Source organism: Ranitomeya variabilis, chromosome 1, assembly GCF_051348905.1.
Source record: "Ranitomeya variabilis isolate aRanVar5 chromosome 1, aRanVar5.hap1, whole genome shotgun sequence".
In the NCBI taxonomy this organism is placed as follows: Eukaryota; Metazoa; Chordata; class Amphibia; order Anura; family Dendrobatidae; genus Ranitomeya; species Ranitomeya variabilis.
The window spans coordinates 644,735,201-645,222,787 of record NC_135232.1 but is presented as its reverse complement, the minus strand read 5'-3'; the positions used below and the strand labels follow the sequence as shown (position 1 = coordinate 645,222,787).

The following is a 487,587-nucleotide window of genomic DNA, read 5'->3' as shown; positions in this document are numbered from 1 at the left end:
GGTAGGACTGATGTACAGTAGTTTGCTTTTTTTCTTCCTAGTGCACATTTGCGACTTTACATGCAAACCTAAGATTTCTGTGGGAAAAAAAATAAATCGCAGCATGAGCTAGTCTCATCCATTATGTGGGCAAAACAATACCTGTATTAAATACAGAAAGCTCTCGCAACCCATTCATGATGCGCACTTTATGGATATGACCGGTCCAAGAATGTTGATGTGAACTCGGCCTTAAGATCTGGATTTGAGTCCCAGATGTTGGACTTCCACAGATAAACCCATGGAGGCTTATTGTGAAATCTTATTATTCAGAATTCTGAAAGAGCCATCGATCAGAGAAAATGGAATTTCGGGCTTTTGGAAGGATAGAAAGTTGCAACTTTTGCAATCACATGTTTAAATGTGCTAATACTTTATGGGCAAAGCAGAAAGTCTGTAAAGGCCCCGTCTCACTAAGCGATTTACCAACGATCACGACCAGCGATATGACCTGGCCGTGATCGTTGGTAAGTCGCTGTGTGGTCGCTGGAACAGCCTCAGCCAACCGCCAGAGTGAAATCATTTTAGCAACTCTTGTACAGCCAGTAGCAGGCAGCCATGTGTTATCAATTATGATTTAAGGGGAACCTATCAAGTTGACAAAATTCTCTTTTACCTGTAAATTACCTATATTTGCAGGTAATGGTGATTAACTCATGTGTAGCTGGTTTACTGGAGCAGCAGTTACAGTCATTGGAGAGGTGCAGAGAGCAGTTATAGTTGCTGTACACTGCACAGGCCGATATGCACACATACATTGTCCGGAGAGAGGGTTCAGCAGACTGATACCTCATATGTAAGGCTAGCATTACAGTTTTATGTCATGTTGCCAGTTTATTGCAGTAAAATGTTTATATGAAATGTGTTATACAAAAGGACTAATTTATAAACTTGGAGCTCCATATTCCACAGCAAATTACATTTTTTATAATTTTGTATAATATGATGATGTGTGAACATCTATGAATTATCAAAAAGATATACCATTAAATGTGTACCATTTAAAAAAAAAAAGTATACTCATCTCCTCGACTGGTGCTGTTCCAGCTTTGTCGTGGCTGTGATTTCCAGCATTCACATGACATTATGTCACATGAGCGCTGAAGCCTTCACAGTTCCGCAAGATGCAACTCTGACCTTTGGAAAGCTGCAGTCTATCGGCGACCACTGATCAGCTGCAGTGCTCACATGATGTAACAATGTAACGTGAACACCAGGAACAGTACCAGCCTGGAAGCTGATTATTAGTTTTTACTTTTATGTGGACACATGAGCGCTTAAAGGGGTTGTCCACTACTAGGACAACCTCATTTTCGGTCTGAAGGTTTGGCCCTGATAAAATAAAACCACATTCACCTCCCATACTGGCGACGTTCCAGCAGTGTCAGCACTTGCGCTCCCGGGGCTCATGTGCGATTGTTATTACACATGAGCCCTGCGCCCAATCAGCGCTGATGTCACTGTCCCCGTTTTTGGACATCTTAGTAATCAAGAGGAAGTCAGTAAGCTGTGGCTGGCCACCTACTTCCTCTTGATTACTTATACATCTGAAGGCGGGAACAGTGACGCCAGTGCTGATTGGGCACAGGGCTCACGTGTCATAAACTGTACTTGAGCCTCAGGAACGTGACTGCTGACACTGCTGGAATGGCGCCAGCACAGGAGGCGAGTGTATGTTTTTATTTTCACAGGAGCAAACACTGAGATCAAGAAGGGCTTGTCCTTGTAGTGGACAACTTCTTTAAGAAGCCTGTTCAGTTGTAGACAACCCCTTAAGAGGATTTCTATCCCAATTATTTAAAATTGTGCAAAAGTTGCCACAGGAGACAAATTGTGCTACTTATGTTTGTTTTACTTTTACAGATGTTTACATTTGTTTTGATACTGATGTTTGCCGCTGTATTATTTGTCACTTTTGAAATAATGTTCCATGGTAAAACGGTCAACTTTTATTATAGCCTGAACAGAATGACAAATTGTAGTTTTACCATAAGTTACTGAGGAACTGATTCAAAAGTGACATACAATAACATGTCTGTGTTCGTACAAACAAGGGCCCCTACAAGTGTAGAAAAATATCAATACCTAGTAAATACAAGTAAAACAAACATGATTGCTGAACTTTAATATGAAGACGTCAAGTCCTATTAAGCGTGCAGAAGGAAGGCATGAGCAAACCAAGGTTATTAGTATTTATGCATTAGCAATATAACGGTACTATCGCCCTGAATATTGTTGAAGGTCTTGCACTTGTTAGACAAAACCATGTCTTTTTAATCTTTACATTTTCGCATTATTCTACCAAATTAGATGTTAGTAACTTATATAATTCGTCACTTGAATTTGTTGATGGAGAGGCAGAACTGCAAATCGTTCTGCTCACTTATTGAAGATCACTGGCGGCTTAAGTAGTTTTTTTTCTATGAGTTGCAGTCCATATCCAGTATCCATATCTCAGTGGCTATCAGTATTAGATCAGTGAAGCACAAAGCACAGTGATTCTCATAATGAGGATGATGAAAAATATCCAGTTGGCATGTCACTGTAGGCGTTTTAATTTCCATCATCTAGGCATTACATGTACTCCTAGTCTTGTGGAAAAGAGTCTTCTCTTACTTCATTCTCACACAGATGACAGCTCCAACTTCCTATAGTGTAAAGAAAGGAATTATTAAACAAAAATCACACTGAAAATGTAAACCTTATTATTCTCTAATTATTTACAGTAATGTTTTCTGCCAAGATTGAGCCTTTTTCAAGAGGAGTTCAATCCAGGAAGAAATGTTGATTTAAACAATAGTTAAAAATGAAAACTTTACCGTCTTCTCTCATTTTATTTTAAAAAAGCGTTCCAGTGAAAATTTTTATTGGCTAAATCTGTGTAAATGTACATGTAGTGTTGTTGTATTCCTACATGCAATGATTGCCGTTGTCCCTAGTTTCCAGTGCTGCTCTGGTTTTCTTCCTGGTCACGTGATGATTATTCTAACTTGTCCTCTAACATTGGGCTCCATGTTTGAGCCGGAAGTCACTTTTACAATATAAGTTTATAGAGCCTCACTCTAAAGCTCCATAGACTTACATTATAAGGCCACGTTCACACCTTCAGTATTTGGTCAGTATTTTACATCAGTATTTGCAAGCCAAAATCAGACGTGGAACAATCAGAAGAAAAGTATAATAGAAACATATGCATCTCTTCTGGATTTATCACCCACTCCTGGTTTTGGCTTACAAATACTGATGTAAAATACTGACCAAAAGGTCTAAAAGCGACTCTTGGATCAAACAAAGCTCAATGTAAGAGGACAAGTTGGAATAGAAGTCACGTGAGTGGAAAGAGAACTGGAGCAGAGCGGGAAACCGGTGATGCGTGAGTGTATTAACATTCCTACACTACACCACATACTCATTTACACAGGTTGAGCCAATATAACGGTTAATGGGAGCGCTTCTTTAAATGCAAGAACCTTAAGGGTATGTGTCCACGTTCAGGATTGCATCAGGATTTGGTCAGGATTTTTCATCAGTATTTGTAAGCCAAAACCAGGAGTGGGTGATAAATACAGAAGTGGTGCATATGTTTCTATTATACTTTTCCTCTGATTGTTCCACTCCTGGTTTTGGCTTACAAATACTGATGGAAAATCCTGACCAAATCCTGATGCAATCCTGAACGTGGAGACATACCCTAATACACTGTAGATTCTATTATGTAAATAAATGATATGAAAGCAAAGAAACTAAAGTTTCCATATTCAGCTACTGTCTATAAAACAGTGGCAAAATCCTAATAAGCATCACTGGTTTTGGTGCATATTTTATACTATGCCATTGCAAAGGGTGAAATCTGCAATGACAACATCGTAATGCAGAATGTGGATAAGATTTAGGCCGGGGACACACTTAACGTATAAAAAAACGGTCCGTTTTTCACGGCCGAGAATCGCACAAATGTTTCAAACACAGTGATCCGTGTGCAGTGCGAGGATGCGATTTCCTCGCATCAAATGATCCGTATGCCGAGATTTTCTCGCAAGCTTGCAAAACCGACATCTAATGGATTTATGTGCTCAAATGTTCGGGAAAACATATATACAGTATATATATATATATATATATATATATATATATATATATATATATATATATATATATATATATATATGTGTGTCATTGAGACACATATATATATATATATATTCTGATATTCTGTATTTATATTTCATTCAGCGCGATATCTGTGAAAAGCCAGTAATTCAATTGCTGGCTTTTCATTTCTCCTGCCTAAACCCGACAGGATATGAGACATGGTTTTCATACAGTAAACCATCTCATATCCCCTTTTTTTTTGCATATTCCACACTACTAATGTTACATGAACTCATGAACTGCAGCCTTGGAAAAGTTCCCACGCTCGAGTTCATATGAGTTCATCCACCAGAGGGCGCATCACCGCAACTCAATGTAAGTACAGATCACTCAGATTTCCTTTCATTACCCGGGGATTACAACCACGAGCGAGTGCATTAGCGCAGCTCATGGCTGTAAAATAATTAACCCCTTCAGATGGATTACCTCGTGGGACGTGACGGGTCATCTGAGGGTATGTATCTTGTGCGTTTATTATTTTGCCAAGCGAGGGTCTGCAGCTGGATTGAGAGAGCAATAAAATACTAAAACAACCTGTGTGTTTATTTCATTAAAATAATTTTTAATAATGTGTGTGTGTTTTTTAACCCTTTCAGACAATTGGATTAATAATGGATAGGTGTCATAATTGACGCCTCTCCATTATTAATCTGGCTTAATGTCACCTTACAATAGCAAGGTGGCATTAACCCTTCGTTACCCCATATCCCACCGCTACAGGGAATGGGAAGAGAGTGGCCAAGTGCCAGAATAGGCGCATCTTCCAGATGTGCCTTTTCTGGGGTGGCTGGGGGCAGATGTTTTTAGCCACGGGGGGGCCAATAACCATGGACCCTCTCCTGGCTATTAATATCTGCCCTCAGTCACTGGCTTTACCATTCTGGCGGAGAAAATTGCGCGGGAGCCCACGCCAATTTTTTCCGCCATTTAACCCTTTATTTGAGCAGCTACAGCAGCCAAATTTTGCACATACACACTACTAACATTAGTAGTGTGGAATATGCAAAAAAAAGGGGGATATGACATGGTTTACTGTATGTAAACCATGACTCATATCCTGTCGGGTTTGTGAAGGAGAAATGCAAAGCCGGCAATTGAATTACCGGATATTCTATAGAACACCGCTGCGTATTTCTCGCAATGCACACTGCTAGTCCGTGTGTAATCCCATTTATTCTTGCCCCCATAGACTTTCATTGGCGAGTCTCGGCCGAGATACGCTGACAATTGCAGCCTGCTGCGAGTTCCCTCGGATCCGAAATACGGTGGAGAAAATATCGGATGATGGGAGCTGGACCATAGATTAACATTGGGCCGAGTGCTATGCGATTTTTTATCGCATAGCACTCGTCCGTATTACGGTCTAGTGTGACCCCGGCCTTAGGCTGAGGCTACACAGCAACTTGTGTCACGGAATTGCAATCCTCAGACAAGTTGTGCGACCAAAGACGCCGTTGCATGACTAGTTTAAAGCTGCAATATGCCTGTAAAAACTGCAAAATTGCAGACAAGTCACATTGACGTCTATGGCATGTGAGCCGCGTGCGATTAGTGATAGAATTTCCTACTTATTTGGAAACATTTTACTAGTCTGTAATGAAGTTGGAGTAGGTCACATGTTGTAAGGGGACCATTAGATCTTTGATTGTAAGGCCCACTGGCCTTTTCTATGCCTTGTTGCCCACACTGCTGCTGCTTTGCCTCAGCCCGGATAATAGCCCTACATTTAAGGCAGGGCTAAAATCAAACTCACGGTTCAGAATTAAGCATAATTGAAATGGCGAATTATTCCATAATTCTATTAATCTCCCAGCCCTAATGTGATGGTAAATACCTCACCACACAAAATACGATACATCCACAAGTATGCGTGTTTTTGAGGGTCATAGGTTTTTATAGCAGAGAATTTCTGATGCGTTTTTAATAGTTTTTGTTGACTTTCATTAGCGTTTGCCAAGTTTCTGCCAGTAAGGTACACAGCAGTTTTTATGTGTATTTGTGCTGTACGTTTTATTGATTACAACCTTTTTACATGTCCATTTTGTCTAGAAAAAAAAAAGACTTGTACGTGTTTGGTCTGATTTAGGAACCAAACTCGGTCAGCAAAAAAAAACAGTATACAGATGCCATCCTTGCTGCATCTGTGTACTGTGTGTGACTGGTTGCTAGTAAAAGCTTGAAAGATCTCCACTGTTTCTCCGTTTTTACATGAAACAAAAAAAAAGCACGGAGCAAAAAGAGAAGAAAATCGGATTCAGCACACTGATGACCTCTCCATTTTTTGCATATAAGTAAAACGCTTTCACTTGGGTTTTTGTAGATTTAAATTGATTCCGCTCCAAAATCCACATGAAATCAGCTTCAAATATTAGTGAAAAAAGCAGCAATATAGGCCTGTTTCCCACTGAAGTTAATAGGACATTTCTTAAATTTGACAATTCTTTATACATTTCTGCTTAAAAAATGCTTCATATGTGACTGCTGAATCAATTAATGAAGAAAAAGAGCTGCAAAACACAAAACACGTGTAAAAAATTAAGTGCGAAAAAACAAAAAAAATTAGTCAGGTTTTTTTAGACTTTTTTTTCCCTTTGTGTGTGAATTGTTTAGTCCGGAAAATGCACTTTAAAAAAAAAAAAAAACCCTCAATGTGAACATACCCTAAGGATCAACAGAAACCTAATGGAGCACAATTATCACTAGAGAGAATACATAAAGTAGACATTTATAAACATTAATATATCAACAGTACATCACCTTCTGGTGGTTCATCCATTGGAGGACTGAGGCAATACATGTGATATCCACGGTCACAGTCATCACAAAACAGAAGCTGTTCCTTCATTCATTAAAATGAACAAGGTACAAATATTAAATATCTTTCATACTACAATGTTTTGGACATTAGTTTTATGTTGAATTGATCTATTCAGTCTCTACTTAGAACTATGAAAGATTCCCTTTGTCTTTAAAACAATTGATAGTTTCTGGGATTGTCCTGAAAGACCCGATCTACTAAAGTGGTCTAAAATTCAGCCCATTTATCAAACTGTCTAATGATGTGGATAAATCTAGTCTACTCTAAGTTCATGCCCTTTGTTAGTTGGTTTGCTTTTGTCCCACAACGTTTTGACAATTTTTGCCACAATTCTGGAGCTCAGGGCGGAGATTGAGGCCATGCCCTTTCTCTGTCACTTTCTCTCATAAAACATGGTAAAACATGATTATAATGTGTCTAGAATGCATAATAAATGCGGCACAAAGCAGGAAAGACAGTTTTGGCCAAATTAGGCCAGATTTCTGGCACATATAGCTTAGTAAATCTGCTTCATTGTCTGTCATGCAGAAGCTTGACAAGCCAGTGTAAGATAGTGGTCAGACACTTTTTAACTTATTCTTAGCATTTTGCAAAAAATAAAAATGGGAAAACTACATATTTTTTACACTCACATCATTCTCTGATGTTCCACAAATGATGCAGGACTTGCATTCTATGCATTGCCACTGGTAGGTTTTCACAGCCTCCGTCATATTGACAGTGAACTGCAGACAGGTTGGGTGACCTGCAACACAAGGAAACAACAACAATGTCAATTTTCAAATGCATTACTTTTTCGAGTGATCCTGTACAAACCTTAGTGCAACGGGGTGTAGCTTAATAGGGCAACAGCAAGCAGTAACCCTTTTGCTGCCAGTAATGTACAGCTCCACTCACACTCACAGGCAAAGCCAGTGTTTCTAAGCTGTTAAAAAAACAACAAAACAAATAGAATGGCACTGCAACATTGCTGAAATCAGATTTATTTTTTTTATCCTTGATTGATTTTACAGTAGTTTATGGTTAAGTACTTGTGCCATGTTTGTTAACTTGCAGTGTCCATTTTATTTACAAGAGTTCGGAGCATAAACATATCACAACCATGGTATGCAACTTTCATACTAAAACTGAAAATCAAGTTTAATTTTCTAAAGCACAAAGGAAGAAGCTGGGTACAAGGGAAACTTGGTTTGAAACTTTGGGCTGCTGGCATGCATTTCCAATCCACATTTTCTAATGATGAAGCACCCAGAGGACACACAACGTTAGAGGAAGGTAAAAGCCAAGTGTCCGTCTGCAAGAGAAATCAAAATACATAAGAAAAACTGATTCTCCAGACATATAATCTATAAGGACTGGAACCAAATAGCCAGTAAACCTGAAAATCTGTTGCTGGTTCCCTGAGTTTTGTGTTTTCTTTTGTTGGTCTTTTTGTAGTGTTGTATGCCTGTAATTTATCCTTTTTCTTGCTCTATGCAAATAATACATAATATTAATATTCTACGCTCTATTCCCGCTGTGAACACTGATAGAATCTTCTTCAGAAGCCTCGGTGTTGGCTTGTAAATGTGCAAATGTGAACAGAGTTTTAACAATATAATCAATAAAATTATATGCTTTGCTATGTATTTCTCATGTGAACAGTATGCTGTGTATCTCACTAAGGGCTTATTCACACATCAGTATTTCATCAGTATTTGTGTGACAAAACCAAGAGTGGAACTTACAGAGAAAAGCTATAATTGAATGTAACTTCAAGAATAAAAGTTTACCGCACTTCCTCCAATGAATGGGCCACAAAAGCACACACAATATCAACCAGCTGGTTGCTTTTCTATGCCCAAAATGAAAACAGGGTGCTCATTCATTAAAATAAAAGTACATGTCCAGACAAATTAAAAGAATGAAGAGCACTCACCGTCCTTAAAAATTCCAATCCTTTATTGTGACATAAGGAGTCATGAGCAGGGAAACAAGGGAGAAGGTGAACTGCAAACGGACGACAGCCGTTTCGCGCTACCACGCTTCCACGGGTCCTATAATTGAATGATTCACCCCCTGTTCTGTATTTGGGAGACACCCCTGGTTTAATTTTGGCATACATATACTGATGATAAATACAGATTAGGGACAAGAAAATGTGCTCAGAGAGCATCTTATCCGAGCATCTGGGAGTGCTCGTATATTATGTTCGAGTCCCTGCAGCTGCATGATGTGCGGCCGTTAGACAGATTCAACACATGCAGGGATTGCCTAAGGCCGGGATCACACATACGCGAGATATGGCCGAGTCTCGCAGGTGAAAACCCAGCTCTGGCGCCGGCACTCCGGAGCAGAGCGTGCAGCCGCACAGCAATACATGGAGCTGCACGCTCACTCGCGTATGTGTGATTGCGGCCTAACAAACAGGAAATCCCCACCAGAGTGTGCTCGGATAAGATGATATCTGAGCACGTTCGCTCATCACTAATACAGATGTGTGAATAAAGCCTAAGGGTATGTTTCCACGTTCAGGAAACGCTGCGTTTTTGACGCTGCGTTTTTCCGCAGCGTCAAAAACGCAGCGTCCAGATGTTACAGCATAGTGGATGGGATTTCATGAAATCCAGACTCCACTATGCGTTAAAAAACGCATGCGTTTTTGCCGCGAAAACGCATGCGCGGTGCGTTTTTTCTAAACGCAGCATGTTGCTACTATGAGCAAAACACGCAGGTACACCGCAGGTGACCTGCCAGTGACCTCAGGTGCAGTTTTGGTCAGGATTTTACCTGCATAAAATCCTGACCAAAGCCTGATGCAATCCTGAACGTGGAAACATACCCTAACAGTACCTTTTTCTTTGTTCCCCGTCTTATAGTGTGTAGCAGGTGCCGAGACTTGGGGTAACTGGCATCACATGCTTTTACGCACCAGGATTATGCGCTAAACCATATATATATATCTTTAGACTATGACTAGGTACCAGGAGAGTCATCTGTTCATATTACACTTCTCACAGTATGAGATTTTGTTATATCATGTTAAACCATGTGCACACGGTGAATAACTGCTGATTTTCTGTGTGAAACGCTACAAAAGTGTGTGGCGCTGAACAGTCGCCGTTAAATTGCTAATTCTGTATTATTGCGGTTTTTGTCTGATTTTTTTCTCGGCACTCAGACATCTGTTAATCACATATACGTGTCTATCTGTGTTATGCATGGATAGAACATGTACCCATTATAGACTATGGGGCTGTTCACATGTCCATGTTTTTTTTTTTGACTGAGTAGTCTGTAAAAAAAACATGGCAACATTTATTTATTTATTTTTTTAAAATCTGAATGCTCTCTGTGATTAACGTTAGTAATTAATAGGAAAAGCTTTGCAACCTATTTTTCCATATGTGAAAAGAACTGATTAAACACTGATGGTAAAAACTGACCAAACACTGATTAAAATAGGATGAAAAACACTGATGACACTTGGGACAGTTTTTTTGGCGTGTGTCAAATATCAATGACGTCTGAATGAGGCCTACGGCTGTGTTCACCACATGTTAAGTTGTTTTTTAATTTATTTTTTTTTTAAGTTACTGCGAAAAAAAAATCCAGAGCAGCTGCAATGTGTGAACTCAGTTTAAGGCCTCATTCAGATGGCCTTGGATATTTTTTTATTGTGTGTGAAAAAAATGAACAGATTTTCATCAGTTTTTGGTCAAGGTGTCAGTTTTTACCTTCAGTGATTGTCTCGTAACTTACGAGTCGTAAGCAAAAATAATTAAAAATTACAAACCTCCTCCTTCCCATGACCATGTGAAAAGCCGTCTGCAGATGACTAGCATCCATGCGCTATCTGTGGTGTTCAAGAACCCATATTCTTGTATGAGTGATTTTGCTCCATGACACAATCAAAAACAGGGTACTGTGATTTTCATTTCTTTTGCAAAAGCCCGGTCCACAAAAAGCCACAGACATGTGAATAGCACCATAGACTATAGGCATGTGTCCTATCCATGAAATAAGAGACGTCTGAATGAGGCCTTAAACGGATTAATCAAGAAAGTGATTGTTCTTTACTAAAGTTGTAACTTTTTTTCCCTTCCACAAACGTATCATTCTTTATTATACCATTTTGATCAAATTATTTACAATGTATGCAATGTAAAGGAAACACGGGACTGTAATTTATACCACAGCAAAAGAACATTCTTTTAGACACAATTTTGTTATTTCCAAACTAAAGAGATTTAATTTGTTTTGCTTGTGAGCATATTAAATACAACTTTAATTACATAAATTACTTTGGCTAGAGATTATTCCAAATTATTTGAACCATCTCGAAATGACGCATCTCTCTTGACACCACACAGTAAATCAGTGTAAAATGACGCACAAGAAGCAATGGGATGAACACACAGCACGTAGAATTCAGACCTACACAAAGGAATCAGCTAAAGACACAGTTACAACTTCTCGGCGATGTCATTGGACTGTCTGGTCTGGTGAGGCATATAGTGGACAGACTTTACTATTGAAGTACATACAGTAATATCATTAATAGTGCTGACAATGTACAGAGGAAGAAATCATATGTGTGTCAGTATTGTAAACCCAGAAACATAATTATCAATAGAAAAAATAATTTATGATGTATCAATGTAGAAGGAGGAAAACAAATTAGCTTACAGTATTGTCACACCCAATCTAAAGATTAACAATTATTACATCTTGCTACAATGTGACGATTTATGAAATGGTCTGAAATAAAAACGTCTTTATTGGCCCATAGCACCCAGTCACAGCACAGATTTAATTCCTTATAGTGCTTCTGGAAAATAAAAGCTACACAGTGGTCAAAGCTATAGGGCAAGAAAGACTTTTTTCCTTTGGGACGATTTCATAAACTTAAATGCCCCAACACACAACTTTCTCCTGCGCTAATAAGTTTGCTACAATTCATTAATGTAAAATTATGATCACATTACTTTTCTCCGTTATGTTTGTTATATGCATACGTAGAAAAGCTCCCGCCACATATGCTAAATGGATCTTTAAAACCATATTCAAAGGTGGATGCCAAGAGTGACCTTTTCGCATTCATTTGGCCGATGTACAGCAGCATACAATGCAGTCTTCTGTTGGGAGGGTTTTATAAAAACACACAGGTCAGTCAAACGTGGGATGCAAGGAACCTACTACACAGCATGTGCACAAGTGTTTTTAATGCTTTTTTCCCACGTTTTTGTCGCAGAAATAATACATCATTTTACAGAACCAGCAAAGTAAATAGGTTTTCAGAACTCATTTGCATGCTGCTTATCTTTACCTACAGAAGGTCAATTCTTTCAGCATTTTTCACATATACAACTGAATACAAACGGTGCATATTTTACGCAGTTACGTATTTCCTGCCAACAGTCCAGTACTTGCAACCAATTGTTCTACAGCACATACTGAACATGTGCACATAGCCTTAGTCTGGAATCCAAAGTATTTAATATGTTGTAGTAAATTCTGTACTAGAAGAAGAATTGAGTCTATAAAATCATACACTTGACTCCAAAGTACATTTCAACAGTAGAGAGATATCGTCATTGGACTTTTTCCTTTGGGTAGACTGACCATTTTGACAAAACTAGATTTACACAGAAGATAAATATAAAGTTGTATAGTCTTCAACACAAAGAATAGGTAGATACGACACTCAGCAGCTGGATTCACTTTATTCATTGCATGGGCAAAAATAGGTGAAAGGAAATGCTTCACGTTTATTTTCATCTGTTTTTGTATTTGCGGCTACTAACAGGATTTTTACTTCTTAAAGATCCAGTTGGTCAGTGCCGTATCTACCTATTCTTTGGGTTGAAGATTGTGCTCGGTCACTATACTGCTCACGATACGGAGCACCGTCGACTGATTACTACAAGCCTGCTATTAGTTTGTCGTATCTCAGCTGATGTAGAAATGAAGATAGTGCCGACTACGCTATTATATTGAAATAAAGTTGTATAAAGTTCTGTTATAAAGGGAAGGTGACCATAAATATAAAATATGCTATATCGCCTAGATAGTATACTGTATATATCCCTAGAGCTAAGTCACCACAAGACTAGTAAAAATGTAAGAACATTTAACTTTGACTTGAAGCAGTGTTGCAGTCACTAGAACAGTATAGGAAAGGCGCCCACTACCCGTTCAATATAAGGATATCTGTGGCCTCATTTGTTAGATCCTTTCCCTTCAGTTATGTCGTAATATGGAAATAAAGCTTACATGTATGTATGTGCAGAGTGTTAGGCAGCGCTTTGAACACAGCACATATTCGCTCAATCCAAAGCGCTGCTGGCTTTTGAACGCAGGTGATTCTGCATGTGTTCATTAAACCGTGCGCAATCACCGAGTCCAATACATTGTACAGGTGACGCAAGTTCCTGCAAGATAGACATGCTGCGGTCTGGAAAAATGCGCCGCATGTCCATCTCCATGGGTCATCCGCAGGCGTCTCAGCATGCACAGTGGACATGGGATTTCTTAAAATCCCATCCACTATGCGGTAACATCTGGATGCTGCGGGTTGGACGCTGAGGATGTACGCAGCGTCCAACCCGCAGAGTTTCCTGACCATGGGAACATACTCTAATAGCGTTGCTTCTGCATCACGTACTTGGATTAATGCAAACCACACTCTGTTGAATGGGATAATGGCAGAAATTTCTGCCTCAAACTTACCATGTGTGAATGCACCTTAATAGTTTTTTAATCTTGTATTTTTATTTGCTCATGTAAGAAAAAAGCACCATGTAAATATCAAATGTCATATACAATTCACACTATTTGGAATATTTATGTCTCTTCCTACATCTGGTGATCAGCTGTTAAAATCAAGGGGAGTCCCATCTCCTGCAAGTGGAAACCAACCAATCAATAGAACTGGGTCCATCCAATAGTGCCAGACCCTGTGGTCACAGTATGGCCAAAGCTCAATCCACCTGCACTAGGCCTTTAGCTATAAAATTCTAAAACAAAATAATGTGGTAATTGGCCTCCGCGGTCGGCGACGTTTCAGAACCGACTGGCTCATACCCTTAGCCGCTTTTTCATACTCACTCAGTATCAAAAAACATTTAAGTAAAGCAGATGCTATAATCATGTTAACAACAGACACGTGGACCAAAAATTTATGACAAATGGATCCAGCATGCAGACGAAAAGAAACCCAAGCCATAGAATACTTTTTTCCCCCAGGGAGCATTGTCTGGCCTAAACGTCCTTAGGCCAGCTGGCAGTCTCGTAAACAAAAAACCGTGTCCCCTAGCTCCCTTACCCCGCTTGTACTAAGCACTATCCATCAGCTACTGATAATCTTGGGGACTACTAGGGGAATGAGGACCAGAGCTTATCCTTACAAATAGAACTGGTGTTCTTATACAGGGTCCCCATGATCGTTGGGCATTTGATTTTGAAGTGATATTGTGTGCACAGGGCTGTAGAGTGTGGCTTCCCTTACACATCCACAACTCATTTTAAAAAGTTCTTTAGCACATAGACTGTATCATTTTGTTAAAATTGCAGTGAACTTACATTGCATCATTTATAGTATCAGGTGTCCAACTAGCTGCTTTTGAGACTTTCGCACCAAAGCTGGTTTTCACCTTCTTGACAAGGCCAATTTTTTCAAATCACTATTTGGTAATAACTCTGGAACGCTTCAACATATCCCAGTGATTCCGATACTGTTTTTTCATGACATATTGTAATTCATGTTAGTTTTAAATTTAGTTAAAACACAAAATTGCCCACCTTTAACAACAGAATGTATTTGAACCGAGGTGTGTTTGCACCTCTGACAGATACCTCATTAAGGAAAATTCAGTTTATTTTTGCACTATTAATATGCAATTTTTAGAAGGAAATTATACAGCAATATGCGTTTTTGCACAATGACTGGGTACTGAATTTTGCACTATGCACTTTATTTATCTATCCAGCCAGTGCATTCCTTTTAGTGTAGGTGGGCAACCTCTGTATCACATTGTATATTAAATATTTTGTGTGATTTATTAAACTAAAAATAAATATTTTGGATTATACTCTAGTTCTCATTTTGCTGTCTCGAGTTTTAAATTTAGGTTGATATTTTATGTGATTATTCGTAAAAATATCGGAATTCGGGTGAAAAATTTGAAATTTCAGACAGGTGTTCAGACACTGTAAAACTGTCAGTTCTCATGCATTGCAACATGTGTGTATTGCAATGCATGAGAAGTGATCAGAGAAATAAAAGGTGAGTTTTTGCATATTACGGTAATTTTTTCCTTTTTTTTATCAAAGAGCCATAGCTTTTTTCTTTTTCCGTCAAAATAGCTGTATGAAGGCTTATATTTTGTGAGACGAGTTGGTTTTGAAAGACACCATTCATGTTACAAGTTAATGTAATGAAAACCAATATTGTATGTGAGGTGAAATAGTAAAAAAATAAAATGCATTTCCAACATTAACGGTTTAGTTAAAATGACCTGGCAACATGATTCTACAGATCAGTACGATTATGTTGATACGAAGCATGTACAATAGTATGTAAACGTTTGGGCATCACTGTCAAAGTTACTGTCATTGTGAACAGTTAAGAAAGTTGAAGATGAAATGATCTCTAAAAGGCCTAAGGTTAAAGATGACACATTTCCTTTGTATCTTAGGGAAAAAATATATACCATACTGTATTTTTTGGATTATAAGATACCTTTTTTCCAAAAACAATTTTGGGAAAATGGGTATGGGTCTTATGAGCCGAATGAAGCTAACTGGCTGCGGTGGAGCAGGATCCCAGGGTTGCTGCTGCAGGAAGCTTCTGGAGGCAGCAGGAGTGCGGCGATGCTGCGATCCCCAGGCTGGTAGGAGGTGGTGTTCGGTGGTGTAGGGGGCTCTGCTTACATTTTGTGAAAATGCGGGAAAATGGCTGCCAGAGGCAGAGAATGCGCAGATTGAGATCTCAACACAGAAATCTTGTATCCCAAGATCTCAATTGTGCATGTGCTGCCTCCAGAGTCCATTTTTCTGAAGGCCACCGCATTGAACAGCATGGAAAGTGTGGGGGCTCTTGGCTTTCACAAAATGTCAATGGAGCCCCCGCACCGCCGAACACCACCTCTTACCAACCCTGGGCCCGCAGCATCGCCCCACTCCTACGTCCAACGAACACCACCTCCTACCAGCCTGGGGCGTGCAGTATCTATTGCCCCCTCTGCCGCCAACTTCCTGTCGCAGTGACCTTGCCACTTGGGACCTTGTTCCACTGCCACTGCCCTCCAGGTAAGCTACCATAAAAGTGGATTATAAGACGTACCACCATTTTATTGATAAAATGTTTTTTTTTTTATTTTGCTCCCCAAAATTTGGAGTGCATCTTATAATCTGCAAAATACGACATATATTTTCATCTTTTACATTTTAAAAATTACAAAAAGGAAAATGGGCCAATGCAAAAGTTAGGGCACCCTTGGAGATTTGTGTGCTCAGATAACTTTGACCAATGTTTCAGACCTTTGTAAGTCTGTTAGGGTTATAGCTTGTTCACTATGATCGTTAGGAAAGGCCCTGTGATGCAAATTTCCCAGCTTTAAAAACCCCCAACCCCCCTCTAACCTTGTGCCAAAAAACAGCAGCCATGAGTTCTTCTAAGCAGTTGTTTAGCACTCTGAAAATAAAAATGGTGGAAGACCACAACACAGGAGAAGGCTATAAAAAATAGCAAAGCGTTTTTAAGTTGCCCTTTCCTCATTTTGAAATTTAATTAAGAAATGGCACTTAACAGGAACAGTAGAGCTCAAGATAAAGTGTGGAAGACCAAGCAAAATTTCAATGAGAGCTGCTCATAGGATTGTTAGAGAGGTAAATCAGAACACCCTCTTGACTACAAAGGACCTTCTGAAAGATTTAGCAGACTCTGGAGTTGTAGTACATTGTTCTCCTGTTCAGACACACTTGCACAAATACGGCGTTCATGGAAGAGTCATCAGAAGCAAACCTCTCCTGAATCCTCTCCATAAAATGCAGCTTCATAAGTAAGCGAAAGAACATCTAAACAAGCCGGATGCATTTTGGAAACAAGTCTTGTGGACTGATGAGGTTAAAATATCACTCTTTGGCCACAATGATCAAAAGGTATGTATGGAGAAAAAAAGGGCACAGGGAACATTTCACGGGTAGAGGGAAGAATGGATTCAATTAAATTTCAATATATTTTTGAAACATACCACCAAGAGGATGGCGTCTACAAATGGATAATGATGTCAAAATACACAATAGACTACCTCAAAGGTGCACGCTGAAGATTTTAGAATGGCCCTGACAGTCCTCTGATCTGAACATCAATGAAAATCTGTGGCTAGACCTCAAAACAGCAGTGTATGCAAGATGACCCAGGAATCTCACAGAATTTTAAAAATTTCCCAAGGAAGAAAGGATGAAAATCCCTCAAACAAGAATTGAAAGACTCTTGGCTGGCTACAAAAAGTGTGTACAAGCTGTGATACAAAAAGGGATGCTACAAAAAGGGGTGCTACTAGGCACTAACCATGCAGGGTGCCCAAACTGTAGCATCGTCCCATTTTCCATTTTGTAACTTTTAAAATGTAAAAGAGTAATATATATATATATATATATATATATATATATATATGTATATATATATGTATATATATATACACATATATGTATATATATGTATATATATATGTATATATATATATATATATATACACTGTGTTCCAAATTATGCACAGAGTGTAGGAGTGATAAGGTTAGAATTTTTTTGTTTGTCATTTAAACTCATTGATGGTGATGTGTGTCAGGGCTCTTTACATCACTGAAAGCAATTGTAGATACCTGTGCAAATTAGTTTGGCAGGTGTGTCCAAATAAAGGCAAGACTACTTAAGAAGGCTGTTCCACATTATTAAGCAGCCTACATTTTTTGCCAAAATGGGAAAGAAAAAGGATGTGTCGGCTGCTGAGAAGCAACAAATTGTGGAGTATTTAGGTCAAGGCATGACTACAATCAACATTGCCAAGACACTTCATCGTGATCATCGCACAATCAAGAAGTATGTAGCTGATTCCCAGCACACACGTGTGCGTGCTGATAAGGAAAAATTGAGGACTCTTTCCAACAGGCAATTGCGTAAGGTTAAAAGAGCAGCTGCAAAAATGCCTTGTCATAGCAGCAGACAAGTTTTTGAAGCTGTTGGTGCCTCCAACGTCCCCAGAACAACAAGATGTAGGGTCCTTCAGAGGTTTGCAGCTGTGTGTAAGCCATCCTGTCGACCACCTCTATCCACTGCACACACGCAGAAACGGCTCCAGTGGGCCAAACGATACATGAAGACTGACTTCCAAACTGTTTTGTTCACCGATGAGTGACGTGCAAAGCTCGATGGTCCAGATGGATGGAGTGGAGGATGGCTGGTTGATGGACACCCCATGAAAACATGGCTAAGGCGCCAACAAGGAGGAGGTGGAGTAATGTTTTGGCCTGGAATCATGGGGAGAGAGATTGTCTGCCCCTTTATGATCCCTGAAGGGGTAAAGATGAACTCCATAATCTATGTGGAGTTTCTAAAACAACACTTTCTGCCATGGTTCAAGAGGAAGAACCGTGCTTTCCGCAGCAAGATCATTTTCATGCATGATAATGCACCGTCTCATGCTGCAAAAAACACATCTGCATCTCTGGCTGCTATGGGCATAAAAGAGGACAAACTCATGGTGTGGCCACCATCTTCCCCTGACCTCAACCCCATTGAGAACCTCTGGAGCATCATCAAAAGGAGTGTCTATGATGGCGGGAGGCAGTTCACATCTAAGCAACAGCTCTGGGAGGGTATTCTGTCCACGTGCAAAACAATGGAAGCAGAAACCATCCAAAAACTGATAAATTCAATGGACGAGAGAGTTCAGAAGCTTCTTTCGAACAAGGGGTCCTATGTGCAAATGTAACATCACCTAGAATAAAGTTTTCACTTGAAAACTGTTTGATTTCATTTTGTAATAAGCTGATAATGCTTATAACTTCACAATTGACCATTTTTTTGTTCAAAATAAAAAGAAAAGGTTGAAAACTCTGCTGTGCATAATAATTTGGAACATGCATTTTGAGTGTTTATTTTTTTTTTAAAAGATACTGTTTTCATAGGCAGTTTGTTCCAAAACATTGCAATTATACTAGAATAGTAGATGACTGGAAAATAACAATGACTGCAATTCAGATAGGTAATTTAGAGAAAATATGAGGAAATGTTATTTGCATAACAATTTGGAACACAGTGTGTGTATATATATACATTATATATATATATATATATATATATATATATATATATATATATATATATATATATATATATATATATATATATTACAAAGTCAATGTGTCGTCTATAACTTTATACAATATGAATAGTCACAAAATGGGCATCTTTAACTTTAGGCATTTTAGAGATCATTTCATCATCTTCAACTTGGTTAACTGTTCACGTTAACAATCATTTTGACCAGGGGTGCCCAACCTTTTAGATTCCACTGTATAAGTTTTGTTTAGATCTTTTTTAGAACACTTAAATAGTTTTTTTTTTTTTTTAATTTGGTTTGTCTTTCCATTTTCTAAGACCGATAACTTTTTAGTTTTTCAGTCAGGGCTGTGTGAGGGTTTCTTTTCACTGCTCACAGATTTGTAGTGTTTAACAGTACCCTCTTTGTGGGGATACATACCGTACTATATTTTTAAATTTTTTTCTAATTTATTCTTTGATGTTTATCGTACAGATTAAAGAAGTTTATATTTTGATAGATTAAACATTTATGAAGGCGGCAATACCGTATATGTATATTGTTTTAAATATCTTTATTTTTAACTGGCGAGTGACTTACAATTTTTTTTTCTTCATTTAATATTTTTAAAAGTTTTATTTGCTTTTCACTTTTTCGGACCCTGTAGCTGACTTCAACCTATGTGTATTGCAGTATATAGTCATAATAACTGTATTCTGTGTATAGGAAGACCAACATTGCAGTAATGGCTGTAATGGTAACATACAGTATCATATCCCCATGATCTGTGATTCCAGAAAAGACACTTGGGCTGGATTTCACTACTCAAATGCCATTGTATTTGATATTAGAATTTAATTGGTTAACAGCAGATCTGTGTAGAGCAGGCTCAGCTCCTGAGCCCATTCAACACACTGATCATAAGGGTTAGGGGTGTGATTTGTGGTTAGTTATGGTTAGGGTTGGGATTAGGGTTAGGGGTGTGTTGGGGTTAGGGTTGTAGTTAGGGTTATGGCTAGGGTGGGGATTATGGTTAGGGGTGTGTTGGGTTAGGGCTGCGGTTAGAATTGGGGGTTCAACTGTTTAGGCACATCAGGGACTCTCCAAACGCGATATGGCGCCACCATTTATTGCATCCAATTTTGCGTTCAAAAAGTCAAATGGTGCTCCTTCCCTTCTGAGTTCTGCCATGAACCCAAATAGTGGCATTTCCTCACATATGGGGTATCGGCGTACTCAGGAGAAATTGCCCAACCAATTTTGGGGTCCACTTTCTCCTAATACCCTTGTGAAAATAAAAAAAAATTGTTCCAAAGTAAATTTTTTGTGAAAAAAGTAAAATGTTAATTTTTTCCTTCCACATTGCTTTAGTTCTCGTGAAGCACCTGAAGGGTTAATAACTTCTTGAATGCGGTTTTGCACACCTTGAGGGGTGCAGTTTTTAGAATGTTGTCACTTTTGGTGTATTCTGTTATATTGACCCCCCAAACTCACTTCAAATGTGAGGTAGTCCCTTAAAAAAAAAAGGTTTTGTAAATTTTGTTGGAAAAATGAGAAATCGCTGGTCAACTATTAACCCTTATAACGTCCTACCAAAAAAAATTATGTTTCCAAAATTGTGCTGATGGAAAGTAGACATGTGGGAAATGTTATTTATTAACTACTTTGTGTGATATGACTCTGATTTAAGTGTACAAAAATGAACAGTTTGAAAATTGCTAAATTTTCAAACTTTTTGCTAAATTTCCATTTTTTTCATAAATAAAGGCAAGTTATATCGAAGAAATTTTACCACTAACATGAAGTACAATATGTCTCAAAAAAACAGTCTCAGAATCAGAGGGATACGTTGAAGCGTTCCAGAGCTGTAACCTCATAAAATGACAGTGGTCAGAATTGTAAAAGTACCAAATTGGCTCGGTCACTAAGGGGTTAAAATAAGTTTCTGGTATCAGCAGGTGTAATTAATAAATATGAATATTGTGACTTTTTTTTTAGTTAATAAAGGTGAAGATTAGTGATGAGTGAACGTGCTCAGATCAGGTGTTATCCGAGGATGCATGAGAGCTAACAGAGTGACTTCGGCGTGCTCGAATAATATGTTTGAGTCCCCGCGCCTGCATGTCCCGCAGCTGTTCAACAGCAGCAACAAGTGCAGGGATTGCCTAACAAACAGGCAATCCCTGCATGTATGGGACATGCAGACACATATTTTTTGAGCACACAGAAGACACTCTGTTAGCATTCGAACATGCTTAGATAATACCTTATCCCAGCACATTCACTCATCACTAGTGAAGATACTAAAAAAAAAAAAATCTGTTCATGACCCCTTTGGGGTCCAGGTAGCTTAGGTTTTACACAGGCATGAGATAAATGCTGGGGGAAAGGTGTTAATAAATGGAATGAGTGATTAACGTCTGTTCACATTTTAATCTTTTAAGTTATATCCATAATGGTGACATTCGCCATCTCCCTTTTGCGGACTTTGTCTGGGTCTTCCATCAGAATTCATGGAAAAACAGGATTCGGAGGCACTATTGATTTCAATTAAAAATGGAGCACAAAATATTAAACTTTGGACTTCAGTGGATCTGTATTCAGACAGTGTTTTTCTTTTAGCCGCATAATAGCATAATCTATTGTGCCATTTCTGGCTAAAATTTTGGACTCTAGTTGTCCAATTGAACTTAATTGCTCCCTTGGGTAGATCTGAATACATTTTTCGGAGAATTCTGACTAAAGCCCCAGAGAGAATTAGGAACCGAGTGTAGTGTGGAGGACACAGTTGTAATCTGCGCCTCTCTGCCTTAGACAATACATATTACACACATAAAATCTTGATTCCATGGTCATTATTAGAACATTGACATTAAATAATACATGTCTGGGCTATAAGCTTCTGATGAAAGCTACCACAAGGTATAAAAGTATATTCATATTTAGAAGAAAACTGGGGAGAGAAAGATATATGAATTTGGTGCAGGTATGGCTTGGATGATGTGTGTGTATTAAGGCTGGATTCACACATGCTTTTTCTTGAATAAAAAAAAAAGGATGAGACATGCATGCAGTTTTTCCTCTATACATTTCCCTTATTTCAAATCTACTGTTGGTTTAACAAACGTCACGTTTGCACGGGACATAAAGCACTGTTCACACATTGCTGAAACTATCCGCTTCAGATTTTGTCACATACCTGCATGTGTTAGGCTGGTTTCACACTTGCGTTTTTGTCCGCTGCGTTTTAGCGCTAAAAAACGCATGCGTTTTTTTTCCTATACTTAAGGGTATGTGCACACGTTGCGGATTTCTTGCAGAAATTTCCTGAAGAAAACCGGAAATTTTCTGCAAGAAATCCGCATTTTTTTTTTTGCGTTTTTTTTGCGTTTTTTTCGTGTTTTTTTAGCATTCTGCAAGCGTAATTAGCTTGCAGAATGCTAAAGTTTTCCAAGCGATCTGTAGCATCGCTTGGAAAACTGACTGACAAGTTGGTCACACTTGTCAAACATACTGTTTGACAAGTGTGACCAACTTTTTACTATAGATGCAGCTTATGCAGCATCTATAGTAAAAGATAGAATGTTTAAAAATAATAAAAAAAATAAAAAAATGCTTATACTCACCCAGACATCTCCTCAGCGGCGTCCGTTCGTCTTCCTATAGCTGGTCTGTGCGCACAGGACCTTCCGTGACGTCACGGTCACGTGAGCGGTCACATGACCGCTCACGACCAATCACAGGACAGTGACGTCATCGGCAAGGTCCTTCGCCGCACATCAGCTACAGGAACCGAAGCGACAGCGTGCAGTGGAGGCGGGAAGACATCGAGGGTGAGTATATCGCTATTTTTTATTTTAATTCTTATTTTTTGACCACTTATATGGTGCCCAGTGCGTGGAGGAGAGTCTCCTCTCCTCCACCCTGGGTACCAACCGCACATAATCTGCTTACTTCCCGCATGGTGTGCACAGCCCCGTGCGGGAAGTAAGCAGATCAATGGACCCCTAGGTGTGCGGAATCCCCTGCAATTCCGCATTTTAATGAACATGTTGCTTTTTTTTCCGCGATGCGATTTTTTTGCGGAAAAAAAGGCTACATTTGCACAAAAAATGCAGAATACACTTAAAATAATGGGAGGCATATGTAAGCGTTTTTTTCGCGTTTTTATCACGTTTTTATAGCGAAAAAACGCGAAAAAAACGTGAAAAATACTTAATGTGTGCACATGGCCTAACATTAAAAAACGCATGCGTTTTTTAGTGTGCGTTTTGACGCGTTTTCGGCAACGCATGCGTTTTTTGACGCGTGCGTTCATTTACAGAAATGCAACATGTAGTAATTTCTAGCGGCGTTTTTTTGCTGCAAAAAACGCATGCGTTTATTCGCGGCAAAAAAATGCATTGATGTCTATGTAAACGCATGCGTTTTTAAGCACATGCGTTTGCTTGCGTTAAAAACACATGCGTTTTTATAGAAAAACACAAGAAAACACAAGAAAACCCTAACCCTAACCCAAAACACAAAAAAAAACAAGAAAACCCTAACCCTGACAAGCCACCCCCCACCATTAAGGTGATAAAGGGATCCAAACCCTAACCCTATATGACAGTCAATACTCTACGAGTTTATATTTTTAGTACTCTATAGCAATACCGTATATCTTGGGGTGTCCACATTGAACAAAGCTTTTTATTAGAAGAATGTCCTGGTCACCAGGTCAACATAATAGCCAATTCCTATGGATCCCTAGGGTTAGGGTTAGGGTTAGGGTTTGGATGCCTTTATCACCTTGATGGTGGGGGGTGGCTTGTCAGGGTTAGGGGTAGGGTTTTCTTGTTTTTTCTTGTGTTTTGGGTTAGGGTTTGGATGCCTTTATCACCTTGATGGTGGGGGGTGGCTTGTCAGGGTTAGGATTAGGGTTTGGATGCCTTTATCACCTTGATGGTGGGGGGTGGCTTGTCAGGGTTAGGGGTAGGGGTAGGGTTAGGGTTTTCTTGTTTTTTCTTGTGTTTTGGGTTAGGGGTAGGGTTAGGGTTTGGATGCCTTTATCACCTTGATGGTGGGGGGTGGCTTGTCAGGGTTAGGGTTAGGGTCCCTAGGGTTACTTGGGATCCTAACCCTAGCTATTTCTGTTTATAGTGGGTTTTCTAGTTGATTTTGATGATTGGCAGCTGTCACGCACTTCTCCGCATGCGTTTAAAAAATGCAAACGCTGGAAAAAACGCATGTAATCGCGGCAAAACGCCGCGGTTTTTTTTCTGCATGCAAAAATGCATGCGTCTAAAAAACGTGGCGTTTTGCCGTGTTTACATGCGCTTTTTCACCACATGCGGTTTCTTTTTTAAACGCTGCAGATCAAAACGCAAGTGTGAAACCTTACTTGCAGATTGCATTGCAGATTTGGTTGTGGATTTCACACTACTCTATTACAAAGCATCGCATAGGTTGATATCCGCAATGAAAATCTGCCAATGAATCCACAACGCAAACACTGAGCATGTGAATTTAACCTTAGGATTTCTTGATACAAAGTGTTTTTCAGCAAAATCCCTGTGGCCAGGTGTTAGCTGCTATGTGTGTTTTACCTTTTTATTCCCCCAAAACACAGTATATGATATAAGGGTGAAAACACACATTAGAAACAGGTGTAAAAAGTCTGCATGAAGAAATCCTAACCTTGTATTTATATATTCTGGTTTGTTGCTGTTTGGCAAAAAAAAAAAAAAAAAATTGCCATGTTCTTGTACAGTGTTAGAAAAGTAAATATTTTTGATGAATACAGACCATTTTGATATCCTAGATGAGCTCAGCAAAACAAACCTGTCACTGCCATAATATTGAAACTTCACTTTTCTGTTTGTTTTAGTAGAATGGTAACTGTTAATACAACTATGATCACAATGTTTTTTGGTTTTTTTTACAAGACACAAAGCATAACACATAAAATTGTTTGGGAAGTTTTGCTCCACCAGCATTGCCTGCATTGATACAGCACCAGAATAACAAGTCACAGTAACATATGATACATTAGTACAGCTTAAAGGGAACCTGTCAGCATATTTTTGCAGGGGTGTGACTGTGTAGTCACTAGTCCGTCAATAAAAATGATAACTTTTTTATTATTTTTTTTTAAATAGAGATTCAGTCATTATACATCTAGCATTGAATCCCCATGTAAATCTGGAAGAGCATTGTTTGTGCATCAGTGCACTTGGAAGAAGCCATCCAAGTGCAAGAACACGTCCCAGTGCACTTCCACCATGCTTTGCATATGACTTCTACGTTACACTTCCCATGACTGGCATATCAGATCTCTACAAAAAGGTATCATTTTTATTGGGGGAATCACTTTGATCACTACCATCCAGTAATTGACAACCTGCTTACATCTCAGCAGTGGTGATTTACACACAAACCAGTATGATGCAGAATTGAAGTTTATCATCTGCTTATATAAAATTGTGTAACATATGTACAAGACAGAAAATAAATGTAAAACAAAAAAAAAGTAAACCAACATCTCTTTGCATAATTGTTTTCATTCATTTTAGTGTGATCTTCCTTGTCCACAGTAAATGTATGAAAGCAAAAAATACTGTGCATCCTTCCCCCTTTCCTTTCTTTTATTTAAATAGTGGAATAAATAAGGAGCAATTGTTTTGTCAACTAGCTGGGTGTCAAACACAGCATCTAAGCTAAAATATATATATTTATAAAATGAAAACCCTAAAATCTTCAGCCAAAGCCAATATTTTTTTTCATATTGCACAAGCAAGGGTTTGGGCTCCAGGTGCAGAGTATAGTTAGTTGAAGTCAATGTTATCGTCACCAAAACTGACTTGGATTGCTTTCTTGTAGGAAGTTGATGATCATCGTAGGGCATGGTGACCTATGTGGAAATATATAAATAAATAAAAACTAAATTATCATTATTAAAATCTCTCCCATTTAACTTCTACTTATTCAATATACATAGCAGATAAATATAACTGACTAGTGTGTGTATCATATAGTATTGTGCAAAAACATCTGCAGAGACGGCTTTAAAAAATAAAATGATTAATAGGTTATTTTATCAATTAACAAAATGCAAAGTAAATGAATAAAAGAGAAATCAAATTTTGTGTGACTGCCCTTTACAAAACAACAAATTCTTCTAGATACACCAGCATATAGTTGTTGAAGAAACTCGTCAAGGAGGTTGTTCCAAACATATTGGAGAATTAACTATAGATCTTCTTCTGTGGATGTTAGCTTGCGTAAATCCTTTTCTCTCTTCATGTAATGCCAGACACAATTGATGATGTTGAGATAAGGGCTCTGTGGGGTTCCATATCATCACTTCCAGGACTCCTTGTTCTTTACACTAAAGATCGTGCTTAAAGGGACTCCATCACCCCAAAAATCGGATCTGAGCTAAGCTCACCGGCATCAGGGGCTTATCTACAGCATTATACAGCATTCTGTAATGCTGTAGATAAGCCCCCGATGTAACCTGAAAGATGAGAAATAAAGGTTAGATTATACTCACCCAGGGGCGGTCCCTCTGCGGTCCGGTCCGATGAGCGTCGCGGTGCGGGTCCAGCGCCTCCTATCTTCATTCGATGACGTCCTCTTCTTGTCTTCTTGCTGCGGCTCCGGTGCAGGCGTACTTTGTCTGACCTGTTGAGGGCAGAGTAAAGTACTGCAGTGCGCAGGTGCCAGGAAAGGTCAGAGAGACCCAACGCCTGCGCACTGCAGTACTTTGCTCTGCCCTCAACAGGGCAGATAAAGTACGCCTGCGCCGGAGCCGCAGCGTGAAGACAAGAGGACGTCATCGAATGAAGATAGGAAGCGCTGGACCCGGACCGTGACGCCCATCAGACCGGAGCACACCGTGACCGCCCCTGCGTGAGTATAATCTAACCATTATTTCTCATCTTTCAGGTTACATCGGGGGCCTATCTACAGCATTACAGAATGCTGTAGATAAGCCCCTGATGCCGGTGGGCTTAGCTCAGATACGATTTTTGGGGTGACAGGTTCCCTTTAATGAGATTGACTGTATGTTTGGGGTCGTTGTGCTGCTGCAGAGTAAACATGGAGCCAATCAGACACCTCCCTGATAGTACTGCATGATGGATAAGTATCTGCCTACATTTCTCAGCATTATGGGCACCATTAAAGCAACCAAATCCCCAACTCCATTTGCTGAAATATAGACCCATACTTGTAAGAAACCTTCACCAAGCTTCACTGTTAAATGCAGACACTCATTTTTGTACTGTTTCCCTGCCCTTCTGCAAAGAAACTGCCCTCAAAAGCCAAATATTTCACTTTTATGACTCCTCCGTCCAGAGCGCTTGCTGCCATTTCCTATGTATTCGTGCATAGTTGAGTAATTTGGTCTTGTTTCCATGTTGAAGGTATGGCTTTTTGACCTTAATTATTCCATGAAGACCACTTCTGTCCAGACTTTTCTAAACCATACATGATACCCACTTGTTTCTGCCAGTTTTTTTAACTGATGGCACTGCTGTACATCTTCATTTCGAAGGGAAGTAAGCATGATGGGTATTTTATCTGCGGCATGGTTTCTTGGAAGACTACTGTGTCTACTGTCCTCAAAGTTGCCCATTTCTTGGTGCTTCTTTAATGGAGCTTGAACAGAACATCTTGAAATTCCAGTCTGCTGTTAAATTATTGCCTACGAGAGACCTTGCTGAAGCAGTATAATTACCTTGCGTCTTGTTACTGTGCTCAGTCTTATCATGGTATATAACCTGTGACAAGAAAAGGTCTTGCAGAAGCTCACTTTCTGTACCAAATTTGGCTGTTCTTCACCCAGATTTAAGCCTCCTACAGAGCTATTTGTGTTTCAGTTAATGACTGTGTCAACCTACATATGAAAATGATGATCATTATCACTTGTTTGGTATACTGTATTTTTCGGACTGTAAGATGCACTTTTTTCCTCCAAAAACGTGGAGGAAAATGGGGGGTGCGTCTTATAGTCTGGATGTGCCTGTTCTGGCTGTGGATTTGGAGGTGGGGCAGTGGCAGAGGCGGAGCAGCGGGTCACAGGAGGCAGAAGCCAACTGCTGTGGCTGACTCCTGTGCCCGCTGCCCAAGAGAAATGAATGTGGGTTATCATTATGATTTAAAAACACAGTAGTTTGACAATAAATGGCTTTACCCAACCACTAACCATGAGTGGAGAAAAAGTTTTGGTGTTATCATTCATATTTTCTAAAAAAGAAAGCAAAAATTCTGTCGGGTATGTAAACTTTTGAGAACAACTGTATACCAGGATAGATGACATTAGTACAGAATTGATCACATGTTTTGCTTCATTTTTTTTCTAATTTCCTCCTCTAAAACCTAGGTGCGTCTTATAGTCCGAAAAATACGGTAATTGGTGACTCATACACCTATCTATAAAATCCCTAATGTTGGGTTAGTGAACCTAGAAACATTGATGCTGTTTTGAAGAAAATGGGTGATCACACCAAATTTTGATAAAGATTTCTCTTTTGCTCATCCACTTTGTTATATTATACAGTTTTACTAGATAAAGTCTGAATGGTAATAAGCTAACTAATGATTCACTATAAATTGTCAAGTGCTTTTCTCTGCTGTGTCAAGGTACTTCTAGTAGAGTGTCATAGAGCATACTCTGCTGACACTACAGATAAACCTCTCCTCACTGAATGACTGCACAAATCAGACAATGGGTTGCTCTTCATTCATACAATTCACCTATTCTATGGACCAGTCATATGTAATTTGTACGAAGTCTTTTTAAATGCCAAAAGTATACAAAATCGGTAATGACTTCAAAATCTTACCCTGGCTTGAAGCGAACCTGACTGCAGATTGATGCTGCCCGAACCACGTTCAGCATGAACAGGACACTGGCTGCATTATAGAAGCTGTGTATGTTTCACTATAAAACACTATAGCGTTTCAGAGACAAACTAATTTGAACAGGTGGCCAGTGACTTTGCGTCTCAAATGACTAGCCTAAGAGGCTCGGACAGCATGAATCAGCTGTCAGGTTCACTATAAATATAAGGGCTACAGTATTCTTTTTAAGTCCAAAATCTATGTCAAATGACAACAGAGTGCACTTGGGAGAAGGAAGCTGGAGGTGACAGTAGCAAGAAAAGCTACAGCTCAGGTGAATGTCACATGGCACAAATCATTGTGATAAGACTATGTATTTTACATAGAACTGCAGGTAAACACACGCATGTGACTTATGGCAATGTATAGAATATACTGTAATCCTTGATGTATAGAGAAGTCACAAGGGCTACATTTTTGTACATTAATACAAGAAATATCCCCCGAGCACTATATCAATTTGCCACATTTTTGCTCATGTCTCTAGACTAAGAATACTGCCAGGATGGAAGATAGACAGTGTCCACTGTGATTCCAGCATAATTGAAGTGAACGGCTCTGTCGGAGTTCCAGTCAGCATAGCTTTTTGGCGATTCTGACAGAAACCCAGACATATTGCTCAGCGGAGAGCAGTGAATTAATGTGAACCTAATCTTGAGCCCTTCATAACCTTGCGATTTTCCATATTTGTGCTTTTGTTTTTACCTCCCCTTATTCCAAGAGCCATAACTTTTTTATTTTTCCATCCCCATAGCCAGATGAGGACTTGGTTTTTTGTGGGACAAGTTGTACTCTTTAATCACATAATTACATCATTCATTTTATCATGTAATGCTCCAGAAAGCGGGGAAAAAGTGCGTTGAAATTGTAAAAAAAAGTGCATTTCCACATTTAAAAAAATAGATATATATTTACTATGTTCACTATATTGTAAAACTGACCTGGCAATAGGATTCTCCAGTTCAGCATGAGTACACAGATACCAAACATATATAGGTTTAAGTAGTGAAAAAAAAAATTGGAGATTTGTAAGTCAAAATTTTTTGCTTTTGTCGCCATTTTCCGAGACCTATAGTGTTTTCATTTTTCAGGCTATAATATTGAGCTGTGTGAGGGCTTATTTTTTGTGCCCCTAGCTGATGTTTTTACGGATACCATTTTGGGGTAGAGTCGTTGTTTTGATTGCCTCTCATTGCCTTTTTTTGCGATGATTCGAGAGCCAAAAAAAAAAATGTAACTCTAGCATTTTTTTTCCTTTTCTACTGATCAGATTTTATATTTTGATAGATTGTACTTTTACGAACGCAGTGATACCAAACGTGTATATCGTGTAGATCAAAAGTAATATCCATCAGTTAGTATTGTCTATGTTATGTTTTTTATATAGTGACACTATTCTGGAAAAGTCACTGTCGGTCTGAGCTTGGATCCATGGATCCCATATACTTCAAAAGGTTTCGAAAGAATCAGATTTAGTGGCTTCAATTTTTTTATCGACAGTGTATTAGTTTTCCATTGTTCGGCTATGTGGTTTCTAGTTGCCATAGTAATAAAATCAATAAGACGACAAGTTTTATTATTGGCGTTGACTGGCCTGTCACCTAAAAGGAGCACTGTCGGTGTTAGGAGTAATTACTTTTTTAGGACAATGCTAATTCATTTTATTACATCTTTCCAGAGAGATTTCACTATTGGGCATGTCCACCAAGTGTGGAGTGTATCTCCTACATTAACACCTCCCCTGAAACATTTGTCAGGAATTATGGGATAGATATTGTGCAGACAACTAGGAACTTAATGGATTCTATGGAATAATCTAAGGGACGTTTCAGTGAGTGAAATTTGATTACTTCCTTTTAGAATGTTTTCATAACATTTGTACCATTTCTGAGGTGAAAGGGTGATCTGCAAATCCTCTTCCTATTGTTCCATGGTTTTTAATTTCAAACCGTGTCTGGGTTGAGTACATAATATAATTGTGATATAAGGCCATTTCCCAACGGGTCATAAAAGCACTTTAATTCATAATTAGTTGGTTATGTATGTTGAGTCTTAAGGAATAAAGTTTGTATAAAGTGAAATATTTGTTCTAATCTAAAGATTTTAGATGTTGGTACTTTTTGTTTCGTAATGAACGCTTGTTTCGACATTAATTCAAAGTGAGTAGTTAAGCATTGCAATCTAGTTATTTTTTTTTTCCCACCAGGAGTGATTTCTGGAATGGGCCACTTAACTTTGATGTCATTTTTAGATTCCTTTTTTGGGGGTGAAATCAGGGGGAAAATATAAATTTTTTAAAAAAAGCATGTCTATTTTCTACATTTTATATTTTTTTACAACCTCAAAAGACCCTTAAAACATTTTAAGTTGCATTCCCCTTTCTGTAGAAATTAATTTTCTATTGATCTTTTTACTCTTAGACCTGAGACAGGGACAAGGGGACATCGTCTACGTCTGGAGGAAAGAAGGTTTAAGCATAATAACAGACGCGGATTCTTTACTGTAAGAGCAGTGAGACTATGGAACTCTCTGCCGTATGATGTTGTAATGAGTGATTCACTACTAAATTTAAGAGGGGACTGGATGCCTTTCTTGAAAAGTATAATGTTACAGGGTATATACACTAGATTCCTTGATAGGGCGTTGATCCAGGGAACTAGTCTGATTGCTGTATGTGGAGTCAGGAAGGATTTTTTTTCCCCAATGTGGAGCTTAGTGATTGACGTATGTTTTTTTTTGCCTTCCTCTGGATCAACATGTTAGGCTATGGGTTGAACTAGATGGACTTAAAGTCTTCCTTCAACCTTAAATACTATGATACTATGTTTGTATATAGTGGACATACTTTTTAAATTGGGGAGGGGCTAGAAACAGAAATTAAGAGTGTTTTTTTCCTTTTATATATTTTGTTTTTGCTATTTATACTTATTTTTTTAATTATCTTATACATTATCCCTTATAAGGTCTGAGTGTAGGTGCACATGTTCAGGAATCAGCAGCGCTTTGGATGCAGCATATGTCCGCTATGACCAAAGCACTGCTGGCTATTGAATGAAGGTGAATCTGCATATGTTCATTGAACCGTGCGGATTCACCGCATCCAATACATTGTGTGGGTGAAATTTATCTTGCGGAGGCTGGTCTGTCATGCACATGACTTCATGGAAAACACTGGATGTTTGTGCCCCCCCATTTAAATGAATGGGGTCTCGGTTCGGGTCCGGGTATTGTTCTTGTATCAGAACTCGAACTTTTTTTTAACTGTTCGTCCAAACCCAAACATACAGGGATACGCCCATCTCTACACATGGATAGATTGGGTTTTATACCTGGCAATCATGTAACCAATCAGATACGTTCACTGTTTTGAAAGCTCGAGGTCTAAAATAGCTGTATCATTGTCGGACTTGAGGACACAGTACTTTGCTTAAAGAGGTTGTCAAGCACTGGCGGAATTTGTGGCTTTGCAGCTGTCGAATCTGAAGGGGGCAGTCAAAAGGCTGTATAAATCAGACCGAGATTGGAATGCAGTGCCCGTACTGGTGGCAGCTCACCTGACCCAAGCTGCTTGTATGTCTATACAAGGAAAACTGGTAATGGAAGATCCTGCTCCAGTTAGACAATAGGATGAAGTTATTTAATCTTCAATAAAATCATGTGGTAAATAAAAAAAAATATTAAAAGGACAGGAAAATATGTGCTCTACACACATTAAACCACAATAGGTTTTTTCATGTACGTCTATGAAGCTGTTACGCTCAGGTCAGGAGAGCAGTCGGCCAGTTCATGCACTGCGTTCCGATTTATACAGCTGACTGACTGCACCCTAACAATGTGGAATATGTATATATATATATATATATATATATATATATATATATATATGCCCCAGAGCCCTTCCTCCCAACTTCCCTACCCTCCACCTCCAAAACCAACTTCTCCACCATTACAGAAGATCAACTCGCCACTCTACTCTCAAGATCGCATCTCACCACCTGTGCACTTGACCCGCTCCCATCCCACCTCATCCCAAACCTCACCACAATCTTCATCCCAACCCTAACCCATCTATTCAACCTATCACTAACAACTGGTGTTTTCCCCTCAAGCTTTAAACATGCCTCTATCACACCTATCCTCAAAAAGCCCTCTCTTGACCCATCCTCTGTATCTAGCTATCGCCCTATATCACTTCTCCCCTATGCCTCAAAACTACTGGAACAACACGTCTACCTTGAACTGTCCTCCCATCTCTCTTCTTGCTCCCTCTTTGACCACTTACAATCTGGCTTCCGGTCACACCATTCCACTGAAACTGCCCTAACTAAGGTCACCAATGACCTCTTAACCGCCAAGAGCAAGCGACACTACTCCGTTCTCCTCCTCCTCGACCTGTCGGCTGCCTTTGACACAGTGGACCATTCCCTATTATTACAGACGCTCTCATCCCTTGGCATCACAGACTTGGCCCTATCCTGGATCTCCTCATACCTAACAGACCGGACATTCAGCGTCTCCCACTCACACACCACCTCCTCACCTCGCCCCCTATCTGTCGGAGTCCCACAAGGTTCAGTCCTTGGGCCCCTGCTCTTCTCCATTTACATCTTGGGCCTGGGACACCTCATAGAATCTCATGGCTTTCAGTATCACCTCTATGCTGATGACACACAGATCTACATCTCTGGACCAGATATCACCTCCCTACTAACCAGAATCCCTCAATGTCTGTCCACTATTTCATCCTTCTTCTCCGCTAGATTTCTCAAACTTAACATGGACAAAACAGAATTCATCATCTTTCCCCCATCTCACGCGACCCCCCCCCAACGAACCTATCCATTACAGTAAATGACTGCCCACTCTCCCCAGTCCGACAAGCTCGCTGCCTCGGGGTAATCCTTGACGCTGATCTCTCCTTCAAACCACATATCCAAGCCCTTTCCACTTCCTGCCGACTTCAACTCAAAAATATTTCACAAATCCGTTCATTCCTCAACCAAGAATCTGCAAAAACCCTAGTCCATGCCCTCATCATCTCTCGCCTCGACTACTGCAACCTCCTGCTCTGTGGCCTCCCCTCGAACACTCTCGCACCCCTCCAATCTATTCTAAACTCTGCTGCCCGACTAATCCACCTGTCCCCCCGCTATTCTCCGGCCTCTCCCCTCTGTCAATCCCTTCACTGGCTCCCCATTGCCCAGAGACTCCAGTACAAAACCCTAACGATGACATACAAAGCCATCCACAACCTGTCCCCTCCATACATCTGTGACCTCGTCTCCCGGTACTTACCTACACGCAACCTCCAATCCTCACAAGATCTCCTTCTCTACTCCCCTCTTATCTCCTCTTCCCACAATCGTATACAAGATTTCTCTCGCGTATCACCCCTACTCTGGAACCTTCTACCACAACACATCAGACTCTCGCCTACCATCAGAATCTTCAAAAAGAATCTGAAGACCCACCTCTTCCGACAAGCCTACAACCTGCAGTAACCACCAATCAACCAACCGCTGCACGATCAGCTCTATCCTCACCTACTGTATTCTCACCCATCCCTTGAAGATTGTGAGCCTTCGCAGGCAGGGTCCTCACTCCTCCTGTACCAGTTATGACTTGTATTGTTTAAGATTATTGTACTTGTTTTTATTATGTATACCCCTCCTCACTTGTAAAGCGCCATGGAATAAATGGCGCTATAACAATAAATAATAATAATAATAATATATATATATATATATATATATATATTACACTTTTCGGATTTCATTCCTCTTGCTGGTTCCAATAGTTGTCCCGTGACCGCAAGTATGCAATTTGCATACTTGCATTCACATGCCGTCTATCTTCTCATATGCTTCTTTCATCGTTCCATTGCAAGCAAGAAGCAGATGTGAATGTAGTTGACGTGATCTCAATTAAGCAAATTGCATTCTTGTGATCGCTTGTAGAATTTGGATCTGTGTACTGATTATAGAAGTCAACATGTGTGTATAGTACACAATGCTAACATTCAATTACAATGATTGCTGTAAATTCCACCAAAGATGGACAACCCCTTTCGTTTCTTACTCAGTACTTTCTGTGCGTTAAAACATTTTAGTTGTTATTAGATTCTCTGTCTGAGGAGTTGTATTTTTTAGGTCTCTCCTAATGAGTGATGAGTGAACGTGCTCAGATAAGATGTTATTGCCATGCTTGGGTGCTAACTGAGTGTCTTCGCCGTGCTCGAATAATATATTGGAGACCCGGCGGCTGCATGTCTCGTAGCTGTTCGACAGCCAGAACACATGCAGGGATTGCCTAACAAACAGAACATGTACGTGAAAACAGATGTCTGAAGTAGACCTAAAACGCCATAAAATGAGGCAATTGTTAAAGGGGTTATTCCTTTTCAGTAAAATAATGTCCCCGGGTATAGGTTATTATAAAGAAACAAACAGGTTCCCTGCTGCTCCCGGTGTCCGGCAGCTAATTGGTGAACTCCGTGGCTCTGCCAGTGTAGACACAAAGCCTACTTCAGAGCCGCAGAGCTCACTGATTGGCTGATTCGCTGCTGTGCTGACTTGAGGGCTGTAGCCAATGCCAGATATATAGAGAGCAACGGCAGAGACTTGCCGGTAGTCCCAAGGAGCGAGTATAGTGCGGTTTGTTTCTTTATAATAATTTGCAGCCAGGGGAAATTCACTTACTGAAAGGGAACAACCCCTTTAAGTCCTGATTCACACACTGCAAACCCAAATTCCTTTGTTCCAGGTTATTTTAAGCCTCTAGTTGCCATGACAACCTTTCATCTACCAATGTATTGTGGTGTAGCCAGTAGTGTAAGAAAAGGGTGCTATTTCTCTTTAACCACTTAGATGCAGTAATAGATAACTAGTGATGAGCGAAAGTGCTCAGCTAAGGTGTTATCCGAGCAAGCTCTGGTGCTAACAGAGTGTCTTCGGTGTGTTAAAAAAATATGTTGAAGACCCCGCACCTGCATGTCTCATGACTGTTCAACAGTTGCAACACTGTAGACAACCCCTTTAATACCCCTTTTAACCCCTCCAAGCTCCTGGCCCTTACCTCATCCTTTGGACTTACTCAGTGGTCCTCCCCAGCCACCCACACAGACGGACATACACTAGACCTCATCTTCACCCGCCTCTGTTCCTTATCTAATCTCACAACCTCTCCCTTCCCCCTATCTGACCACTATCTACTCACCTTCTCATCCTTGTCCTCCTCACCTGCCCTCCATGCCTAGCCACTACTACATCCTCGCAGAAACCTCGCACACCTAGACATTCAGACTCTCAGACTCTCTTCTACCCCTGTCCTCCATATCTTCATTCCATGACATGGACAGGGCCACCACTTTCTATAACTCCACCCTCACATCAGCCATAGACCCAGTCGCCCCTCTCATGCATGGCAAAGTGCGACAAATCAATAGGCAACCCTGGCATAACAATCTCACCAAAAAGCTTCGACAAGCATCCAGGGTCGTGGAGCGGCGCTGGAAGAAAACACGCCTGCCAGACGACTTCACTGCTTTCAAACAAGCTACACTTGCCTTCAAATTAGCCCTCACCTCTGCTAAATAGACCTACTTCACAAACTTGTATCTTCATTATCCAACAACCCAAAACAACTGTTCAGCACATTTACCTCTCTCCTCCGCCCACCACTGCCACCTCCAACTCCCCTCATCTCTTCCGAGGACTTTGCCACCTACTTCAAAAACAAGATTGACCAAACAAGGCAAACCTTTACTGTTCCACCACCCCAACCACTCCATATACCAGACCTCTGCCCTTCCCTAATAACTTCCCTCTCGAACACCACTAAAGGAGAGCTTAACTCACCTCCTTTCCAAATCACACCTCACCACCTGTGCACTTGACCCCATCCCTTCCCACCTGCTCCCCAACCTCACTAACATGCTCATTCCAGCCCTAACCCACCTCTTCAACCTATCACTGTCTTCTGGTACCTTCCCCTCTGCCTTCAAACATGCCACTATCGCACCCATCCTCAAAAAAACTAACCTTGACCCAACTGCTATGCCCAGCTATCACCCCATATCACTGCTCCCGTTTGCTTCAAAACTTCTTGAGCAGCATCTCCATGCTCAACTTTCCTTCCACCTCTCATCTAACTCTCTCCTTGAAAACCTCCAATCTGGCTTTCGCCCCCACCACTCCACCGAAACTGCCCTGACCATAATTATTAATGACTTACTCACAGCCAAAGCTAACAGACAGTTCTCCATACTCCTCCTTCTCGACCTATACTCTGCTTTCGACACAGTCGACCACTGCCTGCTGCTACAGATTATTTCTTCCCTTGGCATCAAAGGCCTTGCCCTGTCCTGGATTGCCTCATATCTTTCCGACCGCAAATTTAGCATTTCCCACTCCCACACTACCTCCTCATTCCACCCTCTGTTGGAGTCCCTCAAGGCTCTGTCCTAGGGCCCCTACTTTTTTCTATCTATACCCATGGCCTAGGACAACTCAAACTCCCATGGCTTCCAGTACCACCTGTATGCGGACGACATTCAGATCTACCTCTCTGGCCCAGATGTCACCTCTTTGCTGTCCAGAATACTGGAGTGTCTATCAGCAATTTCCTCCTTCTTCACCTCTCGCTTCCTAAAACTCAATGTAGACAAAACCGAACTCATCATCTTTCCCCCATCTTGTGTATCTCCCCTACCTGATCTATCTATTATGGTAAACGGCATCACGCTCTCTCCTGCTGCCTCTGGGTAGAATCTGTCCCTTTCCCTTTAATATAACAATATACCTTCATAAAATAAGGAAACTTCTATTTTGGTATTTAGGAGTTTTCAGTTTCCATATTTGCTATGGTACTAAAGTGGCAGAGACAAAATATACAATGGGTACAGAAAGTATTCAGACCTGTCATGATCCAGGCCGGGTTTTGGTTTGGTTTCCCGGTCTGATCATGTCAGGAGTTAACTTTCCCTGCCTCGTTCCAGTGTCCGGTCTGCTATATCTTGGTGCTGCTACCTGTATGCAGTGCCAATTATATTGCTTGCCTTCAGAGTGCTAGCTGATTCTGGTGAGTTACTGATCTGTCCTGCTGAGCTTTTCTGACCCGACCGGTGTCTGTTTACCTTCCACCAACCTGTTCCTGCCCCTTTTTCCTTGTGTATTGACTTTAGCTTGGCTCTGACCTGATTCTGTCTCTCCCCTCTGGTATATCTGTTACTGACCGGTACTGATCTTTTGCTCTCATCTGACTTTGCTCTGTGGTTTTCCCTTTATTCTGCGTTATCTCCTGGTATTGACTCGGCACTCCGCTGTCACCTAGTGGTAGCTTCGCTGTATTACTGTGGGTCGGCTTCATAGCAGGAATTTCAGCTCACTATACACTCTGCTGCCATCTAGTGGTGTCTGTGTTACTCTGCATTAACCCTCAATACTACAGCGTGACAAGACCCCTTTAAATTTTTCACTCTCTGTTTCATTGCAGCCATTTGGTAAATTCAAAAAAGTTCATTTTTTTCACATTAATGTACACTCTGCACCCCATCTTGACTGAAAAAAACCCCAGAAATGTAGAAATGTTTGCAAATTTATTAAAAAAGAAAAACTAAAATACCACATGGTCATAAGTATTCAGACCCTTTGCTCAGACACACATTTAAATCACATGCTGTTTATTTCCTTGTGATCCTCCTTGAGATTTTTCTACTTCTTCATTGGAGTCAAGCTGTAATTAATTAAACTGATAGTACTGATAGTACTTGATTTGGAAAGGCACACACATTTCTATATAAAACCTCACAGCTTACAGCATGTCAGACCAAATGAGAATTATGAGGCCAAAAGAACTGGCCAAGGAGCTCAGGGACAGAATTGTGACAAGGCACAGATCTGGCCAAGGTTACAACAGAATTTCTGCAGTACTCAAGGTTCCAAAGAGCACCGTGGCCTCCATAATCCTTAAATAGAAGAAGTTTGGGACAACCAGAGGTCGTCCTAGACCTGACCTTCCAGCCAAACTGAGTAATCATGGGAGAAGAGCCTTGGTGAGAGAGGTAAAGAAGAACCCCAAGATCACTGTGGCCGAGCTCTAAAGATGCAGTAGGGAGGTGGGAGAAAGTTCCACAAAGTCAACTATCACTGCAGCCCTCCACCAGTCGGGCCTTTATGGTAGAGTGGCCCAACAGAAGCCTCTTCTCAGTGCAAGACATATGAAAGTCCATATAGAGTTTGCTAAAAAACACATGAAGGACTCCCAGACTATGAGAAATAAGATTGTCAGGTCTGATGAGATGAAGTTAGACCTTTTTGGTGATAATTCTAAGCGGTATGTGTCTAGAAAGCCAGGCACTGCTCATCACCTGCCCAATACAATCCCAACAGTGAAACATGGTGGTGGCAGCATCATGCTATAGGGGTTTTTCAGCTGCAGGGACAGGACGAATGGTTGTCATTGAAGGATACATGAAAGCGGCCAAGTACAGAGATATCCTGGATGAAAACCTCTTCCAGAGTGCTCTGGATCTCAGACTTGGCTGAAGGTTCACCTTCCAATAAGCACACAGCTAAAATAACAAAGCAGTGGCTTCAGAACAACTCTGTGACCATTCTTGACTGGATCAGCCAGAGCCCTGACCTAAACCCAGTTGAGCATCTCTGGAGAGACCTGAAAATTGCTGTCTGCCAATGTTCACCATCCAACCTGACGGAACTGGAGAGGATCTGCAAGAAAGAATGGCAGAGGATCCCCAAATCCAGGTGTGAAAAACTTGTAGCCTCATTCCCAAGAAGACTCATGGCTGTACTAGCACAAAAGGGTGCTTCTACTCAATACTGAGCAAAGGGTCTGAATACTTATGACCATGTGATATTTCAGTTTTTCTTTTTTAATAAATTTGCTAAATTACTATATTTTTGTTTTTTTCAGTCAAGATGGGGTGCAGAGTGTACATTAATGAGGAAAAAAATGAACTTTTTTGAATTTACCAAATGGCTGCAATGAAACAGGGTGAAAAATTTAAAGGGGTCTGAGTACTTTCCGTACCCACTGTAAGTAGAATAGCTAATAAGACTGAATGTACTGGCATTTATTTGGAATTACTGGATACCTTATAATCCCATATTCCAGTCTTATATATATATCTATATAGCATCCAATAATAAGCGACTTGCTTTCTTATGGCATTACAAATAATACAAAAACAGCATCAACCCTTCATTTATATTTGGGACCAATTCAAATTTGTATTACAAGGGTTCATCACTTTCAGAAAAGTGGACCCACAAATGCTCTAAACTAACAAACAGAGCAGCTACTTGTTCTATCCAGGTCCAGCACCAGCTGCTCAGAAGTCTGTGTTTTGGCTGCAGCAGTGAAGTTACGTCGACACCAGCGCCCCGACACTGCTCAGCGACTTGTAATTCACTACATGGGTGACGTGTGATGCCATGGCTGCAGCCAAAACATTGAGCGTTGAATTAAAGGTAACACTGAACTCTGAAACAGGCCACATTCACATACTGAGTTAACATGTAGATCTACCACCATCTAGTGCAGTGTTCCTCAACTCCAGTCCTCAAGACCCACCAACAGGTCATGTTTTCAGGATTTCCTTAGCATTGCATAGGTGATGGAAGTAATGCTAGGTGATGAAATTATCACCTGTGCAATCCTAAGGATATCCTGAAAACTTGACCTGTCGGTGGCTCTTGGGGAGTGGAGTTGAGAATCACTGATCTAGTGTGTATAGGGTCCACACAAGTTATATATCTGTCTCACAATTCATGTCCTGCTTTACTTACTATCACTTCCATATAAATATATGATAATGGATAGGCATGTACAATGAGCCCTAGTGCTACTTTGTAGATGCTTGAACAATTTCCAGTTAGCTCTGTAGCCTCCATTTGTGTGCCATGAGTCAAGTTTTGATTATTACTCAATTCAGTTTCTTACATATACATTCAAAGTCTTGTTTTCCATTCTGCTAAATAACATTTGTGAACTATCAGAAATAACTGGATTTCAGCGTATTTTAGAGCAACATGGAGTAAAATGTGCAGGTAGCATACCTTCGCAATCCTGCTGCAATGCAGTCTGAATTCAGCTCAGCAGGTGCGATGATAGTTTGGTCTCATTTCCATTGCCCTGTGGACCATTAATGGGTGTTGCTTTGGTATCTTCTAGTAGGTGGTATTGAATAAGGAGACAAAAAGGTGCCTTTTAGACATCAGGGAGTCTTTTGAGCCACAGAAAAAGAAATAGCACATATAAATCATTGCAAGGGGGAAAGCAAGCCTGAGGTATGTATCCCATTTGCTTGTATGCTTGTTCTATAACTACAGACCTTCTGACCTTATGCAGAGGTTCTAGTGGAGGAAAATCAGGATGGACCTCCTTGATCAGCAGTGTTTGCATTAACTTAGGTTGATTCCTCACTGTGTGTGCAAAATTTGATAAAATCATCATTTTACAAAAGTCTTCTGTCACTGAGGTAATCAGGGTCGCAGACAGAAAGTGAGTAGAATTCCAGTGTTTTCCTGACATCTGTTTTTATTGTGAATTGTGGCTACCGATATTAAAGGCATTCATTTATCAATCCAAAGTGCCCTTAAAAACCAGCTCTGGGATGCTGGCTAATACTGGAGAGATGAGCTCCGCTCATACCAAAAGAAAAAAAATATATATATATTTATCCACAGTTTTCATTTTTAAATAACTTGCAAAATATTCTTAGTATTTTTCAAAAGTCCAGTTTGGATACAGTTGTGCTTTGTAAATGGAGAGGAAATAAAAAATATTAAAACGAGGGGAAAATGGAAAACAAAACCACAAAAATGAAGGTAGGGTTCAGAAGTGTCAGGTAGAAGATGGCATGATCCAGATAGTTTGCTTCAGCAGTCTCCCCAGTCCTCTGCAGTAGGGGAGTGAGTGGCTCGGACTGAGGAAGGCCCCTCCCAGTCATCCTCATCAAAGCCATGAAACGTGGAAGTGTCGCTTTCTGACGTGGATCCGAACAAGTCCTCAGCGTTGTGCAGCTCCTCTTTTCTGCTTTCTCTTCCCAAATGAGCTGACATGTATGATGAATATATCAGCACAAGGGTTAAGTAACATACAGTTATCTATGCATACTAAATAGCACAGCCACACCACCGAGACATAAAAGAAAGCAAAATCAAATATACAAGCATTCATATCCTTTAAAGCAAATTAACTGTCCCAGTACACAAAAATTGGCAGCAAAAGGGTTATTAATTTCATTTTTTTTTACTCCAGTACATTTATTTAAAAAAAAATCAAGCAAATTGATTCCAGCAACAAGTTTGTCTGCATACTGCTTACAGACCCAGCAATTAAATACTGTGTTTGTTCCCTAATCCATGCATAAACATAGCTAATCCTATGGGTCAGCCAAGAAGGAACCTAACTAAAAAGAAACAGCAGAATATCCACTCTATTTGTGAGCATTAAACAAACGAAGACTGCTATTAAAATCCTCCTGTAATACAGCATGGCTTCTTACATGACAGTAGTTCACAAGAAAACAGCCAACCCATGGCATACAAATAAGCAGTAATAACCTGGTTTAGGTTAAATAATTACACCTTTAAAGTTGCATTCACATTTTTGCTATGAAAAGTAAATGGATTTCTTTAACAGGCACCTGTGAGTTTTCTATTTATGTAGTGTTGCAGTTTTTTATTATAAATTATTGGTAGCAAATTATTCTAAAATTAATGCAGCTGCTGATATTAATTTACATTTCTTTGAAAATTAATTTGTTGTACATCTAATAAAAAGACATTTAAAGACAATAATGATCAAGCTGATCGCTATCTGGGTAAGTATAAAAATGGGTATACTTTCAAGTAACTTTTCAGAATAAGTTGACATCTATATGTACATGAGGAATAACACTATTTTAGCCCACTATATCAGTTGTATACTGCATTTTCACTAGGTTTCCACTCGGTATGCTTTATTTTAAATCAAAAATTGACTATGAGAGGAGAGGCGCTGCTATTATGTCTCCCATACAGAGAACAGCACACCAAGAGGGATTCTTTACTTTTTTTTCCTTATACTGACAGAGACAACAGCAGCATGAAGGAAATTATACAGCAGTTACTGTGCTGTGTAGATGTGAATCCAGCTGTGGGTTCAGTAAAAGACTAAATTAAAAGCTCAGCACATCATTCTATGTCTCACTTTGCTTCTTTTCACATTCAAAATTTTCCCTTCCAGTCTCAATGGAATATAATAGGAGATGTAATTTAATATCTCACTGGGATGGCAGTCCATCATGAGTAAAATGGAGATGAGATATTTTTTCAGAATAGATGATGGGCGGAAGAAATGGCTCACAGGTGGAAAAAGCTGCAGAATTGTTTTTTACAATATCTTACAACATTTCTTATTTTGATAGAGGTGGGGATTATGAGCTCACCACGCAATATCATCTGATGTTGAGGGTTGAAATCTGTGTGTCGGGTTCCAGGTCCTGCTGGTGAAGTTCAGCCAAAGATTCAGGAATAAGAGGAAATGAGTGGCACATCCATCCAACGATAAGTAAAAATTATTTCATACTTAGTGACTAAAGGCGCTTAGACGCCAGAAACGCATCAGGTTTTATATATTTTTGGACTCTGTGTTTTTAACAAACCTTTAATAAAAGTATGAAATAATTGTTACTTATCGTTAGATGGATGTGCCGCTCATTTCCTCTTTCCTTGTACAGTTCCCATTTAAAAATTGCTACTGTCCAGTATTCAGTGAGTTAGAAAAGCTCATCACCTGGTAAACAAGCAAAACTTTTGTCAGTTGATCGGATTGTTTTTACTGACATAAAAATAATCACTGGCAGCACATTGCACAATGCAATCTAGATGTGCAGCTGACAACATGATGCTGTATGTGAACAGAACACATTAATGATCAGTCTTCCACATAGTTTTTGTCACACCATGTAAATGGGTCAGTAAATGAGTGCCAACGACTTGTACATAGCTGATTGGTTATAGTTAATGGGACAAGATCAGCCAGTGAGTCTGTCAGGCAAATCATGCTGCCCAAACTGGGGGCAGAATGCATCACAGTCTGGCTGCATGATTGCAGCCAGGTACAGGTGCTTCTAACAAAATGAGAATATCATCAAAAAGTTAATTTATTTCAGTTCTTCAATAGAAAAAGTGAAACTCATATTAGATAGTCAGTACAGACAGAGTGATCTATTTCTAGTGTTTATTTCTGTTAATGTTGATGACTATGGCTTACAGCCAATGAAAACCCCAAAGTAATTATCTCAGTAAATTAGAATACTTTATAACAACAGCTTGAAAAATGATTTTAAAATCCAAAATGTTGGCCTACTGAAATGTATGTTCAGTAAACACTCAATACTTGGCTGGGGCTCCTTTTGCATCAATGTGGTGTGGCATGGATGTGATCAGCCTGTGGCACTGCTGAGGTGTTATGGAAGCCCAGGTTGCTTTGATAGCAGCCCTCAGCTCATCTACATTGTTGGGTCTGGTGTCTTACATCTTCCTCTTGACAATACGCCATAGAATCTCTATGGGGTTAAAATCAGGCGAGTTTGCTGGCCAATCAAGCACAGTGATACTGGTTTTTAAACCAGGTATTGGTACTTTTGGCAGTGTGGACAGGTGCCAGGTCCTGCTGGAGAATTACATTTTCATCTCCAAAAAGCTTGCTGGCAGAGGGAAGCATGAAGTGCTCTAAAATTTCCTGGTAGACAGCTGCGCTGACTTTGGTCTTGATAAAACACAGTGGACCTACACCAGCAGATGACATGGTTCCCCAAACCATCACCGATTGTGGAAACTTCACACTAGACCTCACGCAGCTTGGATTGTGGCCTCTCCACTCTTCCTCCAGACTCTGGGACCTTGATTTCCAAAAGAAATGCAAAATTTACTTTCATCTGAAAACAACACCTTGGACCACTGAGCAACAGTCCAGTTGTTTTTCTCCTTGGCCCAGGTAAGACACTTCTGGCGATGTCTATTGGTCATAAGTAGTGTTGAGCATTCCGATACTGCAAGTATCGGGTATCGGCCGATACTTGCTGTATCGGAATTCCGATACCGAGATCCGATATTTTTGTGATATCGGGTATCGGTATCGAAACAACATTAATGTAAAAATGTGTAAAAGAGAGAATTAAAATAAAAAATATTGCTATACTCACCTCTCCGACGCAGCCTGCACCTTACCGAGGGAAGCGGCAGCGTTCTTTGTTTAAAATTCGCGCTTTTCTTTCCTTTACGTGAGTCCCGGCTTGTGATTGGTTGCGTGCCGCCCATGTGACCGGGACGCAACCAATCACAGCAAGCCGTGACGTAATTTCAGGTCCTTCAGGATTTTAAAATTACGTTCCGGCGTTGTGATTGGTTGCGTCGCAGTCACATGGGCGACGCAACCAATCACAGCAAGCCGTGACGTAATTTCAGGTCCTTAAGGATTTTAAAATTACGTCCCGGCTTTGTGATTGGTTGCGTCGCAGTCACATGGGAGACGCAACCAATCACAAGCCGTGACGTCACGGGAGGCTGGACACGCGCGCATTTTAAAATGGGCGCGTGTCCAGCCTCCCGTGACGTCCCGGCTTGTGATTGGTTGCGCCGCGATCAACCAATCACAAGCCGGGAGGCTGGACACGCGCGCATTTTAAAATTTTAAAATGCGCGCGTGTCCAGCCTCCCGGCTTGTGATTGGTTGACCGCGGAGCAACCAATCACAAGCCGGGACGTCACGGGAGGCTGGACACGCGCCCATTTTAAAAAGCGCGCGTGTCCAGCCTCCCGTGACGTCACGGCTTGTGATTGGTTAATGGCGGCCATGTTGCCGGGACGCGGACCAATCACAGCAAGCCGTGACGTAATTTCGTCACGGCTTGCTGTGATTGGTCCGTGTCCCGGCAACATGGCGCCGTGACCAATCATAAGCCGGGACGTCACTGGAGGCTGGACACGCGCGTTTTAAAAAGCGCGCGTGTCCAGCCTCCCGTGACGTCACGGCTTGTGATTGGTTAATGGCGGCCATGTTGCCGGGACGCGGACCAATCACAGCAAGCCGTGACGTAATTTCGTCATGGCTTGCTGTGATTGGTCCGCGTCCCGGCAACATGGCCGCCCTGACCAATCACAAGCCGGGACTTCACGTAACCAAGTAAAAGCGCGAATTTTAAACAAACAACGCTGCCGGTTCCCTCGCTGAGGTCCAGGCTGCGTCAGACAGGTGAGTATAGCGATATTTTTTATTTTAATTCTTTCTTTTACACATTTATATGGATCCCAGGGCCTGAAGGAGAGTTTCCTCTCCTTCAGACCCTGGGAACCATCAGGAATACCGTCCGATACTTGAGTCCCATTGACTTGTATTGGTATCGGGATCGGATTGGATCCGATACTTTGCCGGTATCGGCCGATACTTTCCGATACCGATACTTTCAAGTATCGGACGGTATCGCTCAACACTAGTCATAAGTGGCTTGACACAAGGAATGCAACACTTGTAGTCCATGTCCTGGTTAGGTCTGTGTGTGATAGTTCTTAAAGTAATGACCACGCCTTGTGAATCTCCCCCAAATTTTTGAATGGCCTTTTCTTAACAATCATTTCAAGGCTGCAGTTATCCCTTTTTCTACCACACTTTGTGTGTCAATGACTGCCTTCTGGACACCTGGCAAGTCAGCAGTCTTCCCCAAGATTGTGGAGCCTACTGAAACAGACTAAGGAACCTTTTTAAACACGTAGGAAGCCTTTGCAGGTGTTTTTGTGTTAATTATTCTAATTTATTGAGATAATGACTTTGGGGTTTTCATTGGTTGTAAGCCATAATCATCAACATTAACAGAAATAAACACTTGAAGTAGATCACTCTGTTTGTAATGATTCTATATATGAGTTTCACTTTTTGTATTGAAGAACTTTAATAAATTAACTTCTTGATGATATTCTAATTTTGTGAGAAGCACCTGTATGTCACCCACTGAAATGCTCTATCATTTCAGAGAACATACACGTTGAAGACTTGCTGGAGACCAGACAAGTCTGGCATAGCTCCTGAATGGAACTTCCCAGGGCCATTGCAGATGATTAAAAGGTCTCTCCCTTGCTTGTACATAGGAAAAGACCTGTCAGTCAGCTGCAGGAGTGCTGGGAAAAGCCAAACTAGTCTGGTTTCCAGCTGTGGTCCCAGACCAGATCTTCAAAGTATGTTTCAGAGAATAATAGACCTTGCTAAAATTGTGCAACCGGGTTGCGATTCATGCTGCTCAGTTTGGGCAGCATGAATTGCCTGACAGGTTTCTTTTAATGGCCATTTTAGAATTGCTAGATTTTCTGCCTGAAATAAAAGCAGATCAGCGTTTATTAATGGAGCAGTTTTTTCATTATATGTGACTGAACAATCGTTAGTTCATACAGATCGTACATCCGCATACAGTTTATTATTGGCGGCACAGCCCTGTTGACACTGGGTGATGTGCTGACGTGCTGACAACAAAGATTTTAATATACGCATAAAATATGCAATTAAATGTCAAACTAGAATTTGCTTGTTTGCGGTTTTGAGTGAACATGACAATCTACGGTGCGATTTTCATATATCATACTTCATCTTTACGGTATTGGCAACTGTAAGGGCAATATTCTATTATAAGCTTTTTTTTCAGGGGTCTTGGGAGCTGGACCTAGTAGTCTATGTATAACCGGTGGTGTCTGTGATAGAACAAGCACTTTAACTTGTAATTAAAGGTTTGTTTTCCTTGTTCTATCAGTGAAATCCGGGAAACACTTGTTGGATGGAATACAACTTTAAAAGATGGAAGTTATCACTTTGTGTAAAATTATCAGTTTTTTTTTTGTAATTTTACACAATTATTCATCAGCATGTAAGATGGCACATAAAAACCAGGATTATACTATACACTTACCTTACTGTAGTTGGTAATGTAAGAAGAAAATAATTTTTAGGTCACTATGACCTTTTGTGGACTAACACACAAGTTTTCTGTGCACTTATTCTGAGGACAAATACAGTCTAGCAAGACTTCTCGTATTTGTCACTAGTTATATTGTTCTATTATTTATTATTACACCAATAGTAAGCTATTTTCTGTGTTTGTATTTCGGTAATCACCAAGAAATACTTATAGCTAGTAACAATAAAAATTGATCAAACCAAACATGGCCACTTCGGATAGTTTACTAGACGTTCTGTGCAGTATCTCTGGTGGCAATTTTTGCTTTTAGAGTTAAACCACAAAGTGAGGCTGGCCACACACAGCCAAAACTCACTTATCTGCAATGGCAGCACGATTTGTGCTACTATTTGTCACTACGTTGCATGCCGTTTCAGCCAATTGTGGCCAGCCAAATTGTGTGGTCTAGTCTTAATAGCAGAGCCATTTGTGCTGCAGAGATAATTATTCCAACTTGCTACATTACTTATATTTTTAGACTTCTGTTTAAGTTTCACCCTCTGCTAGTGAATAAAGCTAATAAATAGCACAGAGCAGTCATTTATTAATTGTAAATCAGAAATGGGAGATTTTGAAATGGATCAATTAAGGTATGGATTAAGGTAAGGCCTATATGGCTTCACATGGCACTTGATATGAATGTTGCAACATTACATGCAATTACTATCAAAGTCAAACTCTGTTAGATCTTTGATTCCAAGCGGCACGTGACTTTGCCTCCATAGAGTTCAATGTAACTTATGTGCAACTTGTGACTATGTTTTTTTACATTCAAATTGAGGATAGCCGTACAACAGCAGGTTGCACATATGTTTTTGGTTCTATGCCTAGCATGAGAAATGTTTCTGTGCAACCAGAGTCAACGTGTAGCGCCAGCCTAATAGTCTGTAATTTTGGCTTACTTTCATTTATTTCAATTCTTAGCTTTGGAGTTACAAACTTGCCATGTTAATTTCAAATGCAAACAAACCTCAACATTGAGACTAGCAAAAAATGGTATTTATCACATCCCCCTGCCTCCTCTTTTTGATTATGCCATGCACTTATTGATGACCCTTGGTTCATGCTGTTACTTCCAAGTTTATACACAATTTCTCAATTAAGGATCATCGTGAATAAATTCAGAGCAGAAAGAGGAATGACCTACCAGAGCGTCCGCAGTCAGCACAGGACACAAGTTCTTCTGGTTGTCCAGTTTTCTTGTTAATAGTTGAGTCTCCAAGGCAAAAATCACAGTAGTTATTGGAAAGTATAGCACCATCTGTTCCTTTGCGAGCTAGAAGAACAGTAACATTGTTGTGGTAAATTACAGGAAACTTTTCATTCATTTGTAACCTCCAAAGTATGTAGCCTCCACGCTACGGACCATGCTGATGACAAATTATTAATGATGTAATACCGCAGCTGTGCATAATTTCTCAGACACCTCTTCAGCATGACTTGGTTGTCTCCTGCTGCCCAGCTGTTAAAGGGGTTGACCAGGACTATTTTATTTTTTCACTATGGGTCTAAAAACTAACAAACAGGTAGTCGCTAACAGAGGCAACTACCTCTCTGTTCTATCCGGCACTGGGTCAGAGTGGTCACTGTTTGACCAATCCTGCCGGAGATTCATCTGGTTCACATCAACAGAGCGGCTCTTTTTCTTCCAGTCTGCTCTTTTGAAGGGGAGTGACTGTCGACCTTATGCGGATTGACAGCCACCTCCCCCCGGTTAAGCAGCAGGAAGCTGGCTGTCAATCAGCATGATGTCTGCAGTCATATCCCTTCAACAGAGCGGAAGAGAAGCCACTGCTCTGTTGAAGCAATGTCAGCGGGAAATGCAGAATTTCCAGTAGGAGCGATCTGTGACTGCTCTGTGCCGGAAGAGATTGGTGCTGAGCAGAACACATAGGCAGGTATACTGTGGCATGTAACAGTTTGGGCACCCCTGGTCAAAATTGCGGTTATTGTGAATAGTTAAGCAAGCTGAAGATTAAATGATCTCTAAAAGGCTTAAAGTTAAAGATGACACATTTCCTTTGTATTTTAATAAAAAAAAGAATATACACTGCTCAAAAAATAAAGTGAACACTTAAACAACAGAATATAACTCCAAGTAAATCAAACTTCTGGGAAATCAAACTGTCCACTTCGGAAGCAACACTGATTGACAATCGGTTTCACATGCTGTTGTGCCAATGGAATGGACAACAGATGGAAATTATTGGCAATTATCAAGACACACTCAATAAAGGAGTGGTTCTGCAGGTGGGGATCACAGACCACATCTCAGTACCAATGCTTTCTGACTGATGTTTTGGTCACTTTTGAATGTTGGTTGTGCTTTCACACTCATGGTAGCATGAGACAGACTCTACAACCCACACAAGTGGCTCAGGTAGTGCAGCTCATCCAGGATGGCACATCAATGCGAGCTGTGGCAAGAAGGTTTGATGTGTCTGTCAGCATAGTGTCCAGAGGCTGGAGGCGCTACCAGGAGACAGGCCAGTACACCAGGAGATGTGGAGCGGGACGTAGGAGAGCAAAAACCCAGCAGCAGAACCAATACCTCAGCCTTTGTGCAAGGAAGAACAGGAGAACTGCCAGAGCCTTGCAAAATGACCTCCACCAGGCCACAAATGTGCATGTGTCTGCACAAACACTTAGAACCCAACTCCATGAGGATGGTCCGAGTGTCCGACATCCACATATGGGGATTGTGCTCACAGCCCAACACCGTGCAGGATGCTTGGTATTTGCCACAGAACACCAGGATTGGAAAATTTTGCCACTGGCACCCTGTGCTCTTCACAGATGAATGCAGGTTCACACTGAGCACATGTGACAGATGTGACAGAGTCTGGAGATGCCGTGGAGAGCGATCTGCTGTCTGCAGCATCCTTCAGCATGACCAGTTTGGCAGTGGGTCAGTAATGATGTGGGGTGGCATTTCTTTGGAGGGCCGCACAGCCCTCCATGTGCTCGCCAGAGGTAGCCTGACTGCCATTAGATACCGAAATGAGATCCTCAGACCCCTTACCCCTTGTGCGACCATATGCTGGTGTGGTTGGCCCTGGGTTTCTCCTAATGCAGGACAATGCCAGACCTCATGTGGCTGGAGTGTGTCAGCAGTTCCTGCAAGATGAAGGCATTGAAGCTATGGACTGGCCAGCCCATTCCCCAGACCTGAATCCGATTGAGCACATCTGGGACATAATGTCTCGCTCCATCCAACGTTATGTTGCAACACAGACTGTCCAAGAGTTGGCGGATGCTTTAGTCCAGGTCTGGGAGGAGATGGAGACCATCCTCCACCTCATCAGGAGCATGCCCAGGCGTTGTGCAGTAGGGAGGTCATACAGGCACGTGGAGGCCACACACAATACTGAGCATCTTTTCCTTGTCATGAGGCATGTCCACTGAAGTTGGATCAGCCGGTAATTTGATTTTCCACTTTGATTTTGAGTATCATTCCAAATCCAGACCTCCATGGGACATTCATTTTGATTTACATTGATAATTATATTTTATTGTTCTGAACACATTCCACTATGTAATGAATAAAAATTTGCAACTGGAATATTTCATTCAGAGATATCTAGGATGTGGTATTTTAGTGTTCCCTTTATTTTTTTGAGCAGTGTATTTCATCTTTCATTTTAAAAATTGGCAGCTGAAAAAGCCTGGGCACCCTGAATGTTAGTACCTAGTAGCACCCAGCTTGTAATTGCTTTTTGTCTCTAGCCAAGAGTTTTTCAATTCTCGTTTGAGGGATTTTCATCCATTCTTCCTTGGAAAATTCATTCTTCCAGTTCTGTGAGATTCCTGGGTTATCTTGCATTCACTGCGATTTTCAGGTCTAGCCACAGATTTGCAATGATGTTCAGGACAGGGGACTGTGAGGGCCATTGTAAAACTTTCAACTTGCGCCTTTTGAGGTAGTCAATTGTGGATTTTGATGTGTGTTTAGTATCATTATGCATTTGTAGAAGCCATCCTCTTTTCAACTTCTGCTTTTTTTACAGATTGCTGTTCAGTTTGCATCAAGAATTTGTTGAAATTTCATTTAATCCATTCTTCCCTCTCTCTGTGAATTGTTCCCCGTGCCATTGGCTGCAGCACCACCCCAAAACATGATTGATCCACCCCCTTGCCTAATGGTTGGTGAACTGTTCTTTTCCTGAAATTCTGTGCCCTCTTTTTCTACACATACCTTTGTTCATTGTGGCCAAAGAGTTCTATTTTAACCCCATCTGTCCACAGGACTTGTATCCAAAATGCATCAAGCTTGTTTACATGTTCATCTGAATATTTCTGATGCTGAATTTTATGGTGAGGATACAGGAGAGGTATTCTTCTGATGACTTTTCCATGAAGGCCATATTTGTGCTGGTGTCTCTGAAAAGTAGAGCAATGTACCACAACTCCACAGTCTGCTAAATCTTTCTGAAGGTCTTTTGTAGTCAAGCTGGGGTTCTGATTTACCTGTCTAGCAAACCTACGAGCAGCTCTCACTGAAATGTTGCTTGTTCTTCCAGACCTTACCTTGACCTCCACTGTTTCTGTTAAATGCCATTTCATAATTACATTTCAAACAGAGGAAAGGGCAACTTGAAAACACTTTGGTTTGTTCTTACAGCCTTCTCCTGCTTTGTGGGCCTCCATCATTTTCATAGTGCTAGGCAGCTGCTTAGAAGAACCCATAGCTGCTGTTTTTTGGCACAAGGTTAGAGGAGGCTGGGTTTTTATAAAACTGGGAAATTTGCATCACCTGGCCTTTTCCTAACGATGATAATGACCCCGTAATAACTCTTAACAGGCTAATTAAGGTCTAAAACTTTGATCAAACTTTTCTGACCACATAAATCTCTAAAGGCTGAGTCACACATAACGATATTGTTAACGATATCGTTGCAACGTCACACTTTTGGTGACGTAGCAACAATCCCGCTAACGATCTCGTTATGTGTGACAGCGACCAACGATCAGGCCCCTGCTGGGAAATCGTTGGTTGTTGGGGAATGATCAGGACCATTTTTTGGTCGCTGATCACCCGCTGTCATCGCTGGATCGGCGTGTGTGACGCCGATCCAGCGATGTGTTCACTTGTAACCAGGGTAAATATCAGGTTACTAAGTGCAGGGCCGCGCTTAGTAACCCGATATTTACCCTGGTTACCATTGTAAAAGTAAAAAAAAAAAAACAGTACATACTCACATTCTGATGTCTGTCACGTCCCCCGGCGTCCACAGGGTTAAAACTGCTTTCGGCAGGAGCGCTACTAATGCACGCGCTGCTGCTGAGAGCTTCCCTGCACTGACTGTGTCAGCGCCGGCCGTAAAGCAGAGCACAGCGGTGACGTCACCGCTGTTACTGCCGGTGCTGACACATTCAGTGCAGGGAAGCTCTCGGCAGCAGCGCGTGCATTAGCAGCGCTCTTGCCGAAAGCAGTTTTAACCCTGTGGACACCGGCTGGGGACGTGACAAACATCAGAATGTGAGTATGTAGTGTTTTTTTTTTTTACTTTTACAATGGTAACCAGGGTAAATATCGGGTTACTAAGCGCGGCCCTGCACTTAGTAACCCGATGTTTGCCCTGGTTACCCGGGTGCTGCAGGGGGACTTCGGCATCGTTGAAGACAGTTTAAACGATGCCGAAGTCGTTCCCCTGATCGTTGGTCGCTGGAGAGAGCTGTCTGTGTGACAGCTCCCCAGCGACCACACAACGACTTACCAACTATCACGGCCAGGTTGTATCGCTGATCGTGATCGATGGTAAGTCGTTTAGTGTGACTCCAGCTTTAGGGTGTCCCAACTTTTGCATCAGCCCCTTTTACTTTTTGTAATTTTTAAAATGAAAAAGATGAAAATATATTCTGTATTTTTTCAAATTATAAGACACTTTTTTCCCAAAAATTTGGAGGGAAAATAGGGGTGCGTCTTATAATTCGAATATACCTTACATGGAGCGGGGTGGAGTGGGGACCCAGGGTTGCTGCTGGCAGAGGCAGGAGTGGGGCGATGATGCGGGCCACGGGCTGAGAGGAGTGGGTGTTCGGAGGTGCGATGCTGTGGGTGTTCGGTGGTGTGGGGGCTCCGCCGACATTTTGTGAAAGCCCCGGAGCCCCTGTACCTCCATGGTTTACATTGCGTTTGACTCCGGGAAAATGGCCACCGGGGGCGGTGTATGCACAGATGGAGATGAGCAAGATTTCAGGAGATGAGATTTCCATCTGCACATGCACGGCCATTTTCCAAGACTCCACTGCAATGGAATAAAGTTTTTTTCTTGCTCCCAAATTTAGTGTGCATCTTATGATCCAGTGCGGCTTATAAACCTCAAAATACAGGGGTTTTTTTTTACCTCAAAATACATATGAAATGTGTCATCTTTAATTTTAGACCTTTTGGAAATCATTTCATTTTCAACTTGCTGAACTGTTCACAATAACAGTAATTTTGACCAGGGGTGCCCAAACTTTTACATGCCACTGTAGGTAGCAACAAACTGCCTGTTAGTTCTTAGGCCTGTAGTAATAAAAAAAAATATGTAATCCTGGATAACCCCCTTTAATAACATCCTGTATGACTGACTACAATCATTAAACTTGTAATAGACAGAGTAAAAACTACTGAGTAATTCACAACAGCAATGCTCCATTCTCATGATCAGCTCAGGGCATAGGTCATCTACGTACTCAAAAGCACAAAACTTGCACTATGAGTCTGCAAACATTAATATTTTCCTGGAGTTTAGACCCTTCCCTCTATAGCCAATGTTCATTTTTGAATTATTGAATTTTTTTCCTCCCTGTCTTCCAAGAGCCATAACTATTTTATTTTCCAGTTGACATAGCCATATGAGAACTTCATTTTTTTGCAGAACGAGTTGTAGTTTTGAATGACAAAATTCAGGCCTCATGCATACGTTCAGTATTCGGTCAGTATTTTACCTGAGTATTTGTAAACCAAAGCCAGGAGATAAATGTAGAAGTGGTGGCAGGTTTTCTATTATACTTTTACTCTGATTGTTCTTCTCCTGGTTTTGGCTTACAAATACGGAGATAAAAAAAGCTCAAAATACTGGACATGTGCACGTGGCCTAAATGTTCTGAAAATGGGAGAAAAAATACTAGTGGTGTGAAATTGTAAATAAATTAAATTCTGCACTGGTTTGTTGGGTTTTGTTCTCACACCATACATAATGTGGTAAAATTACTCAGGACTCTCCAGGTCAGTACAATTACAGCAAACTTGTAGATTTTTCTTTTCACTTAAACCTTAACGACCATTGATATGCTTTTTAATGGCGGCAGTTAAGGGTACTTATTCCTCAGTGCCGTTTTTTAACAGCGCTAAGAAATAAGGGTGTAGCGCCTCCCAGCGCTGGAAAATCTCCGGGGTCTCGGCTGCCTGGGGTAGCCGATATCATGGAGAACATGATTGGGGTCAGTTTTTACCATCCCCAGTGTTGCGAGTGTCGTTATTCACTGAATAACGGCGACCGCAAAAAAAAGAAGTCCGATTTCCCATTTATTTCTCTCTCCTCTGATATGATCTAGCACATTAAAAGAGAGAGAAATGGGGTCCCCTGAACCCCTCGGTACCTCCAGCACCCCCCGGTCCCGTACTTCGACGTTTTCTTCCAGAAAAAAGATCTGACAGCCGATACCTGGCAAAAATAGAGGATTTTTTCTATTGGTTCATTTTGATCACTGTGATAGACCCTAGGTCGAGCTAGGTTAAGGTTGGGCTGGGGTTAGGGTTGGGGCTAGGACTGTGTTGGAGTTAGGGTTGTGGTTAGGTTTATGGTTAGGGTTGGGATTAGGGGTGTGATGGGGTTTGGGTTAGGATTAGGGCTGTGTTAGGGTTGATGGCACCACTATTGATTCCAGGCAATTTTGCATTCAAAAAGTCAAACGGAGCTCCCTCCCTTCTGAGCCCTGACATGTGCCCAAACAGTGACTTTCCCCCACATACGGGGTATCTGCGTACTCTGGAGAAATTGCACAATTAATTTTGTGGTCCACTTTCTTCTGATACCCTTGTGAAAAAAAAAGTTTGGCTCCAAAGTACATTTTTTGTGAAAAAAGTAAAATGTTCATTTTTTGCTTCCACATTGCTTTAGTTCTCATGAATCACCTGAAGGGTTAATAAACTTCTCGAATGTGGTTTTGTGCACCTTGAAGGGTGCAGTTTTTAGAATGCTGTCACTTTTGGGTATTTCCTGTTATATTGACCTCGAAACTCACTTTAAATGTGATGTGGTCCCTAAAAAAATGGCTTTGTAAATTTTGTTGGAAAAATGAGAAATCGCTGGTCAACTTTTCCAAAACTGCTCAACATTTCCAAAATTGTGCTGATGTAAAGTAGAAATGTGGGAAATGTTATTTATTAACTATTTTGTGCAATATGACTCTCTGATTTAAGGGCACAAAAATGAAAAGTTAGAAAATTGCTACATTTTCAACATTTTTGCCAAATTTTAATTTTTTCATAAATAAACGCAAGTCATAGCAAAGGAATTTTACCAATAACATGAAGTACAATATGTCACGAAAAAAACAATCTCCACATCAGTGGGATCCGTTGATGTGTTCTAGAGCTATAACCTCATAAAGTGACAGTGGTCTGAATTGTAAAAATTGGCTTGGTCATAAAGTACAAAATTGGCTCTGTCAAAGAAGAGATTTTTTCTTAAATTTGTAAAAATAAATAAATGTAGGTTTGTGTCTCCTTTTTCTGAGACCTGTAACATTTTTATTTTTCCACCAATTAAGCTAGGTGAGGGCTTGAATTTTGTGTGATAACCTGGTGTTAGAGTTGAGCGAATTTTTCAAAATTCTGTTCCAATTGGCAGCAAATATTGGTTTCTGCAATATTCGCTAAACGTCATTGGAGTCAACTGGAGTAGAAATTACCGAACATGTTCGGAACCGATCATCAATTAAAAATTCAGCACAAATAGGGTACCAATATGGCACGAATATGGCAAATTCAGATTCGGCGACCGATTCCGAACATATTGGCTCAACTCTAGTTTTGATCTGCTTTTATTGCGTTTTTTTTTCTGGGTGACGCAATTTTAGCATCCTAATTTTTTTTTCTCATTGGAGCAAATGAACGGATCGAGTTAATTAATTTTATGTTTTGATAGAGCAGACTTATGAACGCAGCAATATCAGATGTGTTTTTTTTTCTTTATTTTTAAAGTAGAAAAGGGAAGGTGATTTGAACTTCCATATTTTTATTAACATTTTTTAAAACTGTGTTTTTTAAGTTTATTTCTTAGTCCCCTCAAGAAAACTGAGCCTGCGATTATGTGATTGCTTACATTTTATATTGCAATACCATAGTGTTACAGTACACAGTGTAAATCCTGGCCTGCTTTGAAGGTCAGCATATTGCTTAGGTTTAAAGGAGAACCAAGATAGCAGTGACTAGGGCCTTTAGCAGGACCTCTCGGCTGTAATGGTAATTTATGGGTGCCCCGTGATCACGTCACATGGTTCTGATGGGAGCTAGCAATCGTGAGTAGCAGCGACCTTTCCATTCTATCAGAGATGGACAGCAGCATTTAAATGATGAACAACCATTAGAGACAGATGCCTGCTATGTAACATAGCCGATATCTGCTGCCTGTGTAGAAGGTTCAGCTCCTAAGCCAACTCCACCTGTGATTAAACCCACAATCACATACATTGGGTATGGACAGTATTCAGACCTCGTTAAATTTTTCACTCTTTGTTTCATTGCAGCCATTTGGTAAATTCAAAAAAGTTAATTTTTTTTCTCATTAAAGACTGAAAAAAAACAGAAATGTAGAAATTTTTGCAAATGTATTAAAAAAGAAAAATTTAAATATCACATGGTCATAAGTACTTTTCATCAGTAGTGAGTAGAAGCACCCTTTTGAGCTACTACAGCCATGAGTCTTCTTGGGAATGATGCAACAAGTTTTTCACACCTGGATTTGGGGATCCTCTGCCATCCTTCCTTGCAGATCCTCTCCAGTTCCATCAGGTTGGATGATGAATATTGGTGGACAGCCATTTTCAGGTCTCTCCAGAGATGCTCAATTGGGTTTAGGCCAGGGCTCTGACTGGGCCAGTCAAGAATGGTCACAGACACAAACGCAAAATGCACGTCGGGGCTTTCCCTTGGCGTGCACAATTGTGCCCTGTTCCCCGTTCCCACATGGGTAAGCATTAAATCTTGGCAATATTAGCAGCACTTTATCCCCTGATGTTTGGGAGCATTGCTCGTGATACTATGTGGTTACTTGTTCACTGAGATTAATGAAGGTATTTCACACACATGCCCCACCAGGGGTCTGGCATTAACTATCTAGGTGCCAAGTGCAGTTTGTTACCATCTCAACTTGCATATATTGGGGATCAGTGGCACTGGTGCAGCCTGGTTTCTTTCCTCTTAATGTGACTTTGTTGTGGTTTTTTAACTCTGTCTTGTATTACACCAGGGTTTTTTAACCCACACTATTTATGTGAGGTTTGTTGTATAATAAAATATTCTCTTTTTTTCACCATATTTTTGCATGCAGCCTCAATTTTTACTATTCATTGGAGTGATTACTCTGTTGTCGATGTAGGTTCAGTATAATTATATGTGAGTGACTCCATGGGGTCCCAGAACGGGGACCATATATTCTTTTTGATTACGAGATGTCAGTAATTGTTAATAATGGTCACAGAGTTGTTCTGAAGCCACTCCTTCTCCTCCTTTTATTTAGCTGTGAGCTAGGGTCATTGTCTTGTTGGAAGGTGAACATTCGGCCTAGTTTGAGGTAAAAACACTCTGGAAGAGGTTTTCATCCAGGATATCTCTGTACTTGGCCGCATTCATGTTTCCTTCAATGGCAACCAGTCATCCTGTCCTTGCAGCTGAAAAACACCCCCATAGCATGATGCTGCCACCACTATGTTTCACTGTTGGGATTGTATTGGGCAGGTGATGAGCAGTGGCTGGTTTTTGTCCACACATACCACGTAGAATTATCTCCAAAAAGGTCTATCTTTGTTTCATCAGACCACACAATATCTTATTTCTCATAGTCTGGGAGTCCTTCATGTGTTTTTTAGCAAACTTATGCAGACCTTTATATGTTTTGCACTGAGGAGAGGCTTCCATCGGGCCACTCTGCCATAAAGGCCTGACTGGTGGTGGGCTGCAGTGATAGTTGACTTTGTGGAACTTTCTCCCATCTCCCTACTGCATCTCTGGAGCTCAGCCACAGTGATCTTGGGGTTCTTCTTCATCTCTCTCACCAAGGCTCTTCTCCCACAATTGCTCAGTTTGGCTGGATGGCTAGGTCTAGGAGGACTTCTGGTGGTTCCACACTTCTTCCATGTAAGGATTATGGAGGCCACTGTGCTCTTAGGAACCTTCAGTACTGCATGTGACTTAAATAGGAGTGTCTGAGCAAAGGGTCTGAATACTTATGACCATGTGATATTTTCTTTTTTAATAAATATGCAAAAATTTCTACTTCAGTTTTTTTTTTCAGTCATGATGAGGTGCAGAGTGTACATTAATGAGAAAAAATGAACTTTTTTGAATTTACCAAATGGCTGTAATGAAACAAAGAGTGAAAATTTAAAGGGGTCTGAATACTTTCCATACCCACTGTATATGTACGTTATATTGCTTCAAGTGTTTAAAGAAACAATCCAGCAAAAAATATATATATATTTTCCCCCCATCACCCTCCTAGTGATTGTTTATCACGTTGCTCATCCTTCTGTCTGCTTCTGATCACATACCTTCCTTTACTTCAGATTTTACCAGACTTTCTACTTCTATATGTTCTTTAACAATCCAGTGATACATCAGCACAGCATTATATAGATAGTTAGAGCAGGTACCATGATTGTCTGCTGGTAGAACACTGCAACTCCACTCCCCTTTATTTTGTCTTAAAAAAGCAAATAGATTAAAAATATACAAGTAGAGGCTGAAAAGTCATCATCTGCATTTACAGAGGTGTCTAATTATAATCTGTAATTGTGATAACTTCTGTTTTATCTGTGGAAATATTGTATGGTACAGTCAATGCTTCTGGTGACTCCCCTTAAAAGAACAAAATAAATGTGTAATTCCCAGGGTATCACTATGAGATCACACAATCCATCTGATGAGAGGGAATCCATGATTTTCCATTTAGAAATGGACAATGAAATGAGGCAATACTAGCTGACTTACATTAAGTACTCTGAGTGGACACTTTCTTAGATGCACATTCATGTTGAAGTTTTCCATATAGAAATTAGACACGTGACCCAGAAGTGCAGCAGGATATCAAATGAATACATTTTACATGGATGAGTTTGTGTGAACCCACATCGGAATGAGAAAATCTCTCCCAACATTTCCCAAGAGGCAGTGTACCCAGGCATCTCCTCCATAGCTGGTCCAACTCCGCCCCGAGCACTGAATGGCAGCTGTGGCGGAGAAGCCTGGGTGCACTGCCTCTTGGGAAATGTAGTGTAGAGGCACAGTATGAGAGATGTCAGGAGTTCAGAATGTAAACAAGACAGATTACAAAGATATCTAGGACTGAACAAAAAGGACAATAAAAGTAACAGGGGGCAGGAGGCTTGTTGAGGGATGACCTTTTTTGTTGTGCCCATAAAACCCCTTTAGTAAAATATTTACATTACAGGCTAATCATTCAAATTCCAGTAGCTCATTATACATACATATGTAAGTTCACATTTTAACAATTCTGCTGATCCTTGATTGACAGCATGCACAGATAGTGAATGTGCTGGGGGATCAATAGACGCTATTACAGCCCAGGTACTGACTGATTACAGCCATAACTTTATTGTGTTGAATCCCTTATGGTTTACACAAGCACAAGTTAAAAATTGTATTTGTACAACTTTGGCACCATTAGTATGTCAGGGCAAACGAAGTAATCTGCGCTGCTGGAAATATGACAGTCCATAATCGGATATAAAGTGTAGGTTCATTGTCATAATGTCACTCAGAGTCCTTCTTCAGGACTACCATACATAGGAGCAGTATACACATGGTTAAATACATGAAGAAATGTAAAAAAGGGTGCAAGGTAAGGCGGAGGGGTGTGTACAGTCACATGTCATAAAAAAAAACCATCCAGCAGGACAGATATGTATTAAGAATGACATGCATATACTAAGGACAACAAAGGGACAATATAGATTTATATATACTTTAAAATAATACACAGGAAAATAAAAAAGGTTTAAATTGTGTCAGTATGGAATAATTCCAAAAACTGAATCTAGAGGGATTTGACTCCAGTAATTCTGCGCCAAGTGTAAGGCTAATACCCATTGTGATTGTATTATGTGGATGAAAACCTTCATATTAGCGATAAAAAGAAAGGGTGATGATCTATAAGTGGATCATACTTTTTTTCTGTATTCTTATATACAGTTTTAATCAGGTTGGAATACGAATTATCAAATTTTATAATGAAAATATAGATAAATAAGTGAAAAGTTGTAAAAGTTCATTTTGTTTATTTTTATTTAATGTTCATTTTCTTTAATATTCAGAATGTGGGGAAATTAAAATGACAAATTGTAACAGAATTATTTATAAATAAATACAAATCAAGGCAGTATCAGATCTTTAACTTGTATATCATTTTTATGCCTGGAGATCAAGTGCTGAAAGCGGTGGCTCCTCATAGTGAGGCATCGGATGTATCCGAGTCAAAGTCTGGGAAAGGAAAGGGGATTTTCTTTCCCAGGCTTTGACCCAGGTTCAGCCAATGACTCACTATGAGGAGCCACCGCTTTCAGCACTTGCTCTACAGGCATAAAAGTGTGTACGGTAAGTAAAAAGCGTTGACAATAAGCCTACACTTTATATCCGATTGTGGATTGTCATATTTTCAGCAGCACCAGTTACTTCCATTGTCCTGATATATTAACCTTGATACGACCATTTGGAAGCTGCATCATCTGGAATATAAGCTTTTTAGTGGTTGTGTTTCACAGATAAGGTGAGCACTTACACCTTTCTTTTGGCATGTTAAACTTGGATAAGACCCTATTGCACTTTTGCTTTTTTTTCCCCAACTTAAGCACCATAACATTAGTAGAATACAGACTAATAAAAACCATATCAAAAGACCCAAGGCACTATTCACATATGGTGGAAACTATCTGCCTCAGATTTGGCTGCAAAGTATTTGCAGATTTGGCCACAGATTTCATATGATTACCTTACAAAGTATTGAGCAAAGTGAAATCCATAGGGAAAATCCCATTGACTTGTATTGTACTACCTTTTATTGCATACACACCGCTAATCCTGAATGTGCGAACATGCCCTTCAAATAACAAGGTTTCACATACACTTTGTAGTTGATTTTCTATTGTACTCAGTCAACATCAATCAAACATTGTTGGTCAGGTTGCTCTGCAATCAGAGACATTGTGACAAGGTTGATTTTTACATAGCATAATTTTTATTTACTGATATTTAGTTTTATTTTATATATGCATAATGTGTTGTGTTTTAGCAAATTAAAGCACTTAAGAGTTTGAATGCAATCAGCATATAAAAGTGTGCATCGTAATAACACAATCTTACACTGCCATCTTAAGGGAGGTTGCTGCAAGAGCACAAAAATCTAAATCAAGAGTACACTATATACAACATAAAAAAGTGGCGTTCACAAAGCTATAATAATTTACTGAGTCAGTGAGGTTTTACATTTACATGGATTAGGATTTAGGATTGCAAAATATCCAGCTCACACAATGCAGACCAAACCTATTTTAAAGTCAATGCAGACAAGTCGCCGTGTAAAACCCTGAACTAAAAATTATATAAAAACTATTTTATCAACCAATACAATGTTTACAGGGGTATTCCCATCTCCAAGATGATATCCTAATATCTAGTAGGCGTAATAATAATGTTAGCAAATACCTCCAATTAAAAAAGTAGTATAGTTTTTAACTTGCTGTCTCCTTCTTCATGTGAAGGCATTGCAGGGTGTTAGGTATCCATGGTTACGACCACTGATATAGATGCAGTTAGTTAGCTAGTGGTCGTAACTATGGATAACTAAGGTCCTGCATTGCTTGCTCATGAAGAAAGACATAGCGAATCAGGAAACTATACTACATTTCTAACTGGAGGTATTTGCTAATATTATTATTATTACCCCTACTAGATATTGGAAGATGGGAATACCCCTTTAATTTCCATAAAAACAGTTCTATTACATTTTTGTAAGGATGTTGTGTTCTAAAGGACATAAATATTAATCCTATATTCTATTTTTACAATTTTAACATACATTAAAATAAACATGATATATTAATATCAGTTAAGTTCCCATTATAATTTTATAAAAATAAGGATTTAACTATTAAGCAGATTGCCCGAAGGAAGACCATAAATTATTGGCCAGAGGTTTCTGATGGTAAGCCATTTCATTAGTCTGTAAGATCAATAGCAGGGCTTAGTGGTAAGTATTGAGCTTTCAAATACAGGACTGCAAATGATTTTGGTGTCCACAGAATGTCTCTATAATCTGAGGGCGATGAAACATAAAATTAACTTAAAAGTTTTCTTACATTTGTATTATTCATTTAGCATCAACGGTTAAATTGAGACTTCAGAAGTGATGAGCGTTTTTTTTTTTTTTTAATTCTTCCACAACGGTGTATCACTTTCTATAGTTTGAGCTTTGAGTGGTTTGTATGGAAATGCAGATTGTCTTGCATGAAAAGAATCGGCCCTGAGAGATGTCTCAATGTATTATGCATTTCAAGCCAGGCTTCCTATGGCTTGCATGGTGTCCAATTTGTGCCTAGGAGGAATCATGCTGATTTCCTTCTTCGCCTGATAGGCCCCCAGCCTGTACTAGTCTGGCATGCTGTCATGGCAACCGGCACCCGTGGATGCTGCCACCTGTCATTATTTTGTCTGTCGTGCAAACCCGTCCAGGCAGCCATTCTGAATCTGCTGATAAACCTCAACCTTAAACATAAAAATCAGTACATGAAACAAGGATGATTTCAGATTTCACAAAATGAGATTAGAAGATATGTTAGCTTTTTTTCTTTTTTTTTAAAGTGTATATTTCGATTTAGGTTCTTTGTATGGTTTTAACGACCACAGAAAGCTGATAATGTAAATAAAGCTGTCAGCGGGTACACAGATTATCAGGCATGGACTCTTTAGGTTGAGATCTTTATGGAGTTTAATTCTCCATACTCTTTGTGGTCATGTTTAGAGATGAGCGAACCCAAACTGTAAAGTTCAGGGTTCGTAAGTGCTGAACTCCGAACACAGACTTATCCCGGAAGTCCGTTTTAGTGATCGGAGTTGAGAAAGAGAGAACAATAGAGTTATACAGAGATAGATAGAGAGATAGAGACAGAGCGAGCGTTGGGTTCAGGTTATAGTTGAGGTAGAGTTCGGGACGAAAGTTTGGTCGAAAACGAACATCCATGGGTCCGCTCATCCCTAGTCATGCTTTATTCCACAATAAAAATGTAACGGAACAGTTACTACAAAGTTGGAATATACAGCTTAGTAACATTAATGCCATGTACCAATAATTACCTAAGCTAAAGGCAACAGATTTTCCACTACTCAAGGTAAGGGAAACGTATCGTGTGAAAAAATGCTATTAACCTGCAGATATGGGGTTAATGTGAAGGTTAATAGCGTTCTGAAGCTGCCCAGCATCTACACTTAAAGCTTGGCTACAGGGAAGGATTAAACTTTATTTTCCCGGAGAGTTTCAGTCATAGAGGCGAGGCTTCAGTCATCGTACATAGTGAGCGGCGGCTGTAACCACACCCAGCCCGGACTGACAGCTGACAGCTGGGGGCGTGGCTACTGAGCTGTGCTGTAGCGACGCCTCTATGACTGAAAACCTCAGGCCGGCAGGAGGAATAAAGTTCATTTCCTCAGGGCAACCGGGCTTTCAATGCAGCAACCGCACGACTTCAGAATGCTATTAACCTACAGATTAACCCAGTCCCTGCAGGTTTATAGTGTTTTTTTACATGACAGGTTCCCTTTAAAAAGTGTTTTATTTAGTTTTTTATTAAAACCATGCACTTTTCTTTTAAGAGTTACCTCACTCCCTTCCAAATGTGATTAGGAAGGTGATGCTGTTATCATAGCCTATCACCCACCATTACAGTAATCATGCGGGGCCCATTCTGAGGTTGCATTCATATAAGGAGGTTTTAGTCCTCATAAACCAACCATTTAATCAAATAGAACACGGAAAGTGTGCCTGCAGCTAGATGGACATGCTTCAGACACAGGGTCAATGCAATTACTTGCTTTCCTTAAATTTGTAATGTACCGTAATTGATACACTGGTAGAAGTCGTATTGATTTTCAAAATGGAAAAAAAATTGTTGTTAAAGCATATATACTCTCAAAATAGTACCAATTAAATCTAAAAAATTCATGTCATACTGCAAAAAAAATAAAAATAAATACAAGCCCTCTGAAAAATGGACAGTAAAATCAGTGGTGGCACTAAATAAATTTTCGTTGAAGTTTTACATTTTTTAAAGCCGAAATGTATAAAGTATTATATAATATATATATATATATATATATATATATATATATATATATATATATATATATATATATATATATATACACACCGTATTTTCTGGTGTATAAGACGACTGGGCGTATAAGACGACCCCCAACTTTTCCATATAAAATATGGAATTTGGGATATGCCCGCTGTATAAGACGGGGGTCATCTTATACGCCCAGTCATCTTATACGGCGTGTGGCTCCCAGGGTATGAAGGAGAGGAGACTCTCCTTCAGGCCCTGGGATCCATATTCATGTTAAAAATAAAGAATAAAAATAAAAAATATGGATATACTCACCCCTCCGAGAAGCCTGGCTGTCACTGCTGCAAGCGTCTGCCTCCGTTCCTAAGAATTGCAGAGCATGAAGGACCCTCAATGACGTCGCAGTCCTGTGATTGGTCCGTGACCGCTCATGTGACCGGTCACCTGACCGTGACGTCATCGAAGGTCCTTCACGCTCTGCAATTCTTAGGAACGGAGGCAGACGCTTGCAGCGGTGACAGCCAGGCTTCTCGGAGGGGTGAGTATATACATATTTTTTATTTTTATTCTTTATTTTTTACATGAATATGGATCCCAGGGCCTGAAGGAGAGTTTCCTCTCCTTCAGACCCTGGGACCATCCAGGATCGCTCCCTGCACATGCCGTACCTGGCGTATAAGACGACCCCCGACTTTTGGGACAATTTTTAGGGGTTAAAAAGTCGTCTTATACGCCGGAAAATACGGTATATATAAATATACATATATATATATATATATATATATATATATATATATATATATATATATATATATACACGATATATATATATATATATATATATATATATATATATATATATACATATATACACCTATATATATATATACATACATATATACACACACACACACACACACACACACACACACACACACACACACACACACACCCATATATATATATATTTGGTATCACCATAATCATATAATCATACTGACCTGGTGAATAAAGTTAAAACATCATTTTGAATACATTACAGTTAAGAATTTCTATTCTGCATTTTGTTTCACCATGTCACCCCACAGATGTTTTTTCTCTGTTTTTCAGTATATTATATGGTAAAATGAATGGTATCATTAAAAACTAAAACTCATCCCAAGAAGAAAAAAAACTAAACACTCATATGGCTAAGTTGAATGGGAAAAAAGGTTATGCCTCTTGTAAGATGGGAAAAATAAATAGGTCATGGGTTCAATAAAATGTAATTGAAAATCTCAAGTGCATGCTAAAATTCTTTTTAATTTTCATCCCAGATAACCCAACCCCTCGTCTCATTGCTAGACTATTTAATGAGTTACATCAGAGACCAAAATCTACTGAAGTGCTGTACATTTGCACCTATAATTTTATTTGGAGGCATACAATTTTTTTTTCTTTTGGATTTTATTTGATTCTGTATATAAATATATTGTGGCTGCATCTTCACATCATTGTTCTACAGATACAGATTAAAAATAATACCTCTATTGTTCACACATGGCATATACCTTAGCAAACGTCTAAACGGCATTGCCAAAAAGATATAGCTTCGACAGCCAGGCATTCAAAGAAAGTAGTAAAAGAGAACAAGTGTTTGTGCTTCATAAGCAACTGAGCTCTGAACTTGTAGCTGCACAAGCAAACATGTCGGAGAAAACAAGTCGTGACAATGAAATAGAAACACAAAAAGGCAATCAAAATAGTACAGCTTAAAGGTTCTTATAGATACATATTGAATAATAATACTTCTTTTGCATAAGGAACTTGCTTATCACCACATTTTAACATATTTGGAAATAATGCACATATTCTGTATGGGATATATACACAACATTGATTTTTGGTTTTTTAACCAGCCTTGTGCCATGGACAGAAAAACCTCCACTATGACTAGCCATGACTACCCTTTTTGGTTGAGCCTCTGCATTTTGATAGGAAATATCCTGTGACCATTATTCCTTGAACTTTACCATCATTCTGCACAATGAGACTCTCACAATGAGAAAATAATATCTCAGTTCCCTGAACCTCTGTGAGTATCCCATATAGAAATATTTGGCTTTTTTGGCCTGCTTACGGCCACACCTGAATGTTTAGGTTCTCATCAGCTTTAGATGTTATATACCACAAAGTATCTGCATGGATTTTGGTAAACAGAAATAAACAACTTACGTTTCTGGTTTTCACTTCTATGAATGGAAGGAGAGCATGGAGATCGAGATTCTTGGTCTCTGCTGTCTGTCCCTTCTTCATCAGCGAGATGAGTGTGGGTATAGTGGTAGCTGAGGCCAGGTCTGTTCTTGTAACGTTTTCCACAAACTATAACGATAACATTTATAAATGGATTTCTGCTGCCAGATTAGAATCTCAGGAGAGAAAATGTATATTCGTTTTATATTGTTTTTTGTTGTCTTTCATTTGCTATTAATTAACCAAATAATCAGACATTGGTTCAAATGTAATATATATTGTTAAAATATAATTTCACAATATTTACAAAGCACCTTGCTAGTTTTACATCACAAAACATAAGTATATAATAATACTATTACCTTATAGTTATCACATAAAAAACACATTTTGGAGTAAGTACATGACAAGTACCAAATATTTTTCCATTTTTTTTCTTCTTTTATTGCAGTGGATTTTATTTTCTTTGTTTGATACATTTAGGTACTTTGTCCCCATAGATGGGAGAAACAAACATAGTTAAGAGATCATCTTTACAGCAATTTGAATGTGCATTTGTTGCAAAAGTTTAAAAGACATGCAAACGTAATATTGTATAAATCTAGGAAAGAGGATGAAATCGTACCAATTAGAATATGCTTCAGAAATGCCAATTTGGAGGTAAAAATGCCTTGCCACATATACATCTGCCTGGGTGCCCCATCAGTCAATTGGCAGAACCAAGAGGCATCACATTTCACTATGCCTCCACCCTAGTGGAAAAAAATCAAGGAGGCAGTAACTACCTATGGTATTTCCAAGTTACATTTATTTGGCAAAAGTTTATCTGTGATAAGGCATCTTTCACATGCCCTAATCTAAACTGACCCATCCTGAGGGGTTTACCCTAATGTAGTCCCTGTGTACTAGAAGCAACCAAGATAGCATTTGGAAAAGGGCAGCACATTGTCACACAGCCACAATCTTTTGGTAATATTTCGTACAAGCATGGGGAGAGGGGTAATAAGTACCTTTTTCGGCAGTTTTTGGGTTATGCTTTTGTTTGTAACTATCTGCAACACAGAAAAAGAGAGAAAAAGAAACAGCACAAAATAAACCTTGCTGTATGACAAGGCATATTGGGTATGGTATTTAGAAGAGTCTTTATGGGAGCTGAAAGTAAGCTGACATTATGCTCATTTCAAAAATAAAAATAGAGATGTATTCTGACCATTGACACAGATTGTAAGGTACATTGCAATATGGGACACGTTTCCAACAATTTGCGATAATTACAAGAATTCTGCCCATTTTGGAATTCTTCAGATTGATATTTCTTCTGCTTTTCTTGTTTGTCTCAGATGTTTTGCTCGATACAACGTGGGGTCACAGTACCCCCATTCTTCTCATAAGAGGGGTTTATCTGGGACCCACACCTATGAAACACTATGAGGTATCCTGAACATATTTGTCAATGGTCAAAATAGCAATTTATAAAATTTGGAAGGCAAGTTCAGTATGTTAGGTTATATTTTGTATTCAATTTAAAAATCATTATCACATGTAAATGTTTATTACTGACATTGTATGTGTTTGTATTTATAAGTTATACACACACACACTAGAAAGAGAGATATACACAGTGTTTCGTTGGTTCAGTTAGTAGATCACCCCTTGGCTGTTTATCACCTGTTGCATGATGCACATCCCGCCGCCAGCTTCTGGCAATGTTGGCTCATTCCCAGTTTGTGTTTGACTATTCAACCTTCTAGTTTTTACCAACTGAGCAGTGATTTGTGATTTCAAGGCTAACCTGACCGTGGTCTGTCTCTATAGCTTACAACCTGTAATGACCACCTCAACACCATCGGAGCTACCGCAACCCCCGACCTACTGTCTCCTTCCCCATAATCCTGTAGAATGTAAGCCCGCAAGGGCAGGGTCCTCGCCCCTCTGTATCAGTCTGTCATTGTTAGTTTTGTTTACTGTAAGTGACATTTGTAATTTGTATGTAACCCCGTCTCATGTACAGCACCATGGAGTTAATGGTGCTATATAAATAAATAATAATACTAATACTATCAATCCCTTCCATTCACATGCAAAAAAGGAATTAGGATTTGGGTTTTATTATACCTTTCACCTTTCATTATTGCAAGGAGAAATTCACATTTCCACTTATACCTTATATTTGTTAACGGAACAGAGAAACAAAATGATTGTGTGAAGCGTTTCTGATGCATTCCTGGGAACCCCGCTGATTATTTATGGGGTCTAACTAATTTCCATTTGGTGTCAGTTTTAAGAACAGAAGAAAATGACTTCCATTCTAAAAACTGACACAAGATTCTACGCTCACCACATTATAATCAATGGGGCTTCTCTGAATGAAAGAGTTGCTAACATTCACGTACCTACAGACTGGGACTGATACAGGGAACACTGGCTTTGATACAGGGAACAGAAGAGGGGTTATAGGGTTAGAATAAAAGCTCTAAGTGAAGAAAAAGACTCATAGGAAGTGTGGTTTGCCAGAATGACATAAATATTACAGGAATTTTGGAGATTTTTAGATTTTAACATGCATCTCAGAAAATCCCGTCAAAGAAACACTGGCTAAACTACCTGAACGTGGAAGAAAGCGGACTATATCACTGGCTGCCACCAGCTATTTCAGGAGGCATACGATCAAAAGTCCTCACATGGCAACATTGAAACTTCAGTCTGCATAGTAAGGAGCATAGTAAATGCTGAAGGTCACCACAAATGAACTTGAAGATGTACTAACTCAAAAGCACAAGAAAAGTTGTCTTCAATATGCTCAAAACCACATACATAAGCCACAAAAGATTTGATATTTTGTTCTGTGGAGTGATTAAATAAAACTGGAAAGGTGTGGAGAAGGAAGAATGAGGCATACACAGAAAAGAACATCCTCCCCACAGTGAAGCATGGTGGTGGCTCTGTTATGCTCAGTAGCTGTTTTGCTTCCTACTGCAATAAAAACCTGAAGCATGTAGAGCGCAAATTGAATTCAATGAAGAATCAGGTAATCCTAGTTTAAAACATCATACCTTCTGTGACAGCTGAAGCTTGGGCATCATTGGACATCTAACATAGGGATGTCAAACTCAAACAAACATTAGGCCAAAATTAAAAACTTGGATAAAGTCTTTGGCCGACCTAGATCTTTACTAAAAAAAAATTTACGATTGAGGAAGGTTTTCCTCATCAAATATAACGATTAACCTTTTCATATGGTAACAAACGTAAATGGGTTGTCCAAAGAACAAAGTACATGTTGATTAATAGATCTTACAATAAAATAAACATAATCACGAATGGGGTATACTAGAATAATATATATGTTATGTAAGAGCAGTAAAAGCATATGGCCCAATGGTCACCTAGTCCTCCATACATAATAGGCCCCACATAGTCCTCCATACAGTATAATGTGTCCCACGTAGTCCTCCATACAGCCACATAGGATGCCGAAGGAGGCATCACAAGCCAAATATAATCAGCCTGTGGGCCAGATTTGGCCCACGGACCAGAGTTTGACATACAAGTGCTTCTCACCAAATTAGAATATCATCAAAAAGTTTATTTCAGTTCTTCAATACAAACAGCGAAACTCATAAATTATATTGAGTGATTACAAACTGAGCTATCTATTTCAAGTGTTTATTTCTGTTAATGTTCATGATTATGGCTTATAAGCCAATGAAAACCCAAAATTCATTATCTCAGGAAATTAGAATACTTTATAACACCAGCTTGAAAAATTATTTTAAAATCCAAAATATTGTCCTACTGTAATGTATCCATTCTGTGATTCCCTGGCCACTCACACCTGCCTCCTGTTTGTGATTCCTCAGCCCCTCTGCCTGCCTCCTCCACCTACTTCTGGTCTGTCATAACCTCGACCCCTCCCCCTGCATCTGGTCTGTGATTCCCTGGCCCCTCCCACCTGCCTTCAGTCTGTGATTCCCCAGCCCCTCTGCCTGCCACTGGTCTGTGATTCCCCGGCCCCTCCACCTGCATCTGGTCTGTGATTCCCTGGCCCCTCTGCCTGCCACTGGTCTATGATTCCCCGGCCCCTCCACTTGCCTCTGGTCTGTGATTCCCAGCTCCTCCACTTGCCTCTGGTCTGTGATTCCCTAGCCCCTCCACCTACCTCCAGTCTGTGATTCCCTGGCCCCTCTGCCTGCTTCTGGTCTGTCACTCCTCGACCCCTCCGCTTGCATCTGGTCGGTCAGTCCCTGGCCCCTCCACCTGCCTCCAGTCTGTGATTCCCTGGCCCCTCTGCCTGCTTCTGGTCTGTCATTCCCTGGCCCCTCTGCCTGCTTCTGGTCTGTCACTCCTCGACCCCTCCGCTTGCATCTGGTCGGTCAGTCCCTGGCCCCTCCACCTGCCTCCAGTCTGTGATTCCTTGGCCCCTCCGCCTTCCTTCAGTCTGTGATTTCTCGGCCCCTCCGCTTGCCACTGGTCTGTCATTCCCTGGCCCCTCCCACCTGCCTCCAGTCTGTGATTCCCCGGCCCCTCCACCTGCCTCCACTCTGATTCCCTAGCCCCTCCATCTGCCTCCAGTCTGTGATTCCCTGGCCCCTCTGCCTGCTTCTGGTCTGTCATTCCCTGGCCCCTCTGCCTGCTTCTGGTCTGTCACTCCCCGACCCCTCCGCCTGCCTCTGGTCTGTCAGTCCCTGGCCCCTCCGCCTGTCTCTGGTCTGTCAGTCCCTGGCCCCTCCACCTGCCTCCAGTCTGTGATTCCCTGGCCCCTCTGCCTGCTTCTGGTCTGTCATTCCCTGGCCCCTCTGCCTGCTTCTGGTCTGTCACTCCCCGACCCCTCCGCCTGCCTCTGGTCTGTCAGTCCCTGGCCCCTCCGCCTGTCTCTGGTCTGTCAGTCCCTGGCCCCTCCGCCTGTCTCTGGTCTGTCAGTCCCTGGCCCCTCCACCTGCCTCCAGTCTGTGATTCCCTGGCCCCTCCGTCTGCCTCTGGTCTGTGTTCCCGGCCCATGAGCTTGCCTGTGCACCAAAATCTAAACTAGCATAAAGCTTCAAATGGTGATTAAAGAAGAACCACAAAGCGTTTCTTAACCAAAGGTATTAATGTAATCTGAATTACATTACAGCTATAGCTTTACATTACAAAACCGTGCTGACAGGTTCTCTTCAAACACCTGTGAAATCATGAACAGCATATTCTATCAATAGTAAAGGAGAAATAATGTTATTTGGAAGAATGTATTAAACATTGTTGCAATACTCTGCAGCAAAAAAATATTCAAATATTAGGAGGTTAATACGGAGAAACAGAAAAGAGACATGCAGGTAAGAGGCTGTCACTTTGGTCTATGTCCTTTATGTCCATGTTAAATACAGTATATAATGGAAATATGCCTGAAGGAATTGCCACTTTAAAAAAATTAGTCATTTTACAAACAATTTACATGTTTACTCTACATTGCCAAATGTGGACACCCCTTTTGTGGATTCAAGAAATATAGGCTTTGTTCACAAGTGGAGTAAGTTGGTAAAATTTAAGCCACGGGATTTATTTTTTTTATACACAGGATAGATTAGAATAACAGCAAAGATCTGATAATAGAAACCTGACTGAAAAACAAATGTAATATAGGCATAGCCTTAGCCACAAGAATTGGTAAAAGTTACATACAAGAAAGCTTATGGCCATGCAGTCTCAGACACGGACCCTAAAAGTCAGACATGTCAATCTGCAGCAAAAAAAAACATAACAAACTAGACAGCATGGAGCATAATGTGCATGTTTTTAGAAGGAGATATATAGCCAGCAAAGAGATAATTAAATCTCCACAGTTAAAACATGAGTGAACAATTAATGCAAGCTCATTACTGCTACTGAGCAGTTCGGATGAACGGTATGGAGAACAAAGCCATGGCACGTCAGGACATCGCTACTTACTGTCACATACGTAAGGTTTGTCATGCTCATCATAAGAAGTATCGTTCCTTCTCCTGCCGCCACGAGCCTAAAACGGAAATAAAACTTGTTATGTTGTATTTAAGCTACCGCATAGTCATGATTTATATTCGCAGAGGTTTACTGTACCATAGAGCCATGTTTCTAGAAACTACAAACTGATGCCTTGCTACAGTATCTAAATGCTATATACCGTATGTCGCATTACATTTATTTTTTAGTTGGAAAATGAAGGGTCTTGTGGGTATACAGCCTCTTCTATTTTTCTTAAACTGTTGTACAATAATTTCATTCCTACACTGTCTAGCCTCCATTTAGTTTTCCTGTTTTGTTTTTTTTTTCAAAATGAGATTAAAAACGAGTTTATGGGGAATACCTTTCATCCTATTGACCTGTGCTAGGTCCTGTGTTGCCTCAACAATGTGGCCCCAGTCTTAATTTTTAAGGTGCAGCAGAGCTGCTCAGGTCATTGATTGTCTGCAGAGGTGATGTAGTCCCGACGTCACCATTGTAGCATGTAAACAAAGACTGTGGCAGCAGTGGAGAGGCGGCACTGGACCCTGGAGAACAAGTAACAGCTCTTTTGAGTTTTTTAGCCTATTGCGGGATCGACTGATGAAACGTATTAACGATAAAACCATTTAAGGCTACTAAAGACTATCCCAAGACAGGCGCAAAGATATGGAAATGATATTGAAGCTAAAAATGAGCTTCCTATAACAGCAGCTTTCTCACCCGTCCCCTGCTCCGGTTTTTTCTTTTTGGAAGCTCCTCTTCAAAGTCGTCATCACCATTTGCATCATCTGCATTTTCATCATTTTCTAAAACCCTCTGCATAAAAGCCATAAAATGGTAAGTGATGAGTAAATGTGTATAGAGCAGTATAACAAAAAAATGATACTAAAAAAAAAAAAAATCACACAGGGCAAGGACCTAATGTGTCAAGAATGGAGGTCTCGTACGATCAATTCCTTCTAACTCACTGTATAACAGCAGAAAGGAGGCATGTAAATGCAGCTGTGGTCGAGCATGTGCACTGCCACTAGATTTAATACTTATGGGACTGACTGATCACCATCAGTCCCATAGACACTGAATGGAGAGGCAGCAAGTGCGCACAAACATTGGTACTTTCAAAGTGAGGAGAATCTCCGTTCTCATCATTGGTCGGGACCCAGCAATCCTACACTTACCACGTAACCTGTGTATCAGTGATAATTGACGATTCTAAGAAACCCCTTTTATGTCACGCCTAGTAATATAGGCTGTTCTAAAAATGACAATAAGCTGAATATTTTTGTATGCGTAGAATGTATTAAACTCTAGTGGAGCTAAAAGGGGTTTGCCACTTTGAGAGCAATTTAAAAATAAAACACATATACAGTGGCTTGCAAAAGTATTACTCCCCCCTTGGCATTTTCCGTGTTTTGTCATCCCACGACCCCGAATTTCACTGTTTGTTTTTTTGAAGGTTTGCATTAGTTCATGTAAAGAACATGCCTACAACTGTGAACTTTGGTTTTCTTTTTATTGTGAAGCAAACAAATAGGACAAAATGACTGGTAACTTCAGTGTGCATAAATATTCATCCCCCCTAAAGTCAGGACTTTTTAAAGCCTCCTTTTGCAGCAATTACAGCTGCAAGCCGCTTTGGATAAGTTTCTATGAGCTTTCCACATCTGACCACTGTGATTTTTTACTTTCACCCAGGAATACAGACTCCAGCCTAAGGCCACTAGCATGTGAAATGCGCAAGTCTCTCGCCTCAATACCCGGCAATGCCGCCCGCACTCGGGACTGGAGTGTGCGGCTGTTTTTCTATGCATCCTCACGCTCCTGTCCAAACCGCCTGTGGCAGTGCCGCGTATTGATGCGAGTTTCTCGCACTACACACGCAAGTGTGACCCCAGCCTAAGAGAGGTATTCATGTTAGATATGTAGGGAGGGACACGAGTCTTGAGACCACCTTGACGTTGGTTGATGGGCAGGCATGAATTGGCCAAATTATGTGCGAAGCGTCTCATTTTTTTCCTAGTATTCAGAAGAAGTACTGCTATTCATATTTCATATTGACATGCTTTAGCACGATCGAGTGCAACTTTTTTGTATATTGTATATGGAGGTGGCTGCTCCTAGTATGCACCTATTCACACTAGGTTGAATGTGCCAGTCTTTTGTTATTACTACTGATGAGCAAATGTGCTCAGATAAGGTGCCTAACAAACAGGCAATCCCTGCATGTGTTGCAGCTGTCGAACAGCCACGAGACTTGCAGCGGCGAGGACTCAAGCATTTTTTGAACACGCCGAAGACACTCGGTTAGTGCACGAGCATGTCCGGATAACACCTTAACACTACTTTTTACCCATTCCCCAATGCAAAACTGCTGCACTGCACTAGCTCCTTCAAGTTAGAGGATTTCCTCTGGTGAACAAAAATCCAAGTTGGACCACAGATTCTCAATTGGATTAAGGTCTAGGCTTTATCTAGGCCACTTCAAAACATTTACACGTTTCTATGTTTCCATGCCTCTCGGAATAATTCCCTCATGGCTCGGGTTCAGAGTTTTGGTGGGCGGACCTCTTTCGACAGGTTCGTTGTGGTGCCATGTCTTTCCATGTGATGATAATGGATTTGATGGTGCTTTGGGAGATCATCGGAGATTTAATTATTATTTTTTTTTTTTCTATAACCCAACCCTGACTTGTACATCTCAATAACTTTGTCCCTGACTTGTTTGGAGATCTCGTTGGTCTTCATGATGTTTGATTAGTGGTGCCTCTGGCTTAATGGTGCTGCAGTTTCTGTGTCCTTTCAGAAAAGTAAAGTGTATATGCAGCGCCCCAGAGTCCTGGTCGTTGCAGTAACGTCGCTCTGCCGCTAAGGGGAGTGATGTTATGTCTGATTGCACTAAAGGAGTTCACCTGATCAGGTAACACTCACATTACACTTCACACTCCGGCCACCAGGGGGAGTGGTTCTATCTAGTAGGCCACTCCTCACACTCTGGTAAAACTGGGGCTTGGACAGGAAGACAGGAAGAAGTAACTGGGAAGAGCTAGTGAGAGGACCTGTCAGGGATGGGATCCTGGCAGACTCCTAAGAATAGCACAAACCAGTGAGCAACGGGGACACAGCAAAGAAGTGATAGAACCAGAAGGAGTCGTGCTGTAAGATCGAGGCAACATCCTTCTGAGGGGCAACAGTCGGTGGCCGGAACGCCAAGCAAGTAAGAGACTACAAGTATTACTTCAAACTACGGCCGGACAGCCAATTATAGGTTGGCTGTCTCACTAAAACACCTAAGCAGACAACGGAGGCAGCTGTGGGAGAGGGGCGACTCTAGAGTCCCGGAAGAACTCCAGGCCTACCCCGTCATACGGGTGCGTCCTAGCCATATCATCTGGGGGACGGAGAGAACGAGCATCAGAGACAGACAGAAGCAGTTGTGAGGACTATCCCAGGGTGCTCAGCAGGAAAGGACTACAACACACAGGCGCTAGAAGGTAGACGCTGATTCCCACCTGTGAAGGAGACTCCTGATGTGCCTTCGGACCGGCCGGTCTCAGACAGCCCGGTTAACAGTGCCCTGGATTGGACACCTGAAGCCTTCAGTAAAGAGGTAAAGAGACTGCAACCTGGTGTCCTCGTTATTTACTGCACCGCACCACCACCACTATCCACATCTATTACTGTACGCCCCTCAGCAGGGTCATGGACCGGGTCTAGTCACCGTGACAACCCCAGAGCAGAGACTCAGAGGCCCGGTACCGGGTACCCCTCGGCCCTGCGGCAGTGGGGGCGCTACAACTTGGCGTCACGAACAGGATCTACTTAAGCCTGAAGAATCAGGTCATGTGTGCCTTGGAACTGTGATTTACTGTGCTTGGACTGTACTTTATTGCAAAGACTGTGTGCTGTCATTTACTGCCAAAATTCGTCATTGCCGCGCACGGAAGGAGGAGCCTTAGCTTCGTGGGCGGAACCGGCCAAAAGAAGCGCGGAACGGAAAAGCGCGGTAAGGCGCCAATCCCGGAAGAAGAACTCCGACCTCCAGCAGGTTAGTGGGAGGAAGGGACAGCCATGTCCGAGTCGGGAGGAGAGGAGGTGGCGGCCACAGCAGTGGATGCAGGGGCACCTCCGGTCCCCGCGGCGGACGAAGCCGCGGCCCTAATACCACCACTGGCAGCCCCGGAGCCCGCTGCCCCCTTCAGCCAGTCGGACACCGCCGCTACCGCAAAGGCTATAATGCCCTTCTCTATGCCATACCTGCCCGGAGCGGCCTGGCTCCCACGATACTCCGGGGATTCACATACATTCACCGACTTTAAAGAAGGGATCTGCAGCCTGCTTGAGTTCTATCCCCTGACAGAGCCCCAGAAGGTCCATCTGATAACAAACCAACTCTTTGGGGCGGCTCTGAGAGAAATTAAATCCTGGCCCGCCGCGGATAAGGGAACGGCACAGCAGGTTTTTGCAAAGCTTAAAGCCACCTTCGATACCCGTACTGCTACAGAAATTAAACTGACTTTCTATGGGTGCAAGCAGAGGCCGCAGGATAGCTTACGGGATTATGCCCTTAATCTTCAGGAGGCGATGCGGGCCATTAAGCAGAGTGACCCTGACAGCATGCAGGATGAGGATAAACTCCTGAAGGAGCAGTTCATTGAGGGGCTCCTGTGCAGCCACCAAAGGGGTCAACTGCACTTCCTGGCCATGCAAAATCCAGACTTGACTTTTGTGCAATTCAAGGATAAAGCTATCCAGGCATGGCAGGAGCGACAGCCTAGCCGTGCAGCACCTCCCAGGCGTCCCGCTCTCACATACCACCAGGAGGTGGCGTCGGATGTTCCAGTCGCCGCCGAGGCCGATGCCCAGAGCCTAGAAGACGACTCCCCTGCAGGACTCCGCCTTCAGATGCAGGAGCTGACCAAGAGCATTGCTGCCCTGGCCCGGACGGTGCAGTCCCTACAGGAGGCCCCCAAGGAGAAGATCCAGCTGGCCACCAGACCGGAGGATGTTCCCTGGATGCGACAGAGGAGGACCCCGCCGACCAGAGGCCGGTCCGACGATCGCTTCCATGAGGATGGACGACCCATCTGCCGCCGCTGTCATCAGGTGGGCCACCTTGCAAGGTACTGTCCTTTAAACGAGCAACCCCTGGGGCAAAGGGCCAACCCCCAGGAATAGGACGGTCAGGCCCACAGCATTGGAGAGCCAAATACATTGGAGGGCGACCAGTTCTTCCTGTAGTGGTTGACGGCATCCCCCTGAATGCTTTGCTGGACACCGGTTCTCAGGTGACGACTATGCCTTATGTACTCTATAAACGGTATTGGGAGGATACCGATATTACTCGTGGCCCCGATGACGATTTCACCATAATAGCCAGTAATGGTCAGCCATTGCCACAAGTGGGGTATAAAGAGGCCACTATTAAAGTGGGGCGGGTGGAATTGAAAGCCCAGGGGATTGTGATTGTTGATATTGACCGCCGAGAATGTAATCCCATGATGACTATCGGTACCAAGTTATAGAAAATTGTCTTGCAGAAGTTATTGTTTTGTTGCAACAGGTAGCCGAAACCGCTGGCCACAGCGAACAACGTGCCCTGCAAAAAGAAATCAGAGCTCTGATGCAGAGACAGCAGGTAGAGCTGACTGGTGGTGAGATTGGCCGTGTCACTGTGAGTGATTCAAACCCCATTGCGATACCCCCCAGGAGTGAAATGTTAATATGGTGTCGGGCAGCCATAGGCCTCAGGGGAAAGGACTACCAGGCCTTGGTAGAACCCGTGTATTCAGACAATAGGCCTACTATTCTGACAGCCCGGGGGGGTGGTCGACGTGCGCCAGGGGAGGGTGCCCGTACGTGTCCTTAATTGTGGGGAGGAAGAGGTTCATCTCACCAAGTATGCCACGCTCGCCAAACTGTTCACTGTCAACAATAGTGTGATACGGACACCTGAACCCTTGGTCCCGTCAAATGTGGCGGAGGACAACGGTTCTGCAGGACACTCGAAAGATTGGTGTCGGGAATTGCATGTGGGCACTGACTCTACCCCATCCCATCAAAAACAAGGGGCTTACAGGGTGGTTCTTGAGTACGAGCAGGTATTCAGCAAACACCCCTTAGATTTTGGGCGGGTGAAAGGGATCCAACACCACATCCCCACGGGAGATCACCGACCCATAAAAGAGAGATACCGCCCTGTACCCCCAGCCCATTACCAGTGTGCCAAGGACATGTTGCGAGAAATGAAGGAGGCTGGGGTGGTGAGAGACAGTTGTAGCCCCTGGGCAGCTCCATTAGTCCTGGTTAAAAAAAAAAGTATGGTACAATGAGGATGTGTGTTGATTATAGACAGTTGAATCGCATTACACATAAAGACGCATACCCACTGCCCAGGATAGAGGAGTCTCTGGCTGCCTTAAAATCTGCTAACTACTTTTCTACCTTAGATCTCACCAGTGGGTACTGGCAGGTTCCCGTGGCAGAGGCGGACAAAGAAAAGACGGCCTTCACGACGCCGATGGGGCTCTGCGAGTTCAACTACATGCCTTTCGGATTGTGTAATGCCCCAGGGACGTTCCAGAGGATGATGAAATGCTGTCTGGGGCACAAGAACTTTGAGACCATACTGCTGTATTTGGATGATGTCATTGTCTTCTCTAAGACCTACGAAGACCATCTGAAGCACCTGGCCGAGGTGTTTGAAGCCCTGTCCAACTTTGGCTTAAAGGTGAAACCGTCCAAATGTCATCTGCTGAAACCCAAAGTGCAGTACCTGGGCCATGTGGTGAGCGCCGAAGGAGTGGCCCCAGACCCCGACAAGGTCACGGTGATCCAAGACTGGCCGAAGCCCAGCAACCTCCACGAAGTCCGGCAGTTCCTCGGACTGGTAGGCTACTACCGAAGGTTCATCAAGGACTTCACCAAGAAGGCCGCACCCTTGCAAGACCTGTTGGTGGGCCAATCAAAGAAGGCCAAGGGGAAGAACACCCCATTTGACTGGAACAAGGGGCTGGAAGGATCCTTCACGTGTTTGAAGTCGGCACTGACGGGAGAAGAGGTACTGGCCTATCCTGAATACGACCAACCGTTTGTGCTGTACACGGATGCCAGCAATGTGGGATTGGGAGCCGTGCTGTCCCAGGTCCAGAAAGGCAAGGAGAGGGTGATCGCTTACGCCAGAAGGAAGCTTCGTCCCACGGAAAGGAACCCTGACAACTATAGTTCCTTTAAACTGGAGTTCCTTGCCATCGTCTGGGCAGTGACAGAGAGGTTCAAACACTACCTGGCCTCAGCGAAATTCACCGTCTTCACGGACAACAATCCGCTAACACATCTGGATACAGCCAAGCTCGGGGCCTTGGAGCAGCGGTGGATGGCCCGGCTGTCCAACTACAACTTCACCATCAAGTACCGGGCAGGACACAAGAATGCGAATGCCGATGCCTTGTCTCGGATGCCCAATTTGCCAGAAGCAGAGGAAGACCCGGAGGCACTTGAAGAGGTGGAGCTGCCCGCATTCCATCGCCCTAAAGCCACTCAGAATTCCCATCATGTGAGGAACAGGCATAAGAACCAACCGGATGCTACGCTGAACCCCCTGCCCCATCATGGGTGGGCGGAAACCCATGATGGTGACCCCGCGGTCCGTCGGGTGAAAGAGCTCTTGACGCAGGCAGGGTTACGTCCCGGCCCAGATGACCCACAGGAAACCCAACAGCTGTGGAAGGGGAGAAGCAAACTGTTTATCCACGATGGCAAGCTGTGCAGGAGAAGCATCGATCCACGTACTCATGAATTGGTGTGGCAGATAGTGGTGCCAAGGCGAGATGCGCCCATGGTTCTGGGAGCCTACCACGATGGAGCCGGACACTTCGGATGGAGGAAGCTAGAGAGGCTGCTCCGAGGGAGGTTCTATTGGATTGGCATTAAGAGAGCCATTGAGAAGTGGTGTCGGGAGTGCGGTCCATGTAGCCTACGCCGGAAGGACCGTGACAGCCAACGGGCTCCCCTGCGGCCTATCATCACCAAACGGCCGCTCGAACTGGTCGCGCTGGATCATGTGAAGCTGACGCCTAGCCAGTCAGGCTATATCTACGCTCTTACCATCGTAGATCACTACTCCAGATTTTTGGTGGTTGTACCTGTCAAGGATCTAACGGCCAGGACTGCCGCCAAGGCCTTCCAGCAGTACTTTTGTAGGCCCCATGGCTACCTGGAGAAGGTACTGACCGATCAGGGACCAGCCTTCGAAGCAGAAGTGTTCCAAGAGTTCTGCCAACTGTACGGGTGTAAGAAGATCAGAACCACACCGTACCATCCTCAAACCAATGGGATGTGCGAAAAGATGAACCAAGTGGTGATTGACTTATTGAAGACCTTGCCCGTAGAGGAACGGAACCTGTGGCCGACAAAGTTGCCTGACTTGGTGGATATATACAATCACATCCCAGTAAATTCTACCAACTGCACTCCAGCGTACCTGATGCGAGGAAGGTCTAGCCAGTTACCCGTTGATCTGGACATGGGGGTCCTAGTCCCCGAAGATACCTCACCGGATGCAGATTGGGATGTAGAAAGGCAGCAAAGGTACCGCAAGGTACAGGAGTGCGTAGAGAGGAGTCTCGCCCAGGCTAGGCAAAAACAAGAAAGGGACTACAACCAGCACGCTCCTGCAATTCCCCTGTCACCTGGTGAGCAAGTGCTTAAACGAAAGAGGAGACTACACAAGCTCGATGACCAATGGGAAGCAGAACCGTATACCATCCTGCCATCCGATTTCGACAACACGAAGGTCTGTCTCATCAGCAAGGACAGAGGGGAGACCTCGACAGCGGTATCCAGGGATCACCTTAAGGTCTGCCCCGATAAGTTGAAAGAGAGGGACACGGCCCCAGGAATCTCCCCGCCGGTGGAAAAGGAGAAGATGATCCATACCGTCCTTGGTGACTTTCCCCAGTCCTGGACTCAGATAAATCAGGCCATCGTGGTACCTGTTCTAACGTTTCAACAGCCGGACCCACCAGAAACAATGGTGGTACCAGATCATCCGGCCCCGCAACCTCAACAAGCCCTACCTGAAGATGCCATGCCAACCGTTGAACCGGCAAATCCTCCCTCTGCTATCGGTGAGCCTGCCGTACCTACTGTTGCCAGCAGCAGCAGCAGCCCTGAGAGCTTCAGCCTGCCAGTGCTACCCAGACTCACTGAAAGTGTAGCTAGAAGGCAGTACACTACACCAGGGGTAGCAAGTATAGTGGGCCCTGTTAGGCCAGTAGCAACCCCTGTGCTGCGAAGATCCACACGCAGCACTCAGAATCAAATTCCCCTCCGCTACAAAACATAGAGATACTAATAAGGGCTGTTATTTAGTTGAAAATGTTTGTGTATATATCTTTTGTTACAGGTTTGAAAATGGACAATAGAGTAATGGACGATGAATTGCTCCAAAAACTTCTAAAAGGGGACCCCTTTGTTTATCCGGGGTCCCCGCTGTTTCAATCACTGAACTGAGAGTCATAAACTGTGCATGACCTAACTTTCGCAACGTTCAAGAAGTCCTCACCTCCCATAACGGGAAGCACTGTTATGTTTAATTGTTTATGATATTTCAAATTGTTGTGTGTTTCCTGTTAACATGTATTGTTGTTCTTGTTTTCCCAGTCCGGGAGTACTGGATTTAACCGGGGGGGAGTGCAGCGCCCCAGAGTCCTGGTCGTTGCAGTAACGTTGCTCTGCCGCTAAGGGGAGTGATGTTATGTCTGATTGCACTAAAGGAGTTCACCTGATCAGGTAACACTCACATTACACTTCACACTCCGGCCACCAGGGGGAGTGGTTCTATCTAGTAGGCCACTCCTCACACTCTGGTAAAACTGGGGGTTGGACAGGAAGACAGGAAGAAGTAACTGGGAAGAGCTAGTGAGAGGACCTGTCAGGGATGGGATCCTGGCAGACTCCTAAGAATAGCACAAACCAGTGAGCAACGGGGACACAGCAAAGAAGTGATAGAACCAGAAGGAGTCGTGCTGTAAGATCGAGGCAACATCCTTCTGAGGGGCAACAGTCGGTGGCCGGAACGCCAAGCAAGTAAGAGACTACAAGTATTACTTCAAACCACGGCCGGACAGCCAATTATAGGTTGGCTGTCTCACTAAAACACCTAAGCAGACAACGGAGGCAGCTGTGGGAGAGGGGCGACTCTAGAGTCCCGGAAGAACTCCAGGCCTACCCCGTCATACGGATGCGTCCTAGCCATATCATCTGGGGGACGGAGAGAACGAGCATCAGAGACAGACAGAAGCAGTTGTGAGGACTATCCCAGGGTGCTCAGCAGGGAAGGACTACAACACACAGGCGCTAGAAGGTAGACGCTGATTCCCACCTGTGAAGGAGACTCCTGATGTGCCTTCGGACCGGCCGGTCTCAGACAGCCCGGTTAACAGTGCCCTGGATTGGACACCTGAAGCCTTCAGTAAAGAGGTAAAGAGACTGCAACCTGGTGTCCTCGTTATTTACTGGCACCACCACCACTATCCACATCTATTACTGTACGCCCCTCAGCAGGGTCACGGACCGGGTCTAGTCACCGTGACAACCCCAGAGCAGAGACTCAGAGGCCCGGTACCGGGTACCCCTCGGCCCTGCGGCAGTGGGGGCGCTACATATATATATTGACAGATCATGTGACACTTAAGGTACCGTTACACTAAACGACTTACCAACGATCACAACCAGCGATGCGATCGTTGGTAAGTCGTTGTGTGGTCGCTGGGGAGCTGTCACACAGACAGCTCTCTCCAGCGACCAACGATCAGGGGAACGACTTCGGCATCGTTGAAACTGTCTTCAATGATGCCGAAGTCCCCCTGCAGCCAGCACCCGGGTAACCAGGGTAAACATCGGGTTACTAAGTGCAGGGTCGCGCTTAGTAACCCGATATTTACCCTGGTTACCATTGTAAAAGTAAAAAAAAAAACACTACATACTCACCTTCTGATGTCTGTCACGTCCCCCGCCGGCGGCTTCCCTGCACTGAATGTGTCAGTGCTGGCCGGCCGTAAAGGAGAGCACAGCGGTACTTTTACAATGGTAACCAGGGTAAATATCGGGTTACTAAGCGCGGCCATGCGCTTAGTAACCCGATATTTACCCTGGTTACAAGTGAACACATCGCTGGATCGGTGTCACACACACCGATCCAGCGATGACAGCGGGTGATCAGCGACGAAATAAAGTTCTGGACTTCTAGCTCCGACCAGCGATATCACAGCGGGATCCAGATCGCTGCTGCGTGTCAAACACAACGAGATCGCTATCCAGGATGCTGCAACGTAACGATCGTCGTCGTTCTCGCTGCAAAGTCGCTTAGCGTGAAGGTACCTTTAGACTGCACACAGGTGGACAAACTTTCACTAAACATATGGCTTATGAAGGTAATTGCTTTCACCAGAAATTTGTAGGTGCTTCATAGCAAAAGGGATGAATACATATGTACATTCCAGTTTTTATTTATTTTATCCCATAAATTTAATTTATGCCTATATTTTTCTCACTTCCCTTCCCCAACTTAGACCATTTAGTGCTGATGCATCACACATAAATCGGATTTAAAAAATATTTAAATACAAGTTATAATGTATTAAAATATAGGTAAAAAGCCAATGTGGGTGAATACTTTCACAAGCCACTGTATTTTGGACTAAAAAAAATAACTCATTACAAAATGCACTAATTGTTTTTGTTTGTTGTTTTTACAAGCTCTTTTTTTCCTGCACATTTGACTTTAAAAGGGGTCGTCCCATAAAGTAAATTTTAACCCCTTCCTGACGTCGGACGGGATAGTACGTCCGACGTCAGGTCCCCTGGTTTGATGCAGGGCTCCGCGGTGAGCCCGCATCAAAGCCGGGACATGTCAGCTGTTTTGAACAGCTGACATGTGCCCGCAATAGCGGCGGGTGAAATCCCGATTCACCCGCCGCTATTAGCTAGTTAAATGCCGCTGTCAAACGCAGACAGAGGCATTTAACTACCGCATCCGGCAGGGCGGCCGGAAATGACGTCATCGCCGACCCCCGTCACATGATCGGAGGTCGGCGATGCTTCAGTATTGTAACCATAGAGGTCCTTGAGACCTCTATGGTTACTGATCGACGTTAGCTGTGAGCGCCACCCTGTGGTCGGCGCTCACAACACACCTGATTTTCTGCTGCATAGCAGCGATCTGATGATCGCTGTTATGTAGCAGAGGCGATCGAGTTGTGCCTGCTTCTAGCCTCCCATGGAGGCTATTGAAGCATGGCAAAAGTAAAAAAAAAAAGTTAAAAAAAATGTGAAAAAAAAAAAAAAACATAAAAGTTTAAATCACCCCCCTTTTGCCCCAATCAAAATAAATCAATAAAAAAAAAAATCAAACCTACACATTTGGTATCGCCAAGTTCAGAATCGCCCGATCTATCAATAAAAAAATAGATTAACCTGATCGCTAATCGGCGTAATGAGAAAAAATCCGAAACGCCAGAATTACGTTTTTTTGGTCGCCGTGACATTGCATTAAAATGCAATAACGGGCGATCAAAAGAACGTATCTGCACCAAAATGGTATCATTAAAAACGCCAGCTCGGCATGCAAAAAATAAGCCCTCAACCGACCCCAGATCATGAAAAATAGAGACGCTACGAGTATCGGAAAATGGCGCAATTTTTTTTTTCTTTTTTAGCAAAGTTTGGAATTTTTTTTCACCACTTAGGTAAAAAATAACCTAGTCATGTTAGGTGTCTATGAACTCATAATGACCTGGAGAATCATAATGGCAGGTCAGTTTTAGCATTTAGTGAACCTAGCAAAAAAGCCAAGCAAAAAACAAGTGTGGGATTGCACTTTTTTTGCAATTTCACCGCACTTGGAATTTTTTTCCCGTTTTCTAGTACACGACATGGTGAAACCAATGATGTCGTTCAAAAGTACAACTCGTCCCGCAAAAAATAAGCCCTCACATGGCCAAATTGACGGAAAAATAAAAAACTTATGGCTCTGGGAAGGAGGGGAGTGAAAAACGAATACGGAAAAACGGAAAATCCCACGGTCATGAAGGGGTTAAACAGAATATAGAATAACAATAAGTTCCACAACTGGATGTGTTAAAAAATGTTACTGTGTTGAGATAATCTTGTAAATGTGGCCTTTCCACAGTGTAATGGTGTTACGACCATGCAGAGCTGTTCCAGTTCATGTTCGACACATACTACAGCTCCTCCTGACCAAGCAGGGAAGGAAGCACAAGTCATGATAAGTGAGTATGCAGATGAAATAGCAGGGTCTCATAGCTGCTTGAGGTAATACAGGAATGAGGCCCCTGATGTGTTGTCTGTATATTCACTTTTCATGAGCTACTTATGGTATGCTCTCCCCCTGGCCAGGACTTGTGGTATGTGCCAACAATGAACTGGAGCAGCTTTGCATGATCAGACACAGCCATTAGTCAGTACATAGCAGGGGCACATTTATAAGATTATCTCAGCACAGAAATAATTTTTTCAACAAATCCAAATGTGGAACTTATTATTATTATTATTAGATCTATTGTACTTTGTGGAACAGCCCCTCTAATGTGATTTATGGCGATAAATCAACTGAGAGGAGCTAAGAAAAAGACCGTTAGGGTACGTGTCCACGGTCAGGATGGCCGGCGGTATCGCCGGAGCGGCGAAGCCGCTCGGTGCTAAGCCCCGCCCCCTTTCTGGGACGCGATGATGCCGGATGTGTTAACTGTACACACTGTATCATCGCACCCTCGCATAGCGCCCTGTGATATTACTTGCGGCGACGCAGCGTCGCTGCAGGTTGCACGGACATGCTGCGATCTGAAAAGACGCGCAGCATGTCCGGAGTCGCAGGGAAGTCGGATGCGTGTTTCCACGCATAGTGGACACGGGATTTCATAAAATCCCCTCCACTATGCTGGAACATCTGGACGCTGCGTGTTTGACGCTGCAGCTCTGCGCAGCGTCAAACAAGCAGCGTTTACTGACCGTGGACACATACCCTAACAGATAAGTTTGTAATTGTTTTATCTTTCAGAACAAGCTCATTGACGGATTCTCAGGTAAAAAGGTCAGTCAATCTCTCTGGTTAGTGCAGCTTTCTACACAGAATGGCTGATGATGGAGGAGCATGTGACCTGACCTGTCCATCAGCCTACTCCAATAGAGGACACAGCTTCCTCATGTGAGATGTTTTACAATTGGAGGAAGTGAACCAACAAGAGAAAGTAGCAGACTGCTTTACCTAAGAAACCATCAGTAATCTCATTGTAACAGTATTACGGGAAAGTTTGTAACTCTTATTTGCCTTTTTCTGAGCTCCTTTCAGCTGATCTATGGACACAGACTGCAACAATGTGGAATGTGCTTAGAAACAAAGAGTCTGTAAGAACAAAATTATACAAAAGTTGTAATGAAAACCAATAGACTGGAGCATAGGTGTCAAAGGTCCACACTTCAGACATGTTCTTCTGTATTAGCCAGAGAGAAGAGTCACTCCAGAGTATTTGGTGGGAGCTTCTAAATCAGGGGTGGGGAACCTCAGGCCCCAGGGCCATTTACGGCCCTTGATGACCTTTCTCAGGGACTCAGGGACTGAATTCTTGGGCAGAGAGCTGTATTTTGATTGCCACCAGCTCATTAATTCCTTCTTGCTCTGTTAGCACTCACATGCAGTGTTCACTACTGAACATTGAAGGGCATGCAATGAAAGATTACGTCCTGACACCAGTGCCAGAGTCAGGATGTACTTTGTGGGCAGAGTTTGTACGGACCTCGAAGGATGGTATAAATATCCAAATGGCCCTTGGCAGAAAAAAGATTCCCCACCCCTGATCTAAATGTTTTTGATAGGATACTTTGTTATACTGATCACTGACTCTTCTGGATTTATTTAGAAAGAGGATTTTCTGGGTTGTTCAACTTCAATAATAGGGATATGAAACCGTGTAGAACTATTTTTTTTTTGCTTTTATTCCAATAACACTTTACCTGAATTTCTTGTAGACTGTCCTCTTCTCTAATATCCTTTTTCTCTAGTCCTTCACCTCGTAGAAGAGCTTCTAGTGTGGTACCCTCTGACATAACATTGTCTTTCCGTAAAGGAAAGTCTACATCTGCAACAAAGGAGAACATGTACATAAGCAGTCGTATTTTCCTTATATAATCCCTCATGAGAAGAATTCTGAAGAGTGATTTGCCTTTGTGCAACCAAGCAGTAAGACCTGAATGTTTGTAGGAGGACTAAGGATAATGTCATATATATCTCTGGTTAGAAAATAATAAGGAGCAGAAATATCATTGCCTTAGTACTTATTCTACCACCTAACAAGTGCTTTTGTGTTATTTTTCAAGAAAAGCAATTAATAATATTGTGGAAATTAAAATGTGCTATGTTTGGTAGATTTGTGTTGATGTCTAAAATTGGGGGATAGGGGGATGGTCTCATCTGAATCTGCAAGCTTTATTTAGCGTGACTGCACTGCTAAACTAAAATAATTTAATGGTCTTCTTATCACAGATGACATTTCTACTGAAGATGCAAACTGTCTCTTCAGAGAGAGGACGAGGACTAGAACTCTAGTGCAACCTATTGGAAGTAGCAATCCTAACAGTCAATGTCGAACCTTTAACGAGCCTTGTCACATGATAAAAGCCAAACCAGAATCTCAACTTACAGACACTGTGTTTCGGGGTACTGCCCCTCATCAGTGCAAAGTGGAAATCTAGTTTGGTTGATTGAGAGGCGTCTGACCGGGATCCTTCCAATAGGTGGCATTAGAGTTCTAGTCCTCTTCCTCTCTGAAGAGACAATTTGCATATTTCTCAGAGGAGCATTGCGGCTTTAAGTCTCCTCATCTCGACATGCTTAGCATGTCACTCTCCGCAAGGAGAAACAATACTTCTTGGATCCCGATTTCTACTGAAGCAAATTGCATCCGAGGTGCAGTACCAGGCAATGGCCACTAGTTAACAGATCTGTGGTATAAGGCTCCGTTCACTTTTTACAATCGGCCACCGATGCTGAAAACAGTTGATCAGTAGTGGTGCCAACTGTTAGAGACTCTCCCACCCCTAGATCTTATGTTGATGACCAATCCTAAAAACAAAAAAGCCATCAATACATAGCCATCATACATTGCAAAATTCTTGCAATACAATGTTATAGTGTTAAAATACACAACTGTGCTAGAACAATAAAAATGTGTAGTATATGGAAGTATATATGTATATATAGTATATGGAAATACTTTGTTACTGCACTCTCACTCTGATATTTCCTTGCATTTGACACTATGGTCTAGTTACTTATTCTCTATCATAACTCTGATAGCAATCGCAGAAAAAGGTGACTGCTAACATCTGTCCACATTGATGATCTGTCACTGTTTTATTACAGCTGCTAGTTGCAAACCGTTGTTTTCATTTTTATGTCATAAATCAATAGTGCACATGAACATAAGCAACTTTGTAATATGTCTTATCAGAGAAATCACTCTCCATTCATGGGTAAACTACATTCAGTGAGGACAGATTTTCCCAGTGCCAGGATAGGAGATGAGAGTTGCTACTGACAAGATTTAGTGATGAGCGAAAGTGCTTGTTACGTTTGCCAAGGGTGCCCAGGTATGCACGGAGTATCGTGGGTGCGCGAGTGAGAGGTTTGCGTTCTCGCGGCTGTATGTTTTAGACAGCCAGAAAACATGTGGGAATTGTCTGATAAACACAGGCAATCCCAGTATGTTTTGTGGCTGTCTAACAGGCGCGAAACATGTGGTCACGGGTACATCTCACTCGAGCATCCGCGATACTCTGTGTATCACGAGAGGGGAGGGAAGGAGAAATACAAATTATTGCTGGTACTTTTTTGATTCATCTTCTAACCTGCCAATGGGGCTGCCATTTCTATTTCCTTGTCTGTAAGAGTATGTTCTGTACAGTACTTACAGACCGCAAATATCGCACAAAATGGCACCGGAGTCTAGAGTTGGTCTCCAACCCTATCTCCTATGCTGTGGCCATATAAGATGTGCACTATACATGCTCCTTGGTATGCGCAGTTCACAGCTGGTGATGGAGCTGGGAGACATGTTTCTTAAGTTCAGCACTATGCACCCAGGACCTCTAAGCCAAAGAATGAGCATGTCCTGTGCTCTGAAGGAACAGCCAGTGGGCCTGATGGTGAGCACACCAAACCTCACCACTGTGATGCATGAGTGTGCTTTCAGAGCACCGGACATGCCCATTCTTTGGCTCATTCTTGTGGGCTTCGGCAGTGAGCTTTGCTGTATCTACTAAACTTGACTGTCAGTAGTCTGTCTGTTCCCCCATTTACATTAGAAGGCCATGTTCACACGTTCAGTATTTGGTCAGTATTTTACCTCAGTATTTGTAAGCCAAAACCAGGAGTGGAACAATTAGAGGAAAAGTATATTAGAAAAATATGCATCACTTCTGCATTTATCACCCACTCCTGGTTTACAAATACTGATGTAAAATACTGACCACATACTGAACGTACGAACATGGCCTAAAGGATGCAAAAACAATGGCATCAAAATTGAGCTAACATCAGAGAGCAGCAGCTGCAATGGAAGCAATTTCCTTAGAAATGTCATTAGATTACTCATGTTTGGCCCTGCAGTATGGATAATGATGTAAAAAACAGAAGTGCACCCTCCTGCCATACTGAAAAAAATCTCTTTAACGACAGGACAGGTAGGGTCACTTTAAGGTAATGTTATATTCATGTTAAGGGTGTCAGTGAGGCAGGGATATTTGAATGACATCGAAAACTAACCAAAATGGCGACTAGATTGGTTCCTGATATTTTGGATGGTATCAGTAAGCATCCACTGCCCAGAAAGTTCAGCCAGTGGCCACAGATTGTGGTGAGCTTTGATGTGCTCACTGCTGGGCCTTATAACTATGTTCACAGAGCTGCTCTTTGTGAGAGGCGTAACAAGGGATGTCACATACTGTCCACTCACCAATAAAACGGCACTACATTGGGTTTCAAAACAATATCCTCACTTCTTTTGCCAAAAAAAAAACCAAAAACAAGAGGAGCAAAGTAGCAAAGTCACACTGGTGATTCAGTGCAAGCCCAACTTTGCAACAGTTATAGCGCTAAATGACATTACTATTATTGCCAATTGTCTCTTCAGAGAGGACGAGGACTAGAACTCTAGCGCCACCTATTGGAAGTAGCAATCCTAACAGTCAATATCGACCCTCTAAAGAGGCTTGTCACATGACTCAGGATAAAAGCCAAAACCAAAATCTCAATTTGCAGACACTGTATTTCGGGGTACTGCCCCTGGTCAGTGCAAAGTGTGAGATCTGGTTTGGCTGGGTGAGAGGCGTCTGACTGGGATCAAAGGGGTAACGTTTCTCCTTACGGACAATGACATGTGAAGCCTGACATTCCAAGGTAAACAGCAAAAAAAGAGAAAAAATAAAAACTTACATTTTTCATATTTTCAACTATAAAAAGAGAACCATTAATAACACTAATTAAATAATTTCAATTTACATTAATCTATTTTATTTTATTTTTTTTTGCTTTGGAGACAGATTCCCTTGAAAAGGCCAAGTGGTCTGATGAATGTTATGAAATGTATCTACTGTTAGTACACAGATAAGCTACAATAAACAAATGGTGCTTAATCGGCAGCCCAAAAGCCAGGGAAAGGGCAAGATGCCTCCACCAAATTAATGATCAGGCAGGAATTCTCAACGCGTTTATAAAGGACATCTTTTTCTTTTCTCATTTCGTGCGCGGCAGTCAGGAAACACAAGAGGTGTGAAGGGCCACTGGTTTTCTGCTGGCATTAATTTCCTGCCGGTGGTGCAGGCATATTGTGAGTAAGGTTTTACTGAGGATGTCGCTTATTTGGAGGCACAGGATACACACAATGTATATGTAAGCAGGCAACAGTGCATCACGTAGAGCTGATAATATGAATATATACAGGATGGGAAATGTAGGACCTACAGCTCTGGCAAAAATTAAGAGACCACTGCAAAATGTTCAGTTTGTCTGATTTTTCTCTTTATAGGTATATTTTTGAGTAAAATGTAAATTGTTCTTTTATTCTATAAACTACTGACTACATGTCTCCGAATTTCCAAGCAATGAATTTTGTATTTATTTTCTGAAAATGAGAAATGGTCAAAATAACAAAAAAATGCATTGCTTGCAGACCTCAAATAATGCAAAAAAAGTTCATAATCATTTAGAAACAACAATATTAATGCTTCAACTCAGGGAATAACCATGATTTTTAATCACAGCTTTCATGTGTCTTGGCATGCTTTCCACCAGTCTTTCACACTGCTTTTGGGTGACCTTATGCCACTCCTGGTACAAAAATGTAAGCAGTTCGTCTTTGTTGATGGCTTGCGACTATCCATCTTCCTCTTGATTACATTCCAGAGGTTTTCAATGGGGTTCAGGTCTGGAGATTGGGCTGGCTATGACAGGGAATTGATGTGGTGGTCCTTCATCCACACCTTGATTTACCTAGCTGTGCGGCATGGCGCATTGTCCTCCTAGAAAATCCAGTTCTCAGAGTTGGGAAACATTGCTTGAGCAGAAGGAATCAGCTGTTTTTCCAGGATAACTTTGTATGCAGCTTGATTCATACGTCCTTCGCAAAGATTAACCTGCCCAATTCCAGCCTTGCTGAAGCATCTCCAGATCATCACCGATCCTCCAAAAAATTTCACAGTGGGTGCAAGACACTGTGGCTTGTACACCTCTCCAGGTCTCTGTCTAACCATGAGATGACCAGGTGTTTGGGAAAGCTGAAAATTAGACTCATCAGAGAAGATTACCTTACTCCAGTCCTCTATGGTCCAATCCTTATGGTCTTTGGCAAACTTCAGCCTGGCTCTTCTTTGCTTCTCATTGATGAAAGGCTTTTTCCTAGCTTTACATGACTTGAGTCCTGCCTCTAGGAGCCTGTTGCCATTTGCCATTCCTTTTGTAGGTCGCTTGATGTTATCCTGTGGTTGTTGAGTGACATTCGAATAAGATGACGGTCATTCCGGTCAGTTGAGAGTCGTTTTTACCCTCTGCCAGTCTGTAGCTTTGTTGTCCCCAATGTCTGCTGTTTGACCTTGTTGTAATGGACTGCTGTCTTAGAAATGTTAAGGATGGAGGCAACATGACGCTCACTGTGTCCCTGTGCTAGTAAAGCCAGAATCAAGCCCTTCTTTTCCTCACTCAAGACTTTTCTTTTCAAGTCCTTTGGCATGGTTAAAAGTTATTTTTTCATTCATATTACTTTTGGGATATTACTAGCACTTGTTTTGCCATCCAGCTTGTCCTATTGCAAGAGGATTGTTATGATTCCTGGAGTGGACCGACTGGATTGCGGTGACAACCGCTCCCAGACGAGCTGACCAGGTGGAACCGACCCCTATACAGGGACCATTAGGGGCAAGCCTAGGAGGGAGATATACCGCGATAGCTTGTGCCTGAGGGACGGCTCGAGGACAACGAGGAGAATCAGGGAACTCACCGAGAACCAGATGGGCGGAGCAGCCACAGAGAAAACCCATAACACAAGACACGGCAGGGTTCACGCAGAGGGTACTGGATCCTGGACGGAGCACAGCATGCACTGGAGTATAGGGACGGAGCAGAGCACGCACACACTGGAAGCGTATAGGGATAGAGCAAAGCACGCACAGGAAGCGTACAGGGACTGAGCAGAGCAGGCACACACTGGAAGCGTATAGGGAGAGAGCAAAGCACGCACAGGAAGCATACAGGGACTGAGCAGAGCAGGCACACACTGGAAGCGTACAGGGACTGAACAGAGCACGCACACACTGGAGGCGTAGAGGGACCTGACGTACAAAAAACTAAGTGGACATGGAGGGAGCATGGAAAGCGCAATAACAATCAGGGGCTTCCTCTAGCAGGAAGTGACCTGATATACCTGGAGGCCGCTGCCCAGGCGCTTCCAGGTCAGTACAACCCGGCATCACAAAGAAGCCGGGAGTGCGTGCAACCTAAGCGGCCTGGCGTGCATGCACAGGGAATGGGACCCCCAGCGCGGTAGAGGACCCAGGAGATGAGACATGATGCGGCGAGGGACCCGGGAAGCAGGATGAGTATCTGAGTGCACCGTAATAATTATTGTGAACACCACAGCATCGTTTTTTATACTTTCCTTCATTAAATAAGATTTGGTTCAGGTGATCACCTAATCTACTTAATGTGCTTCTGAATGAGGTGTTCTCTGGTCGGAATTCAACTGACACTGGAATGGAATGGCTGTCAGATATGTAGAGAAGCTGATTTTTAAAAAACTGTGCAGTGGTCTCTTAATTTTTGTCAGAGCTGTATAGGCTAGAATCATCCAAGCAAGAGGCTATTTACCCCTAGGATGATAGAATCAGGTACGATGTCTCAGTTCTACTATCCTCATTTTTTTTTTTTTAGTAAGACATAAGGTTGAAGAGGGGAACCCATTAGTTTCGCTATCAGCAGTAAAACATTCTTCCACATAGGTAATTTCAAGAACAAAATGATGATAGAGGAAACTAAAGCAGATGAAACGGCAAATTCAGCATGTGCAAATTAAGTTCATATGTGTCAATGCAATGTCAATGCAATGTCCTCCAAAGGTGACACAGGGAGTGTCCATACAAGCATCTGCCATCAGGTTTAGGTGCAGTCTGGTGCGACCTGCAAGTCATCATTTCTATAAGCACTCTCGCAGGAAACCTGTTGCCATGATGTATCCCTAGAAACTTCCCAGCACTGCAGCTAGTGAAAACACATTTTTAATCTTGTACAGCTACGGTACATACTTAGAAAACTAAATGAAAAAAAGCCTGTTTACGCTTCATGGTAAAGCACATTGTGAATTCTCCGGTGTAGGCAGGGAGTCCATTTTTATTCTGTGCATGGGTTAAACTACATTTGGAACAGCCTGTGGATAATTTTAGAAGTGTCATCCACCTAAACCAAGAAAAGACAGGCCAGGTTACCGCTGATTTATAGGGAATTTGTCAGCAGGTTTTTGTTATGTAATCAGAGCAGCATAATGTAGGGGCAGAGACCCCAATTCCAGCGACTTACTGGACTGCTTGTTGTAGTTTAAATAAAATCAGTATTTTATCAGCAAGAGATCACTACAGGACTAGGTGTCCCATGCCTCCTAGTCAACTAATCTGTGCAATGACACCACTGATAAGCAGCTTCCCGCCAATACGCACAATACAGTGTACATATAATGCAGCCAAGCAGTGTTGTGGGAGGGGTTATACAGGCTTCAGGATTCCGAGCTCTGCTAGATCTGCAGCAGAGAAAACTGTGATTGTATAATAATGACAGCATGAAGGCCAGAAAGTGACACATCGCTGGAATCAGGGTCTCAGCCAAAACAGGTATTTTTCTGTCCATATGGTTGGAAGGTGCACAGAATTGTGGGCTGCATTTGGCCTCCAGGCGCAGGTTGTGCATACCTGCTTTAACCCCTTCCCGACCTTTGACGCCACGTAGGCGTCATGAAAACCCGTGCCAATCCGACCCATGACGCCTATGTGGCGTCATGGAATGATCGCATCACTGCAGAGCGGGTGAAAGGGTTAACTCCGATTTCACCCGTTCTGCAGGGACAGAGGGAGTGGTACTTCAGCCCAGGGGGGGGTGGCTTCACCCCCCCGTGGCTACGATCGCTCTGATTGGCTGTTGAAAGTGAAACTGCCAATCAGAGCGATTTGTAATATTTCACCTAAAAAACTGGTGAAATATTACAATCCAGCCATGGCCGATGCTGCAATATCATCGGCCATGGCTGGAAATACTGAAGTGACCCCCCCCCCACCGATCGCCCCCCCAAGCCACCGATCTGTCCCGTAGTCCCCTCCGTCCTGTGCTCCGCTCCCCCGTCCTCCTGTCCGCTCCCCCCGTGCTCCTATGTCACCGCCCCGTGCTCCGACGCCCCCCCCGTGCCCCGATCTCCCCCCCCCTTATACTTACCGAGGCTCCCAGTGCCCGTCCGCCTCCTCCATGGGCGCCGCCATCTTCCAAAATGGCGGGCGCATGCTCAGTGCGCCCGCCGAATCTGCCGGCCGGCAGATTCATTACAAAGTACATTTTGATCGCTGTGGTAGGTTCTATCACAGCGATCAAAATTAAAAAAATAATAAATAAACCCCCCACTTTATCACCCCCATAGGTAGGGACAATAATAAAATAAAGAAAATATTTTTTTTTCTTTTTCCACTAGGGTTAGGGTTAGAACTAGGGTTAGAACTAGGGGTAGGGTTAGGGTTAGGGGTAGGGTTAGGGTTACGGGTAGGGTTAGGGGTAGGGTTATGGCATGTGCACACAGTGCGGATTTGGCTGCGGATCCGCAGCAGATTGGCCGCGGATCCGCAGCGGATTGGCCGCGGATCTGCAGCGGATTGGCTGCGGATCCGCAGCGGATTGGCCGCGGATCCGCAGCGGATTGGCCGCTGCGAATTCGTACCAGTTTTCCATCAGGTTTACAGTACCATGTACACCTATGGAAAACCAAATCCGCTGTGCCCATGGTGCGGAAAATTCTGTGCAGAAACGCTGCGTTGTATTTTCCGCAGCATGTTAATTCTTTGTGCGGATTCCGCAGCGTTTTACACCTGTTCCTCAATAGGAATCCGCAGGTGAAATCCGCACAAAAAAACACTGGAAATCTGTAAATCCGCAGGTAAAACACAGTGCCTTTTACCTGCAGATTTTTCAAAAATCGTGCGGAAAAATCTCACACGAATCCGCAACGTGGGCACATAGCCTTAGGGTTAGGGTTGGAATTAGAGTTAGGGTTGGAATTAGGGCTAGGGTTGGAAATAGGGTTAAGATTAGGCTTGTGGTTAGGGTTACGGATAGGGTTAGGGGTGCGTTGGGGTTACAGTTGTGGTTAGGGTTGGGATTAGGGTTAGGATTAGGGTTGGAATTAGGGTTACGGGTGTGTTGCGGTTAGGGTTGTGGTTAGGGGTGTGTTGGGGTTAGGGTTGTGATTAGGGTTATGGCTACAGTTGGGATTAGGATTAGGGGTGTGTTGGGGTTAGTGTTGAAGTTAGAATTGAGGGGTTTCCACTGTTTAGGCACATCAGGGGTCTCCAAACGCAACATGGCGCCACCATTGATTCCAGCCAATCTTGCGTTCAAAAAGTCAAATGGTGCTCCCTCCCTTCCAAGCCCCGACGTGCGCCCAAACAGTGGTTTACCCCCACATTTGGGGTACCAGCGTACTCAGGACAAACTGGGCAACAACTGTTGGGGTCCAATTTCTCCTGTTACCCTTGCAAAAATAAAAAATTACTTGCTAAAACATAATTTTTGAGGAAAGAACAATTATTTTTTATTTTCCCGGCTCTGCGTTATAAACTTCTGTGAAGCACTTGCGGGTTGAAAGTGCTCACCACACATCTAGATAAGTTCCTTGGGGGGTCTAGTTTCCAAAATGGGGTCACTTGTGGGGTGTTTCTACTGTTTAGGCACATCAGGGGCTCTGCAAATGCAACGTGATGCCCGCAGACCATTCCATCAAAGTCTGCATTTCAAATGTCACTACTTCCCTTCCGAGCCCTGACGTGTGCCCAAACAGTGGTTTACCCCCACATATGGGGTACCAGCACACTCACAACAAACTGGGCAACAAATATTGGGGCCCAATTTCTCCTGTTACCCTTGTGAAAATAAAAAATTGCTTGCTAAAACATCTTTTTTGAGGAAAGAAAAATGATTTTTTATTTTCACGGCTCTGCGTTGTAAACTTCTGTGAAGCACTTGGGGGTTGAACGTGCTCACCACACATCTAGATAAGTTCCTTGGGGGGTCTAGTTTCCAAAATGGGGTCACTTGTGGGGGGTTTCTACTGTTTAGGCATATCAGGGGCTCTGCAAACGTAACATGATGCCCGCAGACCATTCCATCAAAGTCTGCATTCCAAAACGTCACTACTTCCCTTCCGAGCCCCGGCATGTGCCCAAACAGTGGTTTACCCCCATATATGGGGTATCAACGTACTCAGGAGAAACTGGACAACAAGTTTTGGGTCCAATTTCTCCTGTTACTCTTGCAAAAATAAAAAATTCTGGGCTAAAAAAATATTTTTGAGGAAAAGAAACACATTTATTATTTTCACCGCTCTGCGTTATAAACTTCTGTGAAGCACTTGGGGGTTCAAAGTGCTCACCACACATCTAGATAAGTTCCCTTGGGGGTCTAGTTTCCAAAATGGAGTCACTTGTGGGGAGTTCCTACTGTTTAGGCACATCAGGGGCTCTGCAAAAGCAACCTGACGCCCGCAGAGCATTCCATCAAAATCTGCATTTCAAAACGTCACTACTTCCCTTCCGAACCCCGACGTGTGCCAAAACAGTGCTTTACCCCCACATATGGGGTATCAGCGTACTCAGGAGAAACTGGACAACAACTTTTGGGGTCCAATTTCTCCTCTTACCCTTGGGAAAATAAAAAATTGTGGGCTAAAAAATCATTTTTGAGAAAAGAAAAATTATTTTTTATTTTCATGGCTCTGCGTTATAAACTTCTGTGAAGCACTTGGGGATTCAAAGTGCTCACCACACATCTAAGTTAGTTCCTTGGGAGGTCTAGTTTCCAAAATGGGGTCACTTGTGCGGGAGCTCCAATGTTTAGGCACACAGGGGCTCTCCAAACGCGACATGGTGTCCGCTAATGATTGGAGCTAATTTTCCATTCAAAAAGCCAAATGGCGTGCCTTCCCTTCCGAGCCCTGCCGTGCACCCAAACAGTGGTTTACCCCCACATATGAGGTATCGGCGTACTCAGGAGAAATTGCCCAACAAATTTTAGGATCCATTTTATCCTGTTGCCCATGTGAAAATGAAAGAATTGAGGCTAAAAGAAATTTTGTGTGAAAAAAAAGTACTTTTTCATTTTTGCGGATCAATTTGTGAAGCACCTGGGGGTTTAAAGTGCTCACTATGCCTCTAGATAAGTTCCTTGGGGGGTCTAGTTTCCAAAATGGGGTCACTTGTGGAGGAGCTCCAATGTTTAGGCACACAGGGGCATTCCAAAAGCGACATGGTGTCCGCTAACGATGGAGATAATTTTTCATTCAAAAAGTCAAATGGCGCTCCTTCCCTTCCGAGCCTTACCATGTGCCCAAACAGTGGTTTACCCCCACATGTGAGGTATCGGTGTACTCAGGAGAAATTGCCCAACAAAATTTAGGATCCATTTTATCCTGTTGCCCATGTGAAAATGAAAAAATTGAGGCTAAAATAATTTTTTGGGGAAAAAAAAGTACTTTTTCATTTTTACGGATCAATTTGTGAAGCACCTGGGGGTTTAAAGTGCTCACTATGCTTCTAGATAAGTTCCTTGGGGGGTCTAGTTTCCAAAATGGGGTCACTTGTGGGGGAGCTCCAATGTTTAGGCACACGGGGGCTCTCCAAACGCGACATGGTGTCCGCTAAAGATTGGAGCCAATTTTTCATTCAAAAAGTCAAATGGCGCTCCTTCCCTTCCGAGCCCTGCCGTGCGCCCAAACAGTGGTTTACCCCCACATATGAGGTATCAGCGTACTCAGGACAAATTGGACAACAACGTCCGTGGACCAGTTTCTCCTTTTACCCTTGGGAAAATAAAAAAATTGTTGCTAAAAGATCATTTTTGTGACTAAAAAGTTAAATGTTCATTTTTTACTTCCATGTTGCTTCTGCTGCTGTGAAACACCTGAAGGGTTAATAAACTTCTTGAATGTGGTTTTGAGCACCTTGAGGGGTGCAGTTTTTAGAATGGTGTCACTTTTGGGTATTTTCAGCCATATAGAACCCTCAAAATGACTTAAAATGTGAGGTGGTCCCTAAAAAAAATGGTTTTGTAAATTTTGTTGTAAAAATGAGATCACTGGTCAAATTTTAACCCTTATAACTTCCTAGCAAAAAAAAAAATTTGTTTCCAAAATTGTGCTGATGTAAAGTAGACATGTGGGAAACGTTATTTATTAACTATTTTGTGTCACATAACTCTCTGGTTTAACAGAATAAAAATTCAAAATGTGAAAATTGCGAAATTTTCAAAATTTTCGCCAAATTTCCGTTTTTTTCACAAATAAACTCAGAAATTATCGACCTAAATTTACCACTAACATGAAGCCCAATATGTCACGAAAAAACAATCTCAGAATCGCTAGGATCCGTTGAAGCGTTCCTGAGTTATTACCTCATAAAGGGACACTGGTCAGAATTGCAAAAAACGGCAAGGTCATTAAGGCCAAAATAGGCTGGGTCATGAAGGGGTTAAAAGAAGGGAGATACGAGTTACAGACTCAGCTGTCGGACAAGCTTTCTGCAGCCAACTGAGAACAGTACATAGAAGCTGTAGAAGTCAAAGGGGTCTAGAAGTTTTCATGAAACCACATTGCAAAAAAAATTATTTTCAGGCCAAAATAACTGCATTTTGCTGCAAGTAAAAGCAAAATCCATCAAAAAGTATCGACATGCTTTAAGAACATTACCAAAAAGTGAAGAACCTATTCAAAAGCACAATTATTGATTTCCATTATTAGAGCTCGTGCACGACACAGAGCCTACGAGCAATACATGAGGTTTCAGAGGTACTCTCTCCAAAGAGGGAAGCGGTTTCTATTTGTATGTTATCGATTTCTATGTGGCTTTTTACATGTCGTCTTATGGCCATGTTTATTACTCCACATCAGATGTAATAAAGAAATGTCTGCACAGAATTTTTAGGAAGGATGCATGAGAGCAGGGGTGGACATATCATTGATGCAGCTGCATAGGGCCCCAAGGGTTAAGAGGGCCCACTACCACCTCCAAAACATCTGTCAGAACCCATGGACTGCCTAGGGCCCATATATTGTTTTTGCACAGGGGCCCTTTCTGTCTGTGCCTGAAACTCCGTGAGAGCCAATATGTCCAGTGGTATTAGTTGGTGTGGGGCAATAATGGACACCTAGGTATCTTGTGGACGGTGACCATTTAGAACATAATCTCACTTGCACATCTTAAACTATATGAAAATTCTTTGTAGCCTTCACCATTTCCGTCTCCTTTATACATAAGGAATACTACTGGATATATGTGCACAATGCAGATAGTGAGCTTGAAGCTCTTATATTTTTTATTTATCTTTTTAAGCAACCTTATTATCTCGCACCTCACAGATCTTGGCGTGTATTTGGGACCAAGCTTTAAACTAAAAAACAAGGATCCATGGAGGTAAAATCACTGAAGAATAAATTAGGAACTAGATTGGACGCCTTTTGTTCTATCAATAAAATGGACGAGGGAGGGAAGCGGCTGCGGAGACTAGAAGATTGATCACTACTGATGCACACTGAGCACAGTGATCAATAGTGGCTGCCTCTCCTCATCTGCCCTGGGAAGCGTCCAATCTCCAGGCTGTGCCGGCTGACATGCCATTTATAAAACACAGCAGCTGCAAGAGCACGGGCTCCAGCACTCTATTTTTTGGGGGGAAGAACACGTTTTTTGTGTGCACCTGGCAGCTGGAACTATTCTGTAGAAATGGAGTATGAAGTGAATGTTACATACATTGAGAAGATGCACAAATACTGTCTCAACAGTGTAAGACGTTTATAACCCTTGTACAACTGTTCCTCCGTTCTGGATCTGCATCTATACTACCATATTGATTCTAACAAGATATATAGATATGGCATAGGCTGGAAGAAGGTTTAATTTGCTTTACCACTGCATTTGGGAGAAACTGCACCCACAAATTTGGCAGAATTAGTCTTAGAAATAAAAATGTGTGATTATGACCAGCTTGCTTAAAATCTTAATTACGGTACTTTGTATTTAGTGTATTCCATCGGTTTAGATGAATCATTTTATCTGCATTCAGGAAATGAGCTGTGTTGTCAAGGTCACAATGGCCGTATGCCACAGGATTAGGCAAGCCATGGCTGGCTCTTTAGCCCTCAGCTCTGTGGCACAGGATTGGATACATAAATCCTTCAGTACTGATGCAGCTACTGCATATTGAACAAGGTCCAGCAGGAGGAACCACATTAATGGCAACATGAATGAGAAAGAAGAGATACAGAGAACAATTTGTTTAACCCTTTTGCAGCACAGGAACATAATATAATTTATGCCTGTGTCACCCGCACTGGGTGTCTGCAGTAACATACAGATGACACCCTGCAGCACTGTCTAGGATCCGCATTAACTGCTATATAACCTCTCAGATGGTGCGTCAGACTGATCAGAGCTTGATTACCCCTTAATGTTAAAGAAAGTTATTAACTACATTGTGTTCCCAAACACCATGCTTTATTTTTTTCTTTGGCATTGAGTGCAACCTCTTTATTTTACAAAATATTGTGATCAGGGCCGGACTGGGACTAAAATTCAGCCCTGGCATTTGAAGTTACACAGGCCCACTTGTCACATGGTGACTGTATAATATCTTTGTACACTTGTAGGCAGGGCCGGTTTTAGGCAAAGTGGGGCCCTAGGCAAAGTTTAAAATGGGTCCCCAAATGCTAACATATTGCACATCACACAGAAGCCTTTCTGTTGTATTTACGTGCGCTGAGTTCAGGCCGCTAAACGAGTTTGATCGACAATACTGAAGTTGTTCAACGCTTGTTTCCCGGCCTCTTTCCACCAGCTGAGGAATAATGATGAGACAGAACGATCACTAATAGATCACCATACAGTATCATGTTTTCAGCAGCACATCTACAGTTTACACTGGCAATGTGCTGCTGACAACAAGGCTTTTTGTTCCAGCAAAAACAATCCGAATATGCAGCATTTTACTTGTTTAGTAAAATACACCCCATAGTCCTCCATATATTATAATGTGCTCCATAGTCCTCCATATAGTATAATACACTCCCTATAGTCCTCCATATATTAAAATACACTGCTCAGTCCTCCACATAGTATAATACACTCCTCATAGTCCTCCATATAGCATAATACAATCCTCATAGTCCTCCATATAGCATAATACAATCCTCATAGTGCTCCATATAGTATAATGCACCGCCACAGTCATCCATGTAGTACAATTCACTTCCCATAGTATAATGCACCCCATAGTTCTTCATATAGTATAACGTATTCCCCATAGTCCTCGATACAGTATAATGCAGCCCACATATAGTATAATGCAGCCACCCCAGAGTATGATGCAGCCACCCCAGAGTATAATGCAGCCACCCCAGAGTATAATGCAGCAACCCCAGAGTATAATGCAGCCACCCCACAGAGTATAATGCAGCCACCCCAGAGTATGTAACCCCCATAGAATATAATACAGCCCACCTCCCCATAATATATAATGTAGCCCCCCATAGAATATAATGCAGCCCCCCATAGTATATAACGCAGCCTCCCCCATAGAATATAATATACTCCCCATAGTATATAGCAAAGCCCGCATATTATATAGCACAAACCGCATAGTATACAGCACAGCCTGCATACTATAGAACAGCTCGCGTAGTAGATAACACAGCCCACACAGCAGTATTCAGCACAGACCACACAGTAGTATACAGCACAGACCACACAGTAGTATACAGCACAGCCCACGTAGAAGTATACAGCACAGTCCACACAGTAGTATACAGCACAGCCCACAGAGTAATATATACAGCACAGCCCACAAAGTAATATATACAGCACAGCCCACAAAGTAATATATACAGCACAGCCCACAGAGAACTATATACAGCACAGCCCACAGAGAACTATATACAGCACAGCCCACAGAAAACTATATAAAGCACAGCCCAGAGTACTATATACAGCACAGCCCAGAGTACTATATAAAGCACAGCCCAGAGAGTACTATATACAGCACAGCCCAGAGAGTACTATATACAGCACAGCCCACAGAGTACTATATACAGCACAGCCCACAGAGTACTATATACAGCACAGCCCACAGAGTACTATACACAGCACAGCCCACAGAGTACTATATACAGCACAGCCCACAGAGTACTATATACAGCACAGCCCACAGAGTACTATATACAGCACAGCCCACAGAGTACTATATACAGCACAGCCCACAGAGTACTATATACAGCACAGCCCACAGAGTACTATATACAGCACAGCCCACAGAGAACTATATACAGCACACAGTAGTATACAGCACAGAGCACAGCCCACAGATAACTATATACAGCCCACAGTAGTATACAGCACAGAGCACAGCCCACAGAGAACTATATACAGCACAGAGCACAGCCCACAGAGAACTATATACAGCCCACAGTAGTATACAGCACAGAGCACACAGTAGTATACAGCACAGAGCACAGCCCACAGAGAACTATATACAGCCCACAGTAGCATACAGCACAGAGCACAGCCCACAGAGAACTATATACAGCCCACAGTAGTATACAGCACAGAGCACAGCCCACAGAGAACTATATACAGCCCACAGCAGTATACAGCACAGAGCACAGCCCACAGAGAACTATATACAGCCCACAGCAGTATACAGCACAGAGCACAGCCCACAGAGAACTATATATAGTACAGAGCACACAGTAGTATACAGCACAGAGCACAGCCCACAGAGAACTATATATAGCACAGAGCACACAGTAGTATACAGCACAGAGCACAGCCCACAGAGAGCTATATACAGCCCACAGCAGTATACAGCACAGAGCACAGCCCACAGAGAACTATATACAGCCCACAGCAGTATACAGCACAGAGCACAGCCCACAGAGAACTATATATAGCACAGAGCACACAGTAGTATACAGCACAGAGCACAGCCCACAGAGAGCTATATACAGCCCACAGCAGTATACAGCACAGAGCACAGCCCACAGAGAACTATATACAGCCCACAGTAGTATACAGCACAGAGCACAGCCCACAGAGAGCTATATACAGCCCACAGTAGTATACAGCACAGAGCACAGCCCACAGAGAACTATATATAGCACAGAGCACACAGTAGTATACAGCACAGAGCACAGCCCACAGAGAGCTATATACAGCCCACAGCAGTATACAGCACAGAGCACAGCCCACAGAGAACTATATACAGCCCACAGCAGTATACAGCACAGAGCACAGCCCACAGAGAACTATATACAGCCCACAGCAGTATACAGCACAGAGCACAGCCCACAGAGAACTATATACAGCCCACAGCAGTATACACCACAGAGCACAGCCCACAGAGAACTATATACAGCCCACAGTAGTATACAGCACAGAGCACAGCCCACAGAGAACTATATACAGCCCACAGTAGTATACAGCACAGAGCACAGCCCACAGAGAGCTATATACAGCCCACAGTAGTATACAGCACAGAGCACAGCCCACAGAGAGCTATATACAGCCCACAGTAGTATACAGCACAGAGCACAGCCCACAGAGAGCTATATACAGCCCACAGCAGTATACAGCACAGAGCACAGCCCACAGAGAGCTATATACAGCCCACAGCAGTATACAGCACAGAGCACAGCCCACAGAGAGCTATATACAGCCCACAGCAGTATACAGCACAGAGCACAGCCCACAGAGAACTATATACAGCCCACAGCAGTATACAGCACAGAGCACAGCCCACAGAGAACTATATACAGCCCACAGCAGTATACAGCACAGAGCACAGCCCACAGAGAACTATATACAGCCCACAGCAGTATACAGCACAGAGCACAGCCCACAGAGAACTATATACAGCCCACAGCAGTATACAGCACAGAGCACAGCCCACAGAGAGCTATATACAGCCCACAGCAGTATACAGCACAGAGCACAGCCCACAGAGAACTATATACAGCCCACAGCAGTATACAGCACAGAGCACAGCCCACAGAGAACTATATACAGCCCACATCTCTTCTCTTCCTCCCCTCCCCTCCTCCGAGAATGGCCCCACAGTCCAGAAAAAAAAAAAACTCTCCTCACCTCTCCTCGTGCCCAGCGTTGCTTCCTGGTTCCTGCTCCTGTCTCAGCAGCTGCAGTCTGCCCGGGACACAGCAGGTGCGCGATGATATGACATCATCGCGCACCCGCAGTGTCAGAGGCAGAGCGGGGAATGATGGGAGAGGAGCGTCTGTAGACGCTCTCTCCTCCATCATTGCATTCAACTGTACCGGCGTCTATACGCCGGTATAGTTGAATGCGACGGCGGGGGCGGCGGATTGAGCGGCCCACCACTGGCACCGGCCCTTCTGGCATTTGCCAGAAGTGCCCTATAGCCAGTCCGGCCCTGATTGTGATGAAGTACTGGTAAAGTGCTGGAGGGGAGATATGGTTCACTGTGCTTAATGGCGCCGCGTCAGTGATGTGAAACCAGAATATTTTCCTCCAGCACACTACATGCTGCGAGGATAAAGCCAAGTTGCATAATGGGCTGGTTTTATGTGGACATCCAGAGTGGGTGGAGGGTGTCCACCTTATCTCCACCTGCAGAGGCGGCACCGCCATGTGCTGATAGGAGCCGTGTGATGTCACAGTCATGTGATTGGTCACATGAAGGAAGAGTGATGTGGTCTGAAGCCTCAATAGCTGGCTTCCAGAGGCAGTCAGCATTCGGTAGGCCTGGAGAATGGAGCTCCAGAGTGTTGTGTCCTGTAAAGGAAAGCTGAACCTTTGGATGCTGATTTCTGCTGAGCTGAGGATTTTCCAGAACATGAATGGACTGTGATATCCTATTTTGTTTTGTTCACCGCACTTGGAATTTTTTTCCAGTTTTCTAGTACACAACATGGTAAAACCAATGGTGTCATTCAAAAGTACAACTCGTCTCGCAAAAAATAAGCCCTCACATGGCCATATTGACTGAAAAATAAAAAAGTTATGGCTCTAGGAAGGAGGGGAGCGAAAAATGAAAAAGCAAAACCAAAAAAAGCTCAGGTCATGAAGGGGTTAAAGAGACAGTGTTTCTGTGCTTACCTCTGAGTCAGCTGAGTGATATATACCACACAAAACTGGTTCCTAAAAACAAAGAAACATGGCTACATGCAAAAAAACAAAGTTATGGCTTTCAGACAGTTAACAAAAGACATTTTAACTAAATCTCTACGTACTGTGAGGGGTTATTATTATTATTATTTATTAGTGATGAGCAAATATACTCGTTACTCGAGATTTCTCGAGCATGCTCGGGGTCCTCCGAGTATTTTTTAGTGCTCGGTGTTTTAGTTTTTAGCGCTGCAGCTGAATGATTCACAGCTGTTAGCCAGCATAAGTACATGTGGGGATTCCCTAGCAACCAGGTAACCCCCACATGTACTTATGCTGGCTAACAGATGTAAATCATTCAGCTGTGGCAAGAAAAACTAAATCTCCAAGCACTAAAAAATACTCGGAGGACCCGCGGGCATGCTAGAGAAATCTCGAGTAACGAGTATATTCGCTCAACACTATTATTTATTTATATAGCACCATTAATTTCATGGTGCTGTACATGAGAAGGGGTTACATACAAATTACGGATATCACTTACAGTAAGCAAACTAACAATTACAGACTGATACGGAGGGGCGAGGACCCTGCCTTTGCAAGCTTACATTCTACACTCTACAGGATGGTGGGGAAGGAGACAATAGGTTCAGGGTTGCAGGAGCTCCGGTGTTGGTGAGGCGGTAGCTTCGGTAGTGGTGAGGAGGCAGCGGGGTCAGTGCAGGCTGTAGGCTTTCCTGAAGAGGTGGGTTTTCAGGTTCCGTCTGAAGGATCCGAATGTGGTTGATAGTCGGACGTGTTGGGGCAAAGAATTCCAGAGGATGGGGGATATTCGGGAAAAGTCTTGGACGCAGTTGGGTGAGGAGCGAATAAGTGTGGAGGAGAGAAGGAGGTCTTGGGAGGACCGGAGATTACGTGAGGGAAGGTATTGGGAGATTAGTTCAGAGATTTATTGAAGAGACAGGTTATGGATGGCTTTGTACAGTTGTGGCCAAAAGTATTGACACCCCTGCAATTCTGTCAGAGAATACTCAGTTTCTTCCTGAAAATGATTGCAATCACAAATTCTTTGGTATTATTATCTTCATTTAATTTGTCTTAAATGAAAAAACACAAAAAATAATGAAGCAAAACATTGATCATTTCACACAACTCCAAAAATGGGCCAGACAAAAGTATTGGCACCCTCAGTCTAATACTTGGTTGCACAACCTTTAGCCAAAATGACTGCGACCAACCGCTTCCGGTAACCATCAATGAGTTTCCTACAATGCTCTGCTGGAATTTTAGACCATTCTTCTTTGGCAAACTGCTCCAGGTCCCTGATATTTGAAGGGTGCCTTCTCCAAACTGCCATTTTTAGATCTCTCCACAGGTGTTCTATGGGATTCAGGACTGGACTCATTGCTGGCCACCTTAGAAGTCTCCAGTGCTTTCTCTCAAACCATTTTCTAGTGCTTTTTGAAGTGTGTTTTGGGTCATTGTCCTGCTGGAAGACCCATGACCTCTGAGGGAGACCCAGCTTTCTCACACTGGGCCCTACATTATGCTGCAAAATTTGTTGGTAGTCTTCAGACTTCATAATGCCATGCACACGGTCAAACAGTCCAGTGCCAGAGGCAGCAAAGCAACCCCAAAACATCAGGGAACCTCCACCATGTTTGCCTGTAGGGACCGTGTTCTTTTCTTTGAATGCCTCTTTTTTTCTGCTGTAAACTCTATGTTGATGCCTTTGCCCAAAAAGCTCTACTTTTGTCTCATCTTACCAGAGAATATTCTTCCAAAACATTTTAGGCTTTTTCAGGTAAGTTTTGGCAAACTCCAGCCTGGCTTTTTTATGTCTCGGGGTAAGAAGTGGGTTCTTCCTGGGTCTCCTACCATACAGTCCCTTTTCATTCAGACGCTGACGGATAGTACAGGTTGACCCTGTTGTACCCTCGGACTGCAGGGCAGCTTGAACTTGTTTGGATGTTAGTCGAGGTTCTTTATCCAACATCCGCACAATCTTGCGCTGAAATCTCTTGTAAATTTTTCTTTTCCGTCCACATCTAGGTAGGTTAGCCACAGTGCCATGGGCTTTAAACTTCTTGATGACACTGCGCACAGTAGACACAGGAACATTCAGGTCTTTGGAGATGGACTTGTAGCCTTGAGATTGCTCAGGCTTCCTCACAATTTGGTTTCTCAAGTCCTCAGACAGTTCTTTGGTCTTCTTTCTTTTCTCCATGCTCAATGTGGTACACACAAGGACACAGGACAGAGGTTGAGTCAACTTTAATCCATATCAACTGGCTGCAAGTGTGATTTAGTTATTGTTGACACCTGTTAGGTGCCACAGGTAAGTTACAGGCACTGTTAATTACACAAATTAGAGAAGCATCACATGATTTTTCGAACAGTGCCAATACTTTTGTCCACCCTTTTTATGTTTGGTGTGGAATTATATCCAATTTGGCTTTAGGACAATTCTTTTTGTGCTTTTTCATTTAAGACAAATTAAATGAAGATAATAATACCAAAGAATTTGTGATTGCAATCATTTTCAGGAAGAAACTGAGTATTATCTGACAGAATTGCAGGGGTGTCAATACTTTTGGCCACAACTGTAGGTTAGTATAAGTAATTTCAACTGGATACGCGGAGGGAATGGGAGCCAGTGAAGAGATTTGCAGAGGGGGAAGCGGAGGAGTAGAAAAGAGAGAGATGAATTAGTCAGGCAGCAGAGTTAAGGATGGACTGGAGAGGTGCAAGGGTGTTAGCAGGGAGGCCACAGAAAAGGATGTTGCAGTAGTCAAGGCGGGAGATGATGAGGGCATGCACAAGCATTTTAGTAGATTGACGGTTGAGGAAAGGACGGATTCTGGACATATTTGAGCTGGAGGCGACAGGAGGTGGAAAGAGCTTGGATGTGCGGTTTGAAGGACAGGGCAGAGTCAAGGGTTACTCCGAGGCAGCGGACTTCCAGTACAGGGGAAAGCGTGATGTTAATTGCGATAGATAGGTCAGGTAAGGAAGATCTATAGGATGGAGGAAAGATGATGAGTTCAGATTTGTCCACATTGAGTTTGAGGAAGCGAGAGGAGAAGGAGGATATGGCTGATAGACACTCCGGGATTCTGGACAGAAGAGAGATGATGTCTGGGCCAGAAAGGTACATCTGAGTGTCATCAGCATAAAGGTGGTACTGGAACCCATGGGACTTTATGAGTTGTAACAGGCCAAGTGAATAGATTGAGAAGAGTAGGGGTCCTAGAACAGAGCCTTGGGGGACTCCAACAGAGAGAGGGTGGGATGAGGAGGTAGTGTGGGAGTGGGAGACGCTGCATGAGTGGTTGGAAAGGTATGAGGAGATCCAGGATAGGGCGAGGTATTTGAAGCCAAAGGAGGAGAGGATCTGTAGTAGGAGGCAGTGGTCAACTGTGTCGAAAGCACAGGACAGATCTAGAAGGAGGAGTACAGAGTATTGTCCGTTAGCTTTGGCTGTAAGTAGGTCGTTAGTAATTTTGGTCAGGGCTGTCTCAGTTGAGTGATGGGAGCGGAAACCAGATTGTAGATTGTCAACGAGCAAGTTAGATGAGAGGTGGGAGGAAAGTTCAGTGTGGACATGCTGCTCTAGGAGTTTGGAAGCAAATAGGAACAGCGATATTGGCCGATAGCTGGACATAGCAGTTGGATCGACGGTTGGCTTTATAAGGATAGGCGTGATTGTGGCATGTTTGAAAGCAGAAGGGAAGGTGCCAGAAGTTAGTGAAAGGTTGACACGCTTAGCTGCTCCTCGAGGTTAATGTAGGCACACGTGTGGTTAAAGTCTCTGGGTGGTTTATTGCATCATAAACCAAAAAATAAAAACAATAAAATAAAAATGGTAACAGAAAAACAGCCCGTCCGGCTCAAATGAAAATAAACAGTTCATATACAGGTCCTCTAGGCAACATATATGGCAGCTCTCGAAGGAGCTAGCAATGAGGAGGCTTGATTTCCTCCACACACACAAGACAGAGGAAAAAAACTGGGGGGGACATTTAACTACCTCCAGTCACACCCTGGAGGTGGAGATATGGTGGGTTGGTGGCCTGCCCATTTCTGACCTACCCACCATAAAAGCCATGCCTATATAGCAACTGGATTGCTCTCAGCACATATCATGCTGGAGAAAACACTTAAGGTATGTTTCCAAGGTCAGTAAACACTGCGGATTGCAATCTGCGTACAGCCGCAGCGTCCAATTCGCAGTGGCCAGATGTTACGGCATAGTGGATGGGATTTTATGAAATCCCATCTCCACTATGCGTGCACGGAAGCCTCTGGTGTTATGATCCTTAGTGGTTGAGGATCCCAAATTACTCCAGCTAAGTAACATACATAGGACAAGCTCTAGGGAGGTGGCAAACTGGACTGACCGCAAATCTGAACCTATCCAAACACACTAGAAGTAGCCGGTGAACGTGTCTAAAAATCCTAGACGTCTCGAGCCAGCCTGAGGAACTAACTACCCCTAGAGAGAAAGAAAGACCTCTCTTGCCTCCAGAGAAATAATCCCCAAAGAAATAGAAGCCCCCAACATATAATAACGGTGAGGTAAGAGGAAGGCACATACACAGGGGTGAAAACAGATTTAGCAAATGAGGCCCACTAATACTAGATAGCAGAAAATAGTAAAGGGGTCTGTGCGGTCAGTAAAAAACCCTTACAAAAAATCCACACTGAGATTTCAAGAACCCCCGCACCAACTAACGGTGTGGGGGGGAGAAACTCAGTCCCCTAGAGCAACCAGCAAGCGAGTAAATCACATTTTAGCAAGCTGGACTAAAAACATAATAAATGCTGATAATCAAAAAATGATCAAACAAAAACTTAGCTTGTCTTGGAGAGACTGGGAGCAAGGTAGTCACAAGGAATCTGAAGAGCACTGAATACATTGAGAGCAGGCAAGGAACTGAGTATCCAGGTGAACTAAATAGGAAACCAACCAAGGATAACGAACCAGCTGATGCTGCCAACCTGCAGAAAGACAACACTACACAGTACCGCTTGTGACCACTAGAGGGAGCCCAAAAACAGAGTTCACAACACTCTGGCTTCCCTGTGTATACGCACATGTGGTGCGTCTTTCTTTCTAGACCACAGCATGTCAATTTATCTTGCGGAGACGCTCAGTCTCCGCAATATAAATATCACAGTCCAATGTATAGGATGGGGTGATTCGGCATGGTTCAATGAACACATGCGGAATCATCGCGCGTACAAAAGCTGGTAGAGCTTTGGATGGAGCGGACATGTGCTGCGTCCAAAGCGCTGCCAATACTAACCATGGAAACATACCCTTAAGGCTTTTACCTCACACAGGAATGCAATGTTTGTGACCCTGTCCCTGTACTTATAAAGTGTTAGATGAGTTAGTTAAACAGACATGATTTGGGGTTTTCTAGCTTTTATGCAATAGGATGCATGCACACAATTTATGGGTCTTACATTTTACCAGTATAGAGATTTCTTTAACAAGCCTTACAAATATCATATATCCAGACTCGTACAGTTAATATACAAAAAAATTAAAAAAATAAGAATCTGTTTTAACATTCTTGATGACGTTCCTAATGTTACTTTAGTTTCAAGTTTAATTGATGGACCAAAAAATTTACTTTAGTTAAACGGGCAAAAACTACAGTGGTATTTAAAATAAAGACGTCTAATGACTGTAATCATGACAGAGAGGTTATTGTGCATTTCAATAAGCGTGTTTTGACAGTCACTACAACTAAATAGATCCATGAATGGTTATTACTGGAGAGACGCAGACTGTAGCCGAGTATCCTCTACCTAGTTCATAAGAAACTAGGAAGAGAAAATAAAATTGGAATAGATTGTAAGTGGAATTTACAGTGCATGAAAGGGAAGGGATGAAAGGAAGTCCAACAAGTAAAAGATTCTTGAAGAGGTCATCTCAGAATAAGGTGACTGTCATATCTTGCCGTCAACTCCATCCTCCTAGATCAGATAAAGATGAAATGCCAGACAATACAAGAAGATACCCAGCTGAGAAGCAGTGACATCTAAAGCTGTGTTCAAAGGCAAAAGGTTCCATTTTCCTCCAGCTAACCCATTTTTCCTGAGTTACCTTACAGAAGAAATCTTCTTATGAATGATAAAGCTTTTCATCCAGCGGGTTTGATCAATCAGCAGTGGAAACCCTTCAGAAATTGAACACTTTTCCTTTAGTGTTTGATGCTGCAAATCCTTAATTTTCTTTCCAACTTCACTTTTGAGAAGAAAGTTGTTCTTCTGTGATTCTATTTGAAAGTGATTCGCTTAAAAGTTTTTCTATTTTACACTTTCATTTTAAAACACTTTTTCAAATCATGGTTATTAAAGAAAGCTCAAAAGGACAGAAGAGGCATAAACGTTCCTAATGTTCCACAGGTGCTCCGAGCGCAGTTCTGGGATAAAACACGGATGAACACTTGTAATGTGTCTACATTTTAAAAGGATAATGGTATGAATTAATAGCCACCATATGGAAACACAGAGCTGCTGCAAGTAATGTATTTCCTGCTTTACCAGGATCAAGTTATACCTTGACATGATGCTATAGCATGCAAATGACACATTTCTGATGTGCAATTCTGCGATTAATGCGGTGTGTCATATGTATGGCCTGCTTGATAAAAGGTAAATAATAAAATCAGTGGAAAGTTGGACAAACATGACAATTGTAGTGACACTTACCAACAATCTAATGTATATAGCAACACTCTATGGTATTATGATGACGGAAAGAAAAATCAGGCATGCTGGATTTCAACATGGCCAATGTTTTGACCATTGCATTTTTTCCATGGTACCATAGTGGTCTGGAGGAGGTCCAGCCCCGCTGAGCATGCACATGAGGTGAAACAGCTATTGATTAGACAGCTTTTCGATGTGTTCTGACCAGCTAAAGCCCACATAAAACTGAATGAATACAGAACATTTCATTCTCAATCCATACTGATATATGCTAACTAGATGTTAGCCTCCAGAATACAATGTCATGCAGTATTTATATTACAGACTTTTCTTCAGTAGTGTCATCATGATCATTAATGAATGCGTATAGGTATTGAAGAAGTGTAAAGTTATTTTTGCTCTGCTCACTCTTGTAAAACATATTTACTGCCTAGAAATATGCATTGTATAACCGCTCAGTCATGTGCTGCGAAGCTGCAAACTCTGGATAACGATGAAGTCATTATTCATCCCTTTTCATTATGTAAAGCTTCTTTAACACATCGATTTCCAATATGGAACAACCTTTGTTTCAGCTACATGTCAAATAAAGATGTTTGGTGGAAGCAAAGTGTTTAAATTGACTTACTTCTGTTCAATAGAGTACAAATGTGGCTAGCTTACCATGAGATCTCATCACAAGGGTCTTTCTGTGAATTGAAAGTCTTACGGAAAAGCAGCAATTTGTTAAGAGAGTGTGAAAGAGGTGTGCTTTCCATCACCACCCTGCGATGCAATCTTGGGGTGCTGATGAAGGCCCCAGTGTCTGCGCACCTGTTTAATTCCAGTCTATGGTTGAACTTTAGAGGTGATTGGGGATTTTACACTATGTGTTTAGGACAAGCTATAAGAGGTTCCCCTGAAGCGCTAATAAAAATATAAAAAAAAAAGAAAAAATTAAAAAAATATAAGCAAAAAAAAAATTAAAATAAATATTTTTTAATAAAAAATATAAAAGTTCAAATAGCCCCCTTTTATTACGGTACTTATTTGTCATCACTTTGGTAGAAAATGTCCAGTTTAGTAACATTTAATAAAATGTATCCCATAAGGTGATGCCGAAATGAAACAACAACAAGAAAAAAAAACTAATTCTGCCGTTTTTTCTTCCAAAAATCCAATAAAAACATCAGAATGTTGTATGGACCCCAAAAAGGCACCAATAAAAACCACTGCTTGCCCCACGACAACAAGCCCTTACATAACTCTATTGCCTGAAATATGATAAATATGGTAATTTCAAGGGTGTCATTGAAAACTAAAACTTGTCCAGAAAAAAACAAACAAACCTTGACTGTTCCATGAGTAGCAAACTTCTTGAAGACATTTGGAAGTGTTGAATTCGGGATGCCAAAGTCCTTGTAGATAATCTTGGAACTTTTAGACTGCTCGGTAATAATGGATTTTCTAGTTTGCTCAGACAGCACTCATCTTTGCCATAGTGAACAAGGACAGGGAATAAAACTTAAAACTTTATAAACTCCTCGATTTATAGGATAATTACAGATGAGGTCAGGTGAATGTTTGGGACACTGCGGCGTATGCCGCTGTCCCCTGACTGCTGCGCCCATTCCCCCTGGTTTAAAAATGCGATCTCCCATTTATGTGAGGCCAATAGTATCATGGGGTTACTACCCGCGGGGGGCGGGACTTGCCTCCTGTCTTGGCGCCGGGAAAAGCCGACACCACATCCGGTTCCCTGTACCCGGACCTGTTTGGGCAGCCGGCAGCATGGACCCGCTGGAAGATGCGGTGAGGGACAGGATCAGCAGGGAAGGCAGCGCTTGGTTAGCAGCTTTGCTGACCGGGAGCGACTCCTTCCCTGCCATGGAGCAGGCGGTGCCGCCGGATGGCCGGCGATCTCGCAGAGCCACCTGGTCTCCGGCACGGCTGAGCCCGCCATTATATTCAAAAAAGAGCACGCGCAGCTCGCATGCGCGCGCTTCTTCCGATCTGGGTGCCAAGCGTGATAGTGCGGCGGGAAGAGGTGGCCTAGCTCAGGTGGGGGAGACACAGGGGTCGGCGTCAGGGGAATCCTCTATTATAGGCCCCTCTGCCCTGGGTAACCACGGAGGGGGTATAGTTCAGCAAGTGCCAGCGATATTAGTCAGAGCTGAACGGTTAATTGGGAACAGCGTGGGGGGAGTCCAGGGGACGTCTGCTTCCTCGCAGGACTCAGGTGCAGCAGAAAAGGAAATGGAGGCTCCACAGGGAGGCATCCCATCACTTTCCAGGAATGTGGGGGAAGCTATTGCTCGTGCTGATAGGAGTGGGGATACGGCAGCGCCAGCACAGCAGAATGTGGGTTCATCTCATATAATATTAGCACCCGGACAGCAAAGTGCATACTCCCAGTCAAGTATCGGGGGGGAGGCACATTTTCCCTCTTACCCACTCATCTTTAGTACTCCGTATTCGCAAATACCGGGCTGACAAATAGCTCCCTCTCAGGCAGCGGCAGTCGAACATCAGAACGCTCTAGCGTTACTATCGTTGCTGGCAACTGGTGTTCGTGCCCCAATTCAGGGTGCTGGCACCCCGGCTCTTGACAACAGACAGAGTGCGGGTATCCGCTCCGCGCGCAGCTCGTCATCATCTTCATCCTCCGAAGAGCACCGTAGAAGCAGGAATAGGAAGCGCGACCGTTATAATAGCAAACAACGCTCGCATAGATCCAGATCCAGTCGGCGCAGTAGGCGATCTAGAGCTTCACGGTGGCGCTCGCCATCCTCATCCGGTAGTTCATCAGGCAGGTCGCACAGGCAGGAATCTTCTCGTCATAGGTCCATGCCTCGCACGGAGCGTCAAGGTTCGAAGACTCCGGTGGCACAGGAACCAAGCCGTCCTGAATCTGGTGCGCCAATTGGTGAGTACCCCTTTATTGGGGCATGGGGCGGGGATAGAACCAATGCCAACCTATCAGACATAGTAGCCAATGCAAACACAGGGAATAGAATTTATGTGAACCCAAAATTGCTACAACCAGCAGGCTTGAGTAGGCAACCTCCCCCTCCCCGCCCGGACGTTTATAAGGATGGCCTTTTTTGCGGTGTCCCCCCGCTAGGGGCTCACTTAGACAGTAATATCAGAGAACAAATTTGGGCTAATGAGTACATCGACATATGGTCACTGGTTTCCACGGATCAGCACTCAATCGACAGAGAGAGGCGGTTGGGCGATAAAACGTACGAACGAAAATCTAAAGTAGCAAAAACCATTAACAACTGGTTGCAAGCTTTCGCGGTCCTAGGCTGTGTTATGGGGGAGAAACATCCTGAAAGATGCTCCAAGCTATTTATATACCTAGATAGCATTTACAATTCCTATAAGGCCCACGGGGGATCAGCATGGTGGAAATATGACGAAGATTTTCGTCGTCGCTTGGCCGTCAACCCCCAATTAGGTTGGGGAGTTAAAGCCACGGACTCGTGGCTCCGCCTGATGATGGCGCAAAAACAAACCCAATCCTTTCCCGGGCCCGCTGCTGGGTCCAACAGCAGCGCGGCAGCAGCATCCATTCGTAGACCAGGTTCGTGCTGGTTATTTAATGAAAGACACTGTAAATTCTACGGGCTTTGCAAATATAAACATGAATGTTCAGCGTGCGGAGGATCTCACCCTGCGGCAAAATGTACACCGCCTCCCCAAAAAGCTTCCAATATTGGAAAAAACCCCTCCACAGGAGAGACTCACGACGCCAGTGAGCGTAAAAAGAATGGGGCCGTGGCTGGACAAATACCCCAATAAATCGGCTGCGGCGCAACTGCGTTTTGGCTTTTCCTTCGGGTTTTTCATCCCATTTAATTGGTCCCAAGAGCCACAGTCAGCCCCAAATCTAAAATCAGCAAAGGAATTACCCAACATATTATTAGAGAAATTAGACAAGGAAATCAGATTGGGGCGTTTTCGGGGCCCCTTCAAAGTCCTTCCTTTCCCTAATTTACGAGTTTCACCCCTGGGCATAGTCCCCAAAAAAAGAGGAAGGAAAATATCGGTTAATTCACCATCTGTCCTACCCCAGGGGAACGTCGGTGAATGATGGGATACCTAGTGAGGACACAGCCGTCACTTATATTTCTTTCGACAAAGCGGTTGAGTTAGTCAGAAATGCCGGTCCGGGGGCCCTTATGGCCAAATCGGATATAGAATCCGCTTTCCGTCTACTCCCGGTCCACCTGGACTGTTACCACCTACGGGGAGCCAAGTTTGAAGATTTATATTATTACGACACATGCCTCCCGATGGGGTGCTCAATTTCCTGTTTTTACTTTGAGTTGTTCAGCACATTTTTAGAATGGGTTGCACGCAAGATCACCCGGCTAACCGCCATTACACACTACCTCGATGACTTTTTGATAGTTGGTCCGGCCGATTCAGATGTATGTTCCATAGCCTTGGCCCAGTTTAAAGACTCCATGGAACATTTTGGTGTTCCTCTATCCCCTGAGAAGACGGTAGGACCAGTATCAGTGATAACTTTTCTCGGGATTGAAATTGACTCGGTTGCCATGGAATTTAGGTTGCCGAAGGAAAAGATTGACAAGCTGTTGGAGTTCATTAGCGGCTGCGTTTCGGTTGGCAAGGTTACGTTGACTCAAATGCAGTCGCTTCTTGGCTCCTTAAATTTCGCCTGCAGGGTCATGCCAGCGGGCAGGATTTTTTCTCGCAGATTGACGCCTGCCACGAGAGGCATAAAACAACGTCATCATAGGATCAGGATTACGGCACAGTTGCGTTCTGATCTGCACACGTGGAAGCTTTTCCTCAGCAATTACAACGGGAGGACCTGCTTTCAAGAAGCCGAGTGTACAAACGGTGACATAAAATTGTTTTTTGAAGCGTCAGTTCATACGGGTTTCAGCGTTCGTTTTTGTAATCAAATATGTGCAGCTAAATGGCCTGCCTTGTGGGTTAGTAAGAACTGGAATGGGAACCCAACCCTGATTGAGCTTTTCCCGGTAGCAGTAGCTATAGAAATGGGGGTCACAATTGGCTAACAAGCGTATTCGACTACAACTAGAAACCGTTGGCGCGGCGCATGCCATAAACTTTCTAGCATCCCCTTCACCGCTGGTTTTAGACCTAATTAGGTTCATAGTTTTAAAAAGTTTAATTTTTAACGTATGGTTCAAAGCTAACGCAGTAACCGATAACAAAGAGATGGTAACAGATTTGTCTAACGGGACTTGTTTACAGGAGTTACCGGGACTGCGACTTCAGGAGCGTTTGGAGGAGGTGGAATGTCCACATTCGATCTGGGATGTCCTGGGGACCTGATCCCGTTGATACGTTCGTCGGTAGCCCCGTCGACCTGGAGAGCCTACGGTAAGGCGTGGGAGGAGTGGTGTCTTCTGGCAGCAGACAAACCGGTGGGGTCTTCGGATGATGCTCGGATGCAGGTGACAATGGCATTTTTATCCAAAATGCATGCCACGGGGGTATCGGGTGCGGTGGCACGCAACCGGGTATCTGCTTTAGCTTTCCACTTCAAACTGCGAGGTTGGTCAGATTCCACTAAACATTTTCTAGTCAGTCAGCTACTGAAGGGCTGGCTCAGAGTTGATAAACACTGCGACAACAGGCGTCCCATCTCCTTCGAGTTATTAGCCAGCTTAGTTAAGACCACAGAATCGTCATGTGACTCTAAATATGAAGCTGCACTTACATCAGCGGCTTTCAGCCTGGCCTTTTTTGGGGCCATGCGTGTCAGCAACATTTTACCTACCGCCCTTAATAAGTCAGGTGGCCTGAGGCGAGAAGATATAGTAATTTGTGACAATGGTTTGAGGATCAGAATCTGCAAATCTAAAACTGATCAGGAGGGTAGGGGAACCTGGTTTCCAATATTTGCCATCAACAAGGATATTTGCCCATTAGCGTTAAGAAGTACATGTTGGTCAGAAAGGACGGTGCTCAATTTTTCATCCACGAGAATGGTCTCCCTTTATTGTCGGGTCAATTCTTAGCCATATTAAGACGCACATTGTTGTTGTTGGGAATGCCCGCAATAGAATTTGGTACTCACTCCTTTCGGATAGGAGCGGCTACTGAAGCTTCCAGGGCGGGTTTATTTGACTCAGAAATTCAAAGGGTGGGCAGATGGAAATCCCGCTGTTTTACGAGGTACATCAGGCCTGATTTAGTTTTATAAGGTTTATATAAAAAAAAAAAAAACACAGTAGCCTCGGGGCGTCAGTAGAGGACATACCTTGGGACGTACGGTAACTAACTGGCTGGCTAACTGTATACTTTATTTCCCAGATGGTTTACGAACCAGCGTCTGGATTGTGGGCAGAGCAGAATTGTGCCCTGGAGGGCGATCATTGGGCTTCACCGATATGGACGTGATCTGGCATGGTATGAGAGGTCTGATGTGGTCTCAAGTTCTTCCAGAGATAGTTTGCATCGCATGAGTGGCGTCATCTCCTGCTATTGTTGTTATTCATGCTGGAGGGAACGACTTGGCTTCGTCTCCGCTCGCTGAACTGCTTACGCTTATCAGATCGGACATGGACAAGTTTCCGAGCTTCTTTCCGGTGATGCGCTTAGTCTGGTCAGAAGTAATCCCGCGGCTGGTATGGCGGGGTGCCAGATAATTGAATGCTATGGAGAGATCCAGACGCACTCTGAATCAGCGGATATCACGCTTTGTCAGGTTTAAAAATGGCATAGTGGTGAGACACCATCGTCTGGAGGGAGACAATTCCTGTTTTCTTCTTCCAGACGGAGTTCATCTTAACGAGGCGGGTTTAGATATCTTCCTCAATGGCCTTCGTGAAGGTGTGGTTCAGGCGATTCATTCGTTGGGGGGGTCGTAGCTCATTGTCTTCGCTCCTCCTTGGCGGAAGGGTGGAGTTTGTTGGTGGTGAAGATACCTGCCCGGGAGACCGGAAGGCAGTTAATCTCCCTACACCCCATTTGTTGGCAGATATTGCCTGTTTTAAGCTGCGACCAAATAATTTAACCCAAAGTAAAAGATGGAAATTTTATGAGTATATTTCCCAATAAATGTTTACAGGTTTTAATAGTTGTCGTGGTGTCACTTAATGGGAGAAACGGTTTGTGGGTCGTAGCAGTCTTTGGGACACTGCGGCGTATGCCGCTGTCCCCTGACTGCTGCGCCCCCTCCCCCTGGTTTAAAAATGCGATCTCCCATTTATGTGAGGCCAATAGTATCATGGGGTTACTCCCCGCAGGGGGCGGGACTTGCCTCCTGTCTTGGCGCCGGGAAAAGCCGACGCCACATCCGGTTCCCTGTACCCGGACCTGTTTCCCGCCCTCCCTCCCCTTTTGTTATGTTTTTGTACAGTTGCAGCTGCGGAAGGGTGGAGTTTGTTGGTGGTGAAGATACCTGCCCGGGAGACCGGAAGGCAGTTAATCTCCCTACACCCCATTTGTTGGCAGATATTGCCTGTTTTAAGCTGCGACCAAATAATTTAACCCAAAGTAAAAGATGGAAATTTTATGAGTATATTTCCCAATAAACGTTTACAGGTTTTAATAGTTGTCGTGCTGTCACTTAATGGGAGAAACGGTTTGTGGGTCGTAGCAGTCTAACTAAACACGCCTCAGCCCGATTTTGTGCTTTGTATCAATCTGAACAAAGGGTGCCATTAATTGTGTTCTGGTATTGGTTTTAGTTTGATTTGTTTTTTTCCCGTCAGGCTTTTAATGTTTTTGTCTTTGCCTTGTGGTTTCTGCACCATACATCTTAGTTTATAACATATGCAGGCAGTTTCACTTAACGCTTTTTTTCATGAGATATTGTACAAGGTCTATTTAATAATCTTGGGTGCCAGTAATGTTCACCACAACTTTAAAGTAAAGGGGTTGTTCACTCCAGATAACATTTTCGGCAAGCCCTGCAGCTTGACAAATCCTAACAGTGTGTAATGTACACATACAGTAGTTAGGGAGCAGTCAAATGACCATTAAAATTGGACTGAGATCGAACCGCAGTGCTTGGTCTGGCCGGTGGCTTTACCGACCCGAGTGTGAAAACTGCATAGAAATACATGAAGCTGTCACGCTTGGGTCGGGAAAGCGACTGGCCAATCCATGCATTGAAGTCTGATTTATATGGCCGACTGACTGCGCGCCTATCGCAACTCTACAAATTGCATACTGGCTGTCACGTGATGGCCATGTGAGGAGTAGAGTCTCTGCAGCTTCTCTTAAAAGAACAAAAGGAGAATCTGCTGAGACGGTAGTTGGCACATAACTGCAGCCTGTGCGATTAGGATTCAGCTCGGTTTGCCAGTATGTCATTACGTGACCTCGATTATGCAATTTGCATAGTTGCTGTTATGTGCCAACTAGATTCTCAAACACTACTGTGTAGTTCTCTATTGAGCGAAGTGGCTGAGACTATAGTTGACAAGACCATAACTACGCAAATCACATACTAGCGGTCACGTAACAACCACTGGAACCAGCAAGCGAAGCCGAATCCTAATAGTGTGCACATTACACACTGATAGAATAGGGCAAGCTGCATGGCTAGCCAAAAATATCCTCAGGGTGGAAAAAGCCTTTAAGATTTGCATACTACCAATGCATAGACTGATCATACATAATTTCATTTTCTTTTAAAAAAAAAAAAAAGTAGCAGAGCTAAATCAACCTCTGTCCATGTTACTCAAACTAATTTTCAACCAATATTGGTGCAAGGCATAGCAATCTCTTGTAATAAGCTATGTGCCTGCGTCACCTGGACATTATCAGGACAAATTTCCAGTTACAAAGAGCTTCTGAGACATTAGAGCTGAATTATTTTGGTCACTATGGGGCCACTCCTTCACTTTTTACTTACACTAGTTTTTAGAAATGTCCTCAGGAGTAAGGCTATTACATCACTTTTTTTCATTGTACAATGATTAAAGGGGTTGTCTCTTCACAGGCATCTCCTTTAATCTTAGAGCCACTTTTAAAGATTGCACTCTGCCAGGTGATGATTCAGCCATCTATTCCACTTATTTTTCCTTCCGTAGCGGTTAGAAGCAAAAACATAGTAAGACACGGCGCCAAATCGGATCAATGGCTGCTAGAGTAAAAAGTCCACTCCTGGCTAGTCTTAAAGGACACAGAGAAAGCTTTAATGATAGAACCCCAGTATTTTAATTATGGGGTATATTCAGATATTACAATTGTTTGTATAGATTCTATACTACAATGCAAAATAAATAGTTTTTACAAAACCCCATTCACACAGCAGGAAACAATCTGCAGGGCATCTAGGATATGCCTTATTTGTCCCGAATTTGCCACTGATCTCACGGTTTGCAGGAAAAAATATATAAATATGCCCTCAGGGTTTGTATTATTACAGTTTGTTTCATTTAGATGTATCAGATAGCCTCACCTCCTGTATCGTCACTAAGCCTACCTGTTCGCACTAGAGCTTCTGGGGCCGTCGTGAGTTATGGCAGCTTTCTGGTGCGTTCCCTAGATCTTTCTTTTTTTTTTCTTTAATAGCAGTAATAACATAAATGGGACACAAATTATCTGTCATTTTGTGTGATATTTGTACCACTGCAAGCTGTGATGATTTGGATGACTCTACAAAGCTTTGATTTTATTTTTTTTTCTAAATTCTCTTCGTCTAGACAATGGTGAGATAGCATCCTTTTGTGATAAATGACAGAAATGTCAATTAGTATGGATGGAGAACATGTTATCTGTATGCATGCAGCACCACAGAAGGTACTGGAGAAAGGAGGAGAGCGCAGACACTTTTTTTTTTTTTTTCGGGAATTACACTTTCTGCTCCTGAGGCCACTAAGCTGAAAATTGCTATGGAAACAGACCCTGGCACACAACTGCCCCCAAGGAATCGCTGGCTCTAGCGATCACAGCTGCCAGTGTCAACACAAAAGGTTGGATGGCGTTTGCATCTTCATAGATATCCACACTGTCACTGAGCTATGTAAACAGCCATATAATATTTATATTTCCATATATAAACACTAAAAAAAGAATAAATGCCCGGACACAGTACAGATCTGCTGAGTGTAAACTTCTTGGAAAGCAACTACCTGCACAATATGTCATCTTATTTTGGACCACCTACGTTACCATTTATTATGAGGCGATTTGTACAGTTACAGCTTCAAGAATAAATATTTTATAAAAAAAAAAATGATGGCACACAACAATTCTTCTGTGTGGCACAATCTTTGGTGCAATGGTTATTCTGAAAACATGCACAGATCCCAAAAGCAAACACAATAACGGACTCCTGCGGCTGAAAAGTAAAAGATCCCAAAGGTTTATCAAAAAAGGAATGGGACCGAAAAAAAGGCGATACCATTTCTCATATGCAAGCAGATTCTCTACTAGAAAGTGTCCCGTTGATCGCACTTGTCTTGGGTATACATGTACGTACACATGTCATAGCCATCCAACTCGTTCAATGTCACCTAATGTCTCCCCAGTGTAAGGAAACAGACTTTAAAGACCCAGATTTAAATGTAGACTGTGGAGAAAGTGGGCAGCAGTGCAACCAGCAAATTAAAATGGATTTAGCATTGGCACTTTTTAATTTAAGCTGATCGCACAGATGGAACCAAACACTACTCATTAAGCCCATTAAGTACAGCCAGTAACACTGACGAGGACATAAATCATGCAGATAGCAGGCTGCTCTGATCATCTGGGCACAAACTACTTTTTTCTACCAGCTTAATGTACCTCTTAATATTATGACCGACTTTTGCATATGGCGTAGAAAAAAAACATAAAATTAGCGCATAGAGACCACGTAAAAATGTATACAAATCACTAAATATTAATGCATTCTGAATATACAACGCATGGCTCGATACTGCTGCTTACTGGGCTGGAACGGTTGTAGACACCATTATCCACATGGATAAAGAGATTCCCCACTCTGCCTTGCGCTAACACGGCGGGTGCGCGATGACGTCATATCATCGCGCACCTGCTGTGTGCCGGGCAGTGAAGCGGCAGCCCGCAAGACTGGAGCAAGGAGCAACGCGGGCAAGAGGGGAGGTGAGGAGTGTGTTTTGTTTTTTTTTTTAACTGGACTGTGGGGCCATTCTCGGGGGGGGGGGGGGGGCTGTGCTGTATACTACTACGTGGGCTGTATACTACTGTGTGCTGTATACTACTACGTGGGCTGTATACTACTGTGATGGCTGTATACTACTGCGTGGGTTGTATACTACTGTGTGGGCTGTATACTACTACGTGGGCTGTGTGCTGTATACTACTGTGATGGCTGTATACTACTGCGTGGGCTGTATACTACTGTATACTACTACGTGGGCTGTGTGTGCTGTATACTACTACGTGGGCTGTATACTACTATGTGGGCTGTGTGCTGTATACTACTGTGTGTGCTGTATACTACTACATGGGCTGTGTGCTGTATACTACTGTGATGGCTGTCTACTACTACGTGGGCTGTATACTACTGTTTGGGCTGTATACTACTACGTGGGCTGTATACTGTGTGGGCTGTATACTGTGTGGGCTGTATACTGTGTGGGCTGTATACTACTACGTGGGCTGTGTGGGCTGTATACTACTGTGTGGGCTGTATACTACTCTGTGGGCTGTATACTAACTACTACGTGTGCTGTGTGGGCTGTATACTACTACGTGGGCTGTATACTACTACGTGGGCTGTATACTACTATGTGGGCTGTGTGGGCTGTATACTACTATGTGGGCTGTGTGGGCTGTATACTACTACGTGGGCTGTGTGGGCTGTATACTACTACGTGGGCTGTATACTACTACGTGGGCTGTATACTACTATGTGGGCTGTATACTACTATGTGGGCTGTATACTACTGCGTGGGCTGTGTGTGCTGTATACTACTGTATGTGCTGTATACTACTGTGTGGGCTGTATACTACTTTGTGGGTTGTGTGTGCTGTATACTACTGTGTGGGCTGTGTGTGCTGTATACTACTGTATGGGCTGTGTGTGCTGTATACTACTGTGTGTGCTGTATACTACTGTGTGTGCTGTGTGTGCTGTATACTACTCTGTGGGCTGTGCTGTATACTACTACGTGGGCTGTGCTGTATACTACTCTGTGGGCTGTGCTATATACTATGCGGGTTGTGCTATATACTATGCGGGCTTTGCTATATACTATGTGGGTTGTGCTATATACTATGCGGGCTTTGCTATATACTATGGAGGGTATATTATAGTCTATGGGGAGGCCGTGTTATATACTATGGGGGGCTGCATTATATTCTATGGGGGGCTACATTATATATTATGGGGAGGTGGGCTGTATTATATTCTATGGGGGGCTGTATTAGATTTTATGAGGGATGATTGCATCATACTCTTTGATGGGGCTGCATTATATTCTATCGGGAGGTGGGCTGTATTATATTCTATTCAGGGCTATATTATATTCTGTGGGGGGCTGTATTATATTTATATTCTATGAGGGGTGATTGCATCATACTCTGAGGGGGCTGCATTAAACTATGAGGGGGGCTGCATTATTTTCTATGGGGGGTTACATTATACTCTGTGGGGTGGCTGCATTATACTTTGTGGGGTGGTGGCTGCATTATACTATATGTGGGCTGCATTATACTGCATCGAGGACTATGGGGAATACGTTATACTATATGAAGAACTATGGGGTGCATTATACTAGGGGAAGTGAACTGTACTACATGGATGACTATGGCGGGGCATTATACTATATGGAGCACTATGAGGAGTGTATTATACTATGTGGAGGACTGAGCAGTGTATTTTAATAAATGGAGGACTATAGGGAGTGTATTATACTATATGGAGCACAATGAAGAGTATATTATGCTATATGGAGGACTGAGCAGTGTATTTTAATATATCGAGGACTATAGGGAGTGTATTATACTATATGGAGGACTGTGGTGCACATTATAATATATGGAGGACTAAATGCTGCATATTCAGATTGTTTTTGCTGGAACAAAAATCATTGTTCTCAGCAGCACATCGCCCAGTGTAAACTGTAGATGTGCTGCTGATAACATGATACTGTATGGTGATCTGTTAGTGATCTATTAGTGATCGTTCTGTCCCATCATTGTTCCTCAGCTGGTGGAAAGAGGCCGGGAAATAAGCATTGAACAACTTCAGTCTGATCTCAGCGCATGTAAATATAACCGAAATACTTTTGTGTGATGTAAAGTATGTTAGCATTTGGGGCCCCATAATAAACTTTGCCTAGGGCCCCACTTTGCCTAAAACTGGCCCTGCCTACAAGTGTACAAAGATATTATGCAATCACCATGTGACAAGTGGGCCTGTGTAACTTCAAATGCCAGGGCTGAATTTTAGTCCCAGTCCGGCCCTGTCAATATCCATAGATTTCTCGGTTCTAACATTTCTATTTTTAATAATTTCACACTTCATTAAAACTTTCATCTTTTTCTTTTTCATTTATTCCAGCATGGACAGTAATCAAACTTTACAAATCACTATATTAAAGGGGTTTGTCCTATGAACAAAGTATATTTTAATCAACAGACATTGGAATAATAAGTTCCACTATTGGGTGTATTAAAAAAAAAATTCCTGTGCTGAGATAATCTTATAAATGTGTCCCTGCTATGTACTGTGTAATGGCTGTGTCTGACCGTGCAGGAACATGGTCTGATCATACCACAGCACCTGGGGAAGGTAGGATGCAATACGTTACAGCGACCTCTCCATTCAAATCCATATACATTAGTTGTAGAGTGACATTTTCCCCATCTTTCCTTATCTCCATGCAAAAAACATTATAACTATATGGACAAAAGTAATGGGGCACACTTCTTAAAGGGCCACTGTCACCCCCCTCCAGCCGTTATAAACTAAAAGAGCCACCTTGTGCAGCAGTAATGCTGCAGTCTAACAAGGTGGCTCTTTTAGTTTTTGATTCATTTATTACCTCAAAAAAGCGTTTTAAAAATTGGCCACACATACCAGATATTGTACCAGGAGGCGGTCCGAAGCGTCCTGTATGAAGCTGTACCCGCCCCCTGAGCGCTGTTATCTTCTGAAATCCGGCGCCTGCGCTGTGCGTGCCTGCCTGGGGCCTGCGCAGTGTTCATTGTCAGTGCGGCCACACTGTTGCTGAATCCCCCGCCCCGCACTGTTATTCATTATGCACAGTGCAGGGCTGGGGTTCCTGGGCATGCGCACTGCGCTGTTTAGACGCTCCCCAGCTCCGACGCTCCCCAGCTCCCCCGCCTTCCCAGGAACCCCAACCCCGCACTGTGCATAATGAATAACACAGTGCGGGGCGGGGATTCAGTAACAGTGTGGCCGCACTGACAATGAACACTGCGCAGGCCCCAGGCAGGCACGCACAGCGCAGTCGCCGGATTTCAGCAGATAACAGCGCTCAGGGGGCGGGTACCATCGCCCCTGAAGAGAAGAGTGACGGCAGTTGGGAGCTTCATACAGGACGCTTCGGACCGCCTCCTGGTACAATATCTGGTATTTGTGGCCAATTTTTAAAACGCTTTTTTGAGGTAATAAATGAATCAAAAACTAAAAGAGCCACCTTGTTAGACTGCAGCATTACTGCTGCACAAGGTGGCTCTTTTAGTTTATAACGGCTGGGGGGGGGGGTGACAGTGGCCCTTTAAACATTCAATTCAGGTGTTTAATTAGGCACCATAGAAACAGAATAAAATGAAAAGCCCCGCACCATGCAGCCTGCCTGTATAAGCATTTGTGAAGAATGGTTCATTCTAAAGAGCTCACTGAATTAAAGCTTGGTTTAATATTATTATACTATTGTTGCAACAAGTCAGTTTGTGAAACTTCTTCCCTACTAAACAATCCACAATGCATATCGTTGTGGATTACAGATAATTTAGAGATAAAAAAAAAATCTATAAATTGGTGGAGAAAGGTTGAACTTGATGGACCTAGGTCTTTTTTCAACCTATGTAACTACCATATATACTCGAGTATAAGCCGAGATTTTCAGCTCATTATTTAGGCTGAAAGTGTCCCTCTCGGCTTATACTCGAGTCATTGTCCCAGGGGTCGATGGGGGAGCAGCAGCAGTGGCGGCTGTCACATCATACTCACCCCCTTCTGTCGCGATCTCTGCACTTCCCTGCTTCTCAGATGGTCTCCAGCGCTGGCAGCTCTTCCTGTGTTCAGTGGTCACGTGGTACTGCTCATTAAAGTAATGACTATGCACACGACTCCGCTCCCATAGGCGTGGAGCGCATATTCATTACTTTAATGAGTGGTACCATGTGACCGCTCAGCACTGGAAGAAGCTGCCGCCCGGGACAACAGAGAAGCAGGGAAGTGCAGAGACCGCGCCAGGAGGGTGAGTATGACGGGGGAGGGTGAGCCATGTGATATTCGCCTGTCCCCGTTCCACCGCTGGGCTGTGTCTTCCGCATCCCCTGGCTGTGACGTTCAGGTCAGAGGGTGCGAGGATGTGGTTAGTGCGCGCCCTCTACCTGAACAGTCACTGCAGAGAGACGGAAGACACAGCGGCGCCCAGCGGTGGAACGGGGACATGTGAATGTCACAAGTGCCAGGGGCCTAAGCCAGTGGCGACACCAGCACCTGGCCCCCATAGCGTGCCTGTGTCCCCGCCTGCGCAGGACACCGGCAACTGGCCCCCAGCGACGAGAGGTGAGTATGTCATTTTTATTTTTTTTTTCAATCGCAGCAACATATGGGGCATATTATTCCATGGAGCATCTTATGGGGCCATCAACCTTTATGGAGCATTATATGGGGCATATTATTTTATGGAGCATATTACGGGGCCATCAACCTTTATGGAGCATTATATGGGGCATATTATTCTATGGAGCATATTATGGGGCCATCATTAATCTTTTGTGCAGCATTATATGGGGCATATTTTAATATGGAGCATCTTATGGGGCCATTACTAACTTTTGTGCAGCATTATATGGGGCATATTTATTGTATGGAGCATCTTATGGGGCCCATCATGAACTTTATGGAGCATTATATGGGCGTATTTTGTATGGAGCATCTTATGGAGCTCATCATGAACTTTATGGAGCACTATATAGGGCGTATTTTGTATGGAGCATCTTATGGGGCCTCTAATGAACTGTATGGAGCATTATATGGGGCTCCGGATTCAAAATGGATATTCAAAAACATTTAACCTACTGATGTCTCAATTAATTTTACTTTTATTGGTATCTATTTTTATTTTTGAAATTTACCAGTAGCTGCTGCATTTTCCACCCTAGGTTTATACTTGAGTCAATAAGTTTTCCCAGTTTTTTGTGGCCAAATTAGGGGCCTCGGATTATACTCGGGTCGGCTTATACTCGAGTATATATGGTATATATATATAAATCTGAGGGTATTAAACACCGTTAGCACCCCTGGCCATCTTCCTTTTTTTGTTTTTGCTTTCTCCTCCACTTCTTCGAAGAGCCATAAATTTTCTATTTTTCCGTCAATATGGCCTTATGAGGGCTTTTGAGTGACACCATTGGTTTTACCATATAGTGTACTGGAAAATGGGAACAAAATTCCAAGTGTGTTGAAATTGCAAAAAAGTGCAATTAGACCTTTTTTTCTATTTGCGATTTAGCTGACCCGGCAATATGATTCTCCAGGTCGATATGCGTTCACAGATACAAAACATGTATTGTTTCTTTTTTATTTAAATGGTAAAAACATTTCAGACATTTGTAAGAACTTTTTTTTTTTTTTTAATATTTTTTTTTTTTAAATATCGTCACCATTTTCTGAGACCTGTAACATTTTCATTTTTCAGTATATGGTGCTGTGTGAAGGCTTAGTATTTGCACCCTTATCTGAAGTTACTGATACTATTTTGGGGTAGATCTGATGCTTTGATTGTCTCTTATTGCAATGCTGTGGCGGCCAAAAAAAACATAATTCTGGTCTTTTGACTTTATTTTTTCAATACGATGTTTACCAATCGATTAATTAATTTTATATTTTGATAGATTGGAATTTTACAAATTAAACGATACAAAATATGTGTTTTATTTTTTTGTTTTAAATAGTTTTATTTTTAATGGGGTTGATTTGAACTTTTATTTTTTTTTTATATTTTTTGCCACACTTTTTACTGTATTAAATAGTCATCTTAGGGGACTTGAAGCTGCGATCATCCAATTACTTGTGCTGTACATAGCAGTGCATCAGCACTGTATAGCTAAATTCACGATCTCCTTTGAACGCCGGCCACGGGCTGGCTTTCACAGGAGGATCGTAATGACCGGCATGGAAGTCTTTAGCAGACCCACATCTGTCATGACAAGCCATTGACGCCCCACGAGCAAGTCATGGGCGCAGAAATTGGAGCATGGAACGAGGTGAGCCCCTGTGGGCGAGTGTTATATGACGCTGTCAGAGATTGACAGTGGGATTTTAACAGGTTATCAGCCGCAGGTGGAGCTCCACTGCACTCAACTGTTAGAAGCACATGACGGCTGCTTAAATCAAAGATGCGGAAAGATGCGGGCTCAGCTTGCAAGCAAACATCAAAAGCAGGAACACGACATATGATGCAAGTTTAGGTCATATGTCGTGAAGAGGTTAATGAAAGGTAAATGTTTAGGAACCACAGACCGGGGTCACCAAGAGCTGAGATGCATACAAGTCAACAAAGCTCTTCCAACTTAATAACTGCAGAGGTCCAAACCTTCCCTGGCATTAACATCAGCACAAATAGTGTGTGCATTAAGCTTTATGACATGGGTTTCCATGACTGAGCAGATGCATGCAAGCAACATATCACCAAACAAAATACCATTCATCGGATGCAGTGGTGTAAAGTCGTTGTCCTCTGGAGCAGTGGAAACATGTTCTGTGCAGTGATGGATCACGCTTCTCTCTCCAGCATCTGTTGGACAAGTCTGGGTTTTTTGCAAATCAGGTTAATGTTACCCACCTGATGGAATTGTGCCAGCTGTAAACTTTGGTGGAAGAGTGATTATGCGATGGGGTTTGTTGTCAGTGTTTAGGCTAGACTGCATAGCTCCAGTAAAAGGAAATCTTACTGCTTCAACATACAAGACATTTTGGACAATAGTTTGCTTCCAGGTTTGTAGGAAAAGATTGTGGAAGGCTCATTTCTGCTGCAGCAGGACTGTACCTCAGAGCACAAAGAACAGTAGTCTATAAATGCATGGTTCTGAGGGTTTGGTGTGGAAGAACTTGACTGCAGCCCACCTTCGTCCAACACCTTTGGGATGAACAAGTATAGTGATGGCAAACTCGGCCTTCTTGTCCATCATCAGTGTCTGGATGAATTAGAAAAAATCCCATAGATATAATAGAAAATGCTGTAGAAAGCCTTCCTAGAAAAGTAGAAAAGTGGAAGCTGACTTATCTGCAAAGGGTGCACATTTCCATATCGATGCCTAAGGATTTAGAATTGGGATGTCATGAAATCTCCTGTTGGTGTCTGAATAGACTATGACTTGGGGTAAATGGCCTTAACTATGGCCAAAAGATCCAAGATCACGAGTGGAGACCATATGGAAAGTCCTGCTGAGGTGGTATCTAGTTTATACTTGACTAGATGTTCCTGAAAGCCTTTCAGAAGTCTGGTCATAGAGGAAGACTATGTAATACTTCTGGCTGAAATGCTCATTCATAGATTAAATATCCTCCTAGATTTTAGATCCTCGTAATACTTTCAGTCACTTCAGTCAATCTTACTAAATACCTTGAATAAACCTTGAATAAACTTTTATTAACGACCCATTCTCCGATAAAACTAAAAACACCGAGAAATGTATCTGCTCCATATTTCCTGCAGCCAAGAGCTGGAAAACATGTTCAATGCTCCTAGAATTAGTTAAAAATAAGTTAGCAAGGATAATGGTGAATGGAAAGCTGAGAAGTATCCTGACTGACTCCTGAACTAAAATTATGTAGTATGGAATCCATGGATGTTTCAGAAGTTTGTCTCATAATAACCAAGTTGTCCTTTTGCATAATATTTTTGTATAATATTATTTCCATTTCGTTTGTCTAACTTTCATTGTTATACGGGAACCTACATTATATAAAGGCAAGTACTATTTAAAACAAAAGATAAAAAACAGACATGGATTAGTGCTATATTTTAGCGTAGCAACTGGGAAAAAGGTCATTAAATCTATTTAAATAATTAGAACAGAGAGTCACATGACTGGTGCATTAAAAATGATGCCTCGTGTGAATGCTCCGTAAATGGTGATCTTCATTAAATGAAGAAATAATTGCTATAATCAGTTCGTGTGAACTGATTTATTAGACAGATGAAGACGGTTGTTAGGACACTAGACTGGGTAACAGACTGAGCGATATCATCACTCACCTGCTTTTATTTCCAGAAGCCTTAGCCGTGGGTCTTCAGTGTGATGCAAACGTCTCTTCTTCCTCCAACATCGAGCAGGATATGTGTACAACTGTCCTGGAGCCACCCCTGTGTACATGGACAAGTGCAATGACTTTACTTATTGCTTTATCTGAAATGGCATATTATTGTATTGTACCCCAAACAGGGGTTGATTGTTGGATGAGGTGGAGGCACAATGGGGCCACAACCCAAGGTGCCATTTGGATTACAATCAGACAATGCACACACGTTAATCTGTATACATTTTTATGTCAGGGTGCTTTGCAGCTGCTATGTGCAGTCTTACTCAAAGGGCGTGCAAATCGGACAGAGACCGGTCTCCCGACTAGAGTAGGACAGCTTCATAGAAATATATGAAGCAGATATGCTTGGGTCGGAAGACCCGCCGGCCAGTCAGTGCATTGCGGTCCGATTTGCACGGATGTCTGAACGCGCCCTTACAGTTGCTTTTTCAGTTACAGTTGGTAACACTAACAAAAACACTTACCAAAACATGCAACTTTCCTTATTTTGTCAACCTTGTAATTTAATTGAACTGGCATAGCCAATAAAATAATCCTCTAATTCTTCTGAGTATAGTAAAGTCAGATACTGACTTTTTATGTATCTCCTAGTAAAGCCATTACTGCCATAACAAGCTTGCGTCCTTACTCAGAATATACAGCTCTGGCAAAAATTAAGAGACCACCACCGTTGTGAACTCTATTTTTGGGCTCCCTCTAGTGGTCACAAGCGGTACTGTGTAGTGTTGTCTTTCTGCAGGTTGCAGCATCAGCTGGTTCGTTATCCTTGGTTGGTTTCCTATTTAGCCCACCTGGATACTCAGTTCCTTGCCTGCTATCAATGTATTCAGTGCTCTTCAGATTCCTTGTGTCTACCTTGCTCCCAGTCTCTCCAAGACAAGCTAAGTTTTTGTTTGATCATTTTTTGATTATCAGCGTTCATTATGTTTTTAGTCCAGCTCGCTAAAATGTGATTTCCTCGCTTGCTGGTTGCTCTAGGGGACTGAGTTTCTCCCTGGGGTTCTTGAAATCTCAGAGTGGATATTTTGTAAGGGTTTTTTACTGACCGCATAGATTCCCTTTTCTATTTTCTGCTATCTAGTATTAGTGGGCCTCATTTGCTGAATCTGCTTTCACCCCTGTGTATGTGCCTTCCTCTTACCTCACCGTTATTATTTGTTGGGGGCTTCTATATCTTTGGGGATTATTTCTCTGGAGGCAAGAGAGGTCTTTCTTTCTCTCTAGGGGTAGTTAGTTCCTCAGGCTGGCTCGAGACGTCTAGGATTTTTAGGCACGTTCACCGGCTACTTCTAGTGTGTTTGGATAGGTTCAGATTTGCGGTCAGTCCAGTTTGCCACCTCCCTAGAGCTTGTCCTATGTTTGTTACTTAGCTGGAGTAATTTGTGATCCTCAACCACTAAGGATCATAACGGTATAGCAGGCCAAAAAGTGTTTAATGCATCGCAGAAGTGGGATAAAAAGAAGACCTGAGTACATTTATTTTTTTTTTCCCTCCCGCTTTTCCTTTGCTGCAGTCTGTTTAGCTTCTTTCATCCCCTTGAACTCTGGGTGGTTTTGAGCTCAGCTGCAGACATGAATGTTCAGACTCTGACTTCTAGTGTGGATCATCTTACTGCACGGGTGCAAAGTATTCAGGATTTTGTTATTCATAGCCCTATGTCAGAACCTAAGATACCCATTCCTGAGTTGTTTTCTGGAGATAGATCTAGGTTTCTAAATTTTAAGAATAATTGTAAGTTATTTCTATCTCTGAGACCTCGTTCCTCTGGTGATTCCGCTCAGCAAGTTAAAATTGTTATCTCCTTGTTGCGTGGCGACCCTCAAGATTGGGCTTTCTCTCTGGCGCCAGGAGATCCTGCATTGCTTAATGTAGATGCATTTTTTCTGGCTCTTGGACTGCTTTATGAGGAGCCTAATCTTGAGAATCAGGCAGAAAAAGCGTTGCTGGCTATCTCTCAAGGTCAGGATGAAGCAGAGGTGTATTGTCAAAAGTTTCGGAAATGGTCGGTGCTTACTCAATGGAATGAGTGTGCCCTGGCTGCAAATTTCAGAGAAGGTCTTTCTGAGGCCGTTAAGAATGTTATGGTGGGGTTTCCCACCCCTACAAGTCTGAGTGATTCTATGGCTTTAGCCATTCAGGTTGATCGGCGTTTGCGGGAGCGCAAATCTGCTCATCCTTTGGCGGTATTTTCTGGACAGAGACCTGAGTCTATGCAATGTGACCGAACTCTGACCAGAATTGAGCGACAAAGTCATAGACGTCAAAATGGGTTGTGCTTTTACTGTGGTGATTCTACTCATGTTATCTCAGCATGCTCTAAACGCTTAAAAAAAAAATCGCTAAACCTGTCACCATTGGTACTATACAGCCTAAATTTATTTTGTCTGTTACTTTGATTTGTTCTTTGTCGTCCTACCCGGTTATGGCTTTTGTGGATTCGGGTGCTGCCCTGAATCTGATGGATTTGTCGTTTGCCAGGCGCTGTGGTTTTGTCCTGGAGCCTTTGGAATTTCCTATTCCTCTGAGGGGAATTGATGCTACGCCATTGGCTGAGAATAAGCCTCAGTATTGGACGCAAATGACCATGTGCATGACTCCCGTACATCAGGAGGTGATTCGCTTTCTTGTTCTGCATAATTTGCATGATGTTGTCGTTTTGGGTCTGCCATGGCTGCAAGCTCATAATCCAGTTTTAGATTGGAAAGCTATGTCTGTGTCGAGTTGGGGTTGTCAGGGAATTCATGGCGATACTCCGTTGGTGTCTATTGCTTCTTCCACTCCTTCTGAGGTCCCTGAGTTTTTGTCTGACTTCCAGGATGTATTTGATGAGCCCAGGTCCAGTGCCCTGCCCCCTCATAGGGATTGTGACTGTGCTATAAATTTAATTCCTGGTAGTAAATTCCCTAAGGGACGACTTTTTATTTTGTCTATACCAGAGCATGCCGCGATGCGGAGTTATATAAAGGAGTCTTTGGAGAAGGGACATATTCGCCCATCCTCTTCCCCTCTTGGTGCAGGATTTTTTTTTGTGGCCAAGAAGGACGGTTCTTTGAGACCTTGTATAGATTATCGTCTTCTGAATAAAATTAGTCAAATTTCAGTATCCTTTGCCACTATTGTCTGATTTGTTTGCTCGGATTAAGGGTGCCAGTTGGTTCACCAAGATAGATCTCCGTGGTGCGTATAACCTTGTGCGCATTAAGCAGGGAGATGAATGGAAAACAGCATTTAATACGCCCGAAGGCCATTTTGAGTACTTAGTGATGCCTTTTGGACTCTCTAATGCTCATTCTGTGTTTCAGTCCTTCATGCATGACATCTTCCGAGAATATCTGGATAAATTTATGATTGTTTATCTGGATAACATTTTGGTCTTTTCTGATGATTGGGAGTCCCATGTGAAGCAGGTCAGGATGGTGTTTCAGGTCCTGCGTGCTAATGCTTTATTTGTGAAGGGCTCAAAATGCCTCTTCGGAGTACAGAAGGTCTCCTTTTTGGGTTTTATTTTTTCTCCTTCTACTGTGGAGATGGACCCAGTCAAGGTCCAGGCTATTCATGACTGGACTCAGCCCACGTCTGTTAAGAGTCTTCAGAAGTTCTTGGGTTTTGCTAATTTTTACCGTCGTTTCATCGCTAATTTTTCTAGCGTGGTTAAACCTTTGACGGATTTGACCAAGAAGGGTTCTGATGTGACTAATTGGTCTCCTGCGGCCGTGGAGGCCTTTCGGGAGCTGAAGCACCGGTTTTCTTCAGCTCCAGTCTTATGTCAGCCAGATGTCTCTCTCCCCTTCCAGGTCGAGGTTGATGCTTCTGAGATTGGAGCAGGGGCTGTTTTGTCGCAGAGAAGCTCTGATGGCTCTGTGATGAAGCCATGTGCTTTCTTTTCAAGAAAGTTTTCGCCTGCCGAGCGGAATTATGATGTTGGTAATCGGGAGTTGTTGGCTATGAAGTGGGCATTTGAGGAGTGGCGACATTGGCTCGAAGGAGCTAAACATCGTGTGGTGGTCTTGACGGATCACAAAAATCTGATTTACCTTGAATCTGCCAAGCGCCTGAATCCTAGACAGGCTCGTTGGTCGTTGTTTTTCTCCCGTTTCAACTTCATGGTCTCATACCTGCCCGGTTCGAAGAACGTGAAAGCTGATGCACTTTCTAGGAGTTTTGTGCCTGACTCTCCGGGAGTTTCTGAGCCGGCTGGTATTCTCGGAGAGGGAGTTATTTTGTCTGCCATTTCCCCAGATTTGCGACGAGTGCTGCAGAAATTTCAGGCGGATAGACCTGACCGTTGTCCACCAGAGAGACTGTTTGTCCCGGATAGATGGACCAGCAGAGTTATTTCCGAGGTTCATTCTTCGGTGTTGGCGGGTCATCCTGGGATTTTTGGTACCAGAGATTTGGTGGCTAGGTCCTTCTGGTGGCCTTCCTTGTCGCGGGATGTGCGTTCCTTTGTGCAGTCTTGTGGGATTTGTGCTCGGGCTAAGCCTTGCTGTTCTCGTGCCAGCGGTTTGCTTTTGCCTTTGCCTGTTCCAAAAAGGCCTTGGACGCACATTTCCATGGATTTTATTTCGGATCTTCCAGTATATCAGAAAATGTCTGTCATCTGGGTGGTGTGTGATCGTTTTTCCAAGATGGTCCATTTGGTGCCCTTGCCTAAGTTGCCTTCTTCCTCCGATTTGGTTCCTCTGTTTTTTCAGAATGTGGTTCGCTTGCACGGCATTCCTGAAAATATTGTGTCTGATAGAGGATCCCAGTTTGTGTCCAGGTTTTGGCGGACTTTTTGTGCTAGGATGGGCATTGATTTGTCTTTTTCGTCGGCCTTCCATCCTCAGACTAATGGCCAAACCGAGCGAACTAATCAGACGTTGGAAACTTATTTGAGATGTTTTGTTTCTGCTGATCAGGATGATTGGGTGACTTTTTTGCCTTTGGCCGAGTTTGCCCTTAATAATCGGGCTAGTTCTGCTACTTTGGTTTCGCCTTTTTTTCTGCAATTCTGGTTTCCATCCTCGTTTTTCCTCGGGTCAGGTTGAGCCTTCTGACTGTCCTGGGGTGGATTCTGTGGTGGATAGGTTGCAGCAGATTTGGAACCATGTGGTGGACAATTTGAGGTTGTCACAGGAGAAGGCTCAGCGCTTTGCCAACCGCCGCCGCGGTGTGGGTCCCCGACTTCGTGTTGGGGATTTGGTGTGGCTGTCTTCTCGGTATGTTCCTATGAAGTTCTCCTCTCCTAAATTCAAGCCTCGCTTCATCGGTCCTTATAAGATCTTGGAAATCCTTAACCCGGTGTCTTTTCGTTTGGATCTCCCAGCATCGTTTGCCATTCATAATGTGTTCCATAGGTCTTTGTTGCGGAGGTATGTGGTACCTGTGGTTCCTTCTGTTGAGCCTCCTGCTCCGGTGCTGGTCGAGGGCGAATTGGAGTACGTGGTGGAGAAGATTTTGGATTCTCGTATCTCTAGACGGAGGCTGCAGTATTTGGTTAAGTGGAAGGGCTATGGTCAGGAGGATAATTCCTGGGTTGTCGCCTCTGATGTTCATGTGGCCGATTTGGTTCGTGCCTTCCACGCGGCTCATCCTGATCGCCCTGGGGGTCTTGATGAGGGTTCGGTGACCCCTCCTCAAGGGGGGGGTACTGTTGTGAACTCTATTTTTGGGCTCCCTCTAGTGGTCACAAGCGGTACTGTGTAGTGTTGTCTTTCTGCAGGTTGCTGCATCAGCTGGTTCGTTATCCTTGGTTGGTTTCCTATTTAGCCCACCTGGATACTCAGTTCCTTGCCTGCTATCAATGTATTCAGTGCTCTTCAGATTCCTTGTGTCTACCTTGCTCCCAGTCTCTCCAAGACAAGCTAAGTTTTTGTTTGATCATTTTTTGATTATCAGCGTTCATTATGTTTTTAGTCCAGCTCGCTAAAATGTGATTTCCTCGCTTGCTGGTTGCTCTAGGGGACTGAGTTTCTCCCCCCACACCGTTAGTTGGTGTGGGGGTTCTTGAAATCTCAGAGTAGATATTTTGTAAGGGTTTTTTACTGACCGCATAGATTCCCTTTTCTATTTTCTGCTATCTAGTATTAGTGGGCCTCATTTGCTGAATCTGCTTTCACCCCTGTGTATGTGCCTTCCTCTTACCTCACCGTTATTATTTGTTGGGGGCTTCTATATCTTTGGGGATTATTTCTCTGGAGGCAAGAGAGGTCTTTCTTTCTCTCTAGGGGTAGTTAGTTCCTCAGGCTGGCTCGAGACGTCTAGGATTTTTAGGCACGTTCACCGGCTACTTCTAGTGTGTTTGGATAGGTTCAGATTTGCGGTCAGTCCAGTTTGCCACCTCCCTAGAGCTTGTCCTATGTTTGTTACTTAGCTGGAGTAATTTGTGATCCTCAACCACTAAGGATCATAACACACATCAAAACCCTGTCATGGGTCTCCAGACCTGAACCCCACTGAAAACCTCTGGACTATAATCAAGAGGATGATGGATAGTCACAAGCCATCAAACAAAGAAGAACTGCTTAAATTTTTGCACCAGGAGCAGTGTGAAAGACTGGTGGGAAGCATGCCACGAAAGCTGTGATTAAAATCATGGTTATTAAACAAATAAACTTCCTGAGTTAAAACATTAGTATTGTTGTTTGTAAATGGTTATGAACTTGTATGCTTTGCATTATTAGAGATCTGAAAAGCTCTTTTTTTTATTTTTGACCATTTTTCTTTGTCAGAAAAAAAAAAACTACAAAATGTATTGCTTGGAACTTCGGAGACTTGTCAGAAGTTTATAGACTAAAAGAACAATTTACATTTTACTCAAAAATATACCTATAAAGAGAAATATCAGACAAACTGAACATTTTGCAGTGGTCCCTTAATTTTTGCCAGAGGTGTATATGGCATGCAAATGGGGCAAAACAGACGGGTAAAGATGTTATCCGAAAAAGGTGCAGCTACAGACAGAAAAGCAAGTTAAAAAATAAAAACTACAGTGTTTGGATTATTTTGGTGATTTTCATTATGTGGGTATATTATAGTATTGTTATTCTGGATTCTAGATCATCCTTTTTTTGAAGAAAGTTTCCCGTTCATAATTAATTGCCAAAAATTAGCTTTAAAAAGTTGAAAAACCAAAACATCTTTTCTGAATCCTGGAATATGTTCTGCAGCAGCTGCGACACAACTGTAGCAAAAAAAGAGAAAAAAAAAACACTCTGCAGGTGCTGAAGATTTTTTTTTAAATGGGTTGTCAATGACTGAATATTAACTTGACTCTCTTGATTATGCAAATCATATGATTTCCTTTGCATCCAGAATGTAGTAAGTTTAGGAGCTGAGCCAGATGAATTTACATCTGTATATTACAGCGGAAACTCTGCAGCAGTGGCCTAGATCAGCGCTACCACTAATGCAGTGGCCTAGATAGGCGCTACCACTAATGCAATGGCCTAGAACAGCGCTACCACTAATGCAATGGCCTAGATCAGCACTACCACTAATGCAATGGCCTAGATTAGCGCTACCACTAATACAATGGCCTAGAACAGCACTACCACTAATGCAGTGGCCTAGGTCAGCACTACAACTAATGCAGTGGCCTAGATCAGCACTACCACTAATGCAGTGGCCTAGATCAGCACTACCACTAATGCAGTGGCCTAGATCAGTGCTACCACTAATGCAGTGGCCTAGATCAGCGCTACCACTAATGCAATGGCCTAGATCAGTACTACCACTAATGCAGTGGCCTATATTAGCACTACCACTAATGCAGTAGCCTAGATCAAGGCTACCACTAATGCAGTGGCCTAGAACAGCGCTACCACTAATGCAATGGCCTATGTCGGCGCTACCACTAATGCAGTGATCTAGAACAGCACTACCACTAATGCAATGGCCTAGATCAGCGCTACCACTAATGCAATGGCCTAGATTAGCGCTACCACTAATGCAATGGCCTAGAACAGCACTACCACTAATGCAGTGGCCTAGGTCAGCACTACAACTAATGCAGTGGCCTAGATCAGCACTACCACTAATGCAGTGGCCTAGATCAGCACTACCACTAATGCAGTGGCCTAGATCAGCACTACCAATAATGCAATGGCCTAGATCAGCACTACCACTAATGCAGTTGGCCTAGATCAGCACTACCACTAATGCAGTGGCCTAGATCAGCGCTACCACTAATGCAGTAGCCTAGATCAGCGCTACCACTAATGCAGTGGCCTAGATCAGCGCTACCAATAATGCAGTGGCCTACAACAGCGCTACCACTAATGCAATGGCCTAGAACAGCGCTCCCACTAATGCAGTTGCCTAGAACAGCGCTACCACTAATGCAATGGCCTACAACAGCACTACCACTAATGCAGTGGCCTAGAACAGCGCTACCACTAATGCAGTTGCCTAGAACAGCGCTACCACTAATGCAATGGCCTAGAACAGCGCTACCAATAATGGCCTAGATCAGCACTACCACTAATGCAGTTGGCCTAGATCAGCACTACCACTAATGCAGTGGCCTAGATCAGCGCTACCACTAATGCAGTAGCCTAGATCAGCGCTACCACTAATGCAGTGGCCTAGATCAGCGCTACCAATAATGCAGTGGCCTACAACAGCGCTACCACTAATGCAATGGCCTAGAACAGCGCTACCACTAATGCAGTTGCCTAGAACAGCGCTACCACTAATGCAATGGCCTACAACAGCACTACCACTAATGCAGTGGCCTAGAACAGCGCTACCACTAATGCAGTTGCCTAGAACAGCGCTACCACTAATGCAATGGCCTAGAACAGCGCTACCACTAATGGAATGGCCTAGATCAGCGCTACCACTAATGCAATGGCCTAGATCAGCACTACCACTAATGCAGTGGCCTAGATCAGCGCTACCAATAATGCAGTGGCCTAGAACAGCACTATCAGTAATGCAATGACCTACAACAGCGCTACCACTAATGCAGTGGCCTAGAACAGCGCTACCACTAATGCAGTTGCCTAGAACAGCGCTACCACTAATGCAATGGCCTAGAACAGCGCTACCACTAATGCAGTGGCCTAGAACAGTGCGTTTTATGTATAAGACGTGGGATACCTGGTCCTCTGTGCCTTTTCTCCATCCAGATGTAACAGTTGTTCTGGGCTACACCAGTCTGTGAGTCAAGAAAGGGGAGGCGAACACTGCGTTCAGCACATAGCCTTGAGTTGTAGTTCCGGCAGTGCTCAATTGCTTCTTTGTAGAACTGATCCCCCAGTCTGCAAAGAGAACAGCAAAAATATTGGGTAAGTATTGTACAATCACTTACTGTGATGATGACACGCAGCAATAATATTTATAGACAAGTTTGTGTACAACAAGTACTATCATTGTTATCATGAAAAAGGGCTTACATTTCATTTACTCAAAGATGTTTTTCCTGCAGTGGATATTTAGCAAATGACTGCTCATTAAGGGATCCACCACTGGAACCCCCACCGTTACCTAGCACGGTGCGCAGCTGTCAGACTGCAGTTCTCATGCTCGACCGATGCTCCTTTCAAATTCCTGTTCAATGGTCAAACAATCAGATATTTATCACTTGTCCTGTAGATAGGCATGCTCATATAGCTGAGGGTTTGTTACAGTGTATTATGGTAGACAATGGTCTATGAGCTAAATGCAACAACAGTACCAGTCTCCCTGTTTCTAGCTCTCCTATTTCAATATTTAGTAATTTCCCCCCCCAAAAAAAATGACTCCTGATGGTGGTCTTCACTGCATGTGAACATTAATAAATTGGATTTTTTTTTCTGTGTAATCTGCTGGAATATTTCTGAATGCCTATAAATTCTGTTTGTGAAACACATTATGCAAAAACATTTGCTAGACAAAAACGACATTCACGTTGCAGGGAGCTCCCAATACGATGACAGACCACCATGTCTGCTATTGATGATGAGGCTTAGTGGGCCTCTAAGCAGGCAGTCGAATGCTTGTAAAGGACCACTTTCGCCTAGAATTGATCACTCAATCCACTTTCTGTCATTATAGTTGGCAGCATATTTCTGCTTACATGAAGAAATGTGCTGCCAATGGTTTTAAGACCTCATAAGAAACGGAAGTAGTAGACAGATGAGCATTTACGCTTCTATCAATTGATCACTGAGCGTATTCGCAAGGAGCAGTGATTAAGGAACAAATATTTGTTTGGTTGATCTTGTGTCATAAGGGGATTAACAATTACTGTGGCAGTAAAGGTACCGTCACATTAAGCGATGCTGCAGCGATATCGACAACGATGCCGATCGCTGCAGCGTCGCTGTGTGGTCGCTGGAGAGCTGTCACACAGACAGCTCTCCAGCGACCAACAATGCCGAAGTCCCCGGGTAACCAGGGTAAACATCGGGTCGCACAGGGCCGCGCTTAGTAACCCGATGTTTACCCTGGTTACCAGTGTAAATGTAAAAAAACCCAAACACTACATACTTACATTGCCGTGTCTGTCGCGTCCCTCGCCTTCAGCTTCCCTGCACTGTGTAAGCGCCGGCCCTAAAGCAGAGCGGTGACGTCACCGCTGTGCTTTGCTTTACGGCCGGCACTGACACATTCAGTGCAGGAAGCTCTGAGCAGCAGCCGGGGGACATGACAGACAGAGGGTGAGTATGTAGTGTTTTTTTTTTTACTTTTACAATGGTAACCAGGGTAAATATACCCTGGTTACCATTGTAAAACATTGCTGGCATCGTTGCTTTTGCTGTCAAACACGACGATAAACGCCGATCTGACGACCAAATAAAGTTCTGGACTTTCAGCAACGACCAGCGATATCACAGCAGGATCCTGATCGCTGCTGCGTGTCAAACACAATGATATCGCTATCCAGGACGCTGCAACGTCACGGATCGCTATCGTTATCGTTGCAAAGTCGTTTAGTGTGAAGGTACCTTAAGGATGTCAATCACCTGCCTCAGGGAGTGACCTCATGGGCATTGATGCTGCGCCCCTGAAGGACATAAATATTGCACTTAAGGAAATACTTGCAGATGACAATGTACATGTATATAGTTTTACAAGAAAGAAGTTAAGATAATTGTTGAGTAGGACTCTGCTTTCACCCAAGCTGAAGTTTCCCTAAGTACTGTACATGTGTTGGAATGTGTGATGTACTGCCACTAGTGATGAGCGAATGGCCTGGTTGCTAGGGAATCCTCACATGTAATAAAGCTGGCTAACAGATGTAAATCATTCAGCTGTGGCAAGAAAAACTAAATCTCCGCGCACTAAAAAATACTCGGTGGACCCTCGAGCATGCTCGAGAAATCTCGAGTAACGAGTATATTCGCTCAACACTAACTGCCATGCATTACACTACTACAGACATAAGATACAGATATTTCTCCTACAATTTAAAGGAAGATATCAATGTACCAAATGCACACTAATTTGTGCTAATTTTTGTCCGTAGAGATAATGGACACCACATGGATAGCACTAGGACCAATTATGTTATTCAATAGGACTGTTCAGATGACTTTTTTTTTCCTTTTACACAGACCGAATGTCCATGTGAAAAAAAACAAAATGCAGAAATTTATCAGTTTGAGAACGATACAAGAAAATGGCCAAAACATTAGATATATCATGGAGCGCTATGAAGATGGTCATCAAAAAGTGGTTTAAATGTCGAACTACAGTGACATTACCTAGAACTAAGCATCTCGTGTTTTTTCATAGATTTCACAAGCCAGTATGCTATTCACATTTCATGTATTGCACATTTCCTTGCTTTAGCACAGTAAAATTGAGTGCAGCCATTATCTATTTGTTATGTAAGTCTTTTTTTGGTTATGCACCAGATCAGACTAGATTGCTGTTCAGTCAGTTTTCCTATATTTACTTTGTACTATTTTTTCTGACTTGAACGCCCCGCCATTCACCATGCTGTGATTTTAATTACATCCAAACACAGTTGGTTCCGACCTTCCTATAAATGCAGGCTTTACCATGTTATTAGCCATAGGTAAGTGTTCACACTAGGCAGACAGGTCAGGTACCCATCCGATCTGAGATTACCTTGACGTTTGGTGGATGGGCTCACAATTTTTGGCCAAATCTTGTGCTAAGCATCTCATGTGTTTTTTCATAGATTTCACAAGCCATTATGCTATTCACATTTCATGTATCGCACATTTCCTTGCTTTAGCACAGTAAAATTAAGTGAAGCCATTATCTATTTGCTATGTAAGTCTTTTTTTGGTTATGCACCAGTTCAGACTAGATTGCTGTTCAGTCAGTTTTCCTATATTGACTATTACCTAGAACTGGCCATCCCTCAAAAATTGATGAAAACACAATACAAAAATTAGTGCGGCAGGGTGCCAAGAGGCCTACAGCAACATTAAAGAAGCTGCAGGAATTTCTTCCAAATACTGGTTGTGTAGTGCATGTGATAATCTTCCATATTCTTCATATGTCTGGCCTGTGGGTAGAGTGGAAGGATTGAAGACTTTTATGTAAAAAAAAATCATTTGGCTATGTTATGCCAAAATCTATAGTAAGTCTATAAAATCTATAAAAATTATGTGGGTAAACATGTTATGGTCTGATGAGACAAAAAAATTAACTTTTTGGCCAAAGGTATGCTTGGTGTAAAGCCAACACTGCACACCACCAAAAGAACACCATACCCACAGAGAAACATGGTGGAGGCATTATGCTTTAGGGCTGTTTTTTGAAAGCTGGAACTGGAGCTTTAGTCAAGGTGAAGGAAATTTTGAACAGTTCTAAATATCAGTCATTTTTGCAACAAAACCTTCAACTCTCTGCTAAAAAGCTAAAGCTGAAGGGGAGTTTCTCTTTTCAACATGTCAGTGACCCTAATCGCCAAATCAAGAAAAAATAGCTTAGAGAGATCAGAGCTTTAGAATGGCCCAGCCAGAGGCCAGGCCTGAATCCAACTGAGAAAAATCTGTGGCTTACCTGAACAAAGCCCTGTACACAGAAGATGCCAGTGCAATCTGACAGACTTGAAGTGCTACTGGAAGAAATAGTGGGCAAAGATTGCAAATTCTATATATCCCATGGGGATAGACTCCTACCCAAAAATGCTGAATGCTGTCAAATTCACTGGTTACTTCAACGATGTAATAGTTTAAAGGGTATGTATATACAGTGCCTACAAGTAGTATTCAACCCCCTGCAGATTTAGCAGGTTTACACATTTGGAATTAACTTGGCATTGTGACATTTGGACTGTAGATCAGCCTGGAAGTGTGAAATGCACTGCAGCAAAAAAGAATGTTATTTCTTTGTTTATTTTTTTAAAAAATTGTGAAAAGTCTTTTCAGAGGGTCATTTATTATTCAACCCCTCAACCCACCAGAATTCTGTTTGGCTCCCCTAAAGTATTAAGAAGTAGTTCAGGCACAAAGAACAATGAGCTTCACATGTTTGGATTAATTATCTCTTTTTCCAGCCTTTTCTGACTATTTAAGACCCTCCCCAAACTTGTGAACAGCACTCATACATGGTCAACATGGGAAAGACAAAGGAGCATTTCAAGGCCATCAGAGACAAGATTGTGGAGGGTCACAAGGCTGGCAAGGGGTACAAAACCCTTTCCAAGGAGTTGGGCCTACCTGTCTCCACTGTTGGGAGCATCATCCGGAAGTGGAAGGCTTATGGAACTACTGTTAGCCTTCCACGGCCTGGACAGCCTTTGAAAGTTTCCTCCCGTGCCGAGGCCAGGCTTGTCCGAAGAGTCAAGGCTAACCCAAGGACAACAAGGAAGGAGCTCCGGGAAGATCTCATGGCAGTGGGGACATTGGTTTCAGTCAATACCATAAGTAACGTACTCCACCGCAATGGTCTCCGTTCCAGACGAGCCCGTAAGGTACCTTTACTTTCAAAGCGTCATGTCAAGGCTCGTCTACAGTTTGCTCATGATCACTTGGAGGACTCTGAGACTGACTGGTTCAAGGTTCTCTGGTCTGATGAGGCCAAGATCGAGATCTTTGGTGCCAACCACACACGTGACGTTTGGAGACTGGATGGCACTGCATACGACCCCAAGAATACCATCCCTACAGTCAACAGTCAAGCATGGTGGTGGCAGCATCATGCTGTGGGGCTGTTTCTCAGCCAAGGGGCCTGGCCATCTGGTCCGCATCCATGGGAAGATGGATAGCACGGCCTACCTGGAGATTTTGGCCAAGAACCTCCGCTCCTCCATCAAGGATCTTAAGATGGGTCGTCATTTCATCTTCCAACAAGACAACGACCCAAAGCACACAGCCAAGAAAACCAAGGCCTGGTTCAAGAGGCAAAAAATCAAGGTGTTGCAGTGGCCTAGTCAGTCCCCTGACCTTAACCCAATTGAAAACTTGTGGAAGGAGCTCAAGATTAAAGTCCACATGAGACACCCAAAGAACCTAGATAACTTGGAGAAGATCTGCATGGAGGAGTGGGCCAAGATAACTCCAGAGACCTGTGCCGGCCTGATCAGGTCTTATAAAAGACGATTATTAGCTGTAATTGCAAACAAAGGTTATTCCACAAAATATTAAACCTAGGGGTTGAATAATAATTGACCCACACTTTTATGTTTAAAATTTATGAAAATTTAACTGAGCAACAAAACTTTTTGGTTTGTAAGATTTATGCATTTGGTAATAAATCCTGCTCTTGTTTGAAATTTGAAGGCTCTAACTTATTTGCATCTTATTAAACCTGCTAAATCTGCAGGGGGTTGAATACTACTTGTAGGCACTGTATATATACAAATTAATTTAATTTTAATTCTTTATTTTTCTTTTTCCATCTGAATAGATTTTGTTTTTTTCAATTGAATTGTACAGATTATGGGTGACATTAAAAGGTAGAAAAAAATCCAGAAAATAATTTTTTGGACATGACAGAAACCTGGCAAATTGACAGGGGTGTGTAGATTTCTTTTTTATAAAATATATAAGCAATTTTCCAAAAGAAAAAGGGGTAAGGAGTGTGTCAAATTCCAATAAAATTGATTAAAATGTAGCTTTGTTCAATCAAAAGTTAAAAATATCCAAATGATTTAAAAACAGGTCATCCTCCCAAATGATAACGGACGATGAGTCTCAAACCAATGTTTCTGAATGGTTCTTAGTCATGGCCTAAAGTTCTCTTGGAAACTTTGCTCATGTTTGTTCTTTTTGGACCCAGATTTGTTTTTCTGATCATCTTCTGTGAATTGGCAATCAGATATGAAGCCACATACAAGGTGAGCTGAACAATTTTATCAAATTTGTGAAGACCATCTTTATATATCCACTGTATATTCATCCGTAGCACATGTTTGGATGCAGTGTCACATGGGTACAGACATCATCATGGAGAGAAGGGTTATGCAAAGTATGGTGGAGGACCAGGTACAGAAGCAGCACAAGGATCACAACCATTGATGCATTTTTTTATTTTATTTTACCAAAGTGTTTTGTTTTGTTTGTTTTTTTCAATAGTTGCAAAACTGTAGTTTAATCACAGCAAGACCTGCAACCAGGACTCTGTTCTCGGTAAGTCAAACCATCAGCACAGACTCCCCATTTTCCTGACTCCCCAGCACTGGTCACTACTGAGCATGTACATAAAGTGCAGCACAGATTCATCTCTACTAAAAGCCGAGATCCTTAGATCAGGAACAGAACAGACATTTATAGGACATTTCATAATTTTCCCAAATTCTTATGAAAACATTTACAGCAAATCCTGCATTTTACTACTCTACCCAAGTTATTATATATTTTAGGAGTCGGTCCATTTTATACCGACTCCAACTACACCAAAATGGACACCGACTCCGACGCCACAGCTCTGCCACTAATGTAGTTTGTTGTATATTGTTACTTTTCCACTAAACTCCATGTTCAAAACCAACAATATACCATACAGATGCCCACACATTTTAATGGCAGAGTCTGATCTACAAAACAGATGAGAACTGTTACAGAAGAAGAAGTAAGCAGGCTCCTTGCATCTTCTCGCCCGACCACTTGCACCAGCGACCCCATTCCGTCGCATCTCCTCCAGTCCCTTTCCCCGGCTGTCACCTCTCACCTAACAAAAATATTCAACCTTTCCCTCACTTCCGGTATTTTTCCCTCCTCATTTAAGCATGCCATCATACATCCACTACTTAAAAAGCCCTCCCTCGATCAAAATTGTGCCGCTAATTATAGACCTGTCTCTAATCTTCCCTTCATCTCTAAACTCCTGGAACGCCTGGTCCACTCCCGTCTTACCCGCTATCTCTCAGATAATTCTCTTCTCGACCCTCTTCAATCTGGTTTCCGCTCTTTACACTCTACTGAAACTGCCCTCACTAAAGTCTCTAATGACCTACTAACAGCTAAATCTAATGGTCACTATTCCATGCTAATTCTCTTGGATCTCTCCGCAGCATTCGACACTGTGGATCATCAGCTCCTCCTCACTATGCTCCGCTCCATCGGCCTCAAGGACACCGTTCTCTCTTGGTTCTCCTCCTATCTCTCTGGCCGATCCTTCACTGTTTGTTTTGCTGGTTCCTCCTCCTCTCACCTTCCCCTTACTGTTGGGGTTCCTCAAGGATCAGTCCTAGGCCCCCTCCTCTTCTCTTTGTATACTGCCCCTATTGGACAAACAATCAGTAGATTTGGTTTCCAGTACCATCTCTATGCTGACGACACCCAATTATATACCTCTTCTCCTGTTATCACGCCGACCTTTTTAGAAAACACCAGTGATTGTCTTACCGCTGTCTCTAACATCATGTCCTCCCTCTATCTGAAACTGAACCTGTCAAAAACTGAACTCCTCGTGTTCTCTCCCTCTACAAACCTACCTTTGCCCGACATTGCCATCTCTGTGTGCGGTTCCACCATTACTCCAAAGCAACATGCCCGCTGCCTTGGAGTCATCCTTGATTCCGAGCTTTCATTCACCCCCCACATCCGATCACTGGCTCGCTCTTCTTATCTGCATCTCAAAAACATTTCCAGAATTCGCCCTTTTCTTACTTTTGACTCTGCAAAAACTCTTACTGTCTCACTTATTCATTCTCGTCTGGACTATTGTAACTCTCTACTAATTGGCCTACCTTTTACCAGACTCTCCCCGCTCCAATCTGTCCTGAATGCTGCTGCCAGGATCATATTCCTCGCCAACCGTTACACCGATGCCTCTACCTTGTGCCAGTCATTACACTGGCTACCCATCCAATCCAGAATCCAGTACAAAACTACTACCCTCATCCACAAAGCACTCCATGGCTCAGCACCACCCTACATCTCCTCTCTGGTCTCAGTCTACCAACCTACCCGTGCCCTCCGCTCTGCTAATGACCTCAGGTTAGCATCCTCAATAATCAGAACCTCCCACTCCCGTCTCCAAGACTTTACACGTGCGGCGCCGATTCTTTGGAATGCACTACCTAGGTTAATACAATTAATCCCCAATCCCCACAGTTTTAAGCGTGCACTAAAAACTCATTTGTTCAGATTGGCCTACCGCCTCAACGCATTAACCTAATTATCCCTGTGTGGCCTATTAATAAAAAACAACAACATAATCACGTTCCTCCATCATGTTCTCATACACTTTATGCAGTTAATAGCCTCTGTGTCTGTACTGTTACATACTTAGGCAGTTAACTGGTTCATGCAGCTTTACATGAACACCCGAGCCTTACACTATGGCTGGTCCAAATAACTAAAGCAATTGTTACCATCCACCTCTCGTGTCTCCCCTTTTCCTCATAGATTGTAAGCTTGCGAGCAGCAGGGCCCTCATTCCTCCTGGTATCTGTTTTGAACTGTGATTTCTGTTATGCTGTAATGTCTATTGTCTGTACAAGTCCCCTCTATAAGTTGTAAAGCGCTGCGGAATATGTTGGCGCTATATAAATAAAATTATTATTATTATTATTATTAACTGGACATGCTCAGAGTTTCACGGACCAGAGACAAAGATTAGTTTTTAAAACAGATGTGTATGTGGATCAATTAAAAATTACTTGACAGTTTTCTGTCCTAGAGAAAAGTGGACAGAGCTAGGAGGTGTCACAGAGATGTGTGAATGCAGTCTTACACTAAGTGCACACTGTTTTCTGATTGTTAAGTATTATACGCCCATGAGGCACTGTATATGTCTGACAGTGCCCACAATCTGGATGGATGCCATATCATCTGTCCACCATAAGGACCCACTGCATAAACAGATTTACCATTTTCCTACAGTCATATAAACAGTATTCAGATGCATACCGCCCAGAAGGACACTCTTTTGAATGCAGTCTGGTGAATGGAGTCTATGGAAACAACAGAAGACAGATGCTTTTCGCAATGTACACATATGGCTAAGTAGTGTGGATGTAATTTTATAAATATCTACAACACACTCCTGGTGTCTTCTACTTGCTAGGAACTTGCTAGGTTCTCTGTATTTGACCTCCACAGTACCATTCGTTGGATTCCTTTTGGACACTTAGAAAGCAAGCACTAGTCTACACACAATACTTTTGCAGAATCGAAAAACTAAGCATCCAAGAGCTAAATGAGATGATCCTAGTAACTCAGCCCAGTGAAAGGAGGCAGTAGCGCACCTTTACATTCTAGTTGTCACTGATTCCCTAGTGATGTCTGCAAGGCTTTATTGAAAAGATAATTTGGCTCATAAATTTCTTCCATCACTCCTACCGACAGCAAATGATCCTCAGAAGGACCCTGCTGTCCGAGAGATAATTACTTCCTCTGCAAGATTCCAGGCAAGCGGCAGAGCAGGAATTAGAAAACAGGATTCGGTATCCACAGACCACCTTCAGACACTACAGGAGTTATTAAAAAAAAAAAGCCTAGAAGAAGGCAAGGTTTAGGAGCAATGCATAAATATCACTGTGCTCTGCTGTCACCTAATGATATGGAGTTTAAACAGAAGCCTAGAAACAAGATCAGGGAGACTGGTATTAAACTGTAACAAAGCAGGTGAGTCCGTAGACACTACAGTAAAAACACCAGTCTGATGAATGAAATAAGCATTGGCACCAGGTCTATGACTTGTGCATGATCTATCTTAGAAAATCCAGACTCGTTTATAAACACTGACAGAGAAAAAAAAAAGGGTTAAAAACTTCCAAAAATGGGACCTAGTGGATTGTAAAGCAGGAGAGGGACAATTATTTTCCAGAAATCATCTGTGAAGACACTTTATGATTTCTCATATGCCTACCTCTGTCACAACAGTGTGCTACTTTGCAATAGGTACAGTTTTTTGAGGTGCAGATTCTGCTCCAAAATCCATTTTAGGGTCAGTGCACACATTGCGGTTTTGTTGCATCCTATTTGTTTTTGTACACATTTTTAACAAGACCTGAAGAATTTCCTAGTACCAGCAAAGTGAATTAGATTCCCGAAGTCTTATGCACACATTGCTCATTTTAATACTTGCAGATTTGTAGAAGATTAAATTTGCAGATTGGCAATTCAAAAAGTGTTAAAATACTCTATCTCTAGAAAAGACACCGAAGAGATCATGCAGATCCCCCCGCTGCCACCAATTGTCAAAGATCACAGCCAAGGGAGTCACGCTGAACCACTCCATTTTTACACTTTTGTCACAAACAGCCCTCTGCTGCTCCCTATCATCAGGACAATTACACAACTGAACAACGATGAGGCTGCGGCTGTTACCACTAATAGGCCAGTTATTGGAGCACTAACAGTGAGCGTATGGTACTGTATATACACCTACGATTCCAAAGCATGGAATATATATAAACCGAGATACGGTCACTGCTAATTCCACGATGATCAAAGAACTACTCGCTGCCACTACCAGTCATTTACACAGGCCGACTGGACGGTAGCATATTACATTTTAAATTTAATCCAGAACAATAGGCTGTGATTTTGAAAAATATTCTAAAGGGGACAAAACAATACATAATATACAGTTACATAAAATAAAATGGATTAACAGAAAAACTTACTACGCTGGTCACAAAAATGTCTCAGCTTAGCGAAGGAGAGCAATTTGACTCGAAAAGTCCAGTGAATGGGAATAATGCATACACTGATATGTATCTCTCTGCATGGAACATAGATTATAATTCGCCTTGTCCTTTTATCAGTATCTATGTTACACCCAAAAACCTCCCCTTGATGACTCACTATAGGGCTGGTCATGGGATGTGGCTTCAGTTTTAAAAAATTAGGATATCCTCTACATTCACGATATCTTCACTCCTGACGATCACAGGAGTTCAATATTGCCATCATATTTTTTATCAGAATTTCACCTTTTCATATATTGGAAACATGGCATGGCTGCTGTCAGCGATCTGGACACTATTGATTTTTGGGCTTAGAGGCATGTGTCACAGTTACGAAAAAAAATGCATATTCTTCCTCATTTAGTCATGAAATTGAAGATGTCTGTCCCAGTAATATCGGATCTATACAAACCCCAATATTCATAACTTTCCACCTATGCCAATGTGTCTAGCTGCAGATGTCCCATTTCCTCTGCAGGGGAAAAAATTATCTCTAATGGTATTAGATTTCCTGCTTCTCCTATACTTAATGTCCATTCCCTCAATAGGTACCCTGCCTATCTCCACACCAGGTAGTCTGGGCTTCAAAAGGAGTTTAAATTAGATTTGTCACTTCTCAGCTGTGCATAATTTCTTCACTTCCTACAGTTGTGGCCAAAAGTATTGACACCCCTGCAATTCTGTCAGATAATACTCAGTTTCTTCCTGAAAATTATTGCAATCACAAATTCTTTGGTATTACCGTGTTTCCCCGAATATAAGCCAGTGTCTTATATTCTTTTTACCCCCAAAAGTCCCACTATGGCTTATTTTCGGGGTATGGCTTATATTAGCCAAAAAAAAGGCGACTTTTTTTTTTAACCAAAAAGTTAACATTTATTAACATGCTGAACAGCATAGTGCCATATAGTGCTCTGCACCGTTCATTATTGCCCCATAGCTGTGCCATATAGTGCTCTGCACCATTATTGTCCCATAGCTGTGCCATATAGTGCTCTGCACCATTATTGCCCCATAGCTGTGCCATATAGTGCTCTGCACCATTCATTATTGCCCCATAGCTGTGCCATATAGTGATCTGCACCATTATTGTCCCATAGCTGTGCCATATAGTGCTCTGCACCATTCATTATTGCCCCTGTTGTGAATCCGCTTTTTGGGCTCCCCTGGTGGTTGCTGGTGGTACTGGTGACTTGTGTGTGCTTTGCTGTCTCAGTTCACCTGCTCCCATCAGTGTTTGGGAGTTTCCTATTTAGCCTTGCTCTCCAGTCATTTCCTTGCCGGTCATCATTGTAACCAGAGCCTTCGGTTGCATGTTCCTGCTACTAGTCTGCTGATCAGCTAAGTGGACTTTGTCCTTTTGTTTTGTATCTTTTGTCCAGTTTGCAGTTTTTGTTATTCTCTGTAGCTGGAAGCTCTTGCGGGCTGAAATTGCCACTCCTGTGTCATGAGTTGACACAGGAGTCTTAAAGTAATTTCAGGATGGTTTTTTGAAAGGGTTTTCAGTTGACCGTGAAGTCCTCTTTTGTATCCTTCTGCTATCTAGTAAGTGGACCTCTCTTTGCTAAATCTACTTTCATACTGTGTATGTCTTTTCCTCTTAACTCACCGTTATTACATGTGGGGGGCTGCTATCATCTTTTGGGGTATTTCCCTAGAGGTAAGCCAGGTCTGTTCCTTCCTCTACCAGGCGTAGTTAGTCCTCCGGCTGGCGCGTGGCATTTAGGAAGTCGTAGGTATGCTCCCTGGTTACTATTAGTTGTGTGGTAGATTTAGCTCACGGTCAGCTCGAGATTCCATCTCCCAGAGCTCGTCCGTTATTTTTGTGTTCTGATGTTTCCCTGCCATTGGGAATCATGACAGTATGACCGGCCAATGTTAAAGTTATTGGCAGAAGAAAGGAGAGAAAAAAAGAAGTCTGTAGATTTTTATTTTTTTTTCCCCTATGCTTGCTCCATAGTTGGATCAGTTGTATTTCAGCTCTAATTACAGCCTTTGCCTTTCTCTCCTTCTAATCCTTGAATGGCTCTGATCTCACCTGTTTAAAGATGGACCCTCAGAGTTTGGCTGTAGGTTTAAATAATCTTGCTACCAAGGTTCAAAATTTACAAGATTTTGTTATACATACTCCGATGTCTGAACCTAAAATTCCTACACCAGAGGTGTTTTCCGGAGATAGATCTCGGTTCCTGAATTTCAAATATAATTGTAAATTGTTCCTTTCTCTCAGACCTCACTCCTCTGGAGATCCTGTCCAGCAGGTTAAGATTGTAATCTCTTTGCTGCGAGGTGACCCTCAAAATTGGGCATTTTCATTGACACCAGGGGATCCTGCGTTGCTCAATGTGGATGCGTTTTTTCTGGCTTTAGGGTTGCTTTATGAGGAACCTAATTTGGAGATTCAAGCTGAAAAAGCTTTGATAGCCCTATCTCAAGGGCAAGATGAAGCTGAGATATACTGCCAAAAATTTCGTAGATGGACTGTGCTTACTCAGTGGAATGAGTGTGCCCTAGCGGCAAATTTCAGAGAGGGCCTTTCTGATGCCGTTAAAGATGTTATGGTCGGGTTCCCTGCGCCCACAGGTCTGAATGAGTCCATGACAATGGCTATTCAGATTGATCGGCGTTTGCGGGAGCGCAAACCCGTGCACCATTTGGCGGTATCTTCTGAAGAGACGCCAGAGAAAATGCAATGTGACAGAATTCTGTCCAGAAGCGAGCGGCAGAATTATAGGCGCAAAAATGGGTTATGCTTCTATTGTGGTGATTCTGCTCATGTTATATCAGCATGCTCTAAACGTACAAGGAAGGTTGACAAGTCTATTTCAATTGGCACTTTACAGTCTAAATTTATTCTGTCTGTAACCTTGATTTGTTCATTATCAGTTATTACCGTGGATGCCTATGTGGACTCTGGCGCCGCTCTGAGTCTTATGGATTGGTCCTTTGCCAGGCGCTGTGGGTTTGATTTAGAGCCTCTGGAAGTCCCTATACCTCTGAAGGGTATTGATTCTACGCCTTTGGCTTGTAATAAACCACAATTCTGGACGCAAGTGACTATGCGTATGACTCCAGACCATCAGGAGGTGATTCGCTTCCTTGTGTTGTACAATTTGCATGATGTTTTGGTGCTTGGATTACCATGGTTACAATCTCATAACCCAGTCCTTGACTGGAAAACAATGTCTGTGTTAAGCTGGGGATGTCGGGGGGCTCATGGGGACATACATTTGGTTTCCATTTCGTCATCTATTCCCTCTGAGATTCCGGCATTTTTGTCTGATTATCGTGATATTTTTGAGGAGCCAAAAATTGGTTCACTCCCTCCCCCACAGAGATTGTGATTGCGCCATAGATCTGATTCCTGGCAGTAAATTTCCAAAGGGTCGTTTGTTTAACTTATCTGTACCTGAACATGCTGCTATGCGAGAGTATATTAAGGAGTCCCTGGAAAAGGGACACATTCGTCCTTCTTCATCTCCTTTAGGAGCTGGTTTTTTCTTTGTATCTAAAAAGGATGGCTCTCTGAGGCCTTGTATTGATTATGGACTCCTGAATAAAATTACAGTCAAATATCAGTATCCGTTGCCTTTGCTGACTGATTTGTTTGCTCGCATAAGGGGGGCTAAGTGGTTCTCTAAGATTGATCTTCGTGGTGCGTATAATTTGGTGCGAATTAAGCAGGGGGATGAGTGGAAAACCGCATTTAATACGCCTGAGGGCCATTTTGAGTATTTAGTAATGCCTTTCGGCCTTTCTAATGCACCTTCAGTCTTTCAGTCCTTAATGCATGATATTTTCCGTGAATATTTGGATAAATTTATGATTGTGTATTTGGATGATATTTTGATTTTTTCTGATGACTGGGAGTCTCATGTTCAACAGGTCAGGAGGGTTTTTCAGGTTTTGCGGGAGAATTCTTTGTAAAGGGTTCAGTGTTTTTGGGGTTCAAAAGATTTCCTTTTTGGGGTACATTTTTTCCCCTTCTTCTATTGATATGGACCCTGTCAGGGTTCGGGCTATTTGTGACTGGACGCAGCCTACTTCTCTTAAGAGTCTTCAGAAATTCTTGGGCTTTGCTAATTTTTATCGTTGATTTATAACTGGTTTTTCTGGCGTTGCTAAACCTCTGACGGATTTAACCAAAAAGGGTGCTGATGTTGCCAATTGGTCCCCTGCTGCTGTGGAGGCCTTTCGGGAGCTTAAGCGCCGCTTTTTGTCTGCCCCTGTGTTGCGCCAGCCTGATGTTTCTCTTCCCTTTCAGGTTGAGGTCGATGCTTCCGAGATCGGAGCGGGGGCGGTTTTGTCGCAGAAAAGTTCCGACTGCTCAGTGATGAGACCTTGTGCGTTCTTTTCTCGAAAATTTTCGGCCGCCGAGCGAAACTATGATGTTGGTAATCGGGAGCTTTTGGCCATGAAGTGGGCATTTGAGGAGTGGCGTCATTGGCTTGAGGGTGCCAGACATCAGGTGGTAGTTTTGACGGATCACAAGAATCTGATTTATCTAGAGTCTGCCAGGCGCCTGAATCCTAGACAGGCACGATGGTCGTTGTTTTTTTCTCGGTTTAATTTTGTGGTTTCATACTTACCGGGTTCTAAAAATGTTAAGGCAGATGCTCTTTCTAGGAGTTTTGAGCCTGACTCTCCTGGGGATTCTGAACCTGCTGGTGTCCTTAAGGATGGGGTGGTTTTGTCTGCTGTCTCCCCAGATCTGCGACGTGCTTTGCAAGAATTTCAGGCGGATAGACCTGATCGTTGTCCGCCTGGTAGACTGTTCCTGATGATTGGACCAGTAGAGTCATCTCGGAAGTTCATTCTTCTTCGCTGGCAGGTCATCCTGGAATTTTTGGTACCAGAGATTTGGTGGCTAGATCCTTCTGGTGGCCTTCCCTGTCTCGGGATGTGCGTGTTTTTGTGCAGTCTTGTGATGTGTGTGCTCGGGCTAAGCCTTGTTGTTCTAGGGCTAGTGGGTTATTGTTGCCCTTGCCTGTTCCGAAGAGGCCTTGGACGCACATCTCTATGGACTTTATTTCTGATCTCCCTGTTTCTCAGAAGATGTCTGTCATCTGGGTGGTGTGTGACCGTTTTTCTAAAATGGTTCATTTGGTACCATTGCCTAAGTTGCCTTCCTCATCTGAGTTGGTCCCTCTATTTTTTAAAAATGTGGTTCGCTTGCATGGTATTCCGGAAAACATCGTTTCTGACAGGGGAACCCAGTTCGTGTCTAGATTTTGGCGGGTATTCTGTGCCAGGTTGGGCATTGATTTGTCTTTTTCGTCTGCATTCCATCCTCAGACTAATGGCCAGACGGAGCGAACTAATCAAACCTTGGAGACTTGAGGTGTTTTGTGTCTGCTGATCAGGATGACTGGGTTGCCTTTTTGCCGTTGGCAGAATTTGCTCTTAATAATCGGGCTAGTTCTGCCACTTTGGTTTCTCCTTTCTTTTGCAATTCAGGGTTTCATCCTCGTTTTTCATCTGGTCAGGTGGAATCTTCGGATTGTCCTGGAGTGGATGCGGTGGTGGATCGGTTGCATCGGATTTGGGGACAAGTGGTGGACAATTTGAAGTTGTCTCAGGAGAGGACTCAGCAGTTTGCTAACCGCCGTCGTCGTGTTGGTCCTCGCCTTCGTGTTGGGGACTTGGTGTGGTTGTCTTCCCGTTTTGTCCCTATGAGGGTTTCTTCTCCTAAGTTTAAGCCTCGGTTCATCGGTCCTTATAGGATTTTGGAGATACTTAACCCTGTGTCCTTTCGTTTGGACCTCCCGGCATCTTTCGCTATCCATAATGTATTCCATCGGTCGTTGTTGCGGAGATATGAGGTGCCGGTGGTTCCTTCTACTGAACCTCCTGCTCCTGTGCTGGTGGAGGGTGAATTGGAGTACGTTGTAGAGAAGATCTTGGATTCCCGTATTTCCAGACGGAGACTTCAATATCTGGTTAAATGGAAGGGCTATGGTCAGGAAGATAATTCTTGGGTAACTGCCTCTGATGTTCATGCCTCGGATTTGGTTCGTGCCTTTCATAGGGCTCATCCAGATCGCCCTGGCGGTTCTCGTGAGGGTTCGGTGCCCCCTCCTTAAGGGGGGGTACTGTTGTGAATCCGCTTTTTGCGCTCCCCTGGTGGTTGCTGGTGGTACTGGTGACTTGTGTGTGCTTTGCTGTCTCAGTTCACCTGCTCCCATCAGTGTTTGGGAGTTTCCTATTTAGCCTTGCTCTCCAGTCATTTCCTTGCCGGTCATCATTGTAACCAGAGCCTTCGGTTGCATGTTCCTGCTACTAGTCTGCTGATCAGCTAAGTGGACTTTGTCCTTTTGTTTTGTATCTTTTGTCCAGTTTGCAGTTTTTGTTATTCTCTGTAGCTGGAAGCTCTTGCGGGCTGAAATTGCCACTCCTGTGTCATGAGTTGACACAGGAGTCTTAAAGTAATTTCAGGATGGTTTTTTGAAAGGGTTTTCAGTTGACCGTGAAGTCCTCTTTTGTATCCTTCTGCTATCTAGTAAGTGGACCTCTCTTTGCTAAATCTACTTTCATACTGTGTATGTCTTTTCCTCTTAACTCACCGTTATTACATGTGGGGGGCTGCTATCATCTTTTGGGGTATTTCCCTAGAGGTAAGCCAGGTCTGTTCCTTCCTCTACCAGGCGTAGTTAGTCCTCCGGCTGGCGCGTGGCATTTAGGAAGTCGTAGGTATGCTCCCTGGCTACTATTAGTTGTGTGGTAGATTTAGCTCACGGTCAGCTCGAGATTCCATCTCCCAGAGCTCGTCCGTTATTTTTGTGTTCTGATGTTTCCCTGCCATTGGGAATCATGACATGCCCCATAGCTGTGCCATATAGTGCTCTGCACCATTATTGCCCCATAGCTGTGCCATACAGTGCTCTGCACCATTATTGCCCCATAGCTGTGCCATACAGTGCTCTGCACCATTATTGCCCCATAGCTGTGCTGCTGCTGCTGCAATCAAAATAATAAAACACATACTCACCTCTCTTGCTTGCAGCTCCTCGGCGCCATCTTCCCGGCGTCTCTCCGCACTGACTGATCAGGCAGAGGGCGGCGGCACACTATGTGCGTCATCGCGCCCTCTGACCTGAACAGTCAGTGTGGAGACAGAGAGACGCCGGGAAGATGGAGACAGCGCCCGGCGTGTGGAACGAGGACAGGTGAATATGCGATACTTACCTGCTCCCGGCGTCCCTGGCTCCTTCTCCCGGACAGCTGGTCTCCGGGTGCCGCAGCCTCTTCCTCTGTCAGCGGTCACCGGCACCGCTGATTAGAGAAATGAATTATGCGGCTCCGCCCCTATGGGAGGTGGAGCAGCCTATTAATTTCTCTAATGAGCGGTCCCACGTGACCGCTGAACAGGGGAAGAGCTGCGGCACCCGGAGACCGTGGCCAATCAGCGCTCGAGATGCTGGGGAGCCGCTGGACCAATCAGAGCTCCGGCCGGGGCACACAGAAAGTTAACCCTGCACTCGGGGCCACTAGAGAGAGGACAGAGGGGACCGAGGCAGTCAAAAGGTACCATAGCTTATATTTTCCACGTGTTTCCCACTACGGCTTATTTTCGGGGTATGGCTTATATAAGCCGCCCCTTCTCTACCCCCCACTACGGCTTATTATCGGGGGTGGCTTATTTTCGGGGAAACACGGTATTATCTTCATTTAATTTGTCTTAAATGAAAAAAACACAAAAGAGAATGAAGCAAAAAGCAAAACATTGATCATTTCACACAAAACTCCAAAAATGGGCCAGACAAAAGTATTGGCACCCTCAGCCTAATACTTGGTTGCACAACCTTTAGCCAAAATAACTGCGACCAACCGCTTCCGGTAACCATCAATGAGTTTCTTACAATGCTCTGCTGAAATTTTAGACCATTCTTCTTTCGCAAACTGCTCCAGGTCCCTGATATTTGAAGGGTGCCTTCTCCAAACTGCCATTTTTAGATCTCTCCACAGGTGTTCTATGGGATTCAGGTCTGGACTCATTGCTGGCCACCTTAGAAGTCTCCAGTGCTTTCTCTCAAACCATTTTCTAGTGCTTTTTGAAGTGTGTTTTGGGTCATTGCCCTGCTGGAAGACCCATGACCTCTGAGGGAGACTCAGCTTTCTCACACTGGGCCCTACATTATGTTGCAAAATTTGTTGGTAGTCTTCAGACTTCATAATGCCATGCACACGGTCAAGCAGTCCAGTGCCAGAGGCAGTAAAGCAACCCCAAAACATCAGGGAACTTCCACCATGTTTGACTGTAGGGACCCTGTTCTTTTCTTTGAATACCTTTTTTTTTCTCCAGTAAACTCTATGTTGATGCCTTTGCCCAAAAAGCTCTACTTTTGTCTCATCTGACCAGAGAACATTCTTCCAAAACGTTTTAGGCTTTTTTAGGTAAGTTTTGGCAAACTCCAGCCTGGCTTTTTTATGTCTCGGGGTAAAAAGTGGGGTCTTCCTGGGTCTCCTACCATACAATCCCTTTTCATTCAGACGCCGACGGATAGTACGGGTTGACACTGTTGTACCCTCGGACTCGAACTTGTTTGGATGTTAGTCGAGGTTCTTTATCCAACATCCGCACAATCTTGCGTTGAAATCTTTTGTCAATTTTTCTTTTCCGTCCACATCTAGGGAGGTTAGCCACAGTGCCATGGGCTTTAAACTTCTTGATGACACTGCACACGGTAGACACAGGAACATTCAGGTCTTTGGAGATGGACTTGTAGCCTTGAGATTGCTCATGATTCCTCACAATTTGGTTTCTCAAGTCCTCAGACAGTTCTTTGGTCTTCTTTCTTTTCTCCATGCTCAATGTGGTACACACAAGGACACAGGACAGAGGTTGAGTCAACTTTAATCCATGTCAACTGGCTGCAAGTGTGATTTAGTTATTGCCAACACCTGTTAGGTGCCACAGGTAAGTTACATGTGCTGTTAATTACACAAATTAGAGAAGCATCACATGATTTCTCGAACAGTGCCAATACTTTTGTCCACCCCCTTTTTATGTTTGGTGTGGAATTATATCCAATTTGGCTTTAGGGCAATTCTTTTTGTGTGTTTCCATTTAAGACAAATTAAATGAAGATAATAAGAACAAAGAATTTGTGTTTGCAATCATTTTCAGGAAGAAACTGAGTATTATCTGACAGAATTGCAGGGGTGTCAATACTTTTGGCCACAACTGTATATGTCAAACATGTGGTTCTACCAAAAGAGGTTTAGAATGTCAGCTCTTTTTCCTACTAAAAATTCTATGTGAGAGAGGAGGGGGGTGAATGCCCCCTCACTGGAGTTTTGTTATGTATTGTAATGTTATCTATGACACTCTACAAGTAGTATTCTTATTGAAACTCTTTTATAGAGCACTTGGGGCTGCTCCCCAACACACCATTTTTCTGAGAGAGGGGGGGTAGAGCAACATGTCAAAGCCAAGTATTTCAGCCTGAAAAACACTCTACAGTTCTAACTAAAACAATCAGCAGGAGAAAAAAATGCCTTATACATACAAAATGTAAAAAAAACAATATAATTGCCTATGGCTTTCATGATGGGAAAAAAAATCTAAAAAAAAAAAAAGCTGTGAACATACATTTATACATTCAGGGGAAAATTTACCTTTTACAGTAATGCCTTTCATAACAGAGTTGTGTTTTTACATACAAAATACTGGAACATATTGTATCACTGCTTTGTTATATTGAGCAAACATGACCAAATGAACTATTACATAAAAGGGAAAGAATGCACAGTGCCCCCATGTCTGATCATCAACCAGTGTAAGATAAATGCATCAAATTAATTTGACTTTCACTTGAGGACAAACAAAGATGGTGTTTGGCCCCTGAGCTGTCAGCTGGGCACCACTGTCCAAGAGTTTTTGCATATACAATACTAGTGTGAACATGTAATGCACATCCAAAATAATTTGTATCGTATTACTGTCGGTCACATTCATGCATTCTGGTAAATATGGAAAGTGGGGGATGTACAAAACTCTAGAACATACTATATACATCCTGCCTATAAAAGAGAGACAACTTCATAGACCCTACACGTCCAGGGCTGCCATCAGGGCATTACTGCCCTAACTGGTGTATGGGGCCCGGTGGGCAGAGGGGGCCCGCATCGGGCCCCGTCTCTTCTGCTCACCGGGCCCGGGCCCCAGCAGCAGGCAGCTTCTATCGTGAACCCGCGTCTGAGATGCAGGTTCAGTTTGCCTTCTGGGCCTGTGCGGGCCCGCAAGGCAATGGTTAAAGCCGCCAGCCAATCGGAGGCTGGTGCGCGAGTGCGCGCTGAAACGCTGGGATGGATCTTCTCTTTGCCGCAGGAGCGCGGCCAGGTAAGAAGAAAGTTTTTTTTTATTATTATTTTTTTTATTGAAAGTGGCAATGTTTCAGAATGGAGACACAAGGACGGGAGCAGGATTGGAGACACGGGGGCAGAATGCAGATACGGGGGCAGAATGGAGACAAGTGGGAAGAATTGCAGAAACGGGGGCAGAATGGAGACAAGGGGGCAGAATTGCAGACATGGGGCAGAATGGAGACTGTGGGGCTGAATGGAGACACGAGGGGCAGAATGCAGACACTGGGGCAGAATGCAGACACTGGGGCAGAATGGAGACAGTGGGGCAGAATGGAGACAGTGGGGCAGAATGGAGACTGTGGGGCAGAATGGAGACTGTGGGGCAGAATGGAGACACTGGGGCAGAATGGAGACACTGGGGCAGAATGGAGACACTGGGGCAGAATGGAGACACTGGGGCAGAATGGAAACACTGGGTCAGAATGGAGACACGGGGCAGAATGGAGACATGGGGGCAGAATGCAGACACGGGGCAGAATGGAGGCAGTGGGCAGAATAGAGACAGTGGGCAGAATGGAGACATAGTGGGCAGAATGGAGACACGGGGCAGAATGGAGACACAGTGGGCAGAATGGAGACACAGGGGGCAGAATGGAGACAGATCGGGCAGGAATATGGGGCAGGATGGAGACAGATGGGGCAGGATCATGGGACAGATGGGGCAGGATGGAGACAGATGGGGCAGGATCATGGGACAGATGGGGCAGGATCATGGGGCGGGATGATGAGATCATATGGGGCAGGATTGGACATCACATGGGGGCAGGATAGGAGAACATATGGCTGGAGCCAGGAATGAGACACACGGGGGCCAGGATGGGGAATATTGTTACCATAGGGGCTAATTAAGGGATATTATTACTGCAGTAATGTATTTATTTTATTTTTTGAGGATACTGTTTTAAATGGGGGGGGGGGGCAGTCCTGTTACTGTGCAGACCAACATTGTCGCTTTTTTTATTCATCAGTTGTAGTTTAGAATTTGGGAAAAAAAATAAGTAATGTGTTCTGCAAGCGGTGCTCTAGATTACTGTTATTTCCTGCAGAGACGAGCCCTGGCTGGATGAAGTGGTGGCGGTCTGTGCTGGATGAAGATTTAAAGCAAAGATGAAGGATTTCACCTAGAGACGTCACTGGTGAGTCAGTGTGTTAACTGTACACTGATGCTATACACTGAATACTATATACCGTGGTCCTGTGTACAATGTCACCAGTGATCACTGAATTACCTTTACATTATACACTATATACAGAACACCAGTGTATAATGTCACTGGTGATCACTGTATTACCTGTACACAGACACTGCATACTAAGTACAGATCTCCTGTGAATACTGGCACTTATGGTGATATTAGTATTGTGGGGGTTTTTTTATTACTGATCAGTATTGTAGTATTCAGTCACTATGTGGTGGTAATATGTTGTCCGGCCACGGTGTGGCGGTATTTGTTCCTTACATGTGCTATTATTTGGTCACTATGTGGTGGTAATATGTGGTCTGGTCATGGTGCGGTGGTATTTGTCCCCTGTAATGGTCATTTTAAAAATTGAAAAATAAATAAAAATATACCTAAATTGTATTGGATACTTTAACAAATGTTTAATTTCCTTGTAGATTGTAAGCTTGCGAGCAGGGACCTCACTCCTAATGTCACTGTTTAAATTGTCTTAACTTGTATTGAATTTGTCTGTACACGTCCCCGCTTAATTGTAAAGTGCTGCGGAATATGTTGGCGCTATATAAATAAAAATTATTATTATTATTAGAGTAGGGTAGGGCCCGACTCTGTCGTGGTGGCGGCTTTAAAAATCTTTTGACTGTGGACAGTTGAAGGCGGAGGTGGGGCTGGGGTGAAGCCTGGGTGGAGTATCAAGGGGGCACCGAAAATTTTGCCAGTATGGGGCCCTGAAATTCCTAATGGCATCCCTGTACACGTCTATAACAATATACAATAATTGGAGTTGGAATGATGCTCAAAATCAATGTGGAAAATTAAGTTACAGGCTGATCCAACTTCAGTGGAAATGCCTCAAGACAAGGAAATGATGCTCAGTAGTGTGTGTGGCCTCCACCTGCCTGTACGACCTCCCTACAACGTCATGCTCCTGATGAGGTGGTGGATGGTCTCCTGAGAGATCTCCTCCCAGACCTGGACTAAAGCATCCACCAACTCCTGGACAGTCTGTGGTGCAACATGACGTTGGTGGATGGTGCGAGACATGATGTCTCAGATGTGATTAATCGCATTCAGGTCTGGTGAATGGGCAGGTCACTCCATAGCTTCAATGCCTTCATCTTGCAGGAGCTGCTGACACACTCCAGCCACATGAGGTCTAGCATTGTCCTGCATTAGGAGGAACCCAGGGCCAACCGCACCAGCATATGGTCTCACAAGGGGTCTGAGGATCTCATCTCGGTACCTATTGGCAGTCAGGCTCACTCTGGCGAGCACATGGAGGGATGTGTGGCCCTCCAAAGAAATGCCACCCCACACCATTACTGACCCACTGCCAAACCGGTCATGCTGAAGGATGTTGCAGGCAGCAGATCGCTCTCCACGGCGTCTCCAGACTCTGTCACGTCAGTCACATGTGCTCAGTGTGAACGTGCTTTCATCTGTGAAGAGCACAGGGCGCCAGTTGTGAATTTGCCAATCCTGGTGCTCTGTGGCAAATGTTAAGCGTCCTTATGGTGTTGGGCTGTGAGCACAACCCCCATCTGTCGACTTTGGGCACTCAGACCATCCTCAGGGAGTCGGTTTTTAACCATTTGTGCAGAGACATGCACATTTGTGGCCTGCTGGAGGTCCTGCTGCTGGGTTGTTGCACTCCTATGGCACCCTCCACGTCTTCTGGTGTACTGGCCTGTCTCCTATTAGCGCCTCCAGCCTCTGGACACTATGCTGACAGACACAGCAAACCTTTTTGCCACAGCTCGCATTGATGTGCCATCCTGGATGAGCTGCACTACCTGAGCCACTTGTGTGGGTCCCAGAGTCTGTCTCATGCTACCGCGATTGTGAAAGCACAACCAACATTCAAAAGTGACCAAAACATCAGCCAGAAAGCACTGGTACTGAGATGTGGTCTGTGGTCCCCACCTGCAGAACCACTCCTTTATTGAGTGTGTCTTGATAATTGCCAATAATTTCCATCTGTTGTCTATTCCATTTGCACAACGGCATGTGAAATTGATTGTCAAACAGTGTTGCTTCCTAAGTGGACAGTTTGATTAAACAGAAGTTTGATTTACTTGAGTTACATTCTGTTGTTTAAGTGTTCCCTTTATTTTTTTGCGCAGTGTTTGTATATAATATATACTGTATATTTAAGTATGTATATATATATATATATATATATATATATATATATATATATATATATATATATATATATATATATATATATATATATATATATATATATATATACACACACACACACATATACACAATGGCTGGCGAAAGTATTCACCCCCATAGCATTTTTTAGGCTTTGCTACCTCACAACCTGGAATTTCACTTTCTTTATAAGGGTTTACATAAGTTTATGTAAAAAGCAAGGCTGATGTGAGCATTTGTTCTTTTTATTCTGAAGTAAACAATAAATAGGACGAAATAACTGAAAACTTCACTGTACATAACTATTCACCCCCACCTAAAGTCAGTAGTTTGTAGAGCTTCCTTTTGCTGCAATTACAGCTGCAAGTCACTTTGGATAAGTCTCGATGAGCTTTCCACATGTTGCCACTTGGATTTTTGCCCATTTCTCAAGGCACAACTGCTCCAGCTACTTCAAGTTAGATGGCTTCTTTTGGTGAACAGCAATCTTCCAGTGTGACCACAGAAGGTCTGGGCTTTGACTAGGCCACTCCAAAACATTTAGGCTAAGTGCACCCGTTGCAGAATTGCTGCCAAAAATGTCCGTGGCAATTCTGCAACTCATGCCGCGGGTATATAGCATGTGGAATTGGCATGCGTTTTCTCACTAAACACTAGCGTTTTGCAAGCGTAATTAGCTTGCAGAATGCTAGCGTTTTCCAAGCGATCTGTAGCATCGCTTGGAAAACTGATTGACAGGTTGGTCACACTTGTCAAGCATAGTGTTTGACAAATGTGACCAACTTTTTACTATTGATGCGGTCCCCGATCTCCTCAGCGGTGCACGCGGCGGCTTCCGTTCCCAGGGATACTTTGTGCGAAGGACCTGGGTTTACGTCACGGTCACGTGACCGCGATGTCATCCCAGGTCCTTCGCACAAAGCATCCCTGGGAACGGAAGCCACCGTGTGCACTGCTGAGAGGCAGGAGGACTCCAAGGGCCATCGGAAGGTAAGTACGGTATATCAATATTTTTAATTTTAATTTTTTAATTTTTTTTTTAACAGTGATATTATGCCCAGTCCGTGGAGGAGAGTCTCCTCTCCTCCATACCTGGGTACCAACCGTACATGATCCACTTACTTCCCGCATGGTGGGCATAGACCCATGTGAGAAGTAAGCGGATCAATGCATGCCTATGTGTGCGGAATCCCCGCGATTCCGCAAAGTAATGAACATGCTGCATTTTTTCCCGGAATGCGTTTCCACTCCGGAAAAAAACGCAGCATGTGCATACAAAATGCGGATTAATAGGATGCTTAATTTAATGTGAGCATTTTTTTCGCAGTTTTATCGTGTTTTTTTCGCTATAAAAACGCAATAAAACTGCGAAAAAAAGATGAAAAATCCGGAACGTGTGCACACAACCTTACACGTTTTCCCTTAAAACACTGGTGTTGCTTTAGCAGTATGATTTGGGTCATTGTCTTGTTGAAAGGTGAATCCCCGTCCCAGCCTTAACCCCTTTACCCCCAAGGGTGGTTTGCACGTTAATGAACGGGCCAATTTTTACAATTCTGACCACTGTCCCTTTATGAGGTTATAACTCTGGAACGCTTCAATGATCTTGGCGATTCTGACACTGTTTTCTCGTGACATATTGTACTTCATGATAGTGGTAAAATTTCTTCGATATAACTTGCGTTTATTTGTGAAAAAAACGGAAATTTGGCGAAAATTTTGAAAATTTCGCAATTTTCCAACTTTGAATTTTTATGCCCTTAAATCACAGAGATATGTCACACAAAATACTTAATAGGTAACATTTCCCACATGTCTACTTTACATCAGCACAATTTAGGAACCAAAATTTTTTTTTGTTAGGGAGTTATAAGGGTTAAAAGTTGACCAGCAATTTCTCATTTTTACAACACCATTTTTTTTTAGGGACCACATCTCATTTGAAGTCATTTTGAGGGGTCTATATGATAGAAAATACCGAAGTGTGACACCATTCCAAAAACTGCACCCCTCAAGGTGCTCAAAACCACATTCAAGAAATTTATTAACCCTTCAGGTGTTTCACAGGAATTTTTTGAATGTTTAAATAAAAATTAACATTTAATTTTTTATTACACAAAATTTATTTCAGTTCCAATTTGATTTATTTTACCAAGGGTAACAGGAGAAAATGGACCCCAAAAGTTGTTGTACAATTTGTGCTGAGTATGCTGATACCCTATATGTGGGGGTAAACCACTGTTTGGGCGCACCGCAGAGCTCGGAAGAGAGGGAGCGCCATTTTACTTTTCAATGCAAAATTGACTGGAATTGAGATGGGACGCCATGTTGCGTTTGGAGAGCCCCTGATATGCCTAAACATTGAAAACCCCCACAAGTGACACCATTTTGGAAAGTAGAACCCTTAAGGAACTTATCTAGATGTGTGGTGAGCATTTTGACCCAACAAGTGCTTCACAGAAGTTTATAATGCAGAGCCGTAAAAATTAAAAAATCATTTTTTCACAAAAATTATCTTTTTGCCCCCAATTTTTTATTTTCCCAAGGGTAAGAGAAGAAATTAGACCACAAAAGTTGTTGTGCAATTTGTCCTGAGTACGCCGATACCCCATATGTGGGGGTAAACGACTGTTTGGGCGCATGGCAGAGCTCGGAAGGGAAGGAGCGCCATTTGACTTTTCAATGCAAAATTGACTGGAATTAAGATGGGACGCCATGTCGCGTTTGGAAAGCCCCTGATGTGCCTAAACATTAAACCCCCCACAAGTGACACCATTTTGGAAAGTAGACCCCCTAAGGAACTTATCTAGATGTGTTTTGAGAGCTTTAATCCCCCAAGTGTTTCACTACAGTTTATAACGCAGAGACGTGAAAATAAAAATTTTTTTTTTTTTTTCACAAAAATGATTTTTTTAGCCCCCAGTTTTGTATTTTCACAAGGGTAACAGGATAAATTGGACCCCAAAAGTTGTTGTCCAATTTGTCCTGTGTACGCTGGTACCCCATATGTGGGGGGAACCACTGTTTGGGCGCATGGCAGAGCTCGGAAGGGAAGGAGCGCCATTTGGAATGAAGACTTAGATGGATTGGTCTGCAGGCATCACGTTGCATTTGCAGAGCCCCTGATGTACCCAAACAGTAGAAACCCCCCACAATTGACCCCATATTGGAAACTAGACCTCCCAAGGAACTTATCTAGATGTGTTCTGAGAACTTTGAACCCCCAAGTGTTTCACTACAATTTACAACGCAGAGCCATGAAAATAAAAAATCTTTTTTTTCCCCACAAAAATGATTTTTAGCCCCCCAAAATTTATATTTTCCCAAGGGTAACAAGAGAACTTGGACCCCAAAAGTTGTTGTCCAATTTGTCCCGAGTACGCTGATGCCCCATATGTTGGGGTAAACCCCTGTTTGGGCGCACGGGAAAGCTCGGAAGGGAAGGAGCACTGTTTTACTTTTTCAATGCAGAATTGGCTGGAATTGACATCGGAAGCCATGTCGCATTTGGAGAGCCCCTGATGTGCCTAAACAGTGGAAACTCCCCAATTCTAACTGAAACCCTAATCCAAACACACCCCTAACCCTAATCCCAACGGTAACCCTAACCACACCCCTAACCCTGACACACCCCTAACTCTAATCCCAACCCTAATCCCAACCGTAAATGTAATCCAAACCCTAACTTTAGCCCCAACCCTAACCCTAACTTTAGCCCCAACCCTAACCCTAGCCCTAACCCTAGCCCTAACCCTAATGGGAATATGGAAATAAATACATTTTTTTAATTTTATTATTTTTCCCTAACTAAGGGGGTGATGAAGGGGGGTTTGATTTACTTTTATAGCATTTTTTATAGCGGATTTTTATGATTGGCAGCCGTCACACACTAAAAGACGCTTTTTATAGCAAAAAATTTTTGCGTCTCCACATTTTGAGACCTATAATTTTTCCATATTTTGGTCCACAGAGTCATGTGACGTCTTGTTTTTTGTGGGACGAGTTGACGTTTTTATTGGTAACATTTTTGGACACGTGACTGTTTTTGATCGCTTTTTATTCCGATTTTTGTGAGGCAGAATGACAAAAAAACAGCTATTCATGAATTTCTTTTGGGGGAGGCGTTTATACCGTTCCACGTTTGGTAAAATTGATAAAGCAGTTTTATTCTTCGGGTCAGTACGATTACAGCGATACCTCATTTATATCATTTTTTTATGCTTTGGCGCTTTTATACGATAAAAACTATTTTATAGAATAAATAATTATTTTGGCATCGCTTTATTCTGAGGACTATAACTTTTTTCTTTTTTCTTTGATGACGCTGTATGGCAGCTCGTTTTTTGCGGGACAAGATGTCGTTTTCAGCGGTACCATGGTTATTTATATCCGTCTTTTTGATCGCGTGTTATTCCACTTTTTGTTCGGCGGTATGATAATAAAGCGTTGTTTTTTTGCCTTGTTTTTTTTTTTTTCTTCCTACGGTGTTCACTGAAGGGGTTAACTAGTGATATAGTTTTATAGGTGGGGTTGTTACGGACGCGGCGATACTAAATATGTGTACTTTTATTGTTTTTTTTTATTATTTAGATAAAGAAATGTATTTATGGGAATAATATATATATTTTTTCTTTAATTTAGGAATTTTTATTTTTTATTTTTTTTTACACTGTGGAATTTTTTTTTTTTACTCTTTTACTTTGTCCCGGGGGGGACATCACAGATCGCTGATCTGACAGTTTGCACAGCACTCTGTCAGATCACCGATCTGACTTACAGCACTGCAGGCTTACCAAGCGCTTGCTCTGAGCAGGCTCTTGGTAAGCCACCTCTCTCCCTGCAGGACCTGGATGCCGCGGCCATCTTGGATCCGGGCACCTGCAGCGAGGAGAAGGTAAGAGACCCTCGCAGCAACGCGATCACATCGTGTTGCTCCGGGGGTCTCAGGGAAGCACGCAGGGAGCTCCCTCCCTACGCGATGCTTCCCTGTACCGCCGGCACACCGCGATCATGTTTGATAGCGGTGTGCCGGGGGTTAATGTGCCGGGGGCGGTCCGTGACCGCTCCTGGCACATAGCTCCGGATGTCAGCTGCAATAGTCAGCTGACACCCGGCCGCGATCGGCCGCGCTCCCCCCGTGACGTACCATCCCGTCGGTGGTCATACGGGCCCACCCCACCTCGACGGGATAGTACGTCCAATGTCAGAAAGGGGTTAAATCAGTGACAGGTGGAAACAAGTTTTACTCAAGAATATCCTTGTAATTCACATCAACCGTCTTACCCCCGACTTGGACCATTTTCCCTGTCCCTGCTGCTGAAAAACATCCCCACAGCTTATGCTGACACCATCATGTTTCACTGTGGTGATGATGTTCTTGGGGTGTTGAGCTGTGTTTGTTTGGCGCCAGACATAACATTTATCTTGCTGGCCAAAAGTTTAATTTTGGTCTCATCTGACCACAGCACCTTCCTTCATTCATTTGGGGAGTCTTGGGAGTCCGCCACATGTCTTTTAGCAAACTAAAAATGAGCTTTACAATTTGAGTAAGTAAAAGCTTTTTTTTTCTGCCCACTCTTCCATAAAGGCCACCTCTATGGACTGTATGGCATATTGCGGTCGTATGGACACATACTCTAGTCTCTGCTTGGGAGCGCTGCAGCTCCTTTACGGTACCTTTTGGTCTCTGTGCTGCCCCTCTGATTAATACCTTGCCTGAGCTGAGAGCTTTGTTGGGCGTCCCTCTTTTGGCAGGTTTGTTGTGGCACCATGTTCTTTCAATTTGATGAGAATGGATTGGAGGACTGGATTTTTTTGCTTGTTTTATGACCCAACTGTGACTTATATTTCTCAACAACTTTGTCCCTGACTTTTTGGGAGATCTCATTGGTCTTCATGGTGTTGTTTGGTTAGTGGTGCCTCTTGCTTAATGGTGCTGCAGCCTCTGTGGCCTTTCAGAAAAGGTAAAGTGTATATACTGACATACCATGTAACACTTAGATTGCACACAGGTGGACTTCCTTTCACTAACCATGTGACTTATGAAGGGAATTGCTCGCACCAGAATTTTTTAGGCGCTTCATAGCAAAAGGGGTGAATAGATATGCACATTTTTAGTTATGTGATAGCATAAATTAAATTTATGCCTATATTTTTCTCACTTCACCAACTGTTTAGTGCTGATGCATCACATACAAATTGGTTTACAAAAATATTTAAACACAAGCAAAGGGAGGTGAATATTTTCACAAGCAACCATATAGTTAAAGTAAAACTGTCATGTGACAAGTAAATAGCATTCCAAAGCTGCCTGGCCGCTGTTACTGGGCCCAGCAAGTCAGGGCCCACTGATGCCAGCAAAAGCTGCAACTGGATGTGCATCCTCAGAAGCGCATAAAGTTTAAGTGTATTGCAGGGTGTGGGTCCGCGAGACACAATACGCGCTGCTGGCCAGCAGCTGACGTCGGCGTGCAAGTGACGGAGCATGGCAGTGATGTCACACACTCCTGTCGCATGTCAAAGTTAGCTGGTGGCTTCATACTACTATGGAAGACTATAGTGGTGCATTATACATTATAAGATGACTATGGAGGTACATTATATTTTCTAGGATGACTATAGGGGTGCATTATAAATTTATTCAGGAATTGTGGGCTCTTGATCCACAGCTTGTACTGGGGCCCATCAGACTGTAGTTAAGCCACTGAATGAGCTTTATTCCTCCTAGCAGCCTCCAGCTTTCAGTCATAGTGGCGTGGCTGCCGGGGGGGGAGGGAATAAAGCTTATTTTAGTGATGAGTGAATATACTTGTTACTCGAGATTTCCCGGGCATGCTCGGGTGACCTCCGAGTATTTTTTAGTGCTCGGAGATTTAGTTTTCATCACCGCAGCTGAATGATTTACATCTGTTAGCCAGCATAAGTACATGTGGGGGTTACCTGGTTGCTAGGGAATCCCCACATGTAATCAAGCTGGCTAAGAGATGTAAATCATTCAGCTGAGGTGAGGAAAACTAAATCTCCGAGCGCTAAAAAATACTCGGAGGACCCCTGAGCGTGCTCGAGAAATCTCGAGTAACGAGTATATTCGCTCATCACTACTTATTTTCTTAGAGTAGCCAGGCTTTCAGTGCAGCAGCCAGGCAGCTTTGTACCGCTATTAACTTGCATATTAACACAATATATCTGGAGGATATGATATGATACTGGTGACCTTAGGGTGAATTTGCAGGGATGTCTACTCTTTGGAGGATTGGTAACTGTCTTGAAGGTTTTCCACTTGTGAATAATTGACTCTGAATTGTTTGGAGTCTTATGACTAGTGTTGAGCGATACCGTCCGATACTTGAAAGTATCGGTATCGGAAAGTATCGGCCGATACCGGCAAAGTATCGGATCCAATCCGATACCGATACCCGATACCAATACAAGTCAATGGGACTCAGGTATCGGACGGTATTCCTGATGGTTCCCAGGGTCTGAAGGAGAGGAAACTCTCCTTCAGGCCCTGGGAACCATATTAATGTGTAAAAGAAAGAATTAAAATAAAAAATATTGCTATACTCACCTGTCCGACGCAGCCGGGACCTCAGCGAGGGAACCGGCAGCGTTGTTTGTTTAAAATTCGCGCTTTTACTTGGTTACGTGAGGTCCCGGCTTGTGATTGGTCAGGGCGGCCATGTTGCCGGGACGCGGACCAATCACAGCAAGCCGTGACGAAATTACGTCACGGCTTGCTGTGATTGGTCCGCGTCCCGGCAACATGGCCGCCATTAACCAATCACAAGCCATGACGTCACGGGAGGCTGGACATGCGCGTATTTTGAAAAGCGCGCGTGTCCAGCCTCCAGTGACGTCCCGGCTTATGATTGGTCACGGCGCCATGTTGCCGGGACGCGGACCAATCACAGCAAGCCGTGACGAAATTACGTCACGGCTTGCTGTGATTGGTTAATGGCGGCCATGTTGCCGGGACGCGGACCAATCACAGCAAGCCGTGACGAAATTACGTCACGGCTTGCTGTGATTGGTCCGCGTCCCGGCAACATGGCCGCCATTAACCAATCACAAGCCGTGACGTCACGGGAGGCTGGACATGCGCGTATTTTGAAAAGCGCGCGTGTCCAGCCTCCAGTGACGTCCCGGCAACATGGCCGCCATTAACCAATCACAAGCCGGGACATCACGGGAGGCTGGACATGCGCGTATTTTGAAAAGCGCGCGTGTCCAGCCTCCAGTGACGTCCCGGCAACATGGCCGCCATTAACCAATCACAAGCCGGGACGTCACGGGAGGCTGGACATGCGCGTATTTTGAAAAGCGCGCGTGTCCAGCCTCCCGTGACGTCACGGCTTGTGATTGGTTAATGGCGGCCATGTTGCCGGGACGCGGACCAATCACAAGCCGTGACGTCACGGGAGGCTGGACACGCGCGCTTTTCAAAATACGCGCATGTCCAGCCTCCCGTGACGTCCCGGCTTGTGATTGGTTAATGGCGGCCATGTTGCCGGGACGTCACTGGAGGCTGGACACGCGCGCTTTTCAAAATACGCGCATGTCCAGCCTCCCGTGACGTCCCGGCTTGTGATTGGTTAATGGCGGCCATGTTGCCGGGACGTCACTGGAGGCTGGACACGCGCGCTTTTCAAAATACGCGCATGTCCAGCCTCCCGTGACGTCACGGCTTGTGATTGGTTAATGGCGGCCATGTTGCCGGGACGCGGACCAATCACAGCAAGCCGTGACGTAATTTCGTCACGGCTTGCTGTGATTGGTCCGCGTCCCGGCAACATGGCCGCCCTGACCAATTACAAGCCGGGACTTCACGTAACCAAGTAAAAGCGCGAAATTTAAACAAACAACGCTGCCGGTTCCCTCGCTGAGGTCCCGGCTGCGTCGGACAGGTGAGTATAGCGATATTTTTTATTTTAATTCTCTTTTTTACACATTATTACATTAATGTTGTTGCGATACCCGATACCCGATACCACAAAAGTATCGGATCTCGGTATCGGCCGATACCCGATACTTGCAGTATCGGAATGCTCAACACTACTTATGACCCTTTACAGACTGATGGTCAGCAACAGCTGCTTCTGAAAAATCATTGCTGACATCTTTCCTCCTTGTTATCACATGCCTGAATTCTCCAGACCAGCAAACTGCCAAAACTTTTGCTTTTATAGAGGTGGCCACACGTGCTGATGAACAATTAATCTGGGCATTTGAATAGCTGCTACATTTACCTATTTGTTCCCTATGGAAGCAGTATGGATGTACTTAATTTTTCACACACTACTGCTGTATTATTGTGGCTTAGTTTTTAAATAATATATAATATATATACCATCTCTGGCTTGTCAAGGTAAGGAGGCTTATTTGCCGTACAATGCTCCTCTGGGAATTTAAATATGCAAATTGCCTCTTCTGAGAAAAAGAGGACTTAAACTCTACAGCGCCACCTATTGGAAGTAGCGATCCTACAAGTCACAATCAACCCTTTAACGAGTCGTGCAATATGACTTAGGATAAGCCAAATCAGTTCTCATGCTTCGCACTGACGAGGGCCAACAGCCCGAAACACCGTGTCTGCGAATTGAGATACTGATTTGGCTTTTATCCTAAGTCATATTGCACGACTCGTTAAAGGGTTGATTGTGACTTGTAGGATCGCTACTTCCAATAGGTGGCGCTGTAGAGTTTAAGTCCTCTTTTTCTCAGAAGAGGCAATTTGCATATTTAAATTCCCAGAGGAGCATTGTACGGCAAATAAGCCTCCTTACCTTGACAAGCCAGAGATGGTATGTCACTCTCCATAAGGAGAAACGATACCCCTTAGACCCCATGTCCAGAGCCTCTCACCTAGCCAAATCAGTTCTCATGCTTCGCACTGACGAGGGCCAACAGCCCGAAACACCGTGTCTGCGAATTGAGATACTGATTTGGCTTTTATCCTAAGTCATATTGCACGACTCGTTAAAGGGTTGATTGTGACTTGTAGGATCGCTACTTCCAATAGGTGGCGCTGTAGAGTTTAAGTCCTCTTTTTCTCAGAAGAGGCAATTTGCATATTTAAATTCCCAGAGGAGCATTGTACAGCAAATAAGCCTCCTTACCTTGACAAGCCAGAGATGGTATGTCACTCTCCATAAGGAGAAACGATACCCCTTAGACCCCATGTCCAGAGCCTCTCACCTAGCCAAATCAGTTCTCATGCTTCGCACTGACGAGGGCCAACAGCCCGAAACACCGTGTCTGCGAATTGAGATACTGATTTGGCTTTTATCCTAAGTCATACTGCACGACTCGTTAAAGGGTTGATTGTGACTTGTAAGATCGCTACTTCCAATAGGTGGCGCTGTAGAGTTTAAGTCCTCTTTTTCTCAGAAGAGGCAATTTGCATATTTAAATTCCCAGAGGAGCATTGTACGGCAAATAAGCCTCCTTACCTTGACAAGCCAGAGATGGTATGTCACTCTCCATAAGGAGAAACGATACCCCTTAGACCCCATGTCCAGAGCCTCTCACCTAGCCAAATCAGTTCTCATGCTTCGCACTGACGAGGGCCAACAGCCCGAAACACCGTGTCTGCGAATTGAGATACTGATTTGGCTTTTATCCTAAGTCATATTGCACGACTCGTTAAAGGGTTGATTGTGACTTGTAGGATCGCTACTTCCAATAGGTGGCGCTGTAGAGTTTAAGTCCTCTTTTTCTCAGAAGAGGCAATTTGCATATTTAAATTCCCAGAGGAGCATTGTACGGCAAATAAGCCTCCTTACCTTGACAAGCCAGAGATGGTATGTCACTCTCCATAAGGAGAAACGATACCCCTTAGACCCCATGTCCAGAGCCTCTCACCTAGCCAAATCAGTTCTCATGCTTTGCACTGACGAGGGCCAACAGCCCGAAACACCGTGTCTGCGAATTGAGATACTGATTTGGCTTTTATCCTAAGTCATATTGCACGACTCGTTAAAGGGTTGATTGTGACTTGTAGGATCGCTACTTCCAATAGGTGGCGCTGTAGAGTTTAAGTCCTCTTTTTCTCAGAAGAGGCAATTTGCATATATAATATATAATAATTTTGATTTATATAGCGCCAAAATATTCCGCAGCACTTTACAATTAAGCGGGGACATGTACAGACAAATTCAATACAAGTTAAGACAATTTAAACAGTGACATTAGGAGTGAGGTCCCTGCTCGCAAGCTTACAATCTACAAGGAAATGGGGGACACAATAGGTTAAATAAATAATAGCTAGGTGAAATTTGTCATGTGTTGTTCATCTGTAGTTGTGTTTACCTAATGTTACGGCCTTTGAATTTATGATATTATGTATCAGGACTTAACAAAAACATCTAGTTCTTCAAACATTTATTTTTTTCTCATGACTGTATATTTATTTACATACAAATATTTGCAGACATATATGTTTCCCTATTCCAGTTCAGACTGATTACCCATGAGCAGCTACTTCTTAGAATAAGTAAAAGGGTTTTCTTAGCTAACAGTTTTTTTTTTTTACTACAGTTTCTGACAATTAGTTAAAACATTGTTTTTTTAATTACCGTTCCACTATCTGGGCTTTTAGCTTACATGTAAGTTTCCTGTCCACTGTCAAAGTTATGTTTGATTACTGTGATCATATGTTTTCCGGCTGGATGGCTGTGGTTGTTGGCATAGCTTGAAGTTCCTGCCTATTCATTTTCCATGACAACTAATTTTATGTTTTGCAAGTCTGTTCATATGAAGTTAAGAAGGAAAATGAAATAATGTACAACAGGTCCTTCCTTTAGCGTACATGAAAATGTGGAAAAGAGACATGCTGAAGGAGATTATCCTTTTTTCAGCAATTTTTAACAATTTGTGAGTAGTATTGAACTTTTCTGCACTTGCACACTGACACTGGAGGAGCCCACGTCTTGTTCACAGTGTAATTGTGATTGCGCAGACAATATGACTGCAGGTGCGCTCTAATGCCTGGATAATACTGCACGCTACAAGTCTTTGGTGCACTCTTCTTCTCTATCTCTTCTTCACTACATTTCCGGGTATAACAAGCAACAGCTACAGAAAAGCAGGAGCCAAGCTGGGCTCCTACACTGTCAGTATGCATGCGCAGAAACGGGGACTGATTTTAGGCAATGCTCACTCGGTAAAAGGAATTCAATGCCAGCTCTTTGGAAGACTTGCCATAATATGCAAATCAAAGATAGTAATGGTGCACCATGCCATAAGCCATGTCAAGGGTGCACCAGCATTTGCACTTTAGGAGCTACTGCTTCCTTTAACGCTTAACCCCTTTACCCCCCAAGGTGGTTTGCACGTTAATGACCAGGCCAATTTTTACAATTCTGACCACTGTCACTTTATGAGGTTATAACTCTGCAAAGCTTTAATACAAAGAGAAAACAGAGGGCACAACTGTATAAGCATTCAAGATCAGCTACAGCATGCAATGGGAGTATAGCAAGAACAAGGGAAAACAAGATCAAAAATAATGTTTGTTGCCCAAATTCAAGAAAAGAATATAAGTATAAAGTGCATATTACACAAATAAAGTGCTAGTGGTGCGATAGAGCCCCTATTATAGATCAAGAGGCATTTATACCTATATACAAAAAGCAGAGACACCAATGGTGTTTGATCCTAAAGCAAGCATGGTAGTCTGAGTAAGATAAGGTTCGGCACAAGGATAGGGCTCAATTAATTAAAATCTAAATTACATAATTTTGTTTAACATTATGCAATAGGTCAATATACTAAACATGTACTATGTGACTGGGCCCATCACTCTCATTTGGTTGGTATGTGTACAGTCACATGTATGACTTTTTATTGCTTTTAATTGTTGTTGGTAGCCTGCAGTAATAAAACTTTTTCAATACTTTATTCTGCTGATCCCTTCTTGTATAGCATGATCTTTTCCCTTATTCTTGGTAAACTCTGGAACGCTTCAACAGATCCCAATGATTCTGGGAATGTTTATTTTGTGATATATTGTAGTTCATGATAGTGGTAACATTTCTTCAATGTAACTTGCGTTTATTTGTGAGAAAGACAGAAATTTGGGAGAAAATTTGTAAAATTTAGCAATTTTCAAATTTTGAATTCTTATGCCCTTAAATGAGATAGTTAAGAAATAACATTTCCCACATGTCTACTTTACAGCAACACAATTTTTGAAACTTTTTTTTTTTATAGGAAGTTATAAGTGTTAAAGTTGACCTTTTTTTTTAGGGACACCTTCACATTTGAAGTTACTTTGGGGGGGGGGGGGGGGGGGTGTATATGATAGAAAATAACCAAAAAAGTTACACCATTTTAAAAACTGCACCCCTAAGGGTACTCTAAACCACATGAAACTCTTTGAGACAAAGCCTTTTTTCACCTTAATGACGGGCAATTTTTACAATTCTGACCATTGTCACTTTATGAGGTAATAACTCTGAAACGCTTCAACGGATCTCTGAAATTCTGAGAATGTTTGCTCATGACATATTGTACTTTATGATAGCGGTAAAATATCAACGATATGACTTGCGCTTATTTGCACAAAAAATGGAAATGTGGGGAAAATTTCGCAATTTTCAAACTTTTAGTTTTAATTCCCTTAAATCAGAGAGTCATATTGCACAAAATAGTTAATAAAATAAGTTATAAGGGCTAAAAGTTGACCAGCGAATTCTCATTTTTACAGCAAAATTTGCAAAACTATTTTTTAAGGGACCACCTCACACTTGAAGTGAATTTGAGGGGCCTATATGACACAAAATACCCAAAATGACACCATTCTAAAAACTGCACCCCTCAAGGTACTCAAAATCATATGCAAGAAGTTTATTAATCCTTCAGGTGTTTCACAGGAATTTTTGGAATGTGGGAGGAAAAAATAAACATTTACTTTTTCTTTCACAAAAATTTTCCTTTAGACCTAATTTTTTTTTCTACTTTTGCAAGGGTTACAGGAGAAAATGGATCAAACATTTTGTGGTGCAATTTCTCCTGAGCATGCCGATACCCAATATGTGGGGGAAATCTACTGTTTGGGCATACGGCAGGGTTTGTAAGGGAAGGAGCGCCATTTGATTTGACTTCTTGAATGTAAAATATGCTGGAATAATATATATTGAGCACCTTGAACCCATAGAGGCTCCACAAAAGTTTATAATGTAGAGCCATGGAAATAAAAAAAAAATCAAATTTTTCCCAAATAAATCTTTTTTAGCTCCATATTTTGCATTTTCATAAGGGTAACAGGAGAAATTGCCATACAATTTGTTGTGCCATTTCTCCTGAGCATGACGATACCCCATATGTGGGGGAAATCAACTGTTTGGGGGCACAGCAGGGCTTGGAAGGGAAGGAGCACCATTTGACTTTTTTAATGCAAAATTTGATGGAATAAATAGCGCACGCCATGTCCTGTTTGAAGAGCCCCTGATGTGCCTAAACAGTGTAAATCACCCAAAAGTGACCCCATTTTGGAAACTAGACCCCTTTGGGACCTTATCTAGATGTGTATTGTGCACCTCGAACCCCCAGGTGCTTCACAGAAGTTTATAACATTACACCGTGAAAATAAAAAAAAAAATCACCTTTTTCCCACAAACATTTTAGCTACAAATTTTGCATTTTCACAAGGGCAAAATGAGAAAATGGACCCCAAAGTTTGTTGTGCAATTTATCCTGAGTTCACCAATACCCCATATGTGGTCAAAAACTACTTTTGAGGCACAGTGCAAAGCTCAGAAGGGAAGTAGCACCATATTACAGTGGAGATTGTGCTGCACTTGTTTGAGGGTGCCATGTTACATTGGCAGAGCACCTGAGGTGCCAGAACAGCAGAGTTCCCCCCCCCATAAGTGACCCCATTTTACCAATTAAACCTCTCGATGAATTCATGAATTCATCTAGGGGTGCAGTGATTATATTGACACCACAGGTATGTCACAAACTTTTATACCATTGGAAAGTGAAGAAAAAATAATTTACATTTTTACCACCAAGATTGTGTGTTAGCCCCAAGTTTTACATTTTCACACTGGCAAATGGGTAAAAATGGCACCAGAATTTGTCCCACAATTTCTGCTGAATGTAGAAATACCCCATATGTGCCTGAACAGTACTAATTAGCCATACGGAGAGACTCAGGAGGAACAGAGCGCTATTTGCCGCCTGGAACGCAGATTTTTCTAAACTAGTTTGTGGATTCTATATAAAGAGCCCCTAAGTGGTAGAAAAGCAGACACACCTTTTCTATAATGGAATGGGTACAAAAACGCTGCAGATTCACAAAAAAGAAGTGACATGCTACTTCTTTTAAACCGCAGCGTTTCCACAGCGGATTTTCTGCAAAGTGTGCACAGCATTTTTTTTTTTCTCATTGATTTACATTGTACTGTAAATCAATTGCAGATCTGCAGCGTTTCTGCACTGCAAAAAACGCTGCGTATACGCAGAGAATCCGCAACGTGTGCACATACCCTAAATCTCTGAGTGACATGATTCAGATGAAACCCCCGATAGATCCATTCACTATAATGAGGCAGCAGAGTTACTCTGGACTCCGTCTGGCCTCTGTTCCACGGTATCCTTTTTTATCAGGAGTGCACAAAACTGTGTCTGACGGCACTTTTATGCAATGCTAAAAAGATGGACACCGCCGGATCACAGGTCCTATGGCGTCCACAGTGCCTCCATCTGCCTCATTATAGGGAATCTTCCGCCAGAGGTTCTGTCTGAATCACGTATTTCAGAGATTTACACAGAAACCCCGGTGATATCGCTCAGTGCAAAGCGCAGGATAAATGTGTGCCGAGCCTTAGGCCCCTTTCACACATCAGTTTTTTGCTGTCAGTCACATTCCGTTGGCTCGACAGATCGACGGATCCATCGCAGATTGTGAAAAACTGATGCGACGGATCCATTTTTTGGACGGATCCGACTAGCGGATCTGGCTAATTGGATCGGAGCGTGCTCAGTTAAAAAAAACGGAATCAGTCGCCGGATTCTCTCATTTGACGGATCCGGGGCCATAGGCTTCCATTCTAGCAAACAATGGACAGTGACGTCCATTTTTTCGACATACACAAAAAACGTTACTATGTCCGTTGTCTCCGGCCGCCGGACAAACAATTTTCGACGGATCCTGCGAGCGACAGATGAAACGTGAGGCCATCCGTTGCAATCCGCTGGTAATACAAGTCTATGAGAAAAAAAAGGATCCGGCGGCATCAGTTGCCGGATTTTTTTTTTTCAAAATACGACGGATTGCGATCCAAAAAAACTGATGTGTGAAAGGGGCCTTTCTGTGATCTTTAGGAGGCAGAATGAAAAAAAATTAACTGCAGGTGAAGAATTGGTGTTATTTACTTTTTATGCAGTTCCTCGTGTGGTATAAGGCTAAGTTCACATTAGCGTTTGAGTCCGCAGCTTGGTGCTGTGGACTTCTTTCATTTAGCTCCGCCTACTTCCGCAAGCGTCCTGTGTACCTATCTTTAACATTTGGTATGCAGGGACATGCGTTGTATGCGAATGCGTCCGCGTGCATCATTTTCATATGCCCGCCAAACACAAGAAAATGCAACATCTTGCGTTCGGATGGCAAGTCAAAACGACGCACGCGGACGCATCCGCATACATTGTATATCCCTGCATACCCAATGTTAAAGATAGGTATGCAGGACGCATGCAGAAGTAGGCGGAGCTAAGGAAAAAAGTGCAGCACCACGCTACGGACTCAAACACTAATGTAAACCCGGCGTAAGTGATTATTCTTCCAGTCGGTGCGATTACAGCGATACCAGATTTAGATCAGGTTTTTATGTTTAGCTGCTCTCACACTAGAAAATGTTTTTTGTTGTGAAAACTAATTTTTGCATCACCGTATTTTGAGAGCTATAATTTGTTCATATTTCGGCCGATAGAGTCATGTGAGGGCTTGTTTATTGAGGTATTAGCTGACGTTTCTATTGGTACCATTTTCAGGTACATGACTTTTTGATCTCTTTCTATTCCAATTTTGGGAGACAGAATGAAAAAAACCAGCAACTCAGGAATTGCTTTTTTTTTTTTTTTAATACCGTTCCGCATGTGGTAAAATTGGTAAGACAGCTTTATTCTTCGGGTCAGTACAATTACAGCGATGCCCACTTTATATCTTTTTTTTTTGTTTTGGCACTTTTACACAAAAACTATTTTCTAGAAAAAATAATTATTTTTGCATAGCTTTATTCTGAGAGCTATAACATTTTTATTTTTCTGCTGATGAGATTTTTGCGGGATAAGATGACGTTTTCAGCAGTACCATTTTTATTTACATCCGTCTTTTTGATCACGTTTTATTGCACTTTTTGTTCAGCGGTATGATGATAAAGCATTGTTTTTAGTTTTTTGGGTTTTTTTACAATGTTCACTGAAGGGGTTACCGTAACTAGTGGGACAGTTTTATAGAGCGGGTCGTTACGGACGCGGTGATACCAAATATGTGTACTATTGTTTTTTTACATAAATAAATGTATTTATTGGTAAAATATTTTTTTTTCTTTATTTGGGGATTTAAAAAAAATATATATTTTTACACATTATAATATTTTTTTTAACTTTATTACATTGTCCCAGTATGGGACATTACTATATTACATCAGATAGCTGATCTGACACTGCAGAGCTTCAGATCAGCGATCTGACATGCAAGGAAGGAGGCATGCCAGCATCTACTGAGAGCATGCACTCACAAGCCATGTCCCTGCAGGACCCCACGGCCATCTTGGTGTTGGGGGTCTTCATGGAGACCATCAGAACAAAAAGATCGCATCGCATTGTTCTGAGGAAAGCGTGCAGGGAGCCCCTCCCTGGGCGATGCTTCTCTATGCCACTATCACTACTGACAGTGGCATCAGAGGGGTTAAATGCCCATGATAAGTGCTAGCACCTATTGTGGGCATTGCTGCGGGGTGTCAGCTGTCACATACAGCTGACACCCGCATATGATCGCCGCGGCACTCAGCGTGAGGCCACACGATCGCGGCGCCATACTAGTACTGATCTGGGCATGAACACACCTCCCGCAGAGCAATACTAGTACGGCGAATGTCACGAAGGAGTTAAAGAAGTTAATTAACCCTTCAGGTGCTTGACAGAAATTTTTGGAATGTGGGGAAAAAAAATGAACATTTAACTTTTTTCACAAAAAAATTACTTTAGATCTCAACATTTTTATTTTCACAAGGGTAACAGGAAAAAATTCACCCAAAATCATGCAGTTACCCCATATGTGGGGAACACCATGGTTAAGGTGGCACAGCAGAGCTCAGAAAGGAAGGAGCACCGACTTTTTGAATGCAAAATTTGCTGAAACAATTAGCGAACGCCATGTCGCATTTGGAGAGCCCCTGATGTTCCTAAACAGTGAAAATCCCCCACAAGTGACATCATTTTGGAAACTAGACCGCCTCAGGGAACTTATCTAGATGTTTGGTGAGCACATTGAACCCCCAAAGTGCTTCACAGAAGTTTAGAACGTTGAGCCGTGAAAATAATAATAAAAAAATAATAATTTTCGTACAAAAGTGTTTAGCCCCAAATTTTGCGTTTTCATAAGGGTAATAGAAGAAATTGCACCGTACAATTTGTGGTGTAAGTTCTCCGGAGTATGCCGATAACTCATATCTGGGAGAAAACTGCTGTTTGGGAGCACAGAAGGACTTGGAAGGGAAGGAGCGTAATTTGACTTTTTGAATGAAAAATTAACTGCAATCATTAGCAGGCGCCATGTTCTTTTTGTAGATCCCATGATTTGTCTAAACAGTATAACCCCCCACAAGTGACCCCATTTTGTAAACTAGAACACTCAAGGAATATATTTAGAGGTGTGGTGAGCACCTTGAACCCCCAGGTGCTTCATAGAAGTTTATAATGTTGAGTCGTGAAGGGTAACATGAGAAATTGCACCATACAATTTGTTATGCAATTTCTCCTGAGGACCCTGATACCTCATATGTTGGGGGAATGCTACTAGAGATGGGTGAACCCGAACAGTAAAGTTCGGAGTTCGTATCGAACACCTGCTGTTCAGGCTCAGACACCAAACAGGGACTTCACCGGGAAATCCGTTCTACTGTTTGAGTTTAGCTCCCCAAACACCGGGTGTTTGTCGCGCTGTCATGTGCAATCATTACCGCTGGTCAGATGACCGCGGTTCCCATGCTGTCAAATGAGAGCGTGAGCCTGCAGCTGTGATCGGAGGTATAAAGTTTACCTCTGGTCACTGGTGTCGGGCTGAGGGGGCTACTACTCCCATCCGCCGATGCCTGCTGCCGCTAATAAAAGTGAGAGCAGGCGGCGGTTGATGGGAGTATTCATTAGCCAATGCCTCCGCACTAAATACGGTAAATGAAATGTAAAAAATGGCATGGGTTCCCCTGTATTTTTGATTACCAACAAGGCAAAACTCACAGCTAGGGGCTGCAACCCTCAGCTGTCAGCATTAGCAAGGCTGGTTACAAAGAATAGAGGGGTCCCACTCCCCACGCTGGTTTTTAAAAAAATTATTTAAATAATTTAAAAACATGGATTAGGCTCCTCCCCATTTTTCACAACCAGCCTTGCTAAAGCAGACAGCTAGGGGCTGATATTCTCAGGCTGGTAAGGGACCATGTAAGTGCAGCGCCCCAGAGTCCTGGTCGTTGCAGTACTGTGGCTCCGCCACTAAGGGGAGCCATGGTGCGTTCGATGGCACTGAAGGAGTTCCTCCAATCAGGTATCACAGACACCAATATGTTTCACAGCTGGGCCTCCGGGGGGAGCTAAGGGTGCTATTCATTAGGCCACTCCCCACCATAGTGGGTAAACTGGGGGTCAGGCAGGAAGTTAGGGAGAACGCTGACTGGATTGAACGAAGCAACACCTGGTGAGAGAGGGTGTTGTGGAGGAAGAGACAGTAGGGTCTCTGCCAGGGGTGGGACCCTGGCAGAGGCTTGGCATTGGAAAGAACGTAACGGGACCGTGCCTGCTCAGCATAGCGGCGGTGCCCAAGAAAGGACTAGAAGCGAGATAGATTGTGCTGAGTGAGAAACGAGATCAAGCAGACGGAGAATACCAGCAGGGGTTTTGTTGAAAGAGGCAGCACCTTGCTGAGGCGCATTACCGGTGGCCGGAACGCCGAGGGAGTGGAATAATATACAGCTTTAAGCCATACTCCAAACAGCGGCAGGACAGTCAGTCTCAGGCGGGCTGTCTACCACATATCACCTATGAAGTCTTGGGGGGCAATTGCGGGAGAGGGGCGTCTCTAGGGTCCCGGAAGAACTCCAGGCCTACCTGACAAACGGGTGCCGTTCCAACCTGAATACCAGGGAGGGACGGAATAAGAGAGGAACATCTAATCGAGTTGTGAGGGAACTTAAGAAACAGACACAACAGTTGTGGGGTACTTTCCGTGAGCACAGCAGGGAAGGACTACAACACACAGCGCTAAGAAGGAAGGCACTGATTTCCACCTGTGAGCAGAACTCTGGAGGTGCCATTGGACCGGCCGGACTTGCGCAGCCTGGTGGGCCAGATTCCGGACTGAGGACCAAGAGATCTCCAGTAAAGAGGTAAAGAGACTGCAACCTGGTGTCCTCGTTATTTACCGTGACCTGCACCCCACAACTGCACCGCTACACCACCGTTAACAGCACCTACTTCACCGGACGTCCCCCCACTGACGGACAGGGCCACGGACCGGGTCTAGCCACCGTGACAACCCCAGGACTGAGACCTAGAGGCCCGGCTCCGGGTACCCCTCGGCCCTGCGGCGGTGTGGGGGCGCTCCATATTTTGCCCCCCAGACTAAAAATAACAGCCCGCAGCAGCCCAGAAAAGGCACATCTATTGGATGCACCAATTCTGTTGCTTTGCCCGACTCTTCCCATTTGCCCTGTAGCGGTGGCGAGTGGAGTTCATATTTGTAGGGTAGATGTCACCTCTTGTCTGTTGACATCAAGCCAATGGCTTAGGAATGGAGAGGCGTCTATAAGACACCTATCCATTACTAATCCTATAGTTATATTCTAATAAAGTCTTTTATTTGCAATAAAAACAAAACACACTTTTCCTTTTTTATTTAAAAATAACAAACACAGTTATACTCACCTAATGCCCATTCCATTGAATCCCTTGTCTCCTGTAATAAAACAAAAAATAAAAAACAATAACGCACACCTGTCTGACGTTCTGTCCAACGACGTAATCCATGCCTGGGGATAAATGGTTTCCAACCTAGACGGTGCCAAGATGCGACCGTCCAGGCCGGGAACCACTGAGAAATGAGCTGCCAGGAGCACAGCATTATTGACCACCGGTGACCTCATCGAGGTTACCGCAGGTCACCTAGGTTGCGTTCCCAGCCGGCCAATGAACTGTGGTGACCTCTGGTGAGTTCACCACTAGCACTGTGAGAAAAAGTCTCATGGTGCAGAGGCGAGTTCACTGGGAAAATTTAACTGCGGTGAACTTGCCTCTGCACCATGCAGGAGCATCCCTATGCTATGCAAACTGTCAGCGCTGCACTGACAGGCAAACTTGCGGTTTATGCTCGGAGCATGATCAAGAAACTTTGCCAGCTCTGGTGACCCAGATATCATTATGACAACATTGGGTCACCATGGCAACGATCGGGACCCAGCAAAGACATTGCGGGGTCTCCGATCCAAGTGCAGAGGGGCTGTTTTCCCTCTGCCTGATCCCAAAATGATACAATAACAGCTTTTAGGGGTTTAAAGTGCCAGGAGCTGTGCAGGACCGCTCCTGGCACTGAGTGCCGGGTGTCAGCTGTCAAAATCAAAACCCGGCGGCAATAGCGCAAGCACAGCCTCTGTGCGTGCAAAATCACCAGGACTTATCCATACTTCCCAGGTGAATAGATACCAGGTCACAGGGAAATATGGATACATCTCGGGTGGTAATGGTAAAGGGTGTAGTGTAGCAGTAGCACACTTATGCAGTGATGAGGCAGTGACCCAGCAAAGTTCAAAGCAATACGTCTCTTTAATGTTTAACTCAAAAAAACACAGTACACGATATCCTCCGGATAGCATCCGGGAACCATATACTCTGGATTACAGTCACTAAACACGCCAGTCCACCACTGACCGGTTGCCGTGTGTGACTTCACCGCCGTGTTAATGTTCTTTGCAATGCACTCTCATGGCCTCAATACGCCTCCGTGCGCATCCTGTGGGGGAACATATTGTGACCCTCACATGTAACTCCTGTCACTGCCTCACAAGGGGTTAAAGGTAATCTGTCAGGATTTCACACCTCAAATGATTTGTATGCTCATTAAGCGCTTTTAAAGACAAGTCCTTCAATTCCTTTACATTCCCAGTCCATTACTCCATTGCTAAGAAATCAGAGTTTGTATTGATCTACAAATGGGCTGAAGATCTGAAGCCTCTCTCACTCCAACGCTATTCCTCACCTAGCACCACTGCCTCCTCTGCTGCTGCTTGATGACTCATTTGCCTGAAATCACAATGCATTTAGGCTGCCAGTCAAGTAGGAAGAGGCAGTGCTGGGCGGGGAATAGAGCTGGAGTGGCAGATGATTCAGATATTCAGCTCATTTGCAGATCAATTCAAACACTGATTTCTCAGGAACGGAACAACGGACTGGCTATGTAAAGGTAGTGATGGACATATACAGGTGCTTCTAACAAAATTAGAATATCAAAAAGTTAATTTATTTCAGTTCTTCAATACAAAAAGTGAAACTCATATAGAGTCATTACATACAGAGTGATCTATTTCAAGTGTTTATTATTGTTAATGTTGATGATTATGGCTAACAGCCAGTGAAAATCCAAACGTCTTTATCTCAGTAAATTAGAATACTTTATAACACCAGCTTGAAAAATTATTTTAAAATCCGAAATGTTGGCCTACTGAAATGTATGTTTAGTAAATGCACTCAATACTTGGTCAGGGCTCCTTTTGCATCAATTACTGCATCAATGGGGCATGGCATGGAGGCGATCAGCCTGTGGCACTGCTGAGGTGTTATGGAAGCCCATGTTACTTTGATAGCAGCCTTCAGCTCATCTGTATTGTTGGGTCTGGTGTCTCATCTTCCTCTTGACAAAACCCCATAGATTCTCTATGGCGTTAAGGTCAGGCAAGTTTGCTGGCCAATCAAGAATTGTGATACTGTTGTTTTTAAACCTGGTATTGGTACTTTTGGCAATGTGGACAGGTGCCAAGTCCTGATGTAGAATGAAATTTTCATCTCCAAAAAGATTTTCGGCAGAGGGAAGCATGAAGTGCTCTAAAATTTCCAGGTAGACGGCTGTGCTGACTTTGGTCTTGACAAAACATAGTGGACCTGTACCAGCAGATGACATGGCTCCCCAAACCATCGCTTATGGTGGAAACTTCACACTAGACCTCAAGCAGCTTGGATTGTATGCCTCTCCATTGTTCCTCCAGACTCTGGGACCTTGATTTCCATATGAAATGCAAAACTTACTTTCATCTAAAAACAACGCCTTGGACCACTGAGCAACAGTCCAGTTCGTTTTCTCCTTGGCCCAGGTAAGACATTTCTGGCATTGTCTATTGGTCATGAGTGGCTTGACACAAGGAATATGACACTTGTAGCCCATGTTCTGGATACGTCTGTGGGTGATGGCTCTTGAAGCAATGACTCCAGCAGCAGTGCACTCCTTGCGAATCTCCACCAAATTCTTGAATGGCCTTTTCTTAACAATCCTTTCAAGTCTGCGATTATCCCGGTTGCTTTGCACCTTTTTATACCACACTTTTTCCTTCCACTCAACGTTCCATTAATATGCTTGGATACAGCACTCTGAACAGCCAGCTTCTTTAGCACTGACCTTTTGTGGCTTTCCCTCCTTGTGGAGTGTGTCTATGTCTGTCTTCTGGACATCTGTCAAGTAAGCAGTCTTCCCCATGATTGTGGAGCCGACTGAAACAGACTAAGGGACCTTTTTACATGCTTAGGAAGCCTTTGCAGGTGTTTTTTGTTAATTATTCTAATTTACTGAGATAATGACTTTTGGGTTTTCATTGGCTGTAAGACATAATCATCAACATTAACAGAAACAAACAATTGAATCACTCTGTATGTAATGACTATATAATATAGGAGTTTCACTTTTTGTATTGAAGAACTAAAATAAATTAACTTTTTGATGATATTCTAATTTTGTGAGAAACACCTGTAGTTTGGGGAAAGAGTGAAATCCTGCTGACAGATTCATTTTAATATTGCTGCTGTAGGGCCAAACAGAGGACAGTGTGGCGAGGGGGCATGACTTAGCTCCTACTACACACCAAGAAGACGGATTTCATGATTATTTTACTTGTAATAGAAGATGAGATTATTTAAGGAGTGTCTGGAATACCTTATTATTCACTTCAAAGAAACTAGTACAAGAAGTAATGTTGTGGGATCACTCGCGCACATCAGCTAATAGAACTACTGGATGATTATGGTTCAGAAGTGGTGAAATTGTTGTGGAATTCCATAATGGACTCTGCACTGAAAATCTGCAACAACTGACATTATACACTCACCGGCCACTTTATTAGGTACACCATGCTAGTAACGGGTTGGACCCCCTTTTGCCTTCAGAACTGCCTCAATTCTTCGTGGCATAGATTCAACAAGGTGCTGGAAGCATTCCTCAGAGATTTTGGTCCATATTGACATGATGGCATCACACAGTTGCCGCAGATTTGTCGGCTGCACATCCCTGATGCGAATCTCCCATTCCACCACATCCCAAAGATTTCATGTTGTTTACGCCAAATTCTGACCCTACCATCCGAATGTCGCAGCAGAAATCGAGACTCATCAGACCAAGCAACGTTTTTCCAATCTTCTACTGTCCAATTTCGATGAGCTTGTACAAATTGTAGCCTCAGTTTCCTGTTCTTAGCTGAAAGGAGTGGTACCCGGTGTGGTCTTCTGCTGCTGTAGCCCATCTGCCTCAAAGTTCGACGCACTGTGCGTTCAGAGATGCTCTTAGGCCTACCTTGGTTGTAACGGGTGGCGATTTGAGTCACTGTTGCCTTTCTATCAGCTCGAACCAGTCTGCCCATTCTCCTCTGACCTCTGGCATCAACAAGGCATTTCCGCCCACAGAACTGCCGCTCACTGGATTTTTTTTCTTTTTCGGACCATTCTCTGTAAACCCTAGAGATGGTTGTGCGTGAAAATCCCAGTAGATCAGCAGTTTCTGAAATACTCAGACCAGCCCTTCTGGCACCAACAACCATGCCACGTTCAAAGGCACTCAAATCACCTTTCTTCCCCATACTGATGCTCGGTTTGAACTGCAGGAGATTGTCTTGACCATGTCTACATGCCTAAATGCACTGAGTTGCCGCCATGTGATTGGCTGATTAGAAATTAAGTGTTAACAAGAAGTTGGACAGGTGTACCTAATAAAGTGGCCAGTGAGTGTATATTAACATATTCACAAGTACACAAACGTATAACAGAATTATCAAATCCAAATCATGCCCATTATTTTGTGGAAATGTAGCAGATTTTCACCACGGATTTCATCCTTGCATTGATTATAACACTGCTACATTGTGCTTGTTTCTAAAGGAAAAAATCAAATTCCTTTACATGAGTAGTGCTCTCTGCATCAAAAAAGTCAGGAGAGTGTATGATATTTATCACATATTATTTAACAATCACATGCATAAAAGTCTAGATAATATTTGCATAAGGGAATGTCACAGACTCTCAACTCCAGGGACCGCTGAACAGGGGAAGGAGCTGCCGCGCCCAAAGACCGTGGGACATGCAGGGACCGCGTCAGGAGCGCCGGGAGCAGGTGAGTATTTGACAGGCATCGCTCCCCCTCACCCGCCGACCATGACTCGAGTATAAGCAGGGAGGGGCACTTTCAGCCCATTTTTTTGGCTGAAAATCTCGGCTTATACTCGAGTATATACGGTAATTTGTTGTTTGTTTTCCATCACCTCCTATGGTTATGATGAGTTAAAGACTGGAAAGTTGAAATGGTTAAACTTAATTGTTATGACAAATGATGGGAGGTTTTTGACATTTATCTATAATGATGTGGATCGATGTACTGGTTGCATTAGTGCATTCTTGAGAAACTTGTGAACATAATCTTTATTTGATGAGACAAATTCAACAAATCAAGTTGTTATAAAAAAAAAAAAGTCCCTGTCAGGGGGACGTTGAAGAGGGGAATGATAACTGCAGGGACAGATTCTACAGAGAGCAGAGATGGGGACAATTAGCTGGGTAGAGAGGCAACATGAGCAATTGTAAGGTAAGTACACAGTGCTTTATAATATGATGACTGATGACTGCAATATTTAAAGAGGATAATAATTTTGATGGGAGGAGGAGGAGGAGTGCTTCTTTAAATTAAAACAGAGAGAAAGTTTTTTTACTGGCAGACCCAGCACAACACAATTTCTATCCCCACCGATTGTGAAAGTGCTTTGTTTGGGAGATAAGGTGCAGTACTCATGAGTAGCCACTACATAATGTACAGAGCTGAGCTGTTTACACCCTGCCACGACCAGAGTGAATGATACCTGATCGGTTGGAGTGCTAGGTGTCATATCACTTCTGATCACAAATGGATGATCTCCCATATTTTATAGGCCCAAATGTAAAAAGGTGGAACACAAGAAGAGTCCGGGGGCGGTTACCTTCTCTGCTCCGTGCCTGGAACCATTGAGCTGTGCTACAGGTTCCCCGGGGGGGCACACTGAAAGACGGGGACAGGAAGGAAGCCGGGCAGAGAGCGGTAAAGGCGCGCGCGCAAGTGGCAGAGCAGCGTGTGCAGCGGTCAGGGCAGGACGCAGCTGCGCTTTGGGGAGGAGAGAGGGCTCCCGGTCAGAGGACAAATGCAGGGAGATTGCACAGAAAGACTGCATCTTGTGAGTACATGAAAGCGGACTCTGCTGTGACTGGAGAGGGGTGCCTTGACACCTGTGCAGAGACAGTGGCCCGTGCAGAGACTGTGACCCCTGGTATCCATGGTATCAGTGCAGAGCCCCCGATTCCTGTTAAGAGACTTAATAATAGACTGAGCATCGTTTTCCCGGAATAGGTTGTGCTGCAAAAGCTAAAGATTCAGAGCATGTGCATATCACATTAACTCCCGAAACCCCCGGGCAGCGGATTCCTAGAGACTAGTCTGCCCACGGACAACAGAGGGATGACAAGTGCCGCTTTTTCTCGGCACCTATGTTGGAGAAGACGACCCTTCAAGCAAGTCCTCATCAGACTGATAAGTGTTCTTTTTCTCAAGAAATCCCGCTTAATTCTGTTACACTGTTTGACTCCCATATTTTGCACTGTTATCTTTTCAGTTCATATTCTACGGTTTTCTCCCTGCGAGGAGAATATTGTCCCTGTTAACTAAATTCCCGCCAACAGTTGGTCTGTCTGTTCCGTGGTGACATACTCAACCCTGCACCCTATTACACATATTCTATCCATATGTTATTCTCATAAAGCCCTTGTAAACCATTCTATGCAAAAAATAAAAAAATATTATGTAAGACCTTTTACTTACATAGAATACTGAAACTAAGCCAAAGCCAACTCTTGCTGCACAATATCACAACACAGGCTTTTTCTGATGCTGAGACACTTACTCACTGGGACGCTTTTACCCTTGCACATGTCCTGCATTTCCAGACAGATCTGCAAATTATGGATTGCACTACGACATCTGGCAGGTGGCCAAGGAGAATCATTAGAGTAGTCTCAGGAGACATATGTACCTAGGGATGTTTTCAAGGGTAACACCAGGTAGGCCAATTAGGTTTTTTTAACTTAGAAATTCTATCATATTACCAATTGTAAGCCTGACAACAATATCGATGACAAAGTGTAAAGACATCTAAACTGCTCCAATTTAAGTAATTCAGGAGTTTGTGGTTTCAGGCTTTGTATGTACTGGCACTGAATAATATGCCATGCCTAATACAAGTGAATTCTACTGATGCAAAAACCTTTGCCAATCCTTTCTGCTTCTACGTTTGGCTATAGAAGTAATTACCCCCGACTACTGCATGTATTTTACACTTCATCAGATACTTTTTACTGCAAGTTCACATCAAAAAGCAGTGATGCAGAATTTACCAGTGGATTTTAGCTTTTTTTTTTTTTTTTTTACACAAATTGTTCCTCAAAACTGAAATGCCCAGATGAAGCATGGACAATGGAAAAAATAATTTAATATTATACAATGTAATTGTACATACAGCATTAGGCTATGTTCACAAACAGCATTTTTGCAGCGTTATTTTTTTCGGCATATAAGAAGCTGTGTTTTACAGCACCAGCAAAAACTAAGATTTCAGAAATCTCATTCACACATTTGTGTTTTTTTCCGATTGAATTTGAGATCTGCAGTATGTCAATTCTTTCAGTGTTTTTGCAGCGTACCCATAGAAAGTACCATATATACTTGTGTATTAGCCGAGTTTTTCAGCACATTTTTTTGTGCTGAAAACGCCCCCCCCTGGGCTTATACACGAGTCATGGTCCAGAAAGCCGGCGAGGGAGGGGGAGCAGGCGGCTGTAGCACAGTGAGCGCTACAGCCGCCGGCTTCCAGAAAACATCAATACTCACCCTCCGTCGCTGCATTTCCGTCTCTGCATCTCTGTTCCAGCGCCGGCAGCTTTTTCCTGTTCCTGTGCTCAGTGGTCAGGTGGTATCGCTCATTAAGGTAATGAATATAGACGCAACTTCACTCCCATAGGCGTGAAGCACATATTCATGACCTTAATGAGTGGTACCACATGACAGCTCAGCACAGGAAGAAGCTGCCGCTCCGGGACAATGGAGATGCAGGGATGGAGCGAGGAGGGGGAGTATGACGGGGGAGGATGAGGGAGCCATGCATACAAGGATGGGAACGGGGGAGCCGAACTATGCATGCAAGGATGGGATCGGGGGAGCCAAACATACAAGGATGGGACTGGGGAGCCGAGCCATGTATAGAAGGATGGGACCGGGTGAGCCGAGCATACAAGGATTGGACCGGGGGAGCCAAGTATACAAAGATGGGACCGGGGGAGCTGAACCATGCATGCAAGGATGGGAACGGGGGAGCCGAGCCATGCATACAAGGATGGGACCGGGGGAGCCGAGCATACAAGGATGGGATCAGGGGAGCCGAGCCATGCATACAAGGATGGGATGGGGAGCCATGCATACAACAGGGGGAGCCACACTGAGCAGGACAAGGTGGGGAACCACGCATACCGGTATAGGGATGAGGGGCAATACATACCTGGCTTATACTCAAATGAATAAGCTTACCCAGTTTTCCGTGGCAAAATTAGGTGCCTCGGCTTATACTCGGGTCGGCTTATACTCGAGTATATACAGTAATAAGAAAGTGAAAAATGCAGCAAACAGGTTTTTCTGATTTTTTTTGCAGTGTTCTTGGTAAATAAAACTAACGTTATTAAATAAAACAAATCACACATGTAATCCACACCTAAAAATACAGTTGAAAAAAAAAAAAGATGCAAAACCTGCATCTTAAATGCAGCAGGTTTCGGCAGTAGAAAAAACACTGCAAAAATACTTTGTGTGAACACAGGCTTTGAAAGTTAAACAAATATTATCCATATCCAGTTAGAACCTGGTTAGGCTGGGTTCACATTGCGTTAATGTGTGCACGCTAACGGACAGCGTTGCACGGCGAAAATGTCGCAATTAACGCCGTGCAACGGGTCCGTTAGCGTGCCCATTGACAGCAATGTAAATTTCTCCTGCAGCGCATCACTAGCGCGTGCCTTTTTCGGCTCGCGCTAGTGATGTGCCGTTCTTCTGTGACGCGCCTCGGACGCTGCTTGCAGCGTCCGCGGCGCGCCCGAGGTCCGTTCCTCGCTAGTGCAGATCGGGGATCTGCGCTAGCGGGGACACCGAACGCGGACCCTAGGGAAGCATTGCGTTAGCGCAACCCGCTAGCGCTATGCGCTAAACGGATTGCCCTAACGCAATGTGAACCTAGCCTTATATCATCCACTTCCAGAACATTGCCGTACATTTTTTCTCTGCCTTTCAATAAACATTGCAAGCTGGGCAACACTGTCACACTTTGTCAAGCCATTCCCATGACTGTCTTTCATTTTGTATGGAACTCAAAAATGGAAGGGAATAGCATCTTTATGTCCAAGAAGCTTCATAAGAGTACACTTAGACAATCATATAACACGGCTGAGTTTTATCAGATAGCACTTGTCACAATGTTATACTATGGAGCAACGCAGATCTGCGGTTATTTTCTCCTGCCAATTCGGCATTAAGAAAATAAACGCAGCATGCTGCGAGAGCATCTAATAATCGGATCACACAGCCCCATACAAGTCTATGGATGTGTGTGGAACATCGGACTGCACTTGCACGACATCAGAGTGCAGTCTGATAACTGCGGACCCAAAGAATGGAGAAGATGGAGAAATTAAGTTGTCCGTCTTCTCCACATCTGTGCTCTCATGCGAGAGAATTGGATCACATTAAGGTGACACTCGGATCAATCTCTGACAGAATTAGAGCCGAGTGACTCAACGACATAGCATTTCTTAATTATGCCTGACGTAAATTCAGTAGGCCCAGAATCAAACTGTTGTCTGAAGCATGGACTCTTCTTATAGGATGAATATTTGCCTCTAATATCAGCTCCTACAGTTTACTGTACGCTATCTTGCAAAACAGTAATTCAGGGTCACTAAACAACGAGGTTTGCTGATCTGATGATTATTCATTGTACCAGGCCATCAAGTTTGCTGACTTGCAAACATTGAAGGATAAACTATAAATAAACAAACGATGCAAGTTATCCTCATTCACATTTTTCTCTTGACCTCTGGATGCTGGCTTGAAAGCCAACTGTGAACTATATAAGGAGACTTTTTCCTCTGGTCCTAGAGACTCAACAGGATGTCAGCTTAGGGGACCACAGCCCCAGTTGGAAGAATACAGGACTGCTTCATTGACCGTCACTGAAATCCCAGAGACGTCTTAAAGAATCCTGGTTGGGACAATCGAGTCACCTGGCCACATACCTCCCTGCTCTCAGCTTCCGAAGCTTGTCGTTATCTCCTCTTTATGGGGGCCCACCAAAAGCGGGGAGCTACTGGTGGGAGTAGTCGGCCTTGGAAGTAGCTCTAATTAAAAATCCTTAATGCAGATTTGTTATTTATTTTTGCGTCATTTACAATGTCTGTATAGATCCAGACATACAGTCTAATTCTAAATGTGTGATGATAAACCTGTCTGTCATTAATGTCATTTTGACTGAATCTATATCAACAAAGGCAAAAAAAAAATAAAAAAAAAAATTGAAACTATTTCAGCATTAACCCCCAGAGTCTATCTCCTCAGTACTTTAGCCATTTACATATTATCAATTATGTACTCTCAAAATCAAAAAATGTTACAGGACAATGTGAGGGATTGTGATACAAAAGCAATAAAAGGATCGCTATAATGAGTTATAGGTGGCTTATGAAAATTATCATACACTAATAAATTATTACAGAAGTACCATCTCACCAAAAATCACAATTATTATTAAAAAAACTAAAAACATTCTATGCATCTATACCATTTTTTAAGGCTCTTGAAGACGACCATATTGTCAGAGTATGATCCGACAAAACATCGGATTGCACTGGGACCAATGTGAGTCTACGGGGCTGTGCACATGTATGATTTAGTCCTCAAAAATTGTATATCAAGAACTTCAGGACTCCAAGTTGCGCTAAATGAAAATTTATATGAAGACTTGAATTACAGACATTAAGCCATGTATGGCCTTTATCAAGGTACGTCTAAGAGACATAAAACATACAATGAAAAAAATTGAAATAAACAAAAAAAAGATAAAAACATATATAATGTAGATATATGAGGCAGTCTACAACATAATTGAGAAATCTGCTAGAAGGGGTTTATCCTTCTGCCCTACCCCCATCTTTAATACTTTCTCCTTGGATCAAGAACTACAGCATTTTCATCACTCATTGAGACTTAAAGTCCATTTAGCTGAAAAGGAATTATCTACTACCATGATGAACACTGCTTCTGCTACAAAGACATTTTGTCTAAAGGACCTGGTATTACGGATCCCCAGTATTATTATTATTATTTATTGATATAGCACCATTAGTTCCATGGTGCTGTACATGAGAAAGGGGTTACTATATCTGTACAGAGTTACAGATATAGTTTACAGTAAACAGGTTTACAGTGACAGACTGGTACAGAGGGGAGAGGACCCTGTCCTTGCGGACTTACATTCTATGGGATAGTGGGGAAGAGACAGAAGGTAGGGGGCGAGGCGATGGCGATGCGGTGGCTCTGGCCATGGAGAGGCGGCAGTTCTGGCGATGGCGAGGCGGCAGAATGGTTATTGCAGGCTGTAAGCTTTCTTGAAGAGATGGTACTTTCCATCCACCATGTAATAACCATCCCGTTGAGACTTTTGGTGTCAGTTAACAATGGTTCTCTGAATTTACGCAACAACTTGTCTAGGGAGGAGTTTAGAACAATAACATCCCTTAGAGATAATAAGAACATAATAATAAAACCCTTCAAGAAAGGAGGTCCGATTGTGGTAATGGACAGATCATATTATATCTCTGAGGCGTATTCCCAACTAAATGATTCCACCACTTATCTAGGTATCCCCAATAATCCAACTCCTAAAATTGTTGAACCAGTTAGAAGTCTGATCACGTATTTCCTAAAGGGGTCAGATTCAAAACTGGCCAAATTCCTTATTAAAACCTCTCCAGTTATTCCCGTGTTTTACACGCTTCTGAAATTTCATAAAAACCTGAGAGAGCGACATGGACAGCCCATCCTGGCCTCTACCGATTCCGTTCTTTCTCCACTGGCTATTACACTCAAAAATATTCTCACTCCACTGATCCCTCACATTATATCTTATTTGAAATACACCAACAGGTTTTTGCAATCCCTTCATCGTTTTGGGATTATGTCTTCTGATTGTTAGTTACTCTTGATGTAGCCTTTACACCAGCATAGAACATTCCATAGGCATTCAGGCCGTGTCCAATTTCATTAGTCGTCATACTACCTTCACATCACATCAGTCCCAATTTTGCAATTACTTAAAATAGTTTTGACTAACAATTTCTTGATGTTTGAAGATCAGTTCTTGTTGCAACAACGGGGAACTGCAATGGGCTCCAATGTGGCCCCTCTATGCTAACATATTCATGTCACACTTTGAGGAATCATTCGTATATACTCATACCCTTTTTTCCACTCATGTACTTTTCTGGAAACGCTATATTGACAATATTTTTGTTATTGGCAGGGCAAAGAGGATACCCTAAGAACTTTCTTTAACGATCTCAATACTTACATCTCCGGTTTGACATCCACTCTTCATTTCCACAGCGACACCATTCACTTCCGTGATACTCAGGTTATCACTTCAAAAAGATGGCAAGGAAAGATTTGTATACCAAACCAACTGACAGAAATAGTCTTTTACATTTTACAAGTTGTCTTCCTCACCATATCAAACAATCACTTCCAAAATCACAGCATTGCCGAATCGACAGTATAATTTCAGATGAATTAATTAATGTAAAAAGACATCAGGACATGGATGCCAAGTTCAAACTCCATGGTTATCCACCATTTCATCCACAGCAAAGTAATCTTACACAAATCCAATCACATTACACCAAGAGGATAGTGTTCATCAGCACTTACTATTCCTTTATGAACAAAATCAATCACTATTATGAAGCATTGGAGCATCCCAGGCAAAGCACATTCCAATGTTACAGAATTTCACTCTAAACCACTTCTCTGTAACAAGAGATCTAGAAATCTGAAAGATCACCTGGTCAGAGCCGACACTGGCTCCTCTAGGAAATCACAGATACAACGGACACTTACTACACAAAGACATTTTACCTTCCCATGTCGTGGTTGTCTTCAATGTTCACATGTCAGAAAGGGTGACTCATTTACACACCCCAGATACAGTAAACAATTTCCGATTAAAGGGTTCTTTACATGTGAATCCTCTTTCATGGTATATCTCATTAAATGTCCCTGCGGTCTCGGATATGTTTGGGGAAACCGTATCTCCCAGCACAAATCCACCATTCGCTGTGGTCGCACACTTTTACCCATCCCAGCACACTTCATTTCTATGGGTCACTCTATCTCTCAGTTAAGGTTTCAGGTCATTGAGCAGGTCTATCCTGCCAGAGGAGGAGGAGATCGTGTCAGATTAAAGGAAAGAGAAGCCTTCTGGATTCACACCTTAAAAACCTTAACCTCATTTGGCCTTAATAGAGAATACAAGGTTTTCTTTTGAAAGGTGTTTTCTCTCTGATACGTTTCATTTTTACTTTCAGGTTTTCTAATCGGGATCAGGTAATTATGGCTGGCTTCCCCTTTATTTTCCATTTGTTCTTCCTTTATTTTTTCTTTTCTTGTTTTCCTTCTTTTTTTTCCCCTCCCATTTTGTTCCCCCTTTCTTTACGCTGCTTCCCCTCTCTTATCTTTGCAGTTTTCACCGTTTACTTTACTTTTGTCCAGTTCACTGGTTTTTGTCATTATCTTATTATCGACCATGTCATCCTGCACTGTAACAGCACCTCTCCTCCCCCACACTGAAAACAGTATCCTCAAAAATATCCTCTATTTAGCCCCTACAGTAATAATAGCCCACATTCTGGACCCCAGATGTCCTCCCATTCTGTCTCATGTCTCTCCATACTTCACCATGTCTCTTCATATTGCCCCATAGTCATCCATAATAGTATAATCTATCCCATAGACATATATAGCAGTATAATGCACCCCCATATTCGTATAATGTACCCCATAGTCATATATAGTATAAATGCACCCACATAGTAGTATAATGCACCCCCATAGAAGTATAATGCACCCCCCCATAGCAGTATAATGCAGCCGCATAGGTGTATAATGCAGCCCCATAATGGTATAATGCACCTCCACAGTGGTATAATGCACCCCCATAGAAGTATAATGCACCCCCCCATAGCAGTATAATGCAGCCGCATAGGTGTATAATGCAGCCCCATAATGGTATAATGCACCTCCACAGTGGTATAATGCACCTCCATAGTAGTATAATCCATCCCCATAGTAGTATAATGCACCTCCATAGCAGTATAATGCACCCTATAGTACTATAATGCATCCCCTTTTCCTTCCCCCTCCCCATAGCAGTATAATGCAGCCCCACAGTATATAATATGCCCCATACCACGGCTTTACACACACACAAAAATTTTTCCTTATCTGGCCAAGTTCCAGTGGTGTCCTACTCTCCGATTCAGCTGAGGTGAGCAGCGTCATTCCGGTGTAGGACAGTGACGTCATAAGTCGGCGATCTGCGCGCTGATGTCAGCTGCCAGACTGTGATTGGCTGACGGCTGTTAACTGATCGTGCTTCGGAGGACATGTGATCAGTTACTGAAGCGGCATGATCCAGCCGCTGGGACCTGGTGAGCAGAACAGAGGGGGCCCCCTCTGCTCATCGGGCCCCATATGCCAGTAAGGGCATTGCCCTGATGGCGGCCCTGATGGACACAGTAGCTCATGGGAAATAAGACTAATTTATTCATTTATTTAAAAGTAAATTATTTACCAGGTTGCTTAAGCGTTAAAGAGCAATGCAGACATAAAGGGATGGGAATAAACTTTTGCATCCCATCTATACATCTCATATAATGACGGTTGTATTATGCTTTCTTTGTGGTTAACTAAAAGGATGTGGCAAAACAGTAACCTTTCTCAATGTGAGTAAAAGGCAACTGTCTACATGTAAGTACACGATAATATGGCTCCTCAGGCATTTCATATGCAAAGTGTTACAGGAAGCCTATTTGTATTTTTCCTTTAAATTAGGATTAAAGAGGATGTGTCACCACTCCTTACGTGTCTATTTTAGTAAATACTTGTATTCTGATAATATAACGCAATACTTATGAACTATTGTTTCTTGGGCCTTGGAATGGTGCATCTATTCCATCTGATTGAGAATTATTTATTTTTTTACCACTGTGTAGGTCTTATGTCTGGGACCCCCAGTCAGGCTGCCCTACCTGTATAAGAACAGACATATATACATTAGACACAATGTAATAAAATATGCACATAGTAATATATCACAAACACGCATTTACACATTGCACTTGCATAAACATAAAACAAATACTCACATAACCATATATAACATACAGTACAGACCAAAAGTTTGGACACACCTTCTCATTTAAAGATTTTTCTGTATTTTCATGACTATGAAAATTGTACATTCACACTGAAGGCATCAAAACTATGAATTAACACACGTGGAATTATATACTTAACAAAAAAGTGTGAAACAACTGAAATTATGTCTTATATTCTAGGTTCTTCAAAGTAGCCACCTTTTGCTTTGATGACTGCTTTGCACACTCTTGGCATTCTCTTGATGAGCTTCAAGAGGTAGTCACCGGGAATGGTTTCACTTCACAGGTGTGCCCTGTCAGGTTTAATAAGTGGGATTTCTTGCCTTATAAATGGGGTTGGGACCATCAGTTGTGTTGTGCAGATAGTTCTAATGAATAAACTGTTAGAATTTGTATTATGGCAAGAAAAAAAGCAGCTAAGTAAAGAAAAACGAGTGTCTATCATTACTTTAAGAAATGAAGGTCAGTCAGTCCGAAACATTGGAAAACGTCCCCAAGTGCAGTGGCAAAAACCATCAAGCGCTACAAAGAAACTGGCTCACATGAGGACCGCCCCAGGAAAGGAAGACCAAGAGTCACCTCTGCTTCTGAGGATAAGTTTATCCGAGTCACCAGCCTCAGAAATCGCAGGTGAACAGCAGCTCAGATTAGAGACCAGGTCAATGCCACACAGAGTTCTAGCAGCAGACACATCTCTACAACAACTGTTAAGAGAAGACTTTGTGCAGCAGGTCTTCATGGTAAAATAGCTGCTAGGAAACCACTGCTAAGGACAGGCAACAAGCAGAAGAGACTTGTTTGGGCTAAATAACACAAGGTATGGACATTAGACCAGTGGAATCTGTGCTTTGGTCTGATGAGTCCAAATTTGACATCTTTGGTTCCAACCACTGTGTCTTTGTGCAACGCAGAAAAGGTAAACGGATGGACTCTACATGCCTGGTTCCCACCGTGAAGCATGGAGGAGGAGGTGTGATGGTGTGGGGGTGCTTTGCTGGTGACACTGTTGGGGATTTATTCAAAATTGAAGCCATACTGAACCAGTATGACTACCACAGCTTCTTGCAGCGGCATGCTTTTCCATCCGGTTTGCGTTTAGTTGGACCATCATTTATTTTTCAACAGGACAATGACCCCAAACACACCTCCAGGCTGTGTAAGGGCTATCTGACCAAGAAGGATGGGGTGCTACGCCAGATGACCTGGCCTCCACAGTCACCAGACATGAACCCAATCGAGATGGTTTGGGGTGAGCTGGACCCCAGAGTGAAGGCAAAAGGGCCAACAAGTGCTAAGCATCTCTGGGAAATCCTTCAAGATTGTTGGAAGACCATTCCCGGTGACTACCTCTTGAGGCTCATCAAGAGAATGCCAAGAGTGTGCAAAGCAGTCATTAAAGCAAAAGGTGGCTACTTTGAAGCACCTAGAATATAAGACATATTTTCAGTTGTTTCACACTTTTTTGTTAAGTATATAATTCCACATGTGTTAATTCATAGTTTTGATGCCTTCAGTGTGAATGTACAATTTTCATAGTCATGAAAATCCAGAAAAATCTTTAAATGAGAAGGTGTGTCCAAACTTTTGGTCTGTACTATATGCACATATACACTATTACATCTTTGTGCTGCACTTGTTCACATCAATACATTTATTTTTGTTCAGTCATTCGAAGTTGGAACAACTATGCCATTTCTTTTTTCTATTAAACATAAGCTTCACAATTTTAGATCCTGTCTTGTTTTTGTTTGTTTTTTGGGGGGGAGGGTTCAAGACAATTTGAAATTATATGAAGTGCGATTATAATTATTATTATTTTTTTTTACACTATCTACTATATTGTACAGGTGTACAAAAGTGTGTTAAAAATGTGATTATTGTAATTTTTTTCTTCATTACTTGGAAATAATTTTGTAGGAAATATTACAGGTATAGGGAGATGTACTGGAGAACATATAAAAGTCTCATGTACAGCACCATGGAATCAATGGTGCTATATATATATATATATATATATATATATATATATATATATATATATATATATATATATATATATATATATATATATGAATAAATAAATAAATAATAATAATAATAATAATAAAACGTACCACAGCAGATCTAGACTGCCTTTAGAAAAAGAAAAACGTTACTCCCTCTGAATAGGGTAAGGGAAAGTTGGCTGCTCACTGGGAGTCTGAGTGTTGGGACCTTCAATAATCCTGAGAATCAGGGCTCTGCAACTCCATCTCAAATGGAATGGTGGTGCACATGAAGGACCTCAGCTTCACAGCTGGTCCATGGTGGTACTTGAGAAAGTCGGCACATTGTACTTTAGTTTCTCTAAGGGCTCATTTCCACATGTGAAAAACACGTCCGTGTCTCACATGTGGAAACCAAGCTGTGGCGCCGGCACTCCAGAGCGGAGCGTGCGGCCGCATAGGAACACATGGAGCTGCACAGCTCCGCTCCAAAGTGCCGGCGCCAGAGCTTGGTTTGAGCCCTAAGAGTTCCATTGATATTGAATAGAGATTAAGCCAAACATTCACAACTCTGCTCCTTTCATAATGGGGCTGCACAGAGTCCCAGTGGTCTTAGGCCATGTGCACACGTTGCGGATTTTGCTGCGGATCCGCAGCGTTTCCCCAGCTGTGGGTCCGTAGCGGTTTCCCATGCGTTTACAGTACAACGTAAACCTATGGGAAACGCAATCCGTAGTGCACATGCTGCGGAAAAAAAAGCGCGGAAACGCAGCGGTTTACATTCCGCAGCATGTCAATTCTTTGTGCGGAATACGCAGCGGTTTTACCCCTGCTCCATAATAGAAAACCGCAGTGGAATCCGCACAAAAACCGCGGTAAATCCGCAGGAAAAATCCGCAGTGGACCATTCTATGTGTGCACATACCCTTACTCCTACGGATTGGCAAATTACTCCCTATCCACAGAGGATGAACTTGTCTTTTTCGAGTGTGTGTGTGTGGAGGGGGGGGGGGGGGGAGGTAAAAGGAATAATGTACAAGCAAAGAGGTGCTTTCTGTTTGTGTTTTTTTTTTGCACTGTCTATAAAATGTGGACCAATGTAAAATATATCAGATTCTGAATTACACTGCTGCGTTTTTGGTGAAAAGCCTTAAGGAAGTTGATTCATGTTTTTTTAGGGGGGCACTAAACTTTAATTAGCATGCACACGAGACAATAAAAACACAGCAAATACAATGCAAAAAAAAAGCAGCAAAACATGCTTTCATTACTGCCAAGAGAGCAGGTTTTGCCTGCACAAAAACACAACGTGTGAAAATAGTCTAAAGGTTCTAAATAGCTGCTGGAAGTGGTTAGTAACTTTGGATGTAGAGGAGAGCTTCTTCAAGGTCCGGTACAGAACACACAAAGTACAAAAAAAAATAAGAAATGAAGTCCCCCTCTCCTGATGTCCACAGGAGCGGCTCACCCTGGTACATATAGAGTACTGGATGACATGCAGCACTGTATTGTACTGTATAGGTGCGCTGGTTTCCTGCCAATAAATAAGTGCATGAACTTCAATAACAGGGATATTTTACCAGTGAAATGCTTATGCTGATGTGATTAACTGGAAAATCCTATGTGGCTGAAAGTAAAGTATTGTAATGTGAGTGATCACTTTACTTGTATATTAAACTGGTATACATAATAATATTGCTACACCGTGTAGATAACACTGGCTGCAAAATCCATATTTTTATTGAAAAATTAAAACTTGACACAGGGGCAATTATTCCTGTACACCTAGTTGCTAGATTACAACTTTTGATATGATTGTTGAACCCATATCCAAAACTCAAATATGCTCTGTAATGGGCCAGTACACCTACCATCATTTCCAATTAAGCCACCTATGATAATTACCAGATGGAAAAGGATCGATTTCAGGCAAACTGTAGGTAAAGCTATCCATAGGCACATAATAAGTTTGCTAAATATAGTGTGACAAAGTCACTGGTAAGGTAATAGAGGGGAGAAATGTGTCACTGCGCTTAATTTCGTCAGTGATATCAAAACAGAGTATTTTCCTCCAGCACTCTATGTGTTGTGAGGGTTAAGTTAAAGTTGCATAATGGGCTGGTTTTATGTGGACCTTCACAGAGCAGGAGGAAGAGTGTCCACTTTATTTCCCCCTGCAGAGCTGCCAGGGTCTTGTGGAGGAAAGTCTGAACCCCTGTTGCTCCAGAGCAGGGTGCCACCCACATAAGTATGGACTGTGCTGCAGCGTTTTGTTTTCTTTGTTGTTTTCCTGTTTTAGCCTCAAGGGCTGTGTTTATTTTTCCCCTCCTGTTTGTTTATGCTGCCTTATAATAAACCAACCAAGATTTAAAGAGATAGTGTTCCTATTTTCTCCATCCGTATACTGCCAGGTGAGTTGAACTACCATAATAGTCATGGCCGAACGTGTTGGCACCCTTGAAATTGTTCCAGTAATTGAAGTGCTTAGTGTGACACAAAATGCAAAGATCGAGTCAATGTCTCTCCTTATTATCTGGTTTCAGGTGTGATTTTCATATTGCCTACACCTGTTACTTTAGAAAGTAGTAGAAAGCTAGCACTCAATCAATGAAGTTCACGGTGCCAGTGAACGGGATATTGAATCCCACATATCATCATCATCGTCTTGCTAGGTCAGTATCGCTATGACGTACTACTCTATTTGGAGTGGAGACAATAATAACCAGGCCACAGAGATGCAATGTTTGTCAATACTATACTGTATATTTATGTGGATGGGGTGCAGGCCCCCCTCTTATGTGGGCCTAATGTCACTACTGCCTCCTTATGTTATATTGTTCTTTTCAGGTTATGCTTCTTCATCGTTCTATTTGACTCACCAAACGTAAAGGGTCCTTTCTTTGTGCACAATACAGTTCTAATAGGGTATGTTCTTCCTCCATAATTGTGTGCTCCAGATTCAACATGAACTCCTTTCCTCAATTCTCTCAAGTGTCTAGTAATTCATGTTACATTTTGCTCCTGGAAATATATGATCCCTAGTCGTTAATCTTTACAGACTATGTCATACTATCGGCTATTGAATTACCGTGAGATGGATTTCTTTCTTTTATGTACAATTGTAAATATGTATATACCTATTTGTGAGTGACATTGTTTTATTTTCTACTTGTTACAGCGATTTTGTGAACAAGGCTACGGGTTAGCCGAAACGTCAATTCGCCAAGTACCTTTTTTCCTCTGATATAAATTTAATAAACTTTTGGAATTATGCATTTGAAAACAATACGAGTGCAGTGATTTTTTGGAACTTGATTACACCTGTTACTTGCCACAGGTGAGTCTGAACGAGCATCATATGCTTGAAACAAAGTTGTTTACCCACAATTTTGGAAAGGTTCCAACCATTTTGTCAGCCCCCTTTTTGGGGCTGTGTTTGAAATTCTGTCTAATTTGCCTTTTTTCCTTTTTTTTGTGTGTTGTTCCAATACACACAAAGGAAATAAACATGTATAATTGCAATAATAATTTTCTGGGAGAAATACTTAATTTTCTGGAACAATTTCAAGGATGCCAACACTTTCGGCCATGACTGTGTTTATACAGTGGCATGTAAAAGTTTGAGCATCCCTGGTCAAAGCAGAGACCAAATCTTAAATAGATATTCAGAGATTGGAGGCAGCACACCATTCAGAGTGAAAAAAGGACTTCTGTTTAATGGTCCAACATGGCGACTTTCCGGTTCATTAGTGAGCCTAGGCTTGAGAAAGGTTCTCACTAATGAACCGAAACGTCGCCATGTTGGGCCATTAAACAAATGTCCTTTTTTCACTCTGAATGGTGTGCTGCCTCCAATCTCTGAATATCTACCTATCTATATATATTTGTTTTAAATCTTTTACATTTTAAAAAATACAAAAAGGAAAATGGACCGATGCAAAAGTTAGTACCTACATAAACCTATTTTCAGGGCTGTAAAATACCGTATATACTCGAGTATAAGCCGAGATTTTCAGCCCAAATTTTTGGGCTGAAAGTGCCCCTCTCGGCTTATACTCGAGTCATGATCGGTGGTGGGGTCGGCGGGTGAGGACTGTCATATACTCACCTAGTTCCGGCGTTCCTGTCGCTCCCCCTGCCCGTCCCACGGTCTCCGGGTGCCGCAGCTCTTCCCCTGAGCGGTCACGTGGGACCGCTCATTAGAGAAATGAATAGGCTGCTCCACCTCCCATAGGGGCGGAGCCGCCTATTCATTTCTCTAATGAAGCGGTGCCGGTGACCGCTGATAGAGAAAGAGGCTGCGACACCGAAGACCAGCTGTCCGGGGGAAGGAGCGGGACGCCGGGAGCAGGTAAGTATAACATATTTACCTTCCCTCGTTCCACACGCCGGGCGCCGCTCTGTCTTCCCGGCGTCTCTCCGCACTGACTGTGCAGGTCAGAGGGCGCGATGACGCATATAGTGTGCGCGCCGCCCTCTGCCTGATCAGTCAGTGCGGAGAGACGCCGGGACGGGATGTGAGGAGCTGCGGCAAGAGAGGTGAGTATGTGTTTTTTTTTTTTATTGCAGCAGCAGCAATGGCACAGCTTTATGTGGAGTATCTATGGGGCAACGGTGCAGAGCACTATATGGCACAGCTATGGGGCAACGGTGCAGAGCACTATATGGCACAGCTATGGGGCAACGGTGCAGAGCACTATATGGCACAGCTATGGGGCAACGGTGCAGAGCACTATATGGCACAGCTATGGGGCAACGGTGCAGAGCACTATATGGCACAGCTATGGGGCAACGGTGCAGAGCACTATATATATGGCACAGCTATGGGGCAACGGTGTAGAGCACTATATGGCACAGCTATGGGGCAATGGTGCAGAGCACTATATATATGGCACAGCTATGGGGCAACGGTGCAGAGCATTATATATATGGCACAGCTATGGGGCAACGGTGCAGAGCATTATATATATGGCACAGCTATGGGGCAATGGTGCAGAGCATTATATGGCACAGCTATGGGGCAATGGTGCAGAGCACTATATATATGGCACAGCTATGGGGCAACGGTGCAGAGCATTATATATATGGCACAGCTATGGGGCAACGGTGCAGAGCACTATATGGCACAGCTATGGGGCAATGGTGCAGAGCACTATATATATGGCACAGCTATGGGGCAACGGTGAAGAGCACTATATGGCACAGCTATGGGGCAATGGTGCAGAGCATTATATATATGGCACAGCTATGGGGCAATGGTGCAGAGCATTGTATATATGGCACAGCTTTATGTGGAGCATCTATGGAGCCATAATGAACGGTGCAGAGCATTATATGTGGCACAGTTTTATGTGGAGCATCTATGGGGCCATAATGAACGGTATGAAGCATCTATTTTTAATTTTGAAATTCACCGGTAGCTGCTGCATTTTCCACCCTAGGCTTATAATCGAGTCAATAAGTTTTCCCAGTTTTTTGTGGCAAAATTAGGGGGGTCGGTTTATACTCGGGTCGGCTTATACTCGAGTATATACGGTACCTTCCCTGTTACTTGATAAGGAAAAGAAAGGGAGAAAAAAAGGAAAAAAAATCTGACCTTTCAAATTATAATGTGATAATAAAAAACCTGAAATAAAGAATCTGTAAGCTAAGAAAATGCACTTGAATGTACATTTACATATATATGTTAAAAATCAATAAAAATAATTTTAAGAGAAAAAAGGAAAGAAATGTTGTATAAGAATGCCATTGGTATTATGGTGGAAAAAGGAAAAAGTATATTTATATTTACCGCATATAGCGTCGTCAGTTGTCCTTCCCCCTTTTCCCTCTGCCCTGTCACCCTCCCTCCTTTCCTCAGGACATTCGCCCCCTTCCCTTCATTAACACTTCATGCACTTTATTTACAATTTTTGCACTTATTGAAGATAATTATAATATCCTTGTCTCAATTATCATTGTTAACTGCCTTCGTGTTTTTATGAAGTAATAGGATTATAACCTCTTACTGTTTAATACTGTAAGTGAGTGTTAAGGGATACCTTAACATAACACTAGTAGTACTACTATTATTTATATTTTAGACACCAACTATATCAATAGCACCTTTTATAATTCATATTTTGTACATCCCCTCACTCATTATCGGTTCAGCACTGTTTCTATTATATCTTTACAGTTATTCTAATAAAGATTAATACGATTTGAGGATTTCACTATAGGATTGTTATTTATTAAAGCACATAATATAAAGTTCCCTTTTCATTTTATCCTAATTTTGGTTTCATATTTATTTATTTTTATTGCATATTGCTTCCAACATTGGGTCTTTTGTAGGAATTCCTCCCTGTGTATCCTTTAGCATGTGCTGCTTTTCGACATCACAAATTTCCTGGGGCGCGCTAATCTGACCACATGCATTCCATGTGTTCAGGTTACAATGTACAACTGGGAAATTCATTTGAAAATGAGGTTCAGATTACGCATCATGCGCCATTCCGTCACCCGAGACGTGGATTGAAGAACTGCTCTCATTGGCTACAGATAGTTATAACTAGGCAACGTCTCCTCAACTTGACACGCTCCCATAAGAAGTGAGGCCAAACGCGCGTTGGGGTGAGTGGACACTGCAAACAACACTATCTCCAGTGAGACACCATTAAGGTAAAAGGATGGTGAATTGTATTGTTTCATTTGAAACTTTGAGGGTATGTGCACACGTCAGGATTTCTTGCAGAAATTTCCTGAAGAAAACCGGAAATTTTCTGCAAGAAATCCGCATTTTTTTTTTTGCGTTTCTTTCCCGTTTTTTTTAGCATTTTTCAAGCGTAATTAGCTTGCAGAATGCTAAAGTTTTCCAAGCGATCTGTAGCATCGCTTGGAAAACTGACAGGTTGGTCACACTTGTCAAACATAGTGTTTGACAAGTGTGACCAACTTTTTACTATAGATGCTGCTTATGCAGCATCTATAGTAAAAGATAGAATGTTTAAAAATAATAAAAAAAATTAAAAAATGGTTATACTCACCCTCTGCAGACAGCCGATATCCTCAGCGGCGTCCGTTCCTATAGATGGTGTGGTTCAGGACCTTCGATGACGTCGCTGTCACGTGAGCGGTCACATGACCGGTCTCGCGACCAATCACAAGACAGCGACGTCATCGCAGGTCCTTCACCACACACCAGCTATAGGAACCGAAGCGGCAGCATGCACCGCTGAGAGGCGGGAAGACTCCGGGGCCATCGAAGGTGAGTATATGACTATTTTTTATTTTAATTATTTTTTTTTACCAATTATATGGTGCCCAGTCCATGGAGGAGAGTCACCTCTCCTCCACCCTGGGTACCAACCGCACATAATCTGCTTACTTCCCACATGGTGGGCACAGCCCCGTGCGGGAAGTAAGCAGATCAATGCACTCCTAGGTGTGCGGAATCCCCGCAATTCCGCAAATTTAATGAACATGTTGCTTTTTTTTCCGCGATGCGATTTTTTCGCGGAAAAAAATGCAGCATGTGCACAAAATATGCGGAATACACTGAAAATAATGGGAGGCATATGTAAGCGTTTTTTCGTGGTTTTTTTGCGTTTTTATCACGTTTTTATGGCGAAAAAACGCGAAAAATACTGAACGTGTGCACATGGCCCGAGATCATATTCTGGCACCATTGTCCATAGCTTGTTTGAAAGTTCCTGCAGCTAATGTGATCTACTAATCACATATGTTCTGAAAGGGCAATGTGCAATCAGAGATCTATAAACTGGATATTTCTATCTTGAGGGCTGTATGCAATATGCTATTTTGAAATCAGGTATTAATATTGATTATATTCTACACCTAGGTTAAAATACCTGTTATACATATGGAGTATGATCCAATACAAGAGACACCTATATAAAATGCATACCTAAGTATTGGCAGCCATCATATTGGTAGCATAACCTTGTCTGGTACATTAGAGGCACAAATATTTATTGGATATTCTCCTTTCCATCTATGATAATAATAATATACACATTTTGCAATATATAATAGTTATTGTTATACCATGAGACTAGTTTTTAGCCATTGGGCATTATTGGTTGTTTCTCCCTTTACAGTATATATTAAAATATGAAGAGAAGAGTTATAGAAAGAAGGAGAAATATTTTATCAGTCTAAGGGCCCTCCAGATGCATTATGTTTTTTTAACCCCTTCATGACCACATTTTTTTCCGGTTTTGCGGTTTCGTTTTTTCGCTCCCCTCCTTCACAGATCCATAACTTTTTTATTTTTCTGTCAATAAGGCCATGTGAGGGCTTATTTTTTGCAGGACAAATTGTACTTTTCAACGACATAATTAGTTTTAGCATGTAGTGTACTAGAAAAAGGGAAAATAATTCCAAGTGCGGTGAAATTGCAAAAAAGTGCAATCCCACATGGAGGTTTTGCAGGGCTCTGGCAGTGCTCCTCCTGTTCCTCCTTGTACAAAGGCTGAGGTAGCGGTCCTGCTGCTGGGTTGTTTCCCTCCTGTGGCCCCTCCACATCTCCTGGTGTACTGGCCTGTCTCCTGGTAGCGCCTCCAGCCTCTGGACACTACGCTGACAGACACAGCAAAACCTTCTTGCCACAGTTCGCATTGATGTGTTATCCTGGATGAGCTGCACTACCTGAGCCACTTGTGTGGGTTGTAGGGTCCGTCTCATGCCACCACGAGTGTGAAAGCACAACCAACATTCAAAAGTGACCAAAACATCAGCCAGAAAGCATTGGTACTGGCTGAGATCCTCTCTGACATTTCCCGGCACCTGCGCACTGCAGTACTTTGCTCTGCCCTCAACAGGGCAGATAAAGTACACGTGCACAGGAGCCGCGACAGGAAGCAAAGAAGAGGACGACATTGTATGAAGATGGGAGGTGCCAGACCCGGATTGCGACGCCCATCGGACAGGACCGCACCGGGTCCACCCCTGGGTGAGTATAATCTAACTTGTTTTTCTTATCTTTCAAGTTACATTGGAGCGTTATCTACAGCATTACAGAATGCTGTAGATAAGCCCCTGATGGCGGTGGCCTTAGCTTATAGGCGAAAAATGGGGTGACAGATTCCCTTTAATGGTTGGTGATATGTTCAGTTTCTGAAATTTTATGCCCTTTTTCCTCCACACATACATTTGATCATTGTGGCCAAAGAGTTCTATTTTAACCTCATCGATATACAGGACTTGTTTCCAAAATAATAATTCTGATGCTGAATTTTAAGGTGAGGACACAAGAGAGATTTTCTTCTGATGACTCTTCCAAAAAGGCCACATTTGTGCATGCGTCTCTGAACTTAGAACAATGTACCACAACTCCAGAGACCGCTAAATCTTTCTGAAGGTCTTTTGCAGTTAAACAGGGGTTCTGATTTGCCTCTCTAGAAATTCTATGAGCAGCTCTCAATGAAATTTTGCTTAGTCTTCCAGTCCTTATCTGGTCCTCCACTGTTCCTGTTAACTGCCATTTCTTAATTACTGTACATTTCAAACTGAGGAAAGGGAAATTTGAAAATGCTTTGCTTTCTTCTTTTTAACCTTCTCCTGCTTTTTGGTCCTCCACCATTTTCATTTTCAGAGTGCTTAGGCAGCTGCTTAGAAGAACCTATAGCTGCTGTTTTTCTGGCACAAGGTTAGAGGAGGCAGGGTGATGAGAGTGAACAAGCCATAACGCTAACAGACTAATTAAGTCTTGAAACCTTGGTCCAAGTTATGTGAGCACACAAATCACCAAGGGCGCCCAAACTGTTGCATCAGCCCATTTTTCATTTTGTAATTTTTAAAATGTAAAATACAAGTGAAATGTGTAATCTTTAAATGACCTCTAAAAGGCCTAAAGTTAATCTTCAACTTGCTTAACTGTTCACAATAAGAGTAATTTTGACCAGGGGTGTCCAAACTTCTACATGCCACACCATGTCTGTGTATGATTATATATATAATATATATATATATATATATATATATATATATATATATATATATATATATATATATTGTAAAGAGGCCAATGGCTGCGTAATCAATGGGAGTTATGTGTCACAGGGATGGCTGCTCCCTGTGATGTAACCCAGAGTATTTTTCTCTAGTACACGTAAGCACTAATATGTCGTTTGGTGCACCTGGGTCCAGGTTACGGGTATGAAAAGATATTGAAAGACAGGAGCAAGTTCAGACAAGAGCTACCAGTATGGTAAGGGGACTGCAAAGTATGTCCTGCAAGGAACAATTTAAGGATCTGGAAATGTTTAGCATGCAAGAAAGACCAATGTGCACACGTTGTGGATTCGTGTGCGGATTTTTCTGCGCAGATTCTGATCCGCAGATAAAACTACCTGCGGATTACCTGCGGATTTACCGCAGTTTTTGTGCAGTTTTTAAATGCATTTTTGCACCTGCGGATTCCAATTATAGAGCAGGTGTAAACCGCTGCGGAATCCGCACAAAGAATTGACATGCTGCGGAAAATAAACAGCAGCTTTTCCGAGTGGTATTTTCCGCAGCATGTGCACAGCGGATTTTGTTTTCCATATGTTTACATGGTACTGTAAACTCAGGGAAAACTGCTGCGAATCTGCAGGGCCAAAACCGCAAACGTGTGCACATACCCTATGAGAGACAGAATAGCTGTCTACAAATATCTGAAGGGATGTCACAGTGTAGAGAGATCACCATTATTCTCATTTGCACATGGAAACACAGCAAGCAATGGAATGAAACTGAAAGGGAGAAGATACAGATTCGATATTAGAAAAAAAAATGTTTGTCAGTGAGGGCGATCAGTGAATGGAGCAGGCTGCCACGAGAGGTGGTGAGTTGTCCTTCAATGGAAGTCTTCAAACACAGGTTGGACAGAAATCTGTCTGAGATGGTTTAGATGGTTTAGCAAATCCTGCATTGAGCAGGGGGCTGCATACGATGACCCTTGAGGTCCCTTCCAACTCTAACCTTCTATGATTGTAAGTGTAATAATAATAATATAAGCAAATACCTCCAATTAGAAATGTAGTATAGTTCTTCTGATTCGTTATGTCGCTTATCCCATGTACGGCATTGCAGGACCTTAGGTATCCATGGATATGATCACTCATATAGTGACAGCTGTTAGTGGCCATAACCATGGGTATCCAAGCTACTGCAATGCCCTGCACATTGGGTAAGTGAAATAGCGAATCAGAACTATACAACATTTCTAATTTGAGGTATTTGCTAATGTCATTCTTATTACACATACTACAATTGGGAATGGATCTTGGACATGGGTATACCCCTTTAACTACACGGTGAGACAGAAAAAAAAAACAGGCTGTGATGCACTAATGGGACTCTAGGGAGGAAGCAACCTTTTCACAATGTATAAAGGAAGACAGTGAGTACATTATTCATCTACAGGTAAGGAAAAAATACATTATTATGTTTTAATTAACAGACAATTTCTGTAACATTCCAATATTATCACCATCTCATGGATCAGGAAAGCATAGGATTTCCACAAGTTGACAAGTTTCCATAATGGCAGTTTCACATGTGGCTGGCTTCTTTGCTCACATGCTGACCAATTTCCACCAATACAATAATCATTAGCAGCACTATAATCTCCCTAGATACAACAGTCCCTGTAATATAACTGGAGGCATCTAATATTCTTCTGATCTGCTTTCTATAATTCCTAAAGACCCCAAGGTTGAACAAACAGGATCACACTGGTGGCTCAAACACAAGTCTCATTAGCAGCTTTACCACAAGGATTTTAGTCACAGTAAGAGTACTGGAAAGTAGGTCAAGCTCTTCTAGCTATTGCTGAAACAAGTAGATGTGGGGGCTCTATGTTTAGAAGCCATAGATTATCTCTATATGCAACAGCTTATGCGTTATTACCAAGCACACCCTTACTTACTGGAAAACCGCCCATCATAACGTTTTCATTACATGACAATTTTCAGAATAGAGATACACTGCACTTCACTATAGTACTGGCCTCAAGTTTGGCGTTTATTCCAGAGCCAACGTATCAAAAAGTAGCACACATTCATATTTCTATGCTCTAACGTATGAAGATTTGGAAGCAGGAAGCTTATTCTGGCACAGCTTTTGTTCTAATGAATAGGACAGGTGCATGATACCCGACAATGCTTCACAAATCCCGGCAGATATCTGTAGACGTGGCATTATGGCAAAACTCACCACCTGATGCAGAAGAGAGCTGCTCCTGTATGACGCTTTAAAGAAAACTTGCCATTGTGACACAATAAAATGGACATCGGCTTCCTAATAACATTATACTAATAGGTACAGTACATTTACACAAACTAACACTCCTACGAAGTACAATACTGAGTCTGAAAAGGTGACAATTTCCATAAATTGCTGTATTACTTTTTCTTTCAGTCAACAACTTAAATAATGATCATATGATACAGCTGCAAGTGCACCCGCGAGGTTTTGGGGTGTACCCTGAACTGCCAGAGCATAAATCCCCCCCAACCTTCCCAATATTATGCAGGTGCCAGTCTTTCTTAAAACACAGCTCTGACTTCTCAAGGCATGAAAAAAAAAACATGGCTTGTGAAACTGCTCACGGAGAAGATTGCACGGAAAGAAGCCGACGGAGGCGGAGGAAAGAGGGAGAGACTGGAGAACAGTAAGTGCAGGGCCAAGCCCCCTCACTCACTGCTTATTTGCATAAAAATGGGCTAATTGATTCCCATGAAACCGACACAAACTTATAATACAAAAGTATGGACGTAATCAACATTACAGAGACTTTCTATAGATGGCGCGGGTTTTGGGTTTAAAAACCTGCTGACGGGTTCTCTAAGTTGGAAAAAATTGCCAGGGCAATGAAAGTATTCGGCTTATACTCGAGTCATACCCAGGGGTCGGCAGGGGAGGGGGAGCGGGGACTGTGTAATTATACTCACCTGTTCCTGGCACGGTCCCTGCAGGTCCCTGGCTCCCCGGTGCCCCAGCTTCTTCCTGTACTGAGCGGTCACATGGTACCACTCATTACAGTAATGAATAAGCGGCTCTACCTCCCATAGGGATGGCGCTGCATATTCATTACTGTAATGAGCGGTAACGGTGACTGCTCAGTACAGGAAGAAGCTGCGGCGCTGGGGAACCAGGTATTGCACAGCGCCAGGAGCAGGTGAGTATAATGGGGAGGGGAGCGCAGCGCTGTGCGATATTCACCTACTCCCCGTTCCGGCGCCGCTCCGTTTTCAGCGTCTTCTGCAGTGACGCTCAGGTCACAGGGCACGATGACGTGGTTAGTGCGCGCCCTCTGCCTGAACGTCAGTGCAGAAGACGCTGAAGATGGAGCGGCGCCGGAACAAAGTCAGGTGAATATTGAAAGTGTCGGGGGCCTGAGCGACAGAGAGGTGAGTATGTGATTTTTTTTTAACGCAGCAACAGCAAATGGGGCAAGTGTCTGTATGGAGCATCTTATGGGGCCATAACATTTGTGCAGCATTATACAGGGTAAGTGTCTGTATGGGGCCATAATCAACGTTTGTGCAGCACTATATGGGGCAAGTGTCTGTATGGGGCCACAATCAACGTTTGTGCAGCACTATATGGGGCAAGTGTCTATATGGGGCAAGTGTCTGTATGGGGCCATAATCAACGTTTGTGCAGCACTATATGGGGCAAGTGTCTGTATGGGGCCATAATCAACGTTTGTGCAGCACTATATGGGGCAAGTGTCTGTATGGGGCTATAATCAACGTTTGTGCAGCACTGTATGGGGCAAGTGTCTGTATAGGGCCATAATCAACGTTTGTGCAGCACTATATGGGGCAAGTGTCTGTGTGGGGCCATAATCAACGTTTGTGCAGCACTATATGGGGCAAGTGTCCGTATGGAGCATCTTATGGGGCCATAATCAACGTTTGTGCCGCACTATATGGGGCAAGTGTCTGTATGGAGCATCTTATGGGGCCATAATTAACATTTGTGCAGTACTATATGGGGCAAGTGTCTGTATGGAGCATCTTATGGGGCCATAACGTTTGTGCAGCACTAAATGGGGCAAATATCTTTATGGAGCATCTTATGGGGCCATAATTAACGTTTGTGGAGCATTATATGGGGCAAGTGTATCTATGGAGCATTTTATGGGGCCATTATTAACGTTTATGCAGGATTATATGGGGCATATTTTAATATGGAGCATCTTATGGGGCCATCATAAACTTTATGGAGCATTATATGGGGCTTCTGATTCAATATGGATATTCAAAAACACTTAACCTACTGATGTCTCAATTAATTTTATTGGCATCTATTTTTATTTTTGACATTTGCCAGTAGCTGCTGCATTTCCCACCCTAGGCTTATACTCGAGTCATTAAGTTTTCCCAGTTTTTAGTGGCAAAATTAGGGGTGTCGGCTTATACTCGAGTATATACGGTATTTAAAAAACAAATAAACAATAAAATCACTCATCATTTGATGCTGTAGAAGCTTGCTTCTTAAAGAAGGTCTGTCACCAAGTAAAAAGTGTAAATTTGTTGGCTCATAATTTAATTTCCATTACTCCTGTTATTAATTTATTACATAATTTATTCCCATAGTTCTTTCTTAAATCCGCCACATGTTCTATAAGTGTTGGCTTTTTTATTTGGTGCTAGTTTTTACGGTCCTAATGGTGTTGCTTAATAGTTTGATGTCATAAAAATAAAACTGCAGTTATGTCACGGATGAGTTAAATAAAAGTTATAGGCTATGTTTTTCCTGCAACTGACGACTTGTGCGTTTTATAACAGTAGAAGTTGGTAGAGTATGAAAAAACCTTTAGTGGGGTCCAGAAGCAGTTAGTTTGTTGTTTATTTGTTTTGTTGTTTTTTTTTTTTTGGGGGGGGGTGAATTCTTACCATTTTAAAAATATTTATATAGGTCACCAGTATATATACACACAAAGATATCAAAAAATACAGACTCAAAAAGTTAAATTGAATATGAGGAGAACTTGAGTCATAATGTATCTCAAAATATAAATATTTTATTAAGGGTAGATATTTACCACAGACTAAATACAAATACATACAATAGGATATGATAAAATAGTGTGATCCCAAAAAAAGAGTAGTAACAGTCACAGGGTGGATCAGGACAACATATTATGCTAAATAATTGCACATACATGTAGAAAGCAATGCACATAAGCAATGTAACTTAAACAGGTAGGACAATCAGTTAGTCACTTGTTTGTACCAAGACTAATCAGTTCCACCTATAACTATCACCATGTTTAGTGCTAGCATGCATTGCTAAAAACAATTACAATGTATCAGCCATAAGTAGCATAAGATATCAATAAATCAAGGGTTAATTACCCATATTGTGTCTCCTCTTGTCCACGATGTGACCTCAAACCCGACGTACGTTTCGCGAGTATAAAGACTCGCTTCCTCAAGGGGGCATTTTAAAATTATATAGCTTTTCAGATCGTGCAATTGTGTGCGTTGTTTGTTTTGTTAACCTGTTTATGACAAGGCCAATTTGTCCAAATCTGACATGTCACTTTATCTGGCAATAACACTGGAATTATTCAACATAATAATTTTTAGATTGTTTATTCATGAAACATAAATCCACTTACTGGTAAATTTAGGTCGATAGTTTTGTAACTTTTAATGATTATACTTGTAATCCAGATAGCCACAACTCACAAAATAAATAAAATAACATTTACCTCAGGTCTGCTTTACATCAACACAATCTGTAAAAGTATTATTGTAATTTTTTAGGATGTTAGAATGTTTAAAAATGATGGCAGCAATTTTTATTTTTTTTAAGGAAATTTACAAAACTTCATTTTTTAGGAAAATCCTATGCGAACGCAGTTTGGACAACCGTCCTTAATCATTCACATGCAATGATTAAAGGCAGTTGTCCAAAATGAGTTTGAATAGGATTTTAGTTCATCTTTGAATGTGAAGTTGCAACTTCTTTTTTTTATGTGATTATTGTTCAATAAAAACAAGGCGTTTTTAACGTAAGAATCTGATGCTGGATGTTTGCTTTTCCTTTGCTTTCCACTACAGGTTTCCATGCATCAGATCTTATTGTGTGTAAGCTGACTTATCCCTTTTTGCCTTCATTTTTTATGGACCTATACGGATTTAAAGTGACTTTGGAGGATATATATATATACAGTTGTGGCCAAAAGTATTGACACCCCTGCAATTCTGTCAGATAATACTCAGTTTCTTCCTGAAAATGATTGCAATCACAAATTATTTGGTATTATTATCTTCATTTAATTTGTCTTAAATGAAAAAACACAAAAAGAATTGTCCTAAAGCCAAATTGGATATAATTCCACACCAAACATAAAAAAGGGGGTGGACAAACGTATTGGCACTGTTCGAAAAATCATGTGATGCTTCTCTAATTTGTGTAATTAACAGCACCTGTAACTTACCTGTGGCACCTAACAGGTGTTGGCAATAACTAAATCACACTTGCAGCCAGTTGACATGGATTAAAGTTGACTCAACCTCTGTCCTGTGTCCTCGTGTGTACCACATTAAGCATGGAGAAAAGAAAGAAGACCAAAGAACTGTCTGAGGACTTGAGAAACCAAATTGTGAGGAAGCATGAGCAGTCTCAAGGCTACAAGTCCATCTCCAAAGACCTGAATGTTCCTGTGTCTACCGTGTGCAGTGTCATCAAGAAGTTTAAAGCCCATGGCACTGTGGCTAACCTCCCTAGATGTGGACGGAAAAGAAAAATTGACAAGAGATTTCAACGCAAGATTGTGCGGATGTTGGATAAAGAACATCGACTAACATCCAAACAAGTTCAAGCTGCCCTGCAGTCCGAGGGTACAACAGTGTCAACCTGTACTATCCGTCGGCGTCTGAATGAAAAGGGACTGTATGGTAGGAGACCCAGGAAGACCCCACTTCTTACCCCGAGACATAAAAAAGCCAGGCTGGAGTTTGCCAAAACTTACCTGAAAAAGCCTAAAACGTTTTCGAAGAATGTTCTCTGGTCAGACGAGACAAAAGTAGAGTTTTTTGGGCAAAGGCATTAACAGAGTTTACAGGAGAAAAAAAGAGGCATTCAAAGAAAAGAACACGGTCCCTACAGTCAAACATGGCAGAGGTTCCCTGATGTTTTGGGGTTGTTTTGCTGCCTCTGGCACTGGACTACTTGACCGTGTGCATGGCATTATGAAGTCTGAAGACTACCAACAAATTTTGCAGCATAATGTAGGGCACAGTGTGAGAAAGCTGGGTCTCCCTCAGAGGTCATGGGTCTTCCAACAGGACAATGACCAAAACACAAAAAACTTCAAAAAGCACTAGAAAATGGTTTGAGAGAAAGCACTGGAGACTTCTAAGGTGGCCAGCAATGAATCCAGACCTGAATCCCATAGAACACCTGTGGAGAGATCTAAAAATGGCAGTTTGGAGAAGGCACCCTTCAAATATCAGGGACCTGGAGCAGTTTGCCAAAGAAGAATGGTCTAAAATTCCAGCAGAGCATTGTAAGAAACTCATTGATGGTTACCGGAAGCGGTTGGTCGCAGTTATTTTGGCTAAAGGTTGTGCAACCAAGTATTAGGCTGAGGGTGCCAATACTTTTGTCTGGCCCATTTTTGGAGATTTGTGTGAAATGATCAATGTTTTGCTTTTTGCTTCATTCTCTTTTGTGTTTTTTCATTTAAGACAAATTAAATGAAGATAATAATACCACAGAATTTGTGATTGCAATAATTGTCAGGAAGAAACTGAGTATTATCTGACAGAATTGCAGGGGTGTCAATACCTTTGGCCACAACTGTATGTGTGTATATATATATATATATATATATATATATATATATATATATATATATATATAGATATAGATATATTTATTTAAACACAAAACCCCCAAAAGTGACACCATTTTAAAAACAGCACCCCTCAACATATCCAAAATTGATGTAAGTTTATTAAATCTTTTGGTGCTTTTCATGAATTAATGAAAGTGGCATGACAGGAAAGAAAAATGTCGTCACGTCATTATTTTTACCACCTAAATGTTGCTAACTGCTAACCGACTCTAAGGCTGTTATTTGGCCGTGAATTGCCATAGCAATCATCAGGACCAATTAATCATAATTTCAAGGTGCTGATGGGGTTAAAGAGGGAGACCCAACACTCTGTTAACCATGTAGATTCCGCAATGCCATGGTCGGTGCCAACACCGATCATGACTGATGCAGCGGGGTGTTAGCTGTGGCATTTTCACCCATCGGGGGAGGCTATTTTCTTATACCTCAGATCAGTAAGAAAATGTATTGGTGGTCACTAAGGGGTTAAATGTCTGTACTATTCATAGATGAAACATTTAAGAAAGATTTCTATCTTTTTTGTATCCAGCTGTAGGTAATATTGAAAAAGAAAACATCACAAGAATAATGGTAAAGTCAGCATTTCATCATAAACAAATTAGACAATAATCACAAAGTCCCAAAACTATTCTGAACCCTTCCAAACAAAATCCCAGTATAGATGTCATGATACTAGAGTGTCCCAACATACACAAGAATTAGTACCCCCACTCACCTATAAACTAAAACGGGTATCGCCCAAATGGAGAAAACAACCATGGTAGCCCAATATTAATGGACAAAGCAGAATGTTATACCCCACTAGGCATACATAAGTAAGATCAACTCCTTCTGAACATTGTAGCTACTCATCACCTCAAATTGTGACGCTTGTTCCAGTCAGCTTATTTTATATATGAAATCATATTGTGGCAGGACATGAATTTCAACTCCAAAAAAAGGCTTAGAAAATATTTTATATACTCAGGAGATAAATATATGATTGCTGAGGATCTTATCATCAGTACCCCCACAGGGATCCCTCAAGTTTCCTATCTTGTGCATGGCTGATAAATGTACATAGTAGGAAGAGTACCATTTATTTAGTAAAGCCATTCTGTATCAATCTCAAAATTAATGCATGCTAAAAATTGTTCAGTCACCTGTGCAAGTACCCAAGCGTTTCGGAAAGGTAGGGTTGTGTCCCTTCTTTACATTATCTTTACTTGATTCATGATGGCAGAAGAGGTATAAATACAAGAATTTCCAGGCAAAGCCCTAAGGATTTGTTCACATCTGCATCTCCTAAAACATTTCTTAAGATTTGACAGAAAAGATGGGCTGGGTTTCCATTAAAACGATGGATACTACTCCAAAATCCATCTGTGGCCCAGCCGGTTTCCTTCAAATGTCAGATTTGTGGGGTGTAGTGTGAACACAGGCCAGTTTGAGTTATATAAATGGACCCTGACTTTTCAAATACCTCAATGTCTAATTTATAAAAAATTATTTTAAGTGTGTGTATATACACTCACTGGCCACTTTATTAGGTACACCTGTCCAACTTCTTGTTAACACTTAATTTCTAATCAGCCAATCACATGGCGGCAACTCAGTGCATTTAGGCATGTAGACATGGTCAAGACAATCTCCTGCAGTTCAAACCGAGCATCAGTATGGGGAAGAAAGGTGATTTGAGTGCCTTTGAACGTGGCATGGTTGTTGGTGCCAGAAGGGCTGGTCTGAGTATTTCAGAAACTGCTGATCTACTGGGATTTTCACACACAACCATCTCTAGGGTTTACAGAGAATGGTCCGAAAAAGAAAAAAAATCCAGTGAGCGGCAGTTCTGTGGGCGGAAATGCCTTGTTGATGCCAGAGGTCAGAGGAGAATGGGCAGACTGGTTCGAGCTGATAGAAAGGCAACAGTGACTCAAATTGCCACCCGTTACAACCAAGGTAGGCCTAAGAGCATCTCTGAACGCACAGTGCGTCGAACTTTGAGGCAGATGGGCTACAGCAGCAGAAGACCACACCGGGTACCACTCCTTTCAGCTAAGAACAGGAAACTGAGGCTACAATTTGCACAAGCTCATCGAAATTGGACAGTAGAAGATTGGAAAAACGTTGCTTGGTCTGATGAGTCTCGATTTCTGCTGCGACATTCGGATGGTAGGGTCAGAATTTGGCGTAAACAACATGAAATCTTTGGGATGTGGTGGAACAGGAGATTCGCAACAGGGATGTGCAGCCGACAAATCTGCGGCAACTGTGTGATGCCATCATGTCAATATGGACCAAAATCTCTGAGGAATGCTTCCAGCACCTTGTTGAATCTATGCCACGAAGAATTGAGGCAGTTCTGAAGGCAAAAGGGGTCCAACCCGTTACTAGCATGGTGTACCTAATAAAGTGGCCAGTGAGTGTATATAAGGCATCATGATTACTCGCTAATCCTGCCCCTGCACAGTAGCTCCACCCCCCACATCACCACACATAATCCTGCCCCCCACCACATTACCACACACAATCCTCACCACATCAGCACACACAATCCAGCCCCCACCACATCATCACACATAATCCCGCCCCCTACCACATCAGCACACACAATCCTGCCCCCACCACATTACCACACACAATCCTCACCACATCAGCACACACAATCCAGCCCCCACCACATCATCACACATAATCCCGCCCCCCACCACATCAGCACACACAATCCTGCCCCCACCACATTACCACACACAATCCTCACCACATCAGCACACACAATCCCGCCCCCCCACCACCACACATAATCCCGCCCCCCCACCACACAATCCCGCCCCCTTACCACCACACATAATCCCGCCCCCCACCACATTACCACACATAATCCCCACCACCACATCACCCTACATAATCCCGCCCCCCACCACATCACCACACATAATCCCGCCCCCCATCACATCACCACACATAATCCCGCCACCCATCACTACACATAATCCCGCCCCCCACCCCATCACCACACATAATCCTGCCCCCCCCACATTACCACACTAATCCTGCCCCACATCACCACACTATTGTTATTAACTTCATTTTAAGTTAATTTACCACCTGTGTAAGCGCTATTGAATGTTGTCATTATTTACTTTAGTTTAATCACCAGCAGCGTTAATTAGATAGCAATGAGCGTGCCGAGCGTTAGCTGGCTGGAAACATCTAGTGTATATATATATATATATATATATATATATATATATATATATATATATATATATATATATATATATACACACACACACACACACACACACACATGCTGCTCAAAAAAAAGGAACACTTAAACAACAGAATATAACTGCAAGTAAATCAAACTTCTGTGAAATCAAACAATCAAACTGTCCACTTAGGAAGCAACACTGTTTGACAATCAATTTCACGTGCTGTTGTGCAAATGGAATAGACAACAGATGGAAATTATTGGTAATTATCAAGACACACTCAATAATGGAGTGGTTCTGCAGATGGGACCACAGACCACATCTCAGTACCAATGCTTTCTGGCTGATGTTTTGTTTGAATGTTGGTTGTGTTTTCACACTCGTGGTAGCATGAGACGGACTCTACAACCCACACAAGTGGCTCAGGTAGTACAGCTCATCCAGGATGGCACATCAATGCGAGCTGTGGCAAGAAGATTTGCTGTGCCTGTCAGCATATTGTCCAGAGGCTGGAGGCGCTAACAGGAGACAGGCCAGTACACCAGGAGATGTGGAGGGGACCGTAGGAGGGCAACAACCCAGCAGCAGGACCGCTACCTCAGCCTTTGTGCAAGGAGGAACAGGAGGAGCACTGCCAGAGCCCTGCAAAATGACCTCCAGAAGGCCACCAATGTGCATGTGTCTGCACAAACGGTTAGCGGACTCCATGAGGATGGTCTGAGTGCCCGACGTCCATAGATGGTGGTTCTGCTCACAGCCCAACACCGTGCAGGACACTTGACATTTGCCACAGAACACCAGGATTGGCAAATTTGCCACTGGCGCCCTGTGCCCTTCACAGATGAGAGCAGGTTCACACTGAGCACATGTGACAGACGTGAGAGTCTGGAGACACCATGGAGAGCGATCTGCTGCCTGCAACATCCATCAGTATGACCGGTTTGGCAGTGGGTCAGTAATGGTGTGGGTTGGCATTTCTTTGGAGGGCCGCACAGCCCTTCATGTGCTCGCCAGAGGTAGCCTGACTGCCATTAGGTACCGAGATGAGATCCTCAGACCCCCTGTGAGACCATATGCTGGTGCAGTTGGTCCTGGGTTCCTCCTAATGCAGGACAATGCCAGACCTCATGTGGCTGGAGTGTGTCAGCAGTTCCTGCAAGATGAAGGCATTGAAGCTATGTACTGGCCCGCCTGTTCCCCGACCTGAATCTGATTGAATACATCTGGGACATCATGTCTCGCACCATCCACCAACGTCACATTGCACCACAGACTGTCCAGGAGTTGGCAGATGCTTTGGGAGGAAATCCCTCAGGAGACCATCCAACGCCTAATCAGGAGCATTCCCAGGCATTGCAGGGAGATCATACAGGCACATGGAGGCCACACACACACTACTGAGCATCATTTCCTTGTCTTGAGGCATTTCCACTGAAGTTGGATCGGCCTATATCTTCATTTTCCACTTTGATTTTCAGCATCATTCCAACCCCAGACCTCCGTGGGATATTAGTTGTGATTTACGTTGATCATTTTTTGGTTTTATTGTTCTCAACACATTCCACTATGTAATGAATAAACATTCACAACTGGAATATTTCATTCAGTGATATCTAGGATGTGGGATTTTAGTGTTCCATATATATATATATATATATATATATATATATATATATATATATATATATATATATATATATAGTGAGGATGTAAATACAGTTAAAAACAGTGTCTGTCTGGGGATGGGCCATTTTCCAGGTTACTTGCCACAATAGATGTCTGGATGATGTCAACAGTACGGGGGGATTGCAATCATCCAATGTGGCAACATCATTTTTAAATGATTTTATATTTCCCTAATATAGATTGTATATTGTTATAGACGTGTACAGGGATGCCATTAGGAATTTCAGGGCCCCATACTGGCAAAATTTTCGGTGCCCCCTAGTTGTGATTTACGTTGATAATTTTTAGGTTTTATTGTTCTCAACACATTCCACTATGTAATGAATAAAGATTTACAACTGGAATATTTCATTAAGTGATATCTAGGATGTGGGATTTTAGTGTTCCCTTTATTTTTTTGAGCAGTGTAAAGGTGAAGCGCACTGAATGTACGCGCTTTACCTGTATACTACACACACACACACACACACACACACACGCACACACAGATATCTACATATACACACATACATATATACACAGGTATACAGGTAAAGCGCGTACATTCAGTGCGCTTCACCTTTACACCTCATAGCCAAAGATCGTACTGCAAGACCATGGCAATCTGTGGTAAGATTGTGTGTGGCTTTGCTGTACAGTTGTAAGCCACAATGTGCAGCACTCCGTATCATAGATGATGAAAGAATGATATTTTGAAACGCGTAAAATGTATTGAAGATCGTACGGTTTGTCACTTGTGCACATGGATTTCCACTAAAGCATTGAACCAAGGAAAATGGAGTGCCGACTTCTTCTGCCGTTATACCTTCTTGCCTGCTTCTTGCCAGGTTATCGTGCACACTAGATGTAAGTGATGCAGGTGTGGTAAGCTGTCATTTTCTGTGTTCCGGTTTTTCCACGTACGAGAAAAACAGACCGATTATTCTGATCAGAGTAAGGTCCAATGCTCACCCGTTTTTCTCGTACATGGAGAAATCACAATTTAAAAAGATTTCCCATTCTGACAGCCAGTCAAAATTGTACTGCACTCGGATGTCATCGGAGTGCAGTTCAATTTTTTCATGACTTGCATTGCCAATTTTGATCTGACTCGGATGAAAATCAGACATGTCTCCAATTTTTTTCAGTCTAAAGAAAAAAAATCACACATGTTCACAGCTTCATAGACTATCTTAGGTGCGAGTGAAATCCATGAAAACCACGTATAGCACTTGTACATGAAAATCGGACGTTTGAATGTGCACTAAGGCTTTGTTCACATCTGCAACTCCTCAAACATTTCTTAAGATTTGACAGAAACGATGGAATCCACTCTAAAATCCATCTGAGGGCCCAGGTGGTTTCTTTTGTAAGAGTTGTGAACATAGCCCAGTTTGAGTTATAAAGGGACCCCGACTTTTCCATTACCAGTAGCTCAATGTCTAATTTATTAATATTGAGTTTGCAAAGAGGGAAAGAAACGGGATTGCACAAGAAAAGGTGAACATAAGGCGATCTGCATGTGCAGATAATTGATGTTTCTGAAAATACAACATGGGGAACAGAAATAGGCAGGAAGATTGAGTATGCTATGCATGGAAGGCTTGAAATACGGATATACTTCTAAGTAACAATCAATGCAAAGTGTTTACTTGGGATGTGTTCACCGGAGCCAGAGAATAAAAGCACTGCACTATTGTCAGAGTCATGTAGTCAGGCAGGTGACTAGTCTGCTGGCTGTACATGTTAGGCTGGAGTCACACTACCGTATAACATGGCCGAGTGCTATGTGATATAACAATGGGCTAAGTGATATGCGATGTTGTACTATGGGGCAGCTCAGATCTGCTATCATTTTCTCATGCCGATTCGGCATGAGAGAACAGTCTCAGCATGCTCAGATTGGCACCGAGACTCTGCTCACTCGCACCCATACAAGTCATAGCACTGCACTTGGATATCACCCAAGAGCAGTGCGATATACGCCAGCAGCAGAGGAGATGGAGAAATTACTTTCTCCCTCTCCTCCGCACACCTGTGCTCTGATCCTGTCATGCGAGAGAACCGGAGCACAGTAGCGTGACACTTGGCACACGCTTGCAGCAGAGCAGTAGCCGAGGGTCATTAGCATCGGATGCTATACACTAGTGCAGAGGTGTCAAACTGCATTCCTCGAGGGCCGCCAACAGGTCATGTTTTCAGGATTTCCTTGTATTGCACAGGTGATAATTTAATCACCTGCACAGAATGATTCCAGCACCTTGTGGAATGCTAAGGAAATCCTGAAAACATGACCTGTTGGCGGCCCTTGAGGAATGCAGTTTGACACCTCTGCACTAGTGTGACTCTGGCCTTATGATGCTATTGAAAAGCAGAACTGAATATGTAAGATCTGCAAGTGTGAAAATAATTACATGTGCTGTGAAAACATCAGGCTTTATTAAACCTGTTTAAATTTGTAAAACTGGTTTTACAAATCAAAACTAGATAACACACTAATTAACTAATTAACATACTAATCTGCCTGATTCAAGTGTAAATTGAATAGTATAGTAAGAGTTGAATAGTAAGGTCAGTGTGTGCAATATGTAAAATTTACTTTTGTATTCAGCATTGATGTTTTTGCCACAATGTGGCAGCATTCAGCTTTATTTTAAGCACAGACATTACTTCTCAATACAGCCGGCAGTCAAACACATATTCCAACGTATGATCATAGGATTACCTCGGTTTAGTGTAATTTCATATAAAACACTATGGAAGTGCCTGTATATAAAATATTGTGGCTGCAATGTACTGACCGCCACATGGCCTTATGCTACTATTAGTGGGAATCTGTCTACAGGTTTGCTATTCTGAGAGCATCATAATGAAGAGGAAGAGAGGCTAACTACAGGGATGTGTCACTTAGAGGGTTGTGTGTTGTAGTGTCAATACAGTGTTTTATCAGCAGGAGATTATCACTGCAGAACTAGGAGTCAGGAAGTCCAGCTAACCTGTGTACTCCCGCCCCCACCACTGATTGGCAGCTTTCTGACAATGTACCCAGGATTCTGCCAATCAGTGGTGTGGACGAGGTTATACACAGCTCAGCATTCGGAGAACTGCTAGATATGCAGCAGAAGAAATTATAGTAAGTTACCAGTAAATTGATTTTCCAGAAACCCATGACAGCACCTGAGAGAGGAATCTGCTCTATCACTGAGCAGGAAGCCAAGCGCAAAAAGTAAGAAGGCCACTCCCACTTCCTCCTTCAGTGGTATCCAAGAAGTCAAGTAGGAGTTGCCCAAAATTATTATTAGCCTTATTCTTGTTATGATGTATACATTCATTCAAGGTCATTCTTTACTATGAGAAAAAGACCAAAACCACCACAAGCCAGAGGGAGAGAATAAATAGGGGGGCTGTCAAGGTTTTCAGGAAAATCCACGGTGGGAGTACCCCTTGTAATATCTTACACCCGAAGAAAGATCCCAAGAATATTCCGGTTTAATGGATAGTGCTGAACCCTTTAAAGACCAGGGGTATATCTGTTTTTGCATTTCCGTTTACTGCTCCCCTTCTTCCCAGAGGCATAACGTTGTTATTTTTCTGTCAATATGGCCATGTGACGGCTTAAAATTCTAAGTGTGGTGAAACTGCAAAAAAAAAAGTGCAATTCCACAATTGTATTTTGTTTTTTTACCATGTTCACTAAATGCTAAAACTGACCTGCCATTATGATTCTCCAGGTCATTACAAGTTTGAAGACACCAAACATGTCTAGGTTCTTTTTTATTTAAGTGGTGAAAAAAAAGTCAAAATTTTGTAACAAAAAAAAAAAAAAAGGCGCAATTTTCCAAGACCCGTAGCGTCTCCATTTTTCGGGACTTGGGTCTCAGTGATGTTTTATTTTTTGCGTGCAGCTCACATTTTTATTGACACCATTTTGGGATAGATACGTTTTGATCGCCTGTTATTGTATTTTATTGCAATGTTGCAGCGAGCAAAAAAAAACGTAATTCTGGCATTTTGACTTTTTTTCTCGCTACTCAGTTTACCTATCAGATTCTTTCTTTTTATATCTTGATAGATCGGGTGATACTGAACGCGGCAATACCAAATATGTGTTTGATTTTTGTTATTATTGTTTTATTTTGAATGGAACAAAAGGGGGTTGATTTTTATCTTTTTACATTTTTTAAAATCTTTTTTTTTTTTTTTACTTGCTTCAATAGTCTTCATCGGAGAGATTAGAAGCTGCAATCTTCTGATCGCTCGTGTTACACACAGCAGCCCTGCTATGTAGAACATTAATGCTCACCTGCTATGATCGCTGACCAATGGATGGCACTCATAGCACTTGGGCAATGACAAACACAGGGGTCTCTTGCAGACCTGCGGTCATGTGACACCGGCGCCGATAGGCATCCGGTTTGCGTGAGTTAAACAATGCGATCAGAAATTCACAGCGGCATTTAACTAGTTAACAGCTGCAGGTGGATCGTGATTCCACGCGCGGCTGTTAAGGGCACACGACAGCTGATCAGATGAGCTGTCATGTGTCGTAAAAAGTGCGGGCTCATCCCCGAAGCCTGCACCATAGAGGGGGAGGCGACCTATGATGGACATAGCATGTCATAGGTCGTCGTTAAGGGGTAAAGGAAAATAGATAGTAAAAGTTCTAGATATTATTCTATCAAGACAATAACTTTTCTGATTCAGAGCTGACAACGTAAGTGTCCACAAGCTAACTCGAGACACCCGACCAGAAAAGGATGAATTTGAACAGCTCACCATATCCAGAACCCCCTTTATATTATTATCTTTTTTTAATGAGAAATATTTATTTATAGACTTTACTTCTATGTCTGCTTGGTTATGTTCCAGGATTTAATAATATATACTGTACTTGTTAAAATCACTTAGGTAACAACGTAAGTGTTCAGGAAGCAGTACTAAAACTTAGTACGTAAATGGAGGCAAAAGTCAAGTGATTCAAGGAACCTGGAGACCTAACAAGGCCTAGAGTAGGCTATCAAGTGGGGTGACAGGTCAAACAACTGCACCTGATCAAAAATATATTTCACATTAATCTAAATGTTGTTCACATTTCTATATTAAAATAAGGCCTCCTAAGGTTAATGTCTTAAACTTAAAGAAACCCTTCTAGTCTTTATGACAGTAGAACATAATTCATTCATTAGAAATTTTCAAGTTAATTTTAAGAAGAAACCCCTATGGGTTTGAAATAGCCACACAGTTCTATGCCATCAGTGCAGATTGGGCACTTATGTATGCCGACCTGGTTTCAGAAACAGAAAGATTAGTATTTCCAAAAGGCAGCTAAGGGACTTTAATCCAAATTTAACATCACATATGTTCCTCTTTTTGGTATGTCCGTTAGGGTACCACCCAATAAATCCCCTAAGAAAGTAAAATAGTGCTTAAGCCATAAGAACTATTGCAGTCAAAGAATTCTATCTCAGAGAACTTCGGATTACCCTAGCCCTGCACAAAGATCTGACGCAATTAGAACAGGAATAAAATGGCCTGAGCTATTCAATATAAAAAAGAGCCACGATCCAACACTCATTTAGACATGATAGAATTTTTCCTCTTTTCTAAAATGAAATCAATTCTCCAATTTCAAATGAATGATTATAGTATAGTCCAACCATGAAGATAGTTTACCTGAAAAAAGCTAAATGCAAAACAGATTAGCCTAGGTTCACATTTGCGTAGGGCAGAGCTGCTGAGGGCTGCGTACTTCCTCCGGTAAGCCCCGCCCACCTTCCATTCAGCTCCGCTTACATCTGCATGCGTCCTGCCTTCCTATCTTTATCATTGGGTACGCAGGCCATGCGAATGTATGCGGATGTCTCCGCATGCTTAATAATCAGAACAGTCTTACCCTGATTCCAAGGTATTAATTTTGATCAGTAAAGACATTCATCCTTTGCTAGAGGAGTCTGCTATGTAAGGAGATACTTTAATACAGTGGTTCCCAAACTCCAGTCCTCCCGGACCCCAACAGGTCATGTTTTCAGGATTTCTTTAGTATTGCAAAGGTGATGGAAGTATCAGGAGTTCTCCCACTTGTGCAGCACTATGGAAATCCTGAAAACATGACTTGTTGGGAGCCGTGAGGACTGGAGTTTGGGAAATACTGCTTTAATACATCCATTGACTCAACACTTTATAGCAGGGGTGGGGAACCTTTTCTCAGGCTCCCGGGCAGATTTTCAGGGAACGCATTCTTGGGCAGAGAGCTGTAGTTTGATTACAACACCTGATTAATTTCTTCTTGCTCTATTAGCACACACAAGCAGTGTGCACTACTGAACATTGAAGGGCATGCAATGAAAGATTACGTCCTGACACCAGTGCCAGAGTCAGGGTGTACTTTGTGGGCGGAGTTTATACGGCCCCCGAAGGATGGTATAAATATCCAAATAGCCCTTGGCAGAAAAAAAGATTCCCCACCCCTGGTTTATAGGCTTATTATGAACTTCCAATTCCTTTAACTCCATAAAGAGCATTGACTGGACTGTTAATCGTGCCACAAGGCTTTGTCCAATTTAATAGTTTTATTACTTAAACCTGGTTATAATGGCTTCACTGACTAAACTATAATGTGCCCCACTTCCAACTCCAACTAGGAGAATTCACTGGGCTTGGAATATTATTCACCAGACCTAGCATAAGCCTATTAGTTAAACAACTAAGGGTACCGTCACACAGTGCAATTTTGATCGCTACGACGGTACGATTCGTGACGTTCTAGCGATATCGTTACGATATCGCAGTGTCTGACACGCAGCAGCGATCAGGGATCCTGCTGAGAATCGTACGTCGTAGCAGATCATTTGGAACTTTCTTTCGTCGCTTGATCACCCGCTGACATCGCTGGATCGTTGTGTGTGACAGCGATCCAGCGATGCGTTCGCTTGTAACCAGGGTAAACATCGGGTAACTAAGCGCAGGGCCGCGCTTAGTAACCCGATGTTTACCGTGGTTACCAGCGTAAAAGTAAAAAAAAACAAACCGTACATGCTCACCATCTGATGTCCGTCCGGTCCCTTGCCGTCTGCTTCCCGCTCTGACTGTCTGCCGGCCGGAAAGTGAGAGCAGATCACAGCGGTGACGTCACCGCTGCACTCTGCTCTCACTGTACGGCCGGATCTGTCAGAGCAGGAAGCGGACGGCAAGGGACCGGACGGACATCAGATGGTGAGCATGTACGGTTTGTTTTTTTTTACTTTTACGCTGGTAACCACAGTAAACATCGGGTTACTAAGCGCGGCCCTGCGCTTAGTAACCCGATGTTTACCCTGGTTACCCGGGGACTTCGGCATCGCTCCAGCGCCGTGATTGCAACGTGTGACCGCAGTCTACGATGCTGGAGCGATAATCATACGATCGCTGCGACGTCACGGATCGTGCCGTCGTAGCGATCAAAATTGCACTGTGTGACGGTACCCTAAGTCTAAGAGAATAGACTGGGATATTGACAGTAGATATTAACTAACCCAAATGCCAACCACTCCAACCAGGAGAATAAACTGGTCATGCTATTGTTTTATTCATTTTAGCACATCCATATCCATCTTACATCTCCAACCAGGAGAAAAAACTGGGATATAGATATTTATCAACCTAAATGCCAACCAGTCCATTCTCTGACTCCAAACTAGGAGAATTAAGTGAACATACTATGGTTTTATTCATTTTAGCACAACCATGTCCATCTTACAACTCCAACCAGCAGGATTAACTAGGACATAGATGTTTATCAGCCTAAATACTGGCCAGTCCATTTACTGACTCCAAACTAGGAGGATTAACTGGCCATACAATAGTTTCAGTTGGTTTAGCCTAGCCATTTCCTTACAAATCACTCTGACTAGAATAACAAATTAAGGAAGTAGAAGGTTTACCAGATTAAATGCTGACCAGTTCATTTTATGCCTTCAGACATAGGAGAAATGACTGGTCTCACAACAGTTACATCTGATTTAGCGCAATATGAACATCTCAATTAGGAAGGATAGACTTGGAATCTGTTGAACTTTGCAGTCTCTTGCAGGACTGCATTTCAGTTCCCATATCATCCTTAAAGGGAACCTGTCACCCCCAAAATCGAGGGTGAGGTAAGCCCACCAGCATCAGGGACTTATCTACAGCATTCTATAATGCTGTAGATAAGTTCCCGATGTATCCTAAAAGATGAGAAAAAGAGGTTAGATTATACTCACCCAGGGGGGGTCCTAGTCCGGTCCGATGGGTGTCGCGGTCCGGCGCCTCCTATCTTCATCAGATGACGTCCTCTTCTTGTCTTCACACTGCGGCTCCGGCGGAGGCGTACTTTGCCCTGGTGAGGGCAGAGCAAAGTACTGCAGTGCGCAGGCGTCGGGCCTCTCTGACCTTTCCTGGCGCCTGCGCACTGCAGTACTTTGCTCTGCCCTCAAAAGGGCAGACAAAGTACGCCTGCACTGGAGCTGCAGAGTGAAGACCAGAAGAGGATATCATCCTATGAAGATGGGAGGACCGGACCGCAACACCCATCGGATCGGACCACCCGCCCAGGTGAGTATAATCTAACCTCTTTTTCTCACCTTTTAGGATACATCGGGGGCTTATCTACAGCATTCCAGAATGCTGTAGATAAGCCCCTGATGCCGGTGGGCTTAGCTGACCGTCGATTTTGGGAGTGACAGGTTCCCTTTAACCAAGCTGAGCAAACAAGAGGTAGAAGTCAACACATTGTGAGGCAGTAATGAAGAAACAGAACTACCAAGCCTAGAATCAGCTGGCTAACTAGGCAAAGCCCATAGCACAAAGTTAATGTTTATCACTGAGGGTCATATCCAGTCAAAGGCCTCATCAAGCCATGCCATGAGCCAGAAACAACAGGCCAAAACACCAGGTCGCAGGTCCGACAGCTAACACAATGCCACAGCTAACACAAGGCCACAGTGAAATACCAGACTGCATGCCATACAGATAAAACAAAGCTGCAGGCCATACAGCTAATACCAGGCAGCAGCTAAACACAAGGGCTAACACCAGGCCACCATCAACCCTGAGGGTGCAGGCCTGGCACCAACCAAGAGGCAGTAGACTTCACTGAAGTTGTAGGCCAAACATCAAGTTTGAGACAGCAGGTAATACTGTAGACATGAAATCTAGCTTTGCCAAAGCTAATGATAACATTTCAGTGCCCAACTGGGCATTTGTACTCACTGCGATTTTTGCTAGAGATTGCTATAGAGCACTCCATGATCCACAGCTGCTCCAGCCATGTGTTCAAGGCTCCTCTGTCCGCAGGACAGGAAACCACTGGAGAAGGGAAGTAGAAATGGCTTTTTTATTATTTGGTCTTGGCTTTCTGTCCAGTGATAGAGCAGATCCCTCTCTCTCAGGTACTGTCACGGATGAGGGGAAAACAGGGTTTTTATCAAAACTGCACCAAGCAGCCCAGTATATGGAGTCAGGGTCTTTGCCCCTACATCATGCTGCTCTCAAATTCCTGCTGATTGATAACCTTTAAATCAGCCAAAGTACAAAGCGATACTCAAATAATAAAAAAATAAAAATAATCTGCAGTAAAAAGGTCCAGTCATCCCCAACTGTCTTTACTTACACATCATGAAGCAATTATGTGAAATACATCCACGTGACAGCTGCAGACATTCACTGGCTCCAGCTGTCACATGCTATAAATGTTAGCAAAGGTGAAGACGTTAATTATCATATATATATATATATATATATATATATATATATATATATATATATATATATATATATATATATACACATACTGTATGTATTTATATATATATATATATATATATATATATATATATATATATATATATATATATATATATACACACACACACACACACACACACACACACTTTTTTTATTTATTTATTTATTTTCATTTGTGTTTTTTTTTTCTTGTAACCCATTAGCTATCAGAAATTTTTTTTTTATATTTTCCTCTTCTTTTCCCAGAAGCCATCTTTTTTTACATTTTTCAGTTGACAAAAGACATTTGAACGCTTGATTTTTTTTGTAGTCGTAGTTTTGAATGATACCATTCACTTAATTATGAAAAACACTGAAAAACTGAAAATTTGTGTAAAAACTTTGTTTTGGCGTTAATGGTCGACAATCAGTCTGTCTAAGCATGCAGTCAATCGCTAAACAAACTAGGAAAATGCTTGTTCACAAGGTGACTGAAACCCTTTATACCGCCATAAAAACATGGTTATTGTCAGCACATTACCCCGTATAAATATGATGCTGTATGTGGACAGAACGATTGTATTAACGGCTGTTCCGTTTCCATCAGAATTCGTTGTCCGGTATAAACACAGGTCAGAAATCTAGCGCTGATGGACTTCTATACAGTTGACTGGCACTTGTTAATTAATGTGCATTGATTGGCAGGAATTTTTTAAAAAAAACACAACTTTATTTTTTGAGGATCGATCCCATTCATTAGAAACACAGCTCCTTGCATTTGTTTTATGCCACGGACCCTTCCGAGCGGAGACACGAGTTTCAGTTGTGACTAATGGCAATTTACAAGATGTAGTTATATGAAACAAACTCTGAAAAATCAATAACAACCCTGAAATATAACAAGCCTTTTATGTGGTTGTAAGTCAGAAAATCTCCAGTCAACACAGGTTAATGTTAAATTGTTGCTATGATATTATTTTTCTATCTTTCTAAGAAGTTCACTCTAGTTCTAAGCACGAATTAAACAATGAAATCATCATCATCACCGTCTGGCTCAGATCAGTTTTGTGGTCCGCTGTCTTATTTCCATTGGGGTAAAAAGAAAAATGAGAATTTCAGAATAAATTGAATAAGAAGGCCATACTCTCTGGGAGCGCTGCTTTTTTTTTAGCTCAAGGCATTTTGCTAGTCTTTTTGGAGCAAGACATATTACATACACAAAGCAGCAAATGCTGCACGTTTGTCACAATTTTGTCCTGCTGCAATGCTTTCGTGTCTTCTCCGGCATACTCTGCGTTGGCACTTGATTGGGGCTGCAGTAGCAGCAGCTCTCCGGGGCTTCCAGTGGCTCTGACAGAGCAATTAATTTCCTTCTCCTGAGGTTAGCCGAGAGGTTAGACAACTGCCTGTACCCATCACTCAGTCTCTACACTCCCCTTTGTGCCAAGGCAAAAAAAAAAGCTTTACCATTTAACATCTTCATCACCACTATAGGACATATGTCCTTCTTAGAAAATGTTATATATTTCCAGAAAGAACAGTTGTGATTACGGTAATGTCAAAATCCACTAGAATACAGAGGCAATATCCAACAAAGAAATCTCTCTGGTCAAAGGCAGTCTCAGTGGTCTTAAAGTAGCTCGCTGGAGGGGCACACAAAACACACGTTTGTGCCTGGATGTGTAATCTTTTACAATGGTTCAAGCAATGGTTCTTTTTCATTTTTGATGTAATGCTTTAGACTTTATCGTAAACTTGGGTTCACCATTGGAAAATATTTGCTTCAGTTAATGTCAAAATGGTCAGTTATGGACAGATATACAGTGGAACCTGTATTGGACAGTCACAACACTCAAAACTGGTCATTAGCAGCAAGATGTGCACAGACCAATTCTTGGTCTTATTGTCCAATCAATAACACATTTTTCACACCTATTAGGGCAGGTGCAGACGAATCGGAGCAATAATGCTAATCGCACTCAGATCAGAGTATTATGATAGTGTGATCAGATTCAGATAGGCCGGGGTCACACTAGCGTAGAATACGGACGAATGCTAGGCGAGAAAACATCGCATAGCACTCGGCCCCGTGTTAATCTATGGGGCAGCTCACATTTTTTTTCTCAGGCGTATTCTACATGCGAGTGAAATCGCAGCATGTTGCAATTGTATGCATATATCGTCCCAGACTCGCCAATACAAGCCTATGGGTGCGAGAAAAACTCGGACACCACATGGACCATCCGTGTGACCTGTGACAAATACGCACACATTTTCCTCATTTCAGCCCATTGGGCCATTAAATTCAATGGGGAGAAGCAGTGAGAAATGTAAAGCCATACGAATGTCATACGGATACATAGGTGTGAGAAAATGGCATCATCGCATTAAACACAGATTACCATGCAGAGAACACTTATGCAAATCTCGGCAGGGAGACTCGGACCGATTTTCCATACATTTAGTGTGATGCCAGCCATAAGGAGAAGATGGAGGAAAAAAAATATTTCCATCTTCTCCAATCTGTCAATCCGTGGTAATCTGACTGCACGGACATCCGAGTGCAGTCTGATGTTTTCCATGGACTCATTGACTTGCGTGGTTGAGTGAGATTCAAATATTGGATCAAACTCGGCACGTTTGATTTTTTTTTCCTCCAAGACTGTCAAGAGGAAAAAAAAGCGTCATGTGCATGGCCCCATAGACTAACATTGGTCCATTGGTCCGAGTGAGATCCAATGTTTTGTCTGATCACACTCAAACCAAAAATATGGTCGTCTGCAACCTGCCCTTAGGAAGAGTAATCTGCCCCCCTCTGGCTTTAGAAACAGCCTGGCAGATTAGATCAAAGTGACTTGATAGCGGTCTCTAATCCTCGAATGAAATTGGGCACGATCTAATGTGTATGGGGCTTCCCAACTCTCCCACCACAGAATTATCGCTTGTCTGACAGCTATCTATTGTGTACGAGGCGCTTAACATATCGCCTAGGTTAGTCATCTAGACTCTACCACTGGTTTGTACAGAGACTATGGTTACATCACCAAGAGTTTTGCGTCAGTGTTTTGGGATTAAACACTTTTACCAGGAATAAATGTTTCTCTATGTAAAAAGATGTGATGGACAAGATAAATGGCAGATGCAAAGCCACACTGTAAACCATTAACAACTTTCATAGGGACTGATATTGTCAATGTTAAAACTAATTTCCAATCACGTAAACAGAAAAATATTACTTTTTTTTGTTTAATAAGGGAGTCTATTGGCCTCCTCACCTACTTGTTTTTCATCTGTCTCAGCCATTCTATGCTCCTGTAGCCAGAGCCGTTATTCAAGAAAAATGTGGACACAGACAGATGAAAAACAAGTAGGTGCACCAAGCTGCTTGGCCACGCCAAGGGTGCACCAAGTGCCTGTGCTTAGCTTGAACTGTCATTTTGTGCTGACAGACTCCCTTTTTAAGCCCTTGTGTTACTTTTTTTTATTGTAACCCACGGAGCTGTACACTCCATTGATATTTTTAAAAGGAATTTCCATGTTCAGAATACAGTATCTTCCTCCTCCGATTAGGTCCTCGATGCACTACTTTGCTCAGCATGTCTTACTGCTGTATAGTTCAATAGTCAGCCATCAATACATTATTCAGTGTGCCCTTTCAATGCATGTGCATTATTTATATACTTGTACAGTATATGCTTAACTGTTCATCATTGGCTTGACTTTTTATACTCTCAATAGTTGAGATGGCTCTTCAGCTGTTGTGCACGTAGGTGGCATTCACGGCATGTTAGAACTTTTAGTTAGATCCAAAGGTTGCAAGTTCAAATGATGGAAATGTAGAAGGCATGAGCAACAGGAGTATATTCAATTAGTCCATGGGAGAAGAGTGCCCCACAGTTGCTAGATGGAGCATGGTCAAATTTTCCTTTTTGTCTGGAAGTACTCTTTAACCATTTTAGGAGACTGGTAGGTTAGGTAGGACAGCTTTGCACTTACCCACGCTGCCCTTTTACAATTGGCACAATTATTGATACAGAGTGTTGAACGCTTGTTCCAATAGATAGAACCACGCTACAACAACTTGCAATGCATCAAAAGCAAAGTACGGTGTATGCAGTCCCATCAAATAGCTGATTAACGGTTGGGGAGTGGTTTCAATAGGGTGGAAAACTACCTTACCTTTCAGCTAAGGCCAGGTTCAGACTGCCGTATTGAAAATCGGGCCAGTGACAACTGCAAATTGCAGACGTGAATGACTCCATGTGCAGCTCTGTGTGCTCACCTGCATTGCCAACCAATGCCGAAGCTGCCTTTCATTGCATGCATTGTTCTTGTCTGTAAAATGGACCAAAGTAGTGAAGGCTGCAATTTTTTTCCCATTAGTCCATGTTTAAAATCTGTCATGTACACTAACATACTGGTTACAATGGGTCAGTGCACAGTCGGTGGTGCACACCGATTATACGCTCATTGGTAAGATCCATAATGAATCATAGTATGTACATATATATATGTATATACACATACATATACACACATACACATATACATATACACACACACATCCAAGATTACAATTACAAGAAGTAGAGCAGTCGACAACAACAAAAAAAAAAACACAAAATGGCATGCCGTGATTTATCTTCCTCTATGGGGCATTATTCTCAACATTTTTGATTTCCTTAATTACCTGATATTTAGTCCAAATGGCCTAATCATTATCAGTTGTATAGGATGCTTAAATATGTAAACACATTTACGAAATAGCAACGATATCCACATATAAGTCAGCAAGTTATCCACCTAGCATTTACGTCAAGGTCACGAAACACATGCCATATAGTAGGACATTAATTTCTAGATCTTATTAATTTCAGTACATTTTTATAATCCCCTATAAATACTATTTATTTTGTTTCAGAGCTTAATCAGTTAAACCAACATACAAATCTGATTCTGGAAAATGACACTGCAATCAAAGCTATTATACAAGGAAAGGATTTAATCTCAAAATCCACCATCAAGAAACAAAACAGGATTTGCAAAAGAAAAAAGTTAAGAGATGGTTCTTGTAAGCTAAAAATGAAATCAGGTGCATCAGGTCAGTAAGCAGTAAGGACACAGTGGGGTGACAGCTTAGACAGACTGGAAACAGCCATCTGAATATTGAAGAGATAAAATTGGAATTCTGGCTCTCCGTCGCTCCCTGAGCTGCATCAGCCAAGCTGTGAAGTGTGAAGGAGGACTGAGAGGAGCTCCAGCCGCGAAAAATGTTTTGAGCTGATGCAACCCAAGTCCCTAGGAGAATTTCTGCAGAGAATGAAACACAAGTGACTTGTCAAGTAAGTGAAGCACGAGTGGAGATCTTTGTGCTGCCTTCACTAGGTCACATACAAAATCCAGCTACCAACCCGTTGTCTAAACACTTGAACAAATCAAGAACATTAAATTACTATGTAGTTGCGGTCACGTCTGGCTGGGCTAATTTTTAAAATACATTCTTACAAATGTGGCTCTTAACAGACATTTGCACTGTGGAAAATATTTATACAGTAAAGCTTCAAACAGTATTTTAATCATACTTGTGAATTAAACAAGCTTGCAGTTAATTAACAAGTATTTCAATCTGGGAAACAGTGAAGCATAAGCTCTTTCACAGAACATCTATCCACTATTATGTTGATTATAAGAGTCTCTGAAAAACATCTCCAAAAACCGATTAGCGGTGTCTCTTAACGTTTCCCCTTCAATCCATATTAAAAATAACATCTAAAATCTTGCTGTTTTCACACTGAACAATGAGCTTCGTGATCGGGTAACCTTTTTTTTCATTCTTAGGCTGCTTTCACACATCACTTTTTTGCCGTCAGGCACAATCCAGCGAATTTTGAAAAAAACGGATCCGGCAAAAGTTGCCGCCGGATCCGTTTTTTTCTCATAGACTTGTATTAGCGACGGATGGCCTCGCATTTCATCCATTTTTCGCTGGATCCGTCGAAAATTGCTTTTCCGGCGGCCGGAGAAAAGGGACATAGTAAAGTTTTTTGTGTCCGTCGAAAAAACGGACAGCGACGGATCCGTTTGCTAGAATGGAACCCTATGGCGCCGGATCCGTCAAATGACTGAGTCCGATGACGGATTCTGTTTTTTTTTAACTGAGCATGCTCTGATATTTTTAGGATCCAATTAGGTGGATGAGCTAGTCGAATCCATTGAAAAAACGGATCCGTCGCATCAGTTTTTCACAATCTGCGACGGATCCATTTTTTTTCAACATTCGACGGATTGTGCCTGAGGACATAAAACTGATGTGTGAAAAGCAGCCTTAGGCCGGTTTCACACGTCAGTGGCTCCGGTACGTGAGGTGACAGTTTCCTCACGTACCGGAGACACTTACACACGTAGACCCTTTAAAATCAATGCATCTGTGCAGATGTCATAGATTTTTTGCAGACCGTGTCTCCATGTGCCAAACACGGAGACATGTCAGTGTTCGTGGGAGCGCACGTATTACACGGACCCATTAAAGTCAATGGGTCCGTGTAAAACACGGACCACACACGGACCTTCTCCATGTGCAGTCCGTGTGGCATGCAGGAGACAGCGCTAAGGTAAGCGCTGTCCCCTCCACATGTTGCTGAAGCCGCGATTCATATCTTCTCTGCAGCAGCGTTTGCTGCATAGAAGATATGAATAATAGTGTTTAAAATAAAGATCTATCTGTCCGCCGCCCTCCCACCCCCTGTGCGCCCCCCCGCTGTTCTGAAAATACTCACCCGCCTCCCTCATTGGCTGTCGATGCTTCCTGTGCTGGCCGCGCCTTCTACTGTATGCGGTCACGTGGGGCCGCCGATTAGAGTCATGAATGTGGCTCCACCTCCCATAGGGGTGGAGCCGCCTATTCATGACTGTAAATGAGCGGCCCCACGTGACCGCATACAGTAGAAGGCGCGGCACAGCACAGGAAGCATCGACAGCCAACGAGGGAAGTGGGTGAGTATTTTCAGAACAGCGGGGGGGCGGCGGACAGATAGATCTTTCTTTTAAACACTATTATTCATATCTTCTATGCAGCAAACGCTGCTGCACAGAAGATATGAATCGCGGCTTCAGCACGATGCAGTGTACCACACGCGTGGGTACCACACGCTCCGTGTGGTACCCACTCGGCACACGGGCGGCACACGTGTGCCGCATGTATGGCCCTACGTGAGCTCACGGGCACACGGACACGGATAACTCCGGTACCGATTTTTTCCGGTACCGGAATTATCTGGACGTGTGGGACAGCCCTGAGAAATAACATTTCAGCAGTTATATCATTAGAGGGCAGAATTCTCCAAAGCTGAATTCAGATAACACAATCACACCATTACCAATAGATGAAGGACACAGCCTAATGGTTAATTTACACTGCACAACTTACAATGTTAACTGGCGCCATGCTTGCAGGTCACTGGTAGTTTAATAGCTTGCTCACACAGGTAGACATGGTTTCAGACCATTCTGTTTAGTGTTTATAGGCTGCAATTGCTCTCGGCAATGCGAGTCCTGTTTACACGGGACAATGTGCTGCCACAGACTATGATCTTTTGTGCAGCATAAAAGAAAATTTCATCTTATGAATTAGATTGTACGCTTGATGATCGGTAGCCTGCATAGACTGCATGATTATTGTGAAACGAGAGTTCCTAAGAACACTTGTACTTGATAACTTTGCAGTGTTAATGGACCTTTATTCCTTGTGCCACTCCCTGCACGAGTTGTAGAACATGGCTCCAACTCTGACACAGAACTCAATGAGATGTTTTCTGATAAAGTTTTCCTATGTTCATATGTCGACTGTAAACCAGCAGACAAATAATACTTTGGGAATGGACTGGATGCTTTCCTTACTAGCAAAACTAAAGTAGATTTGCAAAATCACATTTCTGTAATTCAATGGAGAAATCCTTATTATGCCCTTACATCTACTTTTGGGTCCCATTGCGCAGCGCCAGACCCAGAAACTCTGAATAGCTGTCAAGTCAGTAACATTACTGCTCTTCATAGTCCCTGGGTCAAGCAGAGGGCAGCACAAGACCTGGAATGTCTAAAGAGAGGTAACTATTACTGACCTCTCTCCTTGCTACTCCTCGACAATTCCCTGCATTGGCTCCCAATTCCCCAACATATCCACTTCAAGCTACCAACACTGACCTACAGTAGAAAGCCATCCATAATATCTCTCACCATATATCTCTGAACTAATATCCCAATATCTTCCGCCACAATCTCTGGTCCTACCAAGACCTCATTCTCTCCTCCACACTCATATGTTCCTCACCCAATCGCCTGCAAGACTTCTCCCGAGTTTCCCTATCCTATGGAATTCTGTACACTAGCACATCCGATTATCCCCTACTGTCATGAACTGGGGTTGTATGTTCGCACCCGGTTCTTTTCTGAAGGGGATTTATTTATATCCCACTTCCGGTTGGGAACTTGCAGCTCTCTGGCGCCCCCCTTACCCTCAGGTCAGACAGGGAACTGCACCTAGGATAATTAGTTGCCAGAAAGGCTGCCTTGCTATGTACTGGCTAATGGACACATTGCAGTGAGGGCGATATATAACTACTTCCGCTCAGGCGGGAAAAGTAATTATCAACTCCATCCGTCGCTGCCAGCTTCCCCAAATGCTCAGGACACTTCCGCTGCCACCAGCTCTTATTTCTTATTTAATAACGGGTGAGGAGCCAACCCAATTAGTAGCAATGGCTTAGGTCAGAGGCTTTAGGGTAAGTTTTAGAGCAAGGAAAACAATGCTAGCAAATATAACTTTTACTCCAAAAAAGATTAGGCAGTGTCTACAAAAGTATATAAAAGATATTATAAAATGAGACAATTATGGATGTACAGACAATTACAAAATAAAAAGGGATAAAAAGAGGTTAAAGGAAGAAAAACACAGTAGCTTAAGTCATTTCATAGCAGACCATGCGGTGCGGGGGAGGGGCGATACATCAAAGTGCATCACAGAGCGTCTCCCAGCTAGCTACCTGGACAAAGACTAGTGCAAAATGAGGTCTCCCTGTCTTATACCCCTGGTCGTGACATCACAGAGTGGGCTGGATATGCCCCCTTTGGAAAGGTATGGAAAACCATCTATTAAACATCTTGGCGTGTGAACTTCGTAGAAGGACGACACAATTACCATTTTTTCTCAGCACAAAATGGACGTTCATGTAAATCCAAACACGGCTCGGCTGTGAGCCTCTTTTAATCAGTAATGCGTTTCTCAATTTCTGCTAAGCGCTGAGCTCCCAAAACCCACCAGTTGAGAGCCCTGTCCCTGTGGTTTCCAGAAATATGAACTGCCTATTTCTGTGAATATCCTGTGTTGATATATTTGCTCTTAAAGGACCACTGTAGCTAAATAAAGGGATTGCCATGTGTTGCTACTCTTTACTTTCGGTTTCACAGCTGCATGCAGGAGGGAGGGTGGAATGGTTTAGAATTACACAGAGCTGGCAGGCAGAGGAGAAGTGTATTCACCCACAGGCAGCTGGGGGTAAGAGAGGGGGGTCAGAAAGCCCACAGCATGTGTCTCTAAAGCCATGGAACCTTCTAGAAGTATACTCAGAACATGGCATATTTACATTACCGTGACACCTACATTCGGAACTTTCAAGCAGAACTTGAAAACGCATCTCTTCCAAACAGCTTAGGCCTCTTTCACACTTCCGTCTTTGTAGTCCCGTCGAGATATGCCGTGTTTTGAGAAAACAGGATCTTGCAAAAAAATTTGCAGGATCCTGCATTTTCTCATAGACTTGTATAAGCGATGTATAACGACGGATGGCCACACGTTTCGTCCGTCGTGCACTGGATCCTGCGAAATTTCACTGCCCGTCTTTTCCAAAAACCGCTCCATGGAACGTTTTTTGTCTGCAGTGGAAAAATGTTCCGACGCCTCCTGCGGCATACGTCGTTCCACAGAATGGGAGCCTATGAACACTGGATCCTGCGCACACTGTGAAATGCAGGAATCCAGTGATGGATGCAGTTTTTACATCTGAGCATGCCTGGAAGCATATTCCAACCCGGGAAAAAGAAATAGAAAATCCTGCTTCTCCACTATGCAAATTCTGGAGACGCTTCCGTCGAAATACTGGAAACGTTGCATACGTTTTACCAATATTTTCTACCATCCGTACGTATGTCTCACCGATGCATTGGGACGTGACACTCCCGACGGAAGTGTGAAAGACGTTTTATACATAACCAAAAATCCAATCGTGGACTAGCCACCTCAGAAAACAATTGTTTATACAAAAACACCACACCAATTGTAGGTGAATAAGAGGCATAGGCAAATGCATAAAATTTACGTTTTATATGTAAATTTTATGCATTTGCCTATGCCTCTTATTCACCTACAATTGGTGTGGTGTTTTTGTATAAGGAAGTGTGAAAGACGCCTTACAGCCTGCAAGGACCACACTTCCACCTCACAAACACCAGAGCTGCGGAAACCCGCTAACCTACTGTCTCCTTCCCCATTATCCTGTAGAATGTAAGGCCGCAAGGGCATGGTCTTGTGTTTTGTATGTCATCCCTTCCCATGTACAGCACCATGGAATCAATGGTGTTCTAAAAATAAATAATAATAATAATTGTTATGCCCGATGAAGGTGGCACACGTGGTTCGTGGACCCCCTGTGCCACGGATAGGACCTACCCTGGAGGGGTGTGACTAAGCAGCTATCTTATTCACTGGAGTCACTGGAGCCTCTAGTGGTTATGTCAAGATTGCGCGGAAGGTAGCTGCCTGGTACCACTCTAGGGCAGTGTCCGGAAGTAGCACCTGACTCAACGGGTCTAAGCCGTTAATCCAGACTCCTGGACAGGGCAGAACATCTACTGTAAAAAGTTCAGACTGTGAGACAGGATGGCCACTTGGAACAGGATATAACTGTGCCGACAGGACAGCCACTTGGGACAGGATCAAACTGTGCAGTCTCTGGATAGCAGATGGGATGGCCACAGGGACAGGTTCAGAACGTGCTGCCAGTATGGTCACAGGGACAGTTTTACACTGGTCTCAGGAAACAGTTCAAGTACCGCCAAGGCGGTTTCAGGGTACAGACACAGGAACGAATTAGCTATACTGGACTATGGGGACACAGGATACGGGAAATATTAATACTAGGGAAGGGGAATCTGGCAACATACAGTTGCAAAACTAAACCACCTAACAGGAACTATAAGCTCCTTATTGGAGAGGTGCCATATATACTAGACGCCTTCCAGCTATTGGCTGGGAGACATGTAGCAGATGTACACATTAAATAAATGCCTCCCAGCTGTCAGCTGGGGGCATTTTACCATGTGTGTACGCTCCCCCTTTAACAGTAGGGGCGTGCACATACTAGGAGTGCTGCCAGGAGCTGCGGCGCACAAACAGACCAAAAAGCAGGAGTAAGGTGAGTACCACCCCGAGGGGGCCGGGCCGGTAAGTAAGCTGGCGTCCCTACATGGAAGAAGAAGGGGACACCAGCAGCGCTACAAAAAGAGTAATAATATTAATACTAATGTCAGTTCTTATCACAAGATTAGCATGGTTGCTTATTTGCAGCATCTGGTTTCTGTACATCCTGTGAAAGTCCTAACCGCTCCTCAGAATATCCCCTGCGAATGATACTGTGGGAGGCTCCGAATCCATCTCACATCACACAACATCTTTTGCGAGAAGATGGCTAAAGAAAATGTAGATATCTGCATTTAATACATGTTATCAAACCATTGAAAGTGAGCAAATCATCTCCGATTCATCACAAAACAGTTTAAAGAAGTAGCTAGAGAAGCTAGTCCCACGATCACACCCTGACAATTTTATTTAGCATCACTCACAGACACTTACTAATACGCTTTAACAGCATGTAGCACAACTGGGAATGAAAATTAGTTGAGAATAAGTCAAAACAACAATGAACACACACATTCAGTTCATTCACTGTAACATCTACAGGTCACCTTTTTTTTTAATGGTAAGAAGTAACCCCCAAGAATTTACTACTCACAATTATGGTGTGACTTTTTAATTTTTTAGGTGGGGGTGGGGTGAGAGGGCAACACCATCCAGCATGGACCAATGTATGTGCTACATGCAAGGCTAGGCGTACATCTGTGTTAGGAAATTCAAGCTGAACTGAAATGACAGGCACAAACAAAGCATGACAGACACCATGTACTATAATGTGGTCCATTGGGTTTCTGTTATGTAATTTTATTCTGTTTGTGTATTTTAAGGGAACAAATAGTGTTGCATGTTGTGCTATTTTTTCGGGTCAAAATTACAGAATTTGTAACGGAGGCTCCAATGCTGATTTAAACAAATCCAAAGGGTGGTTATGCTATGTAGTTAGCGTTAGACTGGCCCACCAGAGGACAGGAGAATCCTCCAGTGGGCTCCGACACTCCTGCAGAGATATTGCAGCCAGGGATGGATTATAATGAGGGCAATCTGACCTACTGCCCAGGAACGAGAATCCAGGGGATCCCATGACTAAATAGCCCTGAATATATATTTTTATGCCAAGTTATCCAGTATGCATCAACAGGCATGGAGCATCATTGTAATTCCGGGTTTGGCAATTTTAGCTGCAGGAAGCCTCATTTCAGCTTCTTGCCTGGTACTTTAAAAAACTTAGCTGGCGCAATGACGTGATCATGCTGGCTGTGTCATTTAGCAGGTGCCTACCTACAAGAGGCCAATGCTGTTGAGGGAAGAGGCAACGCAGGGGATTGTTTGCAGAGGCAAGGGATTCTTATTTATTTATTTTTTTTAACAGTGAGAGAGAGCATGATGCGGGTGGTGGCGAGTGAGAGGACATGGAACTGTAATGAGTTTGGGAAGTGGGGTGGGAGAACGGACATGGAATTGAAATAAATTTGGGTGTGGTGAAAGAAAAAACATGTATTTGTAATTAATTGGGGGGGAGGACATGGAACTGTAATAAATTGGGGGGCTAGGACAGAGCATATGGAATTGTAATGAATTGGGGGGGAAGGATGAGAGAGGATATGAAATTGTAATGAATTGGGGGTGGGAAAGAGGACATGGAATTCTACTGAACTGGGGGGATGGGAGAAAACATGTAAATGTAACAAACTGGGGGTGGGAGAGAGGACCATCCATTTGTAAATAATGTACTATCTTGTAATGTATAGCACTCTACCTTATTACATACATAGTGTATTGTGTATAGCACAGTCGTAAACTAAACATTTTCTCGCGACATGTTAATTGCGACACTCTTGTCTTCTTTCACTTGCAGATGTGCGTAAGAGCACCTGTATTCATCCCATGACATCACACAACACCCCTTCCATAATGCGACCTGCCACAGCCAGTGATGGGGGCCCCACACAGCCAAACTGCAAGGAACTATGGATCTTTTCCGATGTGGATTTTGGAGCAGATTCTGATATATAATCCATATGAGAAAAAAAATTACAGTACTTCAAATAATCTTTGCATATACTACCTGTTCATTTCAATGGGGAAATGCATCTAAAGTGTACTTATCACTGTGTTTTTCCATTGTTTTTTTTTCTAGTTGGAAAATGAAACATGTCACTTCTTGAGACATATCTGATTGAAAGAAAAAAAAACACCAAGATCAACAGTCTACATAGAGGTCCTACGAAAATCAGTATTGTCAATAACGCCTAGGGAGGTGTAATTAGAATATCTGAGGCAGGACTTGTCGGCGGGGTGAAATGCTCTGCCGATTCATTAGAAAATGTGATATTGCTAAATAAAAGTTAATTCTTCAAAGCTTGCGTTAGTGTAACACATAAAACATTTTACTAGGTTAAAGTAACTTGCACCTATACCGTTAGCCATTGGGTGACAATCGTGCGACCTGACACGTTCCCTTATAAAACTGCACCGCAGGTCAGTTTAATTGTTCCTATGTCCTTTAATGTATAGCCTGGTATACACGAAGCAATAACTTCTTGACCGCTTTCTCCTCGTTTTTCCTTAGATGAGCATTCCAGGAAGGCAGACGCAGATAAGAACTTAAGCTAGCGCAATAACATTTTGGCTGCACTTTTTAATAATATGAGACAAAACATCCAGTTGAGTTCAGTCCAAGTAAATGTTACAGTAATCATTATATGAAAGTAACTAAATGATGATTTTATGGGCTGCGACACGTGACAAACTCTACAGTGTTGTTTCAGGAGGTGACATATTCCTCATACAGTGACTCCTCAAATTACAATATTAGTTTATTCCAGAACATCCACTGTAACTTAAACGGAACCCTCCCAGGCTGTCTATATAGGCATGCAGGTCATAGGAAGCAAAATTAAACGATCCCTTGATATTTGCGATCCGATATCTTATTACAGAGAAACCCACGCTTTTCTTAAAATGTAAATGAGCTGTTAAGATCTATGGGTCGGACATAGATCTCCAGGAGAATGCCCAAATAGACGGCTTAGAAGGGTTGATACTACTGACAGACCCCCTTAACAGAAAACGAATAATAGGTTCTGAAGACACCAAAAACTATTCACCAAATATAACCATGCACTGCAAACTGGTACTGCTCGTGGCATTGTAGGATTAATAGTGGTTTAATAGAAATACGGAACACACATGGAGAATTGTAACATGAGGGTATTAGACATTGAACATCAAAAACTAGTAAAGAATGTTCATTGCACAATGCAGCACAGAGTGTGGTGTGGATCTGTCTTTTCTGACCAATGTCATATAAATGAAGAAAAAGGTTGAACAGTTTTCTACTCCCCACAGTTTCACAGTCATCTCCAGCACCCCACGCACTGCTGGCAGCCATCTCATTACAGTCAGCTAAGGTGGGAGTCAGCCACTAGATAGATATAATGGCAGCTATCCATGGCTCAATAGTTGTGCATTATTAATGGTTCTAGATTATTAAGCCTCAGGATCCTAATCTTTTTAACTCGTTTTTTACCAAACGTTCTGTAACATGCATTGGGATGGCATGAAATAGAAGTTCTTCAGCCTAACAAAAAGCATAGAAAAAACATCACCCAAAAACATGTCATGAGTACATATAATAATAATTTTTATTTATATAGCGCCAACATATCCCGCAGCACTTAATTAAGCGGGGACATCTGCAGACAATAAATTCAGTACAAGTTAAGACAATTTAAACAGTGACATTAGGAGTGAGGTCCCTGCTCGCAAGCTTACAATCTACAAGGAAATTGGGGGGACACAATAGGTGAAAAGTGATTGTTATTTCAGGTCTAGCAATTATAATAAATAGGGATTTTCATACAAAGCTGCATGATCCGGTCATCAGCCCGTGTGTTTAAGTGCAATAGTCAAGTATCAAGTGCAGTTATCATGTGCATGGAGGGTGTGGAGACAGATGAATAGTAGGGTGCAGATTCAGAATAATATTTGGAGGAAGGGAACAGGGCAAAGTTACGGTAGTTAACTGAGTAGTTGATGTGGTAGGCTTGTTTGAAGAGATGGCTTTTTAAAGCGCGCTTGAATATGTCGGGGCTAGGTATCTGTCTGATCGTCTGGGGAAGTGCATTCCAGAAAGCTGGCGCAGCACGAGAGAAGTCTTGGAAACGGAGGTGCGAGGTTCGGATTACGGGGGATGTTAGTCTTAGGTCATTTGTAGAATGGAGGGCACGTGTAGGGCGATAGACAGAGATGAGAGAGGAGACATAAGGCGGTGCAGAACTGTGGAGAGCTTTGTGGGTGAGAGAGATGAGTTTATACTGGACCCTGTAGCGAATGGGTAGCCAGTGTAATGACTGGCACAAGATGGAGGCATCGGTAAAGCAGCTGGACAGAAATATGACTCTGGCTGCAGCATTCAGGATGGATTGGAGAGGAGAAAGTTTGGTAAGAGGGAGACGGATTAGAAGAGAGTTGCAGTAGTCCAGACGAGAATGAATTAGAGCGACAGTAAGAGTCTTAGCAGTTTCAAAGGTGGAAAAGGTCGGATTCTGGAGATGTTTTTAAGATGCAGGTGACAAGAGCGAGTGAGTGATCGGATATGGGGAGTAAAGGAAAGTTTGGTGTCGAATATGACCCCAAGACAGCAGGCATGCTGCTTGGGAGTTATGGTTGAACCCTCCAGGGTAATTTCAATGTTGGGTAGAGTGAGGTTAGTAGAAGGGAGAAACACAAGAAGTTCCGTTTTGGAGAGATTTAGTTTCAGATAGAGGGACGACATGATGTTAGAGACAGCAGACAGACAATCCTTGGTATTTTGAATTAGGGTAGGGGTGATGTCGGGGGAAGAAGTGTATAATTGGGTGTCATCAGCATAGAGATGATACTGGAACCCAAATCTGCTGATTGTTTGTCCAATAGGGGCAGTGTATAGAGAGAAGAGGAGGGGGCCTAGGACTGAGCCCTGCGGAACCCAGATAGTAAGGGGACGAGGAGAGGAAGAGGAGCCAGCAAAAGATACAGTGAAGAGCGGTCAGAGAGGTAGGAAGAGAACCAGGAGAGGGCTGTGTCCTTGAGGCCTATAGAGCAGAGCATAGTGAGGAGGAGTTGGTGATCCACAGTGTCAAATGTGGCAGAGAGATCCAGGAGAATCATCAGGGAGCAATGACCTTTGGATTTAGCGGTTATTAGATCATTAGAGACTTTGGTGAGGGAAATTTCAGTGGAGTGTAAAGAGCGGAAACCAGATTGTAAGGGGTCGAGAAGAGAGTTATCCGAGAGATGGCAGATTAGACGGAAGTGGACCAAACGTTCTAGGAGTTTAGAGATGAAGGAAAGGTTAGAGACAGGTCTGCAGTTAGCAGTGCAGTTCTGGTCCAGGGATGGCTTTTTAAGTAAAGGGGTTATGATTACATGTTTAAATGAGGAGTGAAAGATACCTGAAGAAAGAGAGAGGTTAAATATTTTAGTCAGGTGAGCGGTGACCACTGGTGAGAGAGACTGCAGGGGATGTGAAGGAATGGGGTCACTGTTGCATGTTGTAGGCCGAGCAGAAGCGAGGAGCTTGGAAACTTCTTCTGTAACAGGCTCAAAGATGTATAGTGAGCATGAGGTGCGGCAGGGAAGGGGATCCAGGCAATAAGGAGATTGGGCTAGATCTATATCCTGAAGGATGTGGTTGATTTTTTCTAGGAAATTTGTGGCCAGATCCTCACCGCTGTACTTTAGGTTTCAGGAGGGAGTTTAAGGTTTCAAAAAGTCATTTTGGGTTGTTGGATAGTGAGGTGATGAGGGTGGTGAAGTAGGATTGTTGGGATTCTATGCAAAGCACCACTGATTTGAATGGCCTCTTGTATACAATGTTGTGTCAGAAGATTCCTATGATAACCCTCTGAGCACTTTGATTGATTAGATTTGATTGATAATTCTGGAACCTGGTGAAGGCCTGAAGCAATGGACTCATGAATGTAGTTTAGATGCCATTTCAAAAATGTAAACAGCTATCTAATTGTATACTGTGCATTTTCTTACTACAATAATTTTCATTGTAGTTTTTTTTTTTAAATTAAAATATTAAGGTACACAAGCAGTGGCAGTCATCAAGTAAGAAACAGAATGACCATTAGAGTTCGTGCACATGACTGATTTTCTTGGACGAGTGCGATCCATGGTTTTCATAGATAGCACTTGTACCTATAATATTCTATAGGGCCATGCACATGTCCGAATTTTTCTTCGAACAGAGTGGTCTGCGGAAAAAATTGAAGACATGTCTGATTTTGATCCAAATGTCGGATCAAAATCAGCAATGCAAATCTATGGGTCCATGAAACAAATTATAACGCATTGATGACATTGGTGTGCAGTCCAGTTTTTATGGACTGACAGAATGGAGAAGGTGAAGAAACTTTTTTTTTTCTATCCACATCTGAGAAAAATGAATGCCACTCTGCTCTCTAAGGGTATGTTTCCACGTTCAGGAAACGCTGCGTTTTTGACGCAGCGTTGAGCAGCATGCATAAAAAACGCAGCGTCCAGATGTTACAGCATAGTGGAGGGGATTTCATGAAATCCCATCTCCACTGTGCAGTAAAAGACGCATGCGGCAGACCCGAGAAAACGCACATGCGGCGCGTCTTAAGAACGCAGCATGTCCTTACATTGCAGAAAAAACGCAGGTGACCTGCAAGTGACCTCAGGTGCAGATTTGGTGCAGATTTTACCTGCATAAAATCCTGACCAAATCCTGAAGCAATCCTGAATGTGGACACATACCCTTAGGGTACCGTCACACAGTGGCATTTTTATCGCTACGACGGCACGATTCGTGACGTTGTAGCGATATCGTTACGATCTCGCAGTGTCTGACACGCTACTGCGATCAGGCACCCTGCTGAGAATCGTACGTCGTAGCACATCGTTTCAAACTTTCTTTCGTCGCTTGATCACCCGCTGACATCGCTGGATCGTTGTGTGTGACAGCGATCCAGCGATGTGTTCGCTGGTAACCAGGGTAAACATCGGGTAACTAAGCGCAGGGCCGCGCTTAGTAACCCGATGTTTACCGTGGTTACCAGCGTAAAAGTTAAAAAAAACAAACCGTACATACTCACCATCTGATGCCCGTCAGGTCCCTTGCCGTCTGCTTCCTGCTCTAACTGAATCCGGCCGTACAGTGAGAGCAGATCACAGCGGCGACGTCACCGCTGTGATATGCTCTCACTTTCCGGCCGGCAGACAGTCAGAGAGGAAAGCAGACGGCAAGGGACCGGACGGACATCAGATAGTGAGTATGTACGGTTTGTTTTTTTTTACTTTTACGCTGGTAACCACGGTAAACATCGGGTTACTAAGCGCGGCCCTGCGCTTAGTTACCCGATGTTTACCCTGGTTACCCGGGGACTTCGGCATCGCTCCAGCGCCGTGATTGCACAGTGTGACCGCAGTCTACGACGCTGGAGCGATAATCATACGATCGCTGCGACGTCACGGATTGTGCCGTCGTAGCGATGTAAATGGTACTGTGTGACGGTACCCTTACTCTGCTCAAAATATTTGGACCATTTTTGTTTTGGATGTGGAGACATCGGCAATATTGACCTACCCATAGCTAGACAAACACATCATCATATTACTTGGATCATGTTGCAAACTGCATATCAAGTGTCAGAAAACTAACTAACTTACGGTAACTAACTTTTTCCATGTCAAAAGTAAAGGTACCGTCACATTTAGCGACGCTGCAGCGATCTAGACAACAATGCCGATCGCTGCAGCGTCGCTGTGTGGTCGCTGGAGAGCTGTCACACAGACAGCTCTCCAGCGACCAACGATGCGGAAGTCCCCGGGTAACCAGGGTAAACATCGGGTTACTAAGCGCAGGGCCGCGCTTAGTAACCCGATGTTTACCCTGGTTACCAGTCTAAATGTAAAAAAACCAAACACTACATACTTACATTCCAGTGTCTGCCGCGTTCCCCGGCGTTCTGCTTCCCTGCACTGTAAGCGCCGGCCCTAAAGCAGAGCGGTGACGTCACCGCTGTGCTTTGCTTTACGGCCGGCCGGCGCTGACACAGTGCAGGGAAGCAGAACGCCGGGGGACGCGACAGACACCGGAATGTAAGTATGTAGTGTTTTTTTTTTTTTACATTTACACTGGTAACCAGGGTAAATATCGGGTTACTAAGCGCAGCCCTGCGCTTAGTAACCCGATGTTTACCCTGGTTACCAGTGAAGACATCGCTGAATCCGCGTCACACACGCCGACTCAGCGATGTCTGCGGGAGATCCAGCGACGAAATAAGGTGCTGGCCTTCTAGCTCCGACCAACGATGTCACAGCAGGATCCTGATCGCTGCTGCGTGTCAAACACAACGATATCGCTATTCAGGACGCTGCAACGTCACGGATCGCTAGCGATATCGTTGTTAAGTTGTTCAGTGTGAAGGTACCTTAACAATAGCCTTTAAACGGGTTGTCCAGGCTTGGGACAAAAGTCTACAGTCACTCTGCTGAATCATTCAGCTTCTCTCTACACACTTCCATTGAGCAAAGACAAACGTCTAGTCGGAACTTGATTGGAAACATGCATACTGTATCACAGACATGCAGGCCAGTAACCACCTACTTGCACCAATATCGGGGAATTGTGACAGCGTGTGTCCCACACGTAGTCACATAGTTATTGCAGACCTTTGTCCCAAACCTGGACAACCCCTTTAGGCTATGTGCATATGTCAGGATTTCTGGCAGAAATGTTCCTGACAAAAAACGGACATTTCTGCCAGAAATCCGCATGCGTTTTTACCGCAATTTTACCGCGTTTTTTTTCCAAATGCATAGAATCGCGGGAAAAACGCGGAAAATCCGCAAAATTAATGAACATGCTGCTTTTTTTACCGCGATGCGTTTTTTTGCGGTAAAAAACGCACCATGTGCACAAAACATGCAGAATGCACTCTAAATGATAGAATGCATAATGTATGCATTTTTCATTAATTTTTATAGCGTTTTTATCGCGAAAAAACACGAAAAAACCTGAACGTGTGCACATAGCCTTAATGTACAATTAGGTCTACTTACAATGAAATATAGTTAAACAATAGTGGTGAGCGAGCGTGCTTGGATAAGGTGTTATCAGTGCATGCTCACAAGCTAATAGAGTATCTTCCGCATTCTCGAATACTATGTTCGAGTCCCTGCTGTACGACAGCTACAACACATGCTCCTGTTTGTTAGACAATCCCTGCATGTGTTGCGGCTGCTTAACAGCCATGAGACATGCAGCCGCGGGGACTCAAACCTATTTTTCGAGCACGCCGAAGATACTTTATTAGCACACGAGAATGCTCGGAAAACACCTTATCCAAGCACACTCGCTCATCACTATTAAAGAATTAATGGTGGTTTTGTACTTGTGCTTACAGGGAATATGTAATATTCAAATAAGATATTCAGATAAAAATGAGAACTTCATTTCTTAAGAGAATATATTAAAGGGGTTGTCCACTTTACTTTTACTTTAACAAAATGTGTTGTAGAGATAATCCTTGTAGCACTTAAATAAGTATAATAGGATAAGCACCAACAGCTCAGTCAATTTTTCTATTACTTTTGAGCCTGTGTGAAAATGAATCGATTATGTAAAAAAAAAAAAATGGATGCAATATCTAAATGGTTAATGCATTTTTATTTTTTGCAAATCACCTTAAATAAAAGCTGGAAGTCTGTGCACCAATCCCATTAAACTGGCACAAGCTGCTTGCTTAGTATGTTTTGGGCCAATATCTTTGGACACAATACACATATTTTGTGTCCTGGGTGGAGACAGTCATCATGAGTCACTGACCACAACATGCAGTAACAAGCATTTTTTCTATTTTAATATGGATTATAATAGAGAAAAGTACAGACAAAAACCCAGAACCCAATTAGCAAGACCAACTACAAAATAAGCAAAATCAAAATGGTTTCGAGAAGTTCATGCGAGACATGAGTAGTGACAAAGTTCAGTTCGGGGACTCGTAGGCTCAATAACAGTGTCTTGTACTGAAAGGAGAGATGATAAATGTGAAATTTTCCTTAACAGGAAACAGAATTATAACACCATTATCACCATACGTCATTTATAATAATTTATACCTTAAGTTTCCCATTAATACCTCTACAGCTCACAACAAAGAATAACGCAGTGTTACGATTTATGGGAGGTGTAGCAAACGGATGAAAGAGATGTTAAAAGTTTGTCAAACAAGTAGGTCAAGAGATTGTTTCACTCAATACTAAAGCTTTCGCTCTGTAATTACTGTTGCAAGAATAAACCGAGCTTACGCTGTGTTGGCCCAAAGTATATTAGAATTTTCTAATCAAGCCTTCTCACAATTTTCAGAAGAATTTTCTATTCAGATGTTTCAACACTGTGGTGAGTTATCTCGACGCTCAACCTTGAGATGACCAGTGTCAGACACTGCGCTCTCGCTGCCAAGCAACGGTTACCCTTGAAAACCTTCCAGTTTGATAAAGTTGATGCTCTCCTACTGGGAAGCAAACTAAAGTGTACTTCTCCTTTGTTAACCAATGTATACCTAGGTTTTTGAAAGGACAGTTCACCAGTTGTAGCATGTGAACACCTGACCAAATCATGGAAGATTGGCCACAGAGTTGAATAACAAGTAGTTTTGTACAAAACAAAATGTACCTGCAGATATAGTGGTAAACTGTAGGTTAAAAAGCATCTAAATCATTTCTGGCCAGCTTAATGGAAGCGTGTCTACAGTAAAATGAAGTGATATTCTCCCTTCAGCCACTCACTACCAGTCATTGAGGAACTGCCGAGGGCTGTTACAGTCACCACTGACTACATAGTGATTGGACTGTAATTAATAACTCCCCTGCACATTGATTGATAGCCTGCTCTGAATACACATGCTGCACAGAAACACAGTATCAGACTGCTGGCTGTCAATCAATGAGCCAGGGAGTGATTACAGCTGCAATCACTATATAATGAGTGGTGATAGTAATCGCTACCTGCACCCACCCGAAGACTGAAAGTAAGTGGGTGCAGGGAGAATATACATTTATTTTCTACCTGTAGCCGTTGCTCCAATAAGCCTGCCAGACATGATTTTAATGACATTTACCTGCATATTATCACTATATCTGCAGGTGAATAGCTGTCTTGGAAGTGACAGGTCACCTTTAATATTTTATTGGTTAGTGCTCATTGACAAGGGGACCAACCAGAGTATGCCCAGTACTTACAAGCTGTTTCCTAGTGAGTTTATAAGCGCCGCACTGAAGATGATAGGGATTGTTAGGGAGTCCAGCTCCCAGTGCCAGCCGTCTATCTCCAGTCCCACTACGATTCAAATGCTGCAAGGGCAAAGTTGCCTCATATAGCAGCATTAGGTGGTCGCATAATTCAGGCCAGTGGTACGACGGTGCTGTTGGCCTAAACTGTTACACAAGCCAGAGCGTCCACCTCCTTCCAACAGCTAATAAGGCTGGAAAGCGATGTGCTCCTGATAACGATTGGCAGGGACTGCAGCAGTCACGTGACATTGTTTATGTCAATTGATTGGCAGGAGAAAAGTTTGTGATCGAGGGAATGGTGCCTGTTCTGGGGGTAAGTATAGAGTTTTTCTTATTCCATGCTGCACCAGGCAGGTTAAGGTGTACCCAAACACAATCAGACATCTATACTAGTACTGGCATCCCAATACACTGGTATGTAAATACACTGAAGTTAGCGCTGTCCATATTTCCCAAGACAATGCACGCTAATTACAAGGACAAAGGTCCTGCATAACTTCAACCTTCAACTTTTACCAGACACAGTGCAACCTTTGTCCTTGTATCATGTCTGGTATTACAGCTCCTCAGATCCATACAAGTAAATGAAGTTTAGCAGCAAATGAACTGCAATACGAAATAACACAACGATTGACACAACTCCTATGTCCAGGTGATCACGAGGACAAGTATGTAAATTGAGTTGATAGAAATCCCAAGCAGTTCACACAAATAATAAAAAAAAATGTATGACAGAGTTCATTAATAATGTACAAATAAGCTATAGCGAAAGGGTGGGATAAAAAATAACCTTTAATGTAGAATCTAAAATGTTGCACTCCTGGCTACATAGACAAACAGGAACACACAGAAATATATATATATATATATATATATATATATATAGAAAAAAAAAAAGACCCCGTTTAGTTATCCATTTGCGTTATACAATCAAGACATGGGGTATATTATGAAGCAATATCTCAAGACAATGGTCAAATAAGTAATAATAGGAACAATCTCACCCATTCCATATAGTGATGCAAGGGATGTCTAAGTAGATCCTTCAACCAATTAAGAGGGGCATAGCTACAATAACCACAGCCTGCCCTGGACAATCTCCAAATGCCTTTTCTCTATATAGATTCATCAGGGTCGGTAGTTAGGGAAAAATCCCTGCCAAGCAGAAGCCTTCAATAATATCTCCTCACTGGCTGTGAGGCACTATCTTCCTAGTTTAAATAGGGAGCAAAACAGGTTGACCCACAGGTCAACAAATTCATTTCCTGTTTGGACCCGTGTATTTTAGAGCCTGCAGGAGATAAGAGCCCAAACAGTAAACAAATAGATCGACCACTGGTAAGACATTTTTCCGTAAAGCGGACCTGTCCGCAGGATTTTGCTAAGTAAACTACAGACATTGTCATGTTGCCGCTGTTATACTATTTAAAATTATATTTGGAGTGAAGAAATCAGTCTTGTGGTTCTTGTGTAATCATTGTTAGAAGTTTTCAGTTAATGAGATGCTCATACTCCGGGGAGGAACTGAAGGCAGAGTCTTATCTTACTGCTCTAAGCCAAAGGAGAGACCTACCCATAGGCCGCACCGAAGCACAAACATGTTCCTCATCATAGAGACAGACTGTTTGTGCTTCAGGGGCGGCCTGTGGGCAGGTCTTTCCTTGGTTTCTCTGGCCTAGAGAAGGAAGATAAGACTTTGCCTACAGTCCGGCTCGGAGCACAGACATATCATTAACTGAAAACTTCTAACACTGATTACACAAGAACCACAAGATGGATTTCTTCACCACAGGTATCATTTTAATCAGTATAAGGCCGGCCTCACACTTGGTGTAAGACAATACGCCACGTATTATATGTCCGTACTACGGCCGTAATACGGAGAAATGTTCCCAAAATATTGATCCGTAGTCAGGGTGTGTCAGCGTATTTTGCGCATGGCATCCTCCGTATGTAATCCGTATGGCATCCGTACTGCGAGATTTTCGCGCAGGCTTGCAAAACCGACATCTAATGGATTTGTGTGCTCAAATGTTAGGGAAAACATATATACAGTATATATATATATATATATATATATATGTCATTGAGACACATATATATATATTCTGTATTTAGATTTCATTCAGCGCGATATCTGTGAACAGCCGGTAATTCAATTGCCGGCTTTTCATTTCTCCTGCACAAACCCGACAGGATATGAGACATGGTTTACATACAGTAAACCATCTCATATCCCCCTTTTTTTTTGCATATTCCACACTACTAATGTTAGTAGTGTGTATGTGCAAAATTTCAGCGCTGTAGCTGCTGAAATAAAGGGTTAAATTGCGGAAAAAATTGGCGTGGGCTCCCGCGCAATTTTCTCCGCCAGAATGGTAAAGCCAGTGACTGAGGGCAGATATTAATAGCCAGGAGAGGGTCCATGGTTATTGGCCCCCCCGTGGCTAAAAACATCTGCCCCCAGCCACCCCAGAAAAGGCACATCTGGAAGATGCGCCTATTCTGGCACTTGGCCACCCTCTTCCCACTCCCTGTAGCGGTGGGATATGGGGTAATGAAGGGTTAATGCCACCTTGCTATTGGAAGGTGACATTAAGCCAGATTAATAATGGAGAGGCGTCAATTATGACACCTATCCATTATTAATCCAATTGTTGGAAAGGGTTAAAAAACACACACACACGATTTAAAAGTAGTTTAATGAAATAAACACAGCGGTTGTTGTAATAATTTATTGTTCTCTCAATCCATCAGGAACACCCTCGCTTGGCAAAATAATAAACGCACAAGATACATACCTTCTGGTGAACCGTCTCGTCCCACGAAGTAATCCATCTGAAGGGGTTAAGTAATATTACAGGCAGGAGCCCTGCTAAATGCAGCGGTGCTCGTGCTTGTAATTCCCCTGCGAATGAATGAAATGTAGGTCATTGACCTACATTTCCTTCAGTCGCGGTGATGCGCCCCCTGGTGGATGTCCTCATATGACCTGGAGCGTGGGAAAAAGTTCCCAGGCTGCAGTTCATGAGAACATCCACCAGAGGGCGCCTCACCGCGACTCAATGTAAGTACAGATCCTGCTTTCCTTTCAGCACCCGGGGATTACAGGTACGAGCGAGTGGTTTATCGCAGCTCGTGCCTGTAATATTAGTTAACCCCTTCAGATGCATTACTTCGTGGGACGAGACGGTTCACCAGAAGGTATGTATCTTGTGCGTTTATTATTTTGCCAAGCGAGGGTGTTCCTGATGGATTGAGAGAACAATAAATTATTACAACAACCGCTGTGTTTATTTCATTAAACTACTTTTAAATCATGTGTGTGTGTGTGTTTTTTAACCCTTTCCAACAATTGGATTAATAATGGATAGGTGTCATAATTGACGCCTCTCCATTATTAATCTGGCTTAATGTCACCTTACAATAGCAAGGTGGCATTAACCCTTCATTACCCCATATCCCACCGCTACAGGGAGTGGGAAGAGAGTGGCCAAGTGCCAGAATAGGCGCATCTTCCAGATGTGCCTTTTCTGGGGTGGCTGGGGGCAGATGTTTTTAGCCACGGGGGGGGCCAATAACCATGGACCCTCTCCTGGCTATTAATATCTGCCCTCAGTCACTGGCTTTACCATTCTGGCGGAGAAAATTGACCGGGAGCCCACGCCAATTTTTTCCGCCATTTAACCCTTTATTTCAGCAGCTACAGTGCTGAAATTTTGCACATACACACTACTAACATTAGTAGTGTGGAATATGCAAAAAAAAAGGGGATATGAGATGGTTTACTGCATGTAAACCATGTCTCATATCCTGTCGGGTTTGTGCAGGAGAAATGAAAAGCCGGCAATTGAATTACCGACTTTTCACTAACACCGCTGCGTATTTCTCGCAAGTCACACTGCAGGTCTGTGTGGAATCCGTATTTTTCTCGCCCCCATAGACTTTCATTAGCGATTTTTTTGCGCAATACGCTGACAAACGCAGCATGCTGCGATTTTGTACGGCCATAGAAAGCCGTATAATACTGAACCGTAATATACGGCTAATAGGAGCAGCCCCATTGAGAATAATTGTGCCGTTTATTTTGCGAGTTTTACGGACGTAATTTCTGCGCTCTTACGTCCGTAAAACTCGCTAGTGTGAGGCCGGCCTAACAGTGGCAACCTGACAATGTAGATTACTTAACAAAATACTGCTGACAGGTTTGCTTTAACAAACTCCTGTGATGCTAATGGGGTTAAAGAGGGAATGTTCTCCATTAACCATCTAAACACTGCTGTTGCTATAGACAGCAGCATCTAGGGGGTTTATAAAGCCACAAACAGTCCCAAAAATGTCACCTGCTGCATTTTTGCCAGTGGTTGTGGTGGTGCTATTGCCTTATTATTCAGGCCTGTAAAAAAAAGTGTATTGATTACAAATTGCTGCTTAGGGGATTGTAGTAGTGCACCGTAATGTAATTAAATTATATATCTCACCAAATGATATTTTGGCTTACATAATATTTTTAAATTCTGTCTCTCACAAGTGAAGTGTACGTACAATAAAAATTACAGACCTCTCCATTCTTTGTAGGTGAGAAATCTTATAAAATCGTCAGTGTATCAAATACTTATTTCCCCCACGGCATATATACACACAGCATGTGTATATATATTTTTTTATTCTTTTTATACACACACACACACACACACACACACACACACACACACACACACACACAGTACTCTTCCAGTATCTTATCAGTTAAAGGGAGGTACTATAGAAAAGACAATATGATAGCCAAAGCAAATAAAACAACTCCTACTCTGTGACAATTTAGCTGCCAACTCCTGGACCCAATGTTACAAAGCTAAAAGGATTGGAATGATACTGTATGCATCCATATAAAACATACTTTTACAAGTTTCTGAAAGCTGTAAGAACTAGAGCAGACCAAAAGTGACTTCCCCAAAAGGAAGTCTCTTTAACTATGTGAATTGCACAGAAAACAGGTAAAGTCTATGCATTGATATGCATTGTTATGCTCAGGTATACAACAGAGACTGAAGTACAATTTCAGTCTGTATAAAAGCTGCACCCAATCAATTTCTAGTACTTTGGTCGTGAACACAGCCTTAGACCACATTCCCACTTTACTACTGGATTAGTTTTATTTTAGAGCCAAAACCAGGTGCCTCATGGTAAATAGGTAATATATGAATAAACGATGGGGCTATGACCACCGATGCCGTCACTCAACCAGAGAATAGGGGGCCTAAATGTGTGCAGAGTAAATGGAGTAGTAGTGAGCATGTGCAGCCACTGCTCCTATAGGCAGTGAATGGAACAGGGGTTGCACATGCTCATGACTGCTCCATTCACACAGAAGACTTTGTACTCCATTCTCATTAATGATGGAGGACAAAGTGATCTAATCCCAGCAATCATACATTTACAGTTGCAATTAAAATTATTCAATCACTATTGCAAATTAGGTTTATTATCAAAAATGACATTTCTGCCATTTGCAATAAAGCGATGAAACAGGAACAATACATAAACATAAAGATAACAACTGGCTAGATTTTTAAAGAATGCTGAGTGCTATCTCATAATTATTCAACCCATTCACAGTAAGTGACTTTAGTACTTAGAATACCATCCCTTTTGGACCCATCTATTCCTTCCCTTTGTTGGCATTGCGTCCTGTCTAGAGGTTCTATTTTTCACATTTCTTGGGACTGTCTACTGATTAAACCCTTCTGGGTGATAGTCGAACTCTTCACTAAGCAAGCTTTTGGAGTGGATCTACCATCAAGTTCTCAGTTCTTTCTATTATCTTCCCTGAAACCATATTCAAGAGATCCATTAGATTGCTCTTACATATGTTAACAGCAGCGCGCTGTTTGATTGCCCACCACTGGAAACAAACCTCTCCACCTTCCCAACTAGATCTATGTTCTCGCACCAAGGATATATGGAACTTTGAATACCAGGCAGCCCTTAATGACAATACTGTAGAGGGATTTTACCTTGTTTGATCTTCTTGTTAAATATAGGACCTCTATGAGATTGATATAACTAGGTCATAACATTCCACATCATTCCCCCCCCCCTTTCCTTTTGTCAGCACTCGCTCTCTTGGGGTTTTTTGACACATGAGCCCTGCACCCAAGCAGCGCTGGAGTCACTGTCCCAGTCTTCTGTCAAATTGAACATAAAGAGTGAGTCAGAAATGAGCTGCAGCCCGGACTTCTTCTTCATGTTCAATTTGTCCGAAGGCAGGGACAGTGAAGCCAGCGCTGATTGGGCACCAGAATCATGTGTCACAACAACCACACAAGAGCCTCGGAGAGAGCGAGTGCCAACATTGCAGGAACGGCGCTGGCATGGGAAGCAAGCATAAGCTTTTTTATTTTAATTGGGGAAAATCGTGGAGTATGAGAAGTGGTGGTCCTCATAGTGGGCAACCCCTTTAAGTTTCTTCACAGACATTATATTTTTTTTAGGATTTCCTGACACTTCATTGAATCCATCTTGACCTCTATAAACTGCAGATTTCCAGTTCCAGAGGAATCAAATCTGCCCCAAAGCATCATCGAGCCATCGCCATACTTCACTCTAGGCATCACTGGGCCACCACCATGTTTCACTGTTGGCATCACCGAGCTACTGCCATGCGTCACTGTAGGCATCACCAAGCTACCACCACGCTTTGCTGTAGGCATCACAGAGCTACTGCCATACTTCCCTGTAGGCATCTCCAAGCCACATTTCATTGTAGGCATCACCAAGCCACCGCCATACTTCACTGCAGCCATCATTGAGCCATCTGCATATTTTGCTGTAGGCATCACTGATCAGAAGCCTTGAAAAATTCCACAGAAAATCCCAAAGTTCTGTGACTTATTTGTACAATTTTAAGCATATTGGAGCCAAATTTTGCTGCACTTTTGGGTTAATAGAGGTTTACATATCGAAGTTATGAGTTTTATTTTGCAAACTATAACATTAGTGCCAGTTGCCAATAAATCTTACTGGAGGTCTTTTGCAATTACTTGAGGGTTTTTGACCATCTGCCAACTCAGTAATCCAGCAGCAACTTCCCCTTTCTGCCACATCCAGGTAGTATAGACATGTTTCTTTAATTTTTAAATTGCAAACTCTGCTTCTGACTGCATCTCTATGAACACTCAATGCCTTTTGATGATAAACAAAATTTGCCATGGGTGTTATTTATTTTTAATTGCAACTGTATTACCAAACATCTGGACAGGTGAAGTGTTTATAGGACAATATCTGATTTAGGATCCTCAGAGTAGGCCATAACTGGCTAAATGGGAAATAACAAACAGGTCTGTCAGCTTCGTTTGTATTTATTTTTTGTATAACATTATCTGTGAGAAAATATTTTGTATCTTTGCTAATATAGTGCTATTAAAGGGAACCTCTCATGTCATTTTTAGCATCTAAACTGTCCCAAGTGCGTTGTTAATGTTGCAATGTGCATCACTAACACTTTTCTTGCATTAAAAAGTACTTTATGTAGTTAGATCGTACATGCTCATTAAGTCATAGGGATGTTCTTCATTCAGTCACACTTGTCGCCACCCACACAATTTGAATGATGTTTCCAGGGTAGGGCCGAACTTCAAATCAGCTTTGAAATCTTACACTTGTGGAGTGTCGATCGGGGAACCGCACGTGCGCCGTGAGGAGCACCTCTCCACGCTTATGGGCGTGCTCCCTGAAGCTGTGTGCAGTACCCAGCTTCATTCACTGTTGGTGCATGCACAAGCGTGGCTCCACGATACACACTGTGCAAGTGTGGGATTTCAAAGCGAATACGGGTAAAATCAAATTGCGTAGGCGGCAACAACCGTGACTGAACAAAATGAAGCACACCTCTATGAGTAAATGAGCAGGTACGATCTAATTATATACATAGTGCTTTTCGCACATGATTACAGTGCCGTTTTTAATGAAAAAAAAAACGTGTTAGTGATGCACATTGATTCACTAACAATGCAGTGGGGCAGTTTAGATGCTAAAAATGATGTGACAACAGATCACAGACATATCATCACTGTCCCCATTGGGTCTCACAACCTAAATTCCTTATCAGTATGTCTTTGGAGTGTGGGAGCAAACCTATGCAAACACGGGGAAAACATACAAACCCCTTGCAGATGTTGTCTTTGGTGGGATTTGAACCCAGGCCCCCAGTGCTATAAGGGCTACACTAACACTATGCACACTTATTTTTATTTCTGTTTTGTCAAGAACTTGGTCCCATTTCTATGCTATCCTTACACAGATAAGCATAATCTGGTGAAAAATTTTGTCCAGTAATGTGGATGACGCAAGGACTCATCCACGTCAAGAAAACCCTTCCTAACATGCCCCGTGTATATACGGTGCCTAGGGAGCTGCGTTCACGCAAACCGCCGTTACATACATACATAGCACCATGGTCGGCGTGAGCTCACGATAAGCACCGCCACGATCAAATGCAGCTGTCAGATCTATACGAGAGCTGACACCCTGCAGCAACACCCACCCACAATCCTCTGAGGCCGCTGTAAATAGTGACAGCGACATCATGGGACATCGCCGAGGGAGGGAGCTCTCTCTGTGCTCCCATCAGCACAAAGCGACGCGATCGCGTTATGCCGATGGTCTCCATGATGACCCCGGGCCAAAAGATGGCCCCAGGGTCACATAGGGACGGTGGCCTAACAGCTCATGCTCCGAGCACAAGCTGACACACCTCCTCTCTGCATGTCACATGCTGATATAATGCTCTGCAATGCAGAAGCATTGCAGAGTATTAGATCCGTGATAAGCCAGTGTGAAGTTGATGTCCCATCTTGGAACAATGTAAAAATGTTTTTAAAAAAAGGTAATAAAAATTGTGAAAACATAAAAAAAAATCATAAAATAAAGAATGTTAATCCAATAAATACAGTTATGTAAAAAGATAAATAAATACACATATTTTGTATAGCCCACTAGTTAACACAGTTAAAAAATTAAACAAATAAAGAGGCAAAAAAACTATGCTTTATCATTATACCACAGAACAAAAAAATGGAATAAAACGCAATAAAAAGATGAATGTAAACAAAAATGGTATAGCCGAAAATGTCAGCTTGTCCCACACACAAAAAAGTGACCATACAACTCTGTCAGCAGAAAAATAAAAAAGTTACAGCTCTCAGATTAAAGCGATGCAAAACTATTTTTTTTTTCAATAGTTTTTATTGTGTAAAAGCACCAAAACATAAAAAACCTATATAAATGCGGCTTCTCTGACCCGAAGAATAAAGCTGCCTTATCAATTTTACCACACGTGGAATGTCATTAAAAAAAAATCCTAAATTGTTGGTTTTTGTTCTTCCTGCCTTTCAAAAATCAGACTAGAAAATGATCAAAAAATGTAATGTGCCCGAACCTGGTACCAATAAAATGTCAACTTGAGCTGCACATGACTGTCAGCCGAAATATGGAAAAATTATAGTTCTCAAAATATGAATCTAGTTTTTGCAATTGTGTCTTTTAGTGTGTGACAGCAGCCAAATATAAAACCCAGATATAAATCTGGTATCGCTGTAATCGCACCGACCCGAAGAATAAAGTCATCTAAACACTTAAACCATATGAAGAATGGTTTAAAAAAATAAATAATAAATAAAATTCTTCACCTAATACTACCGGCTGGAGCGATCCCTGGCCCTACGGAGCTCCCGCTAGGCACGCTACTCTGCGCTCGCCTCTCCCTGCTTCACCGCCCGCTTGCCCGCACACCTGCCCGACGGACACCACTTTCCGACTGGACCTACAGCCATTACCGCACACCGGACCGCTGCAACAGAACGGTGAGTGCATAATTCGTTCACAGGCTTCTCCAGGCTCACCAGGTTGCAATTTTAACTATCGGTATCTGGTCCATGGTGGCTCCGTGTTGTGCTGGGCTTTGCAGCACTCATTTTTCTGGCATTTATTTTACTGGCACACTATGCACAACCTAAGCACAGTATTAGGTGCATATCCTTAGTTGTTGTACACTATAGCGCGAACCCATTTGTTTTTACATTGATTTTATTCACTAATCGACAGCCGAAGCCCCTCTCTGTCTCGGTTCTTGCAGCTCAGTGTCTTTGTGGGGAGCGCTGGTGTATTACTATATATCTATCAAAATTCTTCACCTGCTGTTGATTTGTTCATTCAGACTTCCAAAGATCGCAGTAAGGCTAAGTTCACAAGTTGCAGAATTGCCGCGGAAATTTCCGCGGCAATTCTGCGCCTCCTGCCGCGGGTATATCGCATGCAGAATTTGCATGCATATACCCGCAGAAAACTAGCATTTTGCAAGCATAATTAGCTTGCAGAATGCTAGCGTTTTCCAAGCGATCTGTAGCATCGCTTGGAAAACTGACTGACAGGTTGGTCACACTTGTCAAACATAGTGTTTGACAAGTGTGACCAACTTTTTACTATAGATGCAGCATCTATAGTAAAAGATCGAATGTTTAAAAATAATAAAAAAAATAAAAAACATGGTTATACTCACCTGCAGACCTCAGCGGCGTCCGTTCCTATAGCTGGAGTGCAGTGAAGGGCCTGCGATGACGTCACTGTCTTGTGATTGGTCGCGTGAGTCACATGAGCGGTCACGCGACCAATCACAAGACAGTGACGTCATCACAGGTCCTGAACCACATCATCTATAGGAACGGAAGAGAGATCATGCACCGGAGAGGCGGGAACACTTCGGGGGCCATCAGAGGGTGAGTATAGGACTATTTTTTATTTTAATTCTTTATTTTTTACCAATTATATGGTGCCCAGTCCGTGGAGGAGAGTCTCCTCTCCTCCACCCTGGGTACCAACCGCACATGATCTGCTTGCTTCCCGCATGGTGTGCACAGCCCCGTGCGGGAAGTAAGCAGATCAATGCACTCCTATGGGTGCAGAATCGCCGCGTGTAGATAAATTCCCAAAGTGGGTATTATTTCCAAAATGGGGTCACTTGAGGGGTATTTCTGCTTTTCTAGCACTTAGGGGCTCTGTATATGGAGTCTGCATACTATTCTAGCAAAATCTGCACTCCAGGAGGCAAATAGAGCTTCGTCCCTCCCGAGTCTCGCTGTATGGCTTGACAGTACTGTACAGCCACATATGGGGTATTCCCATGTTCAGCAGAAACTGTTGAACAAGTTTTGGTGCAATTTTTAGCCATTTCCCAGTTTGAAAATGTAAAATCTGGGGCTAAAACAAAATTTTTTTTGGTAAAAATGTAATCATTTTTTCTGTAATGCCCAATGGTATATAATTCTGTGACACACCCGTGTCAATATGATCACTGCCCCAGTAAATTAATTAATTGACAGGTGTAGTTTTTAAAATGGGGTCACTTATGGGAGGGTTCTGCTGTTCTGGCACCTAAGGTGCTCTACCAATGCAACATGGCACAGTCAAACCAGTCCAGCAAAATCTGAACTCCAATATGGCACTTTCTGAGCTTTGCATTGTCCCTCAAAAGTAGTTTTCGACCACATATGGGGTATTATTGCACTCAGGAGAACTTGCACAACAAATGTTGCCATTAATTTTCCCATTACCCTTGTGAAAATAAAAAATTTGGGGCTAAAAATGTGATTTTCTTATTTTCTAGGCTCATCGTTATAAACGTCTGTGAAGCACCTGGGGGTTCAAAGTGCTCACTGCACATCTAGATAAATTCCTTGAGAGGTCTAGTTTCCAAAATAGGATCAACTTGTGGGGGGATTTCCACTGTTTAGGTACATCATGGGCTCTCCAAATGCGACATGACACCATCAGAACATTCCATCAAAATCTGCATTCCAAAACATCATTCCATTCTTTCCGAGCCCTGCTGTGTGCAGAAACAGTAGTTTCCCCCCCACATATGGGTTATTGGAGTACTTTTTGGAGTCCATTTTCTCCCGTTACCCTTGTGAAAATAAAAAAATTGGAGCTAAAAAAAACATTTTGTGAGAAAAAATGTGATTTTTTTAATTTCACCGCTCAACATTATAAACTTTTATGAAGCACCTGGAGGTTAAAAGTACTCAGCACACATATAGATAAGTTCCTTGAGGAGTCTAGTATGAAAAAGGGGGTCATTTATTGGGGGTTTCCACTCTTTAGGCACATCAATGTCTCTCCAAAACTCGACATGCCATCCGCTAATAACTCCAGCAAATTTTGCATTCTAAAAGTCTAATGGCGCTCCTTCAATTCTGAGCACAGCCGCACACCCAAACAGTAATTTTCCTCCACATATTGGGTTTCTGCGTACTCAGAAGAAATTGCACAACAAATTTTGGGGTCCATTTTTTCTGGAGATCCTTGCGAAAATAAAAAAAATTGGGTCTAAAGTAGAATTTTTGTAGTAAAAAAAATTGAATAATAATTTTTTCCTTCCACAATCCATTAATTCCTGTTGCTTCAAATGTGACGTGGTCCCTAAAAAAATTGTTTTGTAAATTTTGTTGGAAAAATGAGAAATCGCTGGTCAACTTTTAACCTGTCCAACTTTCTCATTTTTTTTTTTGTTATACCGTATTTTTCGGACTATAGGACGCACGGGACCATAAGACACACCCCAAATTTTCAGAAGGAAAATGGGGGAAAGAAATTAATGCGTCAAATGGGGGTCCGTCTTACAGTCCTGAATTCAGCTTACCCGGGGAGGTGGATCAGCAGTGCTGGTGGAGCGGAGTCACAGGGGGGTGTTTGGTGGTCCGGCGATATGACCCAGACTGGTGCGCAGGTTCGGCAGTGCGGGGGGCTACGGCGACATTTTGTAAAATCCCGGAGCCCTGCTCATCCATTGCCGCGATGGAGTGCAGTGCACTCCGGGTAATCCCATCCCAATGCTCGGTGGTGTGGTGGGGGGGTCCGACGACATTTTGTGAAAGCCCAAACGCCCTGCACTTCTATTGCCTCGATGCTGTGGCCTATGGGAAAATGGCCGCCGGAGGCGGCGAATGCACAGATTGAGATCTCAGCAACGAGATTTTGTCCCGAATTTTCTGGAGCCGAGATCTCAATATGCGCATGAGACACCTCCAAAGCATAAACAGTCGCACTCAGAGTACCTTCGAAATTTTGCCAAGCAAGTGGTTTTTTATTTTCAAAATACCAGAATTAAACATTTCACCGCAGTGGTATAAGGTAACATTTCGACCCGCTGGGTCCTTATCAAACCTTACTAGAAAAAACGAAAAAATACATAGTGTCAATCTTACGTGAGGAGATAAATACACAATACGAAAATATAGCAGCCCAATAAATAGAAAACAGGCACGTGTACGTATGGTGTTTTGAAAATAAAAAAACACTTGCTTGGCAAAATTTTGAAGGAACTCTGAGTGCGACTGTTTATGCTTGGGACTACATTTTGGTGGAATATTTCCACATCCAGTCAGCACCACCATAAAAAGCAAGAGTGCACATCTTTTCTCTTTTCTACCATGAGACGCCTCCAGCTGCCAGTTTCCCGTGCACCAAATAGATTCCCCAGGCGCAGATTGAGATCTCGGCAACGAGATCTTAACCCGAAATTTCGGGAGCCGAGATCTCAATCTGCACATGCGCCGCCTCCGGCGGCCATTTTCCCGCAGGCTACAGCATTGAGGCAATAGAAGCGCGGGGCCTCCGGGCTTTCACAAAATGTTGCTGGAGCCCCCTGCACCACCGAGCACAGCCGAACCTGCCGCACCAGGCTGGAATGGGAGCGAGATCATCGCCCTGCAGCATTGGACCACGGGAATAATCGCCCGACTCCTGCTGCCACCACGCTAACAAAGTACATTCCGACTAAGACGCACCCCTGTTTCCCCTGAAAATTTGGGGGGAAAAAAGTGCGTCTTATAGTCCAAAAATACGGTATTTCAAAAATTGTGCTGATGTAAAGTAGATGTGTGGTAAATGTTATTTATTAACTATTTTGTCTGACAAAACTCTTTGATTTAAGGGCATAAAAATTTCCAATATTTTCAAATATAAATGCTAGTCATTTGAAACAAATTTTCCCACTGTCATGAAGATGTGTCACGAGAAAATCTCAGAATAGGTAGGATCCATTGTAGCTTTCCAGTGTTATCACATAAAGTGACACTGGTCAGAATTGTAAAATTTGGACTGGTCAAAAAGGTGAAAACAAGATTCGGTTGAAAGGGTTAAAAAAGAAGGTTAGCGGCCCGAAACCACGTCCATCAGACCGGACAGACCCAATTTCCATAAAGTGTAGAACTTAAAAGTTTTTAGGTTTTATACAGGGGGAGTCATAGGGTTATATAAGCATTTATGGAATGCAGCACAGGTGCTGACTAAGGTCATAGCTTTAGCTGTTATATGACAAAACTAGTGACAGGTTCCATTTAAGTCTACGTTCACATTAGCGTTCGGCGCTGCAGCGTCGGGCGCCGCAGCGTCGCCACATGCGTCATACGCCCCTATATTTAACATGGGGGCGCATGGACATGCGTTGTGCTGCGTTTTGCGACGCATGCGTTTTCTTGGCCGCAAGCGTTGGGCGCAGATAACGCAACAAGTTGCATTTTTTTTCCGTCCAACTTTCGGCCAAAAAGGACGCATGCGTCGCGAAACGCAGCGTTTTAGCGTGCGTTTTGTTGCGCTTTTGTTTGCGTTGTGCGCTGCGTCGCCGACGCTGCGGCGCACAACGCAAATGTGAACGTAGCCTAACAGCATCTTAGGGATCTATTACACGTATGTGAAAAAAAAAGCTCTACATACAGTTAAAGCAATCCAAGAATGGCTTAAAGTAAACAAAAGTTAATGTCCTACAGTGGCCAAGAACGAGTCCAATCCAAAGTCCAATTAAAAATTTGTGTCTGGTTTTGAAAAGCTGTTTACTCATGGTTTTCAAGTAACTTAACATAGAAAAATTGAGAAAAACATACCATAAGGAAAAAGCCTTACCAAAACCTGTCAAATGCACTAGCAGGAATGCATCAGGCCCCCCCACTAATAAAGGCAGGGGCAGCACAGGTGAAAACTACTGATAGAAACAGCCACCCACACATCTACCAGATTATGGAAGGGTTGGCTGCCTATTAGTATTATCAGGCGGGCTGCCCAGCACTATATACCTGCACCCCACAGGGACAGACGCGGCCAAGCTTATCTACTTTGGCCAAACATCAACTAATACCTCATTTAATGTATTTATCATATGCGTTAAATTTTTTCATCTTTTTATTGCACTCTTTATCATTTTGTTGCAGGATGCAGCCAAGCCCCTTATTGGTGGCTTGGTGTACTAGGGCGTCTGTCGCTGTGGGGTGCATGTATATAGTGCTGGGCAGCCTGCCTAATAATACTATGGGCGTCATTACTAGGCTTGTAAGCCGGACACTTGGCATCACACATACCTATGTGACTGGCGTTCTACACAAGCCTCATTAGTGTGCATTTTTTCTACTGGGCAGCCAACCCCTCCATAATCTGGTAGATGTGTGGGTGGCTATCAGCAGTTTGCACCTGTGCTGCTCCTGCCTTTATTAGTGGGGGCCTGTTGTATCCTGCTAGTGCATTTGTCATTTGACAGGTTTTGGAAAGGCTTTTTCCTCATGGTATGTTTTTCAAGTAACTTGACAACAGTGTGAAGAGTTTTCATAGAATAATGGGGAAATAGTGGCAGAGACCTAGACATACAGACAAAAGACTCTTGCTCTGCTCTATTTCTGTATTTCTATATCTATTTCTATATCTGCTCTATTTCTTTTAAAAGCCATATTAAGGCTTTATTCAAACAACTGTGATTTTTTAATTCATCAGTGTTTTGGATCAATGTGTCATCAGTAGTGATGTGGGGACCTGTGGATGTTCGGGTCCGACCGAACATTTAAAAAAGTTCCCTGATGAAGCGACTAACGCAAAACGCGCGTTGGGGGAATATGGCCGAGGTACAGGCAGGACTAATACAATGGGTAAATACCTTATACAAATTTAATTTTGTCAAACATACTATGTCTGAGTATAGGCCTTCTACAGCAATGACGCTATTGACAAAATTCATGACTAAAAACTCAATACATTAGTGCTATTTATATGTTGTCCAATCAGGCAACATTGTGCATAGATAATTGACTTATATGGGTACTTCATTCATGCATAAGTGTGTCTTTTTTGGCCTTTATGGCCATACTTATGTATAACATAAAACAAACTTTTGACCTGTTTGATTAATATAAAAAATGAATTGTATCCTGACCCAATCCTCAACCTACATACCTTGGGATCTAGTCATTGACTTGTACATGTACCCATTATATCTCTTCGTGAAACACCATTATCTTAATTTGTTATTGTATCTTTGTTTCTAAATAACATTCAAAAATTATTTTCATCAATATAGACTCCGGTTCTCCCTATTTGTCAGATCATGATGAATCGCTAGTATATGGGTACATCATAAAAAATGTGGAACTGGTATCTTTGTAAAATTTTTAAAATGTTTGGTTCAGGTAGACAGACTAAAACCCGGATTACATTCAAATGAATGGGCGTCCCAAACATCGGGTGATTCCCACACAATCATCTGTGATTGTTATGAGACTGTGAGGAATATATTTATTTTGATCGGTGTCTCAAAAACAGACCCGTTGCTGTGATTTTTTGCCGGCAAAAAAACAAGGACATGTGAGCAGCAGCATAGACTATAATGGTGTATTATGTCCGTGAAAGACACAGAACATGTATGTGACTCACAGACTTCTGGAAGAGACTTTAGATTGAGTTGGGACTTCTTTTATCCTTGTATTTGCTTTGACGACTTGTCATTCTTTGTTACTTCCCTAATTATAAAGCACTTCAGAATATGCTGGTGCCATGGAAAATACATGTACACTACAGAATTATGCTAAAGGGAACCAGGATAGTAAAGTCATGCTGTCCAATCCACGGGAAGCATGAATCAGACACTGGCTGTGTTACTGCAACCCTGTATGTGTTATAATGCGGCGTTTCAGTGAAATCATACTATGAAAAGCCACCCTGCAAGATTCTCTCCATTCTGTTGCCATAGACTGACAGTTGTCTCCCTTAGTGTATGTATATATAGAGAGACACATCAGGGTTCCCCAACTCCATTCGTCAAGAGCCACCAAATGATCAAGTTTTCAGGATTTCATTAGTATTGCATAGGTGATAGAAATATCAACTGTGCAATACTAAATACTGAAAACATGATCTGTTGGTGACTCTTGATGATTGCATTTGGTGAACACTGTTCTAGAGAATCAGAAAGAGGAAAAGTCGCTGGAGAACTGCCTTTGACTGGTCATCCCAGACAAAAGTCCCCAGTTGGCTTTTCAAAGTACCATATATACTCGAGTATAAGCCGAGATTTTCAGCCCATTTTTTAAGGCTGAAAGTGCCCCTCTCGGCTTATACTCGAGTCACTGTCCCAGGGGTCAGCGGAGGAGGGACAGCGGCAGCAGTGGCGGCTGTCACATCATACTCACCTGCTCCCGCTGCGGTCTCTGCACTTCCCTTCTTCTCCGATGGTCTACGGCGCCTGCAGCTCTTCCTGTGTTCAGCGGTCACGTGGTACCGTTCATTAAAGTAATGAATGTGGACGCGACTCCACTCCCATAGGCGTGGAGAGCATATTCATTACTTTAATAAGCGGTACCATGTGACCGCTGAACACAGGAACAAGCTGCCGGCGTGCACCGGAGACCATCGGAGAAGCAGGGACCGCGCCAGGAGGGTGAGCATGACGGGGGGAGGGTGAGCCATGCGATACTCACTGGCGATGAGCGAATATACTCATTGCTCGGGTTTTCCCGAGCACGCTCGGGTGACCTCCGAGTATTTGTTAGTGTTCGGAGATTAAGTTTTCATCGCCTCAGCTGAATGATTTACAGCTAGTAGCCAGCCTGAGTACATGTGGGGGTTGCCTGGTTGCTAGGGAATTCCCACGTGTAATCAAACTGTCTAGTAGTCGCAAATCATTCAGCTGCTGCACGGAAAACTAAATCTCTGAGCAGTCATAAATACTCGGGAGACCACCCAAGCGTGCTCGGGAAAACCCGAGCAACGAGTACACTCGCTAATCACTAATATTCACCTGTCCCCATTCCACCGCCGTGCTGTGTCTTCCGTGTCCTCTGGCTGTGACGTTCAGGTCAGAGGGCGCGATGACATGTTTAGTGTGCACGCCGCCCTCTGCCTGAACAGTCACTGCAGAGACCCGGAAGACACAACAGCGGTGGAATGGGGACAGGTGAATATCGCAAGTGCCTGTGTCCTGAGCCAGCCGCGTCACCGGCACCTGGCTGCCATAGCGCACCGGTGTCCCTGCCTGCTCATGAGATGTGGGTATGTCTTCTTTTTTTTTTTTTTTTTTTAAATTGCAGCAGCAGCATATGGGGCATATTATTCTATGGAGCATCTCATGGGGCCATCAACCTTTGTGCAGCATTATATGGGGCATATTATTCTATGGAGCATCTTATGGGGCCATCAACCTTTGTGCAGCATTATATGGGGCATAATATTCTATGGAGCATCTTATGGGGCCATCAACCTTTATGGAGCAGCATATGGGGCATATTATTCTATGGAGCATCTTATGGGACCATCAACCTCTGTGCAGCATTATATGGGGAATAATAATCTATGGAGCATCTTATGGGGCCATCAACCTTTATGGAGCAGCATATGGGGCATATTATTCTATTGAGCATCTTATGGGGCCATCATTAACCTTTTATGCAGCATTATATGAGGCATATTTTAATATCGAGCATCTTATGGGGCCCATCATGAACTTTATGGAGCATTATATGGGGCTCCTGATTCAATATGGATATTCAAAAACACAACCTACTGATGTCTCAATTAATTTAAATTTTATTGGGATCTATTTTTATTTTTGAAATTTACCGGTAGCTGCTGTATTTCCCACCCTAGGCTTATACTTGAGTCAATAAGTTTTCCCAGTTTTTTTGTGGCAAAATTAGGGGTCTCGGCTTTTACTCGGGTCGACTTATACTCGAGTATATACAGTATATTGTCTCTGAAGTGCAGCAGTGTAAAACATGCATGGCTGCAATAACATAGCCAGTGTTAGATTCATGCTGCCAGTACTTTGAGCAGCATGAATCTGTGGTCAGATTGGACAGGACACATGGCATGTAATATATAATCTTTATTTTTATATAGCGCTAACATATTCCGCAGCGCTTTACAGTTTTGCACACATTATTATATATATATATATATATATATATATATATATATATATATATATATATATATATATATAGTACTTTTCTACTTTGCTGATTTTCTAACACTCTTTCATACTTTGTCCAATGAAACATGTTTTCATTTCGACCTTCACAAATAAAAATTCACACTTGTGGTTTGCAACAGAGCATGCTTGCTGTGCTGATTAAATATCAGTAACAAACAACTTTCTGACTTATATTTTATTAAAATTCTTCTTAATTATTGAGAAAAGAGTTTATTTTAATTTTATAATTTATTTTACTCATTTATATTGCGCCATTAATTCCACAGCGCTTTACAGACATTATCATCACTGTACCCATTTGGGCTCACAATCTAGATTCCATATCAGTTGTCTTTGGTGTGTGGGAGGAAACAGTAGAGGCTAGAGGAAACATAGGGAGAATATACAAACGCCTTGCAGATGTCGTCCTTGATAAGATTTGAATCCAGGACCCCAGGCGCTGCAAAACAACAGTGCTAACCACAGAGCCACCGTAATGCCCATTGTTTAATGCTTGATGTCTAGGTTACAGTCTACCAGAATGGCTAAGCAAGAGTAGTACTTTTATGTGTTTTTTGACAAAGCTTGTAAGCACTGATTTAAAGCGGACTGGATTGCTGGTGGGGTCCAGCTTTAGTGTCCTTGCACTCCTCCGCTGCTACTGCAGCATCACAGTGTGCACAACTCCGATCAGGGGCAAAACTATGCCATTGGTCCGACTATCCAATAGTCAGCAGCGCACACCTCCCAACAAAATGGAAATTTGGAGGCAGGGGAGAGGTGCGCTTCAGAAGATGAAACTTTTCAAAAAACCTTTAAAAGGTTACACATTATTGCAACAAAGGAAATGATCCCCCAACGTTTAACAATTTTATCAAACTGGTAAACGTAATTCAAGGTTTACGTAACATTTTCAACATTGAAGTGTATACACACTTATGCTCTTTTGACTAGAACATTTGAAGGGAGAAATAAAGTCAAGCGTATACAAAATTAACCAGGAATCAGGGCCAGGTTACATCATAACAAAGCACAAGTTTTCTACATAAACTCATACTATATAAAGTTATGGCAGTCAGCTACCACCATTTGTTGCCTTAGAATGTTTAGAATTGTAGTGACCTTAAAAAACAAACAAACAAAAAAAAAACATACAAGATGAGAAAATAATCCACATCCATTTACTTACTATGCCCAAAATGAAATGTAAATAGTCAAATCAAGGTTGTAAGGCAACATCAAGTTTTTCCTAGTGGGCAGAAACGTTTCAAGTGACCTTAAGACCTTCTGACACGATTGAAACTCTTAAAAACAGCTGCACGTTTGCTTGTAACTAACTTCCGTATAGCCAAGAACTCATCTGCTGTTTGCAAAAGCAATAATTAAAAAAAACAAACACAATTAGCGGTACACTACAGGGTGGGCCATTTATATGGATACACCTGGGTGGACCATTTATAAAGTTGCTGTTAGGTGTTGAGTTCCCGCCTCTGCACAGGGGGAATCTCGAACCACCTCCGCTGCGTTCTCCCATTCTTCTCCAGCCGCAGTGGAGCCTGCTCAGCGGAGACGTCTGTCTCAGTGTCTCGCTCAGGCTGATACTGGTGACTGGTTACTACTGTTCTTCCAGGCTCCGCCTTTGTAGCCCAGTACTGGTCAGCAACGAGCAGACGTCTCTGGGACTGCTTTTCCCCTTCTGAGCATGCCCAGGGTAAGACCTCTCATTGGAGGTTGGGGGTCACATGCTCAGATACTGCAGCAGCTCCCATTGGTCCTCTAGCAAATACTGCAGCAGCTCCCATTGGTCCTCTAGGAAGGTCCTGAAGTTGCTCAGGTACTGTAGCAGCTCCCATTGGTCCTCTAGGAAGGTCCTGAAGTTGCTGCAGCTATAAAAGGTTCGCATGACTGCACGGCCATGCGCTAGTATCAAACCAATGTCTATGAGCTCAGTGCCAGTGTGGTCATGTCTGGATGCGGTTAGGGTTTGGCTGAAATAAGCCTCTAGAATACCGGCACCTCTGGTGAGGAGTTTGTATGAGTGTATTCAGGGCCTTGGCTGAAATAAGCCGCTAGAATACCGGCACCTCTGGTGAGGAGTTGTTTGTCTGTTTTCTCTGACTGCATGACCACAATTTGCTCTGGTTGGTAGCTGTGTACCTCTGTGAGGTTAACAGGGCACAGCATCTTGTTCCTAGCGACTCTGTGGAGTTAACTGAGTTCGCTTATACTGCCATATAGCATTGCCAGCAGCAGCAGGTTCCTCTCCTGCACGGTGGACCCCGGGTTGCGAACGCACCTAATAATACATATATATATATATATATATATATATATATATATATATATATATATATATATATATATATATATATATATACACACACACACACACACACATACTCGGTGCGTTCCGCCAACCCTAACAGTTGCATTAAAAAATGGCTGACTTCAAAATGTCCACCATGGTCACCACCCACCTTGAAAAGTTTTCCCACTACCATATACCAATGTGCCACAAACAGGAAGTTGATATCACCAACCATTCCCATTTTATTTGGGTGTATCCATATACATGGCCGACCCAGGTGTATCCATATAAATGGCCCACCCTGTATATATGAAATAAATCTTCTACCCAGTATGATCTATACAGAAATGTATGTGACCATTTAAAAAATAATTTAAAAAAAATCTTTTTGTTCACTAAGCAAAGGCAGAAATCTTGGTGAGCTTATGACAAAAGAAGCTATCTGGACTTAAAGCACCACCACTCCAGCATTGTTTTTATTTTTAATTCACCACTGAAGTGGTGCTGAAAATCCAAGTACCCTGCCCCTGTCTGATACTCACCTTCCGACGTTTCCATCTGTTTTCACTGCAGCTCCGGTCCATCTCCTGCAGTTTGTGACCTGCTGATTGATTCAGTGCTTCATGGAGCGAATCGGAGGTCACAACTCAATACATGTCTATAAGAGCCTTCTTCTGGCTCTCATTGACTTGCATTGAGGGCTTGTGGGGTAGCTGTTGACTTCCAGTCAGTCAGAAGCTGTGCTCACAAAATAGCGCCACTGGACTGGAGCAGTGGTGAAAAACGTTGAAGACACCGGAGGGTAAGTATATGACTGGGGGCAGAGGACTAAAGTTTAAAGCACCCTTCCGGCGGTGAAAAAAAAAGCTGGAGAGTTGCTTTAAGAGAAAAGGCAAAAGCAACACTCTTGTAATTGGTGTTGTAGTTCAGCTTTCTGGGTTGTTTAGGAATACAATATGAATTATCCATTTACTTTAAAGAGGATCATCTACCAGTATAAGCTTGGTAATTGGACACATCATGCAATCGAGACTGCAGAGCTGAATAAAACAGTTTTTATTTTCTAATTCCTCCTCTCCGTTGCGGAAATATTAACTTGTAAATTTTATATTATGATTTAGGATAAGCCCCAAGGGGCAATCACAAAAATTCATCTCTGGAGGTGTGTACTTTTCCTCCTGCGTGTCACTTGTCAATCATAAACAAAAGGAGACAAGCAGGAGAAAAGAAATATGTAAAAAAACAGATCTTGCTCTCAGCAGCTACTTTGTAGTATAAAATCAGAGCGGAGTATAATTATAAACACTTCCAGATCTCCTCTGGCAGCAGTCAGTGAAGTGAAAGTATAAGTTTTGTTACCAAAATGAGGTCTATTTGTAGGGAAGTGCTACAAGCAATGTTCAGACTATTATAACCATCTTTATATAGGTATATGCATACGTATACGTGTTTAATTACCGTATATACTCGAGTATAAGCCGAGATTTTCAATCCATTTTTTTAGGCTGAAAGTGCCCCTCTCGGCTTATACCCGAGTCATTGTCCCAGGGGGTTGGCGGGGGAGGGGGAGCGGCGGCTGTCACATACTCTCCTGCTCCTGGCGCAGTCCCTGCATCTCCGATGGTCTCCGAGCACCGGCAGCTCTTCCAATGTTCAGCAGTCACATGGTACCGCTCATTACAGTAATGAATATGGACGCGACACCACTCCCATAGGGGTGGAGCGCATATTCATTACTTTAATGAGTGGTACCAGTGATCGCTGAACACCGCAACAAGCTGCCGGCGCTGAGGCCATCTGTCAGTGAGAAGCAGGGACCACGCCGGGAGCAGGTGAGTATACGGGGAAGGGTGAGCATTGCGCGATATTCACCTGTCCCCGTTCCACTGCCGGGCGCCACTCCGTCTTCTGCGTCCTCTGGCTGTGACGTTCAGGTCAGAGGGCGCGATGAAGTGTTTAGTGTGCGCGCTGCCCTCTGCTTGAACAGTCACTGCAGAGAATGCGGAAGACACAGCGGCGCCCAGCAGTGGAACCGTTACAGGTGAATAACGCAAGTATCGGGGGCCTGAACAACGAGAGGCGAGTATGCCATTTTTTAATTTTTTGTAATCGCAGCAACAGCATATGGGGCATATTACTCTATGGAGCATCTTATGGGGCCATAATCAACCTTTGTGCAGCATTATATGGGGCAAATGTTTCTATGGAGCATCTTATGGGGCCATTATTAACCTTTGTGCAGCATTATATGGGGCATATTTTAATATGGAGCATTTTATGGGGCCCATCATAAACTTTATGGAGCATTATATGGGGCGTATTTTGTATGGAGCATCTTATGGGGCCCATCATGAACTGTATGGAGCATTATATGGGGCTCCTGATTCAATATGGATATTCAAAAACACTTAACCTACTGATGTCTCAATTAATTTTACTCTAAATGGTATCTATTTTTATTTTCAAAATTTACCTGTAGCTGCTGCATTTCCTACCCTAGGCTTATACTTGAGTAATTAAGTTTTCCCAGTTTTTTTGTGGCAAAATTAGGGGTCTCGGCTTATACTATAGTATATACGGTATAATAATGATTTTTAGTCATTATAAATCACGCAGCCAGACAGACGGTAACTGTAAACCACCCCTAAAAAAGCCCTTTAAAAACTATTAAGGGTAGTGTGGTTCATGAATCAGGATTGATAGGCATTCATATAACATTGCACATCATCCATTTACAATACCAGAAATGAGTATATTGTTTTATAACAGAAGACATCATATAGCTATTACAATGTAGTCAGCAGTCAGAGTACTATCATTGGTCACAAACATACATTTAAAAAAGAGTCAGAGTTATGCCATAATAACAAAGTGTTTGTTGACATGCCTCAAGGATCATAACCCCCAGTTCACAGTGAGCAGCCATATATAAATCAAATACATTTAGAACCAATGACCATACAGACCAACCGCCATAATGACTTGAACCACACTGCCCAGTACCAATTATGATTTAGGGGAGAATCTAAAAAATAATCTCTATAGGCGCATACTTTTCCTCTTGCCAATCATAAACAAGAGGCATCAAGCAGGAGAAAAAAAACAAAACAGACCTTGCACTCAGCCCTGATCACTGCAGCTACTTTGTAGTGTAAAAGCAGAGTGGAGTGTAATTACCAATACTTCCAGATCTCCTGTAGCAGCAGTCAGTGAAGTCAAAGTAAAGTATAAGTTTTGTTACCAAAATGAGGTCTATTTGTAGGAACATACTACAAGCAAAGTGCCTTCATAATAACAACTCAAAACAAGATGGGGAACCTTACTATTGATGAGTCATGAACACTAATCCATCCATTCCTGGACAGGGTTGAGGTGGCTTGCTTTCCCCCATCTCTTTTACACCAGAAGGATGGTATAAATATTTGCCTTCCATTCTAAAGTTGTTGTTATTGTAAATAGTGATGAGTGAATATACTCGTTACTAGAGATTTCCCGAGCACGCTTGGGTGACCTCCGAGTATTTTTTAGTACTCGGATATTTAGTTTTCTTCGACGCAGCTGAATGATTTACATCTGTTAGCCAGCATAAGTACATGTGGGGGTTGCCTGGTTGCTAGGGAATCCCCACATGTAATCAAGCTGGCTAAGAGATGTAAATCATTCAGCTGCGGTGATGAAAACTTAATCTCCCAACACTAAAAAATACTCGGAGGATGCTCAGGAAACCTCAAGTAACGAGTATATTCGCTCATCACTAATTGTAAACATTTACCTAGAGGATCCAGAACGAAAAAGCATTTTGCCATCCCCTAAGGCTACTTTCACACTTCCGGTTGTTTTAATCCGTCACAATGCGTCGGCGCGACGTATCGACGGATGCGTCAAAAATTGTGAAAAACGGATGCAACGCATCCAGTATTTCGACGGATCCGCTAGATGGTTCCGTCGAAAAACTGGATCCGTTGCATCCGTTTTGTCTGTTTTTACCATCCGTTTCATCTGTCTTTTTGACGGATCCATTTTCCATGCCTAAAAATGGGAGTCTCCCAAATGTGATTGGCTACTGGAAAATAGGGAAACCAATATATTGACTGGCTGGCTGTCTTCAGGCTGGCAGGAGTCTGGCTGGCACATTTGGGGGTGACGCCCCAGGCCAGGTTTATATAGATTTGGGGCCTGTCTGGCCAATTGGCTACAAATTCCTGATTCTGAGCATGCTCAGTGTAAAAAAACGGATTCCAGCACTGGATTCCGTCATACGATGTGTCACGACGGATCCTGCGTCCATAGGCTTCCATTCTAGTCAACGACGTATGCCGCAGGATCCGTCGCGACACGTTTTCCCCGACGCAGACAAAAAACATTACATTTAACGTGTTTTCCAGACGACGGTCTGCCAAAACACGACGGATCCGTCGCTAATACAACTCTATGGGGAAAAAAAACGGATCATGTGGGCACATTTGCAGGATGTTTTTTTTCCCAAAACGACGCATTGCAACGTATCTGAAAAGACAGAAGTGTGAAAGAGGCCTTATAGACCTCAAGTTACTTGAGATGCCTACATGGTACATACATCCATGTTTACTAAGGTACAGATGCTACGGTAAATACCATATCTAATACTATGTGATCTCCAGAATATGTTTTATAGTGCATTGCAATAGCTAAGGGAGAAATGTGTTATGTTTGATTGGAACTGTAGTCTGTTAAAGGGACCCTCTATTGCCGAAACTAAATAGGACTAGACTTTCCCATGTATACTCACCATACCTGATGCCTTCCATTCAGTTGTCACTGCCGCACACTGTAAAATTTCCAGAACTTTCTCCTCTTCTACAAAATGGCCAGCGCAGACTCACAGGGAACCCTATGAAAAGTCTGAACCATGCCTCACTGCTGCAGGGTGGGCAAAGCACTGTCACCATCAACACTGATACATCCCATGCCAATGGAGAGGCAGGGGAGGTGCAATTCCAACTGCATTAGTCATTTTGGATTAAAAGCTGGCCAGCTTAGAGAGGGAGGTAGCAGCAGATATGGAGACTATACATGGGTAATGCCTAGTCATATTTAGATTAGAAGAGCGTAGGGTCAACAAGGAGGACACATTATTAGTAAAACCACAACCATTTCTGTAGGTTACCTGCTATAATAAACAAGTGGCAATACTGGCAGCATGCTGACTCAGTGGTTAGCTCTGTAGCCTTGCAGCACTGGGGTCTTGGATTGAAATCTCACCAAGGACGACTTCATCTTCTATGAGTTTGCATGTCTCCTCATGTTTGCAAGGGTTTCCTCAGGGTATGTTCCCACAATCCGTAAATGCTGCAATTTGGATGCTGCTTACATCGGCAGCAGCCAGATGTTACAGCATAGTGGATGGGATTTCAAGAAATCCCATCTCCACTATGCGTGCACTGTCACCCGCAGCTTCCCTGCGGAGACAGACATGAAGCGCGTCTTTCCAGGCCACAGCATGTCTATTTCTCTTGCAGAGATGCTCAGTGTCCGCAAGATAAATATCACCAGTCCGATGTATTGGGTGCAGTGATTCCGCATGGTTCGATGAACACATGTGGAATCACCTGCGTTCAAAAGTCGGCGGCGCTTTGGAATTAGCGAATATGTGCTGCGTCCAAAGCGCTGTCGATTACTGACAGTGGGGAAGTAGCCTATGGGTTCTTACTGCCATAGCATAACTAGTGTTCTTTGGGCCCAGGGGCAACTTTTGAACCTGGCCTCCTCTAGAACCACAAGATTGTTCCTTGGTTACATGGGCCTCTGTGACCCTGCTTAAGTCTATAAGTCCTCTCCACTCAAAGACTTTCTTTGCAGCACTGGGGGCCCAGGTTCAAATCCCACCAAGGACAACATCTGCAAAGAGTTTGTATGTTCTCCTCGTGTTTGTGTGGGTTTAATCTAGGTTCTCCAGTTTCCTCCCACACTTCAAAGACCTACTGAATGGGAAATTGCATTGTGAGCCCCATCGGGGACAGTGATGCGGTCTGGAAAGCGTTGTGGAATCTACATAAGCGAGTACAATAAATAAATATATTATGCATAAAGTGCAAATCTTCTCTTTCTTGAACATAAAGTTATGGATTGTTCACAACTTACAAAACATACTAACGGTACAACTCCAATTAAATAATGCTGTAGCTTAGAAAATGTTTCATGCATGTATTTAATAAGTGACAATCATATACACGACGTGTATTGACCATGCTTAAATAACTGGAATGAGAACTTAGTACAATGGCTCATTACCATGGGACCATGGATTATCAGTAATCCATATAGAGTGTACAAAATGGTATTTCACGATTATGGAATCATTTCTGTAACTGTGAACCAATAAGCCGACTAATGACATGGAAAGCAGATGGACAGTCAGCTAACTGCACCTTTGTACATGACCATACACAGACTTAAATAGTCCTGCAGAAATAAGACCAGAGGAGAGATGGTAACCAATAAACAGCCAACAAACTGTAAACAGCCAACAAACTATTGGATCCAAAAACTGATCGAAGATCTGTAACCAGCTGGAAAGTAACCTAGGTGGCTCAGCTTTCCTTCCGAAGAGGCTGGTGGTCTCAGCTGGTGATAATGGGCAGCTCTCCCATTTCCAGAACTCCCAGATCAGTGCCTCCTTGGAGACCATCTACCGATCAGTCAATGAAGTAGGTGGTGGGTGATAAAAGGCGACGTGACGGCCCCATTTGTCAACAGCCTCAGCTCAGTGGCCAAGTTCTGAAACTGTGCGAGCTGCAGAGCCAAGCCTCCTCCTCGCAGTGCCCACCGCTGCCCTGCGGCGTGCAGCCACCCATGCCATGCACGGTGCTGCCATCTCGCCTGCAGCAGCACAGCTACCGAAAATATTTCCGACAAAAAAATGACATTCTTCTCACTAGGAGATGTGGTGGAAGCCCGTGCGCTCGGAGGAGGCAGCGCAGAGCACGCAGAGGTGTGCACTTGTCTCTATGTGTGCACAGCTCCCACTGAGAAAGGCGCCTTTTTTTCATATGGAAACACGCGGATTGTGCACATTTGTACTCACGGTTTCAGGGGGTTGTGAATGACAGTCGCCATCTTGCTACAATGTAACAGAATATTGTCTGTCTCGGAGTTCTGAACGTTCGATAAGGGAGGGGGGTGAAGCGACGGACCAACCAGCGGCGGCGGTACCGGCGCCGCAGCCAATGAGACTCGAGGGGGCGTGTCATGCAAGGGTTGTTCTGCTAGGTATTAGAGAGCTGTCAAAGCACCAGAGGTCACTCCCTTGGGTGGCCGGACAGGGAGCAGCAGGGGAGGAGGAGGAGGCTGGGCTGAGAGCACAAGCTTTGCCCAGAGTCAGAGGGGTTAACACTGAGTGGGCAGCGATCGGGCACTTTACAGGAGGTGGGAACTCATTAAAGCAGCGCTCACTGCTTGCATTGCACTTGCTGCCCGTCATGCACCCTGGACTCCAGCCATCTCCCCCAAACAGCAGTGGCTGACATTTATTTCAATGCCCATAGCTTTATCTTGCCGCCACCCTCCCCCACTTCTCTCCAGTTTCTTCCGATGGGCTCTCTGGCAATGATATATGACCCCCTCCTTCACCCCTCCACACACACTCCTCCTCCTCCCACCTCTGGCCCCTGGATTTCTCCGTGTCAGCTAATATCCTGCAGTCGGTGCTCCGGCATCAGGATGCACTAAGATCACGGGAATGTTGTCAACTACAAAACAAGGCACTGCAGTTTGTGTGTGACCCCCTATGGCCGCTGTGCCTGGCACACACTCGGCCTGCTCACACAGATCGGAGAAGGCACATTGTTAGGACAGGTGAAATGATGCATCACTTACATGGGTAAACAGCCCAGAGACAAGAGCAACATGGGCCACAATTTGCATGGAAGAGTGCAGGGGGTTTGGTCGACTCTGAAAATGAAGAAGAAACTGGTAAACATTGGAAGGAGTAAAATGAAAGGTATATGTGGGAAGTCTCTAGCATCAACTATGTGCCATTACTCTAGTATTAAGGAGGTGGGGGTCTGCTGACCTCTGGGACCCACCAAAATGAAAGCTGTAGCACTCTTGGCACTCTATCCTCTACAAAGCGCCCCCATGAAAGTGGAGCCCTGCTGTGCATGGGAAAACAATGAAAGAAGGCAGCCCCTTTGTTTTCAGACTGGAAGTTGGGGATCCAGAGGTGGCATCTTAATCAACAAAGTGATGGCATATCCAAGTGATATAAGGAAAACAGCTTGAAGTAGTATTTTTTTTCTTATCTGGATATGTGATGTAGCTGAAAAGTATATGATCAATTTACTGGTTTGTTTTGTTTTTTTTGGGATTTTGCCTGTGAAATGGCTACAGTGTGAATGTGCTCTAACACATTGCACATATACCAACTTATGTTCCAGCTCATTTCTTTGGTTTTGCTGTATTTTTTTTGTATTTTGTACAAATGGGGGCATGACCCTCCTTTCTGTGCTAGCAATTCTATCTATATGGCTTGCCGTGGGAAGGTGGCTTAAAGGAAACCTGTCACCCCCAAAATGGAAGTTGAGCTAAGCCCACCGGCATCAGGGGCTTATCTACAGCATTCTGTATTGCTGTAGATAAGCCCCCGATGTATCCTAAAAGATGAGAAAAAAAGGTTAGATTATACTCACTTGGGCAAGCAGTCCTACCCGATGGGCGTCGCACTCTGGGGCCTCCCATCTTCTTACGATGACGTCCTCTTCTTGTCTTCATGCGGCGGCTCCGGCGCAGGCGTACTTTGTTTGCCCTGTTGAGGGCAGAGCAAAGTACTGCAGTGCGCAGGTGCCGGGAAAGGTCAGAGAGCCCCGGCGCCTGCAGTACTTTGCTCTGCTCTCAACAGGGCAAACAAAGTACGCCTGCGCCGGAGCCGCAGCGTGAAGACAAGAAGAGGACGTCATCGTAAGAAGATGGAAGGCCCGGGACCGCGACGCCCATCGAACCGGACCACAGTGGGACCGCCCCTGGGTGAGTATAATCTAACCTCTTTTTCTCATTTTTCAGGATACATCGGGGGCTTATCTACAGCATTACAGAATGCTGTAGATAAGCCCCTGATGCCGGTGGGCTTAGCTCAACTTCCATTTTGGGGGTGATAGGTTCCCTTTAACAGTCGGGTCCCTGTCTTGCTCTGCCCTTATTCACATTGAGGTCAGCTGACACAAGGTGATGTTTTAATACTAGAGACAGGCTAGGACTGTCCCAACTGGGCACCTTGGCGCAGTGAGATGGCTTCAGGGCTGCCACTTGGAATTTCAGGGCCCCATACTGGCAACATTTTCGGGGGCCCCGTAAAACTCCACCCCTAGAACCTTCCACAGTCCCACCACCCTCTCTTGGAAAAACTCAACTTCTGCACCACATCCTCACCTATCACACAATTAGGGTATGTGCACACATTGTGGATTCCTTTGCAGATTTTTCTGCGCGGATTCTGCAGAATCCGCAGGTAAAACGCCCTGCGTTTTAACTGCGGATTCCCCTCGGATTTAGTGCAGTTTTTGTGCGGATTTCAGCTGCATTTTTACACCTGCGGATTCCTATTATGGAATAGGTGTAAAACACTGCGGTATCCGCACAAAGAATTGACATGCTGCAGAAAATAAACCGCAGTGTTTCCATGTGTTTTTTCATACATTTACATGGTACTGTACTGTAAAGCGCTGAGGAATATAAATGCAAAGAGAAACAAGAGCAACCAGGTACAATTTATCAAAGTATAATTTATTAATTCTTAAAAATTCAAAACCAATAAATCCAGTAGCCATAGACCATCACAGAATTAAATAGGACAAATACAGGAGGAAAACACAAACCTAGTGTAGAGAGATGGTGAGGGTTGCATATTGCCACTGCCCGATTGTGCAAAGTATATTCATAAGGCACTAAGGTGCTGAACCAACACTAAGAGCCATTAGTATGAAGGAAGCCACCCCCAGTATGGGAAATCACACAAACTAATTACCAATGATCATACATTTAAATGGGGGAAAAAAGGCTTACCATAGGAAGAAGTCAATATGCCCCGGGTGGGATGTTGGATAACCCCAAAGAACAGCCCCGACACGCGTTTCGCGTGCTCCCAGCAACGCTTTATCAAGGGGAGTACCAAGATGTCCCTGCAAGGACCTTTTATGATCACATGGGGGGTCAGGTGGTATAGAGGGAGCAAATCACGATGGCTATATAGACGGTGCATGCGCATCGCGTCACACAGGTCCTGGATGGTACGGATCAGCGTCACACATCACTGCGCACGCACGGGGAGACAAAAATGTAAGTCCCCACACGCACGAGCGAGGTTAAAGACACTTCACCGTCCACCAGGTAACCAAGGACGCGAAGCGCATGCGCACAGCTATCGAGATGTTTAAAGCACCGGCGTACATGAATCAGAGCACCCACATATGCAATCAAAAGCACCAATCTTGGGGAAATAACACGGACATACGTCACACGTAAAAAAGTGTACAGAAGATACATAATAAGATTATATCCGCGAAAGTCCATATTCATGCATGTGCTGATTAATTTCATGTGCAAACAGGTGCAAATAGATGACACCATCCGGCGACTCAAATCGAGATGTAGAAAGGCTCCGTCCCTGCAGAGGTCCATCAGACCAAAATCAATTACACTATGAAAATTATAAACAAGAAAGACACAAGAATTAAAAACAGGAAATTAAAAATATGGGAGACCAACATCATACCAGGGGAGGGGATATATACAGTAGGATATAGCAACTAAGAAGGATTTTAGAAATACAGATACGCAATCCGGTTAGCCCAAATAACGCTCATAAGAATGATGCAAATGATAGTGACTCATTTAGTCCCTTAGGAGTCATCGTATCTAATAAGACAATCCATTTGGCTTCAACTTGGGCCAGAATTTTCTTATAATTACCCCCCCTGATCCCCAAGTGGACAATATCAATCCCTCTCACCTGAAATGACGAGGGTTCACAATTATGACATTGTTTAAAGTGTCGTGGGATCGTTTTCAGGAGGGTAGGGTCGGCCGCTGTCTTGGCCGCGCAAATGTCCCGCACGTGCTCTCGTACACATGTTCTCAGCTCTCTGGATGTGAGTCCAATGTAGATCTTAGAACAACCTCAGGTTGCGTAATAAATCACATTCGTACTACTACATGATATCCTGTGTCTGATATCAAATTGCTTCTTACCATCAGAAGAGCTGAACGTGGAGCAGCGCAGGACATTTGCGCAGGCGAGACAGAGACCGCACGGTATCGAACCCAAAGTTGGACCTGTAGAGCCAAATGGATTGTTACTAGTAGGGACATAATGGCTGCTCACTAGTAAATCCTTAAGATTTTTCGATCTCCTAGCAGTCATTAGGGGAAAGTCCCCGAGGATTGTTCCCAGGGAGGGTTCAGTACCTAGTATCGACCAGTGCTTTTTAAGGACCTGTCTCATCTCTTCCCATTCATGGTTAAATGTTGATATAAATCTAATAGGTCCCGCTGTTACCATGTTGGAACGAGCCATGGAGGGTTTCAAAAGATCACTGCGTGGAGTAGCCCTCGCTCTCTGATAGCCTTGTTTAATAGAACAATTCGAGTACCCCCTCGCCCTAAAACGGGATTTAAAATCAGAGGCTTGGTTCTCGAATCTGGCATCAGATGAACAGATCCGCCTCATCCTGAGAAATTGTCCGACGGTGACGGCCCGTATAGTAGAAGGGTTGTGAGCTGAGGACGCATGGATCAGGGAATTCACAGAAGTAGGTTTACGATACACATCTGTTTGGATGTATCCGGTCTGATCAACTTCAAAGGTGACATCAAGGAAGTTGACCTTCTTCTCATCATACGTATATGTGAGATGAATGTTAAGGGAATTTTGATTCAGCGTCCCCATAAAGTCCCCGAGCTGCTGCGCCGTCCCGTCCCACAGAAAGAAAATATCATCTATATATCTGTGCCAGCACAGCACATGGGAGGCGGCCCGAGAGCCCTCGTCGCCAAAAAGAGATCTCTCCCAGGAACCCAGGAAGAGATTGGCATACGAGGGCACACAGGCCGCGCCCATGGCTGTGCTGCGCTTTTGCAGGTAAAATTGAGACAATTGAGAAATTCTGAGACCTCTTCTAGGCTATCTTTTAACCCTACCGCCTCTTTCTCTCTTGATCTCCAGAAAATCTTGGTCAGAGCCTTGGATAGAGGTATAATTACTAGACAGGTGTTAGATGGGCTTACTATTAAGTCTCCAAAAACACCAACATTCTTTCTTTTACCCAAGATCCACAAGAATGCCCTTGACCCTCCAGGGCACCCGATTGTGTCGGGCATTGGTGGTTTGTGTAACCCAATTTGTCAATTTATTGACTTCTACTTGAAACCCATGGAAGAGACCTTACTGTCCTATATACGGGACACCACGGATGCTCTGGCTAGGGTCGATGGCATTCTTGTGGACCATAATACGTTGATGGTAACGGCTGACGTGGAGAGCCTTTATACTTGCATTGATCATGAACAAGGCGTCGATGCGGTCTGCCTTTTCCTGGGAGCTTCCGACCGGGACGGCCCTTTGTGTGATCTTGTCCTCGAGCTGCTGCGCTATGTCCTTACCCACAATTTTTTTGTCTTTAAAGATCAATTTTACCTGCAGAAGCACGGCACAGCCATGGGCGCGTACGGTGCGCCCTCGTACGCCAATCTCTTCCTGGGTTCCTGGGAGAGATCTCTTTTTGGCGACGAGGGCCCTTGGGCCGCCTCCCATGTGCTGTGCTGGCACAGATATATAGATGATATTTTCTTTCTGTGGGACGGGACGGCGCAGCAGCTCGGGTACTTTATGGGGACGCTGAATCAAAATTCTCTTAACATTCATCTCACATATACGTATGATGAGAAGAAGGTCAACTTCCTTGATGTCACCTTTGAAGTTGATCAGACCGGATACATCCAAACAGATGTGTATCGTAAACCTACATCTGTGAATTCCCTGATCCATGCGTCCTCAGCTCACAACCCTTCTACTATACGGGCCGTCACCGTCGGACAATTTCTCAGGATGAGGCGGATCTGTTCATCTGATGCCAGATTCGAGAACCAAGCCTCTGATTTTAAATCCCGTTTTAGGGCGAGGGGGTACTCGAATTGTTCTATTAAACAAGGCTATCAGAGAGCGAGGGCTACTCCACGCAGTGATCTTTTGAAACCCTCCATGGCTCGTTCCAACATGGTAACAGCGGGACCTATTAGATTTATATCAACATTTAACCATGAATGGGAAGAGATGAGACAGGTCCTTAAAAAGCACTGGTCGATACTAGGTACTGAACCCTCCCTGGGAACAATCCTCGGGGACTTTCCCCTAATGACTGCTAGGAGATCGAAAAATCTTAAAGATTTACTAGTGAGCAGCCATTATGTCCCTACTAGTAACAATCCATTTGGCTCTACAGGTCCAACTTTGGGTTCGATAACGTGCGGTCGCTGTCTCGCCTGCGCAAATGTCCTGCGCTGCTCCACGTTCAGCTCTTCTGATCGTAAGAAGCAATTTGATATCAGACACAGGATATCATGTAGTAGTACGAATGTGATTTATTATGCAACCTGCGGTTGTTCTAAGATCTACATTGGACTCACATCCAGAGAGCTGAGAACATGTGTACGGGAGCACGTGCGGGACATTTGCGCGGCCAAGACAGCGGCCGACCCTACCCTCCTGAAAACGATCCCACGACACTTTAAACAATGTCATAATTGTGAACCCTCGTCATTTCAGGTGAGAGGGATTGATATTGTCCACTTGGGGATCAGGGGGGGTAATTATAAGAAAATTCTGGCCCAAGTTGAAGCCAAATGCATTGTCTCATTAGATACGATGACTCCTAAGGGACTAAATGAGTCACTATCATTTGCATCATTCTTATGAGCGTTATTTGGGCTAACCGGATTGCGTATCTGTATTTCTAAAATCCTTCTTAGTTGCTATATCCTACTGTATATATCCCCTCCCCTGGTATGATGTTGGTCTCCCATATTTTTAATTTCCTGTTTTTAATTCTTGTGTCTTTCTTGTTTATAATTTTCATAGTGTAATTGATTTTGGTCTGATGGACCTCTGCAGGGACGGAGCCTTTCTACATCTCGATTTGAGTCGCCGGATGGTGTCATCTATTTGCACCTGTTTGCACATGAAATTAATCAGCACATGCATGAATATGGACTTTCGCGGATATGATCTTATTATGTATCTTCTGTACACTTTTTTACGTGTGACGTATGTCCGTGTTATTTCCCCATGATTGGTGCCTTTGATTGCATATGTGGGTGCTCTGATTCATGTACGCCGGTGCTTTAAACATCTCGATAGCTGTGCGCATGCGCGTCGCGTCCTTGGTTACCTGGTGGACAGTGAAGTGTCTTTAACCTCGCTCGTGCGCATGGGGACTTACATTTTTGTCTCCCCGCGTGTGCGCAGTTATGTGTGACGCTGATCCGTACCATCCAGGACCTGTATGACGCGATGCGCATGCACCGTCTATATAGCCATCGTGATTGGCTCCCTCTATACCACCTGACCCCCCCATGTGATCATAAAAGGTCCTTACAGGGACATCTTGGTACTCCCCTTGATAAAGCGTTGCTGGGAGCACGCGAAACGCGCGTCGGGGCTGTTCTTTGGGGTTATCCAACATCCTACCCGGGGCATATTGACTTCTGCCTATGGTAAGCCTTTTTTCCCCCATTTAAATGTATGATCATTGGTAATTAGTTTGTGTGATTTCCCATACTGGGGGTGGATTCCTTCATACTAATGGCTCTTAGTGTTGGTTCAGCACCTTAGTGCCTTATGAATATACTTTGCACAATCGGGCAGTGGCAATATGCAACCCTCACCATCTCTCTACACTAGGTTTGTGTTTTCCTCCTGTATTTGTCCTATTTAATTCTGTGATGGTCTATGGCTACTGGATTGATTGGTTTTGAATTTTTAAGAATTAATAAATTATACTTTGATAAATTGTACCTGGTTGCTCTTGTTTCTCTTTGCATTTATATTGATCTTTGAGTGGGTACGTATGTTTTTTTGCTTTATGGGCTATTTTGACACTATGGTGTCACTGAGGTATATTTGTATGCGCTGAGGAATATGTTGGCGCTATATAAATAAAGATTATTATGATTATTGTACAATGCATGGAAAACTGCTGCGGATCCGCAGGCCCAAATCCGCTGCGGATCTGCAGCCAAATCCGCAGCGTGTACACATACACTTACAGTTCCCATCACCACATACATAGCCAGCAGCTTTTTGTTTTGGCCACAACAAGGTAGACTCTTTTGGCCGGGCCCTACTCTACTGTAACTTACTAAACATTTGTTAAAATGTCCAATACTATTTAGGTATATTATTATTTATTTTTAAAATTTAAAATGACCAATAATATCACAAGGGTTGTACCACCGCACCATGACCAGAACACATATTACCACCACATAGTGACCTATAATACCACATACAAGAACAAATACCGCCACACCATGACCAGATCACATATTACCACCACAGTGACCGAATACTGCAATACTGATCATTAATTAATTGTGTATTAATTAATACACAATACTAATGCCATTATACACAGGAGATCTGTACTCAGTATACAGTGCCCGTGTGCAGGTAATACAGTGATCACCAGTGACATTATACACACGGATGCTGTATGTAGTGTACAGGTAATACAGTGATCACCAGTGACATTATACACAGGAGCTCTGTATACAGTATATAGTGTAAGTGTACAGGTAACACACAGACTCACCGGTGACGTCTCTAGTTGAAGTTCTTCCTCTTCGCTTTTCCTCTTCATCTAATTCAGACCACCATCACTTCTTCCAGCCAGGACACGTCTCTGCAGAAAAGAACACAGTTATCTACAGCACATTCTCCAATTTTTCCCCAACCTCTATACTACACCAGATGAAGAAAAAAGCGACCGTGTCATCCTGCACAGTAGCAGGACCGCAAAAATAATATCCTTTAATTAGCCCCTACAGTAATAATATACCACCTTCTGGACCTCACGTGTCCACCCATTCTGCCTTATTTCTCTCCATATTGCCCTCATAGTCATCCATAATAGTATAATGCAGCCCCATAGTATAGTGCACTCCCAAAGAATAGTGCACCCCCAGAGTATTATAATGCACCCCATAATATATTGCACACTCATAGCAGTATAATGCACCCCATAATATAATGCACCCCATAGTATAATGCACCGCCATAGTAGTGTAATGCAGCCCCATAGTAGTATAATGCAGCCCACAGTATAGTGCACCCACATAGTATAATGCACCCGCATAGTAGTATAATGCAGCCTTATAGTATTATAATGCACCCCCATAGTAGCATAATGCTCCCCATAGTATAGTGCACCCACATAGTATAACACACCCACATAATATAATGCATGCCCATAGCAGTATAATGCACCTCATAATATAATGCAGCCTTATAGTATTTTAATGTTGCCCCATAGTATTAGGCAGGCCATAATATAATGCATCCTCATGATGCTCATCGATATATACTCTGCTCATCGAGCCCCATATGCCAGTAAGGGCAGTAATGCCCTGATAGCAGCCCTGGATGGCTTTTATGCTTTTTTGATTAAGGCAATGTCAACCAAGTACCTTATGTTATTTACATGTACTATTATTTATTTAGCAGAACCTAAGATAAAAACAAAATGAGCAAACACTCTTTAGTAAATAAATAGTAATAGTACATGTAAATAATATAGGGGACTTAGCATTGTTTTGATCAAAAAAATGTAAACACCATCCCAACGCGACAAGGTTTAACCCAACGGGATGGTATCTAAGGCTGGAGTCACACACAATGTACACTGCGTTCCAAATTATTATGCACAAAGAGTTTAGGAGTGATAAGGTTAGAATTTTTTTGTTTGTCATTTAAACTCATTGATGGTGATGTGTGTCAGGGCTCTTTATATCACTGAAAGCAATTGCAGATACCTGTGCACATTAGTTTGGCAGGTGTGTCCAAATAAAGGCAAGACTACTTAAGAAGGCTGTTCCACATTATTAAGCAGCCTACATTTTTTGCCAAAATGGGAAAGAAAAAGGATGTGTCGGCTGCTGAGAAGCAACAAATTGTGGAGTATTTAGATCAAGGCATGACTACAATCAACATTGCCAAGACACTTCATCGTGATCATCGAACAATCAAGAAGTATGTAGCTGATTCCTAGCACACACGTGTGCGTGCTGATAAGGAAAAATTGAGGACTCTTTCCAACAGGCAATTGCGTAAGGTTAAAAGAGCAGCTGCAAAAATGCCTGGTCATAGCAGCAGACAAGTTTTTGAAGCTGCTGGTGCCTCCAACGTCCCCAGAACAACAAGATGCAGGGTCCTTCAGATGTTTGCAGCTGTGCGTAAGCCATCCTGTCGACCACCTCTATCCACTGCACACAAGCAGAAACGGCTCCAGTGGGCCAAACGATACATGAAGACTGACTTCCAAACTGTTTTGTTCACCGATGAGTGCCGTGCAACGCTCGATTGTCCAGATGGATGGAGTGGAGGATGGCTAGTTGATGGACACCCCATGAAAACACCGCTAAGGCGCCAACAAGGAGGAGGTGGAGTAATGTTTTGGGCTGGAATCATGGGGAGAGAGATTGTCGGCCCCTTTATGATCCCTGAAGGGGTAAAGATGAACTCCATATTCTATGTGGAGTTTCTAAAACAACACTTCCTGCCATGGTTCAAGAGGAAGAACCGTGCTTTCCGCAGCAAGATCATTTTCATGCATGATAATGCACCGTCTCATGCTGCAAAAAACACATCTGCATCTCTGGCTGCTATGGGCATAAAACAGGACAAACTTATGGTGTGGCCACCATCTTCCCCTGACCTCAACCCCAATGAGAACCCCTGGAGCATCATCAAAAGGAGTGTCTATGATGGCGGGAGGCAGTTCACATCTAAGCAACAGCTCTGGGAGGGTATTCTGTCCACATGCAAAACAATTGAAGCAGAAACCATCCAAAAACTGACAAATTCAATGGATGAGAGAGTTCAGAAGCTTCTTTCGAACAAGGGGTCCTATGTGCAAATGTAACATCACCTAGAATAAAGTTTTCACTTGAAAACTGTTTGATTTCATTTTGTAATAAGCTGATAATGCTTATAACTTCACAATTGACCATTTTTTTGTTCAAAATAAAAAAAAAGGTTGAAAACTCTGCTGTGCATAATAATTTGGAACATGCATTTTGAGTGTTTAGTTTTTTTTCATAGGCAGTTTGTTCCAAAACATTGCAATTGTACTAGAATAGTAGATGACTGGAAAATAACAATGACTGCAATTCAGATAGGTAATTTAGAGAAAATATGAGGAAATATTATTTGCATAATAATTTGGAACACAGTGTATAAAAAAATCGGTCCGTTTTACACGGACGAGAATAGCAGAAATGTTCCCTGAACAGTGATCCGTATGTCATTCGTGTGCAGTGCAAGGATGCGATTTTCTCCCATGTAAGCATCCGTGTGACATCCGTATGGTGAGATTTTCTCGCTGGCTTGCAAAATGAACATATAATGGATCCATGGCCTCAAATATTTGTGAAAACATATACAGTCTATATATATACAGTACAGACCAAAAGTTTGGACATACCTTCTCATTTCAAGGTTTTTCTGTATTTTCATGACTATGAAAATTGTACATTCACACTGAAGGCATCAAAACTATGAATTAACACGTGGAATTATATACTTAAAAAAAAGCGTGAAACAACTGAATTTATGTCTTATATTCTATGTTCTTCAAAGTAGCCACCTTTTGCTTTGATGACTGCTTTGCGCACTCTTGGCATTCTGTTGATGAGCTTCAAGAGGTAGTCACTGGGAATGGTTTTCACTTCACAGGTGTGCCCTGTCAGGTTTAACCCCTTAACGACCGCCGATATGCCCTTTAACGGCGGCCGCTAAGGGTACTTAAACCACAGCGCCGTTAATTAACGGCGCTGTGGAAAAAGTGAATAGTGCCCCCCAGAGTCGGATTTTCTCTGGGGTCTCGGTTGCCGAGGGTAGCAGAGACCCCAGAGAACATGATTCGGGGGGGTTTTACCGACCCCCGAGTTGCGATCGCCGGTAATTAACCGTTTACCAGCGGTCGCAACAACAACAAAAACACGATTTGCCATTTGATTTCTCTGTCCTCCGATGTGATCGCACATCGGAGGACAGAGAAATAGGGTCCCCGATCGCCCCCAATAGCCCCCCAATACTCACCTATCTCCCCCGGTGCTCCTCGTGGCTCCCGATGGGCGCCGCCATCTTTTTTCCGGGGAAAAAATGGCAGGCGCATGCGCAGTGCGCCCGCCGCCCGGCACCCGGAAGATCTTTGGGGTCTCGGCTGCCGGTGGTAGCCGAGACCCCAAAGAACATGATCGGGGTCGGTTTTTACCGACCCCTGTTTTGCGATCGCCGGTAATTAACTGTTTACCGGCGACCGCAAAAAAAAAAAAAAAAAAAGCGATCTGTAATTCTCTGTCCTCTGATGTGATTGCACATCAGAGGACAGAGAGATAGGGGGATTCGGGGACCCTATCATACTTACCCGGTGTCCCTGGGTCCTCCTGCGTCTCCTCCTGCCGGCCGGCTTCCTCCTCGGGAAAGAAAATGGCGGGCGCATGCGCAGTGCGCCCGCCATCTGCTGCCATCTGCTGGCCGGCAGGAGAGACGAGTTGGGGCTAAAATTAGGGTTAGGGTTAGGGCTAGGGTTAGGGTTAGGGCTAGGGTTAGGGTTGGGGCTAAATTTAGGGCTAGGGTTAGGGTTAGGCTACTTTCACACTAGCGTTTTTTGGCTTCCGTCGCAATGCGTCGTTGGAGAAAAAACGCATCCTGCAAAAGTGCTTGCAGGATGCGTTTTTTCTCCATTGACTTGCATTAGCGACGCATTGCGACAGATTGCCACACGTCGCATCCGTCGTGCGACGGATGCGTTGTGCTTTGGCAGACCGTCGGCACAAAAAAACGCTACATGTAACTTTTTTTGTGCGACGTGTCCGCCCCCGCCTCCCCGCACCTCACAATGGGGCAGCGGATGCGTTGAAAAAACAGCATCCGCTGCACCCGTTGTGCGGCGCTTACAACGCTAGCGTCGGTACGTCGGCCCGACACACTGCGATGGGCCGAGTACGACGCTAGTGTGAAAGTAGCCTTAGGTTTCTTTCACACTTGCGTCGGTACGGGGCGGTCGCAATGCGTCGGCCTGACGTACCGACGCACGGTGTGAAAATTGTGCACAACGTGGGCAGCGGATGCAGTTTTTCAATGCATCCGCTGCCCAGTCTATGTCCTGAGGAGGAAGGGGCAGAGTTACGGCCACGCATGCGCGGAAATGGCGGACGCGATGTACAAAAAAAAGGTTACATTGAACTTTTTTTGTGACGACGGTCCGCCAAAACACAACGGATCCAGTGCACGATGGACGCGACGTGTGGCCATCCGTCGGTAATACAAGTCTATGGGCAAAAAAGGCATCCTGTGGGCACATTTGCAGGATCCGTTTTTTGTCCAAAACAACGGATTGCGACGGATGCCACACGACGCAAGTGTGAAAGTAGCCTTAGGGCTAGGGTTAGGGTTGGGGCTAAAGTTAGGGCTAGGGTTAGGGTTAAATTTAGGGTTAGGGCTGGGGCTAAATTTAGGGTTAGGGTTAGGGCTAAAGTTAGGGTTAGGGCTAGGGTTGGGGCTAAAATTAGGGTTAGGGTTGGGGCTAAAGTTAGGGTTGGGGCTAAAGTTAGGGTTAGAGTTGGGATTAGGGTTAGGGTTTGGATTAGGGTTGGTATTAGGGTTACGTTTGGGATTAGGGTTACGTTTGGGATTAGGGTTGGGGTTAGGGTTGGGATTAGGGTTAAGGTTAGGGTTGGGATTAGGGTTAGGGGTGTATTGGGATTAGGGTTAGGTTTGAGGTTAGGGTTGAGATTAGGGTTAGGGGTGTGTTGGATTTAGGGTTTTGATTAGGGTTATGGTTAGGGTTGAGATTAGGGCTGTTTTGGGGTTAGGGCTGTGATTATCGTTAGGGTTGTGATTAGGATTATGGATCGGGTTGACATTAGGGTTAGGGGTGTGTTGGAGTTAGGGTTGGAGTTAGAATTGGGGGGTTTCCACTGTTTAGGTACATCAGGGGGTCTCCAAACACGACAGCCGATTTTGCGCTAAAAAAGTCAAATGGTGCTCCCTCCCTTCTGAGCTCTGCCGTGCGCCCAAACAGTTGTTTACCCCCACATATGGGGCATCAGCGTACTCGGGATAAATTGGACAACAACTGTTGGGGTCCAATTTCTCCTGTTACCCTTGTGAAAATAAAAACTTGGGGGCTAAAAATCTTTTTTGTGGGAAAAAAAAATATTTTTTTATTTTCACTACTCTGCATTATAAACTTCTGTGAAGCACTTGAGCATTCAAAGTTCTCACCACATATCTAGATAAGTTCCATAGGGGGTTTAGTTTCCAAAATGTGCTCACTTGTGGGGGGTTTCTACTGTTTAGGTACATCAGGGGCTCTGCAAACGCAACATAACACCCACAGACAATTCTATCAAAGTCTGAATTCCAAAATGGCGCTCCTTCTCTTCCGAGCTCTGCCGTGTGCCCAAACAGTGGTTTACCCCCACATATGGGGTACCAGCATACTCAGGACAAATTGGAGAACAAATATTGGTGTCCAATTTCTCTTGTTACCCTTGTGAAAATAAAAACTTGGGGGCTAAAAATCTTTTTTGTGGGAAAAAAAAATATTTTTTTATTTTCACTACTCTGCATTATAAACTTCTGTGAAGCACTTGAGATTCAAATTCAAAGTTCTCACCACATATCTAGATAAGTTCCATAGGGGGTCTAGTTTCCAAAATGTGCTCACTTGTGGGGGGTTTCTACTGTTTAGGTACATCAGGGGCTCTGCAAACGCAACATAACACCCACAGACAATTCTATCAAAGTCTGAATTCCAAAATGGCGCTCCTTCTCTTCCGAGCTCTGCCGTGTGCCCAAACAGTGGTTTACCCCCACATATGGGGTACCAGCATACTCAGGACAAATTGGAGAACAAATATTGGTGTCCAATTTCTCTTGTTACCCTTGTGAAAATAAAAACTTGGGGGCTAAAAAATCTTTTTTGTGGAAAAAAAAATATTTTCTATTTTCACTACTCTGCATTATAAACTTCTGTGAAGCACTTGGGCATTCAAAGTTCTCACCACATATCTAGATAAGTTCCTTGGGGGGTCTAGTTTCCAAAATTGGGTCATTTTGGGGGGTTTCTACTGTTTAGGTACATCAGTGGGTCTGCAAACGCAACATAACGCCCGCAGACCATTCTATCAAAGCTTGCATTCCAAAATGGCGCTCCTTCCCTTCCGAGCTCTGTCATGCGCCCAAACAGCGGTTTACCCCCACATATTGGGTACCAGCATACTCAGGACAAATTGGACAACAACTTTTGGGGTCCAATTTCTTTTGTTACCCTTGTGAAAATAAAAATTTGGGGGCTAAAAATCTTTTTTGTGCGAAAAAAATATATTTTTTATTTTCACTACTCTGCATTATAAACTTCTGTGAAGCACTTGGGCATTCAAAGTTCTCACCACATATCTAGATAAGTTCCTTGGGGGGTCTATTTTCCAAAATGGGGTCACTTGTGGGAGGTTTCTACTGTTTAGGTACATTAGGGGTCTGCAAACGCAACATAACGCCCGCAGACAATTCTATCAAAGTCTGCATTCCAAAACGGCGCTCCTTCCCTTCCGAGCTCAGCCATGCGCCCAAACAGTGGTTTACCCCCCACATATGGGGTAGCAGCATACTAAGGACAAATTGGACAACAACTTTTGTGGTCCAATTTCTCTTGTTACCCTTGTGAAAATAAAAACTTGGGGCCTAAAAAATCTTTTTTGTTAAAAAAAAAATAAAATTTTATTTTCACGACTCTGCATTATAAACTTCTGTGATGCACTTGGGCATTCAAAGTTCTCACTACACATCTAGATAAGTTCCAAGGGGGTCTAGTTTCCAAAATGGGATCACTTTTGGGGGGTTTCTACTGTTTAGGCACATCAGGGGCTCTCCAAACGCGACATGGCGTCCGATCTCAATTCCAGTCAATTTTGCATTGAAAAGTCAAATGGCGCTCCTTTGCTTCCGAGCTCAGCCATGCGCCCAAACAGTGGTTTACCCCCACATATGGGGTGTCGGCGTACTCAGGACAAATTGTTCAACAAGTTCTGGGGTCCATTTTCTCCTGTTACCCTTGGTAAAATAAAAATCATAAAGATCATTTTTGTAGAAAAAATGCGATTTTTTTATTTTCACGGCTCTACGTTATAAACTTCTGTGAAGCACCTGGGGGTTTAAAGTGCTTACCACACATCTAGATAAGTTCCTTAAAGGGTCTAGTTTCCAAAATGGTGTCATTTGTGGGGGGTTTCCACTGTTTAGGCACATCAGGGGCTCTCCAAACGTGACATGGCGTCCGATCTCAATTCCAGCCCATTCTACATTGAAAAAGTAAAACGACACTCCTTCTCTTCCAAGCTCTGCGGTGCGCCCAAACAGTGGTTTACCCCCACATATGGGGTATCGACATACTCAGGAGAAATTGCACAACAACTTTTGTGGTCTAATTTCTCCTGTTACCCTTGTGAAAATAAAAATTTTGGGGCAAAAATATCATTTGTGTAGAAAAAAATGCGATTTTTTATTTTCACAGCTCTACGTTATAAACTTCTGTGAAGCACTTGGGGGTTCAAAGTGCTCACCACACATCTAGATAAGTTCCTTAAGGGGTCTAGTTTCCAAAATGGTATCACTTGTGGGGGGTTTCCACTGTTTAGGCACATCAGGGGCTCTCCAAACGTGACATGGGGTCCGATCTCAATTCCAGCCCATTCTACATTGAAAAAGTAAAACGACACTCCTTCTCTTCCAAGCTCTGCGGTGCGCCCAAACAGTGGTTTACCCCCACATATGGGGTATCGGCGTACTCAGGAGAAATTGCACAACAACTTTTGTGGTCTAATTTCTCCTGTTACCCTTGTGAAAATAACAATTTTGGGGCAAAAAGATCATTTTTGTAGAAAAAATGCGATTTTTTATTTTCACAGCTCTACGTTATAAACTTCTGTGAAGCACTTGGGGGTTCAAAGTGCTCACCACACATCTAGATAAGTTCCTTAAGGGGTCTAGTTTCCAAAATGGTATCACTTGTGGGGGGTTTCCACTGTTTAGGCACATCAGGGGCTCTCCAAACACGACATGGCATCCGATCTCAATTCCAGCCAATTCTGCATTGAAAAAGTCAAACGGTGCTCCTTCACTTCCAAGCTCTGCGGTGCGCCCAAACAGTGGTTTACCTCCACATATGGGGTATCGACGTACTCAGGAGAAATTGCACAACAACTTTTGTGGTCTAATTTCTCCTGTTACCCTTGTGAAAATAAGAATTTGTGGGCGAAAAAATCATTTTTCTGAAAACAAATGCGATTTTTTATTTTCACGGCTCTACGTTATAAACTTCTGTGAAGCACTTGGGGGTTCAAAGTGCTCACCACACATCTAGATAAGTTCCTTAAGGGGTCTAGTTTCCAAAATGGTATCACTTGTGGGGGGTTTCCACTGTTTAGGCACATCAGGGGCTCTCCAAACGCGACATGGCATCCGATCTCAATTCCAGCCAATTCTGCATTGAAACAGTCAAACGGTGCTCCTTCACTTCCAAGCTCTGCGGTGCGCCCAAACAGTGGTTTACCTCCACATATGGGGTATCGGCGTACTCAGGAGAAATTGCAAAACAAAATTTGTGGTTAAATTTCTGTTTTTACACTTGTGAAAATTAAAAAAAATAGTTCTGAATTAAAATGTTTGCAAAAAAAAGTTAAATGTTCATTTTTTTCTTCCACATTGTTTCAGTTCCTGTGAAGTACGTAAAGGGTTAATAAACTTCTTGAATGTGGTTTTGAGCAGCTTGAGGGGTGCAGTTTTTAGAATGGTGTCACACTTGGTTATTTTCTATCATATAGACCCTTCAAAATGACTTCAAAGGTGATGTGGTCCCTAAAAAAAACATGGTGTTGTAAAAATGAGAAATTGCTGGTCAACTTTTAACCCTTACAACTCCCTAACAAAAAAAAAATTTGTTTCCAAAATTGTGCTGATGTAAAGTAGACATGTGGGAAATGTTATTTATTAACTATTTTTTGTGACATATCTCTCTGATTTAAGGGCATAAAAATACAAAGTTTGAAAATTACAAAATTTTTAAAATTTTCGCCATATTTCCGTTTTTTTTCATAAATTATCGCAAGTAATATCGAAGAAATGTTACCACTAACTTGAAGTACAATATGTCACGAAAAAACAGTCTCAGAATCAGCGGGATCCGATAAAGCGTTCCAGAGTTATAACCTCTTAAAGTGACAGTGGTCAGAATTGTAAAAATTGGCTCGGTCATTAAGTACCAAATTGGCTCTGTCACTAAGGGGTTAATAAGTGGGATTTCTTGCCTTATAAATGGGGTTGGGACCATTAGTTGTGTTGTGCAGAATTCTGGTGGATACACAGCTGATAGTCCTACTGAATAGACTGTTAGAATTTGTATTATGGCAAGAAAAAAGCAGCTAAGTAAAGAAAAAATAGTGGCCATCATTACTTTAACCCCTTTCTGACATCTGACGTACTATCCCGTTGAGGTGGTATGGGCCCGTATGACCACCGATGGGATAGTATGTAATCACCGATCAGCCGCGCTCACGGGGGAGCGCGGCCGATCGAGGCCGAGTGTCAGCTGACTATCGCAGCTGACATCTGGCACTATGTGCCAGGAGTGGTCACGGACCGCTCCTGGCACATTAACCCGCAGCACACTGCGATCAAAGATGATCGCAGGGTTCCGGCGGCACAGGGAAGCATCACGCAGGGAGGGGGCTCCTACCTCCTCCTCCCTGAAGGCCCGGATCCAAAATGGCTGCGAGGGGCCTTCCGGGTCCTGCGGAGAGATGGCTTGCAAGCGCCTGCTCAGAGTAGGCAGCGGCAAGCCTCCTGCAGTGCCTGTCAGATCGCTGATCTGACACAGTGCACTGCAAAGTGTCAGATCAGCGATCTGACACTATAGCATAATGTCCCCCTGGGGCAATGTAAAAAAGTTAAAAAAAAATAAATTTCCACATGTAAAAAAAAAAATTCCAAAATCAAGAAAAAAAAATATTGTTCCAATAAAAACATTTCTTTATCTAAATTTAAAAAAAACAATAAAAGTACACATATTTAGTATCACCGCGTCCGTAACGACCCAACCTATAAAACTGTCCCACTAGTTAACCCCTTCGGTGAACACCGTTAAAAAAAAAAAAACGAGGCAAAAAATGACGCTTTATTATCATGTCGCAAAACAAAAAGTGGAACAACACGCGATCAAAAGGACAGATATAAATAACCATGGTACCGCTGCAAACGTCATCTTGTCCCGCAAAAAAAGAGCCACCATACAGCGTCTTCAATGAAAAAATAAAAAAGTTATAGTCCTCAGAATAAAGCGATGCAAAAATAATTATTTTTTATATAAAATAGTTTTTATCGTATAAAAGCGCCAACACATAAAAAAATGATATAAATAAGGTATTGCTGTAATCGTACTGACCCGAAGAATAAAACTGCTTTATCAATTTTACCAAACGTTGAACGGTATAAGTGCCCCCTGTTGTGAAATTGGATTTTGGGCTCCCCCGGTGGCCACTGGTGGAATTGAACTGGTGTGCATCATCCCCTCTGTTCACCTGTTCCCATCAGGATGTGGGAGTCGCTATTTAACCTTGCTCCTCTGTCACTTCCATGCCGGTCAACATTGTAATCAGAAGCCTTTCTGTGCATGTTCCTGCTGCTAGACAACTTCCAGCTAAGTTGGACTTTAGTCCTTGTTTGTTTTTGCATTTTGTTCCAGTTCACAGCTGTAGTTTCGTTTCTGTGTCTGGAAAGCTCTTGTGATCTGAAATTGCCACTCTGATGTTATGAGTTAATACTAGAGTCTTAAAGTAATTTCAGGATGGTGTTTTGATAGTGTTTTTAGCTGACCATGAAAGTGTCCTTTCTGTCTTCCTGCTATTTAGTAAGCGGACCTCAATTTTGCTAAACCTATTTTCATACTACGTTTGTCATTTCATCTAAAATCACCGCCAATATTTGTGGGGGCCTCTGTCTGCCTTTCGGGGAATTTTCTCTAGAGGTGAGCCAGGACTATATTTTCCTCTGCCAGGATTAGTTAGTCCTCCGGCCGGCGCTGGGCGTCTAGGGATAAAACGCAGGCTACGCTACCCGGCTACTGTTAGTTGTGCGGCAGGTTTAGTTCATGGTCAGTTTAGTTTCCATCCTTCCAAGAGCTAGTTCTTATGTTTGCTGGGGCTATGTTCTCTTGCCATTGAGAACCATAACAGTTTGACCGGCCCGAAAAAGGGTTAAATTAATTAACAGAGAAAGGAGAGAAGAGAGAAGTCTGCTGAAGATTTTTTATTTTTTTTTCCTCAGTTCTGAGTGTGCTTGTAATTGAATCTCTTGCAAGTCTGCCTATGTTGCAGCCTTTCTCTCTCTCTCTCCTTCTAATCCTGGAATGGCTCTGTGTTCACCTGTTTAAAATGGATATTCAGAGTTTAGCTGCAGGTTTGAATAATCTTACCACGAAAGTTCAAAATTTACAAGATTTTGTTGTTCATGTTCCTATATCTGAACCTAGAATTCCTTTGCCTGAATTTTTCTCGGGGAATAGATCTTGCTTTCAAAATTTCAAAAATAATTGCAAGTTGTTTTTGTCCCTGAAATCTCGCTCTGCTGGAGATCCTGCTCAGCAGGTCAGGATTGTGATTTCCTTGCTCCGGGGCGACCCTCAGGATTGGGCTTTTGCATTGGCTCCAGGGGATCCTGCGTTGCTCAATGTGGATGCGTTTTTTCTGGCCTTGGGGTTGCTTTATGAGGAACCTCAGTTAGAACTTCAGGCGGAAAAGGCCTTGATGTCCCTATCTCAGGGGCAAGACGAAGCTGAAATATACTGCCAGAAATTCCGTAAATGGGCTGTGCTTACTCAGTGGAATGAGTGCGCCCTGGCGGCGAATTTCAGAGAGGGTCTCTCTGATGCCATTAAGGATGTTATGGTGGGGTTCCCTGTGCCTGCGGGTCTGAATGAGTCCATGACAATGGCTATCCAGATCGATAGGCGTCTGCGGGAGCGCAAACCTGTGCACCATTTGGCGGTGTCTACTGAGAAGACGCCAGAGAATATGCAATGTGATAGAATTCTGTCCAGAAGTGAACGGCAGAATTTTAGACGAAAAAATGGGTTGTGCTTCTATTGCGGTGATTCAACTCATGTTATATCAGCATGCTCTAAGCGTACTAAGAAGCTTGATAAGTCTGTTTCAATTGGCACTTTACAGTCTAAGTTTATTCTTTCTGTGACCCTGATTTGTTCTTTATCATCTATTACCGCGGATGCCTATGTCGACTCTGGCGCCGCTTTGAGTCTTATGGATTGGTCCTTTGCCAAACGCTGTGGGTATGATTTGGAGCCTCTTGAAACTCCTATACCCCTGAAGGGGATTGACTCCACCCCATTGGCTAGCAATAAACCACAATACTGGACACAAGTAACTATGCGGATTAATCCAGATCACCAGGAGATTATTCGCTTTCTTGTGCTGTATAACCTACATGATGTGTTGGTGCTTGGATTGCCATGGCTGCAATCTCATAACCCAGTCCTTGACTGGAAAGCTATGTCTGTGTTAAGCTGGGGATGTAAGGGGACGCATGGGGACGTACCTGTGGTTTCCATTTCATCATCTATTCCCTCTGAGATTCCTGAATTCTTGACTGAATATCGTGACGTTTTTGAAGAACCTAAGCTTGGTTCATTACCTCCGCACCGGGAGTGCGATTGTGCCATAGATTTGATTCCGGGTAGTAAATACCCTAAGGGTCGTTTATTTAATCTGTCTGTGCCTGAACATGCTGCTATGCGAGAATATATAAAGGAGTCCTTGGAAAAGGGACATATTCGTCCTTCGTCATCTCCCTTAGGAGCCGGTTTTTTCTTTGTGGCTAAGAAAGATGGCTCTTTGAGGCCGTGCATTGATTATCGGCTTTTGAATAAGATCACGGTTAAATATCAATATCCGTTGCCACTGCTGACTGATTTGTTTGCTCGCATAAAGGGGGCCAAGTGGTTCTCTAAGATAGATCTCCGTGGGGCGTATAATTTGGTGCGAATTAAGCAGGGGGATGAGTGGAAAACCGCATTTAATACGCCCGAGGGCCACTTTGAGTACTTGGTGATGCCTTTTGGTCTTTCAAATGCCCCTTCAGTCTTTCAGTCCTTTATGCATGACATTTTCCGTGATTATTTGGATAAATTTATGATTGTGTATCTGGATGATATTTTGATTTTTTCGGATGACTGGGACTCTCATGTCCAGCAGGTCAGGAGGGTTTTTCAGGTTTTGCGGTCTAATTCCTTGTGTGTGAAGGGTTCTAAGTGCGTTTTTGGGGTTCAAAAGATTTCCTTTTTGGGATATATTTTTTCCCCCTCTTCCATCGAGATGGATCCTGTCAAGGTTCAGGCTATTTGTGATTGGACGCAACCCTCTTCTCTTAAGAGTCTTCAGAAATTTTTGGGCTTTGCTAACTTTTATCGTCGATTTATTGCTGGTTTTTCTGATGTTGTTAGACCATTGACTGATTTGACTAAGAAGGGTGCTGATGTTGCTGATTGGTCCCCTGCTGCTGTGGAGGCCTTTCGGGAGCTTAAGCGCCGCTTTTCTTCCGCCCCTGTGCTGCGTCAGCCTGATGTTGCTCTTCCTTTTCAGGTTGAGGTCGACGCTTCTGAAATCGGAGCTGGGGCGGTTTTGTCGCAGAGAAGTTCCGATTGCTCCGTGATGAGACCTTGTGCTTTTTTCTCACGTAAATTTTCGCCCGCCGAGCGGAATTATGATGTTGGGAATCGGGAGCTTTTGGCCATGAAGTGGGCTTTTGAGGAGTGGCGTCATTGGCTTGAGGGGGCTAGACATCAGGTGGTGGTATTGACTGACCACAAAAATCTAATTTATCTTGAGTCCGCCAGACGCCTGAATCCTAGACAGGCGCGCTGGTCGTTGTTTTTCTCTCGGTTTAATTTTGTGGTGTCCTACCTGCCGGGTTCTAAGAATGTTAAGGCGGATGCCCTTTCTAGGAGTTTTGAGCCTGACTCCCCTGGTAATTCTGAACCTACAGGTATCCTTAAGGATGGAGTGATATTGTCTGCCGTTTCTCCAGACCTGCGGCGTGCCTTGCAGGAGTTTCAGGCGGATAGACCTGATCGTTGCCCACCTGGTAGACTGTTTGTTCCTGATGATTGGACCAGTAAAGTCATTTCTGAGGTTCATTCTTCTGCGTTGGCAGGTCATCCTGGAATCTTTGGTACCAGGGATTTGGTGGCAAGGTCCTTCTGGTGGCCTTCCCTGTCTCGAGATGTGCGAGGCTTCGTGCAGTCTTGTGACGTTTGTGCTCGGGCCAAGCCTTGTTGTTCTCGGGCTAGTGGATTGTTGTTGCCCTTGCCTATCCCGAAGAGGCCCTGGACGCACATCTCGATGGATTTTATTTCGGATCTTCCTGTTTCTCAGAAGATGTCTGTCATCTGGGTGGTGTGTGATCGTTTCTCTAAGATGGTCCATTTGGTTCCCCTGCCTAAGTTGCCTTCTTCTTCCGAGTTGGTTCCTCTGTTTTTTCAAAATGTGGTCCGTTTGCATGGTATTCCGGAGAATATCGTTTCTGACAGAGGTACCCAATTCGTGTCTAGATTTTGGCGAGCATTCTGTGCTAGGATGGGCATAGATTTGTCTTTCTCGTCTGCTTTCCATCCTCAGACTAATGGCCAAACCGAGCGGACGAATCAGACCTTGGAGACATATTTGAGGTGTTTTGTGTCTGCAGATCAGGATGATTGGGTTGCTTTTTTGCCTTTAGCGGAGTTTGCCCTCAATAATCGGGCCAGCTCTGCCACTTTGGTGTCTCCCTTTTTCTGTAATTCGGGGTTTCATCCTCGATTTTCTTCTGGTCAGGTGGAATCTTCGGATTGTCCTGGAGTGGATGCTGTGGTGGAGAGGTTGCATCAGATTTGGGGGCAGGTAGTGGACAATTTGAAGTTGTCCCAGGAGAAGACTCAGCTTTTTGCCAACCGCCGGCGTCGGGTTGGTCCTCGGCTTTGTGTTGGGGACTTGGTGTGGTTGTCTTCTCGTTTTGTCCCTATGAGGGTTTCTTCTCCCAAGTTTAAGCCTCGGTTCATCGGCCCGTACAAGATATTGGAGATTCTTAACCCTGTGTCCTTCCGTTTGGACCTCCCTGCATCCTTTTCTATTCATAATGTTTTTCATCGGTCATTATTGCGCAGGTATGAGGTACCTGTTGTGCCTTCCGTTGAGCCTCCTGCTCCGGTGTTGGTTGAGGGCGAGTTGGAGTACGTTGTGGAAAAAATCTTGGACTCCCGTGTTTCCAGACGGAAACTCCAGTATCTGGTCAAATGGAAGGGATACGGTCAGGAGGATAATTCTTGGGTGACTGCCTCTGATGTTCATGCCTCCGATTTGGTCCGTGCCTTTCATAGGGCTCATCCTGATCGCCCTGGTGGTTCTGGTGAGGGTTCGGTGCCCCCTCCTTGAGGGGGGGGTACTGTTGTGAAATTGGATTTTGGGCTCCCCCGGTGGCCACTGGTGGAATTGAACTGGTGTGCATCATCCCCTCTGTTCACCTGTTCCCATCAGGATGTGGGAGTCGCTATTTAACCTTGCTCCTCTGTCACTTCCATGCCGGTCAACATTGTAATCAGAAGCCTTTCTGTGCATGTTCCTGCTGCTAGACAACTTCCAGCTAAGTTGGACTTTAGTCCTTGTTTGTTTTTGCATTTTGTTCCAGTTCACAGCTGTAGTTTCGTTTCTGTGTCTGGAAAGCTCTTGTGATCTGAAATTGCCACTCTGATGTTATGAGTTAATACTAGAGTCTTAAAGTAATTTCAGGATGGTGTTTTGATAGTGTTTTTAGCTGACCATGAAAGTGTCCTTTCTGTCTTCCTGCTATTTAGTAAGCGGACCTCAATTTTGCTAAACCTATTTTCATACTACGTTTGTCATTTCATCTAAAATCACCGCCAATATTTGTGGGGGCCTCTGTCTGCCTTTCGGGGAATTTTCTCTAGAGGTGAGCCAGGACTATATTTTCCTCTGCCAGGATTAGTTAGTCCTCCGGCCGGCGCTGGGCGTCTAGGGATAAAACGCAGGCTACGCTACCCGGCTACTGTTAGTTGTGCGGCAGGTTTAGTTCATGGTCAGTTTAGTTTCCATCCTTCCAAGAGCTAGTTCTTATGTTTGCTGGGGCTATGTTCTCTTGCCATTGAGAACCATAACAGCCCCCCAAAAGAAATTCATGAATAGCTGGTTTTTGTTCATTCTACCTCACATAAATCGGAATAAAAAGCGATCAAAAAATGTCACGTGCCCGAAAATGGTACCAATAAAAACGTCAAATCGTCCCGCAAAAAACAAAACCTCACATGACTCTGTGGACCAAAATATGGAAAATTATAGCTCTTAAAATATGGAGATGCAAAAACTATTTTTTGCAGTAAAAAGCGTCTTTTAGTGTGTGACGGCTGCCAATCATAAAAATCCGCTAAAAAATCCGCTACAAAAGTAAATCAAACCCCCCTTCATCGCCCCCTTAGTTAGGGAAAAATAATAAAATTTAAAAAAATGTATTTATTTTAATTTTCCCATTAGGGTTAGGGTTAGGGTTGGGGCTTAAAGTTAGGGTTAGGGTTAGGATTTGGGCTAAAGTAAGGGTTTGGATTACATTTACGGTTGGGATTAGATTTTGGATTAGGGTTAGGGGTGTGGTTAGGGTTATGGTTGGCATTAGGGTTAGGGGTGTGTTTGGGTTAGGGTTTCAGTTATAATTGGGGGGTTTCCACTGTTTAGGCACATCAGTGGCTCTCCAAACGCGACATGGCGTCCCATCTCAATTCCAATCAATTTTGCAAATGGCGCTCCTTCCCTTCTGAGCTCTGCCATGCACCCAAACAGTGGTTTACCACCACATATGGGGTATCAGGGTACTCAGGACAAATTGTACAACAACTTTTGGGGTCCAATTTCTCCTGTTAGCCTTGGTAAAATAAAACAAATTGGAGCTAAAGTAAATTTTTTGTGAAAAAAAGTTAAATGTTCATTTTTTTAAACATTCCAAAAATTCCTGTGAAACACCTTAAGGGTTAATAAACTTCTTGAATGTGGTTTTGAGTACCTTGAGATGTGCAGTTTTTTGAATGGTGTCACACTTGGGTATTTTCTTTCATATAGACCCCTCAAAGTGACTTCAAATGTGATGTGGTCCCTAAAAAAATGGTGTTGTAAAAATGAGAAATTGCTGGTCAACTTTTAACCCTTATAACTCCCTATCAAAAAAAAAATTTGGTTCCAAAATTGTGCTGATGTAAAGTAGACATGTGGGAAATTTTACTTATTATGTATTTTGTGTGACATATCTCTGTGATTAAATGACATAAAAATTCAAATTTGGAAAATTGCTAAATTTTTAAAATTTTCGACAAATTTCCATTTTTTCACAAATAAACGCAGGTAATATCACAGAAATTTTACCACTATCATGAAGTACAGTATGTCACGAGAAAATAAAGTCAGAATCATCAGGATTCGTTGAAGCGTTCCAGAGTTATAACCTCATAAAGGGACAGTGGTCAGAAAATTTGCCCAGTCATTAATGTGCAAACCACCTGTGGGGGTAAAGGGGTTAAGTCAGTCCAAAAAATTGGGAAAACTTTGAAAGTGTCCCCAAGTGCAGTGGAAATACCATCAAGCGCTACAAAGAAACTGGCTCACATGAGGACCGCCCCAGGAAAGGAAGACCAAGAGTCACCTCTGCTTCTGAAGATAAGTTTATCCGAGTCACCAGCCTCAGAAATCGCAGGTTAACAGCAGCTTAGATTAAAAACCAGGTCAATGCCACATAGAGTTCTAGCAGCAGACACATCTCTACAACAACTGTTAAGAGGAGACTTTGTGCAGCAGGCCTTCATGGTAAAACAGCTGCTAGGAAAGCGGCGATATGAAACGGAGCCTAACACAATTGGAATGCCGCTGGATAGCAATCTTAGGCACCATGTCCCCACATGGTTTAAACGAACAATTGAGTTTCTCTTCTTTCCTATAGACTTTGTCGGGTCAGTTTTAAGTCTCTGTGTTTTTCCTGGATTTTAATTATGTGTGTTTTTATCCTTTTTATGTAGTAATTTCGTCTTATTGGTTTATTGTCCATATTCAAGTAATGTTGGAGCGTTTGAGTTCTTGTCGTGGTATGTGATGACACCTGAAGCAGGACACCATATGGAGGAAAATAAGGGAACGGAAAAACTCTGCTAAAGACCATTCGGAAGATGAGAGTATCCCATTGCATATATCTGTTTGCTGCTCGTATATTGTGTCTTGTGTTTATATTTATAATATATTATATATGGGTCCTATGTCCTGATCTTAGTGTATTTTTATTATGTATATATTTGGGTCTTTGGGTTCCCTGTTTTACATAGGTATTGTTGTATATATATATATATATAATAATTCCTTTCTAGTATAGGTCTGTCCTTTTTTCTTATTAGCACTTTAAAATCACATTATAGATAATTTATCAGCATAAATATTTGTATATAAACGTTTAGTTTATGATTGCATTTAATATTTACTTGGAGCAGCCGTTTACTATACTAATAACAAACATTGTTGTTGTGAGCGGTTAGCATTTTATATATGATTGGGAGGGGGAAGATATGGGCTCACATCTTCCCTCATTAATATCTTCATTTTGCACATGTTCACTTTATTTACACTTATTTTCATATGCAGCGTAATTTTAGTCTATATTTGCATTATATACTCACCAGCAACTGGCTTTCCCTTTTCCAAAATGGAGTTTGCGGCGCGCGCGCATGCGCAGTGCGGCAGGAGTCCGTCGTGCATCTTCTCCTGCCTCCAGGATGTGACGCGGCGGGTTAGTGACGTCACGAGGGATTTCCCTCTCCCCGCCCTGTCACAGGAGGCACAGGAGATGATGCACTATGGCGGACCTGCATGACGTTGCGCATGCGCCAACATTGGCGCTGATAATCAAATTCAGGTGCACCCACGATATAAATAAACGTTCATAGCACACACATTTACAGCCCCCCGAGGAAGCCCAACGCGAAACGCGCGTCGGGGCTGCTGGAGACGCAATACTGGCACATACTTATGGGTAAGATTGGCGGCATTTTCCTCCTTCCCACCTCCCCTCTTTTTTTCTAGTAGCGGTTTGGTGGGACATCATATAGCTACATTAGTAGAGGGAATCAGCCCTATACTCATTGGCACCTTCCCTTGCACTTAGCACTTTGTTTGGGAGGACTGTGTGACTATACCGTTATATCCCCCAGTGCCACTACAGTAGTCTGTGTCTGCCTGTATTTGCACCATCTATGTATCTTGTTTTTGTCAGTTTGTATATATTTATCTAATGATGATGTAGTCTATTATTATTAATAAAATTTTGTTACAAAACCCTCATAGTTGTGTATGGGACTGTGTACTCCACATTCTGCTGTAGGTTAGACTGCTAAGGACAGGCAACAAGAAGAAGAGACTTGTTTGGGATAAAGAACACAAGGAATGGACATTAGACCAGTGGAAATCTGTGCTTTGGTCTGATGAGTGCTTTGGTCCAAATTTGAGATCTTTGGTTCCAACCATCGTGTCTTTGTGCGACGCAGAAAAGGTGAACGGATGGACTCTACATGACTGGTTCCTACCGTGAAGCATGGAGGAGGAGGTATGATGGTGTGGGGGTGCTTTGCTGATGACACTGTTGTGGATTTATTCAAAATTTAAGGCATACTGAACCAGCATGGCTACCACAGAATCTTGCAGCGGCATGCTATTCCATTCGGTTTGCGTTTAGTTGGACCATCATTTATTTTTCAACAGGACAATGACCCCAAACACACCTCCAGGCTGTGTAAGGGCTATTTGACCAAGAAGGCGAGTGATGGGGTGCTACGCTAGATGACCTGGCCTCCACAGTCACCAGACCTGAACCCAATCGAGATGGTTTGCGGTGAGCTGGACAGCAGAGTGAAGGCAAAAGGGACAAGTGCTAAGCATCTCTGGGAACTCCTTCAAGATTGTTGGAAGACCATTCCCAGTGACTACCTCTTGAAGCTCATCAAGAGAATGCCAAGAGTGTGCAAAGCAGTCATCAAAGCATAAGGTGGCTACTTTGAAGAACCTAGAATATAAGGCATAATTTCAGTTGTTTCACACTTTTTTGTTAAGCATATAATTACACATGTGTTAATTCATAGTTTTGATGCCTTCAGTGTGAATTTACAATTTACATAGTCATGAAAATACTGAAAATACAGAAAAATCTTTAAATACGGTATGTCCAAACTTTTGGTCTGTACTATATAAATATATGTGTATATATATATATATATATATATATATATATATATATATATATATATATATATATATATATATATACACACATGTCAGTGAGACACATATATATATTGTAGCGTGGCTAAGGCCATGTTCACTCTTTGCGGGTTTTACCGCGGATCCACGGCGATTTTGATGCTGCGGGTCCGCAGCAGTTACAATAGCGTTTACATTTACATGTAAACCCTATGGAAACCGCAAACCACTGTGCACATGCTGCGGGAAAAACCGCGCAGAAACGCAGCGGTTTACAACCCGCAGCATGTCACTTCTTTGTGCAGAATCGCAGCGATTCTGCACACATAAAAATGCATTGATCCGCTTACTTCCCGCATGGGGCTGTGCCCACGATGCGGGAAGTAAGCGGATAATGTGCGGTTGCTACCCGGGGTGGAGGAGAGGAAACTCTCCTCCAGGCCCTGGTAACCATATTTGTGGTAAAAAAAAAGAATCAAAATAAAAAATAATGCTATACTCACCTCTCAGCGCTGCACGCGGCTGTCCGGTCTCAGGTTTGCTGTGCAAGCAGGACCTGCGGTGACGTCGCGGTCACATGACCGTGATGACGCCGCGGTCACATGACCTTGACGTCACGAAGGTCCTTCTCGCACAGCATCTTTGGAAACGGACCACCGCGTGCAGCACCGAGGAGATCGGGACATCAGAGGGGGTGAGTATAACCATTTTTTTTTTTTTTTAACATTACTATTGATGCTGCTTATGGAGCATCAATAGTAAAACCAAAGCCCGCAGCGGAAACCGCAAGACAAAACGTGATAAATCTGCAGGGATAACCGCAGCGGTTTTGCCCTGCAGATTTATCAAATCCGCTGCGGGAGAACCCGCAGGGACCTGAACCTACGTGTGCACATAGCCTAAAGGTTGTATAGTCGACGGGAGATATGTATCACAGGGAAGGCTTGTCGCTGTGATGTAACCCGGAGTGTTTTCTGTAATGAACATAAAGCAATAAGGAATTGTTTAGTATATTTGGGTCCGGGTTACGGGTAGCTATGAGAGATGGGAGGGTCTGGCTACCCATATACCTCACCCCTGGGTAAGGGGCATAACCATGCCTATCTATGTTTGTTTCAGGACCTGTGGTGATGTCAGAACCACATGTCTAATCATGTGATGGGTTCCTGGGTGTGGTTTCAGGCTACATAATGGAGGTGTGTTTGGCACATGGGTGTAAGTGTTTGGGAGTCTGTCAGGGTGGACAGATTTCCACGTATCCAGGTGCGACACTACAGACAGGAGTCTGTGTATTGAGAGGAAGAAGCCCTTCTGTGTCTGTGGCTTCAGATAGAGCCTGAGTGCTGGACATTGCACAGCTTGTGTGCCGTCAGGCCTGAGAAGAGCAGAGCTCTTCTATGGACTTTTATGCTATGTCGGCCTGATATACGGACTGTTTCCTTTTTGTTGCTGCCTTGCTGGTTTATGGAGCAATAAACCCTGTGAACTTTTAAGGAAACGTGTCTCCTGAGTGTCACCCGTCGCACCTGAGCGAGTACAACCCCTACAATTGGTGTTTCGAATGCGGGCAAAGATCCAAGGAGCACATGTTGCAGCGCTGGCTGGTCTGAGCCAGAAGAGTGGACGGTCTTGACAACCGTGAGTAAGACTGACCGGGGTCAGCGAGAACTGCTGTTTATGGGATACCTCTGAGGAGAAGAGGGATCTGGGAACCTGTGTGGCAATGACAGGTAATGGATGGAGATCCGTGGTGTACTGACCGGGGTCAGAGTGGAAGGAAAAGAGAGACATTGCGTCTGGGCACTTCTGAGGCCGAGGGGTGTCCAGGAACCCGTGAAGTTGCCAACGGGTGATGGTCTGAAAACCGTGTATTGTTCTGATCGGGATCAGTAAGAACCTATGTTTGGGCTGTGTTAAAGCCGGGTGTGTAACAGACTATAGTCTGTGTTATTCTGACCGGGATCAGTGAGAGACTGTGTTTTTTTTTCCTATAAAGCACGTGTGCAGGTGCTTGCTGTGGACCGGCGAGTCCATGTATTTCTTTTTTTCTTCTCTGATCAACTTGCTGTGGCTCGGCGGGGCCACGAAGACTGAAGGCGTCTGGCGGTAACTCGGCGAGGTTACGAAGTTTGCTGTGGATCGGCGGGTCCACGAAGTCCGCGGTGCAGAGCCTTGTGAAGTGTAGCTGCAGTTGCAGCAAAGAGAAAAAAAAAAAAGACATTGCTGGTTTAGAGTGTGCAGACTCTTAACCCCTTCATGACCGTGGGATTTTTCGTTTTTCCGTGTTCGTTTTTCACTCCCCTCCTTCCCAGAGCCATAACTTTTTTATTTTTCTCTCAATTTGGCCATGTGAGGGCTTATTTTTTGCGAGACGAGTTGTACTTTTGAACGACATCATTGGTTTTACCATGTCGTGTACTAGAAAACGGGAAAAAAATTCCAAGTGCGGTGAAATTGCAAAAAAAAGTGCAATCACACACTTGTTTTTTGCTTGGCTTTTTTGCTAGGTTCACTAAATAATAAAACTGATCTCCCATTATGATTCTCCAGGTCATTACGAGTTCATAGACACCTAACATGACTAGGTTATTTTTTACCTAAGTGGTGAAAAAAAATTCCAAACTTTGCTAAAAAAAAAAAAAAATAGCGCCATTTTCCGATACTCGTAGCATCTCCATTTTTCATGATCTGGGGTCGGTTGAGGGCTTATTATTTGCGTGTCAAGCTGGCGTTTTTAATGATTCCAATTCGGTGTAGATACATTCTTTTGATCGCCCGTTATTGCATTTTAATGCAATGTCGCGGCGACCAAAAAAACGTAATTCTGGCGTTTCAATTTTTTTTCTCCTTACGCCGTTTAGCGATCAGGTTAATGCTTTTTTTTATTGATAGATCGGGCGATTCTGAACGTGGCGATACCAAATATGTGTAGATTTTTTTTTATTGATTTATTTTGATTGGGGCGAAAGGGGGGTGATTTAAACTTTTATATTTTTTTCATTTTTTTTCACTTTTTTTTTACTTTTTTTTTAACTTTTGCCATGCTTCAATAGCCTCCATGGGAGGCTAGAAGCAGGCACAGCACGATCGCCTCTGCTACATAGCAGCGATCTTATGTTCGCTGCTATGTAGCAGAAAATCAGGTGTGCTGTGAGCGCCGACCACAGGGTGGCGCTCACAGCTACCGGCGATCAGTAACCATAGAGGTCTCAAGGACCTCTATGGTTACAATGGAGAAGCATCGCCTGACCTCCGATCATGTGACGGGGGTCGGCGATGCCGTCATTCCCGGCCGGATGCGGTAGTTAACCCCTTCCCGACCTTTGACGCATACGCTGCGTCATGAAAGTCGGTGCCAATCCGACCTGTGACGCAGCGTATGCGTCATGGAATGATCGCGTCCCTGCAGATCGGGTGAAAGGGTTAACTCCAATTTCACCCGATCTGCAGGGACAGGGGGAGTGGTACTTCAGCCCAGGGGGGGGTGGCTTCACCCCCCCATGGCTACGATCGCTCTGATTGGCTGTTGAAAGTGAAACTGCCAATCAGAGCGATTTGTAATATTTCACCTAAAAAACTGGTGAAATATTACAATCCAGCCATGGCCGATGCTGCAATATCATCGGCCATGGCTGGAAATACTGAAGTGACCCCCCCCACCTCACCGATCACCCCCCCAAGCCACCGATCTGTCCCGTAGTCCCCTCCGTCCTGTGCTCCGCTCCCCCGTCCTCCTGTCCGCTCCCCCCGTGCTCCTATGTCACCCCCCTTGCTCCGACGCCCCCCCCCGTGCCCCGATCCCCCCCCCTTATACTTACCGAGGCTCCCGGTGTCGGTCCGTCTTCTCCATGGGCGCCACCATCTTCCAAAATGGCGGGCGCATGCTCAGTGCGCCCGCCGAATCTGCCCGCCGGCAGATTCGTTACAAGTACATTTTGATCGCTGTGGTAGGTTCTATCACAGCGATCAAAATAAAAAAAATAATAAATAAACCCCCCCCCCTTTATCACCCCCATAGGTAGGGACAATAATAAAATAAAGAAAATATTTTTTTTTCTTTTTCCACTAGGGTTAGGGCTAGAACTAGGGTTAGAACTAGGGGTAGGGTTAGGGTTAGGGGTAGGGTTAGGGTTAGGGTTATGGCATGTGCGCACAGTGCGGATTTGGCTGCGGATCTGCAGCGGATTGGCTGCGGATCCGCAGCGGATTGGCCGCGGATCCGCAGCGGATTGGCCGCGGATCCGCAGCGGATTGGCCGCGGATCCGCAGCGGATTGGCCGCTGCAAATTCGTAGCAGTTTTCCATCAGGTTTACAGTACCATGTACACCTATGGAAAACCAAATCCGCTGTGCCCATGGTGCGGAAAATTCCGTGCAGAAACGCTGCGTTGTATTTTCCGCAGCATGTCAATTCTTTGTGCGGATTCCGCAGCGTTTTACACCTGTTCCTCAATAGGAATCCGCAGGTGAAATCCGCACAAAAAAACACTGGAAATCTGCTGTAAATCCGCAGGTAAAACGCAGTGCCTTTTACCTGCAGATTTTTCAAAAATCGTGCGGAAGAATCTCACACGAATCCGCAACGTGGGCACATAGCCTTAGGGTTAGGGTTGGAATTAGGGCTAGGGTTGGAAATAGGGTTAAGATTAGGCTTGTGGTTAGGGTTACGGTTAGGGGTGTGTTGGGGTTACAGTTGTGGTTAGGGTTGGGATTAGGGTTAGGGTTGGGATTAGGGTTAGGATTAGGGATAGGGTTGGAATTAGGGTTACGGGTGTGTTGGGGTTAGGGTTGTGGTTAGGGGTGTGTTGGGGTTAGGGTTGTGATTAGGGTTATGGCTACAGTTGGGATTAGGATTAGGGGTGTGTTGGGGTTAGTGTTGAAGTTAGAATTGAGGGGTTTCCACTGTTTAGGCACATCAGGGGTCTCCAAACGCAACATGGCGCCACCATTGATTCCAGCCAATCTTGCGTTCAAAAAGTCAAATGGTGCTCCCTCCCTTCCAAGCCCCGACATGCGCCCAAACAGTGGTTTACCCCCACATTTGGGGTACCAGCGTACTCAGGACAAACTGGGCAACAACTGTTGGGGTCCAATTTCTCCTGTAACCCTTGCAAAAATAAAACATTACTTGCTAAAACATAATTTTTGAGGAAAGAACAATTATTTTTTATTTTCACGGCTCTGCGTTATAAACTTCTGTGAAGCACTTGGGGGTTGAAAGTGCTCTCCACACATCTAGATAAGTTCCTTCGGGGGTCTAGTTTCCAAAATGGGGTCACTTGTGGGGTATTTCTACTGTTTAGGCACATCAGGGGCTCTGCAAATGCAACGTGATGCCCGCAGACCATTCCATCAAAGTCTGCATTTCAAATGTCACTACTTCCCTTCCGAGCCCTGTCGTGCGCCCAAACAGTGGTTTACCCCCACATATGGGGTACCAGCACACTCACAACAAACTGGGCAACAAATATTGGGGCCCAATTTCTCCTGTTACCCTTGTGAAAATAAAAAATTGCTTGCTAAAACATCTTTTTTTGAGGAAAGAAAAATGATTTTTTATTTTCACGGCTCTGCGTTGTAAACTTCTGTGAAGCACTTGGGGGTTGAACGTGCTCATCACACATCTAGATAAGTTCCTTGGGGGGTCTAGTTTCCAAAATGGGGTCACTTGTGGGGTGTTTCTACTGTTTAGGCACATCAGGGGCTCTGCAAATGCAATGTGACGCCCGCAGACCATTCCATCAAAGTCTGCATTTCAAATGTCACTACTTCCCTTCCGAGCCCTGACGTGTGCCCAAACAGTGGTTTACCCCCACATATAGGGTATCAGCATACTCACAACAAACTGGGCAACAAATATTGGGGCCCAATTTCTCCTGTTACCCTTGTGAAAATAAAAAATTGCTTGCTAAAACATCTTTTTTGAGGAAAGAAAAATGATTTTTTATTTTCATGGCTCTGCGTTGTAAACTTCTGTGAAGCACTTGGGGGATGAATGTGCTCATCACACATCTAGATAAGTTCCTTGGGGGGTCTAGTTTCCAAAATGGGGTCACTTGTGGGGTGTTTCTACTGTTTAGGTACATCAGGGGCTCTGCAAATGCAATGTGACGCCCGCAGACCATTCCATCAAAGTCTGCACTTCAAATGTCACTACTTCCCTTCCGAGCCCTGACGTGTGCCCAAACAGTGGTTTATCCCCACATATAGGGTATCAGCATACTCACAACAAACTGGGCAACAAATATTGGGGCCCAATTTCTCCTGTTACCCTTGTGAAAATAAAAAATTGCTTGCTAAAACATCTTTTTTGAGGAAAGAAAAATGATTTTTTATTTTCACGGCTCTGTGTTGTAAACTTCTGTGAAGCACTTGGGGGTTGAAAGTGCTCATCACACATCTAGATAAGTTCCTTGGGGGGTCTAGTTTCCAAAATGTGGTCACTTGTGGGGGGTTTCTACAGTTTAGGCATATCAGGGGCTCTGCAAACGTAACATGATGCCCGCAGACCATTCCATCAAAGTCTGCATTCCAAAACGTCACTACTTCCCTTCCGAGCCCCGGCATGTGCCCAAACAGTGGTTTACCCCCACATATGGGGTATCAGCGTACTCAGGAGAAACTGGACAACAACTTTTGTGGTCCAATTTCTCCTGTTACCCTTGCAAAAATAAAAAATTCTGGGCTAAAAAAATATTTTTGAGGAAAGGAAATACATTTATTATTTTCACGGCTCTGCGTTATAAACTTCTGTGAAGCACTTGGGGGTTCAAAGTGCTCACCACACATCTAGATAAGTTCCCTTCGGGGTCTAGTTTCCAAATTGGAGTCACTTGTGGGGAGTTCCTACTGTTTAGGCACATCAGGGGCTCTGCAAACGCAACCTGAAGCCCGCAGAGCATTCCATCAAAGTCTGCATTTCAAAACGTCACTACTTCCCTTCCGAACCCCGACGTGTGCCAAAACAGTGGTTTACCCCCACATATGGGGTATCAGCGTACTCAGGAGAAACTGGACAACAACTTTTGTGGTCCAATTTCTCCTGTTACCCTTGGGAAAATAAAAAATTGTGGGCTAAAAAATCATTTTTGAGAAAAGAAAAATTATTTTTTATTTTCATGGCTCTGCGTTATAAACTTCTGTGAAGCACTTGGGGGTTCAAAGTGCTCACCACACATCTAGATTAGTTCCTTGGGAGGTCTAGTTTCCAAAATGGGGTCACTTGTGCGGGAGCTCCAATGTTTAGGCACACAGGGGCTCTCCAAACGCGACATGGTGTCCGCTAATGATTGGAGCTAATTTTCCATTCAAAAAGCCAAATGGCGTGCCTTCCCTTCCGAGCCTTGCCGTGCGCCCAAACAGTGGTTTACCCCCACATATGGGGTATCATCGTACTCAGGACAAACTGGACAACAACATTTGGGGTCCAATTTCTCCTATTACCCTTGGGAAAATAAAAAATTCTGGGCTGAAAATCATTTTTGAGGAAAGAAAAATTATTTTTTATTTTCACGGCTCTGCGTTATAAACTTCTGTGAAGCACCTGGGGGTTATAAGTGCTCACTATGCATCTAGATAAGTTCCTTGGGGGTCTAGTTTCCAAAATGGGGTCACTTGTAGGGGAGCTCCGATGTTTAGGCACACAGGGGCTCTCCAAACACGACATGGTGTCCGCTAACGATTGGAGCTAATTTTCCATTCAAAAAGTCAAATGGCACGCCTCCCCTTCCGAGCCTTGCCGTGCACCCAAACAGTGGTTTACCCCCACATATGAGGTATCGGCGTACTCAGGAGAAATTGCCCAACAAATTTTAGGATCCATTTTATCCTGTTGGCCATGTGAAAATGAAAAAATTGAGGCTAAAAGAAATTTTGTGTGAAAAAAAAGTACTTTTTCATTTTTACGGATCAATTTGTGAAGCACCTGAGGGTTTAAAGTGCTCACTATGCTTCTAGATAAGTTCCTTGGGGGGTCTAGATTCCAAAATGGGGTCACTTGTGGGGGAGCTCCAATGTTTAGGCACACAGGGGCTCTCCAAACGTGACATGGTGTCCGCTAGCGATGGAGATAATTTTTCATTCAAAAAGTCAAATGGCGCTCCTTCCCTTCCGAGCCTTACCATGTGCCCAAACAGTGGTTTACCCCCACATGTGAGGTATCGGTGTACTCAGGAGAAATTGTCCAACAAATTTTAGGATCCATTTTATCCTGTTGCCTGTTGTGTGTTTGGTTTTTGGGCTCCCCCGGTGGTCACTGGTGGTACTGGACTTGTGTGCTTCACTTTCTCTGTTCACCTGTTTCCATTAGGATATGGGTGTATCCTATTTAGCCTTGCTGCTCAGTTATTCTAGTGCCGGCCATCAATGTAACCAGAGCCTTTCTGTTGCATGTTCCTGCTTCTAGACTACTATCAGCTAAGTTGGACTCTTAGTCCTAAGTTTGTTTTGCATTTTTGTTCCAGTTCACAGTTATGTTATTTTTCTGTAGCTGGAAGCTCTTGTGGGCCGAAATTGCCACTCCGGTGTCATGAGTTGACACATGAGTCTTAAAGTAATTTCGGGATGGTATTTTAATAGGGTTTTCAGCTGACCGTGTAGTTCCCTATTGTATCTTCTTGCTATCTAGTAAGCGGACCTCGCTTTGCTGAACCTACCTTCATACTGCGTATGTCTTTTCCTCTGAACTCACCGTCAATATATGTGGGGGGCTTCTGTCTCCTTTTTGGGGGAATTTCCCTAGAGGTAAGCCAGGTCTGTCTTTTCCTCTATTAGGGTTAGTTAGTCCTCCGGCTGGCGCTAGGCGTCTAGGGATAAAACGTAGGTACGCCACCCGGCCACTGTTAGTTGTGTGGTAGGTTTAGCTCACGGTCAGCTCGAGATTCCATCACCCAAGAGCTGTTCTGTTATTTATGTTCTCTGACGTTCCCTTGCCATTGGGAACCATGACAGTATGGCCGGCCCAGTGTTAAAACCGTTGGCAGAAGAAAGGAGAGAAAAAGAAGTCTGCAGATTTTTTTTTTTTTTCCTCTGAGCTTGCTCTATAGTTGACTTAGTTGCATTTCTGCTCTAATTGCAGCCTTTCTCTCTCTCTCTCCTTCTAATCCTTGAATGATCTCACCTGATTAAAATGGATCCTCAGAGTTCGGCTACAGGTTTGAATAATCTTGCTACGAAGGTTCAAAATTTACAGGATTTTGTTATTCATGCTCCTATATCGGAACCTAGAATTCCTATACCAGAATTTTTCTCCGGGGATAGATCTCGTTTCTTGAATTTCAAAAATAATTGTAAATTATTTCTTTCCCTGAGATCTCGCTCCGCTGGAGATCCCGCACAGCTGGTTAGGATAGTAATTTCCTTGCTGCGGGGTGACCCTCAAGACTGGGCATTTGCATTGGCACCCGGGGATCCTGCGTTGCTCAATGTGGATGCGTTTTTTCTGGCTTTGGGGTTGCTTTATGAGGAACCTAACTTAGAGATTCAGGCTGAAAAAGCCTTGATGGCCCTATCTCAAGGGCAAGATGAAGCTGAAATATACTGCCAAAAATTTCGTAAATAGTCTGTGCTTACTCAGTGGAATGAGTGCGCCCTGGCGGCGAATTTCAGAGAGGGTCTCTCTGATGCCATTAAAGATGTTATGGTGGGGTTCCCTGCACCTACAGGTCTGAATGAGTCCATGACAATGGCTATTCAGATTGATCGGCGTTTGCGGGAGCGCAAACCTGTGCACCATTTGGCGGTGTCTTCTGAGAAGGCTCCAGAAAATATGCAATGTGATAGAATTCTGTCCAGAAGCGAACGGCAGAATTTTAGGCGAAAAAATGGGTTGTGCTTCTATTGTGGTGATTCAACTCATGTTATATCAGCATGCTCTAAACGTACTAAAAAGGTTGATAAGTCTATTTCAATTGGCACTTTACAGTCTAAGTTTATTCTGTCTGTGACCTTGATTTGTTCATTATCGTCAATTACCGCGGATGCCTATGTCGACTCTGGCGCCGCTTTGAGTCTAATGGATTGGTCCTTTGCCAGGCGCAGTGGGTTTGATCTAGAGCCTCTGGAAGTTCCTATACCTCTGAAGGGTATTGACTCTACACCATTGGCTAGTAATAAACCACAATACTGGACACAAGTGACTATGCGTATGAATCCAGACCATCAGGAGATGATTCGCTTCCTTGTGTTGTACAATCTACATGACGTTTTGGTGCTCGGATTACCATGGTTACAATCTCATAACCCAGTCCTTGACTGGAAAGCAATGTCTGTGTTAAGCTGGGGATGTCAGGGGGCTCATGGGGACGTACCTTTGGTTTCCATTTCGTCATCTATTCCCTCTGAGATTCCGGAATTTTTATCTGATTATCGTGATGTTTTTGAGGAGCCTAAGCTTGGTTCACTACCTCCTCACAGAGATTGCGATTGTACCATAGATCTGATTCCGGGCAGTACATTTCCAAAGGGTCGTTTATTTAATCTATCTGTACCTGAACATGCTGCTATGCGAGAATATATTAAGGAGTCCCTGGAAAAGGGACATATTCGTCCTTCTTCATCTCCCTTAGGAGCCGGTTTTTTCTTTGTATCTAAAAAAGATGGCTCTTTGAGGCCGTGTATTGATTATCGACTCTTGAATAAAATTACAGTCAAATATCAGTATCCTCTGCCACTGCTGACTGATTTGTTTGCCCGAATAAAAGGGGCTAAGTGGTTCTCTAAGATTGATCTCCGTGGGGCGTATAATTTGGTGCGAATTAAGCAGGGGGATGAGTGGAAAACCGCATTTAATACGCCCGAGGGCCATTTTGAGTATTTAGTAATGCCTTTTGGTCTTTCAAATGCCCCTTCAGTCTTTCAGTCCTTTATGCATGACATTTTCCGTGAATATTTGGATAAATTTATGATCGTGTATCTGGATGATATTTTGATTTTTTCGGATGACTGGGATTCTCATGTCCAACAGGTCAGGAGGGTTTTTCAGGTTTTGCGGGCTAATTCCTTGTGTGTGAAGGGTTCTAAGTGTATTTTTGGGGTTCAAAAGATTTCTTTTTTGGGGTACATTTTTTCCCCCTCTTCCATTGAGATGGATCCTGTCAAGGTTCGGGCTATTTGTGATTGGACGCAACCTTCTTCTCTTAAGAGCCTTCAGAAATTTTTGGGCTTTGCTAATTTTTATCATCGATTTATAACTGGTTTTTCTGATGTTGCTAAACCTTTGACTGATTTGACCAAAAAGGGTGCTGATGTTGCTGATTGGTCCCCTGCTGCTGTGGAGGCCTTTCGGGAGCTTAAGCGCCGCTTTTCTTCCGCCCCTGTGTTGCGTCAGCCTGATGTTACTCTTCCTTTTCAGGTTGAGGTCGATGCTTCCGAGATCGGAGCTGGGGCGGTCTTGTCGCAGAAAAGTTCCGACTGCTCCGTGATGAGACCTTGTGCGTTCTTTTCTCGAAAATTTTCGCCCGCCGAGCGAAATTATGATATTGGTAATCGGGAGCTTTTGGCTATGAAGTGGGCTTTTGAGGAGTGGCATTATTGGCTTGAGGGGGCTAGACATCAGGTGGTGGTATTGACCGATCACAAGAATTTGATTTATCTTGAGTCTGCCAGGCGCCTGAATCCTAGACAGGCGCGCTGGTCGTTGTTTTTCTCTCGGTTTAATTTTGTGGTCTCATACTTACCAGGTTCTAAAAATGTGAAGGCGGATGCCCTTTCTAGGAGTTTTGAGCCTGATTCCCCTGGTGATTCTGAACCTACAGGTATCCTTAAGGACGGGGTGATATTATCTGCTGTTTCCCCAGACCTGCGACGGGCTTTGCAGGAGTTTCAGGCGGATAGACCTGATCGTTGCCCGCCTGGTAGACTGTTTGTTCCTGATGATTGGACCAGTAGAGTCATCTCGGAGGTTCATTCTTCTGTGTTGGCAGGTCATCCCGGGATCTTTGGTACCAGGGATTTGGTGGCTAGGTCCTTCTGGTGGCCTTCCCTGTCTCGAGATGTACGAGTTTTTGTGCAGTCTTGTGATGTTTGTGCTCGAGCCAAACCTTGTTGTTCTCGGGCTAGCGGATTGTTGTTATCTTTGCCTATTCCGAAGAGGCCTTGGACTCACATCTCTATGGATTTTATTTCTGATCTCCCTGTTTCTCAGAAAATGTCTGTCATCTGGGTGGTGTGTGACCGTTTTTCAAAGATGGTTCATTTGGTGCCCTTGCCTAAGTTGCCTTCCTCATCCGAGTTGGTTCCTCTGTTTTTTCAAAATGTGGTTCGCTTGCATGGTATTCCGGAGAATATCGTTTCTGACAGGGGGACCCAGTTCGTGTCTAGATTTTGGCGGGCGTTCTGTGCTAGGATGGGCATTGATTTGTCTTTTTCGTCTGCGTTCCATCCTCAGACTAATGGCCAGACTGAGCGAACTAATCAGACCTTTGAGACTTATTTGAGGTGTTTTGTGTCTGTGGATCAGGATGACTGGGTTGTCTTTTTGCCGTTGGCGGAGTTTGCCCTCAATAATCGGGCTAGTTCTGCCACTTTGGTTTCTCCTTTCTTTTGCAATTCGGGGTTTCATCCTCGTTTTTCTTCCGGTCAGGTGGAGTCTTCGGATTGTCCTGGAGTGGATACTGTGGTGGATAGGTTGCATCGGATTTGGGGACAGGTGGTGGACAATTTGGAGTTGTCCCAGGAGAAGACTCGGCATTTTGCTAACCGCCGTCGTCGTGTTGGTCCTCGTCTTCGTGTTGGGGACTTGGTGTGGTTGTCTTCTCGTTTTGTCCCTATGAGGGTTTCTTCTCCTAAGTTTAAGTCTCGGTTCATCGGCCCGTATAGGATTTTGGAGATTCTTAACCCCGTGTCCTTTCGATTGGACCTCCCAGCATCTTTTTCTATCCATAATGTCTTCCATCGGTCATTATTGCGCAGGTATGAGGTACCGGTTGTGCCTTCCGTTGAGCCTCCCGCTCCGGTGTTGGTTGAGGGTGAATTGGAGTACGTTGTGGAGAAGATCTTGGACTCCCGTGTTTCCAGACGGAAACTTCAGTATCTGGTCAAGTGGAAGGGCTACGGTCAAGAGGATAATTCTTGGGTGACAGCCTCTGATGTTCATGCCTCTGATTTGGTCCGTGCCTTTCATAGGGCTCATCCTGATCGCCCTGGTGGTTTTTGTGAGGGTTCGGTGCCCCCTCCTTGAGGGGGGGGTACTGTTGTGAGTTTGGTTTTTGGGCTCCCCCGGTGGTCACTGGTGGTACTGAACTTGTGTGCTTCACTTTCTCTGTTCACCTGTTTCCATCAGGATATGGGTGTATCCTATTTAGCCTTGCTGCTCAGTTATTCTAGTGCCGGCCATCAATGTAACCAGAGCCTTTCTGTTGCATGTTCCTGCTTCTAGACTACTATCAGCTAAGTTGGACTCTTAGTCCTAAGTTTGTTTTGCATTTTTGTTCCAGTTCACAGTTATGTTATTTTTCTGTAGCTGGAAGCTCTTGTGGGCCGAAATTGCCACTCCGGTGTCATGAGTTGACACATGAGTCTTAAAGTAATTTCGGGATGGTACTTTAATAGGGTTTTCAGCTGACCGTGAAGTTCCCTATTGTATCTTCTTGCTATCTAGTAAGCGGACCTCGCTTTGCTGAACCTACCTTCATACTGCGTATGTCTTTTCCTCTGAACTCACCGTCAATATATGTGGGGGGCTTCTGTCTCCTTTTTGGGGGAATTTCCCTAGAGGTAAGCCAGGTCTGTCTTTTCCTCTATTAGGGTTAGTTAGTCCTCCGGCTGGCGCTAGGCGTCTAGGGATAAAACGTAGGTACGCCACCCGGCCACTGTTAGTTGTGTGGTAGGTTTAGCTCACGGTCAGCTCGAGATTCCATCACCCAAGAGCTGTTCTGTTATTTATGTTCTCTGACGTTCCCTTGCCATTGGGAACCATGACAGACAAGGCAGTGTGGGACACAATTGATGAATTAACTCCTTAATACAATAAGAAGCTTATATAATGAATATAAAATGGGTCAATTATCCCCATTATCTCGAGCAAGTGCCAAGAATCCCCCATTATACCTTAATTAGAAAGTTACAGCAAAAAGCATGCAAAGAAAAAAACAAAAGGGGATTATCATGAGAAAATCCTCATATATACGGACAAGAAGACAGGACACCCACAACAAGGAAGGGAAGGAAGGGCGAGAATATAACTGAGAAGAAGGGCCAACTAAATTAAAGATGACCTAAACGTTCCTCTGAGCCCAATAGTAATCCCATGGGGCCCATACGGATTCAAAATTCTCCACACTAGAATTCTGAATAGCCGTCATATATTCCATCCTTCGAATATCATTAATTCTATGTAATAAGTGCTGATGTAAGGGAGGACAGACCGGTTTTCAATTAAGGGCAATCAGACACCTAGCCACAGTAAGAATATGTAGTAACTAGATGGTGGCCCGATTCTAATGCATCGGGTATTCTAGAATATGTATATATGTATGTATATAGCAGCCACATAGTATATAGCACAGGCCACGACATATTGTAGAATACCCGATGCATTAATACAGGCCACGCAGTATATAATAGTGGCCACGCAGTATATAACACTGCCCATGTAGTATATAACATTGCCCACGTAGTATATAGCAGCCACGCAGTATATAACACAGCCCACGTAGTATATAGCACAGCCCAAGCAGTATATAACACAGCCCACGCAGTATATAACACAGCCCACGCAGTATATTACATTGCCCACATAGTATATAACACTGCCCATGTAGTATATAGCAGCCATGTAGTATATAACACGGCCCACGTAGTATATAACACTGCCCACGCAGTATATAGCAGCCATGTAGTATATAACGCAGCCCACGCAGTATATAACATTGCCCATGTAGTATATAGCAGCCATGTAGTATATAACGCAGCCCACGCAGTATTTAGCAGTGTGGGCACCATATCCCTGTTTAAAAAAATATTTAAAATAAAAAATAGTTCTATACTCACCCTCCGTCCTCCAGCGAAGCTCTGTCGATGCGCGCGCGGCTGCCGCCATCTTCCGTTCCCAGGATGCATTGCAAAATTACCCAGATGACCGCTAAGTCTTCTGGGTAATTTCGCAATGCATCTCTGGGAACGGAAGCTGGCGGCAACCGCGCGCACCTCGACGGAAGGTGAGAATAGCAGGTTTTTTGTTTTTTTATTATTTTTAACATTAGATCTTTTTATTATTGATGCCGCATAGGCAGCATCAATAGTAAAAAGTTGGTCACACAGGGTTAATAGCAGCGTTAACAGAGTGCGTTACCCGCGGCATAACGCGGTCCGTTAACGCTGTCATTAACCCTTTGTCAGCGCTGACTGGAGGGGAGTATGGAGCGGGCGCCGGGCACTGACTGGACGGGAGTAGGGAGGGACTAATTCTTGTGTGCCCGTCGCTGATTGGTCACGACAGCCAGGACAGGCAGCTGGCGAGACCAATCAGCGACGAGGGATTTTCGTGACGGAAGTTGCAGACAGACGGACAGAAGGACAGACAGAAAGACGGAAGTACCCCTTAGACAATTATATAGTAGATAACTTAGCTGAATTTTTCCCCATCCCTTTAGGTGTAATATTTAATAGATATAAATGGGTACGGAAAGTATTCAGACCCCTTTAAATTTTTCACTCTTTGTTTCATTGCAGCCATTTGGTAAATTCAAAAAAGTTCATTTTTTCACATTTATGTACACTCTGCACCCCATCTTGACTGAAAAAAAAACCCAAAATGTAGTAATTTTTGCAAATTTAGTAAAAAAAAACTGAAATATCACATGGTCATAACAAGTATTCAGACCATTTGCTCAGACACTCATATTTAAGTCACATGCTGTCCATTTCCTTGTGACCCTCCTTGAGATGGTTCTACTCCTTCTTTGGAGTTGGCTGAGTTTAATTAAACTGATAGGACTTGATTTGGAAAGGCACACACCTGTCTATATAAGACCTCACAACTCACAGTGCTTGTCAGACCAAATGAGAATCATGAGGTCAAAGGAACTGGTCAAGGAGCTCCGAGACAGAATTGTGGCAAGGCACAGATCTGGCCAAGGTTACAACAGAATTTCTGCAGTACTCAAGGTTCCTAAGAGCACAGTGGCCTCCATAATCCTTAAATGGAAGAAGTTTGGGACCACCAGAAGTCTTCCTAGACGTTGGCGTCCAGCCAAACTGAGCAATTGTGGGAGAAGAGCCTTGGTGAGAGAGGCAAAGAAGAACCCCAAGCTCACTGTGGCTGAGCTCCAGAGATGCAGTAGGGAGATGGGAGAAAGTTCCACAAAGTCAACTATCACTGCAGCCCTCCACCAGTCAGGCCTTTATGGCAGAGTGGCCGACAGAAGCTTCTCCTCAGTGCAAGACATATAAAAGCCCGCATAGAGTTTGCTAAAAAACACATGAAGGACTCCCAGACTATGAGAAATAAGATTCTCTAGTCTGATGAGATAAAAAATTCTAAGCAGAATGTGTGGAGAAAACCAGGCACTGCTCATCACCTGCCCAATACAATCCCAACAGAGAAACATGGTGGTGGCAGCATCATGCTATGGGGGTGTTTTTCAGCTGCAGGGACAGGACAACTGGTTGTCATTGAAGGATACATGAATGCGGCCAAGTACAGAGATATCCTGGATGAAAACTTCTTCCAGAGTGCTCTGGACCTCAGACTTGTCCGAAGGTTCACCTTCCAACAAGACAATGACCCTAAGCACACAGCTAAAATAACAAAGGAGTGTGTCACGCTGCTGCAATGAAGGTAGGGTCAGGCTCCACTAGATGGCAGTAGAGTGGAAGCAAGACTGCACCTATACAGAGCTGGCCTGCAGTGCAGCAGTGAGGCTACCACAGGTGGCAGCAGAGTAGTCAAAACAAGCCAGGTCAAATCCCAGACTGTAGCGCAGTACCAAAGGAATAAGCAAACTCAAGGTCAGAGACAAGCCAGGGAGTCAGTAACGATCAAATCAACAAGTCCTTCAATCAATGAGAATGCCCATAAATAAGGGCCAATACTTCCTGCTACTTAAAACATACAACCTTATTTCCCATGCGCCACAATATAAAGAAACGAGGGTGCAGGAAAAAATCCCTCCCACTTCTCCTGGTTAGAGCCTGTTTGTGCTCTCCTATGAAGGGAGTAGTACACACCATTGTAGGAAATCTTCAGTTTCTTGGCAATTGCTCACATGGAAAAGCCTTCCTGTCTAAGAATAAGAATAGACTGTCGAGTTTCCCATGAAAGTTCTTTTTTTCTGGCCATTTTGAGTTTAATGGAACCAACAAATGTAATGTTCCAGATTCCCATCTAGCTCAAAGGGAGGTCAGATTTATAAGTTCACTATGCTCTCTAATCAGCCAAACTGTTTTCAGCTGTGCTAACATACTTGCACAAGTGTTTTCAAGGGTATTTTAACCATCCATTAGTCTTCTTACACAGCTAGCAAACACAAAATACCATAAGAACACTGGAGTGATGGTTGTTGGAAATAGGCCTCTATACATCTATGAAGAGATTGCATTACAAACCAGACGTTTGCAGTTATAATTGTTATTTACCACATTAACAATCTATAGAGTGTATTTCTGAATCATTTAGGCTATGTGCACACATTGCAGAATTCCCACGGAAATTTCCGCGGCAACTCTGCAATTCCCTGTCGCGGGTATAATGCATGCAGAAATGCTAGCGTTTTCCAAGCGATCTGTAGCATCGCTTGGAAAACTGATTGACAGGTTGGTCAAACTTGTCAAGCATAGTGCTTGACAAGTATGACCAACTTTTTACTATGGATGCTGCCTATGCCGCATCAATAGTAAAAAAATAGAATGTTACAAATGATAATAATAATAATAATAAAAAAAAATAGTTATTCTCACCTTCCGACGGCCCCCGATCTCCTCAGCGGTGCTCCCGGCGGCTTCCGTTTCCAGGGATGCATTGCGCGAAGGACCTTTCTGACGTCACGGTCACGTGACCGCGACGTCATCCCAGGTCCTTCGTGCAAATCATCCCTGGGAACGGAAGCGGCCGCGTGCACCGCTGAGAGGCGGGAGGACTCCAGGGGCCATCGGAAGGTAAAAATATAAATATTTTTTATTTTAATTATTTTTTTTAACAGAAATATGGTTCCCAAGGGCCTGGTGTAGAGTCTCCTCTTCTCCAGACCCGTGTACCACCGAACATGATCCGCTTACTTCCCGCATGGTGGGCATAGCCCCATGCGGAAAGTAAGCGAATCAATGCATTGCTATGTGTGCGGAATCGCGGCAATTCCGCACAAAGAATGAGCATGCTACGTATTTTTCCACGATGCGATTCCGCCGCGGAAAAATACGCAGCATTAGTACAGCATTGCGGAATCCCATTGAATTCAATGGGCTGTGTTGTGCATGCGTTTTAGCCACGAAAAACGTGGCAAAAACGCATACAATCCGCAACGTGTGCACATAGCCTTAATGTTAGCTTCACTGGAAAAAACTGTGCTCTTCTTTCAAAAATAAGGTAATTTCTATGTGACCCTAAACTTTTGAACGGTAGTGCGTGTGTATATATATATATATATATATATATATATATATATATATATATATATATATACACACACACACACCAGATATTGAGAAAATTATGTATTCAAATAAACAATTAAGTCTAGATATTATATCTCAAATATATGAATGGGGAAATGGAAATTATATATACTGTGTGTGTATGTGTGTATATATATATATGTATATATATATATGTGGAGATTTGATTGTTAGGGGTATATTGACCAGATCATTTTAGGGTAACAAGGTGGGGATTTGGGCCGGGCTCTAGCTCAAATTGAAAGTAAATGGTGTTGAGGGAGGATCTAAATTGATCCTTCACGGTTAACCCAGTGATTTCCAAATTAATATACAAGGTGTTGCCGGCAACTGAAAATGACCAGACGGAGACGTGTGTCTCTGTATAGGGGATCGAGCAGATCTCTGGCCCCCGTTTTATTGTGTATGAGTTTTGATAGTCATAGAAATTATACTTCAACCAATCAGCATAAGAACACACTCACAGTTCTTAACCTATAAGAATGCAGGAAAAACTTAACCCATAAGAATACAGGAAAAATGGAAACTACAGATATGGTCATGTCTTTTTGGCATAGTATGTGTTTTTCTAACAGATGCCTCAGTCTTGTATAGTGATACACCCCCGAATCTATTATCTGGCTTGAGTCAGAAGACTCAAGGTCTTTATACCAATTATGAACCATAGCCTAGTTGCATACCAGGCTTGTGAACAACAAGATAAAATTACTTCATGGCAGCTGTAACCTTTTACCTAATTAAATAACAGAATTTATCTTTAAGCAACAAGAAAATGGAGTCAAAAACACAAAATGGAGAATCTAGCACAAAATGGAGAACCTTTCATAATTTGTTCCTTCACATTCCCCCCTAGATAAATTTTGTTAATTAATGTCCAGCATCAGAGGTACTATCCCAAGCTCTAAACTCGAGGGGTACTGGTCTTCACATAACTGGTGCCATGTTACCAGCCATGGCTGTTGCGGCGTACCCGTCCCCCCTGTATACTAGAATTTACGAATAACAACTATTAATAACAGTGGTGGGGATCTTTTGAAGGTAGCCATACACTTGGCTTCAACATCTTCATCAGGTAACTTTGTGAAATCGGTGTAGAGAAGAGCAGGGGTGGCAACGCTTTTGGTTTCATCATTAGTTATCTTAGTGCAGAATTTCCTAATACACACAGAAATACACCAAAAAAACAAGTTTTAGTATTACATACATAACAAGGATAAAGGCAGCAATGTGTAACAAACTTTGCAAGATTCCAGCTATCCAGCCCCCAAATCCCTTAAACCAATTTGCTGGATTAAGAAAGGAGAAGGTGTCTTCCCACCACCTGTCCTTATTACGGTCATTGTCTTTATCATATTAATCTCTGAGTCTTTGAATATCCTCTAACTTTAACTTCATAGTGTTATTGGGATCTGTATAATGACAGCAAGCGGGTCCAATAACCTGACACATACCACCCTGTGCTGCTGTTAAGTAATCCAGTACTACAGTATATTGATTAGTGACTATGATAAGTTGGTTTTGGACAACAACAGTAGTATTAAGTATATCCAATATATCCCAAATTTGATCATCTAGATAATCTGTGGCCCTAACCAATATATCCCACATTTGTGTAATCATAGGGTAAATGAAAATAGAACTGACAATTTTATTAGCTATACCCATCTGTACTAGTAATCTTTCATGATATTGTACAAACTTATTATTCAAGGATATTGGGGAATTTAGGCTGTCCCATGTGGTTACCAATAATAATATAGAAAATACGAAAACCAAAACATTATTTCCCCTTATTTGCTACTAGTCTGTTTGACCAGCTTGCAGTGCGATACGTGGATCCATGTCGGCCTTCCTTCCAGCTTTACTGCAGTGGGGGTGACCAGGATCACCGTGTGGGGTCCTTCAAATCTTGGCTGGAGGCAATCTCTGCGCACAAACTTTTTCACATACACCAGGTCTCCTGGCACAAAGGGATGGTGTCCAGGAACCTTGTCTGGGTCTGGAAGAGAACTGAAGTAAATGCACTTTGGCAAGGTGTCCATGTAAGGCCTACACATAGCTAGTCAAGTCCTGGTACTTGAGTTGCAACTGTTGTGGAAAGAAACATTCAAAATTGGGGCTCCTGCCAAACAGGACCTCATACGGTGACAGTCCTGTCTTCCTGTTTGGGGTATATCTTACTGAAAACAAAGCTAGAGGAAGGCATTCTGTCCATGGTTTACCAGTCTCTGCCATTGCCTTCTGGATTTTAAGCTTAAGAGTTCAATTTAGTCTCTCCACTCTTCCACTACTCTGTGGATGGAGTATGCAATGCTTGACTTACCCCCAGTGCTGCCATTACCTCTGACATGATCTCTCCAGTAAAATGGGAACCCCGATCGCTTTCAATGACTTCAGGAATTCCATACCTGCATATGATCTCAGCCATCAGTTTCTTTACCGTTGTCTTAGCCGTAGCTTTGGCAACTGGGTAGGCTTCTGGCCAACCTGAAAATAAATCAATGCAGACCAACACATACTCATACGTCCCTACCCTAGGCAACTGAATTTAATCAATCTGCAGTCTCTGGAATTGGTAAAGGGGCCGGGGAGTGTGTTTGGGTGGAGTTTTCACTGTCCTACCCTGATTATGTGTGGCACATATCATGCAGCTCTGTACCTGCCTTTCTGCGCAGGTGGAAAACCCGGGGGCAATCCATTGTTTCTGTAGGGTGTCACACATGGCCGTCTTCGAGTGGTGCACATTCCCGTGCAGAACCTGTGCCATCATTGGGTACAGTACCTGTGGCAGGCAGACCTTTTCACCCCTCCCCCATAGTCCAGTGACGGTATCAGAGCAAGCCCCTATCTTTTGCCACCTATTTTTCTCCTCCTTACTTGCCTGTTCTTGTAACCGGGCTAAGATGTCTTTCAACACAAGTGGAGATGGTGGGGTGTCTAGGTGATGTACTTTAGAGGCTACAGGAGTGCGTGCTGCTTTCTTGGCAGCCTGGTCTGCCAGTGCGTTACCCTTTCTCCGTCCATCAGTGCCTTTGGTATGTGCCTTTACCTTTATGATGCCTGCTTGGGTGGGAAGCTGTAGTGCAATCATAAGTTGCTGGACTGCCTCAGCATGTTTAAAGGGGTGGCCATTTGCTGTCAGGAAAGCCCTGGCTCTCCAGATAGGCCCATAACCATGTGCAATGCCAAAGGCATACCTGGAATCAGTGTAGATATTTACAGTCTTACCTTCTGCTAGTTTGCACACTTCTGTGAGCGCCTTGAGCTCTGCTTCTTGTGCAGACATATGAGCTGGCATTGACTCTGCCTTGATTACCTCATGTTCTGAGACCAAAGCATATCTGGTACAGTAGCGTCCTTGGTCATCTTGGTGACGGGATCCATCTACAAAAAGCTCAAAATCAGCATTAGAATGGGCACACTAGAGACCAGCCGTTTCCTGAGACATCAATTCTAGACAATCATGTGGTTTGGAAACCTAATCTTGTTCCTCTGGATCCATTCTAGAAAGAAAAAGAGTGTCCTTTTTCATGTCACCTACTCCTCCCCCTTTGGATCCATAGGAACTAGGAGAAGAGTAGCAGGGTTTAGGACAGTGCACCTTTTCAAAGTCACATTAGTAGGAATGAGAATAGCACACTGAAGTCGCAGCTGTCTGGCCATGGACAGGTGGCTAGGTTGTACTTGGTTAAGGATACTATGTACATTGTGTGGGGTATGGACCGTCAGTGGGTGATCCAAAACAATCTCTGAAGACTTGTGTAGCAACAGCTGGACAGACAACACGGCCCGAACACAAGAGGGGCTTTCTCTTGCCACTTTATCTAATCTTGTTCCTCTGGATCCATTCTAGAAAGAAAAAGAGTGTCCTTTTTCATGTTACCTACTCCTCCCCCCTTTGGATACATAGGAACTAGGAGAAGAGTAGCGGGGTTTAGGACAGTGCACCTTTTCAAAGTCACATTAGTAGGCATGAGAATAGCACACTGAAGTCGCAGCTGTCTGGCCATGGACAGGTGGCTAGGTTGTACTTGGTTAAGGATACTATGTACATCGTGTGGGGTATGGACCGTCAGTGGGTGATCCAAAACAATCTCTGAAGACTTGTGTAGCAACAGCTGGACAGACAACACGGCCCGAACACAAGAGGGGCTTTCTCTTGCCACCTTATCCAAGCGACCGCTGTAATAAGCAACAGGTCTCTGTTTGTCTCCATGAAGCTGAGTCACCACACCTGTAGCATGTCCTGCATAGGTGAGCACTGTCTGCAATACTGTACGGCAGTGCTCGGGTGTCTTGTAATCATATACGGGGCCTGCGGCTTGTAACACTATATCACAGGGTAAATTCCCTCCTTGGGTGGACATAGCGTCTCCTGGATGCAAGGGGCCATAAACGGCAAGGTAGGCCTGACACTCTTGGGCTGACTGGCCTTCCCTTTTTAGCTATCTGTTGGGCCAAACCACCACTATGTGACAGGGTAGAGTTAGCTGGGTTCACTATGGCTCCTACCTGGTGGGTAATTATGTCCCCATACCCCACTGAGAAAAGAACCTGGGAGCCCTGAGGTGTGATGTAGTAGCGTGAATGACAGGGAACCAAACTTCAGATTCTTGGAGAGTCTGGCCTTGTAAGTGGGAAAGTTTCACGGGAAGAGGAGATCTAGGTGCCTTTCCGAGCTGGGGGGGGGGGGGTGAGATTCCCATACAGGGTTAAAGGTGTATTGGAATGTGAGACTGGACTTGTGTGTAAGGTGGGGGGAGGGCAGGGGCTGAACTCTGTTACATTAACCACTGATAAGGAACATAGCTGTGACCTCGCAGCTGCGGTACGGTGGGGGCTAGAGAGCGAGCAGAGAATCGCTGCTGATGCAGAATGGGCTTTTGTTACAATGAGAATCCCAGATCTTTAAACACTACCATAAGACACCCATAGAACTTCTCGGCAGTCCAGGATATATTGGTGCCTTGGCTTTAAGGGGCACAGAGCTTACAGTCGGGAGTAGAGGCTTAATTTCCTGGGGAGGGACCATATTATCTAACAGGGAGCCCCCCCCCCCCTGTTTCAGATTATAATTTTTAATTATCTATCTTTCTCACACATTACCCTCAATCACTTTCTCAATACCTTCCTGCACCACAAAACAACTTCTTTATCATAGGAGTAGGCAGCTTTCCTTTTTTCAACATAATTCACTTCCTCTGTTGATCTTCAATTTGCTATATATATCAACCACTCAACTTGAAGCAGGTAAATCTTTTACCAATCTTTCAATTACACTGATAATCAAACAATCTCTTACAAGTTTCCTTCTAAAACTAGACACTAGATTTCACTTTCAAATTTCCAGATTATATTTCTTTGTACTTCAAAACGATATTGTCACTTTAAACAAAACACAAATCTACCAGCGCGTAATCTACACCAAGAAAACACAGAGAAACTCAAGAGCGCAGCGGTCCGTTCCCCTCCCATCTCCTACACAGCACTGATAAGAGCTCAGTATCTAAAGGCCCCGTCACACATAGCGATTTACCAACGATCACGACCAGCGATACGACCTGGCCGTGATCGTTGGTAAGTCGTTGTGTGGTCGCTGGGGAGCTGTCACACAGACAGCTCTCTCCAGTGACCAACGATCAGGGGAACGACTTCGGCATCGTTGAAACTGTCTTCAATGATGCCGAAGTCCCCCTGCAGCACCCGGGTAACCAGGGTAAACATCGGGTTACTAAGCGCAGGGCCGCGCTTAGTAACCCGATGTTTACCCTGGTTACCAAAAAAACAAACAGTACATACTCACCATCTGATGTCCGTCAGGTCCCTTGCCGTCTGCTTCCTCCTCTGACTGAGTGCCGCTGTACAGTGAGAGCAGAGCGCAGCGGTGACGTCACCGCTGTGCTGTGCTCTCACTGTACGGCCGGATCTCAGTCAGAGCAGGAAGCAGACGGCAAGGGACCTGACGGACATCAGATGGTGAGTATGTACTGTTTGTTTTTTTTGGTAACCAGGGTAAACATCGGGTTACTAAGCGCGGCCCTGCGCTTAGTAACCCGATGTTTACCCTGGTTACAAGTGAAGACATCGCTGGATCGGTGTCACACACACCGATTCAGCGATGTCAGCGGGACCTCAACGACCAAAAAACGGCCCAGGCCATTCCGACACGACCAGCGATCTCACAGCAGGGGCCTGATCGCTGGTACGTGTCACACATAGCGAGATCGCTACTGAGGTCGCTGTTGCGTCACAAAACTTGTGACTCAGCAGCGATCTCGCTAGCGATCTCGCTATGTGAGACGGGGCCTTTACACGGTACCAAGATATATTTCTTTCCTGTATCAGTATCTTCTAAACAGAAACAGATTACAGCAGTTTTCAGACTTAATTTCTACGAAACCTTCATCACACAAATTCAAAATCGTCTTTTTCTTCCATAATAGAAACATGATTCTCCTTTAGAGCTAAATATCCTTACTAGTTGTGCATAATACCGACGGCCTTACGGTTTTATTCCACTGGGTCTCTCTGTTCCCCCGCTGGGACAACCCAAAAACGCGGTACTCAGTGAAAGGAGGAGGGCGTCTTAGACTTTCCCTCCGGACACCCCTGGACATATTTAAATCAATATATTCCTGAGTTACGCATCCCACCCAATCTTCGATCACCTCACCGCGCCTGATTCTAACAGTGATCAGGAATTCAGGATATTTTGACTGTAAAGAGAATTACATCACTGGTCAATCCGGGGTGTCCGTCCCTTATGAGGTACGGTTCGAGCACTGGGCTTCCAACGGAACTACACCTCTATATGATTCCACCCAAAAATCACCCCACCTCCGGGGACAAACCTCAGATCCTCTTTTCAGCAACAAACACAGGAAAACCACACCAAACGGTCAGTCTGGACAGTATAACTGCCAACTTACCGTGGTTGTTGTGGGGGATGATCAGTCCCAATTTTCCAGTGCCTGTGTCCGGTCCGAGGATCCTTTGTCTTGTTGTCCCCCGGGGGGCAGAGGCGTTCCTGCTTGGAGCCCCACGTTCAAGGGCGCCAACTGTTGAGGGAGGATCTAAATTGATCCTTCACGGTTAACCCAGTGATTTCCAAATTAATATACAAGGTGTTGCCGGCAACTGAAAATGACCAGACGGAGACGTGTGTCTCTGTATGGGGGATCGAGCAGATCTCTGGCCCCCGTTTTATTGTGTATGAGTTTTGATAGTCATAGAAATTATACTTCAACCAATCAGCATAAGAACACGCTCACAGTTCTTAACCTATAAGAATGCAGGAAAAACTTAACCCATAAGAATACAGGAAAAATGGAAACTACAGATATGGTCATGTCTTTTTGGCATAGTATGTGTTTTTCTAACAGATGCCTCAGTCTTGTATAGTGATACACCCCCGAATCTATTATCTGGCTTGAGTCAGAAGACTCAAGGTCTTTATACCAATTATGAACCATAGCCTAGTTGCATACCAGGCTTGTGAACAACAAGATAAAATTACTTCATGGCAGCTGTAACCTTTTACCTAATTAAATAACAGAATTTATCTTTAAGCAACAAGAAAATGGAGTCAAAAACACAAAATGGAGAATCTAGCACAAAATGGAGAACCTTTCATAATTTGTTCCTTCACAATGGATCTACCGATTAGTTGCCATGAGCCCACAAGGTCTTAACGAGAATTAAGGGTTTGCAGCATTTCATTAAATTGTAATAGTCAGACGGCATCACTTTTATATTTCATTATGTTTATATTATGTGTCTATTCTATACGGGGATTTTCGGACGGGGATGATTATATTTGGCGGTTTCATTTATCCTATGTTTGACCCAGTCTGCTTTTTTCGGAAGATTTGGGATAGGAGGAAATGGATGGTGCTATCAACTTAGAGTGTATTTTCACTTCTGTTTATACTTTTTTTTTCCTCCCTTCTGTTCAAGAAAAGAGTTACTGGATTGAAAAAGAAGTCCATCCATCTTTTGAATAATCAAAATAAGATGTTAATTGGACTTTCCCACCTTTAATAGAATGTAGGATTGTAACTATTTTTGTTCTTGTTCCTAATATATAGACCGGAATTTTATTATCTATAAGGACTACATGTAAAAATAGTTTAAAAAAAAAAAGGAAAAAAATAAAAATATAATTTCCATTTCCCCACATCCCATTTATATATTTGAGATAAAATATTTAGACTTAATTGGACTTAATTGTTTATTGGGATAAATAATTTTCTCAATATCTGATGTGTATATATATATTCTTGGCAGGATCACTTTTAATTTTTATTCACATTCATTTGCACCTTCATTGCTCACTTATTTCATGTTCCCTTCTCTTCGTCTTTGTATATGCAAATATCCTCCGTTCAGATTGACCGTTCACATATGCCGTCTTTGCGGTGCACATGCATGGTACGTCATAGCCCTGTGCACTTCCGGGAGCGCTCGGTTCTGGATACACTTGCGTTCTAGCGTGCATTCCAACAAGCGCGTACCTGGAAGTACTTTTTACCAAGGGCATGACTGACACATCATGCGGACACCCAGCGACGGCATTAATATTCCATCCGCCCCTCCATCACGCATATTACCCTCTTTTGGCCAAGTCGTATATAAAAAGGCCGTCCTCTCCTCACTAAGATACGCCCCCGGAAGAAGCTCAGGGCGAAAAGTGCATCGGGAGATCTGTCCGGTCCGCACACTACACCAGTTGGTCTTCTAACTGACTAATTAAATAAGGTATAGTGCTACAATGTATTTTCATTTTAGGAAAACAATTTGTTCTGGCTATATATGCAGCGAATTTGTGATACTGTTGAGGAGAGCCATAAGATCAAATACTTAATTAACCTCAACACATAAGACATAAGGTAATTGAGAGAAGCAACCCATAACATGTACTGTTTAACCTTACATAAGTTTCCACAGATCAAAGTGAGACCCTAAAGATGGCTGCCATTTCCTGTATCAGCAGACCATGTGCTAGTATCCAAGATGACGCCCACACTGATGACTTCATGGATCCACCCACAGTGACGCCCACCCTGATGACCTCATGGACCAACCCACCCTGATGACCTCATGGATCCGCCCATGGACTTGTTCATTGTCCAACCCACTAACCAATGGAATACATCCGATCACTCCCATTTTAGAGCTAACCGAGCCCCCTTACAGAAACTATATAAACTTGTGTCTGACTAATAAAAAGTCCTTCTTGGAGCTGAGCCACAGATTGATCAAGGAGAGTTACATCTGACTGTGTCCGGTGTATTTCTTTAGTGCGCACATGATCAATATCCATTAGGCCAGGAGTAGGCAACTAGAGAATTGAACATTTTATTAATTGTTCAACCCAACAATACGGATAGGAGAATCTTGTAAATTATCTTGACCCTTATGATCCATGTTTGGAAGGTTATATTGATTCAAATTGTGTCGAGTATATCGATGTATAGCACAGTATTTATTGTATCTTTTTGGTGACCACCATTATATCAACTATGGATAATATTGAAAATATATATAGCATTTATTTAACAATAATATTGTAGTCTACTGATTGTATATATTAGACAACTGGATGTTATCATGATAATCTGCTATACCGCAGGCATCTACTGAATTTATACAATATATTTGATATAGGTATGTTGGTGTTGTGAGGTCAGACTCTTCTTGATTGGACACTCTGTTATTTATGTCTTTTTGTCTTGTTCAATTTTAACATAACTTAATAAAGCTTTATATATTTTTATCTATATGGTTCTCTTCTTGCGGCTCTCAGTATGTAGGTCCGTATTAAATGATACATATTGTAGCGTGGCTAAAGGTTGTATAGTCGACGGGAGATATGTGTCACATAGGTGGCTTGTCGCCAGTGGCGTAACTACAAAGTTATGGGCCCCGGTGCGAACTTCCAAATGGGCCCCCCCCCCTACCCCCCCTACCCCCCATACCCCCCCCACCTTCCCCCGCAACCCCCCCACCTTCCCCCGCCCCGCTTCCCCTAGATACGCCTCGGACTGTTGCAGGAATCTCCTGCACTGCAACATGGTGTTGGGTGCCAGCACAGCCCGCACAGCCCGCACAGTGGTATATAGAGCACAGCCCGCACAGTGGTATATCCAGCACAGCCCGCACAGTGGTATATCCAGCACAGCCCGCACAGTGGTATATCCAGCACAGCCCGCACAGTGGTATATAGAGCACAGCCCGCACAGTGGTATATCCAGCACAGCCCGCACAGTGTTATATACAGCAGAGCCCGCACAGTGGTATATAGAGCACAGCCCGCACAGTGGTATATACAGCAGAGCCCGCACAGTGGTATATCCAGCACAGACCGCACAGTGGTATATCCAGCACAGACCGCACAGTGGTATATCCAGCACAGACCGCACAGTGGTATATCCAGCACAGCCCTCACAGTGGTATATCCAGCACAGCCCGCACAGGGGTATATACAGCACAGCCCGCACAGGGGTATATACAGCACAGCCCGCACAGGGGTATATACAGCACAGCCCGCACAGGGGTATATACAGCACAGCCCGCACAGTGGTATATCCAGCACAGCCCGCACAGTGGTATATACAGCAGAGCCCGCACAGTGGTATATACAGCAGAGCCCGCACAGTGGTATATACAGCAGAGCCCGCACAGTGGTATATACAGCAGAGTCCGCACAGTGGTATATACAGCAGAGCCCGCACAGTGGTATATAGAGCACAGTCCGCACAGTGGTATATACAGCACAGCCCGCACAGTGGTATATACAGCACAGCCCGCACAGTGGTATATACAGCACAGCCCGCACAGTGGTATATACAGCACAGCCCGCAGTGGTATATAGAGCACAGCCCGCACAGTGGTATATAGAGCACAGCCCGCACAGTGGTATATAGAGCACAGCCCGCACAGTGTTATATACAGCAGAGCCCGCACAGTGGTATATACAGCACAGCCCGCACAGTGTTATATACAGCAGAGCCCGCACAGTGGTATATAGAGCACAGCCCGCACAGTGGTATATACAGCAGAGCCCGCACAGTGGTATATACAGCAGAGCCCGCACAGTGGTATATACAGCAGAGCCCGCACAGGGATATATACAGCAGAGCCCGCACAGGGATATATACAGCACAGCCCCCACAGGGGTATATACAGCAGAGCCCGCACAGGGATATATAGAGCACAGCCCACATCTCATCTCATCTCCCCCCCCCCCCCCCCGATAATGGCCCCACAGTCCGGTTAAAAAGAAAAAAAAAAAAAACTCTCCTCACCTTTCCTTTTGCCCGCGCTGCTCCTGGCGGCTGCAGTCTGCCCAGGACACTGCAGGTGCGCGATGATATGACGTCATCGCGCACCCGCAGTGTACTGTCAGAGGCAGAGCGGGGAATGATGGGAGAGGAAGCGTCAGATGACACTCTCTCCTCCCATCATTGCATTGAACTATACCGGTGTCATAGACGCCGGTATAGTTAAATGCGGCGGCGGCGGCACTGGGGGGGGTTCCGGGGGAGGAACAGTGCAGCGGCCCACTACTGGCATCGGCTCTTCTGGCATTTGCCAGAAGTGCCCGATGGCCAGCCTGGCCCTGCTCAGACCTGCCGGCCCGGGGCCCCTGACCTGCGGGGCCCGGTCGCAATGGCGACCGCTGCGACCGCGGTAGTTACGCCCCTGCTTGTCGCTGTGATATAACCATGCCTGTCTATAGGTGTTTCAGGACCTGTGGTGATGTCATAACCACATGTCTAATCATGTGATGGGTTCCTGGGTGTGGTTAGACCTATAAAAGAAAGGCTAATGCTTAACACAGGAGATGTGTGTGTGGAGGTGAAGGTCTCCAGAGTGTTTTAAGGCTCCAGGACTGAGCCTGAAGGACTGGACACTTGTACTTTCTTTTCCTGAGCTAAAGGCTATTTGTTTTCTGTTATTTACTATGTGGTTTATGGAGCAATAAACCCTGTGAACTTTTAATGGAACGTGCCTCCTGAGTGTCAGCCGTCGCACCTGAGCGAGTGAAACCCTACAATATACAGACACACACACTGTATACTTCACATGTACACAAATACACAGATACTCATATATATGTATACTTACCAGGTCCTGCTGATTCACTTGTGCAGATCTCAGGACAGTGCTTTAGGAGCAGCCATGGACACAGGAGGGGACACAGACAGGGCTGCAGGCATCTTCCTTCCCCGACATCTGAACTCTGCTGTGCTGTGAGATGGCCCCTCCCCCTCTCAACTTCTAACTCGACACTGCCGGGGTAGAGGGAGAGAGACTGGCGAGAGGGAGAGAGACGCTCTGGGGCTACAGAAGATGCACAGCATTATTCACTGAAACTACTGCTGTACACTCTCTGTGCACTTCATTAAAGGCAGCAGAAGCAGGGGGCCTCCTTTGTGGGTGGGGGCCCTAGGCAGCTGCCTTGTTTGACTGCCCCCAAATGCCGGCCTTGCTTCATGGTACTATCAAACGAATAAAAGAATCCACACTATCCATAAACAGAGATATGGTGAGGGAACACTTAGTTAAATTTTATTTAATTTAAATCTGCTGGTCCAGATGAATTACATCCTAGGGTACTGAAAAAGTTAGAGGAAATTGCAGAACCACTAGCGAGAATCTTTGAAAAATACTGGAAAATAGGAGAAGTCCCAGAAGATTTGAGAAGCACAAATCTTGTCCCTATCTTCAAAAAAGGAAAGAAGATGGAACCAGGAAATTACAGGCCAGTAAGCCTTTCTTCTTTTCCAGGAAAGATATTTGAATAAATTATTAAACAGGATGTAAGTACTTGGATAAGAATACAGTAATTACCCAGAGCCAGCATGGGTTTGTAGCAAACAAGTCATGCCAAGCTAATCTAATTTCCTTCTATGATGGAATCACTGACTGGGTGGATCAGAGAAATGCTGTAGATATAGTAAATCTCAACTTCAGCAAAGCATTTGATAAAGTATCTCATACTATCCTTATTGAAAAATTACCAAGTATGGGATTGACAATGCTTCTGTAATGTGGATTCATAACTGGCTCAGTCATTGTACTCAAAGAGTGGTAATAAATGGTTGCACATCCAATTGGAAAAGTGCTTCAAGTGGGGTACCACAAAGCTCTGTCCTGGCCCCAGTGTTGTTCAGCATTTTTATAAATGATCTGGATAAGGGAACTGAAAGTAAACTAATCAAATTTGCAGATGATGCAAAGCTAGGAGGTATAGCTAACACTAAGACAGAGAAAGGAATCAGAGGGGTCTAGATAAGCCTGAACAATGGACAGCGACTAATAGAATTGTATTTAACAGGGAGAAATGCAAAATTCTACATCTGGGCAAGAAAAACGAAAATTACATCTATAGAATGGGAGGAATAAAACTAAGCATCAGAACATGTGAAAAAGACTTGGGAATACTAACAGATCACAGACTGCACGAGTCAACAGTGTGATGCAGCAGCAATAAAGGCAAACACAGTTCTAGAATGTATTAAGAAAAGCATAAAGTCTACATCATGTGAAGTAATTATCCCCATCTACTGCTTCTTGGTCAGGCCTCATCTGGAATACTGTGTCCAGTTCTGAGCCACCAATTAAAATCACTATGAACATTTGTAGTGAATAGATAAAACTTGGAGTGACAGTGCGTCTTCTTATGTTAATAAATTTATGTTACGTTCTCTCGGTTATGAATAACGAAGCTATAATTTTGCGCCATCCTTTATTAATCACTCTGTATAACAAAGAATCCAGTTGCCCTGATCTAAAAACTCTGTTATTCAAATGCACTTTTTGCTTTTTACTTAGTTACAGCGGGGTTTTTGTTCATTTTTTTCTCTTGTAAGTCTTATATGTTGTGTGGCCAATGTGAAATGCGTTCATGTGCTGCATGTGTACTAACTCAAGTCAAGCTCCTATTGTTTTTTTCTTTGTATTATTGCATTCTGTGTAAGGCTTCTCCAGACTGGTGTTCCACTTGTTGGGCCCAGTCCTTTTGTCTGCCCTTATTCATACACTGAGGTCAACATTGACACATGGTGAGGTTTAATTTTTTTCTCTTGTAGGTTTTATGTTTTTTGGCCAATGTGAACATGCGCTTATGTGCTGCAGGGGTGGGAAACCTCAGGCCCCGGGGCCATTTACAGCCCTCGATGACCTTTTATCAGGCCCCCGAGCAGATTCTCAGGGACCGCATTCTTGGGCAAGGAGGTGAATTTTGTTTACAACCAGCTCATTAATTTCTTCTTGCTCTATTAGCACACACATGCAGTGTTCACCACTGAACACTGGAGAGCCTGCAATTAAAGATTACATCCTGACACCAGTGCCACTCAGGATGTACTTTGTGGGCGGAGTTTGTACGGCCCCCGAAGGATGATATAAATATCCAAATGGCCCTTGGCAGAAAAAATATTCACCACCCCTGATGTGCTGCATGTGTACCAACTCAAGTCAAGCTCAAATTTTGTGTTTGATCTCAATGATTACAAATTTAGAGGAGAGTGCATGATTACAAGCAGCTAAATGAAAGGGATGAAACTTAAACTTGTACTTCAATATTTCTATATATGTATCAAACTCATTTTGTCATTAGAGATTGACTGTATGAACAAATATGGTAGGTCATAGCCTGCTTAAGGCCCACCAGAGCTTCAAGAGGATGCGGAAAAAGCCAGGCAGCACGAGGACCTGAAATCATCTCACCACACCGCCTACGCCAGGCTGTGAACAAAAGGAAGCAGAAGAACCTTGTTACTCGCTGTGGGCGCGGGGTGGGGGGGCATTTGAATTTTTCTTTCATTGTATGGGCATGGGAGGTCACAAATTAGGACACTATTCGTATGCGCCCGATCTCCTCAGGTAATGAGGCTCAGCGTGTGGGCCTGGTGTTGTCATTACTAAACGGGGATCCTCAAGCATGGGCATTTTCTTTGCCTTCTGATTCTGTTGCATTTAACTCAGTGGAGAGGTTTTTTTCTGCTCTTGGACACATTTACGATGATCCTGACAGAATGGCTCTAGCAGAATCTAAGATACGCGCTATTCGCCAGGGGGAGCGTGTTGCAGAGGATTACTGTTCTGAATTTTGCCGCTGGGCGGTTGACACACAGTGAAATGATCCCGCGCTGCGGGGTCAGTTTATTCATGGGGTTTCTGGAAGGGTTAAAAAAGCCCTCCTGATGTACGAGACTCCTGCTTCTCTAGATTCCGCTATGAGTCTTGTTGTCCGCATTGATCGCCGTTTGCGTCAGGGGGAGCATGAGACATCGCCTATGGGAGAGGGTTTAGGTTCATGTGAGGTTGCTGCAGGTGAGCCCACGGAGCCTATGCAAATCGCAGGGGTGTCACATGTTAAGCATCGAGCCCCTGTGCTCAAGAAGCAGGGAGCCTGTTTTTACTGTGGTAAAACTGGTCATTTTGTTAACATTTGTCCTCTGCTGTCTAAGAAAAACGCAATGGCGGAAAACTTCTAAGCTCAGAGGGTGTGGAGGAGACCAATCTGAGCTTATGCATATCCTCCATGGTGGTTTCTCAATGCATGCTCCCTGCCAAGGTTATTGTCGCTGGCAGAGAGCTACCAATCACTGTTTTTGTGGATAGTGGTTCTACCACAAATCTCATTGATGGGGAGTTTGCGCGCACAGCCGGTTTTAAGATCGAAAAACTGCCTCATCCTATCCGCGTGGTCACCATCAATGCTGCTCCTCTCTCACAGGGGGAGATTACTGAGTTTGTGGCTGAGGTGAAACTCCACATTGGGGTTCTACATTTCGAGCAGGTTACCTGTAAGGTGCTCAGGAATCTTCCTGCACAGGTGGTTTTGGGTTTTCCATGGTTGTCTATGCACAACCCGGTTATTGACTGGAAAACTCAGGATTATTCAGTGGAGCGAATTCTGCCAGGAGAATTGCCTGGCCACATGCGTGTCTGCTGTGACTTCAAGCGTTCCTGAGTCACTTCGGGATTTGGCGGATGTGTTCTCTGAGAAGGGTTGTTTAGAATTGCCACCACATCGCCCCTATGACTGTACTATCAGGTTTAAACCAGGGGCCAAATTGCCTAAAGCAAGGATGTTTAACATCTCCGGTCCGGAGAGACAAGCGTTAAAGGATTACATTGCTGAAAGTATGAGCAAAGGGCACATCAGGCCTTCATCCTCACCTGTGGCAGCGGGGTTCTTCTTCGTAAAGAAGAAAGATGGCGAACTACGCCCGTGTCTGGATTTCAGGGAGTTGAACCAGATTACGGTTCGTGATCCATATCCTATGCCACTGATACCAGATTTGTTCAACCAGGTGGCAGGTGCTAAGTGGTTTACCAAGCTTGACCTCAGGGGGGCGTACAACCTCATAAGAGTCCATCAAGGTGATAAGTGGAAGACAGCTTTTAATACCCCTGAGGGTCATTTTGAAAATTTGGTGATGCTATTTGGGTTGACAAACGCACCTGCAGTGTTCCAACATTTCATAAATGATGTGTTTTCGCATGTTTTGGGGAAATTTGTTATTGTGTACCTAGATGACATTCTCATATATTCTTGCGACCGTGATACTCATTTAGATCATGTCAGGCAGGTGTTACAGCTTCTCAGAGAGAATAAGCTCTATGCAAAACTTGAGAAATGTGTATTTTCGGTGCAGGAGTTGCCTTTCTTGGGTTATATTGTGTCTTCTTCTGGGTTTAAAATGGACAAGGTGCAAGCAGTGTTGCATTGGGAACGGCCTGATAACCTAAAAGCACTTCAGCAGTTCCTTGGGTTTTTTAACTACTATAGGAAGTTTATCAAAGATTTTTCTATCATTGCTAAACCGCTAACTGACATGACTAAAAAGGGTACCAATTTCTCCGTTTGGCCTGAGGCTGCTGTGCGCGCATTTGAATTTCTTAAGAACAGTTTTGTTTCAGCCCCCATTCTTGTTCAGCCAGACATATCGAAACCTTTTGTCGTGGAAGTCGATGCGTCTGAGGTTGGTGTGGGGGCGGTGTTGTCACAAGGCTCGTCCTTGAGCCATTTGCGTCCTATTTCTCCAAGAAACTGTCGTCTGCTGAACGTAACTACGATATTGGCAACGGGAATTGTTGGCAATCAAGTTGGCCTTTGAGGAATGGCGACACTTCTTGGAGGGGTCGGTTCATCAGGTTACTGTTATTACCAACCATAAGAATTTGCTTTATTTGGCGTCTGCCAAACGTCTATCTCCCAGGCAGGCTCGCTGGGCATTGTTTTTCACGCGGTTCAACTTTGTTGTTACTTACAGACCTGGGTCTAAAAACACTAAGGCGGACGCTCTGTCCAAGTGTTTTCCGGGGGGAGAACCTCGGGAAGATCCGGTACCCATCCTCCAAAAGGGTGTTGTGGTTTTGGCTCTCACAACCGAGGTTGAGGCTGAGATTGCCGAGGCCCAGGAGGAGGTACCATCTGAGCTTCCCATCAACAAATCGTTTGTACCGCTTCATCTCCGCTTAAAGGTTTTGGCGGAGCATCATGATGCTGTCCTGGCTGGCCACCCAGGGGTCAGGGGTACTTTGGAGTTGGTGTCACGTCGGTTTTGGTGGCCCAAAATCCGACAGGACGTGGTCTCATACGTGTCAGCTTGCACGACGTGCGCTAGTGCCAAGACGCCCCGTTCCCGTCCTGTTGGCACACTACTTCCTCTCGAGGTACCTAGTAAGCCACGGACGGAGATCTCCATGGATTTTATCACTGACTTGCCCTCCTCAGCCGGGAACACGGTCATTTTGGTGATTGTTGATCGGTTCTCAAAAATGTTGCAGTTTGTGTCTTTGCCTTCGTTGCCTAACGCTAAGACTCTGGCTCAGGTATTTGTGCAGGAGGTGGTCAGACTTCATGGGGTTCCGTCTGACATCGTTTCTGATAGAGGTACTCAGTTTGTGGCAAAATTTTGGAAAGCGTTTTGCTCACGGCTGGGGATCAAGTTGTCTCATTCTTCAGCGTTTCATCCTCAGTCAAATGGTCAGACCGAGCGTATGAACCAAAATTTGGAGCAGTACTTACGCTGCTTTGTTTCTGATAACCAGGAGGAGTGGTCGTCGTTCCTTCCTTTGGCTCAGTTTGCCATCAATAATCACCACCAGGAGTCTTCTGGGGAGTCTCTGTTTTTTTTTGTGTTTACGGGCTACATCCTCAATTTTGTACTTTGAGTCAGGGAGGCTCTTCCGGCATCCCGGAGGAAGACCAGTTAGGAGCACAACTGTCATCAGTCTGGAGGAGAGTTAAACAGCGCTTGCTGAGTGTGGGTGCTAGGTACAAACGTGTGGCTGACAGTAGGTGTGTGCCAGGTCCGGACCTGAGTGTGGATGACTGGGTGTGGTTATCCACAAAAAACATAAGACTCAAAATACCATCCCTTAAATTGGGTCCTAGGTTTATTGGTCCATTTAGGGTCACCGCCGTCATTAACCCAGTAGCGTACCGATTGGAGCTTCCTACGGTGTATAAGATACACAACGAGTTCCACAGATCTCTTTTAAAGAAGGTGGTGGGTTCCGTGGAAGCGGCGCCGATGCCACCTCCAGTCTTGGTGGATGGTAATTTGGAATTTGAAGTCTCCAAGGTGGTTGACTCTCGTGTAGTGCGCCGCACTTTACAGTACCTGGTACACTAGCGTGGTTATGGGCCTGAGGAGAGGTCTTGGGTACCAGCCTTGGACATTCATGCGGATCGGCTGGTCAGTATGTTTCACCGCCGCCATCCGGACAAGCCGGGTCCTATAAGTTGTGAGGGCCCTGGGGTCCCTCGTAGAAGGCGGGGTACTGTCATGTCGGACGCTGTTCATACTAGGGCATTCGACAGACAGCGGTAATTCCGCTTTTGTCCACTATGCGCTCAGTGGCGTCGGCTAGTTTTTATCTAGCTGGTCCGGGGTTAATTTAGCTGGTGCTCGGATTGGAAGCTGGGTCACGCCCACTGCCTTTAAATAGTTCTTCAGAACATTGGGCATCGCCAATTATAGCTTCTGCCTTGTGCTTGGTTATCTCGGTCTGGAGTGGTGGTCTAGGGGAAGGAGTATCGTATCTGGTGGTGTATTTCCCTTTGTCGTATTTTCTCCTTCCTTTATTTGTATTTGTTTTGCCCTGTGCACTTATAGAGTATTCCTGTGTGACTGCGGCGTGGTGCATATTTTCTGTTATCCTTGTCTGTGCTAACTGTGGGTATTGGTGTGTGGTCTCTTCACTGGGTGGTGGGTGAAGGTTTCAGCCTAGGGTTGAACAGGAGACAGGGTGAGGGTGGAGGCCCAGACATGCACACCATCAGTGTAAACTCTGGGAGAGGGTCAGTCAGGGTTTCCCAGAGTTGAGGGAGATCGCAGGGGCCTGGGTTATTAGCTCTTGCCTACCTAGGCTTCCCGTGACATTTTGTTAATGATAAATATGGTGGTTTTATTTGGTCTCTGTGGTAGTAATATTTGGTCAGGGCATAGCAGTATGCTTTGTTACTTATATAGTGGTACTGTTGATAGTACCGGTTTTACTATAGTGTTTTGTTTGGTTACAGCATTTTAGCATTTGTTACTCTATGGTGGTATTATTTTCTACCCGTAAAACTGTGTTGTTTATATATTTGTGGTATGGTGTTTTTTTGAGTGGGGGAACATATATGTTTATAGACTTCAGCAGGGTCTCAGTAGCCCTAATCATCATAGGACACAAGTTATCCAAGTAAAGGTAAGCCAATGTGCAACTAATGGTTCAACATGTGGGGTTCAAAACATATCTGAGTGCGCCTACATAGTAATAATTCTCACTTAATGTTCCCTAGATAGTACAATGGCCCCCTAAAATAAATATAAAATAATAATTCCACCCCCCATAATACTCTAGGTACCTTGAACAACCCCTAAGCCCCCCCACACACACATTATTATTATTATTATTATTTTTATTATATTCTGACAATATTATTATATGTGGAAAATCACAATTATAATGTGAGGGTGTTATCCCAATGGCCCCCTGGGTCTTCACACTTATTTTGGATCTTGCCCAAAGGGTGTGCATAAAAAAATGAACAATCACAGTGTCTATGTCACGCATTTTCTCACAGATCCATTACAATTATTAACATGGAAAACTATTTTTTTTTTCATTTACTGAATTTTTTCATGTAAAAATGGAAGCCATATGGATGTACTAAACGGATATACACATTGCGTACATATGACAATACAGGTGAAAAATTGTGTTTTTTTCCAAGCCCAAAAGCAGACAATTTAGCATATGCTTATCTCAACTTTAAGGTCTATATAATAAGGTTTGCTGTTTATTTTGTAAAATCTATAGAGGTATCCACTTTAAGCAAGTTTTTATCGATCACAAAACAATATGCGAGATCGCTGCACATTTTTACAGCGGGCAATGATTGTTCTGAATCATTCTTACAAACAAGTCTATTATCAACTTGTGTGAGGTTGCTTTCACATTGAGTTCAGGCACCCATTCGTTGGCCGTGTTGGGGCTTGCGTACGAAACTCCCGCAAAACGGGATTTGGGCATATGTGCCGACGGGCCATAGACTATAATGGTGCCAGCAGAGCGAACGTGTGCTATGCTGTGCATCATTTTTAATTGCGTATGCCTACTGGAGGCAGACACTCAGATGCAGTCTACTACATCTGAGTGTACGGCTCCAGTAGGCGTAAATAGTTGAAATTATGCACGGCAGAGAGCACGCTCCCTCTGCTGTCACCATTATTAATCTACTAGCTATTGAACCCGTTCTACGCCCGGGTGGCGAGCATTTATATTGGTATATGGTCTCCATCCTGGTATGTGCTGCTCCCATCTTGCTTTCCCATCCTGTCATGTGCTGCTCCATCCTGCGCCCCCATCCTGTCATGTGCTGCTCCATCCTGCATCCCCATCCTGTCATGTGCTCCCATCCTGCGTCTCCATCCTGTCATGTGCTCCCATCCTGCGCCCCCATCCTGTCATGTGGTGCTCCATCCTGTGTCCCCATCCTGTCATGTGCTGTTCCATCCGTCGCCCCCATCCTATCATGTGCTGCTCCCATCCTGCGCGCAGAGTGCGGACGGCTGTGCAGAGTGCGGACGGCTGTGCAGAGTGCGGACGGCTGTGCAGAGTGCGGACGGCTGTGCAGAGTGCGGGCGGCTGTGCAGAGTGCGGGCGGCTGTGCAGAGTGCGGGCGGCTGCGCGTGGCTGTGCTGAGTGCGGGCAGCTGCACGTGGCGGTGCTGAGTGCGGGCGGCTGTGCTGAGTGCGGGCGGCTGTGCTGAGAGCGGGCGGCTGTGCTGAGTGCGGGCGGCTGTGCTGAGTGCGGGCGGCTGCGTGTGGCGGAGGTGAGTGTGGGCGGCTGCGCGTGGCGGTGGTGAGTGCGGGCGGCTGCGCGTGGCGGTGGTGAGTGCGGGCGGCTGCGCGTGGCGGTGGTGAGTGCGGGCGGCTGCGCGTGGCGGTGCTGAGTGCGGGCGGCTGAGTTGGCTGTGGTGAGTGCGGGCGGCGTGTGGGCGGCTGTGCGTGGCTCTGGTGAGTGTGGGTGGCTGTGCGTGGCTCTGGTGAGTGTGGGTGGCTGTGCGTGGCTCTGGTGAGTGTGGGCGGCTGTGCGTGGCTCTGGTGAGTGTGGGTGGCTGTGCGTGGCTCTGGTGAATGTGGGCGGCTGTGCGTGGCTCTGGTGAGTGTGGGCGGCTGTGCGTGGCTCTGGTGAGTGTGGGCGGCTGTGCGTGGCTCTGGTGAGTGTGGGCGGCTGTGCGTGGCTCTGATGAGTGTGGGCGGCTGTGCGTGGCTGTGCTGGGCGCCGAGTGCTGGTGGCCTGAGCAGGCGGGGACACCGGCGCGCTGTGGGGGTCAGGTGCCGGAGTCGCCGCTAGCTCAGGCCCCCGGCACTTGCTATATTTACCTGTCCAACGTTCCACTGCTACGCGCCGCTCCATCTTCCGGGTCCTCTGCCTGTTCAGTCAGAGGGCGGCGCGCATTAAGCGCGTCATCGCGCCCTCTGAACCGTTCAGTTCAGAGGGCGCGATGACGCGTTAATGCGCGCCGCCCTCTGACTGAACAGTCGCAGGCGGAGGATGGAGCAGCGCGCATCACTGGAACGGGGAGAGGTAAATATCACATACTCACCCTCCTGGCTCGTCCCTGCTTCTCCGTTGGAGATCGCGGTGTGCGTTCACTGCTTACGCATACCGCGATCTCCTCCTGGGAGCGTCACTCTGTGGGGTCCAGACTGCGCCGGCGCTTGCGCTTGCGCAGTCTATAAAGGCTTCGGACAGAGTGACGCTCCCAGCGTTATATTATAGATGGCCCGTTGGCACATACATCAGAATCCCTGGTACCTGAATGCAATGTGAAAGCACCCTGAAAGATAAAACGGCTAAACAAACCAGATAGGCAGTTGGATATAAAAATATAAGTGAATTCCAAGATTAGTATATGATATTCTGCATTTGTTTTTTTAGTCTGAACTACAGAAATAACATTTCTCTTTCACGCAAAAAAAAAATGTACTCAAAGTGGAATAGAACACATACTGATCATTTTGTTCGTAACCCTTCAATAAAAACTAATAAAAATGTATTAAAATGAAGAACTGTTAATGCATTAGACAAATAATTACATACTTTGAGCTTTCTTAGCTTTAGAGCCATATGGCCCATGATTTAATTAAAAAGCAATGTTCTCATATTTGCTTTGCAACAAACAGTTCTTGATACAGTCTCAAAGTCAGTGCTTTTTTTTAGGAGTCCTAAACTGACTTGCATCTAAGATGTAAATGTCTCCAAACACACAAGGTGTATGAAACCAAGGGAGAAAGGAAAAGTTGTATCATGCAACATAACTAACTCATGGTTTTTCCTTCATTAGCAGAGATAACATGTCACGCAACGTGTAGGAAAGGCTAAGTGGAACACGAAGGGATAAGGGAAAGGGAACCAAACACTAGGGAAGGGGGGAGTGGAGACCCCTACACAGATCTAACATCACCCTGTCTGCCCTATTGTACCTATATAGGTTGTGCACCTATCGCCGAGCAGGATACCTAATCCCTGCCTGACCCTGGCAATAAGCCCTGCACCGTGAAGGACAGGATTTACACTAGTCAATCCCCACTACCATTAAAGACAGATGGGATACACAAATAAGGGGGAACACTTAGCTTGAGAAGACTCAGCGAGAAACACAGGTGTCCTACAGCATCACCAAGGAGGAAGATAGCTGACTGCAATAGCTCCAAGCCGCAACAGGGAACTGAAAATAAAAATATCAACCGCAACTTCCAGCAGTAAGCTGGAAGCTATACAGTAAACACCCTGGTCCAGGCATGTCAACTAGAGTCGGGGGAAGGTTGCCACTAGTTCCTAGAGTTAGAAGGCCCAGGAAGAAGTCTGCAAAGAAAACTGCTGAGACCTTCTGCAGTCAAATGCAGAGCGACGGTCTGCAGCCTCTGACACACCTGTGACAACAATAGACAGGTAGATACAAACTACCTGCCAGTTAGTTCTTAGGCCCATAGTAAAAAATTAAATATTCCTGGATAACCCCTTTAACAGTCAGCCCTAGGCTAATATGCCCTCCTAACACTCCTCGCACAGTTATTTTTATTTGCTTCTACATGTACACACACTGTGCTAACTGCCTCTATTCACACAGCAGATTTTGGTCCCCCTGATTATGATGATGCAGGATGCAGCGATTGTAATTCATACATTTACTATTGCAATTTAAATTATTCAACTGTATCTCCCCACTGTACTCCCATTACAAATTATGTTTGTTATCAAAATGTAAAAACTTTCTGTTATTTGCAATAAACATGTAATAGCAATTGGATTCGATAAAAAATAACCTTTATTAGGTATATTAAAACTACTAAATTTCCATAGACAAAAACTAAAAATTAGAAAAAGGGAAACCCTCGTGTGATTGATGACACTAAACTCTGCAGGGTAATCAATACAGGGGAGGACAATTTTATATTACAGGCTGATTTATGTAAACTAGAAGCTTGGGCTGATAAATGGCAAATGAGCTTTAATGGGGATAAATGTAAGGTCATGCACTTGGGTAGAAATAATAAGATGTATAACTATGTGCTTAATTCTAAAACTCTGGGCAAAACCGTCAATGAAAAAGACCTGGGTGTATGGGTGGATGACAAACTCATATTCAGTGGCCAGTGTCAGGCAGCTGCTACAAAGGCAAATAAAATAATGGGATGCATTAAAAGAGGCATAGATGCTCATGAGGAGAACATAATTTTACCTCTATACAAGTCACTAGTGCGACCACACTTAGAATACTGTGCACAGTTCTGGTCTCCGGTGTATAAGAAAGACATAGCTGAACTGGAGCGGGTGCAGAGAAGAGCAACCAAGGTTATTAGAGGACTGGGGGGTCTGCTATACCAAGATAGGTTATTACACTTGGGGCTATTTAGTTTGGAAAAACGAAGACTAAGGGGTGATCTTATGTTAATGTATAAATATATGAGGGGACAGTACAAAGACCTTTCTGCTGATCTTTTTAATCATAGACCGGTGACAGGGACAAGGGGGCATCCTCTACGTCTGGAGGAAAAAAGGTTTAAGCATAATAACAGACGCGGATTCTTTACTGTAAGAGCAGTGAGACTATGGAACTCTCTGCCGTATGATGTTGTAATGAGTGACTCATTGCTTCAATTTAAGAGGGGACTGGATACCTTTCTGGAAAAGTATAATATTACAGGGTATATATATTAGATTCCATGATAAGGCGTTGATCCAGGGAACTAGTCTGATTGCCGTATGTGGGGTCGGGAAGGAATTTTTTTCCCCATGATGGAGCTTACTCTTACCACATGGGTTTTTTTTTCCTTCCCCTGGATCAACATGTTAGGGCATGCTAGGCTATGGGTTGAACTAGATGGACTTAAAGTCTTCCTTCAACCTTAACCCCTTCCTGACATCGGACATACTATCCCGTCGAGGTGGGGTGGGCCCGTATGACCACCGACGGGATAGTACGTCCAGCGCGATCGGCGGCGCTCACGGGGGGAGCGCGGCCGATCGCGGCCGGGTGTCAGCTGCCTATCGCAGCTGACATCCGGCACTATGTGCCAGGAGCGGTCACGGACCGCTACCGGCACATTAACCCCCGGCACACCGCGATCAAACATGATCGCGATGTGCCGGCGGTGCAGGGAAGCATCGCGCAGGGAGGGGGCTCCCTGCGGGCTTCCCTGAGCCCCCCGCAGCAACGCGATGTGATCGCGTTGCTGCGAGGGTCTTACCTCCCTCCCTGCCTGCTCCAGACCCGGATCCAAGATGGCCGCGGATCCGGGTCCTGCAGGGAGGGAGGTGGCTTCACAGAAGCCTGCTCAGAGCAGGCACTGTGAAGCAGCCTGCACTTCTCTCAGATCGGTGATCTGTCAGAGTGCTATGCAAACTGGCAGATCACCGATCTGTATTGTCCCCCCCTGGGGCAAAGTAAAAAAGTAAAAAAAAAAATTTCCAAATGTGTAAAAAAAAATAAAAAAAAATATTCCAAAATAATGAAAAAAAAAAAAATATTATTCCCATAAATACATTTCTTTATCTAAATAAAAAAAACAAAACAATAAAAGTACACATATTTAGTATCGCCGCGTCCGTAACGACCCGACCTATAAAACTGGCCCACTAGTTAACCCCTTCAGTAAACACCGTAAGAGAAAAAAAAAAAAAACGAGGCAAAAAACAACGCTTTATTATCATACCGCCGAACAAAAAGTGGAATAACACGCGATCAAAAAGACAGATATAAATAATCATGATACCGCTGAAAGCGTCATCTTGTCCCGCAAATAACGAGCCGCCATACAGCATGATCAGCAAAAAAATAAAAAAGTTATAGTCCTGAGAATAAAGCGATGCAAAAATAATTTTTTTTTCCATAAAATAGTTTTTATCGTATAAAAGCGCCAAAACATAAAAAAATAATATAAATGAGGTATCGCTGTAATCGTACTGACCCGAAGAATAAAACTGCTTTATCAATTTTACCAAACGCGGAACAGTATAAACGCCTCTCCCAAAAGAAATTCATGAATAGCTGGTTTTTGGTCATTCTGCCTCACAAAAATCGGAATAAAAAGCGATCAAAAAATGTGACGTGCCCAAAAAGTTACCAATAAAAACATCAACTCGTCCCGCAAAAAACAAGACCTCACATGACTCTATGGACCAAAATATGGAAAATTTATAGCTCTCAAAATGTGGTAACGCAAAAAATATTTTTTGCAATAAAAAGCGTCTTTCAGTGTGTGACGGCTGCCAATCATAAAAATCCGCTAAAAAACTCGCTATAAAAGTAAATCAAACCCCCCTTCATCACCCCCTTAGTTAGGGAAAAATAAAAAAAATGTATTTATTTCCATTTTCCCATTAGGGTTAGGGTTAGGGCTAGGGTTGGGGCTAGGGTTAAGGCTACAGTTAGGGTTGGGGCTAAAGTTAGGGTTAGGGTTGGTGCTAAAGTTACGGTTAGGGTTTAGATTACATTTACGGTTGGGAATAGGGTTGGGATTAGGGTTAGGGGTGTGTCAGGGTTAGAGGTGTGGTTAGGGTTACAGCTGGGATTAGGGTTAGGGGTGTGTTTGGATTAGGGTTTCAGTTATAATTGGGGGGTTTCCACTGTTTCGGCACATCAGGGGCTCTCCAAACGCGACATGGCGTCCGATCTCAATTCCAGCCAATTCTGCGTTGAAAAAGTAAAACAGTGCTCCTTCCCTTCCGAGCTCTCCCGTGTGCCCAAACAGGGGTTTACCCCAACATATGGGGTATCAGCGTACTCAGGACAAATAGGACAACAACCTTTGGGGTCCAATTTCTCCTGTTACCCCTGGGAAAATACAAAACTGGGGGCTAAAAAATAATTTTTGTGGGAAAAAAAATATTTTTTATTTTCACGACTCTGCGTTATAAACTGTAGTGAAACACTTGGGGGTTCAAAGTTCTTACAACACATCTAGATAAGTTCCTTGGGGGGTCTAGTTTCCAAAATGGGGTCACTTGTGCGGGGCTTCTACTGTTTAGGTACATTAGGGGCTCTGCAAACGCAATGTGACGCCTGCAGACCATTCCATCTAAGTCTGCATTCCAAATGGCGCTCCTTCCCTTCCGAGCCCTCCCATGCATCCAAACGGTGGTTCCCCCCACATATGGGGTATCAGCGCACTCAGGACAAATTGGACAACAACTTTTGGGGTCCAATTTCTCCTGTTACCCTTGGGAAAATACAAAACTGGGGGCTGAAAAATAATTTTTGTGGGAAAAAATTTTTGTTTTATTTTTACGGCTCTGCATTATAAACTTCTGTGAAGCCCTTGGTGGGTCAAAGCACTCACCACACATCTAGATAAGTTCCTTAGGGGGTCTACTTTCCAACATGGTGTCACTTGTGGGGGGTTTCTACTGTTTAGGTACATTAGGGGCTCTGCAAACGCAATGTGACGCCTGCAGACCATTCCATCTAAGTCTGCATTCCAAATGGCGCTCCTTCACTTCCGAGCCCTTCCATGCGTCCAAACGGTGGTTCCCCCCCACATATGGGGTATCAGCGCACTCAGGAGAAATTGGACAACAAATTTTGGGGTCCAATTTCTCCTGCTACCCTCGGGAAAATACAAAACTGGGGGCTAAAAAAATAATTTTTGTGGGAAAAAAATTTTGTTTTATTTTTACGGCTCTGCATTATTAACTTCTGTGAAGCCCTTGGTGGGTCAAAGCGCTCAAAACACATCTAGATAAGTTCCTTAGGGGGTCTACTTTCCAAAATGGTGTCACTTGTGGGGGGTTTCAATGTTTAGGCACATCAGTGGCTCTCCAAACGCAACATGGCGTCCCATCTCAATTCCTGTCAATTTTGCATTGAAAAGTCAAACGGTGCTACTTCCCTTCCGAGCTCTCCCATGCGCCCAAACAGTGGTTTACCCCCACATATGGGGTATCAACGTACTCAGGACAAATTGTACAACAACTTTTGGGGTCCAATTTCTTCTCTTACCCTTGGGAAAATATAAAATTGGGGGTGAAAAGATAATTTTTGTGAAAAAATATGATTTTTCATTTTTACGGTTCTGCATTATAAACTTCTGTGAAGCACTTGGTGGGTCAAAGTGCTCACCACACCTCTAGATAAGTTCCTTAGGGGGTCTACTTTCCAAAATGGTGTCACTTGTGGGGGGTTTCAATGTTTAGGCACATCAGTGGCTCCCCAAACGCAACATGGCGTCCCATCTCAATTCCAGTCAATTTTGCATTGAAAAGTCAAATGGCGCTCCTTCGCTTCCGAGCTCTGTCATGCGCCCAAACAGTGGTTTACCCCCACATATGGGGTATCGGCGTACTCAGGACAAATTGTACAACAACTTTTGGGGTCCATTTTCTCCTGTTACCCTTGGTAAAATAAAACAAATTGGAACTGAATTAAATTTTTTGTGAAAAAAAGTTAAATGTTCATTTTTATTTAAACATTCCAAAAATTCCTGGGAAGCACCAGAAGGGTTAATAAACTTCTTGAATATGGTTTTGAGCACCTTGAGGGGTGCAGTTTTTAGAATGGTGTCACACTTGGGTATTTTCTATCATATAGACCCCTCAAAATGACTTCAAATGAGATGTGGTCCCTAAAAAAAATGGTGTTGTAAAAATGAGAAATTGCTGGTCAACTTTTAACCCTTATAACTCCCTAACAAAAAAAAATTTTGGTTCCAAAATTGTGCTGATGTAAAGTAGACATGTGGGAAATGTTACTTATTAATTATTTTGTGTGACATATCTCTGTGATTTAAGGGCATAAAAATTCAAAGTTGGAAAATTGCAAAATTTACAAAATTTTCGCCAAATTTCCATTTTTTTTGCAAATAAACGCAGGTAATATCAAAGAAATTTTACCACTATCATGAAGTACAATATGTCACGAGAAAACAATGTCAGAATTGCCAAGATCCGTTGAAGCGTTCCAGAGTTATAACCTCATAAAGGGACAGTGGTCAGAATTGTAAAAATTGGCCCGGTCATTAACGTGCAAACCACCCTTGGGGGTGAAGGGGTTAATAACTATGTAACTATGTAACTATGATTAGTGCCCTATTACCAATACAGAATGGGGAACAAGAACAAAACAAACAAACAATTACAAACTTTGGTAAAAGCTGACAGTGCTGAATGTAGATTGTGAGCCTTCGCGGGCAGGGTCCTCTCTCCTACTGTACCAGTTATGACTTGTATTGTTCAAGATTATTGTACTTGTTATTATGTATACCCCTCCTCACTTGTAAAGCGCCATGGAATAAATGGCGCTATAACAATAAATAATAATAATAATAATAATAATAATCCCAAGATGGATACTAGTATTGTCCCATCCAGGTTCTACAAATCAGATTTGCCGTATTATTAAGCCTGAAATGTAGATTAGGATTTTAGGAGAAATAGTATATGGAATAATAATTCAGATTTTTGGACCAAGCCAAAAAATATCAAAGAACAGCCTCCTATACCTGGTCTTCAGACCTCATTTAGCCAAACACTTTGTCAAAAAGTAGTTCTGACTATCTATTTTGTTATTTCATCAATCATTGGTTCATAAAGTATCCATATACCATTTTTCTACTTATTAATAGCATATAACCAAAAAAGAATCTATACGAATCTATTTGCAATAAACCAATGAAACAACAACAATTTAACCCCTTCACCTTGAGCAGGCCAAATTTAACAATTCTGACCAGTGTCACTTTATGTGGCAATAACTCTGGAACGCTTTAACAGATTCCTGCGATTCTGAGCAAGTTTTTTTGTGATATATTGCACTTCATGATAGTGGTAAAATTTGTTCGACATGACTAGAATTTATTTGTGAAAATATGGGAAACTTGGTGAAAGATTATCAATTTTCAAACTTGAAATTTTTATGCCCTTAAACTAGAGTTATGGCACATAAAATAGTCAAAAAATAACATTCCCCACGTTTACTATTCATCAGCACAACTTTTGAAACATATTTTTCGGTTAGAAGGGTTAAAAGTTTAGCAACGATTTCTCATTTTTCCAACATTTACAAAACCATTTTATTAAGGGACCACAACACATTTGAAGTGTCTTTGAGGGGCGTATATGACACAAAATACCCAAATGTAACACTATTCTAAAAACTACACCCCTCAAGGTGTTCAAAACCACATTCAAGAAGTTTATTAACCCCTCAGGTACCTTCATAGGAATTAATGGAATGTGGAAGTAAAAAATTAACGAGTAACTTTTTTTCACCAAATTTTTTACGTTAGACCTAATTTTTTTTTATTTTCGCAAAGGTAATAGGAAAAAAATGGATCTCAAAATTTGTTGTGCAATTTCTCCCGATTACGAATACCCCATATGTGGGGGGAAAACAGTGTTTTTTTATGTTTTTGAATGCAAATTTTCACCTGTGTTTTACAGTACCAGCAAAGTAAATCTCATGCACACATTATTTTTTTTTGTCATCAGTATTTTGTACTTTGCATGTTTTTTTGCACAATAGAGCATATCACTTCTTTCAGCGTCTTTTCTGCATTTTTTTATTTAGAGTATTTCACTCATTGAAAGTAATGGGTGGTGAAAAGACGCTGAAAATCCACACCAAAAAAATGCAGGCAACCTGATTAAGTAGAATGAGTTTTTTTTTTCACTAAACTTTATCAGCATGCACAAGAGTAAAGTGTAGAATGACACGTAGAATGTAGAATGACAGAACCACAGGGAAAAACGCACAAAAAACGCAGCAAAAATAGCTTCTTTCCTGCAAAAAAAAGCTGCAAAATGCCTAGTGTGAACATAGCCTAAAGAGTGGAAACCCTCTACCAGTGACCTCATTTTAGAAACTAGACCTCTCAAGTAAATTATCTAGATTTCTGGTGGGCACCTTGAACCCCCAGGTGCTTCACAGAAGTTTATAATGTGGAGCGGTGAAAATAAAAAATAAATATTTTCACAAGGGTAACAAGAGAAAATGGACCCCAAAATTTATTGTGCAATTTCTCCTGAGTATGCAGATACTCCATATGTGGAGGGAAACTACTCTTGGGGCACACAGCAAGGCTCAGAAAGGATGGAGTGACATTTTGGAATGCAGACTTTGATGGAATGTTCTGCGGGTGTCATGTCACATTTGGAGAGCCCTTGATGTGCTTAAACACTGGAAACTCCAGTTTTGAAAACTAGACCCCCCAAGGAATTTATCTAGATGTGTGGTGAGCACATTGAACCCCTAGGTGCTTCACAGAAGTTAATAAAATTTGAGCGATGAAAAAAAAACAAACAAAACTTTTTCTTCCAAAAAATGTTTTTAGCCCCATTTTTTTTATTTTCACAAGATTAACAGCAACAAATGGACCCTAAAATTGTTGTGCAATTTCTTCTGAGCATGCCGATACCCCATATGTGGTTGAACACTACTTTTGAGGCACAGTGCAAAGCACAGAATAGAAGAAGCGCCATATTGGAGTTCAGATTTTGCAGGACTGGTTTGAGGGTTTCATGTCACATTGGTAGAGCCAGAGCAGTAGAACCCCCCATGAGTGACCCTGTTTTACAAATTACACCTCTCAAATTAATCTACGGGTGCAGTGATCATATTGTCACCACAGGTGTGTCACAGAAATTTTATGCCATTGGGCAGTGAAGAAACATGGGTATTACTTACCTGGTAATATGTTTTTTCGTAACCCATGACTGCACCACGAGAAAAGGGATCCGCCCTTCAAGGACAGGAAACCTTCAAGATAAAAAGGGCGGCACCTCTCTCCGCATCAGTTGTTTTACAGAGCACGAGAGGAACTCCGCAGATTAGTGTACACACAAAATAACATATCCATCTCTGTGTTTAATCTCAACTACCAACACCCAAGGGAGATTCGAACCACTAAGATTCACCGAACCAAAAGGTGTGACTAAATAGGGAGGGAATATAATGGTGCCATCATGGGTTATGAAGAAACACATTACCAGGTAATACCCATGTTTTTCAGTCACCCATGACAGCACCACGAGAGAATTTCAGAGACTTGTAATTTATGGAGGGACCACAGCCTGTAGCACCCTTCTCCCGAATGTGAGATCAGAGGAGGCAGACAGGTCTAACCTATAGTGTGTTTAAAGAAAATGAGGATTCCCCATCAAGGACAGGAAACCAACTGACACGGAGAGAGGAACTGCCCTTTTTATCTTGAAGGTTTCCTGTCCTTGAAGGGCAGATCCCCTCTCTCGTGGTGCATTCATCGGTGACTGAAAAAAATAATTACATTTTTACGACCAAAAATTTAGCTTTAGCCCTGGATTTTAAATTTTCACATTGGGAAATGGGTAAAAATGACACCAAAATTTGTCCCACAATTTCTACTGAATGTAGAAATACCCCATATGTGCCAGCACAGTTAGCCATACGGCGAGACTCGAGAGGGACTTAGTGCTATTTTCCTCCTGGGGCTTTATTTTGCTAGAATAGTTTGCAGACTCCATATACAGAGCCCTTACATGCTAGTAGAGCAGAATCCTCCGTCAAGTGACCCCGTTTTACATTACTTTTGGGATCATATTTATCTTGAGCACTTACATCTGGGTTTCCATCGAATTCTCTGAGTGATGTGATTCCAATTAAACCCCAGAGGGATCCATTCACTATAATGTTGCATCAGAGTTATCCTGGACTTTGTCTTTGTCTAGCCTCTGTTCAGTGTTGTCCTTTTCAGAAGTGCACAAAACTGTGGCAGACCGCGCTTTTATGCACGCCTAAAAAGAAGGAAACAGCACCAGATCATAGGCAGCCAGACGGCATCAACAGTGCATTTATCTGCCTCATTATAGGGAATCGTCCATCGGGGGTTCTGTCCGAATCACGTATTTCAGCAATTTACATGGAATCCCAGGTGTAAGTACTAAGCGTAGAGTGCAGGATAAATGTAAGCTGATCCTTACTGCGATCTTTGGGAGGCAGAATGAACAAATTTTATATTTGCTGCCGTCACGCACTAAAAAACATTCTTTATTGCAAAAACAATTTTTTGCAATGCTATATGATACCTATAATTTTTCCATATTGTGGCTGAAAGTCATGTGACAGCTTCTTTTTTGCGGGAAGAGTTGATGTTTTTATTGGTACCATTGTAGGACATATGACATTTTTGATAGCTTTCTATTACAATTTTTGGGAGGCACAATGAGCAAAAACTAGCAATTCAGGAATTGTTTTTTTGTTTTTTGTTTTTTTTTAGGCCGTTCTGCATGTGGTAAAATAGGTAAGGCAGCTTTATTCTTCGAGTCAGTATGATTATAGTGATACCACATTAATTTTTTTAAATTTTGCCGCTTTTACACAAAAAATGCTTTATAGATAAAAAAAAATATTTTTCCCCTGCTATATTCAGAGAGCTATAACTTATTTTTCTGCTGACCGCTGTATTGCATCTTATTTTTTGCTGGACAAGATGACATTTTCAGAGATACCACTTTTATTTATATTCATCTTTTTGATTAAGTTTTATTGCACTTTTTGTTCGGCGGTATGATGATAAAGCATCATTTATTGCCTCATTTTTTAAGTTTTTTTTTAATGGTGTTCACTGAAATTGTTATCTAGTGGGACAGTTTTATAGGTCTGGTTGTTCAGGGTGCAGCGATACAAAATATGTCTACTTTTTTCATTTTTTTTACATAAATAAATGTATTTATTAGATTAATATTTTTCTTTTTTGTTCTTTATTTTTGCGATTTTTAAAAAATATTTTTACAATTTTTATTAACTTTTTGTCACAGCTCTGTTGTTGAGTGTCTCGGGACCAGGAGCTCCTTCCCTGTCTCTAAGGGCTGTCCCACACGTCCAGATAATTCCGGTACCGGAATAAATCGGTACCGGAGTTATCCGTGTCCGTGTGCCTGGGAACTCACGTAGGCCATACGTGCGGCACATGTGTGCCGCCCGTATGGCGAGTGGGTACCACATGGAGCGTGTGGTACCCACTCTGCATCGTGCTGAAGCCGCGATTCATATGTTCCCTGCAGCAGCGTTTGCTGCAGAGAAAATATGAATAATAGTGTTTAAAATAAAGATCTATGTGTCCGCCGCCCCCCCACCCCCTGTGCGCCCCCCCGCTGGTCAGAAAATACTTACCCGGGTCCCCCGTCGGCTGTCGCTCCTTCCTGGTCTGGCCGCGGCTTCTCTACTGTATGCGGTCGATTACACTCATGAATATGTGGCTCCACCTCCAATAGGGGCGGAGCCGACTATTCATGATTGTAAATGAGCGGCCCCACGTGACCGCATACAGTAAGCCGCGGCCAGACCAGGAAGGAGCTACAGCCGACGGGGGACCCGGGTAAGTATTTTCTGACCAGCGGGGGGGGGGGGCGCACAGGGGGTGGGGGGACAGGCTGACACATAGATCTTTCTTTTAAACACTATTATTCATATTTTCTCTGCAGCAAACGCTGCTGCAGGGAACATATGAATCGCGGCTTCAGCACCATGTGGGGGGGACAGCGCTTACTGTAGCGCTGTCTCCTGCACGCACACGGACCCCAGACGGAGAACGTCACGGACTCTATTGGGTCCGTGTAATACGTGCGCTCCCACGAACACTGACATGTCTCCGTGTTTGGCACACGGAGACACGGTCCGCAAAAAATCAATGACATCTGAACAGATGCATTGATTTTTATGGATCTACGTGTGTCAGTGTCTCCGGTACGTGAGGAAACTGTCACCTCACGTACCGGAGCCACTGACGTGTGAAACCGGCCTAATGCTGGGGGAGCCCTAGCTCACCCTGTCCCCCGGATTACTTCTGATAGTAAAGATGCCAAGGCTGCATACCTTGCCTTAGCTCCTGAATCCGACGTCAGTCTCTACCCTTCTCCCAGGGAAGTGGGGAGTAGTAGTGTACCGTAGTACACCAATCAGACTAACAAGGTAATACAAATGGGGTAAAAAAAAACCCAAACATACAAATATACTCACACGTATAACAGAAAAATACACTGGGGAATGGAGGATGGGGTTAAACCAAAGTAGAAGGGGAATAATCACACACTCAAAACCTAGCAACAGTCACAGATAAATCCACCAAGCCTTCTCCAGTAATAACTACCAACAACATTCAGCTATGTAGCTTAAACCCTCTCTGACAATGAATGCTAGCCAGGGCCTAGATGCTATAGGAGATGGAAGTGGCTAACAGTGCACAGCCAAGAGCCTTAACACTCCAGGAGATCTCAACAGAGTAGATTAACCCCTGCAATGCTAAAAGAAATGTACACCGTTCAATATGAAGGTGAAGTGCTTCTAATCAGTGCAGGAGTAAGGCCATGTGCACACGTTCAGGATTTTTCGCGGTTTTTTCGCTATAAAAACGTGATAAAAACGCGAAAAAAACGCTAACCTATGCCTCCTATTATTTACAGTGTATTCCGCATTTTTTGTGCGGGAAAAAAAAGCAACATGTTCATTAAAAATGCGGAATTGCGGGGATTCCGCACACCTAGGAGTCCATTGATCTGCTTACTTCCCGCACGGGGCTGTGCACACCATGCGGGAAGTAAGCAGATTATGTGCGGTTGGTACCCAGGGTGGAGGAGAGGAGACTCTCCTCCACGGACTGGGCACCATATAAGTGGTAAAAAAAAAAGAATTAAAATAAAAAACAGTGATATACTCACCTTCGATGTCTTCCCGCCTCTCAGCTGCATGCTGCCGCTTCGGTTTCTATAGCTGGTGTGCGGTGAAGGACCTTGCGATGACGTCACGGTCCTGTGATTGGTCGAGACCGGTCATGTGACCGCTCACGTGACCGCGACGTCATGGAAGGTCCTGCGCGCACACACCATCTATACGGAACGGACGCCGCTGAGGTCTGCAGGTGAGTATAAGCATTTTTTTAATTTTTTTTATTATTTTTAAACATTCTATCTTTTACTATAGATGCTGCATAAGCAGCATCTATAGTAAAAAATTGGTCACACTTGTCAAACAGTATGTTTGACAAGTGTGACCAACCTGTCAGTCAGTTTTCCAAGCGATGCTACAGATCGCTTGGAAAACTTTAGCATTCTGCAAGCTAATTACGCTTGCAGAATGCTAAAAAAAACCGCGAAAAAAACGGAAAAAAAAAACGCAAAAAAATTGCGGTTTTCTTCAGGAAATTTCTGCAAGAAATCCGGACGTGTGCACATACCCTTAGTAGGTGAAATCAGATGCTGCGGTCTTCTGGCTCCTTTCTGTCGTGGTAAACCTGTGACAGTTTTTTATTTATTTTTTTTACGTTTTTTCATTAAATTTACACTGACAGATCACTGATCTAATACTCTGCAATGCTACTGACATGCAAGGAGGAGGCATGTCAGCTCATGTTCCAAGCATGAACGGACAGACCACAGTCCCTGGCTGACCCCGTGGATATCTTTTGGCCCACGGTCTCCATGGAGACCATCGGTCTAACGCGATTGCATCGCGTTGTGCTGATGGGGCAGACTGGGAGCTCCCTTCCTCTGCGATGCTCCACGATGTTGCTGTCACTATTGACAGTGGCATCACTCATTTTAAACCCCCGAAATCGGTGCTAGCATGATCGTGGGGGTTGCTGCAGGGTGTCAGTTCTCACATAGAGTTGACACCCGCATTTGATTGTGGTGGCGCTCACCATGAGTCTGCATGATCATGGCACCGTATACATATGGCGGTTTGTGGGAACGCAGCTACCGCGGTGCCGTACATACATGTATATGGCGCATGTCAGGAAGGAGTTAAATAGCTCAACACAAGTAATACGTTTTTCCTCCAAATTCAACATAAAATGCCTTTTACAGACTATTGCAGTATGAAAATTGAGCTTGCATACTGCAGCCAGCATCTTCAACAGATTTTTTTTTATTGATGGCCTCTGCATAATCTTCCAGAACTCATTCTGAAACCATGTCTTGGTATGCTCTGGATTAGTTTCCTGTTGGAAGGTCCAATGGCACCAAAGCTTCATCTATAGTGTTGAGCATTCCGATACCGCAAGTATCAGTATTCAGGTCCTGAATGCCTAGAATTATGAATTAGGCATTCAGGACCTGAAAATTATGTCACGGCTTGCTGTGATTGGTCGCGTCGCGGTCACATGGGCGGCACGCAACCAATCACAAGCCGTGACGTAATTTTAAAATGCGCGCGTTTCCTGCCTCCCGTGACGTCACGGCTTGTGATTGGTCGCGTCGCCCATGTGACCGCGACGCGACCAATCACAAGCCGTAACGTAATTTTCAAATCCTGAATGCCTAGAATTAGGCATTCAGGACCTGAAAATTACGTCACGGCTTGCTGTGATTGGTCGCGTCGCGGCCACATGGGCGGCACGCAACCAATCACAAGCCGTGACGTCACGGAAGGCAGGAAACGCGCGCATTTTAAGCAAAGAAGGCTCCCGGTTCCCTCGGTAAGGTCCAGGCTGCGTCGGAGAGGTGAGTATAGCAATATTTTTTTATTTTAATTCTTTCTTTTACACATTAATATGGATCCCAGGGCCTGAAGGAGAGTTTCCTCTCCTTCAGACCCTGGGAACCATCAGGGATACCGTCCGATACTTGAGTCCCATTGACTTGTATTGGTATCAGGTATCGGTATCGGATTAGATCCGATACTTTGCCGGTATCGGCCAATACTTTCCGATACTGATACTTTCAAGTATCGGACGGTATCGCTCAACACTATTCATCTACCTTACAAAAGGTATGATGTTTTCTCCTAGGATTTCCTGATACTTGATTAAATCCTTCAGGGCCATCATCAATGCATTACTTCTCTGACTGGCATATGGGAAACGGTGAGCAGAGGGGGCCCGCTCACCGGGCCCCAGCGGGCCCCAGGATTCTGCTGGTGTAGAGACGCAGGTTCAGTTAAAATCTATTGCTGTGTGGACCCGCACGGCAATTGTTAAAAGCCGCCAGCCAACTGGAGGCTGGCAGCTAATGTCAGCATACACGTCAGTGTCATTCGCCGACGAGTCCGCACTTGAAATAGATGGAGGCGACATCGCCACTGGACCGCGGCCAGGTAAAGAGAAAGTTTTTTTTAAAAATTTTTTACTGAAAACGGCAAGCTGCAATATGTTTCGACGGTAGGATGGAGACACATGGTCCAAATGTCTCCATCCAGCCCAATGATCCTACACTATGTGACATGGGGCAGGATGGAGACACATGGTGCAGGATCATGTGGTCAGAATGGAGGCAGGTGGGGGGAAGGATGGCAACACGTGGGGGGGAAGGATGGAGACGCTTGGGGGGCAAGGATAGAAACACTTGGGGGGGGGAGGATGGAGGTCCTCTTCCCACACTATTCTCCTCTTCAGCATTCATGGCTCCATTTAGGTCCTGAAGACTCTTGCAGTTCTTTGGCCCAGGTCTCCTTTTGTTTCTCTGATCCTTGAGAAAACTGGGTAATCTCTTAATCTCTATGGCCTTATTCTGTGCCTTACTAAATTATTAGGCGTACAATATAACATATGGACATATATGTGCGTCTATTTATATATATATATATATATATATATATATATATATATATATATATATATATATATATATATATATATATATATATCAAGTCCTTTAGATTCTATGGTGGCCACAGCTGGTCCATTTCCATGGTACTGTGAATGAACATGGTTTAGGGAGTACCTATCTATCTACGGTGTGTAAATTCAATTATGTGGTGACTGCTGCAGCCACTTGGTGTTTTTTTTGAGCCGTACTGAAAAAAAAATAAAAAATAATATATATATATATAGAGAGAGAGAAGAAAAAAAGGAAAACGGCACACAAAAAATAGAAAAAAGTGGGCTTTTAATGCCTGTATGGCGTGGCAACGTTTCGGATATACAATCCTTTTTCAAGCAGTGAACATACAAATGAAGTGAGTTTATATAGCAAATACACGTTCTTCATTAACAAACCATTATCAAAATTTATACTTTTTAGCCACGAGTGCCGATATACTCCATAATGTGATAAAGTGCATCCGTGCTTTTTCAATGAGTACATAAAAGTATATTAAAAATATATAGATCACATAAAGTGCATTGTGAATATATCCTAAATACACTAAATAATCAATTAAAATCCATCAGGTGTCCCAATCTAATGAAAACACAAACAAAAAAGCACACTTACAATTGTGTTCCAGCATGTATTAGATTGTCGGCGTCTTCCTGGAGTCACTGCACATGTCAGTGACGTCCATACCAAAACCCTGAGCACTATGATCCGCGCCTGCGCACAAGCACTCTGAGGACATCGGCGCCATATTGGAAAAGGTATATTTTACCAACAACAGAAAAAACAATAAAGATTTCCAGAAAATAAAATTCATGTGTCTATTTCATTAGGCGCAATGTTATGAACCGGTGACCCTGGAGCCGCATGAGACTATCTCTGGAGTAGGTGGTACCTGTACTGACCGCAATCCTAAACTGACACCGCAACCAGAAGTAGCCGTGGGGTGTTCCTAACACGGCCTAGACACCTCGACACAGCCGGAGGACTAAATACCCCTAAAGTTGGAAATGGGAATTCTATCTTGCCTCAGAGCAGAACCCCAAAGGATAGGCAGTCCCCCACAAATATTGACTGTGAGTTAAAGAGGAAATACGTACGCAGACAGAAAAACAGGATTAAGCAAAAGAGGCACTTCTAACTAAATAGAAAAGGATAGGACAGAGTTCTAAGCGGTCAGTATTAAAACCCTAAAAATATCCACAGCAGGTAATACTAGTATTCTACATCTAACTAAAGACATAGAATGTATATCTGCATCTCCAGAGAATCCAGCATGACAGAAAAATCCAAAGTCTAAGGTGGACAAAAATACAATTGCACTGAACAGAAACGCACACTGCATGCGTGCTACAGAGAACAAAAACCAGGCACTTATCTTAGCTGAATTGACAGCAGGGCATGAGGAGCCAGAGATGCAATCCCTCCATGAACAATGGACAACTGGCATGGAATCCTGGATCCTACACACCTAAATGCCTAATAGAGCTGAAATCAGCAGAAACACCTGCCCTGGACTACAATCCAGAGACAACTGCGCTACCACTAACAACCACCGGAGGGAGCCCAAGAGCAGAATTCACAACAGCGCAAGCCTCCAACTTTCCTCTAGTATTACTACACATGAAGTGTCATATATTTTGAAGATCCTTATTATGGTCCATATATGTGAGGCTATAAAAAACGCCATATTTTTTCTATAGAGAAGCACTCATATATATTTGTATATATTCAAAAACATATTTCAATATTTGCAATATCATAATGGCACCATGGTTAGGACATAAGTCCACATAAGGTCCGAGATACCCTCCCCAATTAAGTGGGGCATCACGAGCCAAAACAAGGACATAGAGAGCTTAGGGGGTGGACAATCCCCCATATCTCTCCCGTCACCTGTAACATATTGATCGACCATAACCACATTTAGCCATGATATCACCAAGTCCAAAAAAGCATATAAAAACAATGAGTGCCATCTATATTTGTATTGAAATGTTCACAAAATATTATTTCCGAAAGAAAAACATCAAATTTGGTATGAATGGGTATCATATTAATGATGCGAAACCGCAGTTGTTTCTCAGTGTGCGATTTTTCTGCAAAGTGCTTGGATACAGGTAAGTCCATACGTTTTTTCCTTATGGTATGTCGGTGTTGATTAATCCGTGTTTAAAGTCACATGTCGTTTCACCGACATACCATAAGGAACAAGGACACTGCAGCAAATAAACAACAAACTCTGAATCACAGGTCAGAAAGTGTTGTATCTTAAATTCTTCTTGAGTAACAGGATGATAAACTTGACCCTTTAAGCATCATGGTACAATTGACACACGATAAACATGGGAAATATCCCTTTCTATTTAAACCAGAGAGTGTAGTTTGACTGGACTTTTTAAAGGACCCGATATCCGATTTCATCAAAGCTGAACCAATAGTACGGTTACGTTTGTATGAGAAGATTGGTGGCCTAGAAAATTCTGTCACATGTGGCAAGCATTTGAACAACATGCCCCAATGTTTACATATAATTTTTGAAATTTCACCACTTTCCTCACAGAAAGATGTCACAAAGGGTATGCGATACAGCTCTTTTTTAATAGGCTTTTATTGAAGGAGGTCTTCTCTCTTTAATAAGTCAACTCTACTTTTTTGTGTTTCTAAGAGATTTTTCGGGTAACCTCTATCTAAAAATTTCTTTATTGTACCCTTCATGGATTTTTTTTTAAAGAGTCCTCATTACTTTCAATTCTTTTAGTTCTAATTAGTTGGCTAAAAGGGATAGATTCCTTTGTTTTTTTCAGATGTTGACTATTGAAAAGAAGAAGATCATTTTTATTCGTCACCTTTGAATATAGTTGAGTCACAAGTCTGTTGTTTTCAATCCTCACATTGACATCCAAAAACTGAATATCTGTATTTGAATATACCAGAGTGAACTTAATTGTGTCATCAACTGTTTTCAAATAATTGTAAAATTCAATCAATAAAACTTCTGTACCAGTCCAAATCAAAAAAATATCATCTATGTATCTCCACCACGCAGCTACATAGCTGAAGTGGTGGGATACATAGACAAAACTCTCTTCGAGAATGCTCATAACTATATTTGCATGTGCGGGTGCCATGTTAGCGCCCATGGTGACTCCTCGCAATTGCAAATAATAAGCATCTCCAATCAAAAAATAAATTTTAGTCAATATCAGTTCAAGCAATTGTAAGATAAATTTTTTAGTTCCTTCAGAATATTGAGTAGCCTGTAATTTCTTACTGACCGCATCCAAACCTTTACCATTTTTAATCGACGTGTACAAAGATGTTACATCAAATGAGGCTAATATAACTTCACCCATTATTTCAATTCCACCTATTTTTTCAAGGAAATCTGTGGTATCTCTCACAAATGACTCTGTATGATTAGCAATCGGATTTAAGATTCTATCTAAAAAGATTCCAATGTGGGATAAGATGCAATCACAGCCTGAAACAATAGGCCTGCCCGGAGGATGTATGAGAGACTTATGTACCGTATTTTTCGGACTATAAGACGCACCAGACCATAAGACGCACCCCAAATTTTCAGAATAAAAATAAGGAAAAAATAATAATGTTTCAAATGGGGGTACGTCTTACAGTCCGAATTCAGCTTACCAGTGAAGGGATCGGCACAGGTGGAGAAGTGGTCACAGGGGTCTTTCGGTAGTCCAGGCTGGTGCGTTGGTCTCCAGGAAATCCCATCCCAGGCTGATGTTCTGTGCTTGGGCTGGAGGCTCTGTGCTCTGGGGTAGTGGCTGTGCTCCGGGGCAGGGACTGTGCTCCGCTCCAGAACAGTGGCTGTGCTCCGGGGCAGGGGCTGTGGTCTGGAATAGTGGCTGTGCTCCAGGGCAGTGGCTGTGCTCCGGGGCAGTGGCTGTGCTCCGGGGCAGTGGCTGGGCTCCGGGGCAGGGGCTGTGCTGCGGGGCAGGGGCTGTGGCAGCAGCTCTCTGGGCTCAGTGAGGGCTCCGATGGCATTTCGTCAAAGCCTGGAGGCCCCCCGCTCATCCGTTAATGGCATGTTGCGGTGGCCTCCGAGAACATGGGCGCCGGGAAAATGGCCGCCGAGCTGGCGCATGCTCAGATTGAGATCTTGTTGCCGAGATTTCGCCCCGAGATCTCGGGAGACGAGATCTCATTGACGAGATTTGAATCTGAGCGTGCGCCGGCCCGGCGGCCAATTTCCCGGCGCCCATGTTCTCGGAGGCCACTGCAACATTAACGGATGAGCGCTGGCCTCCGGGCTTTAACTAAATACCGTCGGAGCCCCCACTGAGCCAAGAGAGCCGCTGCCACAGCCCCACAGCACAGCCACTGCCCGCAGCACAGCCCCTGCCCGCAGCACAGCCACAGCCGCACCAGCATGGGAAGGGAGGCTGCATCAGGACCGCCACCGCATGATTTGTAAGTATATTGCGACTACAAGACGCACCCCCATTTTCCCCTAACATTTTTTGGGAAAAAAGTGCGTCTTGTGGTCCGAAAAATACGGTATTTTTGGCAATATATATATCACAGGAGTGATTGGAAATTTAACTGTCAAAAAATCATATACCTCTTGGTCAATGATTTGCATCTCAAGAGCATCATCTAAAATGGATTTAACATCCCTTGCAATATCAAACTTTGGGTCATGGTTAAGTCTCTCATACACCTCCGGGTCGGCCAGCTGTCTATGAATTTCCTCAAGATAATCTGTTTTATTCATAATAACAACTGCACCACCTTTATCCGCATTTTTTATAATTATTTCTTCATCATGTGCTAGATCATATAAGGCTTCGATTTCACCTGCTGTCATATTAGGATATAAGAATTTGTTAGTACATTCCTTTTTCAGTTTTTCTATATCATGATTAACAGCTAAAATAAAAGCTTCTATCACAGGGGAATTTTCAGGTGGGATAAAGTTGCTTTTTTTCTTCAAATTTACTTTTTGCAAATTAAGATTACAGTTCAAGGCCCTCTCTATGTTTGGTTTACTACAAAACCATTCTTTTTTTTTTTTGATAGATCTAAAAAAACATTGGAAGTCAATATTCAATTGAAACCAGTTCACATGCGTACTCAACCCAAAAGACAATCCCTTATTCAAAACTGATATTTGATTTTCTGTGAGAGTCTTACTTGAGATATTTACAATTAAGTTTGTTCTTTGCTCCTTTTCACCATCTGCTTTTCTACTGGTGATTTGTTTTTCCCTCTTTTCTCTCTTTTGCGGTCTCCGATGCTTTTTCCTCCCCTTTTCCTGCTGTTTTCATTTTTTCTTTCGGAGGATCCAGTCCTAAAAAAAATCAAAGTTAGGTAACATTTTTTCATTATTATAAAATTCAGACCCATTTCTTATTGTCCAATAACCTTTTTTCCTCCAATTGCCTGAATTATCTCTTTGCCAATTATAGATATTTCCATCTTTGTAATCATCCATATCTCGGTTCCATTTTCTGCGCTTTACATCTTCTAATTCAGGGGTCCCCAACCTGTAGCTCGGGAGCCACATGTGGCTCGTGGGCCCGTGATGTGTGGCTCGCGGCTGCCTGCCAGCTTGGTCCAATAGCACCAGGTGTAAAGAACTATTAAGAGCAGATGTCTAAATGGTGACTTTTGTGTGTAGCCCTGTATGGAAGAGCAGATCTGAATGTGGGTGAGATAGGAGACCGTGGAGCTTGGCATACTGCCTTGGTGTGTGTCACGATTCACACCGTGACTGTCAAGATCCCTCAGCCGCTGCCTACAATATGTCACGGATTGGGGTGACTTTAGACCAGCAGACGGCTATGACATGTGCAGGGGGGCTTATCCTAGTTATCCCTCCACTGCCACAATGTGATGAAAAAACACACACGAGGCTATTGACCTCTTGTTTACAGCAGGGGCTTATTTTAGGTATCCCACTGCTCTTCAATATACCATGAACTGCAGGGATTTGTGTCTATCCCGCTTACAGTTCCACTTAACACTTGCAGCTCTCTGGCGCCCCCCTTACTCTCAGGTCAGATTAGGTACTGCACCTGGGGTAATTAGTCGCCAGAAAGGCTGCCTGCTATGTACTGGCTATTGGGCGCACTACAGCAACGCGATAACTACTCCCACTCAGGCAGGAACAATAATTATCAAGCCGCAGTCGCTACAGTGACCCCCCAACAGCCGGCACACGGTAAGCTGCCACCAGCGCCGATTAAACGGGTTCGGCTACTAACCCCCAAAATAGTAGCGTAAATTCCCTTCAAAGACAGGGTACTGTCATGATCTCTGCAGGCAGAGATCATAGCAAGCCTATAGAGGGACAAGCTCTCGGAAGATGGAACTATACTGACCATGAACTAAGCCTGCCGCGCAACTAGAAATAGCCAGGTAGCATTTCCTATTTATCGCTAGATGCCCAGCTCTGGCCTAAGACCTAAATAGCTAGCAGAGGGAAATATAAGACCTGGCTCACCTCTAGAGAAATATTCCAAAGAAGACAGTAGCCCCCCACATATAATGACGGTGAGTTCAGATGAAACAACAAACGCAGCAGGAAAATAGTCTTAGCAAATTTGAGGTCCGCTTACTAGATAGCAGAAGACAGATAGTATACTTTCATGGTCAGCAGAAAAACACTAACAAAACACCATCCAGAGATTACCTTAAACTCTGGCATTAACTCATAACGCCAGAGTAGCAATCCCTGATCAACGAGAGCTTTCCAGACACAGTAACAAAACTTCAGCTGTGAACTGGAACAAATAGGCAAAACGAAACATGGACAAAAGTCCAACTTATCTAGTAGTTGTCTAGAAGCAGGAACAAGCACTGAGAGGCATCAGATAACATTGTTGACCGGCAAGAAACCACCAGAGAAATGAGCTTAAATAGCGACACCCACTACTGATGGAACCAGGTGAAACAGGAAAGAGGATGACAAGTCCAATTCCACAAGCGGCCACCGGGGGAGCCCAGAATCCAAATTCACAACAGTACCCCCCCCTCAAGGAGGGGGCACCGAACCCTCACCAGATCCACCAGGGCGACCAGGATGAGCCCTATGGAAGGCACGAACAAGATCAGAAGCATGAACATCAGATGCATTGACCCAAGAATTATCCTCCTGGCCGTAACCCTTCCAGTTGACCAGATACTGGAGTCTCCGTCTGGAAACACGAGAGTCCAAAATTTTCTCCACAACGTACTCCAACTCACCCTCAACCAACACCGGAGCAGGAGGCTCAACTGAAGGTACAACAGGTACCTCATACCTGCGCAATAACGACCGATGAAAAACGTTATGAATGGAAAAGGACGCAGGGAGGTCCAAACGGAAAGAAACAGGATTAAGAATCTCCAATATTCTATAAGGGCCGATGAACCGAGGTTTAAACTTAGGAGAAGAGACCCTCATAGGGACAAAACGAGAAGACAACCACACCAAATCTCCAACACAAAGCCGAGAACCAACACGACGATGACGGTTGGCAAAACGCTGAGTCTTCTCCTGGGACAACTTCAAATTGTCCATAACCTGCCCCCAGATGTGATGCAATCTCTCCACCACCGCATCCACTCCAGGACAATCCGAGGATTCCACCTGACCGGAGGAAAATCGAGGGTGAAACCCCGAATTACAGAAAAACGGGGAAACCAAGGTGGACGAGCTGGCCCGATTATTGAGGGCGAACTCTGCCAATGGCAAAAAAGCAACCCAATCATCCTGGTCAGCAGAGACAAAACACCTCAGATATGTCTCCAGGGTCTGATTAGTCCGCTCGGTCTGGCCATTAGTCTGAGGGTGAAAAGCAGATGAAAAAGACAAATCTATGCCCATCCTAGCACAGAATGCCCGCCAAAATCTAGACACAAATTGGGTACCTCTGTCAGAAACAATATTCTCAGGAATACCGTGCAATCGGACAACATTCTGAAAAAACAGAGGAACCAACTCAGAAGAAGAAGGCAACTTGGGCAGAGGAACCAAATGGACCATTTTAGAGAAACGGTCACAGACCACCCAGATGACAGACATCTTCTGGGAAACAGGCAGATCTGAAATAAAATCCATCGAGATGTGTGTCCAAGGCCTCTTAGGAACAGGCAAGGGCAACAGCAGTCCGCTAGCCCGAGAACTACAAGACTTGGCCCGAGCACAAACGTCACATGACTGCACAAAGACTCGCACATCTCGTGACAGGGAAGGCCACCAGAAGGATCTTGCCACCAAATCCCTGGTACCAAAAATTCCGGGATGACCCGCCAATGCAGAAGAATGTACCTCAGAGATGACTCTGCTGGTCCAATCATCCGGAACAAACAGTCTATCAGGCGGACAACGATCCGGTCTATCCGCCTGAAACTCTTGCAAGGACCGCCGCAGATCAGGAGAAACGGCCGACAAAATTACTCCCTCCCTAAGGATACCTGTGGGTTCAGAATTACCAGGAGAGTCCGGGTCAAAACTCCTAGAAAGGGCATCTGCCTTAACATTCTTAGAACCCGGTAGGTATGACACCACAAAATTAAAGCGAGAAAAAAATAAAGACCAGCGCGCCTGTCTAGGATTCAGGCGTCTGGCAGTCTCAAGATAAATCAAATTTTTGTGGTCAGTCAATACCACCACCTGATGCCTAGCCCCCTCGAGCCAATGGCGCCACTCCTCAAACGCCCACTTCATGGCCAAAAGCTCCCGATTCCCAACATCATAATTCCGCTCTGCGGGCGAAAATTTGCGAGAAAAGAAGGCACAAGGCCTAATGACGGAGCAGTCGGAACCTTTCTGCGACAACACTGCCCCAGCTCCGATCTCCGAAGCGTCAACCTCAACCTGAAAAGGCAGATTCACATCAGGCTGACGCAACACAGGGGCAGAGGCAAAACGGCGCTTAAGCTCCTGAAAGGCCTCTACAGCATGAGGGGACCAATTAGCAACATCAGCGCCTTGTCTGGTCAAATCAGTCAGTGGTTTAACGACATCCGAAAAACCAGCAATAAATCGGCGGTAAAAGTTGGCAAAGCCCAAAAATCTCTGAAGACCCTTAAGAGAGGAGGGCTGAGTCCAGTCACAAATAGCTTGCACCTTGACGGGATCCATCTCAATGGAAGAGGGAGAAAAAATATACCCCAAAAAGGAAATTTTCTGGACCCCAAAAACGCACTTAGACCCCTTCACACATAAAGAATTAGACCGCAGAACCTGAAAAACTCTCCTGACCTGCTGGACATGAGAGTCCCAGTCATCAGAAAAAATCAGAATATCATCCAGATATATTATCATAAATTTATCCAGAAAATCGCGGAAAATATCATGCATAAAAGACTGGAAAACTGAAGGGGCATTAGAAAGACCAAAAGGCATGACCAAATACTCAAAGTGGCCCTCGGGCGTATTAAATGCGGTCTTCCACTCATCCCCCTGCCTGATCCGCACCAAATTATACGCCCCACGAAGATCAATTTTAGAGAACCACTTAGCACCCTCTATACGAGCAAACAAATCAGTAAGCAATGGCAATGGGTATTGATACTTAACAGTGATCTTATTCAGAAGCCGATAATCAATACATGGTCTCAAAGAGCCGTCTTTTTTTGAGACAAAGAAAAACCCAGCTCCCAAGGGAGAAGAAGATGGACGAATATGTCCCTTTTCCAAAGACTCCTTTATATATTCCCGCATAGCAGCATGTTCCGGCACAGACAGATTAAACAAACGACCCTTTGGATATTTACAACCCGGTATCAAATCTATGGCACAATCGCACTCACGGTGCGGAGGTAACGACCCAAGCTTGGGTTCGTCAAAGACGTCTTGATAATCAGAGAGGAACTCAGGGACTTCAGAGGGAATGGACGACGAAATAGAAACCAAAGGTAAGTCCCCATGAATACCCTTACATCCCCAGCTCAACACAGACATTGCTCTCCAGTCCAAGACTGGGTTGTGAGACTGCAACCATGGCAATCCCAGTACCAAATCGTCATGTAAATTATACAGCACCAGGAAACGAATAATCTCCTGGTGATCCGGATTGATACGCATGGTTACTTGTGTCCAGTATTGTGGTTTATTATTAGCCAATGGGGTGGAGTCAATCCCCTTCAGAGGAATAAGAGTCTCCAAAGGCTCTAAATCAAAACCACAACGATTGGCAAAGGACCAATCCATAAGACTCAGAGCGGCGCCAGAGTCAACATAGGCGTCCGTGGCAATGGATGACAAAGAGCAAATCAGGGTTACAGACAAAATAAACTTAGACTGAATGGTGCCAATGGAAACAGACTTATCAAGCTTCTTTGTACGCCTAGAGCATGCTGATATAACATGAGTAGAATCCCCACAATAGAAACACAATCCATTCTTCCGTCTAAAATTCTGTCGCTCGCTCCTGGACAGAATTCTATCACACTGCATACTTTCTGGCGTCTTTTCCATAGACACCGCCAGATGGTGCACCGGTTTGCGCTCCCGCAGGCGCCTATCAATCTGAATAGCCATTGTCATGGACTCATTCAGACCTGCAGGCACAGGGAACCCCACCATAACATCCTTAACGGCATCAGAGAGACCTTCTCTGAAAGTTGCCGCCAAGGCGCACTCATTCCACTGAGTAAGCACAGACCATTTACGGAATTTTTGGCAGAAAACTTCAGCTTCGTCTTGCCCCTGAGATAGTGCCATCAAAGTTTTTTCTGCCTGAAGTTCCAAATGAGGTTCCTCATAAAGCAAGCCCAAGGCCAGAAAAAACGCATCCACATCGCGTAACGCAGGATCCCCTGCTGGCAATGAGAAGGCCCAATCTTGAGGGTCACCCCTGAGCAAGGAAATCACAATCCTAACCTGCTGAGCAGGGTCTCCAGCTGAACGAGACTTCAGGGACAAATAAAGCTTACAATTATTTCGGAAATTCTGGAAGCTAGCTCTATTCCCTGTGAAGAACTCCGGCAAAGGAATTCTCGGGTCAGATACCGGAGCATGTACCACAAAATCTTGTAAATTTTGTACTTTCGTGATGAGATTATTCAAACCCGCAGTTACACTCTGGAGATCCATTATTGTCAGGTGCACACAGAGCCATACAGAGATTAGGAGGAGAGAGAGAAAAAAGACTGCAGCAAGGCAGACTGGAGGGAAAAAAAAAAAAAAAAATTTCCAGCAGACTTCTTATAACTCTCCTTTCTCAACCTGGGTCTTTAACACTTTATTGGCCGGTCAAACTGTCATGATCTCTGCAGGCAGAGATCATAGCAAGCCTATAGAGGGACAAGCTCTCGGAAGATGGAACTATACTGACCATGAACTAAGCCTGCCGCGCAACTAGAAATAGCCAGGTAGCATTTCCTATTTATCGCTAGATGCCCAGCTCTGGCCTAAGACCTAAATAGCTAGCAGAGGGAAATATAAGACCTGGCTCACCTCTAGAGAAATATTCCAAAGAAGACAGTAGCCCCCCACATATAATGACGGTGAGTTCAGATGAAACAACAAACGCAGCAGGAAAATAGTCTTAGCAAATTTGAGGTCCGCTTACTAGATAGCAGAAGACAGATAGTATACTTTCATGGTCAGCAGAAAAACACTAACAAAACACCATCCAGAGATTACCTTAAACTCTGGCATTAACTCATAACGCCAGAGTAGCAATCCCTGATCAACGAGAGCTTTCCAGACACAGTAACAAAACTTCAGCTGTGAACTGGAACAAATAGGCAAAACGAAACATGGACAAAAGTCCAACTTATCTAGTAGTTGTCTAGAAGCAGGAACAAGCACTGAGAGGCATCAGATAACATTGTTGACCGGCAAGAAACCACCAGAGAAATGAGCTTAAATAGCGACACCCACTACTGATGGAACCAGGTGAAACAGGAAAGAGGATGACAAGTCCAATTCCACAAGCGGCCACCGGGGGAGCCCAGAATCCAAATTCACAACAGGGTACGTTTTTAGAGCATGGAGAACGAACTAGTAATAAATATGATACCCCATAAATGATTTTTAGGCAGTGTTTATAAAATATTTCACAAAGATGTTACAAATGAGACAATTGCAAATATGTACAAGGTAATTATGAAAATAAAAGGATTAAATGAAGAAAAGATAACACTCACATATTCTCAGATCATTGCATTGCAGGCAACCAGACATCCCAGCTCATTTGTCGTGCTGCTCAGGCCTCACAGGAAAAGACAAGAAGCAGGAGCTGGGGATCTGGCCACAAACTTAAGACCTACAGCTAGTGACATCACAGAAAGGGCTGGCTTTTCCAGATCCTCCTACCTTTCAGTCTGAGTACTTTGAATACAAATTGGTCTAATGCTTATAACTCCGTTCCAGTACATATCAGAATCATAGCACACCCAGCATTCAGCTTGTATTAACATGAGCTTTCTTATGAGATCAAATATGTCCTATTATTTACAGAGCAATCCCTACTTCTTCACCAGAGGGAGCTACAAGCCTGTGATTAGAGTCATTGATAGATCCACCGAGAGAGAATAAGAACATCTATTTTCGTGTTTTTAACGTAAACGGTTTGCGTAATATCTTACAAAAATGGAACAAAAGACTTTCATGATTCTAGAAGTTTCTCTAACAGTTCCTGCTGACACAAATTTCCCTTGCAGCTATGACCGTCGTAAATACCTTCCGTCAATAAAACTCCCCCACAAGGCAAGCTCTGCTACACAGACAGTTAGAACCACAGGGAAGGAAAGAGAACCAGAGAGAGGGGGGGTTTAGCCCCCGCATGCTAGCAAGAAAACTAACTTATGATATTTCATACCATATCGTGACACCTCCCCCTTTTGGCGTGCGCTACGGCGGCAGGACCTCTCGGTATGCCTCCATGCGCACCTCCGTGGGTTCACCCTGGCGGGAGAGTCCATCTGCATTACCATGCTCTTTGCCCGCTTTGTGTTTAATGGTGAAGTCAAATTGCTGAAGGGCAAGGCTCCAGCGTAGCAACCTGCCATTGGTTCCACACATGGTGCTTAGCCAGCGCAGAGGGTCGTGGTCGGTCACCACAGTGAAGGTGCGCCCGTACAAGTAGGGCTGCAAGCGCTGCAGGGCCCAGACTATGGCCAGGCACTCCTCAATGGTGGAGTAGGCCACTTCCCTCGGCAAAAGTTTCCGGCTCAGGTACAACACGGGGTGCTCTTGGTCCTCCGAGTCAACCTGGCTGAGCACAGCACCAAGGCCAAACTCACTGGCGTCAGTCTGTACCAAGAACGGTCGACTGCTGTCGACGGCTTTCAACACAGGGGCGTTGCACAGTGCTGTTTTCAACGCCTGGAAGGCCCCCTCACAGCCATCTGTCCAGTTGACGATGTGGGGTAGCTTCTTCCTGGTGAGGTCCGTCAAAGGTTTTGCCAGGCTACTATAGTGCTGCACGAAGCGCCTATAGTACCCTGCAGTGCCCAGGAAGGACATCACCTGTTTCTTGTTCCTGGGAGTGGGCCAGTTCACGATCACGCCCACTTTGTCAGGCTCTGGCTTTAGGGTGTTTCCACCTACCCGGTGCCCCAGGTAGTGAACCTCCCTCATGCCCATCTGGCACTTTCCCGGCTTGATAGTCAGTCCTGCTCGGTGAATTCGCCCGAGCACCTCCTCGAGATGCTGCAGGTGTTCATCCCAGGAGGGACTGGAGATGGCAATGTCATCTAAGTACGCCACAGCGTACTTCTCCAGTCCCTGAAGCAGGAGATTGACCATCCGCTGGAAAGTGGCAGGGGCATTCTTCATGCCGAAGGGCATGACCGTGGACTCGTACAGTCCAAAGGGTGTGATAAAGGCGGACTTCTCCTGCGCCTCGGGGCTCAGGGGAATCTGCCAGTATCCGCGACTCAGATCCATTATTGTCAGGTATTCTGCGCCAGCTAACTTCTCAAGCAGTTCCTCGATGCGCGGCATTGGGTGCGCGTCAGAGGCTGTAATGGCGTTGAGCCCCCTGTAGTCCACGCAGAACCGGGTGGTCCGGTCCTTCTTTGGCACGAGAACTACAGGTGAGGCCCACGCGCTCTTTGACCGTCGAATCACCCCCAGCTGTAACATCTCATCGATCTCCTGGCGCATAATCTGCTGCACCTGGTCAGAGATTCGATAGGGTGTTCGCCGTAGTGGGGCGTGATTCCCGGTGTCCACCTCGTGGACGGCTAACTCAGTCCGTCCAGGCCGGTTGGAGAACACGACCCGGAAGGGTTCCAGCATGGTTTGCAACTGCAACCGCTGTGGTTCATCTAGCGAGGCGCTTACCTCCACGTCCTCAATGGACCCACGGGCCTTGGCTTGGGCCAGCATGTCCAGGAGGGTGTCTTCCTCCCCGTCTTCGGGTAAGCTGCAGACCGGTAGGACGAAAGGTTCACGTTCGTGATGAGCCTTCATCATGTTGACGTGAAAGGCCTTTCGCCTACCCCGAGTGTGGTCAAGCGTGACCACATAGGTGACCGGGTTGAGCTGTTGGTGGACGACGTACGGGCCCTCCCAGGCTGCCTGAAGCTTATCCGTTGGTACAGGAACCAGCACCCACACCTTTTGACCCATGTGGTAGGTCCGCTCCCGGGCGTTCTGGTCGTACCAGTGCTTCTGATCAGCCTGAGCCTGCGTCATGTTGTCATGCACCAACTGCGTCAAGGTCTGCACCTTGTCACGGAAGCGCATGACATACTCCACTATGGACACTTCAGAAGGGTTCGGCTCCTCTTCCCAGGATTCTCTTACCAACCCACGGGGTCCCCGGACTCGCCTGCCGTATAGGAGCTCGAAGGGGGAGAACCCCGTCGAGGCCTGCGGAACCTCTCGGTAAGCGAATAGCAGGTGTGGGAGGTACCGCTCCCAGTCGCGCCCTTGTGTCTCAACCAGCATGCGTAGCATCTGTTTGAGGGTACCATTGAAGCGTTCACACAAGCCATTGGTCTGTGGGTGATATGCACTCGATACCAGGTGCTTCACCTGCATTTTCTTACAGAGAGCCTCCATTAGGTGAGACATAAATTGGGTCCCTCGATCAGTAAGCATTTCCCTGGGAAATCCTACACGTGAAAAGATGGCCAACAGGGCATCCGCCACCTTATCTGCCCTAATTGACGACAGAGCTACTGCCTCTGGGTACCGGGTAGCGTAGTCTACCACAGTAAGAATATATTGCTTTCCAGAGCTGCTGGTGACGGCCAGCGGGCCCACAATGTCCACCGCAATCCTCTGGAAAGGCTCCTCTATCACTGGCAAAGGGATCAGGGGAGCCTTAAGAGCAGGCCCCGCCTTCCCCACTCTTTGACAGGTGACACAGGAGCGGCAGTAGTTTGACACATCTGTCCCCATCTTAGGCCAATAGAAGTGTTGAGACAGCCGGGCCTTAGTTTTGCTGATCCCCAAGTGTCCAGCTAGCGGGATCTCATGGGCAATCCGCAACAACTCACCCCGGAATTGCTGTGGGACGACCAGCTGTCTTTCCCTCAACCACTCCTTTTGTGATTCTCCGGGTACTGTCTCCCGGTACAACCTTCCTCCTTCCCAGAACACCTTCTCCTTATCAGTCTCGGAGAAGCGCGTCCCGGCGAGTTGTCTCAAACTCTCTAGGCTCGCATCTGTGTGCAGAGCGGCCTGAAACTCCTGGCTAGGGGAAGCCAAAAGCGATGTCAGGGTCCCTTCCCCACGGGAGCCCTCTGGGACCTGCACTGGGTCCACCTCTGGTTCAGTCACACTGATGACTGAAGAGGGTCCGGAAGGCAGACAGGTATCTGCGTTCCGGGCACTCTGACTGCGGGTGACAGCAGCTACGTAGGCTGTCTCCCCGGGGGTTTCTACAGACCCATCAGCTGACGCTGCTATGGGCTCTACCTCCCCATCCTCCCCCATTACCTCAGGAGCATTGCTACTTAGGGGCCAGTTACCTTCCTCGGTGGCACTGGTCAATTGCATGGCATCACCTTGCTCACGGTTCCCATGTATCTCCCCATTTCTTGTAGCACCGACACTTGCCCCTGCTAGGGGTTCCTCAGCCGTCTCACTCCGCAGAGCGACGTGGCTGAGCACTCCTGTACCTATGGACACATCAACTTTCACAGAAACATTATTATCAGATACAGTTGGCACAGGTACAACATTTTCACCATCAATCCTAGGGAAAAAATGGTTAACAGATGCATCACTACAAGATAAAGCATGGTCAGGTAACACATGCGATTTCCCATCATCATCATCATCATCATCATCATCAGGGTTAACTTTACCCTCATTAGTAGATTGGGGAGGAGGGTCATCCACGAAGTATGCAACCAACCTCCCCAAATCAGTCCCCAACAAAACATCAGTGGGCAAATTATCAGACAGCCCCACTTCCTTCACCCCGCTCCCGGCACCCCAATCAATAAAAACCCGGGCCATCGGTAAGGGACAGCTGATGCCCCCAATCCCAGTGACAGTTAGGGTTTTCCCCGGAATGATTTCTTCAGGGGCCGCCAGTTCGGGTCGGATGAGGGTTCGTTCAGCCCCGGTGTCCTTGAGGCCTGTAGCAACACGACCTCCCACAGTGACGGGCTGTACGTTGTCACACACCCTCCCAACCACACCACCCACAAAAGAACAGCTGCATTAGGCCCTGGGGCCTGGGATGAGGGGTTCTTCTGCTTGGCTGGACATTGGTGACGGAGGTGTCCAGTCTGCCTGCAGTGGTAACACTGGCGAAGTTCGGTGGTAGGTCTGGTGCTGTTGGCCACGGGGACAGGACCTCTGGTGTGTTGGCTGGCAGGGGTACTGGCGTTGGCTGCAGGCTTACCCCCTCTCCAGCTGGTGGTGACTGGCTTCCGCACTTCCGATCTACGGTTGGCCTCATAGGCATCGGCAATCTGCGCTGCTTTCGTCACGTCTTTGGGTTCTCTGTCCATCACAAACTGTCGCACCTCAGTTGGGCAAAGACGGAAGAACTGGTCTTTGATCATCAGGTCTCGCAGCTGTACAAAGGTGGTCACTGACAGTCCTTGGGTCCACTGGTCAAAGTGGGTCCCCAGTCCATGCACCACATCACTGTAACTGTCGTGTGGACCACGTTGGAGGGTCCGGAACTTTTTACGGTACACCTCGGGTGTAAGCTGGTACTTGGCTATCAGAGCCTGCTTGATGGCCTCATAGTCACCATCTTGTTCTTGAGGGAGTGCAGCAAACGCTTCCAGAGCTTTTCCTCAGCCCTGGTGTCAGGTACCGTGCCCATTCTTGTGTAGGCAGCTGGTACTGCCTGCAGGCTTTCTCAAAGGCCCGCAGAAAAGTGTCCAAGTCCCCATCCTTTTCCATAACAGGAAAGTGGTCGGGCCGGGGCTTTGGCGTCTGAGCGCTGCTGGGCTCACGGCTGGACTGGGACGACCCCTGCATTTGCAGTTGGGCCATCTGCAGCTGGTACTCCCGCTCCGCTTGGGCCTCTCGCTCGGCTCGCTGGGCCTCTCGCTCAGCTCTCTCGGCCTCTCGCTGGGCCTCTCGCTCGGCTCGGGCCTCAGCCTCCTGCCGGTATTGCTGAATCAGCTGCCGACGTCCCTCATGGTCGTCAGTGGGGAATTCTTTCAAGGCCGCCTGCAGGTGGGGGTCCAATTCGCCCGGATTGCTAACGGGGCGAGCATTCAGTGGTTGGACCTCTGCTGCAGCACCATGTTCGCTGGTGCTGGCATCTGCGGCTTCTGGGCTCTGTGAGTGGTCTAGAGCGGCTTCCCACTGCACCAGTTCAGCGACCATTTGAGTCTTGGTCTTGTTCTGGGGGTTCAGGCCATGGTACATGCATATCCCAGCAAGAGTGTCTTTCTTCTGCTGGGCGTACCAGGCTTCTCCTTTCGCAGCCATGGTTGCCAAATAAAAGATAGAATAGAAAAACGAAGAGAAAGGGAAGGGATAATTACCAGTACACAATTGTCTCACAACTAATAAACACTGAGTTCGTTCTCCAAACTTATTTGCGCAGAGTTCTCGCAAGAACTTTCTGCAAGTTTTTAGTGAGAGGAATGATTGCTCAAACCAAATCACTAATGCTCTAATATCCCACCGCCTTGCCACCAATTTGTCACGATTCACACCGTGACTGTCAAGATCCCTCAGCCGCTGCCTACAATATGTCACGGATTGGGGTGACTTTAGACCAGCAGACGGCTATCACATGTGCAGGGGGGCTTATCCTAGTTATCCCTCCACTGCCACAATGTGATGAAAAAACACACACGAGGCTATTGACCTCTTGTTTACAGCAGGGGCTTATTTTAGGTATCCCACTGCTCTTCAATATACCATGAACTGCAGGGATTTGTGTCTATCCCGCTTACAGTTCCACTTAACACTTGCAGCTCTCTGGCGCCCCCTTACTCTCAGGTCAGATTAGGTACTGCACCTGGGGTAATTAGTCGCCAGAAAGGCTGCCTGCTATGTACTGGCTATTGGGCGCACTACAGCAACGCGATAACTACTCCCACTCAGGCAGGAACAATAATTATCAAGCCGCAGTCGCTACAGTGACCCCCCAACAGCCGGCACACGGTAAGCTGCCACCAGCGCCGATTAAACGGGTTCGGCTGCTAACCCCCAAAATAGTAGCGTAAATTCCCTTCAAAGACAGGGTACGTTTTTAGAGCATGGAGAACGAACTAGTAATAAATATGATACCCCATAAATGATTTTTAGGCAGTGTTTATAAAATATTTCACAAAGATGTTACAAATGAGACAATTGCAAATATGTACAAGGTAATTATGAAAATAAAAGGATTAAATTAAGAAAAGATAACACTCACATATTCTCAGATCATTGCATTGCAGGCAACCAGACATCCCAGCTCATTTGTCGTGCTGCTCAGGCCTCACAGGAAAAGACAAGAAGCAGGAGCTGGGGATCTGGCCACAAACTTAAGACCTACAGCTAGTGACATCACAGAAAGGGCTGGCTTTTCCAGATCCTCCTACCTTTCAGTCTGAGTACTTTGAATACAAATTGGTCTAATGCTTATAACTCCGTTCCAGTACATATCAGAATCATAGCACACCCAGCATTCAGCTTGTATTAACATGAGCTTTCTTATGAGATCAAATATGTCCTATTATTTACAGAGCAATCCCTACTTCTTCACCAGAGGGAGCTACAAGCCTGTGATTAGAGTCATTGATAGATCCACCGAGAGAGAATAAGAACATCTATTTTCGTGTTTTTAACGTAAACGGTTTGCGTAATATCTTACAAAAATGGAACAAAAGACTTTCATGATTCTAGAAGTTTCTCTAACAGTTCCTGCTGACACAAATTTCCCTTGCAGCTATGACCGTCGTAAATACCTTCCGTCAATAAAACTCCCCCACAAGGCAAGCTCTGCTACACAGACAGTTAGAACCACAGGGAAGGAAAGAGAACCAGAGAGAGGGGGGGTTTAGCCCCCGCATGCTAGCAAGAAAACTAACTTATGATATTTCATACCATATCGTGACACCTCCCCCTTTTGGCGTGCGCTACGGCGGCAGGACCTCTCGGTATGCCTCCATGCGCACCTCCGTGGGTTCACCCTGGCGGGAGAGTCCATCTGCATTACCATGCTCTTTGCCCGCTTTGTGTTTAATGGTGAAGTCAAATTGCTGAAGGGCAAGGCTCCAGCGTAGCAACCTGCCATTGGTTCCACACATGGTGCTTAGCCAGCGCAGAGGGTCGTGGTCGGTCACCACAGTGAAGGTGCGCCCGTACAAGTAGGGCTGCAAGCGCTGCAGGGCCCAGACTATGGCCAGGCACTCCTCAATGGTGGAGTAGGCCACTTCCCTCGGCAAAAGTTTCCGGCTCAGGTACAACACGGGGTGCTCTTGGTCCTCCGAGTCAACCTGGCTGAGCACAGCACCAAGGCCAAACTCACTGGCGTCAGTCTGTACCAAGAACGGTCGACTGCTGTCGACGGCTTTCAACACAGGGGCGTTGCACAGTGCTGTTTTCAACGCCTGGAAGGCCCCCTCACAGCCATCTGTCCAGTTGACGATGTGGGGTAGCTTCTTCCTGGTGAGGTCCGTCAAAGGTTTTGCCAGGCTACTATAGTGCTGCACGAAGCGCCTATAGTACCCTGCAGTGCCCAGGAAGGACATCACCTGTTTCTTGTTCCTGGGAGTGGGCCAGTTCACGATCACGCCCACTTTGTCAGGCTCTGGCTTTAGGGTGTTTCCACCTACCCGGTGCCCCAGGTAGTGAACCTCCCTCATGCCCATCTGGCACTTTCCCGGCTTGATAGTCAGTCCTGCTCGGTGAATTCGCCCGAGCACCTCCTCGAGATGCTGCAGGTGTTCATCCCAGGAGGGACTGGAGATGGCAATGTCATCTAAGTACGCCACAGCGTACTTCTCCAGTCCCTGAAGCAGGAGATTGACCATCCGCTGGAAAGTGGCAGGGGCATTCTTCATGCCGAAGGGCATGACCGTGGACTCGTACAGTCCAAAGGGTGTGATAAAGGCGGACTTCTCCTGCGCCTCGGGGCTCAGGGGAATCTGCCAGTATCCGCGACTCAGATCCATTATTGTCAGGTATTCTGCGCCAGCTAACTTCTCAAGCAGTTCCTCGATGCGCGGCATTGGGTGCGCGTCAGAGGCTGTAATGGCGTTGAGCCCCCTGTAGTCCACGCAGAACCGGGTGGTCCGGTCCTTCTTTGGCACGAGAACTACAGGTGAGGCCCACGCGCTCTTTGACCGTCGAATCACCCCCAGCTGTAACATCTCATCGATCTCCTGGCGCATAATCTGCTGCACCTGGTCAGAGATTCGATAGGGTGTTCGCCGTAGTGGGGCGTGATTCCCGGTGTCCACCTCGTGGACGGCTAACTCAGTCCGTCCAGGCCGGTTGGAGAACACGACCCGGAAGGGTTCCAGCATGGTTTGCAACTGCAACCGCTGTGGTTCATCTAGCGAGGCGCTTACCTCCACGTCCTCAATGGACCCACGGGCCTTGGCTTGGGCCAGCATGTCCAGGAGGGTGTCTTCCTCCCCGTCTTCGGGTAAGCTGCAGACCGGTAGGACGAAAGGTTCACGTTCGTGATGAGCCTTCATCATGTTGACGTGAAAGGCCTTTCGCCTACCCCGAGTGTGGTCAAGCGTGACCACATAGGTGACCGGGTTGAGCTGTTGGTGGACGACGTACGGGCCCTCCCAGGCTGCCTGAAGCTTATCCGTTGGTACAGGAACCAGCACCCACACCTTTTGACCCATGTGGTAGGTCCGCTCCCGGGCGTTCTGGTCGTACCAGTGCTTCTGATCAGCCTGAGCCTGCGTCATGTTGTCATGCACCAACTGCGTCAAGGTCTGCACCTTGTCACGGAAGCGCATGACATACTCCACTATGGACACTTCAGAAGGGTTCGGCTCCTCTTCCCAGGATTCTCTTACCAACCCACGGGGTCCCCGGACTCGCCTGCCGTATAGGAGCTCGAAGGGGGAGAACCCCGTCGAGGCCTGCGGAACCTCTCGGTAAGCGAATAGCAGGTGTGGGAGGTACCGCTCCCAGTCGCGCCCTTGTGTCTCAACCAGCATGCGTAGCATCTGTTTGAGGGTACCATTGAAGCGTTCACACAAGCCATTGGTCTGTGGGTGATATGCACTCGATACCAGGTGCTTCACCTGCATTTTCTTACAGAGAGCCTCCATTAGGTGAGACATAAATTGGGTCCCTCGATCAGTAAGCATTTCCCTGGGAAATCCTACACGTGAAAAGATGGCCAACAGGGCATCCGCCACCTTATCTGCCCTAATTGACGACAGAGCTACTGCCTCTGGGTACCGGGTAGCGTAGTCTACCACAGTAAGAATATATTGCTTTCCAGAGCTGCTGGTGACGGCCAGCGGGCCCACAATGTCCACCGCAATCCTCTGGAAAGGCTCCTCTATCACTGGCAAAGGGATCAGGGGAGCCTTAAGAGCAGGCCCCGCCTTCCCCACTCTTTGACAGGTGACACAGGAGCGGCAGTAGTTTGACACATCTGTCCCCATCTTAGGCCAATAGAAGTGTTGAGACAGCCGGGCCTTAGTTTTGCTGATCCCCAAGTGTCCAGCTAGCGGGATCTCATGGGCAATCCGCAACAACTCACCCCGGAATTGCTGTGGGACGACCAGCTGTCTTTCCCTCAACCACTCCTTTTGTGATTCTCCGGGTACTGTCTCCCGGTACAACCTTCCTCCTTCCCAGAACACCTTCTCCTTATCAGTCTCGGAGAAGCGCGTCCCGGCGAGTTGTCTCAAACTCTCTAGGCTCGCATCTGTGTGCAGAGCGGCCTGAAACTCCTGGCTAGGGGAAGCCAAAAGCGATGTCAGGGTCCCTTCCCCACGGGAGCCCTCTGGGACCTGCACTGGGTCCACCTCTGGTTCAGTCACACTGATGACTGAGGAGGGTCCGGAAGGCAGACAGGTATCTGCGTTCCGGGCACTCTGACTGCGGGTGACAGCAGCTACGTAGGCTGTCTCCCCGGGGGTTTCTACAGACCCATCAGCTGACGCTGCTATGGGCTCTACCTCCCCATCCTCCCCCATTACCTCAGGAGCATTGCTACTTAGGGGCCAGTTACCTTCCTCGGTGGCACTGGTTAATTGCATGGCATCACCTTGCTCACGGTTCCCATGTATCTCCCCATTTCTTGTAGCACCGACACTTGCCCCTGCTAGGGGTTCCTCAGCCGTCTCACTCCGCAGAGCGACGTGGCTGAGCACTCCTGTACCTATGGACACATCAACTTTCACAGAAACATTATTATCAGATACAGTTGGCACAGGTACAACATTTTCACCATCAATCCTAGGGAAAAAATGGTTAACAGATGCATCACTACAAGATAAAGCATGGTCAGGTAACACATGCGATTTCCCATCATCATCATCATCATCATCATCATCAGGGTTAACTTTACCCTCATTAGTAGATTGGGGAGGAGGGTCATCCACGAAGTATGCAACCAACCTCCCCAAATCAGTCCCCAACAAAACATCAGTGGGCAAATTATCAGACAGCCCCACTTCCTTCACCCCGCTCCCGGCACCCCAATCAATAAAAACCCGGGCCATCGGTAAGGGACAGCTGATGCCCCCAATCCCAGTGACAGTTAGGGTTTTCCCCGGAATGATTTCTTCAGGGGCCGCCAGTTCGGGTCGGATGAGGGTTCGTTCAGCCCCGGTGTCCTTGAGGCCTGTAGCAACACGACCTCCCACAGTGACGGGCTGTACGTTGTCACACACCCTCCCAACCACACCACCCACAAAAGAACAGCTGCATTAGGCCCTGGGGCCTGGGATGAGGGGTTCTTCTGCTTGGCTGGACATTGGTGACGGAGGTGTCCAGTCTGCCTGCAGTGGTAACACTGGCGAAGTTCGGTGGTAGGTCTGGTGCTGTTGGCCACGGGGACAGGACCTCTGGTGTGTTGGCTGGCAGGGGTACTGGCGTTGGCTGCAGGCTTACCCCCTCTCCAGCTGGTGGTGACTGGCTTCCGCACTTCCGATCTACGGTTGGCCTCATAGGCATCGGCAATCTGCGCTGCTTTCGTCACGTCTTTGGGTTCTCTGTCCATCACAAACTGTCGCACCTCAGTTGGGCAAAGACGGAAGAACTGGTCTTTGATCATCAGGTCTCGCAGCTGTACAAAGGTGGTCACTGACAGTCCTTGGGTCCACTGGTCAAAGTGGGTCCCCAGTCCATGCACCACATCACTGTAACTGTCGTGTGGACCACGTTGGAGGGTCCGGAACTTTTTACGGTACACCTCGGGTGTAAGCTGGTACTTGGCTATCAGAGCCTGCTTGATGGCCTCATAGTCACCATCTTGTTCTTGAGGGAGTGCAGCAAACGCTTCCAGAGCTTTTCCTCAGCCCTGGTGTCAGGTACCGTGCCCATTCTTGTGTAGGCAGCTGGTACTGCCTGCAGGCTTTCTCAAAGGCCCGCAGAAAAGTGTCCAAGTCCCCATCCTTTTCCATAACAGGAAAGTGGTCGGGCCGGGGCTTTGGCGTCTGAGCGCTGCTGGGCTCACGGCTGGACTGGGACGACCCCTGCATTTGCAGTTGGGCCATCTGCAGCTGGTACTCCCGCTCCGCTTGGGCCTCTCGCTCGGCTCGCTGGGCCTCTCGCTCAGCTCTCTCGGCCTCTCGCTGGGCCTCTCGCTCGGCTCGGGCCTCAGCCTCCTGCCGGTATTGCTGAATCAGCTGCCGACGTCCCTCATGGTCGTCAGTGGGGAATTCTTTCAAGGCCGCCTGCAGGTGGGGGTCCAATTCGCCCGGATTGCTAACGGGGCGAGCATTCAGTGGTTGGACCTCTGCTGCAGCACCATGTTCGCTGGTGCTGGCATCTGCGGCTTCTGGGCTCTGTGAGTGGTCTAGAGCGGCTTCCCACTGCACCAGTTCAGCGACCATTTGAGTCTTGGTCTTGTTCTGGGGGTTCAGGCCATGGTACATGCATATCCCAGCAAGAGTGTCTTTCTTCTGCTGGGCGTACCAGGCTTCTCCTTTCGCAGCCATGGTTGCCAAATAAAAGATAGAATAGAAAAACGAAGAGAAAGGGAAGGGATAATTACCAGTACACAATTGTCTCACAACTAATAAACACTGAGTTCGTTCTCCAAACTTATTTGCGCAGAGTTCTCGCAAGAACTTTCTGCAAGTTTTTAGTGAGAGGAATGATTGCTCAAACCAAATCACTAATGCTCTAATATCCCACCGCCTTGCCACCAATTTGTCACGATTCACACCGTGACTGTCAAGATCCCTCAGCCGCTGCCTACAATATGTCACGGATTGGGGTGACTTTAGACCAGCAGACGGCTATCACATGTGCAGGGGGGCTTATCCTAGTTATCCCTCCACTGCCACAATGTGATGAAAAAACACACACGAGGCTATTGACCTCTTGTTTACAGCAGGGGCTTATTTTAGGTATCCCACTGCTCTTCAATATACCATGAACTGCAGGGATTTGTGTCTATCCCGCTTACAGTTCCACTTAACACTTGCAGCTCTCTGGCGCCCCCTTACTCTCAGGTCAGATTAGGTACTGCACCTGGGGTAATTAGTCGCCAGAAAGGCTGCCTGCTATGTACTGGCTATTGGGCGCACTACAGCAACGCGATAACTACTCCCACTCAGGCAGGAACAATAATTATCAAGCCGCAGTCGCTACAGTGACCCCCCAACAGCCGGCACACGGTAAGCTGCCACCAGCGCCGATTAAACGGGTTCGGCTGCTAACCCCCAAAATAGTAGCGTAAATTCCCTTCAAAGACAGGGTACGTTTTTAGAGCATGGAGAACGAACTAGTAATAAATATGATACCCCATAAATGATTTTTAGGCAGTGTTTATAAAATATTTCACAAAGATGTTACAAATGAGACAATTGCAAATATGTACAAGGTAATTATGAAAATAAAAGGATTAAATTAAGAAAAGATAACACTCACATATTCTCAGATCATTGCATTGCAGGCAACCAGACATCCCAGCTCATTTGTCGTGCTGCTCAGGCCTCACAGGAAAAGACAAGAAGCAGGAGCTGGGGATCTGGCCACAAACTTAAGACCTACAGCTAGTGACATCACAGAAAGGGCTGGCTTTTCCAGATCCTCCTACCTTTCAGTCTGAGTACTTTGAATACAAATTGGTCTAATGCTTATAACTCCGTTCCAGTACATATCAGAATCATAGCACACCCAGCATTCAGCTTGTATTAACATGAGCTTTCTTATGAGATCAAATATGTCCTATTATTTACAGAGCAATCCCTACTTCTTCACCAGAGGGAGCTACAAGCCTGTGATTAGAGTCATTGATAGATCCACCGAGAGAGAATAAGAACATCTATTTTCGTGTTTTTAACGTAAACGGTTTGCGTAATATCTTACAAAAATGGAACAAAAGACTTTCATGATTCTAGAAGTTTCTCTAACAGTTCCTGCTGACACAAATTTCCCTTGCAGCTATGACCGTCGTAAATACCTTCCGTCAATAAAACTCCCCCACAAGGCAAGCTCTGCTACACAGACAGTTAGAACCACAGGGAAGGAAAGAGAACCAGAGAGAGGGGGGGTTTAGCCCCCGCATGCTAGCAAGAAAACTAACTTATGATATTTCATACCATATCGTGACACCTCCCCCTTTTGGCGTGCGCTACGGCGGCAGGACCTCTCGGTATGCCTCCATGCGCACCTCCGTGGGTTCACCCTGGCGGGAGAGTCCATCTGCATTACCATGCTCTTTGCCCGCTTTGTGTTTAATGGTGAAGTCAAATTGCTGAAGGGCAAGGCTCCAGCGTAGCAACCTGCCATTGGTTCCACACATGGTGCTTAGCCAGCGCAGAGGGTCGTGGTCGGTCACCACAGTGAAGGTGCGCCCGTACAAGTAGGGCTGCAAGCGCTGCAGGGCCCAGACTATGGCCAGGCACTCCTCAATGGTGGAGTAGGCCACTTCCCTCGGCAAAAGTTTCCGGCTCAGGTACAACACGGGGTGCTCTTGGTCCTCCGAGTCAACCTGGCTGAGCACAGCACCAAGGCCAAACTCACTGGCGTCAGTCTGTACCAAGAACGGTCGACTGCTGTCGACGGCTTTCAACACAGGGGCGTTGCACAGTGCTGTTTTCAACGCCTGGAAGGCCCCCTCACAGCCATCTGTCCAGTTGACGATGTGGGGTAGCTTCTTCCTGGTGAGGTCCGTCAAAGGTTTTGCCAGGCTACTATAGTGCTGCACGAAGCGCCTATAGTACCCTGCAGTGCCCAGGAAGGACATCACCTGTTTCTTGTTCCTGGGAGTGGGCCAGTTCACGATCACGCCCACTTTGTCAGGCTCTGGCTTTAGGGTGTTTCCACCTACCCGGTGCCCCAGGTAGTGAACCTCCCTCATGCCCATCTGGCACTTTCCCGGCTTGATAGTCAGTCCTGCTCGGTGAATTCGCCCGAGCACCTCCTCGAGATGCTGCAGGTGTTCATCCCAGGAGGGACTGGAGATGGCAATGTCATCTAAGTACGCCACAGCGTACTTCTCCAGTCCCTGAAGCAGGAGATTGACCATCCGCTGGAAAGTGGCAGGGGCATTCTTCATGCCGAAGGGCATGACCGTGGACTCGTACAGTCCAAAGGGTGTGATAAAGGCGGACTTCTCCTGCGCCTCGGGGCTCAGGGGAATCTGCCAGTATCCGCGACTCAGATCCATTATTGTCAGGTATTCTGCGCCAGCTAACTTCTCAAGCAGTTCCTCGATGCGCGGCATTGGGTGCGCGTCAGAGGCTGTAATGGCGTTGAGCCCCCTGTAGTCCACGCAGAACCGGGTGGTCCGGTCCTTCTTTGGCACGAGAACTACAGGTGAGGCCCACGCGCTCTTTGACCGTCGAATCACCCCCAGCTGTAACATCTCATCGATCTCCTGGCGCATAATCTGCTGCACCTGGTCAGAGATTCGATAGGGTGTTCGCCGTAGTGGGGCGTGATTCCCGGTGTCCACCTCGTGGACGGCTAACTCAGTCCGTCCAGGCCGGTTGGAGAACACGACCCGGAAGGGTTCCAGCATGGTTTGCAACTGCAACCGCTGTGGTTCATCTAGCGAGGCGCTTACCTCCACGTCCTCAATGGACCCACGGGCCTTGGCTTGGGCCAGCATGTCCAGGAGGGTGTCTTCCTCCCCGTCTTCGGGTAAGCTGCAGACCGGTAGGACGAAAGGTTCACGTTCGTGATGAGCCTTCATCATGTTGACGTGAAAGGCCTTTCGCCTACCCCGAGTGTGGTCAAGCGTGACCACATAGGTGACCGGGTTGAGCTGTTGGTGGACGACGTACGGGCCCTCCCAGGCTGCCTGAAGCTTATCCGTTGGTACAGGAACCAGCACCCACACCTTTTGACCCATGTGGTAGGTCCGCTCCCGGGCGTTCTGGTCGTACCAGTGCTTCTGATCAGCCTGAGCCTGCGTCATGTTGTCATGCACCAACTGCGTCAAGGTCTGCACCTTGTCACGGAAGCGCATGACATACTCCACTATGGACACTTCAGAAGGGTTCGGCTCCTCTTCCCAGGATTCTCTTACCAACCCACGGGGTCCCCGGACTCGCCTGCCGTATAGGAGCTCGAAGGGGGAGAACCCCGTCGAGGCCTGCGGAACCTCTCGGTAAGCGAATAGCAGGTGTGGGAGGTACCGCTCCCAGTCGCGCCCTTGTGTCTCAACCAGCATGCGTAGCATCTGTTTGAGGGTACCATTGAAGCGTTCACACAAGCCATTGGTCTGTGGGTGATATGCACTCGATACCAGGTGCTTCACCTGCATTTTCTTACAGAGAGCCTCCATTAGGTGAGACATAAATTGGGTCCCTCGATCAGTAAGCATTTCCCTGGGAAATCCTACACGTGAAAAGATGGCCAACAGGGCATCCGCCACCTTATCTGCCCTAATTGACGACAGAGCTACTGCCTCTGGGTACCGGGTAGCGTAGTCTACCACAGTAAGAATATATTGCTTTCCAGAGCTGCTGGTGACGGCCAGCGGGCCCACAATGTCCACCGCAATCCTCTGGAAAGGCTCCTCTATCACTGGCAAAGGGATCAGGGGAGCCTTAAGAGCAGGCCCCGCCTTCCCCACTCTTTGACAGGTGACACAGGAGCGGCAGTAGTTTGACACATCTGTCCCCATCTTAGGCCAATAGAAGTGTTGAGACAGCCGGGCCTTAGTTTTGCTGATCCCCAAGTGTCCAGCTAGCGGGATCTCATGGGCAATCCGCAACAACTCACCCCGGAATTGCTGTGGGACGACCAGCTGTCTTTCCCTCAACCACTCCTTTTGTGATTCTCCGGGTACTGTCTCCCGGTACAACCTTCCTCCTTCCCAGAACACCTTCTCCTTATCAGTCTCGGAGAAGCGCGTCCCGGCGAGTTGTCTCAAACTCTCTAGGCTCGCATCTGTGTGCAGAGCGGCCTGAAACTCCTGGCTAGGGGAAGCCAAAAGCGATGTCAGGGTCCCTTCCCCACGGGAGCCCTCTGGGACCTGCACTGGGTCCACCTCTGGTTCAGTCACACTGATGACTGAGGAGGGTCCGGAAGGCAGACAGGTATCTGCGTTCCGGGCACTCTGACTGCGGGTGACAGCAGCTACGTAGGCTGTCTCCCCGGGGGTTTCTACAGACCCATCAGCTGACGCTGCTATGGGCTCTACCTCCCCATCCTCCCCCATTACCTCAGGAGCATTGCTACTTAGGGGCCAGTTACCTTCCTCGGTGGCACTGGTCAATTGCATGGCATCACCTTGCTCACGGTTCCCATGTATCTCCCCATTTCTTGTAGCACCGACACTTGCCCCTGCTAGGGGTTCCTCAGCCGTCTCACTCCGCAGAGCGACGTGGCTGAGCACTCCTGTACCTATGGACACATCAACTTTCACAGAAACATTATTATCAGATACAGTTGGCACAGGTACAACATTTTCACCATCAATCCTAGGGAAAAAATGGTTAACAGATGCATCACTACAAGATAAAGCATGGTCAGGTAACACATGCGATTTCCCATCATCATCATCATCATCATCATCATCAGGGTTAACTTTACCCTCATTAGTAGATTGGGGAGGAGGGTCATCCACGAAGTATGCAACCAACCTCCCCAAATCAGTCCCCAACAAAACATCAGTGGGCAAATTATCAGACAGCCCCACTTCCTTCACCCCGCTCCCGGCACCCCAATCAATAAAAACCCGGGCCATCGGTAAGGGACAGCTGATGCCCCCAATCCCAGTGACAGTTAGGGTTTTCCCCGGAATGATTTCTTCAGGGGCCGCCAGTTCGGGTCGGATGAGGGTTCGTTCAGCCCCGGTGTCCTTGAGGCCTGTAGCAACACGACCTCCCACAGTGACGGGCTGTACGTTGTCACACACCCTCCCAACCACACCACCCACAAAAGAACAGCTGCATTAGGCCCTGGGGCCTGGGATGAGGGGTTCTTCTGCTTGGCTGGACATTGGTGACGGAGGTGTCCAGTCTGCCTGCAGTGGTAACACTGGCGAAGTTCGGTGGTAGGTCTGGTGCTGTTGGCCACGGGGACAGGACCTCTGGTGTGTTGGCTGGCAGGGGTACTGGCGTTGGCTGCAGGCTTACCCCCTCTCCAGCTGGTGGTGACTGGCTTCCGCACTTCCGATCTACGGTTGGCCTCATAGGCATCGGCAATCTGCGCTGCTTTCGTCACGTCTTTGGGTTCTCTGTCCATCACAAACTGTCGCACCTCAGTTGGGCAAAGACGGAAGAACTGGTCTTTGATCATCAGGTCTCGCAGCTGTACAAAGGTGGTCACTGACAGTCCTTGGGTCCACTGGTCAAAGTGGGTCCCCAGTCCATGCACCACATCACTGTAACTGTCGTGTGGACCACGTTGGAGGGCCCGGAACTTTTTACGGTACACCTCGGGTGTAAGCTGGTACTTGGCTATCAGAGCCTGCTTGATGGCCTCATAGTCACCATCTTGTTCTTGAGGGAGTGCAGCAAACGCTTCCAGAGCTTTTCCTCAGCCCTGGTGTCAGGTACCGTGCCCATTCTTGTGTAGGCAGCTGGTACTGCCTGCAGGCTTTCTCAAAGGCCCGCAGAAAAGTGTCCAAGTCCCCATCCTTTTCCATAACAGGAAAGTGGTCGGGCCGGGGCTTTGGCGTCTGAGCGCTGCTGGGCTCACGGCTGGACTGGGACGACCCCTGCATTTGCAGTTGGGCCATCTGCAGCTGGTACTCCCGCTCCGCTTGGGCCTCTCGCTCGGCTCGCTGGGCCTCTCGCTCAGCTCTCTCGGCCTCTCGCTGGGCCTCTCGCTCGGCTCGGGCCTCAGCCTCCTGCCGGTATTGCTGAATCAGCTGCCGACGTCCCTCATGGTCGTCAGTGGGGAATTCTTTCAAGGCCGCCTGCAGGTGGGGGTCCAATTCGCCCGGATTGCTAACGGGGCGAGCATTCAGTGGTTGGACCTCTGCTGCAGCACCATGTTCGCTGGTGCTGGCATCTGCGGCTTCTGGGCTCTGTGAGTGGTCTAGAGCGGCTTCCCACTGCACCAGTTCAGCGACCATTTGAGTCTTGGTCTTGTTCTGGGGGTTCAGGCCATGGTACATGCATATCCCAGCAAGAGTGTCTTTCTTCTGCTGGGCGTACCAGGCTTCTCCTTTCGCAGCCATGGTTGCCAAATAAAAGATAGAATAGAAAAACGAAGAGAAAGGGAAGGGATAATTACCAGTACACAATTGTCTCACAACTAATAAACACTGAGTTCGTTCTCCAAACTTATTTGCGCAGAGTTCTCGCAAGAACTTTCTGCAAGTTTTTAGTGAGAGGAATGATTGCTCAAACCAAATCACTAATGCTCTAATATCCCACCGCCTTGCCACCAATTTGTCACGATTCACACCGTGACTGTCAAGATCCCTCAGCCGCTGCCTACAATATGTCACGGATTGGGGTGACTTTAGACCAGCAGACGGCTATCACATGTGCAGGGGGGCTTATCCTAGTTATCCCTCCACTGCCACAATGTGATGAAAAAACACACACGAGGCTATTGACCTCTTGTTTACAGCAGGGGCTTATTTTAGGTATCCCACTGCTCTTCAATATACCATGAACTGCAGGGATTTGTGTCTATCCCGCTTACAGTTCCACTTAACACTTGCAGCTCTCTGGCGCCCCCTTACTCTCAGGTCAGATTAGGTACTGCACCTGGGGTAATTAGTCGCCAGAAAGGCTGCCTGCTATGTACTGGCTATTGGGCGCACTACAGCAACGCGATAACTACTCCCACTCAGGCAGGAACAATAATTATCAAGCCGCAGTCGCTACAGTGACCCCCCAACAGCCGGCACACGGTAAGCTGCCACCAGCGCCGATTAAACGGGTTCGGCTGCTAACCCCCAAAATAGTAGCGTAAATTCCCTTCAAAGACAGGGTACGTTTTTAGAGCATGGAGAACGAACTAGTAATAAATATGATACCCCATAAATGATTTTTAGGCAGTGTTTATAAAATATTTCACAAAGATGTTACAAATGAGACAATTGCAAATATGTACAAGGTAATTATGAAAATAAAAGGATTAAATGAAGAAAAGATAACACTCACATATTCTCAGATCATTGCATTGCAGGCAACCAGACATCCCAGCTCATTTGTCGTGCTGCTCAGGCCTCACAGGAAAAGACAAGAAGCAGGAGCTGGGGATCTGGCCACAAACTTAAGACCTACAGCTAGTGACATCACAGAAAGGGCTGGCTTTTCCAGATCCTCCTACCTTTCAGTCTGAGTACTTTGAATACAAATTGGTCTAATGCTTATAACTCCGTTCCAGTACATATCAGAATCATAGCACACCCAGCATTCAGCTTGTATTAACATGAGCTTTCTTATGAGATCAAATATGTCCTATTATTTACAGAGCAATCCCTACTTCTTCACCAGAGGGAGCTACAAGCCTGTGATTAGAGTCATTGATAGATCCACCGAGAGAGAATAAGAACATCTATTTTCGTGTTTTTAACGTAAACGGTTTGCGTAATATCTTACAAAAATGGAACAAAAGACTTTCATGATTCTAGAAGTTTCTCTAACAGTTCCTGCTGACACAAATTTCCCTTGCAGCTATGACCGTCGTAAATACCTTCCGTCAATAAAACTCCCCCACAAGGCAAGCTCTGCTACACAGACAGTTAGAACCACAGGGAAGGAAAGAGAACCAGAGAGAGGGGGGGTTTAGCCCCCGCATGCTAGCAAGAAAACTAACTTATGATATTTCATACCATATCGTGACAGTGTGATTTCAGTGGAAATAGCTTTGGTTGTCATTATACCTGTAATTGAAGCTCTCGGTGTCACTACTGTGAGTGGGGAAGGAACTGATTGTGGCTCGCGACCCTCTCTCAGAGCTTAATGTGGCTCGCAACCCTCTTTCATAGTTGGATGTGGCTCTCAAGGTCAGAAAGGTTGGGGACCTCTGTTCTAATTCAAGACGCAATTTGTCCATTTTTATTTTTACTGACTCTTTAAAATTATTCCATTCTTCCTCTCTCATAAGACCTTTTATCTCAGTTTCCACTAGTGATATCTCACATCTCAGTTTTTTAGTCTCCTGTTGTAAATACTCAATATTCAAAAGGATTACGTCCAAGCCATATTTGTTAGAAATCATGCTAAATTTAGCACGGAAAGACGCATCGTTTGACATCAAATTAGGACGGATGTTGGAACGTAGTCCTCTGTGAATTTTTTTAACTCTATAGTATTCACGAAGAGTTACTAAATGTAATTGGGCTGTAGTGAATTTTCTTGTAACATTTTCATATTTTAGCTTCAGATCATGTAATGATGGTGTACTTAAAGAGAACCTGTCACCCCGTTTTTTGAAGATGAGCTAAAAAGAGCGTTAAATAGGGGCAGAGCTGGGCGTTACATTAGTGTCTTTTGTGTGCCTTTATTACCCACTTATGCTGCCGAAATACCTTTGTAAAGTCGCCGTTTTGGGCTGTCACTCACGCTGGTCTGGTCATATGGGCGTGGTGACAGCGCTGTTTCTCCCCCAGATCAGGCTCATCATTCCGTTGGTGGCGTAGTGGTGTGCGCATGTCCAACAGAGAATATCCACTGCCCAGGTGATGAAAAAGAGCGCGATCTGCGCTATTCAGCCGTTTACCGGTGGGCGCGGCCATCTTTCTGTGGGCGCGCGTGCGCAGATGGAGCGCTCTGCTGCCCGGGGCTTCAGGAAAATGGCCGCGGGATGCCGCGCGTGCGCAGATGGAGATCGCAGCGGCAATTTTCCTGAAGCCCCGGGCAGCAGAGCGCTCCATCTGCGCACGCGCGGCCACAGGAAGATGGCTGCGCCCACCGGTAAACGGCTGAATAGCGCAGATCGCGCTCTTTTTCATCACCCGGGCAGTGGATATTCTCTGTTGGACATGCGCACACCACTACGCCACCAACGGAATGATGAGCCTGATCTGGGGGAGAAACAGCGCTGTCACCACGCCCATATGACCAGACCAGCGTGAGTGACAGCCCAAAACGGCGACTTTACAAAGGTATTTCGGCAGCATAAGTGGGTAATAAAGGCACACAAAAGACACTAATGATACACCTGGCTATGAAGTTCAAAGCTCAATGAGGTTACAAAACCAAAACAAGTGCTTTAGTAAGTCAGTAAAAAGTAGGTAGGAGTATTTAAAACAAGAAAATGATAAGGGTGCCCATACTTATGCACCTGTCAAATTTTGTTTGAATGCAGATTGCACATTTTCTGTTAGTACAATAAACCTCATTTCAAGGCAGAAACATTACTGTGTCCAACAGTTATTAGATATATGAAACTGAAATAGCTGTTGCAAAAAAACCTATTTTTATAAAACATTAAGCTTAAGATTAATAGGGGTGCCCAAACTTTTTCATATGACTGTATAGATGGCACTCATTGATTTTATATGCTTTTTTGGACTTGGTGATATCATGGCTAAATGTGGTTATGGTCGATCAATATGTTACAGGTGACGGGAGAGATATGGGGGATTGTCCACCCCCTAAGCTCTCTATGTCCTTGTTTTGGCTCGTGATGCCCCACTTAATTGGGGAGGGTATCTCGGACCTTATGTGGACTTATGTCCTAACCATGGTGCCATTATGATATTGCAAATATTGAAATATGTTTTTGAATATATACAAATATATATGAGTGCTTCTCTATAGAAAAAATATGGCGTTTTTTATAGCCTCACATATATGGACCATAATAAGGATCTTCAAAATATATGACACTTCATGTGTAGTAATACTAGAGGAAAGTTGGAGGCTTGCGCCTAATGAAATAGACACATGAATTTTATTTTCCGGAAATCTTTATTGTTTTTTCTGTTGTTGGTAAAATATACCTTTTCCAATATGGCGCCGATGTCCTCAGAGCGCTTGTGCGCAGGCGCGGACCATAGTGCTGAGGGTTTTGGTATGGACGTCACTGACATGCGCAGTGACTCCAGGAAGACGCCGACAATCTAATACATGCTGGAACACAATTGTAAGTGTGCTTTTTTGTTTGTGTTTTCATTAGATTGGGACACCTGATGGATTTTAATTGATTATTTAGTGTATTTAGGATATATTCACAATGCACTTTATGTGATCTATATATTTTTAATATACTTTTATGTACTCATTGAAAAAGCACGGATGCACTTTATCACATTATGGAGTATATCGGCACTCATGGCTAAAAAGTATACATTTTTATAATGGTTTGTTAATGAAGAACATGTGTATTTGCTATATAAACTCACTTCATTTGTATGTTCACTGCTTGAAAAAGGATTGTATATCCGAAACGTTGCCACACCGTACAGGCATTAAAAGCCCACTTTTTTCTATTTTTGGTGTGCTGTTTTCCTTTTTTTCTTCTATGATTGAAGCCATTGGACCATTGGTTTGGAAAGCTTTGCACTACATTTGTAGTAGTATGATGCTGTTCTGATTTTTGTTATATATATATATATATATATATATATATATATATATATATATATATATATCAATCAAAGAAAAAACTTGAGCAGCACAGCTACAAGGCACAGAGCCGACCAAAGTCCATATGTGGTGCAAAGCAAAACCTGACAGCGGATCAGGGGTGCTCGCATGGAAAAAAAGCGCTCAACCAGAATCACAGAAAAAATGCGGCAGCACTCACCAGTTCTGGAGTGGTATGAATCCTTTATTTAGATATAAAAAACATCATCATCTTCACGGCTCGGGGGTGTGCAGATGTAACAAAGGTGTGCAGGGCTAGACGACGGCAGCACTTCCACGTGTGATTCTGATATATATGCATCCCTTTATGTGTTGAGGATTATTGTGTGGGCAGCCTTGGCCTTTATATTAAGGCAAGGTTAGGCAAAACACTCTTTGCAGAATTTAAATGTTTTTATCTGTTACTGTGTCCTGTTCATTGTTTGTTTTTTTTTTAAAATAAAGTACATGTAATTTATATGATATATTTGGGTATTCCCATTTTTGTGGGTGTAGTCTTTTTTTCCTTTGCAATTATGGGGCAGGATGGAGACACATGGTGCAGGATCATGTGGTCAGAATGGAGGCAGGTGGGGGGAAGGATGGTGACACGTGGGGGGAAGGATGGAGACGCTTGGGGGGCAAGGATAGAGATGCTTGGGGGGAAGGATGGAGACACTTGGGGGGAAGGATGAAGACACTTGGGGGACGGATGGAGACACTTGGGGGGAAGGATGGAGACACTTGGGGGAAGGATGGAGACACTTGGGGGGGAAGGATGGAGACACGTGGGGCAGGATCATGTGGTCAGAATGGAGGCAGGTGGGGGAAGGATGGAGACACGTGGGGGGAAGGATGGAGACGCTTGGGGGGCAAGGATGGGGACACTTGGGAGGGAAGGATGGAGACTCTTGGGGGAAGGATGGAGACACTTGGGGAGAAGGATGTAGACACTTGGGGAGAAGGATGGAGACACGTGGGGCGGGATGGAGACACGTGAGGCAGGATGGAGACACGTGAGGCAGGATGGAGACTAGAGATGAGCAAAAATTTCAATGTTCGGTTCGGATTACTTTAGCTGAATTTGCAATATTGGCTGATTAATTCGTCGAATATTCGACGAACATTACCAAACGCCATTCATGTCAATGGGAGGCAAAAACAAACACATGCACAACAGCTTATAATGGCCGCAAATGCTGCCAAAACACATCAAATGAGGGACAGACATCACAAAGTGGCCTCAATTCACCCACAGTACAGACTTTAGTATGGCACTGCAGCAAAGAGCCAGGCATGAGGTATTGGGGTCTAGGATAGCATTTACAGCTTTCATTTGAACATCACAGTAAGACGAGGTGGGTGAGGGATTGGTGTACAGCTCCTTTGCTGGGAGCCCAGATACCACCGCAACATCTCTACCTGCTTTCATGCTGAGCCACACTCAGGTGGCACAAATATCAGTTTTCTAGACTACCATTGTCAGAAAAATGTAAGGATAGTAACACAGGTAGTTGAGTCTATGGTAATGGAGGCCTGACAGTCTCGGAGGCATACTGCAATTAGCAAAACACATGAAGGAGACCTAACCAGGAGTGTTCACGTTTCCAAAAATTATTGGCAGACACCACCAAAGAGGCTTCAGTTTCACCACAGTAGAAATAGTATAATAGGGACTGACAGTTCTTCCACTACACCCAATCCACCAGAGGGACACCCAACCAGGAGTGTTCACATTTCCAAAAATTATTGGCAGATACCATCAAAGTGGCATCAATTTCAAAACAGTAGAAATAGTATAATAGGGACTGACAGGTCTTTTACTACACCCAATACAGCACATGGACACCCAGCCAGGAATGTTCACATTTCCAAAAATTATTGGCAGACACCACCAAAATGGCATAAATTTCACCACAATAGAAATAGTATAATAGGGACCGACAGTTCTTCCACTACACTCAATGCAGCAGATGGATGCCCAACAAGGAGTGTTCACATTTAAAGAAATGAGGGCCTTACACCACAGAACTGGCATCAATTTCACCACAGTAGAAATAGTATAATATGGACCAACAGTTTTTCCACTACACCCAATACAGCAGATGGACACCCAACCAGGAGTGTTCACATTTTAAAAAATAAGGGCCTGACACCACCGAAGTGGAATAACTGTCACGAGAATAGAAATAGTATAATTGGGACCTAGTCTGTACAGTCTGCGATTGGGGTGCAAAAGTCCTTCGAGATCCATGACTTGTTCACCTTAATGACAGTTAGGAGGTCTACACTTTCAGGGGACAGCCAGCTGCGCTTATCCATCAGGACACCACCAGCAGCGCTGAAGACACGTTCTGAGAGAACGTTGGCTGCTGGGCACGATAAAACCTTCAAGGTGTGTGAGGCGAGCTCAGGCCACTCATCAATTTTCGAAGACCAAAATGTGAAAGGGTCCAAAACCTCCCTGATGGTGTTGATATTTAGTTCTAGATACTCCTGCACCATCCTCAACATTCGTTCACCACATGTAAGACTTGGACTGTGTTGTGCTGGTGCACGAGTTGGTCTAAAAAAAGTGTCAAAGGACTCACAGAAATTGCTTCTTCCACCGCTGCTGCTGCTGCTGCTAATGTTTTGGCATTGATGAATTGACGTGCTGGAGGTTGAAAGTCTACAACTGCGATGCGAACTGTGGGCTTCACTGCTGTCTTGGGTGAAAAGCTCTCTTAACATTGTGTAAAAGCGTGTTTCGATACTCCAGCATTCACGGGTCCCTTTCTAGGGCAGGAATCATCTGGCAAAATTTGGTTTTATAACGTGGATCTAACAAAGTGGCAACCCAGTAGTCAGCATTATTGCTAATTATAACTATACGGGGATCATTTTGCAGATAGTGCAGCAAGAAGGCACTCATGAGGTACAAGCCCATGCTGTTTTGGTGGCTGGGTAACAATGAGGCTCATTTCCTCCGTCCCCTCCCGCCAACCACGAACAACAAAGAGGGGAGGATTATCCTCTTCATCTACCGTGCCAACTATTGAGACGCAGGTCTTCGACCGCAGAACCTTGGGTGCCAAAACACATCAAATGAGGGACAGACATCACAAAGTGGCCTCAATTCACCCACAGTACAGATTTTAGCATGGCACTGCAGCAAAGAGCCAGGCATGAGGTATTGGGGTCTGGGATAGCATTTACAGTTTTCATTTGAACATCACAGTAAGACGAGGTGGGTGAGGGATTGGTGCAGGGCTCCTTGGCTCCTTTGCTGGGAGCCCTGATACCACCTCAACACGTCTACCTGCTTTCATGCTGAGCCACACTCAGGTGGCACAAATATCAGTTTTCTAGACTACCATTGTCAGAAATATGTAAGGATAGTAACACGGGTAGTTGAGTCTAAGGTAATGGAGGCCTGACAGTCTCGGAGGCATACTGCAATAAGCAACATGCATGAAGGAGACCTAACCAGGAGTGTTCACGTTTCCAAAAATTATTGGCAGACACCACCAAAGAGGCATCAGTTTCACCACAGTAGAAATAGTATAATAGGGACTGACAGTTCTTCCACTACACCCAATACAGCAGATGGACACACAACCAGGAGTTTTCACATTTCCAAAAATTACTGGCAGATACCATCAAAGTGGCATCAATTTCACCACAGTAGAAATAGTATAATAGGGACCGACAGGTCTTTCACTACACCCAATCCAGCAGAGGGACACCCAACCAGGAGTGTTCACATTTCCAAAAATTATTGGCAGACACCACCAAAATGGCATAAATTTCACCACAATAGAAATAGTATAATAGGGACCGACAGTTCTTCCACTACACTCAATGCAGCAGATGGATGCCCAACAAGGAGTGTTCACATTTAAAGAAATGAGGGCCTTACACCACAGAACTGGCATCAATTTCACCACAGTAGAAATAGTATAATATAGACCAACAGTTTTTCCACTACACCCAATACAGCAGATGGACACCCAACCAGGAGTGTTCACATTTTAAAAAATAAGGGCCTGACACCACCGAAGTGGAATAACTGTCACGAGAATAGAAATAGTATAATTGGAACCTAGTCTGTACAGTCTGCGATTGGGGTGCAAAAGTCCTTCGAGATCCATGACTTGTTCACCTTAATGACAGTTAGGAGGTCTACACTTTCAGGGGACAGCCAGCTGCGCTTATCCATCAGGACACCACCAGCAGCGCTGAAGACACGTTCTGAGAGAACGTTGGCTGCTGGGCACGATAAAACCTTCAAGGTGTGTAAGGCGAGCTCAGGCCACTCATCAATTTTCGAAGACCAAAATGTGAAAGGGTCCAAAACCTCCCTGATGGTGTTGATATTTAGTTATAGATACACCTGCACCATCCTCAACATTCGTTCACCACATGTAAGACTTGGACTGTGTTGTGCTGGTGCACGAGTTGGTCTAAAAAAAAGTGTCAAAGGACTCACAGAAATTGCTTCTTCCACCGCTGCTGCTGTTAATGTTTTGGCGTTGACAAATTGACGTGCTGGAGGTTGAAAGTCTACAACTGCGATGCGAACTGTGGGCTTCACTGCTGTCTTGGGGAAAAGCTCTCTTAGGCTACTTTCAGACATAGCGCATTTTTTAGCGCTATTTTGCGGGCGCTTTTCAAAAATGCGCAATGTCATTTTCGTCTGCCGGCAAAGTGAATGAGAAATTCACTTTGCCGTTCAGACACACCGCAAAAAAACGCGGCGCTTTTGTCTGCAAACACGCCGGCGTAAAAAGAATTGACATGTCAATTCTTTACGCAGCGGCGTGTCTGCGTATCCCCCTAGGGCCCCATATTACCTTCCACACACAGCGCCTTTGTCCTGGGTGTCGGCGTCTTTGTACGGAGGGGTTGACACCCAGGACCGGACGTGACGTCGGACAATGAAGAGGGAAGCCCCCGCCCCCCAGTGAAGCAGCATGGAGTCCTTCTGTGTGTGTGTGTGTGTGTGTGCGTGTGTGTGCGTGTCCCCATGCGACGCTAGTGCCACCATTGTGCTAAGTCGCCGTATGGGACTACTACTCCCATCCGGTATTAGGATGGGAGAGTTGTCCCTGTGTCCGGCGACTTAGCACAATTGTAAAGTTACACAAAACACCTACACACAATACACATACATGACTGTTGTGAATTTGCTTTTTGCTCCCTCTAGTGGTTACTAGTTTTTTGACTCTGGTTTTTCTGTCATTCCTTTTATCCGCACCTGGGTCGTTAGTTAGGGGTGTTGCTATATAAGCTCCCTGGACCTTCAGTTCAATGCCTGGCAACGTAGTTATCAGAGCTAATCTGCTGTGCTCTTGTCTACTGATCCTGGTTCCGGTTATTTCAGCTAAGTCTGCTTTTTGCTTTTTGCTATTTGTTTTGGTTTTGTATTTTTTGTCCAGCTTGTTCCTAATCTGTATCCTGACCTTTGCTGGAAGCTCTAGGGGGCTGGTGTTCTCCCCCCGGACCGTTAGACGGTTCGGGGGTTCTTGAATTTCCAGTGTGGATTTTAATAGGGTTTTCTGTTGACCATATAAGTTACCTTTCTTTATTCTGCTATCAGTAAGCGGGCCTCTCTGTGCTAAACCTGGTTCATTTCTGTGTTTGTCATTTCCTCTTACCTCACCGTTATTATTTGTGGGGGGCTTCTATCCTGCTTTGGGGTCCCTTCTCTGGAGGCAAGAGAGGTCTTTGTTTTCCTCTACTAGGGGTAGTTAGATTCTCCGGCTGGCGCGTGTCATCTAGAATCAACGTAGGAATGATCCCCGGCTACTTCTAGTGTTGGCGTTAGGAGTAGATATATGGTCAACCCAGTTACCACTGCCCTATGAGCTGGATTTTTGTACTCTGCAGACTTCCACGTTCCTCTGAGACCCTCGCCATTGGGGTCATAACAGTTTGCCAGGCCTGTATTAAATGTTTAATGCATTGCAGAAGAGGGATTATAAGAAAGAAGATTCTGAGTTGTTTTTTTTTTTCTCTTTCTCCTTCCCCTTTACCTCAGAGTGGCTATGCTTGCTGCAGACATGAATGTCCAGACTTTGATTACAAGTGTGGACCAGCTGGCTACTCGTGTGCAGGGCATACAAGACTATGTTATCAGAAATCCTAGGTCAGAACCTAAGATACCGATTCCTGAACTGTTTTCCGGAGACAGGTTTAAGTTTGGGAATTTCAGGAATAATTGTAAATTGTTTTTGTCCCTGAGACCCTGTTCATCTGGAGACTCCGCTCAGCAAGTAAAAATTGTTATTTCGTTCTTACGGGGCGACCCTCAGGATTGGGCTTTTTCGCTGGCGCCGGGAGATCCGGCATTGGCTGATATTGATGCGTTTTTTCTGGCGCTCGGTTTACTTTATGAGGAACCCAATCTTGAGATTCAGGCAGAAAAGGCCTTGCTGGCTATGTCTCAGGGGCAGGACGAGGCTGAAGTGTATTGCCAAAAATTTCGGAAATGGTCCGTGCTGACACATTGGAACGAGTGTGCACTGGCCGCTAATTTTAGAAATGGCCTTTCTGATGCCATTAAGAATGTTATGGTGGGTTTTCCCATTCCCACAGGTCTGAATGATACTATGGCACTGGCTATTCAAATTGACCGGCGGTTGCGGGAGCGCAAAACCGCAAACTCCCTCATGGTGTTGTCTGAACAGACACCTAATTCGGTGCAATGTGATAGAAAAACCGCAAATTCCCTCATGGTGTTGTCTGAACAGACACCTGATTTAATGCAATGTGATAGAATCCTGACTAGAGATGAGCGGAAAATTCATAGACGCCGGAATGGCTTATGCTATTACTGTGGTGATTCTACACATGTTATCTCAGCATGCTCTAAACGTATAGCTAAGGTTGTTAGTCCTGTCACCGTTGGTAATTTGCAACCTAAATTTATTCTGTCTGTAACTTTGATTTGCTCACTGTCGTCTTATCCTGTCATGGCGTTTGTAGATTCAGGTGCTGCCCTGAGTCTTATGGATCTGTCATTTGCTAAGCACTGTGGTTTTACTCTTGAACCATTAGAAAATCCTATTCCTCTTAGGGGTATTGATGCTACGCCATTGGCAGCAAATAAACCGCAGTATTGGACACAGGTTACCATGTGCATGACTCCTGAACACCGCGAGGTGATACGTTTTCTTGTTTTGCATAAAATGCATGATTTGGTTGTTTTAGGGCTGCCATGGTTACAGACCCATAATCCCGTCCTGGACTGGAAGGCTATGTCAGTGTCAAGTTGGGGCTGTCGTGGTATTCATGGGGATTCCCTGCCTGTGTCTATTGCTTCTTCTACGCCTTCGGAAGTTCCGGAGTATTTGTCTGATTATCAGGATGTCTTTAGCGAGTCCAGGTCCAGTGCATTGCCTCCTCATAGGGACTGTGACTGTGCTATAGATTTGATCCCAGGCAGTAAATTTCCTAAGGGAAGACTGTTTAATCTGTCGGTACCTGAACATACCGCTATGCGTTCATATATCAAGGAGTCTCTGGAGAAAGGACATATTCGTCCGTCTTCTTCCCCTCTTGGTGCGGGATTCTTTTTTGTGGCAAAAAAGGACGGATCTTTGAGACCTTGTATTGATTATCGGCTTTTAAATAAGATCACTGTCAAATTTCAGTATCCTTTGCCGCTGTTGTCTGACTTGTTTGCCCGGATTAAAGGTGCCAAGTGGTTCACCAAGATAGACCTTCGTGGTGCGTACAACCTTGTGCGCATTAAGCAAGGTGATGAATGGAAAACCGCATTCAATACGCCCGAAGGTCATTTTGAGTACTTGGTGATGCCTTTTGGGCTCTCCAATGCGCCTTCAGTTTTTCAGTCCTTTATGCATGACATTTTCCGGAAGTATCTGGATAGATTTTTGATTGTTTATCTGGATGATATTTTGGTTTTTTCTGATAATTGGGACTCGCATGTGGAGCAGGTCAGGTTGGTCTTTAAAATTCTGCGTGAAAATTCTTTGTTTGTCAAGGGCTCAAAGTGTCTCTTTGGTGTACAGAAGGTTCCCTTTTTGGGGTTCATTTTTTCCCCTTCTGCTGTGGAGATGGACCCAGTCAAGGTCCGAGCTATTCTTGATTGGACTCAGCCCTCGTCAGTTAAGAGTCTTCAGAAGTTCTTGGGTTTCGCTAACTTCTACCGTCGTTTTATCGCTAATTTTTCTAGCATTGTGAAACCTTTGACGGATATGACCAAGAAGGGCTCCGATGTAGCTAACTGGGCTCCTGCTGCCGTGGAGGCTTTCCAGGAGTTGAAACGCCGGTTTACTTCGGCGCCTGTTTTGTGCCAGCCCGATATCTCACTTCCCTTTCAGGTTGAGGTGGATGCTTCAGAGATTGGAGCAGGGGCCGTTTTGTCGCAGAGAGGCCCTGGTTGCTCTGTTATGAAACCTTGTGCCTTTTTCTCTAGGAAGTTTTCGCCTGCCGAGCGAAATTATGATGTGGGTAATCGGGAGTTGTTGGCCATGAAATGGGCATTTGAGGAGTGGCGTCATTGGCTCGAGGGTGCTAAGCATCGTGTGGTGGTCTTGACTGATCACAAAAATCTGATGTATCTCGAGTCTGCTAAACGCCTTAATCCGAGACAGGCCCGCTGGTCATTGTTTTTCTCCCGCTTTGATTTTGTTGTCTCGTATTTACCAGGTTCAAAGAATGTGAAGGCCGATGCTCTTTCTAGGAGCTTTGTGCCTGATGCTCCTGGAGTCGCGGATCCTGTTGGTATTCTTAAGGATGGAGTTATCTTGTCAGCTATTTCTCCGGATCTGCGACGTGTGTTGCAGAGATTTCAGGCTGATAGGCCTGAGTCTTGTCCACCTGACAGACTGTTTGTCTCGGATAAGTGGACCAGCAGAGTCATTTCCGAGGTTCATTCCTCGGTGTTGGCAGGTCACCCGGGAATTTTTGGCACCAGAGATCTGGTGGCCAGGTCCTTTTGGTGGCATTCCTTGTCGAGGGATGTGCGGTCATTTGTGCAGTCCTGTGGGACTTGTGCTCGAGCTAAGCCTTGCTGTTCTCGTGCCAGCGGTTTGCTCTTGCCCTTGCCTGTCCCGAAGAGACCTTGGACACATATCTCCATGGATTTCATTTCTGATCTTCCGCTATCTCAGGGCATGTCTGTTATCTGGGTGATATGTGATCGCTTCTCCAAGATGGTCCATTTGGTTCCTTTGCCTAAGCTGCCTTCCTCTTCCGATCTGGTTCCTGTGTTTTTCCAGAACGTGGTTCGTTTGCACGGCATCCCTGAGAATATTGTGTCAGACAGAGGATCCCAGTTCGTTTCCAGGTTCTGGCGATCCTTTTGTAGTAGGATGGGCATTGATTTGTCGTTTTCGTCTGCTTTCCATCCTCAGACTAATGGACAGACGGAGCGAACCAATCAGACTTTGGAGGCTTATTTGAGGTGTTTTGTCTCTGCTGATCAGGACGATTGGGTGACGTTCTTGCCGTTGGCTGAGTTTGCCCTTAATAATCGGGCTAGTTCCGCCACCTTGGTTTCGCCTTTTTTCTGCAACTCTGGTTTCCATCCTCGCTTTTCTTCGGGTCATGTGGAGCCTTCTGACTGTCCTGGGGTGGATTCTGTGGTGGATAGGTTGCAGCGGATCTGGAATCATGTGGTGGACAACTTGAAGTTGTCACAGGAGAGGGCTCAGCGCTTTGCCAACCGCCGCCGCGGTGTGGGTCCCCGACTACGCGTTGGGGATTTGGTATGGCTTTCTTCCCGCTTTGTTCCTATGAAGGTCTCCTCTCCCAAATTTAAACCTCGTTTTATTGGTCCTTACAAGATATTGGAAATCCTTAATCCTGTATCTTTTCGTCTGGATCTTCCTGTGTCGTTTGCTATTCACAATGTATTTCATAGGTCCTTGTTGCGGCGGTACATTGTGCCTGTAGTTCCTTCTGCTGAGCCTCCTGCTCCGGTGTTGGTTGAGGGCGAGTTGGAGTACGTGGTGGAGAAGATCTTGGATTCTCGCCTCTCCAGGCGGAGGCTTCAGTACCTGGTCAAGTGGAAGGGCTATGGTCAGGAGGATAATTCCTGGGTGGTCGCCTCCGATGTTCATGCGGCCGATTTAGTTCGTGCCTTTCATGCCGCTCATCCTGATCGCCCTGGTGGTCGTGGTGAGGGTTCGGTGACCCCTCACTAAGGGGGGGGTACTGTTGTGAATTTGCTTTTTGCTCCCTCTAGTGGTTACTAGTTTTTTGACTCTGGTTTTTCTGTCATTCCTTTTATCCGCACCTGGGTCGTTAGTTAGGGGTGTTGCTATATAAGCTCCCTGGACCTTCAGTTCAATGCCTGGCAACGTAGTTATCAGAGCTAATCTGCTGTGCTCTTGTCTACTGATCCTGGTTCCGGTTATTTCAGCTAAGTCTGCTTTTTGCTTTTTGCTATTTGTTTTGGTTTTGTATTTTTTGTCCAGCTTGTTCCTAATCTGTATCCTGACCTTTGCTGGAAGCTCTAGGGGGCTGGTGTTCTCCCCCCGGACCGTTAGACGGTTCGGGGGTTCTTGAATTTCCAGTGTGGATTTTAATAGGGTTTTCTGTTGACCATATAAGTTACCTTTCTTTATTCTGCTATCAGTAAGCGGGCCTCTCTGTGCTAAACCTGGTTCATTTCTGTGTTTGTCATTTCCTCTTACCTCACCGTTATTATTTGTGGGGGGCTTCTATCCTGCTTTGGGGTCCCTTCTCTGGAGGCAAGAGAGGTCTTTGTTTTCCTCTACTAGGGGTAGTTAGATTCTCCGGCTGGCGCGTGTCATCTAGAATCAACGTAGGAATGATCCCCGGCTACTTCTAGTGTTGGCGTTAGGAGTAGATATATGGTCAACCCAGTTACCACTGCCCTATGAGCTGGATTTTTGTACTCTGCAGACTTCCACGTTCCTCTGAGACCCTCGCCATTGGGGTCATAACACATGACACACAGTACATACAACATATAACACAGAGTATATACTCACCAACAGCACACTTGTAGGCGAAGCCCTCGATCCTCCAGGAAAAAATCCAAAAATAATAAACCAAATTCATACTCCCTGTCCGCAGAATCCATAAAACGAGTGTCCCACGCCGATCGGCTGCTCTCCGGCGATACACTGCCAGGAGCGAAGCTCCTAGCAGTGTATCGCGTACTGTTCCGGAGTTCAATGGCTCCGGCGTCTCGGTTAACAGCAGTACAGCTGCGTTGAACTTTCCCACGCAGCACTGCCGTTAAGCGAGAGTGCCGGGGTCAATGACCGCCGGCAAACTCGCTCGCGCATGCGCAGTGACACACCGACAGGAACTATGGCTCCTGTCAGTGTGTTGCTGCAGCCGTGGAGAGCAGACATATCTCTGGATGTGTCTGTTCTCCATGGAAAATCTTGATACGTGGCACTTAAATATGTGGCAATTAAATACGTGACGCGTGGCACTTATACGTGATACGTGTCACTTAAATACGTGGCACTGAAATACGTGATGCGTGGCACTTTGATACGTGGCACGTGTCACTTAAATACGTGGCACGTGGCACTTTGATTCGTGGCACGTGTCTCTTAAATACGTGGCACTGAAATATGTGGCACATGGCACTTTGATACGTGGCACGTGGCACTTTGATACGTGGCACTGAAATATGTGGCACGTGGCACTTTGATACGTGGCACGTGGCACTTAAATATGTGGCACGTGGCACTGAAATATGTGGCACGTGGCACTTTGATACGTGGCACGTGGCACTGAAATATGTGGCACGTGGCACTTTGATACGTGGCACGTGGCACTTTGATACGTGGCACTGAAATATGTGGCACGTGGCACTTTGATACGTGGCACGTGGCACTTTGATACGTGGCACTGAAATATGTGGCACGTGGCACTTTGATACGTGGCACGTGGCACTTTGATACGTGGCACTGAAATACGTGATATGTGGCACTGAAATACGTGGCACGTGGCACTGAAATACGTGATACGTGGCACTGAAATACGTGGCACGTGGCACTGAAATACGTGGCACTGAAATATGTGGCACTGAAATACGTGGCACTGAAATACGTGGCACTGAAATACGTGATACGTGGCAAAGAAATACGTGGCACTTAAATACGTGGCACTTAGGCTATGTTCACATTTGCGTTGTGCGCCGCATGCGTCCTTTTTTTGATTGATTTTGGACGCAGCAAAAATGCAACTTGCTGCGTCCTCTGCGGCCGGATGCGTGCGCTGCAGTGACGCATGCGGCGCAAAACGCAAGTGCGACGCATGTCCATGCGCCCCCATGTTAAATATAGGGGCACATGACGCATGCGGCGCCCGACGCTGCGGCGCAGACCGCAAATGTGAACGTAGACTTAAATAGCTGGATAGAGCTGGATCCGCGGGCTGTGATCTGGCCTACGCTCAGCACTCTGCGGAGCGCTGTCATTCAAAACACGTCCACTCATTTTGGTGTTTAGTCCCAAAATGGAGGATGGAAGAAGAAAAGGGTTGGACAAGGAAATGACATCATTTCTTTTTTTTTTTCCCCACTGCAGTTAAAGCTTTATTTGTGTCAAACACAGACAATCTGCAGAGAAAACTGCATAAAAAACCGCACTAAAAACCGCATCAAAAACGCACCAAAAACGCACCTGCGTTTTCTGCCAAGAGCTGCGGTTTTTGTCCTGAAAAAAAAGGATTGAAATCAGGATCGTGTGAACATACCCTTACCGTACAGGGTTACGAGGGGGGGCGTCTGACTGACGCCTGCCCTAATAACCTGGGGTTAGTGACAGTGGGGTTAGTAAACCCCAGCTGATGTCTGTTCCGCTTGCTGAGGCGTCTTTGGCTCAAGGCCATTGCAGCTGGCAGAATCGACATGATGTTAACTCCAGTGTGTATTGTATTCTGAGTCATAAAGACAGGAAATGACCTCAATGACTCTTTTTTTTTTCCCCTTTTTTTTTTTTTCAAACAAACTTTATTTTCAGTACACAATGCTGAAAAAAACGCAGCTGCAAAAAACGCAGCAAAAAACGCTGTGTGTGAAAGCAGCTGCGTTTTTTGCCTGCGTAAAAAAACGCAGGTAAAGCAGCAGCAAAATACGCGCGCGTAAAAATACGCAGCAAATATGCTGTGTGTGAAAGTAGCCTTAAGATTGTGTAAAAGCGTGTTTCGATACTCCAGCATTCGCGGGTCCCTTTCTAGGGCGGGAATCATCTGGCAAAATTTTTGTTTTTTATAACGTGGATCTAACAAAGTGGCAACCCAGTAGTCAGCATTATTCCTAATTATAACTATACGGGGATCATGTTGCAGATAGTGCAGCAAGAAGGCACTCATGAGGTCCAAGCCCATGCTGTTTTGGTGGCTGGGTAACAATGAGGCTCATTTCCTCTGTCCCCTCCTGCCAACCACGAACAACAAAGAGGGGAGGATTATCCTCTTCATCTAAAGGCCCCGTCTCACATAGCGATTTACCAACGATCACGACCAGCGATACGACCTGGCCGTGATCGTTGGTAAGTCGTTGTGTGGTCGCTGGGGAGCTGTCACACAGACAGCTCTCTCCAGCGACTAACGATCAGGGGAACGACTTCGGCATCGTTGAAACTGTCTTCAACTATGCCGAAGTCCCCCTGCAGCACCCGGGTAACCAGGGTAAACATCGGGTTACTAAGCGCAGGGCCGCGCTTAGTAACCCGATGTTTACCCTGGTTACCAAAAAAAAACAAACAGTACATACTCGCCTTTCGGTGTCCGTCAGGTCCCTTGCCGTCTGCTTCCTGCTCTGACTGAGCCGCCGTACAGTGAGAGCAGAGCGCAGCGGTGACGTCACTGCTGTGCTGCGCTCTCACTGTACGGCGGCACTCAGAGCAGGAAGCGGACGCCAAGGGACCTGACGGACATCAGATGGTGAGTATGTACTGTTTGGTTTTTTTTACATTTACGCTGGTAACCAGGGTGTAAATATCGGGTTACTAAGCGCGGCCCTGCGCTTAGTAACCCGATGTTTACCCTGGTTACCAGTGAAGACATCGCTGGATCGGTGTCACACACACCGATTCAGCGATGTCAGCGGGACCTCAACGACCAAAAAACGGTCCAGGCCATTCCGACACGACCAGCGATCTCGCAGCAGGGGCCTGATCGCTGGTACGTGTCACACATAGCGAGATCGCTACTGAGGTCGCTGTTGCGTCACAAAACTAGTGACTCAGCAGCGATCTCGCTAGCGATCTCGCTATGTGAGACGGGGCCTTTAGAGTTGCTCGCCCATCACCTCTTCCTCCTCCATTTGTTCCTCGGAACTTGCACCTTCGATAACAGTTTGTCTGTTATCACCAGCCCCCCTCGATCGTAGTAATCCACCCTCCCTTGGCACCCGCCTGTGTGACGACAGACATGAACTTAGAGACAATGTTATCCCTTCTGCATCCTCCTCTGCTTTTTCCTATTCTTCTGGGACCACCATCTCCTCCCACAGGCTATTCAAAGTCTGCTCCAGCATATAGTTGACCGGAATAGTGATGCTGATGAAGGCATCGTCAGCGCTAACCATCTTAGTAGCCATTTCAAAATTGTACAGAAGGGTGCAGAGGTCTTTAATATGTGCCCACTCTGTAAACATGATATGCGCCACATCCATACTGCATTGGCCCAGGCTATAAAACATGACATACTACATCAGGGCTCGTTGCTGTTGCCACAGTCGCTGCAACATGTGCAGAGTGGAATTCCACCATGTCAGCACATCGCATATCAACCTGTTATCGCCGTAGGGCCGCCACCAGGTTCACACCGTTATCAGACACGACCTTCCCTGGATGCAAGTTCAGCGGAGACAGCCATTGATCAAACTCAGCCTGGAGAGCTGTCCACAACTCTTCAGCTGTATGACTGCGATCTGCAAGGCATATCAATTTTAAGACTGCCTGATTGCGGTGAGCCCTGGCTGCGCAGTAGGGAGGTGGTGGGAGTTCACCCTGCACTGTTGGAACACGTGTCTCATTAAAGCAGAGGTTGAGGGTGCAGGTGGAGACCCTAGAGGAGGCAGAAGTAGTGGAGGAAGTGCTAAATGTAGAGGCTTGTCCTGCAAGCCTTGGTGATTACAAAGACTTGTGGAGCAGCGCCTGTCCCCACAGCCACCAGTCACCCTGTGCCCAGTCAGCGAGATATAACGCCCTTAGCCATACTTACTCATCTAAGTGTCTGTGGTGAAATTCACCCTGGCAGACAGAGATTTTGTCACGGAAGAGGTGATGTCTGTGACATGCTGGTGTAGCGCAGGCACAGCTTTCTTAGAAAAGTAATGGCAACTGGGCAATTGGTACTGGGGGACGGCGACAGCCATCAGCTTTTGGAAACAGTATGTATCTACCAGGTGGAAAGGCAGCATTTCAGTTGCCAACAAATTGGAGATGGTGGAGTTCAACCTCTTAGCTTTGTCATGTGTAGGAGGAAACAATCTTTCACGTGACCACAACTGCGGAACCGTGGGCTGGCTGCAGTGCTGAGAGAGGGCGGAGTACAGTGAACTGGACAAACTGCTGGACCGTGAGAGAGGTGCAGGCTGAGATGGTACTGTGGATTGATAAACTTGTGGTGTGCTCATTTACTGAGATCGGTCAAAAGCAGCAGGCATGTCTGCTTCCATTAGAGCTGAAGGCGGCCTCTCAGTCAGCGTGACTGGAGCGGGTAAGGAACCCAAGGTTCTGCGGTCGAAGACCTGCGTCTCAATAGTTGGCACAGTAACAGAGGAGGAAGAAGCAGCAGATGCGATTGATGGGGCGGCTGATGGTTGTTGAGGGCCGCAGGGCCGCTTTTTTGCGCAGTGGAATTCCCACAGTAAAGCATGTTGACTGCGCATGTGAATGTTTGTACATGTAGTAGTCAAATTATTGCACTTTTTACCTTGACTCAGTTTTTTTTTTGCAAAGTTGGCAGATTAGGTGAGTTGGCTCATCCTTTGCAGTGTCAGAAAAGCCCCAGACTAGGCAACACTTTCCACCCCTGCGAGCTGCAGACATAGTTGTGGCTGAGGATGCATCGCTTGTCATGGCTGCATCACTACGTGTCTGCGACGTATGGTGCAATATAACCTCCTCGTCTTCCTCCTCAGATGACCTACTCAACTGTGTGCCTCTATGTTCACACCAACTGGGATCTAATACCTCATCATCGTCATCCTCTGTTTTATCATATTCCTCACCTTGTAGTCACTCTCCTCCTCTTTTTGCCCTAACAGCACAGTACAGTCCCGCGTGAGCCTCAGATATGAGTCTCATCAGGATCAACTGCCCCCCTCCCCCGGGGGTTAACATCTGATGAAGAGGATCAAGATGCTGTTCAGACCGTACTTCGTCCTGCTCCGGATCCAAGCTAAGAAAATTTTGAGCATCGGTGCAGATTTCTTCCTCTTGACTCTGTGAAGCTTTTGAGTACACTTCTGATGAACATTGTATAGAATGTGTGAACAGTTTTTCAGTCTCACCCATCTGTGGTTCCGTACAGTCAGTTGAATGGTTGGATAGCTGGATGCGGGGGGAAGCAAGAGGAATTTTGATGCCACCTCTGTTGACTGTACTGGGTGTGATGTTGAGGTGGAGGAAGAGGAGAGGCCACTTGAATCTTCACTTGCCATCCACTCGAGTATATGCTCTTTCTGTGCATCATCGACTAGGCGTACCGTTGTGCGTCTGCCAAAGAAAGGTAGTGGTGTAGCCTGTCCAGTAACATAAGTTGTCAGTTGTCTTTGCATAGGACGTGACATTGCTTCACTAGTGTTTTCACAAACATTACCATCTACCCCACGTACATCTTGAACACCAAATCTAATTCCCCTTCCACTACGGCCTCACTTTTTCCCAGTCATGTTGCTCAGATAGTGTGGTAGGAGCACAGTATTAGCAACAAAAAAATAGATTTTAAACTCTGCACCACCTCTGCATACAGCTGAATTTCAGCGGATGGAGGGGGCGGGAGGGAGACGGATGGGGGGCGGGATGGAGACGGATGAGGGGCGAGATGGAGACGAATGGGGGCAGGATGGAGACAAATGGGGGCAGGATGGAGACGGATGGGGGTGGGATGGAGACAGATGGGGGCAGGATGGAGACGGACGGGGAGGGATGGAGATGGATGGGGGAGGGATGGAGACGGATGTGGCAGGATGGGACGAACTCGAACAATTTGCTTAAAATTCGGCTGTTCGAGTTTCTGTTCGATAACTGTTCGTTCACCAAAAGCCTAACTTGATTTGCACATTAAAACTGTTTGTCATTGTTAATAGACTGTTTCAGTGTATAGAGGGCGGGGGGCGGGGGATAGATCTGTGCTGAAATAATGCCGATCTCCATTTTTTTTTCTTTCCCTCATTTACAGTGGAGCGGTGCAGTCTCTCAGCCTATCAGCAGTGCACACACACACACAGCAATGTGCATGTGATGCACACAAGCAAGGGCATGTGTCATTGGCTGTGTATGTCACATGTCCTTGCCCTATAAGAACCAGCCATTTGCCCCGTCGCCACCATTTCTTCACTGCTGCAGCTTAGTGTTAGACGGCACCGCTGCTGCTGTGGGCGCTATACAGTCTAAGAGTGTTTGTTTTTTTAGCAAATTTTCAGATAAATAGGTTTAGGGAGTCGGGAGGAGTCGGGACTAGCTGTAATATCAGCACTTTTCAGGGTTACAGCAGTTTCTAGCACTTTTTGCCAGGCAGGTCTGTGCCAGTGCTGTGCAAGTGTTTGTCACAGCATTTGGTGTAATCTAGCTCAGTCAATCCTTTTGGGCTAGTAGCATTGTCTGATAGTCATCTGAGTAGCCCGCCTGTGAAGCTAGCTACACTGCCTGTGTATCTAAATTTTTACTGCATCTAACCCAGTAAATAGTTTTGGGCCTAGGAGCAGTGTCTGCATAGCTCCCAACCGTCCCTCATTTTGCGGGACTGTCCCGGTTTTGATGCTTTTTCCCGCTGTCCCGCACGGGACACTCTGCTTCCCGCAGACAACAGGAGAAGCATCCGTCACACGCCCCCTTGTGTTAGGCCATGCCCCTTTCCCTTCCGTATGTTCCTGAGTCTTCCAGTGTGCATGTGCGGTACAGTTCAGAGAGGGAGAGAGAGGGGACACTTCTTTGAGGTACGTAACACAGTCACCACCTTACCAGAGCTTACCTGCCGAACACAGCCTGGGTGCCGCAATGTAAGCAGCAGACCAGTGAACTGGAGCTAATGCCTGGCTAGTAATCATGCGTGGAATGAGTGGGGCTGAGCAGGGTGGTATGGACCCTCACAGCCTCCTCTGTTTGCCTCAGCTGCTCAGTGCTGTGTGATTGCAGAGCGACAGATGATCACCAGTAGTCGATGTCACAGACGACTCCAGTGCATTGCGGAGGAGGAGCAGCAGCAGCTCCCTGGAAGAGGGCAAAGATGCTAGGCTAATCAATTGTGGCTGCTATTTTTCCCCACGTATAAAGGGCTAAGCCTGTAACACTGTATCATCATGTGCTTATAATGAGACAGCAAATCATGGCACAATTCAATTGCTCTACACAAAAATTACAAGCAGCTCCGCTCGGTACACACACACGTGGCTCCGCTTGGTACACCTCGTACACACACGCATGGCTCCGCTCGGTACACCTCGTACACACACGCGCGGCTCTGCTCAGAGGTGTATGGAGCGGAGCCATCTGTGTATGAGGTGTATGGAGCGGAGCTGAATGTGTATGAGGTGTATAGAGCGGAGCCGTGTGTGTACGAGGTGTATGGAGTGGGGCTGAATGTGTATGAGGTGTATGGAGCGGAGCTGAATGTGTATGACGTGTACGGAGTGGAGCGTGTATGAGGTGTATGGAGTGGAGCCGTGTGTGTATGAGGTGTATGGAGCGGAGCTAAATGTGTACGAGGTGTACGGAGCGGAGCCGCGTGTGTACGAGGTGTACAGAGCAGAGCTGCGTGTGTACGAGGTGTATGGAGCGGAGCGCGTGTGTACGGAGAGGAGCCGTGTGTGCAAAGTGTACAGAGCGCAGCCGCGTGTGTAGGAGTAGCTATGTGTGGCCATTATACGGTACGAAGTATCATGTGCGGCCAATATACAGTATGGAGCATCATGTGCAGTCATTATACAGTATGGAGCATCATGTACAGCCAATATACAGTATGGAGCATAATGTGCAGTCATTATACAGTAAGGAGCATCATGTGTGGCCATTATACAGTATGGAGCATCATGTGTGGCCATTATACAGTATGGAGCATCATTTGCGGTCATTATACAGTATGGAGCATCATGTGGGCCATTATACAGTATGGAGCATCATGTGTGGTCATTATACAGCATGGAGCATCATGTGGGGCCATTATACAGTATGGAGCATTGTGGGGCCATTATACAGTATGATGCATTGTGAGGCCATTATACAGTATTGAGCATCATGTGTGGCCATTATACAGTATGGAGCACTGTGTGGCCATATTTTTTTGTTTATAATTATTCTTTATGAAACAGTGTGATCAGCAGTGCTAAATAGGTGTGGTTGGGACGTGGATATGGGTGTGACTAGTTATGAATGGGTGTGGTCAGAGTTGTGGCCTAAAATTTGCCGCGGCGCTGCTGGTGGAAAGGGGAGTAGGCGTGTTGGAAAGGGAAAAAAAGGTTGTGTCCATGGGGTAGGTGGTAAAGCAACAGTAACATCTGCAGAAGAAAGACCATCTTCCAGCCAAAGTAAGATGTCTACTTCTTTTCGTGGACAATCTGATATGATCCCTTTCTTACGACCATCGCTACGAGCATCGCCAAAAATTCCAGATGAGGCACAAAAACAGCAGGTGCTTGAACGGATATCAAGTGCTTGTTCAAGTGGGCTCTCCTCCATGTCAACTTCAACATCACAACTACTCCAGTCCTCAGAGGTGTCACCCCAATCGCACTTGCTTCCTCACAGCTCCCAAGTCTCCAGCCACCCGTCTGAGCATGGGGTAACATGGATGGTTGACTATGTAGAGCTGTTTACTCATACTATAGCCTGGGAATCAGAGGTCTGTTCCAGAGCTTCTGTGAATCCAGATGAGGAAATGATCTGCACTGATGCCCAGAATCTTTGTGAGTCGGATCCAGGCCCAGATGAAGAAGGTTCTGAGCATAATGTAGAGCCTTGTTCCCAAACTGTAACTCCTGTTGGTGGAGACAATGAGGAAGATGATGATGAGACTGAGATACCTGATTGGAACAAAAACTTGACTTTTCGGTCAGGGCAGGAAGAGGTTGGCTCTGAGGGCGACGGGTGTGAGAACACACAGGATGATGATGACGAGGTTAGAGACCCCACTTACTGTCAACCCACAGTCCGCCAGTCCATGAGGTCAGCAGAGGAGGTGGAGGAGGATGCTAGTGACGAGTCTGATGACGAGGTTATGTTGCGCTGTTGCGCCTTCCTAGACAGAGATGGAGTACTGGAAGCACGTCAACAACTGCATCCTCAACCCCAACTGTGCCTCTGAGCAGAAGTCGTGGTGTTTCTTCAGGTCGCATGGTCTCTAAGCCTTGCATAGCCTGGGCATTTTTTTACAACGAAAAGGATGACCCAACTCATTTTGTCTGTAAGATTTGTCAACAAATTCTCAGTAGAGGCCAAAAAATGACTAGCTTGAGTACTTCATGCATGAACCGTCACATGGATATGAGGCATAAGTTGCAGTGGGAAGCTCACTGTGCTACAATGCGGCCTAGTGGGCCGGGTCAACCACCATCTGCCCCATCAAGTGCATCCGCGTCCTCTTCATCCTCTGTGACTGTGGGGACAGCAGTCGCACATGGTTTTGGACGCAGACCTTCCACCTCTTTACCCGCAACAGCCAGTGTGATTGGCAGGTCGTCAGGACATTTGCAAGTGGAAACACCTTCTGGTGTTGGGTGCTCTCCAACATCGACACCACATTTTGATCAAGGCAATATAACATCTCCGCCTGCACCTTCCTCAAAGACAAGCAGTAAGCCGGGGACACCCTACTCAACTCCGTCTAAGCACGGCAGCCAGCCCTCAGTCCCTCAGATGTGGACAAGTAAAAGACCATTTCCTCCTAGCAATGACAAAGCTAAGAGGTTGAAATTCACCATCTGCAAGCTGTTGGCTACAGAAATGCTGCCTTTCCACCTGGTGGACACAGAGGATTTTCGAGACCTTATGTCCGTCGCAGTGCCCTAGTACCAGATGCACAGTCGCCACTACTTCTCAAAGAAAGCTGTGCCTGTGCTACACCAGCATGTTGCACACAACATCACCGCTTCCTTGAGAAACTCTGTGTGTGACAGGGTGCATTTCACCACAGACACTTGGACAAGTAGACATGGACAGGGGCGTTACATGTCGGTGACTGGGCACTAGGTAACTATGCCGAAGGAGAAGGGGCTGCTGTCCAAGTCTTGCCATCCCCACGAGTTACTCGTCGATCATCTGTATCTAGAAGTTCCTCCACTGCTTCTGCCTCCTCAACCTCCTCTCGGTCCTCCACCTGCACCCAAAGCCTGTCTGGCAATGCCACCCGCGTTCTAACTGCGCAGAAGGAATCCTGCACACCTCCTTACTATGCTGTCACCAGGGCTCAACGGCATCAGGCAGTTTTACATTGAAATGTCTGGGAAATGTGAGACACACAGCTGAGGAGTTGTGGTCCGCTCTGGAGACCGAGTTCCATCAATGGTTGTCTCCACTCAACCTGCAGCCAGGGAAGGCCATGTGCGACAATGCTGCAAACCTGGGTGCGGCCCTTCGCCGGGGCAATGTCGCACACGTGCCTTGTATGGCTCACATTTTGAACCTGGTTGCCCAGCAATTTTTATCCCACTTTTTACCCTTCGCCACGACAGCACCCCACATGAGAGAGAGGGATCTGCCCCAAAGGAACAGGAAACCTACAGAATAAAAGGAGACGGTCCCCTCTCCTCCTCAGTTTAGGTTTCCTGTTTCTATGGGAATCCAGAGTACCTGCAGCAAGAGGATTCCTGGGCCATGCACCCACCTGCGTCGGTGTCTGTGGGAACGGCAGGGGCTGCGGTTCCAGAGGCAGCGGCGGGGGAGCCACTGTTTGCAGCCTCCCCCCTCGTCTGATCGATCGCCATGGTCCGGGTCCGGTGCCGCTGGTCCGCCCGGCTCCATGAGGACGCGCGCGCTCAGCGGCCGGCTTTTTATGCAGCAGCCGCCGCATGGTGAGAAGGAGCGGCGCGTCTAACCCGGAAGTCGCTGGAGCACTTCCGGGTTGGGTCCGGGGAGGCAGGAGATTCGGCGCCACATTTAAAAGTGCAGCGCTAGCGTCGGCCGGTGTGTGTAAGTATGGCTTCACCGGCCGATGTAGCGCACTTGCCTGCAACAGAGCGTTCTCCCAGCAAGGAGACAAGCGCCAGGAGCAGCACTAAAAGTGGGGATCGACCTCAGGAAAAGCGATCTGCCACCAAACAGAGGGATCTTTTGTCAAAGAACCCGCCTCCAGAACCGGTACCTGTCAGCTTCACTGGGTGAGTTTTAAAAAAAGTCTCTTCCCATATGCTGATATATGTTCCTCCTGTATCCCCTCTAGACTAAGAAAGGGACACATAAATCCAAACACAAAGAATGTGCTTTATGTTTGCAACCCCTCCCGGACTCATATATTAAGAGATTATGCTCAGAATGCATTACACTGACCTTAAGGCAGGAGAATGTAATGACTCAGTCTGATGTTAGAGCCATAATCCGTGAAGAGATGCAGGGTTTGGCGCATGCAAGTAGCACCAGTACCCGACACCCAAGCAGGTCCCAATCTCCAGCGAGCTCGGAGTCAGAGGTGATACATAGATCCTCAGAAGAAGATGAAACCCAGCCGAGTTCATCCGAAAATGAAGGGGGACTTTGTCTACCCAATAGCAGCGTTGACAACTTAGTAAAAGCTGTTAGAAGTACGATGGGGTGCCCAGACGAGAAGGGCAAGAAGTCAGCTCAAGACATCATGTTTGCGGGGTTAGGACAAAAAAAAGCGTAGATCCTTCCCCGTCATACCCACAATTAAAGAGCTAGTTAAAAAGGAGTGGGAAAAACAGCATACAAGGGGATTCTTGCCATCTTCTGCTAAGAGACACTATCCCTTCAGTGAGGAAGAGCTAAATTCTTGGTCAAAAATACCAAAAGTTGACGCCGCAGTAGCCTCAACTTCCAAGCAATCGGTCTTACCTGTTGAAGACTCGGGGACTCTAACTGACCCATTAGACCGAAAGGCAGAAGCCTTACTTAAAAGATCATGGGAGGCTAACACGGGGGCATTCAGACCAGCTATTTCTGGTACCTGCACTGCAAGGTCGCTGCTAGTGTGGACGGAGCAGCTGGAGGAACAAATTAGAGGTGGAGCTTCGAGGAACACAATCCTATCGAAAATCCCTCTAATGAAAGAGGCAGTAGCATTCCTGGCAGATGCCTCCGTGGATTCGCTACGCCTAGCAGCCAGGCCAGCCTGCCTAGTGAACACAGCCCGGCGAGCACTCTGGTTAAAAAACTGGAAAGGGGACGCACAGGCCAAAGCAAAACTTTGTGCGATCCCCTGCCAGGGTGAGTTCCTGTTTGGGAAAACACTAGATGAGCTCTTAAATAAAGCAGGAGAGCGGAAGAAGGGCTTCCCTAACCAATATCTTCCCTCTTACAGGAGAGCCTTCAGAAGACGCCCCTTTACCAGGAACAAACCTACTGAGCAAAGGGAGCGCTGGGAAACAAAGGACCCAAAACAAAAAGGTGCTCTGTTTACGGGATCCTATAATCCAAAATGTAGCAAGTACCGCTAACTATGAAGTGGGCGGTAGATTAAAATATTTATTTTCCAAATGGGAGCGGATAACAACTAGCCACTGGATTCCGGACATTATTAAATATGGGATAAAACTAGAGTTTGAGAGAATCCCTTGGGATTCCTTTATAATAACATCTCCAAGGGGACAAGAACAACAAAAAGCTCTAGAATCCGAGATCCTATCCCTTCTATCTAAAAAAGTATTGATAGAGGTTCCCCGAGATCAAGAGGGAAGGGGGTTCTATTCCCCTTTGTTTTTGATCAATAAACCAGATGGTTCATTTAGAACCATCATAAATCTCAAAAGATTAAATTCCTTTTTGCGTAACCATACTTTCAAGATGGAATCCATTAGTTCTGCCATCAAACTTTTGTTCCCTAGGTGTGTCATGGCCGGGATAGACCTAAAAGATGCCTATTATCATCTTCCCATAAATGCCGAACATCAGCAGTACCTAAGGGTTGCAGTCATCCTGGAGGGACAGGTTCGTCACTTTCAATACGTAGCAATGCCCTTTGGGCTTTCTATGGCTCCCGGCATCTTCACAAAAGTGATATTAGAAGTGATGGCTTATCTACGCCAACGGGACACTTTGATAATACCCTACCTGGATGATTTTCTGGTAGTAGGAGATTCTATATCTCAATGTAAAATGCGATTGTCTAACACAATCTCATCCCTACAGGAGTTGGGTTGGATCGTCAACTTCGAAAAGTCCAGACTGAACCCAGAGACCCTTCAAATATTTCTAGGGATCCAGCTAGACTCCGTAAGTAAAAAAAGCTTCCTCCCACATACAAAAAAAGTAACCATTCAGTCAAAGGCGTCAAAGGCAATAGAAAATCCCCACATGACACTAAGGAAAGCTATGTCCTTATTAGGATCATTATCCTCATGTATCCCAGCTGTACCGTGGGCTCAATTTCATACCCCTCAGTTACAGTATGAAGTATTATCAATCCAGGGGGAAAAACGCCATCTGGAAAGTAAACTAACTCTTTCCAGGAATGTCATAGAATCCCTGTCATGGTGGCTAGATATGGGACACCTTTCAGAGGGTGTACCTTGGATAATAGACCCATCTAAAATAATTACTACCGACGCCAGCCCTACAGGGTGGGGTGCACATATGGAGGATAATGTGGTCCAAGACACCTGGAATCGAGCAGAATTAACATGTTCTTCCAATTGGAAAGAATTAAGAGCGGTGGAAAATGCCTTAAATCATTTTCTTCCACAGATCCAAGGAGCACATGTAAGAGTTTTCTCGGACAATTCCACCACAGTGGCCTATGTAAACCGTCAAGGTGGTACACGGTCAGGAAGTCTGATGACTATAGCGGGAGAGATCTTCCAATTGGCAGAGACTCATCTTGCATCCCTATCAGCCCTACATATCAGAGGGGTAGAAAATACCAAAGCAGACTACCTCAGTCGAAACATGCTACGCCAGGGAGAATGGAACCTAAACAGAGACATATTCAGAGCAATAACAAGATCATGGGGTATACCTCAAATAGATCTATTTGCCACAAGAAGCAACAGGCAGGTAAAAAGATTTGCTTCTCTGAACTTCAAGGATCATCCAGACATGTTGGACTCTCTACACCATCCTTGGAAGTTCAAACTGGCGTACGCCTTTCCTCCAATGTCTCTGATTCCACTAGTGATCAGGAAGATCAGGAGGGAACAAGCAAGGGTAATCCTCATCGCACCCTTTTGGCCAAAGAGACCGTGGTTCTCTTGTCTCCAGAGCATGTGTCTATGTGACCCATGGATTCTTCCATCAGACAAGGAACTACTGTTCCAGGGGCCCTTCTTCCACCCGCAAGTGAAAGGGCTTCACTTGACGGCGTGGAATTTGAGCGGCAGTTACTAAGTTCAAGGGGATTTTCAGAACAACTAGTAAACACCCTGCTACTAAGTAGGAAAAGATCTACCACCCTAATATATAGTAGGGTATGGAAAAAATTCTTAAACTTTTATACAATACCATTCACTAGACAAGTTCCAGTGACACCTATTCTAGAGTTCCTACAAAAAGGCAGAGAATTAGGATTGTCAGTAAACACCTTGAGAGTCCAGGTCTCAGCATTAGGAGCCCTATATGGATGTAATATAGCAGCTGATAGATGGGTCTCCAGATTTATTAAGTCTTGTGAACGAAGTAATCCGGTCCATATTCCCCGTCTACCTCCATGGGATTTAAATTTAGTACTAGAATCCTTAACTGGCTCTCCGTTTGAACCACTAGATTCCACACCTCTAAATGTTCTAACGTATAAAGTAGCCCTATTGGTAGCCCTAACCTCAGCTAGGAGGGTTAGTGACATCCAGGCCCTATCAGTAGACCCACCTTTCTTGTTAATATTTCAAGATCGAATAGTCCTAAAACCTGATCCCTCATACCTCCCTAAGGTGGCATCCACCTATCACAGATCTCAGGAAATATTTCTCCCTTCCTTTTTTGATTCTCCTGTAACTCCAGAACAACATAAGTTCCACACCTTAGATGTCAGAAGAGCCATCCTGACTTATATAGAGAGGTCTCAGACATGGAGGGAGAGTAGGGCTCTGTTTATCTCCTTTCAGGGCCGCAAGAAAGGACATGGGGTTACAAGAGCCACCATATCTCGGTGGATCAGAGAAGCAATCTGTTTGGCCTATACATCAAAGGGTGAAGTTCCTCCAGTGGGCATAAAGGCACATTCAACACGAGCCATGGCTTCCTCCTGGGCGGAACAATTCATTTGATATGTAAGGCCGCAACTTGGTCTACACCTTCTACCTTCTACAACCATTATAGACTTGATCTATCTACATCTTCTGATCTGACCATTGGTAGAGCTGTTCTTAGTACAGTAATCCCACCCAAATAATGACTCTCTGAAAATCTCTCATGTGGGGTGCTGTCGTGGCGAAGGGTAAAAAGCCGGATTACTTACCGGTAATGCTCTTTTAATGAGTCCACGACAGCACCCATTTACAACCCTCCCTGATTATGCACAGCTCTTTCTTTTAAGTTCACAAATAATGGTTGTATAGTTTTAAGAAATTGATGTTGCTGAATAAGAATTAATACTAAAGCTTTTGCGGTTCCCTTTTTATACTCTGTAAACTAAACTGAGGAGGAGAGGGGACCGCCTCCTTTTATTCTGTAGGTTTCCTGTTCCTATGGGGTGGATCCCTCTCTCTCATGTGGGGTGCTGTCGTGGACTTATTAAAAGAGCATTACCGGTAAGTAATCCGGCTTTTCCGGGCAAGATGGGCTTCTGCAGAGGGCACGGTCGCTGTGAGCTCACTTACGCCGTTCACATCACGCAGCTCGATGACTTACATCTCTACAGAAGTCGTTGGGCCTGCCAGTTCACCGGCTGAAATGCGATGTGCCCACACAGTGGAATTCAACTCTGCACATGTTGCAGCACCGACGAGCCCTGGTGTAATACGTTATGACGTATAGCCTGGGCCAAAGAGATTCAGAGGTGGGGCAAATCACGCTGCAGGAGTGGTCTCAGATCAGGGACCTATGCACCCTTCTGCACAGTTTTGAAATAGCAACGAAGATGTTTAGTGCTGACGATGCTATTATCAGCATGACTATTCCGGTGATTTACAAGCTGGAGCACACCTTAAACAGTATTTGGAGTCAGGTGGTGGAACAAGAGGAGGAGGAACAGGAGGAGTCGTATGTGGAAGGGATAATATCTCCAAGGTCCAGACGGTTGGCAGCACCAAGGCGGCTGGCATTGGAGGCTGGGGGAGAGGGATTACCGAGGGTGCATGGTAGCAGCCAAACTGTTGAGGAAGGTGCAGGAGGCGAGGAAGAAGTGGAGGACGAACTGGCACTGGGAATGGAAGACGCATCAGATGAGGGAGACCTTGATCAAATTTCTGTTGTGCGAGGTTGGGGGGAGAGGGCAGAGGAAGAAAGCATGATTCTCTCCTCGCCACCACCAAGACAACAAGGACTTGGTCCTCTTGGATGAGCAAGACACATGAGTGCCCTCTTGCTGCACTACCTGAAACATGAGCCTCGGATTGTCAGAATCCGAAGTAATGCTGACTACTGGGGTGCCACACTCTTAGATCCCCGGTACAAAAGTAAATTTGTCGAAATAATTCCTGCCATAGAAAGGGATTCACGCATGCAGGAGTATCAGCAGAGACTGTTACAGAATCTAACATCTGCTTTTCCACAAAACACCAGTGGTGTACGTAGTGAATCTCTGAGTTCTAACTTGCCAACAGTGGGACTATCTAGTCATCACTCAAACCGTAACAGTAACATTGTATCTGGTGGTAACAGCAATTTTTTCCAATCGTTTCAAGATTTTTTAGACCATCCTTTGCAAGGCCATAGGAGACAAGAAGTCTGACGCACGGCCAACGCCTAGAGAGGATGGTACAAGAGTATCTCCAAGTTAACATCGATGCCATAACTGTGGAACTGGACCCTTGCTCATTTTGGACTTCCAATCTTGAAAAATGGCCTGAGCTCGCCACTCACGCCTTGAAGATCTTGTCGTGCCCCGCAGCCAGCGTTCTCTCTGAACGTGTGTTAAGCGCTGCTTGTGGTGTGCTGACAGATAAGCGCACGCGGCTGTCCAGTGACAATGTAGACAGACTAACGTTCATCAAGATGAACAAATCCTAGATCCGCAAGGACTTTTCTACCCTTGTGTCATCCTGGGGAGACTAAAAGCTTGATAATTTTTGAAAATCACCTTACCAACCGTTTTAAAAAACTGGCGAAATTGATGCCACTTAAGTGGTGTCTGTGGCAGAATTTTTGGAAAAAATGGAGACTCTTTATTGAGTCCCCTTGCTATGTTTTACATGACGTTGCCATCGTCAATTCCAGGTGGGTGGGGTCGTCTGCAGAGTTGTGTACTCATACTATGGCCTGGGATTCAGAGGTCTGCTCCAAAGCTTCAGTGTCTGCTAGACAGCAGAGTAGCCCAGCCACCCACCGCCTGTTTACCTAAGTACTCTTTTTAACGGCATCTGGCCCAGGAAATCCTTTTTGGCCTAGTAGAATTTGGTGCTACTCAGCAGCGTACTTCACCCATGAAGCAAGCTACACCGCATGTTTACCTAAGTACTATTTTTTAACGGCATCTAGCCCAGGAAATCATTTTGGGCCTAGTAGAATTTGGTGCTACTCAGCAGTGTACCCCACCCATGAAGCAAGCTACACCGCCTGTTTACCTAAGTACTATTTTGTAAAGGCATCTAGCCCAGGAAATCCTTTTGGGCCTAGTAGAATTTGGTGCTGCTCAGCAGCGTACCCCACCCATGAAGCAAGCTACACCGCCTATTTACCTAAGTACTATTTTGTAACGGCATCTAGCCCAGGAAATCCTTTTGGGCCTAGTAGAATTTGGTGCTACTCAGCAGTGTACCCCACCCATGAAGCAAGCTACACCGCCTGTTTACCAAAGCACTATTTTGTAACGGCATCTAGCCCGAATGGTAAACTTATCATTCATTCTCTGAACTGAAATATCCTGCATGTCTATTGCTCCACTCCCTGACAGCAAGCAGCCTGAATGGTAAACTTATCATTCATTCTCTGAACTGAAATATCCTGCATGTCTATTGCTCCACTCCCTGACAGCAAGCAGCCTGAATGGTATCTGAGTCATTCTATCTTCGGCATAGAATCCTGCTTATATCTATATATGTTAGCCATCTTATTATGCAATTGTTTTTGTTTATAGATATTTAACTCACTTCTGCTTGTCCTCATGCAGTGAGATCACATAACTGTTTCAAAGCGGTTTATGATCCATGGCAGTTAGACAGGACAGGAGACAGGTAAGACAATCTAAATCTATGCCCTATTCATTTGGAACAGAACAAATATTCACCATATGTATTTGTATAATCTATATCCTGGCTGCTGCATTCACTCACATTCACTGCCCTTGCATAAACTCTTTACACTCCATCCATATCGGCCCCTCTGTTCTTGCCTCTCCTATGTATAGCACTCATGCTCTGTTCACATTGCTTAACAGTGCAGATCCATTCAGTCCCACCATCCAACACAAGAGACGCTCTCACAAATCACTTAACCATCTGCTCACTCTTTCTATCCTCCTTCTCCTAGTTGCTGGAGACATCTCTCCCAACCCCGGCCCCCCATGTTATAGCCAGTCAAACCTCCCAATTGCTACACCCAGAAACCCTCTAACCTTATTAATATTCCATGCATGCCTTCTGTCTCTTTCAATTGTGCCCTTTGGAATTCTCGCTCTGTGTGTAATAAACTCTCCTTCGTTCATGACTTCTTCCTTTCGAACTCTCTTAATCTCCTGGCTCTTACTGAAACCTGGATCCAGCAGTCAGACACCACCGCTGCTGCTGCTCTTTCATATGGTGGACTACACTTTTCTCATACCCCAAGATCAGACAACAGAGCAGGTGGAGGCGTTGGTCTGCTCCTTTCACCCAAATGTACCTTCCAAGTTATCCCCCAAGTACCCTCACTTGTATTCCCTTGCTTTGAGGTCCATGCTGTCAGACTCTATGTCCCCTTCTCCATGCGAGTGGCGGTGGTGTATTGTCCTCCCGGCCCCTCTCATCAGTTCCTGGATCACTTTGCCACCTGGCTTCCACACTTTCTCTCCTGTGACACCCCCACCCTTATCATGGGTGATTTCAACATCCCCATTGCTTCTCCCCTCTCCCCATCTGCTTCTCACCTTTTATCGCTATCCTCCTCTTTTGGCTTCTCGCAGCATACTAACTCTCCAACACATGAAGATGGAAACTCCCTTGACTTGGTCTTCTCCCGGCTTTGCTCAGTGGACCATTTCACAAACTCCCCTCTCCCGCTCTCTGACCACAACCTTCTTTCATTCTCTATCAAGAACTGCCATCCCGCTCAGGTCACCCCCACTTTCCACACTTATAGAAACATACAGGCCATTAACACCCAGAAACTTATGAAGAACTTGCAGTCCTCATTGCCCCCAATCTCCTCCATCTCATGTCCTGATTCTGCTCTGAAGCATTACAATGAAACCCTGCAAAGTGCCCTGGATGAAGCTGCACCTCCTATACATAGAACAACTCAGCACAGATGGCGACAACCGTGGCACACGCTGCAAACACGTTTCCTGCAGCGGTGCTCCAGGTGCGCCGAACGTCTGTGAAGAAAATCTAATCTACCCGAAGATTTCATCCATTATAAGTTCATGCTAAAAACATACAACTCTGCCCTTCACCTCTCCAAACAAACCTATTTCAACACCCTCATCACCTCACTGTCAAATAACCCTAAACGTCTCTTTGACACTTTCCAGTCCCTACTCAACCCAAGAGAGCAGGCCCCAACCACGGATCTCCGTGCTGACGATCTGGCCAATTACTTCAAAGAAAAAATTGACCACATTCGACAGGAAATCATCTCCCAATCTCTTCATACCATGCACTGTCCTCCCTCCCCCACTGCATTTAGTTGACTCTCTAACTTTGAACCAGTTACAGAAGAAGAAGTAATCAGGCTCCTGGCATCTTCTCGCCCGACCACTTGCACCAGTGACCCCATTCCGTCACATCTCCTCCAGTCCCTTTCCCCGGCTGTCACATCTCACCTAACAAAAATATTCAACCTTTCTCTCACTTCCGGTATTTTTCCCTCCTCATTTAAGCATGCCATCATACATCCATTACTTAAAAAACCATACCTCGACCAAAACTGTGCCGCTAATTATAGACCTGTCTCTAATCTTCCCTTCATCTCTAAACTCCTCGAAACGCCTGGTCCACTCCCGTCTTACCCGCTATCTCTCAGATAACTCTCTTCTTGACCCTCTTCAATCTGGCTTCCGCTCCTTACACTTTACTGAAACTGCCCTCACTAAAGTCTCTAATGACCTACTAACAGCTAAATCTAATGGTCACTACTCCATGCTAATTCTCTTGGATCTCTCCGCAGCATTCGATACTGTGGATCATCAGCTCCTCCTCACTATGCTCCGCTCCATTGGCCTCAAGGACACCGTTCTCTCCTGGTTCTCCTCCTATCTCTCTGATCGATCCTTCACTGTGTGTTTTGCTGGTTCCTCCTCCTCTCACCTTCCCCTTACTGTTGGGGTTCCTCAAGGATCAGTCCTAGGCCCCCTCCTCTTCTCCTTGTATACTGCCCTTATTGAACAAACAGTCAGTAGATTTGGTTTCCAGTACCATCTCTATGCTGGCGACACCCAATTATACACTTCTCCTGTTATCACGCCAACCTTTTTAGAAAACACCAGTGATTGTCTTACCGCTGTCTCTAACATCATGTCCTCCCTCTATCTGAAACTGAACCTGTCAAAAACTGAACTCCTCATGTTCTCTCCCTCTACTAACCTATCTTTGCCTGACATTGCCATCTCCATGTGTGGTTCCACCATTACTCCAAAGCAACATGCCCGCTGCCTTGGGGTCATACTTGACTCCGAGCTTTCATTCACCCCCCACATCCGATCACTGGCTCGGTCTTCTTATCTGCATCTCAAAAACATTTCTAGAATTCGCCCTTTTTTTACTTTCGACTCTGCAAAAACTCTTACTGTTTCACTTATTCATTCTCGTCTGGACTATTGTAACTCTCTACTAATTGGCCTCCCTCTTACCAAACTCTCCCCCCTCCAATCTGTCCTGAATGCTGCTGCCAGGATTATATTCCTCACCAACCATTACACTGATGCCTCTACCCTGTGCCAGTCATTACACTGGCTACCCATCCACTCCAGAATCCAGTACAAAACTATTACCCTCATCCACAAAGCACTCCATGGCTCAGCACCACCCTACATTTCCTCTCTGGTCTCAATCTACCACCCTACCCATGCCCTCCGCTCTGCAAATTACCTCAGGTTGGCATCCTCAATAATCAGAACCTCCCACTCCCGTCTCCAAGACTTTACACGTGCTGCGCCGATTCTTTGGAATGCACTACCTAGGTTAATACGATTAATGCCCAATCCCCACAGTCTTAAAAACTCATTTGTTCAGATTGGCCTACCGCCTCAACGCATTAACCTAACTATCCCTGTGTGGCCTATTAAAAAAAAAAACATAATCAGGTTCCTCGCATCATGTTCTCATACACTTTATGCAGTCAATAGCACTCTGTGTCTGTACTGCTACATACTTAGGCAGTTAACTGGTTCATGCAGCTTTACATGAACACCCGAGCCTTACACTATGGCTGGTCCAAATAACTAAAGCAATTGTTACCATCCACCTCTCGTGTCTCCCCTTTTCCTCATAGTTTGTAAGCTTGCGAGCAGGGCCCTCATTCCTCCTGGTATCTATTTTGAACTGTGATTTCTGTTATGCTGTAATGTCTATTGTCTAACATAACAACTTCACAGGAAGCATGCCCACAGATAAATTAAATATAATGAAAAAATGTATATATTATATTAAATAGCGGGCCATTGCATGGAATATCATGGGGTAATCGCACTTATTGTACAACAAAAAACCACCGCAAACAACGATCAAAAAAACCCCCAAGAGACTTAGTTATTATTAAATGTAGAAATGCTTTATTAGAACAAAGATCAGGATAGGAGACGTGAGGAAAAAGCAAGGCACATGCCGTTTTACACATGTTAGGAAACGCTGGGGTGCATGCTGTACAGCTGGCTCTACATGTACAGAGGAATGAAAATGATCATGGTTGTAAAATGTGTACACAATATAATCCTCTGAGATAACAACACAGGTAACAATATCAATATATAATAGCCTATTGCAAACCAAATAACACGCAGTTTACCTGAGAGATAAGAACCGCCGCAGCTAGCACCCGCCCCGACGCGCGTTTCGGCGTCATGGCCTTTTTCAAGGGGTACAGCATGCATTTCTACATTTAATAATAACTAAGTCTCTTGGGGGTTTTTTTGATCGTTGTTTGCGGTGTTTTTTTTTTTTTAATGTCTATTGTCTGTACAAGTCCCCTCTATAATTTGTAAAGCGCTGCGGAATATGTTGGCGCTATATAAATAAAAATTATTATTATTATTAGCCCAGGAAATCCTTTTGGGCCTAGTAGAATTTAGTGCTACTCAGCAGCGTACCCCACCCATGAAGCAAGCTACACCACCCGTTTACCTAAGTACTATTTTGTAACGGCATCTGGCCCAGGAAATCCTTTTGGGCCTAGTAGAATTTAGTGCTACTCAGTAGCGTACCCCACCCATGAAGCAAGCTACACCTCCTGTTGATCTAATTACTAATTTTTAACTGCATCTAGCCCAGGAAATCGTTTTGTACCTAATAGCATTTTGTGCTACTCAGCAGCGTACCCTGTTAGGGGTCGAGTTCCCGTCTCTGCACAGGGGGAATCTCGGGCCATCTCCACTGTGGTCTCCCATTCTTCTCCTGCTGCAGTGGAGTCTGCTCAGCGGAGACGTCGGTCCCAGCGTCTCGCTCAGTCTGACTCTGTACAGAGAGTTACTGCTGCTTTTCCTGCTTCTGCCATTGAAGTCAGTGCTGGGCAGCGGCAAGCAGATGCTTCTGGGACTAAGTCCTGCTTTTCTCGTTCTGAGCATGCCCAGAGTAAGATCTCTCAGTGGAGATCGAGGGTCACATGATCAGACACTGCAGCTAAGGTCCTGTAGGTGCTCACGCTCTGTGGCAGCCTCTCATTGGTCCTTACAGGAAGGTCCTGTACGTGCTGCAACTATTTAAGGCTCGCATGGCCGCACGGCCATGCGCTAGTATTGCTCTTTATTTATGTACTTTGCGCCAGTGTGGTCTTGTATGAGTGTGTTCAGGGACCCGGCTGAAATAAGCCCCTAGAATGCTGGCACCTCCGGCGAGGAGTTTGTATGCTTGGGTATTCAGGGACCTGGCCGAAATAAGCCCCTAGAATGCTGGCACCTCTAGCGAGGAGTTTCGTGTGCATGCATGACCACCGACTGCTCTTGTTTAGGCAGCTAGCCTGTGCCTCTGTGGAGTCTAACAGGGCGCAGTGCTTTGAGTTCACGGCTGCTCTGTGAAGTAACAGAGTTAGCTAACACCGCCATTTAGTTCCGCAATTTGCTAGCAGCAGGTTCTCCTGCACGGTGGACCCCGGGCTGCGAACGCATCTATCATAATAAAATCTATATATTCATTTGGTGCATTCCGCTAGCCCTAACATACCCCACCCAGGAAGCAAGCTACACCGCCTGTTTACCTAAGTACTATTTTTTAACGGTATCTAGCCCAGGAAATCATTTTGGGCCTAGTAGAATTTGGTGCTACTCAGCAGCGTACCCCACCCATGAAGCAAGCTACACCGCCTGTTTACCTATGTACTATTTTTTAACGGCATCTAGCCCAGGAAATCCTTTTGGGCCTAGTAGCAATTTCTGCTACTCAGCAGAGTACCCCACCCAGGAAGCAAGCTACACTTCCTGTTGATGTAATTACTAATTTTTAACTGCATCTAGCCCAGGAAATCGTTTTGTACCTAGTAGCATTTTGTGCTACTCAGCAGAGAACCCCACCCATGAAGCAAGCTACACCGCCTGTTTACCTAAGTACTATTTTTTAACGGCATGTAGCCCAGGAAATCCTTTTGGGCCTAGTAGCAATTTCTGCTACTCAGCAGCGTACTTCACCCATGAACCAAGCTACACTGCCTGTTGATCTAATTACTAATTTTTAACTGCATCTAGCCCAGGAAATCGTTTTGTACCTAGTAGCATTTTGTGCTACTCAGCAGAGTACCCCACCCATGAAGCAAGCTACACCGCCTGTTTACCTAAGTACTATTTTTTAATGACATCTAGCCCAGGAAATCCTTTTGGGCCTAGTAGAATTTGGTGCTACTCAGCAGCGTACTTCACCCATGAAGCAAGCTACACGGCCTGTTTACCTAAGTACTATTTTTTAATGGCATCTAGCCCAGGAAATGCTTTTGGGTGTAGTAGAATTTGGTGCTACTCAGCAGCGTACTTCACCCATGAAGCAAGCTACACCGCCTGTTTACCTAAGTACTATTTTTTAACGGCATCTGGCCCAGGAAATCCTTTTGGGCCTAGTAGCAATTTCTGCTACTCAGCAGAGTACCCCACCCCTGAAGGAAGCTACACCGCCTTCTTCCTTTCTCAATCTAACCCCTCGGCTCTGGGGTGTCCACTCTCCCTCCAGCTCTCTCCTTCTCACAGGTGGACTACTGTGTGCATTTACACTGTGGCGAATCTTTTGGGCCCAGGCATAAGAAGTTGTCAAGGTAATGGATAATATGTGCCGCCTTACTAACGTCCATGACGACACATTCAAGGAAGCAACTAAACGCCTCAAATAGTGAACAGGATATGGAGCACCCCATGGGCAAACAGCGATCTATGTAGTATGCGCCTTCACAGAAGCAGCCCAATGGGAGGACACTATTCGGAGGCACAGGTAGTAACCAGAACGCCCCCTCAATGTCTGTTTTGACCATTAGGGTACCCCTTCCCAACTTCTTGACCCGCCTGATTGCCTCGTCAAAGGAGGTACAGTATATAGTACTGTACTTGGTTCCGCGTCGATGTTGTCGTTTACTAACCTGTCCCTTGGATATGACAAATGGTGGATTAGTCTGAATGTATTGGGTTCCTATTTTGGCACAACTCCCAACGGGGATACCACTATGTCTTCTAAGGAAAGTGTTCTGAATGGACCTGCCGCCATTCTACCTAAAGATATTTCTTTTTTATTTTTTTTGTCACGACGTCTGGGTGTTGGTAGGGTAATTTTAGATTTTTACTCCAGCCTTTCTTGATTTTAGAAGGGCATGACATGCCAATATCTGTGTCTCCTCCTCCTTTTACTCCTCCACCTCTTTTCTTTTCGCATGACTATATGTAGTTGTGACTTTTCCATGTGTTTGTTGTGTCTTCTGAGCAGTTTGCCAGCTTTTGGACACCTTTTAAGGTGTTTTCTATGTGTTTTCTATGTGTTTGTGTTTGCCTGTCATTGGTTTCAATGGGGTTCGACGGTGTTCGTCGAACATTCTATGAACATTCATCGAACACGTCCCAGTTCAATGAACCGAACCGAACTCGAACACTAGGGAGTTGGTTCAACACTAGTCATCATATACCTGAACCAGATTATTCCACAAAAATAGTTGCTGTTTGAATCTATACCCTGTCAAACATCCATTGATCTAGTCAATTTACCCTTCAGTTAGGAAGAAAAACAAAAAACAAAAAAAACAACACAATACTATCACCATAAGTGTCAGTATTCACAGGAGATCTGTACTTAGTATGCAGTGTCTGTGTAGAGGTTATACAGTGATCACTGGTGACATTATACACAGGAGCTCTTTATATAGTATACAGTGTATAGTGTCAGTGTATAGGTAGCACACTTACTCACCAGTGACGTCTCTAGGTGAAATCCTTCATCTTTCATCCAGCACAGACCGCCATCACTTCATCCAGCCAGGACTCGTCTCTGCAGGAAATAACACAGTTATCTTGAGCTCCGCTTGCTTAACACATTACTTAATTTTTCCCAACTTCTACATTACATCACATGAAGAAAAAGAGGCAACATAGTGTCACTCTACACAGTAACAGGACCGCCCCCCATTTAAAACAGTGTCCTCAAAAAATAAAATAAATACATCACTGCAGTAATAATATCCCTTAATTAGCCCCTATGATAATAAAAATATCCCCTATACTGGCCCCGTTTATCTCATTCCTGGCATCAGCCATATGTTCTTCCATCCTGCCCTCATGAGTATCCAATCCTGCCCCATATGATCTCCCCTTCCTGCCCCATCAGTCTCCATCGTATCCATCCTGCCCCATGATCCTGCATGATCTGTCTCCAATCCTGCCCCATGTCTTTCATTCTGCCCCGTGTCTCCAATCATGCCCCGTATCTACATTCTGCCCATGTCTCCAATCCTGCCCCCAGTGTGTCCAGCATCTTTGCCCCCAGTGTCCAGCATCTCTGCCCCCAGTGTCCAGCAATCTGCCCCAGTGTCTCCAGCATATTGCCCCCAGTGTGTCCAGCATTCTGCCCCAGTGTGTCCAGCATTCTGCCCCCAGTGTGTCCAGCAATCTGCCCCAGTGTGTCCAGCATATTGCCCAGTGTCCAGCAATCTGCCCCAGTGTCTCCAGCATATTGCCCCAGTGTGTCCAGCATTTGCCCCAGTGTCTCCAGCATATTGCCCCCAGTGTGTCCAGCATTCTGCCCTAGTGTGTCCAGCATTCTGCCCCCAGTGTGTCCAGCATTCTGCCCCCAGTGTCTCCAGCATTTTGCCCCCAGTGTCTCCAGCATATTGCCCCCAGTTTCTCCAGCATATTGCCCCCAGTGCGTCCAACATTCTGCCCCAGTGTGTCCAGAATTCTGCCCCAAGTGTGTCCAGCATTCTGCCCCCAGTGTCTCCAGCATATTGCCCCTAGTGTCTCCAGCATATTGCCCCCAGTGTCTCCAGCATATTTCCCCCAGTGTGTCTAGCATTCTGCCCCAGTGTATCCAGCAATCTGTCCCCAGTGTCTCCAGCTTATTGCCCCCAGTGTGTCCAGCATATTGCCCTCAGTGTGTCCAGCATATTTCCCCAGTGTGTCCAGCATTCTGCCCCAGTGTTTACAGCATTCTGCCCCCAGTTTCTCCAGCATTCTGCCCCGAGTGTGTCCAGCAATCTACCCCCCAGTGTGTCCAGCATATTGCACCCAGTGTCCAGCATATTGCCCCCAGTGTGTCCAGCATTCTGCCCCAGTGTGTCCAGAAATCTGTCCCCAGTGTCTCCAGCATATTGCCCCCAGTGTCTCCAGCATATTGCCCCCAGTGTGTCCAGAATATTGCCCCCAGTGTGTCCAGCATATTGCCCCCAGTGTGTCCAGCATATTGCCCCCAGTGTGTCCGGCATTCTGCTCCAGTGTGTCCAGCATCCTGCCCCCAGTTTGTCCAGCATTCTGCCCCCAGTGTGTCCAGCATTCTGCCCCCAGTGTGTCCAGCAATCTACCACCAGTGTGTCCAGCATATTGCACCCAGTGTCCAGCATATTGCCCCCAGTTTGTCCAGCATTCTGCCCCCAGTGTGTCCAGCATATTGCCCCCAGTGTCCAGCAATCTGCCCCAGTGTCTCCAGCATATTGCCCCCAGTGTGTCCAGCAATCTGCCCAAGTAGGTCCAGCATATTGCCCCCAGTGTGTCCAGCAATCTGCCCCAGTGTGTTTAGCATATTGCCCCCAGTTTGTCCAGCATTCTGCAACCATTGTGTCCAGCAATCTGTCCCCAGTGTCTCCAGCATATTGCCCCCAGTGTCTCCAGCATATTGCCCCCAGTGTGTCCAGCATATTGCCCCCAGTGTGTCCAGCATTCTGCCCCAGTGTGTCCAGCATTCTGCCCCCAGTTTGTCCAGCATTCTGCCCCCAGTGTGTCCAGCATTCTGCCCCCAGTGTGTCCAGCAATCTACCCCAGTATGTCCAGCATATTGCACCCAGTGTCCAGCATATTGCCCCGTTTGTCCAGCATTCTGCTCCCAGTGTCTCCAGCATATTGCCCCCAGAGTGTCCAACAATCTGCCCTAGTGGGTCCAGCATATTGCCCCCAGTGTGTCCAGCATATTGCCCCCAGTGTGTCCAGCATATTGCCCCCAGTGTCTCCAGCATTCTGGCCCGGGCCCCCCGGATTGCCGTTCGCAATAAAAAAATTAGTTCTCCTCACCTGTCCACGCTCCAGCGGCGAAGCTCCCTCCTCGCAGCTGAAGCGCGCACTCGCCGACGACTGACAATGACATCAGACGCCGGCAGACGCCGGCAACGTGTGCGCTGCAGCTGATGTCAGCTGCCAGCCTCCGATTGGCTGGTGGCTGTTAACTATTGACATACGAGCGCGAACCCGCACGTCAATTGTTATGATCTGGTGACCTTGGAGCCGCATGGACTTTCTCTGGAGTAGGTGGAACCGATACTGACCGCAATCCCTAAACTGACACCGCAACTAGAAGTAGCCGTGGGGTGTACCTAACACATCCTAGACACCTTGACACAGCCGGAGGACTAAATACCCCTATAGATGGAAAATGGAATTCTATCTTGCCTCAGAGCAGAACCCCAAAGGATAGGCAGCCCCCACAAATATTGACTGTGAGTATAAGAAGAAAGACACACACAGGCAGAAAACAGGATTTAGCAAAAGAGGCCACTCTAGCTAAATAGAAAAGGATAGGACAGAACACTAAGCGGTCAGTATAAAAAACCCTAAAAATATCCACAGCAGATAATACAAAATTCCACTATCTAACTAAAGACATGGAAATGTATATCTGCATCTCCTGAGAATCTAACTTGACTGAATAAATCCAAACACAGTCAAGCTGGACTAAGAAAAACAATGAATAGCACTGAATTGTAAAGCACACTGCATGTGTGCTGCAGAAACAAAACCAGACACTTATCTTTGCTGATTTTGGCAGCAGGGCAGGAGGAACCAGACAGAGATGCAAAACCTCCAAGAACAATGGACAACTGGCAATGACTAATGAATCCTGCACACCTAAATAGCCCAGTCAGAGCTGCAATCAGAAGAGACACCTGCCCAGGATTGCAACCCAGGGACAACTGCATTACCACCAACAACCACCGGAGGGAACCCAAGAGCAGAATTCACAACAGTCAATAGCGTTAAACTGCCGCAGTGCCGGTATTTGCCCGGTGAGCAGATGAGACGGGGCCCGATGCGGGCCCCCTCTGCCACCGGGCCCATACGCCAGTCAGGGCAGTAATGCCCTGATGGCAGAGGTCAATCTGAGTGGTTGTCCAGGGCCCCTCCACACCACTGGGCCCTGGGCTATCGCCCAGATTGACCTCATTATAATCCGTCCCTGATGGGAGGACATATGGGGCCAAGATGGGAGAACATATGGCTGGAGCAAGTAATGAGACATAAGGGGGCCATTATTACTGTAGGGGTTAATTAAGGGATATTATTACTGAGGTAATGTATTTTATTTTGAGGATACTGTTTTCATTGGGGGATCCTGTTACTGTGCAGGGCGACACTACATCGCCTTTTTTTTCTTCATCTGGTGTAGTGTAGAAGTTAAGAAAAAAAAATAAGTAATGTGCTCTGCAAACAGTGCTGTAGATAACTTATTTCCTGCAGAGAGGAGTCCTGGCTGGAAGAAGTGATGGTGGTCTGTGCTGGATGAAGATGAAAAGCGAAAATGAAGGACTTCACCTAGAGACGTCACTGGCAAGTCAGTATATTACATGAGCATGCACACTATACACTGTATATTATATACAGAGCTCGTGTGTACAATGTTAACAGTGATCACTGTATTACCTGTACCCTATACACTGTATACAATAGAACATACTGAAAACACAGATACTTAAACTGTGTTCAGAGAAGTGTAACAAAAATATATTTAACCCCTTAACGACCGCCGATACGCCTTTTAACGGCGGCCGCTAAGGGTACTTAAACCACAGCGCCGTTAATTAACGGCGCTGTGGAAAAAGTGAATAGCGCCCCCCAGAGTCGGATTTTCTCTGGGGTCTCGGTTGCCGAGGGTAGCCGAGACCCCAGAGAACATGATTCGGGGGGTTTTTACCGACCCCCGAGTTGCGATCGCCGGTAATTAACCGTTTACCGGCGGTCGCAACAAAAAAAAAAAAAACGCGATTTGCCGTTTAATTTCTCTGTCCTCCGATGTGATCGCACATCGGAGGACAGAGAAATGTGGTCCCCGATGGCCCCCAATAGCCCCCCAATACTTACCTACCTCCCCCGGTGCTCCTCGTGTCTCCCCATGGGCGCCGCCATCTTTTTTCCGGGAAAAAATGGCGGGCGCACGCGCAGTGCGCCCGCCGCCCGGTACCCGGATGTTCTTTGGGGTCTCGGCTGCCGGGGGTAGCCGAGACCCCAAAGAACATGATCGGGGTCGATTTGCACCGACCCCTGCTTTGCGATCGCCGGTAATTAACAGTTTACCGGCGACCGCAAAAAAAAAAAAAAAAAAAAGCGATCAGTTATTTCTCTGTCCTCTGATGTGATCGCACATCAGAGGACAGAGAAATAGGGGGATTCGGGGACCCTATCATACTCACCCGGGGTCCCTGGGTCCTCTTCTGTCTTCTCCTGCCAGCCGGCTTTTTCATCATGGCGGGCGCATGCGCAGTGCGCCCGCCATCTGCTGCCATCTGCCGGCCGGCAGGAGAAGACAAGTTGGGGCTAAAATTAGGGTTAGGGTTAGGGTTAGAGTTAGGGTTAGGGTTAGAGTTAGGGTTAGGGTTGGGGCTAAATTTAGGGTTAGGGTTAGGGCTAGGGTTAGGGTTAGGCTACTTTCACACTAGCGTTTTTTGGCTTCCGTCGCAATGCGTCGTTGGAGAAAAAACGCATCCTGCAAAAGTGCTTGCAGGATGCGTTTTTTCTCCATTGGCTTGCATTAGCGACGCATTGCGACGGATTGCCACATGTCGCATCCGTCGTGCGACGGATGCGTCGTGCTTCGGCGGACCGTCGACACAAAAAAAACTACATGTAACTTTTTTGTGCGACGTGTCCCACATATTTCAGTGCCACGTGCCACGTATTTAAGTGACACGTGCCACGTATCAAAGTGCCACGTGCCACATATTTCAGTGCCACGTATCAAAGTGCCACGTGCCACGTATCAAAGTGCCACGTGCCACGTATCAAAGTGCCACGTGCCACATATTTCAGTGCCACGTGCCACGTATCAAAGTGCCACGTGCCACGTATCAAAGTGCCACGTGCCACATCTTTCAGTGCCACGTGCCACGTATTTAAGAGACACGTGCCACGTATCAAAGTGCCACGTGCCACATATTTCAGTGCCACGTGCCACGTATTTAAGTGACACGTGCCACGTATCAAAGTGCCACGTGCCACATAGTTCAGTGCCACGTATCAAAGTGCCACGTGCCACGTATCAAAGTGCCACGTGCCACGTATCAAAGTGCCACGTGCCACGTATCAAAGTGCCACGTGCCACATCTTTCAGTGCCACGTGCCACGTATTTAAGAGACACGTGCCACGTATCAAAGTGCCACGTGCCACATATTTCAGTGCCACGTATTTAAGTGACACGTGCCACGTATCAAAGTGCCACGTATCACGTATTTCAGTGCCACGTATTTAAGTGACACGTATCACGTATAAGTGCCACGTGTCACGTATTTAATTGCCACATATTTAAGTGCCACGTATCAAGATTTTCCATGGAGAACAGACACATCCAGAGATATGTCTGCTCTCCACGGCTGCAGCAACACACTGACAGGAGCCATAGTTCCTGTCGGTGTGTCACTGCGCATGCGCGAGCGAGTTTACCGGCGGTCATTGACCCCGGCACTCTCGCTTAACGGCAGTGCTGCGTGGGAAAGTTCAACGCAGCTGTACTGCTGTTAACCGAGACGCCGGAGTCATTGAACTCCGGAACAGTACGCGATACACTGCTAGGAGCTTCGCTCCTGGCAGTGTATCGCCGGAGAGCAGCCGATCGGCGTGGGACACTCGTTTTATGGATTCTGCGGACAGGGAGTATGAATTTGGTTTATTATTTTGGGATTTTTTCCTGGAGGATCGAGGGCTTCGCCTACAAGTGTGCTGTTGGTGAGTATATACTCTGTGTTATATGTTGTATGTACTGTGTGTCATGTATGTGTATTGTGTGTAGGTGTTTTGTGTAACTTTACAATTGTGCTAAGTCGCCGGACACAGGGACAACTCTCCCATCCTAATACCGGATGGGAGTAGTAGTCCCATACGGCGACTTAGCACAATGGTGGCACTAGCGTCGCATGGGGACACACACACGCACACACACGCACACACACGCACACACACACACACAGAAGGACTCCATGCTGCTTCACTGGGGGGCGGGGGCTTCCCTCTTCCTGTCCGACGTCACGTCCGGTCCTGGGTGTCAACCCCTCCATACAAAGACGCCGACACCCAGGACAAAGGCGCTGTGTGTGGAAGGTAATATGGGGCCCTAGGGGGATACGCAGACACGCCGCTGCGTAAAGAATTGACATGTCAATTCTTTTTACGCCGGCGTGTTTGCAGACAAAAGCGCCGCGTTTTTTTGCGGTGTGTCTGAACGGCAAAGTGAATTTCTCATTCACTTTGCCGGCAGACGAAAATGACATTGCGCATTTTTGAAAAGCGCCCGCAAAATAGCGCTCAAAAATGCGCTATGTCTGAAAGTAGCCTAAGGCTTCTTTCACACTTGCGTCGGTACGGGGCGGTCGCAATGCGTCGGCCCGATGTACCGACGCACGTTGTGAAAATTGTGCACAACGTGGGCAGCGGATGCAGTTTTTCAACGCATCCGCTGCCCAGTCTATGTCCTGGGGAGGAGGGGGCAGAGTTACGGCCACGCATCCGCGGAAATGGCGGACGCGACGTACAAAAAAAAGGTTACATTGAACTTTTTTTGTGACGACGGGGGCTAAAGTTATGGTTAGGGTTGGGGCTAAAGTTAGGGTTGGGGCTAAAGTTAGGGTTAGAGTTGGGATTAGGGTTAGGGTTTGGATTAGGGTTGGGATTAGTGTTACGTTTGGGATTAGGGTTGGGATTAGGGTTAGGGTTGGGATTAGGGTTAGGGGTGTGTTGGATTTAGGGTTTTGATTAGGGTTATGGTTAGGGTTGAGATTAGGGCTGTTTTGGGGTTAGGGTTGTGATTATCGTTAGGGTTGTGATTAGGATTATGGATCGGGTTGAGATTAGGGTTAGGGCTGTGTTGGGGTTAGGGTTGGAGTTAGAATTGGGGGGTTTCCACTGTTTAGGTACATCAGGGGGTCTCCAAACACGACAGCCAATTTTGCGCTAAAAAAGTCAAATGGTACTCCCTCCCTTCTGAGCTCTGCCGTGCGCCCAAACAGTGGTTTACCCCCACATATGGGGCATCAGCGTACTCGGGATAAATTGGACAACAACTTTTGGGGTCCAATTTCTCCTGTTACCCTTGTGAAAATAAAAACTTGGGGGCTAAAAATCTTTTTTGTTGGAAAAAAATATATTTTTTTATTTTCACTACTCTGCATTATAAATTTCTGTGAAGCACTTGAGCTTTCAAAGTTCTCACCACATATCTAGATAAGTTCCTTAGGGGGTCTAGTTTCCAAAATTTGGTCACTTGTGGGGGTTTCTACTGTTTAGGTACATTAGGGGTCTGCAAACGCAACATAATGCCCGCAGACAATTCTATCAAAGTCTGCATTGCAAAATGGCGCTCCTTCCCTTCCGAGCTCTGCCGTGCGCCCAAACAGTGGTTTACCCCCACATATGGGGTACCAGCATACTCAGGACAAATTGGACAACAACTTTTGGGGTCCAATTTCTCTTGTTACCCTTGTGAAAATAAAAACTTGGGGGCTAAAAAATCTTTATTGTTAAAAAATATATATTTTTTATTTTCACGACTCTGCATTATAAACTTCTGTGATGCACTTGGGCATTCAAAGTTCTCACTACACATCTAGATAAGTTCCATGGGGGGTCTAGTTTCCAAAATGGGGTCACTTTTGGGGGGTTTCTGCTGTTTAGGCACATCAGGGGCTCTCCAAACGCGACATGGCGTCCGATCTCAATTCCAGTCAATTTTGCATTGAAAAGTAAAATGGCGCTCCTTTGCTTCCGAGCTCAGCCATGCGCCCAAACAGTGGTTTACCCCCACATATGGGGTGTCGGCGTACTCAAGACAAATTGTACAACAGCTTCTGGGGTCCATTTTCTCCTGTTACCCTTGGTAAAATAAAAATTTGGAGGCAAAAAGATCATTTTTGTAGAAAAAATGCGATTTTTTTATTTTCACGGCTCTACGTTATAAACTTCTGTGAAGCACCTGGGGGTTTAAAGTGCTCACCACACATCTAGATAAGTTCCTTAAGGGGTCTAGTTTCCAAAATGGTGTCATATGTGGGGGGTCTCTACTGTTTAGGCACATCAGCGGCTCTCCAAACGTGACATGGCGTCCGATCTCAATTCCAGCCAATTCTACATTGAAAAAGTAAAACGACACTCCTTCTCTTCCAAGCTATGCGGTGCGCCCAAACAGTGGTTTACCCCCATATATGGGGTATCGACGTACTCAGGAGAAATTGCACAACAACTTTTGTGGTCTAATTTCTCCTGTTACCCTTGTGAAAATAAAAATTTGGGGGCAAAAAGATCATTTTTGTAGAAAAAATGAGATTTTTTATTTTCACGGCTCTACGTTATAAACTTCTGTGAAGCACTTGGGGGTTCAAAGTGCTCACCACACATCTAGATAAGTTCCTTGGGGGGTCTAGTTTCCAAAATGGTATCACTTGTGGGGGGTTTCCACTGTTTAGGCACATCAGGGACTCTCCAAACGCGACATGGCATCCGATCTCAATTCCAGCCAATTCTGCATTGAAAAAGTCAAACGGTGCTCCTTCACTTCCAAGCTCTGCGGTGCGCCCAAACAGTGGTTTACCTCCACATATGGGGTATCGACGTACTCAGGAGAAATTGCACAACAACTTTTGTGGTCTAATTTCTCCTGTTACCCTTGTGAAAATAAGAATTTGTGGGCGAAAAAATCATTTTTGTGAAAACAAATGCGATTTTTTATTTTCACGGCTCTACGTTATAAACTTCTGTGAAGCACTTGGGGGTTCAAAGTGCTCACCACACATCTAGATAAGTTCCTTGGGGGGTCTAGTTTCCAAAATGGTGTCACTTGTGGGGGGTTTCCACTGTTTAGGCACATTAGGGGCTCTCCAAACGCGACATGGCGTCCGATCTCAATTCCAGCCAATTCTGCATTGAAACAGTCAAACGGTGCTCCTTCACTTCCAAGCTCTGCGGTGCGCCCAAACAGTGGTTTACCTCCACATATGGGGTATCGGCGTACTCAGGAAAAATTGCACAACAAAATTTGTGGTTAAATTTCTGTTTTTACACTTGTGAAAATTAAAAAAAATGGTTCTGAAGTAAAATGTTTGCAAAAAAAAGTAAAATGTTAATTTTTTTCTTCCACATTGTTTTAGTTCCTGTGAAGTACGTAAAGGGTTAATAAACTTCTTGAATGTGGTTTTGAGCAGCTTGAGGGGTGCAGTTTTTAGAATGGTGTCACACTTGGTTATTTTCTATCATATAGACCCCTCAAAATCACTTCAAAGGTGATGTGGTCCCTAAAAAAAACATGGTGTTGTAAAAATGAGAAATTGCTGGTCAACTTTTAACCCTTATAACTCCCTAACAAAAAAAAAATTGTTTCCAAAATTGTGCTGATGTAAAGTAGACATGTGAGAAATGTTATTTATTAACTATTTTTTGTGACATATCTCTCTGATTTAAGGGCATAAAAATACAAAGTTTGAAAATTGCAAAATTTTAAAAATTTTCGCCATATTTCCATTTTTTTCATAAATAATCGCAAGTAATATCGAAGAAATGTTACCACTAACTTGAAGTACAACATGTCACGAAAAAACAATCTCAGAATCAGCGGGATCCGATAAAGCGTTCCAGAGTTATAACCTCATAAAGTGACACTGGTCAGAATTGTAAAAATTGGCTCGGTCATTAAGTACCAAATTGGCTCTGTCACTAAGGGGTTAAAAGAAACTCACTTTATTTACAAATTAGTTAAAATACAAACATAACATAAACAGACAATAAGGTGCCTCAATACAACCAACAAAAAATCAGTACGGTCAGCATGAGCAGGACACTTCATTTTTTAAGCAGGACCAGGATTGAGGCTGGGTCTGAAATTATCAAGTCATGTATATAATCCATTGCAATCTTCCCACTGCATATGCCCCAATTACAAGAAACAGTTGACAGGTGCTCTTACCTATCATTTGTGTACTACAATTTTCCAAGTACTGATTGAGGCTTAGCTAAAGCCAATACCATACAGTATCCTCCACTGTTTATAGTCTAATAACAGCAATATTTGCACAATCCCGGCATCCTCCAATGACAGCAATATTTACACAATCCTGGCATATTTGGTGGAATGCCCTATGCCCCACACATATTACCTGCTCCGTGTCTCTCCCAACGTGCTCAGCCAAATGGCGTGCTGTGTCCGCAAGCCCCAACGCGTGTTTCGCGTACTGCTTTCTTCCTCACCATCACACGTGATGGTGTCTCTGCGGCTTTTCTACATGCATTACGAGTTCATAGACACCAAACATGTCTAGGTTATTTTTTATCTAAGTGGTGAAAAAAAATTCCAAACTTTGCTAAAAAAAAAAAAATAATAAAAAAAAAAAGCGCCATTTTCTGTTACCCGTAGCGTCTCCATTTTTCGTGATCTGTGGTCAAGTGAGGGCTTATTTTTTACGTGCCGAGCTGACGTTTTTAATTATACGACATTTGTGCAGATACATTCTTTTGATCGCCCGTTATTGCATTTTAATGCAATGTCGCGGCGACCAAAAAAAACGTAATTCTGGCGTTTCGAATTTTTTTCTCGCTACGCTGTTTAGCGATCAGGTTAATGCTTTTTTTTATTGATAGATCGGGCGATTCTAAACGCGGCAATACCAAATATGTGTAGATTTGATTTTTTTATTGTTTTATTTTGTATGGGGCAAAAGGGGGGTGATTTAAACTTTCATTTTTTTTTATTTTTTTCATATTTTTAAAAACATTTTTTTTTTACTTTTGCCATGCTTCAATAGCCTCCATGGGAGGCTAGAAGCTGGCACCACTCGATCGGCTCTGCTACATAGCAGCGATCTGATGTTCGCTGCTATGTAGCAGAAATGTAGGTGTGCTGTGAGCGCCGACTACAGGGGGGCGCTCACAGCAGGCCGGCATTAGTAACCATAGAGGTCTCAAGGACCTCTATGGTTACCATCCTGATGCATCGCCGACCCCCGGTCATATGACGGGGGTCGGCGATGAGGTCATTTCCGGCCGCCTGGCCGGAAGCGCCGGTTAAATGCCGCTGTCTGCGTTTGACAGCGGCATTTAACAGGTTAATAGCGGCGGGTGAATCGCGATTTCACCCGCCGCTATTGCGCGCACATGTCAGCTGTACAAAACAGCTGACATGTCGCGACTTTGATGTGGGCTCACCGCCGGAGCCCACATCAAAGGGGGAGACACGACATGCGCAGTAATAGTACGGCACATGTCCTGAAGGGGTTAACTAATTTGTAAATAAAGTGAGTTTCTTTTAAATATATTTTTGTTACACTTCTCTGAACACAGTTTAAGTATCTGTGTTTTCAGTATGTTGTAGAGTTATGTGAAGTGTTGCCCACTCCCCCTTTTGGGGAATATGGGCTGGGGCATTATGCTTGCACTGTATACTATGTATACTATGTACAGTGCTATTGTGTATAAGGTCACTGGTGATCACTGTATTATCTGTACACTGACACTGTATACAGAGCTCCTGTGCATAGTGTCACTGGTGATCACTGTATTTCCTGTACACTATATACAGCTCTCATGTGTATAATGCCACTGGTGATCACTGTATTACATGTACACTATATACAGAGCTCCTGTGTATAAGGTCACCGGTGATCACTGTATTACCTGTCCATGGACACTTTATACTAAGTACAATTCTCCTGTGTATAATGGCACTTACGGTGATATTAGTATTTTTTTTATTATTATTAATGATCAGTATTGTAGTATTTGGTCACTGTGGTGGTAATATGTGGTCTGATCATGGTGCGGTGGCATTTGTCCCTTGTATGTGATATTATTGGTCATTTTAACCCCTTCACCCCCAAGGGTGGTTTGCACGTTAATGACCGGGCCAATTTTTACAATTCTGACCACTGTCCCTTTATGAGGTTATAACTCTGGAACGCTTCAACGGATCTTGGCGATTCTGACATTGTTTTCTCGTGACATATTGTACTTCATGATAGTGGTAAAATTTCTTTGATATTACCTGCGTTTATTTGCAGAAAAAATGGAAATTTGGCGAAAATTTTGAAAATTTTGCAATTTTCCAACTTTGAATTTTTATGCCCTTAAATCACAGAGATATGTCATGCAAAATACTTAATAAGTAACATTTCCCACATGTCTACTTTACATCAGCACAATTTTGGAACCAAAATTTTTTTTTGTTAGGGAGTTATAAGGGTTAAAAGTTGACCAGCAATTTCTCATTTTTACAACACCATTTTTTTTTAGGGACCACATCTCATTTGAAGTCATTTTGAGGGGTCTATATGATAGAAAATACCCATGTGTGACACCATTCTAAAAACTGCACCCCTCAAGGTGCTCAAAACCATATTCAAGAAGTTTATTAACCCTTCTGGTGCTTCACAGGAATTTTTGGAATGTTTAAATAAAAATGAACATTTAACTTTTTTTCACAAAAAATTTACTTCAGCTCCAATTTGTTTTATTTTACCAAGGGTAACAGGAGAAAATGGACCCCAAAAGTTGTTGTACAATTTGTCCTGAGTACGCCGATACCCCATATGTGGGGGTAAACCACTGTTTGGGCGCATGACAGAGCTCGGAAGCGAAGGAGCGCCATTTGACTTTTCAATGCAAAATTGACTGGAATTGAGATGGGACGCCATGTTGCGTTTGGGGAGCCCCTGATGTGCCTAAACATTGAAACCCCCCACAAGTGATACCATTTTGGAAAGTAGACCCCCTAAGGAACTTATCTAGAGGTGTGGTGAGCACTTTGACCCACCAAGTACTTCACAGAAGTTTATAATGCAGAACCGTAAAAATAAAAAATCATATTTTTTCACAAAAATTATTTTTCGCCCCCAATTTTTTATTTTCCCAAGGGTAAGAGAAGAAATTGGACCCCAACAGTTGTTGTACAATTTGTCCTGAGTACGCTGATACCCCATATGTGGCGATAAACCACTGTTTGGGCGCATGGGAGAGCTCGGAAGGGAAGTAGCACCGTTTGACTTTTCAATGCAAAATTGACAGGAATTGAGATGGGACGCCATGTTGCGTTTGGAGAGCCACTGATGTGCCTAAACATTGAAACCCCCCACAAGTGACACCATTTTGGAAAGTAGACCCCCTAAGGAACTTATCTAGATGTGTTTTGAGCGCTTTGACCCACCAAGGGCTTCACAGAAGTTAATAATGCAGAGCCGTAAAAATAAAACAAAAATTTTTTCCCACAAAAATTATTTTTTTAGCCCCCAGTTTTGTATTTTCCCGAGGGTAGCAGGAGAAATTGGACCCCAAAATCTGTTGTCCAAGTTGTCCTGAGTGCGATGATATACCATATGTGGGGAGAACCACTGTTTGGGCGCATGGGAGGGCTCGGAAAGGAAGGAGCGCCATTTGGAATGCAGACTTAGATGGAATGGTCTGCAGGCGTCACATTGCGTTTGCAGAGCCCCTAATGTACCTAAACAGTAGAAACCCCCCACAAGTGACACCATGTTGGAAAGTAGACCCCCTAAGGAACTTATCTAGATGTGTGGTGAGCGCTTTGACCCACCAAGGGCTTCACAGAAGTTTATAATGCAGAGCCGTAAAAATAAAACAAAAATTTTTTCCCACAAAAATTATTTTTCAGCCCCCAGTTTTGTCTTTTCCCGAGGGTAACAGGAGAAATTGGACCCCAAAAGTTGTTGTCCAATTTGTCCTGAGTGCGCTGATACCCCATATGTGGGGGGAAACCACCGTTTGGACGCATGGAAGGGCTCGGAAGTGAAGGAGCGCCATTTGGAATGCAGACTTAGATGGAATGGTCTGCAGGCGTCACATTGCGTTTGCAGAGCCCCTAATGCACCTAAACAGTAGAAACCCCCCACAAGTGACACCATGTTGGAAAGTAGACCCCCTAAGGAACTTATCTAGATGTGTGGTGAGCGCTTTGACCCACCAAGGGCTTCACAGAAGTTTATAATGCAGAGCCGTAAAAATAAACCAAAATTTTTTTCCCACAAAAATTATTTTTCAGCACCCAGTTTTGTATTTTCCCGAGGGTAACAGGAGAAATTGGACCCCAAAAGTTGTTGTCCAATTTGTCCTGAGTGCGCTGATACCCCATATGTGGGGGGAAACCACCGTTTGGACGCATGGAAGGGCTCGGAAGTGAAGGAGCGCCATTTGGAATGCAGACTTAGATGGAATGGTCTGCAGGCGTCACATTGCGTTTGCAGAGCCCCTAATGTACCTAAACAGTAGAAACCCCCCACAAGTGACACCATGTTGGAAAGTAGACCCCCTAAGGAACTTATCTAGATGTGTGGTGAGCGCTTTGACCCACCAAGGGCTTCACAGAAGTTTATAATGCAGAGCCGTAAAAATAAAACAAACATTTTTTCCCACAAAAATTATTTTTCAGCCCCCAGTTTTGTCTTTTCCCGAGGGTAACAGGAGAAATTGGACCCCAAAAGTTGTTGTCCAATTTGTCCTGAGTGCGCTGATACCCCATATGTGGGGGGAAACCACCGTTTTGACGCATGGAAGGGCTCGGAAGTGAAGGAGCGCCATTTGGAATGCAGACTTAGATGGAATGGTCTGCAGGCGTCACATTGCGTTTGCAGAGCCCCTAATGCACCTAAACAGTAGAAACCCCCCACAAGTGACACCATGTTGGAAAGTAGACCCCCTAAGGAACTTATCTAGATGTGTGGTGAGCGCTTTGACCCACCAAGGGCTTCACAGAAGTTTATAATGCAGAGCCGTAAAAATAAACCAAAATTTTTTTCCCACAAAAATTATTTTTCAGCACCCAGTTTTGTATTTTCCCGAGGGTAACAGGAGAAATTGGACCCCAAAAGTTGTTGTCCAATTTGTCCTGAGTGCGCTGATACCCCATATGTGGGGGGAAACCACCGTTTGGACGCATGGAAGGGCTCGGAAGTGAAGGAGCGCCATTTGGAATGCAGACTTAGATGGAATGGTCTGCAGGCGTCACATTGCGTTTGCAGAGCCCCTAATGTACCTAAACAGTAGAAACCCCCCACAAGTGACACCATGTTGGAAAGTAGACCCCCTAAGGAACTTATCTAGATGTGTGGTGAGCGCTTTGACCCACCAAGGGCTTCACAGAAGTTTATAATGCAGAGCCGTAAAAATAAAACAAAATTTTTTTCCCACAAAAATTATTTTTCAGCACCCAGTTTTGTATTTTCCCGAGGGTAACAGGAGAAATTGGACCCCAAAAGTTGTTGTCCAATTTGTCCTGAGTGCGCTGATACCCCATATGTGGGGGGAAACCACCGTTTGGACGCATGGAAGGGCTCGGAAGTGAAGGAGCGCCATTTGGAATGCAGACTTAGATGGAATGGTCTGCAGGCGTCACATTGCGTTTGCAGAGCCCCTAATGTACCTAAACAGTAGAAGCCCCGCACAAGTGACCCCATTTTGGAAACTAGACCCCCCAAGGAACTTATCTAGATGTGTTGTAAGAACTTTGAACCCCCAAGTGTTTCACTACAGTTTATAACGCAGAGCCGTGAAAATAAAAAATCCTTTTTTTTCCCACAAAAATTATTTTTTAGCCCCCAGCTTTGTATTTTCCTAGGGGTAACAGGAGAAATTGGACCCCAAAGGTTGTTGTCCTATTTGTCCTGAGTACGCTGATACCCCATATGTTGGGGTAAACCCCTGTTTGGGCACACGGGAGAGCTCGGAAGGGAAGGAGCACTGTTTTACTTTTTCAACGCAGAATTGGCTGGAATTGAGATCGGACGCCATGTCGCGTTTGGAGAGCCCCTGATGTGCCGAAACAGTGGAAACCCCCCAATTATAACTGAAACCCTAATCCAAACACACCCCTAACCCTAATCCCAACAGTAACCCTAACCACACCTCTAACCCTGACACACCCCTAACCCTAATCCCAACCCTATTCCCAACCGTAAATGTAATCTAAACCCTAACCGTAACTTTAGCCCCAACCCTAACCCTAACTTTAGCCCCAACCCTAACTGTAGCCTTAACCCTAGCCCCAACCCTAGCCCTAACCCTAGCCCTAATGGGAAAATGGAAATAAATACTTTTTTTTTATTTTTCCCTAACTAAGGGGGTGATGAAGGGGGGTTTGATTTACTTTTATAGCGGTTTTTTTAGCGGATTTTTATGATTGGCAGCCGTCACACACTGAAAGACGCTTTTTATTGCAAAAAATATTTTTTGCATTACCACATTTTGAGAGCTATAAATTTTCCATATTTTGGTCCACAGAGTCATGTTAGGTCTTGTTTTTTGCGGGACGAGTTGACGTTTTTATTGGTAACATTTTTGGGCACGTCACATTTTTTGATCGCTTTTTATTCCGATTTTTGTGAGGCAGAATGACCAAAAACCAGCTATTCATGAATTTCTTTTGGGGGAGGCGTTTATACCGTTCCGCGTTTGGTAAAATTGATAAAGCAGTTTTATTCTTCGGGTCAGTACGATTACAGCGATATCTCATTTATATTATTTTTTTTATGTTTTGGCGCTTTTATACGATAAAAACTATTTTATGGAAAAAATAATTATTTTTGCATCGCTTTATTCTCAGGACTATAACTTTTTTATTTTTCTGCTGATGATGCTGTATGGTGGCTCGTTATTTGCGGGACAAGATGACGCTTTCAGCGGTACCATGGTTATTTATATCTGTCTTTTTGATCGCGTGTTATTCCACTTTTTGTTCGGCGGTATGATAATAAAGCGTTGTTTTTTGCCTCGTTTTTTTTTTTTTTTTCTTACGGTGTTTACTGAAGGGGTTAACTAGTGGGCCAGTTTTATAGGTCGGGTCGTTACGGACGCGGCGATACTAAATATGTGTACTTTTATTGTTTTTTTTTTTTTATTTAGGTAAAGAAATGTATTTATGGGAATAATATTTTTTTTTTTTTTCATTATTTTGGAATATTTTTTTTTATTTTTTTTTACACATTTGGAAAAATTTTTTTTTACTTTTTTACTTTGCCCCAGGGGGGGACAATACAGATCGGTGATCTGTCAGTTTGCATAGCACTCTGACAGATCACCGATCTGCGAGAAGTGCAGGCTGCTTCACAGTGCCTGCTCTGAGCAGGCTTCTGTGAAGCCACCTCCCTCCCTGCAGGACCCGGATCCGCGGCCATCTTGGATCCGGGTCTGGAGCAGGCAGGGAGGGAGGTAAGACCCTCGCAGCAACGCGATCACATCGCGTTGCTGCGGGGGGCTCAGGGAAGCCCGCAGGGAGCCCTCTCCCTGCGCGATGCTTCCCTGCATCGCCGGCACATCGCGATCATGTTTGATCGCGGTGTGCCGGGGGTTAATGTGCCGGGGGCGGTCTGTGACCGCTCCTGGCACATAGTGCCGGATGTCAGCTGCGATAGTCAGCTGACACCCGGCCGCGATCGGCCGCGCTCCCCCCGTGAGCGCGGCCGATCGGCTATGACGTACTATCCCGTCAAGGGTCAGATAGGCCCAGGTCACCTCGACGGGATAGTACGTCAAAGGTCACAGAGGGGTTAAAAATTGAAAAATGAATAAAATATACCTAAATTGTATTGGATATTTTAACAAATGTTTAATAAGTTACAGTAGAATAGGGCCCGGCCAAAAGAGTCTACCTTGTCCTGGTAGCGGATTAAAAAATCTTTTGGCCAAAAGAAAAGCTGCTGGGTATGTATGTGATCTGGTGATGGGAACTGTTAATGTACTTAAAAAGAAGAAAGCCCAAACAAAAAATGTCATGCACACCTGATGCAGTATAGTTTTAAATACACAAATAACTTTATTGGGAACCTAAGACATACAAAAAGAGAATATAAAGGCCATCTAAAAACATGCATACAACAAGGTGATCATGACACCCCCCCAAAAAAATATCCATATGGGACATCTGATAGCTGGAGCTCCACTAGTGCATAAGTAACCAAATAAAGCCGACAGTACAATTAGCAAGACTATATGCAATATGACTACACATATAATTCACTCATCACTAATTGTCACAAAAGGAATTTATTGTGTTGAGACATCTGATATATGGGTATTTATTGAGAAATAGGAGTACATTTTGACCAACCACACAGTGTCGCTATGATGTAGTAGTTTCCAGCTTGCAAACAATTTCACTTCCAGACAATATCAGTAAGTCAGAACATCTCTTGGGGAGAAGATAACATGTGGCATGAAACCTATTTACAGACATTCACAAAATATCCTGTCAACTGTGGCCATCTGCTATCCAGTTTTGCAGTTGCAGTTCAGACAAATACAGAGGTTATTGTTTGTAACACACCGTGATATAAAGTGGCCATACACTCTCAGTAGCTATCAGCTGAACAGGTATTTGGACAACATATTTCTCCTGATGTATTCATACACATGATCAGTTCAGCCAAGCATCCATATGTTCTAGATGACAAAAAAAAGAGCTGGCCACAATGCTCATTCTTCAGTAAGCTGACACTGAAGAACTGAATTTCATTTCTGCATTTCAGATTCTGCCAATAGCTGACAAGCCTGTCATATCACCCCAAATTTGCTGCTATATATATCATAGGGTGCTTTGTCACAGCACAGTCATGCAAAATAAAATTGTGCCAATTAGCTAATGGGAGCTTTCACAAAATAATTACCGAAGCAGATATGAGTAATTGTGTTCGTACGGAGCGATCTCAACACTCGCTCGGCTGTGAATAAAACCAAGCATCATCAGGGGCAGAAGCAGCGGTCACTGTCCCTGAAAAGAAGTGTCATCAATGACAGTGCGCTCTTTTGCCGCTGGCTCAGATCAGCAGTAACAAGCTGGCAAGAGTGCAGAGTGCACTGTTCGTGTGTGTTCTAAGTCTACTCAGCATGCAGAGACCAGTGCCGCCCCCACAAGTGACAAATTATGCTGTAATCATACTGACTAGAAGAAAACCATCTTATCACTAGCAACTGCACAGTGAACGACATACAAAAATAAAAAATAGTTCTTGAACTGCTGTTTGTGTGTTAATTCTGTCTCCCGAATATCAGAATAAGGCAAGTTTCACATTCGAGCTCTACACTGAGCACATGATGTTGCGGTATCTGTCTAAACTCCAAATTCATACTGAATCTCATGGGGAACCATTCACTATAATGGGGCAGATTGAACCCAAGGTGAGTCTATCTAGCCTTTTATCTAGTAGGTCTATTTAAGAGTACTCAAAAGACTGGTAAACCACACTTTTGTGCATGAATAAAATTAAAGAAATCAACCAGAATGGAGGCCAAAAGGAGTCCAAGTTGAGCCTATCTGCCCCATATAGTGAATGGTTTCAGCAGAAGTTCAGTCCAAATCCTATTCTTTCAGTGCTCCGAGCAGGGCACAAGGTAAATGTGCACTTACTTCCTAACTTTTGATGATAATAAAGAGAGCAACACTGCGACATGCATTGTGCACCACAGCAATTTTACTGTACATGAAGCCAATACCTTACCCTCATCCAGGCCCTTATATGCCCACACAAACATTGCTCCTAATGAAGCCCATTAGTATTCCCACAGAGTATGGTAATGTGTCTCATTGTGTTCAGCTCACACAGTATAATGCCCCCAGAGTGTCCCCCATACAGTATGATGCTCCCCATACAGTACATTCCCACACACACACACAATATAAGGCATACAGTCTGATAACACTCTCAAATCCCACACACAAAGCTCTGTTACATCAAAACACACAACCAAGCTACATCAACACACACACAACCAGGGCTGTGGAGTCAGTCGTGGAGTCGGCGTTTGAGCACATTTTGGTGGAGTCGGAATAAAATGGACCGACTCCTAAAATATATAATAAATTGGGTACAGTAGTTCAATGCATTTTGTGGGGAATATTTAATTTGGGAAAGTTATGAAATGTCCTATAAATGTCTGCCCTATTCCTGATCTAAAGTCTAGACTTTTAGCTGAGATGAATCTGTGCTGCAGTGTATGTTTATGATAAGTAGTGAAGCTCCTCCTCTACAAATAAGGGGAAAAATAACAAACACACAGGGAAGGAATGCCTGCATTTATCTCAGAATTTCTGGAGTGAACAGGAAAGCAGGATTAAGGCAAGTACTTCTTAAAGCATATCTAAACTTTCAATAAACTGTGCATAAATCAATAGTCCAGTATATGTTGTCTCTGTATTCTTGATGTTTTAGTCTGTTTTTCCTCTTAGCTCATGTTTGGAGAAATTAGCTGCGCTGATGACTTATATACACTATACAGAATATAGAATATAAGGGTAAAAACTGTTTTCTAACATCTCAAATTCAGGAATACAGTAACAGGATTGATGAGGGCATATATATTTCTGTGTGTGTGTTCGGCAATATGATTCAGCACAAACATGCTCCCCCGCTCCTCCCCTCTTCATAGACTGAAGAAATATGATGTGAAGCCTTTAGTGAGCTGTACCCTGAGACAAGCTTGACATTGAAAGTTCAGCATAAAGCTATCTAATATATTTTACAAACTTTATACTTATCATCTGTCATATTGATTTATGCAAAGATTGTTATATTTATATCCTAAATTATACAGTGCATGATTCCCTATTCTTGCAAGAAATATAATATACCTTATTTTTTACAGGACAAAATTATTTTGAGAGCGAGTTTACATAATTACAAAATGTCTAAGAAGCATCTTATGAAGTCAGCTGTATTTGAGCATTTTGCAGTGACTCAAGATAAAAAAAACATTTTGTGTGTCAGTGTATAAGTGACCCAGATGAAAACAAATGCTGTGATGCCAAAATCAGGCAGTCATAAAAATGCTCCTTCAAGAGCTTCCAATCTAAGAAGACATTTACAATGCTGCCACCCAGAAGTTTACAAAGCTGTGATTGAAAAAGATCACAGCAGCACCAAGAAACCAGAGGGCAGCACTTCCTGCCAGGCAAAGGAGGACGAAAGAGTGTCTCAAACATCAGTTACAAGATATTTTGTAAGTGACAAAGTTACTTTAACAATGACAGAAGATGTGTTTAAAAGACAGCTGATCGAGCTTATTGTGAAACACATTGTACCATTATCATTATTTGCACGACCAGCTTTTACAGCTCTTAATGGAGAGATGGCCTACAAACTTAGTGTTTCTCTTGAAATAGAAAGTATTAGAAAATTAAGTGATTGAAGAAGCCCTTAACCAAAAGGAAGATCTTAAAAAGACACTCAAGAGACGCTTTGTGTTTCTTAACATGGATGCCTGCACAAGTCACAGAGTGAACTATTTTGCGATCAATGTTCGATATGTTTGTGACACCAAAAAACTGTTACTAAGATACTGGCAGTAAAAGATACTAAAGCTCTTCACAGCAGCCAGTTTTTCCTCACCTTAATGGAAAAATTTCTGCAAGATTATGAACTTAAAAAAGAACAGGTTCTTGGTATTGTAACTGATAATGCTGCAAACATGATAAGTACAATTAAACTGATGAATGAGAATAATGAAGGTGAACAGCAGCTAGAAGAACATTTCACATTCAGTATGTTGGAGATGGAAGGCCACAGTCCTGTTACCATAACGGGGGAACAAACAAATATTACTACAGAAGAACAGCAAAATAATTCTTTACAATTAGATGATCTTGTTGAAGCTGCTTCACGCCTCTTTCCTATTCATCACATGCGCTGTGTTGTGCATACGCTGCAGCTGGCAATAAGAGATAGTCTGCAAGAGGGACATGCTGGAACTCAGATTAGCAAAGTGAAGAAATTTGCTATTGCTGCCAGAACCCCTTGATTCTATCTTAAAGAGACATGCTGGAAAAGGGGCAATTGTGGAACAAGCCACTCGGTGGGGCAGCACCTATTTAATGACTGAGCGATTGCTTGAGCTGAAACTCATCCTTGTAGATATGGCCAACCCTCAGGTAACACTACATGAAGGTCAATGGACACAGGTGGCTTAATTGAAGGAATTTCTTCATCATCTATTTTCAGTGACTAAAAAGTTACAAGCTGAGATTTAACTTCTGTCATTTTTATAAAAGAGTGGAAGAATTGTTGTTTTGCCTGTCCCGAAGAGGAGGTTTAATCGCAGATGGCATTGCTGCTTCAATGAAATGGAGAGAGACACTGCTATTAGAAAATAAAATTCCCCAGGCAGCGGTTTATGTGGATCCGAGTCATCGTATATTGCTGGATGATCAACAGCTTACTAAAGGAAAAGAAGCTTTGATTGAGGTCGCAGTTAGGATGAGTGGGCTACAGGACGGCCAAGAGCAAGAGGACTCAGGTCCTGTCAGTGCTGCTGCTGCCGTTCCTTCATTATCATCAGACTAGACTGTGGCCCGATTCTAACGCATCGGGTATTCTAGAATATGCATGTCCCTATAGCATATGGACAATGATGATTCCAGAATTCGCGGCAGACTGTGCCCGTCGCTGATTGGTCGAGGCAACCTTTATGACATCATCGTCGCCATGGCAACCATTATGACATCTACGTTGATACTGTGCCCATCGCTGATTGGTCGAGGCCTGGCGGCCTCGACCAATCAGAGACGCGGGATTTCCATTATGACATCATCGTCGCCATGCTGTGCCCGTCGCTGATTGGTCAAGGCCTGGCGGCCTCGACCAATCAGAGACGTGGGATTTCCAGGACAGACAGACAGACAGACAGACGGAAAAACCCTTAGACAATTATATATATAGATAGACTAGACTATGGCCCGATTCTAACGCATCGAGTATTCTAGAATATGCATGTCCCTGTAGCATATGGACAATGATGATTCCAGAATTCGTGGCAGACTGTGCCCATCGCTGATTGGTCGAGGCAACCTTTATGACATCATCGTCGCCATCGTCGCCAGACAGAAAGACAGACAGACAGACAAATGGAAAAACCCTTAGACAATTATATATATATAGAGTTTGATTTTGATAAGTATTTGGACAACATGGAGCAGTCAAAGTGTTGCCGCAAGGAAAAAGATTCCACTCCCATAGAAAACAGATTGACCATATTTCAGCAACATTTTTCACTTGCTCTCAAAGAAGTAGAAGAGTTCAATCGTTCATCAAAACTGACTGTGGACGAGGTAATTCCTTTATACCCTGAAATTGTTAGAGATGTCGCCCATGTGGTTACTGCTTTGCCACCAACCCAAGTTAGTGTAGAGAGGTTGTTCTCTAGCCTAAAAAAAAATAGGTCAGATTTAAGGTCATCTATGAAAGAGGATCTGATGAAGGCTGTTAGGGCTGGCGGAACGCACCGAGTATATTTAGATATTATTATTGGTGCGTTCGCAGCCCGGGGTCCGCCGTGCAGGAGACCAACCTGCTGCTAGCAAATGGTGGCACAATATGGCGGTAGAAGCGAACTCTGTTACTTCAGAGTCGAAAAGAACAGAAAACGCTGTGCCCTGTTAGCGTCACAGGGGAACACAGCTGCCTAACAGAGCAAAAGCAATCAGTGGTCAGGGAGTAGCAAGCACACAAACACCTCCTCTCCGGTGGAGCTGGAATTCTAATGACTTTACGCCAGCCCTGAATTCACCATACAAACTCCTCACCGGTGGTGCCGGTATTCTAGTGGCTTATTTTAGCCGGACCCTGACCACAAGCAGACAAGACCACTGAGTAGCTAAAGCTCATAACATAAGCTGATACTAGCGCATGGCCGTGTGGCCATGCGAACCTTTTATAGCTGCAGAAACTTCAGGACCTTCCTAGAGGACCAATGGGAGCTGCTACAGTACCTGAGCAACTTCAGGACCTTCCTAGAGGACCAATGGGAGCTGACACAGTACCTGAGCATGTGACCACCGAAATCCAATGAGAGGTCTTACCCCGGGCATGCTCAAAAGGGGAAAAGCAGGACTTAGTCCCAGAGACGTCTGCTCGCCGCTGACCAGTACTGGCTACAATGGCTGAGCCTGGAAAGGCAGCAGTAACCATCCACAGAGTATCAGGCTGAGCCAGACGCTGGGACCGATGTCTCCACTGAGCAGGCTCCACTGCGGCTGGAGAAGAATGGGAGACTGCAGTGGAGATGGCTCGAGACTCCCCATGTGCAGAGGCGGGAACTCGACCCCTAACAGAGGTGATACTATTTCTCAGAACAAATTCATATACTGCACAAATGTTATTCAGTAAGTTTTTGTTGAAAACTTTTCTTTTTTTACACTTACTGCATAGTACATACAAAAAAAAACAAATACATCATGAACAACGAAAGGTGGGAATGCTAAGTAGCCAGCCACCTGGTGTAGTTTAATTCGAACTCCATGAATATTTTAGAATAAAGAGAAAATAGTGGAGTCAACTCGAATTTCTAGAATGTAATAAAATACAACTTTTATTAAGACAATATTAAAAGCAGTACAAACAATGAAAGATCGATTCTATTCAGGAAAAAGCAGTAGCAGGCCAGGTGCGCCTAAAAGTGTTGCTTTTGGTAAGGCATAAACTTATCAAAATGATAAGTAATGCAGGCAAGTAGTGCCGTGAAATACAGAGTTAAACAGCAAAGGCATATAAAGAGACTAATTTAGTATGACTCTAATAGGTACAGGACCGCCGTTGTAATAAAGCCTCACCCAAAAATAAGGGAAAAATGCGGCAGAGCTTACCACAGTGTGCGCAATAATGAGTGATACAGACAAGTAGTACTGTGGAATAGTAGGCTCAGCGGCTGAGGCATATAGGGAAACTGTTTAGGTGTAACTCTGATCAGTGCAGAGCCACCGTTATAGTAAAGTCTCAAACAGACATGGAATAAGGGAAAAATGCGGCAAAGCTTACCCCAATGTGTGCAGCAGACCTGTATGCGATGGTGGATGACCCAAACCATTGCTGTTTAACTCTGTATTTCACGGCACTACTTGCCTGCATTACTTATCATTTTGATAAGTTTATGCCTTACCAAAAGCAACACTTTTAGGCGCACCTGGCCTGCTACTGCTTTTTCCTGAATAGAATCGATCTTTCATTGTTTGTACTGCTTTTAATATTGTCTTAATAAAAGTTGTATTTTATTACATTCTAGAAATTCGAGTTGACTCCACTATTTTCTCTTTATTCTAAAACTTACTGCATAGTGTACAATAAATATTAAAATTTGAAAGTTTTTTGTTCTAAAGTTGTATTCCACTAAATATATTTTATGTTCTATCTAAATGGCTTGATTATTGTATCATAATAATGATTAAAAGTCTGATGTTACCATTTTACCACAGTAAATTTGTCACTTAAACTTAAACATGAGCCATGCATGAGGGAGTCGGAGTCATGGAAATTGACGAGTCGGAGTTGGAGTCAGAGATTTAGCCTACCGACTCCACACAGCTCTGCACACAACTCCGCTACATCAAGACATGCACACACACAACTCCGCTACATCAACACATGAACACAAATCTGCTACATCAACACATGCACACACAGCTCTGCTACATCACACGCACACAAATCTGCTACATCAACACACACACACACAACTCCACTACATCAACGCACGCACACTTTGCCTGTAACCTGCTCCTCTTTCTTGCTGCCTAGTCAGGTGACCAGACACTGTCACATGACCTAAGAGTCCAGGCTGGAACTTCAGACTTTATATAGATTGAATCGTGGAGGAAGGACATGTCAGCTCCCTGCTCCATCTTAATATCCAGCTATATCTGTATCCTGAGGACACAGGTGCAGCTGATAAGTTTGGACATATTCCCGACCTACTGGGACAGCTTCCTATATTCAGGACAGTTTTGCTGAATCTGGGAAGGTTTGGAGGTATGAATATAAACCTAGCCTTAAAAGTGATTGAAAAATGTTATGTAACCCAAAATAATACCAGTAAAAAGGTCAGCTCATCAAATAACCCCCACACACAAAAAAAACATCTATCAATAGGGGATTTTCCACATACCTAGTAGCTCTCTAAGACTCTGGAAAAGAAACATGGCTAGTGAAGAAACAGCCCACAAAATCTGCTTTCCCAAAACCAAATACATCCAGGGGCGTAGCTAAAGCTTTTGCCGCCCGGGGCTGTTCCCGAGTTTGGCGCCCCCCCCCCTCGGTTCAATACAACACAAAGGTTACCAAAAACAGTCAGGACATTTATAGGATACTAGCTGTACTACCCGGCTTCGCCCGGGTTAATGACTGCTGTTAGCAAAATAGAATGTGTTAACAAAAATTTATTCTGCACACAAAAACCACAAAACAAATAGATAGAAATGTAATTATTAAAAGGCAAAAACTAAGCAAATAGAAGCATTTCACAACATATATTAGCTTTGTTATACTGAGAATGTCTTTGTTGCCTATATTAACCAATCAGAGCTCAGGTTAATTAACTGTAGCAAAATAGAAGCTGAGCTGTGATTGGTTGCTATTGGCAGCCTGATAAATCCCCAGCCAACAGGAAGCCCTCCCCCCTGGCAGTATATATTAGCTCACACATACACATAATAGACAGGTCATGTGACTGACAGCTGCCGTATTTCCTATATGGTACATTTGTTGCTCTTGTAGTTTGCTTATTAATCAGATTTTTATTTTTGAAGGACAATACCAGACTTGTGTGTGTTTTAGGGCGAGTTTTATGTGTCAAGTTGTGTGTGTTGAGTTGCGTGTGGCGACATGCATGTAGCGACTTTTGTGAGATGAGTTTTGTGTGGCGACATGCGTGTAGCAACATTTTGTGTGTTGAGTTGCATGTGACAGGTTAGTGTAGCAAGTTGTGTGCAGCAAGATTTGTGCATGGCGAGTTTTGCGCGTGGCGAGTTTTATGTGTGGTGCATTTTGAGTATGTGCAAGTTTTGTGTGAGGCAACTTTTGCATGTGGTGCAACTTTTGTACATGTGGCAATTTTTCTGTGTGTGCAAGTTTTGCATGAGGTGAGTTTTCCATGAGGTGAGTTTTGCACGTGTGGCGAGTTTTGCGTGAGCCTAGTTTTGCATATGGCGAGTTTTGCATGTAGCGAGTTTTGAGTGGTGACTTTTGTGTTTCGACTTTTATGTGGCGAGGTTGGTGTGTGTGTGTGGTGAAATGTGTGCTGAGGGTGGTATATGTGTTCAAGCACGTGGTAGTGTGTGGCGCATTTTGTGTTTGTGTTCATATCCCCGTGTGTGGTGAGTATCCCATGTCGGGGCCCCACCTTAGCAACTGTACGGTATATACTCTTTGTCGCCATCGCTCTCATTCTTTAAGTCCTCATTGTTCACATCTGGCAGCTGTCAATTTTCCTCCAACACTTTTCCCTTCACTTTTTCCCCATTATGTAGATAGGAGCAAAATTGTTTGGTGAATTGGAACGCGCGGGGTTAAAATTTCACCTCACAACATAGCCTATGACGCTCTCGGGGTCCAGACGTGTGACTGTGCAAAATTTTGTGGCTGTAGCTGCGACGGTACAGATGCCAATCCCGGACATACACACATACATACATACACACATTCAGCTTTATATATTAGATATACCTGTATGTAATCTCCTGTATATAGTATATACCTGTGTGTCATCTCACCTATATATAGTATATATCTGTGTGTCATCTCCTGTATATAGTATATACCTGTATGTCATCTCCTCCTATACATAGCATATACCTGTGTCATCTCCTCCTGTATATACTATATACCTGTAGGTAATCTGCTCCTGTATATAGTATATACCTGTGTGTCATCTCCTCCTGTATATAGTATATACCTGTATGTCATCTCCTCCTGTATGTAGTATGTACCTGTATGTCATCTCCTCCTCTATATAGTATATACCTGTGTGTCATCTCTCCTGTATATAGTATATATCTGTGTGTCATCTCCTCCTGTATATAGTATATACCTGTGTGTCATCTCCCCTGTAAATAGTATATACCTGTGTGTCATCTCCTGTATATAGTATATAGCTGTATGCCATCTCCTCCTGTATTAGCCCTCGTTCACACGTTATTTGGTCAGTATTTTTACCTCAGTATTTGTAAGCTAAAATGGCAGCCTGATAAATCCCCAGCCAACAGTAAGCCCACCCCCTGGCAGTATATATTAGCTCACACATACACATAATAGACTGGTCATGTGACTGACAGCTGCCGGATTCCTATATGGTACATTTGTTGCTCTTGTAGTTTGTCTGCTTATTAATCAGATTTTTATTTTTGAAGGATACCAGACTTGTGTGTGTTTTAGGGCGAGTTTCGTGTGTCAAGTTGTGTGTGTTGAGTTGCGTGTGGCGACATGCATGTAGGGACTTTTGTGAGATGAGTTTTGTGTGGCGACATGCGTGTAGCAACTTTTTGTGTGTCGAGTTGCATGTGACAGGTTAGTGTAGCAAGTTGTGTGCAGCAAGTTTTGCGCATGGCGAGTTTTGCGCGTGGCGAGTTTTATGTGTGGTGCCTTTTGAGTATGTGCAAGTTTTGTGTGAGGCAACTTTTGCATGTGTTGCAACTTTTGTGCATGTGGCAATTTTTCTGCGTGTGGCAATTTTTCTGCGTGTGCAAGTTTTGCGTGTGGCGAGTTTTGCACGTGTGGCGAGTTTTGCATGTGGAGAGTTTTGCGCGTGGCGAGTTTTGAGCGGCGACTTTTGTGTTTCTACTTTTATGTGGCGAGGTTGGTGTATGTGTGGTGAAATGTGCACTGAGGGTGGTATATGTGTTCGAGCACGTGGTAGTGTGTGGCGCATTTTGTGTGTGTGTTCATATCCCCGTGGTGGTGTGATTATCCCATGTTGGGGCCCCACCTTAGCAACTGTACAGTATATACTCTTTGGTGCCATCGCTGTCATTCTTTAAGTCCCCCTTGTTCACATCTGGCAGCTGTTAATTTGCCTCCAACACTTTTCCTTTCATTTTTTCCCCATTATGTAGATAGGGGCAAAATTGTTTGGTGACTTGGAAAGCGCGGGGTTAAAATTTCACCTCACAATATAGCTTTGACGCTCTCAGGGTCCAGACGTGTGACTGTGCAAAATTTTGTGCCTGTAGCTGCGACGCCTCCAACACTTTTCCTTTCACTTTTTCCCCATTATGTAGATAGGGGCAAAATTGTTTGGTGAATTGGAAAGCGCGGGGTTAAAATTTCACCTCACAACATAGCCTATGACGCTCTCGGGGTCCAGACGTGTGACTGTGCAAAATTTTGTGGCTGTAGCTGCTACGGTTCAGATGCCAATCCCGGACATACATACATACATACATACATACACACACACACACATTCAGCTTTATATATTAGATTTATCTATTATCCATGTATATGTCTACACATTTAAAATATCTATCTACACATTTATCACGTATCTATCACATAAATATATCTACAGATCTAGCTCTATCTGCACATTCTGCTAACTTCACTCGTGGATAAAACAAGCAGTATACAGTAATTCCTTACTTTGGGATCGATCTTTTTAAAGCTGAGATCTTCTTCATCCACCTCGAAGTAGATCTCCGTGGTGGTGATGGACAGGGTGCCCTTAGCCAGGGCTGCCACTAGAAATTTCGGGGCCCCATACTGGCAAAATTTCCGGGGTCCCCTTGAGACTCCGCCCAGGTTCCACACCAGCCCCGCCTCCACGCTCCACCCCTCAAACTGTCCACAGTCCCACCGCTCTCTCTTGGAAAATCTCCACTTCTCACCTATCACACATTGACAGTTCCCATCACCAGATCACACATATAGCCGGCAGCATTTGTTTTGGCCAAAAGATTTTTTAAGCCACCAAAATGACAAGGTAGACACTTTTGGCCAGGCCCTACTCTACTGTAACCTATTAAATATTTGTTAAAATATGCAATACAATTTAGGTATATTTTTATTTATTTTTCAATTTTTAAAATGACCTATAATACCACATACAAGGAGCAAATACCACAGCACCATGACCAGACACCATATTATCACCACAGTGACCTATAATACTATCTACAAGGCACAAATACCGCCACACCATGACCAAATGACATATTACCACCACAGTGATCGAATAATATCAAATACAAGGAACAAATACCACAACATCATGACCAGACCACATATTACCACCACATAGTGACTGAATACTACAATAACGATCAATAATAAAAAAACCCACAATACTATCACCATAAGTGCCATAATACACAGGAGATCTGTACTTAGTATGCAGTGTCTGTGTACAGGTAATACAGTGATCACCAGTGACATACACAGGAGCTCTGTATATAGTATACAGTGTATAGTGTCAGTGTATAGGTAACACACTGACTCACCAGTGACATCTCTAGGTGAAGTCCTTCATCTTTCATCCCGCACAGACCGCCATCACTTCATCCAGCCAGGACTCGTCTCTGCAGGAAATAACAGTTATCTCGAGTTCCACTTGCAGAACACATTACTTAATTTTCCCAACTTCTACATTACACCACATGAAGAAGGCGACATAGTATCACTCTACACAGTAATAGGACCGCGCCTCCATTTAAAACAGTGTACTCAAAAAATAAAATAAATACATCACTGCAGTAATAATATCCCTTAATTAGCCCCTATGTGTTGTGATTTTGCTTTTTGCTCCCTCTAGTGGTCATTAGTGATTTGACTCTGGAGCGTCTGTCTTTTCCTATATCCTCACCTGGGCCATTAGTTCAGGGGCGTTGCTATATAAGCTCCCTGGACCTTCAGTTCAATGCCTGGCATCGTTGAAATCAGAGCTAATCTGTTGTGCTCTTGTCCTCTGATCCTGGTTCCTGTTTTTCAAGCTAAGTCTGCTTCTTTGCTTTTTGCTTTTGTTTGGTATTTTTGTCCAGCTTGTTCCTATCTGTATCCTGACCTTTGCTGGAAGCTCTAGGGGGCTGGTGTTCTCCCCCCGGACCGTTAGACGGTTCGGGGGTTCTTGAATCTCCAGCGTGGATTTTTATAGGGTTTTTGTTGACCAGATAAGTTATCTTGCTTTATTCTGCTATTAGTAAGCTGGCCTCTCTTTGCTGAACCTGGTTCATTTCTGTGTTTGTCATTTCCTCTTACCTCACCGTTATTATTTGTGGGGGGCTTGTATCTTGCTTTGGGGTCCCTTTCTCTGGAGGCAAGAGAGGTCTTTGTTTTCTTCTCCTAGGGGTAGTTAGATTCTCCGGCTGGCGCGAGTCATCTAGCGATCACCGTAGGCATGATCCCCGGCTACTTCTAGTGTTGGCGTTAGGAGTAGCTATTTGGTCAACCCAGTTACCACAGCCCTATGAGCTGGATTTTTGTATCTTGCAGACTTACACGTTCCTCTGAGACCCTGTCCACTGGGGTGGAACAGTATGCCAGGCCAGTATTAAATGTTTAATGCATTGCAGAAGTGGGATTATAAGAAAGAAAATTTTGAGGTTTTTTTTTCCCTCTCTCATTTTTTTTTTTCTTTTCCCCTTTACCTCAGAGTGGCTTAAGCTTGCTGCAGACATGAATGTCCAGACCTTGATTACAAGTGTGGACCAGCTTGCTGCTCGTGTGCAGGGTATACAAGATTATGTTACCAGAAATCCTAGGTCTGAACCCAAGATTCCGATTCCTGAACTGTTTTCAGGAGACCGATTTAAGTTTAGGAATTTCAGGAATAATTGTAAATTATTTTTGTCCCTGAAACCTTGTTCGTCTGGAGACTCTGCTCAACAAGTAAAAATTGTTATTTCATTCTTACGGGGTGACCCTCAGGATTGGGCTTTTTCGTTGGCGCCAGGAGATCCGGCATTGGCTGATATTGATGCGTTTTTTCTGGCGCTCGGTTTACTTTATGAGGAACCCAATCTTGAGATTCAGGCAGAGAAAGCCTTGCTGGCTATGTCTCAGGGCCAGGACGAGGCTGAGGTGTATTGCCAAAAATTTCGGAAATGGTCCGTGCTGACACATTGGAACGAGTGTGCACTGGCCGCTAATTTTAGAAATGGCCTTTCTGAGGCCATTAAGAATGTTATGGTGGGTTTTCCCAATCCCACAGGTCTGAATGATACCATGTCCCTGGCTATTCAAATTGACCGGCGGTTGCGGGAGCGCAAAACCGCAAATTCCCTCATGTTGTTGTCTGAACAGACACCTGATGTGATGCAATGTGATAGAAAAACCGCAAATTCCCTCATGGTGTTGTCTGAACGGACACCTGATTTGATGCAATGTGATAGAATCCTGACTAGAAATGAGAGGAAAATTCATAGACGCCGGAATGGCTTGTGCTACTACTGTGGTGATTCTACACATGTTATCTCAGCATGCTCTAAACGTCTAACTAAGGTTGTTAGTCCTGTCACCGTTGGTAATTTGCATCCTAAGTTTATTCTGTCTGTAACTTTGATTTGCTCACTGTCATCTTATCCTGTCATGGCGTTTGTAGATTCAGGTGCTGCCCTGAGTCTTATGGATCTCTCATTTGCTAAGCGCTGTGGTTTTATTCTTGAACCATTAGAAAATCCTATCCCTCTTAGGGGTATTGATGCTACGCCATTGGCAGAAAATAAGCCGCAGTATTGGACACAGGTTACCATGTGCATGACTCCTGAACACCGCGAGGTGATACGTTTTCTCGTTCTACATAAAATGCATGATTTGGTTGTTTTGGGTTTGCCATGGTTACAGACCCATAATCCAGTCCTTGACTGGAAGGCTATGTCAGTGTCTAGTTGGGGCTGTCGTGGTATTCATGAGGATTCCCTGCCTGTGTCTATTGCTTCTTCCACGCCTTCGGAAGTTCCGGAGTACTTGTCTGATTATCAGGATGTCTTTAGCGAGTCCAGGTCCAGTGCATTGCCTCCTCATAGGGAATGTGACTGTGCAATAGATTTGATTCCAGGCAGTAAGTTTCCTAAGGGAAGACTGTTTAATCTGTCGATACCTGAACATACCGCTATGCGTTCATATATCAAGGAGTCTCTGGAGAAAGGACACATCCGTCCGTCTTCTTCCCCTCTTGGTGCGGGATTCTTTTTTGTGGCTAAAAAGGACGGATCTTTGAGGCCTTGTATTGACTATCGGCTTTTAAATAAGATCACTGTCAAATTTCAGTATCCTTTGCCGCTGTTGTCTGACTTGTTTGCCCGGATTAAAGGTGCCAAGTGGTTTACCAAGATAGACCTTCGTGGTGCGTACAACCTTGTGCGCATTAAGCAAGGGGATGAATGGAAAACCGCATTCAATACGCCCGAAGGTCATTTTGAGTACTTGGTGATGCCTTTTGGGCTCTCTAATGCCCCTTCAGTTTTTCAGTCCTTTATGCATGACATTTTCCGGAACTATCTGGATAAATTTCTGATCGTTTATCTGGATGATATTCTGTTTTTTTCTGATAATTGGGACTCGCATGTGGAGCAGGTCAGGATGGTCTTTAAAATTTTGCGTGAAAATTCTTTGTTTGTCAAGGGCTCAAAGTGTCTTTTTGGTGTACAGAAGGTTCCCTTTTTGGGGTTCATTTTTTCCCCTTCTGCTGTGGAGATGGACCCAGTCAAGGTCCGAGCTATTCTTGATTGGACTCAGCCCTCGTCAGTTAAGAGTCTTCAGAAGTTCTTGGGTTTCGCTAACTTCTACCGTCGTTTTATCGCTAACTTTTCTAGCATTGTGAAACCTTTGACGGATATGACCAAGAAGGGCTCCGATGTGGTTAATTGGGCTCCTGCTGCCGTGGAGGCTTTCCAGGAGTTGAAACGTCGGTTTACTTCGGCGCCTGTTTTGTGCCAGCCTGATGTCTCGCTTCCCTTTCAAGTTGAGGTGGATGCTTCAGAGATTGGAGCAGGGGCCGTTTTGTCGCAGAGAGGCCCTGGTTGCTCTGTTATGAGACCTTGCGCCTTTTTCTCTAGGAAGTTTTCGCCTGCGGAGCGAAATTATGATGTGGGCAATCGGGAGTTGTTGGCCATGAAATGGGCATTTGAGGAGTGGCGTCATTGGCTCGAGGGTGCTAAGCATCGTGTGGTGGTCTTGACTGATCGCAAAAATCTGATGTATCTCGAGTCTGCTAAACGCCTGAATCCTAGACAGGCCCGCTGGTCATTGTTTTTCTCCCGTTTTGACTTTGTTGCCTCGTATTTACCAGGTTCAAAGAATGTGAAGGCCGATGCTCTTTCCAGGAGCTTTGTGCCTGATGCTCCTGGAGTCGCTGAACCTGTTGGTATTCTTAAGGATGGTATTATCTTGTCAGCTATTTCTCCAGATCTGCGACGTGTGTTGCAGAGATTTCAGGCTGATAGGCCTGATTCTTGTCCACCTGACAGACTGTTTGTGCCTGATAAGTGGACCAGCAGAGTAATTTCCGAGGTTCATTCCTCGGTGTTGGCAGGTCACCCAGGAATTTTTGGCACCAGAGATCTGGTGGCCAGATCCTTTTGGTGGCCTTCCTTGTCTAGGGATGTGCGGTCATTTGTACAGTCCTGTGGGACTTGTGCTCGAGCTAAGCCTTGCTGTTCTCGTGCCAGCGGGTTGCTCTTGCCCTTGCCTGTCCCTAAGAGACCTTGGACACATATCTCCATGGATTTCATTTCTGATCTTCCGGTGTCTCAGGGCATGTCTGTTATCTGGGTGATATGTGATCGCTTCTCCAAGATGGTCCATTTGGTTCCTTTGCCTAAACTGCCTTCCTCTTCCGATCTGGTTCCTGTGTTTTTCCAGAACGTGGTTCGTTTGCACGGCATCCCTGAGAATATTGTGTCAGACAGAGGATCCCAGTTCGTTTCCAGATTCTGGCGATCCTTTTGTAGTAGGATGGGCATTGACTTGTCGTTTTCGTCTGCTTTCCATCCTCAGACTAATGGACAGACGGAGCGAACTAATCAGACTTTGGAGGCTTATTTGAGGTGTTTTGTCTCTGCTGATCAGGATGATTGGGTGACCTTCTTGCTGTTAGCTGAGTTTGCCCTTAATAATCGGGCTAGTTCCGCCACCTTGGTTTCGCCGTTTTTCTGCAACTCTGGTTTCCACCCTCGTTTTTCTTCGGGTCATGTGGAACCTTCTGACTGCCCTGGGGTGGATTCTGTGGTGGATAGGTTGCAGCGGATCTGGAATCTTGTGGTGGACAACTTGAAGTTGTCACAGGAGAGGGCTCAGCGCTTTGCCAACCGCCGCCGCGGTGTGGGTCCCCGACTACGTGTTGGGGATTTGGTGTGGCTTTCTTCCCGCTTTGTTCCTATGAAGGTTTCCTCTCCCAAATTTAAACCTCGTTTTATTGGTCCTTACAAGATATTGGAAATTCTTAATCCTGTGTCCTTTCGCCTGGATCTTCCTGTGTCGTTTGCTATCCACAACGTGTTTCATAGGTCCTTTGTCATGATTCTCAATGGCGAGAGAACATAGCCCAGCATATATGAGAACTAGCTCTTGGAAGATGGAAACTATACTGACCATGAACTAAACCTGCCGCACAACTAGAAGTGGCCGGGTAGCATGCCTACGTTTTTTATCCCTAGATGCCCAGCGCCAGCCGGAGAACTACCTAATCCTAGCAGAGGAAAAGACAGTCCTGGCTCACCTCTAGAGAAATTTTCCCAAAAGGCAGACAGAGGCCCCCACATATATTGGCGGTGATTTTAGATGAAATGACAAACGTAGTATGAAAATAGGTTTAGCAAAATCGAGGTCCGCTTACTAGATAGCATGAAGACAGAAAGGGCACTTTCATGGTCAGCAGAAAACCCTATCAAAACACCATCCAGAAATTACTTTAAGACTCTAGCATTAACTCATAACACCAGAGTGGCAATTTCCGCTCACAAGAGCTTTCCAGACACAGTAACGAAACAGCAGCTGTGAACAGGAACAAAATGCAAAAACACACAAGGACAAAAGTCCAACTTAGCTAGGAGTTGTCTAGTAGCAGGAACATGCACAGAAAGGCTTCTGATTACATTGTTGACCGGCATGAAACTGACAGAGGAGCAAGGTTATATAGCGACTCCCACATCCTGATAGGAGCAGGTGAACAGAGGGGATGATGCACACAAGTACAATTCCACAAGTGGCCACCGGGGGAGCCCAGAATCCAATTTCACAACAGTACCCCCCCCTCAAGGAGGGGGCACCGAACCCTCACCAGAACCACCAGGGCGATCAGGATGAGCCCTATGAAAGGCACGGACAAGATCGGAGGCATGAACATCAGAGCCAGTGACCCAAGAATTATCCTCCTGACCGTATCCCTTCCATTTGACCAGATACTGGAGTTTCCGTCTGGAAACACGAGAGTCTAAGATCTTTTCCACAACGTACTCCAACTCACCCTCAACCAACACCGGAGCAGGAGGCTCAACGGAAGGCACAGCCGGTACCTCATACCTGCGCAACAATGACCGATGAAAAACATTATGAATCGAAAAGGATGCAGGGAGGTCCAAACGGAAGGACACAGGGTTAAGAATCTCCAATATCTTGTACGGGCCGATGAACCGAGGCTTAAACTTAGGAGAAGAAACCCTCATAGGGACAAAACGAGAAGACAACCACACCAAGTCCCCAACACAAAGCCGAGGACCAACACGACGACGGCGGTTGGCAAAAAGCTGAGTCTTCTCCTGGGACAACTTCAAATTGTCCACCACCTGCCCCCAAATCTGATGCAACCTCTCCACCACAGCATCCACTCCAGGACAATCCGAAGATTCCACTTGACCGGAGGAAAATCGAGGATGAAACCCCGAATTACAGAAAAACGGGGACACCAAGGTGGCAGAGCTGGCCCGATTATTGAGGGCGAACTCCGCCAAAGGCAAAAAAGCAACCCAATCATCCTGATCCGCAGACACAAAACACCTCAAATATGTCTCCAAGGTCTGATTAGTCCGCTCGGTCTGGCCATTAGTCTGAGGATGGAAAGCAGACGAAAAAGACAAATCTATGCCCATCCTAGCACAGAATGCCCGCCAAAATCTAGACACGAATTGGGTCCCTCTGTCAGAAACGATATTCTCCGGAATACCATGCAAACGAACAACATTTTGAAAAAACAGAGGAACCAACTCGGAAGAAGAAGGCAACTTAGGCAAGGGAACCAGATGGACCATCTTAGAGAAACGGTCACACACCACCCAGATGACAGACATCTTCTGAGAAACAGGCAGATCCGAAATAAAATCCATCGAGATGTGCGTCCAAGGCCTCTTCGGGATAGGCAAGGGTAACAACAATCCACTAGCCCGAGAACAACAAGGCTTGGCCCGAGCACAAACGTCACAAGACTGCACAAAGCCTCGCACATCTCGTGACAGGGAAGGCCACCAGAAGGGCCTTGCCACCAAATCCCTGGTACCAAAGATTCCAGGATGACCTGCCAACGCAGAAGAATGAACCTCAGAGATGACTCTACCGGTCCAATCATCAGGAACAAACAGTCTACCAGGTGGGCAACGATCAGGTCTATCCGCCTGAAACTCCTGCAAGGCCCGCCGCAGGTCTGGAGAAACGGCAGACAATATCACTCCATCTTTAAGGATACCTGTGGGCTCAGAATTACCAGGGGAGTCAGGCTCAAAACTCCTAGAAAGGGCATCCGCCTTAACATTCTTAGAACCCGGTAGGTAAGACACCACAAAATTAAACCGAGAGAAAAACAACGACCAGCGCGCCTGTCTAGGATTCAGGCGCCTGGCAGACTCAAGGTAAATTAAATTTTTGTGGTCAGTCAATACCACCACCTGATGTCTGGCCCCCTCAAGCCAGTGACGCCACTCCTCAAAAG

The 487,587-nt window shown here is 44.1% G+C and overlaps 1 protein-coding gene across 6 annotated transcripts; it reads right to left on the bottom strand.

Annotated features, from left to right (window-relative positions):
- Window positions 1-859: 859 nt before the first annotated feature.
- Window positions 860-290,152, bottom strand: DPF3 (double PHD fingers 3). 6 transcript variants are annotated; one of them, XM_077261917.1, is made up of 12 exons: window positions 290,041-290,152; window positions 143,215-143,375; window positions 134,065-134,172; window positions 89,003-89,127; window positions 74,693-74,788; window positions 73,940-74,006; window positions 69,025-69,066; window positions 67,997-68,143; window positions 49,359-49,487; window positions 7,642-7,754; window positions 6,949-7,030; window positions 860-2,687 (listed from the first exon to the last, which is right to left on the bottom strand). In XM_077261917.1, exons 1-12 carry the CDS (start codon window positions 290,070-290,072, stop codon window positions 2,626-2,628), a joined length of 1,164 nt encoding a protein of 387 aa, XP_077118032.1. In that variant the 5' UTR covers window positions 290,073-290,152; the 3' UTR covers window positions 860-2,625. The 6 variants fall into 6 exon arrangements, with proteins under 6 accessions (XP_077118032.1, XP_077118068.1, XP_077118041.1 ...); XM_077261953.1 differs by lacking the exon at window positions 49,359-49,487; XM_077261926.1 differs by lacking the exon at window positions 69,025-69,066.
- Between the last annotated feature and the right edge of the window lie 197,435 nt (window positions 290,153-487,587).

Bases quoted from the DNA above. Each gene is read 5' to 3' on its own strand.
- DPF3 (XM_077261917.1), bottom strand. From the start codon at position 290,072: ATGGCGACTGTCATTCACAACCCCCTGAAACC. The intron at 89,128-134,064 runs GTGAGTGATGAT...CCTTTGTTGCAG, and splicing joins GCTTCTGGAAATAAAAGCAG to ATGTAGACTTTCCTTTACGG. The intron at 49,488-67,996 runs GTAAGTTGTTTA...CTGTTCTTCTAG, and splicing joins TAGAAGTGAAAACCAGAAAC to CTCGCAAAGGAACAGATGGT.